This window comes from Astyanax mexicanus, chromosome 17, assembly GCF_023375975.1.
Source record: "Astyanax mexicanus isolate ESR-SI-001 chromosome 17, AstMex3_surface, whole genome shotgun sequence".
NCBI classification, from domain to species: domain Eukaryota; kingdom Metazoa; phylum Chordata; class Actinopteri; order Characiformes; family Acestrorhamphidae; genus Astyanax; species Astyanax mexicanus.
Window position 1 is genome coordinate 37,912,608 of NC_064424.1, and position 536,317 is coordinate 38,448,924.

A 536,317-nucleotide genomic window follows, 5' to 3' on the forward strand; every position below is an offset into this window, starting at 1 on the left:
TTACAACAGCAATTGAAATTTTGACCCAAAAAAAATGTTGAAAAATTTTGGGACCCAAAATAGTTTTACGCCAAAAAAAATCTTCAAAAAAATTTGCGACCCAGAATATTTTGACACAAGACAACTTCGAAATATTTTGGCACCAAAAAAAAAACGTAAAAAAAATAATTTGGGACCAAAAAATTACGCAAAAAGAATCTTCAAAAAACTTTGGGACCCAAAAAAATTTGGGCTCAAAAAAATTTGGGACTAAAAAATTTTGACCAAAAAAAATTCAAGACCCAAAAAATTTTGGGACCCAAAAAAATCTTCGAAAAATTTTGAGAGCAAAAAAAAAGTTGGGCTCAAAAAAAATTCAAGACCCAAACCACTTTGACACAAAAAAATCTTCGAAAAATTTTGAGAACAAACAAATACTTCGAAAAATGTTGGGACCCAAAAAAATTTTGACGCAAAAAAAATCTTCAAAAAAATTTGTGACCCGAAAAATGTTGTGACCCAAAAAAATCTTCGAAAAATTTTAAGACCAAAAAAAAACTTCGGAAAATTTTGGGACCCAAAAAAATATTGACCCAAAAATATCTTCAAAAAACTTTGGGACCCAAAAAACTTTTGACACAAAAAAATCTTCGAAAAATGTTGAGAACGAACAAATACTTCGAAAAATTTTGAGACACAAAATAATTTAGACCCAAAAAAAATCTTCAAAAAACTTTGGGACTCAAAATAATTTGGAAAAATTTTGGGACCCAAAAAATTTTGACGCCAAAAAATCTTCAAAAAATTTTGGGACCCAAAAAAAATTTGACCCCAAAACATTGCAAAAAATGTTGGACCCAGAAAAGTTTGACCCAAAAAAAACTTCGAAAAATTTTGACACAAAAAAAGTTCAAAAAACTTTGGGACCCAAAAAAATTTGGGCTAAAAATATGTTGGACGCAAAAAATTTTGACTCAAAAAAAACTTTGAAAAAAATTTTGAGACACAAAAAAAAACGTGGAAAAATTTTGGAACCCAAAAATTTTTGAGGGCATAAAAATCTTCAAAAAAATTTGGAACCTGAAAAAAACGTCGAAAAATTTTGACACAAAAAAAAATTCAAAAAATTTTGAGACAAAAAAAAACTTCGAAAAGCTTTGGTACCCAAAAAAATTTTGAACAAAAAAAAATCTACAAAAAACTTTGGGACCCAAAAAAATTAGGGCTCAAAAAAATTTTGGACCCCAATCAAAAACAATTTTGACACAAAAAATTCTTCGAAAATTTTTGAGACAAAAAAAATACGTTGAAAAATTTTGGTACCTAAAAAATTGTTACGCAAAAAAAATCTTGGGTCCAAAATTTTTGGAAGATTTTTTTGGGTCCCGAAATTTTTCGATGTTTTTTTGGGTCAAAATTTATTTGGGCCCAAAAATTTTCAGTTTTATTGGTCAAAATTTTTTTTAGGTCCCAAAATTTTTCAAAGGTTTGTTGGGTCAACAATTTTCGATTGCTGTTCTAAAGCTGAGCGAAGACATCTCTGATATCATTGTTTGCATTCTTTATGCACTTTTCTCCCCTTTTAGAAAGACTTTTCCAGACAAGAATGTCTTTTGACTGGCACTTCTGGAGTAGCTGGTGGTCATACTGTTTTGTCTCAGATGCCTCAGATTTTGCCTGAGAACAAGTTCTGGTCTTCTAAAAGGATAGGGTCCTTCACATGTAGCAAAAATCACATGCATGCAGCCCATTGAATTGTTCAGTGATCTGGAATTATTGGTATTAGTGCAAAAACCTCTGTTGTCTACTCTGATTTTTTTCTGTGTCAAAATTTTTTGGGTCCAAAAATTTTCCAAGTTTTTTTGGGCCCAAAATTTTTCAAAGTTTTTTTGGGTCAAAATTTTTTCGGGTCTCAAAAATTTTTGAAGATTGTTTTGGGTCCCAAAATTTTTCGAAGTGTTTTTGGGTCAAAATTTTTTGGGTCTCAAAATTTTTCGAAGATTTTTTGAGGTCAAATTTTTTCAGGTCCCAAAATTTTTCTAAATTTTTTCGCGTCTCAAAATGTTTTTGGGCCCAAAATTTTTCAAAGTTTTTTTGGGTCCCAACATTTTTCAAAGTTTTTTTGGGTCAAAATTATTTTGGGTCCCAAATTTTTTCGAAGATTGTTTTGGGTCTTTGTTACTGGACCATCATTAAAGGATTTCAGTGGCTAGGTTGTGCGATACAGGCACTCTGTTTAGAAGCAGTGCCAAAGACCCTTACTCACTCATATATTCAGATTTGTTAGTGATTCACAGTTTTTTTGGGTCCCAAATTTTTCGAAGATTGTTTTGTCTCAAAATTTTTCTAAATTTTTTCGAGTATCTAAATTTTTTTGGGCCCAAATTTTTTCAAAGTTTTTTTGGGTCAAAAATATTTTGGGTCCCAAATTTTTTGAAGATTGTTTTGGGTCCCAAAATTTTTCGAAGTGTTTTTGGGTTAAAATTTTTTGGGTCTCAAAATTTTTCGAAGATTTTTTGAGGTCAAATTTTTTCAGGTCCCAAAATTTTTCTAAATTTTTTCGCGTCTCAAAATGTTTTTGGGCCCAAAATTTTTCAAAGTTCTTTTGGGTCAAAATGTTTTTGGGTCTCAAAATTTTTCGAAGATTTTTTGAAGTCAAATTTTTTCGGGTCCCAAAATTTTCCGAAGATTTTTTAAGGTCAAAATTTTTTTAGGTCCCAAAATTTTTTCGAAGATTGTTTTGAGTCCCAAAATTTTTCTAATTTTTTTTGGGTCAAAATGTTTTTTGGGCCCAAAATTTTTCAAAGTTTTTTTGGGTCCCAACATTTTTCAAAGTTTTTTTGGGTCAAAATTATTTTGGGTCCCAAATTTTTTCGAAGATTGTTTTGGGTCCCATTATTTTTCGAAGTGTTTTTGGGTCAAAATTTTTTGGGTCTCAAAATTTTTCGAAGATTTTTTGAGGTCAAATTTTTTCAGGTCCCAAAATTTTTCTAAATTTTTTCGCGTCTCAAAATGTTTTTGGGCCCAAAATTTTTCAAAGATTTTTTTGAGTCCCAAAATTTTTCAAAGTTCTTTTGGGCCAAAATTTTTTGGGTCTCAAAATTTTTCGAAGTTTTTTTGGGTCAAAATTTTTTTGGGCCCAAAATTTTTCAAAGTTTTTTTTGTCTCAAAATTTTTCTACATTTTTTCGAGTATCAAAATTTTTTTGGGCCCAAAATTTTTTAATTGCTGTTCTAAAGCTGAGAGAAGAGATCTTTGATATCATTGTTTGCATTCTTTATGCACTTTTCTTCCCGTTTAGATAGACTTTTCCACCTAAGAATGTCTTTACAATCTGGACAGGCACATGACAAGAGTGCCATGACTCAGAAGAAAAAAAAGCTTTTATTTCAAAAGATGCTTTCAGATTCTAACAACACTTGAAGCAGTTTATCGCTGTAAGAAGTAAAATGGGAGCTCAAAACTGTACGCAAACGGCTTCTCTCAGCGTAAACCGCCTGAACCGCCAAAATTTTTCAGTTTCATAGGTCAAAATTTTTTGGGTCCCAAAGTTTTTCAAAGTTTTTTTGGGTCCCAAAGTTTTTTTGGGTCAAATTTTTTTAAGTTTTTTTTGGGTCAAAACTTTTTAATTGCTGTTCTAAAGCTGAGAGAAGAGATCTTTGATATCATTGTTTGCATTCTTTATGCACTTTTCTCCCCTAAGAATGTCTTCACAATCTGGACAGGCACATGTGTAGTTCCATCTTAAATATCTACAATAGACTTGTTTCTGTTTTGCAACCTGTTGTTGCATTCGAGTGGTAATATACAGGAAACATCTGTAATGCTCGCACTTTTTTACTGGACCATCATTAAAGGCTTTCAGTGGCTAGGTTGTGCGATAAAGGCACTCTGTTTAGAAGCAGTGCCAAAGACCCTTACTCACTCATATATTCAGATTTGGTAGTGATTCACAGTTTTTTTGGGTCCCAAATTTTTTCGAAGATTGTTTTGGGTCCCAAAGTTTTTCGAAGTGTTTTTGGGTCAAAATTTTGTTGGGTCCCAAATTTTTTCGAAGATTGTTTTGGGTCCCAAAATTTTTCTAAGTTTTTTTGGGTCAAAATTTTTTTGGGCCCAAAATTTCTAAAAGTTTTTTTGGTCTCAAAATTTTTCTAAATTTTTTCGAGTATCTAAATTTTTTTGGGCCCAAATTTTTTCTAAGTTTTTTTGAGTCAAAAATATTTTGGGTCCCAAATTTTTTCGAAGATTGTTTTGGGTCCCAAAATTTTTCGAAGTGTTTTTGGGTCAAAATTTTTTGGGTCTCAAAATTTTTCGAAGATTTTTTGAGGTCAAATTTTTTCAGGTCCCAAAATTTTTCTAAATTTTTTCGCATCTCAAAATGTTTTTGGGCCCAAAATTTTTCAAAGATATTTTTGAGTCCCAAAATTTTTCAAAGTTCTTTTGGGTCAAAATTTTTTGGGTCTCAAAATTTTTTGAAGATTTTTTAAGGTCAAAATTTTTTTAGGTCCCAAAATTTTTTCGAAGATTGTTTTGGGTCCCAAAGTTTTTCGAAGTGTTTTTGGGTCAAAATTTTTTGGGTCTCAAAATTTTTCGAAGATTTTTTGAGGTCAAATTTTTTCAGGTCCCAAAATTTTTCTAAATTTTTTCGCGTCTCAAAATGTTTTTGGGCCCAAAATTTTTCAAAGATATTTTTGAGTCCCAAAATTTTTCAAAGTTCTCTTGGGTCAAAATTTTTTGGGTCTCAAAATTTTTTGAAGATTTTTTGAGGTAAAATTTTTTTGGGTCCCAAAATTTTCCGAAGATTTTTTAAGGTCAAAATTTTTTTAGGTCCCAAAATTTTTTCGAAGATTGTTTTGGGTCCCAAAATTTTTCTAAGTTTTTTTGGGTCAAAATTTTTTTGGGCCCAAAATTTTTCAAAGTTTTTTTTGTCTCAAAATTTTTCTAAATTTTTTCGAGTATCAAAATTTTTTTGGGCCCAAAATGTTTTAATTGCTGTTCTAAAGCTGAGAGAAGAGATCTTTGATATCATTGTTTGCATTCTTTATGCACTTTTCTTCCCGTTTATATAGACTTTTCCACCTAAGAATGTCTTCACAATCTGGACATTCACATGTTGTTCCATCTTATATATCTACAATAGACTTGTTTCTGTTTTGCAACCTGTTGTTGCATCCGAGTGGTAATATACAGGAAACATCTGTAATGCTCGCACTTTGTTACTGGACCATCATTAAAGGCTTTCAGTGGCTAGGTTGTGCGATACAGGCACTCTGTTTAGAAGCAGTGCCAAAGACCCTTACTCACTCAGATATTCAGATTTGGTAGTGATTCACAGTTTTTTGGGCCCCAATTTTTTTCGCAGATTGTTTTGGGTCCCAAAGTTTTTCGAAGTGTTTTTGGGTCAAAATTTTTTTAGGGCCCAAATATTTTCGAAGATTGTTTTGGGTCCCAAAATTTTCAAGTTTTTTTGAGTCCCAAAATTTTTAAAAGATTTTTTCGGGTCTCAAAATTTCTCAGTTTCATGGGTCAAATTTTTTTGGGTCCCAAAGTTTTTCGAAGTGTTTTTGGGTCAAAATCTTTTGTGTCTCAAAATTTTTCGAAGATTTTTTGAGGTCAAATTTTTTCGGGTCCCAAAGTTTTCCGAAGATTTTTTAAGGTCAAAATTTTTTTGGGTCCCAAAATTTTTTGAAGTTTTTTTTTGGGTCAAAATGTTTTAATTGCTGTTCTAAAGCTGAGAGAAGAGATCTTTGATATCATTGTTTGCATTCTTTATGCACTTTTCTCCCCGTTTAGATAGACTTTTCCACCTATGAATGCCTTCACAATCTGGACAGGCACATGTGTAGTTCCATCTTATATATCTACAATTGACTTGTTTCTGTTTTGCAACCTGTTGTTGCATCCGAGTGGTAATATACAGGAAACATCTGTAATGCTCGCACTTTGTTACTGGACCATCATTAAAGGCTTCAGTGGCTAGGTTGTGTGATAAAGGCACTCTGTTTAGAAGCAGTGCCAAAGACCCTTACTCACTCAGATATTCAGATTTGATAGTGATTCGCAGTTTTTTTGGGTCCCAAATTTTTTCGAAGATTGTTTTCGGTCGCAAAATTTTTCTAAGTTTTTTTGGGTCAAAAATTTTTTGGACCCAAAATTTTAAAACGTTTTTTTTGTCTTAAAATTTTTCTAAATTTTTTCGAGTATCAAAATTTTTCTACATTTTTTCGAGTATCAAAATTTTTTTGGGCCCAAAATTTTTCAAAGATTTTTTCGGGTCTCAAAATTTTTCAGTTACATGGGTCAAAATTTTTTGGGTCCCAAATTTTCAAGTTTTTTTGGGTCCCAAAATTTTTCGAAGATTTTTTGAGGTCAAATTTTTTCAGGTCCCAAAATTTTTCTAAATTTTTTCGCGTCTCAAAATGTTTTTGGGCCCAAAATTTTTCAAAGATATTTTTGAGTCCCAAAATTTTTCAAAGTTCTCTTGGGTCAAAATTTTTTGGGTCTCAAAATTTTTCGAAGATTTTTTGAGGTCAAATTTTTTCGGGTCCCAAAATTTTCCGAAGATTTTTTAAGGTCAAACATTTTTTGGGTCCCAAATTTTTTCGAAGATTGTTTTGGGTCCCAAAATTTTTCTAAGTTTTTTTGGGTCAAAATTTTTTTGGGCCCAAAATTTTTCAAAGTTTTTTTTGTCTCAAAATTTTTCTAAATTTTTTCGAGTATCAAAATTTTTTTGGGCCCAAAATTTTTCAAAGTTTTTTTGGGTCCCAAAGTTTTTTGAAGATTTTTTAAGGTCAAACATTTTTTGGATCCCAAAATTTTTTGAAGATTTTTTTGGGTCCCGAAATTTTTTGGGTCCAATTTTTTTAATTGCTGTTCTAAAGCTGAGAGAAGAGATCTTTGATATAACTGTTTGCATTCTTTATGCACTTTTCTTCCCATTTAGATAGACTTTTCCACCTAAGAATGTCTTCACAATCTGGACAGGCACATGTGTAGTTCCATCTTATATATCTACAATAGACTTGTTTCTGTTTTGCAAACTGTTGTTGCATCCGAGTGGTAATATACAGGAAACAACTGTAATGCTCGCACTTTGTTACTGGACCATCATTAAAGGCTTAGGCTTAGTGGATAGGTACGTTTTTTTGGGTCCCAAGATTTTTCAAAGTTTTTTTGTTCCAAAATTTTTTCGTTTCTCAAAAATTTTCAAAGTTTTTTTGGGTCCCAAAATTTTTCGAAGTTTTTTTGGGTCAAAATTTTTTCGGGCCGAAAATTTTTCGAAGTTTTTTTGGGTCCCACATAATATTTCGATGTTTTTTTGGATCAAAAGTTTTTGGGTACAAAATTTTTCAAGTTTTTTTGGGTCAAAATTATTTTAATGCTGAGAGAAGCTGAGAGAAGCGATCTTTGATATCATTTGTTGCATTCTTTATGCACTTTTCTCCCCTTTTATATAGACTTTTCCACCTAAGAATGTCTTTACAATCTGGACAGGCACATGTGTAGTTCCATTGAAGTACTTCACAAGAGTGCCATTTAATAACTCAGAAGAAAAGGTAGAAGTTGCCCACAGAGGATCCCATTTCCTAAGGCCAGCTGCAAGGTCTGTCAGCAGGTGTACATTAAAAGACACTTTTGCAGTGTCATACAGCACCTCAAACTGGATGACAAATTTCCTAAAAGCCATTTCCGCTGCATTAACATTGCATAGTTTCACATTTTCTTTAAGAAGCCTGTGCATAGCAAAAACATGTCTGTCTTATATACCACTTTTTGCCGTGATTTGGCGAATCCAGCCATATAATTACCGACTGTCGAGTCACATCAAGACAAACACTATGTTGGTACTCTAAAAAAACCAACAGTCATCTAAAACGTTTTTAATCTCATCAAAACAGATTGGCCTTTTACACCCATGATTGGCTGTTCTGGAGTATGGTGGTCATACTGTTTTGTCTCAGATGCCTCAGATTTTGCATGAGAACAAGTTCTGGTCTTCACATGTGTGATAGCCATTCAGCCCATTGAATTGTTCAGTGTTCTGGAATTATTGGTATTAGTGCAAAAACCTCTGTTGTCTATTCTGAGTTTTTTGTGTCAAAAGTTTTTGGGTCCAAAAGTTTTCCAAGTTTTTTTTGGGTTCCAAAATTTTTCAAAGACTTTTTTGGGTCCCAAAATTTTTTTTATTTTTTTTCGGTCCCAAAATATTTCGAAGTTTTTTTGTGTCAAACTTTTTTGGGTCCAAAATTTTCCAAGTTTTTTTTTTGGGTCAAAATATTTTTGGGCCTAAAATTTTTCAACGTTTTTTTGGGTCAAAATGTTTCAATTACTGTTCTAAAGCTGAGAGAAGAGATCTTTGATATCATTGTTTGCATTGTTTATGCACTTTTCCCCCCTTTTAGATTGACTTTTCCACCTAAGAATGTCTTTACAATCTGGACAGGCACATGACAAGAGTGCCATGAATCAGAAGAAAAAAAAGCTTTTAGTTCAAAAGATGCTTTCAGATTCTAACAACACTTGAAGCAGTTTATCGCTGTAAGAAGTAAAATGGGAGCTCAAAACTGTACGCAAACGGCTTCTCTCAGCGTAAACCGCCTGAAAACACACTTTACTACATTCAACACACAGGTGAAGCCAAGCACTTAAGAGAAGTTTATTACACGAATTTAGTGCAATTTACACAACTAAAACACAACTTTCCTACATTCAACACACAGTTGAACCCAAACACTTAAAAGTAGTTTATTACACGACGTTTGTACATATTACACAGATAAAACGTGTTTTCCGCCGTAGATACTCATTTCTGATCAAAAGAGATGTTTTCAGATCCTAACAACACTTGAAGCAGTTTATTGCTGAAGAAGAGAAAAAGGAAGCTCAAAACTGTACGCATACGGCTTCTCTCAGCTTAAACCGTCTGAAAACACACTTTACTACATTTACTGGACCAAAACACCTGAGTAAAAAATCGTTTCTCATCGAAAAAGATGCTTTTAGTTCAAAACAACACTTTAAGCAGTTCATCGCTGTTAGGAGTGAAAGAGGAGCTCAAAACCATACGCAAACGGCTTTTCTCAGCTTAAACCGTCTGAAAACACACCTTATTTCATTTAACACACAGGTGAACCTAACCACTTCAGAAACGATGTTAGTGCATTTAACACAGCTAAAACCTGTTTTCCTTCGTAAAAAATCATTTCTCATAGAAAAAGATGCTTTTACTTCAAAACAACACTTGAAGCAGGTTATCGCTGTTAAGAGAGAGAGGAGCTCAAAACTATACGCAAACGACTTTTCTCAGCTTAAACCGTCTGAAATCACACTTTACTACATTCAACACACAAGTGAACCAAAAGAACTAAGAAAAGTTTATTACACGCTGTTAGAGCATTTTACACAGCTAAAACGTGTTTTCCTTCGTAAAAACTAATTTCTGATCGAAAAAGATGTTTTCAGTTCAAAACAACACTTGAAGCAGCATATCGTTGTTAGGAGTGAGAGAGCTCAAAACTTTACTTAGGAGTGAGAGAGCTCAAAACTTTACGCAAACTGCTTGTCTCAGCGTAAACCGCCTGAAAACACACTTTACTACATTCAACACACAGGTGAAGCCAAGCACTTAAGAGAAGTTTATTACACGAATTTAGTGCAATTTACACAACTAAAACACAGCTCTCCTACATTCAACACACAGTTGAACCCAAACACTTAAAAGTAGTTTATTACACGACGTTTGTGCATATTACACAGATAAAACGTGTTTTCCGCCGTAGATACTCATTTCTGATCAAAAGAGATGTTTTCAGATCCTAACAACACTTGAAGCAGTTTATTGCTGAAGAAGAGAAAAAGGAAGCTCAAAACTGTACGCATACGGCTTCTCTCAGCTTAAACCGTCTGAAAACACACTTTACTACATTTACTGGACCAAAACACCTGAGTAAAAAATCGTTTCTCATCGAAAAAGATGCTTTTAGTTCAAAACAACACTTGAAGCAGCTTATCGCTGTTAAGAGAGAGAGGAGCTCAAAACTATACGCAAACGGCTTTTCTCAGCTTAAACCGTCTGAAAACACACTTTATTTCATTTAACACACAGGTGAACCTAACCTCTTCAGAAACGATGTTAGTGCATTTAACACAGCTAAAACCTGTTTTCCTTCGTAAAAAATCATTTCTCATCGAAAAAGATGCTTTTACTTCAAAACAACACTTGAAGCAAGGTTATCGCTGTTAAGAGAGAGAGGAGCTCAAAACTATACGCAAACGACTTTTCTCAGCTTAAACCGTTTGAAAACACACTTTACTACATTTAACACACGGGGTAACCTAACCACTTCAGAATCGATGTTAGTGCATTTTGCACAGTTAAAACGTGTTTTCCTTCGTAAAAACTCGTTTCTGATCGAAAAAGATGTTTTCAGTTCAAAACAACACTTGAAGTAGTTTATCGCCTTTAAGAGTGACAGATGAGCTCAAAACTATACACAAACGACTTTTCTCAGCTTAAACCGTTTGAAAACACACTTTACTACATTCAGCACACAAGTGAACCAAAAGAACTAAGAAAAGTTTATTACACACTGTTAGAGCATTTTACACAGCTAAAACGTGTTTTCCTTAGTAAAAACTCATTTCTAATCGAAGAAGATGTTTTCAGTTCAAAACAACACTTGAAGCAGTTTATCGCTGTTAAGAGTGAGAGAGGAGCTCAAACGGCTTTTCTCAGCTTAAACCGTCTGAAAACACACTTTACTTCATTAAACACACGGCTGAACCTAACCACTGCAGAATCGATGTTAGTGCATTTTGCACAGTTAAAACGTGTTTTCTTTCGTAAAAACTCATTTCTGATCGAAAAAGATGTTTTTAGTTTAAAACAACACTTTGAAGCAGTTTGTCGCTGTTAGGCGTGAGAGAGGAGCTCAAACGGCTTTTCTCAGCTTACACCGTCTGAAAACACACTTTACTACATTCAACACACAGGTGAGCCAAAACAACTTAGAAAAGTTTATTACACGATGTTAGTGCATTTTGCACAGTTAAAACGTGTTTTCCTTCGTAAAAAAACATTTCTCATCGAAAAAGATTTCTAAAAATTTGGGACCCAAAAAAACTTTAAAAAATTTTGACCCAAAAAAACAATCTGTGTTGATGAAATTAAAAACGTTTTAGATGATTGATGGCTTTTTTTCCAGAGTACCAACATAGTGTTTGTCTTGATGTGACTCGACAGTCGGTGATTATATGCCTGGATTCACCAAATCACAACAAAAAGTGGTATATAGACAGAAAAACAAACATTGTTTTTGCTATGCACATGCTTCTTAAAGAAAATGTGAAACTATGCAATGTTAATGCAGCGGAAATGGCTTTTAGGAAATTTTTCATCCAGTTTGAGGTGCTGTATGACACTGCAAAAGTCTCTTTCAATGTACACCTGCTGACACACATTGCAGTTAGCCTTAGGAAATGGGGTCCTTTGTGGGCAACTTCTACAGTTTCTTCTGAGTTATTAAATGGCACTCCTGTGAAGTACTTCATTGGAACTACACATGTGCCTGTCCAGATTGTAAAGACATTCTTAGGTGGAAAAGTCTATATAAAAGGGGAGAAAAGTGCATAAAGAATGCAAAAAATCATATCAAAGATCGCTTCTCTCAGCTTCTCTCAGCTTTAAAATATTTTGACCCAAAAAAACTTGAAAAATTTTGTACCCAAAAAATTTTGATCTAAAAAAACATCGAAATATTATGGGACCCAAAAAAACATAGAAAAATTTTGGGCCCGATAACATTTTGACACAAAAAAACTTCGAAAATTTTTAAGATCGGAAAAAATTTTGACCTCAAAATATCTTCGAAAAGAGATGGTATTTCTTCTTTTCTATTCATTTCGGCTTCTTAAAGAAAATGTGAAACTATGTAATGTTAATGCAGCGGAAATGGCTTTTAGGTAATTTGTCATCCAGTTTGAGGTGCTGTATGACACTGCAAAAGTGTCTTTTAATGTACACCTGCTGACACACATTGCAGTTAGCCTCATGAAATGGTAAATGGGATTTTTTTTATTCAAACTTTTTTTGAGTCCCAAAAGGACACAAAAAAAACTTTGAAAAATTTAAGACCAAAAAAATGTCGAGATACGAAAAAATTTAGAAAAATCTTGGGACCCAAAAAAACTTTGAAGAATCTTGGGTCAAAAAAATTTAGAAAAATTTTTGGACACAAAAAAACTTTGACAGAAAAAAACTCATAATAGACAACAGAGGTTTTTGCACTAATACCATTAATACCCGAACACTGAATAATTCAATGGGCTGAATGGGTGTGATTTTTGCTATCACACAGGTGAAGAACCCTATCCTTTCAGAAGACAAGAACACAAAAAATTCATCGAAATTTTTTGAGACAAAAAAAAATGTTGAAAAATTTTGGTACCAAAAAAATTGTTAGTCAAAAAAAATCTTGGGTCCAAAATTTTTGGAAGATTTTTTTGGGTCCTGAAATTTTTCGATGTTTTTTTGGATCAAAATTTATTTGGGCGCAAAAATTTTCAGTTTTATTGGTCAAAATTTTTTTTTAGATCCTAAAATTTTTCAAAGTTTTGTTGGGTCACCAATTTTCAATTGCTGTTCTAAAGCTGAGAGAAGACATCTCTGATATCATTGTTTGCATTCTTTATGCACTTTTCTCCTCTTTTGCACTTTTAGAAAGACTTTTTTGGGACCCTTTTTTTGGGTCCCAACATTTTTTAAAGTTTTTTTTGGTCCCAAAATTCTTCGAATTTTTTTTGGGTCAAAATTTTTTCGGGTCTCAAAATTTTTCGAAGTTTCTTGTGTAAATATTGTTTGGGTCCCAAAATTTTTCGAAGGTTTTTTGGGTCCTGAAAATATTTTAATGTTTTTGGGTAAAATTTTATTCGGGTCTCAACATTTTTCGAAGTTTTTTTGTGTCAAATGATTTTGGGCCCAAAATATTTGAAGTTTTTTTTGTGAAGAAACATTTTTGTGTCCAAAAATTTTTGAAGATTTTTTGAGGTCAAAATATTCTTGGGTCCCAAAATTTTTTGAAGATTTTTTTGGGTCCTAAAATTTTTCAAAGTTTTTTTGGGTCAAAATTTTTGAATTGCTGTTCTAAAGCTGAGAGAAGAGATCTCTGATATCATTGTTTGCATTCTTTATGCACTTTTCTCCCCTTTTAGAAAGACTAAGCTAAGAATGTCTTTTGACTGGCAGTTCTGGAGTAGCTGGTGGTCCTACTGTTTTGTCTCAGATGCCTCAGATTTAAAGTGTGTTTTCAGACGGTTTAAGCTGAGAAAAGCTGTTTGCGTATGGTTTTGAGCTCCTCTTTCACTCCTAACAGCGATGAACTGCTTAAATGTTGTTTTGAACTAAAAGCATCTTTTTGGATGAGAAATGATTTTTTTGCTTAGTTGTTTTGGTCCAGTAAATGTAGTAAAGTGTGTTTTCAGGCGGTTTAAGCTGAGAGAAGCCGTTTGCGTACAGTTTTGAGCTTCCTTTTTCTCTTCTTCAGCAATAAAGTGTGTTGTTATGATCTGAAAACATCTCTCTTGATCAGAAATGAGTATCTACTCATCTTATCTGTGTAATATGCACAAACGTCATGTAATAAACTACTTTTAAGTGTTTGGGTTCAACTGTGTGTTGAATGTAGGAAAGCTGTGTTTTAGTTGTGTAAAGTGCACTAAATTCGTGTAATAAACTTATCTTAAGTGCTTGGCTTCACCTGTTTTTTGAATGTAGTAAAGTGTGTTTTCAGGCGGTTTACGCTGAGAGAAGCCGTTTGCATATAGTTTTGAGCTCCCATTTTACTTCTTACAGCCATAAACTGCTTCAAGTGTTGTTAGAATCTGAAAGCATCTTTTGAACTAATAGCTTTTTTTTCTTCTGAGACATGGCACTCTTGTCATGTGCCTGTCCAGATTGTAAAGACATTCTTAGGTGGAAAAGTCAATCTAAAAGGGGGGAAAAGTGCATAATTAATGCAAACAATGATATCAAAGATCTCTTCTCTCAGCTTTAGAACAGCAATTGAAACATTTTGACCCTAAAAAACGTTGAAAATTTTTAGGCCCAAAAATATTTTGACCCAAAAAAACTTGGAAAATTTTGGACCCAAAAAAGTTTCAAAAAATTTTGGGATCTTTGGAAAATTTTGGGAACCAAAAAAAACTTTGAAAAAATTTGGAACCCAAAAAAACTTGGAAAACTTTTGGACCCAAAAAAATTTGACACAAAAAAACACAGAATAGACAACAGAGGTTTTTGCACTAATACCAATAATTCCAGAACACTGAACAATTCAATGGGCTGTATCACACATGTGAAGACCAGAACTTGTTCTCATGCAAAATCTGAGGCATCTGAGACAAAACAGTATGACCACCATACTCCAGAACAGCCAGTCAAGGGTGTAAAAGGCCAATCTGTGTTGATGAGATTAAAAACGTTTTAGATGACTGTTGGTTTTTTTAGAGTACCAACATAGTGTTTGTCTTGATGTGACTCGACAGTCTGTGATTATATGGCTGGATTCACCAAATCACAGCAAAAAGTGGTATATAGACAGAAACACAAACATCGTTTTTCTATGCACATGCTTCTTAAAGAAAATGTGAAACTATGTAATGTTAATGTAGCAGAAATGGCTTTTAGGAAATTTGTCATCCAGTTTGAGGTGCTGTATGACACTGCAAAAGTGTCTTTTAATGTACACCTGCTGACACACATTGCAGTTGGCCTTAGGATATGGGGTCCTTTGTGGGCAAATTCTACCTTTTCTTCTGAGTTATTAAATGGCACTCTTATAAAATACTTCAATGGAACTACACATGTGCCTGTCCAGATTGTAAAGACATTCTTATGTGGAAAAGTCTATATAAAAGGGGAGAAAAGTGCATAAAGAATGCAAAAAATGATATCAGCTTCTCTCAGCATTAAAAAATTTTGACCCAAAAAAACTTTGAAAAATTTTGGGACCTAAAAAAACTTTGAAATTTTTTGAGAAACGAAAAAATTTTGACCCAAAAAAACTTTGAAAAACTTTGGGCCCAAAAAAATTTTGACCCAAAAAAACTCTTCGAAAAAATTGGGACCCAAAAAACTGTGAATCACTACCAAATCTGAATATCTGAGTGAGTAAGGGTCTTTGGCACTGCTTCTAAACAGAGTGCCTGTATCGCACAACCTAGCCACTGAAAGCCTTTAATGATGGTCAAGTAACAAAGTGCGAGCATTAGAGATGTTTCCGGTATATTACCACTCGGATGCAACAACAGGTTGCAAAACAGAAACAAGTCTATTGTAGATATATAAGATGGGACTACACATGTGACTGTCCAGATTGTGAAGACATTCTTAGGTGGAAAAGTCTATCTAAATGGGGAGAAAAGTGCACAAAGAATGCAAACAATGATATCAAAGATCTCTTCTCTCAGATTTAGAATTTTTTTGCGCTCAAAAAAATTATGACCCAAAAAAACGTAGAAAAATTTTGGGACCCAAAACAATCTTCGAAAAAATTTGGGACCCAAAAAAATTTTGACCCAAAAAAACTTCCAAAAATTTTGAGACACGGAAAAATTTTGACCCAAAAAACATGGAAAAATTTCAGTACCCAAAGAAATCTTCAAAAAATTTTGGGACCCAAAAAAATTTTGACCTTAAAAAATCTTCGGAAAATTTTGGGACCCGAAAAAATTTGACCTCAAAAAATTTAGAACAATTTTGAGACCCAAATAAATTTTGACCCAAAAAAACTTTGAAAAATTTTAGGACCCAAAAAAATTTTGAGATGCGAAAAAATTTAGAAAAATTTTGAGACCCTAAAAAATTTTGACCCAAAAATTTTTGAAAAATTTTGTGACCCCAAAAAACTTGAAAATTTTGGGACCCAAAAAATTTTGACCCGAAACAATCTTCGCAAAAAATTGAGACCCAAAATAATTTTGTTCCAAAAAAACTTTGAAACGTTTTGTGACCCAAAACAATCTTCGAAAAATTTTGGGACCCAAAAAAATTTTGACCTTAAAAAATCTTCGGAAAATTTTGGGACCCTAAAAAGTTTTGACCGAAAAATTTTTTGAAAAATTTTGGGACCCAAAAAAACTTGACCCAAAACAATCTTCGAAAAAATTTGGGACCCAAAATAATTTTGTTCCAAAAAAACTTTGAAACATTTTGGGACTCAAAACAATCTTCGAAAAATTTTGGGACCCAAAACAATCTTCGAAAAATTTTGGGACCCAAAAAAATTTTGACCTTAAAAAATCTTCGGAAAATTTTGGGACCCGAAAAAATTTTGACCTCAAAAAATCTTCGAAAAATTTTGAGACCCAAAAAATTTTGACCCAAAAAAACTTTGAAAAATTTTGGGACTCAAAAAAATCTTTGAAAAATTTTGGGCCCAAAAAATTTTGGGCCCAAAAAATTTTGAGACGCGAAAAAATTTAGAAAAATTTTGAGAGCCTAAAAAATTTTGACCCAAAAATCTTTGAAAAATTTTGGGACCCAAAAAAACTTGAAAATTTTGGGACCCAAAAAATTTTGACCCATGAAACTGAAAAATTTTGAGACCCGAAAAAATCTTTGAAAAATTTTGGGACCCAAAAAAACTTGAAAATTTTGGGACCCAAAAAATTTTGACCCAAAACAATCTTCGAAAAAATTTGGGACCCAAAATAATTTTGACCCAAAAAAACTTTGAAAAATGTTGGGACCCAAAAAAACGTTGAAAAATTTTGGGCCCAAAAAAATTTTGATACTCGAAAAAATTTCGAAAAATTTTCAGACAAAAAAAACATTGAAAAATTTCGGGCCCAAAAAAATTTTGACCCAAAAAAACTTTGAAAAATTTTGGGACCCAAAACAATCTTCGAAAAAATTTGGGACCCAAAATATTTTTGACCCAAAAAAACTTAAAAAAATTTTGGGACCCAAAAAAAGTTCGAAAAATTTTGGGACTCAAAACAATCTTCGAAAAAAATTGGGACCCAAAAAAAATTTGACCCAAAAACACTTCGAAAAACTTTGGGACCCAAAACAATCTTCGAAAAAAATTGGGATCTAAAAAAACTGTGAATCACTACCAAATCTGAAAAAATGAGTGAATAAGGGTCTTTGGCACTGCTTCTAAACAGAGTGCCTGTAACCTAGCCACTGAAAGCCTTTAATGATGGTCCAGTAACAAAGACCCAAAACAATCTTCGAAAAAAATTGGGACCCAAAATAATTTTGACCCAAAAAAACTTCGAAAAATGTTGGGACCCAAAAAAACGTTGAAAAATTTTGGGCCCAAAAAAATTTTGATACTCGAAAAAATTTCGAAAAATTTTCAGACAAAAAAAAACATTGAAAAATTTCGGGCCCAAAAAAATTTTGACCCAAAAAAACTTTGAAAAATTTTGGGACCCAAAACAATCTTCGAAAAAATTTGGGACCCAAACAAATTTTGACCCAAACAACATGGAAAAATTTCGGTACCCAAAGAAATCTTCAAAAAATTTTGGGACCCAAAAAAATTTTTACCTTAAAAAATCTTCGGAAAATTTTGGGACCCGAAAAAATTTAGAACAATTTTGAGACCCAAATAAATTTTGACCCAAAAAAACTTTGAAAAATTTTAGGACCCAAAAAATGTTTGAGATGCGAAAAAATTTAGAAAAATTTTGAGACCCTAAAAAATTTTGACCCAAAAATTTTTGAAAAATTTTGTGACCCCAAAAAACTTGAAAATTTTGGGACCCAAAAAATTTTGACCCAAAACAATCTTCGAAAAAAATTGAGACCCAAAATAATTTTGTTCCAAAAAAACTTTGAAACATTTTGTGACCCAAAACAATCTTCGAAAAATTTTGGGACCCAAAAAAATTTTGACCTTAAAAAATCTTCGGAAAATTTTGGGACCCGAAAAAATTTGACCTCAAAAAATCTTCAAAAAATTTTGAGACCCAAAAAATTTTGAACCTAAAAAACTTTGAAAAATTTTGGGACTCAAAAAAATCTTCAAAAAATTTTGGGCCCAAAAAAAATTTAAGACGCGAAAAAATGTAGAAAAATTTTGAGACCCTAAAAAATTTTGACCCAAAAATCTTTGAAAAACTTTGGGACCCAAAAAACTTGAAAATTTTGGGACCCTAAAAAATTTTGACCGAAAAAATTTTTGAAAAATTTTTTGACCCAAAACAATCTTCGAAAAAATTTGGGACCCAAAATAATTTTGTTCCAAAAAAACTTTGAAACATTTTGGGTCCCAAAACAATCATCGAAAAATTTTGGGACCCAAAACAATCTTCGAAAAATTTTGGGACCCAAAAAAATTTTGACCTTAAAAAATCTTCGAAAAATTTTGGGACCCGAAAAAATTTGACCTCAAAAAATCTTCGAAAAATTTTGAGACCCAAAAAATTTTGACCCAAAAAAACTTTGAAAAATTTTGGGACTCAAAAAAATCTTTGAAAAATTTTGGGCCCAAAAAATTTTGAGACGCGAAAAAATTTAGAAAAATTTTGAGACCCTAAAAAATTTTGACCCAAAAATCTTTGAAAAACTTTGGGACCCAAAAAAACTTGAAAATTTTGGGACCCTAAAAAATTTTGACCGAAAAAATTTTTGAAAAATTTTGGGACCCAAAAAAACTTGAAAATCTTGGGAACCAAAATTTTTTGACCCAAAACAATCTTCGAAAAAATTTGGGACCCAAAATAATTTTGTTCCAAAAAAACTTTGAAACATTTTGGGTCCCAAAACAATCTTCGAAAAATTTTGGGACCCAAAACAATCTTCGAAAAATTTTGGGACCCAAAAAAATTTTGACCTTAAAAAATCTTCGAAAAATTTTGGGACCCGAAAAAATTTGACCTCAAAAAATCTTCGAAAAATTTTGAGACCCAAAAAATTTTGACCCAAAAAAACTTTGAAAAATTTTGGGACTCAAAAAAATCTTTGAAAAATTTTGGGCCCAAAAAATTTTGAGACGCGAAAAAATTTAGAAAAATTTTGAGACCCTAAAAAATTTTGACCCAAAAACCTTTGAAAAATTTTGGGACCCAAAAAAACTTGAAAATTTTGGGACCCAAAAAATTTTGACCCATGAAACTGAAAAATTTTGAGACCCGAAAAAATCTTTGAAAAATTTTGGGACCCAAAAAAACTTGAAAATTTTGGGACCCAAAAAATTTTGACCCAAAACAATCTTTGAAAAAATTTGGGACCCAAAATAATTTTGACCAAAAAAAACTTTGAAAAATTTTGGGACCCAAAACAATCTTCGAAAAAATTTGGGACCCAAAATATTTTTGACCCAAAAAAACTTCAAAAAATTTTGGGACCCAAAAAAAGTTCGAAAAATTTTCGGAATCAAAAAATCTTTGAAAAATTTTGATACTCGAAAAAATTCAGAAAAATTTTGAGACAAAAAAAACTTTAAAAAATTTTGCGCTCAAAAAAATGATGACCCAAAAAAACGTAGAAAAATTTTGGGACCCAAAACAATCTTCGAAAAAATTTGGGACCCAAACAAATTTTGACCCAAACAACATGGAAAAATTTCGGTACCCAAAAAAATCTTTGAAAAATTTTGGGCCCAAAAAAATTTTAAGACGCGAAAAAATGTAGAAAAATTTGGAGACCCTAAAAAATTTTGACCCAAAAATCTTTGAAAAACTTTGGGACCCAAAAAAACTTGAAAATTTTGGGACCCTAAAAAATTTTGACCGAAAAAATTTTTGAAAAATTTTGGGACCCAAAAAAACTTGAAAATCTTGGGAACCAAAATTTTTTGACCCAAAACAATCTTCGAAAAATTTTGGGACCCAAAACAATCTTCGAAAAATTTTGGGACCCAAAAAAATTTTGACCTTAAAAAATCTTCGAAAAATTTTGGGACCCGAAAAAATTTGACCTCAAAAAATCTTCGAAAAATTTTGAGACCCAAAAAATTTTGACCCAAAAAAACTTTGAAAAATTTTGGGACTCAAAAAAATCTTTGAAAAATTTTGGGCCCAAAAAATTTTGAGACGCGAAAAAATTTAGAAAAATTTTGAGACCCTAAAAAATTTTGACCCAAAAACCTTTGAAAAATTTTGGGACCCAAAAAAACTTGAAAATTTTGGGACCCAAAAAATTTTGACCCATGAAACTGAAAAATTTTGAGACCCGAAAAAATCTTTGAAAAATTTTGGGACCCAAAAAAACTTGAAAATTTTGGGACCCAAAAAATTTTGACCCAAAACAATCTTTGAAAAAATTTGGGACCCAAAATAATTTTGACCAAAAAAAACTTTGAAAAATTTTGGGACCCAAAACAATCTTCGAAAAAATTTGGGACCCAAAATATTTTTGACCCAAAAAAACTTCAAAAAATTTTGGGACCCAAAAAAAGTTCGAAAAATTTTCGGAATCAAAAAATCTTTGAAAAATTTTGATACTCGAAAAAATTCAGAAAAATTTTGAGACAAAAAAAACTTTAAAAAATTTTGCGCTCAAAAAAATGATGACCCAAAAAAACGTAGAAAAATTTTGGGACCCAAAACAATCTTCGAAAAAATTTGGGACCCAAAAAAAGTTTGACCCAAAAACACTTCGAAAAATTTGGGACCCAAAACAATCTTCGAAAAAAATTGGGACCCAAAAAAAATTTGACCCAAAAACACTTCGAAAAACTTTGGGACCCAAAACAATCTTCGAAAAAAATTGGGACCTAAAAAAACTGTGAATCACTACCAAATCTGAATAAATGAGTGAATAAGGGTCTTTGGCACTGCTTCTAAACAGAGTGCCTGTAACCTAGGCACTGAAAGCCTTTAATGATGGTCCAGTAACAAAGACCCAAAACAATCTTCGAAAAAAATTGGGACCCAAAATAATTTTGACCCAAAAAAACTTCGAAAAATGTTGGGACCCAAAAAAACGTTGAAAAATTTTGGGCCCAAAAAAATTTTGATACTCGAAAAAATTTCGAAAAATTTTCAGACAAAAAAAACATTGAAAAATTTCGGGCCCAAAAAAATTTTGACCCAAAAAAACTTTGAAAAATTTTGGGACCCAAAACAATCTTCGAAAAATTTTGGGACCCAAAAAAATTTTTACCTTAAAAAATCTTCGGAAAATTTTGGGACCCGAAAAAATTTAGAACAATTTTGAGACCCAAATAAATTTTGACCCAAAAAAACTTTGAAAAATTTTAGGACCCAAAAAAATTTTGAGATGCGAAAAAATTTAGAAAAATTTTGAGACCCTAAAAAATTTTGACCCAAAAATTTTTGAAAAATTTTGTGACCCCAAAAAACTTGAAAATTTTGGGACCCAAAAAATTTTGACCCAAAACAATCTTCGAAAAAAATTGAGACCCAAAATAATTTTGTTCCAAAAAAACTTTGAAACATTTTGTGACCCAAAACAATCTTCGAAAAATTTTGGGACCCAAAAAATTTTTGACCTTAAAAAATCTTTGGAAAATTTTGGGACCCGAAAAAATTTGACCTCAAAAAATCTTCAAAAAATTTTGAGACCCAAAAAATTTTGAACCTAAAAAACTTTGAAAAATTTTGGGACTCAAAAAAATCTTTGAAAAATTTTGGGCCCAAAAAAATTTTAAGACGCGAAAAAATGTAGAAAAATTTTGAGACCCTAAAAAATTTTGACCCAAAAATCTTTGAAAAACTTTGGGACCCAAAAAATCTTGAAAATTTTGGGACCCTAAAAAATTTTGACCGAAAAAAATTTTGAAAAATTTTGGGACCCAAAAAAAACTTGAAAATTTTGGGAACCAAAATTTTTTGACCCAAAACAATCATCGAAAAATTTTGGGACCCAAAACAATCTTCGAAAAATTTTGGGACCCAAAAATATTTTGACCTTAAAAAATCTTCGAAAAATTTTGGGACCCGAAAAAATTTGACCTCAAAAAATCTTCGAAAAATTTTGAGACCCAAAAAATTTTGACCCAAAAAAACTTTGAAAAATTTTGGGACTCAAAAAAATCTTTGAAAAATTTTGGGCCCAAAAAATTTTGAGACGCGAAAAAATTTAGAAAAATTTTGAGACCCTAAAAAATTTTGACCCAAAAACCTTTGAAAAATTTTGGGACCCAAAAAAACTTGAAAATTTTGGGACCCAAAAAATTTTGACCCATGAAACTGAAAAATTTTGAGACCCGAAAAAATCTTTGAAAAATTTTGGGACCCAAAAAAACTTGAAAATTTTGGGACCCAAAAAATTTTGACCCAAAACAATCTTCGAAAAAATTTGGGACCCAAAATAATTTTGACCAAAAAAAACTTTGAAAAATTTTGGGACCCAAAACAATCTTCGAAAAAATTTGGGACCCAAAATATTTTTGACCCAAAAAAACTTCAAAAAATTTTGGGACCCAAAAAAAGTTCGAAAAATTTTCGGAATCAAAAAATCTTTGAAAAATGTTGATACTCGAAAAAATTCAGAAAAATTTTGAGACAAAAAAAACTTTAAAAAATTTTGCGCTCAAAAAAATGATGACCCAAAAAAACGTAGAAAAATTTTGGGACCCAAAACAATCTTCGAAAAAATTTGGGACCCAAAAAAAGTTTGACCCAAAAACACTTCGAAAAATTTGGGACCCAAAACAATCTTCGAAAAAAATTGGGACCCAAAAAAAATTTGACCCAAAAACACTTCGAAAAACTTTGGGACCCAAAACAATCTTCGAAAAAAATTGGGACCTAAAAAAACTGTGAATCACTACCAAATCTGAATAAATGAGTGAATAAGGGTCTTTGGCACTGCTTCTAAACAGAGTGCCTGTAACCTAGGCACTGAAAGCCTTTAATGATGGTCCAGTAACAAAGACCCAAAACAATCTTCGAAAAAAATTGGGACCCAAAATAATTTTGACCCAAAAAAACTTCGAAAAATGTTGGGACCCAAAAAAACTTTGAAAAATTTTGGGCCCAAAAAAATTTTGATACTCGAAAAAATTTCGAAAAAATTTCAGACAAAAAAAACATTGAAAAATTTCGGGCCCAAAAATTTTTGACCCAAAAAAACTTTGAAAAATTTTGGGACCCAAAACAATCTTCGAAAAAATTTGGGACCCAAAAAAACTGTGAATCACTACCAAATCTGAATAACTGAGTGAGTAAGGGTCTTTGGCACTGCTTCTAAACAGAGTGCCTTTATCGCACAACCTAGCCACTGAAAGCCTTTAATGATGGTCCAGTAACAAAGTGCGAGCATTACAGATGTTTCCTGTATATTACCACTCGGATGCAACAACAGGTTGCAAAACAGAAACAAGTCTATTGTAGATATATAAGATGGAACTACACATGTGCCTGTCCAGATTGTGAAGAGATTCTTAGGTGGAAAAGTCTATCTAAACGGGGAGAAAAGTGAATAAAGAATGCAAACAATGATATCAAAGATCTCTTCTCTCAGCTTTAGAACAGCAATTAAAAAGTTTTGACCCAAAAAAAACTTCAAAAAATTTTGAGACACGAAAAAATTTTGACCCAAAAAACATCGAAAAATTTCGGGACCCAAAAAAATCTTCAAAACACTTCGCGACCCAAAAAAAATTTGACCTTAAAAAATCTTCGGAAAATTTTGGGACCCGAAAAAATTTGACCTCAAAAAATCTTCGAAAAATTTTGAGACACAAAAAATTTTGACCCAAAAACACTTCGAAAAACTTTGGGACACAAAAAATTTTGACCCATGAAACTGAAAAATTTTGAGACCCGAAAAAATCTTTGAAAAATTTTGGGACCCAAAAAAACTTGAAAATTTTGGGACCCAAAATATTTTGACCCAAAACAATGTTCGAAAAAATTTGGGACCCAAAATAATTTTTTTCCAAAAAAACTTTGAAAAATCTTGGGACCCAAAACAATCTTCGAAAAAATTTGGAACCCAAAAAAACTGTGAATCACTACCAAATCTGAATATATGAGTGAGTAAGGGTCTTTGGCACTGCTTCTAAACAGAGTACCTGTATCGCACAACCTAGCCACTGAAAGCCTTTAATGATGAAGACCCAAAATAATCTTTGAAAAAATTTGGGACCCAAAATAATTTTGACCCAAAAAAACCTTGAAAAATGTTGGGACCCAAAAAAATCTTCGAAAAATTTTGAGAGCAAAAAAAACTTGGGCTCAAAAAAATTCAAGACCCAAAAAATTTTGACACAAAAAAATCTTCGAAAAATTTTGAGACCAAACAAATACTTCGAAAAATTTTGGGACCCAAAAAAATTTTTTCAAAAAATTTTGTGACCCGAAAAAATCTTCGAAAAATTTCAAGACCAAAAAAAAAACTTTTGACACTAAAAATCTTCGAAAAATTTTGAGATTGAACAAATACTTCGAAAAATTTTGAGACACAAAATAATTTTGACCCAAAAAAATCTTCAAAAAACTTTGGGACCCAAAAATAATTTGACCCCAAAACATTGCATAAAATTTTGGACCCAGAAAAGTTTGACCCAAAAAAAACGTCGAAAAATTTTGGACCCAAAAAAAAATCTTCGAAAAAAGTTGGTACCCAAAAAAATGTTGAATCACTACCAAATCTAAATATCTGAGTGGGTAAGGGTGTTTGGCACCACTTCTAAACAGAGTGCCTGTATCGCACAACCTAGCCACTGAAAGCCTTTAATGATGGTCCAGTAACAAAGTGCGAGCATTACAGTTGCTTCCTGTATATTACCACTCGGATGCAACAACAGGCTGCAAAACAGAAACAAGTCTATTGTAGATATATAAGATGGAACTACACATGTGCCTGTCCAGATTGTAAAGACATTAGGTGGAACAGTCTATCTAAAAGGGCGGAAAAGTGCATTAAGAATGCAAACAATGAAGTCAAAGATCTCTTCTCTCAGCTTTACAACAGAAATTGAAATTTTGACCCAAAAAAAAACGTTGAAAAATTTTGGGACCCAAAAAAGTTTTACGCAAAAAAAATCTTTAAAAAAATTAGCTACCCAGAATATTTTGACACAAGAAAACTTCGAAAATTTTGGCACCAAAAAAAGACTTTAAAAAATAATTTGGGACCCAAAAAATTACGCAAAAAGAATCTTCAAAAAAACTTTGGGACCCAAAAAAATTTGGGCTCAAAAAAATTTTGGACCCAAAAAATTTTAACCAAAAAAAAAATCTTCAAAAAATTTTGGGACCCAAAAAAATCTTCAAAAAATTTTGAGAGCAAAAAAAACTTGGGCCCAAAAAATTTCAGACCCAAAAAATTTTGACACAAAAAATCTTCAAAAAATTTTGAGACCAAACAAATACTTCGAAAAATTTTGGGACCCAAAAAAATTTTGACGCAAAAAAATCTTCAAAAAATTTTGGGACCCAAAAAAAATTTGACCCCAAAACATTGCAAAAAATTTTGGACCCAGAAAAGTTTGACCCCCAAAAAAACTTCAAAAAAACTTAAAAAAAATTTGGGGCCCCAAAAAAATTTGGGCTAAAAATATGTTGGACCCAAAAAATTTTGACTAAAAAAAAACTTTGAAAAAATAGTTGGAACCCAAAACATTTTGACTCCATAAAAATCTTTAAAAAAAATTGGGACCTGAAAAAAACATCGAAAAATTTTGACACAAAAAAACTTCAAAAAATTTTGAGACAAAAAAAACTTCGAAAAGCTTTGGTACTCAAAAAAAAAATTGACCAAAAAAAATCTACAAAAACTTTGGGACCCAAAAAAATTAGGGCTCAAAAAAATTTTGGACCCAAAAAAAGTTTTTTTTGGGTAAAATTTTTTTGGGTCCAAAATTTTTTTGGGTCCAAAAATTTTCAGTTTTATTGGTCAAATTTTTTTTTAGGTCCCAAAATTTTTCAAAGTTTTGTTGGGTCAACAATTTTCAATTGCTGTTCTAAAGCTGAGAGAAGACATCTCTGATATCATTGTTTGCATTTTTATGCACTTTTCTCCCCTTTTAGAAAGACTTTTATAGACAAGAATGTCTTTTGACTGGCTGTTCTGGAGTAGCTGGTGGTCATACTGTTTTGTCTCAGATGCCTCAGATTTTGCCTGAGAACAAGTTCTGGTCTTCTAAAAGGATAGGGTCCTTCACATGTGTGATAGCAAAAATCACATGCATACAGCCCAATGAATTGTTCAGTGTTCTGGAATTATTGGTATTAGTGCAAAAACCTCTGTTGTCTATTCTTTTCTGTGTCAAAATTTTTTGGGTCCAAAAATTTTCCTAGTTTTTTTGGGTCCCAATTTTTTTTCGAAGATTTTTTTGGGTCCCAACATTTTTTGAAGTTTTTTTGGGTCCCAAAATTTGTCGAACTTTTTTTGGGTCCCAAAATTTTTAAAAGTTTTTTTGGGTCCCAAAATTTTTTGAAGTTTTTTGGGTCAAAATTTTTTCGGGTCTCAAATTTTTTCGAAGTTTGTTTGTGTAAATATTTTTTGGGTCCCAAAATTTTTCGAAGGTTTTTTCGGGTCTCGAAATTTTTTTAATGTTTTTGGGTCAAATTTTATTCGGGTCTCAACATTTTTCGAAGTTTTTTTATGTCAAATTTTTTTTGGGCCCAAAATTTTTGAAGTTTTTTTGTGTAAAAAATTTTTGGGTCCCAAAATTTTTCGAAGATTTTTTTGGGTCTTAAAATTTTTCAAAGTTTTTTTGGGTCAAAATTTTTGAATTGCTGTTCTAAAGCTGAGAGAAGAGATCTCTGATATCATTGTTTGCATTCTTTTTGCACTTTTCTCCCCTTTTAGAAAGACTTTTTCAGCTAAGAATGTCTTTTGACTGGCACTTCTGGAGTAGCTGGATGTCATACTGGTGGACATAAAACGTTTTTAATTTCATCAACACAGATTGGCCTTTTACACCCATGACTGGCTGTTCTGGAGTAGCTGGTGGTCATACTGTTTTGTCTCAGACGCCTCAGATTTTGCCTGAGAACAAGGGTCAACATTTTTTGGAAAAATTTTGACACAAAAAAAATTCAAAAAACTTTGGGGCCCCAAAAAAAATTGGGCTAAAAATATGTTGGACCCAAAAAATTTTGACTAAAAAAAAACTTTGAAAAAATAGTTGGAACCCAAAACATTTTGACTCCATAAAAATCTTAAAAAAAAATTGGGACCTGAAAAAAACATCGAAAAATTTTGACACAAAAAAACTTCAAAAAATTTTGAGACAAAAAAAACTTCGAAAAGCTTTGGTACTCAAAAAAAAATTGACCAAAAAAAATCTACAAAAACTTTGGGACCCAAAAAAATTATGGCTCAAAAAAATTTTGGACCCAAAAAAAACTTCGAAAAATTTTTTTGGGTCCAAAATTTTTTTGAGCCCTAATTTTTTTGGGTCCCAAAGTTTTTGTAGATTTTTTTTGGTCAAATTTTTTTTTGAGTCCCAAAACCAATTTTGACACAAAAAATTCAGACAAAAAAAAATGTTGAAAAAATTTGGTACCCAAAAAATTGTTACGCAAAAAAAATCTTGGGACCAAAATTTTTGGAAGATTTTTTTGGGTCCCGAAATTTGTCGATGTTTTTTTGGGTCAAAATTTATTTTGGCCCAAAAATTTTCAGTTTTATTGGTCAAAATTTTTTTTAGGTCCCAAAATTTTTCAAAGTTTTGTTGGGTCAACAATTTTCAATTGCTGTTCTAAAGCTGAGAGAAGACATCTCTGATATCATTGTTTGCATTTTTTATGCACTTTTCTCCCCTTTTAGAAAGACTTTTATAGACAAGAATGTCTTTTGACTGGCTGTTCTGGAGTAGCTGGTGGTCATACTGTTTTGTCTCAGATGCCTCAGATTTTGCCTGAGAACAAGTTCTGGTCTTCTAAAAGGATAGGGTCCTTCACATGTGTGATAGCAAAAATCACATGCATACAGCCCAATGAATTGTTCAGTGTTCTGGAATTATTGGTATTAGTGCAAAAACCTCTGTTGTCTATTCTTTTCTGTGTCAAAATTTTTTGGGTCCAAAAATTTTCCTAGTTTTTTTGGGTCCCAATTTTTTTTCGAAGATTTTTTTGGGTCCCAACATTTTTTGAAGTTTTTTTGGGTCCCAAAATTTGTCGAACTTTTTTTGGGTCCCAAAATTTTTAAAAGTTTTTTTGGGTCCCAAAATTTTTTGAAGTTTTTTGGGTCAAAATTTTTTCGGGTCTCAAAATTTTTCGAAGTTTGTTTGTGTAAATATTTTTTGGGTCCCAAAATTTTTCGAAGGTTTTTTCGGGTCTCGAAATTTTTTTTATGTTTTTGGGTCAAATTTTATTCGGGTCTCAACATTTTTCGAAGTTTTTTTATGTAAAATTTTTTTTGGGCCCAAAATTTTTGAAGTTTTTTTGTGTAAAAAATTTTTGGGTCCCAAAATTTTTCGAAGATTTTTTTGGGTCTTAAAATTTTTCAAAGTTTTTTTGGGTCAAAATTTTTGAATTGCTGTTCTAAAGCTGAGAGAAGAGATCTCTGATATCATTGTTTGCATTCTTTTTGCACTTTTCTCCCCTTTTAGAAAGACTTTTTCAGCTAAGAATGTCTTTTGACTGGCACTTCTGGAGTAGCTGGATGTCATACTGGTGGACATAAAACGTTTTTAATTTCATCAACACAGATTGGCCTTTTACACCCATGACTGGCTGTTCTGGAGTAGCTGGTGGTCATACTGTTTTGTCTCAGACGCCTCAGATTTTGCCTGAGAACAAGGGTCAACATTTTTTGGAAAAATTTTGACACAAAAAAAATTCAAAAAACTTTGGGGCCCCAAAAAAAATTGGGCTAAAAATATATTGGACCCAAAAAATTTTGACTAAAAAAAAAATTTGAAAAAATAGTTGGAACCCAAAACAGTTTGACTCCATAAAAATCTTTAAAAAAAATTGGGACCTGAAAAAAACATCGAAAAATTTTGACACAAAAAAACTTCAAAAAATTTTGAGACAAAAAAAACTTCGAAAAGCTTTGGTACTCAAAAAAAAAATTGACCAAAAAAAATCTACAAAAACTTTGGGACCCAAAAAAATTAGGGCTCAAAAAAATTTTGGACCCAAAAAAAACTTCGAAAAATTTTTTTGGGTCCAAAATTTTTTTGAGCCCTAATTTTTTTGGGTCCCAAAGTTTTTGTAGATTTTTTTTGGTCAATTTTTTTTCTGAGTCCCAAAACCAATTTTGACACAAAAAATTCAGACAAAAAAAAATGTTGAAAAAATTTGGTACCCAAAAAATTGTTACGCAAAAAAAATCTTGGGACCAAAATTTTTGGAAGATTTTTTTGGGTCCCGAAATTTGTCGATGTTTTTTTGGGTCAAAATTTATTTTGGCCCAAAAATTTTCAGTTTTATTGGTCAAAATTTTTTTTAGGTCCCAAAATTTTTCAAAGTTTTGTTGGGTCAACAATTTTCAATTGCTGTTCTAAAGCTGAGAGAAGACATCTCTGATATCATTGTTTGCATTTTTTATGCACTTTTCTCCCCTTTTAGAAAGACTTTTATAGACAAGAATGTCTTTTGACTGGCTGTTCTGGAGTAGCTGGTGGTCATACTGTTTTGTCTCAGATGCCTCAGATTTTGCCTGAGAACAAGTTCTGGTATTCTAAAAGGATAGGGTCCTTCACATGTGTGATAGCAAAAATCACATGCATACAGCCCAATGAATTGTTCAGTGTTCTGGAATTATTGGTATTAGTGCAAAAACCTCTGTTGTCTATTCTTTTCTGTGTCAAAATTTTTTGGGTCCAAAAATTTTCCTAGTTTTTTTGGGTCCCAATTTTTTTTCGAAGATTTTTTTGGGTCCCAACATTTTTTGAAGTTTTTTTGGGTCCCAAAATTTGTCGAACTTTTTTTGGGTCCCAAAATTTTTTAAAGTTTTTTTGGGTCCCAAAATTTTTTGAAGTTTTTTGGGTCAAAATTTTTTCGGGTCTCAAAATTTTTCGAAGTTTGTTTGTGTAAATATTTTTTGGGTCCCAAAATTTTTCGAAGGTTTTTTCGGGTCTCGAAATTTTTTTAATGTTTTTGGGTCAAATTTTATTCGGGTCTCAACATTTTTCGAAGTTTTTTTATGTAAAATTTTTTTTGGGCCCAAAATTTTTGAAGTTTTTTTGTGTAAAAAATTTTTGGGTCCCAAAATTTTTCGAAGATTTTTTTGGGTCTTAAAATTTTTCAAAGTTTTTTTGGGTCAAAATTTTTGAATTGCTGTTCTAAAGCTGAGAGAAGAGATCTCTGATATCATTGTTTGCATTCTTTTTGCACTTTTCTCCCCTTTTAGAAAGACTTTTTCAGCTAAGAATGTCTTTTGACTGGCACTTCTGGAGTAGCTGGATGACATACTGGTGGACATAAAACGTTTTTAATTTCATCAACACAGATTGGCCTTTTACACCCATGACTGGCTGTTCTGGAGTAGCTGGTGGTCATACTGTTTTGTCTCAGACGCCTCAGATTTTGCCTGAGAACAAGGGTCAACATTTTTTGGGTCCCAAAATATTCCGAAGATATTTTAAGGTCAAAATTTTTTTGGGTCCCAAATTTTTTGAAAGATTTTTTGGGTCCCGAAATGTTTCGATGTTTTTTGGGTCAAAATTTTTTTGGGTCTCAAAATTTTTCGAAGTTTCTTCGTGTCAACATTTTTTGGGTCCCAAACTTTTTCTACGTTTCTTTTGGGTCAAATTTTTTAAATTGCTGTTCACAATCTGGACAGACACATGTGTAGTTCCATCTTATATATCTACAATAGACTTGTTTCTGTTTTGCAAACTGTTGTTGCATCCGAGTGATAATATACAGGAAACAACTGTAATGCTCGCACTTTGTTACTGGGCCATCATTAAAGGCTTTCAGTGGCTAGGTTGTGCGATACAGGCACTCTGTTTAGAAGCAGTGCCAAAGACCCTTACCCACTCAGATATTCAGATTTGGTAGTGATTCACAGTTGTTTTGGGTCCTAAATTTATTCGAAGATTGTTTTGGGTCCAAATTTTTTGGGTAACAAAATTTTCAAGTTTTTTTGGGTCCCAAAATTTTTCAAAATTTTTCAAATTTTCCCAAAATTTTTCAAATTTTCCCAAAATTTTTCAAAATTTTTCAAATTTTCCCAAAATTTTTCAAAGATTTTTTCGGTTCTCAAAATTTTTCAGTTTCATGGGTCAAAATTTTTTGGGTCCCAAAATGTTCAAGTTTTTTTGGGTCAAAATTTTTCAAAGATTTTTTGGGTCAAAATTTTTTAGGGTCTCAAAATTTTTCTAAATTTTTTCGCGTCTCAAAATTTTTCTACATTTTTTCGCGTCTCAAAATTTTTCAAAGATTTTTTTGAGTGCCAAAATTTTTCAAAGTTTTTTTGGGTCAAATTTTTTTTGGGTCCCAAATTTTTTCGAAGATTGTTTTGGGTCAAAAATTTTTGGGTCCCAAAATTTTCAATTTTTTTTGGGTCCCAAAATTTTTCAAAGATTTTTTCGGGTGTCAAAATTTTTCAGTTTCATGGGTCCAACATTTTTTGGGTCCCAAAATTTTCAAGTTTTTTTGGGTCCCAAAATTTTTCAAAGAGTTTTTTGAGTCCCAAAATTTGTTTTTTTGGGTAAAAAATTTTTAGGGTCTCAAAATTTTTCTACAATTCTTCAGCTCTCAAAAAGTTTTTGGGCCCAAAATTTTTCAAAGATTTTTTTGGGTACCAAAATTTTTCGAAATTATTTTGGGTCAAAATATTTTCGAAGTTTTTTTGGGTCAAAATTATTTTGGGTCCCAAATTTTTTCGAAATATTTTTGAGTCAACATTTTTTTGGGCCAAAATTTTTTCAAAGTTTTTTTTGGGTCCCAATATTTTTTGAAGTTTTTTTGGGTCAAAATTTTTTAGGGTTTTTTTAAATTTTATTTTTTTTTAATTGCTGTTCACAATCTGGACAGGCACATGTGTAGTTCCATCTTATATATCTACAATAGACTTGTTTCTGTTTTGCAACCTGTTGTTGTATCCGAGTGGTAATATACAGGAAACAACTGTAATGCTCGCATCTTGTTACTGGACCATCATTAAAGGCTTTCAGTGGCTAGGTTGTGCGATACAGGCACTCTGTTTAGAAGCAGTGCCAAAGACGCTTACTCACTCAGATATTCAGATTTGGTAGTTTTTTTGAGTCCCAATTGTTTTCGAAGATTGTTTTGGGTCCCAAAGTTTTTCGAAGTGTTTTTGGTTCAAAATTTTTTTAGGTCCCAAATTTTTTCGAAGATTGTTTTGTGTCCCAAAATTTTTCGAAGTTTTTTTGGGTCAAAATTATTTTGGGTTCCAAATTTTTTCGAAGATTGTTTTGGGTCAAAATTTTTTGGATCCCAAAATGTTCAAGTTTTTTTGGGTCCCAAAATTTTTCAAAGATTTTTTCGGGTCTCAAAATGTTTCAGTTTCATGGGTCAAAATGTTTTGGGTCCCAAAATTTTCAAGTTTTTTTGGGTCCCAAAATTTTTCAAAGACTTTTTGGGTCAAAATTTTTTAGGGTCTCAAATTTTTCTAAATTTTTTCGCTTCTCAAAATTTTTTTGGGCCCAAAACTTTTCAAACTTTTTTTGGGTCCCAAACTATTTCAAAGATTTTTTTGAGTCCCAAAATTTTTCAAAGTTTTTTTGGGTCAAAATTGTTTTGGGTCCCAAATTTTTTCGAAGATTGTTTTGGGTCAAAATTTATCGGGTCCCAAAATTTTTCAAAGATTTTTTCGGGTCTCAAACTTTTTTTGTGTCCCAAAATTTTTCAAAGATTTTTTTGAGTCTCAAAATTTTTCAAAGTTTTTTTGGGTCAAAATTATTTTGGGTCAAAATTATTTTGGGTCAAAATTATTTGGGGTCCCAAATTTTTTTGAGTCAAAATTTTTTTCGGCCAAAATTTTTCAAAGTTTTTTTTGGGTCCCAATATTTTTTGAAGTTTTTTTGGGTCAAATTTTTTTAGGGTCTCAAAATCTTTCTACAATTTTTCAGGTCTCAAAAAGGTTTTGGGCCCAAAATTTTTCGAAATTATTTTGGGTCAAAATTTTTTTGAAGTTTTTTTGGGTCAAAATTATTTTGGGTCACAAATTTTTTCCAAATTTTTTTGAGTCAAAATTTTTTTCGGCCAAAATTTTTCAAAGTTTTTTTTGGGTCCCAATATTTTTTGAAGTTGTTTTGGGTCAAAATTTTTTAGGGTCTAAAAATTTTTCTAAAATTTTGCGCATCTCAAAGCTTTTTGGGTCCCAAGATTTTTCAAAGTTTTTTTGGGTCCCAAAATTTTTTGAAGTTTGTTTGGGTTAAAAAAAATTTTAAGTTATTTTGGGTCAAAATTATTTCGGGTCTCAAAATTTTTCGAAGTTTTTTTGTGTCAAAATTTTTTAGGTCCCAAAATTTATCGAACATTTTTGGACATCAAAATTTTTTGAAATTTTTCAATGTTTTTTTGGGTCAAAATTTGTTTGGGTCTCAAAAATTTTCGAGATTTTATTGTATCAAAATATTTTTGGGCCTAAAATTTTTCAACTTTTTTTTGGGTCAAAATGTTTCAATTGCTGTTCTAAGGCTGAGAGAAGAGATCTTTGATATCATTGTTTGCATTGTTTATGCACTTTTCCCCCCTTTTAGACTTTTCCAACTAAGAATGTCTTTACAATCTGGACAGGCACATGACAAGAGTGCCGTGACTCAGAAGAAAAAAAAGCTTTTAGTTCAAAAGATGCTTTCAGATTCTAAGAACACTTGATGCAGTTTATCGCTGTAAGAAGTAAAATGGGAGCTCAAAACTGTACGCAAACGGCTTCTCTCAGGTTAAACCGTCTGAAAACACACTTTACTACATTTACTGGACCAAAACAACTAAGTAAAAAATCATTTCTCACGGAAAAAAGATGCTTTTAGTCCAAAACAACACTTTAAGCAGTTCATCGCTGTTAGGAGTGAGAGAGGAGCACAAAACCAAACGCAAACGGCTTTTCTCAGCTTAAACCGTCTGAAAACACATTTTATTTCATTTAACACATGGGTGAACCTAACCACTTCAGAATCGATGTTAGTGCATTTTGCACAGTTAAAACGTGTTTTCCTTCGTAAAAACTAATTTCTGATCGAAAAAGATGTTTTCAGTTCAAAACAACGCTTGAAACAGTTTATTGCCGTTAAGAGTGAGAGAGGAGCTCAAAACTATACGCAAACGACTTTTCTCAGCTTTAACCGTCTGAAAACACACTTTACTACATTTAACACACGGGGGAACCTAACCACTTCAGAATCGATGTTAGTGCATTTTGCACAGTTAAAACATGTTTTCCTTCGTAAAATTTCTCATCGAAAAAGATGCTTTTACTTCAAAACAACACTTGAAGCAGTTTATCGCCGTTAAGAGTGAGAGAGGAGCTCAAAACTATACGCAAACGACTTTTCTTAGCATAAACCGTCTGAAAACACACTTTACTACATTCAACACACAGGTGAACCAAAACAACTAAGTAAAGTTTATTACACGCTGTTAGAGCATTTTACACAGCTAAAACGTGTTTTCCTTCGTAAAAACTCATTTCTGATCGAAAAAGATATTTTCAGTTCAAAACAACACTTGAAGCAGTTTATCGCCGTTAAGAGTGAGAGAGGAGCTCAAAACTATACGCAAACGACTTTTCTCAGTTTTAACCGTCTGAAAACACACTTTACTACATTTAACACACGGGGGAACCTAACCATTTCAGAATCGATGTTAGTGCATTTTGCACAGTTAAAACATGTTTTCCTTCGTAAAAACTCATTTCTGATTGAAAAAGATGTTTTTAGTTTAAAACAACACTTTGAAGCAGTTTATCGCTATGAGGAGTGAGAGAGGAGCTCAAACGGCTTTTCTCAGCTTACACCGGCTGAAAACACACTTTACTACATTTTACACACGGGTGAACCTAATTTTGGGACCCAAAAAAAACTTCGAAAAATTCTGGAACCCAAAACAATTTTCGAAAAAAATTGGGACCCAAAAAAACTGTGAATCACTACCAAATCTGAATATCTGAGTGGGTAAGGGTCTTTGGCACTGCTTCTATACAGAGTGCCTGTATCGCACAACCTAGCCACTGAAAGCCTTTAATGATGGTCCGAAAAGTGCGAGCATTACAGTGGTTTCCTGTATATTACCACTCGGATGCAACAACAGGTTGCAAAAGAGAAACAAGTCTATTGTAGATATATAAGATGGATGTACACACGTGCCTGTCCAGATTGTTAAGACATTCTTAGGTGTAAAAGTCTATCTAAACAGGGAGAAATGTGCATAATAAAGAATGCAAACAATGATATCAAAGATCGCTTCTCTCAGCTTTAGAACAGTTAAAAAATTTTGACACGAAAAAACTTCGAAAAATTTTGAGACCCCAAAAAATTTTGACCCAAAAAAACTTCAAAAAATTTTGGGACCCAAAAAAATTTCTAAAAATTTGGGACCCAAAAAAAATTAAAAAAATTTTGTGACCCAAAAAAAACTTGGAAAATTTTGGGACCCAAAAATGTTTGACACAATAAAATTTCGAAAATTTTTGAGACCTAAAAAAATTTAACCCAAAAAAACATTGAAAAATTTAGAGACCCGAAATAATTTTGACCCAAAAAATCTTTAAAAAAAAATTTGACCCAAAAAACTTCGAAAACTTTTGGGACCCAAAAAAAAACTTTGAAAAAATTTGGAACCCAAAAAAACTTGGAAAACTTTTGGACCCAAATTTTTTTTACACAAAAAAACTCAGAATAGACAACAGAGGTTTTTGCACTAATACCAATAATTCCAGAACACTGAACAATTCAATGGGCTGTATGGGTGTGATTTTTGCTATCACACGTGAAGGACCCTATCCTTTTAGAAGACCAGAACTTATTCTCAGGCAAAATCTGAGGCATCTGAGACAAAACAGTATGACCACCAGCTACTCCAGAAGTGCCAGTCAAAAGACATTCTTAGCTGGAAAAGTCTTTCTAAAAGGGGAGAAAAGTGCATAAAGAATGCAAACAATGATATCAGAGATCTCTTCTCTCAGCTTTAGAACAGCAATTCAAAAATTTTGACCCAAAAAAACTTTTAAAAATTTTGGGATCCAAAAAAACTTCTAAAAATTTGGAACCCAAAAAAACTTAAAAAAATTTAAATCACACATGTGAAGACCAGAACTTGTTCTCATGCAAAATCTGAGGCATCTGAGACAAAACTTCGAAAAAATTTTGACCCAAAATAATTTCGAAAAATTTTGGTACCCAAAAAAACTTCGAAAAATTTCGGGCCCAAAAAATTTTTTGAGACCTGAAAATTTTTGAAAAATTTTGAGACCCGAAAAAAATTAGAAAAATCTTGGGACCCAAAAAAACTTTGAAAAATTTTGGGCCAAAAAAAAATTTAGAAAAAATTTTGGACACAAAAAAAATTTGACAGAAAAAAACTCAGAATAGACAACAGAGGTTTTTGCACTAATACCATTAATACCCGAACACTGAACAATTCAATGGGCTGAATGGGTGTGATTTTTGCTATCACACAGGTGAAGAAGACCAGAAGACCAGAACTTGTTCTCAGGCAAAATCTGAGGCATCTGAGACAAAAGAGTATGACCACCAGCTACTCCAGAACAGGCAGTCATGGGTGTAAAAGGCCAATCTGTGTTGATGAAATTAAAAATGTTTTAGATGATTGATGGCTTTTTTCCAGAGTACCAACATAGTGTTTGTCTTGATGTGACTCAACAGTCGGTGATTATATGGCTGGATTCACCAAATCACAGCAAAAAGTGGTATATAGACAGAAACACAAACATTGTTGGGCAAAAATTGCTCACAGTCCAGCCTCCTGTAGAGTTCACCAGAAGACCACAATCATTACATGATCGTAAATTTAGAGTGGAGGTCATTTCTTCTTTTCTATTCATTGCGACTTCTTAAAGAAAATGTGAAACTATGTAATGTTAATGCAGCGGAAATGGCTTTTAGGTAATTTGTCATCCAGTTTGAGGTGCTGTATGACACTGCAAAAGTGTCTTTTAATGTACACCTGCTGACACACATTGCAGTTAGCCTTATGAAATGGGATCCTTCGTGGGCAACTTCCACCTTTTCTTCTGAGTTATTAAATGACACTCTGGTGAAGTACTTCAATGGAACTACAGATTGTCCAGATTGTAAAGACATTCCTAGGTGGAAAAGTCTATCTAAACGGGGAGAAAAGTGCATAAAGGATGCAAACAATGATATCAAAGATGTCTTCTCTCAGCTTTAGAACTGCAATTGATAAATTTTTACAAAAAAAAACTTTGAAAAATTTTGAGACCCAGAAAAAATTTTGAACCAAAAAAACTGAAAAATTTTGCTCCCAAAAAAAATTTGAGACCCGAAAAAATGTAGAAAAATTTTGGGCCAAAAAAAAAATCTTCGAAAAAATTTGGTACCCCAAAAAAATATGAATCACTACCAAATCTAAATATCTGAGTCAGTAAGGGTGTTTGGCACCACTTCTAAACAGAGTGCACAACCTAGCCACTGAAAGCATTTAATGATGGTCCAGTAACAAAGTGCGAGCATTACAGTTGTTTCCTGTATATTACCACTCGGATGCAACAACAGGTTGCAAAAGAGAAACAAGTCTTTTGTAGATATATAAGATGGAACTACACATGTGCCTGTCCAGATTGTAAAGACATTAGGTGGAAAAATCTAAAAGGGCAGAAAAGTGCATTAAGAATGCAAACAATGAAGTCAAAGATCTCTTCTCTCAGCTTTACAACAGCAATTGAAATTTTGACCCAAAAAAAATGTTGAAAAATTTTGGGACCCAAAATAGTTTTACGCAAAAAAAATCTTCAAAAAAATGTGCAACCCAGAATATTTTGACACAAGAAAACTTCGAAAAATTTTGGCACCAAAAAAAAACTTAAAAAAATAATTTGGGACCAAAAAATTACGCAAAAAGAATCTTCAAAAAACTTTGGGACCCAAAAAAATTGGGCTCAAAAAAATTTTGGACTAAAAAAATTTTGACCAAAAAAAAATCTTCAAAAAATTTTGGGAACCAAAAAAATCTTCGAAAAATTTTGAGAACAAACAAATACTTCGAAAAATGTTGGGACCCAAAAAAATTTTGACGCAAGAAAAATCTTCAAAAAAATTTGTGACCCGAAAAATGTTGTGACCCAAAAAAATCTTCGAAAAATTTTAAGACCAAAAAAAAACTTCGGAAAATTTTGGGACCCAAAAAAATATTGACCCAAAAATATCTTCAAAAAACTTTGGGACCCAAAAAACTTTTGACACAAAAAAATCTTCGAAAAATGTTGAGAACGAACAAATACTTCGAAAAATTTTGAGACACAAAATAATTTAGACCCAAAAAAAATCTTCAAAAAACTTTGGGACTCAAAATAATTTGGAAAAATTTTGGGACCCAAAAAATTTTGACGCCAAAAAATCTTCAAAAAATTTTGGGACCCAAAAAAATTTTTACCCCAAAACATTGCAAAAAATTTTGGACCCAGAAAAGTTTGACCCAAAAAAAACTTCGAAAAATTTTGACACAAAAAAAGTTCAAAAATCTTTGGGACCCAAAAAGATTTGGGCTTTATGTTGGACCCAAAAAATTTTGACTCAAAAAAAACGTCGAAAAAAATTTTGAGACAAAAAAAAAACGTGGAGAAATTTTGGAACCCAAAAAATTTTGACGGCATAAAAATCTTCAAAAAAATTTGGGACCTGAAAAAAACGTGGAAAAATTTTGACACAAAAAAAACTTCAAAAAATTTTGAGACAAAAAAAAAAAAAACGTGGAAAAATTTTGGAACCCAAAAAATTTTGACGGCATAAAAATCTTCAAAAAAATTTGGGACCTGAAAAAAACGTTGAAAAATTTTGAACAAAAAAAAATCTACAAAAAACTTTGGGACCCAAAAAAATTAGGGCTCAAAAAAATTTTGGACCCAAAAAAATTTTACCCAAAAAAAACTTCGAAAAATTTCGGGTCCCAAAAACAATTTTGACACAAAAAATTCTTCGAAAATTTTTGAGACAAAAAAATACGTTGAAACATTTTGGTACCCAAAAAATTGTTACGCAAAAAAAATCTTGGGTCCAAAATTTTTGGAAGATTTTTTTGGGTCCCGAAATTTTTCGATTTTCGATTTTCGATTTTCAGTTTTATTGGTCAAAATTTTTTTTAGGTCCCAAAATTTTTAAAAGGTTTGTTGGGTCAACAATTTTCAATTGCTGTTCTAAAGCTGAGCGAAGACATCTCTGATATCATTGTTTGCATTTTTTATGCACTTTTCTCCCCTTTTAGAAAGACTTTTCCAGACAAGAATGTCTTTTGACTGGCTGTTCTGGAGTAGCTGGTGGTCATACTGTTTTGTCTCAGATGCCTCAGATTTTGCCTGAGAACAAGTTCTGGTCTTCTAAAAGGATAGGGTCCTTCACATGTAGCAAAAATCACATGCATGCAGCCCATTGAATTGTTTAGTGTTCTGGAATTATTGGTATTAGTGCAAAAACCTCTGTTGTCTATTCTGAGTTTTTTCTGTGTCAAAATTTTTTGGGTCCAAAGATTTTCCAAGTTTTTTTGGGCCCAAAATTTTTCAAAGTGTTTTTGGGTCCCAATTTTTTTCGAAGATTTTTTTGGTTCCCAACATTTTTTAAAGTTTTGTTGGGTCCCAAAATTTTTCGAACTTTTTTTGGGTCCCAAAATTTTTTAAAGTTTTTTTGGGTCAACATTTTTTCGGGTCTCAAAATTTTTCGAAGTTTGTTTGTGTAAATATTGTTTGGGTCCCAAAATTTTTCAAAGGTTTTTTTGGGTCCTGAAAATATTTTAATGTTTTTGGGTCAAATTTTATTCGGGTCTAAACATTTTTCGAAGTTCTTTTGTGTCAAATTTTTTTTGGGCCCAAAATTTTTGAAGTTTTTTTGTGTAAAACATTTTTGGGTCCAAAAATTTTTGAAGATTTTTTGAGGTCAAAGTATTCTTGGGTCCCAAAATATTTCAAAGTTTTTTTGGGTCAAAATATTTGAATTGCTGTTCTAAAGCTGAGAGAAGAGATCTCTGATATCATTGTTTGCATTCTTTATGCACTTTTCTCCCCTTTTAGAAAGACTTTTCCAGCTAAGAATGTCTTTTGACTGGCACTTCTGGAGTAGCTGGTGGTCATACTGTTTTGTCTCAGATGCCTCAGATTTTGCCTGAGAATAAGTTCTGGTCTTCTAAAAGGATAGGGTCCTTCACGTGTGATAGCAAAAATCACACCCATACAGCCTATTGAATTGTTCAGTGTTCTGGAATTATTGGTATTAGTGCAAAAACCTCTGTTGTCTGAGTTTTTTTGTGTTAAAATTTTTTGGGTCCAAAAGTTTTCCAAGTTTTTTTGGGTTCCAAATTTTTTCAAAGATTTTTTTGGGTCCCAAAATTTTTTTAATTTTTTATGGGTCAAAATTTTTTTGGGTCTCAAAAATTTTCGAAATTTTATTGTGTCAAACTTTTTTGGGTCCCAAAATTTTCCAAGTTTTTTTGGGTTCCAAATTTTTTTGAAGTTTTTTTGGATCCCAAAATTTTTAAAAGTTTTTTTGGGTCAAAATATTTGAATTGCTGTTCTAAAGCTGAGAGAAGAGATCTTTGATATCATTGTTTATGGACTTCTCCCCCTTTTTAATGTCTTTACAATCTGGACATTACAAGAGTGCCATGACTCAGAAGATAAAAAAGCTTTTAGTTCAAAAGATGCTTTCAGATCCTAAAAACACTTGAAGCAGTTTATCGCTGTAAGAAGTAAAATGGGAGCTCAAAACTATACGCAAACGGCTTCTCTCAGCGTAAACCGCCTGAAAACACACTTTACTACATTCAACACACAGGTGAAGCCAAGCACTTAAGAGAAGTTTATTACACGAATTTAGTGCACTTTACACAACTAAAACACAGCTTTCCTACATTCAATACACAGGTGAACCCAAACACTTAAGAGTAGTTTATTACACGACGTTTGTGCATATTACACAGATAAAACGTGTTTTCTGCCGGAGATACTTATTTCTGATCAAAAGAGATGTTTTCAGATCCTAACAACACTTGAAGCAGTTTATTGCTGAAGAAGAGAAAAAGGAAGCTCAAAACTGTACGCATACGGCTTCTCTCAGCTTAAACCGCCTGAAAACACACTTTACTACATTCAACACAAGGGTGAACCAAAACACTTCACAAACGTTTATTACACGATGTTACTGCATTTTACACAGCTAAAACATGTTTTCCTTCGTAAAAAATAATTTCTCATAGAAAAAGATGTTTTCAGTTCAAAACAACACTTGAAGCAGTTTATCGCTGTTAGGAGTGAGAGAGGAGCTCAAAACTGTACGCAAACGGCTTGTCTCAGCTCAAACTGTCTGAAAACACACTTTACTACATTCAACACAAGGGTGAACCAAAACACTTCACAAACGTTTATTACACGATGTTACTGCATTTTACACAGCTAAAACGTGTTTTCCTTCGTAAAAAATAATTTCTCATAGAAAAAGATGTTTTCAGTTCAAAACAACACTTGAAGCAGGTTATCGCTGTTAGGAGTGAGAGAGGAGCTCAAAACTTTACGCAAACGGCTTTTCTCAGCTTTAACCGTCTGAAAACACACTTTACTTCATTTAACACACGGGTGAACCTAACCACTTCAGAAACGATGTTAGTGCATTTTACACAGCTAAAACGTGTTTTCATTCGTAAAAAATAATTTCTCATAGAAAAAGATGTTTTCAGTTCAAAACAACACTTGAAGCAGTTTATCGCTGTTAGGAGTGAGAGAGGAGCTCAAAACTTTACGCAAACGGCTTTTCTCAGCTTTAACCGTCTGAAAACACACTTTACTTCATTTAACACACGGGTGAACCTAACCACTTCAGAAACGATGTTAGTGCATTTTACACAGCTAAAACGTGTTTTCATTCGTAAAAACTCATTTCTGATCGAAAAAGATGTTTTCAGTTCAAAACAACACTCGAAGCAGCTTATCACTGTTAGGACTGAGAGAGGAGCTGAGAACTATACGCAAACGACTTTTCTCAACTTAAACCACCTGAAAACACACTTTACTACATTCAACACACAGGTGAACCAAAACAACTAAGAAAAGCTTATTACACGATGTTAGTGCATTTTACACAGCTAAAATGTGTTTTCCTTCGTAAAAACTCATTTCTGATCGAAAAAGATGTTTTCAGTTCAAAACAAGGCTTGGAGCATTTTATCGCTCTAAGGAGTGAGAGAGGAGCTCAAAACTATGCACAAACGCTTTTCTCATCTTAAACCGTCTGAAAACAGACTTTACTACATTTAACTCACAAATTAACCCAAACACTTAAGAAATTATCAAATCAAGATGTTAGTGTATTTTTTACAGTCATAATGTGTTTTAGGTCTTAAAAACTCATTTCTGATCGAGAGAGATGTTTTCAGTTCAAATCAACGCTTGGAGCATTTTATCACTCTAAGGAGTGAGAGAGGAGCTCTTAATCCAGCCTAGACAGTGTAAAAGTAAAGACAGGAGGCTCCGCTCTCAGATAAGTGTCTTTTTCTTCGTCGCCATGTTTTTACTTTTTTCCTCCTACGTCCCGCGTCACACACACATACACAACATCCCCCTTTTGCTTGAACATAAACTCCCACATAAGATGAGTAACCACCCATAACATTTTTTTTTTCTAACAACAGAAACATATCCCCACAGTGCAGCAATCATAACACCATACTTACAAAATAAAGATTCACATAACATTTACTCCAACAGTTTCTTTTGCTGTCACTTCTTATTATGTTTCCTTTTAAACTCAATGTATTGATCAACCATGTTCTTTACTGAACTATTCACTGAATCCCCTCATTCACCTCTCAGTCAATGACAAAGTCTTTCAAACGTTCAGGAAATTTAACCAGCCTGCGTGGCCTCATCTCTTGTGTTAGAGCGCCCCTGTGTGGGTCATTTGACTCATTGTCTCTGTTCTGCATCTCACACAATCAGTATCAGATTGTTTTACTGATAGGATGCTTCTTCTCTGTAGTTGCCTCCGTGCCTCCATGCTCTGTACTTCTTGCTATGAATTTCTTTACACAGGTGGTGTTTTTAGTGTACTGTGCCCCTGAAGATGACTGAATAATCACAGAATTTCCCTTCTTGTGGGTTTGCATTAAATGTGCTTCAGCAGCACTTGATCACCCACTTCGACTTCTGATTGTTTCGCATGGCGTTGCTCATCAGCATACAGCATTGCCTTGACTTTTTGCTTACATTTAACTCACAAACGAAACCAAAACACTTAAGAAATGATCAAATCAAGATGTTAGTGCATTTTTTACACTTTTAGGTCTTAAAAACTCATTTCTGATCGAGAGAGATGTTTTCAGTTCAAATCAACGCTTGGATCTCTAAGGAGTGAGAGAGGAGCTCAAAACTATACACAAAACGCTTTTCTCATCTTAAGCCGTCTGAAAACAGACTTAAAAAAAAGTCTGAAAACAGACTTTACTACATTTAACTCACAAATTAACCCAAACACTTAAGAAATGATCAAATCAAGATGTGAGTGCATTTTTTTTACAGTTATAATGTGTTTTAGGGCTAAAAACTCATTTCTGATCGAAAGAGATGATTTAAGTTCAAATGAACGCATTTTATCGCTCTAAGGAGCAAGGGCGTAGGAGCGGGCTTGATATTGGGGGGGACACATTTGCGAATATGAACCAAAGCCCACACTATAGTTTCCTAGAACAACATTTGTGGATTTTTTTTTAATCACAAATAATCATTTTTTTCTGTATTTTGTTTATAATTATTTACATCCAATAAAAGGTGATTTTACAACCTAAACATGTTACTCCACATTACATTTACTGTTGTTAGAAAAAAATTACGCATGCAATGTCTGAATTATATACATAGTACAAAAACTGATCAGTCATCACCTAATATTTAAAATAATATAACAGTATTGGGCCTTCTGCCCGATGCTGGCTGGGATAGGCTCCAGCACCCCCCCGCGACCCTTAATGGATAAAGCGGTTGATAATGACTTCTGACTAACAGTATTGGTTATTATTATTATTATTATTATTATTATTATTATGTATTGTATGTCAATTCTGTTTTATATTTACATTTTCTTCACTCTTTTTTTTTTTTTTAAAATTTGGTTCCTGCGCTTTAATTTTTTTTTTTACTGAGAGCACTTCTTTCTACTGAGAGAATGTAACTACGTTTCCTAGAGATTTTTGGCAGAAGTTAATATAAACGTCAGAACATGTGTTCTTACTGTGAACTACATTTGAACAGAAGTCAGGTTAGATCAGTTAGATCAGTGTTTCTCAACCCTGTTCGTATTCTATTGCAAATTCCCACTGTTCTGCATATTCTACATCTGTTTGCATATTCTTGCATATTCTTCTCTGTTTAAAGGCACTTTAATAAAGTAAGTGGTGGTATGTGTCTAATAAACTGCTGGATATACATAATGATTAATTTAGGATCCATAGGGTCTAAGCCTAAGAGATTTTAACAGGATAACTCAATAAATGATTGTTTATTAGCTGATCAGTTGGATCTGATGGAAAACACAGTTTTAGGACAGTGATCAGGGTTAAGAAACTGCTTTAAACTACCAACATTACCCAGTGTTGTACTAAATGCTTTATATCCTCTACATCCAGCTTCTAGCTAACTGTAATCCTAAATTAATAAACAGTTTAAAAATGTAACAGTGATTAGCTGATCAGGTACAGGGCAAGTTGAACATTACGTATATAGTTTTTTTTCTTTAACCTTGACTCCCAATCTAGCTAATTCCAAAGTTAAGCTAACTCACTAACACAGCTGCAGTTTATTAATCACAGTGGGTTTAATCTGTGTGCTGATTCAGAGACGTGTATTTTTAACCAGCTATCAGAAACATATCATCACAGTTTACATGATTAGATACCATTACCTTTCTTTTAGAAAAAAAAAATTGCCGTATATCCATATCTTAAAATCAGATGCAGCCGGTCCCGCTGCTAAATCTCACAGCATTTTATCGCTCTAAGGAGTGAGAGACGAGCTCAAAACTATGCACAAACGCTTTTCTCATCATAAACCGTCTGAAAACAGACTTTACTACATTTAACTCACAAATTAACCCAAACACTTAAGAAATGATCAGATCAAGATGTTAGTGCATTTTTACAGTTATAATGTGTTTTAGGTCTTAAAAACTCATTTCTGATCGAGAGAGGTGTTTTTAGTTCAAATGAACGCTTGGAGCATTTTGACGCTCTAAGGAGTGAGAGACGAGCTCAAAACTATGCACAAAACGCTTTTCTCATCTTAAACCGTCTGAAAACAGACTTTACTACATTTAACTCACAAATTAACCCAAACACTTAAGAAATGATCAAATCAAAATGTTAGTGCATTTTTTACAGTTATAATGTTATACAGTTATAAAAGGCCTAGGTCAAAACTACTTTTACAACCACTTTTAACACACAAATGAAGCCAAACACTTAAGAAATGTGAAAATGTTAGTGTATTATGTTATAATATGTTTATAAAACACTTTTAATTTCAAATAAAATTAAATCATATTTATTTATTTACAAAGGTCTGATATATCTATGTGTATAGCTACATAAGAAATGAAAGCAACTTTGATGCAATCAATAGTGGAGAGTAAACAGCTAGTCCAAGGCAGGTGAATAGACTGGATGATGGGCAGCTAAATTGTAGTGGGTGATGGGGTAGGCTGACTTCCAGAAAGTTCCATCAATCTGCCCGACAGGGGACATGAGATCCTGAAGGTCCAACATACATCAGTATCGGGTCAGACAGGTGGGCAGTCAGTAACTCGGAGGAAGGCAGAGAGATGGAATTAGTTTTGACCACTGTCCACAAACCTGAGTGACGGAGTGCAGCACCGGCATTTAGTTTACCATAATTCTGTATGTCCATGAACCCCTGGATCTGCAGCCTTATCTAAATGGGAAAAACATTAATTACCAAAAGCTAGACCAAACAAGTGCTTTTTGTGATCTAAGTAATCATGGTGATTCATAATAGGAGATGAGGTCTCACAAGAACTTGTGTAGGGTCCGCGTAGGGCTGTATACTTTAATGGGACAATTTTATAGTCTATGCGGACTTTGACTGCTAACCAGTGCAGTTCTGATAGAACTGGACTAATATGGTCAAATTTCTTAGTTTTAAGAAGGACCCTGGGTGCACGGAAACTACTTCTCTATAATCTTTTTTAACAGCGCCAGCCTGTATGCTGTGCTTCAAGCACTACAGCTTACTATTTCAACTGGTTCTGGTGTAGCAGGCTGAAGATCACTGGATGATGTAGAGCATGAGGGTTTCAGTGAGAGAGGAGGAACCTTCATTGCTGACACAACCGCCTTCAATTTTTCACAACACCTGGTAATTCTAAGAAAGAAAAAAGAACATGATTAAAGAATTTGTGAGATGTCACATAATTTTTGTTGAGAAACAAATAATACATACTCTGGCATGTTACATATATTAAAGTGCTGACACTATGTCCTCAATGAGCACAGATTTTGTTTTCGGAGGCTGCACAAAGCTCTCTTCACAAAGGTATACAGGAAATCATACTTTGCATTGTGTATACAGAATAACAATGTACACAGCAAACACGGCAAATTTGTCAGTGTTAAATCAACAATGTAAGTTTTAAATGTAACTTGATTTACATGTTGATTTAACTTTTTTTCATTATTATTTTCTGTTTAGAAAGGCATTACAGAGAAACATACAGAGTTTCTTATTAAGAGTTTTAACATTGCCTAAAATTATTGAGCATCCGTAACAGAACTATATACAGCCAGGGAATACATCTGCATATCAAAAAGTCCAGAGCAGCAATCAAAAAATAAAATGAATATAAATAATACATTTATACATAAAATAACATATCCAGTCTTTAAACCAATCAGGGTTACATCATTAGCTTAAATTACAACTCAATTGTTTCCTTCTATGTATACTTCTAACAAGTCATCTGGTCTTATTTCTAATATATACTTTGTCCATTTGTTCCAGTGTTTTTTAAACAAATCCATTTTTATATTCACTGAGAATGTTATCTTTTCCATTAAATAAATCTCCTTAGTTACGTTTATCCAGTCATCTAAGGTTGGTCCTTCCTGTTGAATCCATTTTCTGGTCAGAGCTTTTTTACTGGCTGCTAAAAGAACAGCCAGCAAGTGTTTATCTTTTTGTTCTATGTCAGGGTGAATATAGCCTAAATACAACATCTTACAATCTAAAGGGAACTCCATTCTAAATATATGTTGAAGAGCCTCCAATATATCATCCCAAAATCTTTTTATATTTGGACATCCCCAAAATAGATGATAGTGGTTTGCTTCTTGGCATCCACATTTCCTCCAACATACAGGTGTAGTGGAATCTATATGGAATCTAGTGGAATCTATATGGCTTTGGTGTAATAAAAAATCTAATTACATTTTTCCAGCAAAATTCCCTCCATTTTAGTGATTTGGTGCTTTTCCATTGAAACTTCCATATGTTTGACCATTCTTCGCCTGTAATTATCATTGCTCCCTCCTTTTCCCTTTTTTGTTTGACATACGATGTTGAGTGCGTAGCTATACTCATGAAAGATTTATAAATCTTAGATATAATTTTATAACACCCTTCATCTTTAGATGAGTATGCTTGGTTCATCAGATCTATAAATTCAATTTTCTTGTCCCCATATTTTGTCTTTACTTTTTGATTAAAGTAACTTCTGATTTGAAGGTATCTATAAAAGCTTGGTCCTCTAATAAGAAACGTTCTTTTAGTGTTTGAAAAGTCATAATTCTCCTCCCTCTACTATGGAACACAGAGCTGTAATTCCCTTTATTACCCATATGTTGAATCTGCTATCCAGTCTTTTTGATGGGAATTCTGAATCATATGCATGTCAAAATTTTAATATGGTCTGTCAATTTATATTTTCTAACAACAATGTTCCACATCTTCAATGTATGTTTTGCCCATGGGTTGTTAATTTCTTCTATATCTTCTATATCGTCATTTTAAATCTCTATCTGCCAATATAGCTTGTATAGGGATATAATGGGTTGTAATATTCTCTATAGATTTCCACTGTGCCTGATACTTTGGATTACACCAGCACACTATTGCTCTAATCTGAGCTGCCCAATAGTAATTTCTTAATGATGGTAGGGCCCATCCTCCTCTTTCTTTTGGTAATTGTAAAGTTTTAAACCGTATTCTGGACTTTTTTTCATGCCAGATGAAGCGTGAGATCATTTTATCTTATTCTAAAAAATATTTCTTTTCAATTTCAATTGGGAGGGTCTGGAATAAATATAAAAATCTTGGTAATATGTTCATTTTTATTGAGTTAATTCTTGAGTTCAGACTTAGGAAAGGAACAAGACTCCATCTATTCAGGTCTTCTCGAATTTTTGTATGGAGAGGTCCATAGTTTTTTTTCCCACAATTTGGATAAATCTTTTGTCAAGTCAATATTTGATTGACTTGTATTCCATTTTAGAGAATATGTGTCCTTAATAATTGGAGGTGGCTCATAGTTATATGTAAGAATTTCTGTCTTGTTTATATTCAACTTATATCCTGATACCGGCCCAAAATCCTGAAACTGCTTCATTAATTCAGGTAAACATTTAGTGGGATTACCCAAATAAATTATAATATCATCCGCATAACATGCAATTTTATGTTCCACATCATTTATATTAATACCTATAATTTGTTTATTTTGCCTAATAGATGGTCTTAGACCATCTAACAGAATCAAATGCCTTTTTGGCATCTAGACTCATTACTAGAATCATTGCTTTTACTTTGTTCTGCTGAATGATATGCATTATATGTAATGTTCTTCGGATATTGTCCTGTGTTTGTCGGTGAAGTATGAAACCTGTTTGGTCATTATGAATCAGGTTTGGGAGGAACTTGTCCAGTCTCTTAGCCATAATAGATGTATAAAGACGATAGTCTACATTTAGTACTGATGTAGGTCTGTAAAATCCACATTCTAATTGATCTTTGCCCTCTTTTGGTTTACCTGATATTTCTGCTTGTATTCATGACGCAGGAATTTCCGCCTTTTTTAATGCCCAGTTAAAAGCAGACAACAAGATAGGAATTAATTCCTTTTGGAAGGCTTTATACCACTCTGCTGTAAATCCATCAGAACCTGGGGATTTGTTTCCCTTTAATCTTCCAGTCGCAGTTTTAACCTCTTCTGCCGTTATATCTGCAATCATTTGACTGTTTTGGCTTTCAGTCAAAGTAGGCAAGTTCAAAATATCTAAGAAAGTATCAATATCTGATTCCCTCCCTTCTTCCGGTCTAGAATATAGTTTGTAATAAAATTTTTCAAATGCTTTATGAATATTTTCCTGTTTAGTTTGTATAATGTTATTTTCTGGATCCTTCATTTTAAAAATTGTACTGTTGATCTGTTGTTGTCTTAATTTTCCGGACAATAGTTTCATTGACTTAGAACCATCCTCGTAATATTTCTGTTTTGTGAACATAATCTTTTTTTCAATTTTTTGGGTATATATCATATTGATTTCAGTTCGCACCTTTTAAATTTGTTCCAATATTGACTGGGTTTGGTTATATTTATGCTCTTTTTCTAGTTGGTCTAATTCATTTCGTAATTGTTGTTTTCTTTGGAGTCTTATTTTCTTCTTCCATGAGGATAATGCAATCAGTTTGCCTCTTAAAACTGCCTTAGCCGCATCCCAAACAACATGAGGTGGAACCTCCCCATTATCATTGTTTTCCAAATAGATGCAGATTTCAGATTTGATGTTCTGTGTTTTAATTAGCGGGTCATTTAATAAGCTTGAATTAAATTTCCATGTTGTATTTCTAGGTTTACAACCCAAATCCACGATCGATATGATGAGAAATACACTTGGCTGAATCCCATTCTACTTTATTTCTAATGTTCACCGTCAGTTAAATGCGTTTCTTATAGGTATACAATTTGGGCTTTTCCTTTTTTCACTTTTGATAGTATTTTAGCTCGCTTGACTGGGTTTACTATGCCGTTAACATTAAAGGAAATTATTTTAATATCTTCTCTACTCATTAAGGTTATTTTGGTTTATCATGTCTAGAAAAAAATACACAGATTGAACCATATGCATAAACATTCCCTGTAGGTTAAGTAACAGAATTTGCAACAACTACAAACAAAACGAAAAAGAAACATCTTAGAACATGCTTCCAATGGAGAGGTCTTAACAAAATGACCCTTCAATGAGCTATTGATGGTTCTTAGCTGTGGAGGGGAAGCCTCCTCTACGGTTAGTAGATATAGGGGCCTCCTTTGCAACATAGCAATTGTAGCAGTAACAATTCCAACAATTCTATATGTATTAGAATTAAAATTAGAAATTAATGATATTACAACTGTTAGAGCATTTCTTAAAAGCAAACTCAGCCACTTAGTGGGGATCTGAACAATTCCGTTCACCAGTATATCAGTTATGTACCTTACAGTTTTATCAATAGTTTACTTAGCTCTGGGTGTAAAGGAGACCCGCATAGTTTATCTCCTGAAAGGATGCAGCCGTTCTTTAAAGTCAGGCTTCCTTGCTGCTTTTTCCCAGTGCTGCTTCGGTCCACAATCCCAGGCATGTCGATCCAGTTGTTCGGCGAGGCTTTCTGTAGCGCTGGTCTTTTTAACTTGAAATCCTCTCGCCTCCAAATCCTTCGTGGCCTCTTCAGCCGTGTTGTACAAATGTGTTCCATCCTCGGAACCGTAGGAGTTTGAGTTTGGAACCGTATTTGCTTGTCCTTTAGCGCCCGCTTCACCTCAGTGTATTCCTTTCGTTTCCTCAGCACTTCCGAAGGGTAATCATGGTCAAAGTAAATCCTTTGTCCGTTCACGTGGATTTGCTATTTCGCCAAGCCTTTCGAATGGTTTCCTCCTTCATTCTAAACGTAGAAAATTTTACCACAATGGATCTAGGCTTGTGTTTCTCTGCTGGTTGCGGTGCTAGCTCCCTGTGAGCGCGTTCAATCTCCAGGTCTGCTGGAGGGATTCCATCACACAGAAGCTGTTTCACAAAGTTGCTAACAGACTCACCCTCCGCGTGTTCGGGAACATTGTAGATACGAATGTTGTCCCTTCTTGAGCGTCCCTCCAGGTCAACCATCTTTTTTTCATGTTGTGACTGCAGTTTAATCACCTTGCGTATCACCTCCTCCATGTTCTGAACTCGTGTTTCCACATCTTCAATACGGTCCTCAGCCTGTTGAAATCTTTGGTTTGTTTTGTTCAGTTCTCCTTAATCTCTTCCAGTTGCTGGTTGCTCTCCCTTCGAAAGCTTTGAATTTCTCCTAGGATAGTTTTCAGGTCGACTTCACTGTTTTCCGGCGCTGCTGGTTGTAGCCCGCTGGCTAGTTCTTGTGTTGCCATGTTAGCTGCACCCTGTGTTTTTTGTTCACTCCCTGAAAGTCTCCGTCGTGCCTCTGGTTCTATTTTTCTCTCTGGTCATTGTCGCCCCCCTTTTTCAAATGTTTTTTCTTAGAAATTTGTTTGAATAATAACCTTTTAGTGGGGCAAAAATAGAAATTATCAAAGGAGTAGTGCAACTATGCTGTCATCACTCTCGCCATAATCAAGTCTTGATTTAACATTGTGTTTAAGCTTTAGAAATAAAACCATGATGTGAAATATGGGAAGATTTCAGATTTCTAATGTATCCATGTGTATAGCAACATGAGTAATGGATGCAGTTACAGTTCATGTAAACTTCGATGCAATCAGAGTGAACAGCTAGTCCAAGGCAGGTGAATAAACTGGATGATGGGCAGCTAAACTGTAGTGAGTGATGGGGATGGCTGACTTCCAGAAACCTCCATCAATCTGGCCGACAGGGGACATGAGATCCTGAAGGTCCAACATACATCAGTATCTGGTCAGACAGGTGGGCAGTCAGTAACTCGGAGGAAGGCAGAGAAATGGATTTATGTAAAACAGAGAATATAAAACATTATCAGCTAATGACTTCAGCAGATCTGAATAAAACAGCCTAACTAAAGGCAGAGAGCCAGAACGTAACATAAACACGGAGGCACCCTGAAACACTGGCATCCACCAACTCCACTGTCCACAAACCTGAGTGACTGAGTGTAGCACCGGCATTTAGTTTACCATAATTCCCTATGTCCATGAACCCCTGGATCTGCAGCCTTATCTAAATGGGAAAAATATTAATTACCAAAAGCTAGACCAAACAAGTGCGTTATAGCCTAGACTTAAAGATTGAGACAGTGTCCGAGTCCCGAACATATTCGGGAAGGTTATTTCAGACTTCTGGTGCTTTATAAGAGAAAGCTCTTCCTCCTGCTGCAGAGCTCTGAATTCTGGGAACTACTAAGAAACCAGCACCTTGTGATCTAAGTAATCATGGTGATTCATAATAGGAGATGAGGTCTCACAAGAACTTGTGTAGGGTCCGCGTAGGGCTGTATACTTTAACGGGACAATTTTATAGTCTATGCGGACTTTGACTGCTAACCAGTGCAGTTCTGATAGAATTGAACTAATATGATCAAATTTTCTAGTATTAGGAAGGACCCTGGCTGCACCTTTACTAGTTCTTTATAAACTTTTTTAACAGCACCATGTATGTAGTCAGCCTGTATGCTGTGCTTCAATCACTATAGCTGCACACTGCATTTTTTGTCAAAATTAAGTTGATATGAGATTTTATATTTGGATAAATAAGCCTTTAAATATTTAACTGTATGTTTATTTGAAGTCCTATAAAGGCAAGTATGATGCTTTAGCCTGTGCTCTGCTGGTAAAACTTGGGTCCAGCCATTTACATAAATCTTACTTTGACACATACCAGGCTACAAAAATTGTTTCTCAAAGTACAACATATTTTCAGTGCATACTGCCTCTGCCCTTACTATTTCAACTGGTGCTGATACAGCAGGCTGAAGATCACTGGATGATGTAGAGCATGAGGGTTCCGGTGAGAGAGGAGGAACCTTCATTGCTGACACAACCGCCTTCAGTTTTTCACAACACCTGGTAATTCTAAGAAAGAAAAAAGAACATGATTAAAGAATTTATGAGATGTCACATAATTTTGAGAAACAAAGAATACATACTCTGGTATGTTACATACCTTTAAGTGCTGACACTAAGAAGTGCTCTCAGTAGAAAAACATTAAAAGGGCAGGACCCAGTGCTACAAAGTTTTTTTAAAAGAATGGAGAAAATGTAAATATATACAACAGAACTGACATGCCAATAATAATAATAATAATAATAATAATAATAATAATAATAATAATAATAATTATCATTATCAGTTATATTATTAACAAATCAGTTATATTATTTTAAATATTAAGTGATAACCTATTAGTTTTTGACATATGTATATAATTCAGATATTTCACACAGTAAATGTAATGTGGAGTAAAATTTTTAGGTTGTAACTTTACCTTTACTTGGATGTAACTAATAATAAACAGAATAAAGAAAAAAGGGATTATTTGTGATTAAAAGTAATTCCACAAAAGGAAACTATAGTTTGAGCTTTGGTTTGGAAGACCAGACGTGCTGCTGCATTCTGAATCACCTGGAGTGGTTTTACTACACAGGCCGGGAGGCCAGTTAGTATGGTATTGCAGTAGTCGAGGCGTGAGATGACCACTGCTTGTACCAGGAGTTGGGTGGCCTGTTGCGGTAGAAACTGTCAAATTTTTCTGATGTTATACAGCGCGAAGTGACAGGATTGAGCAACTGAGGCCACATGGTGCTTGGAAAGAGAGCTAGTCGGGGGGGTGCTGTTGCGCATTTACAATGTAAGCGCACCCCTGCCTGGCTCCATGAAAGTGTGACTTTTTTCACTTTTTATAGCACAGTTTGTTCGACGCCAACAAATCAGCATTGGGTGTATAACAAGTATGAGATTATTTTAACTGGTATTTTGGTGACTGACTGACAACAATGGTGACGGCACGCTCTAAAGATGACCCAAACGTACAGGCCGCAGCAAAGCTACCGCTAGCCATGGGGGATCCACGACGCCACCAAAAGCTGACATGGAGGATTATCAAAGCAGCGAGCTTAGTCCAGATTTACTGCGAAATATGCTTGAGACAATGAAAAATGACATCTGCGGTCGAATAGATGCATTGGCAGCTGAATTGCGGACGGACATTGCCTCAGTTAGGCAGGAGCTGAAATCCGCCATTGAACCCATACAGCAAACGGTCAGCGCTCACAGCCACACCATTAGAGACCTGGAGCAAGCTTGCTCTGGACACAGCGACAAGTTGACGGAACTTGAGGCTACTGTACAATCACTTGATGCTCAGGTAAAATCACTTACATAGTGGGAAGATTTGGAAGGGCGATCGAGGAGAAATAACCTCCGCTTAGTTGGGTTGCCAGAGAATACCGAAGAACCAAAACCTACAGACTTTGTGGCGCAGATGCTTAAAGATGTGCTGGGGCTGAATGAACCACCGCTGCTCGACCGTGCCCACCGCACTCTGCGACCTAAACCTGCAGAGGGGCAAGCACCGAGGCCCATGGTTATCAGAGTGCATTACTTCCAAATGCGCAACAAGATTCTACACCGAGCTGGTGAGAGGTCTCCAGAGGTCCACCTTTGTTGTTCAGGGGGAATAAATTCTTCATTTTCCCTGATTTCACTACTACCGTCGCTAAGAAATGTGCAGCCTTTACCAGCCGAGGTCAAGCGCCTGCTACGTTCGTGCCCTGGGATAAAGTTTGGTCTGATGTTTCGAGCAACCTTAAGGATCACTTTGCCCAGTGGTGACACACACAAATTTGACAACCCGGCAGAAGTCACAGACTTTATCCAAGCAAATGTGAAGGGAGTAACTTCACCTGCAGCTGGAACTTGAGTGCCTAACTTACCAAAGAAGCTATCCACACTGCACCTTACTTCACTTTTCTCAGGTAGAATTGCCCGAAAACACGGGTTCTTTTTAGAACACCTGTTCGTTTTAAGACTTGTATAGTGTGGCGTAGTTTAGTATGGATATTGTTTTTTCTCGTTTACATACTGTTGGCTTTATTCAAGAATTGTACTGTGCACAATCAATTGTTTTCATATATGTCACATTGTTCGGACCAGGGCTGTTTGAGTTCGACTACAAGTTAGTTGTGCTGAGTTAGACTAATGTTAATGGGAGGACAGCGGATATCTTTGTTCGATGGATGTCACTGCAGTATGGGGCGGGATGTGTTTGTGTGGGTTGGGGGGGTTGTTGGGGTTGTGTCGGCCAGTGTGCATGTTACTTCTATTTGGTCAAGTTTTTTTTCTTTTTTCTTATCTTTTATTACCCTGCATTCGTTGTCTATATATATTAATATAAAGCGAAGCCTTCATTGCAATTTTTATACCCACATACGCAGTTAAGCAGTTATGAATCAACCTGGACGTATTTGATCAGTGAGAGATACGATTACATTCTGGTACTGTAACGGTATTAATAACCCAATAAAATGCAGTAAGGTGCTTGGCCATCTTAAGCGTCAAAATGCACAGATGGTTTTCCTTCAGGAGACGCATTTAAAAGTATCTGATCACAATAAGTTACGGAAAAGATGGGTAGCAATTTTGATCAATAAATCAGTTAATTTTATTTGTTCATCTGTTATCCCTGATAATTATGGTAGATATGTTATTGTTACTGGCAACCTGTGTAACATTCTAGTTATTTTGGTCAATGCATATGGACCAATTTTTTTTGCTCATTATTTCTCAACATCTCTGATATGACCTCTCACAGTCTTATTATGGGTGGCGATTTCAACTGTTGGTTCGACCCGGAGCTAGATCGCTCTTCCAAAATAACACGGCCACCTTTAAAATCTGCTAAAGTCATTCAAACGTTCTTAGAGAACCTCAGTATATCGGACCTGTGGCGATTACTTAACCCTTCTGGCAAACAATACTCTTTCTATTCAAATGTTCACCATACCTACACACACATTGATTATTTTTTACTAGACAACCGACTACTGACATCCGTTCGAGCATGTAATTATGAGCCAATTGTGATTTCTGATCATGCCCCTGTCAATCTATCGATAAATTTCGCAGGTTATCATGAAGCTTGCCCCCCCGCCGGCTAGACGTCCGCATGTTGTCTAATTTAGATTTTGTAGAATTAATTTCTCATCGAATAGACTATTACTTAGACACTAATAAAAACCCAGATGTGTCTTCCTCAACATTATGGGAAGCCTTAAAGGCATTCCTTAGAGGGGAGATTATATAATATGCCAGCTACGAAAAAAAGCTCAGAAATAGTAGATTACATGAGATAGAGCAGCAGATTACTCATCTTGATAATATTTATGCCACATTACCAACTCCTAACATTTATAAAGAACGTCTCCACCTTCAATCTGAATATGACATACTCAGTACTAAACAGATAGAGAGAGAGTGGAGACAAGGCAGGTAAACTGCTGGCCAACCAGATTCGGCAGATGTCCTTATACCTTATATTTCTCAGATCCGGACAACCTCGGGAATCACTAGTGACCAACAAAAAAAATCAATGATCAGTTTAAAGAGTTTTATGTTTCTTTGTATAGTTCAGAAAAGACACTGGATCAAATGGCGCTTGAAAGATTCTTTGATGCTGTGGATATCCCTCAAATTGATCCTAACCTTGCTGTAGAACTAGAGGAATTAATTAAACCAGAACAACTTTAACAGGCCATATTTACTATGCAATCTGGAAAATGCCCTGGGCCTGATGGTTATCCGATAGAGTTCAATAAAAAGTTTGCAGAGAAATTGACTCCAATCTTAGTGGATATGTTTAATGAATCTTTCAGCGAGTCAAAACTACCACCAACATTAAATCAATCCTCAATTTCTTTAATCCTTAAAAAAGGCAAAGATCCTTTGGATTGCTCTTCATATCGTCCAATAAGTGTATTAAATGTCGATATGAAGCTTCTATCTAAACTTTTAGCGTTGCGTATAGAGGATATCCTGCCAATCATTATCTCTCCTGATCAGACTGGATTCATTCAAAACCGGCAGTCTTTTTTTAATGTTAGGAGGCTGTTTAATGTTATGTATGGCCCCCGTCCTCTTTGGTCACCGAGGCCATCATTTCATTGGACTCGGAAAAGGCCTTTGATTGTGTGGAGTGGCCTTATTTATTGGATTTGGTAAAATGTTTATTTTGTGGCTGAAAGTACTCTATGCTTCTCCAGTAGCTTCAGTGAGGACTAGTAATACTCTTCATATTTCCCTCTCTGTCGCTCCACACGTCAGGGCTGTCCCTTAAGCCATCGGTAACGCTTTCTTTTACAGTACCCTAAGTTCTAGGTATTAACCAGGTAATAGTGAGGTACAAACTCTGAAGTACTAAGTAATTATTTTGAGTAACGAGATGGTAAGTACCAGGAAAGTCTTGCCTAATTACACTGAAATGTCTAGGTATTAACCAGGTAATAGTGAGGTACAAACTCGGAAGTACTAAGTAATTATTTTGGGTAACAAGATGGTAAGCACCAGGACAGTCTTGCCTAATTACACTGAAATGGAACTAGGTAATAAACAGGTACATGGGTGGTACAAACTCTAAAGTACTAGGTAATTATGTTGGTTAACAAGATGGTAAGAACAAGGACAGTTCAATTTAATTACACTGAAATGTCTCACAGGTTCTAGGTAATAACCAGGTAAGTGTGAGGTACTAACCCCAGTAACATGATGATAAGTAACAATACAGTTTCCTTACACTGAAATATCTCGCAGGTTCTAGGTAATAACCAGGTAAGTGTGAGGTACTAACCCCAGTAACATGATGATAAGTACCAATACTGTTCATTTTAATCAGTCTCTATTTATTTGATTTAAAAATAAAAGGTCAATACCTGATAACAGAGAAGAAATAGCTTATTTCTCTTTACTGAGTTCTTACCATTTAGTTCAACAAATAATCCTCTGTAGAACATCCTTCTGTAAGTACCATATAAAACACTGTGTAACTAACAGAACTTTCTGCTTAATAAATGAGTAAAAGGACTGTAAAAGAAAGCAGAGCTTATTTCTCTGGTTTTACTCAGTTCTTACCGTGTAGTTCAACAAATAACCCTCTGTAGAACATCCTACTGGAAGTACCATGTAAAAACACTAACTGTTACACTCCCCAGGCGTGGGTTAGGCTATAACAGTTTGCGACCCCGGGTGAGCAGGGCCTAGATCAGCTGAATACAGGATACAGAGAAGACACAGTGAGACGGTGTTTCCAGTGAGTTCTCAGCTTAATCTCTTTATTTAACAACAAACACAAACTAAACCACTTTTACTTTGGTCTCTTTTCTCTTTCTTTTGCAGTTTCACATACACATGGCATCTCATCTGCATTTTACATACATTCACAGAGAATCCTTTTTTTTTTTTACTTTTTTTCAGTTAACAAAACTCTGTATATCACAGTACATATTACCTTTACTTTTTAATCAGCAAACCCTCTTAATACTGTTTCTACACACAAAAAAAAAAAAAAATATATATATATATATGAATATAAAAATACTACTCTATATTAATACATTTACATATGCATACATATACCAATACTCAAACTTCTTTCATATTAACACACTACATTACCGAAAACACCTTTAACTTTTACTGAGCACACTAACTACATCTTAGTGCTTTTAAATCTCATTTTAAGCAGAGTTTCTAATATTTGTATCTGCATAGAGTGTATAGAATTGACCAAAGTATAAAACTTGAACAAAGTGTATAAAAACATGATTACTTAGAGAAACCTTAAACTGTAGCTTATCTAGCTGTAATAACTCATTATTGTGGTTGGCAGAGGCTCTATATTTACTTTAACAAGGCCAAACTGGCTCTTAAAAAGAGAATAAAATTGACTTGACTTTTAATAAACATGTATTTAACTAACAGCGACTGCTAATGCTAGCGTAAATGTATAGAGAAACAATAGGAATGAAGGCGCGAAATTAGCCCGAGCTACTTTGAGAAACAGCGACACACGGGCACAATTACCGAGCGAAAATAGCTAAAACTAGAGCGCGAACACACGAGAGATAATTACAGGCTTAAACACGGTTATAGAGCGAAGTTAGCGACCGAAAGAGCGAGAGGAATAACAGCGGGGAGCCGGTAAGGCGCGCGGTTAGCGGGGGCAGTGGTTAATGCTAGTGGCAGAGGCAAGAGCGCCGGCCAGGCGCGTGGCTAGCGGGCCGCGGGAGTGAATGCTCCCCGATGCTGAGCGTCCACCAACACACAAGACCATAGCGGCTCATATTACACAGCAAAACCTTTTAACGAACATATACACTCAAATATCCCTCTTATAGTGCTTTGGAAACATTTATACTTGAACAGTTCCACATATTTCCCCACCTGGGTACAGAGAAGACACGGTGTTCCCAGTGTGAGTTCTCAGCTGAATCTGAGACCCATCTCCTGTTGCTCACCTAAGCCACAGCCTAGCGCCCGCCCCCTGGCACTGCTCCCCCTACAGGACTGGATGTTTCACGTTTCACATACAAAAACCCATTCAGAAACCCAAAAGTATTACATGGTACTTACAGAAAGTTGTGTCACATTTAAGTAGTTATTATATATATATATATATATATATATATATATATATATATATATATATATATATATATATATATATATATATTAAAATATATATAATAACTACTTAAATGTGACACAACTTTCTGTAAGTACCATATAAAACACTGTGTAACTAACAGAACTTTCTGCTTAATAAAGGAGTAAAAGGACTGTAAAAGAGAGCAGAGCTTATTTCTCTGGTTTTACTCAGTTCTTACCATGTAGTTCAACAAATAAGCACTTCAAAAAGAACAACATACAACTTCAAAACAAAACAGAACTGTTTACTGTTTATTATTTATCTCTTTTTTGACACAACCAAGCATGCATTACTGAACTTATATACACTGCTCAAAAAAATAAAGGGAACACTCAAATAACACAATATAACTCCAAGTAAATCAAACTTCTGTGAAATTAAACTGTCCACTTAGGAAGCAACACTGATTGACAATCAATTTCACCTGCTGTTGTGCAAATGGAATAGACAACAGGTGGAAATTATTGGCAATTAGCAAGACACACTCAATAAAGGAGTGGTTCTGCAGGTGGGGACCACAGACCACTTCTCAGAACCTATGCTGTCTGGCTGATGTTTTGGTCAGTTTTGAATGTTGGTGGTTCTTTCACACTCGTGGTAGCATGAGAAGGACTCTACAACCCACACAAGTGGCTCAGGTAGTGCAGCTCATCCAGGATGGCACATCAATGCGAGCTGTGGCAAGAAGGTTTGCTGTGTCTGTCAGCGTAGTGTCCAGAGGCTGGAGGCGCTACCAGGAGACAGGCCAGTACACCAGGAGACTTGGAGGAGGCCGTAGGAGGGCAACAACTCAGCAGCAGGACCGCTACCTCCGCCTTTGTGCAAGAAGGAACAGGAGGAGCACTGCCAGAGCCTTGCAAAATGACCTCCAGCAGGCCACAAATGTGCATGTGTCTGCACAAACGGTTAGAAACCGACTCCATGAGGATGGTATGAGGGCCCGACGTCCACAGATGGGGGTTGTGCTCACAGCCCAACACCGTGCAGGACGCTTGGCATTTGCCTGAGAACACCAGGATTGGCAAATTCGCCACTGGCGCCTTGTGCTCTTCACAGATGAAAGCAGGTTCACACTGAGCACATGACAGACGTGACAGAGTCTGGAGACGCCGTGGAGAGCGGTCTGCTGCCTGCAACATCCTTCAGCATGACCGGTTTGGCAGTGGGTCAGTAATGGTGTGGTGGCATTTCTTTGGAGGGCCGCACAGCCCTCCATGTGCTCACCAGAGGTAGCCTGACTGCCATTAGGTACCGAGATGAGATCCTCAGACCCCTTGTGAGACCATATGCTGGTGCGGTTGGCCCTGGGTTCCTCCTAATGCAGGACAATGCTAGACCTCATGTGGCTGGAGTGTGTCAGCAGTTCCTGCAAGATGAAGGCATTGAAGCTATGGACTGGCCCGCCCGTTCCCCAGACCTGAATCCGATTGAGCACATCTGGGACATCATGTCTCGCTCCATCCACCAACGTCACGTTGCACCACAGACTGTCCAGGAGTTGGCGGATGCTTTAGTCCAGGTCTGGGAGGAGATCCCTCAGGAGACCATCCGCCACCTCATCAGGAGCATGCCCAGGCGTTGTAGGGAGGTCATACAGGCACGTGTAGGCCACACACAATACTGAGCCTCATTTTGACTTGTTTTAAGAACATTACATTAAAGTTGGATCAGCCTGTAGTGTGTTTTTTTCACTTTAATTTTGTGTGTGGCTCCAAATCCAGGCCTCCATTGGTTAATAAATTTTATTTCCATTGATGATTTTTGTGTGATTTTGTTGTCAGCACATTCAACTTTGTACAGAACAAAGTATTTAATGAGAATATTTCATTCATTCAGATCTAGGATGTGTTATTTGAGTGTTCCCTTTATTTTTTTGAGCAGTGTATATACAATGAAAGCTGAGGACAGCTTTTATTGGGGTAAGCAGCTTGCGGGCAGGAGCTTGCCTTCGCCCCCTTGACCCTTCCAAGCCACTTCAAATTTTCTATTTCTCTGATCTTACTATGTATGGGTACATGTTTGAGTAAAATGAACACTGTTATTTTATTCTATAAACTACTGACAACATTTCTCCCAAATACTAAATAAAAATATTGTAATTTAGAGCAGAAAATGAGAAATGGTCAAAATAATGAAAAAGATGCTTTAGTGCTTTCAGATCTCAAATAATGCAAACAAAAGCAGTTAATATTAATTTAGAAACAACTATAATAATGTTTTAAGATTTCAGAAATCAATATTTGGTAGTTTTAATAACCCTGATTTTTAAGCAGTTTTAATTTATATATATAAGTTAAATATATATATATATATATATATATATATATATATATATATATATATATATATATATATATATATATATATATATATATTTAACATGTAAGACCTTATTCTACAAATTATGTTTAAAAAGGGGGTAAATACACATATTCAACACTTTATTCTTATGGTATACTTTTTCACCCTTAAACCTTGTAACATGCTCTAATGTCTTTAAACATATGGCCAAGTATTCCATTCCTGTGCTGTCTTCCTAGTGAAGAATTCCACTCTATAAACCTTAAATTCATTTTTAGGGATTTCTCAGTCAAATAAATAGAGACTGATTAAAATGAACAGTATTGGTACTTATCATCATGTTACTGGGGTTAGTACTTCACACTTACCTGGTTATTACCTAGAACCTGCGAGATATTTCAGGGTAAGGAGACTGTATTGGTACTTATCATCATGTTACTGGGGTTAGTACCTCACACTTACCTGGTTATTACCTAGAACCTGCGAGATATTTCAGGGTAAGGAGACTGTATTGGTACTTATCATCATGTTACTGGGGTTAGTACCTCACACTTACCTGGTTATTAGCTAGAACCTGTGAGGTATATCAGGGTAAGGAGACTATATTGGTACTTATCATCATGTTACTGGGGTTAGTACCTCACACTTACCTGGTTATTACCTAGAACCTGTGAGATATTTCAGTGTAATTAAATTGAACTGTCTGGTTCTTACCATCTTGTTAACCAACATAATTACCTAGTACTTTGGACTTTGTACCACCCATGTACCTGTTTATTACCTAGTTCCATTTCAGTGTAATTAGGCAAGACTTTTCTGGTACTTACCATCTTGTTACCCAAAATAATTACTTAGTACTTCCGAGTTTGTACCTCACTATTACCTGGTTAATACCTAGAACTTAGGGTACTGTAAAAGAAAGCGTTACCAAGCCATCTTCTATTTGCAATAAGTATTGAGCCATTGGCAATCGCACAGAATTCACTAGTAAATGGAATAACTAGACAAGGTGTTGGACATAAGGTATCTCTTTATGCAGATGACCTGTTACTCTTTATTTCAAAGCTTTCAAATTCTGTTAATTCAGCTCTCTCCCTGTTTGATTCATTTGGCCAACTTTCAGGATATAAATTAAATTTAGCTAAGAGTGAAATAGTTCCTCTAAATGCAGCAGCCCGAAATGATCCATTACAGGAAAGAGAGCTGGTCATCAACCATAACACCCAGGTTCCTAGCAACCTTTGTCGAGGAGAGAGAGACTGAGTCGATGGTTATGGCAAAGTTCTGGTATAACCAGAAGTTCAGTCTTTGAAAGGTTTAGTGTGAGGTGATGCTCCTTTATCCATGGGTGTCATCAGCAAAGCAATGATAGGAAAAGCCATGTGAGCGGATAACCTGACCTAGAGAGGTGGTGTATATGGAGAAGAGAAGGGGTCCCAGTACCGAACCCTGGGGGACCCCAGTGGATAATGAGTGGGCTGAGGACAGCTGTCCTTGCCATTGACACCTTGAATGAGCACCCAGTGAGGTATGAAAAACATCTAGTTAACATTGTTCCTGTGGTCAGAAATCAACAGACACATTTAGACAGCTAGTTAAACAGTATCAAAGCTCAGGTTACGTCACATTCAGATAACCCTGTGACCCTTTTTAAAAATTCTTAAAAAAAAATGCACTGCTTCAGCAAAACTGTGCATGTGCACACAACAATATCTTTTATATCTAGTAATTACAAATAAAACTGAACATGTGACTAACCTTTCCTTTTGAGGGGTGTTCTGCTTTTCTTCTTTTTTATGTTCAAAAAGATCTGTTGAAAGATTTTATATGTATTATTACATATATTAATATTGCAATATTACAAACTTTTCATTAGTCTCTAATTATGTGAGACAAGTGTCACTATTGGAGAAATTTATCTTGTTTTAGAGTATACAATATATACACATGAAAAATATACATCATATTTTGCCATTTTTGTACATAAATAGTACAGTACAATTCTTGTGTTGCACTATGGAACTGCTATATTCACTACATACAACATACAAAGACACTAAGAAGTGAATCTAATGAGGCTAATGTGCACTGCACTGCACAGCATCTGCTACCTTGCTATCTAGGTTATCACATTAGCACATTAGGTAGCAAACTAAGGTTTGCAGTGGTTAGCTAGATAACTAATGTTGGCAGTGGTTAGCTAGCTAGCTAGTTAACTAACATTTACATTCGTAGTTTAACTATGGTCTTTTATCGCCATTTGCATTAAGATAACATGTTCTGAACTCTGTGCTACTTATTTACTAGTCTACCATCAGTTAACATTTTCAAAAGCCGTTCACCAGCGCTTACCCAGCCACTGCGCACTACTAATAAGAACCCTGCTTATCCAGCGCAGCTTCCCGCAGCCCTCAGCTGCTCCGCCTCACCCAGACCGAGGCTGCGCTCTAATTGGCTGATTATATTTTAAACTGCGAGCTCGAAGCCTTCAACCAGAACGATTCTGTCCAATCCACAGCCAGAGGCACAGCGATATGTTTTATGAATGCTGAAAAAAAGACAATACAAGGCATACCTGCTGATCTCTGTCCCAAAGCCCAGTCAAAATATGCTGTGGTAGTGTGGAGACCCTGATATGCCCTGTAAAAATGTAATATCACATTTGTTAATTAAATGTAACTGTGCATTGAAATGTACGAATCAGATTCATTTCTTTTTTTGTCGCAACTGGTGTTAGCCCCACAGTGAGGATTTTGATAACACCACAGAGGAACTGCCCAGCCACTTTGATGTTCAGCATCTTTGTAAACACTTTAAAGTGTTCATAATATTTTGAAAATAAGTAAAAGGTGTATTATATATATTATTATATAGTTCTTTAACACATAAACATTCATCTTGAGATAATTCATGTCTAATTCCAAGATGGAATGCATTGATATATTTTTGCCAAATGTAGATTAGCTCACAACAAGTGTTTCTTCTTAAACAAGCAAGCTAAATAATTATGTTCATACATTTTAGATGCCACAGGCTGATGATGAACTTCTGTATCCTGGTGCACCTCTAAAAGGGCAAGGGGTCAGAGTCTGCTGCTGTTGATGTTCTGTCCTGCAGCATAACCTGACTGGAATAGCTCTGGAACATCTCCTCAAGATTTGTAACAAACATGTCCCTGGGTTAGTGCCAAAAAGTGTGTACCTTTTTAACACAGCTTATGAAAGAGTTCCAGTGACGCTTCCTAAGGAATGGCTGCTTAGACTGAGAGCTCCCGGCATTACCGTGTCATTTATTTGCTTTACTTAACATACACTGCGAATTATTTTACCGACAGACGTTGTATTTTTAACATAAAAGCTTCAATGTCACTTCAATCAATCAATCAATCAATTAATCAACCTTTATTTTAAACTCGGAAGTACATTGAGGGTGACCCTCATTTTCAATGTAGCCGAGCAAATACAATAGTGATTGAAAAAGCAAAATAAAAAGCAAATATTTAATATTTATGAAACAGAAGAATAAAACTGAAACTAAAAAATAAAACTATTTAGTAATAAGAATAAAATTGAAAAAAATAAAAAAATAAAAAAATATAATAACAGTATTACTGATAAAACATAATTTAAAAAAATAAAATATTAAAATAAAATAATTATAAGAAAGTAAATACAAAAACAAAAATAATAAAATAAATAAAAATAAATAAATATATAAATAAATAAATTATATAAAATAAATAAAAGGAATATAAATGTATATAAAGAAATAAGAGAACTAAAACATGAAGTAAAATAAATAATTAAGATTGAGTAAAACAGGTACAGGCTGTCTGAAGGTGGTTAGATATTAAAAGTTTAAAATGATTGAGTGACACCAGTGAGCTGAGTTTTAGTGTTTCCTGTAGTGAGTTCCAGCTCGCCGGTGCACTGTAGCTAAAAGCAGATTTTCCCAGTTCAGTAAAAACTCTCGGTACCTTGCAGCTGATCCAACCACTGGAGCGAGTCTGATAATTACTGTTATTAAAATTAATCAATGAAGTGATGTATTCTGGTATATGACCGGAGAGTGTTTTATAAACTAAAATTAACCAGTGCATTTCCCTTCGTGCAGCTAATGGAGGCCAACCAACTTTTCTGTACAGATCACAGTGATGAGTTCTATAAGGGTCGCCAGTGATGAACCTTAGAGCAGAGTGATATACTGGATCCAATAATTTGAGGGAACTGGCGGAGGCATATTTATAAATTTATCACCATAGTCTAGAACAGATAAAAGGGTTGCCTCAACAAATGTTTTCCTAGCGTGCATGGGGAAACAAGCTTTATTTCTATATAAACAACCCAGCTTCTGTCTACATTTACTGACTAGTTTATTAATGTGAGGTTTAAAAGTGAGTTTCTCATCCAGCCATATGCCGAGATATTTATATTCTGTAACTCTTTCAATGGTGGATCCTGCCAGGGTAGTAAAATTTACACAATTAACATCACTATTACGAGATCTGGAAAACAGCATTAACTTAGTTTTCTTAGCATTTAAAACTAGTTTGTGATTATTTAGCGCAATCTGTAGAGCATTAAAAGAGTTCTGTAGTTTTATTACTGCAGCATGTATAGAATCAGCTGAGCAATATAAGATTGTGTCATCTGCATGTGTCATCTTCAAAACCAAAAGGAGTCACGAAGACAGGCTAACAAGACGAAGAACGTCGAACAAAGTGGGTGAGAAAGACCAAGACAAACATGGCGCTCCCGGCTCTGAAGACCCACTCGCGGCCGAAATTGCGAGCATGCACCAGCTACTAAAGCAGATGTGATTTTAGCTGTCACACAGGTGGAGGACCCTACCCGTTCAGAAGACCTGAAGCTGTTCTCAGATCTGAGGCAAAACATTATGACCATGCTATATTAGCTACTCCAGAATAGCCAGTCATGATTTTTTCCATTCATTGCCACTTCTAAATGGTGTTCTAATTAAGAAGTACTGGAATCATCTGTTTCCTTTAGTTTTTGCTATGCAAATGCTTCTTCAAGGAAATGTGAAACTGAAGAAATGGCACTTTTTGGCAAATTTGTCATCCAGTTTGAGGTGTACTGAGATTTTAAGACATTCCTAAGGTGGAACAGTCTATCTAAAAGGGGAGAAAAGTGCATAAAGAATGCAAACAATGACATCAAAGATCTCTTCTCTCAGCTTCAGAAATCAGAATACCTGAGTGGAAATGTAAGGGTGTTTGGTACTGCTTCAAACAGAGTGTCTGTATCGCACAACCTAGCCTTTAACTACTGAAGCCTTTAATGATGGTCCAGTAAAAAAGTGCACCCATTACAGTTGTTACCTTAAAGATTCTGTACCACAAGATTCTGTACCACTCAGATGGTAACAACAGGTTGCAAAAGAAAAATAATTCTACTGTTACAAGATGGAACACTGTTCAAAGTCTTGAGTCTTGTTGTTTATGAATTGGTTGATGCAAATTGTGCAGGTGAAAAAAGGTGCTGTGTGGTGGTGGAGGAGCTTGTAAGGTCAATATTATGTATGTTCAATATTTATGAAAAATGTAATACATTAGAAAATTTTAGTCCTGTTTTCTTCTTGTTTATTTTTAAAGTTGGAAGCGTAAAAATACAATATACAATACATACATACATACAACAAACATATTACATGACAATAATGTACATTTTATTACCTGAATGTGATAAGAAATTAACTCATTTAACTTTATGTGACACTTGAGGCATGTTTGCTTCAGAATGTGAGTGAAGTCAATTCAATTGTTTAAGTTGGATTAAAGTATAGTATAAAAAGCAAATCTTTCAATTTGTTTTATATTTAAAGTAATAATCTAAACATAGTTTCACATTTAAATATACATTAGTTAAGTATACTTAATATGTGACGGGCTAGCAACCCCACCTTACTAAAACTCCTTAGACTTCACCAAACGGAAAGATTGACAACCAGATAGACCACATCACCATCGACCGCAAGTGGACACGAAGAATGCTGGATGTCAGAGCATGGTGCAGTACTGACATGGTCTCAGACCATCAGCTGCCATTGGCAACACTGAGGACCATCCTTCTGTGACTCTTCAGGCAGACCGCACCACAAGTTCCACATACACTTTTTGAAAGACAACAAGAAAAAGGAGGAGTTCAACCGGAACAAGTTTGAGGCACTAACAGAGCTAGCTGAAGAGACAGTATAGAACCACTGAACTGAACTACAGAAGACCGCTTGCACCAAAGTCCTGGTGAAGAGGGAGAGGGAGCAGAAAGAGTGGATGTCTCAAGAAACGTGAAAGAAGATGGACAAGGAGGTTAAAGCAGAAAATAAACAGATGCAAGAATCAACAGGAAAAAACAGACCTTAGAGCGCAGTACTGGGAAACGAACCAGGAAGGGAAGAGGAGTGCCAGACAAGACAAAAGACATTTTGTAGAAAGTTTGACAGAGGGGGCCAGTCCACGAAAAAGCAAGGTCCTGATGGCCTCCCTTCAGAAGCTCTCAAGGCAGATGCAGCAACAACAGCAGGTATGCTACATCCTCTCTGATTGAAGATATGGGTGCAGGAGCAAGTGCCCGCTGACTGTAAGCTAGAATACCTGGTGAAGCTGTCAAAGAAAGGTGACCTTTCCCAGTGCGGCAATTGGTAAGGAATTATGTTGCTGTCAGTCCCCAGCAAGGTGCTAACCAGAAGCATCCTGGAGAGACTGAAAGAGATAAGAGACTGAGATCAGAGCAGGCAGGATTTAGACAAGACAGATCATGCATAGACCACATCGCTACCCTGCGCATCATTATTAAGCAGTCCATCGAATCTCCGTTGTACACAACCTTTTTTAAATTTAAGAAAGCCTTTGATAGCATTGACAGGGTGACCATCTGGAAACTGATGCTAAATTACGTAATTCCCTTGAAGCTCATCAGCATCATTCAGCAACTTTATGAAAACTCATCCTGCCAGATTATTCACAACAGGAAGCTAACAAACCCCTTGGCAGTAAAAACAGGAGTAAGGCTGCATATGCTATCTCTGACAATCTTCCTGATCGTCATGGTCTGGATCATGCAGAGAACGACAGAAGGGAACATCACCGGTATCCAGTGGACATTCACCAAACAACAGGAAGACTTGGATGTTGTGGATGATGCCAGCCTGCATGGAGAAGACCTTAAGTAAACAAAACGCTTTACTTATCTTGGAAGTGTAGTCAACACAACAGCGGTGCAGACGAAGAAGTCAGGAGCCGGATCAACAAAGCCAGGCTCGCATTCAACACCCTGCGACCTATCTGAAAGTCCAAAGCCCCATCTCTACACAGAAAGATCTGCATCTTTAACACCAACGAAAAGCAGTCTTCCTGTATCAGAGAGATGTCAGTGCATTTACAGTTATATTATGTTTCAGGTCTTGAAAAGTCATTTTCTGAGCAGAGAGCCTGGACCTTCTGAAGTCTATGCGCATCTCCTTGGTTTTGAAGATGTTCAGCTGCAGATGGTTCATCTTGCACCACACCACAAATTCCTCAGCAAGGGTTCTGTACTCCCTCTCATCACCATTACGCACACACCCCACAATTGCAGTGTCGTCAGAGAACTTCTGCATGTGGCATGACTCCGAGTAGTATTTGAAGTCTGATGTGTAGAGTGTGAACAGGACTGGAGAGAGAACAGTCCCCTGTGGTGCTCCTGTGCTGCTGATTACTGTATCAGAGGAGCAGCCCCTGATCCTGACATGTTGTGGTCTCCCAGTAAGGTAGTCAGTGATATCAGGTGCATATCCACCTCCATCTTCATCAGCTTCGATTATTAAATATGTGCTCAGTGACAGTGGAGAGGGAAGCTTTCAGTATGTACCTATTCTGAGGTCCTTAGGGGAGGTTTTGAACAAGAAAGAGATCCAGGACAAGTGGGCAAGAAGTACAAGCTGGCACTGAAAAACAGTATATTTTCATTAATACTTTAAATAATTATTCATTTGAACTTACCTAATTCATGCAAGATTTTTATTGGGGCAAATAAAAGCATTTGAAAACGTAACTTTTTATTTGTTTGAAAGGTGGGCACAACAAACTGTTGCACAATAATAAACATCTGCATTGTACAAAATATAATACTACAGCTGATAACAGCTGTTAAGAAATTGATGTATACAGCAAGTGTTACTTAAACAATCTTTTCAGTTTCAGTACAAACATTTAGATTTTAAGAGCAAAATATTATTGAAAATAGATGCTTTACAAAAATGTACAAATTATTCTGTAAAGTAAATATTAATTATACAAACATTTTTGGGAACTAAACACTGCACCGCATATTTGCCAGTGGTAAATCAACACTATTAAATTAACACTATAAATTAACAATATTTAATTTAAGCTTAATTTATTACATACAGCACTGATTTACCACTGGCAAATTTGTGGTGTCAGATACACTAAAAAACACAAACAAACAAAAAAAACTGCTCTGTGCAATTTTCAAAGAAGGCACTGAGCCCACCAAACTGCCTTCCTTCCACATTTTGTTAACAGACAACATTACAGAAGGAAACACTTCATCTTTCATTCCCAAATGCTTCAGCAAGGTTACATATTGTGAGGTGTGGGATACCGCAAGCCCATCTGAGGTAGCCGACAACAGCCAAGACTCCCAAAACAATCCTGCTGAGATGAGCAGAGATTGTGAGCATGCAGCAGGGGGGTGGGGCCACACTGATCACCCACGCCTGGCCAGCACTAATGACAGGGCTGAGTGAGGAGCATGGAGAGGGGAAGACAGAGTATAAAAGAGGAGCAAACAGTCAGAGGAGAGAAGGGAGTGAGACGGGGAATCCATGCCCGTTTTGTCCACTAACGCTGTCTTCTTTTTCTCCTGGTAACTTTTGGTGCACGTGGGCTACTCTCTCCCTCTGCACGCCCTCTCCATCTCTCTCTCTCCCTCTCTCTCTCTAATACAGATTCCTGAAGAGACTCCCCGAGAGAGAGAGACACATAGGAGGATGGCGCCTCCTCACCAAAGCCTTAAACCAAGTCTGCTCCTGTCCTGGAATCCCACACAGGAGTGTGGAGGCTTCCATTTTTGTTTGTTTGACTGCTCTGAGTTGGGGATAGTATTTTGGTTGGGTTTTTTCACTATACTGACCATCACATGCACCCAACACAGCACATACACCCCCTCTATCCTTTACTGATTGCATACATGTTTTAGTGGCTCTATTTTCCCCCAAGCAGGCTGAATAGACCAATAAACAACCCTTCAGGGTCCTTTCTTTTTGGCTAAACTGGTCTCCCTGTCTTTGTGTACACACACTGGTGGTGCCTAGACCGTCACAATATTAAAACGATCTCTTGAAGCAACAATACTTACAGCGACACAAAAATATTTAGAGATCCTAATTCAACATACAAGTAAAGAAAGGGTCATTTGAACTGAATCCTACAATTTGCAGAGAAGACCTTGAACTTTACAAGAGCAGCTTTTGTTTAAGTGATATTGTTTTAGAATAGCTTTCAGTCAATCCAGTTTGAGACTTCTTGAAAATCTTCAAAGGTATACCTCAGTTGTTTTGGGTTGCTGAGATTATGGGCATGTATAAGACCCATCAGCAAGGCACGAGCCCCTTAGAAGTCCCCTCAAGACTTCTGTTCCCTCCATCACGAGAGTGGCACTGTTAACCAAGATCTTCATCACCTCCCCAGCAAGTTGTCTGTTCAGAGCTTTAGCATCCTTATAGAAAAATTCAGACTCAATATTTATGGTTTCGATGTTGCTATAGTTATATTTTAAAGTAGACAGTAATTTCATTTTACCCACCAAGTATTCCTTGAAGAAGTCTTCCTTCCCCAGTAATTTGCAACTACTCTGCTTCTTTAAAAAACATGTTAAACATGTAATTCGTTAAAAAATAATGTTGCACTTACAATCAATGACAAGTCAGGATGGAATTACTGGTACAGAAAATAGTCAGACAAAAGCAGTCCTGGGAAATGGTGACAGGACTTCTGGTAGTCCAGCTGTCAAACCATTTGCCAGGATCATTTCAACTCAGTAAGTAGTGCCATAGTAACACACTGTGTTAGCCATCTGAACACATGGCTCACCAGGAAATCTTCTTTCCAATTCTTCGTTGACATCTTCCTTCAGAACACTCGAATCCACTGTTGACAGCAAGAAGGTTCAGCTTTACTTTTATGATGTTTTACTAAGAGAGACAGCAGAATGTTTTGAAAGCTGTTGGTATGTCTAACAACACAATTTAAAAAGCTGCTTCAAAAACACATTGTCCAAAATTACACAATATTCTTAATAAGCTGTGGCTTTGGAATAAGACGCCTTTAGGGGAAGGTTTCAAGGAATCCGTGTCGATGCTCAGAATTTTTTTTCAGTTTTCATGGACATTCTCACCAACAGTCACTTTCGAAGCAAAATTTAGAGGAACCAGCTGCGGTGCATCCTTTTTATCTGACCAGCTATTTGGGAAATCTCTGATTCATTTGTTCAGTTCTTCAAGAGTGAAATACTTTGCTCTAATTAAAGCATCAAGGCACAATGCTAACTCCAAGGGTAAAATACCTTCGAAAAGGTCATGTAACCAGGTGGGTAGCCTGTTAACACATCAAAATGTTTTAGCTTTACTGTAAGTGGACACTGCCTCTTAACTCCAACGGAATTAGACACACCAGTAGACTCCTGTGCAGTCTAAGCATGAAATTTTTTGTTCCAACTTCACTTACCTTGAACTGTGACCTTTCTCCAAGACAGAACCGACAGCAATGTGAAGTAGAGAAGCTTTCAATGAATCCTCAAATAGAATAAGCACCAAGGTTGTCTGCAACAACACAAAACTAAGTACCTTTGACCTGTCACCTTAAAGGAGATATGTAATTTTTTTCTTCTTCTAAGTTCACAAGATCTTTCTATATACTATACTATATCCAAATCGTTTTATATCATCTTAGTAGATTGATGTGAGTGAGGATTGGAGCAAAAGGGGGCACATTTATGCTTTTTCCTGAATGTTCCAAGTAGATTACAGAGTTCAAATTCATCTATGTATAACATTGAGAGTAATGGCTAGGTCGTGTCCTAATATTGTCCCAGTTTGTTGGCTTTAAAGTATGTGCCATCATGAAAATATACTGTTTTTCAGTGCCAGCTTGTACTTCTTGCCCACTTGTCCTGGATCTCTTTCTTGTTCAAAACCTCCCCTAAGGACCTCAGAATAGGTACATACTGAAAGCTTCCCTCCCCACTGTCACTGAGCACATATTTAATAATCTTAACCACTGCGAATGCTCTTTAAAATACTGCCTTTGTTTGTAGGAAGTGGAGAGGGCCATCAGTGCCCAGTCCTAAACTAATAGAATTGGATTTGCAGATTTGTGTCATAATCTCTAAAATTTTCCGAACATCTACAACAGTGTTTGTTTAAACATGGCTGTAAAAGCTATTTTATAACAGGTCCTGAAACTGAGCGAGAAATTAAATTTAGTTCTTCTTCGTTGCTGTTCCCACAAAGACTGTACACTGCTTTCCAAACAACAAACCATGCATTACCAGCACCGTTAAGGACCTCCTCAACCAAAAGAAGAGGGTGTTTAAAGATGGAAAACGCTAGAGCTGAAGCGTGTACAGGGGGAACTCAAGGTACGTCTTAAAGAGGCCAAGGAGTCTTACAGGAAAAAGGTGCAAGATAACAAAATGAAGGAAGTCTGGGGTGCGATGAAAACCATCACTGGGTGCAAGAACAACAACGGCAATCTTAATCATTACCACCATTACCCTCACCTCCATCTTCATCATCATCACCACCACCCTCACCTCAATCATCATCTTCATCACCATCAGCACCATCAACACTATCAGCTGGCAGACAAATCTGCTCCTCCAGTCCACCAACCTTTACTGCAAACCAAGTCAGGAGACAGCTGAGGAGACTTCATCCCAGGAAGGCAGCTGGCCCAGACAGAGTGTGCCCCAGAATGCTCAAGGCATGTGCTGTTTAAACTGGGTGAGCCCCTCCAACATGTGTTTAACCTGAGTCTGCGTCTAGGTAGGGTTCCTGCCACGTGGAAGACAACCTGTCTCATTCCTGTTCCCAAGAAAGCACACCCGAAGGAGCTGAATGACTACAGGCCGGTTGCTTTGACATCTCACGTGATGAAGACCATGGAGTGACTGCTGCTGGACCACCTCAGACCTCAGGTCCACCATGCTGAGGACCCACTGCAGTTTGTGTACTGGGAAAATGTGGGAGTGGAAGATGCCATCCTTTATCTTCTGCACAGAGCTTACTCTCATCTTGACAAGGGGGGAGGTGCTGTGAGGGTCATGTTCTTTGACTTCTCCAGTGCCTTCAACACCATCCAGCCCCTACATGAACCATGTAGGGGAATGAAAGATGAAGTGTTTCCTTCTGTAATGTTGTCTGTTAACAAAATGTGGTCTGATCTACTAGTCAACAACATTCTAGTTGGGATTACTTGAAACGATGCATGTGTGACACATCACAAGAAGTAATAATATGTATTTCTTCCTATTTTTCTATGTATTTATTTGCTTTAAAAAATATATCAGTAGGGTAGTAAAATTTGTTAACACTTTTAAAGTGATATTTCCTAGTTTGTCACTAGGGGTGCTGAAGTCAAGCAGGAGTGAGAGTTGAGCATAGTAGAGGATCATGGTAGTTTTTTTTCTTTAGAAGGACTTACATTGTCTCCTGTCTGCATATTTCCCTTTTTATTAAGGACCCTTACCCTATGAGGGACATGTAACAATATTTGGAGGCACCGCTGGGATCAACCGATGAGTGTTGGGGTTGATCTCTAAATCTACGAATCCAAGAAGAACCACAGTTCCAGAGCAGAGGGGTATGCTGTGCCCAGCCAAGGTGGTGGCAGTGACCAGAGGCCGAGAGGTGGAGCAGAGCAGATCCATAGCTGTTGGAGGACTGTGAAAGATGGCTGACGACGAAAGACAAAGCACTGATGACGGCGAACGAAAGAGACTGTCTTGGAAAATTAAGAAGAGTCTCTACAAGTTGACTGCAGATGAACTCTACGAAATCGCAGAGAACATTATACCGGTACCAGAACTTGATTTTTCCCGTGTAATAAAGGGTGATGAAGAAAGCTGTTATGATTACATAGCTACTTACCTACATTGTGAAACCATTCTTGAATTAGAGGATGAGGGGTTTTCTCAGCTATGTCATTTAAATGACATCATTGAAGATCTAATAGTCAGACAAACTGTTCCTCTAGGAAGTCAAGCTAGAGATTTGGGAATTGAAACAAATGTGTTGGCTCCTTCCCATATTAGCATGCCAACTGAGTCTGAGATGACAAAACACTCTGTAGTTAACTACCCTCAGAGTGAAATAGTAGACCCGCAGTTACAGATGTATCAGAAGTTAATGGCAGAATATGATGCTTTGGGTAAAAAACTGTCTGAGTTTAAAACATTGTCAGACACACCATCCTTGAAATCTAGACCTTTTTCGGCAATTTCACCACCTGCAGGTGTTACTATGCTCAGTCAGCCCATACACACAGCACAACATGACTCTGCTCAAAGTCCTCATTCAAACCGCTCAAGTTTGCCTCTGCCTGATGGTTTTGTCTCTGTAAGGGACCTTCCCTTTTTACATCACAGAGACTTCAGAAGTCATGGGGGGCAGGTTGGTGATAGTGCTTCTGATATCAGTTACCACAGTCTTAGTAAGCAAATTGATGAAGGACTCCGGTCCAAACACACAGAGAGTGAGGTGATTCAGGGGGTCCTCCGTATTGTCAAGCCAGGGCAATTTAAGGATATGCTCATTAACAAGGTAGACCTCTCAGTCCTAGAGCTTAAAAGCTTTTTGCGCTCACACTTAAGCGAGAGAAGTGGCAGTGAATTGTTTCAAGAGTTAATGAGCACTAAACAGAATGAGCATGAAAGTCCACAGCAATTTCTGTACAGGATGATAGGATTAAAGCAAAGAGTGCTGCTGGCATCAAAACACAATTGCACTGACATTGCATATGAGCCACGCACTGTACAGAACATGTTCCTGAGGACAATTTCCCAGGGCCTTCTCCCTAAGTACAGTGATATCCGAAAGGAAATCAAGCCATTCCTGTCTGATTATACTGTGTCTGATGATACACTTTTGAGGCTCGTTAACCAGATATCTAGTGAAGAGAGTGAGCGACAACGAAGACTAGGCAGTTGCTCCCGTCAAAGAATAACACATGCACACAGTGCTCATCTTGAGTCAGACAATGATGCTGATAAATCTACAGGAACTAAAGCAAAGACAAAGAGTAAAACAGAACAAGAGTTGAGTGCATAAATAGATGCATTGACCAAAGTAGTTGAGTCTCTCCTACATGAAAAGTCCATTGAATCAGCATTGCAAAGCATGCCGAATAAATCCAACTTCAGTCACCCAGTGAGACCCCGTAGCTGTCTAAAGTGTGTCGATCAGGGAGTTAGTCCACTTGTTAGTTAGTCTCCACTGTTTTGTGTGTGGTGATGAAGGCCATCGAGCAGTTGGATGTCTCAAAAAAAGGGGCTGATGAAGACTAGCAGCCCAGCTCAAGCTAATGCCAATTTGTTGTGCACCCAACAGGAGAAACAGCCCTCAGAGCCTGATGTTAAACAAGTAGAGCTTAATCATCTAAATGCTCATTGTCCAGCTTCCCCCTTCCCCAGAGAAGATATGCAGTCTCATGATAGGGCAGCTCAGCATGTTGGAAAGAAGTACAATTAAGTGTTACATCCATAGTTATGTGGTAGAAGCATTATTAGACACCAGAGCCCAAGTTAGTATACTTGACCGCCAGTGGGTGAGGAACTTCCTACCAGATCACAGAGTGCTGCCACTAACTGAGCTAATAGGGAAGAAAGCCCTCAGTGTTCTTGGTGTCAATGGTGAACCATTACCATATGATGGTTGGATTGGTGTGTTGGTGAGCCTCCCTGGTACAAGTGATCCAAGCTTGTCAGTACATGTACCCTTTCTAGTCAGCAGTGTACCTATTGACCGTCCCCTACTTGGGTTCAATGTGACTGAGCAGCTGATTCTTGGTCCAAAAAGCGGCGTGGGTATTGAACCTACTTTGGTGAGCCTGCTTCAGGGTGCAATGGAAATCCAAGATGACAAAGCTAAGGCACTTGTGAACTTCATCCAAACACAACAGACCGATGACCTGGATTTTGTGGGGTCTTGTGGGGTCATCTGGTCATGTTAGGCATATCGAGTGTAGGGTTCCCAATGACTTTGACACACGTAGTTCACTTGTACTCTTCGAACCCAATGAAGAAAATATTGAGGTGCAGAAATTGGATGTTGGTGACAGTTTACTGCAAATTTGCAAGGCAGACATTCCTTACTTGACAGTCCCCATAGGCAACCACACAAAACAGGACATAGTACTGCCTCCCAAGACCATAATAGGAAGGATTCACAAAATATCTAAGATTCTTCTAACAAATGATCTGTGTCAAGCAGAGCCTCCAGTGCATGTGAGAGTGGACAGTGTAGATGCACCAGAGATACAACAGGGCAGTGGGAGTGACAGCAACTTCTGGGATCCACCAGTAGATGTTTCTCATTTAAGTGATGAGCAGCAAAAAGTGGTTCGCAAAATGCTGCGTGAGGAGTCCAAAGCCTTTGCACGGGATGAAAATGATATGGGATGTATACCTAGTCTCCAGATGTCTATCACTCTCAAAGATATAACACCTGTTCAAAAGACCTACACATCCATTCCAAAACCACTCTACAGGGAGGTGAAAGAGTACATTGAGGATCTCCTGGCTAAGGGGTGGATTGTGAGATCAAAGTCCCCCTATTCAGCACCTGTCGTCTGTGTGCGAAAAAAAGACGGTACTCTTCGACTCTGCATTGACTACAGGCTTCTGAACCAGCGAACAGTACCTGATAGGCACCCATTACCAAGAATTCAAGATTTAATAGACACCCTTGGTGGATACAACTGGTTCTCAATATTGGATCAAGGGAAGGCATACCACCAAGGGTTTATAGCTGAAGGGTCACGTCACCTCACTGCATTTGTCACTCCATGGGGGCTCTATCAATGGGTGAGAATTCCCTTTGGTCTCACTAACGCTCCGGCTGCCTTTCAGCGTAGTATGGAAAGTATGCTTGCCACCCTCAGAGATGAGTGCTGCATCCCATACCTGGATGACATCTTGTGCTTTGCTACAACATTTGAAGACCATGTTGAGGGACTCCGAAAAGTCTTTAGAGCTCTCCAGAATCATGGAGTCAAGCTTAGACCAACAAAGTGAGTTGTTTAAACAAGAGGTGAGATATGTGGGCCGTTTAGTGTCAGCTAATGGTGTACGTATAGATCCAGCAGATCTAGAGGCAGTATATGCTCTGAAGGATAAGACACCTGCTACTGTAGGGGATGTAAGGAGGATTGCTTGGTTCCTGAGCTACTATCGCTCATATATCCAAGATTTTTCCAGAATTGCGAAGCCTATATATGAGTTGCTTCAGTGGAATACACACTCACCAGGGCAACTGCCACCACAAAGGCAAAAAGGCAAGGGAGTGCAGCTACCTTCTCGAGCACCTGTACAGTGGACAGCAGAGCATCAAGGAATTCTCTGTAAGTTGATTGATGTACTGACATCCCCACCTGTCCTAGCTTACCCTGACTTTGAGCTCCCATTCGTGCTTCATACGGATGCTTCCGACAAAGGTCTGGGAGCTGTTCTGTACCAGCGACAAAACAGCAAGCTCCGTGTGATCGGATATGGATCGAGAACTTTGACACCTGCTGAAAGAAATTACAGGCTTCACTCTGGAAAGCTAGAATTTCTCGCCCTCAAGTGGGCAGTATGTGAGAAATTCAGGGACTACCTGTTCTATGCTCCACATTTTACCATTTACACCGACAACAATCCTTTAACCTATGTAATGAGCACAGCTAAATTGAATGCCACAAGTCATCATTGGATAGGAGAGTTGTCTGATTTCCGCTTTGACATTCGTTACCGTCCAGGCAAGGTTAATGCAGATGCCGACACTTTGTCCCGGTGTTCATTGGATATTGATCGCTATGTTGCTGAATGTACAGAGGAGCTCCCCAGAGAATTTGTCTGTGCTACATGGAAAGGCAGCCGAGCAGGGGAAACTCAGGATGTAGCATGGGTTGCTGCTATGACACTAAACCAAGCTGATCACCTTGAGCCAAACATCAAGTGGTTTACACCTGCAAATGACGTATCTAAACTTCGAGAAGCTCAGAGAAAAGACCCAGCAATAAGCAAGATAATAGAGTTGAAAGAGTTTAATGCCGTACTCACAGATGAACTGAGAAGATGTGCTGTTGGGACCGTCAGGAAGTTGATGTATGAGTGGGGAAAGCTTCAGGTTGAGGATGGACTTCTGTACCGTAAAACAGTTGGAAGGCGACAACTGGTTTTACCCGCAAGTTACAAGTCTCTGGTTTTCCAACACTTACACAACAATATGGGACATGTCGGTACTGAAAGAGTTCTGAACCTGGCTAGGGAACGCTTCTACTGGCCGCACATGAAGCAAGAGATTGAGGCTTATGTAAACAGACAATGCCGGTGCATAAAGCAGAAAAAACCTGTGACACATGTGCGGGCCTCCATGTCAAGCATAACCACAAGCTCACCCTTGGAACTTGTTTCCATTGATTACTTACACTTAGAGCCTAGCAAAGGTGGTTATGAGTATATACTGGTTATAATTGACCACTTTACCAGATATGCCCAGGCTTATCAGACTCATAACAAATCTGGGAAGACCGCAGCAGAAAAGATTTTTAACGACTACATACCAAGATTTGGTTTTCCAGGCAAGCTGCATCATGACCAAGGTCGTGAATTCGAGAATGACCTTTTTCGAACACTACAGCAGCTAAGTGGAGTAGGACATTCAAGGACCACTCCATACCACCCGCAGGGTAACCCAGCAGAACGGTTTAACCGCACTCTCCTACAAATGCTGCGGACTCTGGAGGAGAAAGAGAAAGGGCGGTGGGGTGAGTACCTTCCCCAAATTGTGCATGCATACAATTGCACACGTCATGAAGCCACAGGGTTTTCGCCGTTTTTTTTGCTCTTTGGCCGACACCCGCGCTTGCCTATTGATTTGTTACTTGGGCTGACAACTTAAGAGGGTCTTGAGACACCAAAAGGCTATGCTGAAAAATGGGCAAAAAGAATGGAAGAAGCCTACCAGATTGCCTCAGAGCACAGTAAAAAGTCAGGGGCTCATGGAAAAAAATACTATGACCAACATGTAAGAGGGGTAACGCTACAGCAAGGAGATCGTGTTCTTGTGCGGAAGAGGTGGCCCAGGCAAGTTGAGGTCATACTGGGAGCAGACAATCTATGTGGTGAAAGAACAGATCAGTGACAGTCCTGTGTACAGAGTGGTCTCAGAGTTTGACAAGTCTAAGTCATGTGTTCTGCATAGAAACCTGTAACATCTTGTTAATGACTTACCTGCAGACATAACACCCTCAAAAAGCAAGACAGTTGTACCACGATGTAAGAAAGGTCATAAGCAGTCCAGAGTCAAAAACTGTGCAGATCGGATAAACCCCAGTGACATTGACTCTGAAAACAGCGAGCATTCCACATACTACTGGCTAAGATACCCAGTGAGAGAGAAGCTCAATGCAAGTATTAGACCGACCCATGAAATGGCTGGTAAACCTAAAACAAATTGTGTTCCTGTGAAGCACCAAACCAAGAAGGTGTACAGAGTACCATTGACTGAGAGAGAACCAGTTGGAGAGAGAGAGCCTGTGAGAGAGAGAATGACCAAGTTAACAAGGGATGTCCAAACTCCTGAGCCGCAAAGTGGAGGAGAGAGTTCAGGGCTTGAAAATGACTATGAAGAGACATTTGACCGAAGAGAAGACATTGATGTGTCAATGAGACACCCAAGTGACAGTGAAGCTGAAGGACTGGATCCAGAAAATTCTGTGGGTCATGGGCATGGGACCACCATAATCCCCAGTACTGATAGTCCAGCAAATTCAGTTAGAACAGGGGTGTCAAACTCATTTTGGCCGAGGGCCACATTGGCATATTGGCTGTCCTCCGAGGGCCAGATGTAACTTATAAATGTAATAAAATGTAACCAAATGTAATATATGTAAATGAATGTAATTACTCCTTAATGTTAAATAACTCTCAATGTATTATTTATTCAATCAAATATTACAGTTGCATGGAAAAAATGTTTGCTTGTTGCTCTATTAACATAAATCCTTTTAATTTGTCATGTCATGAAATCCAAAAACTCCATCAATCAAGAACCAAACTATTCAAGTGAATAGAAATGACATCAAGTTATATTAACTTTGAAATTATTAACTGAAATAAGGCTTAATAAATATAAAATCAAAAATTGTGAGCTGTTAAGAACATAGCATTTCCTCAGATTTAGCAGTTCCTCATCCAACCACTAGTGGGAGCTGCAGCAGCAGCACCACAAGTCCGCAGTCTTTACTGAGTCAGAGCTACAGCCCAGCCACGGGCTACAGGGCTCAGCTCAGCCAGTCTGGAGCGTTTTTAAAATTTTTAAGTTCTTCTGTGTATGAAATAAAGATTTTTGTAACCGAATAATACAGCTCTCTACAGTTCATCTTTCAGCCCAATCACCTAACAGCAGCCGTTTAGAGCATGAGTCACTGCTGGGATTACATTATAAACAGGTCAGTTATCGCGCTGCTAACCTCAGGATGTTTATAACTACGGAGTTTAGTGGACACACCACGGCTGCAAGGTTAGACTGTTGAAGGCTACTGAAGACTATTAAAGGCTATTGGAGGTTATTGAAAGGGTTATTGAGGGCAGAAATTAGTAAAGGCTGGTTAGATAAGTGATTCACGTCCTCGTACTTTGCTGCGGTGAAACTGCGACTAGCGCTGTCCCAGTGATGTTTATTAACGTCATTAAAACAGATTTTGTCAGCTATTGTCTTATAAATATTTACACAGAACTTATATCTCTCCTAAAAAGCGTTTATTTTGGTCAGTAACACTCTTCGTAACACAAAAGGCATACCGGTCTTTCGCCTTGAAGCACAGCCGTCCGTCTGCATCAACTTCTCTTTTTCTGGACATTATGGGATAAACATTTATATGTCTCAATTCCACCCGCGAAGTTACACCTTCCCTCCGGCAGGGTTTCCACATCAATGACTACACTGCCGTGTAGTGGCAGTAAGCCGTAACTTTGCGGGTAATACAATCGACAAGCATTGTGGGAAATGTATTTTTTGGTCAAAGAACGCTTCTGACTTATTTATTATAGACACTAAGATCTTACAAGCTCTCGCGGGCCACATAAAAAGACGTGGCGGGCCACATTTGGCCCGCGGGCCTTGTGTTTGACACATGTGAGTTAGAAGATCTGCTCGTATGAGGCAGCCAACCAGACACTTAACTTATGACACTTTAGGTCAACCTTCATTTCAGACACACACCTCTGTAAACATGGCAGGACTTTCCTACCCACCATACATTCCACCACCCAAGTATGAATTCATCATACAATATCATGTTCTCCCACCACATGTGCTACCACCTTATACATGTTTTCCACCGTACATGCCACAATTCGTCTAAATGAAAGAGAATTGAAAACAAGAGTTTTTACAAAGTTTAGATGTCAGGAGCCAATTTCTTTTTGTTGGGGAGTGTGTGACACATCACAAGAAGTAATAATATGTATTTCTTCCTATTTTTCTATGTATTTATTTGCTTTAAAAATATATCAGTAGGGTAGTAAAATTTGTTAACACTTTTAAAGTGATATTTCCTAGTTTGTCACTAGGGGGTGCTGAAGTCAAGCAGGAGTGAGAGTTGAGCATAGTAGAGGATCATGGTAGTTTTTTTTCTTTAGAAGGAAAACAGCCAGCCTGCAGTAAAGACTTACATTGTCTCCTGTCTGCATATTTCCCTTTTTATTAAGGACCCTTACCCTATGAGGGACCTGTAACACATGCAAATTGTTACATCAATTTTTAAAGTAAATCCATACAGATTAGTTAATAAAGACTTTACTATATTCAACACAGAAATGAACCCAAACACTTAAGAAATGATCAAAAAAGATGTACGTGCATTTTATACTGTGTTTTAGGTCTTAAAAACGCATTTCTGATCGAGAGAGATGTTTTCAGTTCAAATCAAGGCTTGGAGCATTTTATCGCTCTAAGGAGTGAGAGAGGAGCTCAAAACTATGCACAAAACGCTTTTCTCATCATAAACCGTCTGAAAACAGACTGTTCTGTCCTGCCCTTAATCCAGCCTAGACAGTGTAAAAGTAAAGCAGGAGGCTCCGCTCTCAGATAAGTGTCTTTTTCTTCGTCGCCATTTTTTTACTTTTTTCCTCCTACGTCCCGCGTCACACACACATACACAACATACCCCCTTTTGCTTGAACATAAACTCCCACATAAGATGAGTAACCACCCATAACAACAGAAACATATCCCCACAGTGCAGCAATCATAACACCATACTTACAAAATAAAGATTCACATAACATTAACTCCAACAGTTTCTTTTGCTGTCACTTCTTATTATGTTTCCTTTTAAACTCAATGTATTGATCAACCATGTTCTTTACTGAACTATTCACTGAATCCCTCATTCACCTCTCAGTCAATGACAAAGTCTTTCAAACGTTCAGGAAATTTAACCAGCCTGCGTGGCCTCATCTCTTGTGTTAGAGCGCCCCTGTGTGGGTCATTTGACTCATTGTCTCTGTTCTGCATCTCACACAATCAGTATCAGATTGTTTTACTGATAGGATGCTTCTGCTCTGTACTTCTTGCTATGAATTTCTTTGCACAGGTGGTGTTTCTAGTGTACTGTGCCCCTGAAGATGACTGAATAATCACAGAATTTCCCTTCTTGGCAACCACTGTGTGTGGGTTTGCATTAAATGTGGTTGTGAGTTTATCAGTCTTGTCTTTCTTCAGCAGCACTTGATCACTTGATCACTTCGACTTCTGATTGTTTCGCATGGCGTTTCTCATCAGCATACAGCATTGCCTTGACTTTTTGGTTACATTTAACTCACAAACGAAACCAAACAATTAAGAAAGGATAAAATCAAGATGTTAGTGCATTTTTTACAGTCATAATGTGTTTTAGGTCTTAAAAACTCATTTCTGATCAAGAGAGATGTTTTCAGTTCAAATCAACGCTTGGAGCATTTTATAACGTCTTATTATAACAATAAATGAAAACTCACAGAAGGTACTGACTGTTTATTTATAGAATTCTCTTACAGATCAGAAATGGCAGACATCCTGTCTTCACTGGGATTTTCTCTGCTGCCCCTGCCTAGTTGTACTTTAGGGTAACTTGAATTACACATTGCCACCTAGTGGTGCAAGCAACAATTGCATAACCTTTCTACATATACCACATCTCCCCCCACTCAAGCTGTCAATTACTCAAAACGATTAACCCGTAACAACATTACCAACCTTAAAATGAACTTGGATACAAACACACTTTTACAACAAAACAGTTGACAGGCAGTCAATTTTTTTTATAGCTTCCATTTAGTGCCACCATTTATTCCATGGTGGACTACCATCCTTCCAGTGAGATCAGAGCGCATTCTTGCTCTGTAGTTGCTTCTATCTAACAAAGTCTCTCAGATAAGATGGGGCCATTCGGGTACATGATGACCGTCGCAAAGAGGAATCCTCTAAGCATCGTTTCTGCATTGGAGAGGCCAGATCTTCAGGAGCTCCTTTCTGCACCATAGAAGTTCCTCCAGGCTCCTCAGAGTGTGTCACTGGCCAGTCTATACAGAATCGAATTTATATCGCTGTACAATTTCACTTAGCTTTGGATTATAGTGTGCCTTCATCAGAGTCACCAGTTTGTCGTAGGTTTTAGTGCATTTAACTCACAAATGAACCTAAACACTTAAGAAATGATCAAATCAAGATGTTAGTGCATTTTTTACAGTTATAATATGTTTTAGGTCTTAAAAACTCATTTCTGATCTTGAGAGATGTTTCCAGTTCAAATCAAGGCTTGGAGCATTTTATCGCTTGAAGGAGCGAGAGACTACAACTATGCACAAAACGCTTTTCTAGGCTTAAATCGTCTGAAAACAGACTTCAATAAATTTAACACACAAATAAACCCACACACGTAAGAAATGTGTAATACACGATATTAGTTTAATTTACAAAGTGATAATGTGTTTTAAGTTTAAGTTAACTCATTTCTGATCGAAAGAGAAGTTTTCATTTCCAAACAACACTTGCAGTTTATCGCTTTATGGAGTGAGAGAGGAGCTTCAAATAAAAAAACACTTTACTCCAACTGAAACGTCAAAAAACATTAAACACACAAATAAACACAAACACTTAAGAAATGTTGAAAACAAGATATTGGTGCATTTTACAAAGTTATAATATGTTTCAGGTATTAAAAACTAATATCTGTACGAAACAAACTTTCCATTTCAAAACAACACTTGAGGAAGTTTATCTCTCTAAAGAGTGAGAGAGGAGTTTAAAACTATGCACAAAAGGCCTAGCTCAAAACTATTTTACAACTACTTTTAACACACAAACAAACCCAAACACTTAAGAAATGTGAAAATGTTAGCGTATTATGTTATAATATGTTTATAAAACACTTTTCATTTCAAATCAAATTAAATCAAATCATATTTATTTATTTACACAGGTCTGATATATCTATATGTATAGCTACATAAGAAATGAAAGCAACTTTTTATTGATGCAATCAATAGTGGAGAGTAAACAGCTAGTCCAAGGCAGGTGAATAGACTGGATGATGGGCAGCTAAATTGTAGTGGGTGATGGGGTAGGCTGACTTCCAGAAACTTCCATCAATCTGCCTGACAGGGGACATGAGATCCTGAAGGTCCAACATACATCAGTATCTGGTCAGACAGGTGGGCAGTCAGTAACTCGGAGGAAGGCAGAGAGATAGAATTAGTTTTGACTGGATTTATGTAAAACAGAGAATATAAAACATTTTTATCAGAGTTCCTAACTACCTAACTAAAGGCAGAGAGCCAGAAAGTAACATAAACACGGAGGCACCCTGAAACACTGGCATCCACCAACTCCACTGTCCACAAACCTGAGAGACTGAGTGCAGCACCGGCATTTAGTTTACCATAATTCCGTATGTCCATGAACCCCTGGATCTGCAGCCTTATCTAAATGTGAAAAACATTAATTACCAAAAGCTAGACCAAACAAGTGCGTTTTTAGCCTAGACTTAAAGATTGAGACAGTGTCTGAGTCCCGAACATATTTGGGAAGGTTATTTCAGACTTCTGGTGCTTTATAAGAGAAAGCTCTTCCTCCTGCTGCAGAGCTCTGAATTCTGGGAACTACTAAGAAACCAGCACCTTGTGATCTAAGTAATCATGGTGATTCATAATAGAAGATGCAACAGCTAGTGTAACCTCTGCTTATATTGTCAAATTTTTATATTCCCACAGAATTCGTTTTTAAAAGGTTATTCAGCTCTATTCAAAAAAGGTGTGGTTATGGTAAAAGGGCTGCTTATGGGCGGGACCAATAACAGACCGTCAGCTCCGCTCCGCCCCGCTCAGCAGCCTGTGACCACGAGACATCCCTAAGGGGCGGGGTTATTTAAATGAGTAGGAGCTCTCCACAGTCTTTCTCCCCCCTCTGGTCTCTACTGCGCAGAATCAGGTGGCAGGATCGCCAACATGGCGGAAGATTTTGGCTTCATCTTCATTGAATGTATGGGAACGGAGACACGGCGTCCATCTTTTTTTACAGTCTCTGGTATGCACGAATGAAATCATTTGCGGTGAAGCTCCGTCTTTTTGAGAAGCAAGTACGCGACCATAATACTGCACACTTTCCTGCTTTGGGGGAAATTGTTTCCCATCTCCCAAGTGCCAAAATTCCGGGGAAAATGGAGAAATATGCGAATGTGCTCACATCACTGATCACAGAATTTAACCAGAGATTTCAAGACTTTGCTGCCATTGAAGAAGACATTCAAGTGTTCTCAAGCCCTTTCTGTGTTGATGTGGAAGGAGTACAGGAGGAAGTTTAGTTAGAACTAGGGTTGCAACGGTATGAGATTTTCACGGTATGATAACCGTCTCAGAAAATACAGCGGTATCACGGTTATCACGGTATCACAGTTTGTTACATATATTATTAAACTGACCCTTAAAGAAATTACAACAAAGGTTTTTTGTTCAATTACCCATTTATTGTAGAAACCTGGAACAATTACCTAGATAATGTCTCCTTAAAAAAAAATGGATAACTCAACGCTTTTGCGGGCGCTTACCGCATGGGTTGTGCACGACTACAAAGAGGTTTTATTTAGGTTCAGATTAAAATTATAAACTAAACACATACTTTGCGCTGCACAGCGGGGTGGTGTTCTCGGATATGGGAGAACAGGTTTGACGTATGTCCACCTTTAGCTGTGACTTCACGGCCACATTGATTACAAATCGGATAACCATCCTCGGGTGCGTTCGGCGGGTATCCGAAATAGTCCCACACTGCTGATTTTAGTTTAGCCTTTTTTTAGGCGGACGGAGATTTGTTTAGTCTGATGCACTTTCTGCTGTTCTCAACGATGTGTGCTGAGGAGCTGAAGCGGAGCAGAGTTGCGCATGCGCGGGTGAGTTTCTCCGCTGGCTTGCGTTTTACCGGTAATAAGCAAACACACACAGTATGATAACCGTGCATTTTAATACCATGGTATACCGTGAAACCGGTTACCGCTGCCACCCTAGTTAGAACTCATTAAATTGCAATGTGATGATACTCTTCACAGTCACCACCAGATGCTCCCGCTTCCAGAATTCTACAGAAGCTTGGAAAAGTCCAGATTTCCTCTCATGAGGCGCCACGCCAAAAGAATGATCAGTTTGTTTGGCTCAACATACATATGTGAGCAAACATTTTCTCTGATGACACTGAACAAGAACCGACTGAGATCTAGGATAACTGACAGACACCTCTGCAATGTGCTTCGAATCTCTACAACAAGTCAAGTCAAGTCAAGTAGTTTTATTGTCAATGCTGCATATGTACAGGACATACATAGAATTGAAATTACGTTACTCTCCTTCCCAATTTTACAGCAAGTACAGATAATGGATAATAAAGAAAAATAAAGAAAAAGGGGAGACACTATGTGTACAATACAGCAGCAGGGACACAGACGTACATGAGACAGAACAAGGTGCAGTAGTGGTGGGGGTGAAATAGATATATAAATAGAAATAAAAAGAAATAAATATATAATCTAAATCTAAATGAGTGGGAGACACTATATGTACAATACAACAAAAACACAATAGACATTTGTGAGACAGAAGATAATAGTGCAATATTAATGGTGATTAAGATCAAGTGACAATATAAATAGAACCCGTATAACAGTAGTGCAATGTTGTATCTAGCTTAAGGCTGGTAAAGTTCTTAAAGTTCCCAGTTCTTGGGGAATTAAAGTGTGTATGACAGTGCAGCGTAACAGTAGTGCAGGTATTGGGTGTGTAGTGCAGGTCCTTTTACAAAAGTTACAGTACTGTGTGTGTTCTAGTGCAGAGTTTCAGTACTGTGTTGGTGGGAGGATGTGGGGTCAGGATGATGAGAGTGTGTGTGCTGTGGGCAGCATTGGGATGGGGGGTAGTGCGGGAAGAGAGTTCAGCATCCTCACAGCCTGATGGATGGGGCTGTCTCGCAGTCCGCTGGTCCTAGACACGAGACTCCGCAGTCTTCTCCCTGATGGCAGCAGGCTGAAGAAGCTGTGTAGTGGGTGGGAGGGATCTCCTGCCAGACGGAGGGCTTTCCGCGTGAGGCGGGAGCTGTACAGGTCCTGAAGGGAGGGGAGAGAGGTGCCAACGATCTTCTCAGCTGCTCTCACGATGCGCTGGAGGGTCCTGCGGCAGGATGCTGTGCAGGCCCCGTACCACACGGTGAAACAGCTGGTCAGGATGCTCTCGATGGCCCCTCTGTAGAAAGTGGTCATGATGGGGGTGGGGGCTCCAGCTCTTCTCAGCTTGCGGAGAAAGTAGAGACGCTGGTTTGCCTTCCTGGCCAGTGATGCTGAGTTGGTGCTCCAGGAGAGGTCCTCTGTGACGTGCACACCCAGGAACTTGGTGCTGCTCACCCTCTCCACAGCAGTTCCGTTGATGGACAGAGGAGTGTGCAGTGTGTGAGTTCTCCTGAAGTCCACAACAATCTCCTTAGTCTTCTCTGTGTTCAGAGAGAGATTGTTGTGTTTGCACCAGGAGGCCAGGCGGCTCACCTCGCTCCTGTAGTGTGACTCATCGTTGTTGCTGATGAGACCCACCACCGTCGTGTCATCCGCAAACTTGACGAAGAGGTTGGAGGTGTGTTCTGGTGTGCAGTCGTGGGTCAGCAGAGTGAACAGGAGGGGGCTCAGTACACATCCTTGGGGAGCCCCTGTGTTCAGTGTGGTGATGCTGGATGTGTTGCTGCCAACCCGCACTGCCTGTGGTCTACCAGTCAGGAAGTCCAACAGCCAGTTGCACAGGGAAGTGCTCAGCCCCAGACTGTCCAGTTTGTGTATGAGCTGTTGGGGGATGATTGTGTTGAATGCTGAACTGAAGTCAACAAACAGCATTCTGACGTAGGTGTCTTTCTTGTCCAGGTGTGTGAGGGCTGAGTGGAGAACAGTGGAGATGGCATCATCGGTCGAGCGATTTGACCGATATGCAAACTGGTAGGGGTCCAGGGAGGAGGGGAGTGAAGACTTGATATGGTGCATGACTAGTCGTTCGAAGCACTTCATGAGGATGGGGGTGAGTGCAACTGGACGATAGTCGTTGAGACAGGATGGCGATGCCTTCTTAGGGACAGGGATGATGGTGGTGGCTTTGAAGCATGTGGGAACCACCGCCTGACTCAGAGAGGTGTTGTAGATGTCCGTATAAACCTCTGCGAGTTCCCAGGCACAGTCCTTCAGCACACGACCAGGAATGTTGTCAGGTCCAGGAGATTTTCGAGCATTGATCCTGCTGAATGCTCTCCTCACACTGTCTTGGGAGAGCGTTAGCACCTGGTCACCAGGAGGAGGGATGGATTTCTGGGCGGGTGTGTTGTTGAGTGGCTCGAACCTTGCGAAGAATCCATTCAGGTCGTTCAGCAGAGATGTGTCGCTGTTGCAGGTCTGTGGATGGGGTTTGTAGCCTGTGATAGACTGAATCCCTTGCCACAGGTTCCGTGTGTCTCTGCTGTCGCTGAAGCGTTGGGATATCTTCTTGGAGTACTGCCTCTTAGCTTTCCTGATGCCGCGGGACAGGTTGGCCCTGGCTGTCCTCAGGCCTGCCTGGTCTCCAGCTGTGAAGGCTGCATTTCTAGCCTTCAGGAGCTTGTGGACCTCTCCTGTCAGCCATGGCTTCTGATTAGCCCGAACAGTGATGGTCTTGAGGTTGGTTACATCATCAATGCACTTGGTGATGTAGGCAGAGACAGTTTCTGTGTATTCCTGAATGTCCGTGGAGTTGTTGTGGGTGGCAGCCTCTCTAAACATGTTCCAGTCTGTTGTGCTGAAACAGTCCTGAAGTGCCTCTGAGGAACCCTCTGGCCACACTCGTACCTGCTTCAGAACTGGTTTGGTGACTTTAACCAGTGGTCTGTAAGCTGGCATTAGCATAATGGTGAGGTGGTCAGACGCTCCGAGGTGGGGGAGGGGGGAGGCTCTGTAAGCCCCTCTTTTTGTAGTAAAGACCTGGTCCAAAGTGTTGTTTCCCCTGGTTGGAAAGTCTATGTGTTTAAAAAGTCCAGAAACACACTCTTTGGGTCTGCATGGTTGAAATCTCCAGCCAGAATGAGAAAAGCATCTGGGTGTGCTGTCTGCTGCTCACTGATGTACTGGTACAGTTCATTCAGTGCTTCACTCCTCACGCTGTTGTTGGAGGTCGGAGGGATGTAAACAGCAGCGATCAGCACGGCGGAGAAATCTCTCGGTAGATAGAACGGACGGCATTTGATAATCATCAGTTCCACTACCGGTGAGCAGTGTTTACAGACCACAACAACGTTCCGACACCAAGCATCGCTGATGTAAACACAGAGTCCGCCGCCGCGGCTCTTACCTCCGTCAGTTAGCGCGCGGTCCGCCCGATAGCATGTTAGCCTCTCCAGCTGAACGGCATGGTCCGGGACGCTGTTGTTGAGCCAAGTTTCCATGAAAATATAAACACAACAGTCTCTCACGGTCTTCTGAGTTGACTGAAGTAAGCGGATGTAGTCCAGTTTATTGTCCAACGATCTTACATTCGCCAAAAGCATGGTGGGGATAGCTGGCTTGTGTGGGCTAGCTGCTAGCCTCGCTCGGATACCTCCCCGCTTACCGCGCTTCTGCCGTCTCTCCCGCCGCCTGTGGCGCTTCCATTGTGGGCGAGCTGCAGCGGTGGGGGTCGGTGGGGGTGCGGGTGTCCGGAGCACGCCGCAGGCTCGCAGCTCTTCTCGGAGATCGCGGTTTAAATCCAAAAGTGAGTTTCTACCGGCTTCCAGCAGAAACTCATGGCTGTAGGTGCGTTTCAGGACGTGAACGCATGACAAAGACGTACAAAAACAGGACAAAAAACACGAAAGCGCTGTATCCTCGGGAGAGCGAGAAGCCGCAGCGTGTGCACGCGCCGCCATCTTGATATCCAAATAACCAGACTAACACCTGACTTAACAGCAATTCTTCAGTCCAAGGCACAATGTAGCTCTGTCTTTGCAATCAATGATCAAATCAAATCAAATCAAATTTATTTGTATAGCGCTTTTTACAACTGGTGTTGGCACAAAGCAGCTTTACAGAAACATGATTACAGGACAAAGAATCAGGCAAAACATTAAACATAGAAAATACAGAATACAGAACCCCCAGTGAGCGCGGAGGCAAGGAAAAACTCCCTCAGAGCTGCAGGAGGAGGAAGAAACCTTGGGAGGACCAAGACTCACATTTGAGGGGGGACCATCCTACCACTGATCAAACGGCTTTTAAATTAAAATTTAAAAAGTCTTTTATACATCCATATAGGTTTTATGTACTCAGGAGTGTAATAGCGCCACTAATGGCTTGGAGTGTAATCTGTAGTGGAGAGTAAGATGGTCGATGAGCAGCTGATCTGTGGTGGTGGTGGAGAAGAGCTGACTTCAGAAACTTCCATCAGTCTGTAAATTATCTGTAAATTGGACAGGAGACGCGAGAGCCTGAGGGTCCAACATCGGTATCGGGTCAGACAGGTGGGCAGTCAGTAACTCGGAGGAAAGCAGAGAGATGGAATTAGTTTTGACTGGATTTATGCAAAACTGAGAATATTAAAACATTATCAGAGTGTGGCAAATGACTCCGGCAGAACTGAATAAAACAGCCTAACTAAAGGCAGAGAGCCAGAAGGTAACATAGACATGGAGGCACCCTGAAACACCAGCATCCACCCACTCCACCGTCCACAAACCTGAGTGACCGTGTGCAGTGGGAGAACAACAGCACCAGCATCTCAGTTTACCACAATTTCCTCTGTCCATGAACCCCTGAATCTGCAGCCTTATCTAAAGGGAAAAACATTAATTACCAAAAGCTAAACTAAACAAGTAAGTTTTCAGTCTAGACTTAAAGATTGAGACTGTGTCTGAGTCCCGAACATATTCGGGGAGATTATTCCAGAGTTGAGGCGATTTATAAGAGAAAGCTCTTCCTCCTGCAGAGCTCCTCTGAATTTTAGGAACTACTAATAAACCAGCACCCTGAGATCTGAGTAATCGCGGTGGTTCATAACAGGAGATGAGGTCTTGTAAATACTCAGGAGCGAGTCCGTGTAGGGCTTTATACGTTAACAGGAGAATTTTATAGTCTATGCGGAATTTGACTGGAAGCCAGTGCAGTGCTGATAGTACTGGACTAATATGGTCAAATTTTCTAGTTTTAGTAAGGACCCTGGCTGCAGCATTTTGAACTAGCTGAAGTTTATTTAAGTTACTGCCGGAACATCCAGACAGTAGCGCATTACAATAATCTAGCCTTGAGGTAATAAAGGCATGTACAAATTTTTCTGCGTCATGCAGTGATAGGGCATTTCTTAGCTTGGCAATGTTACGGAGGTGTAGAAAAGCTGTTCTAGTAACATTAGATATGTGTTTATCGAATGCTAGATCTGAATCTATGATAACTCCAAGGTTTTTAGCTGCTGAACCAGGGGTGACGGAGAAGTCGAGCAGATTTAGCATTAAGTCTGATAATTTATTTCTAGCAGCTTTGGGGCCTAATAGGAGAACTTCTGTTTTATCACTATTTAATAGGAGGAAGTTGTGCGACATCCATGATTTTACATCTTCTACACAATCCTCGATTTTCTTTAATCTCACTCTGTCATCAGGTTTGGCTGATATGAAGAGCTGCGTGTCATCTGCATAACAATGAAAATTCACATTGTGTTTTCTAATAACTTTGCCCAGTGGGAGCATATATAATGTAAATAATAACGGTCCTAATATAGAGCCTTGTGGAATTCCATATCTTACCTTGGTATAACTGGAAGACATATCAGTTAACCTCACAAACTGATAGCGATCGGTTAAGTACGATTTAAACCATGCTAAGGCAGTTCCGGTTACACCGACCATGTTCTCTAGTCTTTCTAAAAGGATAGTATGATCTATTGTATCAAAGGCTGCGCTCAGATCGAGAAGTACGAGTAGGGAAACACAGCCTTGGTCGGCGGCTATAAGTAGATCGTTTGTTATTCTAACTAAAGCTGTCTCAGTGCTATGATAAGGCCTAAATCCAGATTGAAATTTTTCATAGATCTGGTTTCTTTGCAGGTAAGAGCAAAGTTGTTGGGCTACAGCTTTTTCTAAAATCTTAGAAATAAAGGGTAAGTTTGAAATAGGTCTATAGTTAGACAGTACACTAGGATCAAGATTTGGTTTCTTGATCAGAGGTTTAATTACAGCTGTTTTAAAGGCTTTAGGTACATGGCCCAGGGTGAGCGATGAGTTTACTATCATTAACAGAGGTTTAATTATATCTGGCAGTACCTGTTTTAGTAATTTTGTGGGAACAGCATCAAGTGTGCAGGTTGTGCTGTTTGAAGAGGAGATAATTTTCTCTAGTTCTAGCTGTGGAAGTGGGTTAAAGACTTCCAACCTAACTTCAGTAACAGGGTTTTGTTCTAGATCAGCCAGACCAGATGACAGAGAGGATGTAATGTTTATCTGTTTAATTTTATCCCGAATGTTTTCAATTTTACTATTGAAGAAGTCCATAAAATCGTTGCTGGTGTGAATGGCTGGAATCTGAGGTTCAGTACCTGCCTGGTTTTTAGTTAATTTGGAAATAACACTAAAGAGAACTCTAGGATTATTTTTATTTATCTCGATCTGTGAGGCCAGATACTGAGCGGGCTTTATTTAGTTCTTTTCTATATTTAACAAGACTGTCTTTCCACGCAGAGTGAAACACTTCCAGTTTAGTTGATCGATATTTACGCTCTAAATTTCGTACTAACTGCTTTAAGGTACGAGTTTGATCATTGTACCACGGTGCGAGCTTTTTCTGTCTCTCTATTTTGTGTTTAAGGGGTGCTACAACATCTAAGGTAGAGCGAAAGGTATTTTCTAAACCTTCGGTTAGTTTGTCTAGTTCTACTGGGTCTATAGGAGAGTACATTAGAGTTGATAAGTCTGGAAGCTTATCTGTAAATTGTTGGGCTGTAAAAGGTGTAATTGAACGTTTTATAGAGTAGCTAGGGGATGTACGTATATTATGACTAAGATGTAATTTAAATGAAATAAGGTAATGATCTGAAATTGCGGAGGTTTGAGAACAAATATTCGGGTTATCTATGCTCACACCCAGGGTCAAAACTAAATCCAGAGTATGATTACAGTAATGAGTAGGTCCTGTTATATTTTGAATAATACCAACTGAGTCTAAAATCGATGTGAATGCCTTTTTTAATGGATCATCCAATTTTTCGAAATGAATGTTGAAGTCTCCAACTATAATCACTTTATCATTACTTACTGCTAAGTCTGTGACAAAATCACTAAATTCTTTTAAAAATTCTAAATAGGGCCCTGGTGGTCTGTAGATGTTAAGTAAAGAAAATGCATTCTTTTTTGTAACTGGATTAATTATACTGGTGTAAAGAAGCTCAAAAGAAGTAAAATTTTCATAGTGTTTCTGATTGCTAACTAAGGTACTTTGGAAAAGTATGCAGACCCCACCTCCTCTACCGGACAATCTCGGATTCTGTATATAATTATAGCCTGCAGGGGTGGCTTCATTTAATGCTACATATTCATTTGGCCTAATCCAGGTTTCTGTCAGACACAGAACATCGAATTTCTGATCAGTTATCATTTCATTCACTAGAACTGCTTTTGAATTTAGAGATCTAATATTAAGTAAACCAATCTTTAGGCTTGAAATGTTAGTACTACAGTCTGGATATGATTGTTTAATATAAGTTGTTATTTAGATTTACTGTTTTAGTTTTTTGATGTTTTTGTTTGACTCGGGGGACAGACACAGTCTGAATACATTGGTATCTAGGTAACGTCTCTTTGCAGCTCGCAGACGGTCGGTTAAGCCTCTCTGTCTGCGGCCTGGTCCCGGCTCTGGATTGTCAGCAGCTTCTAATACTACTCTGCCGACTAACTAAAAGACTATGAGCTATGCTGCATGAAAGTAAGGCAGCACCCTCCCGCGTGGGGTGGACACCATCCCTACCTAAAAGACCAGGCTTGCCCTCAAAGTGTAGCCAGTTATCTATAAAGCCCACATGATTTTCTGCACACCACTTGGACATCCAGCGGTTCAGCGAAGAAAGCCTGCTGTAAGCTTCATCACCACGCCTCATTGGGATGGGGCCAGAGCAGATTACCTCCTCGGACAGCGTCTGGGCCTGTTTAATCACCTCTTTAATATTAGCCTTAGTTACTTCAGACTGCCGCAGACGAATATCATTGGCCCCTGCATGAATTACTACCCTCAAATATCTCCTATTCCCTAACCTGAGGTTGCCACTAATGTCCGGTGCTCTGGCTCCCGGTAAACAAGTAACTGTTGCCGCTGGTGCCCCTAAAGGAGTAGCTAATTTCACGTGTCGGACGATAGAGTCTCCTATCACCAGAGTACCTTTAACAGGCTCCTCAGTTGGTGCTTCACTGAGCGGGGCAAACCTGTTTGACACGTGAACTGGGGGAGCGTGGTGTTCAGGTGGGCTGGCTGTGGCCTTTGCGGTAGCATTAGCCTTAGCCTTTCGACTATGCCGCCGAGACGTTACCCATTCGCCCCGCTGTGAGGGCTCTAAGGCCGGAGTCGAGGGGGTACTAACTCTCCCTGAGACACCCGGGGCTGCTAACAGTGAATCCTGCTGTCTATCCCTTATTAAACCCCGGACGTGCAGCTCTAACTTATTCACCTTATCCACCAAGGTGCTAACTATCTCACACTTAGTACAAATACCAATGAAAGCGCAGCGTAAGTTCTACTATAGACTCCAATGCTACGTCACCTAATTACCTATCCAATCAGATTTTCTCTTCTGCTTTAAATAACGATCACTCATTCAGTACCTTGCTGCATTTCAGACGCTGTTGGTCGCTCTTCCGGCTGTTCTCTGTACCTGCAGCTATGTCTCACTCAGGTGTCTCGCCGTCACGGGTGTCCGATTCGGACGCTGAGCTCGTGGCTCCTTCCCCTCCCTCCTCTTCTCGTCGGAGTTCGCGCCTGCTTGTGCGCGTATCATTGGCCCCCTTGGTAAGGAATGAGCGGGCGGCCTCTGACATCCCGCATGGTGCTTACAGGATCAGCACCCGGGACAGCAGCCGGAGCAGTCACAGCGCTAGTCGAGGGGCACAACGCAGATGTGTGTCCGTGCGAGCCACAAACAGTACAGGAGAGGGTACGGTGGCCGCCAAAGTGGCGGACCAGCAGCTCAGTATCTACGACCGACCAGTCCAGCCGGGCATTATAGAGCGCGATAAAAGAAGCGGATTTAGCTGAGAAAGCCTTATGATACTCGTAAAAGAGAGTACCCCCGTACCTTTGACTAAAATCGGCCATCATAGCGAGATATAGATCCAGTTCAAGGCGACGGGCAGGGAAAGCCCGTTTGTTCCTTTCCGTGTTAATTCTCTTGGCGTGGCCACTCGTCGTTACTCTGGCAAGAAACGATTGATTTTTGACATGTCTTCCCCCCATTCCGATGTGGTAGCTAGCGTAAACGAGCTTATTCCGCTTGAACCTTTTTCGTTATACTACGCCTCGGTCGATGACGCTATTAGGTTAATTAAAATCGCGGGTAGTGGCGCGCTCCTCGCTAAGGCGGATATTACTGATGCGTTCAAGATTATTCCTATTCACCCGGCCGATTGGCCCCTTTTCGGCGTTAAGTGGGCCTCCAAATTCTATTTCGCCGTTCGTCTCGTTTTCGGTTGTAGGAGTAGTCCGCGTGTGTTTGACTGTTTGTCCGAGGCGTTGTGCTGGATTTTGTTGAACGTTTGCCGGTTGCCCTTCGTCTTGCACTTGTTGGACGATTTTTTGTTAATCGATTTTGCGTCCTCCCGTCGCTCCGGGTTGGCGGTGCTCCGGCGCGTGTTCGGCGATTTGGGCGTCCCACTCTCCGCGGAGAAGACCATCGGCCCCAGCACGTCGCTCGAATTCCTGGGCGTCAGGTTAGACTCCTTGCGTATGCAGGCTTCTCTCCCCGCCGATAAGTTGGCTCGTATTCGTGCCCTCTTGGTGGAGTTCCTTGCTTTGTCTGTAGTTACCAAACGCGCCGTTCTCTCTCTCCTCGGTCACCTAAATTTCGCGATGCGTATTATTCCTCAGGGCCGGTCGTTTATTTCGAGACTCTTGCGCGCGGCTCACTCGGTTCCTGGCCTGTCGGACCTCGTCGTTCTGGACGACGGCTGCTGGTCCGATCTGCGGTTCTGGTCGCGCCTTCTCGCTTTATGGCCAGGTGTCTCTTTTTTCTATGCTTCGGCGCCTGTTTCTTCGGTCGTGCTTGATTTTTACACTGACGCTGCCCCTTCCGTCGGTTTTGGTGGGTATTTCCAAGGGCGATGGTTTGCAGAACGTTGGCCAGTCGAATTTTCAACCCTCGCCCTTGGATCTGCCTCTTCAGCGCTGCACGAAACTTATCCAGTGGCGGTCGCGTGCGTGTTATGGGGCAAATTATGGGCTCGAAAACGAATCAATTTGTACTGTGACAATGAAGCCGTGGTCGCGATAATCAATAAAGGTCGCTCTTCTTGCTCTTCTATCATGCCCTTGCTCAGGAGAATTACCTGGCAATCTGTAATAGAAAATTTTATACTTAAAGCTGTTCACATTCCCGGTCACTACAATAACGCTGCTGACGCACTGTCTCGTTTTCGTTTACAGGAGTTCAGATGCCTCTGCCCAGCAGCCAATCAGTTCCCGGAACCATGCCCGCCATTCAGTCAATTAATCCTGGATTAAATTATTTTAACACTCTACTCATAAGCGCTCAAAATTTCATGACTAAAGGCCTAGCTCCCTCTACACTAAAAAGCTATAATTCTGTCTGGCATCTCTTTACTCTCTTTTGCTTTTCCCTCCAAATTCCTATCTTTCCTATACTAGCTACTACTGTTTGTGCTTTCCTAGTTCACTCCCATTCTACGCGACATAACCAAATTTCTTCACTGAGAAAAATTATCGCCGCTATACAATTTAAAGCCCGTTGTAATAATCCAGATTATCCAAGCCTGTTTTCCAACCCAGCTATACGCCTACTCCTTAAAGGTATAGAGAAATCATCTCCACAATCCAAAGATAAAAGATTGCCTATTACTCTGGCTATTCTTCACAAATTAATTTTAATTCTACGAGACGAGTTTTATTCCCCTTACGTCAACTCCATGCTAGAAGCTGCTTTTTTACTAGCATTTTACGGATTTATGCGCATAGGAGAGTTTACAAACAACTCTGCGTCTTTCGATCAGTCAAAAGGCCTTACGCTGTCAGATTTAAGTTTTACACCTACCTTCTTTTCTGTTTTCTTAAAACACTCTAAAACTGATCACAGGGGAACTGGTGTAACGATTAAAATTTCAAAACTTCACACCGATTTCTGCCCTTACTCTTCAATGGTTCGCTATCTGCTATCACGCTCCTCTTCTGATCCTAATTCACCTCTTTTCGTTTTACCCAATGGTCACCCTATGACAAAACAGTGGTTCAGGACTCATTTGTCCCATATAATTAAAAAATGCGGGCTATCTCCATCCTGCTACACTGGTCATTCTTTCAGGATCGGCGCAGCCACGTCTTCAGCCGAAGCCGGCGTCAGCATCCCTTCCATTATGCTGCTGGGAAGATGGACATCTTCGGCATACCAGAATTACATTAGACCTGAACAAGACCAAGTTCTAAACGCTCAGCAAGCTCTTTCAAGACTAACCAAGTAAGTTTCTATTTTAGCACTCACTGGAGGCGGTGGATGTTCTTCTGACATCGGTATATGCTAAAAATGCTTCAACTACACGATTATCTCAGCTAATTTAGTATCCACGACATTAACTTTAGCTCATAGTTTCAATGCTTTCCATTTTAATTATTCGTTATTACTAGATCGAAGATACTATATTACTCTATTGCTTAAATTTACAGCCTACTTTTAGGCATAGTTTCTATTTATAGTTAGATTAGTCAATTTTAGCAGGGCTCATGCCCAGTGAATATGGTATTATCATTAAATCTTGTTACTAACAGCAATGCATGTTTTCAGGGGTAAATCCCCGCGCTTGCAAGGTTCTCGCCCAAGCGTTTTTAAGGGCGCTTCGCCCGTTACTAACAGCAACGCATGCTTTGGGGGCGGTCCCCGCGCATGAGGGCTCAACGCCCAACCTAGATGCATGTTTTTGGCCATGGCCCTCACTAACAGCAATGCATGCTTTTCTCGGGCTCGACGCCCAAGTGTATGAATGTAGAGCCCGTGGCTCGACTGCTCGGGGGCGCACCCCTCGCATAACCTCTTCTCTCTCTTTCTAACCTCATTTTCCTTCTCTCCTCCTTCGCTCCTCTATCCCATTATTTCCCTCTGACCTCCTTTAGGCCCTATTGTGTGATGTTTTCCTTCTACTATTCCGTATTTATCTTCTAACATATCTGTACTGTATCTTAGTCGCTTCAGACAAAAAGTCGGCCAAACGTAATTTAATGCAATGTAATGTTATGATCGATGAATGCAGAATGAACGAATAAACGAAATAAATAAAAGAATGAGGTAGGCACGCAGCCTGCATATTTGTGGCATTCCCCGCATGTGATCGGATGAATATAATGAATGAACGAAAGACCGAAAGAAAGGCATGCGGCCGTTTGTCTTTTGGGGACGTCCCCTACGCATAAAAGAATAACGAAAGATGAAGTGAATGAATTATAAGAGCTCACGCGTCGGGGGCGCACCCCGCTCGAGCTAGTATCTAGAGTATGGAAGAGGGCTCGCGCCCTTGCGCTTCGGGGGCGCTCCCCGCTCAAGGCTCGCAGCAAGCGCACGTATGAACGAGGGCATCGGCCCATACTAACAGCATGGAAAGTTGGCGCGATCAAGCGCATCACTGGGCACTACACCCATGTTAACTCTGCTTGTTACTGCACAGAACACCCACATTTAGATGCTCAAGCATGTGCTCACTTGACGCAATTCACAAGTTAAATGCTAAATAACCTCACTCATGCATGGGGATATTAATGGTATAAATAAAACACACCACTGTCCACAATCTCGGTGCAACATAAAATTGTAACATTGCATTATGCTATTATTAATTAAACATTTCTTCTATTACAGGAAGTAGAAACCAGGTAAAGATCTGCCGGTGGGTATATTTATAAATTTTACTTTTGGGGTTGGCTCCGCCCTGTCTTCAGTGTACGACAGGATCTGCAGAGCCCAGATGTATCAAGTCCTGGGCCGACGACGGGCCTACGCCAAAGACTCTAATACATGAAATTGTTTCTATACGACTTTCACGAACATATACGTGTACTTGTTTCGCCTTAAGATATTTTGTTCAAACATTAAATAATTCAACTAACTAAACTTGCTTCCGGAGTCGTAATAGTAGAAATGAAAGCGCAGCGTAAGTTCTACTATAGACTCCAATGCTACGTCACCTAATTACCTATCCAATCAGATTTTCTCTTCTGCTTTAAATAACGATCACTCATTCAGTACCTTGCTGCATTTCAGACGCTGTTGGTCGCTCTTCCCCTCCTCCCTCCCCACCGCCTCCAGGTTGGTCCCGTTTGGTTGCCCGGGGGTTGGCTCCGCCCTGTCTTCAGTGTACGACAGGATCTGCAGAGCCCAGATGTATCAAGTCCTGGACCGACGACGGGCCTACGCCAAAGACTCGAATACATGAAATTGTTTCTATACGACTTTCACGAACATATACGTGTACTTGTTTCGCCTTAAGATATTTTGTTCAAACATTAAATAATTCAACTAACTAAACTTGCTTCCGGAGTCGTAATAGTAGAACTATTGTTACCAGTATCGGTGGATAAGGGATCTAAGCTATACATGCCACACTCTAAACAGGTGTAAACCTGAGCAGAAGCCATGGACAGAAAAGCACTCACCTTGTTTCAGTTGAAATTAGAAACTTACACAAACAAACTGCAGCAGCAAACAGCTAATCCAGCAAACCTGAGGAAAAAGTCTATAAAAGTAGACTGAGAGTGGATTAATAGGTGTGTAGAGCAAAGAGGAAGCAGACTAAAAGTGGATTAGTAAGTGTGAAGAGAGTAAAAGAGAAGAAAACAGAGAAAAGTGTAGAAGCTGAAGATTAAAGCAAGCTTTCAGCAGCAGAGCAGCACAGCAGCAGAGCAGGGAGCAGAGCAGGGAGCAGAGCTGTGATGTTATTCGTGATAAATAAATAAATAAATAAATAAATATCAAATAAATAAATAAAGATCAAGTTTTTAACTAAGTTTTAACATTTTTAAGGTGCAGGTTCCGTGCTATTTATAAGTCCCAAGCCCATATCAAGCCATGCTGATCCAACACGATTTGCATGCATAAATGCGAGCAAATATGACAGAGTAGTAGGAAATACATGATTATACATAGCATCTATAACACCAAAACAGGTGAATAAATGATGGTGTAACTACAAAAGGTATGAAGACTCACACATGATATGGATCAACAAAATGGATTACATACATAGGATATATAAATTGATGAATATATATGATTGGTATGTTACTAAATGATTATATATGTAAGTCAAATAATAATATATTGTCCATCAGGAGGGTCAGACAGGTCCTGAAAGAGTGTACACATCTTGAGTATTAAGATGGCCATTTGTTACAGGTTTTTATAAATTATTGTTACCCCACATTCCCCACCTCAATCGTAGAAATGGCGACTGCTCTAGCATAGTGTGGCACGTCAAACATGGCATCAGGCAATAGCAACCCAACCGGAGCCTATGATACAGCAGGGTACACCAGGAGCCAAGGTATAGGCAAGCCAGCCCCGAACGAAGTCAAGGTCAGGAAGCCCCCCCTGAGAACCAGATGCAATAACTGATCAGGCAGTCACAGGTCAATAGGTCGTACCTGAAACAGATTATCTCATAGTTCCCCTATGAGATTCGTGTAATCTAACCAAAACAAAGCACACACCGTAGGCCCCACCGATGTAAGGGGCTCCTCTTCACTTGTATTGGGAATGTGGGCGTAGGAAAAAGTAGTCAATTTAAGCCAATTAAGCATGTCAAAGTAGACAAGTGATCCAAAATAAGCCTGTCCCCCCTTTCGCACAATATACATATCCAACGTCAAACATTTCACCAAACAGTGAAAGGCACTCGTAGAATACAATAAGTCAAATAATAATGTGAAATAATGGAGCAATGGGACAAAAATGCAAAGGGTGCTCGATTAAGTAGTCCACAGAGTTGGAGAAGAAATGCAAAGATCAAGAAACGAGTACAAAGTTCAAATCCAGAAAACAGGAAGTAGCAAAAAAAGGTAAAACGATGGTCTTCCGCCTTTTGTGACTTTACACCACGTAGAAAGGCACGGTGCAGGTCAAGGGAGAGGTTACTAGCACTTCACCCTGACCCGTAGTCTCCAGGGAAAGGGTCGAAGGACATAAAATGACAAGTCAGTCCGACATTAGAAGAATAAGGAAACGTGAATCACAGCGCATTGGACAGTAAGACCAGAAATATTTTGCTTAACCAAAATTTTTAACACAAGGCACAACAAAACAAACATCAAAATAAAATAAAATACGAAAGAATCATACCCAATGTCATTAACATAGCGTTCTATTGACCAGAAAATAACCAGGAAAAACAAAGAAATTGAGCAGCCTGTGAGTTTTGTACATGGGCGTGTAAAATATATATAGATGAATTACAGAAGAATATGTAAAAACTTTGATGAGATTGTGTACAAAGTGCTGTTTTATATGAACTTACAGAGCATTAATGGGGGTTAACATTTAATTTCTTATAATTTACAATCAAAACCAGAAAAAGCTTATATGAAGTGACTGTCCCAATCACAATTCACAAAGTTAGATCTGTAAACAAATTAAGTAATTTATTTATCAATCATGTATTGATAATCCGACCCTAACAAAAACATTTTGTCCCAAAATGAATGTCATATGGTGCCATGCCAAATCACATTTTTATTAATTAATTAATTATTATAATTGTTATTATTTTTAAATGTGCAGTTGTCCTTTTAACTCATGTTTATAGCATATTATTCACAAATTTAATACTTGTATAGCATTCGCTCATCTAACACAGTTGCAGTTCACTATAGTACACCTGAACATTCAGTTTCAGCACAAAATAGTCCAATAGTAGAGTCATATATCATAAACACATGAGTCTTCAGTTTGTGTTTTAAGTAGAAACCAAAACGTGTCACAATATTTACTAGCCCACTGTTTATAATTATACATCAACAGCTTTCAGATCCACCATCGTTTGGCTTATTTTCATGTCAATAATATTCATTCAACAAAAAAAAAATGCAATGATTTACTAAAAAGGAAAAAAAAAAAAATAGAATTCCTGTATCTAAAGTGTAATGAATACAGTAAGTGGAGTAGCTAATGTATGCTATGTTGAGCATGATTCACATGTTATTCAACAATTTTGTGATTCTGCTGTAACCGAAAATGGTTTCAGTCATTTGCCAAACCAAGTTCATTTGTTAGCTGAATGCAGACAATACAGATTTTTGCATTCAGATTGTTGTGTGATCTGTCATATGGTGTGACACCATGTCTTATGGTGTGAGTTTCAGAATGAAAAAAATAAGGATTTTGTAATGTATCATAACCTCATCAACGTGACAGATGAGGAATAGTACCAGCAAAGGTCACATTATTTATGGTACTCTTTTTAGAAGGTTTTCCATATTGAAAGAATTTGATTAAAGTCTTTCCATGTGTGAAAGAAGCAGGATAATTTGACTTGCATTATCACATTGAGATCCCTGTTAATTTAATCACAATAACAATCATGTCACATCACACAACAACTCCAGTCACAGTGTCAGTAAGTATCTGGGTTGTCGGCTGTAGCTTTCTCAATTATTTGATAAACTGATGTTGGAATATCTACATACACCTGCTGGTGAGCAATCAATGCCAGTATATACTTCACAAAATATACCTTCCCAGCTTGACTGATCAAGATTCTGAATACAGTAATGGAGCAGTCATGTGTTGTGAATATATGGTCAGCTGTATTTGTTTCATAATACTTAGTAGGTTTGTTTTCCCTAAAAATAATAGCAGAAACATTAGGAGTAGTCTGCGTGCCTGTTGCACCTTGTAGATCATTAGGAATGGCTGTTGAGAGAGTAATGACAGCAGCTTGTGTGACAAACTCTGGGTCTTCTGTAAGCATATAGTTATTTAAAATTCTTCCATGGTCTCTTTCATGTTATAGGTGTTTACTAACGTATATAACTATAGGTGTGATTGTTAAAGGTATTGTCCGCCTGCGTGTAGGTGCGCAGTGTGTAAGAGTGTTTTTCAGTGTGCGTTTGCAAGAGAGTATGTGAGAGTGTGTGTGTGTGGGTGAGGGCCTGTCTGCCCCTCTCTCGCCCCCGGTCTCTCCTTCCCTCTGCAAACTGAGGTTAACTGAATGCCTGTAAAAATGAATAGACTAAGAGACGCACATATTATTAGGCAGTAATGGCTTTGTTTGCAAACATAGACTAATATAAACATTCATTATTAATTTACGTACTATTAATTGTAACGTACTTAAGTTTCCAACGACTTTTCAAGGAAAATAACACTTTCACTTGTAAAACATATTGAGCAAGGGCCGAAACATTAAATCATATTCAATCTCAGTATAGTCATAATTCTTATATAATCACCCTAACAATATAAATTTGAAGCTCATAAGCATGTTTCCATAATTATTAGCATCCATTTTTAACACATTTTTATTGATAAGTAATACTGAACACTTCACTAGTATAATTATCAGTGACACTCACTGTTCTGTCCCTTTAGAGGTAGATCAGAGCTTATTTTTCAACACTCTTCGTTGATCAGCGTTTAACCGCAAACATCTCTGTCTCTCCAAAAGGCTCATTATCGGGAATATCTCAGTCTATGTCTCCTCAACCGTTATGACTCGGCTCAGGAGCTCATAAAAGTTATATTACCACTAATATCTCAGTCTATGTCTCCTCAACCCTTATGACTCGGCTCAGGAGCTCATAAAAGTTATATTACCACTAATATCTCAGTCCATGTCTCCTCAACCGTTATGACTCGGCTCAGGAGCTCATAAAAGTGATATTACCATTAAATACAGTGTATTGGGGTCTATGGAATCAATAATATTTTATACTTATAATAACTGTTTTTGTCCCGTTAAATTAGCTGTACTGCTCGGGCTCAAAGAAGCTCATGATGGTTTATAAACAAACATATAGTTTACAGACAAACAAACAAACAAACATTTATGTTGTTAGCGCTTTTTCTCTTGTGTCATAGATCTATTTAATTCTTGTGTATTTTCTTGCTTTGTGCTTATAAATTTACATATATTAAGAGCTCTGTATATACTAAAAACATTCAAGATGGTAACCACAGCATATGCTTTTAAACAAAGACAGTGACAAACAAACACATAACATTTACCTTTCCCAGGTCTCTAGAGATCTCTGTCATTTATTTATCTCTCTCTCTCTCCGTCAACACTCAACACTCTATCAAAACTTCCTGTTAGGCTTTGCGTTAACAGATACCAAGCAAGGTAACTATTCTAACAACTCTTCTCAGCACACATCTGTGCTAATTAGTGTAGTTCATTCAATGCAGCAATATTGCACAGCAATAATGTACACATATCAAATTCAACCATTTCTAATAACATTTACATACATGCAATCACCTCTCTCCTGGGAGTCAATCATCACAAACCCTTTCAACACTGACACACTCATATACATGTGACAATAAGAATTTACACAAAATGATCATAGGTACCTCTATGTTGCACAGCCATCATTTTAATATTTTAACAAATATGGAGATCTCAGACATTACTTAAACACAGACTGTAAACAGACAACACAAAACATATACCCCACTAGTCAGATTTGAATAGCTTTCCCTCGTCTCTCCGTCAGTTACAGTGGCGTTCTGCACTAAGCGTTTTTCTACGAGTGAAAACCAATCTCCGCTGTAAACAGTCAGGATAGAGTGTCTCAACTTACGCTCATGGAACAGAGAGACGGACTTGAGTTTCTTATTACCCTCTGTTAAACAGACGGGTGTCCGAGTCTTGTCCCCTTTTTCTCTTACTCTTTTAGGCCTTTTTAGCGCACGCGTCTCTCTCTGGCGTCGCTCTTATTATATTTCTCTGTTTCCTTATACTTGTTTTCTTTTTCTGTATTCTCTTTTTCTCATGTTCTTTTATCAAGTCTAACGTCGTGCTTCCGAGATCGCACCTTATCACGTGTCCCGTCTTTAACGCCCGGGAGATGAAACATACAACATACACTAGACAGACATTTAACATACAATTATTTTATTGTAATTTACTTGAATTTAGGCGTCTATACGCTAAGATGCCCATCAGGCATTTTTATTAAATTTGGTCAATTGCTTTCAATTTATGATGTTATACACATATTTCTAAATATGTATATATCTTTCTTTAAATCACAGCCCTCGTCTGCTTATTATACAATTACAATTACAATTACAAATACAATTAAATTACAAATGCACTTAGTGGTTATATTGTCTTTTATGAAAGTTTAATTTTCTTTTAACCTCTAAGGCAATGACATCTTTGTGACCAAGAAAACACAAAATTTCCCTTTCAATAGTTAAATTGAAAAAGGTTTTTATGCTCACCTTTCCTTCAGCACTGAAGTGGATTGTCTGTTCTTCGCCACAGGATGTCACGGCTGTTTGTCTCTAATCGTTACTGCGTATGGGTTCTTTTCGAGCCCCGCGGTCGGGCGCCAAATGTCGCGGTTATTTCACGACTCTTCTAGGCCTCCCAGAAAGGGAAGCCTGGGCTAGCTAAAATGAGCTCTAAAACTTATCTAGTCATGCATCACTACAAAAGTTTTAAGTTCAAAGGAAAGAAGGTAAAAACAGACGAGTGCCTCAAGTTTAAAGAAAGGAGAAGACGAGTCTTTCCGAAGTTCTAAAGTGATCTTTTATTGTTCTTGAAGTCAGCCAGATAGGGTCAGGAAGCTTCAGTCTTCTGACAATACAAAGGAATACACACACTTTTATACAGTATTTGGGTGAACAAAGGTGGGGGCTTTAAGCTCCACCTTTCCTTCACTTGGGCACTCTTCTCGTGAGAGAAAGCTGATCTTGAGCAATGTCTGGGCTTTTTCAGCTGACGTCAGACAAAACCCAAGGTCGCCTCGACCAGCACCTCACGCCTTGGTACAGACTGTACAGGCCTCAGAGAAAGGGTCAGACACCTGTTTTAACAGAACTTAGTGAACTCTAGACTTTTTATCCAAATATATTATTATAAAGGTAATATAGCATATATTGATCACCAATTTAGGGCCCACAACTGCTACTACTGTTATGATTAAATAAATTTGCTTACCTTTTAAAGGGCTTGCTTCGTCTTCATTTTGTGTTGAACATGGTTCCAATAATTTTCTGGTAAATTTGTTTAATGTTTTGACAACTTAAGTATGAAAATCAAGTGAAGATGTTGCTGCTGCCACCAATTGTCCATTCCCATTACATGGTACAAGACACATCAATTGTATGACATCATAATTAGGCAAGTACAACAGCAGTAGAATGCCTGGGAAATTGGAGCTGCAGTGACCACAGGATTTACTATCTTGAGTAAAAAAAAATAAAATTCTGTCTAGTCATGTAAAGGTAAACCTCCAAATAATATACTTTGCATTAATGATATGAGTGCAATCAGGGTAAATTTCCTGCATAACGCAGATGTTTAGACGACGTATAGACGACGGGTGCGATCTCTGAAGCACGACGATGGTAATAAGACCAATGTAAGATCAATTCAAATGGAGTGCGATGCATTTAAGATGTTCAGACCTTTACAAGACGTCTTGGAGACGTATGAGTGCTATCAGGGAACTGTTGTTCTTTTGCCACCCTCAAGGTGGCGCTCGCGGCCCACAATTGGGCCCATGGGTTAAGAATCCCTACTGTAAATGACTTGTAAGATGTTTGGTGAAATCTGAGACATATTTCTTCAGAAACTCAAATGAACTCTTAGTGCTGATTCTTTGTTTAATATGAATATAACATCAGTGCGTAACAGTAATGTGTAACCAACTAAGCCATGTATACAGGTACTATAATGGGTTTATAGGTTTGGTTTAATGGTTAAAGCACATGAAAGTAACTTTTATTTAAAATACACTGCATTTAGAAAACTTACATGGGATGTCCTGTGATAATAAAACAACTGGGCACTCCAGACCAACAGATGTATCATCAGAAAAATCTGAAGAGATATCTAACAGGGATTGGCATTTCTGTAATAACTTTAAAGTGTTTATAATATTTTGAAAATAAGTAAAAGGTGTATTATATATATTATTATATAGTTCTTTAGGTGTATCACAACACATAAACATTCATCTTGAGATAATTCATGTCTAATTCCAAGATGGAATGCATTGATATATTTTTGCCAAATGTAGATTAGCTCACAACAAGTGTTTCTTCTTAAACAAGCAAGCTAAATAATTATGTTCATACATTTTAGATGCCACAGGCTGATGATGAACTTCTGTATCCTGGTGCACCTCTAAAAGGGCAAGGGGTCAGAGTCTGCTGCTGTTGATGTTCTGTCCTGCAGCATAACCTGACTGGAATAGCTCTGGAACATCTCCTCAAGATTTGTAACAAACATGTCCCTGGGTTAGTGCCAAAAAGTGTGTACCTTTTTAACACAGCTTATGAAAAGTATGGTCATTATGAACCTAATTTTTACTGCTCCTCATGTTCTATGTACTTGGGGACAAGAAAGAAAAAGTCCAACACAATGTGAAGTATACCAGTTTGTATTTGATACAGATACAAATCTTAAAAATGGCTCCTTTTTTAATGATGAAGTTTGTCATGCCAGATTAAAAACATTCTTTACATTTATTTAGAGAGACAGCAGATAAAGAAGGGGTTCTGACATACAGTGTGAAGCAGAGTACAGAGAATTAAGAGAAACTGGCCACCCATGTGAACATGATATTAGTTTACTGTGGAACCTTGATGAAATTCTAATTTTTAAAACTCTAAGAACCAGATTTGGCAAGTTCAGTGTCAGGTTATTGAACTACAGCCTAAAGACAAGAAAAGCAACATATGTGTGCCATGTGTTTGGTTTGGAGAAAAGAAACCCAACATGCACTCTCTCCTGACTCCCTTTGTAGATGAACTCTTATCTCTAGAACAGGATGGTATTACATGGAGACCAACTAGAGAATAGAGGTCCAAGGTGTTTGCACTAATATGTACAGTCATATGAAAAAGTTTGGGCACACCTATTAATCTTAATAATTTTTAGTTCTAAATATTTGGGTGTTTGCAACAGCGATTTTAGTTCTTTGGAGGTGGTCTGTGGATTATCCTTGACTGTTCTCACCATTCTTCTTCTCTGCCTTTCTGATATTTTTCTTGGCCTGACACTTCTGGGCTTAACAAGAACTGTACCTGTGGTCTTCCATTTCCTTACTATGTTCCTCACAGTGGAAACTGACAGGTTAAATCTCTGAGACAACTTTTTGTCTCCTTCCCCTGAACAACTATGTTGAACAATCTTTGTTTTTAGATCATTTGAGAGTTGTTTTGATGAGCCCATGATGCCACTCTTCAGAGGAGATTCAAATAGGAGAACAACTTGCTATTGGCCACCTTAAATACATTTTCTGATTATTGGCTACACCTGGCTATGAAGTTCAAAGCTCAATGAGGTTACCAAACCAATTTTGTGCTTCAATAAGTCAGTAAAAAGTAGTTAGGAGTATTCAAATCAATAAAATGATATAAGGGTGCCCATACTTTTGCATCCTAAACGCACCAATATGTGCAACAATAAACCATGCGGGTAGGCTGTTTTTTTTTTTTATTGGTCAGAGCTGTCTGGCGTGGAGTAAACATAAACATACGAAAAAAGTAAATATAGGTAGAAGATTCTGTGTTCCAGCGTGTTTATCTGTGTTAACTGATCTCATTCTGGTTTTTTGATCGGCACCCGAGTGTGATTACTGTTTTCACACCTGCTCAGTTACAGTTACAAACGGATCAGAGTTCGTTTTAACCAGACCAAATAGTGCTGGTGTAAAAACACCATTAAAAAAGTGTATCTGCCCATTACTAGTTTAAATACAGGAGACCCTAACTGTTTTTATTCTGGTTTAAAGGACGGTAGACAATATCTGTTTCTCTGGTGGTTTAAAGGAGGGTTGGCTCTATCTGTTCTCTTTTGGTTTAAAGGACAGTGGAGTCTATCTGTTTCTCTTCTGATTTAACGGACAGAAGATGTGATCTGATTTTCTTCTCGTTTAAAGGACGGTGGGCTCTATCTCTGCTGGTTTAAAGGAGGGTGGACTCTTTGTTTTTCTTCTGGTTTTAAGGATGGTAGATTGGTCTCCTCTGTTTTATAGGATAGTGTACTCTATCTGTTCTTCTTCTTGTATATTGGGGGTCTGGGTTCATACATTTCATCGTAATACACTTCAGAGCTACTGTAAAGGACGGTAAATATTTCCAAGTAAATATTTTTTGGACCTCCTGGCCACACCATTGGGAGGAAGGTGGATTTTATCGTTTGTTCTTCTGTTTTATTGGATGGTGGATTCCATCAGTTTATTTTCTGTCTTAAAGGATAGTGTACTCTATCTGTTCTTCTTTTGGTTTAAAGCAACAGAGGGTAGTCTCTCATAGCCTCTACAGAATATCTTCCAGTTGCATTTTTACAAAAATATTGAAGATTTAGTGTCATGATGACCTTGTGGAAATAACCTGTCAGTTTGGTCACAATTTCATAATCCACAATAATGTTATAGAACCTGTTACAGTTAACCTATTAACACAAACCAGTCAGAACTGATTGACTTATGTACTGAAGTTCTTTTAATACTTGTATAGTTATACATTTAAAGATTGTTGTAAAAACCTGTTTTGAAAACATTTAATGAAAACTCAGAAATTAGTTTAAAATGTGAATTTTTCAATCTTTAATGAACTGCAGCTATATTTTTTTAATTATTGAGTTGTCCCTAATAAATCACCAGATATGCAGCAGGCAAAGATTCAGCCTAATTGGAAAAGTATGAACAAATGTATATTATATATATTTAATAATATCACTTATAATTCAAAGCTTATAAATACTTTTAAGAAATATGCTAGGTTCCAGTTTATTTTAAACCTGCTGTGCTTGGACCCTTTATAATAATAATAATAATAATAATAATAATAATAATAATAATAATAATAATAATAATAATAATAATAACATGAAAAGTCTGACAAAACAATTGGGTTCTATGCACAATCAAAATAAACACTTTTAATTATTGTTTTTACTGTGTGCTTAATTTTGAAGAGTTTCTTCAGTGTGGGGGAAAAAGGAAAAAAAACATTCTTTCCAAAGTGTTGGAACAATCATAACCTTGGATTTTATTTTAACAAAATATCGAAAATACAGATTTTATAGAGGGCTCTCTTTTCAACTATACATGATCAAGTTAACAAAGCAAAAAATATATGTAAAAAGTCACACATGCACATACACTCACACACACACATATGGTACTCAACAAAAGGGAGTACACATTTCTGCAAATATTTTATTATATCTTTTTTTTAGGACAACACTTTCAAAATGGATCTTGGATATAATTTTTGAGTATTTAGAGGACAGTAAATCTATAGCGTCCTCTAAATTCTCCAAAATTATATCCAAGATCCATTTCTAAAGTGTCACTCAACACAGCCATTAATGTCTAAATAGCTGCAAAACAACTCACAGGAAACACGTCCAAATTGTGCCCAAAAATATTTGTGACCAGCATTGTTATCTATGCCTTTACAATCTTGAGGATAACCCACGTGTGTTTAAGTATGAATATACAGTCCATAACTTCAGATTCTTTAGCAAGTTCAGATGTCATCTTGGAAATGTGTTTGTTATCAAGAAAACTGCCATATGACCCAGTTTCTAAAATCCCTGTTTCAGAATGTCACAGTATAGGTTGAAATTCAGCTGGAATTCAGTGCTGGCAGACCATCCTTGCACCATGCTTGACAGCTATTTCGACCAAAGCTATTTATTTATCTATCCAATTTTCATGCCTGTATTGTTGTCTCATGATGAGATATAATAAAATATTTCCAGAAATGTGAAAATGCACTCAGTTTTGTTGAATATAATATTATATATATATATTTACAAACAGGGTTGGACAATGAAATTGAAACACCTGGTTTTAGAACACAATAATTTATTGTCCGGACAGTTCTGGTGGAAAGTTGAGGTGCACATTGAAGCTGTGGTTTTATGTTTTTTGGATACAATCCGGGTTAGCACAGGAACATCCCTTTCAGACAGCTTCCTCTTACAGCGTCCACAGTTAATCCTGTTGGATGTGATTTGTCCTTCTTGGTGGTGTGCTGAAATTACCCTGGATACCGTGGCTCTTGATACATCACAAAGACTTGCAAGACGTGCACCAACAATTTGTCCTCTTTTAAACTCTGGTATGTCACACATAATGTTGTGTGCATTGCAATATTTTGAGCAACACTGTGATCTTACCCTGCTAATTGAACCTTCACACTCTGCTCTTACTGGTGCAATGTGCATATAATGAGGATTGGTCACCAGGCTGCTCCAATTCAGCCATATAACCTCCCACACTAAAATGACAGGTGTTTCAGTTTCATATATATATATATATATATATATATATATATATATATATATATATATATATATATATATATATATGTATATAACATCAACATTTTCAAAAATCATCATTTGGCAACAAAGAGAAAAAGAGAAAATAATTAAAAATTAAAAATCTAATACTCCAGTTACATCCCTTGGTATGATACAATACAATACAATATGTCTAAACACTAAAGCAGTAGGATTTAGTTACAATATACTGTACAAACATTTATATACTTGCAGGAACCAACAACATTTAAACTGGCATATTTAAAATACTATACAAAATGTCCAAACGGATCAACGAAACCAGGAATGGAAATGCACAACTAGCATATAAATATATGTTCCCCTGACAAGCAAGTCTTTCTTTATGCATTATGTACAACAGAAGGAGCGGCAGACTGAAGATTTTATTATTTACAGCTAAGGCGGCATGTGAGGTACGTTAAAGGTGGGCAACACAACCACAAAGTTACAGATAATTCTTATTGCTTTAAAACACAAACAAAATGACGTCCAATCAGCCCAATATGCTAAAACAATACATTTAGGTTTGACATGTTATAGACAATAGCCACGCCCACTGCTATCATCACTGTAAACAAATTGTAAGCATCACTGTAAACACGCTCACTGAGGCCGTAAAGTCTAATTCCTTCATATTTGGGATGCATGCCTACTTTAACGACAACCATCAGGATCCTACCGTGCTATCACAGTCGGCTGCAATAATGTTGCAAATAGGTTAAATTTCATTTTTTACACTAGCTAACATTCTTTTTCATTTAATCGACTCTTAGAAACTTTGAAAACATAAGATTATTAAACACGGAGAGCAGTACACCACGCAGGTACTGAATTATTTTGATCTCAAAATTATTCTGCAGTCAGAGCGTCCAAAAGTGGAAAAACATGCTTTTAGCTTAGCACACACAGTGGGGTCCAAACATGAGTAAACACATGTGAAAAATGTTTTCTAATGCACTTAGAACTTAGAAACAATTGTTGTTACTGTTATCTATTTTATCTATTTTTGCCATATATAATTGTCTGTTGTCTTGATTATTATATAAGTTTCATAAGTATGAGTAATGAACTAATAAAAAAATGCTCTAAAAAAAAAAAAAACTCCAGACGTTTTAAAGAACTGTATTTAATGCTATCTTACACCCCACCAACAGCTTATTTTCACTATTATTACATAATTTTCCTCCTGCATCATTTAAACAGCAACAGTGCTTGTGAATATAAATAAAGTGTAAATGAGGTGTGTTCTGGTACATTTCTGTCGAATTTCTATCTTGGCAACACAGGCGCACCGCTGACTGAATACAACCTAGGCAGATGTCAACAGTCAGAAAATCATTGCTATCTTGGCAATGCAGGCAGGCATGTGTGCTCATTGCATGTCACCCCTGCTCGTAACACACACATGGACAAGCAGCAGTGCACAAGCCCAACTTTTACATTAACAGACAACAGAATACTAAATAAAATAACACTGCTGTTCCTGCAAATGCCTGCTTGCGCACCTTTACAACGTGTAATGCCCTCAACTCTTCAGAAAAAAAAAATTGTTTATATTTTTGGTTAATTATATTTATAAAATATATTCTGTAATTCAGGTTTAAATGATGAAAATGCGGACATGTTTGTGATTTCAGACCACAGGACCCCACTGTACCTACAGGTGTTATAAAATACCTAATCGATTATTTTAACTCCATAAACAACTGAAACTGAATGAAGAAATGTCTAAAATGGCTACAAAGTTCCAAATGAAAATATATATTGTTGCAGAAATGGAGTGTTGTCTCAGAAAGGACTGCTGAACTGGCATAAACACTGACTGAGGGCTGGCTTACACAGTTCTGTTGTGTAAACATCAATCCAAGACCCATACACTGAGAAATAAAACAAAAATTGTATATTGGAGTCCTTTATAAATAACTATACAGTGGAGTGAAAAAGTATTTGCCCCTTACAGATTTCTTTTCTTTTTCATTTTTGAAATATTTACATTTTTCAGATTAGCAAAATCTAAACCATTCTAGCCAGCTAAAGTTAGTATGCTAGCTCTTCGTTAATCTTAGATGTCTCCCCGGATTAGATATTTATAGGCTACTGTGATTTCCCATCGGCATTAAATGCACAATCTGAAAATGTAATACCTACAGCTAATTTACAGTAAATTTAAGACAATTAATTACCCAGATTTTTATTTAAGACATTTTAAGACTTTTTAAGGACCTGCGGGAACCCTGACATCATACTGAATGTAAAACATGGTGGTGGTAGTGTGATGGTCTGGGGCTGCTTCAGAATCTGGACAACTTGCTGTAATAGATGAAACCGGGAATTCTGCTGTTTACCAGACAATCCTGAAGGAGAATGGTAGGCTATCTGTTTGTGACCTCAAGCTCAGGTGAACTTGGATTCTGCAGCAGGACAATGATCAAAAGCACAAAAACAAGTCCACAATTTGTCTTTAAAAAAACAAACAAATTAAAAACCCTCCAATGTGTCTGAATTAAAACAATTCTGGAACAAAATACCTTCAAAGAGATGTGAAAGACTCGTTGCCAGTTATCAGTAAAGCTTCACTGCAATTGTTGTCGCCAAGGGTGGCACAACCTAGTTATTAGCGGGCAAACAATTTTTTAAACAGGGCTAGATTGGTTTGCATAGGTGTTTTCCTTTAATAAATAAAATGATCATTTAAAAAGTGCTTTTTATATATAGTTTGTTTGATAATCTGAAAAATATCGGTATGACAAAAAGGCTAAAAGTAAAGAAATCTGTAGGGGGCGAATACTTTTTCACACAAATGTATATCGGCCATTTCGCCCTTTTGGGAAAAATCAGTTATTTTCTTTACTTCTGTTATTAGTTATTAAGTTATTATTTTAAGTGCCTTCATGAATTAAGACATATATAAGTCAATATAAGCACATTTTAACATATTTCTCACAAAAGGAGAATGGTTGATATATGGTTATTCAATTAGTCGTCTCTAAACAGAGAAGCATCATACCATCGCTGTTACAGAAAAACTTTTTTCCCTCAAAATTGTGATTTCCCACAAAGAAAAAAAAAGTAAATCTAAAAGACTTTCAAAATGTCAAGTCTTATTTATTCCATTTTCTATTGTTCCATTCATCATTTTGTTTTAATTTGGACATTTTGGTACAATATGCAGTAGGGGTGGCATGAGATCTCGCGAGATTAAAACGTGACAATATTTCTCGTCAAGCTTAAACCTGTCTCACGAGAAAAAAAAACAGTACCTGAGCTCCGCGGTACAGTTAAAGAGCTCTGCGCAACAGTAGATGAGCTCCGTGGTACAGTTAAAGAGCTCCGCGCGACAGTAGATGAGCTCCGTGGTACAGTTAAAAAGCTCTGCGCGACAGTATGTGAGCTCCGTGGTACAGTTATAAAGCTCCGCGCATCAGTAGGTGAGCTCCGTGGTACAGTTAAAAAGCTCAGCGCGACAGTAGGTGAGCTTCGTGGTACAGTTAAAAAGCTCCGCGCGACAGTAGGTGAGCTCCGTGGTACAGTTTAAAAGCTCCGCGAGACATTAGGTGAGCTCCGCGAGACAGTATGAGCTCCACGGTACAGTTAAAAAGCTCCGCTAGACAGTGCTCTTGTTGTACTAATCCCTTAGCTCTGCACTGTATTTAAAAAAAAAAGTTCTGTCTCTGTTTCACTTCAAGCATAGTCTTAATATGACTGGTTATGGTTATGCATAGTTAAATTACAAGAGATTTAGGAGAAAAAAACACAAACTAAGGCTTAATATGACTGGTTGTGGTTTGCACTTATTGTTTGCACTATATAAGACCTAGAAAAGTTTTATTTTTATTTTTAATATTTATTTCTATTTCTTATAGAATTAATGTGTGAGAGAAACCAGTCTGTTAAGTTTGGGGTATATGATTTTGTCAAATAAAAGTTTTCATTTTTGACGTTTTCTTTAAAATATTATTTTTAAATCTCGTCTCGTTCTCGTGAACCCAGTCTCATGTCTCATCTCGTGATATTAGTGACTCGTCACACCCCTAATTTGCAGACAATATAAATAACAACTATCAGATTTACAATGACCAAGCCTCCCCAATAAGTATGACTGTATTAAGAAAGTTTTTCATATTGCTGCAATGTTATTAAGGTTCCCCAGGTGGGCTGCTTTTATTTATAGTGCAGCAGTGGGCTAGAACAAGGCACAAAGTCCACTAAAACGTCGCTTACTCGTTTCCTAGGGTTTTTACATTTTTACTTTCTAATTATTTTAGTTCTATTTGTAATTGTTTTTAGTTTAATATTTGATTCATTATTAATGTTGTTATCCTTTTTCATTAGATTTATTTTTTATATTTTTTTACTCATATAGTTTATTGTTCTCCCCAAGTAAACCCGAGCTTAAGAATGATGATGATGATGATTATATCAAAAAGTTTAAAATGGGAAAAACAGATACAAAGTTTTTATAGATCAGCGATGACATACTTTTGGAAATGCCCTAATAAGAGTGCACATAAGAAATTTCTCTGGTTTGTCTTCGATGCAGTTTAGTTAAAAAAAAAAAAAAAAAAAAATATATATATATATATATATATATATATATATATATATATATATATATATATATATATATTGTCCAAGTTCATTGTTAAAAAACTAAAGAAACTGCTGCTTGGTCCAAACAAAGTGTCACTAAACACACAGCATTTATCATATGCCACACAAAACAGCATACAAAAGAAAATACCCTCTTCTGACAGTGTATGTGCTGTTCTGAGAGGATTAAAAAAAAAAGCAGAACAACCTAGAAGAAAAGCCTGGCTTGGCACTGCCTGTGTCTGTGAGAAGAGTGTGCTCTGGATGAAAGGCTGTAGCTTAAGGTGTTGTCCTGACAATTTTGAACCCGTGCAATTGCTGGAGTCACACAGCGGATACCTGCTCATCTGCAGAAAACAGAAATTAAAAGAAAGGTTCAGTCAAGAGATGGGTCAGCAGTATGAAATAAAACACTGAATGGTTAGGCCTAGATAATTAAAAATTAAGCAATGTATATAATAAGTAATATAAAACAATACGGTATTTCACTGACTCTGTAAACTTGATTATGATGCCAGTTTAGGCTTCTGTGTCAGATCTCCGCCATAACAAATGAATAGCCTACACCACCTCCCTAGGTTTTCTACTTTGTGATGTGGTGATGCAGACCATAGCAACAGTGATTGGTCAAGCTAGCTTTGAAAGCGACATAGGCCATGCTGTGACTTTAAATACAACATTTCTAAAATAATAATAATAATAATAATAATAATAATAATAATAGTAATTTGCACATGCCATTTCTACACAAACAATCCATCCATGTTCTTTTTAGAAATAAATCGCAGATGGTAACCTGCATTGCAGGCAAGATATTACAATATGGACATTTTTTATATATTTTTTTATACTTTATATAAAATGTTTGAAATACAGTACCAGTATAAGGTTTGCACACAACTTAAATTCAGTGATTATTGTAGAGATGGGACAATCGATCGGCAGTGTATCGGTATTGGCCGATTTTCAGCCAAATATTCCTCTGATTTAGCCAATCCGATTCAGGAGTTCAGGGTTAAGCAGTTAATCAGAGCTGTGAGTGTGAGCCCCGCTGTCTTTATTCAGTCAGAGCTACAGCCCAGCCACGGGCTACAGGTTCAGCCAGTCTGAAGCGTTTTTACAGTTTCTAAAGTTCACCTGTGTGTGAAATAAAGGTTTTAACCCCACTAACCGGATAATACAGCTCTCTACAGTTCATCTTTCAGCCCAAGCAGCTAACAGCAGCAGTTTAGAGCAGCCGTCACGGAGTCACTGCTCGGATTACATTATAAACGGGTCAGTTAGCGCACTGCTATTCTTTTAAACTACGTTTTTAACTACGGAGTTTAGTGGACACGGCCGCCAAGTTAGACTGTCGAGGGCTACTGAAGACTATTAAAAGCTATTGGAGGTTATTTGGGGCAGAAATCAGTACAGGCTGGTTAGATAAGTGATGTCCTCGTCCCTCGTTGCGGTGAAACTGTAGCGCTGTCACAGTGATGTTTATTAACATCATTAAAACAGATTTTGTTCTTTCCAACTATTTGTGAATTTAGTTAAATGCTCTGTTTTATTGCTGTAATGTTACTTACTAAAAATCTGGAGTTTAAATCAGATTCGCACTCTCAATTACAGTTTATGAGGGCAGGCAATGCCCAATGCCCAATCTAACCTCTAGCTGGAGCTATGGATTACTGTTGTTCTTATTAAAATATTGTATTATTATCTATATATTAACAGTAAATGAGATCCGAAAAACAGGCTGTGAGGCGGCTGATGTTGGGACACATTCCTGCGGTTTTGACATATAAATATAAAAATTCTGGTGTCTTATAAATAATTACACATAACTTATGTCTCTCCTGAAAAGCGTTTATTTTGGTCAGTAACACTCTTATGTTTATTTACTATCAGCGTAGACTAACTATGGACTATGAACTGGGCTGCAGACAAAAATATTTTTTCCCAGCCACACATCAAAGTACTTTCAACATTAAATTAACCAATTTAGAACGCTGTGTTAAAACACATGCAGTGTTTTCCACACATAGATAATTTGGTGTTGAACATAATGGTAAGGTATCCCTTGTGATTGTATTTAATAAAACTGAAACGTGTTCAAGTCAGTGTCATTTTTTGTGTTTTTTTCCAAAGTACACTACAGATCTGTGGGAAACACTGCACACATTCTCACATCAAATAGAAAATGTCTATACTACTTTTTGTTACAGGTTTAAACGATTACAGTGGAATTTGATTCAGGGCTTGACAGCTAGAGGAGGTGGTCTCGGTCCGGTTCCAAACTTTGGAGCGGTTCCCTTTTGGTTAATTTGAGCTAAACTGCTGTTCAGTTACAGAGATAGCCTTTAATAGTAGCCAATAATTACCATAGCTAAGAAACAAACACTGTCTCTGCTGTTGCTTTATGCTAAACAGTTTTCACACTGAATGCCATAGCGCAGCGTTCATTGCTCACAGCTAGACAACTCCGTTTCTTACGCTGAACATTCAACTGAAAATACTGTATTTAAAGGCACAAAAGCAAATTTTTCGCATTTAGCTACACCCTATACAAAAATACGTAAAAACCTCATACCTCGACTGTGGGAGGCCGCCCTGTGCGCCAACCTTACTTCCTCTCTCTCTCCACTCCCTCTCTGCTCCCTCTTGATCTCCTTTTCCTCTCCACTTCATCTTTCTCTCTCCCCTTCCATTCCTCTCTTCTTCCACTCCCTAACCCTTGCGGCTCTCTCTGCTTTCCCCTTTACGTTCCCTGTTCCTCTCCGCTCCCTCTCCACCTCCTCTCCACTCCCTCTCCACTTTCTCTCTAATTCCTCTCCCTCTTTTCTTCCGCTTCCTTTCTGCTCTCTCCCTCTTTGCTCCCTTTTCGCTTCCTCTGCCTCTCCCTTCTCTCTCCTCTTTTCACTTCCTCTCCGCTTCCGCTCCCTCTCTGCTTTTTCTCTTTCTCTGCTTCCGCTCCCTCACCCTCTCGGTTCCCTTTTGTTTTTACTCTTCGCTCCCTCTTCCTCTCTGCTCCCTCTTGATCTCTTCTTCCCCCATTACACTTCCTTTTTCTCTCCGCTTCCACTCCCTCTCCCTCTACGCTTTTTCTCCCACTCTGCTTGCGCTCCCTCACCCATTCCTTTTAATTTTTTTCTCCGCTTCCTCTCCCTCTTCTCTCCCTCTCATTTTTGCCTCTTATTCTCCCTCTCCACTTCCTCTCCCTATCTGCTTCAGCGTCCTCTGCCTCTCCACTCCCTTTTTGCTGTCGCTGCCTTCTCTCCCTCTTTTCTTCCACTTCCTCTCTGCTTTTTTCTCCCTTTATGCCCTCTGTCCATCTCTGCTCTCTTTCTCTTCTCCCCACTTCATCTCTCTCTCTTCTTCCACTCCCTAACCCTCTCAACTCCCTCTGCTTTCCCCTTTACGTTCCCTCTTCTTCCTCTCTGCTTCCTCTCAGACACTACCGTTCCGCTTTTTCTCCACTCCCTTTCTGCTTTCTCCCTCTGCCTTCTCTCCCTCTTTTCCTCCACTTCCTCTCTGCTCTCTCTTCATCTCTGCTTTCTCTTTCTCTGCTCTCTTTCTCTCCGCTCCCTCTTGATCTCCTCATCGTCTCCCTCTTTGCTTCCTCTCCCACCGCGCTTCCCCTCCCTGTGCACTTCCGCTCCCTCACCCTCATGGTTTCCTTTGTTTTTCCCCTCCGCTTTGTCTCATTTCTACTCCCTCTCCGCTCCCTCTCTGCTTTGTCTTCCTCGCTGCTTTCTCTCAACGCTCTCTCTGCTTCCTCTAACTGTACTCTTCCTCTCCCTTTCTGCTCCCTGTTCGATTCCTCTCCCGCTCCTCTCCCTCATGTGCCGCATTCACCGCATTTATACTGTATGTCTTCTCATACTCTCTACACATAGAGGGAGCACATTTTTTCATTTTAACAGGTACAGTCATATGAAAAGGTTTGGGCACCCCTATTATTCTTAATCATTTTTTGTTCTAAATATTTGGGTGTTTGCGACAGCCATTTCAGTTTGATATATCTAATAACTGATGGACACAGTAATATTTCAGGATTGAAATTTGCAAGTTGTTCTCCTATTTGAATCTCCTCTGAAGAGTGGCATCATGGGCTCATCAAAACAACTCTCAACTGATCTAAAAACAAAGATTGTTCAACATAGTTGTTCAGGGGAAGAGACAAAAAGTTGTCTCAGAGCTTTAACCTGTCAGTTTCCACTGTGAGGAACATAGTAAGAAATGGAAATCATCTTGCTGCAGATGGTGTCACTGTGGATCGGTCAACAATACTTTGCACAAGGAGAAGCTGTATAGGAGAGTGATGCGAAAGCACACCTCAGGCGACTCTGTTTGTGGCGTGCTTGCAGAAATGGCTTCTTTCGCATCACTGATGATGTTGCAGCTCTTTGGAGGTGGTCTGTGGATTATCCTTGACTGTTCTCACCATTCTTCTTCCTCTGCCTTTCTGATATTTTTCTTGGCCTGACACTTCTGGGCTTAACAAGAACTGTGTCTGTGGTCTTCCATTTCCTTACTATGTTCCACACAGTGGAAACTGACAGGTTAAATCTCTGAGACAACTTTTTGTATCCTTCTCCTGAACAACTATGTTAAACAATCTTTGTTTTTAGATAATCTGAGAGTTGTTTTGATGAGCCCATGATGCCACTCTTCAGAGGAGATTCAAATAGGAGAACAACTTGCAAATGGCCACCTTAAATACCTTTTCTCATGATTGGATACACCTGGCTATGAAGTTCAAAGCTCAATGAGGTTACCAAATTAATTTTGTGCTTCAGTAATTCAGTAAAAAGTAGTTAGGAGTATTCAAATCAATAAAATGATAAGAGTGGCCATACTTTTGCACCGGTCAAATTTTGGTTTAATGCAAATTGCACATTTTCTGTTAGTACAATAAACCTCATTTCAATCCTGAAATATTACTGTGTCCATCAGTTATTAGATATATCAAACTGAAATGGCTGTTGCAAACACCCAAATATTTAGAACTAAAAATGATTAAGATTAATAGGGGTGCCCAAACCTTTTTATATGACTGCAAATCAAGTATTTGTAACCAATCTGACAGTTAATTCACACTTTATACTTTTTTTTAAGGATAAAATTGTAAAACGTCCCTGCTGCCAGAGAACAACTTTTTGTTGTTTTTACATCTTTTTACATAGTGATTTATTACAATGTAGGACACACTGTACTATACTTATCACATGTAATTCTGACAATCACATTTTTTTTATTATAAAGACTATAGGTTTTATATAATTTTTTTGATAGTATCATATTGTAAAAAAGATATGATATTTTAATGTAACAAAGACATTGCAACAGTTTATTTTACAATAAATTCCGGCAGCCAAAACCTTACCCTATATTACCCTAAATACAGTGTATCACAAAAGTGAGTACACCCCTTACAATTCTGCAGATATTTAAGTATATCTTATCATGGGACAACACTGACACAATTATTTGACACAATGAAAAGTAGTCTGTGTGCAGCTTATAAAACTAATTTATTAATTTATTCTTCCCTCAAAACTTAATATACAGCCAATAATGTCTAAACCACCGGCAACAAAAATGAGTACACCCCTATAAGACTACACCCGTAAATGTCCAAACTAACCACTGCTTGTCATTTTCCCCAAAATGTCATGTGACTCGTTAGTGTTGCTAGGTCTCAGGTGTGCATAGGGAGCAGGTGTGTTCAATTTTGTAGTCCAGCTCTCACACTCTCATACTGGTCACTGAAAGTTCCAACATGGCATCTCATTGCAAATAACTGTCTGAGGATCTTAAAAGACAGAATGAAGTTTTGCAGAATGAAGATGGCCAAGGCTACAAGAAGATTGTCCAAATGCTGTTTTTGAAAGTGAAAAAAGTGCTGTCAGCATTGCTGCAAAGATTGAAGAGGTGGGGGGGTCAGCCAGTAGGTGCTCAGACCCATGCCGCACAATACATTAAATTGGTCTGCATGGCTGTCATCACAGAAGGTAGCCTCTTCTGAAGTCTGTACACATAAAAGCCAGCAAACAGTTTGCTGAAGACATGTCAACTGTAATGGCTAGGGGCCGGCCGAGGGCTTCTTCGGCCGCCAGGGGGAGGTCTTGAGCCCCTAATCAGACCTGATCCACTCCACCTGGGTTTGCCCCTATATAAACCCTGAAATTCAGGTCCTCTGGGCTGGATCTTTGAAGCTCATGAGAGCGAATCTATGCCCGATTTTTCTCTGAGCTCTGGCTCTCATTTCCCTTCTGCTTCTATCCTTTATTTCCCTCTCGAGTTTGGTGTGGCTGTGTAGAGCTGTGTGCTCCACCGCTCTCCTCTTGTTCTCTGAGTCTTTGTTTGTTTGTGTGTGTGTGTGTGGCAGCCCGCGAGGCACGCGGTGTGCTCACCTTTTCTCTCCCCTCGCTGTTCCTCTCCTCTCTGGTGGAGCAGCGTTTAATCCATAAGAACCCCAGTTCACTTCTTTGTTTAGTTTGGAATCTCTTTTGTTTTCACCTTGTTTTATAAGAGGTAGCCGCACTTCCTAGGCGATCTTTATTTACGTTTTCTCCCCCCTCTCTCTCACTCACGTGAATAAAGATATATATATATATATATATATATATATATATATATATATATATATATATATATACAAATATAATATTATTATATATCCTATTAATATATATATATATATATTAATGATTATATATTATTATTATTATCATTATTATTATTATTATTATTATTATTTCCCTTTTTTCTTGAGTTTACCTGCTTTGAGATCTACTGTTCTGCCACTGGGTTCTACAACTCTCTGGGCTGGAGTGCCACCTATCTGTAGCACTCCAACCCATTACAGAAAGATCCAGCCCAAACATGGATCCAGCAGAACAGTTGGATCTTGAGCAGGTAAAAATTGCCCTGGGGAACCAGGGGGTGGCAATAGGGAAGCATGAGCAGACCCTACAGCAGATCTTAGCCCAGCTGCAGGGTCTGACGGCCAGGCTGGCCCGGAACCCACCCCCAACCATTCAACCAGTTCCCCAGGGGCCGGACCCTCTTCTGGCAGAGCAGCCTGCGGCGGCTGCACCCCCCTCTGCACATTTAGTTGAGCCACAGTTACCGGCTCCCATGCGCTACGGGGGCGAGCCAGGGGGCTGTAGGGGTTTCCTCCTACAGTGCTCGCTGGCTTTCGAGCTACAACCCTCCCGCTTTCAGTCGGAGCGGGCCAAGGTGGCATACATCATCTCCCTCCTCACCGGAAAGGCATTAGTGTGGGCAACCCCAGTATGGGTACACCACCCGGGTGTTTGCACCACAGCTATGCTGTTCGCGGAAGCTCTTTCGCGAACATTTAACCTTCCGGTTCGAGGAGAGGAGGCGGGGGCCCGCCTCCTGAACCTGCGTCAGGGTAGGAGGTCGGTGTCTGAGTATGCCATCGAGTTCCGTATGCTCGCGGCTGAAAGTGGGTGGAACGCTAGTGCGCTCGCCAGCGCATTCCATCACGGGCTCAATGAGGATCTCAAGGATGAGCTCGCCCATCGCGACTCACCAACTACACTTGATGACCTCATTGAGCTCACCCAGAGGCTGGATAACCGCCTAAGGGAGCGGTATAGGGTACGGACTGGGGATGGACCCCCCAGACCTACAGGTAATAGAGGGCGGCCCATTCAGTTGAGGCACACGCGCCTCTCGCAAGAGGAGCGAGACACCCGTATGCGAGACGGCAGGTGCCTCTATTGCGGGACAGCAGGGCACCAACGCACCGACTGTCCACAGTTGGCGTTGAAACGCCAGCATCCGTTAGGGGGTGAGGAACCCCTAACAGACCGACCCGGGTTCCCTTGGACTACAGGGGTTTTCCTCAACGCCACTCTGGCATGTGGGGACTCTGAGGTCCGCCTGCCCGCCTTCCTGGATTCAGGAGCGGCGGGTAACTTCCTGGACGCAGCCACAGCCAGGGAGCTAGCCTTGCCGCTGGTCCGTCTGAGGGAGCCCCTGCCTATAGAGGCGATTGACGGGCAGTCCCTGGAGCCAGGGATGGTGTCACATCAAACACGTCCCCTCACACTGCGAGTCGGGTCGCACTCTGAACAGATCACGCAGTTCATCATCAGCGCCCCTGACTTGCAGCTGGTTCTGGGATTCCTCTGGCTCCAGAGGCATAACCCCCATGTCGACTGGCTGTCCCGGTCAGTGTTGGCATGGGGGCCCGCCTGTCGGACCTCCTGCCTCCAGCCTTCCCGAGCCCCCAGAGGCATAAACCTCGGTCCTGAGGCTGCTGACCTTTCCCGAGTGCCCACCGACTACCATGACCTCGGGGAGGTGTTCAGCAAAAAGAAGGCCCAGATACTGCCCCCCCACCGCCCCTGTGACATGGCCATCGACCTTCTCCCTGGAACTAGTCCCCCCAGGGGAAGGTTATTCTCCCTGTCAGGCCCCGAGCGCCGGGCGATGGAACAGTATATTCAGGAGGCTCTGGCCCTGGGTTTCATTCGACCCTCTTCCTCCCCGGCCGGCGCCGGCTTTTTCTTTGTAGGGAAGAAGGATGGGGGTTTGAGGCCCTGTATAGACTACAGAGGCCTCAACAAAATAACGGTCAAAAACCGTTACCCCCTACCCCTCATGTTGTCCGCCTTCGAGGCACTGCAGCAGGCCACCATCTTCACTAAGTTGGACCTGTGCAGTGCCTATAATCTAGTCAGGATCAAGGCGGGCGACGAATGGAAGACGGCGTTCATCACCCCCTCTGGGCACTATGAGTACCTAGTACCTGGTACCTCACCAGCCCTTCGGGTTGATGAACGCCCCCGCTGTCTTCCAGGGGTATATTAATGAGGTGCTCCGGGAGGCGTTGGACAGGTACGTGTTCGTTTACCTGGACGACATACTCGTGTATAGTCGTTTGGTAAATGAACACGTCACCCATGTCCAACGTGTGCTCCAGCTACTCCTAGAGAACCACCTCTACGTCAAACTGGAGAAGTCCGAGTTCCATGTGCAGACAGTGTCCTTCTTGGGATTCGTGGTGTCCCATAACACCCTGCACATGGACCCCACCAAGGTCAAGGCAGTCGAGAGCTGGCCCCAACCCACCTCAGTACGCCTGGTCCAGCGCTTCCTGGGCTTTGCTAATTTTTTCCGGCGTTTCGTCCGGAACTTTAGCACTGTGGCCGCCCCACTGACCACCCTGACCAGGAAGACCTCAGGGCGGTTCACCTGGACCACAGAAGCCCAGGAGGCATTTGAGGCAATCAAGAACCTGCTGACCAGGCCGCCAGTTCTCCGACTGCCTGACCCTGGACTCCCATTTGTTGTGGAGGTGGACGCCTCTGAAGTAGGCGTGGGTGCGGTCTTGTCCCAGCGGGCGGGGCTGGATGGCCGACTGCACCCATGTGCCTACTATTCCCACCGTCTGACCCCTGCCGAGCAGAGGTATGACGTGGGAGATAAGGAGCTCCTGGCGGTGAAGCTCGCCCTAGAAGAGTGGAGGCACTGGCTTGAGGGGGCTGAACACCCCTTTCTGGTCTGGACAGACCACAAAAACCTGGCCTACATCCAACAGGCCAGGCGCCTAAATCCACGCCAGGCCAGATGGGGGTTGTTTTTTACCCGGTTTGATTTCGTCTTGTCATACCGCCCTGGATCCAAGAACATCAAACCGGACGCCCTCTCTCGCCAGTGGGAACCCCTTCCTCTCCTAAGCGAGCCCTCCACCGTTTTACCTCCAGCCAGGATCCTGGCACCCCTTCAGTGGGGACTGAATGGTGGCCCCGCATGGAAAAAGACGTGCGTGCCCACGTGGCCGCCTGTGTAACCTGTGCGCAGGGTAAGGACCCCAGAACCAGGCCCACGGGTCTACTGCACCCTCTAGCAGTCCACTCACTTCCCTGGTCACACCTGTCCATGGACTTTATCACGGGGTTGCCCCCATCTCGGGTTTTCCAAGGCTGGTCGCTTTGTGGCCCTGCCCAAGCTACCAACCGCGCAGGGGACTGCAGAGGTGCTGCTGGACCAGGTGGTCCGCATCCACGGACCACCCGCTGACATCGTGTCGGACCGTGGGGTGCAGTTCACCAGCCGGTTCTGGGGGGGCCTTTTGCCGCTTACTGGGGGCTGAGGTCAGTCTGTCCTCAGGGTTCCACACCCAGTCCAACGGACAGACAGAGAGGGTCAACCAGGATCTGGAACGGACCCTCCGCTGTCTGGCGTTGGCGGCCCCGTCTACCTGGTCAGACCAACTGAGGTGGGCGGAGTATGCCCATAATACACTCTGGCACTAGTCCTCAGGGATGTCACCCTTCGAGTGCCAGTTCGGTTTTTATGCTCCGCCTGCCTTCCCTGGACAGGAGACGGTAACGGGGGTGCCTTCAGCCGACCAGACGGTTAACCGTTGTCGCCGGGCTTGGAGAAGGGCTCGGGCCGCCCTTTTGTCTGCCGGGGCGATGCAGAAGCGTCACGCAGACAAGAGGCGGAGGCCTGCGCCCTCCTATCGGGTCGGACAATGGGTCTGGCTCTCGGCCAAGGACATCCCACTGCGGGGCAGCCCACGCAAGCTGGCTCCACGGTACCTGGGACCCTTCAAGGTAGTGCGCCGGATCAATCCGGTGTCCTACTGCCTCGCCCTGCCCCCTGCCATGAAGGTACACCCGACCTTCCACGTGTCCCGCCTGAGACCCTACCTCTGCTCCGTTGATCCTGCCTCTCCCCCCGGACCCCGTGTCGTGGGTGGTGCCCCTGCCTACACTGTCCGCCGGCTCCTGGACTCCCGTCGGGTGCGCAGGAGCCTCCAGTACTTGGTGGATTGGGAGGGCTATGGGCCGGAGGAACGGTCTTGGGTGCCCTCCAGGTACATCTTGGACCCCGATCTGGTGAGGGCCTTCCGGCGGGACCGTGCGGCGGGTTTAGGGCTGTCGGGTGCCACCCCTCGGAGGGGGGGTCCTGTAATGGCTAGGGGCCTGCCGAGGGCTTCTTCGGCCGCCAGGGGGAGGTCTTGAGCCCCTAATCAGACCTGATCCACTCCACCTGGGTTTGCCCCTATATAAACCCTGAGATTCAGGTCCTCGGGGCTGGATCTTTGAAGCTCATGAGAGCGAATCTATGCCCGATTTTTCTCTGAGCTCCGGCTCTCATTTCCCTTCTGCTTCTATCCTTTATTTCCCTCTCGAGTTTGGTGTGGCTGTGTAGAGCTGTGTGCTCCACCGCTCTCCTCTTGTTCTCTGAGTCTTTGTTTGTTTGTGTGTGTGTGTGTGGCAGCCCGCGAGGCACGCGGTGTGCTCACCTTTTCTCTCCCCTCGCTGTTCCTCTCCTCTCTGGTGGAGCAGCGTTTAATCCATAAGAACCCCAGTTCACTTCTTTGCTGAGTTTGGAAGCTCTTTTGTTTTCACCTCGTTTTATAAGAGGTAGCTGCACTTCCTAGGCGATCTTTATTTACGTTTTCTCCCCCTCTCTCTCACTCACGCTCGGCGCGAGGTTTGTTTTCCACCGTTTTTTTCCTCCGCCCGTTTTCGTTGCTCCGCCCCTTTCGGCGGAGCCTTATAAGGCGATTAAAGCGGCCGCGTCCCAATCCGCTCGCTGGTTCAGCGGTTAGAGCATTGGGCTGCGGCCGCGACAGCCTGGGTTCGATCCCCGCGTGGAGCGGGGTTTAATAAGGACATATATATATATATATATATATATATATATAAATAAATAAATAAATAAAGATATATATATATATATATATATACAAATATAATATTATTATATATCCTATTAATATATATTAACGATTATATATATTATTATTATTATTATTATTATTATTATCATTATTATTATTATTATTATTATTTCCCTTTTTTCTTGAGTTTACCTGCTTTGAGATCTACTGTTCTGCCACTGGGTTCTACAACTCTCTGGGCTGGAGTGCCACCTATCTGTAGCACTCCAACCCATTACATCAACAAAGGACATGTCATGTATTATTGGAACCATGTCCTATTGTCTGATGAGACCAAGATTCATTTGTTTGGTTCAGATGGTCTCATGGTGGTCGCATGGTTGTGGGAATGCCATGGTCTGAGGCTGCATGGGTGCAGCAGGTGTTAAGGAGTTACACTTTATCTGGGGCAGTGCTGTATATTGAGGATTTTGAGGAAAGAATAACTTGTTATATAAGCTGCATACAGACAACATTTCATTGTGTCAAAGAGTCATTTTATCACTGTTTTCCCATGAAAAAATATTATTAAATATCTGCAGAAATGTGATACACTGTAACTTCAGAAAGCAATATATTCATTGAGCAAATGTGCCAAAGCTTTAGATCAGAACTGCAAGAACTACTGTAGAGCAGCAAGCAGGCATGCCATAGACCACTGCAGTAGTTGGCACCATATTGTTTATGCCCATATTTGGGGCATTTCTTTGGTCTATGGCAAAATAAAAGGGTTTTTCAAAAACTCGCCTTTATCACATTCTACGGTGAATAAATATGTTCTGTGTACATCTTCCTCCTGAACATCACTGGATCCTTACAAAATCGTTTTAGAGTCGTAAGTAGAAAAATACTAGCTTTAAGCTAATGCTAAAGCAATGCTGAACTGGTGTCACAGCACAACCTGAGAACGCGAGCAAGCCGCAAAAATAACTAATCAACTAACTGCCCTCGCTGAGGCGAGCTGGGAGTGTTACAGCAGGAAAACAAGAATAGTGTTACTCCAGAACCACAGAGCTAAACCAGCTGAGTGAAGAACCAAATACCTCTTTTCCACCAAAAAAGTGCTGGTGCCGGAGCCTGTTCCTGCGGACCTTTTTAGAATCGGCCCGTGAATGCGGGCGTCAACAGAAGTCAGGGAATGATTTGAAAACAACATGGCGGAACCCAAAGTCCTTTTAAAACTTGTGTTGATTCATTTTCATTCATTTAGCTGCTTCTGCTGCTCTTAGCTGTGAATGGAGGTGAGGTTTATAAACAACTTTGCCCGGAGACGCTTCAACCGCACGCCTCACAAGTTTGCTGGTTCCAGACCAGCAAGATTGTGGGGCCAGAACGGAACCGGCTTTTCTGGCCCAGAACCTGTGATTTTGCGGTGGAAACGCAAAGAACTGTTCGGGAACCTGGCACCAGCACCGGCACCATAGCGCCCTAAGAGTCTAAAACATTTATATTAAAAAGGCTTAATGTGGGTTTTAACGTGGCTTAATGTAATAAAACAACAAGCCAGAAACACCAAACTTCTCTCCTTTATTTTACTGCATAATAAAGTAGATTTTAAACAGCACAACAAATTATGTATTTTCATTTTGATGGTGTAGCTGGTCTGTCATATATAACCAGGGTGGTTGACCAGAATAATTAGTGCTCATACAGATAGAGTAGATAGGGCAGTTAGTTCATTAGTACAATCAGCTAGGCTTTAATATGCTATAAAAATACGACTGTAGTTTGCAAATCGAGTCCACTCGCACTGTGCTGTGACGTCAGTTCAGTGCACTGTATCATTAGCTAAAAGCTAGCATTATTGTTATTATGACTCTAAATGATCGCACAATTCAGAGAATTCAGTGATGTTCTAGAGAAAAATGTACACAGAATAAAACGCATAGGGGTCTGAACATAATAACATAATTTACCACAGAATATGATAGAAGCATTTTTTAAAAAAGCTCATTCATTTTGCCATAGATAAATGCAGCTTAGATATGGAAATCCAAATATGGGCATTTAAGAAGTACAGAATGACGCATAACTGCAGTGGTCTATGGATGGCATGCAGGTTCAGAGGTTTTTCTGCACATACCCTCCTCACTATCTGCTAGAGCCTGGAGGATTACACTGGGAGGCCGTGACAGGGAGCCATGCTGACTGGCCGCCAGTCTTCGTGCATCAGCCTGGACGCTGGGGCATTGGAGCAGCTTGGACCTTTGCAAGGCCACGCTATAGTCAGGTGGCTTTAAATGTGCTGACCGCAGAGCTTCTCCCTCATCGCCCAAGGCCAGACCTTGGTACCCAGGAGGAGTTGGGGGCGGAGCCCTGTATCTATCATCTTTGCATGGCGAGGTTACACAGTACACTGCCGGCCACCAGGAAACGGGGACGGGAAAAGGGGAAGGAGGGAAGGGGAGGAGTAATGGGGAAAAACAGACAGCAAAAAAAAGAAAGAAAAATGGAGCACGTAAATAAACGAGACGTTCACAAAATAACAGACCACTTAAATCAAAATCACATTCAAGCATGCAAACATAGAAGGCAACAGCAGATTTGCAGCAGCATGTTTGTGTTCATCCCTCCCTTATGTTCATCCCTCCCTTACAGACAACATAAACTTGACCATGGTGTTGGCATACATGTGACTTTAAATGCATAGTCCATGTAGTACAATAAGTCTGTAATAATTAATAGTGATTTAATGCCATCCACAACAGAGCACTGGAGAACTCACATTCACCCCTAGGATGTATCCAAACTGTGCTAAACCTTCCAAAATATATAAAATATGTAGCTCTGTCTGAATGCTCCACATTTGGTGCTGTTTATTTGTGACTCACTCAGTGTGTAAAAGCCTCAAGATTAAAAAGGGAATTAAACGAGAGAAAACATAAACCCAAGAGCAGCAGAAGACAAAAGAGAAGCAGTTCTTCTAAAGAAGTGTTGAAGAAATTAAGGGACAGCAAATAAATCTGCTGATGCCTCTTATTATTATATCTCATATTCTGAACGGGATCTTCTGCATGCTCCCTCAGACGTCGAAGAAAGACTCTCACCTATGAGTCCTTTCTCTGTGCTCGATGTGATGGTTTTATACGCAGGGTCTGTGCTTTGCTGTCCACTGGCAGTTTCTTCCAGATCCAAGTGCTCCGCAGCCTTGCGTTTGATGGTGCCAAAGCTCCCCTCATAGGTGTCGGAGAGTGAGCTAGAGGACGTCCAGCTCTGCCTCGAGCGGTTCAGCTCGGAGCTATCCCCGGAATGCCTGTTGCCGGCCGGCCGATCCTCCAGCCAGGCAGGTCCCACCTCCACCTCTGCTATCGGGCCGCCCATCGGAGGGTGCCTGTGGTTTATCAGGTCCAATGCCCTTTGAGCCTGGAGGTTCTGAAAGCTGTCGTGGGAGTTGCTAGAGCATGAGGTCCAACTGCCACGGCCACTGTCTGCGGCTTCCGAGAGTAGGATGTGTTCGGGGGTGAGCTCCTCAGCACTCGTGGAAGAAGTGATGGTAGCAACTCTGGTCACAGAGTGTCTTGCCAAGGACAAACTAAAAGAAGAAACAGATTAAAAATACAGTTTTGAAGACCTGGGCACTAGAATACCATAACTGTGATGCTTTATTTTTAAATTCATGCAAGACTTTTACACAGAAAAATACATTTTCTATTCCTATTTTCCCAAAAAACCCACAAAATTTATAGCATAAAGAAAAAAAACTAACTTCCAGTCAATGTAAAAAATATTTAGACCATTTTATTAAAAAAATTCATTCGCTTATAATTCTGCTTTGTCTGATCTACATTTAGTTTGGCCTAGTAATAATTGTAAGGAGACTGACTCTAGATATACATTCTATTAGGTGCCTTTTTAGAGACTCTAAGATTATAAAAATGTAGTCATTGTAGTTGAAGAGCAATTATTGATTAAATTTGGGTATTTCTCAAAAATTACATTGGGTGCAGTTGGTAAACCATGTCACATTAAGCACAAAGTGTCAGGGTGCTGAAGAAAGGACAAGGAGGTGGGCGTACGTGCAGGTAAGGGAAATATTTATTAAATAAATAAACAAGCAAAGGATGAAGAAAACACACCAAAACAAACTAGAAATTAAAACAAGACAGAAATAAACAAAAAAGGAAAATAAACAAGAATGAACAGAGAAAATAAACAAGAAACAACAAGGCGCAGTAAATTAGTGAACGAGAACATAAACATAAAATAGGCAACGGAGGTTAGTGCAAAGACTGAGGAAAACAGACTAAAACACTAGGACTATATATACACAGGAAACACACAAAACTACAAACACCTGGAGGTAATGAGGGGGCGGAGCAACACATTAGACACACGTGAATGGAAAACTACATGGAGCAAACGTGGAGATGAGAAACACCGGGAGACAGGGCAAGGGCATGAGAAAAAGCATATTACAAATGCAAATTGAAATACTGTAAAGCCCATTACACAGAAAAAAAGGTTCAGATAGAAATGTATACTTCAGTTTGTATACACAAAGTTGTCATGTTTTGAGGTTAAATGTGTGTGTATGCATGCTACAGGCACTGTAAAAAGTCTCCAATTAAGGCAATATCTTTTTTAGGATCTCTCTGGCAATGTATCAGTGAAACTAACAATTTGTGCCCAGCTTCTGATAAAAACTATGAAAGGCTATTTACCTATTTATTTCCCCTCTGCATTGTTTAACTTCAAAGACAAACAAACAATAATACAAAAAAAAAAAAAAAGTGAATTTTGGTTTGGTATATTAAAATGATAACAAATGAAAAGCCCCTCATTAAAGGTTTATTTGACATAGCTCATGAAAGATTTCAGATCACAAATCACGCTCTTTTCTTGGCGGGAATTAAAATAGCTTGTATAAAAAATAGATATGCGGTTAATCCATCACAGGACAGTAAAAACATGCAGCCCTAATCAAAGCAGTCTGTTTATGGCTTATATTGTTTTATTGCTCAGCTGAACACAAGGCTGTGTTAATTTAGACAGGAACAGGAATTGGAAATGGTAGAACTGATACAAAAGAATCAACACTGACCCTCATAAAAAAGATCAATACCAAGACCAAGGTTTTCATTTATTTTGGCACTTTTTTATAATTGCATAAATTAAACAGCCAAAATGACATTTTTTCTTGCTTTCCCAAGAGAAAGTAATCTAAAAATATCTATTTAACAACTAAAAGCACAATACAGTAGTATGAGTTGATGATATTCCTTCATAAATAATTGGTTGTCCAGATCAGCAATTTCAGTTAAATATATTATATAGCAGATGAATGCAGTGATATTTAAAAAGAAATGAAGTTTATAGGATTTCAAAAAAGTGCGCAATAATTATTTAAATAAAATTAGGCAGGTCTATACATTTGGGCACGCTTATCGTTTTATTGGTTTGAATAGTTTTAGCTTTAATTATTGAAACACAAAATTATTTTGGTAATGCAGAAGAAGCCTTTTCTGTGCACACGCCACAAACAGAGTCACTTGAGTATTCTAAAGCTAAAGCACATTTAGACAAGCCAGCTTCATTTAGGAATAAGGTTCTGGGGACTGATGAATCTAAAATTGAGTTATTTGGAGGGAGGTATGCCTGGCGGAAAAAGAACACAGCATTCCAAGACAACCAGTTGTTACACACAGTAACATTTGATGGTGCTTCCATTATGCTGTGGGGCTGTGTGTTCAGTGCAGGTAATGGGAATTCCAGTCAATTCAGTGGCTTGCAAAAGTATTCATACCCCGTAAACTTTTCCACATTTCGTCACCTTAAAAGCACAAACTTAAAAGTATTTTATTGAGATTTTAATGACAGACAAACACAAAGTATTGCTTAAGTGTGTAGTGTAACCAAAATGAAACATGGTTTTTAAACTTTTTATCAAATAAAAATCTGAAAAGTGTGACATGCAAAAGTATTCAGACCCCTTTACCCTTAAACCCTAAATAAAATCCAATGCAATAAATTGCCTTCAGAAGTCACTTAATTAGTTAATACAGTCCAGCTGTGTGTAACTTAGTCTCAGTATAAATATAAACACCTGTTTTGTGAAGGCCTCAGTGGTTTGTTAGGGAACACTAGTGAACAAACAGCATCATGAAGACCAAAAAACTCACCAGACAGGTCAGAGATAAAGTTGTGGAGAAGTTTAAGCAGGGTTACATTATTAAAACATATCCCAAGCTTTCAGCATCCCAAAGAGCACTGTACAATTCATCATGCAAAAAGAGAAAAAGTATTCTACACCTGCAAACCTACCAAGTCATTGCTATTCCCATGTTCTTAGTTTATTGGTATAAATTTGATAATTTCTTATCATTCTTATCATTTTACTTTCATTTTACTGCTATTATTATTATTATTTTATTCATAAGATATAAATTCTTTACTTTTTATGGTAATTTTTCATGATCTTTTTAAATTGTCCTTTTTATGTATATATATATATATATTATGTATATTCGTCTATAGTAAATGTCAGTTTTTATTTCAATTTTTTTTATATTTTTAACCCCTTTTAAACTGTAAATGAGGGTCCTTATCCAGTGTGAATAATCGATTGCTTAATTAATATTCAGTGTTGCAAATCCAGTTTTTACATAAACAATAAACAGAATAAAGAATAAAATAACTTTACTCTTATATGAGCTGCTGGTTTATCTTTACAGCCGGATGCACAGTCAGTTTCCTATGCTCCCTTAAAACAGGAATGAACAGAAGTAAGTCTCTTAAAGGTAATGACTACAGACACACTGATTGGCTTCTCACGTTATGCCCAAAACACACCCATGAATAATTAAGGGAATTAAAACACACCCTTTGCGCCGTTGGAGCTGCGCAAGGTGTATTTTTCGCGCCCTCAAGATACCAATGACACAGGACATGCCCCTAAACCTAGCTGTGCAAAGCGCAACTAGTGCGCTATAGATTGTTAAAATAGGGTCCTAAGTTTTTGGTTGTAAGGTGACAAAATGTGGAAAAGTTCAAGGGGTATGAAGTCATCGGAACATATAAAACTCAGTTCGCAAAAGTCATTGAATATTGGTAAGTTGTCAAATCGGTGAGTTGTCTTTTCAAGTTGAATTCTACCACCATACTGCTGCTATTTTCTCTGTCTACAGTCAGTAAAGTTTTTACACCAATTTGTAACATGGCTTTTTTGTACCAATTTGTAACATGGCTGCAGTTACATAATAGTGCAGTTAGCAAATAAATTAGTACTTTTGAGTTATAGAAATGATTAGTCACTAAATGGATCTGGGGATAGGGGTGTGGCCACTGTGACCTGGTAGTCAGAAAGCACAGAGCGACAAAGATATGGGAGTAAATGAACCTCAATCATACCTTTACTTTGGTAAAAATACCCTCCATAACACCCAAAAAACCTCCTGGGCTGTAGTCGCGCAACTTCACTGTTTTAGGTTCATTCTGCCTTCTTCTCCTCCCATCAGCGTCTCTCCCTAGTGAAGTCTTTATCCCAGCTGGCAGTTTTTCTGCGCTACAACCCTCTCCGCTTTTAGACTCTTTGGACTGTTTTTCTGAGCTACAACTTTACCCTCTCCGCTTTTAGACTCTTTGGACTGTTTTTCTGCGCTACAACTTTACCCTCTCCGCTTTTAGACTCTTTGGCCCGTTTTTCTGCGCTACAACTCCGCACTCTCTCCGCTTTTGGACTCTTTGGCCCGTTTTTCTGCGCTAACACTGCGCACCCTCTCCGCTTTTAGACTCACTGGCCTGTTTTTCTGCACTACAACTTCACTCTCTCTGCTTTTAGACTCTTTGGCCCGTTTTTGTGCTTTACAACTGCGCACCCTCTCCGCTTTTACAATCTTTGGCCCGTTTTTTGCGCTACAACTTCCCTCTCTCCGATTTAGACTCTTTGGCCCGTTTTTCTGCTCTACAACTGCGCAACTTTTTGACCCGTTGTTTGAGCTACAACTGCGCACCCTCTCCACTTTTAGACTCTTTGGCCCGTTTTTCTGTGCTACAACTGAGCACCCTCTCCGCTTTTAGACTCTTTGGTCCGTTTTTCTGCTCTACAACTGCGCACTCTCTCTGCTTTTAGACTCTTTGGCCCGTTATTCTGCGCTACAACTTTACTCTTTCCGCTTTTACACTCTTTGCCCGTTTTTCTGCGCTACAACTGCGCACTCTCTCCGCTTTTAGACTCTTTGGCCCGTTTTTCTGCACTACAACTTTACCCTCTCCGCTTTTAGACTCTTTGGCCCGTTTTTCTGCACTACAACTTTACCCTCTCCGCTTTTAGACTCTTTGGCCCGTTTTTCTGAGCTACAACTGAGCACTCTCTCCGCTTTTAGACTTTTTGACCCGTTGTTTGAGCTACATCTGCGCACCCTCTCCGCTTTTAGACTCTTTGGCCCGTTTTTCTGCTCTACAACTGCGCACTCTCTCCGCTTTTAGACTCTTTGGCACGTTATTCTGCGCTACAACTTTACTCTTTCCGCTTTTACACTCTTTGGCCCGTTTTTCTGCGCTACAACTGCGCACTCTCTCCGCTTTTAGACTCTTTGGCCCGTTTTTCTGCGCTACAACTTTACCCTCTCCGCTTTTAGACTCTTTGGCCCGTTTTTCTGAGCTACAACTGAGCACTCTCTCCGCTTTTAGACTTTTTGACCCGTTGTTTGAGCTACAACTGCGCACCCTCTGCGCTTTTAGACTCTTTGGCCTGTTTTTTTGCGCTACAACTGCGCACCCTCTCCGCTTTTAAACTCTTTGGTCCGTTTTTCTGCACTACAACTTTACCCTCTCCACTTTTAGACTGTTTGGTCTGTTTTTCTGCGCTACAACTGCGCACCCTATCCGGTTTTAGACTCGGCCTGTTTTTCTGCGCTACAACTGCGCACCCAACGGCCCGTTTTTCTGTGCTACAACAGAGCACCCTCTCCGCTTTTAGATTCTTTGGCCCGTTTTTCTGTGCTACAACTGACTCTTTGGCTTTATAGACACAAGAAAAAAAGTGTCTAAAAGCCTTTTTTTTCTTGTGTCTATAAAGCACCATATAATGCATGCAATTCTGTAGTCCTTTACATATTCATTATAAAACAGAAAAGATGAGTGCAGGATGTTCAGCACTTTAGTAATTTTGTTACTCCTTTGACTTCTTGCTTGTTTTATTAAAATTTTCAACCTTAACTGAAAACTAGCTCAAGTCTTCCACTTCTGCGCTCTTGATATGTCAGTCTATGAACTGACCCCTAGGGTTTTAGAAACTTTTAGATTCTTTGGGCCTTTTTTACTGCACTACAACTGTGCACTCTCTCCGCTTTTAGACTCTTTGGCCCGTTTTTCTGCGCTACAACTTCACCCTCTCCGCTTTTAGACTCTTTGGCCCGTTTTTCTGCGCTACAACTGCGCACTCTCTCCGCTTTTGGACTCTTTGGCCCGTTTTTCTGCGCTAAAACTGCGCACCCTCTCCGCTTTTAGACTCACTGGCCCGTTTTTCTGCGCTACAACTTCCCTCTCTCCGATTTAGACTCTTTGGCCCGTTTTTCTGCTCTACAACTGCGCAACGTCTCCGCTTTTAGACTCTTTGGCCCGTTATTCTGCGCTACAACTTTACTCTTTCCGCTTTTACACTCTTTGGCCCGTTTTTCTGCGCTACAACTGCGCACTCTCTCCGCTTTTAGACTCTTTGGCCCGTTTTTCTGCACTACAACTTTACCCTCTCCGCTTTTAGACTCTTTGGCCCGTTTTTCTGCACTACAACTTTACCCTCTCCGCTTTTAGACTCTTTGGCCCGTTTTTCTGAGCTACAACTGAGCACTCTCTCCGCTTTTAGACTTTTTGACCCGTTGTTTGAGCTACAACTGCGCACTCTCTCCGCTTTTAGACTCTTTGGCCCGTTATTCTGCGCTACAACTTTACTCTTTCCGCTTTTACACTCTTTGGCCCGTTTTTCTGCGCTACAACTGCGCACTCTCTCCGCTTTTAGACTCTTTGGCCCGTTTTTCTGCGCTACAACTTTACCCTCTCCGCTTTTAGACTCTTTGGCCCGTTTTTCTGCGCTACAACTTTACCCTCTCCGCTTTTAGACTCTTTGGCCCGTTTTTCTGAGCTACAACTGAGCACTCTCTCCGCTTTTAGACTTTTTGACCCGTTGTTTGAGCTACAACTGCGCACCCTCTCCGCTTTTAGACTCTTTGGCCTGTTTTTTTGCGCTACAACTGCGCACCCTCTCCGCTTTTAAACTCTTTGGTCCGTTTTTCTGCGCTACAACTTTACCCTCTCCACTTTTAGACTGTTTGGTCTGTTTTTCTGCGCTACAACTGCGCACCCTATCCGGTTTTAGACTCGGCCTGTTTTTCTGCGCTACAACTGCGCACCCAACGGCCCGTTTTTCTGTGCTACAACAGAGCACCCTCTCCGCTTTTAGACTCTTTGGCCCGTTTTTCTGTGCTACAACTGACTCTTTGGCTTTATAGATACAAGAAAAAAAGTGTCTCAAAGCCTTTTTTTTCTTGTGTCTATAAAGCACCATATAATGCATGCAATTCTGTAGTCCTTTACATATTCATTATAAAACAGAAAAGATGAGTGCAGGATGTTCAGCACTTTAGTAATTTTGTTACTCCTTTGACTTCTTGCTTGTTTTATTACAATTTTCAACCTTAACTGAAAACTAGCTCAAGTCTTCCACTTCTGGGCTCTTGATATGTCAGTCTATGAACTGACCCCTAGGGTTTTAGAAACTTTTAGATTCTTTGGGCCTTTTTTACTGCACTACAACTGTGCACTCTCTCCGCTTTTAGACTCTTTGGCCCGTTTTTCTGCGCTACAACTTTACCCTCTCCGCTTTTAGACTCTTTGGACTGTTTTTCTGCGCTACAACTTCACCCTCTCCGCTTTTAGACTCTTTGGCCCGTTTTTCTGCGCTACAACTGCGCACTCTCTCTGCTTTTGGACTCTTTGGCCCGTTTTTCTGCGCTAAAACTGCGCACCCTCTCCGCTTTTAGACTCACTGGCCCGTTTTTCTGCGCTACAACTTCACTCTCTCTGCTTTTAGACTCTTTGGTCCGTTTTTGTGCTTTACAACTGCGCACCCTCTCCGCTTTTACAATCTTTGGCCCGTTTTTTTTGCGCTACAACTGCGCACTCTCTCTGCTTTTAGACTGTTTAGCCTGTATTTTTGCACTACAACTGCGCACCCTCTCCACTTTTAGACTCTTTGGCCCGTTTTTCTGTGCTACAACTGAGCACCCTCTCCGCTTTTAGACTCTTTGGTCCGTTTTTCTGCGCTACAACTGCACACTCTCTCCGCTTTTGGACTCTTTGGCCCGTTTTTCTGCGCTAAAACTGCGCACCCTCTCCGCTTTTAGACTCACTGGCCCGTTTTTCTGCGCTAAAACTGCGCACCCTCTCCGCTTTTAGACTCACTGGCCCGTTTTTCTGCGCTACAACTTCCCTCTCTCCGATTTAGACTCTTTGGCCCGTTTTTCTGCTCTACAACTGCGCACTCTCTCCGCTTTTAGACTCTTTGACCCGTTATTCTGCGCTACAACTTTACTCTTTCCGCTTTTACACTCTTTGGCCCGTTTTTCTGCGCTACAACTGCGCACTCTCTCCGCTTTTAGACTCTTTGGCCCGTTTTTCTGCACTACAACTTTACCCTCTCCGCTTTTAGACTCTTTGGCCCGTTTTTCTGCACTACAACTTTACCCTCTCCGCTTTTAGACTCTTTGGCCCGTTTTTCTGAGCTACAACTGAGCACTCTCTCCGCTTTTAGACTTTTTGACCCGTTGTTTGAGCTACAACTGCGCACCCTCTCCGCTTTTAGACTCTTTGGCCCGTTTTTCTGCTCTACAACTGCGCACTCTCTCCGCTTTTAGACTCTTTGGCCCGTTATTCTGCGCTACAACTTTACTCTTTCCGCTTTTACACTCTTTGGCCCGTTTTTCTGCGCTACAACTGCGCACTCTCTCCGCTTTTAGACTCTTTGGCCCGTTTTTCTGCACTACAACTTTACCCTCTCCGCTTTTAGACTCTTTGGCCCGTTTTTCTGCACTACAACTTTACCCTCTCCGCTTTTAGACTCTTTGGCCCGTTTTTCTGAGCTACAACTGAGCACTCTCTCCGCTTTTAGACTTTTTGACCCGTTGTTTGAGCTACAACTGCGCACCCTCTCCGCTTTTAGACTCTTTGGCCTGTTTTTTTGCGCTACAACTGCGTACCCTCTCCGCTTTTAAACTCTTTGGTCCGTTTTTCTGCACTACAACTTTACCCTCTCCACTTTTAGACTGTTTGGTCTGTTTTTCTGCGCTACAACTGCGCACCCTATCCGGTTTTAGACTCGGCCTGTTTTTCTGCGCTACAACTGCGCACCCAACGGCCCGTTTTTCTGTGCTACAACAGAGCACCCTCTCCGCTTTTAGACTCTTTGGCCCGTTTTTCTGTGACTCTTTGGCTTTATAGACACAAGAAAAAAAGTGTCTAAAAGCCTTTTTTTTCTTGTGTCTATAAAGCACCATATAATGCATGCAATTCTGTAGTCCTTTACATATTCATTATAAAACAGAAAAGATGAGTGCAGGATGTTCAGCACTTTAGTAATTTTGTTACTCCTTTGACTTCTTGCTTGTTTTATTACAATTTTCAACCTTAACTGAAAACTAGCTCAAGTCTTCCACTTCTGGGCTCTTGATATGTCAGTCTATGAACTGACCCCTAGGGTTTTAGAAACTTTTAGATTCTTTGGCCCGTTTTTCTGCACTACAACTGTGCACTCTCTCCGCTTTTAGACTCTTTGGCCCGTTTTTCTGTGCTTCAACTGAGCACCCTGCCTGCTTTTAGACTCTTTGGCCCGTTTTTTTGCGCCAAACTGCACACTCTCTCCGCTTTTAGACTCTTTGGTCCGTTTTTCTGTGTTACAACTATTTCTAAAATACCTCAGTTTGGACAACCCTGATCTATTCCTATATAAATTTGGACGTTGAGAATCTAAACCCTAGGGGTCAGTTCATAGACTGACATATCAAGAGCCCAGAAGTGGAAGACTTGAGCTAGTCTTCAGTTAAGGTTGAAAATTGTAATAAAACAAGCAAGAAGTCAAAGGAGTAACAAAATTACTACAGTGCTGAACATCCTGCACTCATCTTTTCTGTTTTATAATGAATATGTAAAGGACTACAGAATTGCATGCATTATATGGTGCTTTATAGACACAAGAATTTTACTTTAATATATGTCTAGTTTTTCTGTATGCATTACAGAGCAAGGTGGTTATGGATAAGTAGAGTATGGAACATTTCTAGAACTATCCTGTATAACTTAATTCATATACTTGAGCATCTTCTTAGACTTAACTTTACAGTATTCCTGTTTAATACGCTGTGTCAGACACACATATTCATTTAGACACCCTGACATATCAAAACATCGAAAGTGCAAAACAATGCTATGTCACTTCATCCCAAACCTAATATCACCAAACTCTCTACAAATCTGTCACTTCACATCAGATTTGACAGAAGCAGCCTTTTGCAATAAGAATTTAGAAATGTTTATTTCAGTTATTCTGACATGCTTATATAGGTGTCATGTAGTATTATTCAAGTAACCTACAGTAAAAGGTTACCATGTGTGAAAGTAGCCGGACTCAACCTCCTGTAATTGGTCTAAAAGTCAGAATAATCTAGAAACCCTGTCCAGCTTCAGAAAATGTTAGAGCACATTAAAGACAGTGAGGGGAAGGGACTGTACCTGGTGCTGGGCTGGCAAGGCTCTGTTGCGGGGGTGTGTACGTGCAGCAGTGCCTCTGGTTGGCTACTGACTCTGCTGCCATAGTGCTCATCTGAAACACCTCCAGGGACTGAGTCCACCGAGCAGTTACTCACTATACTGGAACGTGAGGAGATCTCACTGTGGCTTGAATCTGACTGGTCCGATCTGCCTGATGGCATCAAAGCGTAGCCTGCCACACACACACACACACACACACACACACACACACACACACACAAACACACAAGAAAGAAAGAATCATCACTGATTGTGCCTGTGTTGCATCTGTAGATTGGGAGAAAGATTTCAGCTCACCCACATTCATTAAACATTACGATAAAGAACATTGGGCTTTTTATTTCTAACAAACCAACAGCATTCATTTTAACACAAACTACAACCCTGACTTTAACAGAAGACGGCTGTCACTTTTTGTACATACTACTAATTATACATAATAATTAAACCAATTTTACTCACTAATTATTTAGTACCTTCTACTTTTTAAATCAGTACTAGTCTTCCAGTCACTGCTGATTCTGTATGTACTGAGTATTTAGTACTTACAAATAATAAGCACATAATAATTATGCAGGATGTAATTATTCAGTAAATTATAATTCAGTAACTAATTACTGAGTATCTACTATATATTACTATGTACTTATGTTTATATAAATTATACTTGATATACTCTCATGTATATCAACTTATCATTTGGAATCTATTCCCACATACAGAACTTTAAGGTTAAAGGGTTAATTAATCTGATAAATTAAAGCATTGAAATTCATTTAATTTATTTAACATGCACTGCCACATGCTGGTGAATTCAGAACACTGTAAATAGTGAATGAATGGAAAATATACTAGGCTCCCCAAGATCAGAAAAGTTTGGAAAAAAGTTCTTGGCCAATAATTTTTTTTTGCCCAAAACTTCTTAAGGACTTTAAATGCTTTCTTTTCCTCTGGTTACAGCTCCTCAAACAGAACACTTCTCTATTACAATATGTAAGTATTAAAACAGCCTTTCTACACATAGTAACTGATTACAATAACACTAAGCAACTGATTATCTTTTTCACTCTGTCCCTTCCAAGCTTCCTTTGCTCAAACTGTTATCCTCCTCTTGTGTCTGTTTAACTAGACGGAGGCCCTCTCCTTTTCATGTAACTCTCTGGGGGTCTTGCCCTGGCACTTCCCTCTCCTGCCTCCTGCTGCCTGTCCCTGGACCTGCTCCTTTCTCTTAGCCGTCTGAGAGGTGAGGGCAAGCGCTTTCGACCGAAGCACTGCAGCTGGGTCTGATCCTCTGTGCCTGTCTGTATCTGTTTGAGCCTGGCCTGCTTCTTTTCCTCCTTCTGTCTGCTGACCTGCCCGGTCATCTTCTGGATCTGCTTGTAAAAGAGAGCCCCACCTATACCGTAGCTCCGGCCTCCAGCACTGCCTCCGCCTGCCACGCTGCTTGTTCCAGGTTTGGTACTGGTCTCGCTGGTCAGAGAGGACGAGGAGCCTGACAAGTTCAGCTGACCAACATCTTGCGATTTGGCAGTGCTGCCACTCACTGAAGAGAGGGACAGGAGGCAGTGTTAGAATAGACAGTGATAAGCTGCTTCACTAATATGTAAGTACATGCAAAGCATTTTGCATTCTGGTAAAATTTTTGCTAGATTAATTTGGATAATTTTTAAATACTACCTGGCGGGGATAGATTTCATCATTAGTTTTGCACTGAAACTTCGAGGCTAAAGTGTAACATAAAATAACACTGTACATAAAAGCTCAAAGTTAGACCAAGGTGTTTGCTAGCCAGAACCACGAGACATTACCTCACAGTTAAAGAGCAATAGTTTTTGCAGTAGTAGTTGTTTTAGTTATAGTAGTATATCTGCAGTATTATACCACTAGAGTAGTATGAAAAAGTTTGGGCACCACTGTTTATTTTTCATGATTTTCCTTTTTAAATCATTGGTTATTTAGATCAATTTTAGTTAAACATATCATATTGCAGATGAACAGAGTTCATTTGTGTTTAAAAAAAGTAGGCAGGTACATACAATTAGGCACCCTTGTCGTTTTATTGATTTAAATACCTTTAGCACTAATTCTCATCCGGGGCTTCATCGGAGGTGCCATCAAAATATTCTGTTACAGAAAATGCAGCTCATTAAATGCTTTATAAAATCATAAACATGTGTCTCACATGCCCCTTGTTTAAACAGTGTTTTTTTTCCGCAGGGGCTAAGCTAGCTAAAATAGAAGTGTTTTTAAAAGGAAAGGCTGCAAAATCAGATAACTCTGAATCAGAAAATGCTCAATGAGTGATTTACAGAATATATTCGTCTTTTGAGCAGTCTGACCAGGTTTGAGAACCATGGAGTTCATGTGAAACAGAAATTCAAAAGACTTGCCACTGCTGGAACAGGAACAACTGACAGAGATCATGGAAGACAGGTTAATAATAAAATTTCAAGACATGGATTTTTACAGGTTTTGGGGTTTTTGGAAAGGTTTTGCCTTTTTTGGGGCAGAGTATCCAGTAGTTTTAAGTTGTGCCATTGCAATTCTGCGACCCTTCTCTATGATGTATTTGTGTGCATTGAGCTTTCAAGCTAAACAGAAACACCTGTAGGTTGTGGACCAGGAGCTCTGTGTCTGTCTCTCATCCATTCCTGCTGTTGTGTGCACCATCTCAAGCTCAGGTGTCCCACTGATTGTGAGTCCTGTATATCCACTCTTTGTCTTAATTATCTTGTCTTTTGTGTGTTAAGTGTCAGATGAATGCAGAGTGCATGTTTTTAATACGTTGCAAACTAGGGTGCCTTAAAACTTTGCATACCTTTAAAGGGTGCTGTGATAAAAAAGGCAGGTTACAGGAAAGATACAAAAAAATGCTCAGCACACTTTGCACAGGGAGAGTCTATATGGGAGAGTAATGCAGAAAAAGCCTTTTCTGTGCACAAACAGAGTCGCTTGAGGTATGCTAAAGCACATTTGAACAAGCCAGCTTCATTAGGAATAAAGTGCTGTGGACTGATGAAACTGAAATCGAGTTATTTGGAAGGCGGTATGCATAGCGGAAAAAGAACACAGCATTCCAAGAATCCAAGAAAATGCTTAATGAGAGATTTAAATAATATATTCATCTTTTTTGGTCCCCACAGTAAAATCTGGTGGCGGTTCCATCATGCTGTGGGGCTGTGTGATCAGTGCAGATACTGGGAATCTTGTTAAAGTTGAGGGTCACATGGATTTCAGTCAATATCAGCAGATTCTTAAAAACAATGTTCAAGAATCAGTGAGAAAGTTAAAGTTGCACTGGGCATTCATATAAATCACGAAAATGATCAGGGAAGCTCAAACTTTATTCATACCACTGGATCTATGGCCAAATGTAAATAGATGCAGATGTTGGTGGATGCAGGAGTTTCTAACTTTGAATTGTGTTCAGTAACAAACACCAAGCACGTCTTGGATGTTTAGAAACATAATGGTAAACAAAGGTCATACTGTGTGTGTATGTGTGTCTTGACCTTTGCGTGGGGAACCCTGTGGTGACAGCTTGGGACTGGAGTGATGGGAGGAGATGGTGGATGTAGTATCTTCAGCCCTCTTTCCACTATTGTCCTCCGCTGAGACAGAAGTTTTCTTCACCACCTGTGGTGAGATGAAGTCTGGAGAGCACAGTGTATGTTTAGAGACCTATATATGGAAGCTTTTTGGGGAATTTGGTGTTTTCACTTAGAAGTTGGTTTGATTATACTAGGCTGGTCATGGATAAAGTCCAGGAATTTGACGAAATTTAGCTCCCAGTCCTGCCCTCGGCACCATATTATATTATACAATACTACACCATACAATACAATAGTACACACATACACCACACACTTTTCATAATCTGTAAATTAAACACTGCCTTTATAATTTAAATTGTGTGCTGAATAGAACCGAAGTGTAGTTCTGTTGGTCAACTATGATAATTCTCATTACTAATTGGTCGGGAAAGTTATTATTTTTATTATTTGTTTTGTTCTTACTTAACTATTTATTTATTTATTCATGTATTATGTATTTAATTAACACCTATAGCTCTGACATTTATAATAATATATAGTTAAATATGGCAAATTAAAAGTGTGTTTAAGTTTTCAACACTTTTCCTAAATTCTAAATTCCCTGCCTTGAACTTACTGTGTGCAGCTGCCAAATCTTTAGCGATGCTCTTTTTGCGCAGGGGATAGAGGCTGACAGGAGGGACCTGCAGGACCTGAGAGACACGGTTCTGTGACTTAGTGGAGGAAGATGGCGTGGAGCGCATGGACACAGGAGACATGTCTGATTTGGTGGACCTTCTTTCACTCAAGTTCTTGGATACTGCACAGACAAATTAAAAGATGTAGTTCAGTTAGATTATTATAGGATATTGCATACTGATACTTTCTTAAAAAAAAATCTCAACTGCCGGAAAATCATTGTTTTTTACATTTATTTTTCAAATGTGTAGAACAAATTTCATAAATCACAATTTCTTTTCAGAATGTCATATAAAAGAATGCACTTCACTTTTTCCATTAGTCTGCACATGCCCTCTATTCAGTTAGCACTGAATGCTGCAGAAATAGCCTCTGTTTTCAAAATCCCCTTAAACTCCCATAAAGGATTTTAATGATACTACCACAAGTATTTGAAGCAGAGGTTCTTATCAGCTGATCTCACAGCTCACTCACTTGCTCTGCAGGATTAATGAGAGCTATGTCATTTTTCTTAACGCAGTTACAGAAATGAGTGTTAATAATAATTTAGCTGTTCTGTTTTAATCAATAAAATAACCTTTATTTGAAAGTACATTGAGGGCAACCCACATTTACAACGTAGTCGAGCATTTACAAAAACAGATGCCACAAAAAAGATAACTACACTGTGTGCACAATTATTAGGCAAGTCTAATTATTGAGAATTATTTGTTTTAGTCACCAACTACAGTGTTCTCTGTTAATGCAAAATGTTAATAAACCTCAAACATATTTATTTAAGAAAGTAAATGTGAGGTCTTGGCTTTCTTAGGAGAATATCTATATGTGCACAATTATTATGCAACTATTACTGTTCAGAATTATTACGCAGCTAAATGAAAAACACATTTTTTTTCCATCTCACTTTTTATTTTAATCTGTTCAAGTGAGAATTATAAACAAACAAAAAATTTCCAATGAACATTTCTAATGTATGAAAAAAAATTCAGTGACCGATATAGCCACCCTTTTTTCAATAACAGTGATAAGCCTTCCATTCGTGGAGTCTGTCAGTTTCTTGATCTGTTGACGATCAACCTTTTGTGCAGCAGCAACCACAGCCTCCCAGACACTGTTCAGGTGGACTGTTTTCCTGCACTGTAAATTTTCTGTTTAAGAATTGCCCACAAGTTCTCAATTGGGTTCAAGTCAGGTGAGGAAGGGGGCCATATGTGATGGAAATTTTATTTAATTAAGGTGATTCATAATTAATAAGGAGCGTAAATTATTTCTTAATTATGTATGTAATTGTGACTGGAGATACGTGACTAGCTGCAGAGATTAGAATGTGTGTACATGGCTCACATGGGCATGCGGGACAGGTGACCACACATACGTAGCACAAGTTACTGACCAGTGCACTGGAAGATTTTAGAAGCTACGTGTCTCTAAAGTGTAAGCTTCACCCTTGCCCCAGGCTGTAGGAATGCACCGGACCGGACTGCTCAAAACTGGCCAGGTGATGTACAGAGAGAAGTGGACTTTTTACCATATAAGGCAATGGCCTGAGGGGCCCAAAAAGGTACAACTACGCTGAGATGTTGGCTGTACGGGGGGAGAGACTTGAATGCATGCTTTGTAATGTATTCTGTCTTTTCTCCTAAATGCTACTCACTTGATCCAGACTCAGATTTTCGTGTTTTATTCTGTCACTACTTTTTTTCACCACAAATTGCCGTAGTCGGCAGGACGCAGGCTGGTGTAGAGCGCAAGGAATAGAAGTGAAATCTCACAGAGAGTACCGCAGGGGTGCGTGTAACTGATCATCCCTCTGCTCGCACTCCAAACTTCGTCTATGAACACTGGTGGTGAGTGACTGATTAATTATTTCAAGAGTGAAAGTGGAAATACTTTAATTATTCCCCTCCACCTGCCCTCAAGCACTCCGCCCTGGACGAAGTTTAGTTGCATGATGCACTCAGTAATTGCAACTAATGAGCTCCATGAGGATGACACAAAAGGAAAAAAAGAGGTGTCTGTGCCATATTCTCTAGATGACGAACTTTTTTAAATTGTCTCCTTATTTCCTCCGTTTGTCCTGTAAATTTGTTGGCCAGAGATTTTGAGGTGTAAATTAGGGTGTGCTCAAATCAGCTCCCCTGAGGGTTTAACTGTAGAATTTTTAGAACACCCATGCATGGTACAGTTGGCTTCAGGGGTGTCAATGGACCACACCCATTACACAGCGATAGATACAGCAAATTTATAAAGTATTCTGAATTAGTTTAGGGTGGTTCCCGGATTTCTACAGGCAAGAGTCCGAAAATATCCTGAACTAATTCAGAGGAAACATTTATAGGCTGTAGGGGAGACCAGATTTATAGAAATCTGAATATCCTAAAACAAGTTCCTAGGGTTTTTTCAAGAACAAAAAATCCGGAATTTAGAGAACATAATAATAAATATAGCCGCAAGCGGCAATCAGCGGGTTCAAGCACCAACTGGCACAATGGTGCCTACTAGAGCATAGGATGGGGATGTGTAAGAAGGTCTAATATAATTGGAGACACACTGTCACATTTATAGATTATCAAGTCTTTCACCTGTTATTAATGTTGAGCAGAGGCCTTTCAACATGATCAGTGCTTAAATTCACATACAAATATATTAAAATGTGTAGTTTATTCACTAAATGAGTAACAATTAGTCAACAGTTGTCTACATGTTTTTGATCAGGAGACATCAACCAGAATGTTCACAAAGTGGTGGTCAGATTATATTAACAACAAGGAGTGAATGTTCTGACATGACATGTAATTATCAAGTAGTTCTAAATCTAGTGCTGAATTAAATAGTGCTTCATCACAGTGTGAGATGATTAGAGCAAATACTGCAGAGTTTCAGCAATTTAGGTTAGAATTTCCAATGACGCACAGATTGCTTGATGCCTATTGCAAGTGAAAATTTCACAATTGTTTTTAATGACCATTTACCTACAGTGTGCAACAAGACCGAAATAGAGGTGATAGGCCAAATATCCAAAGACTAGTTTAAATATAGCTATTTTAAAACAATTAGCAATTATGAATAAACAAAGCATTTTTGAAACATAGTTGTATTTATACATTTGTTAGAGCCACTGTACTTAATATGGCAAAATCAATTAGATGTCAAAATATTACAGTATGTTTGACATATACTAGTTTTTTTGGAACAGCGCCCCCAGTGGCAAAATTATTTCACCACTTTGCAGGTCACTACAATGCCTCCACCTGAACATAACTCCCAAGTTTCATCCTGATTGGGCAACGTACAGCCTGCTGAAATAGCTGAACACAATCAGCCAATCAGCATTCAGCCTGATTGGCTGATTGTGTTCAGCTACTTTGATTGATGAAATTGCCCTTTGAACATTCTTTAGAGGCTGTATGATAGATTCTGTATGCAAAGTTTCAGCTTGCTAGGTTGTACGGTTGCTGAGAAACAGTGTTTCAAATGTAACTGTTGGAGTGAATGGGGCATATGTCCGGAAGGACTAATTTGCATATGGCGGCCATATTGTTTACAAATTTTAAATTTTTCTTATTGAATATTGAAGCACATGCTTTCATGAGTATTTTGATACCAAACATGTCAGGATTGGTCAAAATTCCTAGGACTAGTTCGCAAAAGTATGTTTTGCATATTATGCAAATTAGCAAAAAATCTATATAGACAGAAGTGCATGGTCCAAATTGGAAAGTTGTAGGTATTGACCCAAGGAATAGAGCAAAAAAGAATTTTGAAGAAGTTTTATGGTTCTGGAGTTATTGAGAAAAAAGTGAAAAATGAACTTTCCTTGTTTATAGCTCCACCCTTTGAGCAATCGATGCCATTTTTGTTGTCCACCGAGATGCTTTTTCAGAGGCAAAAGAATAATAATAATAATAATAAGAAAAGTATTAGCTAATTAAAATAAAATCTTAGATAATTAGATTACACTAAAGATGGTCCGACAAAAAAAAAAAAAAACTGGTTAATATGTAATACAATCAGCTTCTTCTCTTGTGAGACAGTATACGGAGCTGAGTCAGCCCCCTTTCAGTGAAAAGTCTCTTTTTATAACATATCTCTCACTTAACATTAACTATTTTACATACTTATTTGAAGTAACGCTGATTTTAAAATCTAACTTTGGTGTGCAACGGCCATAAGCAATGTGCACAGTCAGTGCATTGTAAATTTCAGCTCAACATCGCTACCAACTAATTAGATACTTTAGAATTAGATATTTTTACGGAACATAAAAGAAAAACTAATTACTATTTAAATATTTTATTTTGAATAAAATTCCGGTTCACAGTGCAGCACAAGCCCATCTATCTGGTCCATCAAGAGTCACTCTCATATCATCCATAAAACCTTCTTCATATATTTCTAGACCCTTCAGCATGTGTCTTGTTCAGTGGGGGTGGGGCTTCAGCCTTCCTTACCATGGCCATGTCTCTGAGCACTAAACATCTTCCACTTCTTAGTACTCAAGGTAGAACGCAGTTCTGGAATATGACAGAACTGGAAGATAATGGGTTCCTGGTAGTTTCACGCTCAATTCTTCTCAAATCCTTGGCAGTTAATTTGTGTCTTTTTTCTCAACACGTTTCTTGCGACCCTGTTGACTATTTGCATCAAAACTATGATGGTTCTGTGATCATGCCCCAATATCTTGGCAATTTTAAGAGTGTTGCATCCCTCTGAGAGGGGCCATTTTGCCTAAAGAAAAAAACTGCCAAATAATTGTGCACACCTTGATGTAGGGTGTTGACCTCCTTAAGCCACACCCTCCCTCATTACACAAACCTGCTCTGCTTAAATCCATTAAGCATTCATTCTTATCCAGGTTGGAGTTAAGAAATATGCTTAAGAATGATAATATGGTCAAAATACTCACTTGCCTTATAATTGTGCACACAGTGAACAAGTAAAACTTGAGACAAGTAAAACTTCAGGTTTTATTGCTAAAAAATAAAGATAAGAAGATAAAAGATTAATAATTATTAAGCTAAAACAAACTTACAGTACAATAATAATAATAAAAAGAATAATAATAATAAAAATAATAACAAATTAAAATAAGTTAAAAACTAATAATACAAAACTAAAAATACTTCTGAAAGAAATAAGTAAATAAATAATACAAGTACAAGTACTAAAACAAGAAATAAAAATTAAGAATAAATAAGATTAAGTAAAACAGGTACAGGCTGTCTGAAGGTGATAAGATATTAAACGTTTAAAATGACAGAGTGACACCAGTGAGCTGATTCTTAGTGTTTCCTGTAGTGAATTCCAGCTCGCCGCCGCTCTGTACCTAAAAGCAGATTTTCCCAGTTCAGTAAAAACTTGTGGTACCTGGCAGCTGATCCAATCACTAGAGCGAGTCTGATAATTACTGTTATTGTGACCGGAAAGTGTCTTATAAATAAAAATCAACCAATGTGTTTCTCTTTGTACAGTTAATGATGGCCAACCAACTTTCACATACAGCTCACAGTGATGAGTCCAGTAATTTGAGAGAGCTGGAGGGAGCATAGTTAGTTGATGTCCATATAGTGGTAATTCCAGAAGCAAAATCTGCATCATCCCACTTATGGCTGAGATAAGTGACAAAATTGGAGCCCTATGGCCTTGTGGGCTTCTTTGGAAAATCTAGAGAGTTTGTGCATCTAGAGAAGGCCACTACTGTCACTTGACTATGCACTCTATTAGAACAAGTTGTTGTAAAGGATCAAATGGATCATAGTTCATTGCAATCAAGTCAAGTCAAGCTTTTTTTTGTCTTTACATCTGTGCATAAGCTACAGAGATTTGTAACATACTGTACCATATAGAACATACATGATCACAGCAGTTACTGAGGTAGAGAGTTTATGGTTATTTTAAAAGTAGCAGCAAATATTGGATATGGATAAACATTTCAGTCTCTGTGTGCTCAGAGAGTGAGTGTGAGTATGTGTGTGTGTTGGGTGTGTGGTGGTGGGGGCAGGTCCGTCTCTGTGTGTTGAGGAGTCTGACTTCCTGGTGAAAAAAGCTGTTTGCAGAGTCTGTTAGCGGAGTTTCAGATGCTCCTGTAACTTCTGCCGGACGGCATCAGAGCGAAGACTAAGTGTAAGGTATGGGTGGGGTCTACCACAATGCTGGTGGCTTTGCGGAAGCATAGTGTGGTGTAGATGTCAGTGATAGAGGGGTGGGAGATGTGCTTTCCTCAGTCTCTGCAGGAAGTAGAGGTGCTGCTGGGCTTTCTTGGTTATGGTGCTGGTGTTAAGAGACCAGGTGAGGTTCTTTGCAATGTGAACACAGAGGAACTTGGTGCAGTGCCATTATTGTTCAGCGGGTGGTGGACACCTGGAGCTCTTCTGAACTCGACAACCATCTCTTTGGTTTTATCCTCATTTAGAGATAGGTTGTTGGTTCTGCACCAATCCGTCAGCCACTGCACCTCCTCTCTGTATGCTGACTCGTCGTTCTTGCTGATGAGGCCGACTACAGTTGTTTCATCAGCGAACTTGATGATGTGGTAAGAGCTGTACTTCGCAGTAAAGTCATAAGTCAGCAGAGTGAACAGAAGTGGACTGAGCACACAGCCCTGGGGGGCACCGGGGCTCAGTATGGTGGTGCTGGAGGTGTTGTTTCCAATCCTGACTGATTGTGGTTCAGGCCCAGCAAGCTCAGTTTTCCGATCAGATGCTGAGGGATGATGGTGTTAAATACTTAACTGAAGTGGATGAACAGCATTCGAACATAGCAGTCTTTATTGTCCAGGTGATTGAGGGTCAGGTGGAGTCCAGTTGAGATGGCATCGTCTGTTGATCTGTTCGGACTAAAAGCAAACTACAGTGGATCCAATGGAGGGGAGCTGTTTATTGATGTGCCTCATGACCAGCCTCCCAAAGCGCTGATGATGGGGGTAAGTGCAATGAGACGGTAGTCATTGAGGCAGAACACTTGAGACTTCTTTGGCACAGGGATGATAGTGGTCGTCTTGAAGCATGTCGGCACATCCTATGAGCATTCTGCCAAGTATGCTGTCTGGTCCTTGGGCTTTCCGTGGGTTGACTGTCAGTAGAGTTCTCTGCACATCAGCTGAGGACAGGAACAGTACCTGGTCGTTTGGAGGAGGTGTGGTCCTTCCTGTTGTGTAGTTCTGTGCTTTGAACCTTAGAGAAGGTGTTCAGCGCATCTGGAAGGGAGGCATCACTGTTACAAGCAGGTGGAGGAGTTTTGTAGTTTGGTGATGGTCTGGATGTCCTGCCACATGCACAGAGTCAGCAGTGTCCGGGAAGTGGTTGTGGATCTTTTTCACGTAGGTGCACTTTGCCTCTTCAATGCCCCAGGAGAGCTTTGCTCTAGCTGTTCTGAGGCCAGCTTTGTCCAGTGACTTGAAGGCCTTGTCCCAGGTTCTCAGCAGCACACGCACTTCTGCAGTCATGCACGGATTCTGGTTGGGGTGTGTTGTGATTGTTTTGGAGACAGTAACATCCTTAATGCACTTGCTGATGTGGCCAGTCACTGAATCTGTGTACACCTCCAGGTTGATGGAGTTGCAACTTTTTAGATGTTGCAGCTTTTTAAACATGTCCAAGTCAGTGTGCTTAAAACAGTCGTGAAGAGCAGAGATGGCTCCATCGTCTCTGATTTGGCACGTCTGATGAGCTGTCTGTATGCTGGGATGAGCATCACAGAGATGTGGTCCTTGCTAACCGAACCAGAAGCCCTGGCTGAAAGCAGAGGGGCGTTCTCTGCTCAAAGCCAAGGATGCTGTCTTCAGGTCCGGTGACTCAGGAGGGCTAGAAGAGAGCTGACTGTTGGAGTTAAGAGGGCAAAACTGCATATGCTAAGAGGCTGCGCAGACCAGCTCTCGTCCTGGTGGATATTTTTTAATGCATCCAGGCAGCTGTCCCCACTTGCCTGAAGACTGCCACCATCATCCCAGTCCCCAAAAACTCTGCAGTGACAGACCTGAATGACTACCGGCCAGTAGCCCTCACTCCGATGGTCACAAAGTGCTTTGAAAGACTGGTTCAGACCCACATCAAAGCCACCATCAACGTAACTGTGGATCCACACCAGTACGCATGCAGGAAGAACTGATCCACAGAGGATGCCATTTCCTCTGTGGTCCACACTGCCCTCACCCACCTGGAGCAGAAAGATTCCTACGTCCGTGTGCTCTTTGTGGACTTCACATCTGCTTTCAACACCATGATTCCTCAGACACTGATAACCAAACTCTCCTCACTTGGACTGAGCCCTTCCCTGTGTAACTGGGTCCTAGATTTCCTGACCAACAGGCCGCAGTGTAAGGATTCACCCCACCATAATCCTCAGCACTGGCTCCCCTCAGGGCTGTGTGCTGAGCCCCCTCCTGTTCACACTGCTCACATATGAGTGCTCACCTCCATTCAGGCTGTCATATTGGGAAGTTTGTGGACGACAGGCAGTTGTTGGATTCATTATGAACAGAGATGAGTCCGACTACATGAAGGAGGTGGAACACCTGGAGGGTTGGTGCAGAGAAAACAACCTCTGCATCAATGTAGAGAGAAGGGCATGCCCACCTCCCCCTGCACATTGGAGGATCTGCAGTGGAAATGGTCGACAGCTACAGGTACTTGGGTGTGCACCTGAGCAGCAACCTCACCTGGAGCAACAACACTTCCACTCTGGTCAGGAAGGCACATCAGTGGCTCTACTTCCTCAGGAGGCTGAGACGAGCTGGACTTGGGAGCGCAGTCTTCACCTCCTTCTACATATGTGTGGTGGAGAGCGTTGTGTGCTCCAGCATCAACGTGTGGCATGAAAGCTGCTCTGCTGCAGACAGGAAAGCTCTGCAGAGGGTGGTGAAGGCTGCACAGAGGATTGTTGGAGTCAGCCTCCCCAGCACTATGGACATCTACACCTCCAGATGCAGGAAAAGGGACACCTGCATCAGGAAGGATCCCACCCACCCAACACATGCACTTTTTGTCCCGCTCCCCTCAGGCCGGAGGCTGCGGTGCATCAAGTGCAAAACGACCAGACTCAGAAACAGCTACATCCAGAAGCTTTAAGACTCTCAAACTCCACCCAACAACACACTGCACTAACACACAAGGACAAATTACTGTTTACAAACACTGTCACTTTACCCGCACTGAGACACATTATCATCTGCTGCTCTAATTCCATATCATGCTGCTATAGCAAACTTGCACTCTGGACTTCATGTTTCTGCAACCTATCTACTCTCTCTATTTATTATTTTTTTGGGGGTAATCTATGTCTATCTTGAACATTCTATTTTTATTGTATTCTTTTATTTTGTTATCTTATTTTATCTATATATCTATTTTAACAAGAGCTCTTGGGTGTAAACTGAATTGTGAGATCACAATTTCGTTCCACCTCATATACCACATGGGATGCGAATGACAATAAAATCTCCTTCTACCCTTGAATCCTTGAGTAGCCATAGTAGTGCGGGGCTTTACACTGTACATGCCAGGAATGTTTGTGTAAACAAGATCCAGCACTTTAGCCCCCCATGTTGGAAAGTCCACATGCTGGGCAGCAGAGCCTTCAGGTTACTGTGACTGAAATCACCAGCAACAATATACAGTCCGTCGGGGTGTGAGTTCCTCCGCTGGTCTTATTGGAAAGGTCTACTTTGCGTTCCACACAGAAAGAGAGCATGCCGTATAGCTGAATTGCAGTGTCCGGGATGGAGTCTGTTAACCATGTCTCCAAAAAAAAAAAGAACACACAGCAGTCTCTGAACTCTGGGTTGTCCGCTGGATCCGGAGGTAGTCCGAGGTTGGCGGTATACAGAAGGCTAAGCTTGCCTGTCCTCGTGCCACGAGTTTGGATTGCCGGCCCGCTCCGCAGCCTCCTCCTCTTCCTCCTGGTCTGCCCCCACCGCCGCCCCTGCCCTCGGTCGACCATGAGCCCCAGCTTGTCCTGGACTCTTCCAGGATCTTCTGCTGCTTCCGCGCTTCTCCAATGATCTTCTGCTGCTGCTGCGTGACCTGGGGCGCTTCTGCCTGGATCTTCTGCTCCTGCTCTTCTGCCCGGATCTGCTGCTGCTGCTGCGCTGGCTGATGCACTTTCCCGTTTTCATTTACACTAATTCAGACGCCTCTACCCAGCAACCAAACATTTCCCGGAACCATGCCCGCCTATCAATTATTATTACTCTTTACACTTTAGCGCTTCATGTCTAAAGGTTTAGCTCCTTCGACACTTAAAAGTTACGATTATGTTTGGCATTTTTTACCCTCTTTTGCTCTTTCCTCCAAATTCATATCTTTCCTATTTGGCTCTGACTGTTTGTGCTTTCATAGTACACACTCATACTATACGACATAGCCAAATTTCCCTCTGCGAAAAATGACTGCTGAACGTTCAGCGAGCCCTTTCATCACAGTCTAAGTAAGCTCTCCTAACTCTCCTAACAACACTGCTGATCCTTCACACAGGTTATTCCTAGCTTTTATGCATTATGGCCTGTGGTCATTAACATTAACACATGCTTAGGGGGCGATCCCCGGCTTACCTTGGGCTCACAGCCCAGCAAACATGGCATTAGGACTATGGCACGTTACTTACAGCAATACATGCTTTGGGAGCGGTGCCCGTCATGATTGGGCTCGATGCCCAAACTTAGATTGCATGCTTTGGCCCTTGGCCCTTACTAACGCATTACCGGACTTGACGCCCAAAAGAACGAATTAATGTTTGAGTGAAGGGCTAGCCGCCTGTATGCTTTGGGGGCATTCCCCGCTTTTGAGCTCGTAGTCCAGCGTATGTATGAATGAAGGGCAACGGCCCATACTAACAGCATGGAAAGTTGGCGCGATACAAGCGCATCACTGGGCATTACACCCACGTTAACTTTGCTTGAAAATGCACAGGACACCCCACATTTATATACAGCAAGTGTGTGCTTTCCTTACACAACCCCCAAGTTAATTGCTAAATAAACTCACTCATGCATGGGAAAATCCAAGGTATAAAAAGAAATACTCCACTGTCCAGGGTCACTGGGGCTAAAGAGTTAAAGTAAAATAATATGTTTCATATATTATAATGATTATTATTAATTAAACATTCCTTTTATTACAGAATGTAGAAACAAGGAAAAGATCTGCCGGTGGGTATATATATATATATATATATATATATATATATATATATATATATGTATATATATGTATATGCAGTCATATGAAAAGGTTTGGGCACCCCTATTAATCTTAATCATTTTTAGTTCTAAATATTTGGGTGTTTGCAACAGCCATTTCAGTTGGATATATCTAATAACTGATGGACACAGTAATATTTCAGGATTGAAATGAGGTTTATTGTACTAACAGAAAATGTGTAATTTGCATTAAACCAAAATTTGACCGGTGCAAAAGTATGGGCACCCTTATCATTTTATTGATTTGAATACTCCTAACTACTTTTTACTGACTTACTGAAGCACAAAATTGTTTTGGTAACCTCATTGTGCTTTGAACTTCATAGCCAGGTGTATCCAATCATGAGAAAAGGTATTTAAGGTGGCCAATTGCAAGTTGTTCTCCTATTTGAATCTCCTCTGAAGAGTGGCATCATGGGCTCATCAAAACAACTCTCAAATGATCTAAAAACAAAGATTGTTCAACATAGTTGTTCAGGGGAAGGATACAAAAAGTTGTCTCAGAGATTTAACCTGTGAGTTTTCACTGTGAGGAACATAGTAAGGAAATGGAAGACCACAGACACAGTTCTTGTTAAGCCCAGAAGTGTCAGGCCAAGAAAAATATCAGAAAGGCAGAGAAGAAGAATGGTGAGAACAGTCAAGGACAATCCACAGACCACCTCCAAAGAGCTACAGCATCATCTTGCTGCAGATGGTGTCTCTGTGCATCGGTCAACAATGGCGCATGACAACCACTTAGAAAACATGTTTTCCACATTTCCTCGAAAGTGATCCACTGGCTTTGGTTATTAACAGATTTCTTAACTAAATTGAGTTAATCTACTTACATTTAATGAGCATTTAGATCACTGTTCCACTATCAAGCTATCAATTTACTAGAGGCGGGGGAAATTTTCGATTCCCAGTAGCATATAGATTTGGACATGGACATGGATTCTGAATTCAAAAATGCCAAAAATCAATTTATTTTGCACTTTTTGCATAAGGGGCATGCATTTGGAACTCTTAGGTACACTTGTACAATTTCATTTTCTAAAACGATCTCAAGTTTGTCTGTTGTATGTGTTGAAACAGCACATGCTGCGTAACAGGCATGCCTTTTGAACTTCTAGTGTGCTTGTACTTCACTGTGCTGAAGACTCTCTCTATCACACACACACACACACACACACACATAAACACAAACACTGATTGCACATTTTGTCTTTCTAACCTAAGGTAGATTAGAATACGCAGTTACACTTTATTTAGTGTAACATTCCAATATTCTCATTACAAAAGTGGGAAAAATGTGAGCAAGTTGAGCTTCATTGTGGTGCATGACAACCACACAGAAAACAGCTTTCCCACATTTCATCGAAAGTGGTCCACTGGCTTCGGTTTTTATGAAAGATTTCTTTCACTAAACTGAGTTAACAATTGAGTTTGCTGCTGGAAAAATGCCATCAATAGTCAGCAAAACAATCTCTCTTATACCAATACTGCAATAACACTTTCATTATTTAGTTCAGTATTTAAATCTGACGATTTCCCTTCTAGAAATTAGAGAATGTTGCTTATTTTCTAAAAACATCTGCAGGTTATGAGTAAATTAGTGAGCAAGGTTAGTCAGCATTGTACTTACAGGTGCTATACGCAGGCTCGCACTGCAGCGACATGATCTGGAACTTCTCCTCGTCTGTTTCCACCTGCAGGTTAGCCAGGTACTGCTTGACCTTTCGAGCCATCTGAGCATCTTCATATAGCTTCTTGGCGTTCAGCAGCGAACTGCGCCGCACACGCTTCTTGTGGCCGCCTTGCACATCCAGCAGATTGGAGTTGGTGCTACCCTGACTCAAAGACCTAATGAACAAGAAGAACAAGATTTTCTTATGCAGAAGAAGAGACGTCTTTATTATGCACAACATCTTCTGGATGTTCACTGTGTATTCCAACTGCTTCAGAACTGGTTAGAACTCCCCCATAACATCTGGTAATAAAGTCTGGTGGCGTCTGGTGCTTTCCGTCAATTATATAAAACTTAAAACATTTGGAAAAAAAAAAATATATATATATATATAAAGCTATAGGTAAGTATTCGTTTCTTATCACCAGGGAAAATGTTTGAAATTATTAAATATATAAATTAATTAATTAAAATCTAGTCCAGCGCTCTAAAATGTTGCAGGAACGCAAAGCGGAGCTTGGCGCAGGCAGAATAACCTTCTAAAAAAAAAAACGTTTTGATAAATAAGGTCGGACAAGTGAAGTAAAACCATGGTATAAACTCAGTATAGCCACATATTTACTGATAATTAATCAAGAGATATCAGGCAAAATGTGCTTGGCCCTCTTTCTCTTTCTATATCTCTTTCTCTCTCTCTTTTTCTCTCTCTCTCTCTCTCTGTGTGCATGTGCGAGTGAGGAGCGAGTGAGCGGGTGTGTGAGCCGGTGTGTGCGTGAGCGTGGCTGGCTGTTTGCTTGGTGAGTTTCTCTCTTTTCTATCGTTTCTGAACTTTGTGAAGTTGTTGGGCGGTAGTGAATAGTTCTGATTGTGTTTAGCGCGAGCTGCGCGCGTGTAGCGTGTGAAAAGCCAGTTATTGCGGCTCCCGGCAATATGCAGGTTGCCATGGCGGCCATGGCCGCGGGCGGTGGAGAACAACTTTCCCGTTAGCACGGTATTAAGTTGGTGCCCAGCACTAAGTGCTCAGTGGAACAGTGTTGTTTAGCTATTGGAGAGATGATTTGGTACGAAAGTGTTCTATCTACCTCAAGGATGAATAGTGCTGTGGTTATCTTTCTTGATAGCATTGAAAAAGCTAATACAATGGTTCGGCCTGGAGTTGTAATACAGAATACATTAACACCTGTATTACCCCAGCCAGAAAGATAATCCTGTCTAACGTTCCACCTTTCATTAAAGATGAGTTGTTACTTGCAGAGTTAAGCCGTGATGGTCAGTGCAAGTCTGACATGAGGAGAATGACACTTTAATCTCTAAACCTCCTTTGAAGCATGTTGTTTGTTTCAGACGGCACGTGTTCATGGTTTTGAAAGCTGGAATTGAGGAGTTAAATGTGACTTTCAAGTTTAAAATTGATGACTTCGAATATGTTGTTTTTGCTACTTCAGACACAATGAGATGCTTTGGGTGTGGACAGGAGGGGCACTTGAAAGGTTCATGTCCTGCTGCAGCGGACGAGGGCACTTCACGGGCCTCTGCCCCTGTGGTTTCTGATGCCGGTATAACCAGTGCAGCTGACACAGACATTGGGCTTGAGCCTGAGTCTGAGTCTGCTGCAGGGACTGAGGCTGTGCCTGGTGCCGTGCCTGGTGCTGGGCCTAGTGTTGAGCCTGGTGATGAGGCTTGTGCTGAGCCTGGTGCTGAGCCTAGTGCTGGATCTAGTGTTGAGCCTAGTGCTGGGCCTAGTGGTGAAGGGGGTAGTAAGGTATTCTTGTGGGCTGACAGTATGGAAGATAGCACTTCCTTAGATACCCAGACTCAGAATGAGGAGGCAGGTGCAGCTTCTGATTCAGTAGCTCCATTGGTCACTGTGAGGTGCAACATGAGGGTTCTAGGTCTCAGATAGAAAATGTAGGTATAGTAACTGCTACTGGTCTGTTTCTAGAGGGGGAGGGTATAGAGATAGACCCTGTGGCTGAGGAGTTGTTGTATAAATTATCCTCTGGAAAGCGGAAGCTGGTACAGGTTACAGCTAGTGAAAAAAAGGGACAAAAACAGAAGGCTCTAGGTGTGAAGGGCGAGAATCCTGGTTCTGCACCAATTACACTGAACGACTTGCCAGATGTTAAATGTCAGCGGAGTTAGCGTAGTGCTTACTCTTTTGACAAGATTAGGACATTTTTGTGTAGGACCAAAAATGCAAAGGTGTTAAAGTCGTTGACTACTTTGATCGGAAACTGTTCATTAGTTCTGTTGAAAACTTTATGAGAGGTGAGGGTGAAGATCGCTTCACTACAAAGGAAATCTTTAGACTTAGAAAGCTTTTGCCAAAACTAAAACTAGAACTTAAAAATGAAGATGGTTTTGAAACATCATAATTCTTCTTTATTTCTGCTTCTGTTTTTGACGGTTCTGAGCTTCTTATCTTTCTCTATGAGTAAGATACGGGTGGGATCTTTAAATTTTAATGGGGCTCGGGACATCCAGAAGAGGGCAATGCTATTTGAGCTTATTAAGCTAAAAAATATTGATATTATGCTAGTTCAGGAGACACACAGTACTGTAGAAAATAAAGTTGATTGGAAAAAGGAGTTTGAAGGAGAGATTTATTTTAGTCATTTAAGTTCGACCAGAGCAAAACATTTTCTGCCAATTTCTTGTGAAGTGGAGCAGGTGATGGAGGGCAGGTGCTTGGTGGTGCTTGCTGGCTTTGAGTGATTTAAGATTATTATTTTTCAAATTTATGCTCCGACATCTGGGGTTGACAGGGTCCTTTTTCTTAAGACTGTTAAAAACACAAACATAAAAAAATAATTACAGTTCTGATGATTATTTGTTTATGGGAGGAGATTTTAACGGTACTGATGATCCTTTAGATAGAAACCATAATGAACCTCATGCTGCTTCTCAGTGCACGCTTCGTGAGTTATTGAAAACTCACACTTTATGTGATGTGTGGAGAGCCTTTAATACAAATACAAAACAGTATACTTGGGCTCAAATGAGAAATGGTTTTGTGTCTTTGGCCAGGCTGGATCGTTTTTATTGTTTTAAGCACCAGCTTAATGTTTTTAAAGGGTGTGTGTTCATGCCTATTGGGTTTTCTGATCACAGTTTGGTTTTATGTTCAGTTTTTATTGCAAATCTTCCAAGAGCGTCCAAGAGCGCCTACTGGCACTTCAATACATCTCTATTGTATGATTTTAATTTTAGAAAAGTCTTTATTGTCTTTTGGAATAATTTTAGATTACAGAAGACTTTGTTTCATAACCTTCGAGAGTGGTGGGACTATGGGAAGGTGGAAATTAAACAGCTTTGTTAGCAGTACACTTTCAATGTTTCATGAAACATTACTCGGGTTATGAAAAATCTAGAAAGTGAAATTCTAGAATTACAGAGATTGGTGGACTCAAATGGAGACCAAGGTCATGCCAGAGATTTAAAGTCAAAATCAGATGGATGCCCCATCTAAGTTTTTCTTTGGCCTGGAGAGGAAAAACGGTCAGAGTTGTTTTATTCATTCTCTTCGCTCTGAGGATGGACAGGAGTTAACAGAGCCAACAGAGATCTGTAAGCAGGCTGTACGGTTCTATGCTGAACTGTACAGTAGTGAATACACAGGCGATGAAGAACTGGCTGCTGGGTTTTATGCAGGCTTGCCAAAGGTCTCTGAGAGCTCTAATGGCAAACTGGAAGAGCCGCTGGGCTTGCAGGAGCTTCATGCTGCTTTGCAGGGCATGGAGGGTGGAACTGCTCCAGGTATCGATGGCATTCCGGTGGAGTTTTATAAGACCTTTTGGACAGAGCTGGCTGTTGATCTGCTAGCTGTCCTCAATGAGAGTCTGGCTGAGGGTCTTTTGCCCCTAAGCTGCAGGAGGGCTATTCTTACCCTGCTACCGAAGAAGGGCGATCTACAGGATATTAAGAACTGGCGGCCAGTAAGTCTCCTGTGTACTGACTTGAAAATCTTCTCCAAGGCATTGGCAACTAGATTAAGACAGGTGATGGGGCAAATTATCCATCGGGACCAGACCTACTGTGTGCCTGGCAGGTCCATAAGAGATAACATTTGGTTGATTAGAGATGTGTTGGAGATTTCCAAAACTCAAGAGCTTGACTTTGGTCTCATTTCTGTTGACCAGGAGAAAGCTTTTGATCGTGTAGAACACCAATATTAATGGCAAACACTTTCAACATTGGGTTTTGGGCCCATTTTTACGGGCATGATGAGTACTGTACCATAGCACTGAGAGTGTTGTGAAAATTAATGGTGGGCTAAGTGCTCCTTTTAAGGCATGTCGGGGTATACGTCAAGGTTGTGCATTGTCTGGAATGTTGTACTACATTGCCATTGAGCCACTTCTGAATAAGCTCCGCTCCGAGATTGAGGGTGTGGTATTAGGACAGGATGGTCTCATTTTCCATCAGTTGTCAGCTTACGCAGACGATGTTATGGCAATTGTAAGGGGACAGACGGACATTGATAAGCTGGTTGCCATAATCCGAGATTTTGGGACTATTTCAGCTGCAAGGGTGAATTGGGGCAAGAGCGAGGCTGTTGCAGTGGGGCAGTGGCAAAGGGGGCTACCTATTTTATCTGCTAATTTGGTTTGAAAACAAAGAGAGATAAAGTATCTTGGGGTTTTTCTTGGTGATGAAGCAGCTCTGTAAAAGAACTGGGATGGTGCAGTGGAAAAAAAGACTGGACAGCTAGCAAGGTGGAAATGGAAAGACAGCCAAATGTCATTCAGAGGGAGAGTGCTTGTAGCTAATAATTTGGCTGCATCAGTATTTTGGCACAGATTAGCATGTGTGGATCCTCCTGCTGGACTGCTGGCTCGACTACATGCGATCCTGGTAAGCTTTTTCTGGGACAAACTTCACTGGGTCCCGCAGGGTGTGCTTTTTCTACAGGGAGGAAGAAGGTCACGGATTGGTGCCCCTTGTAAGTAGACTGGCAACTTTTCGCCTGCAGTTTCTGCAGATGTTCCTCACAGGCTCTGCAGACTTAGTGTGGAGAGGTATGGCCTGCACCATATTGCGTCAGGCTGGTGGACTGGGACTAGACAATGCTTTATTTTTCATGGATTCTAAACAACTGGATCTTAGCGGACTACCTTCTTTTTACTGTGGACTTTTTAAATCCTGGGGATTTTTTAAAAGCCGCAGGTTGATAGACAATACATCGCTGCACTGGTTGCTAGAAGAGCCCTTGATTAAAGGGGCTCGCCTTGATGTGTCAAGTTGTGGAGTACCGGGCCTTACTCAGAGGCTGTGTGCATCCAAGACTGAAACAGATGAAAAAAAATAGAAAATAGGTCTGGTCAGGAGGTGTTGCCTTTGCTCAAAGCTTATGTGAAATCCAGGATTGTTTTTGAGTTCGGGTTTTACAAAGCCATGAACAATATTCAGGTGTTTAAGCTTGAATGGTGTTACAAGGGATTCCTGTGTAGTTTGGAGGAGGGGGAGTTGGTTCTTAGTACGCCTTGGAGCTGAGTGATGTACATGGTGATTTGTACATGTTTGTTTTCTATTGATTGTACTTTTTGTATTTGTTAAATAAATGTTATTTAAAAAAAAATAATCTTTCTCTCTCTCTCTCTCTCTCTCTCTCTCTCTCTTTCACAGCACGGAGCTGAATTCAGAGTGAGGCTACAAAAATATAAAACTCAATTCAGTTCAATAAAAATAAGTAAGGACCTGTAAGTTAATCAAATATTGTTAAAAATAGAGTTTTTTTATGAGTTTATATTTCATATATATATATTTTTTTTTTTATTAATTTTAATTCATTCCATGATTCCCGCGTTCCTAGTTTATTGGTATAAATTTGATAATCTCTTATCATTCTTATCATTTTACTTTACTTTCACTACTATTATAATTTTCTTCATAAGATATAAATTATTTACTTATTATGTCAATTTTTATAATCCCTTTTAAACTGTAAATGCTCAGTGGCATTTTAAATGAGGGTCCCTATCCAGTGTAAATAATTGATTGCTTGAATAATAATAATAACAGAATAAAGAATTAAATAATTCTTCTCTTATATGAGCTGCTGGTTTATCTTCACAGCTTGACGGCGCAGTCTCCTATGCACTCTTAAAATAGGAATGAACATAAGTCAGTGTGCTACTGCGTCTTAAAGGTTTTTTAAATATTTTTTACATTACGCCCAAAACACACCCATGAATAAGGCCCATGGTCATTTACAAGGTGCATTTTTCATGCCCTTTCGATATCAAAGACACAGGACATTCCCCTAAATCCAGCTGAGCAAAGCACAATCACCTAGTGCGCTATAGATCCTTAAAATAGGGCCCCTAGTATACTTGCAATTCACTGTGATGAATTCACAGTCTTACACACACACTGAAGGCACAGTTTGTCTTTCTAACCTAAGGTAGATTAGAATATGCAGCTACATTTTATTTAGTTTATTTCCTCTACTAAAGGTTCCAGTTTAACTTCATAACTCAGCACATTCTAATATTCTTATTAAAAAAGTCACAAAACTGAGATTATACATCAACATCAAACCAGCTCAATATATACATTACCTTCTTGTTTCTCCTTTTCATGTAGCCAGTTTCAATATTATCCAAAGATCATTCATCTTATATTTTTATTGATTTAACTAGTTTTTTTAAAGTAAACAGATATAGTGTATATAGTTTATTAAATATCAGCATTCATTATGGATCATTACAGATACTTTGAAACTACAGAGCAATCATGCTATGAGGAAAAATAAATTGTGTAGACGGAAAAGATGCATCAAAATGCCTAGATGCAGAAACACACCTTATAATATAACCGGTTGATTTGTGGTCTTACTGTGAACTTCAAATGAACAGAAGTCCTGTTAGATCAGTGTTTCTACACCCTGTTCCTGCATATTCTACTGCATACTCCCACTCCCACTACAGCTTTCTATGCTTTAAAGGTGCATAATAAAGTAAATGGTGGTATTATGTGTCTAATACATTGCTGAATATACATAATGATTGATTTATGGTCCATAGGCGGCTAAGGGATTTTAACAGGTAAACTCAGTAAAGGATTGTTTATTAGCTGATCGGTTTAAGGGCAGTGATCAGGGTTAAGAAACTGTTTTAAACTACCAACATAAAGTACTGTACTAAATTCTAAATATCCACAACATCCAGCTTCTAGATAACTAGTTTCTTTCTTTCGTTCATTATAACTTACAATAAGTCCAATGCTAAATTAATAAACACAATTTAAACATGAAATAGTTATTAGCTGATCAGGTACAACATCTAATTCAAAAGTTAATCTAACTGACTCACAAGCTGCATTTTATTAAGCACACAGTGGGTTTGATCTGTGTGTTTTGATTTGTGTCTTTTTAACCAGCTATCAGAAACAATGTAATCACAGTTTACATGGTTAGCCCTGTTACCTTTCTTTAAGAAAACAATCGCTGTATATCCATATTAGTTTTAACGTGCTGCTGCACCTCGCTGCCTAAACTCACAGCGAGAGGGGGCTTCCCCACTCCCACTGACTCTCCTCCATAAAATCTGCAGGCCTGCTTATTTTTTTTATTTTTATTTTATATAATACGTGAAATTTATGGGAAAATATGTGAAGACGGCGGGAAAGAGGGTTTAAATACTGTAGTTTTCAGGCCAAAAAGGGTATGACTTTCACACATACACTTACAAAAAAAAAAAAAAATGACAAAAGGGCATTTTGAGCAGTAAGAGCCAAACAGGCAGGTGACCTGTTAAATTAGAAGGAAAACATGCCAACACCCCTGTTCTTACAAGTGTTGCATAATTCGCCTTATTAAACAGTGCTCCTTGTATATGAAAATAGACCAGAAAATAGACGTTTACCGATATTGTGTATTATAATCCGGTGCTCCTTTAATTAAAATACACTATTAAAATACACAACATGTGAAAATTCCTTTGTGTGTATATAACTTCACAGCCCAAAGTGGCACATCTGTCTAACTGCAAGCTTGTCAAGAGACAGGAGATCATTATTTCAAATGCCATTATCACCACAACCCTCCACATCCAGGAGCCTGAGAATAGGAATATCCCCATGGGACAGGGGGCACGATAAACAGCAGATAGGAATAAACAGTAAACAATGTATAGGCAAAAAACAGATTAAACATGTTATACTTGTATTATATTAATTTTAATTAAAGCGTTAAACACAAACTCTTAGTTTAGGTAATCAGTGTGCTACATTGTGTTTGAATGTGAGAATAATGTTTGAATAAGTGTTGTTTTGGAACCATAAATGAAAACTAAAATGTAATCCAACAAATAGAATTTCAAACGAGTATTATCCATGTATTATTTTTAGGTTTTGACATCTTTAGTTAATGTCTGCCATTATGATAATATCAGGTGATAAAACTGGAGACTGGAGAGGAAGGAAACGTCCGAGTGTGTTAGGCTCACATGCTGTTGGTCAGCTGATGTCAATTCTAAGCATCCAAATGTTTTATACATCTATATTTCACTCAACAGAGCAGCCATGCAGCCGGGGTCTTGTTCAAACCAACGACACCATGCTGTACCATGCTGAAATAAAAACACATGATGGAAAAGCCATATGTAGGTCCTCCAGATAGAGCTTCTCTTTGTACATGAGGATAAAAGGATATGAAATGATTAATGATGACAAGATGTCCAAGTCATGCAGGGATGAACAAAGAGAGGAAGAGAGAGAGGCAGAAAGAGAGAGACTTACCCCAAACTTTTCCACCTCTTCTTCCTGTTAGCAAGAGCCATAAAAAAGAGGAGAGTGGAAGGCAGTAGGGCAGAGAGAGAATGAGAAAGAGAAAATGCACAAACACTGGGACACCCACTAAGGCACAGGCACATTGACTCTGCACAAGACCATTAAGTGGACATCATTTACTCCATCTACTGTAGAAACTGATTCAAACTGATCCAAAATGTTGATAAGCTTAACAGACGTCCTACACACTGTTCATGACAACATTATTTGCTTATGGGCTGTAAGCACAAAATATTTTTGAAATGTTGAAAGCGTATGTCAGATCTCACTTAAGCTGCATTTTGTCTACCTAATTAGGTGAAATTATTTAAAGAGACCTTATATATATATATATACCTGTTATAAAAAAAAACAGTGATGAAAAAATGAAGTGACTAATTATCACAGCAAATGTGTGTCTATTAGGCACAAACCTCTGGCGGAACATGAGTGCCGGGTCCATGTTGGCGGAGGTCATGCGAACAACATGGCGGATCTCCTTAGCAATCATTCTTAGTTTCTCAAAGTTCACCAGGCCATCCACATTCGAGTCATTTCCTAAGAGATTTGAAACAGTGTTGTTAAGTTTTGTTACCAGGTAACAGGTCTCACAAACATGTTTCTTATGGACCAAAATGTATTATTCTATTCTAACAATTTTGTTCACAAATGAACATGGTCTCTGAAATTAACATTCAACTCCAAAGTACTACAAGCAGATAATTTTTATGCAAACCTCTAGTTTTTGCATCAATTTGATCATTTTTCCACAATTGTCAATTACTGTTAAAGCATTTCAGGAGTCCTTGTTCCAGCTTTAAGCACAAAAGCTTTAAAGATAAAAGTAAAAATGAACAAAATTCTCTGTGAAGTTTACTAACTTTTAGTAACTTTCATATACAGCAACTACTATGGAGCTAAATTAGTGCCAAAACTACGCAAATAAAGAAAATGTATTCTGTAAAAATGATACTACTTGCAAACAAACACAACACGTTTTACAAATACAAAACTCGACTATCTAACACACACGGTGTGTTTTACAAACACAAAACCTGATGGTTGTAAATATATACGTAAAATTAAAATAAATACAGAGCTGTTTTCTAATACATTGCTCTTTACAAACAAATATAACACGTTTTACAAATGCAAAAAGTAATAAACAACAAGTAAAACATGATTTTCAAACATTACCCTGTCATGATTCACGAACACGCACAGTCCATTTGTAAATCACTTGACTTTTGGCACAGTTTTAGCAGAGTCGCAAACTCATGTTGAGATTTTCTCACAAATACACCCAACCCTTGTACAAATGCATCGCCGCAGAACAGCAGGTGGCGTTGTGGGACACTTTATGAGAGGTGGCTGCACAGCAAAGCACACCCCGCTTCCAGCGCTCCCCAGTTCATTAATTTACACTGGTTAAGGTGTTTAATACATCTATAATACATCTATAATACAACTCTAGCATTTTATACCCGATTTACACATGGTTTGGTTTGTTACAAACAACAGAGATGTAGTTATGATTTAGGACGCTGTTACACATTACAAATATAAGCTTTCATGCTGAAATACTTTATATTATTATATGCTCATTATCCTACAGTGAGAAAAGCCTGCCTCATCATCCTACAGTGAGAAAAGCCTGCCTCATCATCCTACAGTGAGAAAAGCCTGCCTCATCATCCTACAGTGAGAAAAGCCTGCCTCATCATCCTACAGTGAGAAAAGCCTGCCTCATCAACCTACAGTGAGAAAAGCCTGCCTCATCATCCTACAGTGAGAAAAGACTGCCTCATCATCCTACAGTGAGAAAAGACTGCCTCATCATCCTACAGTGAGAAAAGACTGCCTCATCATCCTACAGTGAGAAAAGCCTGCCTCATCATCCTACAGTGAGAAAAGACTGCCTCATCATCCTACAGTGAGAAAAGCCTGCCTCATCATCCTACAGTGAGAAAAGCCTGCCTCATCAACCTACAGTGAGAAAAGCCTGCCTCATCATCCTACAGTGAGAAAAGACTGCCTCATCATCCTACAGTGAGAAAAGCCTGCCTCATCATCCTAGAGTGAGAAAAGACTGCCTCATCATCCTACAGTGAGAAAAGCCTGCCTCATCATCCTACAGTGAGAAAAGACTGCCTCATCATCCTACAGAGACAAAAGCCTGCCTCATCATCCTACAGTGAGAAAAGACTGCCTCATCATCCTACAGAGAGAAAAGCCTGCCTCACGATCCTACAGTGAGAAAAGCCTGCCTCACGATCCTACAGTGAGAAAAACCTGCCTCATCATCCTACAGTGAGAAAAGTCTGCCTCATCAACCTACAGTGAGAAAAGCCTGCCTCATCATCATACAGTGAGAAAAGCCTGCCTCATCATCCTACAGTGAGAAAAGACCAGTGGTGGTATAGTTAATTTGAAAAAGTAATCCGATTACTGATTACTGATTACTCCTTTAAAAAGTAACTTAGTTACTTTATGGATTACTTGATTTTAAAAGTAACTAAGTTACTTTACAAGTTACTTTATTAGTTACTTTCAGCAGATGCAGACACCACCTCCCGCCGCCTTAACATAAACATTATAACCAGTTTTGCCAATACTCCCTTTATTGGAAAATGCATTTTTAACAGCAACAATTTATCTCTATTAAGTTGAACTATTTCCTAAAAAAATAAGTTTTTTTTAATTAAAAAAAAAAAATTAACTAAACATAATTTTTTTTTTATACAAAATAAAATATGGTCTTTCTTGATTTTACTAAACATAAATACTTTTTATAAAAATATATAAAATAAAGAAAGTCTTTCTTGACCTGACATATTTAACACTGTAAAACTGAACATTGAACTTGTTGTTCTCTGCAGGGCAGCAAGGAGTGGTTTTATAAAACAGAACCGTGTATATGGTCTAGACCAGGGATCACATATTTGCAGACTGCGGTCCGGGTCCGGACCCAGACGTTGTCCAATACGGACCCATACCGGACCCAACTACTGAGAAGGATTTAATTCTGACAGTGTTCATTTAAAGCACCGGAACTTTTCTTGTCTTTACGGTATGTGCGCTCTGCGCCACAGTGAACTTCCAATCACGTGTGGTGTAAAATCTTTAAATGCTCTCCTCTGCCAATCAAATTTGTGGCAGACCGCTGCCCTGGCTAGCAAATTGGGACGCGGCCGCAAAAAAACGCCTTTATAAAGAGATAGGGAGCCTGAGAACTGGGTAAAAACGAAAACGGGCGGAAACTAAAGACACGCCGAGCGCGAGAGAGAGAGACAGGGGAGAAAGCGAGACACGTGTGATTGGGGAAGAGCGGAGGGGGAATGGGTAAGGGAGCGGTGTGTGTGTGTGTGTGTGTGTGTGTGTGTGTGTGTGGAGGAGATGAGGTGGAGAGAGAGAGAGTAACGCACAGTGACTTAAATAAGTAACTTTAATCTGATTACTGGATTGGAAATAGTAACGCGTTAGATTACTCGTTACTGAAAAAAAGGGTCAGATTAGAGCAACGTGTTACTTACTGACATCACTGGAAAAGACTGCGGCTGCGTCCGAAATCGCGTACTTAAGCAGTACGTACTGGTTTGGGGTGAGTACGCACTGCTCGCCGGGCAAAGCAGTAAGCTTTTTCAGTACGCCAGACCGCAGTACGCACGCAGCCTCGGACGCACTACATCCACCATCTTACCTTAGACGCCCTTTCACCTCTCACCCCTCTCTACCAGCGGCAAACTTTACAGAGCTTTACCCAATTCATTTAATTAAAATCCCCTCATTAATCAGCTCTTATTAATAAATAAACCCCCAACCAGTTCTATTTAATAAACACTGACTGTAAATAAAACCTAAAATGAATATTTCCTCAAATATGAAATATTTAATAATAAATATGAACGGACTGTTTAATATTCATGAAGTAAATTAATAATACTTGCTTATGCAACAAAACAATTATCAAAAAGTTTCAAAGATGAATACCAAAATGTTAATTAATTCCTTCCTTACCATTTCACCTCAGAATTTCCTTTTCTAGCATAAATGTTTAAACACATGATCCTTATTGTTATACATTATCTTTTACTGACAGCATTAAACATAAAGGCCAACATATATGCATTAATGATGTAAATAAAATATGCTAGAACCAGTCAGTTTCGGGAAAACTGGGGATCAGATTTGGCAATAAAATGTAAATTTAAAAAATATATTTTAGTTATTTTATTTAATATATATTTTTCCCCTCACGTGCATATATTTCCCACAAAATACAAGAATGGCAAGTCTTTTAAGTGGATTTATTTATTTTTTTATTCATTATTGTTCATTTTTCTCCCTCCCTTCATCTTCATCTTCATCCTCTCCAGTAGGAAGGATAGTTGAATCTGAAACACACACAGATTAAAACAGTTTAGCTTGGGCATTAAACAAATAATATAAATTCTGAACAACATAAAAGTCTAACCATCCTGGCTGGTTAGCTAGCTATTTAATAAAACTAAATAAAATGGTCAGATTTTGGTTATAATTTATTAATGTGATTTTTGGCAACCAGTCTGTCTGTTGAAAAGCCTCTCTGATATCAGCAGCCTTTTTCCTCAGATGAGTTTATACAGACTGCAGCAGTATACAGGGCTGTAGTGCGTTAGTAAACGCTGGTGCTGCAGAACAGAAGATTAATAAAGAGTTGTGATAAATTTGATAACTCTAGCTAAGCTAACTGATCTCAGTAGCACAGGGCTAACGCTGCTCAGTAAAGCAGTTCAGATACGAAATTAAAGTTATTTTGTCTGCAACAGCATTAATAATAAACCCACACCCCTATAACTTGCTACTTTAACTTAAACTAACCCTCATAAATCTCTCATTTACAGACTGATATCACAAGCAACCAAAACAGTTTAAATATCTGACTCTCCTCACCTCATAAACTTCTCTCTCTGTCCCTCTCTCCTCACTCCTCTCCTCTGCCGGGTCCCTCAGCTCAGTGCGGCTCCAGGTGGATTGTGGGAAATATTAGCGGGTGAAGTGTGCTGGGCTTGTATACTTAAAAATGTCTCCCGGTGCAGTACGTCATCCGGGAACTTTTCGCGTCCTCAAACTCGCCTACTGCGCATTCGGACACACTACCCGATCTCGCATACTGCTTTTGCATACTGTTTAGTATGGAAGTACACGATTTCGAACGCAGCCTGCCTCATCATCCTACAGTGAGAAAAGCCTGCCTCATCATCCTACAGTGAGAAAAGCCTGCCTCATCATCCTAGAGTGAGAAAAGCCTGCCTCATCATCATACAGTGAGAAAAGCCTGCCTCATCATCCTACAGTGAGAAAAGCCTGCCTCATCATCCTACAGTGAGAAAAGCCTGCCTCATCATCCTAGAGTGAGGGTCAGGTTTTTTTGTTTTTTGTTGTATTTTATTTTATTTTTTTTAAGTTTACTTTATTTTGAAACATATAACAGAAAAATTGTTCAATGATAAGCTAGCTAGTTAGATGTTTAGCTTTTTAAAAAGAGAAAGACACTGTGGACGAGGTGAATGACAGGCTACGTGGTGAATGAGGTGAGTGACTGAGACTGTGAGTTAAATACAGTGATTTCTTTTCGTGTCCCACTGAAGACACAGTTAATACGGGTCGGGGTCAGTCAGCATGTGCAGTTTATTACAGTGTGTTCATGGAGCGGTGTGTGTGTGTGTGCTCTGTGAGTGTGATACTGCACTGTGAGTGTTGTGGGCGGGGCTCACACTGAGGTCAGTAACTGAAGAGCGTTGTGTGTTCATCTCAGAGTCGCAAAAAGTCCAGACTGACTGAGCTGAGCCTGTAGTCTGTAGCTTGTGGCTGGGCACTGAATAGGGTTAAAGAAGACAGGGGGCTCGTGCTGCTGCTCCAGCTCCGGCTAGTGGTTGGATGAGGAACTGCTGCTTCCTGTAAGCGAGCAGTTTCACCGGTCATCCACACACAGCACTGCTAAACAGCCTAACCCTAAACTCCTGAATCGAATGGGCTAAATCAGAGGAATATCAATAAATCTGACTTATCATCTTACAGCAAGGAAAAGTCTGGCTTATCATCTTACAGCAAGGCAAAGTCTGGCTTATCATCTCCCAGCAAGGCAAAATCTGGTTTATCATTTTACAGCAAGGTCTGGCTTATCATCTTACAGCAAAGCAAAGTCTGTCTTATCATCTTACAGCAAGGTAAAGTCTGGCTTATCATCTTACAGCAAGGTAAAGTCTGGCTTATCATCTTACAGCAAGGTAAAGTCTGGCTTATCATCTTACAGCAAGGTAAAGTCTGGCTTATCATCTTACAGCAAGGCAAAGTCTGGCTTATCATCTCACAGCAAGGCAAAGTCTGGCTTATCATCTTACAGCAAGGCAAAGTCTGGTTTATCATCTTACAGCAAGGCAAAGTCTGGCTTATCATCTTACAGCAAGGCAAAGTCTGGCTTATCATCTCACAGCAAGGAAAAGTCTGGTTTATCATTTTACAGCAAGGCAAAGTCTGGCTTATCATCTCACAGCAAGGCAAAGTATGGCTTATCATTTTACAGCAAGGAAAAGTCTGGCTTCTCATCTTACAGCAAGGTAAAGTCTGGTTTATCATTTTACAGCAAGGCAAAGTCTGGCTTATCTTACAGCAAGGCAAAGTCTGGCTTATTATCTCACAGCAAGGCAAAGTCTGTCTTATCATCTCACAGCAAGGTAAAGTCTGGTTTATCATCTTACAGCAAGGCAAAGTCTGTCTTATCATCTCATAGAAAGGCAAAATCTGTCTTATCATCTCACAGCAAGGTAAAGTCTGACTTATTATCTCACAGCAAGGCAAAGTCTGGTTTATCATCTTACAGCAAGGTAAAGTCTGGCTTATCATCTCACAGTTAGGTAAAATCTGGCTTATCATCTTACAGCAAGGAAAAGTCTGACTTATCATTTTACAAAGAGGCAAAGTCTGGCTTATCATCTCACAGCACGGAAAAGTCTGGCTTATCATCTCACAGTAAGGAAAAGTCCAAAACCACCACAGTCTGAGTCTGAGTCTGACTGAGCTGAGCCTGTAGTCTGTAGCTTGTGGCTGGGCACTGAATAGGGTTAAAGAAGACAGGGGGCTCGTGCTGCTGCTCCAGCTCCGGCTAGTGGTTGGATGAGGAACTGCTGCTTCCTGTAAGCGAGCAGTTTCACCGGTCATCCACACACAGCACTGCTAAACAGCCTAACCCTAAACTCCTGAATCGAATGGGCTAAATCAGAGGAATATCAATAAATCTGACTTATCATCTTACAGCAAGGAAAAGTCTGGCTTATCATCTTACAGCAAGGCAAAGTCTGGCTTATCATCTCCCAGCAAGGCAAAATCTGGTTTATCATTTTACAGCAAGGTCTGGCTTATCATCTTACAGCAAAGCAAAGTCTGTCTTATCATCTTACAGCAAGGTAAAGTCTGGCTTATCATCTTACAGCAAGGTAAAGTCTGGCTTATCATCTTACAGCAAGGTAAAGTCTGGCTTATCATCTTACAGCAAGGTAAAGTCTGGCTTATCATCTTACAGCAAGGCAAAGTCTGGCTTATCATCTCACAGCAAGGCAAAGTCTGGCTTATCATCTTACAGCAAGGCAAAGTCTGGTTTATCATCTTACAGCAAGGCAAAGTCTGGCTTATCATCTTACAGCAAGGCAAAGTCTGGCTTATCATCTCACAGCAAGGAAAAGTCTGGTTTATCATTTTACAGCAAGGCAAAGTCTGGCTTATCATCTCACAGCAAGGCAAAGTATGGCTTATCATTTTACAGCAAGGAAAAGTCTGGCTTCTCATCTTACAGCAAGGTAAAGTCTGGTTTATCATTTTACAGCAAGGCAAAGTCTGGCTTATCTTACAGCAAGGCAAAGTCTGGCTTATTATCTCACAGCAAGGCAAAGTCTGTCTTATCATCTCACAGCAAGGTAAAGTCTGGTTTATCATCTTACAGCAAGGCAAAGTCTGTCTTATCATCTCATAGAAAGGCAAAATCTGTCTTATCATCTCACAGCAAGGTAAAGTCTGACTTATTATCTCACAGCAAGGCAAAGTCTGGTTTATCATCTTACAGCAAGGTAAAGTCTGGCTTATCATCTCACAGTTAGGTAAAATCTGGCTTATCATCTTACAGCAAGGAAAAGTCTGACTTATCATTTTACAAAGAGGCAAAGTCTGGCTTATCATCTCACAGCACGGAAAAGTCTGGCTTATCATCTCACAGTAAGGAAAAGTCCAAAACCACCACAGTCTGATACTGGCTCGACAAGGATCCAGAAGCACAGCCTAACACTATGTTCATGGTCCATTGCCTCAACTGCCAAGTAACAGACCTACCGAAAAATAACCTATGAACAAACAGAATCCCTCCTTAATCTAAGCTCACTTCCTTTAACTATGGCAACAACACACTTACCTAAGCACAATCACACACAATAAATCACATTATAAGTTGCGTGAGCAGAACACAGCAACCACTACCATCTGATACTGGCTCGACAAGAATCCAGAAGCATAGCGAACTATGTTCATGGTCCGTGCCTCAACTGCCAAGTACTCAGACGTCTACAAAAACTCATGAGACAAATTACTACAAGAACAGTAGGACCACACCAATCACCTTCATCCAAACTCTAACACAAACTTCAGTGCAAGCTCTTCTCAGGGGTCATCAGGCAGGCACCTTCCTTCGTCAGTGTTTCGCTGAATTAGGCCCACGACACCTCCAGAAGGCTCAACAGTGAAGTCTGGCGTCCCAGACCCACCCCCCTCCAAGCCTGCTGTAGAAGCACAAACTCACTCCCTTCCCCACACAGCCTCAGCCCTTCTGAACCACAACCACTGACTAGATCTTTCAGCTACATCTGACAGCTCCTTCACTACAGTCCTCAGCACACGACCTCTAATTCCGAATTAGAAGTCTTGTGGCAGACTTCGCAACAAAGCCTCTAGTACCTACCTCTACTGGTCTAATATATGCTTGCCACCCACGCTCTCTTACCTCAGCCACCAAGTCTGTATACTTCAGCCTTTTCCTTTCATAAGCTCCATCTACCTCGTCTTCAAACGGAACAGTCAGCTCTATAAAATACACTATCCGCTTACTTTCAGAGTACAACACTACATCCGGCCTCAAGGTTGTAACCAGAATGCACTCCGGGATCTGCAGTTTACTACCTACATCCACTAATAACTTCCAATCTCGTGCATTAGCCCACTTACCAGCAGTTTTCAAGCACTGTGCTGTTTCTCCACTATGCTGCCCCTCACGTACAAACGTGATTACCCTACTGCAACCTACCACGGGCATGTTATTAACTTCTAACCGTTTCTTATCGAGTGCACCTGCAAGAGATCTAAGTACCTGATTATGCCTCCATGTGTAGCGCCCCTGGGATAGACTCACCTTACATGCCGACAAAATGTGCTTCAGCGTGCCACATCCTGCACATAGCTTACAACTTGGATCCTCACCCACCCACTGAGCAATGTTTTGTGGCGTTGGCAGAACATCATATGTAGCTCCCAAAAGAAACTTTATACGGCCTGTATCCAATCCCCATAACTCTCGCCAGGTGATCCCCGCTTCTCTACACTTTCCCATCTCATCCACTGCCCCTGTTTACTCTGCCCTGCTGCTTTTGCCCTCCTTACTTCCTCCTCCCCTCCTCCTGCTCATGAATAAACCCTGTAACCATACGCCTTTTCTCAGGTGATGTGGCCTTGCCGAATGCTTTCCAAGAATCACCTAAACCTAATCCTGCCCTTCCATTTTGCACCTGCCCCACAACATCCCTGTGCTCCAGTGCCCTCCTTGCGGCTTGAGTAGCTTCTCGAGCATTCCACTTTCTCCCAGACCTAGTCACTGGTGCTGTTGCTTTAACCAGCCCGTCTTTTGACCCTAACAACTGCATTTCACGTCCTACCTTAGCACATTTGAACTCCTCAACCAAGCTCGTCAACGGCAGTTCCAGCATCCCTCTCCCACACCACGCCACACTACTAAGGCAACGCGGCACCCCCAACCATGTCCTTATAGCCATGTTCATAACCCTTTCTAACCTCTCAACCTCAGAAATCGGAATATCATAAACTGTAAGAGGCCACCTTAGACGAAGCAACAAACCAAACTGCAGACACCACAATTTTAATTTACCTGGCAGAAAAGACTCATCAATTCTATTAATGGCCTCCACCATTTCTGTCCTCAACCCTTCCACCTGCTCTTTATCATTCAGTGCTGCAGTATACCACCTACCTAAACTCTTAACTGACTTTTTCCAATATAGATGGTATGACTTCTCCCTCCATCATAAACCTTTCTTGTATCAACTTCCCTTTAACAATTGATACACTCCTAGACTTGCTCGGTTTAACTTTCATCCTAGCCAGCCTAAGATTATCATTTAACTTCCCTAGCAGTCGCCGGGTACATGGCACCGCGGTCGTTAATGTTGTCATATCGTCCATAAACGCCCTAACTGGTGGGAGCCGGGTGCCATCATGCAGCCTCTCCCTGCCTACGACCCACTTAGAAGCCCTAATAATCACCTCCATTGCCATCGTAAATGCTAGCAGTGAAATTGTACAACCTGCCATATATTTCCAGTCGTTGCCAAAATGTGACACACTCCCCTACACTAAAGCAAAACTGTATGTCTTCAAAATAGGCTTTAACTAACCTTGAAATCTCTTCTGGAACCCTAAAACATTTGAATGCCTTCCACAACAATGCATGCGGTACCGAACCAAAAGCATTAGCCAGATCTAAAAACACCACATGTAGATCCTTTTTCTCGGCTCTTGCTGTTTGAATCTGATGCCAAATCATACTATTATGCTCTATGCAACCAGAAAAACCTGAAATTCCTGCCTTTTGTACAGACGTATCAATTAAATTATTTCTTTTCAGGTACGTTGCTAGTCTACGTGCAACCACACTAAAGAAGATCTTACCCTCCACATTCAACAAGCTTATGGGACGGAACTGATCAATAGCCACAGAATCCTTTTCTTTTGGGATAAGAACACCACCTGCTCTGCGCCACTCCTTTGGAATAATCCCCTTCTTCCACACTATAGCCATTAGTTTCCATAGAAACTTCAAAACATCTGGTGCACTTTTATATAATCTATATGGAACCCCATTTGGCCCTGGGACAGAACCTGCCTTTGCAGCCTTCACCACCTCCTGAACCTCACTCCACCTAGGGGGGTTAACATCCATCTTCCACTCTATATCACCTAACGGCGGCATGTCTGCTGGTAGGTCCAGGTCGCTAGACCTTTCCTTCTCTGTGTAAACATTCTGAAAGTGCTCCTCCAACTCCCTCTTTCCGACCTTTAGATTTCCAGATTTCTCCTTACTAAACAGACTCTTAACAAACCTAAATGGATCTCTAAAGAACTCTATCCTAGCACGCTCCTTCTTCTTCCTCCTTTTCCTCATAGCCTCTGCTCTCCGCAATTTCACCAACTTACATTTCAACTCCTCCTGCAATAACTCAATGCCCTCTCTTTCTGCCTCATTCCCCTTCTTCCACTTCTTTCTGAGTAACCTTGATTCCTTAACCAGTTTCTCTATTTCTACCTGCCGCCTTGATTTAACTACATCTTGACACTTTACGTTCCTCTGCACAAAGGTAAAGTCTGGCTTATCATCTCACAGCAAGGTAAAGTCTGGCTTATTATCTCACAGGAAGATAAAGTCTGGCTTATTATCTCACAGCAAGGTAAAGTCTGGCTTATTATCTCACAGCAAGCTAAAGTCTGGCTTATTATCTCACAGCAAGGTAAAGTCTGGCTTATTATCTCACAGCAAGGTAAAGTCTGGCTTATTATCTCACAGCAAGCTAAAGTCTGGCTTATTATCTCACAGCAAGCTAAAGTCTGGCTTATTATCTCACAGCAAGCTAAAGTCTGGCTTATCATCTCACAGTTAGGTAAAATCTGTCTTATCATCTCACAGCATGGAAAAGTCTGCCTTATCATCTCACAGCAAGGCAAAGTCTGGCTTATCATCTCCCAGCAAGGTAAAGTCTGGCTTATCATCTCACAGCAAGGTAAAGTCTGGCTTATCATCTCACAGCATGGAAAAGTCTGGCTTATCATCTCACAGCAAGGTAAAGTCTGGCTTATCATCTCACAGCAAGGTAAAGTCTGGCTTATCATCTTACAGCATGGAAAAGTCTCAGATATGCAGAGGCAAAGTATCATGGGAACATTCAGTCAACCCAAAGACCAGCTCCAAAGACCTACAAAATCATATTGCTGCAGATGGTGTCACTGTACATCGTTCAACTCTTCAGAACACTTATAATGCAGAAGAAGCCTTTTCGGCACACGCACACGAGTTGCTTGAGGTATGCTGAATCACATTTGGGTGAGCCATCTTCATTTTGAAATAAGGTTCTGTGAACTGTAAAGTTGAAGGTCTCATGGATTCCAGTCAAAATCAGCAGATTCTTTAAAACAATTTTTCAAGAATCAGTAACAAAGTTGAAGTTGCTCCGGGGCTGGATACTTTAACAAGACTACGACCCTAAACTTTGCTCAAAATCTACTAAGGCATTCATGCCGAGGAAGAAGTACAACGTTCTAGAATGATCATCTCAGTCACCAGAACGGAATATTATTAAAAATCTGTAGTGCGATTTAAAGTGGGCTGTCTATGCTCAGAAACTAAGAAACCTGGCTGAACTGCAGATTTTTTTAAGAGAGCAAACTTCCTGTTGGTGATATAAGCAGTCGCAGTGGCCACTCAGGGAACAAAAAACACGGTGCTTTTTTGTTTTTATTGTAAAAACCTGATCTGAACTATCAGAGCAACTGGCACCCACATCTACGACCGGCAGACCCTTCTAAATCTGTAAAAAACACAAAAAACTGCACTTACGGTGGTTTACGAGCGGAGCTGTGTGCGCTAGGCCTACTAAGAGCCACTGTGTTTCCTAAGCCTGCTGGCCAGAAAAGGGCTCCTCACAAGAAGCCGAGAAGCTGGAAGCGCGGTAAGAAAGCCAGAGTCCACACTAAGCTAATGGCAAACACCAGTCGGCTGGCTGTTGCATCCATCCTGCTCTCTAACATCTGCTCCCTGGAGAACAAACTGGACTACCTACGGATCCAGAGGACAGCCCAGCGCAAGTTCAGAGACTGCTATGTGTTTGTTTTCTCCCACTACAGTGTTCTCCCACTGCACTCAGTCACTCAGGTTTGTGGACAGTGGAGTTGGTGGATGCCAGTGTTTCAGGGTGCCTCCGTGTTTATGTTACGTTCTGGCTCTCTGCCTTTAGTTAGGTTGTTTTACTCAGATCTGCTGAAGTCATTAGCCACACTCTGATAATGTTTTATATTCTCTGTTTTACATAAATCCAGTCAAAACTAATTCCATCTCTCTGCCTTCCTCCGAGTTACTGACTGCCCACCTGTCTGACCCGATACCGATGGATGTTGGCCCCTTAGGCTCTCGTCACCTGTCCGGCCAGACTGATGGAAGTTTCTGAAGTCAGCTCTTCTCCACCACCCACCACAGATCAGCTGCTCATCATCCATCTTACTCTCCACTACAATTTACCTCCAAGCCATTAGTGGCACTATTATACTCCTGAATATATAAAACCCATATGGATGTATAAAAGACTTTTTAAATTTAAATTTAAAAGCTGTTTGACTAGTGGTAGGTCCCCCCTTAAATGTGAGTCTTGGTCCTCCCAAGGTTTTTTCCTCCTCCTGCAGCAGGGAGTTTTTCCTTGCCTCAGCACTCACTGGGGGTTCTGTATTCTGCTACATCAGTAAGTGCATTGATGATGTTACTGTCTCCAAAACAATCACAACCCGCCCCAACCAGAAGCCGTGGATGACTGCAGAGATGCATGTGCTGCTGAGAACCCGGGAGCCATCAGATACCACAATCAGTCAAGGACCAACATAGTGAGCACCGGTGCCGCCCAGGGCTGTGTGCTCAGTCCACTGTTTTTCACTCCGCTGACTCATGGCTGTACTGCAAAGTACAGCTCAAACCACATTATTAAGTTCACTAATGACCAGAGGAGGAAAAAGTACTAAAAAATAGTAATTAGGTAAAAGTACCTTTACTTTGCTAAAATTGTACCCGAGTAAATGTAAAAGAGTACTTAATTTAAAATGTACTTTGAGTTAAAGTTACATAGTTACTTTTAATTATTTGATGTAAAAAAGTACAACAAATCATAAATTAAATCGTTTTTAAAATTAAAACTTTTATTCCACATAATAATTTGGACCTTTCAGGCAGTATTTGTTCAGACCACCCCATAAAACATTTTTTTGTGGCATAGATTTCTATGATGCATTTTTTTCTTTTTTGTTAAAAAGATATGGTCATAGGTGACAATAAATCGTATTTTTATAGTTTTTCAGTTCTTTTTTTTTTACTTTTTCTTTGCTTTAACTGCTATTTACATGTTTTTTTTTAACATTTAAGCAGATTGTTTAATGTTCCCAATAGGGCTGTCCCGGCAAAATAATTTCCCTGGCGGTTTTACATGGTGGCTCAACACTGCCATATGCGGTATGACGTGATATGCCTTTATTTTAGAACTATATAAATGTTTTTATAAATACTTTTTGCGGCTAATATAATATATTTTTTGTTTATGGGCTAACGAGATTCACACGTGCTTTACTCAGCCAAATAAACTTAAAGCTTAATCTAGGGCTCCTCAGGACAACAAAGTATTTGGAGCAGCTGCATATCAGCATGAAAGTGGCACTCTGAGCTGAGTGGACAGCTTGGATAAAAAGCACGAGATATCATTTAATTAAATGTATTTTAATCATAATATAAATAACAGGTGTGCCGTATTTTGACTCCCCGGCAGAATCCGACTCTCCGAGTGCACGCACGGCTGGTAAACATGTGGGTGCTAGAGGTTACTCTCGCGCTGTTCGTTATTTTTTGTGTGTAAATAACGATGATATGTTAATATTTCCCTCAGAACACAGCAATATATAAAGCCAAAACAAAGACTCTTGTTAGGCATTGCTAGTTTAGTTGTATATAACAAAAGAAAGACGGGTATTCTAAATAACTCGTAGAACTTAACGCATTTTAGCCATAATGATCATTATTAAGAGAATATGTTAAACACAGCTTAATCGTAAAATCTGAGAAGATAAACAAGTTCAAATCTGAATACCTGATATTTACACCTGCCAAAATGAAACTCCTCTGATCTCAGCACCTTTCAGGATGAAGAGCACAGCACAATCTCAAATCAAAATTTGCCAGGAGACGAAAGTGACACTGAAGGTACGCCAGAGCGCTGTAAAAAAAAAAATATTGCGGACTTCGAGAATAAAATGATAGGAAAAGAAGGCTAACTGGGTGGCTTCTCTGTTAAGAAGATCTGTTACAGGGCTGCTGGGATTATTATCAGTTATTTACATTTATATCTTGCTCTAGTGCTCTAGTGTTACAGTTATTATACAGTGTCCAGATTTTGCCGTGAAGGCGTAGCTACGCACAGCCTAGCTTTCAGCGGCAGCCGGGAGAGCGCATGGTGCTTAGCAGTTATATTTTCTGCTTGTTTTCTACTGGTTTTAGAGAAATAACTTTCAACAACACCCGTTTTACTCTCCCATTAATTTATATTAGGCTTACAAATGAATTCTATAAAAAGGATTATAGTTTTTTGTAATGTAATATGATGATATAATTTGTCCTACATCTTACAATTACATTTGGTCACATCTAAAACGCATTTAAAATATTGAAAAAAATATCAGATTTATCAAAATAGTTATATAAATTCCCGACTCAAATAAAATTCTTAAAAACATTGTATTAATTTTATTTTAGGCCAGCGATTATAATTTAATTGTAACAAAAAGGGGTGCACACGAGGAAGCAGAGCAGGCGGGAGGCGGACTTATATGCGGGTAAGAACAAGACTTTATTAAATAACAGATAAACAAATAAACAAACAGGGGAATGACGAATATATATATATGTACATAAACAAACAGGGAAGACCAACAGAGAGCTAAGCTAAACAGATAATAACAAAACAGGGCTAGGGAATATATACAAGGATAAATACGTAAATATATACAAAACAAGGAAATAACGAATATGTGCAAGAAATAAACAAGAAACCGACAGGAAATAAACGTGACTAACAACAAACTAGAAATAACCAAGAGCGTGTAAATACAAGAACATAGAATGAGCAATAATGTAAACGAGGCGAGACAGACAACACAGGAAAGTGCAAAGGCCGACGGACAAACATGGACAAAAGGGTACTATAAATAGTAACATGAAACACTGCACACCTGGGGAAGGGGCGGGGCTACAAATTAGACACACGTGATGGAAAACTACTGGAGAAACACACTAGGAAACGGGGAAAACACAGGAAAACATAGCGAGGGCGTGACATTAATATAGTGTGACAGAGCCATTTATAAAACTGTCCCAAAATCCATTATATGCATTTTTTATATTATTTTTCTTTCCTCATTTTTACAGTGTATAGTTGGAACTAAGTCAATAAACAAAAAAACTCCAGGTTGACACGCATATAATGTTTTACAGTATATTTGATAACACAGAGACAGTCCTCCTGCAGCAATAACAAAAGTAAAAAAACTGAAGATCTCCGCAGACCAAGGCACGCTCTCACGATGCAGCATTGCGCGGCGGGGGTCCCGAAGCCATGCGCAATATGGGCGAGGTTGTGGGTAGAGGCGCCTCGCAAAATCACTGTATTATTCAACTATAACAATACAGTAGTAATAAAGTTTAGGTTATAAATGTAGATCATTTATTATGAGAACGTGCTTGCCTCGTTATTCCACGCTTGAGCATCCGTGCGTCGGCGCTCTGCAGTGGATATTTCCTAAATTTCACCAAATTCCTTTCCTGAGGAAAGCACATCTTCCACCTCCCATCCTCACCATGTTCTACAAAGGGACTGTGTAAAGCATCTTGAACACCTGCATCACCGTCTGGTTTGGGAACTGCAACATCTCAGATCGGATAGTGAAGACAGCTGAGATCATCGGAGTCTCTCTCCCCTCCATCACTGACATCTACACCACACGCTGCATCCGCAACCATCCCTCACACGGACTCTTCGCTCTGATGAGCTCCCCCACCCCCACCACACACTCAACACACTCACACAGAACTGAACTGACCCCCCCACACCACTCTTCACACATACATATGGATTGTGCTGAACTCACCCATCCCTCTACACACACACTCTCAGCACACGGAGACTGGAACATCTCTATTCCTATCAGCAATATTTGCTGCTTCATTAAAAAAATCTATAAACTCTCTACCTCAGTAACTGCTGTGATCATGTATGTTCTATATGTTACAGTATGTTACATATCTCTGTACCTTAGGGGGTTAAATTGTGCCCAAAATGTTAATATTTATTTTGGCCACTAAGCCTGTCATGATAACAACATTTTCAGAAGGATATATTGTCCCAGAAATGATTGCGATAAACGATAATTTTGTCGTTTTAAAGAGCCACTATAGAAAATGCTTTTTCCTGCTTCTGGGCTCCCAAAGGAGCTTTAAAACAATGTGCCACACTAATAATATACTAGCATAATACTATTACACCATTTTACAGTGAAACTAACTTTATTATTAAGAACAGACATTGGGCTTCCACTATAAAAATATTTTAATATCCTAAATAAATAAAAAAGGACAACAACTCTAAGACTCTGTGGGTTCTGAGAAAACTTCACTAAATAATAAAAATACCTTTAAAAAAATAATAACAAATAAAGTAACATTTACATTAATTCAACTTTTTTTAAACTCTGGATATAACACAGGCACTTGCAGACTCTCTCTTCTCATTATATATGTATATGCTGTAAATCACAAATTAGCTCAAAAACACAAGTGTCCATATGATCAAAGACACAGCTAGCTCAGCTATAGCTCTTGCTATAAATGTATTTTTTATATCTTCAGTGTTGTCCCATGAAAATATATAATAAAAATGGGCTTTTAACAAAAATGTGAGGAGTGTTCTCAAGTGTGTAAGAAATGTGTGTGTGTGCATTTTACTTTGTGTTTGCTCACCTTCATGCAGGAATGTAAGGTCTTTTTTGACCACAGGGAACAGGGGGATGATTGGTGGCTGCACACTCTGGCTGCTTAGAATGTTCCGGTACTTGGCCATGTTGCGTGATGGGTCAAAAATATCCTGCAAGTCACGGAACAGCTTTTCATACTTGCTGGGGAGCTTCTCCCATGTGCCTCGCAGCCGGGCCACTGGGGAAAGGTTCAAACCACTGCAACACAGACCCATCCAGACAACAGATTCACAGAAAATACCATTTCAGATGCTGGAAACAAAAAAACATTTAATCCACCTCCATACTGATGGGATTTTCATTCTATAAATCAGCCTTAAACAGTGATCACTCGGCTAGCCTATGAGCTTACTAACAGTACTTCTAAATATCAGTTTCACACAAGACACATTCACATCTACACTTCAGAAGAGGTGCTTTCTCCTACTGACTAAAAACATTGCACATGTGCAAAGACTCAATCTTCCCACTAAGCTGCAGAGATAAGAGGTAGCTTCAGTTGGACTGTGTTGTTTAAAATATGACTGTAAAAGACATGGATACTGGATAAGCAGCACTGAGTCAAGCAATGATGTGCTGAAGTAAGAGCGACATGTTTTTGTTAAAGATGATCAGAAAAAAAAGGCGTAAATACCCTTTCAGCTGTATGAGCCTGCCTACTAAGTAAAAAGCCTTATAATTCCAGCATTTCAATAATATTTTAAGTCACATATTATGAATTACATTATCCATATGTTATAAAATATTATTGTATTGTAATGGGTGGGGAGCAGTAGCTCTTCCGCCCAGAAAGTTGTAGAACCCAAGAGCAGCAGAATATGAAGCAGGTAAAAACTCGACAGAAACCCCTCAACACGGGTGGAAAACAAAAACTCAAAAACGGGTGGAAACCAAAAAAACGAGAAGGGGCGCAAAAGAATTCATGCCCAGGGCGAGAACGGGTGGAGACCCGAGAGAGGGCAGAAACGAACTCGCACCGAGCGCAAGCGAGGGGGAAGCAAACAAAGCTGGCCAGAGAAGCTTGGCCGCCCCTTATAAACCGGGGAACAGACAAAACAAAAACGGCTTCTCAGAACTGAACGGGGAGTGTATAAGGTGGTTATTGACTGAGCTGTGGTTCCGACGGGGGAAAAGGAGGAACCGGGGTCGACAGACAAAAAGGTAAACTAAGGAGAGCGGCCACGAGCCTCACGCCCATCACACACACACAAAGAACATGACCAGCTGTGCTGTCTCTGACTCCAGTTTCTCAAACCTTGATTCAAAAGTGACTGATTTGGTTTTAATTTAATGTGATAACAAAAAACTACTGTGTGGCACTATGAGACAAATATCTGGTAAAAACAAATTTAGATTGTTATAAAAGCTGTACACTGACTACTTTGTTTCAAAGTGCCATATCTTCAATGTTGTCCCATGAAAAGGTATAATAAAATAATTTTAAAAATATAAGAGGTTTACTCACTTTCATGAGATACTGTGTTGACGTATTTGTCAGATATCTGTATTGTGTATCACAAGATAAGTGAGTTTGACTCCAGCATGCCAGGATGCCATCCAGTATGATAAGCTTGTATGAACGCAGAACATGCAGCAGCTCGTGTGTCGACACACTGTACCACATGACCAAAGGGCTTGGAGGCCAAAGCCCAGTACAAGTTCCCAGGTCTGAGATCCACTGTAAACAAGCAGTAATCTGGACAATGTCACTGCACTATGAGATGCCCCCACTCCTGACAGCAGTAACGGGAATACTGACTAAGTGTAACAGTGGGCAATGGCAAAGCAACTGTATCCCATATAATTAATAACAAGGGATGAAATAATTTGGGGTTTGTATTCAGTGCTTAGGGCTGGGAAAGAGATCTGAATAACCAAACATCCTGAAAATGCCAGGTTTACACTGTTTTCAATAAGGGCTGGATAAAATGGCTGAAACTCATTTTACAATATATTTCATAACTTTGCATCTGTGAGCGGATGTATCGGAGTCGCTGCACTTTCCTCCGAGCGCAATATTAGCTCAGGCAATGATTCATCAGCAGCAGCTCGAAAAAAGTGGTGACTGACTTCACATTAGTCAGAGGAGACGTGTGCTCGTCTGCATCCTTCTAGGGTTGCAGGTGCCACTGGTAATGGGGAAGCATGGAGGGTTGGGACAATTGGACAGCCAAAATTGGGAGAAAATGGGGAAAGATTTGAAACTAAATAAAAAAAAAAAACACCATTAATTTGATTTTAGGTGGTCTTACACTACTCAAAAATGTCTTAATTGGGGTGCAATACTAACAGAATTCACATACTGTATTTAACCATATTTTTATATTTTTACTTAGCAGTCCAATAATTAAATCCAAATAAAATCCTAAATAACAAACAATAAACGTCCTGTCGTAATTTGTCCTTTGTTTCTTTGTTCCACAAATTAAACACTGCGAGGAGAAGATGGATGGTGCTGCTGCAAAAGAATAATGTTTTCAGAGCAAAAGACATGGCACAAATGTAGGAGTGCTTAAATAGACATAGTGAATGTCATGAGAGGCAAAATGATGTATAGTCTGAGCTTGGAATTGGCAAACATTATTAAGCATTATTTAAAGCTGGAATATTCACTGCTTAAATGAGGCAATGATATATTGTATGCAAACTGTCTGTATGTTTCTTTGGTCTGTAGTTATTTAGGCTAGAAATCATATCACTATAATTGAAGAATTTTCGATTGTGATGTACTTTAGGCACCCCTGATCGTTTTTATGGTTTTCCTTTATAAATCATTGGTTATTCACATCAGCAATTCCAGTTAAATATATCATATAGCAGCTGAACACAGTGATACTTTATAAGTGAAATGAATTTTAAAGGATTTACAGAAAGTGTGCAATAATTCTTTAAACACAATTTGGTCACTTGTCATTTTAATGATTTAAACACGTTTAGCACTAATTTTTAGGAACACAAAATTAGTTTGATAAGCTCTTTGACCCTTGACCTACATACACAGGTGAATCCACTTATCAGAAAGGGTTAAAGTGTCAATTGCAAGTTTTTCTCCTCTTTGCATCTTTTCTGAAGAGTGGCAACATGGAAGCCTCAAAAAACAAATTTGCTCACTATCTTCCTTACAGGGGAAACTGACATCTGAAATCTCTGAGATAGCTTTTTATATTCATTTGAGAGCTTTTTATAAACTCTCAAATGACCTGACCTTTTTTCAGGTCATTTGAGAGTTTATAAAAAGCTCTCAAATGAATATAAAAAGCTATCTCAGAGATTTCAGATGTCCGTTTCCCCTGTAAGGAAGATAGTGAGCAAATAGAAGACCACATACACAGTTGTAGTTAAGGTTTGAAGTGGCAAGAAACAAGAAAAATCTCAGATAATCAGAGGAGAAGGATGGTGAGAACAGTCATAGTCAACCTACAGAGCTCCAGAGCTCCAAACACCTACATCATCATCTTGCTGTAGATGGAGTCACTGTGCATTGTATAACTAGTCAGCACACTTTGCACAATGAGAGGCTGTATGGGACAGTAATGCAGAAGAAGCCTTTTCTGAGCACACGCCACAAACAGAGTCGCTTGAGGTTTGCTAAAGCTCATTTGGACAAGCCAGCTTCATTTTGGAATGAGGTGCTGTGGACTGATGAAACTAGCATGTCAAGATAAAATCTACTAAAGCATTCATGCAGAGGAACAAGTAAAACATTCTGGAATGATCATCTCAGTCACTAGACCTGCTTATTATCAGTGAAAATCTGTGGTGTGATTTAAAGCGTTCATGATCAGAAACCATCAAACCTGACTGAACTGAAGAATAGTCCAAAATACCTTCAACCAGAAGCCAGACTCTCATTGCAAGCCATAGGAAGAGTTTCTAGGCTAATATTTCAACAAAAGGAGGATCTTCTAAATATTGATGCAATATTTCACTTCTCAAATATCACTTTGTTCGTCTGCTACTGATATATTTAACAGAAATTGCTGATCCAAAAATCATGAAAATGATCAGGGGCACCCATACCTTTTCATACCACTGTATACTAATATCTTAGTATGACATAGTCAAAGAGTTGACATGAGTGATGCTGCACGATTCACCTACAAAAAGACTAGAATGTTAGAAATTTGTATTTTAACGCCTAATTTGATGTTCTGCCAGGCCATAATTTCGATTATACACAAAAGACCTGAGCAAAGCACTTCCACTCACCTGATGATGGCAAACATAGAGTTGAAGTTCTTGCACTCGCGGCAGTGCAGCGCAATCTTGATGAAATGCTTGACGGTCTTCATGCGTTTGAACGCATTGGCCTCACAAAGGATTTCAGTGGCCACCCAGAATGTCTCCTGGTTGATCAACTCCTCAAACTGCTTCAGGTGGCCTCCTTCACCACCGCCAGGGTCAAGCTTAAAGAGGTCGTCCACATACTCGGTAGACTCAATGTTCCGGAAGATTCCGAAGTCACGCATGGAGAGCTGTGCAGCCACTTCTACGGTGCTCAGCTGGAGCAGGCTGATCTGGCTCTCCCTCAGAAGCTCCTGGGCGTCCTCATCCGAGCACAGCGTCTCTGTCTCCATGTTGTTCTTCAGGTAGTACCTGACCAAAAGAAGGTACGTACACTTCTGAGTTTTAAGGGGTAAGGTTTTTTTTCTAATGTTATCATATACCCAGTAAGAATTAGTTATAGCCCATAGCTGCTCATTTTAAAAAGTTTTCTCATTAGTGTTATAATTATATATGAATATGTAAATAACTACATATTTACATGTATGAATAGTGTAAATGTAAACATTGGTGGTGATGCATTTTTCCAATAGCAGGAAACAAAAAAGAACTCGTTCACTGATACACTTTCTTTGAGAGCCTCCAGGAGGGCCACACTAAGTGCTAGAGCTAATGTATGTGTAATGTGTGTAGCTGCAGTGCCTCGTTTACAACACTTCAACTGAACAGCAGCTCTCTGCCAGAGTAAGCGCCTTCAAAACCAATGCATGTGGAGCATGTATGAGTAAGCCATGATTTGCTGAGAGGAAACAGTTAAACAGTCCAGCAAGAACTGGACCCATTGTTCATCTGTTCATTGTTCATCTGGCTACAAAATACTAAGATCTTGGGTTGGTTGGCTTAACACCTTGCATTACCAGCTTTAACCCCTTATGGCTCATTTAAACTTCTGCATCCACGGTGCAGCCTCTGCAAGTTCCCTTCATGATTGTGAGCGTATTTAGACATCTGTGTTAATGTGAATGCTTTGCTCTGTAATTACACTGAGAAGGAGTAGGCTGAGACAGAGATTAATTTGGAAATACAATGTTTATCTGACCAATCACAGCTGCTGCTCTCTGTGGTGCAGTGTAGTAATGTTTCTGGGGAGGTGCGCATCAAGTTACAGCACAGTGTTTGCGATTACACGTAGTGTGAGTAGTTTACTCCATAAAACCAACCCAAAATCATAATGATCATCAGTTTTGTAGACTCTAAAAATGTGCAAAACATCAGGAATAAAAACAGAATAATACAATTGGAGATACAGGGTTTAAGATGAATGATGTCGTATTTACTATGTGTAAGTTAATTATTGCGGCAGGCCTATAAAAAGCGAAATTCCTTTGGTCATATAGTGTATGTAATATATAATAATGAGACAGAACTAAAAGCAACACCGGTAACATTTGGTGTGCATTTGTGATGAAGAAGAATGCTGTTGATCTCTCTGGAATGCTTTGCTTTTAAACAGAGAATCAAAAAGCATCCAGGGTCCGTTGCTGGGGTAAGAATACCAGACATGTCATCTGCAGGGAAGCGCCAAGTCAATGAAATATTAATTCTAGCTATTCTAGATACTGTAAGAAACAAATGAAAACCATGGTGAATTCAAAACGATAAAGGTACCAGATTTGAATTAGGACTTCACGGGGTATGCAATGTTTTATAAGCTCTTTTTTGGGCCACACAGTGTTAGCTTAAAGGCTTCAAGTTATCCACTCTCCCCTGCTCTGCTTTACCTAGCATTTGATTTTAGACTTCAGTTAGCCAATATGTAACTTAAGTGATTAGAGTTAGCTTTTAGCATCCAATTAGCCAATCTCGCTTATATGGTTTGCCTAGTGTTAGCTTTTAGCCTCCAGTTCTCCCTTCTCCTGTTCACTTAGCACAAGCATTTAGACTCAAGTCAGCCAATCTCCAAAAGATCTAGCCAACAAATATAGTAACCACTGTACCTCGATCATTGCATTCAATGGTATTAAAGTCATAATTCTGGTATTGCGACAGCCATTCTGTTCTGATCTCACCTTCCACTGAGCTGGATACGATCAGCCAGTTTGGAGAGCTGGTCTGGTAGCCGCCGCTGTTTGATAACGCCTTCAGGACTGATGGACACCTCGCACAGTGAATAGGTCTCAGGAGCAGCGATAAGGCCAAATTCATTGACCACATGGGAGACCACGTCTTTGGCTGTGGTGTCTTTACTGATGATGATGTAGCAGCTCTGCTGGTCTGCTTTAAAAACACGGATCACTTGGTCTGGAATGTCTGTTGGAGGAAGAGGAAAAGAACGACAACCGAGATCAGAGAGAGAGCCAGTTTGACTGTGTAATTTACCAAATGTTCCTGTGGTTTTCAAATAAAAGTGTCAAAACTTATTGACGGGGTTTAAGATAGAGCACATTCTACATTCTGTTACACTGGAATAGTTAAAACATAAACATAAAACACTAATGTTTTACCTTTTTTGAGAAAGCCAAACCCAGGGAGATGAGTGGAGGCAAGGTTGAAAGCTAACATAGCTATAATCTTTTTAGCTTGCTAACAGTACATCACACTGAGAGGACACAATGAGAATACATCAGCACTAGTTAGTAAAGCTCAACCATAATTATTTTTTATTACAGTGTATAACTATGCTATACAGTCATATGAAAAAGTTTGGGCACCCCTATTAATCTTAATCATTTTTAGTTCTAAATATTTGGGTGTTTGCAACAGCCATTTCAGTTTGATATATCTAATAACTGATGGACACAGTAATATTTCAGGATTGAAATGAGGTTTATTGTACTAACAGAAAATGTGCAATATGCATTAAACCAAAAGTATGGGCACCCTTATAATTTTATTGATTTGAATACTCCTAACTACTTTTTACTGACTTACTGAAGCACAACATTGGTTTGGTAACCTCATTGAGCTTTGAACTTCAAAGCCTGGTGCACCAATCATGAGAAAAGGCCACAAACAGAGTCGCTTGAGGTGTGCTTTTGTTTAACAGGCGACTCTGTTTGTGGTGTGCTTGCAGAAATGGCTTCTTTCGCATCACTCTCCCATACAGCTTCTCCTTGTGCAAAGTGCGCTGTATTGTTGACCGATGCACAGTGACACCATCTGCAGCAAGATGATGCTGCAGCTCTTTGGAGGTGGTCTGTGGATTGTCCTTGACTGTTCTCACCATTCTTCTTCTCTGCCTTTCTGATATTTTTCTTGGCCTGCCACTTCTGGGCTTAACAAGAACTGTCCCTGTGGTCTTCCATTTCCTTACTATGTTCCTCACAGTGGAAACTGACAGGTTAAATCTCTGAGACAACTTTTTGTATCCTTCCCCTGAACAACTATGTTGAACAATCTTTGTTTTTTAGATCATTTGAGAGTTGTTTTGATGAGCCCATGATGCCACTCTTCAGAGGAGATTCAAATAGGACTTGCAATTGTCCACCTTAAATACATTTTCTCATGATTGGATACACCTGGCTATGAAGTTCAAAGCTCAATGAGGTTACCAAACCAATTTTTCGCTTCAGTAAGTCAGTAAAAAGTAGTTAGGAGTATTCAAATCAATAAAATGATAAGGGTGCCCATACTTTTGCACCGGTCAATTTTTGGTTTAATGCATATTGCACATTTTCTGTCTACAATAAACCTCATTTCAATCCTGAAATATTACTGTGTCCATCAGTTATTAGATATATCAAACACCCAAATATTTAGAACAAAAAATTATTAAGATTAATAGGGGTGCCCATTTTTTCGACTTTTCGAGCCTACCACTGGTAGACCAAGTTGCTACACCCCTCATGTCTCTTCACAGTGCCAGACTAGAGTCAAGCTCAACAGGGTCTTCTTTCCCCGCTGATTCTGCCAAGCCCGTTCCCTTGGCTGCGGTTTCGCTAGAAGGTTAACTGGTGCGCCGGGACCTCCAGGCCTGGTTCCCCCCCGGATGGGTGGAGGAGTGAGGCCCAGGACTGGGCGGAGGACTGAGGCCAAGGGCTGGGTGATTCCTCCAGGGCTGGTTCCCCAGGGGACTGGCTGAGGACTGAGTCCTCCAGTGAGCCGTCATGGTTTTGTAACTTAGCTTATGTTTTTTCCACATGTGCATTATGTTAAAGAAAATCTGTGTGATTCATTCTGAGGTAAAATAACAGGGTTGTAAATGGGTTTTGTACATATAACCTCATAACCAAGCAAAAACAGTAAATGGTCATACAAAGCCTTCTGAGCTCTTGTTTAAGCATTGCTATGCAGTGTTCACCCAGGCACAGTGGCTTACAGTGCTGTGAGGAGGCCAGTGAAGCACTAAAGGACAGACACAGCCACAAATGGCATGAAGGATGGATGTGCGCAGGTATGCTGCTTTACACCAGGGCACTGCTACAGGGAGAGCTATGCTGTTAGCCACTATTCATCACGCATCTGTAAAACTGCAAACTGTATATGGAAGCAGGCACTGTAGCTTCCCAAACAGATTAAACCTAACCATAGAGTACAAATAAGTTAAAATGATGATTTACCATCGACTCTACAATTTAGTCCAGAGATAAATTCAATCCATGTCAACTCTGCTGTATACAATGCAGAAAGTGTGGTAGTAATTGGAAAACAGCAGGTTTAAGCACATTTTTACTCTTTATTTGAATAAAGCAAGATCATGCTTTCTCACTTATCATGTCTGCCATCAGTTTACTAAAACTTCCACAATCTGCCTGTTCTCCAGCTGAAAGATATGAGCTGTACAGGGCAGGATAGTTATATTAGCCTTAGCATCTGTTTGTTTATCTAAAACTGACTGCATTTTTCTGTAAACATTTCACTCACATATGACTTTAGAAGTACTGTAGCAAATTCATGACTGGAATAGCACTGCTCAGATATATTTATGGTTCTTTGATTCATTAATTATATTTATTTTGTTCAATGGTGAAAAAATGACCTGTTAAAAACTGAAACCTTGAATTTTTAATTTTGGTTTGTTTCGGTACATTCCTAAAAACAGTTTACAGGACAAAGAGCTTGTACTCACAGTAAAAGCCAGCAGCTGGAAGGGCAGGTAAAGAGGACAGCAGTAGGGAAAGAAATGAGAGATATGTTGAAAACAGAACAGAGCAGCAGGCTTGGCTTTGTGCCATGACTGAAACACAGCTCACTGTCTCTCATTCTTCAAGTGTTTACCACAGTCCAAACAAACATCTGTTTACAATCTAGTGCGCCAAGCTACACAAAGAGCATTCTCATCCCAGCCTCGTGCTGGCTCTGGACAAGCTCTTTATGTTCAAAAAGCGCCATTAATGGAAAGCTAGTAAAAATGCTAATGCAGTTAACTGTGAATGAATTTGGCTTTGTGTAACTTTGATTTGCATTTTAACAGATGATCTCAGGGTGAAATATAGACATGTTATAGATATAGATATAGACGATATACAGTCTTTGCTATGATGGCGATGTTACAATGAGACAGTTAGTTTAGCTAGTTGTGTCCCTGTAAATGACATAGATTGATTGGTGATTAACTAGTTAGCTAAGTTGCCCATCATTAACAGAGAGTACTACAATGTGATTGGATTGTTGTTTCCAGAGTGAATCTGAGCTAAACCCAATTTGAACATAAAGCAAGCTGACTAAAAGAAGCAACTATAAAAACTACAGTGAGCTAGTTTATGTCCTGATAGTGTCATGAACAGCGAAATGTCCATTAATTAATGATCAATTAAAGTAACATAAACAATATTCAACCTAATCTGAGTAACACTAACAGGTAACTTAAACTGGAAGTGCAATGCAACTGATTTGGTTTGTTGCCTAAATGTTTGTGGCACAAAATGAACAAACACTACAACTGTGAATTTAGCTCAATAGTGTTTAGGTCTTCAGACATGCTTGGCCAGTTCAGCACCTTTAACTTCAATTTCTTCTGAAAGGCAGTTCTCATCTTGGTGGTGTGTTTGGGGTTGTTATCATGTTGGAAAACTGCTATGCGGCACAGTTCCTGGAGGCAGGGGATAGTGCTCACGCCTTTAGAATGTTACAGTACATGTTAGAATTCAGCTCTACAGTACTGACATCACTCCTGCAGCCCCAGACCATGATGATACCACCACCATGCTTGACTGTAAGCAAGGGACATTTTCAGGACATTTCAGTTAGTGCTGGGCGTTATGACCAAAAATATATATCACAGTATTTTTCAAGATTCTGAGGGTTTCACAGTATATCACAGTATTTATATATGATCTTATTTATTTTATTTTTATTATATATATTTTTTTCCTGACTGGGCTTTTATATAGGTTTGTGACTTACTGTTAGGAGTACATATAATATAAAACACTAAGGCCTTAAATGAAGGCTTATATTACTATTGGGTTTACTTTGTCCCACAAAATTACACAATATATGAAAGAATCGGACTGCATTAGCAGAAAAACTGCTAAAGAATGTTAACAATAGACCTTTACAATAGACAACTTTAACACAGCTTCTTTTTTAAATAGCTACACAAACACTATAAATAGATCCAAACTACTCAATGTTTAAGTATATAAAAGAGATATTTTTCAAAAGCTCTATTGCACAAGTAAGACAAGTTTAATATAAAATTACAATGTTTTTTGAAGCCATTAGAAGCATTACAGTATTAAAATCAGCCACAATTCCCTTCTCTCTTCAGTTAACAAATACATTGAGTTCAGTGTGCATTGTTTTTATCCTACAGTATTAATATATTTAAAAGGGCTACAGTTACTTCCTCGTAGTTTGTGCTGAATAAATGACTTTGCACTCAGGACTGATTCTAGGCTCATCTGGGGGATACGAGGAACTTTTCTCTGAGCTGTGGAGCACAATTCCTGTGTGCTTCTTTGGCGGTGCTCAACACTGCGTGCTTCTTCTACACGGCGCTCAGCAGTGCCAGCACTAGTTCCAGTAATCTCATTGACTGCTTGCTTTCAGCAGATGGTTTGCAGGCTTTCTTGTTTTTTTTTTTAAAGCCGTATTACGCTGAACATGTGTCTGTTCTGAGTGGAACCCATCCTGGGAAACTGTTGTATGACCTTTGCAATCCTACAGTTTTAGGGTGTTAGCAATCTTCTTATAGACTTGGGCATCTTTGTGGAAAGCAACAATTTTGTTTTTGAGTGCCATGTTAAATATCCAGTGGCCATTATGAGAGAATTGTACCAAAAACACCAAATTTAACAGCCCTGCTCCCCATTCACACCTAAAACCTTGTAACACTAACGAGTTACTTGACACCAGAGATAAAAAATGGCTAATTGGCCACAATTTGGCAATTTTTACTTAGGGATGTACTCACTACTATTGCCAGAGGTATAGACAGTATTATACAAGCTAAACACTGACTACCTTGCATTGTATCAAAGTGTCACACCTTGAGTGTTGTCCCGTGAAAGGAAATAATATAAAAGTTTGGGGTTTACGAGACACTGTTTGTAGATTAGTTGAATAGTTGTAGATAGATTAGTTTTGTGACGTCTTTTTCTCACAGCTTAGTTTTTAATATGAACTGGGAATTTCCATCACTTTTTTTACTGCATACATTTTTTAAAATCAAATTCTCGTACTAGCACTAAAGGTTTAAAGAGAAGTCATAATGAAAAGGTCATGATTTGCCTTTATTCTCTTAGTCCTTTGTTGCTGTTTTGCGTGTGGCTGTGTATCAGTCCGCTGCTTGGAAATAATAAATAATAATAAAAATAATGTTTTTTACTTTCTTTGTGAAGCAAGAAATTCTGAAATTCTTCCTTGAATTGAGCTGAACTGAAAGTGATGAGTCTCACCTGAGGGGTTTGAGAAGTCCAGCACGCTGGTAGCCGGCTGGAGCAAATCAGGGCTGCTGGACGACAGACTGCCCGGGATGGGCATAATCGCCACACTGTGACGGCACTGCTTAGTTCCCACAATGCTGTCATCCTGAGACTGGCCCACCCCTCCATCACTGAGAGAGAGAGAGAGAGTTTAAAAAAAAAAAACGATTCATATTCAGATTACAGCAGTAATTCAAATGACTAATTATTTAAGAAGTCATGCACTTAGTAAAATACTATATTTATTAGATCAGAGTAAGATGTATAAACCTAAGCTGGATATTACCTCCGCAATTATATTTCACAGTATTCTGGAATGTCTGAGTCTGTGCATAATTGAAAACAGACTGTGGTAGTGGAAATAAGTGAGCAGTGTTTAGCACAGCACCACAAGATGCTGTAATTTAACTAACCCTAGTCAAATAATCTTCATTTTCTAGCTGAAATATGATTATATTGTGGCTCAATGTGTTAAAGAAGTCATGGGGTGAATTTCCGGTTTCACATGATGTTTATTCGCAAAAAAATGATTATTTTCTGACTTATGCAAACATTTCAAAACAATTTTTTTACCATTATTTTACCTGTAAAAGGAACTGATCAGATTACTGACAAACTGTAGTAATCAGATAATGAGGTGTATGTAAACATCATGGAGTCATGGTTATAAGAGTTTTGAATATTATATTAGAGTTTAATTTTATTTTGCTTTTTTCTTCTCCAATCCAGTTAGTTTAACTAGTTTTTAGAGTGTGTTTGCTTGTATTTATTAGTTTTTTTTATTAGTGCTTAGTTTTAGTTGTTGTTAATTCTAGTATTAGTTTTAGATCTTTCTTTTTATACTTTGGGTTATTTGTGAGGTACAGGATTCAAAAAGGTGTTATGTAATAAAACTCAACAAAAGAAACCATTAAACAAATATTCAGTTACTATGAAACAATCAACTGTCCACAAAAACTGTCAATCCACAAACTGCAGCCTTAAGTGCAAAATATATGTAATATTGCTGTGAGTTTTTGAGAGTGTTGTTTGTGAGAGTGTTACAGCCTTAATGCACACTGCTTTTGGGAATAAAATGCATGGTATAATGAGACAGATCCAGATAGCTGTCTCAGATTTTTATTTTACCTGGTGGCTTATAGTAGGTAAGTACAAAAGTAAGTAATCTTTATTTTTCCAGAGCAACTGGAGAGTACATAAAGTACATAAAACATATAAAAATAGATAAAATAAGCGAACACAGACACATCAATGAAACAAACTGTCAGCATAATCACAATTTTCAAACACTACAGAAAGCAAGAGAACAAACATTAGTCTTTAAATGTTTCTTTAAGGCTTTACCGATGTTGACAGTCTGATATCAGTAGGGAGATCATTTCACAGTCTGGGAGCACCTGGGACCTCCCGCTCATAGTGGTAGTGCTTTAGACCGCTGGACAACTCAGCGCCCTGCACTAAAAATTTTAAATCAATTCTGTATCCCACTGGTAACCAGTGAAGAGCGGCCAGCACTGGGATAATGTGGTCCCTACGTTTTGTCCTGGTTGAAAGACGAGCAGCTGCATTTTGTACAAGCTGCAGTCGAGATACATCTTACTGACGGGTGAACAGGGCATTACAATAGTCTAACCGGTATGAAACAAAGGCATGAATAAGTTTCTCAGTGTCCGAAAAGGTCATAAAGGTTCTCGTCTTGCTGATATTTCTAAGTTGAAGGAAGCAAGATTGAAGAAGCTTTTTCATATGACCAATAAAATTTAGATGGGGATCAAAAATCACAGCCAGATTTCTAACATACGGCATGATCAAGATCTAACTAAACCCTCCTGGACACATCCTCTGTACCCACAATAAGGACATCTGTCTTATTGCTTAAGATTCTTTTAAAATAAAAGACCTTTTTATATGTATTTAGATGGTAAGATATCAAACGGACAGGATGAGGGAGGCAAACCATGAACAATAGAGACCAGTTTCTCATGAGTAATAGTTTCGAACTGAGTAAAAGGAACCACATTACAGAGGGAGAAGAAAACAGATGAGTCAGTTACAGGTAAAACAATACACTACCACCAGGATGAACACAAATATGGGAGAGTTGCAGTGAGCTGGGTTTAAACCCAGACTGTTGGTATGAAAGGTCAATAAGTAGACCACAATTCTATGGATGAATGTGAGTGTTTGCTGACTGTAGGTGTTCTAACACTGGGGGGCACAAAACTAAGGTGTGAGGGTACAAAGAACTGCACTGATGTTGCGAAATGAATGGAATGAAGACACAGAGCAGCAGAAAGATGTTGAAAAAGTAAAAATATAAAGCGCGGAGAGCGGGGCTTGAACACAGAATGGGCTCAGTGAATGAACATGATGCACCAGCGAGGTGGAGAGATTAGAGCGACACAGGTTGCTCTAAAAGAAGTAAAGAGAACCTCTGTGATCTGAGCCCAGTATAAACTGTTCCCAGAGAGGTGAAAATGCTACAGAGAGCCACTTGGCAACTCTAAGGAGATTTCTAAAAAAAATTGTGTGGTGTGGCTTTTAGACAGAAATACTCAAAACTCTGAACTGCCGAACCAGAAGGAAGCACGCATTCACACAAATAAACTCACCGAGCAATCTTTTAAGAACACTACCCTGACTACCCTCTCCAAACATGGCAATGCTTTCACAAAATGTTGGCAACATTCTGTTGAGGTTCTGATCCATGTTGTCAAGTTTTTTTAGTTCTACTGGATTCAGAACTGAATCTGTTGTCATGTTCATAAAAACAGTTTGACATGACATTTGCTTTGTGACATCATCATCATACTAAAGAAGATTGTTTATTGTTAAAATTAATCAAATTGTGGTCATGAAGCATCTGGTCAACACCAATATTTAAATAGCTCAAAGTGTGCCAAGTGAACATCCCCCAAATTATTCCACCATCTACACCAGCCTGTACTGTTGACACTAGTTAGGTTAGGTTCACGGATTTGTGCTATTGGTGCCAAATGCTGACCCTTATTTACTTACAGACAAGGAAACTGCCATGGTTTGCTTGCTGTTGTAGCTCATTCTCCTATTGTTGCAGGATGGTGTTGTTCATTCTGAGATGCTTTTTTTGCTCTCTGTACATCTGTACTGTACAAGATGGAGCAGCTAGATAGAAGTATGTAATAAAGTGAATAGTAAGTGAACACAGTGTATACATCGCTTTCATTCTCTCTTACCAGCACAACACTAACACCTCACACCACCACCATGCCAATCATAGTCATTGTAGTGCTGAGAAAAAAAACATGGTCCTAAAAGGAAAATAAAAATGTTTAAAACAGTTTGCCACATTGCGCCACAATATATCATCCAAAAATGAGTTATCGTTAAGGGCCTAATAATAAATGTAAATCACATATAAACTGTGACAGCTGGTCTCTCGTGGCTTATTTAACACTTTAGATGTATTGGATATGGAGGGGGAGGGAGGAAGAGAGAGACAGTAACTGATTGAGAGTATCTCTTACCCAAACAGTCCTCTGTGCAGGTGAAGCCATGGTAAAAACAGGAGAGAGTGAGTGAAAAACAAGAAGCATTAAGCAAAAGTGCGGAGCACACACAGGAAGACGGCAACATAACCCACAACGCCACGACAACATATGTACCCCACAGAAAAGCTACTCATCGAAAACAGAGCCCGAAGTGATAAATTGTGGACTGACAGATTTGTGATTTTCTGTACTGAATTCCTGATTAGATAAACTAGGTGCAGGATGGACGGATGGACGGATGAATTAACGGATGGATGGATAGACTGTGTACAGTAAATTTAAAGATCATCTGCTAATTCTGAGATACAATGCTGACAGTCTGCAGGATTATGTTACACACAGACCCCAACATGGCCGCCTTTCCTAAGCCATTTTCAGCTTATTGATTTGCCACAATAATTGCTGATGATGCTTGGTACACTAAAATCAGGGCTGATCAAAGCGCTGGATTCAGGTGATGAAAAAGTCAAAAAAAGGGTGTGTTAAGGGGTCAAGAACTGGTGAGATGTGAATGGAATTGGAATGGTCAGAAAAATTTAAGGTCATTTAAAAAGCAGGTTTATCAGAAGGGCACAATATGTTAAGCTGCAAGACAAATAAAAATGAAAAATAAAAAGTCCAATTGTATTACTAAACTAATAAAACAGTTTTGTTATGTCCTTTCTTGACATTTTTATCAGAAGTGATTTTTAAAGGGTGAATTGCATCATTTTGCTAACATTTTAATAATATAATAAAATGTTTGTTTTTATTATTTGCTAATATTTGTAAATGATAATAAAATTATTAATTTAGTTGTACAATAATATTATTTATCACATTCATTTCTGGAATACTATTAGAGTGGCCCATACAATGTCTAATGTCACAAAATAGATTGGATTTGGGCCACCGTTATCTAAACACTTCAGTCTAACCTATTATAAAAGAAAACCTACTCTCTTCTAACCTGAAGGGTTTAGGGGGTAAGATGCTGAACCTGGTCTTCTCCAACATCTTGCGGATCTTGTTGCGGCCTCCTGACACAGTGTTGGCCTTCATTTTTTTGTGGCTCTTGTTGTCGGTTGCAAACTCCAAATCTCCTGGCAGTTCAGCAATGGAAAAGCGGTTACCCTTCTTCTCCTGGATTTTCGGGATGTGGAGGCCACCATTCTTCTTCTCGTGCTTGATGCGGTTCTGGAGCTCTTTAAAAACTGGAAAGTGAAACATGTATTAATGGCAAGCATTTTCCAACTGCCACGCTTTCCAGGGAAAAACATTTCTACACAAGCACCTCCCTCATGTACACATAGTTTCTTTCAAATGCTAAAGAACACCAAACACATTTTAGGTCATATGGATAAAAATATTATTATACATCTATTGACTGTTCACAGTTACAGTGGGTTCTATTTCATTAATAAGTGGACTAAAAATTTGAGATGGAAATGTATCTAGAGGTTCTTAATTCAAACTAATTATACTTTTAGTTCTATAGCATTCAAAATAAATAGTTATTATTGAATAATACAACTATTGACAAAAATGCAAGGAAAGGAAGTGTTTCAATCTCGGAAACCCTTGCTATCTGTGAGTGAGCATTAAACTGCTGAAAAAAATGCCAGATGGATGTCCTGCCATAAAAGACAGCACATATGGTTGCAGGATGTCCTGCAGCTGTTAGTGACCCTCGTATCAGATCATCACACCAGCAGTAAGGGCAGTGTGACATTTCACAGCAAAGGCAGGATGGATGCACTTACCAAAAAGACTCCATACTCGAAGTCAACCTTTATCGGATCCCTAATAGAGCCTGAATTGTTGCTAAAGACAATATGATTCCAGTCTGTATAAGTAAACAAGGGTGACTGATGGAAGGCTTAGATGGAGAGTAATTTGTGGAAATGACCATCCTGCTATCTCAGTGCAAAGTGTGAGTAATATTCAGAATTAAAAACTGTAAAACTTCATAGGGGTAGAACAAAATTTAAAGAAAAATTATGACTCCAGTTACCACCGAAGCTACTAATCAAACTAGAACTGGGAGAAAAAGTGATTTTCATGCAATGTGACTTGGATTTGGACTCAACTTACCAAATATGTTGGTTTTTACAGTGAGGGAAAGATGAGTATTGTTCTTTAGAATATCCACTGCTTTGGTGTAGGAGATATTCTCAAAGTTCTGTCCATTGATTTCCATAATCTGAGAAAGAAATAGAGTAACACAAGCACAGGGTTAAGAATTTTAGGGAGACAGACAGTGACAATGCTCTGAATTAAGCAGAAACCCATTTTTCCCTCCTTCTTACTGGTTTCTGTTTTGTCAGCCAGTGAGAGCTGGGGGCTGTTCCACGAAGCGAGCTAACTCAGTAAGCCAGGCTTATTAAGACAAGTCTGGCTCATTTTGCAAAAATTTCGGTTCCACGAAAAAGGCTAGACTTAAGCCTCGTCCAGTTACTATAGCAATATATACATTTGTCCAAACCTGCTCTGTCCCAGGCTAGAGTTTACGCTTAGCTTAGCTGCAGCGCTTCTATTGGATGAGCCGTGTGACGCCATAGCCTTGCGGGTGGGAAACAAAATCCAGGAACAAGGTTCCGCCTCGGTTCAATCCAATAAATTGCAGTGGATGCAGCATATATAATATTTGTATACATTTAATTGAGTATTGCACTCTATTGGAAATATGTCTGCACATTGCAATTTATTGGTTCAATCTTAACAAATTCAGGCCAGTGTAAAATGAAATCCAGTATTTAATCGCAGTTATTTTCCACAAAGATTTATTTGCATAAACTCTGTATCACAAAAACACATTTATTAGTATTAATGATGCCCAGGTACTTTAGATGAAGTTACTTCTAAGTATATCTATAATTCCATAATTATATCAATTCACATATGTGATCATATTTGTTCAATATAAATAGTATAAATGTTTGGTTAATTTATTGATGCAAAAAGTGAATGGATATAGACAACTACCCTACCAATATTTTCATACAGGTGATATTAATTAGCAAAAAATGTAGGCTTATAGCAGCCAACATTGAAGGCTGTAGGCAGTTATTGACATCACCACCAGTAGCAGCAACAGCTGTTTACTTTCTGGTTGCTAAAATATTTCATGCAGTTAATTTATATCACAATACACACTAAAATATGTAATTTAACATTTTTCTGCACATTGGTATTGCACTTACCATTCTGGTATATTTTTATATTTAACCTTGACCTGCTGCCATGTTCATTTTAATTCCCCCATGTTGCTTCTAAATCAGGATATAATTATCTATTTTCCTATTCATTTCTTATTCATCAAATTTACTATAACATTTTGGAATGCCAATGAATGGATTAAATATGCTCACGGATTAAATCGATCTGCAATTTTCATAATTAATTTTAAGAACACAAGAAATGTTTCCTTTCCATATAATTATGTCTTTATTTCACCAAATAGACGTATAAGTAACTCCTGTTCAGCAGGAGAGAAAAAAAGCAGCGCATTCCTTCACCTCCTTAAACATTTTTCTCTGCTTTTCAGGGGTCGATTACTGAGGCTGTGTAAATACCGTGTGCACGCACGTGAGCCTTGATTACAAAAGCCTGGTTTGAATTAGTGGGAACAGGTTGAGTCTGAATTGCGTTAGTGGAACGGAACTAGCTGGAAGTGAATTGTTTGGCTAACTCAAGTGAGGATTACTCAAATAAGCGCCACTTTTTTAAGCTCGCTTCGTGGAACAGCCCCCTGGTGTAGAAGTGAATATTTGTGGTAGTGCTGGGCGGTATACCAGCAATTTTGAACTGTCACACCGCTAAAGGCGCTGCGAAGCATTGTGTAGAACAGCACCACTAAAGAAACAAGCTGGGATAGCTGGCTGGCTAATGCTAGGCAGTAAGCTAACGCACTGGAAGCTCAGCTCTGTAGACATACACCGTACATACCGTCGCCGCGTACCTTACACCCTGTCCTACGCCATAGCTTGATGGGCACCTCTCTGGAAATGTAACTACGCGTTGCGCTAGGTGGACAGACGCAGCTGTGACTGGTCCGCCAGGCCTCCCATCCCCCCCACACATTCCCGCGTTTGTGGTTTACACTGCAGAGCGACACAGAGCCGCTAATATGCGCACACAGATATATAAACGCACTCCGCTGCATAGGGCATGCTTGTTAAAGTGTAGACTTTGCCGTAGGTTAACATTAGCACACTCGTCCCTTGCTTCATCCTGCCTGAGAACAGCAGTTTATACCCCAGACGAGCCCAGAAACAGTCCTGAGTAGAGAATTATTTATTCAGCAAGTGATAAAACTCCATAAAACCTGATGATACGAGGTGCGCAGAAACTATAGTCCTGTTTAAATATATTATTACTGTAGCTTGAAGGATAATTACAATGAACACTGAACTGAATGTATTAGTTACCTGGAGAAAGAAGGGAATTGTGGCTGATTTTAATAGTGTAATGGCTTGAACTTTTTATTTAAATATTAAGTTTTGTAAAGAAAAACGTGTTAAACTTGCTGGCATATCTCTTTTTAAAGTCTATTGTTTACATTCTTTATCTGTTAATAAAGTTTGATTACCTCATATATTGCGTAATTATGTAGGAAAAGTAAAGTTAACCATAGCTTAAATTTAAAGCCTTAGTGTTTTATATTATATGTATATCAATGGCGGATGCTGGTCTTTCAAGGAGGGGAAGCTCAATTTCGGCCTACATCTTAACATTATGTAGTTTTATTTATACAAAAATTCTACTCTCCCTGAGATGTTTTTTTTTGTAAACAAAAGGCATTATTTTCAAGTTTTCACTACACAACAAAAAGGTAAATTACGTAATCTTTAAAGTTGGTAAAGGAAAAAATGCAGGTAAATTTAGTTCCTTTTTGGACAGTTTTAATTTCCTTGAATAATCCCTTTATTAAATTAAATTGTTTAAATTATTTTTAATGATAACACAATACTTACTACTGGCCCCTGTTCATTTATGTCCTGAGATAGTTTCATCAAGAGGAATGGCCATCAGTACATTTTATTTATTACAGCACTTCCAGTCAGCCAGCTCACTTTATCATACCAGGACAGCTGAAAATACCTGTTACTTTTCCCCACCTTTTACACCAAATTAATCTGAGCAGTTGATCTGCCCTGCTGTTTAACTCTTAAGTTTATCTTAGTAAGGAAGACTATCAAATGCCTTAGCCAAAATCCGTCCACAACATTAAAACTGTCTGATATTATGTGCAGCTTGCACTGGCGCGAGGCTAGTGTGAAGTGTGCCCGTCTGTGAGTGCTTTGTGACGGTGGAGGGGATAAGCAGCACACGCTGGACAGAAACTGCGATAGAAAAGAGTGATAGAAGTCAGAAAGAGTAATAGAAGTAAGTCTCCAAACACAAGTAGCTACAGAAAAGCACCAGAAATAGAAGCCCATCACGGATTTTTACACTAAAAGATCACTGATTCGCTCATTTCACTGTCAAACAAAAAGGGACTCTGCCTCAGACAGATCATCCAATCATCATGCAGAAGCTGAGCCCATAGACCCCCAGAGACGCTGAGCGTCCGATGGGCGGGACAAAGCCCAGCATTTATCCAATGACTCGTCTCGTTTCGCCGCGCGCTTTGCTCCGCTATTGAAGTCTGTGCACTGTTTAAAGCAGCGCTGTGAAGCTGCGGGAATGAGTGAGAGGAAAGCCGCGGTGTTACCAGTGATAAGAAGCTGATTCTGAACTAAGTTCAGAGCGTTGTAGCGCATATTTAATCAGTGACATGTACACACAACAGTATATATTTAATCACTTATTTATTTTACATTTTAGGGGAAGCTGAGCTTCCCTTGCAGTCTTAGAGCAATAGCCACTGATGTATATTATAAAGCCCAGTCATGCAAAAAATATAGAAATAAATAATAACAATAAAATATAGTTATATACCGTGAAACCATCAGAATCTTGAAAAATGCTGTGATTTGTAGGTATGTTACCTGATCTCCACGCTTCAATCCGGCCTCTGCCGCTTTACTGCCCACCTCCACCGCTTCAATGAAAATGCCGAAGCCTTTCTCGCTGCCGCCCTGCAGGCTGAAGTGGAGTGGTGACTCTCTGGAGGGTTTCTGCAACGTGACCTGCCGCCACTTAGCTTTAGCAGCACAGGCAATGTTCAACAGCCGCAAATGACCCTTCATTTTCTGAGAGTAACAAAGGAGATACACAGGAACATTAGAAGTGCCCATAAGTAGTCTGCGTGTTTACTGTGTTAAAACAAGCTATGTGGGACGAACTGCTAGCTAATATCTCCCTGGCTTACCTTAGAGTTCCTCAGGATAGCAGAACAGAACACACTAAGAAATATTTCTGGATATGTTAACATGCACAATCACAATCACAGACACAACAGTCAACAACACACCAGCCACAATTCACTGCAAATGAGTCTTACCGCTTCGTCCAGCAGCTTTTCAAAGTTCTCCAGAAACTGAGTCATTGAAGGGTTTCCTTCAAAGTCATTAAAATGATTGTTCACCCATAGCAGTACAATCCGGGTAACCTGCATTAAAATACATTTTTCATATCAGTCCACATGTTAATAATGATGATTCAAAATCTGCTTTATTATTAATATTATTTTATTTTCACTCGCTTTAATTTAATCATGTTCAGCAGTAACAGCTGCATCTACTACATATACCATATACCTCTACCATAACAGCATATCTTCTCTGATGCACAAAAACTTTTGAGCTGTTTCAGTGGCCATGAAAATCGAGCAGTTTTCAAATTAGACGAATGGACCAACAGAAATGCAGTGTCTGATCCACTGGTACCAGCACAACACGCACTAATACTTCATACACCACCATCATGATAATCATTAAGTCATTGCAGTGCTGAGAAAAATGACCCTCCAACCCAATAAATACAGCTGCTCATTGAGGAACAGGGTGAAAGCAGGATAGTAATGCATGCAGAGAAACAGAAAGGAGGTGGTCATTAGGTTAAATCAGACCAGATCTACCAGATCTACCAGATCTATGAAAAATTTCAATCTGGATTTAGGCCTTATCATAGCACTGAGACAGCTTTAGTTAGAATAACAAACGATCTACTTATAGCCGCCGACCAAGGCTGTGTTTCCCTACTCGTACTTCTCGATCTGAGCGCAGCCTTTGATACAATAGATCATACTATCCTTTTAGAAAGACTAGAGAACATGGTCGGTGTAACCGGAACTGCCTTAGCATGGTTTAAATCGTACTTAACCGATCGCTATCAGTTTGTGAGGTTAAATGATATGTCTTCCAGTTATACCAAGGTAAGATATGGAATTCCACAAGGCTCTTTATTAGGACCGTTATTATTTACATTATATATACTCCCACTGGGCAAAGTTATTAGAAAACATGATGTGAATTTTCATTGTTATGCGGATGACACGCAGCTCTTCATATCAGCCAAACCTGATGACAGAGTGAGATTAAAGAAAATCGAGGATTGTGTAGAAGATGTAAAATCATGGATGTCGCACAACTTCCTCCTATTAAATAGTGATAAAACAGAAGTTCTCCTATTAGGCCCCAAAGCTGCTAGAAATAAATTAGCAGACTTAATGCTAAATCTGGCTGACTTCTCAGCCACCCCTGGTTCAGCAGCTAAAAACCTTGGAGTTATCATAGATTCAGATCTAGCATTCGATAAACACATATCTAATGTTACTAGAACAGCTTTTCTACACCTCCGTAACATCGCCAAGCTAAGAAATGCCCTATCACTGCATGACGCAGAAAAATTAGTACATGCCTTTATTACCTCAAGGCTAGATTATTGTAATGCGCTACTGTCTGGATGTTCCGGCAGTAACTTAAATAAACTTCAGCTAGTTCAAAATGCTGCAGCCAGGGTCCTTACTAAAACTAGAAAATTTGACCATATTAGTCCAGTACTATCAGCACTGCACTGGCTTCCAGTCAAATTCCGCATAGACTATAAAATTCTCCTGTTAACGTATAAAGCCCTACACGGGCTCGCTCCTGAGTATTTACGAGACCTCATCTCCTGTTATGAACCACCGCGATTACTCAGATCTCAGGGTGCTGGTTTATTAGTAGTTCCTAAAATTCAGAGGAGCTCTGCAGGAGGAAGAGCTTTCTCTTATAAAGCGCCTCAACTCTGGAATAATCTCCCCGAATATGTTCAGGACTCAGACACAGTCTCAATCTTTAAGTCTAGACTGAAAACTTACTTGTTTAGTTTAGCTTTTGGTAATTAATGTTTTTCCCTTTAGATAAGGCTGCAGATCCAGGGGTTCATGGACAGAGGAAATTGTGGTAAACTGAGATGCTGGTGCTGCTGTTCTCCCACTGCACACGGTCACTCAGGTTTGTGGACGGTAGAGTGGGTGGATGCCAGTGTTTCAGGGAGCCTCCATGTCTATGTGACCTCTCTGCCTTTAGTTAGGCTGTTTTACTTTGGATCTGCCGGAGTCATTTGCCACACTCTGATAATGTTTTATATTCTCTGTGTTACATAAATCCAGTCAAAACTAATTCCATCTCTCTGCCTTCCTCCGAGTTACTGACTGCCCACCTGTCTGACCCGATACCGAGGGATGTTGGACCCTCAGGCTCTCATGTCCTCTGTCTGGCCAGACGGGAAGTTTCTGAAGTCAGCTCTTCTCCATCCACCACCACAGATCAGCTGCTCATCATCCATCTTACTCTATAAGCCATTAGTGGAGCTGCTATACACCTGAATATATAAAACCTATGTGGATGTATGAAAGACTTTTAAAAATTAATTTAAAAGCCATTTGACCAGTGGTAGGATGGTCCCCCCTTTAATGTGAGTCTTGGTCCTCCCAAGGTTTCTTCCTCCTCCTGCAGCTCTGAGGGAGTTTTTCCTTGCCTCCGCGCTCACTGGGGGTTCTGTATTATGTATATTCTATGTTTAATGTTTTGCCTAATTCTTTGTCCTGTGATCATGTTTCTGTAAAGCTGCTTTGTGCCAACACCAGTTGTAAAAAGCGCTATACAAATAAATTTGATTTGATTTGATTTGATTTGATTAAATGTGACAGATGTAAACAGGTTATTACTTGCAATTATTAATATTATGTTCTTTTTCACAAACAGTCACACACCGTATCTCTGAGGCTGTCCACTTTAAACCACTCCAGTAGCTTCTTTCCCACTTCCATAGGACATGACAGGAAGGTGCGGTAGGTAAGCAGGAAGTCCTCGATGTAGGTTGGATCCACCACCGAAGGCTCCTCCACTAGATGCATTATCAGTCTGTCTGGTGTGCCCTAGGCCGTTCCAAAAAAATGTGAAATGGATAACAAACTCAACGATTTACATTGTACACTGCAGCCTCGTAATGTACTGTTCAATGTCAAACTATAGCTTTACTGTATCAATCTCAACTTTAGTAAAACTTTGGTTGACTATATTTATTAAGTCTTTTGAGCAGAAAACCAAAACATAAAGCCAGAGCAACAATACGTTATGGTTGCTAGCTTAAGTTTTAAAGTAAATATTTATGTAACGTAGACTAGAGTGCCAAGGATAAACCAAACTCTTACAATTAGTAATAAAAGGCGCTTATATGGGCAGTAAGTGTTTATTTATTTTAATAACCCTAATATCACTGTTTTATATATGTAGTGCAGACTAAAACACTGCATCACTGACACACCATAAAACATATCCCTAGCAAAAGCAAAAGTCTCAATGGCGTGTGGATAGATATACAGATTAAGCTAGAGAAGTAAAGTATTGTGGCTTGTGACGAGTGAGCCTGAGGGGAATTTTGGTTCATGCAGAACTGAGAAGTTAATGGAGGGGGGAAGGGTTCATGTGGTTTCACTACTACTGTTACTGTGGACTTAAAGGCTGACTTAATTTGCATTAGGCCACATGACTGCAGAGTAAGTTTACTCCAAGATGCCTTTATTCACCTGCAACTGTATATATAGGCAGCTTCAAAGTTGATGTGTTAAAGCAGGAAAAATGGACGAGCATAAGAATTTAAGACACTTTGAGAAAAAGACAGGCTGTGATGTTCTAGACTAAGACTGGGTCAGACTCTACCTCATTCCATTCGTTTTGTTACAAGAAAAGCTGCAAAGGTAGACTCACAACAAACACAACAGAATGTGACCTTAGCCATTTTGATGCAACTTCTGGTTTTAGAAAGAAATGCTAATGTCATGCATGTACTTAATTGAAATTAAAGGTATTAGAAACTAATGAAGCTTCTTCAGACATCAATCATCCAAAGCAGTGATAAACACACAAGCACAGTACATTAATTCAATGGTGAGCAAGGTTCCAGCCAAATTAATGGTAACCTCGCCACTGAAAATCTGACCACCAGAATCACATCATATATAAACCCTGGTGCTGATCTAAAAAACGCCATATAACCAGAAGCATTTTGGCATTTTGTTAATGAGGGGCACAAGACAAGGCTGTCCTGTCTCACCCCATCTGTTTGTAAAGGTTATTGCATAATTATATCTATTTTTCCCTCCATCACGAAACTGACACATCTAAAGAAGATACTGTCTCATGTATTCCTTTAATTGACTGTTTTTGTCATTTCTATTACTACATAGCAATTGCAAATAGATTTCAAATTTAAAACTTTATTTACTCATGTCTGATCCGTTGTTTTGGTACCTGTTTATATTCAGTATTAATACCTGTACTGAATGTACTGTTCTGTTATGTGGCTAATGAGTTATGTGGCTAATGCAGGCAATAAAAAATTTAATTCATATAAACAAAAACTGAAAAAAATTGATAATCAACTGTATTTTTTTATATTTTACTTAAGTTATCTTGCACCAGCTTAAACATTTACTGAAGATTTTTGCATTGAAAAAATCAAATGAAACAATTATTAATAATAAAAAGTAATCCTTTTTATATTGTATAGTCTTAAAAGACCTGCGGTACAGAGTTTAAGTAATTGAGCAACTACTTGAACAAATTTTTGCATTAGGCATTACTAAACAGATGTAGCTCACCTTGATGACAATGTGGCCCTTCCTGGTGCCACTGCGGTCCAACTCACGGTGCTCCTTTACCATCACGATCTCACCCTCCTCCTCCACCTTGTGCGTGTTCTTCTCCACATGGTTGAGGATGCGCCAGTAGTCCTCCTGGGCGATGCACACGAACTGGTCCACAACAACATGAGGCAGGTGGGTGAATTTATAATACAGCAGGACATTACACTGCACCAGGAATGGGCACTCGAACAGCAGCACCGCAGCATTGTGGTGGCGCGTCATCGGAAGGCTTGGCACAGAGCTCCAGCCTCGCCGGCTAAACTAATCCACTAACACTCACACTGTAGCTTCAGGCGGGAGGATGTGGATAGAGGAAGTGAAGTTCTGCGTTATGGAGGCAGACAAGTCGCCAAGGCTGAGACATTATTCGAACCTTCACCTTCATCTCGGCTAAAACAGCCCTACGACATTCTCAATCCTTATATGACCAGTAAATATAGAAATTTCCTCATTTTTTAAAATCATGTTATTATGAAAAACAATGATTCATGAAATTTCATATTTCAGTACAATTCAATGAATGAAAATGGGACCATTTAAATAGAATATGCACCATATTGATTTAAAACTGAGTTTTTTTGCCCCCTAGAAAGCACAAACCAGATAAAATAAAATTTTAATCACTGAGTGTGTTTACATGTACTTCATAACCTAGTTAATGCAGAACATCAGATTGTTAGTAATCAGATTTAGGAGAACAGGGGTTACATGAGATTAGATGGATATTATTTAATTTCTACAGTTTCAGTGTTGCTTGTGTTGAACAGAATCTTGCAGGTGCTGGTAAAAGCTGCTCGCTTATTTCCACTACCACTCTCCACTACACACTGTTTACACAACTACTTGTATAATCAGATAAAACCAAGCCAGTCATCAGTATTACAAAATCAAACGCAATTATCCCAGCTTTAATTTCATCAGCTGGTAAAAAGGCAAAAACATCTGAAAAGACATAAATAGAGACATCATTGGTCTTACCAAGACAAACCAAAGTCATATGCAGAACAACTAGTAGGGAAATGCTTTGATAACCGTCTTGTCAAATAAAACAACACGACACAAACATTTAAAATTTTAAGAAAAGTTCAAACTAAGAAAAAAGAATAACATTTGTTCAAGCAATATATACATTTGAAAAAGAATAGAAAGACAGAAATCTAAATAAAGTATATACAGAGGTTATAAGATAAAATTATTACATTTAAAATACAAACTACCTCACTCACTAAAAAAATAAAACATAGAATTAACTATAAAGACAGGACACATGATAAAGGACAAACATCTGAATGGGTGCTGTATTATGTTTAGTAGGTGACAGTGAGAATAGCTGTCTGATATATAGGCTTGGTTTAACAGCACAGAGCTGCACTGAGCAAACTCAGTTTTTGAATTTAGTTGTGAGAGGAAATGATGTAGGAGCTCACCTGGCAGTCGTCTCCTTTGGAGCGCACTTCACCGTTCACGTACTGCTTATCCAGGGAGGCCGAGATACCGAAACTGTTCCCCATACAGAGGATCTCAGTCCGGCCGTCTCCGTGACCGATCTCCACGGCACCGTTCAAAATCACATACCACTGGTCCAACTGGGAACACAAAACACCTGGCATTACAGGTAATGTTATCGTACTGGACAGAGAGGTCAGAAATCCCTGTATATTTGGAGATCTCATGAAAGATAACAGAATCTAAACAGACAACACTGCTCTTCAGAGGTTTGTAATATAGTCCTTTGTGCCAAATAGAATCAAATACTTCAATACTTAAATCGTACAATCTACAAAAACAGGCAAATATTTTTCCCTTTTTGGTCTGATGTTTGTTGATTAGGGTCTGTAGTTCAGTGAGGAAAGACAGAATACGGTTATTAAAAATGATTACTGCTTCCACAGATGCTCCAGATGTCAGGAAAATGGCCTGCATTTTATTCCTGATGCTCTCGGTGCCACAGGCTTTTTTACACTTTAATGATTTGAGTTTTTGGGCCAAATCTTCCTGTTTTACTGGATTTAATGTTTTATGATTGCACATTTGAGGTCCCCAGGATTTTAGGGGTCTTATTTTAAGGTGTTACCCACTGTCTCTCAGGCTGTGACATGTACTGACGTATTTGGCAGCGAGGGGGGTGTGCCCCTCTCCCAGAGCTATTTGTGTTTCTTTGAATTTGTCACACTGTAGAAGAAAGTGCATCTCTGTCTCGACCTCACCTGTCGTACAGTGAGCACACAGTCTCTCCTCTCTGGGCAGCCAGGACTGTTTATACCCGTCGGTCTCTACTTCCAGTCTGTGGTCACTGAGTCTGTACTTGGTCAGGATCTGTCTCTGCTTTCTATCTCTGACAGTCAGGAGATATTCTTTTAATTTATACTCTGTTTTTAGGGCCCGATATCATTCCAGTTTGTTTTGAGTTTGGATTTCTTTTTGCCAATGTTCCAGAAAATCATTCAGACTGTGTTTGGTGATTTGCCTGATGTTGAGTTTGGGGGGGGGGTAAAGCAGTGCTGAGGCTGCTGCTCTTTCTCTCTCACACTCTCTTTCTCACTTCTTCTCTCTCTGTCTCTCTTTCTCTCACTTCTCACTCTCTCTTATTCTGTCTCTTTTTCTCTCTCTCACTCTCTCTCTGTCTCTCTCTCTCTCTGAGTGGGCGGAGCGTTTGCGAGAGTAAGAGCGAGTGCGGACCATTTGGTCCACTCGTGTTACTTTTTCTTTATTTTCCTTTTCTTTCTTTTTTTTTTAAACATTTTTTTGGTTGTTATGTTTAGTTATGTTTAGTTGTTTAGACGGCATGGCGGCCGGGGAGACAGTGGCGTGTGATTATGAATGCAGTCAAGGTGCCCACTAGCGTGGACATTTCTGTGGAGGAGTGTACGTTAGCTATTGGAGAAATGGTAGGATGTGAAAATGTGCTATCTGCGTCCAGAATGAACGGCTCAGTTGTTCTGTTTTTAACTGACGTGAATAAAGTAGTTGAGGTGGTGGATCAGGGAATCACAATTAATGGCAGTTTTTATAAGGCTCTCCCGCTCGTCACCCCTTCTAAAAGAGTCACTCTGTCCAACGTTCATTAAAGACGACATGCTGACCCGCGAGCTGTCCAGGTTTTGGCAGGTACTATCACCTGTTAAAAAGGTTCCCCTCAGCTGCCGATCTCCGTTCCTAAAGCACGTCGTATCCTTCAGACGTCATGTTTTAATGATTCTGAAGGATAAAGCTGACGACCTTAACGTTACTTTTAAATTTCGTATAGACAATTTTGATTATACCGTTTTTGCCACCACGGAGTCTTTCAGTTGCGGGAAAGAGGGCCACCTGGTGCACTTGTTCCCGGAGAGGCGGGTCACCACGCCGCCGAGCACCGAGCTGGCGGACACTGAGGTCGGAGAGGAGCGAGCCGAGGGATCCGCGCCGGAGCCCGGGTCTGACGGCGAGGCGCGAGCCTGACGAAGGTAAGGAGAGCATTGGGGCTGGGGACAGGCTGATGCTGAACAAGTAACTGAAATGGTAGATACTGTAAATGATACTGATGCTGCTAATGTGGTGCTTGGTGACGGTTGGGAAGACACCGTGGGGGCGGCCGAGGTTCAGGGGGAGCAGGCGACTCGGCTGAACCCGTGGTTAAACCCCTCGTCACCAAAGGGAAAAAAAGGCAGCAGGGTCAGTATCCGACCCGCAGCGCTAAAAAGAGCTCAGCCTCCAGAGTTTAGAGTTCAACCTGAGGACCGAGCGGCTGCTAACGCTGAATCCTCAGACTCCAACATCTCCCCGTCTCCCATAATATTTATAGGTTAAAAAATGATCAAGGACTTTTTAAGTTCTACTAAACACGCTAAAGGGGTGCGAGTGGAAGAGTATTTCCCTGATCGCCCAGGTTTTATCCAGTCAGTCCAGTTTATAAAGAACACGCAGGGGGAGGAGGGGTGTGATTTTAAAATGGCAACATTAAATATTAATGGAGCCACAGATCATTTTAAGAGAGCTCAGCTGTTAAAAAAAAAAAAAACAGCCATGAGCAAAGTTCTGAAGATTGGCTTAGAGAGTTGGGCAGTGTTTTTTTAGTCACTCAGCTCATTTTCTGCTGGTGTAGCTATACTGTTTTCTAGAAGGTGGACCCCTCAGTCTGTTGAGGTTGAGGAGGTGGTGGCAGGGAGGTTTTTAAAAGTTTGTGCTTTTTTTTTTGAGTCATTGTGTTTTTTTTTTATGTGTTTATGCTCCTGTATTGGGGGTTGACAGGATGCTGTTTTTAAAAACACTTGCAGACAGATGTAGGAAGGAAGAATATGTTTTTTAGCGGGTGATTTTAACTGTACAGTCCAGCACAGACAAAAATTTGAGCCACATCCTGCATTACAGAGAAAGCTCATACAGCTCCTTAAAAAACATGAGCTCAGTGATGTATGGAAAATTATACATAGGGGTCAGATCCAGTACACATGGGCACATGCCAGGGAAAACTTTTTATCTCTAGCAAGGCTTTACAGATTTTATTTTTTTAAACATCAGCCAACAGCCAAATCTCACCAGTTGCTTTTCTGACCACAGTGTAGATCAGTGCACTGTGGAAATTGCAAATGTTAAACCTAAAAGCGCTTACTGGCATTTTAATGGTTAAAAACATGGTTAGGTCTTGATTCCAGAAGGTGACACATATGGACGTTCCGTCCAAGTTCTTTTTCAGCCTGGAACGCAAGAACGGTCAAAGCCAGTGTATGCATGCCCTGCGGGCTGAGTCTGGCAAATTACTGACAGACCCCGCAGGGATTCACCGGCAGGCCGTTCGTTTTTACACTGAACTGTACAGCACCGAGTACAGGGAGCAGCCCGAGCTTGAGCGGGTCTTCCTCAACGCTCTGCCGCAGCTCCCAGAGGACTCTCTACAGGGCCTTGAGAGGCCGCTGTCCCTGGTAGAGCTGGGTGACGCGCTGCAGGGTATGGAGTGTGGGAAGATGCCGGGTATTGATTGACTTCCAGCTGAGTTCTACAGGTCCTTTTGGTCAGTGATTGGCGAGGACATGCTGGAAGTCCTCAACAACAGCCTGTCCAGGGGAAGGCTGTCATTGAGCTGCAGGAGAGCAGTCCTCACACTCCTACCCAAGAAAGGTGATCTGCAGGAGATCAAATACAGGAGACCCGTCTCACTGCTCTGCTGTGACTACAAGCTGCTCTCTAAGGTGCTGGCAGCCAGGCTGGGGAGGGTTATTGGTAGGATCGCCCATTCTGATTAGACCTACTGTGTTCCAAACAGGTCCATTTTTGATAATATATCAATAATTTGTGATGTTCTGGATGTCTCAAGTCTTTTGGGTTTGGATACCTGTCTGATTTTTCTAGATCAGGAAAAAGGCATTTGACAGGGTTGAACATGAATATCTCTGGAAGGTTCTAGCAGCCTTTGGGTTCCCCCCTCGTCTTATAGCAATGAGTATTCTGGTGGTTAACAGTGGTTTAAGCTCTTCTTTTAAAGCCCAGAGGGGGATAAGGCAATGATGCTGTTTATCTGGCCTGCTTTATTCTCTGGCCATAGAGCCTTTTTTAAATAAGTTGAGATGCACCCTTTCTGGTTTTAATGTACCCCTCTGTGATTTTAAGATATTACTGTCTGCTTATGCTGATGATGTCATTTTAACTCTACAATGTCAACAAGATATTGACAATCTGATCAGCATTGTGGGTGTCTTTGGGAAGATTTCATCTGCTACAATTAACTGGGCTAAAAGTAAGGCTTTGTTGGTGGGGAAAGAGACTTCACTCTGGACCAGAACACCTCGGATGGAGGCCACTGACGTGCACTCTGCTCCGGAGGGGGGCAATCTAGACCTGAAGCTACCTCTGTTTTTTAATGAACCCCAAAAGACTGTTTTTACGGAATATGCCATCTTTTTATAGTGGACTTTTAAAGTACTCTGTTTTACTTTAACCCAGCAGGGGACACATCTCTGCACTGATTAAAGGAGCACGCCTGGATGTGACAAGTGACATCAGTCCATTCATGGACAGGACTTTGTGCTCTAAAGGACTAAAGACTCTGGGGGAGCTTGCAGGTTCCTGTCTGGACAAAGTGGGCCCTGTAGCTGAATGCCTGGGCATCAGGTCTGCTCGTCTTGCTGCTCAGCTTCTGCAGAAATGGAGATGTGCACTAAGAGAGGCTGAGCTTTGGGGACTGTGAGGGTCAGTTACTACTGGCTGCAGACACTGGGACTTTAAATGAAACTGCTGGGAAGTGTTTTTATAAAACTTGTGTAAAGGTTTAAACAGAACAAAACTCAACTCTAGGGTTGACACACCATGGCGTGCTAGACTGGTTTTAAACGATGATTTTAAACCTGCATGGAGAGCTTTTTATAATACACCATTAACCAAGACCTATGCTGATTTACAGTGGAGGGTTGTACACTGTATAATGGCTGTGAATGCTTTTACTTTGGTTTTAAACCCAGACGTGTCCCAAAACTGTCCATGCTGTGGTGAGAGGGAGACAGTTTTTCATTGTTTTATGGAGTGTCGCAGACTAACCCCACGGTTTCAGTTTTTAGAGTTTGTTTTTAATTGTTTTAGTTTTGTTTTTACTAAACCAGTTTTTTATTTTGGGTTTTAAGTACTCTAAATCACGGAAAACACAATGCCAACTGCTCAATTTTATTCTGGGTACAGACAAAATGGCGATCTGGGTGAGTAGAAAGGGCATTATTGAGGGTCTCAGTGACAGTGATGCTTTCACTGTTTTTAAAAGACTGGTAAAAACACAGATTTTAATTGATTTAAGTACTACTCCACCATTAGAGACATGGACAGTTTTATGAATATGTGTTGTTTTATGGACATTTTATGCTCAGTGGATGGCGGGGAACTGCAGTTTGCAGAATTTTTATTTTGAGCGGTGTCTGTATTTTTATTTTCTCTAATAAGCCACATCCTGTCTTAGTTTCTTTGTTTTAGTGTTTTACGGTCAAGTTTGAATGGAAACCAGTTAACTTTTTAGTTAACTGGTGTTAACTAAAAAACTGGTTTAATAAAGTTGTTGCTAAAATTTAAAAAAATCTCACTCTCTCTTATTTTGTCTCTTTTTCTCTCAATCGCTCTCTCTCTCTCTCTCTCATTCTCCCTTTCTCTCACTATCTCTCTTTCAAATTCAAATAAGCTTTATTGGCATAACCATGTTCAACAGTATTGCCAGAGCATTAGCACAACACAAGTGAACTTTCTAAACATTAAGGACAGGGGCGTAGCAGCAAATTCTGGGCCCTGTACACTCTCAATGTCAGTGGGCCCCTATCCATGCCAGTAAAAAATCAGGATTTTACATGGGCCCCTCTCCGTACTCGGGCCCTGGATAGTCAGGTCCACTTTTCCCCCCACTACCACGCCCATGATTAAGGAATACAGATGTATAACCAAAAAGAAATACATAAACATGAAATCTACTGAACACTATTAAAACATTTGAACAGCTTTATGAACAACATCACTATACTATACTATATAAAGGGTACAGAAAAAAAAAAATAAAATAATAATAATTAAATAAAGATGTTCACATTCAGGGCTGTGTGTGTGTGTGTGGTGGGTCACTCACTGTCCCGCATGTTGTGGCAGGCTAAAACGTATCGCGCTGCCAGGGCACTGCAGTCTCTCTCTTCTCCTAACAGGACGGCTAGTTTATGGGTATCAGAGAGACGGCTGAACTGGGGGTGAATTTGATCAAATTGTTTAAAATAAAATTTCCGTATTTGATTATATTTCTCACACTGAGTGAGAAAGTGCAGCTCTGTCTCTACAGTGTTGCTGTGGCACTGCTGGCACACCCTCTGCTCTATAGGGAGCCAGGCCAGTTTGTAGCGGCCGGTCTGTACTGCCAGGCTGTGTTCACTCAGTCTCTACTTTGTCAGCGTGGTTCTGTGTTTGAGATCAGTCACTGAGCTCAGATATTCAGCTACAGTGTACTGACGCTTTAGGGCCAGATAGCACTGCATTCTGCTCTGTGCTTGTGTTTTAGTGTTCCAACGGGTGATGTAGTTTGTTTTTTGGAGTGTGAGTTTTGGAGTGTGAGGTTTGGTCTAATTGAGTTGAGTACAGGCTGGTCCTGATGGTGAACAGTGTTAGTGTGTGTTAGTGAACTAAGGCTCAGTACCAGCTGTGTGAGGGAACTCTTTTTGTTGCTCAGCTCTTGGCTCTGCAGGATTTTATAGGGATAGGAATGGGGGTCACTGTTTTTTAGGTGTAGCCAATATTTAACAATTCTTTTTTGAATTTTGAGTAGTAGTGGGTATTGTCCTAATTCAGCTCTACAGGTGTTGTTTGTTTTTTTTCTGTGGACCGGTAGAATACTCTTACAGAATTCAGTGTGCATAATTGCTGTGGGCTGTTTCTCCCATTGGTCAAAATTATAATTTGATTGTGCCCCCCCATACCTCACTTCCATATAGGAGAATTGGTTCTATAACTGACTGAAATTATTTGAGCCAGATTTTGATTGGTATTTGGTTTAATATGGGAATATGGGATGGGAATTTGACGTTTAATAGCGTAGAACGCCCTGCGTGCTTTCTCTCTCAGTTCATTTACTGCTGGACAGAAGTTTCCGGTGGAACTGATCTTCAGTCCTAAATAATTGTATTCTTTACAGCTATCTAATTTGTGTGTTTTTTTTTTAGGTTTACTGCCAGGGCCCAGGTCTGGCAGTACTGCTCCAGCAGGTCCAGATTCTGCTGTAGACCCTGCTCTGTGGGGGACAGCAGGACCAGGTCGTCTGCGTACAGCACGAATTTGATTTCTGAGTTGTGCAGAGTGAGATCCGGGGCTGCAGATCCTTCTAGAATAGTGGCCAATACATTAATATAAATGTTAAATAGTGTTGGGCTTAAGCAGCAGCCCTGTCTTACTCCACGCTCCTGAGAAAATAATTCTGTTCGCTTGTTGCTAATTTTTATTCCGCACTTATTATTTGTATAGAATCAGATTGAACAGTTTAAGAATGGCCAACTGGAATTTTTTACTAGTGTTTTTGATCATTTCATTTAAATGCACAAGCATTTTTAGATTTCAGGGTTGATATTTTAGATTGAATTTCCTGCTCAGTAATGGGGGAGTCCAGGGGATTCTGAAAGTCTTTTATTGGTGTTATATTGGTGGGTATTTTATTATATAGTGATTTAAAATGTGTGGTCCAAATTTCCCCATTTTGAATTGCCTATTCCTCTAATCTAGATTTATTGAGAGAATTCAAGTGTTCCCAAAATCTATTTGTATTGATGGACTCCTCAATTAGTGCCAGCTGTTTGTGTGCATATTGTGCTTTTTTGATTCTGAGTGTATGTTTTTAGAGTTTTAATGTTTCACAGTACTGAAGGCGTAAATCTGCGTTATATGGGGTTCTGTGTTTCTGATTTGACAATTTTTGTAATTCTTTTCTAATTCTTTGACATTGTGTGTCAAACCATTTGTCATCTTTAATATTTTTGGGTTTGTTCTTTAATTGTTTTAATTTGCATATTTTTGCAGTTGAAATGAAAATATGGTTTAAATTTCTAACTGCCAGATTGATGCCTTCATTACTGTGAGTGTATGCGGTGTCCAGAAAGTTATCTAAAAGTGTTTGAATTTCTTGATTTCCAATTGCTTTCTGAAACTCTTCTGTGCTGTTTTGGGCCCATCTGTACAGTCTCCGGATGTTGTACAGCTTGCTGGGATGTGTGTGTGCTGTGCTGTTATTCTCTGTCCTTTTAATGAACACAGTAATTGGACTGTGATCAGACAGAGGGGTTAGTAGTTTTACAGAGAATGCACTGAGAGAGAAAGTGTCTAAATCTGTGATCATGTAATCTACAGTACTGTTGCCAAGAGGTGAGCAAAATGTGTATCTTCCTAAAGAGTCCCCTCGTGTCCTACCGTTGACAATGTACAGACCGAGGCTTTGACAGAGCTGCAGGAGGTCCCTTCCATTTCGGTTCACCTGTGAATCAGAATTTTATCGAGGAAGGTTAATTATGTTTCTTGGGTATTGATGACCGAATATATAATTATTTTCTTTTCTCTGTGTTGAGGTCAGGTAGAGATCCTGTGCGTGCGTTCAGATCCCCACAGATCAAAATGCTTCCCTGGGCCTGGAAGCTGCTGATCTGATCATGTAAAATAGGCAAAATATCTTCATTATAGTATGGGGATTCACTGGGAGGAATATAGACACTACATAAATAGATGTCTTTTGGAGTGTCACTAATATCTTTGTTAATTTTAAGCCAAATATGTGATTTTTCCAATTTTATTGGGACTATACATTTGGATAATTCGGACTAATACCATATAATAATAACACCAGAATCTCTACCTTGTTTAATATCAGGGTGTTTAACAGAGGGAATGATAATTTCTTTATAGTTTGCGGGGCAGTGAGTGATGGTGTCAGATCTACACCAGGTTTCTTGTAGGATTATGATGTCAGTGTTTTTCGTGTTATATGTGAATTCATTGTTTTTAGTTTTGTACCCAAACAGAGATGAATTTATGCCCTGAATTTTCCACATTGAAATTGATAGTGTTTTCATTTTAAAAAAGTGTAAAAGTGGGAATTATTTTTAAGAATGAGATAAACCAATGTATTTAAGAATTCAAAAATGCATATGTAATTATAAACAAACCATTCGTAATCTTTGTGCAATTACATTCATATACATTTGTATCAGTCTTATTTATTTGTTTATTTATTTATTAATATGTGATGTATGTTAAATGATTGTCACTTAGCTCAGGAGTCTGCTACATAAAAGGCTGAGCAGCTGTTTGATCTCGCCTAGATCTGCAGCACTGGTGGAGGTTGAGTTTTTTACCACTGTAGCGTAGGTTTGCTTCTGTGGCTGTGATTGGGGCAGGGTGCTGGTGGTGGATGCCTCAGTTTAGGTGCTGGCTGTGGATGGATCAGATTGGGTGTTGGCTGTGGGTGCAGTTCTCTGGGGGCTGGAGGTCGAGATGCAGAGCTGGGTTTAGCAGGTCTGGGGGGGGTGGAGATCCAGTGTGCTGGAGCTGCTCTGGGTGTGGGATGGCCGTGTGGAGGCGGGGGGTAGAAGTAGTGGAATGCTGGGAGTTGTCTGTTTGATGGTGTGTGGGGTCGTCCGATGTTGTGGAGGCTGGACGGTCTGCTGCACAACTGCGGGAGATTTCTGTGTTAATCTTGTGGATGGTAGCAGGGTGGAAGTCTCTCCGGGGTAGGATGGTTGAGATGGAGATCTTTGTGGTGGGAAAGGTCTGTGTGGCGGTTTGTGCTACTCTCATTACACATTCAGCTACTCTGTCTTGTTGTGCCCTTAAAGTCATTAGTGCCAGTATGGATAATGATGTGGTCTGGCTCACCTGAGATGGCATGGGTAAGGAGCTGAAGGGCATCTCTGGTCCTGGCACACCAAACTTTGCAACTTTTTTCCCTGGGAAAAGCTGTTGCTCATTTAGGAACTTCCCATTTGAGTCAATTAGAATTATAATGTTAGTATCTGAAGGTATGCATGTGGGTCCCTGTTCAGAGTGGGCGGGATGTTGCTCTGAGTGGGTGGGTCCCTGTTCAGAGTGGGCGGGATGTTGCTCTGAGTGGGTGGGTCCTTGTTCAGAGTAGGCGAGATGTTGCTCTAAATGGGTGGGCCCTTGTCCAGAGTGGGCGGGATGTTGCTCTGAGAGGGTGGGCCCCTGTTCAGAGTAGGCGGGATGTTGCTCTGAGAGGGTGGGCCCCTGTTCAGAGTAGGCGGGATGTTGCTCTGAGAGGGTGGACCCCCGTTCAGAGTGGGCGGGATGTTGCTCTGAGTGGGTGGGTCCCTGTTCAGAGTGGGCGGGATGTTGCTCTAAATGGGTGGGTCCTTGTTCAGAGTGGGCGTGATGTTGCTCTGAGTGGGTGGGTCCCTGTTCAGAGTGGGCGGGATGTTGCTCTGAGTGGGTGGGTCCCTGTTCAGAGTGGGCGGGATGTTGCTCTAAATGGGTGGGTCCCTGTTCAGAGTGGGCGGGATGTTGCTCTGAGTGGGTGGGTCCCTGTTCAGAGTGGGCGGGATGTTGCTCTGAGTGGGTGGGTCCATGGCCAGAGAGGACAGCTTCTGGTTTCAGGTGGGTAGGATTTTGGACAGAAAGGTCAGGGTTTAGATCAGAGTGGGCAGGTCCTTGCTCTGCTGATTGCTGATTGGATTTGAGGTTTCTTATTTTCTCCCTCAGGTTGTTAATGGTCTGATCTCTAATCTGCATCATCTCTTACTGTACTGAGTTCCTTTCTCAGAGACTCTCTGTCTTGCTGAAGCTCCAGCACCTCTCTTTTAAGCTCCTGCAGGGAGTTCTCCTGCAGCTTCAGCTGGTGTTGAATCTGCTGGCAATGGTCGTTGGATGGCGGGTTGGACAGAATTAATTCTTTTAGTTCGAACAACTGGTCGAACTAAAAGAATTAATTCTGTCCAACCCGCCATCCAACGACCATTCAAAACCGCAGGGAAAAGCTTTCTCTCAGCTGGGACACTGTGCTTTGCGGTTGTTGGTCCTGATCTGTCTTGCTGGTCTCCACGCCCCTCTCCTAAACCCTGGGCTGAGCTGCTGCTGTCCTCCTCAGTTTCTCTTCTAGTCTCTGCCAGTGCTTTGATAAAGTTAAAGTCCTGCTAGACAGAGCTAAGACTGGCCTCACTACCCTGAAACATGATGGTCCCATTGTGATAAACATTTACAGTGAGGAAGCTGTCCCCATCTTCATTATCTATCAGTATCTGTCTCCCATTACAGATGCCTCTCTTTCTGTAGTTCTGGTCGTGAGCACAGATGGCGCTGTGCCAGGCTTCAGTGTGCTCTGTGTACAGCAGGAGGTTTGTGACAGTAATTTTATCTCCTGTTTGTTGGGAATCTGCTGTGAGGGTCTCTGGGTTTTCCCTCAGTGTTCTGTGTTTAAAAGCCTTCCTGGCCGGAGAGGTTTTCAGCTCTGCAGGGTAGCTGAGTGTTAGGGGGAGGAGCTTCCCCGCTGTTGCATTAGGCATGGCTAATTCTCTGTTGCTAGCTAGCAAGCTAGATTAGCGTCGGAGCTAACTTAAAAAGCAGTGATGTCTTCAGCTATTTAGTTGAGTTGGAGGTGCTTACCTCTGTAGTTTATAAGATGTTGATTTAATGTAGTTTTTCTTCTGCATTTTGAAGACTTCTGTTCCTTTTCCAGTGAATTTCTTCTCCTGTTCAGTAGCTGCGGTGGCTTGTCTGTTAGCTGCTTCAGGCTAAGTTTTGCTTTTGCTTATTTTCTTCTGTAACTGACCTTTTTTCTCCGTAGAAAGTTGATCAGTTTACTCTTTCTTGTAAATCAGAAGTTTTTCATAAGTTTTCTTTGGTTTATCTCATTTTTAAAATCCTTTTATTTGCAAAAGTTTTAAGAGCTGTAGTGAAGCATGTCCTCTCTGTCTCTCAAATTGTTCTTTAACAAGTAAACTACGGAGGACCAAAAATGACATAAGTATAAATAAATGCACATATAAATGTAGACATAAATACATAAATACATGAATAAATAAATGAATAAATAAATGAATAAATAAATAAATGTTGAAATAAATTATTATATATATAAATAAATGCACACAAAAATGAATAAATACATAAATATATAAATAAATTAAAACATGCATAAATAATTGTATAGGTTAATAAATACATTAATAAATACATTTCTTAATTATATATTTATTTATTTATTCATTTATACGTGCATTTATTTATTTCAACATTTATATTTTTATTCATTTATTTATTTCAACATGTATTTATTTATTCATTCATTTTTTTAACATTTCTACATTTATTTATTGATTTATTTCCACATTTTCACATATTTATTCATTTATTTATTTACCTATACACTTATTTAAATGTGTATTTATTTATTTATTTATTTATTCATTTATATGTGCATTTATTAATATATATATATATATATATATATCAACATTTATATATTTATTCATTTATTTATATATTTATTTATTTATTTCTACATTTATTGCATTTATTTATTTATACTTATGTTATTTTTGGTCCTCCATAGTTGACATGAGTGCTTTCGTTTTTCTCACAACGTCTCTCTCCTTCTTATCTATAATCCATGCAGAGTACATGTTGGATAGCATTTGACTTGCTCCAACCTCAAAATACACTATAGTGATGCCTTCTGTACTATAGAAACAAATATTCCCAACTTTTACACTGAGAAAGTAATTATATGCGCCCAAACTGCGGTGCGCTTTCACTGCCTGTCTGGTGTAATCACGCTCTGTTTTAAGGAGTTAGTGATCACATCTGGGTAGGTCACCTCTGGCAAGCGTTGTAAATCAGAGGAAAAAAACTTCCCTCTTAAATCCTTATCAAAAGGATCAAGAAAAGAGGTTTGATCACTTTTTACTAATTTCTGACCATATGTTTTTGTTTTGTGTTCGGGAGACTTGCGAAATATGCGCTCTCATTTTGACAGCTGTATACTTGAAAATAGAGCCACCGGAAGCGTCCAAGGAACAGACATGCGCAGTAGCTTTGTAATTGTTTTCCTCATTGAAACGGTCTAGCTAATTAACAACTGAGATCTTGGTAAAAGTTATCAAGTGGTCAAATCAGCTTTTTAAAAAATGTATAATCCACTATATTTTTTTCATATTAAGTGCCTTTGCCTTTCTCAGGAGTGCATCCTCCCGGTTACCTTTTTCCCCGTGAATGACTGCCGCCCACCCATTTATTTATTTTTTTACTGTTCTTACAGTTTTTCTCAGTCGATTTGGTACTTTTCTCAGTTTAGAATTGAAGTTCTCAATACATAATTTATACATTTCTATAAAACTTTGTTGGTAAAGTTGGTCAAATCCTGGTCTTATAATGGCTAAAGCTGGTCGTCGGATGCAGCCAAATATTGTAAGGACAACTGTTTCTTAGATCGTTTAAAATCATCGCAGGAGATGATATTCAGTGTAACGTGAATGAAAACATGTGGCCCATCAGAGAGGAGAGCCAAAATGCATAAAGTTGCTTAAGTTGTTTTCTCAGCTTGTTTTGAATGTTTAGAGTAAGTGTCTAATTTTGTAGTTTTTTCTTTGTGTTATGTGTGCTGCCAAACAGCTTTCTGTCAACAAAATGCAGTGCAAACAATACAGTAAAATAATATTACTCAAAATGTTTGATTACAGTGCAATTTCTTGCTGTCAGTCTCCCACATACAGACATGATTAACTAAGTTTTTTGTGTATTTTGTGTGTACAGATTTAATAGATTTGATTTGAATCAAAAGTTTGCTTCCATCAGAATATACTTACACTTTACTCTGTTGACAACATGACTAAGTATTTTGACTGCCTTGTTCATAGGCAATAACACACAGACTAGGCATTCTGATGGCACTGACAAACTGATTGAAATTAATATTTGCTTTTGAAGCAAAAACAAAGAATTGTGAGGGAGGTACGAGCTTTTGCAGGTATTTCATTGAGGTTTGCTGTTTGCACTAACTGTTTTGAGAAATGAACTTGTTGTGAAAAATGTACCAAATCGACTGAGAAAAACTGTAATTGATAGTTCAAATGTATTTGCTACACTTTACACTATATCTACTATGGATGAAGTATGTAATGTTTCATATTCATCAGTGTTTAGGATTCTCTGTCACTCTGCTATTTAAATATTTGGAGCTTATCACCTAAACCAGTTCAAGATAATTGCCTTAACTGAAATCTGGTTGACAAGTGACAAGGTGTGCCTAATTTCAAGGGCTACAATCACATTCCTTGTCCCAGGCAAGACTGCATTGGTGGTAGTTTCTCTTTGTTGTTGCAGGAGGATCTTATTCTCTCTCTGCCATGACCGTAAAACTTTGCTTGGGAAGGATACTAAAATTATATTTATTGAGCTTACTACTGCTGTGCTGAAGACCACGGTTATTATTGGTTATAGGCCCCCAGATTACAACCATAATTTATTGTATTATACATACTATACTATACATAATATACTATACATAATATATATGTATAAATACTACAAATAGAACTCTTATTAATAACATACTAACTAATTCAGTTGATGACTCAGGGATATCTGGTGTCCTGCTTGTCGATCTTTCTGATCATCTCAACCTGTCCCACTTAGCACATACTCTTTACTCCTTTCAAAAAGCAGTAAGCCAGCCCAGTAGCATCGTATAGAAACTTCGTATAGACAATTTTATGGCATTTGTTGGTCATGGAAGGAGGTTCCCAGAAAGCAAATGATCAATTTTTTTATATTATTTCCAGACCCTTTGATATTGCTTTTGCCTACCACAATAAAATCAACATTGTGGCTCACTAAGTGGCTCACAAAAAAAATACAGAAAAAGTATAAAGCATACCTTGCCATAGCGCATCTCCATTGAACTTTAGGTATATGTTCTCACACAGGAATAAACTTTATCATCTCCTCCAAATTGCTAAGTGACAACATTATGAAACTTATTATGAAATCCTCACTTGCTGCCAGTTCCCAATAAATGCTTGCCTGCTATATTGAAACTTCTTCACATATTGAGTTGCTAATGTCTCAAATTATAGACCAATCCTTAACACCACTGGCAGAGAGGAGAGCCCTCAGCAAGCTGCTGAACATCATGGGCAATGTTCACCACCCTCTGCACAGCACCATCACCAGGCAGAGGAGCTCATTCAGTGGCAGACTACTGTCCCAGTCCTGCTCCACATACAGACTACGAAAGTCTGCACTACCTCCATTACACAGACACAAAAGACTGTACATTTATACTTTATATTTTATTGTATTTTTAGAAGTACCTACCTACCTACCATTTGTTCTGTGACTATTTCAACCACCTCAAACAGGTTGTTTCTTGGAATGGTTTTAAATCTAGCTATTAATAGTTAGATGTGGTATACCGCAAGGTTCTATTCTTGTTCCTTTGCTTTTTTATTATCTAGACAAATGGTTCATACCTGGTTTAAAAAAGGTTTTTAATTTTTTGCTGATGAGACTTTTTGCTTTATGTCAAACTGAAATGAAAACTTAAACAGGTGGTAACACTTTTCAATAAGGGTACATTAAATGGCATGAATTCCTGCAGTATTTCATGAGTGAGTAATTATTAATTCATGCACATAATACACAATGAGTCATCATGAATATACATGAAGGAAGCATGTCTCATGTATGTGTTAATGTATTAGTTCATGTAGTAATTAAGGTACAAATGTCATTTACTGGCATGAGTTATTAATGATGTTCATGTAGGTCTTTATGTGAGTCACGGAAATTGAGGTAAAAAACCAAAGGGTCAGTCCACACCTCACAGAAAAGAAAAATATTCAGCATTACTTAAGGATAATTCTTCATGATGAGTTCATGATCCTGTGGCCCTCAAAGTGGAACAATACTCAGCATTACTTAAGTATTACTTCTTTATGAGTTTATGATGTTGTGGCCCTCAAAGTAAAGTGGTATAATATTCATTCTATAATACTGGTGATGTTAATGATGAAAAGACAAAGGAACCACTGACTAAGCAAACCTTCTTTATTGTTTTGAAACTTAACACTGTACATGGATAAACTGGCATCACATAGCATAGCTTTAAATAAAAAAAAAATAAAGTAACCCTTTCTTTTACTGTCCCTTAAATTCTATGTATTAACCAGGTAATTGTAAGGTACAAACTGAAGAACTAGGTAATTGTTTTGGGAAACAAGATGGAAAGTACCAAGACAGTCTTGCCTGATTACACTGAAATGTCTAACAGGTTCTAGATATTAAACAGGTACATGGGAGGTACAAACTCCTAGTCCTAGGTAATTATTATGGTTAAAAAGATGGTAAGAACAATAACAACTTAATTACACTGACAAATATTCATTTTATATTCAATCACACTTAGGTACATTGTTAAGATTCAAAACAATAAAAAATGTTTGCTTAACCAGTGGTTCCTCTGTCTTTTAATCATTAACATCAACAGTATTATAGAATTAATATTGTACCACTTTACATTTGAGGGCCACAACATTATGAACTCATGAAGAATGATGCTTAAAGGACCAATATGTAACTAATTTTCAGTAGTAAATGATAAAATGATCAGGATGTATCATCAGATATTAAGGAAACATGTTGAGTGAAAGTACTGGCAGCTCTTGTCAGCAGAGCTTCAGCAGTGTGTTCCTATTTTAAGTGTGCACTCCATCCCGAAGTTTGTGTCAGTTCTGTCCTCTGTCTCCGCCTGCTGCTCGTTCCCCAACACTAACTCCACCTCTGAAGTTGCCAGCAGCACCCACACTACACTATTGCGATCTGTGCTGCAGAAAAGCAGCTTAGCTAGCAGAGCTGGTTCAGCTAAACCTCAGCTGCTACACAGCTTAAAAAGCCTCAGCATGTCTCAAAAAATCTCAGTGACCAAAGAAGGAATATAACAATAGTGAATATTGGCAATGAGTTAAAAGTTGGAGACTTAGAGCTACTTTTCTCCTGAACAGGTAAGCTAACTGGCTAGCTAATTTAGTCAGGCAAAGTATCACCACCACTAGATGTGCTTACTAGGGACTGGTGTTTAAATTAATTTAAAAACTGAGTGTTCACATTCAGATCAGTGCAGCTGTGATGTGATCTGTGTGCAGCTGGGATAAAAAAGCAGAGGGTATTTGAGAGAGATAGATTGGTTAGCAAAGTTAGCTAAAGTAATCTGAATATGCTGGATAACAGTCATGCAACTTGAACTGCAATCAGTCACAACGGAGGAGCAGCCATGTCACATCTGATTAATACCTCGGCAGTGATGAGTAATCCAAAATCTACACCAGAAACTGATAGTTAGTCTCTATAGTCAGCTAAGCAGTGTTAAATTACTAGGACCTGTAAAGTCTCCACTCCACTCCAGCTATGGGGTGTGTATTTTTGGAGCAGTGGGATTTTTCAGGTATAACAGGCTAACGCAGCTAGCGGTGCATGAGGCTAGTTTAGCTAACTACAGATAATGTTCACATGAGCCGGTTTGTAATATGACTTTCTTGCCATGGTAGAAGTTACTGAACGCGTCTTTCACTGGATTGTGTAGATTCAGCCTGGGCCAACTTGGCAACCCAATGTAGCGCCGTGGCTGGGGAGGGGTGGGTGCGGAGCAGACTACTCTCTGAGATGTTTTGAAATTGGACCGCTCCAGCTATTTCCCCCGCTCACTCTCTTATCCTACAGAATGTACCTTTAAGACAGGGGTGTCCAAACTTTTTTTGTGGGGGGCCAGAAGGAGAAATATATTTGAAGTCACGGGCCACACTCTAATAAAACAAATAATGAAATATACCACTATAAAAAATACAAAAAAATATTTTTCCTGATTATTTCATTTACACACCATTTTACTTGACTAACTGTCTTTATCTTTGACAGTGTTGTGTAAACTAAGATTTTTCAAATAGATTTTTCTGCGCTAGAAATGCGCACCCTCTCCACTTTTAGGCTCTTTGGCCCGTTTTTTTGCGCTAGAAATACGCACTCTTTCCACTTTTAGACTTTTTGCCCCGTTTTTCTGCGCTAGAAATGCGCACTCTCTCCGACTCTTTGGCCCGTTTCTGACACCTAGCGTTCAAACTTAGAATCTCACATTATAAAAACCTGCTTAACAGCGGGCCAACTTTCATTCTATTTCTAAAATACCTCGCGGGCCGCTCCAAAAAAGGAAACGGGCCGCAAATGGCCCGCGGGCCGTAGTTTGGACACCCCTGCTTTAAGTAATGCCGAGTATTACTCATGAAGAATTATCCTTAAGTAATGCTGAATATTTTTCTTTTCTGTGAGGTGTGGGCTGACCCTTTGGTTTATACCAAACACATAAAGACCTGCATGAACATCATTAATAACTCATGCCAGTAAATGCCATCTGTACATTACTGCATGAACTAATACATTAACACATACATGAGACATGCTTCCTTCGTGTATATTCATGATGACACATTATTGACACATAATTACTCACTCATGAAATACTGCAGGAATTCATGCCATTTAATCTACCCTTATTGAAAAGTGTTATCTGCGGTTCCAAAAAAGTAATTATAGCTTAATATATAAAAACTGTATAGCTAGTCACACCAAAGAATAAGAAAAAATACCCTTGATAAAGACATCTATATATTTATCTTGTTGGAATCCAATATGCCAAGTTTATAGATGTTTACATTAAGGAAAAAACTTCTATCTGTAACAAAGTGGCTAAGAACATTGGGGTCATCAGCAGGATAAGACATGTCGTACGAAAATAAATGTTTGAATGTTTGTGATATAAATTTGAACCACTGTTCTCCACTCAGCCCTCACACACCTGGACAAGAAAGACACCTACGTCAGAATGCTGTTTGTTGACTTCAGTTCAGCATTCAACACAATTGTCCCTCAACAGCTCATACACAAACTGGACAGTCTGGGGCTGAGCACTTCCCTGTGCAACTGGCTGTTGGACTTCCTGACTGGTAGACCACAGGCAGTGCGGGTTGGCAGCAGCACATCCAGCATCAACCACACTGAACACAGGGGCTCCCCAAGGATGTGTACTGAGCCCCCTCCTGTTCACTCTGCTGACCCACGACTGCACACCAGAACACACCTCCAACCTCTTCGTCAAGTTTGCGGATGACACGACGGTGGTGGGTCTCATCAGCAACAACGATGAGTCACACTACAGGAGCGAGGTGAGCCGCCTGGCCTCCTGGTGCAAACACAACAATCTCTCTCTGAACACAGAGAAGACCAAGGAGATTGTTGTGGACTTCAGGAGAACTCACACACTGCACACTCCTCTGTCCATCAACGGAACTGCTGTGGAGAGGGTGAGCAGCACCAAGTTCCTGGGTGTGCACGTCACAGAGGACCTCTCCTGGAGCACCAACTCAGCATCACTGGCCAGGAAGGCAAACCAGCGTCTCTACTTTCTACGCAAGCTGAGAAGAGCTGGAGCCCCCACCCCCATCATGACCACTTTCTACAGAGGGGCCATCGAGAGCATCCTGACCAGCTGTTTCACCGTGTGGTACGGGGCCTGCACAGCATCCTGCCGCAGGACCCTCCTGCGCATCGTGAGAGCAGCTGAGAAGATCGTTGGCACCTCTCTCCCCTCCCTTCAGGACTTGTACAGCTCCCGCCTCACACGGAAAGCCATCCGTCTGGCAGGAGATCCCTCCCACCCACTACACAGCTTCTTCAGCCTGCTGCCATCAGGGAGAAGACTGCGGAGTCTCGGGTCTAGGACCAGCAGACTGCGAGACAGCCCCATCCATCAGGCTGTGAGGATGCTGAACTCTCTTCCTGCTCTACCCCCATCCCAATCCTGACCCCACACCCTCCCACCAACACAGTACTGAAACTCTGCACTAGAACACACACAGTACTGTAACTTTTGTAAAAGGACCTGCACTACACACCCAATACCTGCACTACTGTTACGCTGCACTGTCATACACACTTTAATTCCCCAAGAACTGGGAACTTTAAGAACTTTACCAGCCTTAAGCTAGATACAACATTTGCACTACTGTTATACGGGTTCTATTTATATTGTCACTTGATCTTAATCACCATTAATATTGCACTATTATCTTCTGTCTCACAAATGTCTATTGTGTTTTTGTTGTATTGTACATATAGTGTCTCCCACTCATTTAGATTATATTTTTATTTCTTTTTATTTCTATTTATATATCTATTTCACCCCCACCACTACTGCACCTTGTATGTCTCATGTATGTCTGTGTCCCTGCTGCTGTATTGTACACATAGTGTCTCCCCTTTTTCTTTATTATCCATTATCTGTACTTGCTGTAAAATTGGGAAGGAGAGTAACGTAATTTCAATTCTCTGTATGTCCTGTACATATGCAGCATTGACAATAAAACTACTTGACTTGACTTGAACCAGATAATTTGTGTTTATTTGTGTTCCAGCAAAGAATGAATCTTCTATCTTCAAGTTTTTGTCATATATTTATATCTAACAAGTCCCCAATCATTTAACACTAAATTTATTTTCTCAGCATACTTTGTTTTTCCATTTCTCATTTTTTAATTTATTGAATATGTATTTTTTTACATGATTTATTCAGGTATGTATTTTTATTTGTTATTTTATTTGTTATTTTTTATTGTTTTATTTTTATTTTGTTATTTTTACTGTATAATAACTTTTTTCTCTTTCCATTTCATTTTGATTATTATGTAATAGGTTCTTATTTTTTTTTATCTTTGTTTGTAATAAATGTGGTTTTTGATCTATGTTTCATGGGTGATTTCTAGGGTTTCATACTCCTCCTTTGCACATCCTGATTATAATTACTTTAATTTTTCTATTATTATTTTAAATGATATGTTTGTGCAAAAATAAATAAACTAAAGTCAACTACAAAGTGTAACTTCCTCTTGCAGAAATAACACTGGTGTTGTTTTTTTGTTCAGTGTTTGTTTCTGAAGTTATGACTCACTATAGCTGAGCAATCCAAATTTTACCTGCTCGCAAAATTGGAAAAAATAACCTAGGACAGGTAAAACAAGAAAAAGAAAAACAAGAAAAAAAGCTGCATATTTACCTCCTGCTTATCCAGCAGGATGACTGTTCCAGCCTGCTCAACCACCTCAAACACCATAACCGTACACAGCTCTCTCCTCACAGACATGGTCATATTAGCGAAGGCAGGCAGCTGATGCATGAACTCCAGAAGTTGCTCTGTAACAACAATATATTATATTAACCCTTTGATGTGTAACATATGTACAACCCCTCTATTGCGCAAAATAGGTAAAAAAATCATTTTCTATGTAACTTCATGTATGGCTGAGGGTTTCTATGATACATCTTAGCAGTAAATTAATTCAGTCATTCAGAAATTAAGGTAATCCTCATCCTTGTTTTTAATCATAGTACATGTCTTTGCAAATACAGGTGTTTTTTCTTAGTCTTGATTTCTGTAAATTCAGATGATGTATTTCATCATGGTTCATTACTAAAGCTTAAACAATAAAATGCCTTTTTGTGTCACTACCCCTCTAATGCACATGTGGGTCAAAAATTACCTGCATTCATTTTCTACGTTAATTCATGTATGGCTGAGGGTTTCTTTAGCACAAATCTTTATTTTTTTATTTTCCTTTATTACTTTATGAAGAAGCTTTTGTATTTTACATCAGGTTTACAGCTTAGCACAGCTCCCATGTCACTCAGTATTGCTTTCATTTGTTTTTAACAATGAGTTTTTATCTGATGACAGTTAACCCTTATTCAGAATTTGCAACACACACACACACACACACACACACACACACACACACACACACACACACACACACACAAACACACAATTTTTTTGTTTTTACTGAATGTTTGAAACTGTTGTACCATATAAAACTTTATTCTTTAAATTAATAAAATATTTCAGTTGTTTCCAAGAATATAATTTTTACCCAAATACCCTGTAGTTAAATGGCCTTCTAATGAATTTAGCTAAGCTACTATAATAGTTAACTAACTACCGTAGATTTAAATAATTAAAATAGAATACCAACAGCTAATAGCTAATAATAATTATTTGTAACTTTCCGACAGGTAATGTACTTACTTTTAAGGTAAAATACTTTTAACCTAATCAAATATTATGTACAGTTATCTTTCACTATCATCAAATATTTTCTAAGGTAATGTTACTATAAAAAAGGACTGAGTTGTGAGACGGGAGCTGTTTTAATCTGTGCTGAGCTGTGAAATGGTATATGTGGGTTGTGTCTGAACTGTTTATGTAAATACAAAACTGATGTAGAAATACAAGAGCTGTAAATAAGTGAATAAATCAAAACAAGTCAGAAATAAATAAGGAAGAGAAAATACTTCAAACATCTAAAGTAACAGTAAAAGTCACTAAAACCAAAATGTAAAAGAAAATAAATAAATAAGTTAATTCATAAATAAAACTCTCAAGAAAAAAAATCAAACGGAAATAATCTGGCACCCTGACCTGTAGAGACGAGGACGTGCAGAGGAAGAGAAAGCGAAAAACAGAGCGAGTGAGTGCTGCGCTAACTTTCACCACAAGGAGAAGCTGCTGTTCAGACCTCAGCGAAGTTTCAGTTCACAAAGACCCGGAGAGGCAGCCGGCAAGAGTAGCCAAAACATTAAAACCAAGACAGAATCGCTTCTCTAGCGGAAATAGCGGATGCTGCTTAAACCAGAGGACTGTGCTAGCTTAGTGATAAAAAAAATTCTATTTAAAGGTTTTTCACCTATGCAGAGCTATTCACATGTTTTGGCTATTCCAACCTATTCCAAGCTATTTTAACTGAATTTGACCCTATTTTGTCTGAATCACCAAATTAACTATCTAACAAAAAGTAATCTACAAAGTAAACGTGGATAAACTGGAAAAATAACTGCAAATCATCTGATATAACTACAGACTTATCCAGAATTGAGATACAAGCAAATAAAATTTAACCAAAAATGTATTTAAATATGGTCATTGAGTGTATTCCAGTGTATCCTCCATGTGCATGAGTCAATCCCTTACAAGTGGGGAAGCTGCACAGAACTAAAACAATCTAAACAGATCTCTGACAAAAAACAATTATATTATTGTAAATCGATTCTTTATAGGTGTGTCTTCTAAAATGTTGGGGAACAACTGCTTTAGATTCTTTAGATATGTTGTAAATTGTAAATGAATACTGAAGTCATCCAGACTATAAAGAAAGACATAATGAATCATGTAGAAACATGTAGTAACCATGTAGCCATTCAGGTGCTTGTGCAGTCTCTTGTCATCTCAAGACTTGACTACTGCAACTCTCTACTGGCTGGTCTTCCACTGCGAGCCACCAAACCACTACAATTAATTCAGAATGCGGCAGCACGACTCGTCTTCAATCTTCCAAAGTTCAGTCATGTGACTCCTTTGCTGCGTTCCCTCCACTGGCTTCCTGTTGCCGCTCGCATGCGATTCAAAACCCTAACTCTGGCCTACAAGGCAAAAAACGGACCAGCTCCTTCATACTTGATGGCACTGATGGTCAAAGTCAGATCTGCACCAAGAGCTCTTAGAGCTTCCAGTACGGTTTGGCTCGAACCTCCATCCCTCAAAACCCACAAAAAACATCCCGAATCTTCTCTGTGCTGGAGCACCAAGGTGGTGGAATGGATTTCCACTGGTTGTCAGAACAGCAGAGTCACTCACGCTCTTCAAACGTCAACTGAAGACACATCTTTTCAAAGAGTTCCTAGACTAATCCAAAAAATAAATAAATAAATAAAAAGGTTCCTAGGGTTCTAAACATGATGAAGCTCTGTGTATCTCTTGATCCTAGTCTACGAACTAGTTTTAGATATTTCAAGTAACATTGAAGCACTGTTATAAGTCGCTGTGGTTAAGAGCCTCTGCTGAATACCTCAAATGTAAATGTAAAAGTGTTAAACAAACCGAAAAACTGTGAAGCATTTAGGTTATCTGTTATCTGGGGTGCTGTTAACTTATCCTGTGCAACAGAGGTAACTCCTGCTCTTCCTTTTTTTACTGGGGCGGCCCTAATGAGAGCCAGTTTCATCATCAGCATTTTTGATGGTCTTTGCAACTGCGCTTGAGGATACTTTCTAAGTTCAAAAGTCAAATAAGTCAAATAGGGTTATTCACTGTATACCAACTCTACCCCTTCACGACTTTACAGCTGATGCTCTCAAACACATTAAGAGGCAAAAAAACTCAAATAATTACATCTTGACAAGGTCAGCACAGCTGTTAACTGACCTGTTACCTCATAAATCTGACTAAGAAAAAGCCAAGATGTGCAAAGCTGTCATCTAAGCAAGAGTTGCTGATTTTTATTATCTGTATTATAAAACATATTCTGGTTTGTTTAACTAGTTTTTTATATCTACAATGCAGAACCTTAATAGTGTGTTTAAACACTGACTGGGAATATATCTATATTTCATATTTTGATTTCAAAAGCAGAGACATTGAGGTTCTTTCATTGTTTTGTTAAGAAAAATAATGTTCAAACAGTAATGAAAATGAATAGAAACTAACCAATGTCGTCGTCACTGCGATCTGCTGGATCTTTCTCCAGGCACTCCCTCACCAAATCCCTACCCAGCAAAGGATCTGAGGCTCGCTCAATATCTTCATCCTCCTCTTCCTCATCCTCAGAGTCTACAGGGGCCTCGGGGAGGCCAGACAGGTCCACGTCACCCATTTCACTCTCGGTGGCCTGTAAACGTACAAAAATAAACACTTCAATTTAATTACCAATTTAAAGTAGCCAAAGTGGTTTATCTATGGTGTCACAACAAATAGCAGAGTAAAAAAGGTGTGTGAAAATGAGCTTGTCTGGAAAAACTAAGGTTAGTTTCATTTTATAATCCACTTAGATTGTTTAAAAATTAAACACTAACTGTGAGGTTCCAAATCCACAATATAATTGACACTGTGACCGAAGCTTAAACACACCTAACCTAGCACTTGCAAGGATATCGGTATTACATCGGTATCTGCGATAATTGCTTTTTTAGGATCCCTGATACTGGCTGCCTTCCATTCTGAAAGCAGCTGCCCAACTAAATGCTAAATACATAAACCCACTGGTGAGCTAGCATCAGTGTAAAAGCCAGAATAACTGCAGATTAACCTGTAACTCAGTAATTTAATGTGTAAAAGATTTGTGGAATTATAATGGTGTTCTTCATGACGTGCTGTTAGTAATTTAGATTATTTTGTCCCCAGGGATGAACGTGATTTCCGGGCTGGGGAAAAGGCTCTTATAACAGGGGAGAACAGCTCCGCTCAGACCAGCTGGAGGCAGAGTTAGCTCTGTTTATGAAGAGTTTTTCCTTTTAATTTAATAAAGTTTTCTTTCTTAACATTATTAATTTTGCATGTTGTATTTGTCACTATGCTTATTGTAGCATCACATCTATCCTAGTAGATCTAAGTAAATTTCACACTTTTATTTGCAAATAAATAAGACATTTATGAAGCATGTTATGTTTTTGTTTTATTCAACTGATTTAGCTTTGATGTCTTACACAAACTATTATATTATGGTTACATTACTCATGTATTTCTACAAAGCATCTAACCAGAATGACTAACGAGAGAGTTACCTTTGAACGCAATGACTACCTAGGCAGCTGCCTTCAGAATGGACTGCAGCTACAGACTGTCGGGGAAAAAAGGCCAAGCAATGTAGGGAGGTAGGTACAGAGGGAGGTAAGTAGGTAGGTAGGAAGGTAAGTAGGTACTTAGGTAGGTATGTAAGGAGGTAAGTTGGTAGGATGGTAAGTATGCAGGGAAGGAGGTAGGTAGATGTACAGTACAAGCCAAAAGTTTGAACACACCTTCTCATTTAATATGTTTTCTTTATTTTCATGACTATTTACGTTGTAGATTCTCACTGAAGGCATCAAAACTATGAATGAACACATGTGGAGTTTTATGTAAAAAATGAGCTGTCCTCCACAGTCACCGGACCTGAACCCAAAGATGGTTTGGGGTGAGCTGGAGCACAGAGTGAAGGCAAAGAGCCAACAAGTTCTAAACACCTCTGGGAACTCCTTCCTTCAAGACTGTTGAAAAACCATTTCAGGTGATGACCTCTTGAAGCTCATTGAGAGAATGCCAAGAGTGTGAAATGCATTAATCAGAGCAAAGGGTGGCTATTTTTTATTTCACCTTTTTTTGTTAAGTGCATGACTCCACATGTGCTCATTCATAGGTTTGATGCCTTCAGTGAGAATCTACAATGTAAATAGTCATGCAAATAAAAAATATGAATTTAAAAAGAGAAGGTGTGTCCAAACTTTTGGCCTGTACTGTAGTAAATTAAGTAGGTAGGTAGAAAAGTAGGGAGGTGAGTAGATGCTTAGATAGATAGGTGTAGGTAGATAGGTAGGGGGGCAAGTAGGTGCTCAGATAGGGAGGAAGAGAGGGAGTGTATGCAAGTATGAAGGTTGATAGGGAGCAAAGTATGTAGGTAGAGAGGAATAGAGGTAGGTAGAATGCAAGTATGTAGGGAGAAATAGGTAGGGAGGGGTGGAGGTAGGTAGGGAAAAGTATGTAGGTAGGTAAGTTGGTAAGTAGATAGGAAAATAAGTAGGTAAATACGAGCAGGTAGAGAGGGAGGTAGATTGGTAAGTAGGTAGGTAGACTGGAAGGTAATAGGGTTCATACACCTTTTACAAGGTAAAATTCAAGCACTTTTCAAGCACTTTCAAGGCCCATTTTCAAGTTTTTCCAGCACCTTTCAGCTGTGGTAAATGAATGATAACAGCGATATCTCAAAACTGCGATTCAGCGATAATTAATATATCACAAAACTATTCTCCACACTTTACAGTGACTATGCTACTGAGAAAAAGAAATACTTAGAAGTTAGTAAATAGCATGAATTATGGATTTATTGGGTGTCAGTCTCACACAATTTCAATACCAATGTTCTTCACCATATGGTTACCCTGTTCATTTGATTGAGCAGTTACTGTAGTATGTCAAATTTGGGAGTGAGTTTCAGAGCATTTATACATACATATACTCAAAATTATTGAATTGCTTTTTGTCACATGCAAGAGATGGTATTATGGCATTTGCAAGATATGGTATTATGTTTATGTAAACAAGTAAAATAGTAAAAAAAAAAAAAAACAGCAGGTGCTCATTGCCTGCTGCTGCTGTTTTTGCTCAAGTCGAGTGGAGTTTTTGCGTTTGAGTGTAGAAAGAGGTGGTTTTGACAGTTTGGGGGCGGAGTCAGGATGACCTCCCTCAGCAAATGCTTTTGGCTGACATCTCCAGGCTTTGTGAATGACCGCCTACTACCAGCAGCCTTCACAAACAAAGACAGCAGGAGAGTTTGCAAAAAGCCAAGCTTTGGATTTATCTAAATGATAATAGTAATAATCCGGGGTTACACGTACAGTATATATTATTAAGCTCAGCCCTGCCTGGCGTCAGCGTCCATCGATCTCCGGGGCTGTTTGCCCGGAGTGAGTCATGCCTGAAACGAGCCGATATCCGGTGCTTGTATCGCGGCTTAAGTGCCTAGAACGAGCCGCTCACCAGCACTGTCTACCCGGCTTTCAGCTTGTTCCACGGCGGTGAAGCGCGGCGAACAGTAGCTCGTTGGAGGGTGGTGACGCCGCGTTAACAGTGCCGACTGGGTTAAGCCTAATATTATATTGTAGATGTAACCCTGGATTATTATTATTATTATTTAGATAAATCCAAAGCTTGGCTTTTAGCATAGCTAGCTAACTCCTGCTACCCGTTTTTTTTTTTTTAAACAAAGAAGCGGTAAAACAATGTTGCACCTGGTGGCAAAAAGAGCCGGATCCTCGTGAGCCAACTCTGGAATTTGTTGTCAAACATACGTGGAGGCGCAAGCGAAGACTTTTTTATTTTACACTCAATTTTCTCTATAAGCGAACGTATTTAGTCAGCCTGGAAAACAGAATGTTAAAATTCCAGCAAATTCAAGCACCCGTACGAACCCTGAGGTAAGTAGGGAGGTAGATTGGAAGTTACGTAGAGAGAGAGGTAGATGGTTAAGTAGGTAGACTGGTATGTAAGTATCCCTAATTACATAGGCGGGTAGGCAGGTAGACTGGAAGGTAAGTAAGGTAAGTAGGGAGGGAGGTAGACTGGAAGGTAAGTAGGGAGATAGATTGTAAGCAAAGTAGGAGGGAAGCAGGAAGAAAGGGTGGGAGGGAGTTAGATGGATAATATAGGTAGATTGGAAAGTAAGAAGGGAGGGAGGTAGATGGGTAAGTAGGTAGATTGGAAGGTACGTAGGGAGGGAAGCAGGTAGAAAGGGAGGCAGGGAGGTAGATGGGTAAGTAAGTAGGTAGGTAGATTGGAAGGTAAATAGGCAGGGGGGCAGATTGGAAGGTAAGTAGGTATTTAGATTGGAAGGTAAGTAGGGAGGGAGGTAGATGGTATAGTAGGTACGTAGATTGGAAGGTAAGTAGGAAGGGAGGTAGATGGGTAAGTAGGTAGGTAGATTGCAAGGTAAGTAGGAAGGGAGGTAGATGGGCAAGTAGGTAGGTAGATTGGAAGGTAAGTAGGGAAGGAAGAAGATGGGTAAGTAGGTAGGTAGATTTGAAGGTAAGTAGGGAAGGAAGAAGATGGGTAAGTAGGTAGGTAGATTGGAAAGTAAGTAGAGAGGGGTAGATGGGTAAGCAGGTAGATAGATTGGGAGGTATGTAGAGAGGGAAGCAGGAAGAAAGGGAGCGAGGGAGGTAGATGGGTAAGTAGGTAGACTGGAAGGAAAGTAGGGAGGTAGATGGGTAAGTAGGTAGGAAGATTGTAAGGTAAGTGGGAAGGGAGATTGTAAGGTAAGTAGGTAGGTAGGTTTGAAGGTAAGTAGGGAGGGAGATTTGAAGGTAAGTAGGGAGGGAGGTAGATGGGTAAGTAGGTAGGTAGATTGAAAGGTAAGTTGGGAGGTAGAATGGAAGGTAAATAGAGAGGTAGATTGGAAGGTAAGTAGGCAGGGAGGTAAATGGGTAAGTAGGTAGGTAGATTGGTATGTAAGTAGGGAGGGAGGGAGGTAGACTGTAAGGTAAGTAGGGAGATAGATAGTAAGGTAAGTAGGGAGGGAAGCAGAAAGAAAGGGAGTGAGGGAGGTAATTGGGTGGGAGGTAAATGGGTATGTAGGTAGATTGGAAGGTAAGTAGGAAGGGAGGTAGATGGGTTAGTAGGTATGTAGATTGGAAGGTAAGTAGGCAGTGAGGTATATGGGTAAGTTGGTAGGTAGATTGCAAGGTAAGTAGGAAGAGAGGTAGATGGGTAAGTAGGTAAGAAGATTGGAAGGTAAGTAGGGAGGGAGATTTGAAGGTAAGTAGGAGGGAGGTAGATGGATTAGTAGGTACGTAGATTGGAAGGTAACTAGACAGGGAGGTAGATGGGTGAGTAGTTAGGTTGATTGCAAGGTAAGTAGGAAGGGAGGTAGATGGGCAAGTAAGTAGGTAGTTTGGAAGGTAAGTAGGGAGGGAAGCAGGAAGCAAGGGAGCGAGGGAGGTAGATGGGTAAGTAGGTAGATTGGAAGGTAAGTAGGGAGGGAGGTAGATGGGTTAGTAGGTAGATTGGAAGGTAAGTAGGAAGGGAGGTAGATAGGTTAGTAGGTAGGAAGATTGGAAGGTAAGTAGGCAGGGAGGTAAATGGGTAAGTAGGTAGGTAGATTGGTATGTAAGTAGGGAGGGAGGGAGGTAGACTGTAAGGTAAGTAGGGAGATAGATAGTAAGGTAAGTAAGGAGGGAAGCAGAAAGAAAGGGAGTGAGGGAGGTAATTGGGTGGGAGGTAAATGGGTTTGTAGGTAGATTGGAAGGTAAGTAGGAAGGGAGGTAGATGGATTAGTAGGTATGTAGATTGGAAGGTAAGTAGGCAGTGAGGTATATGGGTAAGTTGGTAGGTAGATTGCAAGGTAAGTAGGAAGAGAGGTAGATGGGTAAGTAGGTAAGAAGATTGGAAGGTAAGTAGGGAGGGAGATTTGAAGGTAAGTAGGAGGGAGGTAGATGGATTAGTAGGTACGTAGATTGGAAGGTAACTAGACAGGGAGGTAGATGGGTGAGTAGTTAGGTTGATTGCAAGGTAAGTAGGAAGGGAGGTAGATGGGCAAGTAAGTAGGTAGTTTGGAAGGTAAGTAGGGAGGGAAGCAGGAAGCAAGGGAGCGAGGGAGGTAGATGGGTAAGTAGGTAGATTGGAAGGTAAGTAGGGAGGGAGGTAGATGGGTTAGTAGGTAGATTGGAAGGTAAGTAGGAAGGGAGGTAGATAGGTTAGTAGGTAGGAAGATTGGAAGGTAAGTAGGGAGGGAGATTTGAAGGTAAGAAGGGAGGGAGATTAGAAGGCAAGTAGGTAGGGATGTAGATAGGTAAGTAGGTAGGTAGATTGGAAGGTAAGTAGGTAGGTAGATTGGAAGGTAAGTAGGTAGGTAGATTGGAAGGTAAGTAGGAAGGGAGGTAGATGGGTTAGTAGGTATGTAGATTGGAAGGTAAGTAGGCAGGGAGGTATATGGGTAAGTAGGTAGGAAGATTGGAAGGTAGGGCTGGGTGATATGGAAAAAAACCTTATCACGATAAAGTTTTCCATATCAGCCGATATCGATATGTATCACGATATAAATCAAATCACTTTCTGCTACACTTTAAGGTTTCTTTTTACACATCCACACCAGTCCGGACCCCCCCCCCCCCCCTTCCCCACATGTATGGCCCTTAAAACAAGAACAAGGGGACAAATATAAACAAAGCACTTGGATTTTTAATAAAATTATATTTAATCAAAGGATTATTCCCCTCCATAATTTTAAGGCAACTACATAAAGCTAAATGCAATAGTATATCACAGTTCATTTTGACAGGTGATTTTGATACAGTTTTAGTCTTAGCCATTTGACTAAAATGTATAATAGTTTTAGTTACATTTTAGTCTATCGTATATTATTAGTTTTAGTCACATTTTAGTCTAGTTTTAGTCTAATAAATTTTGGTCATATAAAAAGTATGTATTACATATATTTTACTGTTTTTTTACTTTTATATTTTGAGATTATTTACTGCTAATGTTTATTAAAATTATAGCCTTTAAGTTTTGTTGCATTTAAATATTTTAAAGCAAGTGACCTGTAATGGAGGTGGGACGAATAAAGTCAAGTTTCTGAAATGATCCACTTCTACTGCAGTACAGACTTATACTAACATTACTGGATTGTTCTGGGCTGAGCATGCAGTTCAGCGCGCTGCCTGATCGCGTGCTGCGCCTGTTCGCGTGCTGCGCCTGTTCGCGTGCTGCGCCTGTTCGCAGCGCTACTTAAACAGGAAATAGAAAATAAAGATTATCGAATCCTATCGTCCGGCTTATTATAGTTTTTCGCGATATATATTTTTCGCGATAACTATCGTTATCATTTTATCGCCCAGCACTATTGGAAGGTAAGTAGGGAGGGAGATTTGAAGGTAAGAAGGGAAGGAGACTGGAAGGAAAGTAGGTAGGGATGTAGATAGGTAAGTAAGTAGGTAGATTGGAAGGTAAGCAGGGAGGGAGATTAGAAAGTAAGAAGGGAGGGAGATTGGAAGGTAAGTAGGGAGGGAAGTAGATGGGTAAGTAGGTAGATTGGAAGGTAAGTAGGGAGGGAAGCAGGTAGAAAGGGAGGCAGGGAGGTAGATGGGTAAGTAAGTAGGTAGGCAGATAGGAAGGTAAATAGGCAGGGGGTTAGATTGGAAGGTAAGTATGGAGGAAGATTGGAAGGTAAGTAGGGAGGGAGATTTGAAGATAAGTAGGGACGGAGATTGGAAGGTTAGTAGGGAGGTAGATTGGAAGGTAAGAAGGGAGGTAGAATGGAAGGTAAGTAGAGAGGGAGATTGGAAGGTAAGAAGGGAGGCAGACTGAAACGTAAGTAGAGAGGGAGGTTGGAAGGTAAGTAGAGATGTAGATTGGAAGGTAAGTAGAGAGGTAGATTAGAAGGTAAGTAGAGAAGGAGATTGGAAGGTAAATAGAGAGGGAGATTGGAAGGTACATCCAGAGGGAGATTGGAAGGTAGGTAAAGAGGGAGATTGGAAGGTAAGTAGAGAGGGAGATTGGAAGGTACATAGAGAGGGAGATTGGAAGGTAAGTAAAGAGGTAGATTGGAAGGTAAGTAGAGAGGGAGGTATATGGGTAAGTAGGTAGGTAGATTGGAAGGTAAGTAGAGAGGGAGATTGGAAGGTAAGAAGGCAGGGAGGTAGATTGGAAGGTAAGTAGAGAGGGAGACTGGAAGGTAAGAAGGCAGGGAGGTAGATTGGAAGGTAAGTAGGGAGGTAGAATGGAAGGTAAGTAGAGAAGGAGATTGGAAGGTAAATAGAGAGGGAGATTGGAAGGTACATCCAGAGGGAGATTGGAAGGTAAGTAAAGAGGGAGATTGGAAGGTAAGTAGAGAGGGAGATTGGAAGGTACATAGAGAGGGAGATTGGAAGGTAAGTAAAGAGGTAGATTGGAAGGTAAGTAGAGAGGGAGGTATATGGGTAAGTAGGTAGGTAGATTGGAAGGTAAGTAGAGAGGGAGATTGGAAGGTAAGAAGGCAGGGAGGTTGATTGGAAGGTAAGCAGGTAGGTAGATTGGAAGGTAAGTAGAGAGGGAGACTGGAAGGTAAGAAGGCAGGGAGGTAGATTGGAAGGTAAGTAGGGAGGTAGAATGGAAGGTAAGTAGAGAGGGAGATTGGAAGGTAAGTAGAGAGGGAGATTGGAAGGTAAGTAGGAAGGTAGAATGGAAGGTAAGCAGAGAGGGAGATTGGAAGGTAAGTAGAGAGGGAGATTGGAAGGTAAGCAGAGAGGGAGATTGGAAGGTAAGGAGGAAGGTGGATTGGAAGGTAACTAACGAACGAGATTGGAGGTAAATAGAGAGGGAGATTGGAAGGTAAGTAGAGAGGTAGATTGCAAGGTAAGTAGAGAGGGAGATTGGAAGGTAAGTAGGGAAGTAGATTGGAAGGTAAGTAGGGAGGGAGGTTGGAAGGTAAGTAGGAAGGTAGAATGGAAGGTAAGTAGGGAGGGAGATTGGAAGGTAAGTAGGGAGGGAGGTAGATGGGTAAGTAGGTAGGTAGATTGGAAGGTAAGTAGAGAGGGAGATTAAAAGGTAAGCAGAGAGGGAGATTGGAAGGTAAGGAGGGAGGTGGATTGGAAGGTAACTAAAGAGCGAGATTGGAGGTAAATAGAGAGAGAGATTGTAAGGTAAGCAGAAACGGAGATTGGAAGGTAAGGAGGGAGGTAGATTGGAAGGTAGGTAGAGAGGGAGGTAGATGGGTAAGTATGTAGGTAGATTGGAAGGTAAGTAGAGAGGGAGATTGGAAGGTAAGTAGGGAGGGAGGTAGATGGGTAAGTAGATAGGTAGATTGGAAGGTAAGTAGAGAGGGAGATTGAAAGGTAAGTAGAGAGGTAGATTGGAAGGTAAGTAGGAAGGGAGGTTGAAAGGTAAGTAGGAAGGTAGAATGGAAGGTAAGTAGAGAGGGAGATTGGAAGGCAAGTAGGGAGGGAGATTGGAAGGTAAGTAGGGAGGGAGGTAGATGGGTAAGTAGGTAGGTAGATTGGAAGGTAAGTAGGAAGGTAGATTGGAAGGTAAGTAGGTAGGTAGATTTTAAGGTAGGTAGAGAGGGAGGTAGATGGGTAAGTAGGTAGGTAGATTGGAAGGTATGTAGGGAGGGAGATTGGAAGGTAAGTAGGTAGGTAGATTGGAAGGTAAGTAGAGAGGGAGAAGGTAAGGTAAGTAGGGAGGGAGATTAGAAGGTAAGTAGGTAGGTATATTGGAAGGTAAGTAGAGAGGGAGATGGTAAGGTAAGTAGGGAGGGAGATTGGAAGGTAAGTAGGGAGGGAGATTGAAAGGTAAGAAGGGAGGGAGGTAGATTGGAATCATCTGTTTCCTTTAGTTTTTGCTATGCAAATGCTTCTTCAAGGAAATGTGAAACTGAAGAAATGGCACTTAAGAAATTTGGCAAATTTGTCATCCAGTTTGAGGTGTACTGAGATTTTAAGACATTCCTAAGGTGGAACAGTCCATCTAAAAGATGAGATTGGTTGGTTGTTGGGGTTTTATTGCCACTCCAGCACAAATTTGGCTATTTGTGGCATATACTTGGTTTTAAAAGCGTAGATATAAATGCACAGTTGATTCAAACATTACATAGGCCTCTACATGTGTGTCATATTAGATGTTTAAGATTAAGAGCCGATAAAAACTTTAAAATCTTCCCTGGTGGGTGTTTCCCAAAAAGGTCCTTTATGTTCTGTTCTTGATAGTACAATTTTCTTATATGGTTATGGGCTGGACAGTCGATGAGGATGTGTTTTATAGTTAGTGGGGTGTTACACGATTGACAAGATGGTATTTCAGTGTTTGTTAAAAGGTGTCCATGTGTTATTTTTGAGTGGCCTATACGGCATCTTGTGTAAACTGTCTGATCTGATCTTGAGTTGTGTTTGAACGTTGTCCGTCTTAACAGAGGTTGAATTTCATGTAGTTTATTGTTGAGCTCTTGGTCCCACTCTTCTTGCCATTTAGATTTAATGAAGGAGTTTATTATGTAAAAGGTGTCCAGAGGTGGGGTGGAGAACTTAGTGATCTCTTTTGTAGATGCCTTCTTGGCGAGGTCATCTCCCATATCGTTTCCTGTAAATCCACAGTGGCCTGGGATCCAGCAAAAGGCTATCTGGTATCTTTGTTTATGCAGGGAGCTGACTGTCGCAAGCACTTCAGAAATGATGGGATGGTCTGTTTTTAATGAGTCCAAAGCTTGAAGACAAGACTTTGAGTCTGAGCAGATTAGGTAGTTGGGGTGTGTGCAGTTTTTGATGTATTCCAATGTAAGCAGCAGTGCGTATGCTTCAGCTGTGAAGATGGTACTATGGCTTGGTAAGTGAATGCTTTTGTGAAAGTTTGAGGTTGAAAATGCTGCTGCTACATGAGTTTCCGTTTTTGATCCATCAGTGTAAATAGTCTTGTGGGTAGGGTACATGTTTTGAATGTCAAAGAATTGAGTTTTATAATCATTTGGGTGGGTGTTTGATTTCTGGTGTCCGGTTAGTTTTAATATGACTGTTGGTTGTATAATTTCCCAAGGGGCTATTGGATCGTGTACTTTTTCCAAAATTGTCATGTCAATGGCCAGCTTTTCCAGTTCTGGCTGGATTCGAAGTCCTAACGGCTTGATCACGTTTGGTTTTCTTTTGTACAGGTCTGAGAGATTGTTGTTGAAGACAGAGGAATGTGCTGGGTTTCGATCATTTCCTTGAAGTTTTATAGTGTATTGAAGTGCTAGTTGTCTAAAAGGGGAGAAAAGTGCATACAGAATGCAAACAATGACATCAAAGATCTCTTCTCTCAGCTTCAGAAATCAGAATACCTGAGTGGAAATGTAAGGGTGTTTGGTACTGCTTCAAACAGAGTGTCTGTATCGCACAACCTAGCCTTCAACAACTGAAGCCTTTAATGATGGTCCAGTAAAAAACTGAAGCCTTTAATGATGGTCCAGTGAAAAAAAGGAGGTAAGTTGAAAGTTAGGTTCGTAGGGAGGGACGTAGATAGATAGGGAGTTGGTAAGGTAAAGAGGTACATAGGGAGGGAGGTAAGTAGGTAGGAAGGGTACATTGTGTGATTTGAGAGATGGAATTACATTAGCCAATCAAAGGGAGCATAGGTGTCCAGGAGAAATCTGGAACCAAGCTTTGTCCTTTAGCTGACAAAATGTACTTTTTTCAGAATAATACAATTATAAATTAGACTGCATAATACAGATATACATAAAATATGTTTGTCAGGTCACATTGATAACATCTTTTAGATCAGTCAGTACCTGGTAGATATCTGATAGGCTGCTGCTTCCTGAATCGCTGGCAATGCTGCATCCCGACTGGCTGGGTGGCATGTGCATCACCTGCTGATGAGGGTGGTCTGTCAAGTGCATCTTGCTGAGGTCTCCAGGAAGCTGTGCAGAAAAAAAAGGGAATAAAATAAAAGCGAATAATTGATGTAAATGGCTTGTGATTATTATATATATGTATTACATACAGAATATTACTGGTGTAAAATGTGTTTTTTAAATGTATTATTAGTGACTGATATTCTTTATATTAACATAACTCTGTTAATAAATTAGGGTCCTACAAACATTTTAGTTTTATTACATATTAGTTCTATTAAATTCAGAGTTTGTAAAGTTTAAAAATGCTTTAAAAGCTTTTTTTCAGCTTTAATTCAGGCTCACACTTTTCCTTATTCAAATGTTCCCAATGGAAACAGAAGTGCATCTTCTATGACACCAATGTCAACCATTTGTGGCACCTTTCTTTTGAAGAGTGTAGTAATTTATTGTGCTGGGGGATCACACTATCTGTCCACATTTCTACAGCAGAGTGATGAAGTGGAATCATATAAGTTGAGAGGAGGTATAAACATTTGAGACTGATTCAGGTCTGTACATCTATATTTCTTTCTGTGTTGGAAAAAAAAAATGTTTTCCTTGTGACAAGTGACCTCTGCGGCTGCAGTACTCCATCCAGGACCCTGGGCAGTAAATCTGAGACGCTGTGAGCCACTGCTGTTCAATCTTTATTACCCTAAATGCTCCTCTGTCTGCCATATCTGAGGAAGGTTGATGCACAGCTATGATAACATGACGTGGTGGAATACAGGAAGCTGTAGGTATTAACAAGTTGTTTCAATTGAAATAAAATGTGCTACAAATGTTTATCTTAATGATTTATCATTAAGATAAACATTTGTAGCACATTTTATTTCAATTAAATAAATAGTTCAATAAATAGTTCTTCATTACCTATAGAACCATTTTTTAGTATTCATGAGACCAGGATGTTTCTAATGCCTTGTATGGTGTATTCCCGTTACACTGTCAGACCTCACTACACATCCCATAATTCACCTGTACCCACTGTCAGACCTCACTCCAACTCCCATAATTCACCTGCACCCATTATTAGACCTAACTCTATCTCCCATAATTCACCTGTACCCACTGTCAGACCTCACTCCAACTCCCATAATTCACCTGCACCCATTATTAGACCTAACTCTATCTCCCATAATTCACCTGTACCCACTATCAGACCTCACTCTAACTCCCATAATTCACCTGTACCCACTATTAGACCTCACTCCAACTCCCATAATTCACCTGTAACCACTATCAGACCTCACTCTAACTCCCAGAATTCACCTGCACCATATCATATAAGTTGAGAGGAGGTATAAACATTTGAGACTGATTCAGGTCTGTACATCTATATTTCTTTCTGTGTTGGAAAAAAAAAATGTTTTCCTTGTGACAAGTGACCTCTGCGGCTGCAGTACTCCATCCAGGACCCTGGGCAGTAAATCTGAGACGCTGTGAGCCACTGCTGTTCAATCTTTATTACCCTAAATGCTCCTCTGTCTGCCATATCTGAGGAAGGTTGATGCACAGCTATGATAACATGACGTGGTGGAATACAGGAAGCTGTAGGTATTAACAAGTTGTTTCAATTGAAATAAAATGTGCTACAAATGTTTATCTTAATGATTTATCATTAAGATAAACATTTGTAGCACATTTTATTTCAATTAAATAAATAGTTCAATAAATAGTTCTTCATTACCTATAGAACCATTTTTTAGTATTCATGAGACCAGGATGTTTCTAATGCCTTGTATGGTGTATTCCCGTTACACTGTCAGACCTCACTACACATCCCATAATTCACCTGTACCCACTGTCAGACCTCACTCCAACTCCCATAATTCACCTGCACCCATTATTAGACCTAACTCTATCTCCCATAATTCACCTGTACCCACTATCAGACCTCACTCCAACTCCCATAATTCACCTGTACCCACTATTAGACCTCACTCCAACTCCCATAATTCACCTGTAACCACTATCAGACCTCACTCTAACTCCCAGAATTCACCTGCACCTACTATCAGCCCTCAATCCAACTCCCATAATTCACCTGTAACCAGTATCAGACCTCACTCCAACTCCCATAATTCACCTGTACCCACTATTAGACCTCACTCCAACTCCCATAATTCACCTGTAACCACTATCAGACCTCACTCCAACTCCCATAATTCACCTGTACCCACTATTAGACCTCACTCCAACTCCCATAATTCACCTGTACCCACTATTAGACCTCACTCCAACTCCCATAATTCACCTGTAACCACTATCAGACTTCACTCCAACTCCCATAATTCACCTGTACCCACTATTAGACCTCACTCCAACTCCCATAATTCACCTGTAACCACTATCAGACCTCACTCCAACTCCCATAATTCACCTGTACCCACTATTAGACCTCTCTCCAACTCCCATAATTCACCTGTACCCACTATTAGACCTCACTCCAACTCCCATAATTCACCTGTACCCACTATTAGACCTCACTCCAACTCCCATAATTCACCTGTAACCACTATCAGACCTCACTCCATCTCCCATAATTCACCTGCACCCACTATTAGACCTAACTCTATCTCCCATAATTCACCTGTACCCACTATCAGACCTCACTCCAACTCCCATAATTCACCTGCACCCACAATCAGACCCTCACTCCAACTCCCATAATTCACCTGCACCAACTATCAGACCTCACTCCAACTCCCATAATTCACCTGCACCCAGGATCAGCCCTCACTACAACTCCTCTAATTCACCTGCACCCACTATCAGCCATCACTACAACTCCCATAATTCACCTGCACCCAATATCAAACCTCACTCCAACTCCCATAATTCATCTGTACCCACAATTAGACCCTGACTCCAACTCTGATAATTCACCAGCACCCACAATCAGACCCTCACTCCAACTCCCATAATTCACCTGCACCCACTATCAGACCTCACTCCAACTCCCATAATTCACCTGCACCCACTATTAGACCTCACTCCAACTACCATAATTCACCTGTACCCACTATCAGACCTCACTCCAACTCCCATAATTCACCTGTACCCACTATCAGACCTCACTCCAACTCCCACAATTCACCTATAACCACTATCAGACCTCAGTCCCACTCCCATAATTCACCTTTACCCAATATCAGCCCTTACTCCAACTGCTATGATAATTCACATACACCCACTATCAGACCCTCACTCCAACTCCCACAATTCACCTGCACCCACTATCAGACCTCACTCCAACTCCCATAGTTCACCTGTACCCAATATCAAACCTCACTCCAACTCCCATAATTCACCTGTACCCACTATTAGACCTTACTCCAACTCCTATAATAATTCACCTACACCCACTATCAGACCCTCACTCCAACTCCCACAATTCACCTGCACCCACAATCAGATCCTCACTCCAACTCCCATAATTCACCTGCACCCACAATCAGACCTCACTTCAACTTCCATAGTTCACCTGTACCCACTATCAAACCTCACTCCAACTCCCATAATTCACCTGTACCCACTATTAGACCTTACTCCAACTCCTATAATAATTCACCTACACCCACTATCAGACCCTCACTCCAACTCCCACAATTCACCTGCACCCACAATCAGACCCTCAGAACAACTCCCATAATTCACCTACACCTACTATCAGACCTCACTCCAACTCCCATAATTCACCTGCACCGAGGATCAGCCCTCACTACAACTCCTATAATTCACCTGCACCCACTATCAGCCATCACTACAACTTCCATAATTCACCTGCACCCACTCACTGCAACTCCAATAATTCACCTGCACCCACTATCAGACCTTACTCCAACTCCCATAATTCACCTGTAACCACTATCAGACCTCACTCCAACTCCCATAATTCACCTGAAACCACTATGAGACCTCACTCCAACTCCCATAATTCACCTGCACCCACTATCAGACCTCACGCCAACTCCCATAATTCACCTGCACCCAGGATCAGCCCTTACTACAACTCCTATAATTCACCTGCACCCACTATCAGCCATCACTACAACTCCCATAATTCACCTGCACCCACTCACAGCAACTCCCATAATTCACCTGCACCCACTGTCAGACCTTACTCCAACTCCCATAATTCACCTGTAACCACTATTAGACCTCACTCCAACTCCCATAATTCACCTGCACCCACAATCAGACCCTCACTCCAACTCCCATAATTCACCTGCACCCACTATCAGACCTCACTGCAACTCCCATAATTCACCTGTACCCACTATTAGACCTCACTCCAATTCCCATAATTCACCTGTACTCACTATTAGAGCTCACTCCAACTACCATAATTCACCTGTACCCACTATCAGACCTCACTGCAACTCCCATAATTCACCTGTACCCACTATTAGACCTTACTCCAACTCCTATAATATATCACCTGCACCAACTATCAGACCTCACTCCAACTCCCATAATTCACCTGCACCCAGGATCAGCCCTCACTACAACTCCTATAATTCACCTGCACCCACTATCAGCCATCACTACAACTCCCATAATTCACCTGCACCCACTATCAAACCTCACTCCAACTCCTATAATTCACCTGTACCCACAATCAGACCCTGACTCCAACTCACATAATTCACCTGCACCCACAATCAGACCCTCACTCCAACTCCCATAATTCACCTGCACCCACTATTAGACCTCACTCCAACTACCATAATTCACCTGTATCCACTATCAGACCTCACTCCAACTCCCATAATTCACCTGTACCCGCTATTAGACCTCACGCCAATTCCCATAATTCACCTATAACCACTATCAGACCTCACTCCAACTCCCATAATTCACCTGTAACCACTATTAGACCTCACTCCAACTCCCATAATTCACCTGCACCCACAATCAGACACTCACTCCAACTCCCATAATTCACCTGCACCCACTATTAGACCTCACTCCAATTCCCATAATTCACCTGTACTCACTATTAGAGCTCACTCCAACTACCATAATTCACCTGTACCCACTATCAGACCTCACTCCAACTCCCATAATTCACCTGTACCCACTATTAGACCTTACTCCAACTCATATAATAATTCACCTACACCCACTATCAGACCCTCACTCCAACTCCCACAATTCACCTGCACCCACTATTAGACCTCACTCAAACTCCCATGAATCACCTGCACTCACTGTCAGACCTCACTACAGCTCCCATAATTCACCTGTACCCACTATCAGACCCTCACTCCAACTCCCACAATTCACCTGTACCCAAAATCAGACACTCACTCCAACTCCCATAATTCACCTGCACCCACTATTAGACCTCACTCAAACTCCCATAAATCACCTGCACTCACTGTCAGACCTCACTACACATCCCATAATTCACCTGTACCCACTATCAGACCTCACTCCAACTCCCATAATTCACCTTTACCCACTATCAGCCCTTACTCCAACTGCTATAATAATTCACCTACACCCACTATCAGACCCTCACTCCAACTCCCATAAATCACCTGCACCCACTATCAGACCTCACTCCAACTCCCATAATTCACCTTTACCCACTATCAGCCCTTACTCCAACTGCTATAATAATTCACCTACACCCACTATCAGACCCTCACTCCAACTCCCATAAATCACCTGCACCCACAATCAGACCCTCACTCCAACTCCCATAATTCACCTGCACCCAGGATCAGCCCTTACTACAACTCCTATAATTCACCTGCACCCACTATCAGCCATCATTACAACTCCCATAATTCACCTGCACCCACTCACTGCAACTCCCATAATTCACCTGCACCCACTGTCAGACCTTACTCCAACTCCCATAATTCACCTGTAACCACTATGAGACCTCACTCCAACTCCCATAAATCACCTGCACCCACTATCAGACCTCACTCCAACTCCCATAATTCACCTGCACCCAGGATCAGCCCTTACTACAACTCCTATAATTCACCTGCAACCACTATCAGCCATCATTACAACTCCCATAATTCACCTGCACCCACTCACTGCAACTCCCATAATTCACCTGCACCCACTGTCAGACCTTACTCCAACTCCCATAATTCACCTGTAACCACTATTAGACCTCACTCCAATTCCCATAATTCACCTGTACTCACTATTAGAGCTCACTCCAACTACCATAATTCACCTGTACCCACTATCAGACCTCACTGCAACTCCCATAATTCACCTGTACCCACTATTAGACCTTACTCCAACTCCTATAATATATCACCTGCACCAACTATCAGACCTCACTCCAACTCCCATAATTCACCTGCACCCAGGATCAGCCCTCACTACAACTCCTATAATTCACCTGCACCCACTATCAGCCATCACTACAACTCCCATAATTCACCTGCACCCACTATCAAACCTCACTCCAACTCCCATAATTCACCTGTACCCACAATCAGACCCTGACTCCAATTCTGATAATTCACCTGCACCCACAATCAGACCCTCACTCCAACTCCCACAATTCACCTGCACCCACTATTAGACCTCACTCAAACTCCCATGAATCACCTGCACTCACTGTCAGACCTCACTACAGCTCCCATAATTCACCTGCACCCACTATCAAACCTCACTCCAACTCCCATAATTCACCTGTATCCACTATTAGACCTTACTCCAACTCCTATAATAATTCACCTACACCCACTATCAGACCCTCACTCCAACTCCCACAATTCACCTGCACCCATTATTAGACCTCACTCAAACTCCCATGAATCACCTGCACTCACTGTCAGACCTCACTACAGCTCCCATAATTCACCTGCACCCACTATCAAACCTCACTCCAACTCCCATAATTCACCTGTATCCACTATTAGACCTTACTCCAACTCCTATAATAATTCACCTACACCCACTATCAGACCCTCACTCCAACTCCCACAATTCACCTGCACCCACTATTAGACCTCACTCAAACTCCCATGAATCACCTGCACTCACTGTCAGACCTCACTACAGCTCCCATAATTCACCTGTACCCAATATCAGACCCTCACTCCAACTCCCACAATTCACCTGTACCCAAAATCAGACACTCACTCCAACTCCCATAATTCACCTGCACCCACTATTAGACCTCACTCAAACTCCCATAAATCACCTGCACTCACTGTCAGACCTCACTACACATCCCATAATTCACCTGTACCCACTATCAGACCTCACTCCAACTCCCATAATTCACCTTTACCCACTATCAGCCCTTACTCCAACTGCTATAATAATTCACCTACACCCACTATCAGACCCTCACTCCAACTCCCATAAATCACCTGCACCCACTATCAAACCTCACTCCAACTCCCATAATTCACCTGTATCCACTATTAGACCTTACTCCAACTCCTATAATAATTCACCTACACCCACTATCAGACCCTCACTCCAACTCCCATAATTCACCTGCACCCACAATCAGACCCTCACTCCAACTCCCATAATTCACCTGCACCCACAATAAGACCTCACTCCAACTCCCATAATTCACCTGCACCCAGGATCAGCCATCACTACAACTTCCATAATTCACCTGCACCCACTCACTGCAACTGCCATAATTCACCTGCACCCACAATCAGACCCTCACTCCAACTCCTATAATTCACCTGTACCCACTATTAGAACTCACTCCAACTCCCATAATTCACCTGTACTCACTATTAGAGCTCACTCCAACTACCATAATTCACCTGTACCCACTATCAGACCTCACTCCAACTCCCACAATTCACCTGCACCCACTATTAGACCTCACTCAAACTCCCATGAATCACCTGCACTCACTGTCAGACCTCACTACAGCTCCCATAATTCACCTGTACCCACTATCAGACCCTCACTCCAACTCCCATAATTCACCTGCACCCACACACTGCAACTCCCATAAATCACCTGCACCCACTATAAGACCTCACTTCAACTTCCATAGTTCACCTGTACCCACTATCAAACCTCACTCCAACTCACATAATTCACCTGTACCCACTATTAGACCTTACTCCAACTCCTATAATAATTCACCTACACCCACTATCAGACCCTCACTCCAACTCCCACAATTCACCTGCACCCACAATCAGACCCTCACTCCAACTCCCATAATTCACCTGCACCCACAATCAGACCCCCACTCCATCGCCCATAATTCACCTGTACCCACTATCAAACCTCACTCCAACTGCCATAATTCACCTGTACCCACTATCAGACCTCACTCCAATTCCCATAATTCACCTACACCCACTATCAGACCTCACTCCAACTCCCATAATTCACCTGCACCTACTATTAGACCTCACGCCAATTCCCATAATTCACCTGTAACCACTATCAGACCTCACTCCAACTCCCATAATTCACCTGTAACCACTATTAGACCTCACTCCATCTCCCATAATTCACCTGTAACCACTATCGGATCTCACTCCAACTCCCATAATTCACCTGTAACCACTATCAGCCCTCACTCCAACTCCCATAATTGACCTGCACACACTATCAGACCTCACTCCAACTCCCATAATTCACCTGTACCCACTATTAGACCTCACTCCAATTCCCATAATTCACCTGTACCCACTATTAGACCTCACTCCAACTCCCATAATTCACCTGTACTCACTATTAGACCTCACTCCAACTCCCATAATTCACCTGTACCCACTATTAGACCTCACTCCAATTCCCATAATTCACCTGTAACCACTATCAGACCTCACTCCAACTCCCATAATTCACCTGTACCCACTATTAGACCTCAATCCATCTCCCATAATTCACCTGTTACCACTATCGGACCTCACTCCAACTCCCACAATTCACCTGCACCCACTATTAGACCTCACTCAAACTCCCATGAATCACCTGCACTCACTGTCAGACCTCACTACAGCTCCCATAATTCACCTGTACCCACTATCAGACCTCACTCCAACTCCCATAATTCACCTTTACCCACTATCAGCCCTTACTCCAACTGCTATAATAATTCACCTACACCCACTATCAGACCCTCACTCCAACTCCCACAATTCACCTGCACCCACAATCAGACCTCACTCCAACTCCCATAAATCACCTGCACCCACAATCAGACCTCACTCCAACTCCCATAAATCACCTGCACCCACTATTAGACCTCACTCCAATTCCCATAATTCACCTGTATCCACTATTAGACCTTACTCCAACTCCTATAATAATTCACCTACACCCACTATCAGACCCTCACTCCAACTCCCACAATTCACCTGCACCCATTATTAGACCTCACTCAAACTCCCATGAATCACCTGCACTCACTGTCAGACCTCACTACAGCTCCCATAATTCACCTGCACCCACTATCAAACCTCACTCCAACTCCCATAATTCACCTGTATCCACTATTAGACCTTACTCCAACTCCTATAATAATTCACCTACACCCACTATCAGACCCTCACTCCAACTCCCACAATTCACCTGCACCCACTATTAGACCTCACTCAAACTCCCATGAATCACCTGCACTCACTGTCAGACCTCACTACAGCTCCCATAATTCACCTGTACCCAATATCAGACCCTCACTCCAACTCCCACAATTCACCTGTACCCAAAATCAGACACTCACTCCAACTCCCATAATTCACCTGCACCCACTATTAGACCTCACTCAAACTCCCATAAATCACCTGCACTCACTGTCAGACCTCACTACACATCCCATAATTCACCTGTACCCACTATCAGACCTCACTCCAACTCCCATAATTCACCTTTACCCACTATCAGCCCTTACTCCAACTGCTATAATAATTCACCTACACCCACTATCAGACCCTCACTCCAACTCCCATAAATCACCTGCACCCACTATCAAACCTCACTCCAACTCCCATAATTCACCTGTATCCACTATTAGACCTTACTCCAACTCCTATAATAATTCACCTACACCCACTATCAGACCCTCACTCCAACTCCCATAATTCACCTGCACCCACAATCAGACCCTCACTCCAACTCCCATAATTCACCTGCACCCACAATAAGACCTCACTCCAACTCCCATAATTCACCTGCACCCAGGATCAGCCATCACTACAACTTCCATAATTCACCTGCACCCACTCACTGCAACTGCCATAATTCACCTGCACCCACAATCAGACCCTCACTCCAACTCCTATAATTCACCTGTACCCACTATTAGAACTCACTCCAACTCCCATAATTCACCTGTACTCACTATTAGAGCTCACTCCAACTACCATAATTCACCTGTACCCACTATCAGACCTCACTCCAACTCCCACAATTCACCTGCACCCACTATTAGACCTCACTCAAACTCCCATGAATCACCTGCACTCACTGTCAGACCTCACTACAGCTCCCATAATTCACCTGTACCCACTATCAGACCCTCACTCCAACTCCCATAATTCACCTGCACCCACACACTGCAACTCCCATAAATCACCTGCACCCACTATAAGACCTCACTTCAACTTCCATAGTTCACCTGTACCCACTATCAAACCTCACTCCAACTCACATAATTCACCTGTACCCACTATTAGACCTTACTCCAACTCCTATAATAATTCACCTACACCCACTATCAGACCCTCACTCCAACTCCCACAATTCACCTGCACCCACAATCAGACCCTCACTCCAACTCCCATAATTCACCTGCACCCACAATCAGACCCCCACTCCATCGCCCATAATTCACCTGTACCCACTATCAAACCTCACTCCAACTGCCATAATTCACCTGTACCCACTATCAGACCTCACTCCAATTCCCATAATTCACCTACACCCACTATCAGACCTCACTCCAACTCCCATAATTCACCTGCACCTACTATTAGACCTCACGCCAATTCCCATAATTCACCTGTAACCACTATCAGACCTCACTCCAACTCCCATAATTCACCTGTAACCACTATTAGACCTCACTCCATCTCCCATAATTCACCTGTAACCACTATCGGATCTCACTCCAACTCCCATAATTCACCTGTAACCACTATCAGCCCTCACTCCAACTCCCATAATTGACCTGCACACACTATCAGACCTCACTCCAACTCCCATAATTCACCTGTACCCACTATTAGACCTCACTCCAATTCCCATAATTCACCTGTACCCACTATTAGACCTCACTCCAACTCCCATAATTCACCTGTACTCACTATTAGACCTCACTCCAACTCCCATAATTCACCTGTACCCACTATTAGACCTCACTCCAATTCCCATAATTCACCTGTAACCACTATCAGACCTCACTCCAACTCCCATAATTCACCTGTACCCACTATTAGACCTCAATCCATCTCCCATAATTCACCTGTTACCACTATCGGACCTCACTCCAACTCCCACAATTCACCTGCACCCACTATTAGACCTCACTCAAACTCCCATGAATCACCTGCACTCACTGTCAGACCTCACTACAGCTCCCATAATTCACCTGTACCCACTATCAGACCTCACTCCAACTCCCATAATTCACCTTTACCCACTATCAGCCCTTACTCCAACTGCTATAATAATTCACCTACACCCACTATCAGACCCTCACTCCAACTCCCACAATTCACCTGCACCCACAATCAGACCTCACTCCAACTCCCATAAATCACCTGCACCCACTATTAGACCTCACTCCAATTCCCATAATTCACCTGTAACCACTATCAGACCCTGACTCCAACTGCCATAATTCACCTGTACCCACTATTAGACCTCACTCCAACTCCCATAATTCACCTGTACCCACTATTAGACCTCACTCCAACTCCCATAATTCACCTGTACCCACTATCAGACCTCACTCCAACTCCCATAATTCACCTTTACCCACTATCAGCCCTTACTCCAACTGCTATAATAATTCACCTACACCCACTATCAGACCCTCACTCCAACTCCCATAATTCACCTGCACCCACAATCAGACCCTCACTCCAACTCCCATAATTCACCTGCACCCAGGATCAGCCATCACTACAACTTCCCAAATTCACCTGCACCCACTCACTGCAACTCCCATAATTCACCTGCACCCACAATCAGACCCTCAATCCAACTCCCATAATTCACCTGCACCCACTGTCAGCCATCACTACAACTCCTATAATTCACCTGTACCCACTATTAGACCTCACTCCAACTCCCATAATTCACCTGTACTCACTATTAGAGCTCACTCCAACTACCATAATTCACCTGTACCCACTATCAGACCTCACTCCAACTCCCACAATTCACCTGCACCCACTATTAGACCTCACTCAAACTCCCATGAATCACCTGTAACCACTATCCGACCTCACTCCAACTCCCATAATTCACCTGTACCCACTATCCGACCTCACTCCAACTCCCATAATTCACCTGCACCCACAATCAGACATCACTCCAACTCCCATAAATCACCTGCACCCACTATCAAACCTCACTCCAAATCCCATAATTCACCTGTACCCACTATTAGACCTTACTCCAACTCCTATAATAATTCACCTACACCCACTATCAGACCCTCACTCCAACTCCCATAATTCACCTGCACCCACAATCAGACCCTCACTCCAACTCCCATAATTCACCTGCACTCACTGTCAGACCTCACTACAGCTCCCATAATTCACCTGTACCCACTATCAGACCTCACTCCAACTCCGATAATTCACCTTTACCCACTATCAGCCCTTACTCCAACTGCTATAATAATTCACCTACACCCACTATGAGACCCTCACTCCAATTCCCACAATTCACCTGCACCCACAATCAGACCTCACTCCAACTCCCATAAATCACCTGCACCCACTATCAAACCTCACTCCAACTCCCATAATTCACCTGTAGCCACTATTAGACCTTACTCCAACTCCTATAATAATTCACCTACACCCACTATCAGACCCTCACTCCAACTCCCATAATTCACCTGCACCCACAATCAGACCCTCACTCCAACTCCCATAATTCACCTGCACCCACTATAAGACCTCACTCCAACTCCCATAATTCACCTGCACCCAGGATCAGCCATCACTCCAACTCCCATAATTCACCTGTACCCACAATCAGACCCTCACTCCAACTCCCATAATTCACCTGCACCCACTGTCAGACCTCACTCCAACTCCCATAATTCACCTGTACCCACTATTAGACCTCAATCCATCTCCCATAATTCACCTGTAACCACTATCGGACCTCACTCCAACTCCCATAATTCACCTGTAACCACAATCAGACCTCACTCCAACTCCCTTAATTCACCTGTACCCACTATTAGACCTCACTCCAATTCCCATAATTCACCTGTACCCACTATTAGACCTCACTCCAACTCCCATAATTCACCTGTACCCACTATTAGACCTCACTCCAACTCCCATAATTCACCTGTACCCACTATCAGACCCTCACTCCAACTCCCACAATTCACCTGTACCCAAAATCAGACACTCACTCCAACTCCCATAATTCACCTGCACCCACTATTAGACCTCACTCAAACTCCCATAAATCACCTGCACTCACTGTCAGACCTCACTACAGCTCCCATAATTCACCTGTACCCACTATCAGACCTCACTCCAACTCCCATAATTCACCTTTACCCACTATCAGCCCTTACTCCAACTGCTATAATAATTCACCTACACCCACTATCAGACCCTCACTCCAACTCCCATAATTCACCTGCACCCACAATCAGACCCTCACTCCAACTCCCATAATTCACCTGCACCCAGGATCAGCCATCACTACAACTTCCAAAATTCACCTGCACCCACTCACTGCAACTCCCATAATTCACCTGTACCCACAATCAGACCCTCACTCCAACTCCCATAATTCACCTGCACCCACTGTCAGCCATCACTACAACTCCTATAATTCACCTGCACCCACTATCAGCCATCACTACAACTCCCATAATTCACCTGCACCCACACACTGCAACTCCCATAAATCACCTGCACCCACTATAAGACCTCACTTCAACTTCCATAGTTCACCTGTACCCACTATCAAACCTCACTCCAACTCCCATAATTCACCTGTACCCACTATCAGACCTCACTCCAACTCCCATAATTCACCTGTACCCACTATCAGACCTCACTCAAACTCCCATAATTCACCTGCACCCACTATCAGACCTCACTCCAACTCCCATAATTCACCTGTAACCACTATCAGACCTCACTCCAACTCCCATAATTCACCTGTAACCACTATCAGACCTCACTCCAACTCCCATAATTCACCTGTAACCACTATCCGACCTCACTCCAACTCCCATAATTCACCTGTACCCACTATCCGACCTCACTCCAACTCCCATAATTCACCTGTACCCACTGTCAGACCTCACTCCAACTCCCATAATTCACCTGCACCCACTATCAGACCTCACTCCAACTCCCATAATTCACCTGCACCCACTCACTGCAACTCCCATACTTCACCTGCACCCACTATCAGACCTCACTACAACTCCCATAATTCACCTGCACCCACTATCAGACCTCACTATAACTCCCATAATTCAACTGCACTCACTATTAGACCTTACTCCAACTCCCATAATTCAACTGCACTCACAATTAGACCTTACTCCAACTCCCATAATTCAACTGCACTCACTATTAGACCTTACTCCAACATTCTCAAGTTGTCCCTTGAGGTAATATTTTATGATCATTTTTCATACCTCTGTCCATACCAATGTCAGGGCATGTCAGGGTAGATTCACACATAAACGTATATTTACATACCAATCATACCAATACTGTATATGGTACGTGGACATACGTATATAATATATACGTCCTCATATGCATAAAATACATGTTCAATTCTTAATAATATGAATGTGCAGATTTCCATTTAGGGACCATACCACACTAAATCTCTAATCATAGCCAGAAATGGTAGCTGCAGTAGGTCAGTAGCTTTATTAACCCGAGGCTGGGGACATGCCGCTACTAGCTGATGTCATCCTTTCATCCTCTGAATGAACTCCAGGTGTCACGGATGATCCCGAGCTTCTTAATGAAGGTATTAGAGTGAAAAGGGGCAAAAGGGAAGGCCCTGCTAATTGCTGCTGTCTCACTGTGCTAATTCCCGCTGCCAACTTAATTGTCGCCAGCTCCGCTGTCCCCCAGGGCTGTGGGGCTCTCCCCCTCGTGCCATAAATTAATAATTATGGTGAACCATTAAATATGAATGCGTGCTCCCTTCTACCGTACGAATCTGTTACATCCACAAGCCCCTTGTGGGCCTGTAACTTCAGGATCATCCTTAAAAATGGGGTCTATATTCTCAAACAGGTAATCTCTTAGCTTAGATAATTATTACTCAGTATTAAGCTTCCTAGCTGCTTTACCCACAGGTTTATCAGGTGGCCATTATTTACAAAGAATCTTACTGACCGCTGCTAAGCTTCTGCCAGCAGGAAATTAGGTAAGCTCTTTGGTGGTTTCTAATGAGCCCGGCATAGACTAGTTGTTTTGAGCAGCTGCTCAACACGACAACTTAGATTCAGCTTCAACAGGTTCAAACTGGCGTAATGTTACTGTGCATGTTTTCACACTTACGTTCTAAACCAGTTAACAGATAGACAGGTTTGTTGTAGTGCATTCTCTCTGTTGATTAGTGTTACAGGGGAAGATGGGTAAAGTAATTATTAGTGTAGCTTCTCAGTGATTTTAGTTCTTTTAGAATGCTTAACATCAGTCCTTTTTTTATGGACAGATTTAAACATTGTGCATTATTTAATTTTTTCTAAAGCATTTCTTTAAGATATTTTTGTTTACCTGGTCACTGACTTAAAAAAATGTGAGATAGCATATTTTATTCGGAGTGTCTATTTGCACCCAGGTACAAGTTGCATTTACCACACAGCGAGGCTATTTACATCCCGTTTTTGGTTTAGCTTTACTCGACCATCAAATGAATAGCTATAGCTAATTCAATGAATAAGCTAATGTTTTAGTGGATCTCAGTTTAAGTTATTTGCTTGAATTAAAGTTTAAGGCATTTAGGTATCTTACCTTATCTTAGTTAATAAGTTAAATGTTTTGTATTTTGTTATTATTCTGATTAATTTAGCTAGCTACCTGAGGTAGTTTTAAAGCTGGTAATGTATAGTATTAAATTAGATCACTTTCATAACTTTCTGAGTTTTATTGGCAATGAATGTACTGTAGAGCTTAGATCAGCCCAAAAAATCCGACCCGACCCGGCCGAGCCCATGCTCGTTCTGCCCCGAGCCATAAACTGTCATTATGAGCCCGAGCCATAAACTGTCATTATGAGCCTGAGCCCGACTGATCCATAAACTGTCATTATGAGCCCAAGCCCAACCCGACCCATAAACTGTCATTATGAGCCCGAGCCCGACCCGACCCATAAACTGTCATTATGAACCCGACCCGACCCGAGCCATGAACTGTCATTATGAGCCCGAGCCATGAACTGTCATTATGAACCCGACCCGACCCATAAACTGTCATTATGAGCCCGAGCCATAAACTGTCATTATGAGCCCGAGCCATAAACTGTCATTATGAGCCCGAGCCATAAACTGTCATTATGAGCCCGAGCCCTAAAAAAACAGAGATAAATACCTCACCGCCAATGCATGCTGCCACTCAAAGATTCTGAGCACTGCTGAATGACTTTTGACTTGAAATATAGCCACTCAAACTAGACAGAATCCCAAACGGTGCCCTTTCCAGCAGAGCTATGCTGGATAATTACATATTTTATACAGATTTTATAAAATTTATTTTAGATATTTTGGTTTGTGATGTGATGTGATGACTTTACACAATACAGAGGTAGTGTGTGAAGAAAGCCTAAATTGTTTGTTTAAAGTGTTTTTGTTCCTACATAAATGCTTTATTGTCATTTCCTTTTCCCTCTTATTTTTATTTGAACTGTTCTTTGTTAGATTGTGTTGTTGTGCTTGTTGGTGGTACTGGACATGCAGAGAACATGCACAATGAATGAGTTAATGAAGAAAGACAAATATGTTCTGAAGTATTTAATAAAAGGCTTCCCATGCCACTATGTTTACCACCATTTCAGCTCAAAGGGTACAGAGCGTAGCTACCGTTAACTCCATTAAAAATCAATACCTGTTCTGGACAGTTCATCAGAACAAAGTGATCCGGCTTGTTTTGTAAGGTTCTTCTCTTTCGCATGAGCTCTGAGTAAGCTGTCATTACAGTGTAAAAAGTTCAGGAAGATCTCTACAGGCCAAAATAACCGTGTATGAGGAGTGAATATATCAAGCTTTCCTTAAAATGAGTTTAGCATAATAATGTAACCCATTTCATCATATGCTGTGCACCATAGCTTTTAGAGAGCTGTTGAGGTGTATTTTTGTTCCTCTGCCATTCATTTTGCTTTGTGGCACCACCTCCATCCAAAATGAAGATAAAAATGCCATACTTTCTCATTGGGTGTTTTCATTTTTCACATGAATTGCATCTTTCTGAACAGAACATTCAAACACAAAAAGGGCACTGAATAGCATATGGCCTGAATAGCAGTCGAGGCCATTTGAAACACGACTCTTGTTCACCTGCAGATCAGCAATGGAAAACTAAAATCAGCCTGCCTAATCCTAGATCCGATATATGTTGAAACAAGGCTGAGTTATTTCATAAATGTGATATACAGAAGCTTTAATAGGCTGATCTACAGCAGAGAACACCCAAAATAAAGCTTACAGACGTGGCCAGTGAGCTGGAGCAGGTGGGTTGGGGCATTGGGTTAAAGCACAGACAGCATCCGCATACAGATCCCTAAAAAAAAAATCAAGAGAAGTTATCTCTGCAATTGCCTTCCAACCCCAACAGAAAGAACTCGCCGCAAGATATCAGACTAGCAAGCAAGAGCCATGGTCTGCTGCTGTAGTTCAATGGCAATGGACTTTCCAAAATTAGCTGTATGGTGCCTGGCTTTAATCGAGGCCAGCAACTGTCTGATCTTAATAGCATTAGAGGAGAAGCAGAGTCTTCACTACCTCACATTAAACTCCAGCTGAACCTGGGCGGTGTTTATGCACGGAACTGTCTTTTTTACCACCCAAACACAGCAGGACAAAAAGCCACCTGTCCTTCCTACATTATCAGGCAGAAACGGACATCAAGAAGAAAGCCTATTTCATCATATGTGGTGCACCATGGCTCTTGAAGAGCTGGTGTGGTGACATGTCATGCAGTAGATGCTCTTTTTATTTTTTATTTTTTTCTTAAAATAAATGTTACTTAACGAAAAAAAACAACAGTACAAAATGCAGATATACAGTTTTTTATTTTTTTATTTGACATAATAAGTTTAAATTTAGAGTAAGTGTAGTAGATTTATTCACTGTTTATTTTGGCCTAACAGTCCCTTTATGATTAAATATAGTCAATAACAGGTTTAAATCTGCTTACAAAATGTATAGAAGTATTTAATCCTACTAGCCACATCGTCCAACAACACTGCAGACAGTAAAAAAAAAAAAACAAGCAAAACTGAGAATCCTGATTTTCAAACTTTTTACCCACATGAGCTCCATCACACAAACCTTCAAAAAACATTTATTAATAAAAAGACAACAATTTCACCTGCTTAAAAAAGATTCAGATGGCTAAACCCAGCCATGCTTAAGAACAGATTTCCAGTCAGCTGATGTGTACATTCCTCAGTGATAAGCTGTTCTGCAGTGTCTGATACAGGAAATGGTATAAACAGATCAGTCTTTACATAATTATTTAAAAAATAGGTCAGAGGAAACAAAAATAATAATTATTATTCTTTTATCATATCAGTGCTAAGTGGCATGAAATGGTCTTATGTAATATCATTTACTGCTCTTATTTTGAGACCAATAATATGAGGGGCCTAAACACAAGCTACTAAAAAGTGCCTAAAATTTCCACAAGAAATACTGACTACACCCCACTATCTATAAACATCTTACACATCTCGGCAGACAGGCCTGATTTATTCTGGGTCTGTCTCGGGTCTGAATATTCATGCAGTGTAGTGGGGGTGACCTGCAGCAGGCGGGCAGTTCTGGCACATTTCCCACATACAATAAGCACAGGGTTAGTGAGACTGACTGCAACAACCAGTCAGCAGACTTCAATGAGCAGACCACATGCGGCCACAACAGGAAACTGCTGTTACTGATTTCTCTTTTATACACAGTTTCCTTTTTTTTAACACTGCTGCTCAAACAGACCAACCGTAAGTCTACAAGTGTGTGCTGGTTTATGTTGGTTGGTGACGCTTTATGCTAAAGTGAACTAAACATTCAAGACGGTGCCAACAGCTCGTGCACACATCCAGGACGGGCGGAATGAGTGGGGTTAGTGTCAGATCTCCCAGTACCATTGCTGTTGGGTAGGGACTACCCAGGATTCGACCAAGACCGCGCCAAAGCCAGAGGGGTTTCTCAAGTACATCGACCCCAACGTAGGACCAGGCTGGCCTGTGTGGCCTCCACGAGCTCCCAACCGGATGAAGACAGTCGCTCTGAAGGTAATAGTTGCTCACCTGCTAGACCTAACCTACTGTCTTCTCTTTATCGGCAGGTGCAGGCGGACAACGACTTTGTGCAAGAGCAACTTGCAGGTGACAGGCTTAAACATGCCTGGGAGAATGTCCTGGTCATAGATGGGAATTGCCAAGGCCCTGCCCCCCTTCCCACTAACTACTTTGGCGTATGGAACAACCGGCTCTACTACCATGCCGTACACCATGGACAAGTTGTAGACAGACTGGTCGTTCCAAGAAGCAAGATAGATGCAATTATGCACCTAGCCCATCGACACCCTTTGGGGGCTCACCTGGCCTATGAAAATACTCTGGCACGCATTAGTGACCGTTTCTGGTGGCCATCGATCCGAGCAGAAGTAAGAAACCATTGCCAGAGGTGCCCTCATTGTCAACTCACCTCCCCTGTGAGACCGCCGAGGGCCCCCTTAGTCCCTCTTCCCATTATTGAAATCCCGTTTGAGCGGTTGGGTCTAGACATAGTAGGGCCCCTTCCCAAGTCCAGCCGGGGGCACGAGTATATACTTGTAATGGTAGACTACACCACCAGATACCCGGAGGCCATTCCCCTTATGAAAGCCACCGCAAAAGCAATTGCAAAGGAGCTATTTACCCTCTGCACCAGGGTCGGCTTACCCTAGATATCCTAACCGACCAAGGGACCCCCTTCATGTCCCGACTGATGGCCGAGCTCTGCCGGCTCCTCCAAATAAAACACATCAGGACATCTATTTACCACCCACAGACGGATGGGTTGGTTGAACGGTTCAACCAGACCCTGAAGCGGATGCTCAAGAAGGTGGTCGATGCAGACGGGAGGAACTGGGACCTCCTGATCCCCTACGTCTTGTTTGCAGTAAGGGAAGTACCCCAGGCTTCAACCGGCTTTGCTCCCTTTGAACTGTTGTATGGAAGAAGACCCAGGGGTCTACTTGACGTGGTGAAGGAATCCTGGGAGAACCAGCCCTCCCCCCACAGGTCCCTCATTGAACATATAAAAGGCATGCAGGACCGCATTGACCGCATCATGCCAGTGGTGAAAGAACATATGGAGGCAGCACAAAGGGGTCAGCAGAGAGCCTACAACAAGACGGCCCAAGTAAGGGTGTTCCAACCAGGTGACTGTGTCGTAGTCCTGGTACCCACAACAGCCTGCAAGTTCCTGGCCAGCTGGCAAGGCCCATACACTATAAAAGAGAAGGTCTCAGATGTCACTTACCGCATCCACCAACCGGGACGCAGAAAGCCCGATCAGCTCTACCACGTGAACCTTTTGAAGAAGTTGGTTGAACCCGTGCCACTGGTATCGGCCTTTGCAGACAAACCTAGCTGGGCCGAGGTGGAGCTCAGCTCAGAAATAACTCCCAGGCAACGACAAGAATTGAAGAGCGTGTTGGCCCAGTTTCCGGAGCTCTTCAGCACCACTCCAGGACACACACACCTGATCCAACACGATATTGTAACCGAGCCCCGCAAGGTAGCAGCCCTATCGCCTACCAGAAGCCCAATGTCAAGTGGTAGAGCAGGAGGTGACCAAGATGCTGGAAATGGGCGTGATAGAGCCGTCCAAGAGCCCATGGTGCAGCCCCATAGTACTGGTCCCCAAACCGGACGGCAGCTGGAGGTTTTGTAATGACTTCAGAAGGCTAAATGCTGTCTCCCAGTTTGATTCATACCCCATCCCAAGGGTTGATGACCTCATCGACAGACTGGGCAAGGCCTACCAAAAGGTACTGGCAGGTCGCCCTCACACCCTCTGCCAAGGAGAAGACAGCATTTAGCACTCCCTCTGGCCACTGGCACTATCGGGTAGCTCAGCCCAGCAGAGAGAAGGTATGCCGTGGTGGAAAGAGAAGCACTAGCCATCAAATGGGCAGTCCATGAACTCAGGTACTACCTTACAGGCTGGCCGTTCACCCTGGTCACAGACCATGCCCCCCTACAGTGGATGGCCCAGACAAAGGACACCAATGCACGCATCACTCGGTGGTTCCTGCTTTCCAGGTTAGGCACCGGCCAGGGTCTGAGCACCTCAACGCAGACGCCCTCTCCAGACTTCCTGTGCACAATTGGAGTCTGGCTGCAGTCTCGGGGGGAAGTATGTGAGGTGCGGGGTACCGCAAGCCCATCTGAGGTAGCCGACAACAGCCAAGACTCCCAAAACAATCCTGCTGAGATGAGCAGAGATTGTGAGCATGCAGCAGGGACAAGTGCAGGGGGGTGGGGCCACACTGATCACCCACGCCTGGCCAGCACTAATGACAGGGCTGAGTGAGGAGCAGGGAGAGGGGAAGACAGAGGATAAAAGAGGAGCAAACATTCACAGGAGAGAGGGGAGTGAGACGGGGAATCCATGCCAGTTTTGTCCACTAACGCTGTCTTCTTTTTCTCCTGGTAACTTGTTGGTGCACGTGGGCTACTTTCTCCCTCTGCACGCCCTCTCTATCTCTCTCTATCTCTCTCCCTCTCTCTCTCTAATACAGATTCCTGAAGAGACTCCCAGAGAGAGACACATAGGAGGACGGGGCCTCCTCACCAAAGGCTTAAACTAAGTCTGCTCCTGTCCTGGAATCCCACACAGGAGTGTGGAAGCTTTCACCAATAGCTTAGGTCACAATACACATAGGAAAGAGAAGAGGTGTACATTAAAGAGAACAACAAGACTATGTAAAAGTTAAAAATAGCACACCAGGGCAAACAAAAGAATACACCAGAATACCCCAAAGAAATAAAAGAGTACACAAGTATACATTAGACATAGAAAATATTTTTTGCACTATAAGACGCACCGGATTATAAGGTGCAGTATCAATAAGCATCTATTTTCTGGTCTATTTTAATACATATAGCGCACTGGATTATAAGGCCCATGATGCAACACTTGTAGGGATCAGGGGTGTCGCTATGTTTTCCTTCCAGTTCAGAAGGTTTTGCCGCTGGGTGGCGAGACCTGTAAAGTATAAGCTAAGTTAAGTAAACAAAACTTTAATATAATAATAAAACTTTCAAAAAAATATATACTTTTAAAGTCAAATGAGCAGTGAATGTTAATCTACACAGATTTCTCTCCTGAAAATTGTTTATTACGGTGAGTAAAGCACTTCCATTTATTTACATAAATAATCATTTCCAGATTTCCACTAAGGCTTGGTGCTAGAGCTAGCACTTAGCATGGTTAGCAGCCAATGCTTATTCTGCTCCAGCTGTGTTAGCCAGGGTTAGCATCAGTCTACAGGCCGATAATACCTCTGGATAATTCTAGTGCTGCTCCAGCAGTGCTAGCTGGGGTTAGCAGAAGGCTACAGACCGATAATACCTCTGAACGCTGAAAGAGCTAGCGCTTAGCATGGTTAACTAAACTGAAACTTCTGTATAATGCTGTGCTTCAGTGGAGTGGCTTTACTGCTCCTTACAACCTGTCTGGTAGAATTCATACATAAGGCACACTGACAATTTTTGGAAAAATTACAAGATTTTAAGTGTGCCTTATAGTGTGAAAAATATGGTACACCAAAGTAAAACACTGCATCCAAAATGCACTGAAAAGTACAACATTTTGACAAAAATATACAGTAAAAGTATGTATACTGAAGTCTTTTGGATTTTTACACTATGAGAGAAACAGGAAGCTGCAGGTTGTTCTGTTGGACCAGCCGAATCAGGAAGCAGGGCCAGGGCCATCTGGCCGCACTGAGAAACACAGTGGAGGCTAAAGTGGGCCTGGCTAAAGTGTCTGAGCGCACAGATGCTTCCTGCCAACTCCTCACAGCTGCCAAGGGCCACAGGGCAGTTATGAACAGGGACATCCACTCAGGCTGTAGAACACTCACCAATCACACTGTTCACACTGCCCCCGGGCTGGAGGTTCTCTAGATGGTACTCACCTCTAGTGGCGTGAAACATGGTCGAGTTCACTAGAAAAATCCCTGTGGGATTTATATGCCCCCTTCATTAAAGTGAAGAAACTAATCAAAACAATTGAGAGACTTTAGCTCGCTAAAACGTAAAACTGGTCAAACAGCACTTTGGATTTATGGATACTCCTGACAACCCACAATAGCCCTTTGAATATAAAAGACTGTATAATCGATGACACCAAGGTAATAGAGATATTTGGTTGAATGGCCGTAAAACAAGGTTGAAACATTAGCTCAGTGACTGAAGCAGACACACATAATTAGACAGTAAATATAAAAGCATTACAGTGATATGGAAGGGGGAGGGGGTAATAGGACTCGCTGATATATGACCATGCTATACAGACTCAATCATACAGTAACTACTGCTAGTAACGGAAAAAACATCCAACTACATGTTTTCAAATGTTTTATCATCAGTATACACTTATAGATCAATTTATGAACACAATATAAAGGCAAACCACATGAAATAAAAAAAAACACAATGCAAGTTTCCACCCACCACCAAAAACTACGCAAAGAAAAAATCCTGCCTATAACATCTTTCCTTTATTATAAAAGAAACAGAACTGAACAAGCATCAAAACCGTCTTCACTTTGCTCATCCACTCATCAAAGCAAAAACAGCAGCAACAACAACAATGCTAAAACAAACAAAAACAATGGCATGTATTATTTACCCATGGCTCTTAACATCTCAGTACTGCACAAACCAGGCTGAGTGGTTTTAAATGTCCTGCCCAGGGAGGTTTTGGGTGTGATCTGGACAGGAAACCCAAGCGATAAGGATCAATATGCTGTGCATTAGCCGCCGACACATTCCCCCTCGGACTGAAAAAGGATAAATCTTTAAGGTAAAAGCTGGGCTCCAGTCGATGATCATGCAGTAACAGCAGCTTTCCTTTAGTGTGTGTGTGTGTGTGTGTATATGGAAATCATTAAGCTCAATCCACAGCACTGGCATTACATAACTGCTCAGGGCTGAGACTTCAGTCTAGCAGCAAGAACCCGAGTCCAGTTCTTGATTCTGCACAGTCAGTGCTGCGTACTGAGCTCTGGCAGGACATGATACATTACTTATTAAACTGCAGAGCCAGCAGAGAAATATAGAATTATGTGATTTGTTTTTAAACATTTATCATATTTGTTCCACCAAGAATTGTTTTTGTGTCATTGTGTTCTCACCTATCATCATCTTCCAATGCCTAAAGTTACATTCCAATACCCAAGAACACATTTACCAAGAACAGTCAAAGTTCTCGGCTGTATTCTTGCTTCTCCCCAAAAAACAATTATGCATCCAATGGTGCACCTGCTTTTCTATTTAAAAAAAATGAGACAAGAAATATGAGTGTAATTTGTTAAAGTGGCTAATTAAAAGGTGAATTTTAGTACACATCACCTCTCAATAGGTGTCCTCTGTTCTTGTGAGTTCTGTTCTTGGTATTGAAAAACACCCTCAGGCTTTTGTGAATGCTGCTTATGATTATAATTCCCTGTTAAAATATTATAAAAATATTTTTAGAATTTGTTCTGAATTGCAACTGTACCAACTAACCTGGAATGCAGAAATAGGTGTATATATATATATATAAAAAAAAGTTTAATTGACTAGTCACATATTCACATCTCATACTATGCCAGCCTTTTTTCTGATTTGCGATTGTAAAACAAGTCTCGACTTGTGTAGTAGTTTTGGGATTGTTTTGGTTCTACTGGCTTTCCTCTACAGTAGAGAATAGCCATGTATAAGTGTCTGAGGTTCAATTTTTTTTTACTCTAATGTTTTGAAGCCTAATCATTGAAAAACTACACCACAGTTAATACATTTTGAAATCTTAGGGCTTCTTTTAAAGTTATGGGCATCAGTTCTTGCTGGTCACATTCTAAAATGGAAAGTCTTCCAGTTTTCTTTGGGCAGAGTCTTCTCATTAGGCAGCTAAAACTTTAGCTAAATTTCCTTAAAGCTGAGAGTGTATCCAGACACAGAGCACCTGGGAAAACGCCTAGGAAAACAGGAGAATGGTGAAGGACAGCGAAAGTCTGACAGTGTTCCTGAGATCCGGACAGTTAACAAGAGAAAACAGACGCTAATGGCTTTCAGAGCAGGATGTTTGCTGTGATGCCGAGCTGGGAGATGGCTGGTCACCAGAAAATAAATGGAGATGTGGAAGTGAAGTGGTGCATACAGCAACCGGGTAAGCATGCTGAAGACCCATTATTGGGTGCTGAATTATGGATGAGGGCAGTCCAGTCCTTCTACTGAGACCTATCGCAGTGCGCCATACTAGTGAAAGCAAAGAACTCCTGACTAGACAGAAGAAGGTTCTTAGTGTTTACAATTTAGTGTCAAATTCAGAGTCAAGCCTGTGGATCTCTTAAACTGGTATTAGACCAGTATAAACTGGGATTAGACCTGTCACAATAATCTATTTATTTTAATCATATAGTTAATCAGAAATAATTAAACAATAATCTTGATAAATTCCTGATAATAAATGATAATAAAAAGCATTGCCAATTATCTTTTTTATTATTGTGTGTGAGAACAACTTTACAATTTTATTAATCATTTTCTGAACATGAAAACACAAAAAAAATACTTTACTCAATGCTCTGCTTCCTCAGCACAGAAAATGGGAGGCAGTGAGTCCTGTTATCCACTACAACACACACTGGATGAAAGCTGTGGTTAAAATGTATATTTAAATATTTTGATGCAACTGCATGCCAGCTTTTGTGCGTAACAGCAGTACCTGCAGAACTAACAGTATACGAATTAGCAGTACCATGCATTAAAAATATGTTTTAAAGTAGTTGTCTGGTTTTATAGTGATGCTTGTAGCTGCCCACAGTGTGGACTGTGAATGGATAGGTCACAGAGATTAGACAACTGTATGATATCTGATCCAACTAATTCTGCTCTGGACTGACATCTAATTAGGTGCATGCTGAGCACAGGTAAGAACTTCTCCTTCTTAAAGCAGTGACATTCCAACTGGTTCAAAATGAATCATCTTCATTGGTCAGACAATTGTGCAGATCGGGAGTTCAGATAGGTATTTGATCACTTGCTTTCTAAAGCCTTTGTGTGACATTTCTAGAACCAAACAACAACTGTGCTCAAAAAACAGAATTTATACAAAACAATAAAAACTAACTCTAATAAAAAATGGCTACAAGGGGTTCTCATAACATCACAACAGAAGAACCACTCTGGAAGAGATGAGATTGTAAAAACGTATTAAAATATATTTTACCAGAAACAAGTGTGATAAATTATATTGTCATTTATTATTTTTTTTAACAAATATAAAGATCATATAATAAAAATATTTGGAAATAATTTAAAGTGCAGTGAACTTTTACTAATTAGAGATATTTAGACATTGGAACTGTAATAATGTATTACTTCTAAATAAAAAACAACAACAAAATATCTGCATACTGGCTCATTTAGATTGATACGCTCTCCTTGATAAGAAAAACATCAATATTTTATTAAGGTAATGTCTGTATACTCTATCATGTGTCAATAGCATAATTATTGGGATAAACCTTGTGAAGAACTCACATTAATGCTTAATGCTTTCTAACTCATATAATACATTTCTTCTGCACAAATGTATATAAAAAAATATATATGATGCATTCTATCTGTGTAATATGATAAATACTGTATAATGTGTACTGTGTAATCTGTGTATATGCTGTGATAGGACCTCAAGAGAGCAATTCACACCAGATATTCCAAGAATATTGCTGAACTGAAACATTTTTGTGAAGAGAAATGGTGCAAAATTCCTCCTGATCATTGTTCTGGTCTGATCTGCAACTACAGGAAACGTATGGTTGAAGTTATTGCTGCCAAAGGAGGATCAACCAGTTATTAAACTCTTTTTCCACTTTTTAACATGTTGTGTTTAATAAAACCATGCAAACATATCATTTTTTGTGTGGTATTAGTTTAAGAAGATTGTATTAGTCTATTGTGATTTAGATGAAGATCAGAACACATTTCATGACCAATTTATGCAGAAATCCAAGTAATCCCAAAAGGACATACATATATACATATAATATGTGTATATATATATATATATATATATATATATATATATATATATATATATATATATATATATATATATATATATATATATATAATCTTCCCTAATCATTTTCATGATTTAAAATTTTAAATCCTTGGTTGATTGGATCAGCAATTTCAGTTAAATATATCATATAGCAGAAGAACACGTGATAAGCGAAATGAAGTTTATAGGATTTAAAGTAAGTGTGCAATAATTCTTTAAATAAAAATATCAAAATTGCCAGGTGCATACATTTGGGCACCCTTATCATTTAATTAATTTAAATACCTTTAACAATAATTATTGGAACACAAAATTTGTTTAGTAAGCTCACTGACTCTTGACCTACATACAGAGGTGAATCCACTTATCAGAAAGTGTTAAGGCGCCAACTGCAAGTTTTTCTCCTCTTTGCATCTTTTCTGAAGAGTGTAAAAATGGAAGCCCCAAAACACAACTCTCAAATGACCTGAAAACAAAGATTGTTCAACATCATGGTTTAGGGGAAGTATATAAAAATCTCAGAGATTTCAGCTGTCACTTTCCACTCTGAGGAACATAGTGAGGAAATAGAAGACCACAGGCACAATTCTAATTAAGGCCTGAAGTGGCAGAACAAGAAAAATCTCAGATAATCAGAGGAGAAGGATGGTGAGAACAGTCATAGTCAACCTACAGAGCTCCAGAGCTCCAAACACCTACATCATCATCTTGCTGCAGATGGAGTCACTGTGCATTGTATAACTAGTCAGCACACTTTGCACAAGGAGAGGCTGTATGGGACAGTAATGCAGAAAAATCCTTTTCTGTGCACACGCCACAAACAAAGTCGCTTGAGGTATGCTAAAGCTCATTTGGACAAGCCAGCTTCATTTAGGAATAAGGTGGACTGATAAAACTAAAATTGAGTTATTTGGAGGGTGGTATGCATGCCAGAAAAAGAACACAGCATTACAACACAAACACTTGTTACACACAGTAAAATTTGGTGGTGGTTCATCATGCTGTGGGGCTGTGTGTTCACTGCAGGTACTGGGAATCTTGTTAAAGTTGAGGGTCACATGCATTTCAGTCAATATCAGCAGATTCTTGAGAACAATGTTTAAGAATCAGTGATAAAGTTGAAGTTGCACCGGGGCTGGATACTTCAACAAGACAACGACCCTAAACTCTGCTCAAAATCTACTAAAGCATTCATGCAGAGGAACAAGTACAACGTTCTAGAATGATTATCTTAGTCCCCAGACCTGAATATTACTGAAAATCTGTGGTGTGATTTAAAGCGTTCATGCTAAGAAACCATCAAACCTGACTGAACTGGAGATGTTTTGTAAAGAAGAATGATCCAAAATACCTTCAACCAGAAGCCAGACTCTCATTAGAAGCAAGACTTCAAATCTGACAGCGGTATTAGGCATTGTGTTTGATTAGTAAAGAAAGCCAATTAACATAATTGAGCTGGTATGTTGACTTTTTAAAACGTTTTTTTTTTTTTTTTAGTTTTTATTTTAGAGGTGTGCCATATCGTATGATACAGAATAATATTGCCAACATTTGTGAATATTATGAACGATACTATACTGTCATATCACCCACCCCTAATTATGACATCTGGCTGGATGAAAAACTCACATTTAAAACTCATGTAAATAATTTAGTTATTAAGTGCAGACAGAGACTGGGATTTCTTTATCGTAATAAATCTTGTCTGCCTATGTTTGCTAGAAAAAGAGTGGTAGAGGCGACTTTACTGTCAGTATTGGACTACGCTGATGTCATTTATAGGCAGGCGTCTGCCAGTGCCCTGAAACCTCTGGATTCAGTCTATGACTCTGCTCTAAGGTTCATTACTGGTGACCCTTACTCTACTCACCACTGCAGACTGTACCAAAAAGTAGGCTGGTCCTCACTAGCAGCTCGACGGGAAACACACTGGCTTATATATATTTATAACTCGCTCTCCGGCCACACGCCATCTTACATCTCATCCATGATCTCTATAAACACTAGTAATTATCAGACCCGCTCTCGTGACTGGATCACCTGTCAGGTATCGAGAGTTTTTACTGAACTGGGAAAATCTGCTTTTAGCTACAGATCAGCACCAGCGAACTGGAATTCACTACAGGAAACCCTAAAACTCAGCTCACTGGTGTCACTAAATCATTTTAAACTATTAAAACCTAACCACTTTCAGACAGCCTGTAACTGTTTTAGTAGAGTTTTTTTTCCTTTTATCTTTTTATTTATTTTAAGTATTTTGTATTTTATTTATCTAATTTTATGTTTTACCTTATTTTAGTTATTTTTATACATTTCATCCTTTTATTTATTTTTTTTTTACTGGTTTTACTTTTGGCCTTTTACCTTTTTATTTTATTTATTTTGTCCTTTTATTTTTTCTATATTTTTTATTACTTATTCTTATTTATTTTAGTTCCATTATTTACTTTTTTATAATTGTGGGGATATTTTAGTCCTTTATTTCTTTCATTCTGTTTATATTTATTATTCTAATTATTTATTTCTTTGTTTTATTGCATTACATTTTAGCCTATCTGCATATCTCTTTATTCTTTTTTTTTTCTTCTTAATTAAATCTTATATTGTTTGCTTGTTTTTTATAATTTAAAATAAAGTTTGATTGATTGATTGATCACATCAGGGTACTACCATTTTACTGTTTTTAACAAAAAAAAAATCACACTGTTCTCATTTCCCATTATATATCTGCTAGAGACAGATTATATCTGTTCAGTATCATTTATTTTACTTTAATCCTGGATATATGGAGATATTTGGAGTGCATTATGAGTATCATGCTTTCTGGATCATTGATTTCTGTTACACATCTGATAAATGTATTGTATTTTTTAATTTCTCGGTTAGGGGTGTGTCAAATCATATTGTATGCAATAATAAAATTTATTGCATAGAATATGATTTTGTTGCAGTAGTGTATTCTTGAAATATATTTTTTGATTCATTGTTTTGTCGTATCGCCAAGAGTATAGTTATCGCAAAAATACTATGAAATATTGTGATATTATTTTAGGGCCATACTATCAATATATCAGTGGCATAATATGGTCTTAAAATGATCAAATAGTTTAGCGCAATCACTTCTGTAACAATATATCGTCTAAAAGTAATCATCCTATTGTTGACTTACACCTAAAACAAACCAACATTCTGCACAAACACACATATGCTGCATAACACACACACTCAGAGCATCACTTACTTTGGAGGACCACGGCTGCAAGCAGTTGGCATAGCAACGGACGAGGAAAGCCATTTCTGAAGCTGTGAGGGAAACTTCTTTCCGTGTTTTAGAAAAACAATCCGCAAAAGCCTGAAGAAAGACCAAACCGTCCCAAGATGATTTCTCTTCGCAGGAAATATCAGCAATAACGGATGAAACAGTCTTTTGACAGAGGTGTTAAAACTGTACAACAAATACTTTAGAAAAATTCCAAACTTAAGAAGTGGTGAAAGGAGTTAAAACACATTCGTCTGTAAGCAATGCAAGTCATCAAAAAAAAAGAGAGTGTTGTTCTTCTTTTAGCATCTCTGAAGCAACTGCAGAAATCAGAGCAGACCAGATCAGATGCACCCCTACCCACATCATCCCTTAATAAAGCAAAAAAAAACCTAACCAGTGGAACAGGACTGTTCCTTCTTTCCATCCATACTCCAAACTCAGAGCTGAGCGGCGGAAAAGTCAGGAGGAGCGACCCAGAGCCCAGAGGCGTTCCCTGGATCCTCCTTCAGCCGCCGCTCTCTATCTCTCTCCGCTCTCCGGTCTCTAACGAAATGAGCGGACATGCATGCCCCACCGCCACCGCGGCCATCGCTTGTCCTCCTGCTGTGCCCCGACTCCCTGCCTGCACATCCCTGGGCACAGCGCACTGCTGGCTCCCTCAGGAACAGCTTCCATCCATCGATTGAATGCTCTGCCGGCACAGACAGAGCATCTAATGGATAATGGAGAGAGAGAGGTGGAGAGAGAGGGGGAGAGAGAGAGGCAGAGGGAGGGAGGGCGGGAGGGAGGGGGTCTAGCAGAAAAAGAATGACATCACCTGTGTAGAGTGCACGAGGGGGGTGGGGAGGTGGGGTTGCTGGACTGCATTAGAGCTATTGGCTGTAAGCTTAAAGCGGGGGAAAAAAACAGAGAAGACGTAAAGTATTTTTTTATTGATGTGACAGTAAAATGTTTAGTGTCCAGGCTAACCTCTGCTTTCCTCTGTAGGAATCACAAGCATAGATAACAATTACATAACGGAGTCTGCATGCTGCGGACATAAATGCTAATGCTGAAAGTTAATGTATTGCCTCCAAACAAAGCCCACCGTTTAACTGAGTCCAGGGTATGCTGGGCATTTCTTTGTTACTGTGACAAAGACACACTTCTGCAGAATATCTGCATGGAAAAAGACAAAATAAGATCCAAGTGACACTACTAATTAGCCGATTCTCTCACTCTCGTGTAAACACTTAACAGCTTTAAACGGACGGCTAAATCGACAGCAGCTCAGGCTCTGTATAAAATGGCCCAGTAATGTGAACTGAATTATATTACCATGCTTTAGCCTGAAATGCAGAAAAAAAGAGAGAAAAAAAGGATGACATCATCTTTTTTCTAGCCGACCAATGGCAGTCCAGCACATGGAGCTTTCTGAGGATTGTTGTGGAATCAGAGGGAACACGGCGCATTCAGAAGAGACAGCGAGGCACAAAGAAGAGGTATATTCATACAGCGGGTGGGGGGGGGGGGTGTTGGTGGGGGATATGGGCGGTTGGGAGGATGGGGGGAGGGTGGGGTATGAGACACTGGCTCCTCAGCAGAAGAGGATCCCCCTTTCCTTCAGATTAAAACAACCATTCTAGTTTTCACTGAAATAACAAATGGAGAACCGCAGGAAGCAGAGTGCAGAATACAGAACACTATGAATTCAAAGTCCCAGCCAATTCCAAATTAAACTTCATCACCAGCATCAGTCAAGGCAACCAGGACATCATAAGTTAAATCCCGAAAGATGCCACAGCCTTCCATGACAGCATGGTGATGCATATTCGGATATGATAAATGTGAAAAAAGTGGTATGTGTGATATCACTGTTGGATATCACATTAGCAATGTGAGACACAATAATTTAAGATCTTAAATGAGTTTAATCTTCTCAAACATTTTTCAACCCTTTATTTGGCTGCTCTCTTTTTTTTGCCAGGATGAGAAGTAGCTCCCTCTACCTTACTGTAACCAAATCACTCTATTTTTATTACTTTCTGCAAAGTACTAGCCATTAAACAATTTAGGACAGCCCATATGATGATTTGTTTTTGGAATCTTCTGATAGCTTTATTGGCAACATTTGAGTTAATTAGAGACACCTGTGGACATATTGTAAGGCACACCTAAAACACGCTGGCTGCGTCCGAAATCGCGTACTTAAGCAGTACGTACTGGATTGGGGTGAGTACGCACTGCTTGTCGAGCAAAGCAGTACGCTTTTTCAGTACGCCAGACCGCAGTACGCACGCAGCCTCGGACGCACTACATCCACCATCTTACCTCTGACGCCCTTTCACCTCTCACCCCTCCTAACCAGCGGCACACTTTTTACAGAGCTTTACCCTAATTAATTTCATTAAAATCCCCTCATTAATCAGCTCTTATTAATAAATAAACCCCCAAACTGTCCTATTTAATAAACACTGACTAAATAAAACTTAAAATTAATATTTCCTCAAATATGAAATATTTAATAATAAATATGAACAGACTGTTTAATATTCATGAAGCATATTAATAATACTAGCTTATGCAACAAAACAATTATCAAAAAGTTTCAAAGATAAATACCAAAATGTTAATTAATTCCTGCCTTTCCATTTCACCTCAGAATTTCCTTTTCTAGCCTAAATATTTAAACACATGATCCTTATTGTTATACATTATCTTTTACTGACTGCATTAAACATAAAGGCAACATATATGCATTACTGATGTAAATAAAATATGCTAGAACCAGTCAGTTTCTGGAAAACTGGGGATCATTTGGCAATAAAAAAATATTTTAGTTATTTTATTTAATATAATTTTTCCCTCACTTGCATATTTACACAAATACATTTCTCACAAAATACAAGAATGACAAGTCTTTAAAGTAGCTTTATTTATTTTTTTTATTCATTGTTCATTTTTCTCCCTCTCTTCATCTTCATCCTCTCGAGTAGGAAGGATAGTTGAATCTGAAACACACACAGATTAAAACAGTTTAGCTTGGTCATTAAACAAATATAATATAAATTCTGAACAACATAAAAGTCTTACCATCCTGGCTGGTTAGCTAGCTATTTAATAAAACTAAATAAAATGGTCAGATTTTGGTTATAATTTATTAATGTGATTTTTGGCAACCAGTCTGTCTGTCTGTTGAAAAGCCTCTCTGATATCAGCAGCCTTTTTTCTCAGATGAGTTTATACAGACTGATCAGTATTAAGTTAAAACTGCCCCAGCTCTTCAGCACTGCAGCAGTATACAGGGCTGTAGTGAGTTAGTAAACGCTGGTGTTGTAGAACAGAAGATTAATAAAGAGTTGTGATAAGTTTGATAACTCTAGCTAAGCTAACTGATCTCAGTAGCACAGGGCTAACGCTGCTCAGTAAAGCAGTTCAGATACGAAAATAAAGATGTTCTGTCTGCAACAGCATTAATAACAAACCCACACCCCTATAACTCGCTACTTTAACTTAAACTAACCCTCATAAATCTTTCATTTACAGCCTGATATCACAAACAACCAAAACAGTTTATATATCTGAATCTCCTCACCTCATAAACTTCTCTCTCTCTCCACTCCTCTCCTCCGCCGCTCCGCCGCTCACTGACGGGTCACTCAGCTCAGCGCGGCTCCCGGTGGATTGTGGGAAATATTAGCGGGTGAAGTGTGCTGGGCTTGTATACTTAAAAATGTCTCCCGGTGCAGTACGTCATCCGGGAACTTTTCGCGTACTCAAACTCGCCTACTGCGCATTCGGACACACTACCCGATCTCGCATACTGCTTTTGCATACTGTTTAGTATGGAAGTACGCGATTTCGGACGCAGCCGCTGCTTCAATTTGTAACATCATGGGAATGTGTAAAGAAATCAGTAAAGATAGTAGAAAAAGAAAAGTGGACTTGCACAAGTCTGGCTGATCCCTGCATACAATTTCCAGATCCACACTCTCCCTCACTCTAACCCCACTCTCCCTCACTCTACCTACACTCTCCCTCACTCTACCCACACTCTCCCTCACTCTAACCCCACTCTCCCTCACTCTACCTACACTCTCCCTCACTCTACCCACACTCTCCCTCACTCTAACCCCACTCTCCCTCACTCTACCCACACTCTCCCTCACTCTAACCCCACTCTCCCTCACTCTACCCACACTCTCCCTCACTCTACCCACACTCTCCCTCACTCTACCCACACTCTCCCTCACTCTACCCACACTCTCCCTCACTCTACCTACACTCTCCCTCACTCTACCCACACTCTCCCTCACTCTCCCTCACTCTAACCCCACTCTCCCTCACTCTACCCACACTCTCCCTCACTCTACCCACACTCTCCCTCACTCTACCCACACTCTCCCTCACTCTACCCCCACACTCCCTCACTCTACTCACACTCTCCCTCACTCTAACCCCACTCTCCCTCACTCTACCCACACTCTCCCTCACTCTACCCACACTCTCCCTCACTCTACCCACACTCTCCCTCACTCTACCCACACTCTCCCTCACTCTAACCCCACTCTCCCTCACTCTACCCACACTCTCCCTCACTCTACCCCCACTCTCCCTCACTCTCCCTCACTCTACCCACACTCTCCCTCACTCTAACCCCACTCTCCCTCACTCTCCCTCACTCTCCCTCACTCTACCCACACTCTCCCTCACTCTCCCTCACTCTACCCACACTCTCCCTCACTCTCCCTCACACTGCCGCACTCTCCCTCAAACTTCCGCACTCTCCCTCACACTGCCACACACTCCCTCACACTGCCACAATCTCCCACACATTTTCACACTCTCCCTCCCACTGCCACACTCTCCCTCACTCTACCCACACTCTCCCTCACTCTACCCACACTCTCCCTCACACTGCCGCACTCTCCCTCACACTGCCGCACTCTCCCTCACACTGCCGCACTCTCCCTCACACTGCCGCACTCTCCCTCACACTGCCACACTCCCTCACACTGCCACACTCCCTCACACTGCCTTGCTTAACCTCCCTCTACTTCACACTATCTTGTTTTGCCTTTCTATACCTCTCTGTACCCACACTCTACCACACTCTACCTCACACTACCTTTTTCTCCTTCCTTCTAACTTACTCTTGCTTGGTTGTCATTCCATCCTCCTAGAGAGTCACCCATTTCTCTAAACAAGATGTAACTCTCAACTCTCAAAAACTATGAAATATTTGGGTCACAATAATCCAACCAATTAAACATGAAAATTAACTTTGTTTTGGAAAATTAACACTGCTCATCACCATGAACACACCTTCCCCCACAGGAAAGCATGGTGGTGGCAGCATCATGCTGTGGGGATGCTTATCTTCAGCAGGTACAGGGAAGCTGATCAAAGTTGATGGAAAGATAGACAGAGATAAACACGTGCTGAGACGCACAAAAGCACTTCCCTGTTACGCGTAAAAGTCAGCTGGCTCTTAAAGGAAATGACAACTGGCACATTGATTGGTTTATTTTATGTCATGCTTAAGCAAACCCATAATTAATTACGAGAATAAGAACATGCCTTTTGCGCGTTTCAAGCCGAGCAAGGCATAATTTTTTGCATCAATACTAAAGACACACCCACACACCCTAAATCAAGCTGGACCCTATATAGTGCCCTATATGTGTGGAAAGTGGGTGAGTGTAATCTGAATTGACAGAACACTGATACAAAATGTGGCTGTAGCGTCAAAAAAAAAAAAAAAAAAAAAAAAATGCAGTGAATAACGTGTCCAGCAAGGCTCAAGCTAATTCTCTGTGATAAGCCCAGCTGCAGCCTAAACTTGTGAGATTGTGATATATTATTATTCTGGATTAAAGTGAAACTTAACTGAAGCATTGCTCTGTTACACATGTGCCACAGGTAGATGTCACAACACCCTCTAATAAACATCAGACCACTTTTACCTGCTGTGTATACATAGCGTTTGGGTTTACCTATTCTTTCTCAGTAAACTTCTAGACACCACTAGATATAAAGCCAGACTTGATGGTCTGACACAAATAATTCTGACTGCTAATTTGTGCTATTTGTAACAGCTGTGTGTTACTATGGACACACATTTCTGAATAACACTAAGGATTGTTTTATTCACAGAATTACTTCTTAAGTTAAATCGCCTGAATGAAAACATCAACTTTTGGACAGCATCTACTTTTATATTTTATTTTTTTATTTTGAAGGAGCAGAAACAAATAGTACCATCTAAATTACTTCCTCTCTTTTGTTTAGTTAGTGCACTATGCTGCGCATGAAATGCAAAACCTTTACCCATATAGTGTTCAATACCTCTGATCTAAAGCCATTTATACTCAGGAATAGATTAGACAAACTCCCAATGGCCTCTTCATACCTGGATAGACCTAAAGAACAACTCTGTTGGAGTATTGGACTGCTGTCGCACAAAAACATTGAAAGACCAAAATGCTAAACATACAGAACATTGACATAGAAAACTATTATGAAATTACAACACTGAGAAGAGGAAACACTGAAGAAAGGAATGTAATAAATTATCTAAAGCACTTGAGAGGACTGGTCACAACAGGCAATGGTTCCTGCAGTGCTTTTCCTTTTCTGATTAAGAAAACAGATCCTAAATAGCAAAACTATCAGCACTGCTCTCTGCACTGTGTACAGGGGTCAGCTTCACTTCCTCAAAAGGAAGGCAGAAGATATGCTTTGTTTTGAAGCTTGGGACCATTAGACCCTCCCTTAGAGGAGGGGCAACACTCTACCACCATATGCTCAGCCAGCCCCCCCATATGAAGTTGCATGTAAGTACAGAAAAAGCAGGCCGGGAGAGATCCATAGCTCTAATTGAAATGAAAATATGAGCTCCCCTGAGGGAGGGAGAGAGGGAGCAGTGAGGTTGTCATCTGGGCAGTCATGATGTAATCCCCTAAAATTAGCCTTCTAGCAGCAGCAGCGTGTCTTCCAATTCTAACAAATGAAAAAACAATAATTTTGGAAAAAAATTACTACAGCTAATGTAACAGAACTTGTGTTTTCAGCTTTGTTGCGTCAGCTGCAGTGTTATTTTCCCAAACTGTGCCACTACCATATTATTTTTACCAGACACCAACTTAATTGCAGCACAACCTACTTTCTATAGATAAACGTGCACTTCTAAAATGTATGTTCCTGACAGCATCATATTGGGCTGTTAGTAGGGCTGTGATTCTTTGGGAATCCCACAATTCGATTCAGATTCGATTCTTGGGGTCACGATTAGATTTTTTTCCGATTCTTTCAAATCCAAACGATTTGATTAAAAAACTTTTATTTTCCGATTCAAAAGCGATTTTATCAACCTATTGCAATAATGTGAACACACAAAGGTAAATCCAAGACAACATGTCTGATTTATTTATGCTTGCACAATATTTTTGAGGCTGACACTCAAGCTACTTGAACTTCTCACAGTTATCAGAACACTAATAAAACTGTAGTAAAAAATAAAATTGGTAGGCTTAGGCTAGCTGCCAGAACTTACCACTACTCAATGCAAAAATACTGCTCTTTCTTTCTGTAAAAACAACAAATTGCTTCGTACAAGAACTAAGCTTAGGCTAACTGCCTTTTTCTGAGAACATGCCACTACATCTGCAGCAGTGAAGAATACTCTCTCTGCTGCCACACTTGTACCAGCGATACATAGATCTAATCTGGCTAGGAGAGGGAAATCTCTCTCATTGGACTTCCACCAGTGAAGGGGGTCTTCTAAGAGAAAGTGCAGGTACAGCCAGATACCTGTTCAGCTCCTCCTCAGCCCTGGTGCTGGCTGATTTGGGTGCAACTCTGACCTCAGTGAATGTCGGGTTGACGGTAAAATCCAAAGTGCTTCCAAACGGTTGCTTTCAAAGGCCGCAGAGGATTTCTTTTTCTTCATCCTCCACACTTTAGCGGCGCAACAACAAACACCGTAACACGACATTATACACTGTAGCCTACTCGGGACAGCAAAACACTAAAACAGATTTTAAAACTGATAAATGATCAGTTAACTTAAAGCAGAGCTTTATAACTGTAACGCGGAGCTTTATAACTGTACCGCAGAGCTTTTTAACTGTACCGAGGAGCTTTTTAACTGCACCATGGAGCCTTTTAACTGTAACGCAGAGCTTTTTAACTGTACCGCAGAGCTTTTTAACTGTACCGAGGAGCTTTTTAACTGCACCATGGAGCCTTTTAACTGTACCGCGGAGCTTTTTAACTGTACAGCGGAGCTTTTTAACTGTACCACAGAGCTTTTTAACTGTACCGCAGAGCTTTTTAACTGTACCACAGAGCTTTTTAACTGTACCGCGGAGCTTTTAACTGTACCGCGGAGCTTTTAACTGTACCGCGGAGCTTTTTAACTGTACCGCAGAGCTTTTTAACTGTACCGCAGAGCTTTTTATCTGTACCGCAGAGCTTTTTAACTGTACCGCAGAGCTTTTTAACTGTACCGCAGAGCGTTTTAACTGTACCGCAGAGCTTTTTAACTGTACCGCAGAGCGTTTTAACTGTACCGCGGAGCTTTTTAACTGTACCCTGGAGCTTTTTAACTGTACCGCGGAGCTTTTTAACTGTACCGCAGAGCTTTTTAACTGTACCGCGGGTTTTTTTAACTGTACCGCGGAGCTTTTTAACTGTACCATGGAGCTTTTAACTGTACCGCGGAGCTTTTTAACTGTACCATGGAGCTTTTTAACTGTACTGCGGAGCTTTTGAACTGTACCATGGAGCTTTTTAACTGTACCACGGAGCTTTTGAAATGTACCATGGAGCTTTTTAACTGTACCGCGGAGCTTTTGAAATGTACCATGGAGCTTTTTAACTGTACCGCGGAGCTCAGCTACTGTCTCGCGGAGCTTTTTAACTGTACCATGGAGCTTTTTAACTGTACCGCGGAGCTTTTGAACTGCACCGCTGAGCTTTTTAACTGTACCGCGGAGCTTTTAACTGTACTGTGGAGCTTTTTAACTGTACCACGGAGCTTTTTAACTGTATCGCAGAGCTTTTTAACTGTACCGCGGAGCTTTTGAACTGCACCGCTGAGCTTTTTAACTGTACCGCGGAGCTCAGCTACTGTCTCGCGGAGCTTTTGAACTGTACCACAGAGCTTTTTAACTGTACCACGGAGCTTTTAACTGTACTGTGGAGCTTTTTAACTGTCTCGCGGAGCTTTTGAACTGTACCACAGAGCTTTTTAACTGTACCGCGGAGCTTTTAACTGTACTGTGGAGCTTTTTAACTGTACCACGGAGCTTTTTAACTGTACCGCGGAGCTTTTTAACTGTACCGCGGAGCTTTTTAACTGTATCGCAGAGCTTTTTAACTGTACCGCAGAGCTTTTTATCTGTACCGCAGAGCTTTTTAACTGTAACGCGGAGCTTTTTACCTGTAACGCGGAGCTTTTTAACTGTACCGCAGACCTTTTTAACTGTACCGCAGAGCTTTTTAACTGTACCGCAGAGCTTTTTAACTGTACCGCGGAGCTTTTTAACTGTACCGCGGAGCTTTTTAACTGTACCGCAAAGCTTTTTAACTGTACCGCGGAGCTTTTTAACTGTACCACAGAGCTTTTTAACTGTACCGCGAAACTTTTTAACTGTACCCTGGAGCTTTTTAACTGTACCGCGGAGCTTTTTAACTGTACCGCAGAGCTTTTTAACTGTACCGCGGTTTTTTTTAACTGTACCGCAGAGCTTTTTAACTGTACCATGGAGCTTTTAACTGTACCGCGGAGCTTTTGAACTGTACCATGGAGCTTTTTAACTGTACCGCGGAGCTTTTGAACTGTACCGCAGAGCTTTTTTAACTGTACCATGGAGCTTTTTAACTGTACCATGGAGCTTTTTAACTGTACCGCGGAGCTTTTGAACTGTACCGCGGAGCTTTTTAACTGTACCGCGGAGCTTTTGAACTGTACCATGGAGCTTTTTAACTGTACCGCGGAGCTTTTGAACTGCACCGCTGAGCTTTTTAACTGTACCGCGGAGCTCAGCTACTGTCTCGCGGAGCTTTTTAACTGTACCATGGAGCTTTTTAACTGTACCGCGGAGCTTTTTAACTGTACCGCAGAGCTTTTTAACTGTATCGCAGAGCTTTTTAACTGTACCGCGGAGCTTTTGAACTGCACCGCTGAGCTTTTTAACTGTACCGCGGAGCTCAGCTACTGTCTCGCGGAGCTTTTGAACTGTACCACAGAGCTTTTTAACTGTACCGCGGAGCTTTTAACTGTACTGCGGAGCTTTTTAACTGTACCACGGAGCTTTTAACTGTACCGCAGAGCTTTTTAACTGTACCGCGGAGCTCAGCCTGTCGTGCAGAGCTTTTAAACCGTACCGCGGAGCTTTTTAACTGTACCGCAGAGCTTTTTAACTGTACCGCGTAACTCAGCTACTGTCGTGCAGAGCTTTTTTAACTGTCTTGCGGAGCTTTTTAACTGTCTCGCGGAGTATATCTACTGTCCTGCAGAGTTCTTTAACTGTACCGTAGAGCTTTTTAACTGTACCATGGAGCTCTGCTACTGTCTCGCTGAGCTTTTTTAACTGTCTCGCGGAGTATATCTACTGTCCTGCGGAGCTCTTTAACTGTACCGCATAGCTTTAATGTACCGCACGACAGTAGGTAAGCTCCGTGGTACAGTTAAAAAGCTCCGCGCAACAGTAGCTGTACCCGGAAAAAAAATAATTTTTTAAATTGAGAATCGATTTTGAATCGTTTAATGTTAGAAATGTGAATTGAGCTCAAAGCGATTTTTTTCCTGCACCACTAGCTGTAAGTGACCTTAAGTGACCTTGTAGGGGTCACCTGTGATGAATCAGAATGATTCATGACATTCGATTTGAAAATGAATCTCTTTGCAAACACATCACCACTCAAAGATGAGTAGGCACAATTTTTACTCAGGTAGTGTTTCAGTCCCATCACAGGATATGCATGTCAAATTATATTAAACACGAAATGTACAAAAATCTTCTGCTTGATCTACCAGACCAGTCGTAATTTTCTTTTAAATTCTCGAGAATTCTTATAAATTGATCAGAAATACTGGTTGGCCTAACCACAATACACTGTGTTTCCACTGTGTGATGGTCAGATTCCTCTGAGTCCAGTAGAGAAGTGGATGGTGCCTCTGGACATGGTGAACATAAGGTTTCTGCACAGTAAAGTTGTAAGTAGAGGTCTACAGGGGACTACTTTTTTAAACCTGCTCCTGCCCGCCCCCTGTTGTCTTAGTCCCGTTACCGCTCGTTTCAGCCACAAATTGCTTGTTTAAATCCCATGCATGCCTGCTACATGTTTCTGCCACTTCCGGTCCTAATATAAATTAAGAAAATAAAATGTAGTGCTTGAAATTTACTTATGTATTAAAATAGCACTGCAATGGATTGGCGGCCTGTCCAGGGTGTATCCTGCCTTCCGCCCGATGCCTGCTGGGATAGGCTCCAGCCCCCCCCCCGCGACCCTTCATGGATTAAGCGGTTGACAATGAGATGAGATGAGATTAAAATAGCAATATAGTGCTGTCCCACTTCTTACCACAATCTATAGACATGCCATCAGGTGAATTGAAAATGCTGAATTTGCCCCATCTGTGCGTGTGTCTGTTGCTCAATCCTCTGCTTTAATATTTATCAGTAATATCTTGAGGGTCTTTTATATATATACAATTTAATTAAATTAAATAAATGATTATTATTATTATTATTATTATTATTATTATTATTATTCATCTTACTGATTGATTAGTGGTTTTCTTTGTGTTCATTATGCATGGGAATCATTGCGTGATTATTAAAGCTTAGACTACTTACCAATTTGCAGGATTTTTCTACAAGTATGTGTGGTAACGTTCACACATCGACCGGACTGTAACAATTCCCCACTCCTCCACGTGGTTCCATCAGCTATTGTTAAATGATCTTGATGCAGTGCATCTTATGGATTGTACAAATTCACTAACATGGTCTACCATTACAACAAATTCTGTATAAACAAGGAGAAACACTTTTCCAATCTGTAACCTCACTGCTTAAACAGAACTGGAATGTGGGCAGTAGTAACATTTTTTTTAAGCCTGAGATAATCTAAAGACTTCTAGAGATTACTGATCTGTTTTTTCTCTATTTGACACTGACTCTAAAAAGCTCAATCTCATGTAAAGAACGGAAATGTCTCAAGGAGAGGAAGAGCTTCGACCCAGACGTCTTGCAGACTGACAGGAAGCACACCACCACAGAGAAAGTTCCGGACTGAATCATCTTCTATTGCTTTTTTACACAAACAAAACCAGAAGCTTCTTCAGCAGCAACTTAACTAAACTCTGCATGTTTCATCATCTACCTCACTCAGCTGTTGGGCAACAGAAATGAAGTCAGCAAATCCGGAGGATACATGTTGCTGCAAACATGAATGTCAAGGCTGAGAAACGTGTCCCTTCTACAACTTTAAGTTTTATACACTGGTTGTGTTATTCTCTCTATTTATGTTTCAGGTTAGCACTGCTACTGAGTGTAGGACAGCTCACAATACCCAATAAGGAAGTTTTGCCTAGGTAATATTTTCAGCTTCATCATACAAAACCAATTCTAAACAACTTAATAACAAATAATCTCATTATTGAAATATCTCCTCACTGACAGAATATTTAGCTATCCTGGACAGTATATCATAAAATAAACCAACCACCCTCTGCTTGTACACAAAAAGTCCCAGGATATGACCAAAAACAACACTCAGGGATTCAACATGCAAATAACTTCATAACAGTGTTTAAGGACCTATTGATAAAATCAGCTTAAAAATACAACAGCACCAGGAATTTTCACAAAAAGAAAACACCATAATATGCAGAAGACATATTTCAATGCAATATTACAATATCTGTGGGGAATGGCCCCGGTCATTAAAATTCCTGAATATTTTTGTTATTTTGGTACTGTCAAGCAAAAATTTTGTATATGAATATATGAAATTCATGTCAATACGGTTTAAACTATACTGTTACAAACATCATACTGATTAAGCCTGTAGTACAGAAGAGCAGATATACTGATTATACTAAGTATAAAATAAAAATTAAACAAGCAAACTCACATCCAAATATTTGTTCTGACCTCAACATTGCCCATTGTCTTTATTTAGCAACATGAATGAAAAACTGTGGGTTAATTTAATTCATGTTTTATTTATTTAGGGTTTTTTAACATTTCCTATTCCTATTACAGTGACTGAATATTATTATTGACTAAAAATAAAGCATAAAGTGTGTCTGAATTGCAGGTATTTTTGTATAATATATTGTTAAAAATTGGTCATTAGAACTTACCATTTCCTTTTTTTTTTTAGATTAACATATATTATAGAAAATAAAGTGCAATGTATTTTTTTCTAATATTAAGCAGCAACACATTAGTCAGTTTAGACACACTGTTGGCCTGAGAGCGGTGTTAAAAGTGTGGCCAGTGATATGATGATGTTCTTCCCACTGCAGAGTGCTGGGTGGCCTAAGTGGGTGGAGCTAACTAACTGTCTCCTACGATAAACACAGACTACTGAGAACTGTAACCGTCATGCTTTCCCCAGCAAAAAAATGAAGTAAAGGCAGCCTATGTGACATAGATTCATTATAACTCCAATAATATTGACGGTGGAGGTGAATTGGGGGTAAATACTGACCAGTACATCGGCTTATGGGTGCATAAAAAAGGGGTTAATATGGTGGACTACGTCAGTTAAATTCAACATAAAAATTCCTGATTACAACTGAAGCTTCATGCACTGCATGAAAACTCTATTGTACATATTTAGTTTTAAATGTACCTGTTATCCCATATGGAAATCTGATATATGCACATATATCACACACACACACATAAATTATAAAGGACTAGATATATATTTCAATGTAAACTAAAGTGATAAGTCGATATCATAATTATTGTGACAGGCCTATCTGTAAGTTTCATATTTTGGATACTCCTATATTTTAAAATATATTATAATATATAGAACAAACATATATTTAAGGCAATATGTATATGCAACAAACATATGAGTTTTTTTTCATTATAGTAAATGTATGTACATGTATGTGTACAATGCTTCGTTTATACATTGTTACATATATGTGTTATGAATGAATGTTGGTACATTTTGACAAATAGCTGAAATATCTCCAATATCCATGTCCCAATGTCCTCTTTCTTTCAGATAGGCTGAAGTAAATGTCACATATATTTATATCAAAATATGTGACCAAAATATATCTAGGATATGAGAGCCTCCATATGTTCTAATTTATTTATACTGCCCAACATCAGAAGTTTGTATGGGACGATAGAACAAAACTCCTGCCAGGAGAAAGTAAAAGCCGCAGTAAAATAGTGAAAGATCTAGGTACATACGGTAGATGAGCTGGCCGGGTCCTGGATGTCCGTGATCAGCTCTCGCTCCCCTCGAGGGTTGACTTTGTGAAAGCGTCGGCGCGAGTGGCGCTGGGAGCCATCTCTCTGCAGAGCCGCCTCCTCGCTGTCACTCGTGTTCTCCACCTGCAAGGAGCCAGAATCAGCCAGGTTCTGCTCCTGATTGAACATCCAGGATTTCCATATTACAGAGAGTCTGTGCAACCGCAGCAAACTCATGATGACGGCATCAACACTCAGAGAGACACTTAGAGAAAGACTCGGTGAGAGACTCAGGGAGACACTGGGTGAGACTCTGAGAGACTCTCTGAGAAACACTCAGAGAGACACAGAGTAAAGTACAACACACACTAGCATAGTGCCGAGTCTCAGCTCATAGATAACACAGTCTTTCGCTATTTCGAGAGGCAGCCGACAGACTGTGCAGCAAGGCCATGGTTTCCTGCAGGAAGCCACACACACACACACACACACGCATATCCTCTCAACAGAAAAGCTTTGAAAACTGTAGATTTGAGCAGTTGTTTACAATGGGAACAATAACTTATTTGTATTACTTTGTTATTAGCATGTTTGTTGTATATTAAATAATAAGAGCCCAATACAAAATATAACAAACTGATATGGTTAACAACAAACTAGCAAAAACAATAATTGATATTGCAATAAATAATATTTCCTACAGTAAATGATACTCTTTACAGAATAAGAACTATTAAACGGAAAGCATTTCCTAAATGTCAGTTATTTTAATCAGATAGTTTAATAGTAAGTGTGAGACCATGGTTGGAGCTAAAAATGAACAGATTGTTGTATACAACTTCTTTCTCTAATCACATAATCATGTATGACTACTTTTTCCAAACACATCATCGTATATGACTTCACTGTCCAATCACATTATCATATACAACTTCATTGTCCAATCACATCATCGTATATGACTTCACTGTCCAATAACATCATCGTATATGACTTGATCATTGTATAAGACGTCTTTCTCCAACCCATCATATACGACTTCCTTGTCCAATCACATAATTGTATACAATTTTTTACTCCAATCCTACTTCCGGCGCTGACGCGAGTGGCTGCCTGTTCCAGTAGTTCCATCTCTTTGTGTGTTTTTTCTAAGTTTTTAATTGTCTCTGTGCTACTACACACAACAAAAATATGTAAGGCAGCGAGGAATATCGTGTTTATTCCCATGAAGCACTGCTGTCCCTCTATGGGACATGGGGGCATTGTCCACACAATACCGGGGGAGCTAAGGCAGAAGTACAAAGGCTACACAGCCTGAGCTAAGATAAAGGCTAAGCTTAAGGCTAAGAAGACGGAGAAGCGGTGGAGGTACAAACCCTCGGTTCCTTCTGTGGTTATGGGGAATGTCAACTAATTGACGAACAAAAACGACGAGCTAGCCAGTCTGGTGAAGAATCCGAAGCTCTACAGGTAGTGTAGTGTGCCATGTTTCACCGAAACCTGGCTCACCCCTGACACGCCGGATGCTAACGTGGAGCTACCTACAGTCTTCTCTACAGTGAGGGCGGATAGGGACCCGGAGCTATCCAGGAAAGGTTGGGGGCTCGTGCTTTTCATTAACACCAGATGGCGCAACCCTGGACATGTGAAAGTGAAGGAGGTGATCTGCTGTCGGGATATTGAAGTGTTAGCGGTGAGTCTCCGACCTTATTACACCCACGGGAGTTCTCTCACGCTATCTTAGTCTGTGTTTACATCCCTCCTCGGGCAGACGTGCAGGCGACATGTGACTTTATCCACTCCACAGTTGCAGCGCTGCAGACACAGCACCCTGACGCCTTATACTCGATTTCTGGTGATTTTAATCACGTAACACTGGACTCTACCCTGCCTGCCTTTTTCCAGTTTGTGGACTGTGCCACCAGGAACAATAGGACCATAGACCTGCTGTATGCTAATGTGAAAAATGCAAACAGGGCTATCCCGCTACCACCGCTGGGGAAATCAGATCACAACCTGGTCTTCCTACAGCCTCAGTACAAACCACTGGTACTGAGGCAGCCCACTACCATACGCTCATTCAGATTCTGGTCCCTGAAGCAGAAGAAGCCCTCAGAGACTGCTTTGATACCACTGACTGGAGCGTGGAGAGGACATTGAGGGGGTGACTTGGGATGTTGCTGTTCCCACAAAGACTGTACGCTGCTTCCCAAACAACAAACCCTGGATTACCAGCGACGTCACAGATCTCCTCAATCAAATCCTCATCAGCTGGTAGACAAATCCGTTACTGCAGACCAAGTCAGAAGACAGCTGAGGAGACTTCGCCCCAGGAAGGCAGCTGGCCCGGACAGAGTGTGCCCCAGAATGCTCAAGCCCTTACTGAATCAGGAACTGCTCCTCTGATACAGTGGTCAGCAGCACAGTAGCACCACAGGGGACTGTTCTCTCTCCAGTCCTGTTCACACTGTACACATCGGACTTCAAATACCACTCAGAGCAGAAGTTCTCTGACGACAACTCAATTGTGGGGTGTGTGCGTAACGGTGATGAGAGGGAGTACAGAGCCCTGGTTGAGGAATTTGTGGTGTGGTGCAAGATGAACCATGTGCAGCTGAACATCTCCAAGACCAAGGAGATGTGCATAGGTCCAGGCTCTCTGCTCAAGGGGGTCGATGCGGAGGTGGTCAAATCCTACAGATACCTTGGTGTGCACCTGGACGATAGGCTGGACTGGTCAGTGAACACTGACTCCCTCTACAGGAAGGCACAGAACAGACTGTACTTCCTCAGAAGGCTCAGGTCTTTCTACATTTGCCAGAAACTCCTGCTGATGTTCTACCAGCCTGTGGAAGCCAGCGTCCTCTTTTACGCTGTAGTGTGTTGGGGAGGCAGCATCAGCAAGAGGGATGCTGGACGACTGGACAGGCTGGTGAGGAAAGCTGGTTCTGTGCTGGGATTAGAGCTGGAGTCCTTAACACCTCTAGTGGAGAGGAGAGCACTCAGCAAGCTGCTGAACATCATGGACAATGTTCACCACCCTCTGCACACCATCACCAGGCAGAGGAGCTCATTCAGCGGCAGACTACTGTCCCAGTCCTGCTCCACAGCACTCACTTACTCACAAACTCACACACACACACGCACACTTCCTCACACACACATGCCATCACACACAAACTCACACACACAGGCGTGATGGCTGTTTTTGTTTGGATAAAAGTCTCAAAATTCTGGGGCGGAGCTGGGACACCAGTTAGAGTTGCTCAGAGTTGTACCAGAAGAGATGTTTTTTCGCGACAGGATAAAAGAGGAAATAAACACGTTAATTCAACAAATTGAGGCTGGGACAGTTACAGACGACTATGTGCTGCTCAGTGTGGAGTGGATTTTAGAGAAGATGGTCAGGTTCTCACATTTAATGCCAAAGACTTTCCCGAAACATCAAACAATGCGCTGAGGCACGTTCTGGAACAACTCCAGCAGTCCAACCATAGACATATATACATAAACACTGCATTTACTGATGCAGTCTATTGCACCCACCCCCAGTGCATTAATTTACACTGAGGAAGGTGATAATACACCTATAATAATCACAATTCTACCAACTAAGAACAAAAAAAAATAATAATGTAATATAAAAAAAAATAAATACATGACACTTGCACGTATATTGTGTTTGTAATTTAAAGAATTCTTATTTTACAAGTCCTTTCTCCCCGAATATGTTCGGGACTCAGACACAGTCTCAATCTTTAAGTCTAGACTGAAAACTTACTTGTTTAGTTTAGCTTTTGGTAATTAATGTTTTTCCCTTTAGATAAGGCTGCAGATTCAGGGGTTCATGGACAGAGGAAATTGTGGTAAACTGAGATGCTGGTGCTGTTGTTCTCCCACTGCACTCAGTCACTCAGGTTTGTGGACGGTGGAGTGGGTGGATGCTGGTGTTTCAGGGTGCCTCCATGTCTATGTTACCTTCTGGCTCTCTGCCTTTAGTTAGGCTGTTTTATTCAGTTCTGCCGGAGTCATTTGCCACACTCTGATAATGTTTTAATATTCTCAGTTTTGCATAAATCCAGTCAAAACTAATTCCATCTCTCTGCTTTCCTCCGAGTTACTGACTGCCCACCTGTCTGACCCGATACCGATGTTGGACCCTCAGGCTCTCGCGTCTCCTGTCCGGCCAGACTGATGGAAGTTTCTGAAGTCAGCTCTTCTCCACCACCACCACAGATCAGCTGCTCATCGACCATCTTACTCTCCACTACAGATTACATCCAAGCCATTAGTGGCGCTATTACACTCCTGAGTACATAAAACCTATATGGATGTATAAAAGACTTTTTAAATTTTAATTTAAAAGCCGTTTGACCAGTGGTAGGATGGTCCCCCCTTTAATGTGAGTCTTGGTCCTCCCAAGGTTTCTTCCTCCTCCTGCAGCTCTGAGGGAGTTTTTCCTTGCCTCCGCGCTCACTGGGGGTTCTGTATTCTGTATTTTCTATGTGTAATGTTTTGCCTGATTCTTTGTCCTGTAATCATGTTTCTGTAAAGCTGCTTTGTGCCAACACCTGTTGTAAAAAGCGCTATACAAATAAATTTGATTTGATGATTTGAAGTCCTTTACCTATGATGGCTTTTTTGGGTCATTCTTAAAAAAATGTGGCTGCCTGCCACATACACATTTCTGCCGCTCCCACCGGCAATCCTAATATGAATTGAAGTAATTAAATTAAGTTATTGAAATGTACTTATTTATTTATTAAAACTGCAATGTAGCGCTGGATAAGCTGTCCCATTAACTTAGATCGACCCAAAAAATCCAGCCCGTTCTGCCCGAGCCGCCCAGACCCATAACCTGTCCTATTTAAACCCGACATTGTTTTAGTACTGTGGCTAAACTGAACTTTTAAAAAACATTTTCAGGGTGTTTGAATGTGCGAAATATGTTCAGCATTAAACTTTTTAACACTGCAACACTAAAGTAGCATAGGAAACAAAAGCATAAGCCTAAGAACAGACCTTAAGTCCGACTCTAGTCCAAACACATGCCGTCAGGTGAATTGGAGATGCTAAAATTGTCCCATTGGTGTGTGTGTGTGTGTGTGTGTATGTCGGGCCATTATCCTCCTCTTTGATATTTATCAGTAATATCTTTTTTCGTTTCTTGCATTGGATATTAATTTAAAAACCGCCACATTTTTTGCAGCTTTCCTTAAGCGCCAATCGTAAGTCTGTTATACTCATGAAGTTTGTTTTAAAGAATCTTGTAGTAGATGTGGATTTAGGCATGTAAACTGGATAAAGGAATTGATTCAGGAATAAAAAAAATACATAATTCAAATCTTCTTCTTCTTCTTCTTCGTCTTCTTATTATTATTATTATGTAACCCTAGTGTAGCTAGATATACAACAACTTTAATCTGGTAACATGAACGACTTTTATCTGGTAATATTAAAACTTTAATTTTATATTGACTTTAATATTATGAATTCTGATAATAATGTGACTTTAGTCTGGTAATAGTAGGACTTTAATCTGGAAATATAACTACTTTAACTATCTGACAATATAACGACCTCCTCCACCAGTCTTACACATTGCTTTTGGATAACTTTATGCCACTCCTGGTTCCAAAATTCAAAAGGTTTAACTTGGTTTAATTGTGACCATCACGTGAGGTTTTCAATTTGGTAAAATAAAAAAAAAATCATAATTTCATTGTGACTGCATTATATGTGGCATGATGACCTCAAGAGAGCGATTCACACCAGATAGCCCAAGAATATTGCTAATTTAAACAGTTTAGTGAAGAGGAATGCTCCAAAATTCCTCCTGATCATTGTGCAGGTCTGATCTGTCACTGCAGGAAACATTTGGTTGAGGTTTTTGCTGCCAAAGGAGGATCGGTGGCGCGCAGTGGCTTTTTGATATCAGACCGCGTGGATCAGGAGAGCAACACTGCCCACACTCAGTGTCTCACTGCCCGAGCATCAGTCTCACAGTCCTTCATCCCCCACTCATCTCCTTAGACTGATATTTTACAGGTAATTATGTTATTATCTGCTGGTGATTTTGATTTTGCCAGAAGATATTAGTGCATGGGGCAGAGCTTATTTTAGTAATAAATAGTTATTTTTATTGTAGTTTGATCGATTAGTATGTTGAGTTTGTCGAAAGAATGATTATATATATATATATATATATATATATATATATATATATATATATATATATATATATATATATATATATATATCAACAAAGCAGAAAAACAAAGCATAACAAATAAGTATGTATTAAATCCTTATATACGTATATATATATATATATATATATATATATATATATATATATATATATATATATATATATATTGTCAGATTGTTTTTTTTTTTTGTTAAAATGTTTATATTTGTGAGGAATACCGTGTCCCGTGATCTCCCGGAGACATTGTGGATCAACAAAGCAGAAAAACAAAGCATAACAAATAAGTATGTATTAAATCCTTATATACGTATATATATATATATACGTATATAAGGATTTAATACATACTTATTTGTTATGCTTTGTTTTTCTGCTTTGTTGATCCACAATGTCTCCGGGAGATCACGGGACACGGTATTCCTCACAAATATAAACATTTTAACAAAAAAAAAAAACAATCTGACAATAATTTGTCAGATTAAAAATGTGTGTACAAATTTCTGTGTATTTTTAAGGATTACAGTATTCAGAGATCATTACATAAAATATAATAATAAGTGTGGTTTAACTGTTTGGATGACCTGACTCGTAAGAAAGGCACCAGCAAATACTGTTCAATTTAAGTAAAAATGACCCCATGGTTTGAAGAGTGTCCCTATAGTTATGCACTTAAAAAGTTATGTTTTTAATTTATTCAGTTTTTATTTTAAATGTTTGTTGTTGCACACAAACAGAACTGGTGTTCTTTCGAGTTATGCTACCCATAAATATGTGCTTCTTTACGGCACTGCACATGCCCTGACCAACATTTTTTTTTGGTATTTTTTTCATGTTTTTAATGATAACTCCCTAAGTTTTTATTGGGATCATTAAACAATCTGAATAAATGTATAAAAAAAACATGTAAATAGCAGTTAAAGCATAGCAATGGCAAGTTAAAAAATAATAATGAACTGTAAAACTATAAAAATACAGTTTATAGTAACATATATGACCATAACTTTTTAACAGTAAAGAAAAAAAATGGATCATAGAAACCTATGCCACTTGTTCTTGAAAATGTTTTATGGGGGGGTCCTGAGGGCTTTAAACCAGGACTCTCCTCCATCAGAAAGCAGCTATTCAGATCTGGAAGGTCTGATGTGGAAAACAAGCCACAGAATCTACTTCTAACAGCCCAGACCAGGGGCCTCATGTACTAAAGGTGCGTACACACAAAAACATTGCATACGCCATATTTCACGCTCACAGTCAGATGTACTAAATGTGACTTGAATGTGAGAACGTTTGTTTCCCACGGCACTTTTATTTCAGGCGTACGTATGTTTTTTGTACTGATGTATTGTGTTTTTGTCATTTGGCAACACTTAGAGGAGATGCATTGAAATTACAACTAATAAGATATTCTTAATGCACAGATTGTAGTAAGCCATTATTGGGTAAAATAAAGTAAATTAATCACACAATTAAACAGTAAATTAATCAGACAATTTCAATGGATTACTGAAATAATCGTTCAACGTGTTTCCACTTAGCCTAAATTATATAAACAATTTTATATAATTTTGTGTGATTTTGGGACTGTGTGATTTTTGGGATTGTGTGATTTTGGGATTGTGTGATTTTTGGGATTGTGTGATTTTTGGGATTGTGTGATTTTTGGGATTGTGTGATTTTTGGGATTGTGTGATTTTTGGGAATTGTGTGACAATGCAAATACACAGCAAACACCTGACTAACCACCTGGTCCTGATAGAAGCACCTGAACAATCACCTGCAATTTCACACCTGGCAACATTATAGCAACTTCCTGAAAGACCACTGCAATTACCTTAACTTTAACTTAGCAATAACAACATTACCACCTAGCAACATCATGATAACCATGAAGAAATACCATCACAACCAACCAATAATCAGACTCTAACCCCAGGACCAATAGTCTAGATGGAAACAGGGGTCCACGAGCACATAGTGGATTTTTTTTTCGCCACCTGTTTTTTCTTAATCTTTGAAGTGTCTATTTTAAGATGAAATAATGTCCCATGACATTTATTTTCAACCCTTTAGTGCATCTATACTAATTCCGAACCGGAAAAAAAATATGATGAAAATGGCATATCTCCTTGAGTTAACAACCTATACAGACAAATTACCACACTTTTCCATACAATTCTGGGCCGAGGAATTTAACGGAATGGATATTTTGGACTCAATTCTGAGTCAAAGAGGTTTAAAAAAATAACAGAAAATGTTACAGTCGCATGTATGTTTTCACATTATACTAAAATCCTGTGCACTGGATAAAAACATGTTGAGATTTTTCTTAATCCTTGAAGTGTCTACTTTAAGATTCTGACAGGTAACAGGACAAAAATGTCCTGTGGGGCTTATTTCTAACCCTTAACTACACCTATCCCAAATCCGAACCTAAAACAATATGAAGAAATTGGCACAGCTCCTTCAGTTAAAACCTATAGAGTCAAAAGAGCACACTTCCATACAATTCTGGGACAAGGAATTTAACACAATGGTTATTTTTAAGTTTTTGACACATTTTGACTCAATTCTGGGATAAAAAATCGCAGAAAATGTTATGGTCGCCTGTATGTTTTTACATTATACATTATATTCACATTATGAAAAGTCTACTTTTAGATCCTGACAGGTACTAGGATGAAAAATGTAATTAGCTGCAGAACTAATTGATGATAAAATCCAACAATGTACTCAAATTAAAGTATTAGTATAGTGTGGTACCAATAATTTGAATCCTCATTATCACCATTGAAGAGATCATCAAAGTCTATCTTTTCAATCTCTGTCCCTTCCTCCTGATCATCTGTCCACTCTCCAATCAATTCTGTCTCTTCTGCTCTTGCAAAAATGTCAACAAGAGAAGGAGAGAAGATGGGGCAAACTGACCAGACCGGCTCCAACACCCCTTCTTCCATTGTCTTCTTGGCCTTTCAGTTTAGAGCACTGGTGCAGCATAGTATCCCAGAAGTATTTAGATGTAGTATTTAGATCCCATTTATTAGCATGTGTCCAATCAATAACCACAAATAAAACATTAAAGTTTTATCACTAAGGACCAGAACCAGACAGAGACAGCTGGATAAACTCAAACTTATCATTTTCTTCACAGGAAATTGGCAAACTCAAATTAAAGAGTTTTTTTTTTCTGTAGAGAGGAAAAACAGCGCTTGGGCAGGGGGTGGGGTTGTGGGGTGCAGACGAAGGAGCAGGACGGTGGAGGGGGAAAGACACCGGCAGGGTAAAAAAAAAAAAATACACAGAGTTGCCTCATAAAGCAAAGACACCCCACCCCTGCCCTTGCATTTTTCTGGGCTGTGCATTCAGCAACTTTTAAATTATAGCGGCAGAGCGCTTGTTCGCTCTGTTAGTGCACGTAAGTTTATTTTAAAATAAACTTTTTTATATGGGCTAACTTGTGGTGACTCTGTACAGTTTATTGATAACACATTTTGCTCATAAGAAGCTAGACCCAGGTGATGAATGAGGAAAGAGAAATCGAAACTTTAGATAAAGAAAAGTCATCAATATAAACTAATTGTTAGTTTTGGTGCCCTCACATCAGCACTTTAATGCTCAGGGCAGCATCTAGTGTGCGACCTCTATAATAATGTGAATCAGGGTTTACCAGAGCTATTTATCTGTGATGGCTTGTTGAGTCAGAGCATCAGGCAGGCTGTGTGAGCCTGAGATGTAGCGATACATTGTTTTAAAAAGAAAAAAAGATGAAACACGATAACGTCGTCACCCGTTTACTAATTTCATTATTAGGCACTGTGTAAAGGACAGTTGGGGGGGCCATGATGCTCAAAACAGGTCCGGCTGCATGATAACAAGCTCATCTTCACATATACAAGATGTTTCTAGATGCTAAAGGAGGCAGTACTGTCCTCACTAAACTGCTGCATGCCTGCAGTTACAGCAACACTTCAGAAATTCCAAACCACTGAAGAATTTATTAATCTTACATTCTGCTGTTAATTGAGAAAATGCTCTACTTACCACTATCATCTCTGACGGCTCCAAAGTGATGCATTCACAGCCTCGTCTCCCCCCACACTGCTTCCCAAAACTAAAAACAGGAAAGGAACGTGAGCAATTATCAAACCAACACGTCATTATAAACGTTTACACCACTCACACAAAATAAAACATCAGCAGGTAGCTGTGTAGTTTAATGCAGTGAGATTAATCATTTAATGTAGTTTAATGTTATGTAAGTTATTGCGCACACAGATGTTATCAAACAATGAAATAAAATTAAATTATTGCCCTCTTAGCAACAATGCAGGCCACAATGCAAATTGTGACGTGGACATTATGAATAAGGAATAGATCACTTCAACACTTCAAACAGGAAAAAACATAAGTATATGTCCCCATTCATGTAACTAACGTCATGCGCAGATTCTGAGGTGTGTGGGGAGAGGGCGGGATGAGACTGCTGAGACCAAAAGCTACTTCTGCTTTTGCTCAGTTTTTCAAAAGTTTCTGTATACTTCCACCAAATGCATGATGGTAATTAAGATTAAGGTAATACAGTTTTATAAATAGTGAGTGTCAGATTTCAGTTAACCAAATTTCACTGATAATTGTGTTCACTAGCCACACCCTGGCAAGAGTGCTGCCATGAGTAATGCTGAATCTAAATATGCAAAACTCTGCATACAGTTATGTCTAAGGCAGATATGCAAATGATTACAGGTTTGGCCTGATTAAGACTTCTTTGTTTGCAGTGGTTTTATGAATGAGGAACATAGGCTGCTATGAACTGGAACTGGAACATCTTTTTAACAAATCCAGGTTCTGTTTGGGATCCGACATCATCTGCTTTAAGTATGGTAGTGAGCACTTAAAACCTGTCTTTGCTGTGGAGCAATCACACATGATAGTTGATCACCCCTAGCAGTAATACGAGGGACACTTACAGCTCAGCAATATGTGCAGGACATCCTGCAGACACACGTGTTACCTCTCATGGCAGGGCTTCCAACTGGCAATTTTCAGCAGAATAATTCTCACCCACACACAGAAATGTTTTTTCAGGAATGTCTTCACATTGCAACACTTTCCTTCTCTGCCCATTCACCAGGTTCTTATAGTATCCAAAGCATTAACCAGCAGAAATTGAAGACAGCTTATTAAAGTCTATTTATTAAAGCTTATTTAAAAGGATACATGCCTTTTAAAATTCCTGGGAACTTAAATCCAAGTGTTTATTTTAACTAAGTTAAGGCGTATGTACAACGCACCTTTTATGATCAAAAGCCTAATAAATGCCAACTGTATTTCACCAGTCTCGCTCTAGGCGACTAAAAGTGGACCAAGGTGTCAGCATAGGTCTGGCCAATCACAATGCTGACAGACAGACAGATAGATATTTATTTATCCCGAAGGAACTTCAGGCATCCAGCAGCAACAACACAATACAATAAGAAACATATTTAAACATAAATTAAAACACAGAAGAATAAAAAAATATATATTTTATGACTTTGCCCTCTCTGCAACAAGGCAAGCTAAAGCTAACCCTGAGGAGCAACTGCTAAAGCAAGGAAACGCTAAAGATAAACCTGAAGAGCTAAAGCCTTACCAAGAGAGCTAAAGCTAAACCTGCCAGTGATAGAGGGATGCCAATCACAGATGATCATTAGAATATTGTTCTCAGAGACTGTTCTCAGTGAGGATAGAACAGGGTCTTTTGGTGATATTTGGTGTTTTATGATATTTCTTTGTTGTGTTTTATGTACAAGATCAAAATATAAAAATGTATTGGCAGGGCTTTAAGCAGAGGCATTGCATTTCAAAGTCAGTTCAAAACCAAGAAAAAAAAGCAATGCATTCAGTAAATTTGAATGATAAGCGCAGGCTCTCTTCAGCAGGCTGGTAACCTCAGCTCACACCCCTGAGAATACCCAGCATTTACTGTGCTCAGAACACCAGACAAAGCATCTTTACCAACCTGTTCTGATTCACTGAGACCCGTGCTCTCTTCCCCAGAAACGAGGCATCACATTAGCATACGGCCAAAAATCAGTTTACCCTTCAGAAACGTGTCCCCACACTTGTCCTCATTCTGTTTGGTGGAGTTTGTAGACGGCTGCTTGAGTGTAGCGGGTCAGGCTGGCACTCTGAAAGCACTTCACACAGGAGAGGAGGGACTGCCACTTACTGATCCATATTCCAGTCCACAGTTTGCACTAGACCATACACCTGTCATAAAATTAACATGAGACACATACCGATCCAGATTCCACATCTTAAATCAGATCTTAGCAGCTCCAGCCTCAAATAACTACACTATACTGCCAAAAGTATCGGCTCACCTGCATTGCATTTGGTGAGACCACTGTGCACTATGTTCCTCAGCATCCACTGACCCTGCTGTTATTTTACTCTGGCAGAGCCAGTTGCTTTCTTTCCAAGTTGCTTCAACTTTGTTAAAATACCTTTGACAATTAACTGTGGATAATTACGTAGTAAGGAAACTTCATGACTGGACTTGCTGAACAAATGGCATCCTATCACGGTACCACAATGGAATTCACTGAGCTCCTGAGAGAATTACCAAAGCTAGCTAAAGCAGCTCAAGCTGGTAGATTGACTGGGTAAATTAGTAACATTATATGTTTGGGGTAAATTGTTTTTTGTTTGAAGATATTTTAGTCTGAAAAGGCTGAAAATCAGCACAATAAGGTCAGCTTGCTGAGGGATGGTGGGAGGTGCAGCTGTCATATAAATAAACTGCTTAATGAGCGCTGGCAGAGACCTGAAAGTAAGAGTTTAAGAAGTTCCTGCTAACAAAAAGGCCTGTCACCATACTTTCGGACTGTATATTATTCCAGTAAAAACTATGACAAACAATATGATTCAAATTTTAGGACAATTCAATGCCACAGATACAGTGATGTGAAAAAGTATTTGCCCCAACAGATTTCTTTTGTTTTTGCTTTTTCATCATACTTATATCTGTCAGATTAATTAACAAACTTCAATATCAAAGATAATCTAAGTAAATAAACGTAAAAAGCACTTTTTAATGAAAATTGTATTTATTTAAGAAAAAAAAAACTTTATTGGTGGCAACAACTGCAATCAAGCTTTAATGATAATTAGCAACGAGTCTTTCACATCTCTGTGGAGGAATTTTGTTCCACTCTTCTTTGCAGAAGTTTTAATTCAGCCACATTAGAGGGTTTTCCATCCTGAACATCCCAATCAGACTTTGACTAGGCCACTCCAAAACCTTTATTTAATTTTCTTTTAATTAAGCCATTCAGAGGTGGACTTGTATGTGTGCTTTGGATCATTGTCCTGCTGAAGAACCCAAGTACACCTGAGCTTGGGTCCAGATGGCCGGACATTCTCCTTGAGGACAGTCTGGTAAACAGCAGAATTCCTGGTTGTATTTATAACTGCAAGTTATATGTAACGCCAGTCTGGATGGAGTGACACTAGCCGAGTAAAATGCAAAGACTGGTTTATTTACAGGCAGAAAACCAGATATAACAACCAGAATAGGCAGACAAACAAAACTCTCACCAGATACAGGAATCGTAGTAGAGTACACAGTCCAGGATTGTAAGCAAAAGACAGTCCAACCAAGCATCAAATCCAAAAAGGGGCAAAACAAGAGACAAAAACCGATACACAAAAAGGCAATTGAAAAATACAGAGAAATAACACTCACTACGCAACGGAAAGTCGACAATACCTCGCTATATTTGTTTACTACGCCAGACATAATGGGGACACACCTTCCAAAAAGTTCCACTTTTGTCACGTCGGTCCAAAGAATATGTTCGATAATCTGAAAAATGTAAGTATGACGAAAATGCAAAATCAAAAGAAATATGTAACGAGGCTAATACTTTTTCACGTCACTGTATAATGAAAATAGAAACCATAACAATGCAATTACATAATTTTAAAATGAATATTTTGGGAGGGGTGTATTTTTTTTCTATACCCTCCACAGTCCATGCTGTGTGGAAGTGCCATTATTTAAGCACTGGCCACTGTATGACTGGTTAAACCATTGGTGAAGTTTATTTGAGTGTAAAAAAAAATGCAGGGAAACAAAATGATCAATAGCAAAGTGATTAAGGTCATGCCCATACGATATGGGATACATGATAAAAAATACAGCAGTGACATGTTTTTTTTCACTTAAAAGTGTGTAAAAATACATTGAACTGTAGGGTTATATTCACTTCAGAAAGCATCCTGCTACGATAATCATCAATAATTATAAGCGACCCAGTTCCTCAGATAGACTCAGATAATGCCCATGGAATAACAATACCACCACCATGTTTAGTAGATGATGTCTTTAGCTTTAGATCACACACTCTTGTTTTCCTTCATGCTTATTTAGAACTCAGCACATTAACAGTGTGGTATTAGATTTTTTACTAATGTAAAGGCTGGGAACACTTCCTTCAGCTCTGGGGCGGACATACAACATAACACACTTTAATTATATAGCACGTTATAAACAGTTCTATGCTATTTTAAATCAATATTTCGAAATCCATAAATGATTATCTTTATTCTGTTAATGCTTTGAAATAACTGTCCCAGAATAAGAAGATATTTTTAAGGCTGTTACAACCCTAAACGAAACACAGGATGAAGTGAAAAAACACCAGTGACCAGAACAATGATATGGAGCAGTTTGACACACATTCTTCCTGCAGCACCATCGTGCCACTCGAACAGTAACCATTAGATGTAGAGAAAGTCAGAGAGCATAAGGGATTAGTGCAGAAGTAGAGCAGTTCAGATGCTGCAGTAAGTTTAAGTAGCTGTAGCTGTGTGTTCACCAGCAGCAGGATGTGCAGGGTCAGGTCTATCTTAGGACTGTGTAGCTGAGTTTACACTAAATTAAGCTCAAACCCAGCGAGACTACACTTCCTTCCCTAAAGAACACTTCCTCTCACAAGCCAAGATGAAGCCAGAATCGTGTAAACCTGACTGCATGACGGCAGGAGAAGTGAAACAACTGAGACAAAGTTCCTCACACAGTTGAGTGTAAACTGTTTGCACTGGTCTCACTCTGAGTGGCTCGGCTGAACTGCTTTGTTTAATTGCCATACCTCCATAGCAACACACAGGCTGCTGACACTAGAGTAAAAAAAACACAAAACCACAATCTGCATGTTATTGTTTGTTCAGCTAAGCGAGCATGTGTGTGTGAGACTATGTCTATGAGAGATGCACTTCAGCAGGAGGGACTGAGATAAAACCTGTAGTGTAATGAAAAGAATAGGGGTGAACATTGTACTCCTGGTTTAGCACTGCCTCTCTTGAGGGCACTACTGAAACTCCAACAATCTCACAAAATTTAAAAGACAATAAACATTACCATGTTAACCAGACTTATGTTAACTTAGATTAAAGAACATAATAATGCTGTCAGACTGCCAGTACAAATCAGATTTTTGGCATTTCTAGATTGTATCCAGATTTACCTGTGATTACCAGAAATCACATGAAATCAGACTTTAGGAAATCACATTCATACCACATTTGGTGGTGGTGTGAAATGTGACTATAATAAGATTAGTACAGTAGAGTCTTAGTCTGAATAATTATTTGTTTTACAACAACAACAACAACAACAACAGAGGAAGAGAAATGTAAATCTGATGTAATCACTGCTGGCAGTCATCTGATCAGATATGATTTGGGAAACAAATCTGATTTAGCTGCAGTCTGAATACAGCCATTGAAAAATAACATATTACACCAGTCCTCACTTCTAGGTCCAGTAGTAAATACAGTTTTAAGTGCTTTTATTTGTATTTCAGGCACTAAACTGTCTATCCCTCCTATTTTCCAATCTGCTCTCACATCAACCTTGCAGCATTCTTTAAGATCACCTTTACTAAGTTTTTTTTTCCTGTTCCTTAGCCTCTTCTCAAACTTTAAGGTGACTATGTGTTTGCTGTTTATGCTCCAGGACTGTGGAACAGTTTAATGCCAGTTCTTAAAGTCACTTTTAATTTGTTTTTTTAAATCAGGCCTAAAACCTACTTGCATGTGAATAGCACTTTGAAAGTCTGTGGTAATAATAGACATTTTTGTGTATATGTTTTTCTTTTATTTTTATACTAGCATTTTATACATTCGTTCCATGTCCAGCAACACAACTTGTTTAAATAGTGCTTCATCAATAAATCTAAGTTACTGCTTAGCTAAACTCTTATAAAAAAAACTTAAGTAAACTAAGAAGCATGCAAATTCAGATTCAGGAAATGCCTAATCCAACAGAAGACCAGAATAAATCTTAACACAGGAAAACAGCTGTGGTTTCAGAATCAAAACAGGGCAGCAAAACATAGCAGAGTGCTGCTAGAGACGCATGGATTACTCACTGTTTGGTTGGTCGTGTCAAGCTCTGACAGCAGGTAGACTCTAATAGTGAAACACCTGAATAAAGGGGATCTGAATGTTCTCAAACTATAATCCTTTGGACAAGGCATGAATTTGTCTGTAGGGAATGTCCCACTCATCAGATTGGGTCATTCAAAAGCTGTTCGCAAACAACTACTGCTTTCTTTTCCTGTTCTCTCTTTCAGCAGCACACCAGAACAATGTTGCCCGACCAGTTGTGGGGAATTCAAAGAAACATCAAAACTCTCATGCCTTTACAAGCCAGAGCTGCAGCAGTTCAGAGTCTAAGACAGTCTCAGCGAAAAGCAAGTAGTCCTCAAACTGTGCCGTTCACACTTAAAAACAACAGCCCAAAAGTTCAGAACATCCAAATCCCGGTTTCTGTGTATCCAGTTGGGGGGTCCGCAGGGCTGTGGAGGGAGAATGCTCATTTCCTGCCTGGATGTGCTCGTGGGCTTCAGCTGCTTACAGAACACATGGCTAAGAGTTCTGCATTCCAGACCGCCCACTGACCCCTCCCCCCATTCCAAACACCTAAACAGCCCTGTGGCAAAAAGGCAAACACCCCCACCCAATACAATCAATCACCAGAAACACAACTATATTTCCCACTTCAGGCAGAGATGGAAGAAGTACACAAGCTCAATGTTTCAGTAAAATAACAACTTTTTCCTCAAGTACTTCATGCTCCTAAATGTACCCGGTTTAATATGTTTCTTGAAATGGTATAAAAAGTGAGGAAAACTCACCTCTCTGACAAAATGTAAAAAGCACACACCCCCAATATTAACTTCACATATTTTACAGTAAGCTGCTGATTCCTGTATTTTCTATCAAACCAACATTTCAAACAAACAATTTTTTTACACTGCTTATACACTGAAAATAGAGTTCAATGCAAAACTGGGATTAGAAATGTGTCCGGAACTAGTGGCACCTTGGAGCCATAGATAAAGCTGCTGGTTCAGTCTACTGTTTAATCAGGAAGGTTATTCGCGCATTCAGAAAGACTTTAGAAATTGTAAAATAGTCTTTTTTTTAGATTTTAAATAACAGCAATGATGTATTTACAATGCATATTGCATATGTCCTGCTGCTAATTGATACAACTAGTTAAAATGTAACACAGTATTTACAGAGTATTTAACATTATGGTGTATTTTCCTGTGACTGTTACAGATACCACAGCTTACATTTAAGTCATTCTCTGACCTAACTGCCTAAACAATCAAAATGCTTTCTGTCCAGTTATGGTAATTATCTCTGAAATTTTTTAAGAGGTATGAGAGGAACAGCAGAGCAGGTTTCAGCTCCTGCTCTTTTATAACTGCGCTCTGGAGACATGCGGTGTCTGCTCTGCTTCTGAAACCAAAGACCAGCTCTAATCTAAACACAACAACATCAGAGTCAACAGCACCACAAAAAAAATCATTAACACACAATTACACTAAAACATCCATTCACACTTATTAATAAGCTGAACTGCAGGAAAATGCTGGCTCTCCATACTCAATTACATACATACTTACAATACAGTATGCTGTGCCCTTTGTGTTAGAAATAAAAACGGATCCTGCGCTGTAAGGTGTTTGAAAACAGTTGCACCGTGGTACAATGATCAAACTCGTACCTTAAAGCAGTTAGTACGGAATTTAGAGTGTAAATATCTAACTAAACTGGAAGTGTTTCACTCTGCGTGGAAGGACAGTCATGTTAAATATAAAAGAGAACTTATTAAAGCCCGCTCAGCGTATCTGACCTCCAGTGTTGGGAGTAACGGCGTTAAAACTAACGGCGTTACTAACGCCGTTACTTTTTTTCAGTAACGAGTAATCTAACTAATTACTATGACTGTAACTATAACGCCGTTACCATTTCCGACACCGCGTTACTGCACGTTACTTTAGCAGCTCTATGAACTTTTTTTTTTATTTCGCTTTGCCCTGGTTAACCCCTCCTCTGTCCGGTGAACTTGAGCTTCTGGCCGCTGTGCCTGTGGTTTGGCGTGGTGAAGTGAGGCACAATTGTGACGATTTGCGTGCTCTAATCAATTCAGTGATTGCCGTGGACAACCCAAGTTCCGAATTAAGGACGTTAAGCTCTTTTTAGCTGCTCCGGTTTTTGTGGTGCTGCTGCTTTCTATTTTAGAGCTTAGATTCTCTGCCCGAATCCCACCTGACCTGAGGACCGACCCGAAATCAGGCTCCTATTTTTATTTTATATAAAGCTCTGGTGTGATAATCACAATGTTGCTAAGTAACCAATTATTATTGTTCACTAAAGCGAACGAAATAGCGAAAATTGAAAGTGAAAAACATTTGTGTTAACTGAATCTAATAAAAACGGTAATTAAAAGGAAAAACATAACTATCTCGAACTGTATTTTGTGTTTATAAAACTAACTAAAACGAACTGAAATTACTGATAGAATACCCTCATTTTTGTGTTTAATTTATTTATAAGCGCTGTTGTACAGCGGAGTTGTACAGCGGGAGTTGTTGTGCCGAGCGCGCGGCACTCGTGGTCCGTTAGTTCTTGTGTAAAGAGCTCGCGCTAGCAAGCCCACCCTAAAATGAACAGAAAAAATAAAAACAAAATAAAATTAAACTATAATAAAAATGAAAACTGTAATCACGTAGCTCTGGGCGCACGTGAACGCCTCCGCGTTTGACTTGCAGCATTGTGTGTAGCTGTTCTTAAAAATCATTTAAATTAAATAATAGTTCTATGCTTCTATGTTACAGTGTTAATTAACATAATTCTGATTATATTTCGCTCATTCAATCAGCCCGAAAACAGACAGTTTATGGGGCGGATCGGGTCAGGCTCATAATGACAGTTTATGGTTCGGGCTTGGGCAGAATGTGCACGGACTCCGGCTGGGTCGGATTTTTTGGGCACGATCTAAGCTCTATTCTCTTTTGGTGAAGCTGTTATATTAATACCATTTTAACGGGCATTAAATTGTTGTTTTTGTCCATTATTTTGTTTTATATATACATATTTCTTTTGAGTGTGGCTTGGTTTGTTAAATTTCATCCCCAGACGCGTTTTTCCGCTTTTTTCAGTATTACAAGTTTTAGTAATTTTCTTTGGTTGTGTGGAGAATTTCGTTTTATTTTTTTGAAATTCGTTAGATTATATTTTTGTCAACATTTTGGGTTTATTTTCGTTTGTTATTTTTTGTTATTTTTCTAATAATAATAGTAAATGCATAATTGATTTCCTTTTTTTGAGGGCAAATAATAAAAAGTAACGCGATAGTTACTTTTACTGGTAACTAATTACTTTTATAGTGGAGTAACTCCGTTAGTAACTCAGTTACTTTTTTGGAGAAGTAACGAGTAACTATAACTAATTACTTTTTCAAAGTAACGTGCCCAACACTGCTGACCTCACAGATCGAGATAAATAAAAATTATCCTAGAGTTCTCTTTAGTGTTATTTGCAAATTAACTAAAAACCAGACAGGTACTGAACCTCAGATTCCAGCCATTTACACCAGCAACGATTTTATGGACTTCTTCGATAGTAAAATTTAAAACATTCGGGATAAAATTAAACATATAAACAGCACATCCTCTATGTCATCTGGTCTGGCTGATCTAGAACAAAACTCTGTTACTGAAGTTAGATTGGAAGTCTTTAACCCACTTCCACAGCTAGAACAAGAGAGCTTTAAACAGCACAACCTGCACACTTGATGCAGTTCCTACAAAATTACTAAAACAGGTACTACCAGATATAATTAAACCTCTGTTAATGATACTAAACTCATCGCTCACCCTAAGTCATGTACCTAAAGCCTTTAAAACAGCTGTAATTAAACCTCTGATCAAGAAACCAAATCTTGATCCTACTGTACTGTCTAACTATAGGCGTATTTCAAACGTACCGTTTATTTCTAAGATTTTAGAAAAAAATTGTTGCCCAACAAAAAAAACAGATCTATGAAAAAATTCAATCTGGATTTAGGCCTCATCACAGCACTGAGACAGCTTTAGTTAAAATAACAAACAATCTACTTATTGCCGCTGACCAAGGCTGTGTTTCCCTACTCGTACTTCTCGATCTGAGCGCAGCCTTTGATACAATAGATCATACTATCCTTTTAGAAAGATTAGAGAACATGGTCGGTGTAACCGGAACTGCCTTATCAGGGTTTAAATCATACTTAACCGATCGCTACCAGTTTGTGAGGATAAATGATATGTCTTCCAGTTATACCGAGGTAAGATATGGAATTCCACAAGGCTCTATATTAGGACCGTTATTATTTACATTATATATGCTCCCACTGGGCAAAGTTATTAGAAAACATGACGTTAATTTTCATTATTATGCGGATTACACGCAGCTGTTCATATCAGCCACTAATGACAGAGTGAGAATAAAGTAAATAAAGAAAAAGATGTGAAATTGTGGATGTCGCGCAACTTCCTCCTATTAAATAGTGAAAAAACAGAAGTTCTCCTGTTAGGCCCAAAAGCTGCTAGAAATAAATTATCAGACTTAATGCTAAATCTGGCCGACTTCTTCTTCACACCTGGTTCAGCAGCTAAAAACCCTGGAGTTATTATAGATTCAGATCTAGCATTCGATAAACACATATCTAATGTTACTAGAACAGCTTTTCTACACCTACGTAACATTGCCAAGCTAAGAAATGCCCTATCACTGCATGATGCAGAAAAATTAGTCCATGCCTTCATTACCTCAAGGCTAGATTATTGTAATGCGCTACTGTCTGGATGTTCCTGCAGTAACTTAAATAAACTTCAGCTAGTTCAAAATGCTGCAGCCAGGGTCCTTACTAAAACTAGAAAATTTGACCATATTAGTCCAGTACTATCAGCACTGCACTGGCTTCCAGTCAAATTCCGCATAGAATATAAAATTCTCCTGTTAACGTATAAAGCCCTACACGGGCTCGCTCCTGAGTATTTACGAGATCTCCTGTTATGAACCACTGCAATTACTTGGATCTCAGGTTGCAGGTTTCTTAGTAGCTCCTAAAATTCAGAGGAGCTCTGCAGGAGGAAGAGCTTTGTCTTATAAAGCGCCTCAACTCTGGAATAATCTCCCTGAATATGTTCGGGACTCAGACACTGTCTCAATCTTTAAGTCTAGACTAAAAACTTACTTGTTTGGTCTAGCTTTTGGTAAATAAGGTTTTTCCCTTTAGATAAGGCTGCAGATCCAGGGGTTCGTTGTAACATACACAAGAAATAAATATATATAGGAAAATTAAGCATTTATTGTTGGGTCTATTATATACTTTTGTGGTTTGTAGCTGTATTTGTGGGCTGTTAATGTGTATTTAAGTTCATATAACTAAGTCAAGACAGAGAATATATAGTTATTGTAGTATTTATCAATGTATCGGTCGGGCGGGCAGGGGAGGGGGAGTTGGGCGGGTGGTAGCAGAAGGGGTACCCACTATATTCACTGCACGCCACAGGCTCTCTGCCTTTAGTTAGGTTGTTTTACTCAGATCTGCTGAAGTCATTAGCCACACTCTGATAATGTTTTATATTCTCTGTGTTACATAAATCCAGTCAAAACTAATTCCATCTCTCTGCCTTCCTCAGAGTTACTGACTGCCCACCTGTCTGACCCGATACCGATGGATGTTGGACCTTCAGGATCTCATGTCCCCTGTCAGCCAGATTGATGGAGGTTTCTGAAGTCAGCTTTTCTCCATCCACCACCACAGATCAGCTGCTCATCATCCATCTTACTCTCCACTACTGATTACATCCAAGCTTACATGAACTCTAACTGCTTCCATTAGTGCCGCTGTTATACTCTTGAATATATAAAACCTTCGTGGATGTATAGATTTTTTAAAAATAAATATATATATTTTTTTTATTAATTTAAAAGCCATTTGACCAGTGGTAGGATGGTCCCTCCTTAAATGTGAGTCTTGGTCCTCCCAAGGTTTCTTCCTCCTCCTCCAGCTCTGAGGGAGTTTTTCCTTGCCTCCGCGCTCACTGGGGGTTCTTTATGACAACACCACTAAAAAATGCTATACAAATAAATTTGAATTAATTTGATTTGCTTCTAACGGAACAGCACAACAAATTATTCAAAGTCCCTACTCCCAGCAGAATTAAGGCAGCACCAGCACACCAAAAAACATTTTTTTCCTATATATATATATATATATATATATATATATATATATATATATATACACTGCTCAAAAAAATAAAGGGAACACTCAAATAACACATCCTAGATCTGAATGAATGAAATATTCTCATTGAATACTTTGTTCTGTACAAAGTTGAATGTGCTGACAACAAAATCACACAAAAATCATCAATGGAAATCAAATTTATTAACCAATGGAGGCCTGGATTTGGAGCCACACACAAAATTAAAGTGAAAAAACACACTACAGGCTGATCCAACTTTAATGTAATGTTCTTAAAACAAGTCAAAATGAGGCTCAGTATTGTGTGTGGCCTACACGTGCCTGTATGACCTCCCTACAACGCCTGGGCATGCTCCTGATGAGGTGGCGGATGGTCTCCTGAGGGATCTCCTCCCAGACCTGGACTAAAGCATCCGCCAACTCCTTGACAGTCTGTGGTGCAACGTGACGTTGGTGGATGGAGCGAGACATGATGTCCCAGATGTGCTCAATCGGATTCAGGTCTGGGGAACGGGCGGGCCAGTCCATAGCTTCAATGCCTTCATCTTGCAGGAACTGCTGACACACTCCAGCCACATGAGGTCTAGCATTGTCCTGCATTAGGAGGAACCCAGGGCCAACCGCACCAGCATATGGTCTCACAAGGGGTCTGAGGATCTCATCTCGGTACCTAATGGCAGTCAGGCTACCTCTGGTGAGCACATGGAGGGCTGTGCGGCCCTCCAAAGAAATGCCACCCCACACCATTACTGACCCACTGCCAAACCGTTCATGCTGAAGGATGTTGCAGGCAGCAGACCGCTCTCCACGGCGTCTCCAGACTCTGTCACGTCTGTCATGTGCTCAGTGTGAACCTGCTTTCATCTGTGAAGAGCACAAGGCGCCAGTGGCGAATTTGCCAATCCTGGTGTTCTCTGGCAAATGCCAAGCGTCCTGCACGGTGTTGGGCTGTGAGCACAACCCCCATCTGTGGACGTCGGGCCCTCATACCATCCTCATGGAGTCGGTTTCTAACCGTTTGTGCAGACACATGCACATTTGTGGCCTGCTGGAGGTCATTTTGCAGGGCTCTGGCAGTGCTCCTCCTGTTCCTTCTTGCACAAAGGCGGAGGTAGCGGTCCTGCTGCTGGGTTGTTGGCCTCCTACGGCCTCCTCCACGTCTCCTGGTGTACTGGCCTGTCCCCTGGTAGCGCCTCCAGCCTCTGGACACTACGCTGACAGACACAGCAAACCTTCTTGCCACAGCTCGCATTGATGTGCCATCCTGGATGAGCTGCACTACCTGAGCCACTTGTGTGGGTTGTAGAGTCCGTCTCATGCTACCACGAGTGTGAAAGCACCACCAACATTCAAAACTGACCAAAACATCAGCCAGACAGCATAGGTTCTGAGAAGTGGTCTGTGGTCCCCACCTGCAGAAACACTCCTTTATTGAGTGTGTCTTGCTAATTGCCAATAATTTCCACCTGTTGTCTATTCCATTTGCACAACAGCAGGTGAAATTGATTGTCAATCAGTGTTGCTTCCTAAGTGGACAGTTTAATTTCACAGAAGTTAGATTTACTTGGAGTTATATTGAGTTATTTGAGTGTTCCCTTTATTTTTTTGAGCAGTGTATATATATATATATATATGAGAGAGAGAGAGAGAGAGAGAGAGAGAGAGAAAATTAAGTGAAACCAAAATTAAGGTGAGCCTAGTTTTCAATCACTTCTTTGTTGCCACTTGTCATCTGTACCTTTTCGTACTAATAGGGTAAAATCAAAAACTAAATTAAATTTGGTAAAAAAAAAAATCAAATATTGTTTTTAGGCCATATTTCCCTACTCTAATTACTACTAACCCAAGAAGAATCCACACTGGATTAAAAGATAAGCAATGCAGCCTCATTTTAAAACCATGTCCCATCATAAGCTCACTGTAACAGTAACTGGGGTAACAGTAACAGTGACTGAGGTGTTTTGTCCGTATCCTGCAGTATTATCATTTGAAGTCATTTTAAGTGGTACATACCAACACCGTGCCAAGTACATGTGCTCCTTCACGAAGACAGATCCAGACAGCAGTATGTACCAGCATGTAGAAACACTATCAGGGCTGAAACAGACACACACAACAAGCTGATTAACTGGAGTAGCACTAAATGGCTGGATGGCTGAATCTGTAATTACAGTTTAAAAACTATGCCTCACTTACAGCCGCCAACTGGCCTCTGAAAGTAGTTTCAACTTATTCTGCTCTACTTTGTCAGGTCTTTGCTACACACAGAAGCAATGAAACTGGTACTAATGAGGAGAGCATTTTCTGCTATAACCTAAAAAAAATGTATTTTGAAGACAGTATATCACCAGAGCAGCTACATGCATATGTAAAGCAAGCAGATCCAGATAATCTTCATATTAAACATCAAAATGGAGGAAAGGGTGAGCTCAGTGATTTTGAGTATGGTATGGTGTCAGACGGGCTGACCTTTTGCTATCTTCAGGTCAAGAGTCTCTGGGTTTACTCAGAAAGGTCAGACTGGTTGGAGCTGACAGAAAGGCTACAGTACCCTTTCTGTATAATTGTGGAGAGTACATGTATTATAAAACAATAAGGCCTTAAATGAAGGCTTTGATTACTATTGGGTTTACTTTTCCTACAAAATTACACAATATATGAAGAAAAAAATTAAATGAGCCACAATTCCCTTCTCTCTCCAGTTAACAATGTTAAGGATGTTAAGGGGATGTTAAGGGGTGGAGCATTGTGTGTGTGTGGTGAGGGGGGGGTGGGAGTGCTCCACTGTTCTCTGGTCCAATGAAGGTAATTTAAAACCAGGACATTTCCTCACTTTCTGAAAAAAAAAAACAGGACGTGAAATACGGACATGTCCCGGGAAATACGGACGTTTGGTCACCTTAGAATAAATGATTCTGTACCATGGACCGATTTTGGGCTCATCTGGGCGACGAGAGGAACTTTTTCCGAGCTGTGGATTGATGGCGCAATTCCATTCCTCTCTTTTCTGAGTTAAAAATTGCTGAGAAACATATTGCAAGAAACAGCAGCAGGAGGTTCTCAGATGAAGTGCTGTTTTCATTTTTCTCTGAGTAGAACAGTGCGAGACTCCACAGAGCTGAGCTACCATTACTCCAGAGTGTTAGCTTGTTATGCTAACTGGCTAGTGTTAGCTAAAGAGCTGTATCTGCTTCTTTGGCAGTGCTGTTTTGCACAGCGCTTGACAGCGCCTCTAGTGGTAGGGCAGTATGTAAAAAAATGCCTTTTTTTATTCAGTTTTAATTTTTTATCTCTGTTATATCACCCAGCACTATGACCCAGCCTTGATTACATCACAAAAATCAGCAGGTGTTTCTCTAGAAATTCAGAGGAGAATGGGAGGTGAGGCGGGGCTAAACAGTAACTGTTGTTGATCTCTGAAGGGTGATGACCACACCTTCACACTCTTATTCTTAATTATTTTATAATTTATATATACAATTGTTTTTTACTGTTCACTTTATAATTCACTAAATAACTTTATGATCTTTGCTCTCTTTTTAACTGTCACAATGACACAAGGCTTTGGAGGTTGTTTGTACTTTTCCAGGCATCAGGAAGGTCAGAGTGTTTTTATCAACAATGAGAGCTGTGAGGAGAACGTGACCCTGAGTGGCAGAGAAGCTTCACTGCTGTTCTGGGACCAGTGTATATAAACTAGGAGACAACAAGCTATCTGAGTGAAGTGCTGGGAACCTCTCCTCAGATAGCCAGCGCATGTCTGTTCTACACGCAGTAAAGTCGCACACAGGCCAGAAGATCTTTCCATCCACTCTTTTCCTCCGTTTCATCTTCTCACAGACTTTAGGCCACTTAAGGACTGTTTGAAACACAAGGACTGTTTTCTGTGTTCATGAAGGACACAGATCTGGAGCTGATCACGTCATTGAAACTGGACAACAAGCTGTTAACTGGACTCTGCTGTCATAATCATATTGATGGATTCTGTCCAATCAAATGTCATTTGCATAAATGTATAACTGCTTGGATGAAGTCTGAAGGGTCATCACTCCCTCGACTGGCTTTCTTTCTTTTTCTCTCTCCTTCTTTCTTTCTCTCTGGGTTGTGAATGTGTTGACCTATTGAGATATTGTTACACTATGTGTTCGTAGATGTACGTTTACTCTTTTCTAATATATTTATTATTTTTTGCTCCCATATATATATTGTGGTAGGCCCCTGGGGTTAGGGGCGTGACCACTGTGACCCGGAAGGAGGAAGCTCACAGAGATACACAGACACGGGGAGTAAATGAACTCAAATCATACCTTTTATTTTAAATGCCCTCCACCACACCCAAAAACAACTCAAAACATAACTCAGCCCAATGGGGCTCTAGAGTCTGTAGAATTACTTAGTTTTACTTTAAAGGCTAAATACGAGTCCGTGCAGCCTCAGCCCTCAGCTCCCCAGTCAAAGTCCTCCCAAATGATGGCGGAGGCTGAGTATATATGCCTGTCTCAACTGGCGGCTCAATCAGCCCTCATGCGGGCCAGCTGAGACAGGCATGGCTTTGCGCTCTGGCGTGGGGCGGACCCACAACTCCCCCGCCTCCTCACGCCGCAATATATATATATATATATATATATATATATATATATATATATATATATATATATATATAATGCTGAAACATTTTTTCCAGTAAACTTTAATATATTTTAAATTCTAAGCTCTGACTCATTGGTCATCATTTCATGTTCTGGGATTTCTCACGTTGGAGTTTTATCTAAATCATGCTGTGGTAAATTAACCTACATCTCTAACACTGTTTTTTTTTTAGCTGGATGTAATAAACTGTATAAGTTGTTTTTATGGTTGATTTCAGATCATTCCTGAGTTGAGGACTAACTGGTTGTGGCAGAGTGTATTCTGCCAGGTAGCACCCAGGATAGCACTTCCAGTCCAACAAGCTCAATAAACCAGCGCTGTGCAAACTATTAATCATTCTGAATAATGAACAAAGTGCAGCAGGTTGGAAAGAGTATTAATCTACTGCACTCACTAGAAAACTCAGACATTGTAGCGCATTACTTTTCTTGAGCATTAATCAATTTCAATGTGCATGTGATTAATCTTTTGGCAATAGTGATAACGTTTGTTATGACAAGTCAAATAATGGAGGTCACTTTGCTGCAGTAAGCATTTTAAGTGAGAGAGAGTGAAAGCGCTGGGAAGAGAGAAAGAGAGAGCAAAAGGGGGGAAGAGAGAGAGTGAAAAAGAAAGAGAGAGCAAAGGGGGGGAGAGAGAGAGAGTGAAGGAGAAAGAGAGAGCAAAGGGGGGAAAAAGAATAAGAGCAAGGGGGAAAGAGAGACAGTGAAAGAGAGAGAAAGAAAGAGAGACGGTGAGATGCGTGTCATTTCCTGGTGTACTTACTAGAACAGGACGTGGTTAGCTTCATAGCGTTCATATCTTGCAGTCATGCACATTGACCTGCAATCACACAGACAAGGCCTTTATAGCTCAGACTACAGCACGGGTCATTAACGATGTCTAGGGGAGGTGGTGCAGCTTCACATGGCACTCTTTTCTGTAGAATGTAGTTATGGAGAAAAGGACTGAAAAATCTGACCAGGTAAACATTCCACCAGCAACTGCAAAAGTCTGCATTACTGAGGCTGCAGTGTAGGAGCCTGTTAAAAGTACTCTGGTGATAGGAGAGACTATACTATGACACATGAAATTAGCTACTCCTTTAGGGGCACCAGCAGCAACTGTTACTTACCGGGCATTAGATCCTTACCTTATTTCTTTATTTAAGCTACATCGTAGTCATAATACTCCTATATCCCCCAGCTACTTTATGAAACATTCAATAACACCCTCTACAGCCACACAATTTAACCAATTTAACCATTATCAACCATAGTGTACTCTCTGGCAGACCCAGTAGAACTAGACAAACTAACTTTCGGTCTCACTTAAACACACAAAAAAAGAGAGATAGAAAAAGCTTGCACCGTGGTACCACAATCAAACTTACACGTCACAAACAATTAGTACAAATTTGGCAATCAACCAAACTGGAAGTGTTCCACTTAGGCCTGGACAATAATTTGATATTGGTATTTATCGTAATAAGAAACAACAACGATGTAATTTTTGTGGTATTTTGATATGTATTATTTAAAGAATCTGTCACGGACATTCAGGATAAAATTAAACAGATAAATAGCACATCCTCTCTGTCATCTGGTCTGGCTGATCTAGAACAAAACCCTGTTACTGAAGTTAGGTTGGAAGTCTTTAACCCACTTCCACAGCTAGAACTAGAGAAAATTATCTCCTCTTCATACAGCACAACCTGCACACTTGATGCAGTTCCCACAAAATTACTAAAACAGATACTACCAGATATAATTAAACCTCTGTTAATGCTTAACCTGGGGCATTTACCCAAAGTCTTTAAAATAGCAGTAATATATAAATACCATTTATTTCTTTTTTTTCCCTTTATTGATCACTTTCAATGTTACATTCACAACATGAATTTATTCCTTAACCCTTAAATCAACCCCCCCAAGAGCTATCCAACCTCCCCCAAAAACCCCATCCTTCCCTCCCAAGTCTCCCACCTATAAATGTACACGCATACATGTAGATAATAAAGTCAGTTGTAGATTAGCAAAGAAACAAACATTGACTACAATACTAACAACATTGTTTGACTAATAGAAAGGATACAATATGAAGTATCAAAAACAAATACTAAATTTAATCTTTTCTCAATTGAGAAAGAACATTACATCTTTTAACCACAGAGCATGTGAGGGTGCTGTAGAGCAGCGTTTCTCAACCAGGGTGATGTCTGCCTTCATCGGGGGTGCCGTCAAATTACTGTGCCTCTCATGCATATTTTCTTTCCGGAGTCAGCGCGTGTTTGAGTGTGACCCAATTCACAGGCAGGATAGTCTAAAGGATGCAACCCACAGAAGCAGGCGGTGTACTACTGCGCAGCTGTGACACAATCTGCCTTTGAATACAGCCTCCAAAGGATGCGGACCCTAAATTGGGACACATTGCACGTAAACATAAACCTCACATAAACAATGTTTTTACCCACGAGATGCAATGCGAGAGTTGTGTGAAGCACTCAAGCCAGCATAGAACTTTTTTTTTTTAAAGCTGCTAAATCAGGGTGTACTCACACTAGGCCCGGTTGGGTTGAATCGTGCCGGAGCACGGTTCGGCCCCCTCCCCACTCCCCCGCAGGCCTGCACTCACACTGCGCTAAACGATCCGTGCCCGAGCACGCTTTCGTCATCAACAGGTGACTTTTGTTTTGAAGAACAGTATGCGCGCGCAAAACAATAGATTTCAGGATTGTACTGTTGTTTTTGTTTCTCTGGAGTCGTTTTGGGCGTGCAAATACGCAGCTGAACCAGAGATTCATTGATTGTGCAACACAGCGATTTACTGCTAATCGTGCTGCACGTGTAAGAAGGTTTTTACACAAGCAGCAGACGTCCAGGGAGAAATTTGCAGCTTTACTCGCGGACTACAATTCACGTTCATCAGTAAGGTAAGAGACGTACTTGCTATATACATAAATAGTGACCAAAGGAGCGAAACATAAAACTCAAGTAATAATAAAATGTGTTTGTTGTTTAGGACTTGTAGATAGTAGTCCTAATTTATTATGGGTAACACTAACCATTATGGTGCTCTTTAGAACCCTTTTCAAAAATATTATATGCAGAATTGTGTATAAAACGTCCTCCGTTTACAGTAGCGTCGCATCACTGACGTCATCTTGATCCGTGCCCGGGCACGGTTTGCGCTCACACTGCATCTGTACCCGGGTCCAAGTAACCGTGCTCGGGCCCACCTCTCCAAGCGGGCCCGAGCACGGTTCAGCGTACCGTGCCCGGGCACGGTTCGGAGCGATCACACTAGCCAAATGAACCGTGCTTTGGGAGGTAACTGTGCCCGGGCACGGTTCGGATTGCCTAGTGTGAGTACACCCTTAGATAACTCTGAGCCGGAGCCATCAACTTCTTCAATTCAGTGTTAGTTCAGCAGAGAGTTTAGCAGAGGCCAGCAGCAAGACCAAGAAAAGACTGTGTGATGACAGCTACTTCGTCTGGCTTCGTCTTTACCGGGGATAAATTTTGCCCTCTCCCTCTGTGTCTGGAATGTGGTATGAAATTGTCAAACCAAGCAATGGTTCCAAGCAAGCTCAAAAAGCACCTGACAACCTACCGCTCATCGCTAGCCACCACGGGTGCAGAGTATTTTACTTGTTTAAAAAAAAGTCAGCATAACCAACAGGAGAAAATGATTATGGAGTGTAAAAAAGTGTCAGAGAAAGGGACAGAATGGGTGGTTGTGTGCATTGTCCCAAGGCCAGGTTTCCCACTGATTGTAAGTCTCGTTTACCTCCCTCTCTGTCTTAATAATCACACATTGTGTGTGTTTGCTGTCAGATGGATGGAGAGTATATGTTTTTTTAATACATTGTAAATTGGGTTGCCTTGAAATTTTGCATACATTTAAAGAGTGCCGTGTTAGAGAAACACTGCTGTAGAGGCTTTTCACCCAAGAAGAATTCTTCTCTTAGCTAAAAGAAGTGCAAAATTTAATACTATCCAACCTATCCAACTATTCAAATATTTTGCTCCAAAGCTCCTCTTCAATCGCAAACCCGAGTTGTTGTTCCCATTTAGACCTAACTGCAAAGGGGAAATCAGTAAAGGACATAGGAATACTATAAAACTGTGATATCAACCCTTTTAAGTTAACAGGAATTGTTAACAGGCGTTCCCAAGGTAACTCCTGCTGAAATGGGGCAAAAAGCTAATTTAAAAGTATCAAAACATATTGGTGCACGAGATGTTATATTTAAAACACAATCCGGAGAAACTGTGAAAGGCTTCATCATCATACAGGTCTCTAAAGGAACTAATTCCCAATCGGGATTAAGGTTGAAGCTGAGAGGAAACTAAAGTGTTTTTGGGCCTCTGTAGAGTTAGTTTGCCAACTCAAGGAACCTTTCCGACCTTTCCAAACTAAATTTATAATAGCCTTATCAAGGGTTTTAAAAAAGATTTAGGCAAGAATACTGGAAGGCATTAAAACAGAAACAAAAATTTGGGTAAATGTTCATTTTGACACTTTGAATTCTACCAGCAAGTGAGAGTACTCCACCTCTGAAAGTCTCTCTTAATGGAGGACATAAGAGGGGAATAACTAGATTCTTGAATGGAGGCCAATGTATGAGCTATATGAATACCAAGGTATCTAAAACTATTTTGAGCTAGTCAGAAGGGGATATTGGTTTGAGCTGATCGGACTGTAAGAAAATTAAGAGGAAAATATTCACTCATCAAAATTTAACTTATATCCCGAAAGGAAGCCAAACACTTTAAACATAATCTGAGCAGCAGGAAATGAAAGTGAGGGGTGACTAATATATAGATTGTCAGAATACAACGAGACTTTATTTTCTATGTTGTGACATATAATACCTGTATATAGACAAAGGTTCCAAAGCTAAAACAAATGAAGCTGGGCATAACAGGCCCATATTCTAGTAGTACATTTTCTATTAATACAGCTGAAGGGGTGGTGTAGTAAAGCTTGACCCATGATATAAAAATATTTCCAAAGCCAAACTTGTGTAGGACCGAAAAGAGGTATTCCCATTCTAAACGGTCAAACGCTTTCTCAGCGTCCAATGCAATAACTGCCTCAGGAACATTAGAGAAGCTGGAAGTTTAAAAGCCTACGAATCTTAAAGAAAATGTGAAGGCCTTTAATAAAGCCAGTTTGGTCATCTGAAACAACTAATGGAAGGACTGATTCTAAATGCTTGGCCAGCACTTTTGCAAGAATTTTATGCTCGTTACAAAGCAGACGGATGGGTCGGTAAAAGAGAGATTGCTGCCTGAGTAAAAGTTGGGAGAAGATAACCATTTTCTAGTGATTCCTCAAACACCTCCAGAAAAAGGGAAGATCATTTTTCTTTGAACTTTTTATAAAACTCTGTACTAAAGCCATTGGGGCCTGGCGCTTTTCCATTATTCATAGAGCAGATTGCATCTACAATCTCCTCTAGTGTAATAGGGTCCTCCAGATTCTGTACAGTTCCAGGGTCTAAACTAGGCAGTTTTAATTTAAGAGTGCATTATATCTGGGTTGGGGCAGCACTCACTGGAATAAAGTGTAGTGTAGTATTTTGTTAAATATTTTGGAATGGGCAGAGGTGGAAAACGAACTGAAAAATTTTAAAGAACTGAAAAAGTAAAAGTACCTTTACTTTGCTAAAATTAGTAAAGTAAAAAGTAAAAGTAAAAGTACCCATTTAAAAATCTACAAGTAAAAGTAAAAAAGTACTCAATTTAAAATGTACTTTGAGTAAAAGTTAAACAGTTACTTTTAATTATTTGATGCAAAAAAGTGCAACAAATCATAAATTAATTATTATTAATTAATATATATAAATTATTATTTAGACAGTATTTGTTCAGACCACCCCATAAAACATTTTCAAGAACAAGTGGCATAGGTTTTTGCATTCATTTTTTGCATTCATTCAAGTTATGGTCATATATGTTACTATAAACTGTATTTTTATAGTTTTACAGTTCATTATTATTTTTAGGGTTCAAGCACCGAAGGTGCGTAGAACCCTATTGTTTTTGCTAAGATTTTTCTTCTTATTATTATTATTATTAGGGGTTCGAGCACGTAGTGCTAGAAACCCTATTGTAATTGTTCTGATTATTATTATTATTAGGGGTTCGAGCACGTAGTGCTAGAAACCCTATTGTAATTGTTCCGATTATTATAGTTCTTATTCTTTTTCTGCCATAGAAGTGATCGGGCAGAAGAAACCGTAAGGCCCACAGGGCTGAGACTTGGTCATATGGTAGTACTTCTCACCGCTACTCAGATTCAAAAGATGAGCCCTATCGGCCTCAAGGGGGCGCTATGGCAAAGCAAAACGCCTTTTGCCCTGTAACTCCCACACCCTGATAGCTAGAGCAAAAATTCTTGCATTATATGATTCCTTGGTTAATGGCAAATCAAAAAGGTCAATAGAACCACTAAGCTCCGCCCACTTAGATTTTTTGCTATTTAGCATAATATGCAAAACCTACTTTTGAGAACTTGTCCTAGGGTCATCGACCAATCCTGTCATATTTGGTGTCAAACAACTCAGCAGAGTCCCAAACTCAATAATTATCGAAAAAAATTTGAAATTTGTAAACAATATGGCCGCCATATGCAAATTAATCTTACCGTGGCACACCAAAATTTACTCTAACAGCTGTAACTTTTGAATGCTTAAACCTACACTAATGCCACTTTAGACCTTTGATGCCAACATGATTCTGAGGTAGCCTGTCAATCTGTGTAGACATACGCCCCCAGGGGGCGGAGCCAAAGCTAAAAATCTGTTTCTCAGGAACCGTACAAGCTATGAAGCTCTCCTTTGGCATGTATCACCTATGGCCTATGTCCTAATGTTTTACAGAAGGAAAATTTGATATGCAAATTTTTGCGATCGTTATTAGCCAATCAGTTTCCAGCAAGCTTTTGACATGCTAAACAATGACCAATCAGGACGATACTTATACCCTACATGTATCTCAGGGCCTTCTATCATCCATTAAAATATGGCATTGATTGGCCTCAAGGGGGCGCTATAGCAGAAAATCAGTTATATCTAAAGGTACATGTGGCCTAGGCTTGTTATTCTTTTTTAGTTGTATACTTTGCTATAGCCTTGACAACTTTGTAATTACATATGTTTACCAAAAATGCAAAGATTTTCATCAGTGGCCAAAAGAGTAAAAATTGCTCTTTTCGAACTTGTCTTTAAGTCCTTAATCAATCAAAACAAATTTGGTCTTGATGCAATCTTGAGACCGTGTAGGTAAATAATTATCAAAAAAATCTTGACATTTTAACTATTTGAGGCCCATAAACCTTGATTAAACATGTACGTGAAAGCCTTTTCAGAGTTATTTGGCCAAAACTCTGTCAAAGTTTAAAACATGCCAAAACTGTTGAAGCTACTAATTAACAATGACATTTGAAGCACATGTGCCAAGTATGAGCCAAATAAGTCTTCAGTAGGCTCTACAGTGAAAAAATAACTATTTTCAATTTATTCTATTTATCGCTATTTTCCAACCTAAATGGACAGAAGACAGGAACCTTTCACCCTATCAACACACAAATTTATACACATATATAGACTGATAATCTGATCTTGATTGCAAATTTTCAGCCAAATCGGACATGTTTTCCCTATACAACGGCTGGAAAACTACAGCGATTTTATAGGCCTCGTGCCTGTATTATCGCTTTTTTCAAACCTAAATGGACAGAAGTCAGGAACCTTTGACCCTATCGACACACAAATTTACACACATATATAGACTGATATTGTGATCTTGATTGCAAATTCTGAGCCAAATCAGATATTTTTTGCCTCTAATATGGCCAAAGAGCAACAGCCATTTTGTAGGCCATAAGCCTGTATTATCACTTTTTTCAAACCTAAATGGACAGAAGTCAGGAACCTTTGACCCTATCAACACACAAATTTACATACATGTATATACAGACCACTTGATCATGAGTACCAATTTGGAGCCCAATCGGACTTTTCTTCTCTTTTTAATAAATAGAAACACACTGATAGGGAATGTTCTGTCTTACTTATAGAGTGATAGATTTCCAGCAGGTTATATGTGGTCTCTTGCTGCGCTCTGGTGGTCATTTGGTGAAACAGCTACAGGTGAATTATTCTAAATTAAAGCTCTGCTGAACTTATTTAATCTTTTTTGTCTTGCTTAATTGAACATATTTATCCTTCTTGGTCATGCTAGTCAGCCGCCTGGGTCATTCTTGTTTATGCTCCACCCACTTAATTTTTTTTTATTTGCATAATATGCAAAACCTACTTTTGAGATCTTGTCCTTGGATCCTTGACCAATCATGACATGTTTGGTGTCAAACAGTTCAGCAGAGCTTACTCCTCAATAATTATTTTAAAAATCTTTACATTTATAAACAATATGGCCGCCATATGCAAATGAGTTCCACCATGGTGCAGTAAAATGTCTTTAACACTTATAACTTTTGAATGCTTAACCTGACACTAATACCACTTCAGTCCTTTGATCATTACATGATTCTCAGATACCCTGTCAGTTTAAGTAGACATACACCCCCAGGGGGCGGGGCCAATGCTCGATAGCTGTTTCTCTAGAAGCATACAAGCTATCAAGGTCATCCTAGCCAATTATCATCTATGGCCCATGCACTAATGGTACACCAAATGAAAATTTGATATGGACACTTTTGTGGTCACTATTAGCCAATCACATTCCAGCAAGCTTTTAACAGGCGGAATGTTAATCAGGTCAAAACTTATATACTATATACGGGTTATTTATATGCCCTTTTTATGCCTTGTGTTTTTTCAATTTAAGAACTGAATTTGTTTCACCAAATGCCCACTAGAGTGCAGTAAGACACCACATAAAACCTGATGAACACTACAGCTCAATTTATCAATGCTTTTCAACTAGTTTACTCACACCACTCATCTAGCATTGCCATTATGGTCTTTATGGTCACGCTGGTCACCCAGCTTGGTTATGCTGGCCATCCAGCTTGGTCATGCTGGCCATTCACATTGGTCATTATGGTCCTGCTGGTCATTCAGCTTTGTCCTCATAGTAATGGTGGTCTTCCAGCTTGGTCATACTGGCCAACCACCTTTGCCATGCTGGTCATCCAGTTTGGTCATTATGGTCTTCCAGCTTGGTCAATATGGTCAACAAGTTTGTCATCCAGATTAGTCATGCTGGTAATCTAGCTTGGTCTTCACGGTCATGCTGGTCATCCTCATCCAGTTTGACGATGCCGGTCAACCGGCAACATGTTTTAAGCCTAACTGGCCTCCAGGGGTCTCTTTGCCTGTAACGCTCGAACCCCGTAAATCGCCGCTTGCGGCTATATTTAGGGGTTCGAGCACGTAGTGCTAGAAACCCTATTGTAATTGTTCTGATTATTATTATTATTATTATTATTATTATTAGGGGTTCGAGCACGTAGTGCTAGAAACCCTATTGTAATTGTTCTGATTATTATTATTATTATTATTATTATTATTATTATTATTATAGTTCTTATTCTTTTTCTGCCATAGAAGTGATTGGGCAGAAGAAACCGTAAGGCCTACAGGGCTGAGACTTGGTCATATGGTAGTACTTCTCACCGCTACTCAGATTCAAAAGATGAGCCCGATCGGCCTCAAGGGGGCGCTATGGCGAAGGTCAACGCGTTTGGCCCCGTAACTCCTACGCCCTGATAGCTAGAGCAAAAATTCTTGCATTATATGATTCCTTGGTTAATGGCAAATCAAAAAGATCAATAGAACCACTAAGCTCCGCCCACTTAGATTTTTTACTATTTAGCATAATATGCAAAACCTACTTTTGAGAACTTGTCCTAGGGTCATTGACCAATCGTGTCATATTTGGTGTCAAACAACTCAGCAGAGTCCCATCCTCAATAATTATCGAAAAAATTGAGAATTTTTTAAACAATATGGCCGCCATATGCAAATTAATCTTACCGTGGCACACCCAAATTTACTCTAACAGCTGTAACTTTTGAATGCTTAAACCTACACTAATGCCACTTTACAACTTTGATGCCAACATGATTCTGAGGTAGCCCGTCAATCTGTGTAGACATACGCCCCCAGGGGGCGGAGCCAAAGCTAAAAATCTGTTTCTCAGGAAGCGTACAAGCTATGAAGCTCTCCTTTGGCATGTATCATCTATGGCCTATGTCCTAATGTTTTACAGAAGGAAAATTTGATATGCAAATTTTTGCGAACGTTATTAGCCAATCAGATTCCAGCAAGCTTTTGACAGGCTAAACAATGACCAATCAGGACGATACTTATACCCTACATGTATCTCAGGGCCTTCTATCATACATTAAAATATGGCGTTGATTGGCCTCAAGGGGGCGCTATAGCAGAAAATCAGTTATATCTAAAGGTACAAGTGGCCTAGGCTTGTTATTCTTTTTCAGTTGTATACTTTGCTGTAGCTTTTACAACTTTGTAATTACATGTATTTACCAAAAATGCAAAGATTTTCATCAGTGGCCAAAAGAGTAAAAATTGCTCTTTTCGAACTTGTCTTTAAGTCCTTAATCAATCAAAACAAATTTGGTCTTGATGCAATCTTGAGACCCTGTAGGTAAATAATTATCAAAAAAATCTTGACATTTTAACTATTTGAGGCCCATAAACCTTGATCAAACATGTACGTGAAAGCCTTTTCAGAGTTATTTGGCCAAAACTCTGTCAAAGTTTAAAACATGCCAAAACTGTTGAAGCTACTAATTAACAATGACATTTGAAGTACATGTGCCAAGTATGAGACAAATAAGTCTTCAGTAGGCTCTACAGTGAAAAAATAACTATTTTCAATTTATTCTATTTATCGCTATTTTCCAACCTAAATGGACAGAAGACAGGAACCTTTCACCCTATCAACACACAAATTCATAAACATATATAGACTGATATTGTGATCTTGATTGCAAATTTTCAGCCAAATCGGACATGTTTTGCCTCTACAACGGCTGGAAAACTACAGCGATTTTGTAGGCCTCAAGCCTGTATTATCGCTTTTTTCAAACCTAAATGGACAGAAGTCAGGAACCTTTGACCCTATCGACACAGAAATTGACATACATATATAGACTGATATTGTGATCTTGATTGCAAATTTTGAGCCAAATCAGATATTTTTTGCCTCTAATATGGCCAAAGAGCAACAGCCATTTTGTAGGCCATAAGCCTGTATTATCGCTTTTTTCAAACCTAAATGGACAGAAGTCAGGAACCTTTGACCCTATCAACACACAAATTTACACACATATATATGCAGACCACTTGATCATGAGTACCAATTTGGAGCCCAATCGGACTTTTCTTCTCTTTTTAATAAATAGAAACACACTGATAGGGAATGTTCTGTCTTACTTATAGAGTGATAGATTTCCAGCAGGTTATATGTGGTCTCTTGCTGCGCTCTGGTGGTCATTTGGTGAAACAGCTACATTTGAATTATTCTAAATTAAAGCTCTGCTGAACTTATTCAATCTTGCTTGTCTTGCTTAATTGAACATATTTATCCTTCTTGTTCATGTTGGTCAGCCGCCTGGGTCATTCTTGTTTATGCTCCACCCACTTAATTTTTTTTTAATTTGCATAATATGCAAAACCTACTTTTGAGATCTTGTCCTTGGATCCTTTACCAATCATGACATGTTTGGTGTCAAACAGTTCAGCAGAGCTTACTCCTCAATAATTATTAAAAAAATCTTTACATTTATAAACAATATGGCCGCCATATGCAAATGAGTTCTACCATGGTGCAGTAAAATGTCTTTAACACTTATAACTTTTGAATGCTTAACCTGACACTAATACCACTTCAGTCCTTTGATCATTACATGATTCTCAGATAACCTGTCAGTTTAAGTAGACATACGCCCCCCCAGGGGGCGGGGCCAATGCTCGATAGCTGTTTCTCTAGAACCATACAAGCTATCAAGGTCATCCTAGCCAATTATCATCTATGGCCCATGCACTAATGGTACACCAAATGAAAATTTGATATGGACACTTTTGTGGTCACTATTAGCCAATCACATTCCAGCAAGCTTTTAACAGGCGGAATGTTAATCAGGTAAAAACTTATATACTATATACGGGTTATTTATATGCCCTTTTTATGCCTTGTGTTTTTTCAATTTAAGAACTGAATTTGTTTCACCAAATGCCCAGTAGAGTGCAGTAAGACACCACATAAAACCTGATGAACACTACAGCTCAATTTATCAATGCTTTTCAACTAGTTTACTCACACCACTCATCTAGCATTGCCATTATGGTCTTTATGGTCACGCTGGTCACCCAGCTTGGTTATGCTGGCCATCCAGCTTGGTCATGCTGGCCATTCACATTGGTCATTATGGTCCTGCTGGTCATTCAGCTTTGTCCTCATAGTAATGGTGGTCTTCCAGCTTGGTCATACTGGCCAACCACCTTTGCCATGCTGGTCATCCAGTTTGGTCATTATGGTCTTCCAGCTTGGTCAATATGGTCAACAAGTTTGTCATCCAGATTAGTCATGCTGGTAATCTAGCTTGGTCTTCACGGTCATGCTGGTCATCCTCATCCAGTTTGGCGATGCCGGTCAACCGGCAACATGTTTTAAGCCTAACTGGCCTCCAGGGGTCTCTTTGCCTGTAACGCTCGAACCCCGTAAATCGCCGCTTGCGGCTATATTTATTATTATTATTATTATTCTTATTCTTTTTCTGCCATAGAAGTGATCGGGCAGAAGAAACCGTAAGGCCTACAGGGCTGAGACTTGGTCATATGGTAGTACTTCTCACCGCTACTCAGATTCAAAAGATGAGCCCGATCGGCCTCAAGGGGGCGCTATGGCGAAGGTCAACGCGTTAGGCCTCGTAACTGCCACGCCCTGATAGCTAGAGCAAAAATTCTTGCATTATATGATTCCTTGGTTAATGGCAAATCAAAAAGGTCAATAGAACCACTAAGCTCCGCCCACTTAGATTTTTTGCTATTTAGCATAATATGCAAAACCTACTTTTGAGAACTTGTCCTAGGGTCATTGACCAATCCTGTCATATTTGGTGTCAAACAACTCAGCAGAGTCCCAACCTCAATAATTATCAAAAAAATTGTGAAATTTGTAAACAATATGGCCGCCATATGCAAATTAATCTTACCGTGGCACACCCAAATTTACTCTAACAGCTGTAACTTTTGAATGCTTAAACCTACACTAATGCCACTTTAGACCGTTGATGCCAACATGATTCTGAGGTAGCCCGTCAATCTGTGTAGACATACGCCCCCAGGGGGCGGAGCCAAAGCTAAAAATCTGTTTCTCAGGAACCGTACAAGCTATGAAGCTCTCCTTTGGCATGTATCATCTATGGCCTATGTCCTAATGTTTTACAGAAGGAAAATTTGATATGCAAATTTTTGCGATCGTTATTAGCCAATCAGTTTCCAGCAAGCTTTTGACATGCTAAACAATGACCAATCAGGACGATACTTATACCCTACATGTATCTCAGGGCCTTCTATCATCCATTAAAAAATGGCGTTGATTGGCCTCAAGGGGGCGCTATAGCAGAAAATCAGTTATATCTAAAGGTACAAGTGGCCTAGGCTTGTTATTCTTTTTTAGTTGTATACTTTGCTGTAGCCTTTACAACTTTGTAATTACATATATTTACCAAAAATGGAAAGATTTTCATCAGTGGCCAAAAGAGTAAAAATTGCTCTTTTCGAACTTGTCTTTAAGTCCTTAATCAATCAAAATAACTTTGGTCTTGATACAATCTTGAGACCCTGTAGGTAAATAATTATCAAGAAAATCTTGACATTTTAACTATTTGAGGCCCATAAACCTTGATCAAACATGTACGTGAAAGCCTTTTCGGAGTTATTTGGCCAAAACTCTGTCAAAGTTTAAAACATGCCAAAACTGTTGAAGCTACTAATTAACAATGACATTTGAAGCACATTTGCCAAGTATGAGCCAAATAAGTCTTCAGTAGGCTCTACAGTGAAAAAATAACTATTTTCAATTTATTCTATTTATCGCTATTTTCCAACCTAAATGGACAGAAGACAGGAACCTTTCACCCTATCAACACACAAATTTATACACATATATAGACTGATAATCTGATCTTGATTGCAAATTTTCAGCCAAATCGGACATGTTTTGCCTCTACAACGGCTGGAAAACTACAGCGATTTTGTAGGCCTCAAGCCTGTATTATCGCTTTTTTCAAATCTAAATGGACAGAAGTCAGGAACCTTTGACCCTATTGATACAGAAATTGACATACATATATAGACTGATATTGTGATCCTGATTGCAAATTTTGAGCCAAATCAGATATTTTTTGCCTCTAATATGGCCAAAGAGCAACAGCCATTTTGTAGGCCATAAGCCTGTATTATCACTTTTTTCAAACCTAAATGGTCAGAAGTCAGGAACCTTTGACCCTATCAACACACAAATTTACATACATGTATATACAGACCACTTGATCATGATTGGAGCCCAATCGGACTTTTCTTCTCTTTTTAATAAATAGAAACACACTGATAGGGAATGTTCTGTCTTACTTATAGAGTGATAGATTTCCAGCAGGTTATATGTGGTCTCTTGCTGCGCTCTGGTGGTCATTTGGTGAAACAGCTACAGGTGAATTATTCTAAATTAAAGCTCTGCTGAACTTATTCAATCTTGCTTGTCTTGCTTAATTGAACATATTTATCCTTCTTGTTCATGCTGGTCAGCCACCTGGGTCATTCTTGTTTATGCTCCACCCACTTAATTTTTTTTTTAATTTGCATAATATGCAAAACCTACTTTTGAGATCTTGTCCTTGGATCCTTGACCAATCATGACATGTTTGGTGTCAAACAGTTCAGCAGAGCTTACTCCTCAATAATTATTAAAAAAATCTTTACATTTATAAACAATATGGCCGCCATATGCAAATGAGTTCTACCATGGTGCAGTAAAATGTCTTTAACACTTATAACTTTTGAATGCTTAACCTGACACTAATACCACTTCAGTCCTTTGATCATTACATGATTCTCAGATACCCTTCAGATATTTTTTTTCCTCTAATATGGCCAAAGAGCAACAGCCATTTTGTAGGCCATAAGCCTGTATTATCACTTTTTTCAAACCTAAATGGTCAGAAGTCAGGAACCTTTGACCCTATCAACACACAAATTTACATACATGTATATACAGACCACTTGATCATGAGTACCAATTTGGAGCCCAATCGGACTTTTCTTCTCTTTTTAATAAATAGAAACACACTGATAGGGAATGTTCTGTCTTTCTGATAGAGTGATAGATTTCCAGCAGGTTATATGTGGTCTCTTGCTGCGCTCTGGTGGTCATTTGGTGAAACAGCTACAGGTGAATTATTCTAAATTAAAGCTCTGCTGAACTTATTCGATCTTGCTTGTCTTGCTTAATTGAACATATTTATCCTTCTTGTTCATGCTGGTCAGCCGCCTGGGTCATTCTTGTTTATGCTCCACCCACTTAATATTTTTTTAAAATTTGCATAATATGCAAAACCTACTTTTGAAATCTTGTCCTTGGATCCTTGACCAATCATGACATATTTGGTGTCAAACAGTTCAGCAGAGCTTACTCCTCAATAATTATTAAAAAAATCTTTACATTTATAAACAATATGGCCGCCATATGCAAATGAGTTCTACCATGGTGCAGTAAAATGTCTTTAACACTTATAACTTTTGAATGCTTGACCTGACACTAATACCACTTCAGTCCTTTGATCATTACATGATTCTCAGATACCCTGTCAGTTTAAGTAGACATACACCCCCCCAGGGGGCGGGGCCAATGCTCGATAGCTGTTTCTCTAGAACCATACAAGCTATCAAGGTCATCCTAGCCAATTATCATCTATGGCCCATGCACTAATGGTACACCAAATGAAAATTTTATATGGACACTCTTGTGGTCACTATTAGCCAATCACATTCCAGCAAGCTTTTAACAGGCGGAATGTTAATCAGGTCAAAACTTATATACTATATACGGGTTATTTATATGCCCTTTTTATGCCTTGTGTTTATTCAATTTAAGAACTGAATTTGTTTCACCAAATGCGCACTAGAGTGCAGTAAGACACCACATAAAACCTGATGAACACTACAGCTCAATTTATCAATGCTTTTCAACTAGTTTACTCACACCACTCATCTAGCATTGCCATTATGGTCTTTATGGTCACGCTGGTCACCCAGCTTGGTTATGCTGGCCATCCAGCTTGGTCATGCTGGCCATTCACATTGGTCATTATGGTCCTGCTGGTCATTCAGCTTTGTCCTCATAGTAATGGTGGTCTTCCAGCTTGGTCATACTGGCCAACCACCTTTGCCATGCTGGTCATCCAGTTTGGTCATTATGGTCTTCCAGCTTGGTCAATATTGTCAACAAGTTTGTCATCCAGATTAGTCATGCTGGTAATCTAGCTTGGTCTTCACGGTCATGCTGGTCATCCTCATCCAGTTTGGCGATACCGGTCAACCGGCAACATGTTTTAAGCCTAACTGGCCTCCAGGGGTCTCTTTGCCTGTAACGCTCGAACCCCGTAAATCGCCGCTTGCGGCTATATTTATTATTCTTATTCTTTTTCTGCCATAGAAGTGATCGGGCAGAAGAAACCGTAAGGCCCACAGGGCTGAGACTTGGTCATATGGTAGTACTTCTCACCGCTACTCAGATTCAAAAGATGAGCCCTATCGGCCTCAAGGGGGCGCTATGGCAAAGCAAAACGCCTTTTGCCCTGTAACTCCCACGCCCTGATAGCTAGAGCAAAAATTCTTGCATTATATGATTCCTTGGTTAATGGCAAATCAAAAAGGTCAATAGAACCACTAAGCTCCGCCCACTTAGATTTTTTGCTATTTAGCATAATATGCAAAACCTACTTTTGAGAACTTGTCCTAGGGTCATTGACCAATCCTGTCATATTTGGTGTCAAACAACTCAGCAGAGTCCCAACCTCAATAATTATCGAAAAAATTGTGAAATTTGTAAACAATATGGCCGCCATATGCAAATTAATCTTACCGTGGCACACCCAAATTTACTCTAACAGCTGTAACTTTTGAATGCTTAAACCTACACTAATGTCACTTTACAACTTTGATCGCAACATGATTCTGAGGTAGCCCGTCAATCTGTTTAGACATACGCCCCCAGGGGGCGGAGCCAAAGCTAAAAATCTGTTTCTCAGGAACCGTACAAGCTATGAAGCTCTCCTTTGACATGTATCATCTATGGCCTATGTCCTAATGTTTTACAGAAGGAAAATTTGATATGCAAATTTTTGCGATCGTTATTAGCCAATCAGATTCCAGCAAGCTTTTGACATGCTAAACAATGACCAATCAGGACGATACTTATACCCTACATGTATCTCAGGGCCTTCTATCATCCATTAAAATATGGCGTTGATTGGCCTCAAGGGGGCACTATAGCAGAAAATCAGTTATATCTAAAGGTACAAGTGGCCTAGGCTTGTTATCCTTTTTTAGTTGTATACTTTGCTGTAGCCTTTACAACTTTGTAATTACATGTGTTTACCAAAAATGCAAAGATTTTCATCAGTGGCCAAAAGAGTAAAAATTGCTCTTTTCGAACTTGTCTTTAAGTCCTTAATCAATCAAAACAAATTTGGTCTTGATGCAATCTTGAGACCCTGTAGGTAAATAATTATCAAAAAAATCTTGACATTTTAACTACTTGAGGCCCATAAACCTTGATCAAACATGTACGTGAAAGCCTTTTCAGAGTTATTTGGCCAAAACTCTGTCAAAGTTTAAAACATGCCAAAACTGTTGAAGCTACTAATTAACAATGTCATTTGAAGTACATGTGCCAAGTATGAGCCAAATAAGTCTTCAGTAGGCTCTACAGTGAAAAAATAACTATTTTCAATTTATTCTATTTATCGCTATTTTCCAACCTAAATGGACAGAAGACAGGAACCTTTCACCCTATCAACACACAAATTTATACACATATATAGACTGATAATCTGATCTTGATTGCAAATTTCAGCCAAATCGGACATGTTTTGCCTCTAATATGGCCAAAGAGCAACAGCCATTTTGTAGGCCATAAGCCTGTATTATCGCTTTTTTCAAATCTAAATGGTCAGAAGTCAGGAACCTTTGACCCTATCAACACACAAATTTACATACATGTATATACAGACCACTTGATCATGAGTACCAATTTGGAGCCCAATCGGACTTTTCTTCTCTTTTTAATAAATAGAAACACACTGATAGGGAATGTTCTGTCTTTCTGATAGAGTGATAGATTTCCAGCAGGTTATATGTGGTCTCTTGCTGCGCTCTGGTGGTCATTTGGTGAAACAGTTACAGTTGAATTATTCTAAATTAAAGCTCTGCTGAACTTATTCAATCTTGCTTGTGTTGCTTAATTGAAGATCTTTATCCTTCTTGGTCATGCTAGTCAGCCGCCTGGGTCATTCTTGTTTATGCTCCACCCACTTATTTTTTTTTTAAATTTGCATAATATGCAAAACCTACTTTTGAGATCTTGTCCTTGGATCCTTGACCAATCATGACATGTTTGGTGTCAAACAGTTCAGCAGAGCTTACTCCTCAATAATTATTAAAAAAATCTTTACATTTATAAACAATATGGCCGCCATATGCAAATGAGTTCTACCATGGTGCAGTAACATGTCTTTAACACTTATAACTTTTGAATGCTTAACCTGACACTAATACCACTTCAGTCCTTTGATCATTACATGATTCTCAGATACCCTGTCAGTTTAAGTAGACATACACCCCCAGGGGGCGGGGCCAATGCTCGATAGCTGTTTCTCTAGAACCATACAAGCTATCAAGGTCATCCTAGCCAATTATCATCTACGGCCCATGCACTAATGGTACACCAAATGAAAATTTGATATGGACACTTTTGTGGTCACTATTAGCCAATCACATTCCAGCAAGCTTTTAACAGGCGGAATGTTAATCAGGTCAAAACTTATATACTATATACGGGTTATTTATATGCCCTTTTTATGCCTTGTGTTTTTTCAATTTAAGAACTGAATTTGTTTCACCAAATGCCCACTAGAGTGCAGTAAGACACCACATAAAACCTGATGAACACTACAGCTCAATTTATCAATGCTTTTCAACTAGTTTACTCACACCACTCATCTAGCATTGCCATTATGGTCTTTATGGTCACGCTGGTCACCCAGCTTGGTTATGCTGGCCATCCAGCTTGGTCATGCTGGCCATTCACATTGGTCATTATGGTCCTGCTGGTCATTCAGCTTTGTCCTCATAGTAATGGTGGTCTTCCAGCTTGGTCATACTGGCCAACCACCTTTGCCATGCTGGTCATCCAGTTTGGTCATTATGGTCTTCCAGCTTGGTCAATATGGTCAACAAGTTTGTCATCCAGATTAGTCATGCTGGTAATCTAGCTTGGTCTTCACGGTCATGCTGGTCATCCTCATCCAGTTTGGCGATGCCGGTCAACCGGCAACATGTTTTAAGCCTAACTGGCCTCCAGGGGTCTCTTTGCCTGTAACGCTCGAACCCCGTAAATCGCCGCTTGCGGCTATATTTATTATTATTCTTATTCTTTTTCTGCCATAGAAGTGATTGGGCAGAAGAAACCGTAAGGCCTACAGGGCTGAGACTTGGTCATATGGTAGTACTTCTCACCGCTACTCAGATTCAAAAGATGAGCCCGATCGGCCTCAAGGGGGCGCTATGGCGAAGGTCAACGCGTTTGGCCCTGTAACTCCTACGCCCTGATAGCTAGAGCAAAAATTCTTGCATTATATGATTCCTTGGTTAATGGCAAATCAAAAAGGTCAATAGAACCACTAAGCTCCGCCCACTTAGATTTTTTGCTATTTAGCATAATATGCAAAACCTACTTTTGAGAACTTGTCCTAAACTCATTGACCAATACTGACATGTTTGGTGTCAAACAACTCAGCAGAGTCCCAACCTCAGTAATTATTAAAAAAATCTTGAAATTTGCAAAAAATATGGCCGCCATATGCAAATTAATCTTACCGTGGCACACCCAAATTTACTTTAACAGCTGTAACTTTTGAATGCTTAAACCGACACTAATGCCACTTTAGACCTATGATGCCAACATGATTCTGAGGTAGCCCGTCAATCTGTGTAGACATACGCCCCCAGGGGGCGGAGCCAAAGCAAAAAATCTGTTTCTCAGGAACCGTACAAGCTATGAAGCTCTCCTTTGGCATGTCTCATCTATGGCCTATGTCCTAATGTTTTACAGAAGGAAAATTTGATATGCAAATTTTTGCGATCGTTATTAGCCAATCAGATTCCAGCAAGCTTTTGACAGGCTAAACAATGACCAATCAGGACGATACTTATAACCTACATGTATCTCAGGGCCTTCCATCATCCATTAAAATATGGCGTTGATTGGCCTCAAGGGGGCGCTATAGCAGAAAATCAGTTATATCTAAAGGTACAAGTGGCCTAGGCTTGTTATTCTTTTGTAGTTGTATACTTTGTTGTAGCCTTTACAACTTTGTAATTACATATTTTTACCAAAAATGCAAAGATTTTCATCAGTGGCCAAAAGAGTAAAAATTGCTCTTTTCGAACTTGTCTTTAAGTCCTTAATCAATCAAAACAAATTTGGTCTTGATGCAATCTTGAGACCCTGTAGGTAAATAATTATCAAAAAAATCTTGACATTTTAACTATTTGAGGCCCATAAACCTTGATCAAACATGTACGTGAAAGCCTTTTCAGAGTTATTTGGCCAAAACTCTGTCAAAGTTTAAAACATGCCAAAACTGTTGAAGCTACTAATTAACAATGACATTTGAAGTACATGTGCCAAGTATGAGCCAAATAAGTCTTCAGTAGGCTCTACAGTGAAAAAATAACTATTTTCAATTTATTCTATTTATCGCTATTTTCCAACCTAAATGGACAGAAGACAGGAACCTTTCACCCTATCAACACACAAATTCATACACATATATAGACTGATATTGTGATCTTGATTCCAAATTTTCAGCCAAATCGGACATGTTTTGCCTCTACAACGGCTGGAAAACTACAGCGATTTTGTAGGCCTCAAGCCTGTATTATCGCTTTTTTTCAAATCTAAATTGACAGAAGTCAGGAACCTTTGACCCTATTGACACAGAAATTGACATACATATATAGACTGATATTGTGATCTTGATTGCATTTTTTGCCTCTAATATGGCCAAAGAGCAACAGCCATTTTGTAGGCCATAAGCCTGTATTATCACTTTTTTCAAACCTAAATGGTCAGAAGTCAGGAACCTTTGACCCTATCAACACACAAATTTACATACATGTATATACAGACCACTTGATCATGAGTACCAATTTGGAGCCCAATCGGACTTTTCTTCTCTTTTTAATAATTAGAAACACACTGATAGGGAATGTTCTGTCTTACTTATAGAGTGATAGATTTCCAGCAGGTTATATGTGGTCTCTTGCTGCGCTCTGGTGGTCATTTGGTGAAACAGCTACAGGTGAATTATTCTAAATTAAAGCTCTGCTGAACTTATTCAATCTTGCTTGTCTTGCTTAATTGAACATATTTATCCTTCTTGTTCATGATGGTCAGCCACCTGGGTCATTCTTGTTTATGCTCCACCCACTTAATTTTTTTTTTAATTTGCATAATATGCAAAACCTACTTTTGAGATCTTGTCCTTGGATCCTTGACCAATCATGACATGTTTGGTGTCAAACAGTTCAGCAGAGCTTACTCCTCAATAATTATTAAAAAAATCTTTACATTTATAAACAATATGGCCGCCATATGCAAATGAGTTCTACCATGGTGCAGTAAAATGTCTTTAACACTTATAACTTTTGAATGCTTAACCTGACACTAATACCACTTCAGTCCTTTGATCATTACATGATTCTCAGATACCCTGTCAGTTTAAGTAGACATACACCCCCAGGGGGCGGGGCCAATGCTCGATAGCTGTTTCTCTAGAACCATACAAGCTATCAAGGTCATCCTAGCCAATTATCATCTATGGCCCATGCACTAATGGTACACCAAATGAAAATTTGATATGGACACTTTTGTGGTCACTATTAGCCAATCACATTCCAGCAAGCTTTTAACAGGCGGAATGTTAATCAGGTCAAAACTTATATACTATATACGGGTTATTTATATGCCCTTTTTATGCCTTGTGTTTTTTCAATTTAAGAACTGAATTTGTTTCACCAAATGCGCACTAGAGTGCAGTAAGACACCACATAAAACCTGATGAACACTACAGCTCAATTTATCAATGCTTTTCAACTAGTTTACTCACACCACTCATCTAGCATTGCCATTATGGTCTTTATGGTCACGCTGGTCACCCAGCTTGGTTATGCTGGCCATCCAGCTTGGTCATCCTGGCTATTCACATTGGTCATTATGGTCCTGCTGGTCATTCAGCTTTGTCCTCATAGTAATGGTGGTCTTCCAGCTTGGTCATACTGGCCAACCACCTTTGCCATGCTGGTCATCCAGTTTGGTGATGCCGGTCAACCAGCAACATGTTTTAAGCCTAACTGGCCTCCAGGGGCGTCTTTGCCTGTAACGCTCGAACCCCGTAAATCGCCGCTTGCGGCTATATTTAGGGGTTCGAGCACGTAGTGCTAGAAACCCTATTGTAATTGTTCTGATTATTATTATTATAGTTCTTATTCTTTTTCTGCCATAGAAGTGATTGGGCAGAAGAAACCGTAAGGCCTACAGGGCTGAGACTTGGTCATATGGTAGTACTTCTCACCGCTACTCAGATTCAAAAGATGAGCCCGATCGGCCTCAAGGGGGCGCTATGGCGAAGGTCAACGCGTTTGGCCTCGTAACTCCCACGCCCTGATAGCTAAAGCAAAAATTCTTGCATTATATGATTCCCTGGTTAATGGCAAATCAAAAAGGTCAATAGAACCACTAAGCTCCGCCCACTTAGATTTTTTGCTATTTAGCATAATATGCAAAACCTACTTTTGAGAACTTGTCCTAGGGTCATTGACCAATCCTGTCATATTTGGTGTCAAACAACTCAGCAGAGTCCCAGCCTCAATAATTATCGAAAAAATTGTGAAATTTGTAAACAATATGGCCACCATATGCAAATTAATCTTACCGTGGCACACCCAAATTTACTCTAACAGCTGTAACTTTTGAATGCTTAAACCTACACTAATGCCACTTTACAACTTTGATGCCAACATGATTCTGAGGTAGCCCGTCAATCTGTGTAGACATACGCCCCCAGGGGGCGGAGCCAAAGCTAAAAATCTGTTTCTCAGGAACCGTACAAGCTATGAAGCTCTCCTTTGGCATGTATCATCTATGGCCTATGTCCTAATGTTTTACAGAAGGAAAATTTGATATGCTAATTTTTGCGATCGTTATTAGCCAATCAGTTTCCAGCAAGCTTTTGACAGGCTAAACAATGACCAATCAGGACGATACTTATACCCTACATGTATCTCAGGGCCTTCTATCATCCATTAAAATATGGCGTTGATTGGCCTCAAGGGGGCGCTATAGCAGAAAATCAGTTATATCTAAAGGTACAAGTGGCCTAGGCTTGTTATTCTTTTTTAGTTGTATACTTTGCTGTAGCCTTTACAACCTTGTAATTACATGTGTTTACCAAAAATGCAAAGATTTTCATCAGTGGCCAAAAGAGTAAAAATTGCTCTTTTCGAACTTGTCTTTAAATCCTCAATCAATCAAAACAAATTTGGTCTTGATGCAATCTTGAGACCCTGTAGGTAAATAATTATCAAAAAAATCTTGACATTTTAACTATTTGAGGCCCATAAACCTTGATCAAACATGTACGTGAAAGCCTTTTCAGAGTTATTTGGCCAAAACTCTGTCAAAGTTTAAAACATGCCAAAACTGTTGAAGCTACTAATTAACAATGACATTTGAAGTACATGTGCCAAGTATGAGTCAAATAAGTCTTCAGTAGGCTCTACAGTGAAAAAATAACTATTTTCAATTTATTCTATTTATCGCTATTTTCCAACCTAAATGGACAGAAGACAGGAACCTTTCACCCTATCAACACACAAATTTATACACATATATAGACTGATAATTTGATCTTGATTGCAAATTTTCAGCCAAATCGGACATGTTTTGCCTCTACAACGGCTGGAAAACTACAGCGATTTTGTAGGCCTCAAGCCTGTATTATCGCTTTTTTCAAATCTAAATGGACAGAAGTCAGGAACCTTTGACCCTATTGACACAGAAATTGACATACATATATAGACTGATATTGTGATCCTGATTGCAAATTTTGAGCCAAATCAGATATTTTTTGCCTCTAATATGGCCAAAGAGCAACAGCCATTTTGTAGGCCATAAGCCTGTATTATCACTTTTTTCAAACCTAAATGGTCAGAAGTCAGGAACCTTTGACCCTATCAACACACAAATTAACATACATGTATATACAGACCACTTGATCATGAGTACCAATTTGGAGCCCAATCGGACTTTTCTTCTCTTTTTAATAAATAGAAACACACTGATAGGGAATGTTCTGTCTTTCTGATAGAGTGATAGATTTCCAGCAGGTTATATGTGGTCTCTTGCTGCGCTCTGGTGGTCATTTGGTGAAACAGCTACAGGTGAATTATTCTAAATTAAAGCTCTGCTGAACTTATTCAATCTTGCTTGTCTTGCTTAATTGAACATATTTATCCTTCTTGTTCATGATGGTCAGCCGCCTGGGTCATTCTTGTTTATGCTCCACCCACTTAATTTTTTTTTAAATTTGCATAATATGCAAAACCTACTTTTGAGATCTTGTCCTTGGCTCCTTGACCAATCATGACATGTTTGGTGTCAAACAGTTCAGCAGAGCTTACTCCTCAATAATTATTAAAAAAATCTTTACATTTATAAACAATATGGCCGCCATATGCAAATGAGTTCTACCATGGTGCAGTAAAATGTCTTTAACACTTATAACTTTTGAATGCTTAACCTGACACTAATACCACTTCAGTCCTTTGATCATTACATGATTCTCAGATACCCTGTCAGTTTAAGTAGACATACACCCCCCCAGGGGGCGGGGCCAATGCTCGATAGCTGTTTCTCTAGAACCATACAAGCTATCAAGGTCATCCTAGCCAATTATCATCTATGGCCCATGCACTAATGGTACACCAAATGAAAATTTGATTTGGACACTTTTGTGGTCACTATTAGCCAATCACATTCCAGCAAGCTTTTAACTGGCGGAATGTTAATCAGGTCAAAACTTATATACTATATACGGGTTATTTATATGCCCTTTTTATGCCTTGTGTTTTTTCAATTTAAGAACTGAATTTGTTTCACCAAATGCCCACTAGAGTGCAGTAAGACACCACATAAAACCTGATGAACACTACAGCTCAATTTATCAATGCTTTTCAACTAGTTTACTCACACCACTCATCTAGCATTGCCATTATGGTCTTTATGGTCACGCTGGTCACCCAGCTTGGTTATGCTGGCCATCCAGCTTGGTCATGCTGGCCATTCACATTGGTCATTATGGTCCTGCTGGTCATTCAGCTTTGTCCTCATAGTAATGGTGGTCTTCCAGCTTGGTCATACTGGCCAACCACCTTTGCCATGCTGGTCATCCAGTTTGGTCATTATGGTCTTCCAGCTTGGTCAATATGGTCAACAAGTTTGTCATCCAGATTAGTCATGCTGGTAATCTAGCTTGGTCTTCACGGTCATGCTGGTCATCCTCATCCAGTTTGGCGATGCTGGTCAACCGGCCACATGTTTTAAGCCTAACTGGCCTCCAGGGGTCTCTTTGCCTGTAACGCTCGAACCCCGTAAATCGCCGCTTGCGGCTATATTTATTATTATTATTCTTTTTCTCCTGTAAAAACAGTTGTGCAGCCTAAACCGTAAGTCATAGAGAAATGAAACTTGGTAGGTAGATGTAGGATCAGTGCATCTCGGTGGACAACAAAAATGGCACCGATTGGTCAAGTGGTGGCGCTATAAACAAGGAAATTCATTTTTCACAATTTTCTCAATAACTCAAAAACCATAAGACCTACATTCAAAAATGATGGATTCCTTGGGTCAATACCAACAACTTTCCAATTTGGACCATGCACTTCCGTCTATATAGATTTTGTGCTAATTTGCATAATATGCAAAACCTACTTTTGCAAACTAGTCCTAGGAATTTTGACCAATCCTGGCATGTTTGGTATCAAAACACTCGTGAGAGCATGCGCTTCAATATTCATTAAGAAAAAGTTGAAATATGTAAACAATATGGCCGCCATATGCAAATTAGTCCTTCCAGATATATGCCCCATTCACTTCAAGAGGTAAATTTGGAGCACTGTTTCTCAGCAACCGTGCAACCTAGCAAGTTGAAACGTTGCATGCAGAATCTGTCATACAGCCTCTAAAGGATGTTCAAAGGGCAACTTAATCAATCAACATGGCTGAACACCATCAGCCAATCAGCATTCAGCAGACATTTTGGCAGGCTGAATGTTGCCCAATCTGGATGATATTTGGCAGTTATGTTCAGGTGGAGACACTGTAGTGACCTGCAAAGTGCTGAAACAATCCGCCCACTGGGGGGCGCTGTTCCAAAAAAACGAGTATATGTCAATCATGCTGTACTATTTTGACATCTAATTGTTTTTGCCATATTTAGTACAGTGGCTCTGACAAATTTCTCAATACAACTATGTTTAAAAAGTGCTTTGTTCATTCATAATTGCTAATTGTTTGAAAATAGCTATATTGAAACTACTCTCTGGATATTTGGCCTATCACCTCCATTTCAGTCTTGCTGCACACTGTAGAGTCTCTAGGTAAATGTTCATTAAAAACATTTGTGAAAATTTCACATACAATACTCTCCAGGCATCAAGCAATCTGTGCGTCCTTGGAATTTCTAACCTAAATTGCTGTAACTCTGCAGTATTTGCTGTAATCTCACAATGTTAAAGACCTCTGTACAATATCACTCTGATGAAGCGCCATTTAATACAGAACTAGATTAAGAATAACTTGACATTACATGTCATATCAGAACATTCACTCCTTTGTGCCTCTTCTCAACATTAATAACAGGTGAAAGACTTTTGATCATTTTAAATGTGACAGAATGTCTCCAATTGTGTTAGACCTTCTTACACATCACCATCCTATGCTCTAGTAGGCACCATTGTGCTAGTTGGTGCTTGATGAAGCGCCATTTAATTCAGAACTAGATTTATAATAACTTCGTAATTACATGTCACATCAGAACATTCACTCCTTTGTGTTAATTTAAACTTGTTTGGTCAAACATTTCAGCTTGTTCTGCAAAGGTTCAAAGGTCAATCTGAATACCACTTTGTGAACATTCTGGTTGAAGCCACCTGATCAATACCAATAACATGTAGACACCTTTTGACTAGTTCTAACTCACTTAATGAATATCCTACAAAGTTCACTAGATTTACATGTGAATTTAAGCACTGATCAGGTTGAAAGGCCTCTGCTCAACATTAATAACAGGTGAAAAACTTGATAATTTCTAAATGTGACAGGGCATCTCCAATCATATTAGACCTTCTTACACATCACCATTCAATGCTCCAGTAGGCACCATTGTGCAAGTTGGTGCTTGAACCCGATGATTGCCGCTTGCGGCTATATTTTAACTTGCCATTGCTGTGCTTTAACTGCTATTTACATGTTTTTTTTTACATTCAAGCAGATTGTTTAATGTTTCTAATGAAAACTTAAGGAAATATCATTAAAAACATAAAATCATAAAAAAAAAATGTTGGTTGGTGCATGAACAGTGTCGTAAAAGAAGCACATATTAATGGATAGCATAACTCGACAGCACACCGGTTCTCCTGAGCACAGCTGATTCACACAGCATCCCTCCCGCTAACCATAATAAACACTGCTGGGAAAAAGTTCAGCTGAGCTGCCTGAGACATTTTTCTCACCACCAAGACTTTCAGAAAGGTAAACTCTATTTGTGGACGCAGGTTAAGCACGTAACGTTGCACAGCTCTGTTGACTGTAATCCATGATCATTAGCTAAGGTATTAAGGTTATATTTGCCTCAATCACCTGCCGACAAACACAATTCATACAGCTTTCAGTGAATTTAATATACTATTTATTTAGGCATTAATACACGTTAGTCGATTAATTAACATACAGAACAACAAGCACCTTTCGTCTCCATTAACCTTCACTGTTTTTTAGAAAACCCTGAAGGCAGAATTTGCTTAGGTTGTACCATTTTTAATAAAGAGATTATTGTGCTGGATTTTATACTAAATACAGGAGATTGTATAATTTGTGTAGCTGCATATGAATGAAGATTACTGGTCTTTATAAAGTAAATCCACAGCTAACCAGTGAATTTAGAATATACATATAACTTACCACCACATGCTTTTTCAGGTTTGATGTGGAAGGTTTGAAAGCTGACAGCTCTGTCCGGTGGGGCACATTTTGCATTGCCTGTTATTCCACGCACGAGCATCCGTGCGCCGGCGCATCTGCACCAATTTTTTTAAATTCAGACAATTGTTTTTTTCCCAGCTATTTATTTTTTACTCAGTAACGGGGAGTTTTCCATTGTTATGCTTTAACTACTATTTACATGTTTTTTAACTAGATCGATCTAAGACTGAATTCATAAGGCAATTAAAGTCACCACCTAAAATAAGTCCAGGTTTGGGAAAATAGATAAAAGGCTTTTTACAAAGTTCTCATTGTCCCAGTTCGGGGCATAAACACTGACCTATTATGTACTAATTTGACTAAGTGGGTCTCCTAAGAAAGACAATGTCTGCACTCAAAGTTCTGAGATGAGAAAAGACTTTAACTGTCTTGGTCTGGGATTGTAAACCTTTAACATTCCAAAAAATAAATATTATCGGAATGTGTTGTTGGTCGGCTGTCCTTAACGTGTACATATATAAAGTATAAGGCTATGAAGCAGTGGCAAGGATAAAAGATAAAAAAGTGGTGGAATAGCAAAGTAACGAGAGGGAAAAAAAAGAAAAGAAAAAGGGGAAGAGACCATTTCCAATCCCATAAAGCATTCCCAAAACTTAAACAGACTTCTACTTCCAGTAACGGAACCCTCAGTCAAATTTTACTGCAAAAATCACTAATACCCACTCTCCAGGACACTGGGGTGACAGATAACTGTAAAGTAGAACATTACTTAACAGACAAGTTATGAAAGACCTGAACAGTGACCCGGTCTAAATGTGTTGGGTTGAAAATTATAAATTATAACTGCCCATACAAAACATTTCCATCAATGATTTGATCAAAAATCATTCTTAGCAAATTAAGAGTACTTATATTCCAAATGGGCTAATATATATATGAAAAAAATGTTAAAAGTTCTACGGTGTCCGCTATAAATAATACCCAAACAGTAAACATTCCAGACAAACCTAGCCAATAGCCTCAGTGATGGCCTTTTTTAATCATTGCTGACCTGGCCTTTAAGGTGACTGTTCGTTGCAAAACTTCTCTCTGAAATAAGGTTGCCTTAACTGCTCCGCGCTTTAATTAGGGAAGAACTGCAATCTATTCCCCTTGTACACGAGCTTGTCTCTGCTTTTTCTCATGACCAACTCCTTGCCTTGTGACACCACATTAAATGTTTTTATTTCAAATTTTATTACTGCTTGTGTGGAAGTGCTGGATTAATATTAAATGTTCATAAAATCCACATTCAACAAACGTTCCACCGGAATACCTCACTCGTGACGTCATGGGACTCTAAGGAGTCCATTATACTATTATAAACAGGGAACTATGCAGTGAATGGGGTGGAGCATGGAGTAACGGTACGGGCCGGCATGGTTTTAGAGTTTGGGATTTATCCTCGCAAGAAGCGGGTTTTTGTAGTTTTTTCTAGGCGTGCATGCCGTGTTTTTTATACTTTTTGGCCATTTTTGACCCGATGGGGAAGAATAAACGCCGGACTACGGAGCTTTCTTCTAGGATCATGCACATACACATGTGCTCACATGCATTCAGATGGGTGTGAGTATCTATAGTTTATTTATGTGAGGGTTTGTGCTGGGGGTGTTTTTGGGGTTATGTAAATATAGTGTAGATTGGTGATAACTTTGTAAACATTTATTAAATCATGCTGCATTGTATTTGGTTAATGGTGAGCTCAATTTGACTGTTATTATACTTCCCCGACTTTAGATGGTATTTTGTAGCAGTGGGTAGTGGGTTCTAATAATCAAAGTATATGGGTCAATGACGTAACGCCAAAATTTTGTGTCCAACTACATTTTTTCCAATTAAAAAAGGTTTAAACGCACAAAAAGTTGTCATAGATATGTAGTCTCTCACTCACATTTGTACTTATAACTTTAACTTATTAACTTTAACTTATTAAAAATAATTACTTCATCAGAAAGTTTTGGCTATTTAAAGTGTCAAAATATCATGTGGTGCGACCGTCTCACCATGACTATTGTTTTGGAAACTTCTTTGAAATTACTCCTAACCTATATATTTTATTTTTTTGCTCTTTTCGGCATGATTTTCAAAGTGTTTTTTAGTCCTGTACAAAATTGTAAAGCATTTGTAATTTTATTTCCATCGTAATATACAAGCAAATTTGTCCAATTATTTCCTTTTTATAGAATATCATGTGGTGCGACCATCAAGAAACTACTACCTTTATGTTAAAACCAATTTAAATACAGGAAGTTGCATAATTTACCAGTTTGCCAGGAACCTGTGGAAGCTGCAAGCAAGTTTGTAACTCTGTCAAATTTGATAAAAAATAACCTTTTTAACAGCTGGTATGTAGTTGCCACATTTGGATATCATGTGGTATGACCTCAAAAAAAGAATGAATATTCAGTTATTTCTGCAAATATATATTTTGATTACAAATTTCATTGTGACCTTTCGTGGGAAGTAAGCTTATTTTGTTTTAGTGGCCAATTCTCTGCCTGTAAATTCTGACTAAACTTGAAAGCATCATGTGGTGCGACCAAATGTCATATGGTGCGACCATTGCAGAGTGTTTTCCATGATAGATATATGGGCTAGATTGTCACTTTTTGTGCTTTTATATTTAGTGGACGACATGTACACATAAAGTACTATATTTTAGTTTTTTTATTTATATATTTTAATGCAGTTTGAGTCAAATTACAGGTAATGTTGAATCTTTGTAAAATATAATTATAAAAATGCAAAAATAAATTAAGCATGTCTTTTAACTTTTATGTATTTCTTTACAACTGTAAATCTATTTGACCAGATGCCGCTGTCAAGCAAAGTAAAAAACGAAATTAGATTTGAGGTGAGATGAAATGCTGGCCAAAAAATCAGGGTCAACTATTACTTGCTATTGAGAGAGTTCAGAAATATGATGTAATGATTCCAGGCAAATTAACCACAGTTAGGGGCACCTTAAATTTACCAGGTTTTGTCTTCAGATGCTGCACAAATTAGCTATAGGGAGGTGTAGAGCTGGGCAATATGGCCCCCCCCAAAAATGTTTTATTCGCTTTTAAAAACAAAAAATTTAACTACAGATAATAAAGAAAAAGTTAAAAACAAGTTTTAATTTATTTTGTTTTTACTTAAATTTCCTCTTAGTGGTTAAAGTGCAACCAGAAACAAGCAAAAATAACTATTGTAACAATTGAGAACATCTAGTAACTTTTAGAAAGCTTTAGGTACTGACACAATGCACCCTCAAACCTGTTTTATTCAATTCTAGAATTAAGTGTTCTTAACAAAGCCGTAATATTCGCTGCACTTACAACACATCATAACACGTTACACATATTACATTGTGATGAAATTTTTGTAAACAAAAACAAAACAAAAAAAACTTTATGAAACATTTGTGTTCATGACAAATCTTTGATATCACCTGTGAGCTGATGTATCAGAACCGAGTCGCTGTGCTTCCTCCGAGCGTTAGCACTGTGATGCTACTCCAAAAATGCTGCACTAGCAGCAGTTCATAAAGAGGCGGAGTCTGACTTTACATGTGTCGGTGGAGGCGTGACCTAATCTTCATCCTCCTGGTGTTGGGGTATCACTAGTAATAGGGGAAGTCTGAATGAGTGAGTTGGGTAATTGGTCTTGTAAATTGGGGAAAAATTGGGGAAAAAATAGAAAACAATTCTGGTTTTGTATGGAATTCTATTTTTGAATTTATTTTTTTTGTTAAATTTATTGTTTATTGATCTTTTTAAATAGTTAAATAGTAATGATACGATACTTCATATCATTTGGAGCGACCACTCATCATGTGGTGTAACCTATAATAACAGTAACTGTATTAAATTTAAAATAAAGTATCCATTTTCTGTTGCTGAAATATTAACTATTGATGCTGTATGCTGAGGTTAATGGTGTTTTAGAACACATTTTAACAGTTTTATAGGATTTACAGAAAAAATTACCATATTAACTACATTATAGCCAGTGAATGTGAGACTAAAAAACAAAATTGAGATCATTATTTACAAAAACAAAAAAATAATGCAAATATTTTATTTATAGACACTTTATATTAGTGGGAATTTGTAAATTAAAAATAAAGTATATTATGGAAATGTATTAATTTTAACATAAATCACAGTCGCACCACATAACATTTTGTAAGGCCAAGGCTAATTCTTCTAAATGCAAATAAACTAAAATCACTCAATCTAAAATCTTAATATGAATTTATGTGTTCACAACATTTTCATGTCAATTGCAACAAATAATTTTATTTTTTGTATTTTAAAATTGGCATGTTAAAAATCCTTATACGTCACTGACCCATATACACTGTGTTCCAAATTATTATGCAAAAAGTGTTTAGGAGTGATAAAGTAAGATTTTTTTTGTTTGTCAGTTAAACTCATTGATGGTGATGTGCGTCAGGGCTCTTTATATCACTGAAAGCAATTGCAGACACCTGTGCTAATAAGTTTGGCAGGCGTGTCCAATTAAAAGCAAGACTACTTAAGAAGGCTGTCCCACATTATTAAGCAGCCTACATTTTAAGCCAAAATGGAAAAGAAAAAGGATGTGTCGGCTGCTGAGAAGCAACAAATTGTGGAGTGTTTTTGTCAAGGCATGACTACAATCAACATTGCCAAGACACTTCATCATGATCATCGCACAATCCAGAAGTATGTAGCTGACTCAGAGCACACACGTGTGCATGCTGATAAAGGAAAATTGAGGACTCTTTCCAACAGGCAATTACAACAGGTTAAAAGAGCAGCTGCAAAAATGCCTTGTCATAGCAGCAGACAGGTTTTTGAAGCTGCTGGTGCCTCCAACATCCCCCGAACAACAAGATGCAGGGTCCTTCAGAGGTTTGCAGCTGTGCATAAGCCATCCTGTCGACCTCCTCTATCCACTGCACACAAGCAGAAACAGCTCCAGTGGGCCAAACAATACATGAAGACTGACTTCAAAACTGTTTTGTTCACCGTTGAGTGCCGTGCAACAATCGATGATCCTGATGGATGGAGTGGTGGATGGCTGGTTGATGGACACCCCATGCAAACAAAGCTACGGAGGAGGTGGAGTAATGTTTTGGGCTGGAATCATGGGGAGAGAGATTGTCGGGCCCTTTAGGATCCCTGAAGGGGTAAAGATGACCTCCATAATGTTTGTGGAGTTTCTCAAACAGCACTTCCTGTCATGGTTCAAGAAGAAGAACCGTGCATTCCACAGCAAGATCATTTTCATGCATGATAATGCACCGTCTCATGCTGCAAAGAACACATCTGCATCTCTGGCTGCTATAGGCATAACAAGGGACAAACTTATGGTGTGGCCCCCATGCTCCCCTGACCACAACCCCATTGAGAACCTCTGGAGCATCATCAAAAGGAGTGTCTAGGATGGCGTGAGGCAGTTCACATGTAAGCAACAGCTCTGGGAGGGTATTCTGTCCTCATGCAAGACAATTGAAGCAGATACCATCCAAAACCTGACAAATTCAATGAACTAGAGAGTTCAGAAGATCCTTTCGAACAAGGGGTCCTATGTGCAAATGTAACATCACCTAGAATAAAGTTTTGACTGGAAAACTGTTTGATTTCAGTTTGTAATAACTTGCTAATGCTTATAATTTCACAAATGACCATTTTTTTGTTCTTCATAAAAATGAAAAGGTTGAAAACTCTGCTGTGCATAATAATTTGGAACATGCATTTTGAGTGCATTTTGAGTGTATTATTTTTTTTTTATTATACTGTTATCATTGGCAGTTTGTTCAAAAATCTTTCAATTGTACTATAATAGTTGATGACTGGAAAATTACAATAACTGCAATTCATATAGGTAATTTTGGAAAATCTGAGAAAATATTATTTGCATAATAATTTGGAACACAGTGTATACTTAGGGAATTCTACTTTTAATATTATAGAATATATACAATATATATAATATACTAATAGAATTCTGCCCATAACAAATTATACTTTAACTCTTTCACCCTCTCCTATTCCCCCAATTGTGGCTCCATCATGTCTGCTACAAAAGTTGAGGTGTCAATCTTCCACTATCTCTGACCATTCATCTCTGCAGGGACCCACATCGTTTCTATGCTAATTTGAAACCCCCCATTAAAGTGACCACCCTGCAGTGTTCAAAGCAGGATTCAATGTATATAATGTCCCCTCAAAATATCCCTAGTTAGATTGGTTCTGATCGACTGTGAGCTGTACCCATACTCTCTGTGTGTGTCAATAAACTCAAGTCAACTCTGAAGCCGTCTCCTGACTCCTGAATCGGACACCTGGTTCCTGAAGGCCGAATTTCTAACAACTTGGTGCCGTGACCCGGATGGCATACTGAAACCTACTTGGTGAGTAAACGCCATCCTGAACTGAAGAGAAATTCTGGTTTTATAAGACTGAGGAGTCAGTAAAGTTTAGCCTCTCTAGAGATTAGGAGTTGTTACTGATACTCTAGGAGTTGTTACTGTTACTGTAACTGTTATCCTCTCTGTAAGAGAGAAGTTTACTGTTTTGTCACTGATAGAAACCTTACGTTTTGTGGCTGTAATCCTCTGTTCTGAGGGAACTGTACTGTTTTGTCACTGATAGAAACCTTGCGTTTTGTGGCTGTAATCCTCTGTTCTGAGGGAACTGTACTGTTTTGTTACTGTTAGAATTGTAGTCTTTGTTTGTTACTGATAAAACCTAGTGTTTGTGGCTGTAATCTTCTGCTTGAGGGAAGTTTGTTTGTGTCACTGTTAAAACCTAGCGTTTTGAATTGTCGTTTGTTACTGATAAAACCTGGTGTTTTATTACTGTTAAAGGTGTTTTTGGCTTTGTTTGATTGGATTGTTTGTCACTAGTTTTCTCACCATGTCTGCTAAAGGCCAAAACATTAAGAATCTTGCTAAACCTCTTAACTATAAAAGCAGCACTTTAGTTAAGGGAGGGACTGAAATGCCACAGTGGTCTGATTCTGATTTTGAAAGCCTAATCAGTGACATTGGGAAGAAACATATTTGTGAGCAAAAGATAACTCAGTACTTTTCATCCAAAGGTTTCTCTGCTGATAGAGAATGGACTCTTGCTGAGTGTAAAACAGGTTTAGGTTATGGCCTTAAGCACAACTCAGTTAAGGAATGTCTTTTTGTTACTAAGCAGTACTGGGAATGCAAGTTGAAATCTATGGATGAAAAGTTAAAAGAAGCAGAAGAAAAGGTTTTAGAGCTAACCAGCGAGTGCAGAAGGCATAAAACAGCTACGAAACATGCCCAGAGCACATGCAAGCAACTGCAGCAAACATTGACAGAAGTTGAACAGCAACATGCCAAACTTAAGTCAAAGTCAAGTCCTCAGTGTTCTCCCCCTGTTGCCCCTACTCCAGGTCAGCCGTGTTACAAAGAGGATGGAAATCCTCCAGTAACAGTCAGGCTGTTTCCTGAATTGTCTGAGAGTGACCTATCTGATGGGTCAGAATCTGTGTCATCAGATAAAGATTCTGACCATGCTACTGGTAAAACACACTTTCCAATCTGTGTTAAAATGAGACCTGTAACTGTTGTATCCTCTGAGGTACGTAATAGGAGAAATGAAGGTGGTGAAACCAGACTAGAAATTGGGCACATTCCTTTAGATGCAGCAACTTTGGACACAATATCCAAAGAGTTTAAACCTCCAAGGGAAATGGGGCTCGACTTCATTGACCTCATGCATAAGAAAAGGAATTTGTACTCACTACATCCCAATGATGCTGTAGCCATTGCTAGCCAAGTTCTTAACTTCACAGATGGTAGAGAACTTGCTAAAAAGGTGTTGAATGCTTTGGGTGACAAAGGCCAGAACCTTGACAAAGGGTGGGAAGCTTTTGATGACTGGATTAAATGCACATGCCGTAAAACCACTGATTGGGGCAGATTACCAACTGCAGACATAGAAAGGGAGAGTCTGCAGCAGACTTCTGTGAGAGGTTTGAAAAAGTTTTTCTGCGTCATTCAGGTATCAGCCATTACAATGCTGATAACATTAACAATACAACTGATGGTCCCCATTTTAGACAGCTGGTTGAGTCACTACAAACAGATCTTAGACAAGCTCTGGTGACTGCTGTTCCAAACTGGAGGAATACTAAGTGGGTTGATCTTAAGAATGAACTGGACCGTTTGGATGTGGATCTTGAACCAAACCATGTTCCTGCATCCATACACATCCTCACAGAGAATGGATCAAACTTGGGTTCCAATCAACAATTCTCTAATCAGAAAAAAGAGTGCCACTACTGCCATAGAATTGGTCACTTTTCTCGAGTTTGTCGTAAAAAGCAGGCAGATAGATGCAAAATGGGTGCTAGTTCTAGAGACAGCACAATGGGAAATTCTTTTGGTGGGTTCTCACAGGGAAGCCCGTCTGGGATTTCACAAGAACAGATACCTCTGATAATCAAGACTTTACAGGGTGTCACAGGACAGTTATCTTTGATATTCAGTGCTCTACAGGGAGTCACAGGGATTTGAACAGTTTCTCCTGCTTTGGCTTAAGTTAATTTGTCCTGCTACTTAAACTCATATTTGTGCTTTTTGTTTTTAAGAACTGGATTTTAATGGTTTCAAATCTCAGAGCAGAATCTTAAGATTCTTATGAACATAAGTTGAATTTACCATCCAGGTTGAGCTTACCATAAGCTAAGTAGCATGTTAATAATATATTTAAGTGCACTTTTTAACTATTTTGTTTTCTTACTAACAAGGGACTTGAGACCAGTCCTGATTAAGTTATGTTGTGTTGCACAATTTTAGAGATAATGCACCAAACGAAGTTTTTGCAGACTTTAGGTGATGTAGTTATTGCATTTAGATAAAATGAACCACTATACGATCAATTTAAAATTGTTATACACTGAATAAACCACTATACGATCAATTATACAATTTAAGTTTTATATTCTTTTCAGCTACAACCTGTAGTTTGAGTTCCTGATCTGTGGAACTCTGAGTATGGCTGAATTGATATGTTGAAAGTGATCCATATGGTTTCTGGATCAAAGGGGAAGCTAACACTAGCTTTAAAAGCACAATTTGGTCACAGTAGGGTAATACAAATAGTTTTCTCACCTGTGGTGAGATGAAAACTCGGACAACTAACGAGATTAGAGCAAATGTCTTGTTATTTCTGGTCAATGGGTCATGGTGAGGAAACATGAAACAATCTATTTAGATGAGAATGTCTAATTGAGTTTTGTTAGTTTCTGCTTGTACCCCAGAACTGAGATCTAGGGTCAGTAAAAGAAGAGGTGGGTAATTGTTCCGAGGAAGAACCATGATTTCTATTTTCATGGGGGTTACCCTTTGAGATGAAGATTTCAACACACTGTACATTATCATAGCAGCCTCTTCTGAGGGACAGACAGTGGGGATAAGCAGATAAACTACAAAAAAAAATACATAATCAACATCAATGAACAATTTACTGCTCAGTGTTTCCTCTGTTACAGATCTGTTGGAGCCAGACAGTGCTCCAGCCAATCCAGCATGGCGAGAACAGTTTGTGAAGTGCCGGATGCAAGCCTGAACAGTTGAAAAGACAATTGAGGTTCAAAGTGGACTTCCCAGATGGCCTGCCTTTCACTGACATTGAAGCAATCGCCATGGACATCCACACACACACACACACACACACACACACAATGTGGCTGCTCACAAGCTGAAGTTGTGATGTAAGAAGAGACATCACCACATGGAAGCAAGCCTCTTGGAAAACCATGGACAACTACTGAAACTTTCTTCATTATTCTTCAGGAACATTTTAAGACCAAGTAACAGCCATAAACAGATCCAATACTTGGTTACATAAACTTTTCTGACATTTATGGTACAATTACAGTTGTATAGTTACAGCCCTTTAATTGTTTATACATATGACAATTTATTGTACATATGTTTTTAATTTTTTAGTAATAATATAGTTGTGTGATTCTCCATTTGGGAGAATCAAAGGGGGAATTAATAGAATTCTGCCCATAACAAATTATACTTTAACTCTTTCACCCTCTCCTATTCCCCCAATTGTGGCTCCATCATGTCTGCTACAAAAGTTGAGGTGTCAATCTTCCACTATCTCTGACCATTCATCTCTGCAGGGACCCACATCGTTTCTATGCTAATTTGAAACCCCCCATTAAAGTGACCACCCTGCAGTGTTCAAAGCAGGATTCAATGTATATAATGTCCCCTCAAAATATCCCTAGTTAGATTGGTTCTGATCGACTGTGAGCTGTACCCATACTCTCTGTGTGTGTCAATAAACTCAAGTCAACTCTGAAGCCGTCTCCTGACTCCTGAATCGGACACCTGGTTCCTGAAGGCCGAATTTCTAACAATACCCATTATGGTTGTTACATTTTGTGGCCCAGGGACTTGTTGTGGTACTATCTAGTTATTTTTGAGCTCACTTAGCTTCAAATATAATACATACAGTGCTGGCCAAATGTATTGGCACCCCTGCAATTCTGTCAGATAATGCTCTATTTCTCCCAGAAAATGATTGCAATTACAAATGCTTTGATATTAAAATGTTTATTTAATTTGTCTTCAATTGAAAACCACAAAAAGAATTGTCAAAAAGCCAAATTGGCTTCACAGGGAACAAAACCCCTGGTGAGAGAGAAACTCCCCCTCTCTGAGTTTTGCCAGCAACAGGCAGACACCTCAACAGAGAGACAGGACAACAAGGCCTCTTTTTTTCTACCAAGAGAACAAAGAAACAACCACCTTTAGGCCTACATCTTCAAGATTACAACTTTAGCAAAACATCTGATCAACGTTTCCACACAGCTATTTCTTCAAGACAAGCATTCACGAGAGACACAGTTCGAAAAAGACAAGGAAAGCGGCCAGATTCCCTTTTTCTTAACTGTGTACAACTTTTCCTGGATCCAAAGCCAGAAGGACGAACCATTCCCAGAAGAGTTTCCTAGACGTCGTCAAAATCTTTCTGCAAGAAGGCTGAAAATTCCCTCCATCCAGTGAGGACAAAAACATGGATATTTCTAACATATCCATTGCGTAAGACTGAATTTTAAAACATATGGGCATAGTTTAGATAAAGAACATTTTATCTTTAAACTTACTGTATTTTACATTTTACATAAATGTATTTTTATTAATGAAATCTGCAACTGTTTAGACTCTAAACTAAAATCTGTGAACAAACCAACCTATATTTTTCTCTGCATGTAAATCTCTTTCTCTTTATTTCAGCAGTATTTCAGTGTTAGAAAAGAGAAAGAGATTTACATGCAGAGAAAAATATAGGTTGCATAGATTTAAATCCGTCTTTTAAAAACAGTCAGCTTCAGTCTTTGTTCTGGCTCAACGGAGACCTGAACAAAGAACAGCTGATCTCAGTTACAGTTGGAGAGCCACGTTCCACGTTTAAACTAGGCGCCATATTTCCTTTGTTCAAGCACATGCACGCACGCTCCTCTTGCGCGATTTCAACGAAAGATAGTGCGGATGGGTGCATGAATCTCAACTAACATCCAAGTTCTAACATCTAAGCGACTTTTTTTTTTAGTAGTTAATTGAATACTTAGTATGTTTACATTAATCAGTCTTCCTGTTATTCACCCATCATAATTTTTGATTGGAGTAGAAGTAGTTTATTGTCTTTCAAAGCTCAGCGTTTTTTTTTGTTTTTTTTTTCTCCCTATTGTTAGTTATGGAGGTCTCTGAGGTACACGACACAACCCCTCAGCATGTAACACACAGGCGACACCGGAGTGACATCACTGAGTTTTCTAGCCTCTTGGAATAGCTGTATTTAGATTATCCAAAACTATCAGAGATGCGAAATTAAAGGGCTGGATACATTGGGAGAACTGTTGAATAAGATCGCTGAGAGTGGAAACAATAAAGATTTGAATAAAAGATATAGTTATACATCTCTTAGTAGAGAAGTTGACCATCTCTAGTGGTGTGATCGCTTATGGGAGGATCAAATAAAAGAAGCCAGCCGCAGTCTCGCAGTGATGTCAATACTGTTATCCCAAATGCCCAGTCAACACCCCCCATTCACTTGGATTTTCCAAAATTTGGGGAATCCATCCTGTTAACAGAGGTAACTAACTTTATTGAACAGTGTGAGAACTTTTTGTCCCTATTGTGTTGTAAGGTTCTGCCCGAAGTTGGTGGCTAGCTGCTAAGAACAAAATTAATTGTTCATGGCAGCATTTTTAGAGGCATTTCTGTAAGAGGATTATTCTGTGGAAATAGAGGAACAACTCCATTCCATGTTTTAAGCTCCTAATAAGCATCATGGAGACTTTGCTTATGATTACAGAGCTCTCTGCTTAAAGTGGCGACCGGACATGGCTGAAGTAGAAATGATGTGTCGGATCCTCAACACCTGCAATCCACGACTGGCCAGTAGTCAGGGGGAACAGTGAAAACGGTAAACTATTTAGTAAAGACTGGATCCATGATAGAGAGGGACTGGGCTTCCTCGAAAGAGAACTGGAATCTTGTACAGAATGTTAGCTCTGCTGAACGCTCTGGCAAGAAACAACAGAAAAAAAGTGGTGAGAAGTGCATGAATGATGGAACCCTGGCCACTTTAGAAGGAGGACCCTCCCTTCTCATTGTTCATGTGCAGATTCTTGGAGCCAAGAAGGATGCTGTATTGGACTTGGGTAGCACTTTTATGCTTATTCAAGAAAGCTTATGCAAGGAGATATCCAAAGAGCACAAAGTCATTTTGCCTTGTGGAAACCAAGCTTCTATTATAGCAGATGGACAAGAGAGCAAAGCGGTTAGAAATTTTCCATCTGGTCATTAAGCTCCATGATTATAAAATGGATGCATATGTATTGGAAGATGACTGCCTCTATATGCCTGTATTACTAGGTTTGGATTTCCTGGTGCTTAGTAAAATGACGCTGCAACATTATAGAGGCTGCTATACCATGCCCAATGGTAAGAAATACCAATTCCTCACTAAAACAAGAGTCACACTAAAATGGGCTGAAAAGGACGCCAATGAAAATGACAGAAGACAACAGTATCACCTCTTTCAGCCTGAATATGTTCAGCAATTACTGAGGAGATGGCCTGATCTATGAAGAGACAGTTTGGGGGCCACCAAGGTCATCTCCCATCAGATTATCACCATGTATAAAGTCCCTGTAAGAAGAAGGGCCTATCGCACATTAATTCAGAAACAGGACATAATCAAACATCATTTGCAGAAGACGTTAGAGGATAGTATCATCGCTCCGTCAGCCTCCCCCTGGGCTGCGTCTGTGGTTTTGGTTCCAAAACCAGATGGTACCTTCCACTTTTGTGTTGATTACTGCAGGCTGAATGTCAAAACATTGCATGATGCTTACCCCATGCCCTTGGTACACAAGATCTTGGAATCAATGCACCTTTCAGTGATTAATGGAATAAGTGCTAGGAGAATTGAAAAGCAAGGTGTGCTTTGTTTTTATTGACGATATTATTATCTTCTCTCGGACATCCGAGAAGCACCTCAAACACTTGGAAGCAGTGTTTTGTAAGTTACAACAAGCCCAGCTAACACTGAATGTAAAAAAATGCCATCTTTTCCAAAGACAGCTTACTTTTCTGGGACATGTGGTGTCCGTGCAAGGGGTGGAGGTAGACCCTGAGAAGGTTGCTGCCATCTGCCTATATCTAACTCCAACAGATTTAAAGAGCCTACAAAGATTCTTAGGCTTGGTTGGATGGTATAACAAATTCATCCCACCGCTAGCTGACATATCTGCTCCACTCAACCAGTTAAAAAGAAAAGGAGTGAAATAGGAATGGACAAAAAAATGTCAGAGCTCCTTCTCAAAATTGAAAGAAGCTCTTCAATTTCCCCCTGTACTGGCTCAGACCCAGCTCAACGTCACATTCCAGGTTCAAACCGATGCTAGTGATGTTGGCTTGGGTACTGTCCTTACCCAGGTAATCATGGGTGAGAAAAGAGTCATAGAATATGCCTCAAGAGCACTCAAAAGAGCTGAGCTACGATGCTCCACCACAAAGAAAGAATGTCTTGCAGTGGTATCGGCAGTGGAAAAATGGAGAGATTATCTGGACCACAGTGCTCTCACATGGGCCTTCAACCTCCCAATGATCATTCCGAGGTTAACTAGATGAACCCCGAGACTTCAGGCTTTTGATTTTTGGGTACATTACAGGAAGGGTTGCTGTAATATGGTGCCTGATGCATTGTCAAGAGCTTCACTAACTGGGGAAGGTTTTGCCTTGCACTCTTCAAGACATTGAAAATGCTCAGAAAAATAGTACGGTATGTGAAGAGGTGAAAGTCTCCTACCAAGTACTAAAATAAGACAAGGAGCAACAATGTGTTCTCTACCGCGGAGTACCCTCCAAATATGGAGGTTATAACCATCAGTTGGTAGTTCTTGAACAAATTACTGAACAGCCTATAACCAAACCTTAAAAGCTATGATTGCGTCCTTCATGGGGAAACGCCACCAAGACTGGTACCACTGGTTACCTGGTTACCTGCAGTCCAAAGGGTTTCGCCTGCTGTGTTAGCTTTGAGGCGATCTATTAAGGGCCCACTTGATTGCCTAATTTCTTTAGCACCTACACCATTCATAGCAGCTTATAACACGTTACATTTCAACACAAGCTTGCTTAGGAAGGTCAAAAGATACTAGAGGTCAAGCCAGATACTATAATGCCCGACACTGAAGTGTACAGTTTGCTGTCAGTGGTCTGGTTTGGATCAGGACACATCCACTGTCAAATGCTTTAGCGAAGTTCTCAGCCAAACTTGCACCTTGTGTTGAACAGAGGTGAAAAAAGTACTGAAAAATTGTTATTGAGTATAATTACCTTTACTTTGCTAAAATTCTACTCAAGTAAAAGTAAAAGGACCCATCTAAAAATCTACTGTAAAAGTAAAAGTAAAAAAGTACTCAATTTCAAATGTACTTTGAGTAAAAGTTCCATAGTTACTTTTAATTTATATAGGTGACTATAAACCATATTTTTACAGTTTTACAGTTCATAATTGTTTTTTTAACTTGCCATTGCTATGCTTTAACTGCTATTTACATGTTTTTTTAACATTCACGCAGAATGTCCAATGTTCCCAATAAAAGGCTTCACACCTGATTTACACAGTGCCTCTCCCGCTAAGCGTAATAAACACTGCTGGGAAAAGTTTAGCTGCGCTGCCACGGAGAACAAAACTCAGCGCAAACTATGTGTGATAAAATCAGCAGAAAATAAACACAGCGAACATTATGTGGCATTTCTCTCACCACCAAGACTTTCAGAAAGGTAAACTCTATTTGTGGACGCAGGTTAAGCACGTAACATAGCACAGCTCAGCTAACTTGTTAGCTAACCTAGGCAGTTTGATATGTCTCCAGTTTAGATCAGTGTTGTTTAATGTCTAAAAGGGATTTAAAAGCTTTTTATACTAATATTAAATCATTCAGAGAATTTTTATTTTATCAATTAATATTACAAAATAAATTGAAAACACCTAAAATATACAATTGAACATGTAATATTCAAAATATAGTAAAAACAAGAAAAAAAAAATACAGGTGCTTTTCAGATTTTGTAATTTTTAATTTTAAAATGAAATATTTATACATGTGTTTATATAAGTGTTTTTACATTTCTTTATTTAGCTACAAGGTGTTTACATTCACCATGTAAAATTATAAACTACTCTCTTTGACTGGTTAGATATTATAGTGATCTGCTCCTGGGATATTCCTTTCTTCCTCCAGAGACTGGAAACTTTATAAGAACAAAAACTACTAATTTTATATCTTATTTGGCAGTAAAGAATGTGTTTCTGTATTCTAAATATCTGCTCAGTGACAGTGTCTACAGTAAGCTGTAAACCTTAGCTCATTACTTTTTTTTCATTATAGTTATTGCTTGTTTATATTTTACTATTTTATGTATTTATTTTTTTATTTATTCATCTGTAGTTGAATTTTTATTAGTTCTACTACCTTTTTTACCTATATATTTTTTATTATCCTCTTTTTTTTAATAATTCTTATACTTTATTATAATGCTGTTTTTTATGCTTTTTTATTACTTTGTTTATTCTATCTACGTTTTTGTTGTTGTTTCTGTCAATCCCTTCCCTATGCAATTGCTCGGCTGCATTGTAAATGAGGGCCACCCTCAATGTACTCCGAGTTTAAATAAAGATTGATTGATTGATAACAGATGGATGGAGCTGTGCTGGTTAGATTAGTAGGTTCTGGGGTTTGATAACAGATGGATGGAGCTGTGCTGTTAGATTAGTAGGTTCTGGGGTTTAATAACAGATGGATGGTGCTGTGCTGGTTAGTTTAGTAGGTTCTAGGGTTTGATAACAGATGGATGGTGCTGTGCTGGTTAGATTAGTAGGTTCTGGGGTTTGATAACAGATGGATGGTGCTGTGCTGGTTAGATTAATAGGTTCTGATGTTTGATAACAGATAGATGGTGCTGTGCTGGTTAGATTAGTAGGTTCGGGGGTTTGATAACAGATGGATGGTGCTGTGCTGGTTAGATTAATAGGTTCTGATGTTTGATAACAGATAGATGGTGCTGTGCTGGTTAGATTAGTAGGTTCTGGGGTTTAATAACAGATGGATGGTGCTGTGCTGGTTAGATTAGTAGGTTCTGGGGTTTGATAACAGATGGATGGTGCTGTGCTGGTTAGATTTGTAGGTTCTGGGGTTTAATAACAGATGGATGGAGCTGTGCTGGTTAGATTAGTAGGTTCTGGGGTTTGATAACAGATGGATAGTGCTGTGCTGGTTAGATTTGTAGGTTCTGGGGTTTGATAACAGATGGATAGCACTGTGCTGGTTAGATTAGTAGATTTGGGGGTTTGATAACAGATGGATGGCACTGTGCTGGTTAGATTAGTAGGTTCTGGGGTTTGATAACAGATGGATGGAGCTGTGCTGGTTAGATTTGTATGTTCTGGGGTTTGATAACAGATGGATAGCACTGATCTGGTTAGATTAGTAGATTTGGGGGTTTGATAACAGATGGATGGCACTGTGCTGGTTGGATTAGTAGGTTCTGGGGTTTGATAACAGATGGATGGCACTGTGCTGGTTAGAGTTGTAGGTTCTGGGGTTTGATAACAGATGAATGGTGCTGTGCTGGTTAGATTAGTAGGTTCTGGGGTTTGGTAACAGATGGATGGCGCTGTGCTGGTTAGATTAGTAGGTTCTGGGGTTTGATAACAGATGGATGGTGCTGTGCTGGTTAGATTAGTAGGTTCTGGGGTTTGATAACAGATGGATGGTGCTGTGCTGGTTAGATTTGTAGGTTCTGGGGTTTAATAACAGATGGATGGAGCTGTGCTGGTTAGATTAGTAGGTTCTGGGGTTTGATAACAGATGGATAGTGCTGTGCTGGTTAGATTTGTAGGTTCTGGGGTTTGATAACAGATGGATAGCACTGTGCTGGTTAGATTAGTAGATTTGGGGGTTTGATAACAGATGGATGGCACTGTGCTGGTTAGATTAGTAGGTTCTGGGGTTTGATAACAGATGGATGGCGCTGTGCTGGTTAGATTAGTAGGTTCTGGGGTTTGATAACAGATGGATGGCGCTGTGCTGGTTAGATTAGTAGGTTCTGGGGTTTGATAACAGATGGATGGTGCTGTGCTGGTTAGATTAGTAGGTTAGGTTTTGGGGTTTGATTTATACGATATGTATATGAAGTCTGTACATTATTCTGTTTTTTTTTGGTTATGAAGGAAAGAACATCAGCACCAGGATACAGTGTTGGTAATGTATTTTTTGTGATTTGCCCATGTGTTCCGCATCAGAGAAATCATAAGGCCCTAGAAAATGAAATTTACGTGAACATAAGGGCAGTCATTGTAATGATCTGGATTCAGGCAGTCCTGAGCTTTATACATCACATATAAAGATGCTTCAGCACAATAGTACTGAGTCAGAATAAAAACACTCCAAAACACATACAAAGAGACAACCATAGTAAAATACTAGCTAAAGGCAAAGCTTACTGCAAAGCTTGCTGCGAGTACAGCAACAATCAGCAAATTAACCTGTCTTATAACCAAACTGCAATAACATTTCAGAGTCTCTCTCTCTCCTGTATTCATCTCTTTTCCGTGGGCATTTCTAATTATCTGCATTAACACAAGGTGCATGTGAATAATTCGAATAGTGCTTTATGTCCGTCATTAATCTTGCTTGATAAAATGAAATGTTATCAGCTGTATGTAACTTAGTTTGGTTAGCCTCCCACAAAACAACCTGAGCCATGTAAAACCATTGACTGCAAGCTGGCTGGCTGTCAGGATTTTTTTGCTACCTAAACGTGGCACAGTAGGTGCTGTCAGATTATTTAGGATCACTAAACGTCCTAAACTCGACGGATTTTAGAGAAGTGGATTGTGATCATGTCTTGTAATTCTGTGAAGGCTACATTTCAAGCTCACCTTCAGGGCAGTCGCTCTACTCCCACGGCGTCTTCAAACTGCTCTTGGGTCTCTGCTATTCGGCAGAAGCGCCGCCCGGTCGTGTGCTGCGCTTTTTTTTTTTCTTTTTTTTCTAGTGAAGCGTGCTGCATGTCCCCCGCTATGCCCGCGCCCCTCCCTTTTGCCTCTCGAGGTGTCTGAATCTGAATGACTGACTCTGAAAACTTTGTTTTACGAAACTTCAATCAAAATTCCGAATTATAAAGAAAATCTTGTTAAAATATGAAATCATATTTGCCTATATTATTTTTCCCCTCCCTCGGAAGGGCAATATCAGCCAAGGACGGCACATTGGGGCATAGCGTCTGCATGTCACTGGTCCAGCCTGCAGCCTGCCTACTAGATGATGCATCACCTGCAGCACCTGCAGAGCATTGCTGTGTGCAGCAGGTTAAAAGGGGTTATTAATGAACTAATTCGTTTTATCAAATTTGTTTAGTGGTGGAAAGACAATAATTGTGCAGGGCAGAGTAGCATCTCGACCAAGTGTAAAAAAAAACACTGATTCTCTGCTACAGTCCAGTAAAGTGAAGAACTACAGTAACAGTTTCTTTAGTGTTTTGTTAGGAAATTCTTTGAAATTATGAACAGTTTGTTTCTTGCGGTAAAATGTGGCCCAGTGAATTGATATACACATGCATACCTATAATTATTAATTAAATTATACTTCTTTCAGCAAGTCCCATTTATCTCACCGGAGTTGATGCTCCCTGAGGTGAGACAGGACATCCATGTGGTAGAGGTGGGAGTAGATGTTGTTAAGATCCTGCAGGAAATACAGAAGGAGTAGGTCAGAGTGCAGTTCATATTTCAATGCCACATGAGACCATGAATGGCATGCTGCCTGAAACAAGACAAACACTGTAGACCTGGATTAGGGAATTAATAACAGTTTTATGTCCTAATGCGATTAAACTGGGGATAATCATGAAAAGCAACACGTTAAAACCAGTGACTTGGAGGATTAGTCTGAAAAGATCCCGCCCCCTCTCTAAATGGAACACTGCACTGTTGCCCATGTGCGTACTGAACACGACTAATTCACAAAATCTGCTTTAAAACGTCAGTCACACTTTCACACATACACACACACACACGCTCCAACGCACCTACACAAGTAAAAAATTCAAACACACCTACACACACAAACACACACACATTTACACACACTCTCTCACACACACACAGAAACTTAAACACACCTACACACACACACACAATATCATAGACATTTAAACACACACTCACAGCTTCCACTGCTGTCCCGTTTCTTAGACACATAAGAGGTACAGCTCCACAGTTCCACCAACACCACAAGCCAAAAGAATAAACCAGCCCACCATTAAACTAAACTACCCACATTGCACTTCCACAGCCCAGACACTGTCTAACCATAACAGTCCTACAGAATCACTGGAAACACCAAGACTCAGCCACGTCACACCAACACTCAGCCACTCCAACACTCAGCCACGTCACACCAACACTCAGCCACGTCACACCAACACTAAGCCACGTCACACCAACACTCAGCCACTCCAACACTCAGCCACGTCACACCAACACTCAGCCACGTCACACCAACACTCAGCCACGTCACACCAACACTCAGCCACGTCACACCAACACTCAGCCACTCCAACACTCAGCCACTCCAACACTCAGCCACGTCACACCAACACTCAGCCACGTCACACCAACACTAAGCCACGTCACACCAACACTCAGCCACTCCAACACTCAGCCACGTCACACCAACACTCAGCCACTCCAACACTCAGCCACTCCAACACTCAGCCACGTCACACCAACACTCAGCCACTGCAGCACTCAGCTACTCCAACACTCAGCCACTCCAACACTCAGCCACGTCACACCAACACTCAGCCACGTCACACCAACACTAAGCCACTCCAACACTCAGCCACGTCACACCAACACTCAGCCACTCCGACACTCAGCCACTCCAACACTCAGCCACTCCAACACTCAGCCACTCCAACACTCAGCCACGTCACACCAACACTCAGCCACGTCACGCCAACACTCAGCCACTACAACACTCAGCCACTACAACACTCAGCCACTACAACACTCAGCCACTACAACACTCAGCCACTACAACACTGAGCCACGTCACAAAAACACTCGGCCACTTCAACACTCAGCCACGTCACACCAACACTAAGCCACGTCACACCAACACTCAGCCACTCCAACACTCAGCCACGTCACAAAAACACTCGGCCACTCCAACACTCAGCCACGTCACACCAACACTAAGCCACGTCACACCAACACTCAGCCACTCCAACACTCAGCCACGTCACACCAACACTCAGCCACTCCAACACTCAGCCACGTCACACCAACACTCAGCCACGTCACACCAACACTCAGCCACTCCAACACTCAGCCACTCCAACACTCAGCCACGTCACACCAACACTCAGCCACGTCACACCAACACTAAGCCACGTCACACCAACACTCAGCCACTCCAACACTCAGCCACGTCACACCAACACTCAGCCACTCCAACACTCAGCCACTCCAACACTCAGCCACTCCAACACTCAGCCACTCCAACACTCAGCCACTCCAACACTCAGCCACGTCACACCAACACTCAGCCACTGCAGCACTCAGCTACTCCAACACTCAGCCACTCCAACACTCAGCCACGTCACACCAACACTCAGCCACGTCACACCAACACTAAGCCACTCCAACACTCAGCCACGTCACACCAACACTCAGCCACTCCGACACTCAGCCACGTCACATCAACATTCAGCCACTCCAACACTCAGCCACTACAACACTCAGCCACTCCAACACTCAGCCACGCCACACCAACACTCAGCCACGCCACACCAACACTCAGCCACGTCACACCAACACTCAGCCATGCCACACCAACACTCAGCCACTCCAACACTCAGCCACGCCACTACAACACTCAGCCACTCCAACACTCAGCCACGTCACACCAACACGCAGCCACTCCAACACTCAGCCACGCCAACACTCAGCCACTCCAACACTCAGCCACGTCACACCAACACTCAGCCACTCCAACACTCAGCCACTCCAACACTCAGCCACGTAACACCAACACTCAGCCACGTCACACCAACACTCAGCCACGTTACACCAACACTCAGCCACTCCAACACTCAGCCACTCCAACACTCAGCCACGTCACACCAACACTCAGCCACTCCAACACTCAGCCACGTCACACCAACACTCAGCCACGTCACACCAACACTCAGCCACGTCACACCAACACTCAGCCACTCCAACACTCAGCCACGTCACACCAACACTCAGCCACGTCACACCAACACTAAGCCACGTCACACCAACACTCAGCCACTCCAACACTCAGCCACTCCAACACTCAGCCACGTCACACCAACACTCAGCCACTGCAGCACTCAGCTACTCCAACACTCAGCCACTCCAACACTCAGCCACGTCACACCAACACTCAGCCACGTCACACCAACACTCAGCCACTCCAACACTCAGCCACGTCACACCAACACTCAGCCACTCCGATACTCAGCCACGTAACATCAACATGCAGCCACTCCAACACTCAGCCACTACAACACTCAGCCACTCCAACACTCAGCCACGCCACACCAACACTCAGCCACGCCACACCAACACTCAGCCACGTCACACCAACACTCAGCCACTCCAACACTCAGCCATGCCACACCAACACTCAGCCACTCCAACACTCAGCCACGCCACTCCAACACTCAGCCACTCCAACACTCAGCCACGTCACACCAACACTCAGCCACTCCAACACTCAGCCACTCCAACACTCAGCCACGTCACACCAACACTCAGCCACTCCAACACTCAGCCACTCCAACACTCAGCCACTCCAACACTCAGCCACGTCACTCCAACAATAAGCCACTCCAACACTCAGCCACATCACACCAACACTCAGCCACTCCAACACTCAGCCACGTAACACCAACACTCAGCCACGTCACACCAACACTCAGCCACACCAACACTCAGCCACTCCAACACTCAGCCACATCACACCAACACTCAGCCACTCCAACACTCAGCCACTCCAACACTCAGCCACTCCAACACTCAGCCACTCCAACACTCAGCCACGTCACTCCAACACTCAGCCACTCCAACACTCAGCCACTCCAACACTCAGCCACTCCAACACTCAGCCACGTCACACCAACATTCAGCCACGTCACACCAACACTCAGCCACACCAACACTCAGCCAATCCAACACTCAGCCACGTAACACCAACACTCAGCCACGTCACACCAACACTCAGCCACACCAACACTCAGCCACACCAACACTCAGCCACTCCAACACTCAGCCACATCACACCAACACTCAGCCACTCCAACACTCAGCCACTCCAACACTCAGCCACGTCACACCAACACTCAGCCACGTCACACCAACACTCAGCCACTCCAACACTCAGCCACTCCAACACTCAGCCATGTAACACCAACACTCAGCCACGTCACACCAACACTCAGCCACACCAACACTCAGCCACTCCAACACTCAGCCACATCACACCAACACTCAGCCACTCCAACACTCAGCCACACCAACACTCAGCCACGTCACACCAACACTCAGCCACTCCAACACTCAGCCACGTCACACCAACACTCAGCCACATCACACCAACACTCAGCCACGTCACACCAACACTCAGCCACGTCACACCAACACTCAGCCACGTCACACCAACACTAAGCCACGTCACACCAACACTCAGCCACTCCAACACTCAGCCACTCCAACACTCAGCCACGTCACACCAACACTAAGCCACGTCACACCAACACTCAGCCACTCCAACACTCAGCCACTCCAACACTCAGCCACGTCACACCAACACTCAGCCACGTCACACCAACACTCAGCCACTCCAACACTCAGCCACGTCACACCAACACTCAGCCACTCCGATACTCAGCCACGTCACATCAACATGCAGCCACTCCAACACTCAGCCACTACAACACTCAGCCACTCCAACACTCAGCCACGCCACACCAACACTCAGCCACGTCACACCAACACTCAGCCACTCCAACACTCAGCCACGCCACACCAACACTCAGCCACTCCAACACTCAGCCACGCCACTCCAACACTCAGCCACTCCAACACTCAGCCACGTCACACCAACACTCAGCCACTCCAACACTCAGCCACTCCAACACTCAGCCACTCCAACACTCAGCCACTCCAACACTCAGCCACTCCAACACTCAGCCACTCCAACACTCAGCCACGTCACTCCAACAATAAGCCACTCCAACACTCAGCCACATCACACCAACACTCAGCCACTCCAACACTCAGCCACTCCAACACTCAGCCACTCCAACACTCAGCCACGTAACACCAACACTCAGCCACGTCACACCAACACTCAGCCACACCAACACTCAGCCACTCCAACACTCAGCCACATCACACCAACACTCAGCCACTCCAACACTCAGCCACTCCAACACTCAGCCACTCCAACACTCAGCCACGTCACTCCAACACTCAGCCACGTCACTCCAACACTCAGCCACTCCAACACTCAGCCACTCCAACACTCAGCCACGTCACACCAACATTCAGCCACGTCACACCAATACTCAGCCACTCCAACACTCAGCCACGTCACACCAACACTCAGCCACTGCAGCACTCAACTACTCCAACACTCAGCCACTCCAACACTCAGCCACGTTACCCCAACACTCAGCCACTGCAGCACTCAGCTACTCCAACACTCAGCCACTCCAACACTCAGCCACGTCACACCAACACTCAGCCACGTCACACCAACACTCAGCCACTCCAACACTCAGCCACTCCAACACTCAGCCACGCCACACCAACACTCAGCCACGTCACGCCAACACTCAGCCACTCCAACACTCAGCCACGTCACGCCAACACTCAGCCACTACAACACTCAGCCACGCCACACCAACACTCAGCCACTCCAACACTCAGCCACGTCACACCAACACTCAGCCACACCAACACTCAGCCACTCCACCACTCAGCCACTCCAACACTCAGCCACTCCAACACTCAGCCACTCCAACACTCAGCCACGTCACACCAACACTCAGCCACGTCACACCAACACTCAGCCACTCCAACACTCAGCCACGCCACACCAACACTCAGCCACTCCAACACTCAGCCACGTCACACCAACACTCAGCCATTCCAACACTCAGCCACTCCAACACTCAGCCACTTCAACACTCAGCCACGTCACACCAACACTCAGCCACGTCACACCAACACTCAGCCACTCCAACACTCAGCCACGTCACACCAACACTCAGCCACGTCACACCAACACTCAGCCACGTCACACCAACACTCAGCCACTCCAACACTCAGCTACGCCACACCAACACTCAGCCACTCCAACACTCAGCCACGTCACACCAACACTCAGCCACTCCAACACTCAGCCACTCCAACACTCAGCCACGTCACACCAACACTCAGCCACTCCAACACTCAGCCACTCCAACACTCAGCCACTCCAACACTCAGCCACGTCACACCAACACTCAGCCACGTCACACCAACACTCATCCACTCCAACACTCAGCCACGTCACACCACCACTCAGCCACGTCACACCAACACTCAGCCACGTAACACCAACACTCAGCCACGTCACACCAACACTCAGCCACTCCAACACTCAGCCACATCACTCCAACACTCAGCCACTCCAACACTCAGCCACGTCACACCAACACTCAGCCACGTCACACCAACACTCAGCCACGCCACACCAACACTCAGCCACTCCAACACTCAGCCACGCCACACCAACACTCATCCACTCCAACACTCAGCCACTCCAACACTCAGCCACTCCAACACTCAGCCACTCCAACACTCAGCCACTCCAACACTCAGCCACGTCACAGCAATACTCAGCCACATCACAGCAACACTCAGCCACTCCAACACTCAGCTACTCCAACACTCAGCCACGCCACACCAACACTCAGCCACTCCAACACTCAGCCACGTCACACCAACACTCAGCCACGTCACACCAACACTCAGCCACGTCACACCAACACTCAGCCACTCCAACACTCAGCCACTCCAACACTCAGCCACGCCACACCAACACTCAGCCACTCCAACACTCAGCCACTCCAACACTCAGCTACGCCACACCAACACTCAGCCACTCCAACACTCAGCCACGTCACACCAACACTCAGCCACGTCACACCAACACTCAGCCACTCCAACACTCAGCCACGTCACACCAACACTAAGCCACGTCACACCAACACTCAGCCACTCCAACACTCAGCCACTCCAACACTCAGCCACTCCAACACTCAGCCACTCCAACACTCAGCCACGTCACACCAACACTCAGCCACTGCAGCACTCAACTACTCCAACACTCAGCCACTCCAACACTCAGCCACGTTACCCCAACACTCAGCCACTGCAGCACTCAGCTACTCCAACACTCAGCCACTCCAACACTCAGCCACGTCACACCAACACTCAGCCACGTCACACCAACACTCAGCCACTCCAACACTCAGCCACTCCAACACTCAGCCACGCCACACCAACACTCAGCCACGTCACGCCAACACTCAGCCACGTCACGCCAACACTCAGCCACTCCAACACTCAGCCACGTCACGCCAACACTCAGCCACTACAACACTCAGCCACGCCACACCAACACTCAGCCACTCCAACACTCAGCCACTCCAACACTCAGCCACGTCACACCAACACTCAGCCACACCAACACTCAGCCACTCCAACACTCAGCCACTCCAACACTCAGCCACGTCACACCAACACTCAGCCACTCCAACACTCAGCCACTCCAACACTCAGCCACTCCAACACTCAGCCACTCCAACACTCAGCCACTCCAACACTCAGCCACGTCACACCAACAATAAGCCACTCCAACACTCAGCCACATCACACCAACACACAGCCACTCCAACACTCAGCCACGTAACACCAACACTCAGCCACGTCACACCAACACTCAGCCACACCAACACTCAGCCACTCCAACACTCAGCTACGCCACACCAACACTCAGCCACGTCACACCAACACTCAGCCACTCCAACACTCAGCTACGCCACACCAACACTCAGCCACTCCAACACTCAGCCACGTCACACCAACACTCAGCCACGTCACACCAACACTCAGCCACTCCAACACTCAGCCACGTCACACCAACACTAAGCCACGTCACACCAACACTCAGCCACTCCAACACTCAGCCACTCCAACACTCAGCCACGTCACACCAACACTCAGCCACTGCAGCACTCAACTACTCCAACACTCAGCCACTCCAACACTCAGCCACGTTACCCCAACACTCAGCCACTGCAGCACTCAGCTACTCCAACACTCAGCCACTCCAACACTCAGCCACGTCACACCAACACTCAGCCACGTCACACCAACACTCAGCCACTCCAACACTCAGCCACTCCAACACTCAGCCACGCCACGCCAACACTCAGCCACGTCACGCCAACACTCAGCCACTCCAACACTCAGCCACGTCACGCCAACACTCAGCCACTACAACACTCAGCCACTCCAACACTCAGCCACTCCAACACTCAGCCACTCCAACACTCAGCCACACCAACACTCAGCCACTCCAACACTCAGCCACTCCAACACTCAGCCACGTCACACCAACACTCAGCCACTCCAACACTCAGCCACTCCAACACTCAGCCACTCCAACACTCAGCCACTCCAACACTCAGCCACGTCACACCAACAATAAGCCACTCCAACACTCAGCCACATCACACCAACACACAGCCACTCCAACACTCAGCCACGTAACACCAACACTCAGCCACGTCACACCAACACTCAGCCACACCAACACTCAGCCACTCCAACACTCAGCTACGCCACACCAACACTCAGCCACTCCAACACTCAGCCACTCCAACACTCAGCCACTCCAACACTCAGCCACTCCAACACTCAGCCACGTCACTCCAACACTCAGCCACTCCAACACTCAGCCACTCCACACCAACACTCAGCCACGTCACACCAACACTCAGCCACGTCACACCAACACTCAGCCACGTCACACCAACACTCAGCCACGTCACACCAACACTCAGCCACTCCAACACTCAGCTACGCCACACCAACACTCAGCCACTCCAACACTCAGCCACTCCAACACTCAGCCACGTCACACAAACACTCAGCCACTCCAACACTCAGCCACTCCAACACTCAGCCACGTCACACCAACACTCAGCCACTCCAACACTCAGCCACGTCACACCAACACTCAGCCACGTCACACCAACACTCAGCCAATCCAACACTCAGCCACTCCAACACTCAGCCACGTCACACCAACACTCAGCCACGTCACACCAACACTCAGCCAGGTCACACCAACACTCAGCCAGGTCACACCAACACTCAGCCACGTCACACCAACACTCAGCCACTCCAACACTCAGCCACTCCAACACTCAGCCACTCCAACACTCAGCCACGTCACACCAACACTCAGCCACGTCACACCAACACTCAGCCACTCCAACACTCAGCCACGTCACACCAACACTCAGCCACTCCAACACTCAGCCACGCCACTCCAACACTCAGCCACTCCAACACTCAGCCACGTCACACCAACACTCAGCCACTGCAGCACTCAGCTACTCCAACACTCAGCCACTCCAACACTCAGCCACTCCAACACTCAGCCACTCCAACACTCAGCCACACCACTCCAACACTCAGCCACTCCAACACTCAGCCACGTCACACCAACACTCAGCCACGTCACACCAACACTCAGCCACTCCAACACTCAGCCACGTCACATCAACATTCAGCCACTCCAACACTCAGCCACTACAACACTCAGCCACTCCAACACTCTGCCACGCCACTCCAACACTCAGCAACTCCAACACTCAGCCACTCCAACACTCAGCCACGTCACACCAACACTCAGCCACGTCACATCAACATTCAGCCACTCCAACACTCAGCCACTACAACACTCAGCCACTCCAACACTCTGCCACGCCACTCCAACACTCAGCAACTCCAACACTCAGCCACTCCAACACTCAGCCACGTCACACCAACACTCAGCCACGTCAAACCAACACTCAGCCACTCCAACACTCAGCCACTCCAACACTCAGCCACTCCAACACTCAGCCACTACAACACTCAGCCACTACAACACTCAGCCACTACAACACTCAGCCACGTCACACCAACACTCAGCCACTCCAACACTCAGCCACGTCACACCAACACTCAGCCACTCCAACACTCAGCCACTCCAACACTCAGCCACTCCAACACTCAGCCACTACAACACTCAGCCACGCCACAAAAACACTCAGCCACTCCAACACTCAGCCACTCCAACACTCAGCCACGTCACACCAACACTCAGCCACTGCAGCACTCAGCTACTCCAACACTCAGCCACTCCAACACTCAGCCACGTCACACCAACACTCAGCCACTCCAACACTCAGCCACGTCACACCAACACTCAGCCACTCCAACACTCAGCCACTCCAACACTCAGCCACTCCAACACTCAGCCACTCCAACACTCAGCCACTACAACACTCAGCCACTACAACGCTCAGCCACGCCACAAAAACACTCAGCCACTCCAACACTCAGCCACTCCAACACTCAGCCACGTCACACCAACACTCAGCCACTGCAGCACTCAGCTACTCCAACACTCAGCCACTCCAACACTCAGCCACGTCACACCAACACTCAGCCACTCCAACACTCAGCCACTCCAACATTCAGCCACGCCACACCAACACTCAGCCACGTCACGCCAACACTCAGCCACTCCAACACTCAGCCACGTCACGCCAACACTCAGCCACTACAACACTCAGCCACGCCACACCAACACTCAGCCACTCCAACACTCAGCCACTCCAACACTCAGCCACGTCACACCAACACTCAGCCACACCAACACTCAGCCACTCCAACACTCAGCCACTACAACACTCAGCCACTCCAACACTCAGCCACGTCACACCAACACTCAGCCACTCCAACACTCAGCCACTCCAACACTCAGCCACTCCAACACTCAGCCACGTCACACCAACAATAAGCCACTCCAACACTCAGCCACATCACACCAACACACAGCCACTCCAACACTCAGCCACTCCAACACTCAGCCACGTCACACCAACACTCAGCCACGTCACACCAACACTCAGCCACGTAACACCAACACTCAGCCACGTCACACCAACACTCAGCCACGTCACACCAACACTCAGCCACACCAACACTCAGCCACGCCACACCAACACTCAGCCACGTCACGCCAACACTCAGCCACGTCACGCCAACACTCAGCCACTCCAACACTCAGCCACGTCACGCCAACACTCAGCCACTACAACACTCAGCCACGCCACACCAACACTCAGCCACTCCAACACTCAGCCACTCCAACACTCAGCCACGTCACACCAACACTCAGCCACACCAACACTCAGCCACTCCAACACTCAGCCACTCCAACACTCAGCCACGTCACACCAACACTCAGCCACTCCAACACTCAGCCACTCCAACACTCAGCCACTCCAACACTCAGCCACTCCAACACTCAGCCACGTCACACCAACAATAAGCCACTCCAACACTCAGCCACATCACACCAACACACAGCCACTCCAACACTCAGCCACGTAACACCAACACTCAGCCACGTCACACCAACACTCAGCCACACCAACACTCAGCCACTCCAACACTCAGCTACGCCACACCAACACTCAGCCACGTCACACCAACACTCAGCCACTCCAACACTCAGCTACGCCACACCAACACTCAGCCACTCCAACACTCAGCCACGTCACACCAACACTCAGCCACGTCACACCAACACTCAGCCACTCCAACACTCAGCCACGTCACACCAACACTAAGCCACGTCACACCAACACTCAGCCACTCCAACACTCAGCCACTCCAACACTCAGCCACGTCACACCAACACTCAGCCACTGCAGCACTCAACTACTCCAACACTCAGCCACTCCAACACTCAGCCACGTTACCCCAACACTCAGCCACTGCAGCACTCAGCTACTCCAACACTCAGCCACTCCAACACTCAGCCACGTCACACCAACACTCAGCCACGTCACACCAACACTCAGCCACTCCAACACTCAGCCACTCCAACACTCAGCCACGCCACGCCAACACTCAGCCACGTCACGCCAACACTCAGCCACTCCAACACTCAGCCACGTCACGCCAACACTCAGCCACTACAACACTCAGCCACGCCACACCAACACTCAGCCACTCCAACACTCAGCCACTCCAACACTCAGCCACTCCAACACTCAGCCACACCAACACTCAGCCACTCCAACACTCAGCCACTCCAACACTCAGCCACGTCACACCAACACTCAGCCACTCCAACACTCAGCCACTCCAACACTCAGCCACTCCAACACTCAGCCACTCCAACACTCAGCCACTCCAACACTCAGCCACGTCACACTAACAATAAGCCACTCCAACACTCAGCCACATCACACCAACACACAGCCACTCCAACACTCAGCCACGTAACACCAACACTCAGCCACGTCACACCAACACTCAGCCACACCAACACTCAGCCACTCCAACACTCAGCCACGTCACACCAACACTCAGCCACGTCACACCAACACTCAGCCACGTCACACCAACACTCAGCCACGTCACACCAACACTCAGCCACGTCACACCAACACTCAGCCACTCCAACACTCAGCCACTCCAACACTCAGCCACTCCAACACTCAGCCACTCCAACACTCAGCCACTCCAACACTCAGCCACGTCACACCAACAATAAGCCACTCCAACACTCAGCCACATCACACCAACACACAGCCACTCCAACACTCAGCCACGTAACACCAACACTCAGCCACGTCACACCAACACTCAGCCACACCAACACTCAGCCACTCCAACACTCAGCTACGCCACACCAACACTCAGCCACTCCAACACTCAGCCACTCCAACACTCAGCCACTCCAACACTCAGCCACTCCAACACTCAGCCACGTCACTCCAACACTCAGCCACTCCAACACTCAGCCACTCCACACCAACACTCAGCCACGTCACACCAACACTCAGCCACGTCACACCAACACTCAGCCACGTCACACCAACACTCAGCCACGTCACACCAACACTCAGCCACTCCAACACTCAGCTACGCCACACCAACACTCAGCCACTCCAACACTCAGCCACTCCAACACTCAGCCACGTCACACAAACACTCAGCCACTCCAACACTCAGCCACTCCAACACTCAGCCACGTCACACCAACACTCAGCCACTCCAACACTCAGCCACGTCACACCAACACTCAGCCACGTCACACCAACACTCAGCCACGTCACACCAACACGCAGCCAATCCAACACTCAGCCACTCCAACACTCAGCCACGTCACACCAACACTCAGCCACGTCACACCAACACTCAACCACGTCACACCAACACTCAGCCACGTCAGACCAACACTCAGCCACGTCACACCAACACTCAGCCACTCCAACACTCAGCCACTCCAACACTCAGCCACTCCAACACTCAGCCACGTCACACCAACACTCAGCCACGTCACACCAACACTCAGCCACTCCAACACTCAGCCACGTCACACCAACACTCAGCCACTCCAACACTCAGCCACGCCACTCCAACACTCAGCCACTCCAACACTCAGCCACGTCACACCAACACTCAGCCACTGCAGCACTCAGCTACTCCAACACTCAGCCACTCCAACACTCAGCCACTCCAACACTCAGCCACGCCACTCCAACACTCAGCCACGTCACACCAACACTCAGCCACTCCAACACTCAGCCACGTCACATCAACATTCAGCCACTCCAACACTCAGCCACTCCAACACTCAGCTACGCCACACCAACACTCAGCCACGTCACACCAACACTCAGCCACTCCAACACTCAGCTACGCCACACCAACACTCAGCCACTCCAACACTCAGCCACGTCACACCAACACTCAGCCACGTCACACCAACACTCAGCCACTCCAACACTCAGCCACGTCACACCAACACTAAGCCACGTCACACCAACACTCAGCCACTCCAACACTCAGCCACTCCAACACTCAGCCACGTCACACCAACACTCAGCCACTGCAGCACTCAACTACTCCAACACTCAGCCACTCCAACACTCAGCCACGTTACCCCAACACTCAGCCACTGCAGCACTCAGCTACTCCAACACTCAGCCACTCCAACACTCAGCCACGTCACACCAACACTCAGCCACGTCACACCAACACTCAGCCACTCCAACACTCAGCCACTCCAACACTCAGCCACGCCACGCCAACACTCAGCCACGTCACGCCAACACTCAGCCACTCCAACACTCAGCCACGTCACGCCAACACTCAGCCACTACAACACTCAGCCACGCCACACCAACACTCAGCCACTCCAACACTCAGCCACTCCAACACTCAGCCACTCCAACACTCAGCCACACCAACACTCAGCCACTCCAACACTCAGCCACTCCAACACTCAGCCACGTCACACCAACACTCAGCCACTCCAACACTCAGCCACTCCAACACTCAGCCACTCCAACACTCAGCCACTCCAACACTCAGCCACGTCACACCAACAATAAGCCACTCCAACACTCAGCCACATCACACCAACACACAGCCACTCCAACACTCAGCCACGTAACACCAACACTCAGCCACGTCACACCAACACTCAGCCACACCAACACTCAGCCACTCCAACACTCAGCTACGCCACACCAACACTCAGCCACTCCAACACTCAGCCACTCCAACACTCAGCCACTCCAACACTCAGCCACTCCAACACTCAGCCACGTCACTCCAACACTCAGCCACTCCAACACTCAGCCACTCCACACCAACACTCAGCCACGTCACACCAACACTCAGCCACGTCACACCAACACTCAGCCACGTCACACCAACACTCAGCCACGTCACACCAACACTCAGCCACTCCAACACTCAGCCACTCCAACACTCAGCCACTCCAACACTCAGCCACTCCAACACTCAGCCACGTCACACCAACAATAAGCCACTCCAACACTCAGCCACATCACACCAACACACAGCCACTCCAACACTCAGCCACGTAACACCAACACTCAGCCACGTCACACCAACACTCAGCCACACCAACACTCAGCCACTCCAACACTCAGCTACGCCACACCAACACTCAGCCACTCCAACACTCAGCCACTCCAACACTCAGCCACTCCAACACTCAGCCACTCCAACACTCAGCCACGTCACTCCAACACTCAGCCACTCCAACACTCAGCCACTCCACACCAACACTCAGCCACGTCACACCAACACTCAGCCACGTCACACCAACACTCAGCCACGTCACACCAACACTCAGCCACGTCACACCAACACTCAGCCACTCCAACACTCAGCTACGCCACACCAACACTCAGCCACTCCAACACTCAGCCACTCCAACACTCAGCCACGTCACACAAACACTCAGCCACTCCAACACTCAGCCACTCCAACACTCAGCCACGTCACACCAACACTCAGCCACTCCAACACTCAGCCACGTCACACCAACACTCAGCCACGTCACACCAACACTCAGCCACGTCACACCAACACTCAGCCAATCCAACACTCAGCCACTCCAACACTCAGCCACGTCACACCAACACTCAGCCACGTCACACCAACACTCAGCCACGTCACACCAACACTCAACCACGTCACACCAACACTCAGCCACGTCAGACCAACACTCAGCCACGTCACACCAACACTCAGCCACTCCAACACTCAGCCACTCCAACACTCAGCCACTCCAACACTCAGCCACGTCACACCAACACTCAGCCACGTCACACCAACACTCAGCCACTCCAACACTCAGCCACGTCACACCAACACTCAGCCACTCCAACACTCAGCCACGCCACTCCAACACTCAGCCACTCCAACACTCAGCCACGTCACACCAACACTCAGCCACTGCAGCACTCAGCTACTCCAACACTCAGCCACTCCAACACTCAGCCACTCCAACACTCAGCCACGCCACTCCAACACTCAGCCACGTCACACCAACACTCAGCCACGTCACACCAACACTCAGCCACTCCAACACTCAGCCACGTCACATCAACATTCAGCCACTCCAACACTCAGCCACTACAACACTCAGCCACTCCAACACTCTGCCACGCCACTCCAACACTCAGCAACTCCAACACTCAGCCACTCCAACACTCAGCCACTCCAACACTCAGCCACGTCACACCAACACTCAGCCACGTCACACCAACACTCAGCCACTCCAACACTCAGCCACGTCACACCAACACTCAGCCACTCCAACACTCAGCCACGCCACTCCAACACTCAGCCACTCCAACACTCAGCCACGTCACACCAACACTCAGCCACTGCAGCACTCAGCTACTCCAACACTCAGCCACTCCAACACTCAGCCACTCCAACACTCAGCCACGCCACTCCAACACTCAGCCACGTCACACCAACACTCAGCCACGTCACACCAACACTCAGCCACTCCAACACTCAGCCACGTCACATCAACATTCAGCCACTCCAACACTCAGCCACTCCAACACTCAGCCACTCCAACACTCTGCCACGCCACTCCAACACTCAGCAACTCCAACACTCAGCAACTCCAACACTCAGCCACTCCAACACTCAGCCACGTCACACCAACACTCAGCCACGTCACATCAACATTCAGCCACTCCAACACTCAGCCACTACAACACTCAGCCACTCCAACACTCTGCCACGCCACTCCAACACTCAGCAACTCCAACACTCAGCCACGTCACACCAACACTCAGCCACGTCAAACCAACACTCAGCCACTCCAACACTCAGCCACTCCAACACTCAGCCACTCCAACACTCAGCCACTCCAACACTCAGCCACTCCAACACTCAGCCACTCCAACACTCAGCCACTCCAACACTCAGCCACTACAACACTCAGCCACTACAACACTCAGCCACTACAACACTCAGCCACTACAACACTCAGCCACGTCACACCAACACTCAGCCACTCCAACACTCAGCCACGTCACACCAACACTCAGCCACTCCAACACTCAGCCACTCCAACACTCAGCCACTCCAACACTCAGCCACTCCAACACTCAGCCACTACAACACTCAGCCACTACAACACTCAGCCACGCCACAAAAACACTCAGCCACTCCAACACTCAGCCACTCCAACACTCAGCCACGTCACACCAACACTCAGCCACTGCAGCACTCAGCTACTCCAACACTCAGCCACTCCAACACTCAGCCACGTCACACCAACACTCAGCCACTCCAACACTCAGCCACTCCAACATTCAGCCACGCCACACCAACACTCAGCCACGTCACGCCAACACTCAGCCACTCCAACACTCAGCCACGTCACGCCAACACTCAGCCACTACAACACTCAGCCACGCCACACCAACACTCAGCCACTCCAACACTCAGCCACTCCAACACTCAGCCACGTCACACCAACACTCAGCCACACCAACACTCAGCCACTCCAACACTCAGCCACTACAACACTCAGCCACTCCAACACTCAGCCACGTCACACCAACACTCAGCCACTCCAACACTCAGCCACTCCAACACTCAGCCACTCCAACACTCAGCCACTCCAACACTCAGCCACGTCACACCAACAATAAGCCACTCCAACACTCAGCCACATCACACCAACACACAGCCACTCCAACACTCAGCCACTCCAACACTCAGCCACGTCACACCAACACTCAGCCACATCACACCAACACTCAGCCACGTAACACCAACACTCAGCCACGTCACACCAACACTCAGCCACACCAACACTCAGCCACTCCAACACTCAGCCACTCCAACACTCAGCCACGTCACACCAACACTCAGCCACGTCACACCAGCACTCAGCCACACCAACACTCAGCCACTCCAACACTCAGCCACGTCACACCAACACTCAGCCACGTCACACCAACACTCAGCCACGTCACACCAACACTCAGCCACGCCACACCAACACTCAGCCACGCCACACCAACACTCAGCCACTCCAACACTCAGCCACTCCAACACTCAGCCACTCCAACACTCAGCCACGTCACTCCAACACTCAGCCACTCCAACACTCAGCCACTCCACACCAACACTCAGCCACGTCACACCAACACTCAGCCACGTCACACCAACACTCAGCCACTCCAACACTCAGCCACGTCACACCAACACTCAGCCACGTCACACCAACACTCAGCCACGTCACACCAACACTCAGCCACGTCACACCAACACTCAGCCACTCCAACACTCAGCTACGCCACACCAACACTCAGCCACTCCAACACTCAGCCACTCCAACACTCAGCCACTCCAACATTCAGCCACGTCACACCAACACTCAGCCACTCCAACACTTAGCCACGTCACACCAACACTCAGCCACTCCAACACTCAGCCACGTCACACCAACACTCAGCCACGTCACACCAACACTCAGCCACTCCAACACTCAGCCACGTCACACCAACACTCAGCCACTCCAACACTCAGCCACTCCAACACTCAGCCACGTCACACCAACACTCAGCCACACCAACACTCAGCCACTCCAACACTCAGCCACTCCAACACTCAGCCACTCCAACACTCAGCCACGTCACACCAACACTCAGCCACTCCAACACTCAGCCACTACAACACTCAGCCACTACAACACTCAGCCACTCCAACACTCAGCCACGCCACAAAAACACTCAGCCACTCCAACACTCAGCCACTCCAACACTCAGCCACGTCACACCAACACTCAGCCACTGCAGCACTCAGCTACTCCAACACTTAGCCACTCCAACACTCAGCCACGTCACACCAACACTCAGCCACTCCAACACTCAGCCACTCCAACATTCAGCCACGCCACACCAACACTCAGCCACGTCACGCCAACACTCAGCCACTCCAACACTCAGCCACGTCACGCCAACACTCAGCCACTACAACACTCAGCCACGCCACACCAACACTCAGCCACTCCAACACTCAGCCACTCCAACACTCAGCCACGTCACACCAACACTCAGCCACACCAACACTCAGCCACTCCAACACTCAGCCACTTCAACACTCAGCCACTCCAACACTCAGCCACGTCACACCAACACTCAGCCACTCCAACACTCAGCCACTCCAACACTCAGCCACTCCAACACTCAGCCACTCCAACACTCAGCCACTCCAACACTCAGCCACTACAACACTCAGCCACTCCAACACTCAGCCACGCCACAAAAACACTCAGCCACTCCAACACTCAGCCACTCCAACACTCAGCCACGTCACACCAACACTCAGCCACTGCAGCACTCAGCTACTCCAACACTCAGCTACTCCAACACTCAGCCACGTCACACCAACACTCAGCCACTCCAACACTCAGCCACTCCAACATTCAGCCACGCCACACCAACACTCAGCCACGTCACGCCAACACTCAGCCACTCCAACACTCAGCCACGTCACGCCAACACTCAGCCACTACAACACTCAGCCACGCCACACCAACACTCAGCCACTCCAACACTCAGCCACTCCAACACTCAGCCACGTCACACCAACACTCAGCCACACCAACACTCAGCCACTCCAACACTCAGCCACTCCAACACTCAGCCACTCCAACACTCAGCCACGTCACACCAACACTCAGCCACTCCAACACTCAGCCACTCCAACACTCAGCCACTCCAACACTCAGCCACTCCAACACTCAGCCACGTCACACCAACAAAAAGCCACTCCAACACTCAGCCACATCACACCAACACTCAGCCACTCCAACACTCAGCCACTCCAACACTCAGCCACTCCAACACTCAGCCACTCCAACACTCAGCCACTCCAACACTCAGCCACTCCAACACTCAGCCACGTCACACCAACACTCAGCCACGTCACACCAACACTCAGCCACTCCAACACTCAGCCACGTCACACCAACACTCAGCCACTCCAACACTCAGCCACGCCACTCCAACACTCAGCCACTCCAACACTCAGCCACGTCACACCAACACTCAGCCACTGCAGCACTCAGCCACTGCAGCACTCAGCTACTCCAACACTCAGCCACTCCAACACTCAGCCACTCCAACACTCAGCCACTCCAACACTCAGCCACGTCACACCAACACTCAGCCACGTCACACCAACACTCAGCCACAACAACACTCAGCCACGTCACACCAACACTCAGCCACTCCAACACTCAGCCACACCACTCCAACACTCAGCCACGATACACCAACACTAAGCCACTGCAGCACTCAGCTACTCCAACACTCAGCCACTCCAACACTCAGCCACTCCAACACTCAGCCACTCCAACACTCAGCCACGTCACACCAACACTCAGCCACTCCAACACTCAGCCACGTCACATCAACATTCAGCCACTCCAACACTCAGCCACTCCAACACTCAGCCACTCCAACACTCAGCCACTCCAACACTCAGCCACGCCACTCCAACACTCAGCCACTCCACACCAACACTCAGCCACTCCACACCAACACTCAGCCACTCCAACACTCAGCCACTCCAACACTCAGCCACTCCAACACTCAGCCACGTCACACCAACAATAAGACACGCCACACCAACACTCAGCCACTCCAACACTCAGCCACGTCACACCAACACTCAGCCACTCCAACACTCAGCCACGTCATACCAACACTCAGCCACTTCACACAAACACTCAGCCACTCCAACACTCAGCCACTCCAACACTCAGCCACTCCAACACTCAGCCACCCCAACACTCAGCCACCCCAACACTCAGCCACTACAACACTCAGCCACTACAACACTCAGCCACTACAACACTCAGCCACTACAACACTCAGCCACGTCACACCAACACTCAGCCACGTCACACCAACACTCAGCCACGCCACACCAACACTCAGCCACGCCACTCCAACACTCAGCCACTCCAACACTCAGCCACGTCACACCAACAATAAGACACGCCACACCAACACTCAGCCACGCCACTCCAACACTCAGCCACACCAACACTCAGCCACGTCACACCAACACTCAGCCACTCCAACACTCAGCCACGTCATACCAACACTCAGCCACTTCACACCAACACTCAGCCACTCCAACACTCAGCCACTCCAACACTCAGCCACCCCAACACTCAGCCACCCCAACACTCAGCCACTCCAACACTCAGCCACTACAACACTCAGCCACTACAACACTCAGCCACTACAACACTCAGCCACGTCACACCAACACTCAGCCACGCCACACCAACACTCAGCCACGCCACACCAACACTCAGCCACTCCAACACTCAGCCACTCCAACACTCAGCCACGTCACACCAACACTCAGCCACTTCACACCAACACTCAGCCACTCCAACACTCAGCCACTCCAACACTCAGCCACTCCAACACTCAGCCACTCCAACACTCAGCCACTACAACACTCAGCCACTACAACACGCAGCCACTCCAACACTCAGCCACGCCACACCAACACTCAGCCACGCCACACCAACACTCAGCCACGCCACACCAACACTCAGCCACTCCAACACTCAGCCACTCCAACACTCAGCCACTCCAACACTCAGCCACGTCACACCAACACTCAGCCACTTCACACCAACACTCAGCCACTCCAACACTCAGCCACTACAACACTCAGCCACGTCACACCAACACTCAGCCACTCCAACACTCAGCCACGCCACACCAACACTCAGCCACTCCAACACTCAGCCACTCCAACACTCAGCCACTCCAACACTCAGCCACTCCAACACTCAGCCACTCCAACACTCAGCCACGTCACACCAACACTCAGCCACTTCACACCAACACTCAGCCACTCCAACACTCAGCCACCCCAACACTCAGCCACTCCAACACTCAGCCACGTCACACCAACAATAAGCCACTCCAACACTCATCCACATCACACCAACACTCAGCCACTCCAACACTCAGCCACGTCACACCAACACTCAGCCACTCCAACACTCAGCCACGTCACACCAACAATAAGACACGCCACACCAACACTCAGCCACTCCAACACTCAGCCACGTCACACCAACACTCAGCCACGTCACACCAACACTCAGCCACGTCACACCAACACTCAGCCACGTCACACCAACACTCAGCCACTCCAACACTCAGCCACGTCACACCAACACTCAGCCACGTCACACCAACACTCAGCCACGTCACACCAACACTCAGCCACTCCAACACTCAGCCACGCCACACCAACACTCAGCCACTCCAACACTCAGCCACGCCACACCAAAGCTCAGCCACTCCAACACTCAGCCACTCCAACACTCAGCCACTCCAACACTCAGCCACTCCAACACTCAGCCACGTCACACCAACACTCAGCCACTCCAACACTCAGCCACTCCAACACTCAGCCAAATCACACCAACACTCAGCCACTCCGACACTCAGCCACGTCACACCAACACTCAGCCACGTCACACCAACACTCAGCCACGTCACACCAACACTCAGCCACTCCAACACTCAGCCACTCCAACACTCAGCCACTCCAACACTCAGCCACTCCAACACTCAGCCACTCCAACACTCAGCCACGTCACACCAACAATAAGACACGCCACACCAACACTCAGCCACTCCAACACTCAGCCACATCACACCAACACTCAGCCACTCCAACACTCAGCCACGTCACACCAACACTCAGCCACGCCACACCAACACTCAGCCACGCCACACCAACACTCAGCCACTCCAACACTCAGCCACTCCAACACTCAGCCACTCCAACACTCAGCCACTCCAACACTCAGCCACGTCACACCAACACTCAGCCACTTCACACCAACACTCAGCCACTCCAACACTCAGCCACTCCAACACTCAGCCACTCCAACACTCAGCCACTCCAACACTCAGCCACTCCAACACTCAGCCACGTCACACCAACACTCAGCCACTTCACACCAACACTCAGCCACGCCACACCAACACTCAGCCACTCCAACACTCAGCCACGTCACACCAACACTCAGCCACGTCACACCAACACTCAGCCACGCCACACCAACACTCAGCCACGCCACACCAACACTCAGCCACTCCAACACTCAGCCACTCCAACACTCAGCCACTCCAACACTCAGCCACTCCAACACTCAGCCACGTCACACCAACACTCAGCCACTTCACACCAACACTCAGCCACTCCAACACTCAGCCACTCCAACACTCAGCCACTCCAACACTCAGCCACTACAACACTCAGCCACTACAACACTCAGCCACTACAACACTTAGCCACTACAACACGCAGCCACTACAACACGCAGCCACTCCAACACTCAGCCACGCCACACCAACACTCAGCCACGCCACACCAACACTCAGCCACGCCACACCAACACTCAGCCACTCCAACACTCAGCCACTCCAACACTCAGCCACTCCAACACTCAGCCACGTCACACCAACACTCAGCCACTTCACTCCAACACTCAGCCACCCCAACACTCAGCCACCCCAACACTCAGCCACTCCAACACTCAGCCACTACAACACTCAGCCACGTCACACCAACACTCAGCCACTCCAACACTCAGCCACGCCACACCAACACTCAGCCACTCCAACACTCAGCCACTCCAACACTCAGCCACTCCAACACTCAGCCACGTCACACCAACACTCAGCCACTTCACACCAACACTCAGCCACTCCAACACTCAGCCACCCCAACACTCAGCCACTCCAACACTCAGCCACGTCACACCAACAATAAGCCACTCCAACACTCATCCACATCACACCAACACTCAGCCACTCCAACACTCAGCCACTCCAACACTCAGCCACGTCACACCAACACTCAGCCACTCCAACACTCAGCCACTCCAACACTCAGCCACGTCACACCAACAATAAGACACGCCACACCAACACTCAGCCACTCCAACACTCAGCCACGTCACACCAACACTCAGCCACGTCACACCAACACTCAGCCACGTCACACCAACACTCAGCCACGTCACACCAACACTCAGCCACGTCACACCAACACTCAGCCACTCCAACACTCAGCCACGTCACACCAACACTCAGCCACGTCACACCAACACTCAGCCACTCCAACACTCAGCCACTCCAACACTCAGCCACGCCACACCAAAGCTCAGCCACTCCAACACTCAGCCACTCCAACACTCAGCCACTCCAACACTCAGCCACTCCAACACTCAGCCACTCCAACACTCAGCCACTCCAACACTCAGCCACTCCAACACTCAGCCACTCCAACACTCAGCCACGTCACACCAACAATAAGCCACTCCAACACTCAGCCACGCCACTCCAACACTCAGCCACTCCAACACTCAGCCACTCCAACACTCAGCCACTCCAACACTCAGCCACTCCAACACTCAGCCACGTCACACCAACACTCAGCCACTCCAACACTCAGCCACTCCAACACTCAGCCACGTCACACCAACACTCAGCCACGTCACACCAACACTCAGCCACTCCAACACTCAGCCACTCCAACACTCAGCCACGCCACACCAACACTCAGCCACTCCAACACTCAGCCACTCCAACACTCAGCCACTCCAACACTCAGCCACTCCAACACTCAGCCACTCCAACACTCAGCCACTCCAACACTCAGCCACGTCACACCAACACTCAGCCACTCCAACACTCAGCCACTCCAACACTCAGCCACTCCAACACTCAGCCACTCCAACACTCAGCCACTCCAACACTCAGCCACTCCAACACTCAGCCACGTCACACCAACAATAAGCCACTCCAACACTCAGCCACGCCACACCAACACTCAGCCACTCCAACACTCAGCCACTCCAACACTCAGCCACTCCAACACTCAGCCACTCCAACACTCAGCCACTCCAACACTCAGCCACTCCAACACTCAGCCACGTCACACCAACACTCAGCCACTCCAACACTCAGCCACTCCAACACTCAGCCACTCCAACACTCAGCCACTCCAACACTCAGCCACTCCAACACTCAGCCACTCCAACACTCAGCCACGTCACACCAACACTCAGCCACTCCACACCAACACTCAGCCACTCCAACACTCAGCCACTCCAACACTCAGCCACTCCAACACTCAGCCACTCCAACACTCAGCCACTCCAACACTCAGCCACGTCACACCAACACTCAGCCACTCCAACACTCAGCCACTCCAACACTCAGCCACGTCACACCAACACTCAGCCACTCCAACACTCAGCCACTCCAACACTCAGCCACGTCACACCAACACTCAGCCACTCCAACACTCAGCCACTCCAACACTCAGCCACTCCAACACTCAGCCACATCACACCAACACTCAGCCACTCCAACACTCAGCCACTCCAACACTCAGCCACTCCAACACTCAGCCACTCCAACACTCAGCCACTCCAACACTCAGCCACTCCAACACTCAGCCACGTCACTCCAACACTCAGCCACTCCAACACTCAGCCACTCCAACACTCAGCCACGTCACACCAACACTCAGCCACGCCACACCAACACTCAGCCACTCCAACACTCAGCCACTCAGCCATGTCTCACCAACACTCAGCCACTCCAACACTCAGCCACACCAACACTCAGCCACGTCACACCAACACTCAGCCACGCCACACCAACACTCAGCCACTCCAACACTCAGCCACACCAACACTCAGCCACTCAGCCATGTCTCACCAACACTCAGCCACTCCAACACTCAGCCACGTCACACCAACACTCAGCCACTCCAACACTCAGCCACGTCACACCAACACTCAGCCACTCCAACACTCAGCCATGTCTCACCAACACTCAGCCACGTCACACCAACACTCAGTCACTCCAACACTCAGCCATGTCTCACCAACACTCAGCCACGTCATACCAACACTCAGCCACTCCAACACTCAGCCATGTCACACCAACACTCAGCCACGTCACTCCAACACTCAGCCACGTCACACCAACACTCAGCCACTCCAACACTCAGCCATGTCTCACCAACACTCAGCCACGTCACACCAACACTCAGCCACTCCAACACTCAGCCATGTCACACTAACACTCAGCCACTCCAAAACTCAGCCACACCAACACTCAGCCACGTCACACCAACACTCAGAACATGTTCAAATAATGAAAAACACTTTTGAATAATACTGTATATATATATATATATATAATACTGTATATACAGTATATGTTTTACAAAGTAATTTCACAAGAAATGTATAACTAGAATTATTATTAGAAGTTTAGGGAAAATATTTTTGCCATGTTAATATTATATTATGTTAATCAAATGTTATAACCTGTTGGGTATAGTCTTTTAGTAAGTTTTCTTTGTGACCTTATCATTAGTTAAATTGTTTATGTTATGGTATAAACTTACCTGCCACTTTATTAGGTACACCTGTCCAACTGCTCATTAACACAAATGTGGCAGCAACTCAATGCAATGGGAAAGAAAGGTGATTTATGTGATTTTGAGCGTGACATGGTTGTTGGTGCCAGATGGGCTGGTCTGAGTATTTCAGAAACTGCTGATCTAATGGAATTTATCTGGACAATAATAAAATATTGCTCTCAGCGCAAATATTCAGACACTCCGGTGGGTACGTTGACTTGTAACCGATATGCCGCCAAACAAGCCTTCTAAACCACAGAAGACGACCACAAAGGTGGACTCTCCTTCTAGCCCAGCGCGACTAGCATCAGATGCGGATGCTAGTAGCAACTTAGCTAACTCTAGTCAAATCATTGCTGCTATAGAGGCGATGAAGGAGGACTTTGGGTCGAGATTTGATGCTCTTCTGGGTGCCATTCAAGAAATACGAGGTGAGCTGAAGGAATTATCAGGACGCACAACAGAAGCTGAGGAGAGAATCTGCAGCAATGAAGACGAAATCACGTCCATACAAGCTCAGTCTCAAACAATGAAAACGGCACTGGATGAGTTAACGTGGAAAGTGGATGACTTGGAAAACCGGGCTCGTCACTTGAATCTGAGACTGGTTGGCCTCCCTGAAGGGAAAGAAGGGACTGACGTGTGCTTTTCTTGAGAATATGATCCCCGAAGTGCTTGGTGAGTTCCCTAAACCATTACTTATCGAAAGGGCTCACCAAATAGGCAGTATGCAGTTGCAGGCTGTCAGTGACCGTTCCCCTGGGCGTCCGAGAGTGATTATAATGAAGGTTTTAAACTACGCTGATAAGGAACGTGTCATGAGAGCGGCAAGAGATTCGGGCGAGATAAAATACAACGAGGAGAAGATCATGTTTTTCTCTGACACCTCTACAAGCCTGCGCAAACGGAGGCAGGTCTTTAATCCGGTGAAGAAGCAACTGGCCGCCCTCCCGTACCCAACACTGCGCTTCGGTGTTATCCATCCTGCCACACTGCTAATCACCTTCCAGGGAAGACGACACAAGTTCGACAGTTCAGCAGATAAGTTCGGTCGGTGGCTGATGGACACAGAGAGAACCAACACTGAGCAAAATGACACCGGTGAAGTTGCTGGATCAAGCGGGGAGTAATTCCTTTATTTCATTTCATTTGTTTTTCCTCTGCTGATCGAGCCCAGTTAAGGTATTAACAAAATGGACGGTGAAACATTGTAAAGTAAGCATTTACAATTGTCCAACTAAATATGATAAGTTCGTTTGCACCTTTGGTGGGGTCTGTGGAGCTCAACAGGTATGCTGTTCCTCACTGTATTTAGTGTATGGGTGGACCAGTTAACCTCCATAACCTGGCTCCACTACGGAGTCATTGAGAATCTCTTATGTGGGAGGGTTGTGTGTATTTCATTTGGGGAAATACACGGGCCTATGTTCATGTTTTTTAGGTTTTTAGGCACAGTTTATTGTATGTGTGGATGTTTTTTTTTTTTTTTGTCACTTCTCCCCTTGGCTCATTAGTCACTTTAGCAATAGTCTCACTGCTTTCATATGTACAACATCTCAACATGTCTTCTAAACTACAATTTACCTCCTGGAATGTAAGGGGTTTAAATAAGCTTGTCAAGTTATAACAAGTCATGAGCAGGATTAAACATACTCAAGCTAAGATAGTATTTCTGCAGAAGACCCACTTGACCCCTGATGATGTTATTAGAGTTAGAAGACGATGGCCTGGCCGTGTCTTTTCTGCTTCATTTAGTTCACATTCACGTGGGGTAATAACCTTGATTCATAAATCTGTGCAACTTATTAATGTGGTCGAAGATAAACTTGGTAGATATATTATCGTCCAGTGTGAAATCCTATCTCAAAAATTAAACCTTGTCAACTTATATGGCCCCAATGATGATAACCCATTATTTTTCAGACATTTATTCTTAACCCTGGCTGAGCTGCCTGGTAGTTATATTAAGGGTGGGGATTTCAATTGTGCGCTCCAACCTAAAAAGGACCGCTCTACAGGGATTGATTCCTCTCATAATCATACCAGGAAGGAGTTACTCCACTTTATTAAAGAATTCAATTTGATCGATATATGGAGAAATGCCCACTCAGAGGAGTCAACATTTTCCTGCTATTCGAGTACTTGTCAAACCTTTTCTAGAATACATTTTTTCTTAGCCTCTGCCAATTTGACATCTATTATCACAGACAGCTGGTATAATAGTATAGTAATATCGGATCATGCCTCTGTTTCTTTTAATTTAAATACACCCAAAACTTTTCTTAGGCCCACTAGATGGCGCCTTCAATCATTCTGGCTTTAGGATCCAGACTTTATGCATTGTATTGGGGCACAAATTGATTGTTACTTTGAAATGAATACTCATCAAACGTCTACTGCCGTACACTGGGATGCCTTTAAAGCATTTTTGAGAGGCCAGATGATAAGCTATTTCTCAGTTGGATTAAGCTAATATATGCTGATCCACAGGCTATGGTTTTAACGAAGGGACTTACTTCCCAGCCTTTTCATCTGATACGGGGCACACGAAAAGGCTGTCCTTTATCGCCACTGCTATTTACTCTGGCTATTGAACCACTGGCCATGGCTATCCGTAAAGATCCAAAATTAGAGGGCATAAAGACTGGAGATGTAGAACATCGTATAGCACTTTACACAGATGATATTCTTTTATTTTGTTCTAATTTGAAATATACACTATATTCTAATACGCTTTATTAGAAATGATTAAGCTATTTGGGTCTTTTGCAGGTTATAAGATTAATGATACTAAATCAGCAATTATGTTCATGAATGAAAATGAGGCACAAAACCCCCCAATACATAGTCTTTTTCTGATTTCCCCAAAAGGCTTTACCTATCTGGGCATTAAGATTTCTCCATGCGTCGATAAGATTGTTCCCGACAATTATAACCCTATTGTGGAAAAGGTAACTCAGCTTGTGAATAGATGGTCAAAACTCCCTATCTCTATGATAGGAAAAGTGAATGTTCTTAAGATGTCGATACTACCTAAGTTTTTATCCCTTTTTCAATCAATCCCACTTGCACCACCGTCATCTTTTTTTCCCTCACTACGTAAGCTTTTTTCTAACTTCATATGGAACAATAGGTGCCCCAGGCTTAGGTTATCACTTCTGTATCTACCATTTGAGAGAGGCGGATTACGGCTTCCAAATCTTGAGTGGTATTACTGGGCAGCTCAAATCAGGGCAGGGATGTTTTATTTCGAAAAAAAATTCCTCAATCTTGGATTTCAATTGAATCACATCAAATCAATATCTCCCCAAACTTATATCTGTACTCGGCCAGTAAGAATATTCTAATTATCAAGACAAAAAATCCTTATCTTAAAAATATAATTTCATATAATTTCGTGCAGTTTGTGCACATTTAGCTGAGCCTCCACAAACACTATCACAATTTCCCTCCAGGAAATTTAAATTCTGGGCATCTTAAGGTATAGCTGCGGTAGCTGACCTATACGATGATAGATCTGTCTTCATGTCATTTGAAGGACTTCAATCTAAATACACAATCCCTTTCAAACACTTCTTTAAATATTTACAATTGAGAAGCTTTATTCTAAGTTGTCAAGGCTATAGCTTACAACACATGTGTCAAACACAAGGCCCGCGGGCCAAATGTGGCCCGCCACGTCTTTTTATGTGGCCCGCGAGAGCTTGTAAGATCTTAGTGTCTATAATAAATAAGTCAGAAGCGTTCTTTGACCAAAAAATACATTTCCCACAATGCTTGTCGATTGTATTACCCGCAAAGTTACGGCTTACTGCCACTACACGGCAGTGTAGTCATTGATGTGGAAACCCTGCCGGAGGGAAGGTGTAACTTCGCGGGTGGAATTGAGACATATAAATGTTTATCCCATAATGTCCAGAAAAAGAGAAGTTGATGCAGACGGACGGCTGTGCTTCAAGGCGAAAGACCGGTATGCCTTTTGTGTTACTGACCAAAATAAACGCTTTTTAGGAGAGATATAAGTTCTGTGTAAATATTTATAAGACAATAGCTGACAAAATCTGTTTTAATGACGTTAATAAACATCACTGTGACGGCGCTAGTCGCAGTTTCACCGCAGCAAAGTACGAGGACGTGAATCACTTATCTAACCAGCCTTTACTGATTTCTGCCCTCAATAACCCTTTCAATAACCTCCAATAGCCTTTAATAGTCTTCAGTAGCCTTCAACAGTCTAACCTTGCAGCCGTGGTGTGTCCACTAAACTCCTGAGGTTAGCAGCGCGATAACTGACCTGTTTATAATGTAATCCCAGCAGTGACTCATGCTCTAAACGGCTGCTGTTAGCTGATTGGGCTGAAAGATGAACTGTAGAGAGCTGTATTATTCGGTTACAAAAATCTTTATTTCATACACAGAAGAACTTAAAAATTGTAAAAACGCTCCAGACTGGCTGAGCTGAGCCCTGTAGCCCGTGGCTGGGCTGTAGCTCTGACTCAGTAAAGACTGCGGACTTGTGGTGCTGCTGCTGCAGCTCCCACTAGTGGTTGGATGAGGAACTGCTAAATCTGAGGAAATGCTATGTTCTTAACAGCTCACAATTTTTGATTTTATATTTATTAAGCCTTATTTCAGTTAATAATTTCAAAGTTAATATAACTTGATGTAATTTCTATTCACTTGAATAGTTTGGTTCTTGATTGATGGAGTTTTTGGATTTCATGACATGACAAATTAAAAGGATTTATGTTAATAGAGCAACAAGCAAACATTTTTTCCATGCAACTGTAATATTTGATTGAATAAATAATATATTGAGAGTTATTTAACATTAAGGAGTAATTACATTCATTTACATATATTACATTTGGTTACATTTTATTACATTTATAAGTTACATCTGGCCCTCGGAGGACAGCCAATATGCCAATGTGGCCCTCGGCCAAAATGAGTTTGACACCCCTGGCTTACAACTTCCCCCTCTTTTTTCTTTAGAAGAAAACATTCTTAGTTTCTTACATTCCAAAGGACAGGTCTCTATATTGTACAACCTCCTTGTTAGTAAATCCTTAGAATCTTCACATAAGATCCTTCAAGCTTGGAAAACAGATTTACAGTAGGATATTACAGAGGAAGAGTGGTCTGAAGCATATACCATAGCTCAATCACAAACCATAAATATAAATTCAAAATTACAACAATATAAATGGTTGAATAGATTATACATAACTCCAGCCAAGCTACAGCGATTTAATCCCAATATTCCTGACACCTGTTTTAAATGTAAACAAGACAAAGGGTCTTTGTTTCACTGTATGTGGGAGTGTCCACATTCCTTATCATTCTGGGAGAAAGTGCTAAAGGTAGCTAGTCAGATCATCGAGGAAAAGGTGCCTCTTAAACCAAAATTATGCCTGCTGCACATCTATCCAGAAGATTTTACCCCCTCTAATAAGGTACAACATTTGCTGAACATCTGTTTTTTTGAGGCTAAGCGGTGTTTGGCCAAGGAATGGAAAACTGAAGTGCCCTGTGTTTTGGCGCAGTGATTGAAGGGAATGTGCTTCTATTTTGCTTTGGAGAGAATCAGTTATGCCACAAAAGGCAAGCTAGATCAGTTTCAGAGGATTTGGTACCTATTTCGTGACTTTCTTGAAAATAACAATATTAAAGTAAAAGGCTGGAATACTGTTGGAATTTGAAATGAGTCACCCCCCCCCCCCCCCCCACCCCTCCTATTTTATTTATTTTACTCTACTCGAAATTATTATTGTTATAATTCTCATGTATGTATGTAATTTTTTTTCTTTTTTTTTTCTTTTACCCTTCAAAGAGCCTAACAAAGCATAACAAAGTGTAAGGTGTCTTGGAACATACATCCGGGTTGGCTTTGGATTACACAACAAGAACTTTTTGTCATTATGAGACTTCATACCTTTAGATTAGGTGGACACTTTCATGTGGATTCAGGGGATACTTTTTATATTATGTTTTTTTTTTATCATTTTAGTTTGTGCCTTGGGTTTGGGGTTGCAGTGTGTTTGTATAAAGAAGAAAACCTTAATAAAGAAATGTTTGAAAAAAAAAATGTAGTACAGTGGGAATCAGTACACACTGCCTAATGGAAATCAGTGCATGCTGAAAGCCCCCTACTGGTCTAGACCATGTGCACATGCCCAGTAGGCCTGGTCGGTAATTAGTTTCTGCAACATGCAGAAGCAAGGGCGTAGGAGTGGGTTTGATATTGGGGGGGGGGGACACATTTGCTAATATGAACCAAAGCCCGCCCTTAATCCTTTTTTTCTGTATTCTGTTTATTATTAGTTACATCCAAGTAAAGGTGATTTTACAACCTAAACATATTACTCCACATTACACTTACTGTTGCTAGAAAAAAAATATTCGTGAAAGGCCTGAATTATATACATATGACAAAAACTGATCAGTTATCATTTTTGATTTGATTATTATTATTATTAATTATGTATTGTGTGTTGTATATTTACATTTTCTCCAAACTGACTAGCATTGTGTCCCGCACTTTTAATTGTTTCTACTGAGAGCACTTCTTAAGATGGTGTCCTTTTATGAAAAAAAAATGTAACTTTACGTTTCATAGGGATTTTTGTCAGAAGTTAATATAAACGTTAGACGTCAGGACATGTGTTCTTACTGTAAACTACAAATGAACAGAAGTCAGATTAGATCAGTGTTTCTTAACCCTGTTCTTACCTATTCTATTGCATACTGCCACTGTTCTGCATATTGTAGAGCTTTCTCTGCTTTAAATGCACTTAATAAAGTAAGTGATGGTATGATGTGTCTAATAAACTGCTGGACATACACAATGATTGATTAATGATCCATAGGGGGCTAAGAGATTTTAACAGGTAAACTCAGTAAAGGACTGTTTACAAGCTAATCAGTTGGATCTGATGGAAAACACAATTTTAAGGGCAGTGATCAGGGTTAAGAAACTGATTTAAACTACCAACATTACCCAGTGTTGTACTAAATTCTGTCTATCCCCTACATCCAGCTTCTAGCTGACTGAGTTTTCTAAACGAATGAAAATTAAATAGTTATTAGCTAGTCAGGTACAGGGTAAGCTGAACATTATATAGTTTTGTTTTTCTTAAACTAAGCTAATTCCAAAGCTAATTCAAAAGTTAAGCTAACTTAATAATGACTGTCACGGGCTGTATTTTTTTAAAGCGAAGAGTTGGTATGTTTTGATTAGTGCATTTTTAACCAGCTATCAGAAACATAGCAGTTTACATGGTTTACATGGTTAGCCTACCGTTACCTTTCTTTTAGAAAAATTGCTGTATATCCATATCTGGTTTAAAAACATCTGCTGCATCCCGATCGCGCTGCTTAATCTCACAGCGGGGGAGGGGCTTCCCCCCACAAGCACACTCCCCTGCGCACGCCGCAAAACCAGCAAGCTGATTGGCTGTTTCTACTGAGAGGTGGAACTTAATTCCTGAACCGGCTCCGTGATTGGCGTTAAGAGATTTCCCATTTACTCAGCGGTCACCTGTCTCCTCATTAATAGTTCAGCTGATCTGAGCGAAGCCATTTTATTTTTGGGGGGGACAAATCCACCTTTTCCTAATATCCCCCTGGTTCCTACGCCAATGTGCGAAGAAACTGCAAATCGAGGAATGTCTGCAAGACCTTCCATGTTCCTTTCACACCGGAGGGAAAGCTAATGAGATTTACGAAGATGAATTTCAGTAAAACACTGAGCGTGACTGGCACAAACTTCCCAGAAAGGCAACCTACAATCAGGCTGAATGCTTAGTCATACACTTTTCGAAGAGTTTACACAGCTGAAGAAGCTTCAGCCAGTAAAGATAGAGTAAAAAAGGAGAGAGATAGATTACTCCTGCCAGATCACAGGGAAAGAAGACTGTCCACTCTACAAATATGCTAAAGGACTGATGCATCTACAGTTCTGGATAACCACTGTATGCAATGCCCCTCAAAACTCCAGGCCTAGTAATCCCAGTTAGGACTGCACTTCAGCACAACATGCAATTCTCACACCACAGGACATGCAATAGGTAAATTCATATAAGGCAAATTAATTCACACACATCATGCAACAAATTGTTTGATACCAAAAGAACTTTTAAATTTTATTTTTCCTCATTGGCTAGATGCCACACGAAAGCTGTATACATATATATATATATATATATATATATATATATATATATATATATATATATATATATATATATATGTGTGTGTGTGTGTGCATGAAGTAAAACTCTGTGAAACATGTCTGCCATATGGCCAGGCTGCTCTCAAAACTGTAAGTGGACAATTTTTATCCATCCGTGTTTGCATACTTGCATTAAAACAGTAAAATGTTTTCCTCAATTTAATTATTAGGGGTCCGAGCACAAAGTGCTGGAACCCTATTGTATTTGTTCTGTTTTATTATTATTATTATTATTATTATTATTATTATTAACCTATTGTTTTTGCTCAGATTTTTCTTATTATTAGGTGACCAAGCAACGTAGTTTTTGACGTGCAAAATTGCACACTCAAGTAATGCACTCAAGCAATTGGCCTGATGGTGGCACTATAGAGCACCAATAAGTGTTTTGGCCTATATCTCGTGATAGAGTAAAAATTATTTCACTTCTTGTTCCGGCAAGTCATGTGCATTATTGACTCATTGGGTGTTTTTCACTCCGCCCACACTCAACACTGCCCTCTTTGGGAAAATACATTTTAAACTAGTCCTAGGTTTTTGCCAATAACCCAACAATATAGGTATCAAAATGTTTTTTATAAAAAAATTGGAATATTTGACAACAATGTGGCCAAAAATGTACTCCTGGAGTAGAGCTTAGTTCAGAATGGTATGTATACAATGACATTGTTTAATTGCCTGTAAAATTCGATGAGAATTGGCCACATGGTGGCACTATTTCTAAAAAACTGAGAATAAGTCTTTCTCCCTTTACTTTGTGCAAAAAAAAGTGCACAGTTATTGTGATTTTTATAGAAGTTTGAAAATTTCACATTTCGAACTAGTCTGAGAGTTTCTCTTTAGATTTTCCCCATACAGGTCTCAAAACAATCTATGAAATCTCAAAGTAAATAATTATATAAGAAACATTGAGATTTGTATGTCTTTTGGCTACAGTACATGAATCAATCTGTGCATGCTGGGTTACATTTAAAATTGATTCTAAAAATGAATTGAACAGATTGTAAAAATGTATTACAGATTGTAAAAATGTGACCAAAATTAAAACTTACTTTCACAAGATCACCATAAAACAAACTATTAAAGATTTGTTTTATAAAAATGCATAAGCATGACAATAAATTCAAAATTGTAAATAGTTGAAAAATGTTGCTTGATTTCCTATTGCTCCAATATGACAAGGGTGTTGAGATTCTCCGTATTTCTACAGGTCTCTCGTGGCATAACGTGAAAGCATCTGCCTTCCTGGTCTGAAGGTTTGGGGATCGAAACCGTATTGGACCGCAGCGACAGAGTAACGCAATCACATATGCAATGAGAACCTTTTACACAGCCAGTCTTGCAAGATCGTGCTTGTCTTCAAGCAGCGATTTTATTGCTTGCCTGTTTCTAAAAATCATTAAAAAATGTGAATTTATGTAAAGTTTTGTGTTACACCCTTTGTGATCCAACCCTTTAAAGTGGTATGTTGGACACCATGTAACGTGTGCTTATAGAGTGCCACAGTGAGGTAGTTGTTGGGCTTGTAACTTGGCCTGAGTTCGAATCCTGTCAGGTGTGTTTGGTGAACATTAGTGTTTTCAATGCAATTAGAAATGATTCTTGTTTGTTCCTAATAATAATTAAAAAACAGTTGAAATTGTTTAAAAAACACTAAGCTTCACCCTTTGTGATCCGAACCTTTAAAGTACTATGTTGGATATCTGGAAATTACTGTTTGTAGGGTGGCGCAGTGAGGTAGTGATTGGACTTGCAACATGACAACCTGGGTTTGAATCCTGTCGTATGTTTGGTGATTTTCAGTGTTTTCAATACAATTCAAAGTAATTCTTGTTTGTTCCTAAGAGTAATGCCAACATGTAAAGTGATAAAAAAAATTGCTTAACCCTTTCAGAGACCTGGAAATCGCCGTTTGTAGGGTGGCGCAAGTGGGTTAGCAATTGGACTTGCAACCTGACGACCTGGGTTCGAATCCTTTCTGGTGTGTTTGATGAGTTTTAGAGTTTTCATTATATTCACAATAATGTCAGTGAAGAGTTTATTTCACAATAGTATGACATGCCCTTTTGGGTTATTGTCTTGCTTGGTCACTGCTGATCGCTGCTTGCAGCTATATTTATTATTATTCTTATTCTTTTTCTGCCATAAAACTGATCACACAGCCTAAACCATAAGCCCTAGAGGCAGGAAACCTGGTCATCTGCCTCCCGCTACTCAGGCGCTCGAAATGAGCTCGATCGGCCTCAAGGGGGCGCTATAGTACACGTTGTTGTCAAAAAAATCTCGTAAACATAACTTTTTAAACCCTTTTTTTTTGTTCCTTGGGTCATGACAAATCAAAAAGGTCAATAGAACCACTAAGCTCCGCCTACTTCGATTTTGTCAATAGAACCACTAGGCTCCGCCTACTTCAATTTTGTGCTAATTAGCATAATGTTCAAAACACTCTTTTGAGAACTTGTCTCAGAGCTTTAGGTTAAAAATTCTAAAAATTATGCAAGAAATTCAAGAGAGGCTCATTGTCAATAATTATATTTAAAATTTTGAGATTTGCATGCCAACTAGCTATAAAATGCAAATGAAAACATACCGATAAAAAAATATATTTACAATAAAACAATAACAATTGAATTTAAAAATCTATACCTCAAGATGACATACTCAAAAAAATCTGAAACTTCACAGATGTGTTAAGAAGTAGACTCTGAGGTTGCCTGTAAAGTTTCGTTTGAGTAGTCTAATAGGGGGCGGTATAATTACGATGTAAACTTTCCTGTAGATTTCTCTGCAACCGTACATGCTATCAAGCTCGAATTTAGTATGCAGAGTCTCATATGCAACCTACAAGTGATAATAAATGAGCATCCTGATAAATTGGGCCTCCTGATAAATTATAGCCTATTATGACAGGCTATAACAGGCTAAACATTCACCAATCATTATGATATGTATACACCAGAGGTATCTAGGGACCTTCTATTATCCTGTAAAGTTTTAAAAGGATTGGCCTCTAGGGGGCACTATAACAGAAAATCAAGAATATCTTACTGTACATGTCAACCGGACATGTAAATCTTTTGCAATTGTATGAAAAATGCATACTCTTTCTTCAGTGGCCTGTTGTTTAAAAATCAGAGTTTGCGAACTTCTCCTAGGAATTTTTAAAAATGGTCTTATTGTAATCGGAAGACCGTGTAGGTAAATAATTATATTTACAAAGTTGACTTTTAAAAAATTTGTGGCATCAGTACATTGGTCAGTTCAGCCCATGGTGGGTTTTTATGAATTACATGGCTAAATGTCAGGAACCCTTTGACCTATCAACCCACAAATGTAGACACATATATATAGTGAGAATATGATCTTGATTACCAATTTTGAGCCAAATTGGATTTTTTTTTCATCTACAAAGGCCAAATAGCAACAGTGATATTACAGGCCTGAAGCGTTTATTATCGCGTTTTTCAAACCTAAATGGACACAAGACAAGAACCTTTGCTACTGTCAATACACAAACTTACAGACATATATATACAGACAATATAATCTTGATTACCAATTTTGCGCCAAATCTGACATTTTTCCCTCTACAATGGCCAAATAGCAACAGTGATTTTACAGGCCCCAAGACTAAATTATCGCCATCAAATCTAAATGGACACAACACAAGAAGCTTTTGACCTATTAACCCACAAATTTACAGACATATATATAGTGATAATATCTTTGGTGTCAAACAGCACAGCAGAACATAAGCCTTAATAACTATTTTAAAAATCTTGAAATTTGTAAACAATACGACCTTGGCCTTTGTGCCCTCTGCTGCTCAGAACCCGTAAACCCCATTTGTTTTTAGTCAGAGTTCATCCAGTGCTGCTGGGTCTCAACCACACTCATCACAAGTGTAGGTAGCCATCGACAGTCATCGACATGTTGGCACTAGGGGTGGGCGATATGGCCCTAAAATAATATCACGATATTTCTTGGTATTTTCGTGATAAGGATACTCTTGGTGATATGACAAAACACTGAATTAAAAAAATATATTTTAAAATACAATACTGCAACAAAATAAAAAAAATCTATATATTATTACATACGATATGATATTGCACTCCCCGAACTGAGATACTAAATAATACAAGAATTTTACCCGATTTGTAACAGAAGTTAATTATTTAGAATGTCATAATACTAGTAATGTATCTCCATAAATGCAGGATTAAGGTAAAATAAATTATACTGGCAGATAAAATATGTCTCTAGTAGATATATAATGGGAAATGGGGTGGGTGATATGGCATGGTATTTTAGGGCATAATATCGTTTACGATATGTAAATATTTTGACATAAGTATCGTGTATGATACGATATGGCACACCCCTAGTTGGCACTTGGCTGCATGGCTTACCCATGGATCTCTGTTGGCAGAGAAGGCATCACTACTAACACCTCGCTATCACACTGAAGCGGCAGCACAGAGCAGTAGAAGGCAATTTGAACCCTGCTCAGACTTGGGACCTCATCAATCTCCTGGAACCTGGGCATTGCTCCCACAGACATGGAGTTTTCATGTCTGTATCCATTTGAACAAGTTAACCATGGTCTATTACATAAATCCCCAGGGTGTAACCCCGGTTCCTGACGGCCCTAAAGCTGTGACTCATCTACCAGGAGCTCTCAGCACAATCTCAGACTCCTTGTCGTAGATCTGTTTTCCAATAGAAATCACACATGAACCACGTTTTTCCTCACAGTAGAAAAAGAGGTGACTAGCCCTAGGATCTAGTGTATATTGTTTTCTTTTGCCACTGTTTCTGAATGTTCTTCTGCACATTCACATTTACAATAACAGCATGCTATTTATAGATTTATGGTGGACCACCAGAACATGGTGTCCAATTACACTCAGGGGCGTCGCCTGGCCTGGGCTTCTGGGCCTTTAGCCACGAATAAATTTCCCGTAGCCCCAAATTGTTTCGCTCAGTTCAGCTGTATTATTAATAAGGAGACAGAACACTGAGCGCTGTGTGAATGGAAAATCTCTTAACGCTAATCACGGAGCCAGTTCAAGAAAAAAGTTCCGCCTTTCAGGAGAAACAGCCAATCAGCTTGCTGTTTTTGCTGAGTGCGGTGGGCTAGTAGGGAAGCAACACGGGTTGCAGCGCTGATGTTAAAACATATTTGGATATACGGTGATTTTTATAAAAGAAAGGTAACGGAGCTAACCATGTAAACTGTGATGAGTTTCTGATAGCTGGTTAAAAAGACTTGTCTCTGAATTAAAACACACAGATGAAACCCACTGTGTGCTTAATAATTACATCCAGAAACAGACAGTTAGCTTAACTTTAGCTAGCTTAGACAGATATTCAATGTTTGAGACAAAAAACTCATATATGTTTAACTTGCCCTAATCAGCCAATAACTATTTCATTTTCAAATTGTTTTTATTAATGTAGGATTGCAAGACTTACTGTCAGCTATAATTAGCAAAAATTAATTTAGCTAACCAGTTAGCTAGAAGCTGGATGTTGTGGATAGCCAGAACGTAGTACTATACTTAGTTTAAATGAGTTTCTCAACCCTGGTCTCTGCCCTAAAATTGTATGTTTTATATGTTAGCTCGCTATCCTTTTGTTATTTTGGTGTGGTTACAGCCAACAGCAACCATTGGAAGTTCCAGCAATAAAAAGGCAACTGTAAACGTCTTTCTCATCCATGCTTTTAACGCATCCAGCCTACAGAATGATGCCAATAAGCGCTGTAAATAATGGGTTTAAGCAGCTAGTTAGGGTATGTCTGGTGACAGCACTAAGAGACAGTACTGCACTAATAGGGATTTATTGTGCCTTTCTTTCTTTTGTTTTGGAGCATAAGCTAAGCACAATTGAGTGAATTTTATGGGGTTCTTTTTGTTTACATTGGAAAGCTGCTTAAGGATGTTGTTTAAAAATAAATTTACTTTATTTTGTATGAGAGATTTTATTGATTTGGAACTGAGTTTATTTCTCTGTTTACTTTGTTATTCTTTAACATTTGATCTTTGAATATACATGATTTGAGTGTTTTATTTTTATTTATACAGTTATATAATGTTTTAATGTTCATTTGTTGACTTCTGAATTTTAATAAAAAAAATTATCATTTTGATAAAAAACATTTAAGTGTGATAGTGATTTGATTGATATCATGATACATATTGATATCAACTGATATTGAAATGTGTAACACGAAGTAACATGCATAACAGAGTAAAATGCGTAACAGAGTAATGTGTAACACAAAAAACTTACCACGGACATTGTGTAACAGCTAGTAACATAATAATACGGAGTAACATGGTGTAACCTGGAGTAACAGTGAGTAGCATGCTGTAAAGCGGAGTAACATGGTGTAACACGTAGTAATATGTAACACGAAAGTAACATGCGTAACATAGAGTAATGTGGTGTAACACGGAGTAACATGTAACATGAAGTTAACAGGAGTAAGATGTTTAACATGGAGTAACACAGAGTAACAGACTTAACAATAATAACGTGTAACACGGAGTAACGTAACACGAAGTAACATTTAACACGGAGTAACATGCATAACACGGAGTAATATGCTCAAAATAACGTTACACGGAGTAATAACGTGTGATACATGTAGCACGGAGTAACTTGGTGTAACATGGAGTGACGTGGTGTAACCCGTAGTAACATACGAGTGTGAAAAAATATTCAATCAAAAATAGAGGGTTTATATTTAGCGCGGCTTAACCACAGCTTTTAAACCGGTTCGTTGGAGAGTACAGTGTGAACTATTGGATCAACATCTGTTTGTATTTGTAGGCGCGCGATGGGGGGGGGGGGGGGTAAATCTCAGTTTCGCTGTTCTCTAAAGTTTTTAGTTATTTAACTGTTAGTAGAATATACAGAAGGTTTACTCGCTGTTTAGAAGCTATGGTAGCTGCTGACTCCTTTAGCGAGGTGTGCTAGCTGCTGTTTACCCAGGTAAGTTAAAGGTTAGCTGGTTTATAAGGCTGGTAATCGGTAGTTTACCTCAGCGCTGCGCCGGGAGGGAGGCTTCCTCAGAGCTTGCTTGAACAATAAATCCATCGAACAATATTCCTATAACTGTAGAACTTCAACAGAAAGACAGAAAAACGGATACAATTCTTCTCCTGTAGTTTTCCACCAGCGCTTTTTCCGTGCCGCCTGCATTCAAACACGGGTTTAAGTACACTTTACGGAGCTGGCGGCGGTGTTAGCCTGCTAGCTCGGAAATGCTGAAACTCCACTCCGGGATTTCGTTCAGACCGCCTGGGCGGCTCCGCTGTAGCCGGACTGCAGTGCAGTCTCTCGGTCAGTCGGACAAAAATCCTGGAGTTGAGTTTTAGTTTCTGGCTCTGAATTTGCCACCTCTGCTCACTGATTACATAAACTCGCACTCAGAAGTCAGTTAAAGGAATTTATTCGACGGCCAGACGATTTTATCTCTGCCCTCCTGTAAACGACAGGTTAAGCGGGTTTAAATCCAGTCTAGGGATGTGTGTGTAACTTTTTAACTGGGTTAGCTCAGTGTGCCAGTCAGGAGCTGAACTGCTGGAGCTGCTGAGGTGATTATACCCAGCACTACAAAAACTCCTGGCCAGTCTAATCAATACAATACACTTACATATTAATATTTACATATACCACACAAATGCGCTATATTTGCCGTATATTTACAGGTACACTGGGCATAATATTGGTTTGTGTAGAAACTTGGTCTTCTGAGTATGTGAGCCAGGGAACACTCTATACTAGTATTAAAGATGAACTACAGGTTACTCGTTTAATCCGCAGTTCTCGACTGCCGTCTTTAATAACTACGGAGCCCGGGAGGGGCCGTGGATAAAAAAAATAATTAAATCGAGTGAACGATGTAGCAGTTCGTGCTCACGTTTTCTTTAATTCGAGTGAACGATTTGCAATTCGTGCTCACGATTTCTTTAATTCGTGCTCACGATTTCTGTAATTCGTGCGCACGATTTCTGTAATTCGAGTGAACGATTTCTGTAATTCGTGCTCACGTTTTTATGCGCAATAAGACAAGAAGCTCGGAGGGAAAGGAGCATTTTCTCTCTTGATCTGTTACAGGGGTGCAGTAATGATAATCAGTTATCTACCTTTATAACCTGCTGTTATTAATGCACTAGTGTTACAGTTAGATGTACAGTACAGTGAGCAGATTTTGCCTGGTGGTGGAATCTCTACAGCGCGTGGGGGAGAGCCGTCCGCGGCATCGGTTCCCCCGCCGCCAGACACCTGCCGCGCGCGCAGGTCTTCACGGAGCTTATTTACCAACAATGTAGACAAATACAGTCAATTCCAGTCATGAATAAAGGAAACAAACATTTTACTGATGCAGGACAACTGTGTGTTATTAAAACCAGATCAAAACAAAGTTATAATGCAATGTGCAAATGTGTTTATTAATTTCTAAATAACATTCAGCCAGCCTCCAAGGAAATGCACACCTTCTTAAATCTGGTTACATCATTATTACTTTTATGATAGATTTAATCTATATTTTAATAATTTGTATAATAAATAAACACATAATTCAGAAAATATACATTTAAGAAGTTTATAATTATTATATTTTTTTTATTTGAAGCTTGTGGCATGTTTCTGGGCAGGACACTGTGATTTGAGAATAAGCAGATATTCAGGACATTTCATCAGATATAGAAACTTAATTATTTTAGGAAACATATTGGAATAAATTATCAAATTGATCCAAATTATTATATGAAATGCCTATTTACTAAATATCTTAATACATTGTATTAATAGTATTTTAGACCAGCTATTTTGATTTTATATAGTGTTACATATTTAAAGCAGCTCTTATATGAGCCATTCATAGACAACTGTCACACCTTGCATTAATTTTGTATTATCTTTATTAACTTTTACAGTGTACATTTGGACCTAAGTCTTATAGCTGTATATTTATATAATTATACTTCTTTACGTTATACTATTGTTGAAAATAAGAAATTATAAACAGTTCCACATTGCATTATAACTTTGTTTTGATCTGGTTTTAATAACACACAGTTATCCTGCATTAGTAATGTTTGTTTCCTTTAATCATGACTGGAATTGACTGTATTTGTCTACATTGTTGGTAAATAAGCTCCGTGAAGACCTGCGCGCGCGGCAGGTGTCTGGCGGCGGGGGAACCGATGCCGCGGACGGCTCTCCCCCACGCGCTGTAGAGATTCCACCACCAGGCAAAATCTGCTCACTGTACTGTACATCTAACTGTAACACTAGTGCATTAATAACAGCAGGTTATAAAGGTAGATAACTGATTATCATTACTGCACCCCTGTAACAGATCAAGAGAGAAAATGCTCCTTTCCCTCCGAGCTTCTTGTCTTATTGCGCATAAAAACGTGAGCACGAATTACAGAAATCGTTCACTCGAATTACAGAAATCGTGCGCACGAATTACAGAAATCGTGAGCACGAATTAAAGAAATCGTGAGCACGAATTGCAAATCGTTCACTCGAATTAAAGAAAACGTGAGCACGAACTGCTACATCGTTCACTCGATTTAATTGTTTTTTTTATCCACGGCCCCTCCCGGGCTCCGTAAATAACACTCCACTGGGCACCATGAACACAGACTGCTGGCAAGCTCCGCCTTCAAGTGAGTGACATACACAGTGATGACAAATCAAAATAATCATTTAACCAAATTATCTACATCCCTTCCTTTTAGCATGCACCTCCAAATAGAACAAAGTGGCACAGTGTAGATCTTAACAATACAGAATACAGGCCCGTAGCCAGGGGGGTTCGAAGAAAATTTGTTAATGTTTCTCTTTACACATTTTGTTCAGACTGTTTTACACCAATCCAGTAGGTGGCGGTAATTCCCCCATTTCTGTTCTTAGTTTGTGGAAAGAATAAGAATCAGGGGAAAGTTACTTGAGAAAATGGGTAAAAAAGAAGACAAGGAGCGAAAACGGAAGAAATCGGCGGTAACATTGTCCCAAAACATTGGTGACTTGTTCAAAAAAAGGCCCAAAATTGGTAAGTTACTGAGTGCAGGGCTTCTATATCTTTACAACTCCCCTGCGTTAAAAGTGCCGGGCTCGGCTTAGCCCAATAGTATATTCTACATGTAACACCGGATTATATAAATCTGGATTTTAGTTGATTTTTAAGAAATGTAGGTTAAGTGACAATAACATTCAGTCACTCACTTTGCAATGCTGACGATCAAGCTAGGGTGTATTTTAATCTCAACATGCCTGTTGCTCCTAAGGCCATATATAAAATACAGTATAGAGGTGTAAAAAGGGGGTTAACCTCTTAACACGCCTTGAAAAATATCATATTTAATATCTGGCTGTGTTTATGAATACTTATAGGTTCAAAATAGACACCCAATATACCATTTTAAAGCTTTTCAGTTATCTAGCCTATTTAGCCGTATCTCCTTTCAGAAAATAAACATTTAGGGCGAAATATGCCTAGTTTATTAAAGTTATGAAATATTATTTTCATATTTGCGTTTTTCGTACGTCCATATTTGATCGAATGCGGACATGTTATACACCATTCGAACCGTCTGCCTCTCCGGATTTTTACAGAGTACACAAACAACATTGAACTCAACAGTTAGCCGAGTATAGATTATTAAAATACTAAAATCTGAATATAAAAAACTATATTTTAAAATGGTAAGTATCTTTTCCACACAGCCTGCAATGTCATGAACAACCTCTGAAATATTAGTGCCAGATTCATGCAAATGCAGTTTTTCTACATTGCCACTAAAAATGCACACAAAGTTTGATGTCGGTTGGGTCCCAAAATGTCTGATTTCCCGTAAAATGACCCTAAAGGAGAGGAAAAACAGACAGACAATGAAGGAACGCAACAGAGACAGACAACAAGAGAGAGATAGAGGAGGGAGAGCAACAACAGACCTAGGCAACAGAGAGAGACAACGAAGTCCCAGCACAGTTGTAGGAAGATTTGAATAAGACAGAACACTTCAATTTATATTATTATTAATTCATGTTTAAGTTTTAATGACCATACCGATAGTGTACCTCATGAAGTAATTCTTATCTATTTATGTCAATAGTAGAGAGATAGACAATAAAGGACAGCAACATCAGAGACAGACAATGGAGGGCAGCAACAGAGACAATGGAACAAAGCAACAGACAACTGAGGTGAGCAACAGAGACAGACAATGAAGTCACATCACAGATGTAGGAAGTTTGAGTTACATTTATATCAAATTTATGTTAACAGTGGGGAGCAACAGACGAACAAATAAGGACAGCAACAACAGATTCACAACAAACTTATAATGAATAAAATATGTCTAAATTAAAAGGTTTGAAGTGTGCTCGTGTATTTAGGGGGCATTGGAGTAGAGAGCCAAATGAAGTCCACTTTTGGGGGAAAAAGATCCCCACCATCACAATGCTGGCTACGGGCCTGCAGAACATTTGTGTCTTACTTTGCTGTACTATGATTTTCAGTACAAAACTTAGTTAAGATATTCCAACACAAACTACATTATACAGAAAAGTTTTCTCTTCTTACTTTTAAATAACAGTCCATAGACCTTACTGCATATATCTTGGATTAGGTTTACATCAGTGGCGGATGTTGGTCTTTCAAGGAGGGGAAGCTCAATTTCGGCCTACATCTTAACATATGTAGTTTTATTTATACGTAAATTCTACTCTCCCTGAGATTTTTTTTTTTTTTTAACAAAAGGCATTATTTTTAAGTTTTCACTACACAACAAAAAGGTACCCATTCTTTACATTGAACAATTACATAAATAAGACGCTATGACATGAATAAACATAAAATGATCATTAAAAAAAACATTAATCAAAATCTTTAAAGTTGGTAAAGGAAAAAAATGCAGGTAAATTTATTTCCTTTTTGGGCAGTTTTAATTTCCTTAAATAATCCATTTATTAATTTAAATTATTTAAATTATTTTTAATGATAACACAATACTTACTACTTGCCCCTGTTCATTTATGTCCTGAGATGGCCATCAGTACATTTTATTTGTTACAGCACTTCCAGTCATCCAGCTCACTTTATCACACCAGAACCGCTGAAAATACCTGTTACTTTTCCCCACCTTTTACACCAAATTAATCTGAGCTGTTGATCTGCCCTGCTGTTTAACTCTTAAATTTTTACACTAAAAGATTGCTGATTCGCTCATTTCGCTGTCAATCAAAAAGGGACTCCGCCTCAGACAGATCATCCAATCATTACGCAGAAGCTGAGCGTCCGGGCCGGCCGAGGCCAGCCCACTGCTCCATAGACCCCCAGAGACGCTGAGCGTCCGATGGGCGGGACAAAGCCCAGCATTTATCCAATGACTCGTCTCGTTTCGCCAAGCGCTTTGCTCCGCTATTGAAGTCTGTGCACTGTTTAAAGCGGTGTGAAGCTGCGGGAATGAGTGAGAGGAAGCTGATTCTAAACTAAGTTCAGCGCGTTGTAGCGCATATTTAATCAGTGATATGTACACACAATAGTATATATTTAATCACTTATTTTTTTACATTTTAGGGGAAGCTGAGCTTCCCTTGCAGTCTTAGAGCAATCGCCACTGGTATACATATGCGTCCTGAACGTGTTATGTACAGAAAACAGCTGATGCGCTGATGGATGGGATTTAACAGGGGATATGGGCTGTGGCTGCATAGGGTCTGGTTCTAGAGTCTATGGTGTGAGTAGAGTAGTGTCTGCTGTGGAGGGTCTGGTGTCCTTTGAGTTTGGATCCTCTGTGTAGATCTGTGGTTGTGGCAGATGCTCTGCAACAGGTAGGATGTGGCGGCGATTCCTCCTGTATGTCCTGCCATTGGTTTGGACGATGTAGGAACATGGCTCTTTACTCGCTTTTGTCAAAGTCCCGAGCTGGTTGTAACCTTTGGGAGTCTGCAGGCGTACCACTTGTCCTTCCACTAATGGCTGGAGTGGGTGGCTTGACTTGTCATAATGACGTTTCAGAGTGAGCCGTTGGTTGAGAAGCTGGGCATTGATTTGATTGTGTTCTTTGTAGCTGGCTGCAGTAGCTTGGTGCTCACAGGAATAGCTGCACGTATCTGTCATGACATTAGACGTTGAACAACATTAGATGTGGAATCTCGAGGGATGTTCCTGAGGTTTAGGAGATTCATAAAAACATCCGTTCCATCCCTGTGAGATTTCTCCATCAACCCTTTAGCGCTACGGACCGCTCTCTCTGCAAGACCGTTTGACTGGGGATACTCAGGGCCAGTGATGCAAGTAACGTTGTTGAAATAAACGGCGTTACTAACGCCATTACTTTTTTCAGAAACGAGTAATCTAACTAATTACTCTGACTCTAACTATAATGCCGTTACCATTTCGGACACCCCGTTACTGCACGTTACTTTAGCCGCTGAATGAACTTTTTTTTTTACTTCGCGCATACAGACAAAGGGCCCTATCTTACACCCCACACAAGGCGTGTAGCGTGGCGCGTTGCCATCGTACACCCCATCAACAGTCTATTTTTATGCCTTGCACGCGTCTTTAAACGCCACAACGCCAATGGGTGTGGTGGTTTGGAAATAGTGCTGGGCGATATAACGATATCGATTTGTTTCGCGATAATTTTTCCCTCAATGACGATGATAAGCCTGTGCAATAGAATTCGATAAACATTCATTTCCATTTCCGTCTAAGTGGCGCGGCAAACAACGAAAACACAACGTGTAATCAATCCAGAAGACGCTGGAGCAAATTAATAAATAGTTAAGAAAATTGTAATAGTTATTCTCATGCATGCAACAAAAAACCCTAAAGAATAGTGGAGTATGGCCCGACACACGCAAACAACCATAGTGTTTGGACTTTGGGAATAAACGGCCGCACTGTTCAGCACGTTTTAAATAAATTTTAAGTAAATTTTAAGCACTAAATGTAATTAATTCAATTTATATTAGGACCTCGGGGCAGGTGCTGCAAAAATGTGTATGTGGGGCGCGGATTAAAGGAAGAGTTTTTTTTGCGGAGCGGTAACAGGACAAAAACACCTTAAGAATGATGTCTAAATGACTTTCCTCTAATCTAATATAATTTAACATGGTTTAAGGATATAAAATAATTTCTAAACAAACGAACTTTTTAATATTGAGCTTATGGCCCAAGTGCAAAAACACAAAATCATTTATCATTTAGATTATCTGCCTGAACGCGAGCCCGAACCCGAGCTTGAACGCCAGCCTGACTCAGGCGCTGCATGAACTCGGGCCGGTCGAGAACACCGCTTTCCTCTCAGATTAGGCGGAAGAAAATGGTCTTTTTTTTAATGTAACAAATCACACTGTGATTTTTGTGATATTTCCCCAATTACAGCTCAGCTGCGCGTTTAAAGCTCAACGCATGAATTAATCGGTGCGCTGTGCGCCGCGCGTGCTCGCGGGGGATTTGACGCGTCTGTCAAGCAAGTTAATGGACCGTTTTGGGGGCAGAGATTAAGAAGTACAGCAGGTACATCTCAGATTTGTAGTTTAATGCTCTACTAAATTACTGGCTTTAAAACTGGCTCATGATATGGTCGGTTCGGGCTGGATTTTTTCCTGCCTACAGGCTGCATTTGACGGAAAGCAGCTCCTCAGTCAGACAACAGTGTCAGCATACAAATCGTGTGCGTTTCCTACAGGACAAACCATTTAAAAGTGCAGATAAACTCATTAAAAAATCACACAGTGTCTGTCTGGCTTAAAATACTTTTAATAAGGTACAGCTTTTAAATTAATAAATCAACATTCATTAAAAATCCGTGAGAAGTTCTGTATGCTAAATGACAAGCTAAGCTAATAAGCTAATAACATTTAATAATAACAGAAAAATAGATATGAATTTGGAAAATAACCAACTAAAGTGAGCTCAAAATACAATAATAAATATAATCTAACGAATTTCAAAATATAAATTAGAAATATTGAACTTCAATATTAAATTCAACTTCAACTACAAAAAACGCAAGGACCGATAGAACATAACGAACAGAAAAAAATAAATTTGAAATTGGAAAAAAAGTTCAAAATGCTAAAAGAAATAAAACCTAACAAATTTCAGAATATAAAATCTAAATATTGCACTGCAGCAGTACAAAAGCCTAAGTACTTAAACAAACAAACCAAAAAACAGCCTATCACAAATCATTTTTTGAGCCCGACCCAGCTGAGGAAAAGGTGGGAAATCTTTTTTTTTCCGGCTGGGTCTTGGAAAACTTTGTGGTGAATTAAAGGGGCCGAGTTGCAATTTTTGTTTTACTTTAATCAGTTTTTAATCCGTCTTTTTAAAAACAAATATTCCAATATTGGCTGCCAATCAGTGCCCAATATTCTGAGCTCAAAAAACGCTATTCGGGCCAGCCCTACTAATCTAATATAATTTAACATGGTTTAAGAATATAAAATAATTTCTAAACAAACGAAATATTTAATATTGAGCTTATAGCCCAAGTTTTTTTTTCAGTCATGGAAAATTGGAAAAAATTGGAAAAAAGCCCGAGTTCATGCAGCGCCTGAGTCAGGCTGACGTTCAAGCTCGGGTTCTGGCTCGCGTTCATGATTAATTTGTTTTTTTTAAAAACTAATATTGGAATATTCGCTACCAATTACTGCCAAATATCCGGAGCTCAAAAAATGCTATTCGGGCCAGCCCTAATAATTATGGAGATACAGAAAATAATATTGTGATAAAACTTCCATCACTCCCTTATTCTCTCACTAATAAAAACAAACCTTTAAGTGTGACACAAAGTGATTTGATTTATATCGTGATACATATCGATATCGACTGATATGGAAAACTATATCGTGATAAGATTTTTTCCCATATCGCCCAGCTCTATTTGGAAATGATGTGTGTTGAGGTAAATTTCTGGCATGTTTCTATCTTTTCTATCTCAAAACTTTTATTATTCTGTGCAGAAAGCCAGTGATTGTTTTAAATGAGTTTTTTAATGGATTTTGTTTATATATACATTTTTCCTTTGCGTGTGGTATGGTTTGTTTAATTTTTATCCCCAGACTCCTATTTGGTTTTTCCGGGTTTTTTTTTTTTCAGTATTACAAGTCTTAGTAATTTTATTTGGTCGTGTGGAGTTTTTCGTTTCTTATTTGTTTTTAATTCGTTAGAGTATATTTTTGTCAACATTTTGGGTTTATTTTCTTTTGTTATTTTTCTAATGATAATCGTAATAACATAATGTATTTTTTTTGTTCATTTTTTTTTACTGGGCGAATAACAAAAGCCAGTACTAGTGGGCTGGACAGACATGACTTGAGTCAATCAAACGCCTCCTGATGCTGCTGGAACCAGCACCAAGCTGTATCTTTGTGGGTCAGTTTTCGCAAAGGTGCTGTGATGTCCCTTAAGTTGGGAATGAACTTGCCATGGTAATTTACCATGCCAAGGAAACGCTGGAGCGAGGTAACATCTGTAGGGGCTGGCAGAGCAGAGATTGCAGCAGTTTTGGAGGGGTCCGGTTTCCGGCCCTTGCTTGTGAAGCTGTGACCTACATAGCTTACTTGGTTTAGTCGAAACTTGCACTTGTCTGGGTTCAGCCTGAGATTGACCTCTCTCGCACGTTTGAGCACTCTTTTTTCATCATGTTCCTCCACCCCCCCGCCTCCAGTAATGATGTCATCAACAATCACTGAGCATGGATAGCCAGGAAACAACTGCTCCATAGAGCGCTGAAACACCTTGCTGACTTAATACCAAAAGGCATCCTTAAGAGTCTGAACCTTCCAAACGGAGTGCTGAAGGTGGTCATCATTGAGGATTTCCTGTCCAGACGAATCTGCCAGAAGTAATTTTTTGCATCCAATACAGAGAACACTGTTGCCCCTGACATCTGTGCTGCTACTTCCTCAACACTACGCATAGGGTGATGGGGGCTTTTATGTGCTGTGTTGAGGTCTTTAGGATTGATGCACAGTCTAATTTCTTGCTTGTCTTTTTTATGCGCTGCTACCATGGAAGAGACCCATTCTGTGGGCTTATTGACTGGTGTTATGACACCTATGCTCTGCATGCGCTCAAGCTCAGCTTTAACTCTATCTTGCATCACGACTGGACTGCAGTGGGCTGGTCGGACCACAGGCTGTACACTGGGATCCACAGTCATAGAGTATGTGACAGGGAGTTCTCCAAGTTCAGCACTGAATAAATCTTCGTACTGTGTGAAAATCTGTGTACTGAAATTTGTGTACTGAAATTTGTGCTGTTCTCCAGGGAAACTTGGAGAACATCAGGGCTCATTTTGACAATTTCATGTTCATGCATGCACGGAACCCTAGCAGTGGCTGTACATCTCTGTTTACTATAAAAAAAGGTAAGAAAGTGATGTTCTTCCCTTAAGCAGCATGAGAGTGTCACAGTGCCAAGAGTCTCAATACTGGTGCCCCCCATAAGCGAATAGGTTAGTGGCTTTGTTTTGTTTCACTATTTCTTCTCCATTAGTTACTTCTTGGAAAGTAGCAAGTAACATTACATTACATTTTGCTCCTTTGTCCACTTTCATTTCAGTAGGCTTGCCATTTATGTGTATTGTGACAAATCTTTCATCTTCAGTGTTTACTTTGGAAGTGACACAGTCTACAGTACGGTCAATTTCTACACCATCTACATAAAATGTGCCATCAACATTGGTTGTGAGCTGTTCCACAGTCACTTCTTGCACAGACTGCCTAAAAGTCTTTCTTTTAGAGCTGTTTAGGCTTCTTGGTTTAGATTTGCAGCAGTTTTTGTTGTGATTGAGTTTTTTGCAGTTATGACACTTTTGCCCAAAGGCCGGACACTTTTCCCGTTTAGCTGCATGACTGTTTCCGCAGTTGTTGCAGTTTGTGACAATTTGCTGGTATGACTGCGGTCTTAACTGGTGCCTACTGTTAGAAACTGGTTTTACAGCATCAACACTGGTAGCTAACTTTTTCTTCAGACAGTCTGAATCCTCTCTGGACTCCGCCGTGCTGATTATAGCACCCTCCGCTCCCGGGTCGCGCACCTCGGTGGCATAAACAAACGAGCGCTCCCGCTTGATGGCTTCTGGACCAGCGATATTTAGAAGAATATAAGCTCTTGTCTTCGCAGGCTTGTCAAAATGTCTGCCGGAGTAGGATGCTCTGATGTACCCTCCGTTGGAAGCCTATTCGAGGAGGATTTTAAGCGGCTTCTTTCGTCTCCTGCGGTATTCGAACAGGTGGCAAGATGGCGTCACAAAATCAATTTCCGGGTCACGGAGAGGAGGAAGATCAGTAGGAAAAAGGAGACACTTTTGGGGTTTCTGGATGCAGTCACAGTGTTGTGTGCTTTCTGTGAAGGTGAGACATGCGGTGTGGTGCTCTGAGATTAATCCTAATTAATCCTTCAAAAATATATGCCATCCATTAATATTTTGTACAGATTAATACTAGATTACATCTTAAGTTCTGTTAGATATATAAATGTAGAAGATAAACTTTATTTTTGTGTTCTATTTGTGCATTTGGTGTTTTAATATTTCAGTTAATGTGGTGTATATCTGGAAGTTTAAATCATTTATTTTATTAGTCAAGGAGTTTCAAATACTTGTTTTAAATGCAGTTTAAGTTATTATATGCTTTTATTTTATTTTTATATGATCTGTAAGTTATTTTAGAGCTATAATTTCAGCGTAATGTTGATCTCTGAATGCAATTGGATAATTGTGCTGATTTAACAGACAGTGTTGTGTGCTTTCTCTAAAGCTGAAGTTATGATGAGCTGCTGTGTGAGCCTGCCAATAAAACAGAGCGTCCAGCTGAATACATCACATCTTTGCTCTTCCTGGCCCATTTTTATTTCATCTAACACAAAGCAGAGTCCAGCTAGGGAGTCATGGGAGAGAAAGGGTTACATCTTTGGTGCCGTGACCCAGATGTGGTGTGAAGATCAGTGTGGACGCATCCCCTGCAGCCAGGCCCGGAGTGGCTAATCGGGAGATTCATGAAAAATCAAGTTAATCTCAAGTTCGGGCCGGTTGGAAGAAAAAAATAAATTGACACTAATCTGTCACTTATCTAATCTTAGTCTTGCATCAATTTCCATTTAACTACGTATGCGTTCTCTATTCATCTGACAGCACAGCCCCTACTTCGCAGTAGATTACATGGGTTCAACCATCTGAGGGAATTCTCCCCTCCCAAATGTTTGAGTTGGTTGCGCCCACGAGTGGTCTTTTCCGGAGCGATAAAATTAAATATAGCAACAGAATAGCACAAAGCATCACTCGGCTGTGATGGAGGGTAAAAAAAGGCCAGATTAAAAAAAAAAAGAAAGAAGATGGAAGAAGAAGCTGCCAAATGTGCAAAATTAACAAGCTTGTTTTCCAGAGGACAGCTGCAGCCGGTAAACTGAGATATGTAAATAATCTTGAATTGTCAGCTATTGCGCAACATTTGCAATACACATCATTAACCTCTTAACACGCCCTGGCGCCGGCGGGCCAGAAATATGTCATAATTAATATCTGGCTGTGTTTATGAATAATTATAGACACCCAATATGCCATTTTAAAGCTTAGAATCACTGCTTTTCCGTTATTTTGCCTATTTAGCTGTATATCAGTTCAGGAAATAAACATTTAGGGCGAGATATGCCTTGTTTATTAGAATTATGATTGGTAATTTTCATATTTGCGTTTTTGTACGTATTATATTTGATCCAATGCGGACATATACATCATTACAGCCTAAACCTTTTTACTTTTTAATGTACGGTTCCTGAATTAGAGCCGAAAGAGTACTCATACTTTTTACCGCAGCTTTTAAAACAGGCTTTCTGATCAGCTGGGGTCACTTCAGGACACACGCTCACCTCAGAATCCTGTCTTAAACTCCTCTCCACAAACCTGCAGATCCACCAAACCAGTCTCCAGTAATCCTCATTTATATCCAAACAGTGCTTGAAGAAATTTGAAGAAATTTAAAATATGTCTATTTTACTCCACTGTAACACAACTTCACGTATATAACTCATATGGACGGAAATGGATGACAAATATGTGTCGGTCGTCCTCTTCTGTAGGAGTAGAATATACAAAAACACCTTCTTTACTGCAAAATAATTTAGAAAAAAGTAGTTTTTGTTCTTACAAAGTTTCCAGTCCTTTGGAGAAAGAAAGTAACATTCCAAGTTCAAATCATTATAATATCTAACCAGTGAAAGGGAGCAGTTTATAATTTTACATGGTGATTTTAAACACCAAAATATAGAGCTGCAAAACCACTTCATCCAAATAAATATTTCATTTTATGGATCTAAAAATAAAAATAGAAAATCTGAAAAGCGCCTAAAAAATGTCCTGTTTTTTTGTTTTACCATATTTTGACCATTACATGTTCAATTAAATCATGTGTTTTTAATTAATTTTGTAAAGGCTTCTAAGTAATATTAATTCATAAAATGTAATTTTTTAGCTTTTAAATCTTTATCTGATTTAAATTTGAATGAAAAATGTTTAAGTGAATGGTGTTCTGTTAACTTACCAACATATACTTTAACTTATATGCGCTAAAAAGGCATTGTAAGAGCTAGTTGCTGTTTCATATATTCAAGTTCCTCCTTAATGGAAAAAGTGGGCCAGATTTCGGCCCTGCCCTGCAGACAGCGTTATTTGTGATGATCTGAATATTCTTTATATTTTATATATATTTATTGTTATAATGCCCTTTACTACAATCTTTTTGGTTTGGACTGTGTGAAAAAAACAACAACCAACAGGAAAAAAATCTCACTGAGTGCAAATAGTTGCCTGAAAAAAAAAAAGAACAAAATACAAGTTGGTTGAAACTGAAGTGTAAATAATATTGTGCAAACAGATACTGTGAGTAATTAAGAAGAAAAAAAGTGTGTTTCTAATCTTTGTGACAGTTCAAATATTTTGTTTATCTGTTTGATCTATTCTGAATTTGTATATATATTTTTTAAGGTATCTTATGCTTATATCTTATAAGGTATCTAGCTTATGCAAACGAGCCACTGCCCAATACTTCCTGGTTGTCATTTGACTCCCACAAAGGCACCCATAGCCAAGGTTGTCAAAAGGAGTGACCCTGTAGTAGTGAAGCTAGATTTAGAGGGAGATAATGCAGCTGCTTCTCCACAGTCTGTGAGACCAAAACTAACCTGTCACCAAATGTCACAAACCCTTACTCTCGTGTATGTCCTGGGTCATTGCCCTTCCAGTGCATTGCTGTTCATGTGTCCGCTCATCCAGCTCCTTCTGAAATCCACCCTGATGTACACAACCTCCACACTCATCCTTCTCCGTACATGCACAAGCCTGGTCCAGCGCCACCACCTGGTCTTATAAGTATGCTTGTTGCCGCACAGTATTCACCTCAGTATGGCTTCACACAGACACATCAAGTCAAAGATGTGCAAGTGTTTAGTGGCCATGTAGACAGCAGGATCCTAATAGATGATTGGATACGAGATATGCAGTACCCGTTAAATGCTGGTGGTCTTCCCCCTCATCTGTCCTTTGCAACCGTGGTGCGACACCTAAAAGCATTAATACAATGACACACAGACATCTGTAGACCCCCTTGCAGACTTTTATGAACGATGTTAAAAACCTGGTGAGTCACCATGCTCATATGCTATTGTCTTGGAAGCTACTCTGCAGGCTGCTGAAGACTCACAGAACAGAGGGTTACCTTTTCCTGATCGTGGTGTCAAGTTAATTCATCAGTTCTTCAGGGAGCTAAGTGACGAAGAGGTGTACCTGAGGCTAGTACCAATGAAGTCAAAACTGTCTTCATTCAGAGAACTTCAGACAGAGTTATGTTGTCTAGCTGAAAAGGAAAGAAGGTTCCAGACCACCAAATCAAATCCAAGAAAACTGTCAGTCAGGTTTATGTACAGAGAACAGAGACTAGTCCAAAGCCAAAACCTGAAATCAGTAACAAACACAACTCAGATTTGTCAGAGCTCACTGAGCTGGTGAAGAAATTGGCCTTAAGTCAAGAAGAGCAGCAACAGAGGCAAACTCAGTCGGAGGCCAAGTTAGCGAAGCCTAGCAATTTATTAGTGGAGCATTCACAGCCTACCTTCAACTAAGAGTCAGAATTTATCTGTCATCATTGTGGGAAACCTGGTCATATAGGACTATTTTGCCAGCACAAGAACAGGGCCAGGTAGTCAGTGATGTGGAGGCAAGTCAGCCTAGAACCTGTGGTCGTTGGGGCAACCATGGGTTGTCAAGGAAGTCCCCTTGATGTTTATGCTACTGGCACTACAAATTATAAAGACACACCACTAGTTGGTCCAGGTAATGAAGGAGAAGTGATAGTGAATGGAACACAATTGACTCTGGGTCTCAGGTCACAACTATCACTGATAAGTTTTGAAAAACACCCCCAGCTATGTTGCCAAAGCCCAAAACCCGCTGATATTCTGATAGAAGGAGCAGCAGGCCAGCATGTGCCCCATTATGGTGTGTTAAACATTAACCTCCACTTTCTTGACACTACATTTAACGATGTGCCAGCTTTTTTGTTCCAGAAACAGAATACAGAACACAAAGTGTTCCCCTGCTACATCGGTACCAATGTCATCTGTGCTTCTAAGGAGCACCTGCAAGCCTCCCATGGTAAACAGTTCCTGTCAAAAGTGAAGCAGACCAACCCAGAATGGTACTCAGCATTAATGGATGTGGTGAATACAGAACTAAAAAGGACAGACGAAAAAATTGACATGGTGAGATTTGCAGAACATCACACAAGAACAGTCCCCCCCCGGCAGTGAAATAAATCTCAATTGTAAAACATGTCGTGGACCCATGGGCATGCCATACACAGCGCTAGTTGAAAAGCTGCCATCTCAAAAGCCATCTGATGGGCTGGTCGTAGCTCGTGTTCTGGCTGGTGTAAGAAAAGTATTTGTTTCGGTGCGAGTGATTAAACCTCTCTGCTAAACCTGTATGTGTAAAGCCAAATTCCCCAATTGCAGCTGCATTTCTAGTGAGAAGTGTGTCAGAGATCACTGGTGAAGTGGACAGAAAAAGTGATTCCAAGTAGGGTGAGGATATGTACCATACAAAAGAGCCAAAACAATAGAGCACATAAGGAACTGGTCCAGCCTACCAGTAGTAAGATGGATGGAGACATTTTATCTATGTTAGACCTCAGTGGTTGCAACTTTGATAATCTGAACAGTATTCCAGACTTAAAGATCTGATCATCAAAAATGCAGATATCTTTTCTCAGCATTCCCTTGACTATGGACACACAAAGACAGTACAGCATAAAATACCACTGATTGATACTAAGCCTTTTCGCATTCCATACAGAAAGATACCCCAACACAATATCAACAAGTTAGAAAAAACATTGCAGATGTGGCAGGACTAATTATTTCTAATAATAATAATAATAATAATAATAATAATTACTTGGGGGTACCTTTTTTTTGTTAATGTTTGGTAGTATTAATTTAAATATTTAGAATTATGATTACCGGGTGGTTGATTTGAGTTAGTTATTTGGTGCTCCTATAAAAGGGCTTCTTTTTGCATGCTGCAGCGTCTGCCTTGGGTTCCCCCCTCCCCCTTCCGCTTCACCGCGTGGCTCAGAGGTATGTTTGGCTTTGTGTGTGAGGGAGAAACGCACGTGTAAGTCGGCGTTTAGTTAATTTATTTGTTTTATTTAGAGCGTTTTGTTGCTGTCTCATCCTCTGAAACGGCACTCGAGTCTGGCTTATCCCAGTTCTCAGGTAAATGCTCCGTATATGCAGCGTAATTTGGTAGTATAGCGCTGTACCCGTGAGTTACTGTTTGTTTTGGTTTCAGTTTAACTCCTCAGTGGGAATTGTTGGCGTCTGACCAATTGTAACGCTGCCTGACGGCATTTTCATCAGCTCTGTAAGTATACGAACCGCTTATCTAGTCAGGGGGTAGTAAAATGGGTTTAAACTTTATATTTATGCCTTCTGTGTTTTTAATTTAGCGGGTCCAGCCGATCTGGTGTGATTACTGGCTGTTGCATGAAGATAGCATCCTGTAACGGTGAAATAAGCTGCCGTTTTGCCTCCAGAGAAGTTTAATGAAGCTCTAAGACACTTTTATTCTCTTAAGTGTGTTGATAACTGTTGTGGGAACCGATATCATTCTGTGCTGAATTATCGGACTGCAGCTTGTGCTCATGCACACTGTTTTATAGCTGAAAAGCTCTACTCTTACTTACTTACTATTTGTTTATAAAACTCCGTCTACTATCAGTGCAACTATATTACACCTGTGGTGTATGCATTGTTATTTTTGTGCACTGATGCTTCATCTGTAAATTGTTTGCTGTGTGCAATAGTTAATCCAATCTAAACTGTATTTTGAGCCATTGTATTGTGGTCCTTTTTATATTTCTGATTTTATTTGGTAGTTGTGGAGTAGGTGCATGAGGGATCCAGGAGGGGAGATTTAAGTATTATTTTCACTTTGCTTTACTGGTTGGGATTTGATTTATTTTCTTGCACGGGTGACTTTTGTTGTGATTTTGATATTTTTTAGTTAAATTTTGGCCCCCACCTGGTGAGCTTCAGCCCTACAACAATTAAAATAATTAGCTTCTTTGTAATTTTTTAACTCAAATGACCTGTTGATTTTAATGTGTTTTTGAGCATTGAGTGGTTCTGGTGATATTAATATTAAAATTTTCTCTGTTTTGCAGCCGTGTGTATCTGTCTATCTATCTGTCTATCTATCTGTCTATCTCTATCTATCTATCTATCTATTGTTATTTTATTTTTTTTATAAGCCTATTTTGATTAATAAAATCTTTTTGGTTAATTGAAATCCTTGTCTTTGTACTTTCTGGTACCCACGAACCTGAAGTGTTAAATTTCTTTGGGTGCAATTCCCAAAGTGGCGTAGTTGGCTGCACTGGTGTAAGGGTAACTAAGGTATTTACATAGTTTAGGTAAGTTAATTATTTTTATTAAGTCCTACCGCTCGCTCTCCCGCCACATTCTGGCGTAGTCGGCAGGGTTTGGGTACCATATTTAGACTTAGACTTGGATTTCTTCTTTTTTTTTTCTCTTTCTTTGAAGTTGTGATTTTTTTTTTTGTGATTTGTGTTAAGTATTCAATAGGTGAGGCAAAACGGCAGCAGAGGACCAGGGCCTGCAAGTAGGTGATCTCCCTTGATTAGTGGCACCATTCTTTTTTTTTTTTGGTAAGTTACTGTAGTGTACAGTAATTATGGAGGAAGAAATGCAGCAACTTCGAGAGTTGGTGTTACAGTTAAAAGCCGATAATGAGCGACTGCGTCAAGAGCAGGTTGCAGCAACCGCTGCAACAACCTCCAGGGTAACTCTACCGTTAGAAACTCCAGTCAATAATGGTGCTAGTAATGTTTCTGTAACTGAAAGATTGGTGTATATACCTAGAGATAGAAAATGTCCTATGTTTAGAGGAAAGTCTGGTATTTGTATAGATGAATGGGTGGAGGAAGTGCAGGCCTGTATGCGTTCTCGTCACTTATCTCATGCTGATCAAGCTTTCTTTCTCTTTGACCATCTAGAAGGTGAGGCAAGAGAGGAGATTAAGTATCGTTCTAGTGCAGAAAGGGGAGATCCAGCCAAGGTAATTGAAATATTGCAGGAATTATACGGGTGTTCCCAGTCCTATGTAGCCCTACAGGAAGCATTCTTTTCTAGAAAGCAACAGGATGGTGAGACTTTGCATGAGTTCTCTTTAGCGTTATTAAGTCTTATGGAAAGGGTTAAACAAAGTGCACCGACAGGTATGCCAAATGCTGAAGCATTGTTGCGTGATCAATTTGCTGAACATGTTGCTGAATGTGCCCTGCGCAGGGAGCTGAAACAATTGGTCCGACGTCGGCCCACTATCTCTTTGTTGGAGGTTCGTTCAGAAGCCATCCGGTGGGAACAGGAAGGTATGTTAGGGGGCATCCGAGCAAGAAGTCAGTCAGTTCCCGCTTATGGTATTCAGTATGGGGTTCAAGGGGGTACCCAGGCAGAGGCTGGTGTAGTAATGGGATCTGAGTTGGGGGAATTGAAGGACATCTTGAAACGCCAACAGGATCAGTTAAACACACTGGTGCAAACGGTAGCTTCTTTACAAGAGTCACATAGGTCTAGGCCCCCCCAGATGGGTAGAGTGGTCTGTAGACGGTGCCAAAGACCAGGGCACTTTGCTAGAGAGTGTAGGGAGACAGGGACATCAAGGTATCCTTCTTTTTCTGGTAGAGAACCACCCTCAAATTTGCGTGGGTCATCTTATTCCAACCAGGTATCGGAAAACTAGCACCCACCGTATTGCGGAGCCACAGTCCGGGTGGGGAGCTTACTGGCTCTAAAACTGGAAATGCCTCAGGTATTGGTCCAAAGTTAATTGCATCATGTCCTCATATTGATGTTCTTATTGGGGGGGTAAGGGTGCCATGTTTAGTGGACACTGGGTCAATGGTGTCCACTATCACTGAAAGCTTTTTCTTGCAGCACTATAAGCCCTGGGGTCCAGATCACCTTAATTCCTGTCACTGGTTGCAGCTTCGGGCAGCAAATGGGCTCTCTATCCCTTACCTTGGATACCTGGAGTTGGATGTGGAGCTGTGTGATAAGGTAGTACCAAAGTGTGGGGTGTTGGTGGTTAAAGACCCTTTAGGCGGCTCCCCTAGTGATGTTCCCGGTGTGCTGGGAATGAACGTGATCGGCAAGTGTTATCAAGAATTGTTTGGACAACATGGCTCATGTTTGTTTGACTCTCCTTCTTTGTTGCAGGCTCCAAGCTTGGTTCTTCAGGCGCTGCAGCATTGTCATAGAGCCTCTGCTCAACCTGTTTACAGGGGATGTGGTAAGGCAAAGGTGTGTGGCAGAAGGGTTCAGCGTGTTCCTGGGGGCACCACAAAGTTTGTGCCGGTAACCGGTTGGAGTCCACAGTGTAGTGGCCCAATTTTGTTTGAGCCTGCTGATGTGGGGTTACCAGAAGGCCTTTTGGCCTCCTCCGCTTTGGTAAGCTGGCATAACGGGACGGTGTATGTCCCTATTGTTAACGTGGGTACCAAAGATGTGCTTCTTCATCCTCATACTCAGTTGGGGACTTTGAGTAATGTTCAGGTTGTTAGTTTACCAGCAGGAGTTGCAGAGGTGCGAGCCATGAACACTGGTGGGGCCTCAACTGCAGCTATGGCGCTCCAGGAGAGTTTGGAGACCATCGAGTTGTCATCATTGTCTGGTCAGGAACAGGAACAGGTAAGGTCTCTGTTGTCCAAATATTGGTCAGTCTTTTCTGCTCATGATGGAGATCTGGGGTGTACAAACCTTCTTTCCCATGAGATCCCACTGTTGGATGAGGTTCCAGTGAGACAACGTTATAGAAGAATACCCCCATCTGAATATGAGGTCGTAAAGGCCCATATTGATCAGCTTTTGGAGACTCAAGTTATTCGGGAAAGTTGCAGCCCATATGCATCACCTATAGTTTTGGTGAAGAAAAAAGATGGTACACTTCGCATGTGTGTAGACTACCGCCAGTTAAACAGTAGGACCAGAAAGGATGCCTTTCCCTTACCTCGCATTGAAGAATCACTTGATGCACTTTCAGGGGCCCGCTGGTTTTCTACTTTAGATTTAACCAGTGGATATAATCAAGTGCCAGTTGCAGAGGGAGATAAAGCAAAGACTGCATTCTGTACACCGTTTGGCTTATTCGAATGGAATAGGATACCTTTTGGCCTTTGCAACGCACCTAGTACCTTCCAGAGATTGATGCAGCGACTGTTTGGTGACCAGCAGTGCCAATCTCTGTTATTATACCTAGATGATGTTGTGGTCTTTTCCTCTTCTGTTTCACAGCACTTGGCTAGGCTGGAGCTTGTGCTGGGGCGCTTGCAACAGGAGGGACTCAAGGTGAAGCTGGAGAAATGTGCCTTTTTCAAACCTGAAGTTAAGTATTTGGGTCATGTTATTTCCAGTGCTGGCGTCTCCACTGATCCGGGTAAGATTGAGGCAGTGTCAAATTGGCAGCGACCTTCTAATGTTTCTGAGTTGCGTTCATTTCTAGGCTTTGCCAGCTATTATCGACGCTTCGTAGAAGGCTTTGCTAAATTGGCAGCTCCACTGCATAGGTTGGTAGCTCAGTTGGGTGGGTCAAAGTCCCGAAAGGGGTCAGGACAGAGCTTTTCCGATGCCTGGACTGATCATTGTGAGGAGAGTTTTGCCGAATTGAAAACTAGGCTTATTGGGTCTCCAGTGCTGGCCTATGCTGATTTCACGCTTCCCTTTATTTTGGAGGTAGATGCAAGTCATAGTGGGTTGGGAGCTGTCCTTTCTCAGAAGCAGGAAGGTAAGGTTAGACCTATTGCCTTCGCTAGTCGGGGTCTTAGGCCCACGGAGCGCAATATGTCAAATTATAGCTCCATGAAGCTGGAGTTTTTGGCACTCAAGTGGGCTATGACCGAGAAGTTCCGCGAATACTTGTTGGGGCATAAGTGTGTGGTCTATACTGACAACAACCCTCTCAGTCATTTGTCCTCAGCGAAACTGGGTGCTTTGGAGCAACGATGGGCTGCCCAGCTGGCTTCTTTTGACTTCGAGATCAAGTATCGTTCAGGAAGGAGCAATGGTAACGCTGATGCTTTGTCCCGACAGTATAAGCCTGGTGTGTTGGACAGTTTGGTCCCTGGCATTTCTGTTCCCCCTTCTCTTGAGCATGTCACAGAACCAAGTTTCAAAGTGACCCAAAATGTTGTTTCTATTTTTCCTTCTCACACTTCTGCTGAAATGCAGGCTTTACAGGAAGCTGATCCAGTCCTACAGGAAGCGTTGGTCTTTCTGCGAAGAAATAGACCCCCAAATCCAGAAGAACGGAAGAGTCTTTCTCCGCCTGCATTGGTATTGCTGCGTCAATGGGACAGGTTGGTGGAGAAAAACGGTTTGACTTATCGGAAGATTTGGTGGCCTGATGGCCATGAAGAGGTTTATCAGCTAGTTCTACCAGCACATCTGAAAGAGGATGTGTTGAGGCAACTCCATCAAGAACATGGTCATCAAGGCACTGAGCGCACCATGGAGCTGGTTCGTCAGCGGTGTTACTGGCCGGGTATGTCGGCAGATGTGAAACGCTGGTGTAGGGAGTGTGAGCGCTGTCAAGTGTCCAAGGATGCTCAACCAGTGGCCCACAGTTTCATGGGCCATCTTTTGGCCTCACGTCCTAATGAGATCCTGGCCATGGATTTTACTGTGCTGGAGCCTTCTGGAAATGGAATAGAGAACGTTTTGGTCCTGACTGATGTGTTCAGTAAATATACATTAGCCATTCCTACTCGAGATCAGCGAGCTCAAACGGTGGCCCAGGTTTTGGTGAGTGAATGGTTCTGTAAGTTTGGGGTGCCAAGTCGATTGCATTCTGATCAAGGTCGTAGTTTTGAGAGTGCCCTTATCCAACAGTTATGTCACTTGTATGGTGTTCACAAATCTCGTACTACCCCGTGTCATCCCGCAGGAAACGGACAATGTGAACGTTTTAACCGAACGTTGCATAACCTGTTGCGAACTCTGCCTCCTTCTAGGAAGAGGGGTTGGGTGTCTTGTCTTCCTCATTTGACCTTCTATTACAATACCACTCCACATCAGGCAACTGGTGAGTCTCCGCATTTTCTGATGTTTGGTCAAGAACCACAGTTACCTGTTGATTTTCTGTTGGGTAGAGTGCCTGAACCGGTGGCTGGTACGGTCAACGACTGGATCTTGGAACATCAGACTCAGCTTCAGGTAGCTTTTGAGGGGGCCAGGGATCGCATGGCTGTGGCTGCTAGCCATCGTAAGGAGCGTCATGATCAGCAGGTAAAGGATGTTACATTAAAGGAAGGACAGTTAGTTTACCTCCGTAACTATGGGGTAAGAGGTCGTCATAAGATGCAAGACTTTTGGAGCTCTGTAGTGTATAAGGTACTGAAGGCCCCTAGGGGTTCTGGCTCAGTGTATACTATTGCACCTGTAGATAACCTGAGTACAGTTAAGCATGTACATCGTTCCCTGTTAAAAGCTCAGATTCAGGGGCGTACACCTGATAGCTTGGAAGAATGTGTCACTGAGGTAGTACAACAAGAACAGGAGGGTGGAGAATCTTCTGCTGAGGGGGATCTGTATGTTTTAATGTCTGATCGGGCTCCAGGGTTTGGAGGGTTGCAAGCTGTAGTTCCTGTTTCTACGCAAATTGCTCCTGCAGTGCCCGTTCCAGGGCAGTCTCTTTCTGAGGCATCTCGTTCCATTACTGGGGTAGGACCAGTTGCGGGGCCACTAAGTGATCCACCGGTGGCAAGTAATTTGGTGGTGCGCAAGACCACTCGTACGACCGCTGGTCACCACTCTAATCCTAACCACCTTCCTAGGGCAGTGGGAAATTTGGCTAGTGTATCTGTTCCGGAGTCAGTGTCTCACTACTTTAGGCCCTGGCATTGAGTTATTGGGGGAGAAGATTAAAGCCATTACCGGGACGGTAATGGAAACAAAAGGGGGGTGGATTGTGGCAGGACTAATTATTTCTAATAATAATAATAATAATAATAATAATAATAATTACTTGGGGGTACCTTTTTTTGTTAATGTTTGGTAGTATTAATTTAAATATTTAGAATTATGATTACCGGGTGGTTGATTTGAGTTAGTTATTTGGTGCTCCTATAAAAGGGCTTCTTTTTGCATGCTGCAGCGTCTGCCTTGGGTTCCCCCCTCCCCCTTCCGCTTCACCGCGTGGCTCAGAGGTATGTTTGGCTTTGTGTGTGAGGGAGAAACGCACGTGTAAGTCGGCGTTTAGTTAATTTATTTGTTTTATTTAGAGCGTTTTGTTGCTGTCTCATCCTCTGAAACTGCACTCGAGTCTGGCTTATCCCAGTTCTCAGGTAAATGCTCCGTATATGCAGCGTAATTTGGTAGTATAGCGCTGTACCCGTGAGTTACTGTTTGTTTTGGTTTCAGTTTAACTCCTCAGTGGGAATTGTTGGCGTCTGACCAATTGTAACGCTGCCTGACGGCATTTTCATCAGCTCGGTAAGTATACGAACCGCTTATCTAGTCAGGGGGTAGTAAAATGGGTTTAAACTTTATATTTATGCCTTCTGTGTTTTTAATTTAGCGGGTCCAGCCGATCTGGTGTGATTACTGGCTGTTGCATGAAGATAGCATCCTGTAACGGTGAAATAAGCTGCCGTTTTGCCTCCAGAGAAGTTTACTGAAGCTCTAAGACACTTTTATTCTCTTAAGTGTGTTGATAACTGTTGTGGGAACCGATATCATTCTGTGCTGAATTATCGGACTGCAGCTTGTGCTCATGCACACTGTTTTATAGCTGAAAAGCTCTACTCTTACTTACTTACTATTTGTTTATAAAACTCCGTCTACTATCAGTGCAACTATATTACACCTGTGGTGTATGCATTGTTATTTTTGTGCACTGATGCTTCATCTGTAAATTGTTTGCTGTGTGCAATAGTTAATCCAATCTAAACTGTATTTTGAGCCATTGTATTGTGGTCCTTTTTATATTTCTGATTTTATTTGGTAGTTGTGGAGTAGGTGCATGAGGGATCCAGGAGGGGAGATTTAAGTATTATTTTCACTTTGCTTTACTGGTTGGGATTTGATTTATTTTCTTGCACGGGTGACTTTTTTATTTTTTAGTTAAATTTTGGCCCCCACCTGGTGAGCTTCAGCCCTACAACAATTAAAATAATTAGCTTCTTTGTAATTTCTTATCTCAAATGACCTGTTGATTTTAATGTGTTTTTGAGCATTGAGTGGTTCTGGTGATATTAATATTAAAATTTTCTCTGTTTTGCAGCCGTGTGTATCTGTCTATCTATCTGTCTATCTATCTGTCTATCTCCATCTATCTATCTATCTATCTATTGTTATTTTATTTTTTTTATAAGCCTATTTTGATTAATAAAATCTTTTTGGTTAATTGAAATCCTTGTCTTTGTACTTTCTGGTACCCACGAACCTGAAGTGTTAAATTTCTTTGGGTGCAATTCCCAAAGTGGCGTAGTTGGCTGCACTGGTGTAAGGGTAACTAAGGTATTTACATAGTTTAGGTAAGTTAATTATTTTTATTAAGTCCTACCGCTCGCTCTCCCGCCACACAGAGATGGAGAGGGCTGGTGTGATTCGCCCAAGCAAAAGCCCTTATTCATCCCCGATTTTTGTTGTTACTAAAAGGGATGGGTCTCTTAGAATTTGCATAGACTACAGAAAACTAAATTCCTGTAGCACTAGAGATGCTCCCGAGAATAGAGGATGCACTCGAGGCTCTAGGGCATGCCAAGTATTTCTCCACTGTTTATCTAACCTGTGGTTATTGGCAAGTTGAGGTGGCTGAACATGACAAACACAAAACTGCTTTTAGATGGGCCTATATGAAGCAAATCGGATGCCTTTTGGACTTTAGAATGGACCTTCCACATTTCAGAGACTGATGACATGCTGTTTTGGAGATCTGAACTTTGTGAGTTTACTCATTTATTTAGACGACAAATTTAAACATTTGAAGAACACCTTGAAAGGTTGCAAGTTGTCTTCAGCAGGCTGAGAGAGCATGGGCTAAAGCTGAAACCTCAAAAATGTCAGCTGCTAAGAAAAGAAGTACAGTGTCTTGGGCATTAGGGCATTATTGTCGTTTCAGAGGGGTATGCCTCTATAGCAACTCCTCCGTTCCGTCTGACATCAGGAGATCCAAGAATAAAAAAAAAGAATCACATCAAAAGTTGTAGTCCCTTTTGAATGGACAGTAGACTGCCCAACAGCTTTCCAATCTCTGAAAGAGAAGCTTGTCAGTGCTCATGTATTAGGATACCCTGATTACAATTTACTGTTTTTACTGCAGGTTGATGCATCAGGGGAAGGTCTGGGGACTGTGCTAGCCCTGAGCGAGTTTTTGCTTATGGGAGTAGGGGCCTCTCTCCAGCTAAAACACGCTACCCTGCCCATAAATTAGAGTTCCTGGCATTGCAGTGGTCTGTCACAGACAAATTCTATGATCACCTGTATGGAAATCAGTTTACAGTACTGACAGACAACAATCCTCTTAAATATGTCATGTCTACAGCAAAGCTTGATGCAACAGTGCGGCGCTGAGTGTCACCATTGGCCATGTTCAATTTTGATGTCCAGTACCAACCAGGAAAAGTCAATTCTAATGCTGACGCGTTATCAAGAATGTCGCATGGAGATGTGCAGGCAGCCCTGAATATGTGCCCACAGCGAGTATTACCAAGGAGCAAGACAGAGGTTCCTGTGAAAAGTCCAAGGGCTACTGAGGGTGCACCAGATGTGATGGAAAGCTCAGAAAGTCTGCGTGAGTTGTGTCCAGTGGAGGAGCCTGACCAGACACTGTCAGCCAGGCATGATGTGTTTGATGGGGTCGGCACAGATCAAACAGGAAGTCAGAGCTAGCCAAAGAGCTGATGCAGTGATCAGAGTTGTATTGCACTGCGAAGAGCATGGTGTCAAGCAGTTTGGGACAGAGCACATGGAGAGGGAGCAACGCCTTCTTTTAAAGGATACTTGAAAAATCCAAGGGTGGTATAGAGAATGTGCTTGTGGTCACAGACCATTTCTCTAGGTACTGCCAGGCATACCCCACAAGGATGTGTGAATGAATTGCCTGAATATGTTGATGCAATGACACATGAGTATAAATGCTCTGTTTATGACTCCACAGGTTACAGTCATTTTTTTCTGATGTTTGGGAGACATCCAAGACTGCCAGTTAATCTGATATTTGGGTTGTCATCTACTAAAGTTGCTTGTGAGTACACAGACTATGTCAGAGATCTCTGTGATTGCCTCACTCAGGCGTATGATCGGGCCAACCACCTTTCCAGAAAGGCTAAGAATCAACAGAAAAAGCACTATGATCGAAAGGCCAGAGTAAGAGATTTTCAGTCTGGGGACAGAGTCCTGATTAAAGTGTATCATACCGAGACCAGGCACAAGCTGGAAGACCGCCGGGAACCTTCCCCCTACCTTGTAGTGAAAAAGCAATCCAGAACCCCAGTCTATGTAGTTCGTTTTGAAGAGGATGGCAGAGAAACAGTTCTCCACGAAAATCTCCTAACACAGTGCATGTTTCTTCCTGCCCTGAACACAGAAACACCAAAGAGAAGTTTAGAAGATCAGGGGATGAGGTACCCCATGCAGACACAAGTGAAATGCTGAGTGAAACAAGTGGAGACCAAGATGAATCTGACAGTGAGGGTGACGAGGAGCAACAAGGGAGTTATGCTGGGGAAAGGAGCTTGTCAGAGGTGGAGCAAGAAGCACTGCAGCCCAGTCAGCTAGTACTGAGGACAATCCAGTAACAGAAGCTTCCGCAAGTCCTCCAGCAGTTTCCCACAGTAGATATCCTGTTAGGGGCACGCCTATCTCTGACAAGTTATCCTTAGGGCTACATGCGTTAGATAGCAGAACAGCTCAGGAGGAGATAGAGAGAGGGCGCATTGTTTGGTTAAAAGCTAGAGCTAAATGCACTAAACTAGTGCAGTGAAAATGCACATGTTAATGTGACACACACGTCACAACGACACACATATATATAAAAAAACAACACACATTTTGTTTGTTTTTGTTTAATTGTTTGATGAAATTGTTTATGTTCATTTATATGTAAAATGTTCTTGTTAGAGGGAGAGGTCACCTTCACACAAATGCTGTGTCTCAATTCAGGGGCTGCATCCTTCGAAGAACTCATTTGAAGGCCGATTATGTCACCGCGGTGCGACTAGGCTGTCCCATTCAGAAGACTCCTTCGAATGCAGCCGACGAATGCAGCCTTCTTTTCCTCGGAAACGAAGGATGCACCGGATGTATCCTTCACAGCCTACAGTATCCCAAGATTCATTGAGTGCTGGCTTATTTCAGCACGAAAAAGGCGGAGTCTGCAGAGGAGTCGGCTGTATTATGTAGTATATGTAGTATTATTTTGTTTATAGATATATAAGTACTTATAGATATTATAAATATTATTTATATATTATATAATTTATATTATTTTGTTTATATGTAGTATCATGTTTGTTGTTATATGTTAATAGTTTATAGATATATAAATACTTGTATATTTATTTACATAAACTAAATAATATATATATATATATATATACATATATGTGTGTATATATATGTGTGTGTGTGTGTGTGTGTGTGTAAAATTTAAAAAGTCTTTTATACATCCACATAGGTTTTATATATTCAGTAGTATAGCAGCACCATTAATGGCTTGGATGTAATCAGTAGTGGAGAGTAAGATGGATGATGAGCAGCTGATCTGTGGTGGTGGTGGAGAAGAGCTGACTTCAGAAACTTCCATCAGTCTGGCCGGACAGGAGACGCGAGAGCCTGAGGGTCCAACATACATCGGTATCGGGTCAGACAGGTGGGCAGTCAGTAACTCGGAGGAAGGCAGAGAGATGGAATTAGTTTTGACTGGATTTATGTAAAACAGAGAATATAAAACATTATCAGAGTGTGGCTAATGACTCCGGCAGATCTAAATAAAACAGAATAACTAAAGGGAGAGAGCCAGAAGGTAACATAGACATGGAGGCTCCCTGAAACACTGGCATCCACCCACTCCACCGTCCACAAACCTGAGTGACCGTGTGCAGTGGGAGAACAACAGCACCAGCATCTCAGTTTACCCACAATTCCCTCTGTCCATGAACCCCTGAATCTGCAGCCTTATCTAAAGGGAAAAACATTAATTACCAAAAGCTAAACTAAACAAGTAAGTTTTCAGCCTAGACTTAAAGATTGAGACTGTGTCTGAGTCCCGAACATATTCGGGGAGATTATTCCAGAGTTGAGGCGCTTTATAAGAGAAAGCTCTTCCTCCTGCAGAGCTCCTCTGAATTTTAGGAGCTACTAAGAAACCAGCACCCTGAGATCTAAGTAATCGCGGTGGTTCATAATAGGAGATGAGGTCTCGTAAATACTCAGGAGCGAGCCCGTGTAGGGCTTTATACGTTAACAGGAGAATTTTATAGTCTATGCGGAATTTGACTGGAAGCCAGTGCAGTGCTGATAGTACTGGACTAATATGCTCAAATTTTCTAGTTTTAGTAAGGACCCTGGCTGCAGCATTTTGAACTAGCTGAAGTTTATTTAAGTTACTGCAGGAACATCCAGACAGTAGCGCATTACAATAATCTAGCCTTGAGGTAATAAAGGCATGTACTAATTTTTCTGCGTCATGCAGTGATAGGGCATTTCTTAGTTTGGCAATATTACGGAGGTGTAGAAAAGCTGTTCTAGTAACATTAGATATGTGTTTATCGAATGCTAGATCTGAATCTATGATAACTCCAAGGTTTTTAGCTGCTGAACCAGGGGTGGCTGAGAAGTCAGCCAGATTTAGCATTAAGTCTGATAATTTATTTCTAGCAGCTTTTGGGCCTAATAGGAGAACTTCTGTTTTTTCACTATTTAATAGGAGGAAGCTGTGCGACATCCACAGTTTCACATCTTTTTCTTTATTTACTTTATTCTCACTCTGTCATCAGTGGCTGATATGAACAGCTGCGTGTAATCCGCATAATAATGAAAATAAAGTCATGTTTTCTAATAACTTTGCCCAGTGGGAGCATATTTAATGTAAATAATAACGGTCCTAAGATAGAGCCTTGTGGAATTCCATATCTTACCTTGGTATAACTGGAAGACATATCATTTATCCTCACAAACTGGTAGCGATCGGTTAAGGTATAAAGCCCTACACGGGCTCGCTCCTGAGTATTTACGAGACCTCATCTCCTCTTATGAACCACCGCGATTACTTGGATCTCAGGGTGCTGGTTTCTTAGTAGTTCCTAAAATTCAGAGGAGCTCTGAATTTTGCCTGATTCTTTGTAATCATGTTTCTGTAAAGCTGCTTTGTGCCAACACCAGTTGTAAAAAGCGCTATACAAATAAATTCGATTTGATTTGATTTGATGTCCACAGCACAGGGTGTCTGTGGGCTGATGTACTGCTCGGCAATGCTGCAGCTTGAAAAGTATCAGAGGAGGCATGGGCTAGTCTTCACCCTCCCGGTGTGTTGGGGCATCATGTAGGGGGAGTCCTAATGAGTGGGTTGGGTAATTTGCGTAAATTGGGGAGAAAATTTGATCTCTGAATGCAGTTGGATAATTGTGCTGATTTAACAGACAGTTTTGTGTGCTTTCTCTAAAGCTGAAGCTGAATGATGAGCTGCTGTGTGAGCCTGCCAATAAAACAGAGCGTCCAGCTGAATACATCACATCTTTATTTCATCTAACAAAGCAGAGTCCAGCTAGGGAGCCGTGGGAGAGAATGGGTTACATTAACTTCAATTTAAATTTATTTAAGTTTCTTCTGTATTTCTTCTGTAAAGCTGCTGACTTCAATCCATTTTAAGCTATATTTGAAATGTAAACTATTGGCATAAAAATAATGCATGTATTCACAAATAAATTTCCTCATTATCTTTGATCCATGTCCCGATTTGCTGCCTTGTTCTGTCCTTATTGTAACACACTTTATAACTTTGGTGAGAGTGGGGGAGGCTAAACTGCTCTAATTAAATGAATGGAAATAGGATAGATTTATGACACCAAAAAAACAATAAATTCAAAACCGGCTTTAACTGCATAGTTTGCATACATGACCTGGGGAGTGAATTGCCCGGCCTGCTGTAACATGTCATGAACAGTAACAGAGAGATGTAATGAAGAGAAACTGAAGAACCTCATCAACCTCAAATAAAAGTTTCAAACAGAGTTGATCTATGGCATGTCTCATATTAGTATTTTTAGCACCTGAAAGTTATCTCTATTTGCATTTTAAGGCACTATGGATTACATAATTTTTCTGTCTAAACTACAAACTGTAATTAGAAGGAAATTTTGAGGACAGCATAAACTCCCACAATGCACTCATTCACTTAATATTAACAGTGGATTCACCATATTTACCTATATAGTTTATTATACCACAGTTAGTTCCGCCTCTGCAATGTGATTGACTGAGAGGCATTTTATGACTGACATTATTAGCTGGTAATGCACTGTAACCAAAGCTCTCCATGTATTACTCAGCCGCAAACAGGTAACCAAGCAACAATGCAGCTTACAAACCACCTACAAACCAAATGCAATGTCATTAAACACCACTGGGAGGCGCTAGATCCCATAGACACAGTGCAGAAATGCCATGTCTCCAATAGGCGGCACAGGCAAAACTGCAGTTCCACTAATAAATAAGCCCAGAGATTCGAAAATACACATTAGTACACACATTATCAGCCACCAGGTATCAGGGTAGGAGAAAAAGATAAAAAATAAATAATAATAATAATAATTATTATAAAAAAGGAGTTTGGCATTTTCTAATGACATACAGTATAATATAGTTAAATATTAAGTATGAATATAATTAATACAAATTAGGTCGACCTAGTTTACAACTAGCAAATATAATGAAAGGTAAAATTTTACAAAGATCTTAGATCCCCCGAAATCAATCAGTCTGGTTATTTATATATATAAATAATGAATTACCATTAATGATAAAATAAACTCTTTTAGCAGTCTTACATAAGAATCTCATTACCAGCTCAATAGTTCTCCTTACCGTATATATATATATATATATAATAAATTACATACACACATATATATATAAATTAGATGAATTTATGAATATAAAACATATAATATATATATATATATATATAATAACAATGTCATTGATGTTTTTACTCTTTTGATTAGTCTAATGGTTATACTCATTTTTTGAAGACTGACCGAGATTGAACGCAAGAAGGCAGCAGCCAAGGCTAGAGTTTCTTTGTCATATGTTTCACTGAAATTTGCTTGTTTTTCTGGTTTCATGTTTTGTTACACAATTGCCTTGACTAAGTTTCATTAGCGTTACATTTATTCTCATTTCGTTTTTTTGTGATCTCATTACCGTTATGGATCCAAAATTTTTAAAAATGTTTCACATCTTATCATAACTTTTGTTCATTTTACTCTAGTATATCCCTCACCTGTTGTCCACATGAGTTTTTGATCAAACATATTCTAAAATCATTTCCATCAATTAAAAAATTAAAATATATATTACAAATGTTGTATCGGTAATGAGCCTTGCTTAACTATATATAAAAAAAAAAAAACAAGATTAAAGCATACCTTTCAAGTTTTGGACTTAAAAATAAGGGATTTTTTTCGCCGCCCCAACAGCCCAAACGAGGGGAAACATTTTTTTAAGTATAAATATATATATATTTTTTATTTTATATATATATATATTTTTATTTAATAGATTTAAAATTGAAATTGAAGGGTGCACAAATTTACAAAAAGGACATGGATCAGATATATTCCATAAGTAAATAATAGTCCTAAGGGGCCTACACAATTAATAATCTTTCATTAATACTTCTTTCTATCGTTCAGTCCACTCCTGATCAGTTCAGTTAATTTCAGCCCTCTCCACATTTTCTCTCTCTCCAGCTCAACCATCTCTTCTACCCCTTCTAAATAATACATTACATTACATTGTAATACATTACCACAATACTTGAGATTTAAACAAATTCTAACAAACCCTAAAACTAGCCCTGAACTAATAGAGTTTGGAAATGATAGTTATTGGCTGATCAGGCACATCAGGGCAGGGCATTATATATATATATGTAGATTTTTCTCAAACCCTGAATATCTATCTAGCTAATTCTAAAGTTAAGCTAACTGAGTCACAAGCTGTATTTTATTAAACACACAGTGGGTTTAATTTATGTTTTCATTGAGTCTTTTTAACCAGCTATCAGAAACAATCTCATCACAGTTTACATGGTTAATTACCTTTCTTTTAGAAAAATCTCCGTATATCCAGATTAGTTTTAACGACAGCTGCTCCGACTAGCTGCCTGAACTCACAGCGAGGGGAGGGGCGGGGCTTCCCGCACACTAAACTGCGCTCCGCAAAACCAGCTAACTGATTGGCTGTTTCTCCTGAAAGGCGGGACTTTCTCCTTGAACCGGCACCACGATTGGTTAAGAGACACACAGCGGTCAGTGCATTGTCGCCTGTGGCCTATACATTTTTTTATTCAGTATAATACGGGAAATTTACGGGAAAATACTAATACGGGAGGACGGCAGGAAAGAGGAGTAAAATACGGTAGTTTCCCGGCCAAAACGGGAGACTTGACAGGTATGGATTAAAGTAATCGTCAAGGACTGTGCTGTCATGTTGATGGGATATGTTATGGAAATATGAAATTAATCATCAAAAAAAATGTTGAACCGTTGATCTAGCTTAGTCATTTACTGTAACGGTAATGAGAATTATTCTGGATCATATAAGATTCAAATGATAATAAAATTCTATTTAAAAAATTATATGAAAAAGTAATCAATATAGTAAAATACACATTCTATTTTAGCTTCTCAACTTGAAAATATGCTGCAATGAGGTGAACAACTTAATGTTAACGTGAAGGTCTTCATGAGAATCACCTAGGTACTTTGAAATTGAAAAAATTAAAATTGAAAGTGAAATTCCTGCTAAATGGGTATGGCGCCACCTGCTGCGGTCAGCGTGTAGTAGCTCAGACACATATATACACTACTCTGTGCACCCTCGTCAGTAGTGTGTGTGCACATTGCTGTGGTGAGTACAGCTCTGCTTAGCTCAGTTAAATAAAGCTGCTAATAATGCTGTATAGTGTTTGAATACTGCTTTATGCTGATATTATCTCTAAATACATATAATAGAAACTAGTGGACCCATTGGGCTAATCGTAAAAAGTGCTGTAAATAATTATAAATCTAATTCTAATCTGAGCTAGTAATATGCTAACTCTAGCCTCTCTCTAGCTAGTAAGCTGACCGAAGCACAAGTAAATGATGTGTCCTGTGGCTGCCTTATTAATTACAGGTATGTTCCAGTCTGTGTTATACATTTTTTGTGTGTTTTACTTAGTTAATTCTTAGGATTTTGAACACTTGAGTTTAATTGTGAATCTCTGCTAGCTAGATTAGCTAGTTAGCTGCACCATGTGGCCTGGATTTCATGTTTTGCCTTCGCCACCGGATGGCGCTAATTGACCATTTTAATTTTGTTGTATGGTTTATATATTAAAAAAAGGATTTGTAGCAGTGATTTACATTACATTACATTTGGCAGACACTTTTGTCCAAAGCGACTTAAATTAGTCAAGTACAAGGTAATAGAAGTTAAAGGTGAAACATCTTTAGATAGGGCTTAAAGGGAAATAATGGGATAGAGGAGTGAAGGAGGGGAAGAAGGAAATGAGGTTAGAAGTAGTTAGTTAGAGGTGTTAGGAGAGTAAGTGCTCTTTGAAGAGCTCTGTCTTCAGGAGTTTATTAAAGATAGTGAGAGATTCTCCTGATCTGGTAGTAGAAGGTAGTTAGAGGTGTTAGGAGAGTAAGTGCTCTTTAAAGAGCTCTGTCTTCAGGAGTTTCTTAAAGATAGCGAGAGATTCTCCTGATCTGGTAGTGGAAGGTAGTTTGTTTCACCATTGGGGAACTCTGTATGAGAACAGTCTGGATTGCTTTGTGTGAATGTTTGTTTGGTAAAGTGAGGCGACGTTCATTGGAGGAGCGCAGCGGCCGGGCGGTAGCGTAATCCTTCAGTAGTGAGTGCAGGTAGGAAGAAGCTGTTCTGTCAACACCTTGTAGGCGATTGTAAGAGCTTTGAATTTGATGCGAGCATCAACTGGTAGCCAATTGAGCTTAATGAGCAGTAAGGTGACATGTGCCCGTTTTGGCTGGTTGAAGACCAGACGTGCTGCTGCATTCTGGATCATCTGGATTGGTTTTACTACGATTAGATTGTGCTTCTATAAACTTCAGCGCTTCTTTAGGTGTATGGAACAGACGGGAGGCTCCGCTCTTGGAGAGAAGTTTAAGCCGCGAGGGATAGACGAGGAAACAGGAGATATTTTTCTGTTTTGCAGCTTTTAGAACTGGAAGCATCTGTTTCCGTAGTTTTACCAGATCCGGACTCATATCGGAGTAAATGCTCACTCGCCTCCCCTCCACCGTGAAGCCTCTCATCTCTCTGGCTCTTCTCAGCAACCGATCTTGGCGGTTCACTTGGAGCTGGTCGAGGTCCCGAAGTACGATGCGTCCTCTCAATATCCAAAGGACCAGTGTCTCAGGAAACCACTCTGCAAAAAAATTTAAGGGGTCAGCGGTCTCCAATCCCTCTTTAAATCCCACGATGCGGACGTTGTTTCGTCTACTGTAGTTTTTCAAGTGGTCAACTTTCTGTGTAAGAGACTGGTTGTCGCGCTGAACCTGTGCTATTGTGCAGTCATGCTTGTTCATCAGATCTTCCGTTGTGCTAATGCGTTGCTCAGCTTCAGCCATTCTCTTCAACACAATGTAGACTGTCGATGGAAGCCCGAAGCTCGGATGTATTTGAGTCTGTTTTTTTGCGAAAGATTTTTATTTCCTTCTTCGCGGAGTAGAACCGCGAGCATGCCAGGTGAGCTCTCAGGATCGGAGTCATTAGTGGGTGAGTTAGCTTGGGCACCATCTTTACCTCCTTCCTCACAGTGATGTTTAGCGGTCTTCTGAGCTTCTTTTTTGGGTTTAGGTCGATGGTCCATTATCACAAAACACAACAGAAAGTATCCCATGCTGAAAAATGTGAACTAAAGGCTTTTTGCAGTGCTATTATAAACAAAAACAGAGATAAATTTGAGGAGCTCTGGCGCTTATGTCTTCTTAGGTTGATGGCATCACGTGAACCCCCCCCCCTTAAAACCATTTATTTGGGTAAGTAAAGCTTTTACCTTTATTTACAGTCCACAATTTTGACTAAAATGGCCGATAACGCAGAGCTTACAACGCAGCTACAAGCAGAGCAACTATGGAACTATTTCACCTGGCGGAGTGTTTATAACCAAACAGATTGCATTTTCTCATCCTGTTTAACTTAAAATCTTTCAATAAACAGTGATAATGGAACTGTGGTATAATCTCAATATAACACTCGTGGTTCGTGCTATACATGTAATATTGGCACTTCTGTGCTGATCTTCCGCCTACGGCCTCGTGCCTACAACCGCGTCACAGCAGTGCCAATATGACACATTATAGCACAAACCTCAAGTGTATAATCACTTAATTAATGGGAGGATTATATTTCTAAATAACACAAATAACAGATATTATTTCATGAACAGCACAGAGCTTTACTAAATTGTGTGAGGGTGGAGCTTTAAACACAGGCAATTGTGAGTTTGTGTCCAGTACTGATGCACATTAATAATGAGGAAGTGTCTAAATTCACTCATGTTTCCACAAGAGTATAATGAACTAAGCAGTATCTCCCTATATAGTGCATTACTAATAATGGAGTAGTGGTTAATTTCAGTCACAGACATGATTCTTCTATGGTATGTCTCATAAATATGTCTCAGTTTGTGGCATCTGTCCTTGGTCTTAACATCATTAAATCACATGTATAAATGTATAACATTGACATTTATTGCACAATATTCCCATAAAATTGGGAAAGAGTAAAAGAGTCACAATGAAAGATATGTACAAATACATAGGAGAAAAACAAAAAAACTAAGCAATATATACACAATAAACATGAACCAACACATGCTGTACTAAATAATTTAACTGTAATAGTGTATAAAGAAATAATCTGATATAAATACATGTTTGAGAAGACAACGTGTGAGGACGTACGGACAAACTTCCTGCAGAAGCCTAGCATATCATTCTATTTCAACCGGCAAAATAAACTCTGCGAAAGCCTCTGATCTGTCCATGCCACATGTCCATTAAGACTCAGATGCATGGCATTACCCCAAGAAAAACATAAAAAAAAGATGTATCATATGCAACAGGCCTATTTAACAGCGCATTTTAAAAATGAGTAAAAAAAATACTTGTTCGATACCTTTGTTCATTCATCTCATTCCTGTGTGGAAATTTTTTAAGCTATTTAAGCACTGATTGACAGATTTTCAGCCCCCGTGCATTTATAAATGCATTTGAGCAGTAAACACAGTATAGTGGCCTATAAGCTATAGAAAGTCCATTGCATGTACATTTAAAAATATCAAATTCTGCAATATAAGCGTCCCTTTTTAGCACAGCACTTCTTTTAGCCAGGTAAAATAATATATATATATATATATATATATATATATATATTAATAATTATTGCAATTAACAACAATCATTATATAAGCAAATTACCCATAATTAGTTGTTTGAGGTAGCGCTGTGCCAATGGGACAAGTAAAGGTTTACTTATATATATATATATATATAAAGGGCAAACTGGATGCACAGTTTATTTTCTGACAGACTTCAGCCATACACTGGAATTAATATGGTGTAAACAAATAGAAAATGATTAGAAAAATATTTCTGGCATGAGCATCAGTCATCATAAGGGAACTTTAGAAAAGAGAGAGTGGTGGGAGAGGAGGGTAAGAGGGGTAATTAACACAACAACTGATCACATGAGTAATCCACATGACAAAGCTTCAGCTTCCTATGTGTGATTTGTAGGTGGTGCATATATGTATATATAGTACAGTCTGATACAGTCCACTGTCTTTAAAACGCTTTAAAACCTTAAACATTCCCTACATCATTGACCGATAGCTCCTGGGTAATCAGATACCACAACCTCCTGAAAACAGCAACAGGAAGCTCTGGGCTCTGGAGCCCCCGTGTTGCAGGGAATCTGTCCTGCAACCTGTTGTTCCCTAAGGCAGTTGCTATGGACCAGCTCTGACAGCAACCCAATATGGGTGTCTGATATGTCCACTGTGGGACAGCCCAGGCCCATTAAACATGGAACGTATGGTCCCTGCTGGTAAAGCTGTGATGTGTCCTTATCGGTCCTGATGGCATCTAAAGCAGGATCTGAGCCACATATGGTGAGTGCGTACTCGCAATGGCAGCCAGTAGGGGCAGGTCACTGGACTCAATCCTATAGGTGGAGAAGACCAATGATCAGAAAAAATCTACTGAAATCGAGTCAAACTACAACCATAACTCCTTTAATGCATGTATTATTTTACTGTGTAAATAAATACGAACACAACAAACAGCAGGTTTAAGTCCACTTAAAAAAAACGAATTTAAGTGTTCAGAATCAATCATTCGTAGTTTCACAGTTAACACAAACTAGATGTTTTCAAGTTGAAATATACAAGCTGTACAGAGTAGAATAGTAACATTTACTGAGCTAACTGAGCCAAAAATCGTACCCTAAAACCATGCCCAGCTCCTTGACGTGCACACGGGTCTGTCCTTTCAGGTATTCAGCCAGCATTTTACTCTTGAAGTAGAGCTCCTGCAGACGGTCCTCTAGATGCATTATACACTGAAAGCAAAAAGCCAAAGCCCACATACACCGAATTTAACACCCACAAGACCGTTCTGAGGGCACAAAATGTTTCGCTGCATTAAGCTAGAACAAAGTGATTTGTTTTCTTTTAAATATCAGAGTAAATTTTATTCTCCACATGATCTTACTTGGTGTAACAGAATTGGACAATTGAAAATGACAATTAAACCAAATTGAAACTAATAAATGTGATAGCATTTATTTAGCACAAAAAAGAAAACGACAAACAAAAAAATAATGGCAAGAAATGTGCACTCACAAAATTAGGGGAAAGATTCAGGCGGTATAGCTGGTATGTCGACTGGAGCAGGTTGGACACAAGATTGGACACAAGCACTTCCTTTCCCAGCTTGTTTTCTGTAGCCCGTCTCTGACTGCTAGCCACCTGCACGGTCCACCTGTCGGTGTCTGCGATAATGCAGACGGCCTCAGCAATAGGCTCATCCAACACAGGGTGCTGCGAGTGGAAGGAAGAGTGGAGAGTTTAATTATTTAACTAAGCCCAGCATTATGGGGGGGGGGGGGGGGGGGCTCCTGAATGGCAATAATTTAATACATTTACAAAAACTGCTATATATTTAAATGTGAATTTACCTGAACAGCATGAGACAAATCAGACACAAGGCTCTGCCTCAGCTTGTCATCATTGGGTATCCCGTGCAGAACAAAATCAGGGACATAAGTAGGACAGTAACCACCAAACAAGGACCTACCAAAGTTGGCTATACTTGGTTTTGAGTAATTTTCCACTAGCTTTGCCCTGTAAATAAAAAAAAATAAAATGTAAATCCAACAATCATATCAATTTATCAATCAATCTACACGACCGAAAACCCACACTTACTTACCCAGGAAAAGGCACCTCCAGCTCATCCTGCCATTCTGCTGGCTCCTCGCTAAAGAACTGTTCATCTTGTTCTTGCCGGGGCAGCTCCTGCCCTGCGTCCTCACTCTCGCTGTCTCCCAAAGCACTGTCCGAGCTCTCGTTTCGGGGAATCTCCCAGTCATTTAAAGGGGGCACCTTCTTTTGTTCCCCTATGTCCCTTTGGGATGGTACGCTTAACGAAATCCCAATGCTTTTGTCCTGCTCAGCAAAATAGCAAGATGTATAGCCCCCTATGGTGGTGGTGCTGCTTGTGCTACACTTACACTGGCCCCCCTCCCTTTGTACACAGACCTGTTCATGTGTCCCAACTAGTGATCCCACTCGAGATGAAGTTTGTCCACACTTATGGAGTTTGTCCACACCGTTTGCTGCAGTCTCGAGCGCTTTGACGGACACATCGTCGATAGTCATAGTTTCCACAGGGTTCTCCTCACTAAAGTACTCATCAAACAGGTCCATACAATCCTCCTGGGTCTCAGGACTAATGTGAGGGATATCACCAGCAATACGTGCAAAGGGTTTGGCCTCCTTGCTCTTGTTGTTCCTGATCTGGTCTGTTGACAAGGGCTTAGACAGAAGGGCTTTGGCTCTGCCCTGCTGCACACTTCTACAAGGTTGCTGTTGTTCCTCATCGAAGTGCCTATTTCTGTGTCTATTGAACTCCTCCTCTACTTTACCTTGCCTGCTCTCCATGTCAGATTCAGGTGACATGGAGTCACCAATGAGGAAAGTGACTTTGGCAGCAGGCTCTTCTTCCTCGTCCAGGAGAAAAGAGGTGGATGCCAAACTCTTGTCTGGAGGCTTCTTCTCCAGTGGGATTCCGGATGACCGAAACATCTTTATAGACAAGCTACTAACCTCTACATCAGGCTTCTCTGACTGTCCTTCTATGTCCACAAAAGGGCCACTCTCCCTGGGAGAGGTAGAACCAACCTTCACCATAGTCTCCAGTCGTGCATCTGGCCTCGGACTGCCCACCTCCCGGAAGGTTGGACCATCGCTGTGATCTTCCGCCCTGATGACTGGTATTACGTGCTGCAGTCGCTGCTCGGGCAGCTGGTCCTCTGGAACCCCAAGGCCCAGTTCTGTGTCTGTGTAGGTGCTGCTTTGCAGGCTGTTGCTATCTGAAGGATAGCCATCTTCTGCCTCAGCACCTTGGGACAGATAGTCGTGGTTGGGCTTGTGCATGGTGACCAGTACGTAATCAGATTCCTCCACCTCACCACGGCGTAAGGAAGTGGTGATGAGTGAGCCAGGCATGACTATGGCCTCATCTTCTGCGCTCTCTAGGAGGTGGGTCTCCAGCAGTTCAGAGCATCGGATGAAGTAAGTGAGTATGTAGAGCAGACGCTGGACAAGTTCTTGCCGTCGGCCCACCACCACAGTGCGAGCCAGACGCACAGGTGAACCGATCGCACCATACAGATCACCTACAGTAAGCAGCAAGTAACAAAATATAAAGATTAATTCCAATGCAAATGTAAAAACATGAACAAGACAAGTAAATTTATAGTTTATGGAAGTAATAATTTTAAAGCTGCCACTAGATGGCATCAAACAATTAAACTTCTGAACATTTACTTACCAAGCTGAGCCCAAAGAGGGTTGTAAGGATGCGTCTTGGCAAGCATGTCCACACTTTGAGAGGAATGCTTTTCTAGAAAGATCTTAATGGGTGGCTGGCCATTGGGCATTACAGTAGGCACCCAGGCCAGGTGGTTGGTAAGGACAGCAGTAAGAAGAGCTGGAAGAAACCTGTCAAATGACCCAAACCCCAGAAATTAGTCATACGTCATGTTCCCACAAAAAATTACTTCCTCCCTACTTCATTTCATGTTTACCAACCTCCGAATTATTTCTAAAACTAGACAATTTTACCATATTAGCCCAGTCCTATAAACACTACACTGGCTTTGCGACATCTCATCTTTTATAATAAACCACAATGTCCACTTAGAAGCTCCTCAACTTACTCAGACACTTAGCTTTAGCTTTTGGTAATTAATATTTTTCACTTTAGATAAGGCTGCAGATCCAGGGGTTCGTGGACATAGGGAATTGGGGTAAACTGAGATGCTGGTGCTGTTGTCCTGAATACTGCACACAAATCACTCAGGTTTGTTGACGGTGGAGTGGGTAGATGCCAGTGTTTCAGGGTGCCCCTGTGTCTCCCTTTAGTTAGGGTGTTATATTCAGGTCTTTTTTCTATTTGTCTGTTTTCCATAAATCAAGTCAAAACTAATTCCATCTTCTTACTGCCCACCAGTCCAGGCTGACACTGATGAATGTTTGACCCTACTGTCCCCCCTGCCACCCCTCTTCCATGATGGAAGTTCCTGGAAGCAAGAATTCCCACTCACCTCTGACAGGTTTTTATTGGCTCTAAGCCATAATCATCAACAAAAGACCTGAGACTGAAAAGGAAGTTTACCCTCCAGTATCGAGCTTCTGTGGCAAGACATGAACATTACTGTTCACAGAAGCTCACCATTGAGCTTGAGTTGTTGTAAAATGACCTGCAGCTGTAAATGCAGAGAAAGATTGCTCTACTGAGTACTGATATAAGTTCTGATTAAATTTTTCGAAACCATATATAATTTTCATTCCACTTCCAATTGTGTACTACTTTGTGTTTGTCTATTACTAAAATATCATAAAAAATGCATTTAAGTTTGTGGTTGTAAGATGAAAAATGTGAAAGTTCAAGGGGTATGAATACTTTTGCAAACCACTGTATATATAAGACTTACTATACTAACTATACTATACAAGTGAGGGTAATCCTTGGTTACAGCAATAACTAATACGTGTTTTATTTTAAATACACAGGTAAACAGAATACAGCTACTCAACTGGTTTTTGGAGGCTTGCTCCATGAGAAAAGCAAGCTCGCGTATGAACTGTCCACAGAACTGGTTCTTCTCTGGGGCTCCAGACATCATAGTGAGCCAGACAGGCTCAGTTACACGGGGCATGGTGTACAAGTTGCAGATGGTGGTCCTGCGTTCACAAAACAGAAACAAAACAGGCAATCCATTGTAAGCAAATGAAACAAAGAGAGCTGCAGTTCTGTAGCGCTTCCCTCAGCCGGGGAAGACCTTGAGGGCAGAGTGAGTGCCTGGAAATTCTGTGCTGAAGCTTGGGCATCTGGGCAGTTGGCCAGAGCCTAACACTGCAAACTGAGTTAACAGGAAAAAATCAGGAATTGAAAATTGGCCACTCTCTGAAGAAGCCAGGTACTTAGAAGAACCTAAATAAGTAGTGAGTAGAGGTGTGCCATGTAGTATCTTACACAATAATATTGCCAACATTTTTGAAAATCGTGAACGATATTATATCCTAAAATAATGTGCCATATCAGCCACCCCTAATTATTACATTAGAGTACCGTATTTTTCGGACTATAAGACGCACTATCAAAGAACGCCTATTTTCTGGTATTTTTCCATACATAGGGCGCATCGCATTATAAGGCGCGTTAAGTGACACTAGAAAGGGTGCCTATATCAAAGTGAACAGGGGTGGCGCCATGTTTCCCTTCCCCCACGGCGGGGGGGGGGAGGGGGGGTGGAGCGTCTCAGTATACAAATCTAGCTCTTTCAAAGTCAAACGAGTGCTGGATATTAATCTACACAGATTCCTCTCCTGAAAACTGTTTATTTGGGTGAGTAACGTGCTTCAGTTTATTTACAGTAAGCTTAGATTTCCAGATGTCCACTAAGGCTTGCTGCACCAGCGTTAGCATAGCTATCCGCTAGCACGCTAGCTAGTCCCCTAAACTAGTAAAGTTAACCCAAACTTAAACGACAGCGTTACACTGAGTAATCCTGCGTGTTCTGGTAAGACAGTGAGATATTAGCTAGCGATTCGTCCCCCGTAGCTTGTTTTAACACGGTAAACAAGCAGATTACAGGCTGATAAAACTCACCTCTGAGAGAGTTAGCGCTTAGCATCTAGCTAATGCTAGCCAGGCAAAGCAGCACAGACTTACAGGCTGATAACTCACCTCTGAACGGTGAACGCTTAGCGATTAGCATCTAACTCTAATAATACTGCTCCAGCAGTATTAAAAGTACTAAATTTAGATAATACTGATCTCTGAACAGTGAAAAAGCTAGCTAGCTTAGCAGTTAGCATCTAGCTAATGCTTTTGCTGCTCCAGCCACGGAGCTGCACGGCTCTGCACGGAGTGTGTGTTTATTTTAGATAATTTAGATAATACTGATCTCTGAACAGTGAATAAGCTAGCTAATGCTATTGCTGCTCCAGCCTCGGAGCTGCACGGCTCTGGACTCTGTATTGCACTGAAACTCTGTATAACGCTGCACGGAGTGTGTGTTTACTGCTCCTTACAACCTGACGAGTAAAATTTAGATAATACTGATCTCAGTGAATAAGCTAGCTAGCTTAGCGGTTAGCATCTAGCTAATGCTATTGCTGCTCAGCCTCGGAGCTGCACGGCTCTGGACTCTGTATAGCACTGAAACTCTCTATAACGCTGCACGGAGTGTGTGTTTACTGCTCCTTACAACCTGACGAGTAAAATCCATACAAAAGGCGCACCGTATTATAAGACGCACTGTCAATTTTTGTGAAAATTAAACGTTTTTAAGTGCGCCTTATAGTCCGAAAAATACGGTACTGCTTTTTAATTTTTAGCAAAATTAAAATTCCCACTGTTCTCATTTCCCATTATATATCTACTAGACACAGATTATATCTGTCCAGTACCATTTATTTTAATTCAGTCATGGATATATGGAGATATTTGGAGTGCATTATTAGTATCATAACATTCTGGATCATGGATGTCTTTTACAAATCTGATATACCTACGCTATTATATTATCATTACAAATGAGGCAAAACATTGTCTTAAAATTACCCTAATTTTGTTTTTGAATTACTTCTGGCACAATATATATTTTAAAAAGAAACAGTTCTCGTGACAAAGGGTTGTCTGTATTCAGCAATGCTTGAGTAGTTAAGTTTAACTATATGAGTACCCTGCTGTACTTCAGTAATCCAGTCAGGCTATTGTGGCCTATTAAAAGTCCTGATCTCTTTCTGTTTGTGGACACAGGACAGATTTACTCTGGCTAGAAGCCAAGTCTTTAAGTCTTCTAGCAGGATATGATTAAATAAATGTTCAGGAAAATGTTTTGAACTTTCTATTAATGCTTATGGAAATTATAAATAGTACTACTACTTATAATAACAATAATAATAATAATAAGAAAAAGAATAATAATAGTAACTAGATTGCAGTTCCTACAGAAACTGCAAGTGTGATTGCAGTGCTGGCAGGGGTACCCAAACTTTTGACCCGTGGCTCCATTACACACAGTACTGGAGTTCTAGCTGCCGTCCTTCGATCTAGCTGCCATCCTCCGATGGCCCCATTCATTCCTATGGGGCCACTTCGTACGACAATAGTACGAAATCCGTACGTCGTAAGGTTTCGTGACGCATATTTTCGGAAAGAGCTCAATAAGTTCTACAGGTCCACAATGTGACGTTCGTAAGCGCACACTTACGAAGTTTTTACGAAAAACGTAAGTCCGATCGGAAAGCTGTATACAAGCCCACCATTCCCGATAAGGACGCACGTTTTGTCTTTTGAACGAAGTCGATATCTCGAAAACTGCGGCACTAGTTAACCGGACAAAAAACAGGTGGAATAATAATAATAAGAAGAAGAAGAAGAATACTGTGATACTGTGCATACTGCAATCACACTAATAATAAATATAGCTGCAAGCAGCGATCAGCGGTGACCAAGCAAGACAATAACCCAACAGGGCATGTCATACTATTGTGAAAAACTCTTAATCGACATTACTTTGAATATAATGAAAACTCACCAAACACACCAGAAAGGATTCGAACCCAGGTCATCATGTTGTAAGTCCAATCACTAACTAAATTATTATTAAAAACAAACAAGAATTATTTTGAATTGCATTGAAAACACTGGACAACATGACGACCTGGGTTCGATTCCGATCAGATGTGTTTGGTAAATTTCAATCACTACCTCACTGTGCCACTCTATACATAGTAACTTTCTAGTATCCAACATAGTACTTTAAAAGTTCAGATCATAAAGGTTCAAGCTAAATGTTGTTACAACAATTTCACCAGTTTTTGTATTAATGTTAGGAACAAACAAGAATGATTTCAAATTGTATTGAAAAAACTGAAAGTCATGTTGCAAGTCCAATCACTACCTCACTGCGCCACCCTACAAACAGTAATTTCCAGATATCCAACATAGTACTTTAAAGGTTCGGATCACATTTTGATACCCATGTTGTACAAGAGTACAAAAATGTTGTTGGTTGCTTGGTCACCTAATAATAATGTACTGGCAGGTGAGTTTAATCAGATCAACATTTAGTTTTGCAACCCTCCCTCCAAGCCCAGACTGTAAACGTTGAAGCCTCTGGGTTTGTGCTGAGCCAGGCGAGAGGTGAGAGGTTAAAAATATTTGTTTGTCCATTCCTCCTGACGGCCTCCTGCATATTATTTACTACAGGTGCTGGTCAACGAATTAGAATAATTTGAAATAGTGCAATCATGAAATTCTTTGAATGCATTTTTTGTGCAGAAAGCAAATCAGGTGTTCACCGCACCTGTCCTACTCGTTAGACTAATCACAGAACTCGTTACCTGGAAAACAATTTGCTCAGCTGAGCTTTCCAAAAGGCCCATTTAGGCCATTTAACTGTGACACTGTTGTCTTATTGAATTAGAATAATGGAGAAACCGTTTCAATGAATTAGAATAAATGCTCGAATTTTTGTTTTCTGTGAAGAGTGTTCACTGTGCAATATAAAGTCAGGGTTGAGTAGAATTTCTAAGTTGTAAAATCAATCATGGGTAAGCAGCGCGACCTCTCAACCGGAATAGTGGCTCAAATTCAAGCCCTTCGCCAACAAGGCTTGACCCAAACTAAAATTGCTGAGCAGCTCAGCATCAGCCAGTCTTCCGTCTGCAAAGCTCTCAAGAAAAACTGCAGCAAGCGCACCAACTGTTCCGGCCTCCGAAAAACTTCTGCTCGCGACAACAAGCAGCTGAGAAAGATCGCAGTCAGCAACCGGTTCAAGTCCACTTCCGAGCTCACCGACTTGTGGAACAAGCAGACCGGCGCTGACGTCTCCAGATCAACCACTTACCGTCGTCTGCGCGAACTCGGCTTCAAATCTCGCGTTCCAGCAGTAAAACCGATGCTGAACAAGAAACAAATGGAGAAACGGCTGAAGTGGGCCAAAGAACACGGCGAGTGGACTGCTGAAGACTGGCAGAAAGTGGTCTTCAGTTTCGAATCACGCTTCTGCATCTCCTTCGGTGACCAAGGTCCTCGTGTCTGGCGTCGTGGTGGCGAAACCTACAACCACGAGTGCGTGAAAAGATCCGTCAAGTTTCCCCAGAGCGTTATGGTCTGGGGATGCATGTCCGCTCGAGGTGTAGGGAAACTCTGCTTCCTCAAGAATGCCGTCAATGCTGCCATATATCAAGATGTTCTGGAAACGTTCCTGATTCCGACTGTTGAGGAACAGTTTGGCGAAGAAGACTTCATATTTCAACAGGATCTTGCACCGGCTCATGCGGCAAAGTCGACCAAAGATTGGTTCACTAAAAAACAGCTTGAAGTTTTGGCATGGCCGGCCAACTCGCCTGACCTCAATGTCATTGAAAACCTTTGGGCCATCGTCAAGCGGAAAATTCGCAACAGAAAGCCTACTACGCTGGACCAACTGAAGCAGAACATCGCCACTGCCTGGGAAGCTGTGAGTGCGGAAACTTGCGACAAGCTGGTCAAATCGATGCCGCGGAGACTTCAGGCAGTCATACAAGCCAAGGGGGCAACCACAAAATACTGAGAAAGTGATGATTGTAATTATAATAAAAATTATTCTAATTCAATGAAACGGTTTCTCCATTATTCTAATTCAATAAAACAACAGTGTCACAGTTAAATGGCCTAAATGGGCCTTTTGGAAAGCTGAGCAAATTTTTTTCCAGGTAACGAGTTCTGTGATTAGTCTAACGAGTAGGACAGGTGCGGTGAACACCTGATTTGCTTTCTGCACAAAAAATGCATTCAAAGAATTTCATGATTGCACTATTTCAAATTATTCTAATTCGTTGACCAGCACCTGTATTCTGGTCCAGTCCGACTCTAAGAGAGCTTGGGTTGCTGTAGCAGTGGGGTCAGGTGGCTGTGGCAGCAGGCCAACAGAGGCATATGACTGCAGATTTGAGAGGCCTGATGGGCAGTGCTGGAGGGGGAACCCATGGGATGTAGCAGAAAAGCAACCTAGTCTGCACTAATGCTCCATCCTCTCAGTGTGGGGATTGTTTTGTTAGGGTTGGTCAAACAGCGCAGCCTGCAGATACAATACATATTCTGCCCGTGACACACACCTCATTTTTTTATTACACCTACTGTAGGTCAAGTTTGGTCCAACAACTACCCCGCTCAGACAAGTTCAGGTAACTGAATGTACAGCGGCATACAAACATCTGTTTAAAATGTGTTACCGCATGCAGTTCAGTGAGAAGAAAGAAAAAACAAACCTGTAGCAGATTAAGAATCTCACCCAACTAAAAGCCTTTTTCAAGGACAAAAATCTTTTAAACAAGAACTGTCTTCAGAAAGTGTTCACTAGGGGATGAACTTGCCAAAGGGGCATTACTGACCCTGCAGGGGGCCAAAGTGTTTGTTGTTTCGAAAATATTGTAGAAATGTAGGCCCAATAATCCTTACAATATTACAGTCTTCTTTAAAATATATGCTATTTAGAAATCAAGTAATCTTTTACTCCATTCCATGCCACTGCCAACAATTATATTTATATCAATCATCATTAATTGGGTGAAAGGTCAAGCTTCTCTCCTCTGTTTACTTATACTCGTCACATAATGGCATGGATGTGCTTCTCTCCTTCTTCAATATGGACAAAGTCCTAGTTCAGCACTCAGTTACATACTGGGTTGTTTCTATTTCTGTGCTTGGCATGGCACTTTGCTCGAGGACAGGGGAACTGTGCCCTCTGATCACTGTCCAACTTGCATCACATGAAAGGATTAAGTGTTCATTGAAACTCTGGAAGGCCTACTGAGTGAGAGAGGGTCAACTACAAAAACACCTTGTGATCGGCCCCCCATCAACCAAACTCAAACTTCATACCAGACTTTCTATTCTCAAAGTAAGCATTCACATTCAGTCTGTTCCTCTATATATCAATACTAAAAAAATCTCCTGCTCTCTCACAGTAATGTACATCTCAGACTGCACCAAACTTTTTTATAAATACATAAAGTGTTATCATTTTACCTGAATTCATTGAGGCCATCCACAATGCGGCTGTGAGCCAAGACCCTCTGACTAACATCAGCTGACCGTCGGCTCATCTTCATTGCCTTGAGAAGGGAAAGACATAACAGAATTAACCCACTGACTGCTCATACACGGCCTATTCAAGATTATTTAAAAATGAATACAAAAAAGCATATAACTTGATATAACTGTACCCTGCTCACAATATTCTCCACTAAAATCCCTAATCAATTCTTCCCTGATCAGGATTCATATTCTTAAACATACAGCCATGTACTGCAAGAGATCATGGCTTACCTGTTCAATAGCACTCTTGAGTTTGTTCATGTGGCTCTCAAAGAGAGGAAAATGAGAAAAGAAGAAGTCCTGGAACTTGCTATTCTCCTCTTCATTAGGTGAGAGAAGAAAGATGACGCCAATGGCTATCTTCTTCTTCCTCGTTATGCCAAGGCTTGGCCCGCTGTTCTCATCTGACATGTTAAAACTCTCTTCCACAGACCTTTAACAGACATAGAGGCACATAGTTATATTCTCAGTGAAGCATGCCACGCGTTTAGTGACAGCCGTAGTCTTTAGAGCAACTTCCATTCTAAATGAGAAACTGATGAATTTTCTTATTATCTGGATTTCTCTTTACAACAAGGGGAGGCAATTTTAGTCATATGGAAATGTGGACTGGCTACTTTTGGAGATAAAGGTCTCAGTTCAAAATAACTTGTTACTTTTACAAATCTTTTTCTGAACTGACACTGGTTAAGTTGTATGCTGATCATAGAAATATTGTGTCTGGCTCTGTAGTGATGGTGACGGACAGTGCAGAAGGCCCCGTCCACAAATCCCACAACTAACAAGTGAAAAGTTTAAAGAAAAAAATGGGACACGATACTAGTCTGGCATGTCAGCCTCTGCAGAATTGCAAGGGGAGATTTCTTTGCCTTTAAAGAAAGTTAATTAGATCTTCTGTGAAAAACAATTGCCAAATTCATATTCTGTCAAAACATGAAAAATTGAAATAAAAGGTTTTGCGTGACAGCAATGATGTACAAAAGACCTAGAAAACACACACAAACACAAAGAGAGCAAATAAAGAGCAGTGCTGTGGCACCTTTGTTTTTCAAGCAAGGTAATCATCCTCTCCTCTACATAGAAGTTAAAGAGTTTATCTATAGTTTAATTTATAAGAAAATGTTACAGCATTATGACTTGAGTGTGTCTTTGCTATGTGTAAATGTGTGTGTATGTGTGTGTGCGAAAAGGAGTAAGCACATAAAACTGTGGCATTCTTACCATCGGGGAAAGACTCCATTCTCCAAGCTTGTGGTCTGGCTTCGTAACCAGCGCCGCTGATAGCTACTGGCACAGCTACTTGTGAGGGAGGAGCCTGGAGATGGGAATGGTGTGATCAGCAGACTGCTCAGAGACGCTGCCAGAGAGAATAAGAAGAGAAAAAAAAAGCCAAAAAAGAGAAGAAAGGTCAACGAGTTCAGTCACTGAGAACAGCGCAAACCCTCATAACTAAACTCCCTGCATTGCATAACTAAACTCCATGCTCCCCGCTTTCAGGGGCCAAACTGACGGGTTTATGCATTATAGTGATCTACAGATTGTATAGACTGCTATAGCTGCTATAGTCTTGCTGCGTACGCACCTGATCGAGCAATCCCGCTGTCCCTCTCGTCATACAGTCCCCGGCCAGGCATGTCCATGGGGTTACTGTGGCCTAGGAAGTGAAAGAGATAGTCTTTAAGACGCCAATGAGCCATAAACATCAACAGCACAGCACGCCAGCACCCACCACCGCTGCACCTCCGAGTCCACAATCGATCCTACCACACACAGTGCTGCAATGTGATGGACGAGTGGTGCACAGGAAGGAGTTTTTGGTGCACAAGCATGAGAGTAGATGTGTAAGGAAAAGCACAGTGTGAAGAAAGTGATCAGGACTGGGAAAAAAAAGTTAAAAGCTCTTTTGGAAATTATAGATTTTTCTGCACCGATGACTAATATAATATGGTCTTAAAATTATGCAAATCAAAGTTATTGACAAAAATATTCATTATGTCCTTTATTGAGCATATTGTGTGAACATACACAGTGCAGGCTAAGAAACATAGGTGAGTCCATAAACATATTAATCTGTTAAACTGCCTTTAGCAGCTACAAAGATGATTAGCATAATGATGGGGAGAAATTAAGAACACAATGTGTTTTACTTCATTAATATTTCCAGTCTTTCCTGCACAGCCATCCTCATGTCATCTAAAATTGGCCACTGTAAAATAACTTATCTTGATCTTTATTAAATGGGGATTGGGTCATCATATTTGGGACAGCCACATAATCTTTATGGATATTCCTTTCATTGCATAACTGATAGGTAGGCTGGCATGTCAATTAGCCAAAGCTAACGGAGGTCAGAAGCAGGAGGGCTATTTTTAAAGCAATTTATGGCACCTCCCCCTTAGCATCAGCCACACAGACAAGAGCACATATTCAAAGTGTGTGAGAGAGTGAAACAGAGGAAACAAAATAAAAAAGGAATGCAGTGATCATGCAGGAAGAAGTACTTTACATAAGTAATGATGTAATAACAGCTAAAACACGAGAGAAAGTGGAAGATGTTTGTAACAGGAAGCAAACTGTGATGCTATGCATCAAACATGTCACAAACAGCAGCCGCACGCTAGCTACATTTACTCACTCACTCCTAAAAAGAAAACACAATAATGGTGGGCAATATATTTGCACCAAAACTCCCTGTCTGTCCTCAAGTTTAGGTGAGTTTCACAAACCAGAATTCCACAACGAAAAATGGTTATGCTTGTTTACCAGCTTAGCAATTGAACAGCAAAAAGTAAACCAGTATGACAAATACCTTTTCACAAAAGTCCACTATTATTGCTATTATTATAATTATCATTTTTATTTATTCAGGCAACTCATTAAGAAGTTTATTTTTTACTATTATTATTACCAGCTTCACTAACCTAGTCAACTATTACAACCAGCTGCTCAACCAGCCAAACCATGGGGGAAAAAAACTCAGGTTCACAAGGCTAATTTATGCATGTAAACACGCACGCTGAATGTTCTTATTTCTGCAGACTGTATATATCCCAAAACATTTGTATTAGATATATTGCCCACTCTTAAAGTATACAAACACACACACACACACACACACACACGCACGCAGCGCCAACCTGAAAAGAAAGAGGCACTCTTGATGAGACGGAGCGGGCCCTGCTCAGAGAAGGCCCGGCGAGGGCTGCAGAGCTGAGAGAAACCTGCAGCAGCACAACGTCCACAGAACAGGAGAAGGGGTGGGGGAAATGAGAGAGAGAGAGAGAGAGAGAGAGAGAGAGAGAGAGAGATACAGGGAAAAAGGATAAATACAGAAAGATATAGAGGGACAGAAAGAGAAAAAAAGCGGGCGACAGAGAGAGATAAGGGAGGGAGGAAGACACATGAAGAGAACCAGGTTAGTTACACTGAGAGAGAGACACACATGAGAAAACATTTAAAGTCGTCAGAAAAACAAATCAGAACATCGGCAGTCATTAATAACAGAGCTATCGCACACAGAACATACATCCAACCTGTCAATCATTAATATTATTTAAATATGGAAATAAGGATAACTGTGCTGTAAGTTCTGTGTGCATAGCAGATGTATAGTAGTCAATAGTAAATGCAAAAAACAGACAAAAGACAACGATAAAGTTAAGCACTATAATCATTCAATGCAGAAATGATGAAAGATGAAGCCACAAGATGTCAGTTGGAATTACATTTGTTACCTTTAATCACAAATAAATTATTCTTTTCTGTACTTTTGTTTATTATAGTTACATTCAAGTAAAGGTCACTTTACTCCACTTTTACTCCACTTTACATTTACTGTTGAGGTATCACCTAATGTTTAAAATAATATAATAGATGTTATTATTATTATTATTATTAATATTATTATTATTATGAAATATACATGTCTATTCAGTTGTATATTTGAATATTTACATTTACACCACCTTTTTTCCACTAAAAAGTACTTCTTATGATGGTGGTCTTTTACGTAAAAGAATGTAACCTTATGTTTCATTGAGAGTTTTGGCAGATGTTAATATAAACGTTGATGACCCAAACCCTCTTAGTCTGTTAGTTTCATGAGCTTACTAAAGGACCAGATATATTCCATTAGTAAATCTAAGGGGCTAAGAGATTTTAACAGGTAAACTCAATGAATGAATGTTTATTAGCTGATGAGCTGGATCCGGTGAGAAAACACATTTTTAGTGCAGTGATCAGGGATAAGAAACTGCTTTAAACTACCAACATAAAGTATTGTACTGAAATCTAACTATCCACTACATCCAGCTTCTAGCAAACTAGTTAAGATGGCTAAAATAATTTTCCTTCATTATAATTTACAGTAATTCTGCAATCCTAGTCTACAAGTCTACAATGACTATCACAGGCTCATAGAGGGTATGATCTGTGGGTTTCGATTCGTTTATTTTTAACCAGCTATCAGAAATAATCTCAACACAGTTTACATGGTTAGCTCCGTTAACTTTCTTTTAGAAAAATCACTGTATATCCAGATATGTTTTAACGTCAGCTCGCTGCACCCCGCTGCTGAATGTAAAAAGGAAAACTTTACAAATCCTCCACAGCGAGGTGGGGGCTTCCCCACTCTCCTCCGCGCTCCGCAAAACCAGCGATTTCTTTTAAGAGGCGGGACTATTTACAATTAGTATTATTTACAACAGTTACTAAAATGGTTTAGTAACAAATTTTAATAACTTCTTTAGTAATTACAATAACAGCTACTTGAATGATTTAGTAACTGCTTTCACATGTAATGTAAACTATGTTTAAACTATGACACAGAAGCCTTAAGGTTTAAAACTCCAGCAGTGAGAAATTACAGTATGTGAATTATCTAAAAGTAGAAGTGAATGCTCATACTCAGACCGAAACAGTGTAAAGCTGCAGTTTCAGAATGGGATCATGTGGTCCACTGTAATGGAGTGCTGACTGCTCACGTCACTTTCAGACACACATTGAAGAGGAAATAGTGTCTTTTACTTAGTTAAATTTATTTTCTTCATGGGAATTCATGTGTCTATTTCCTGTAGCGTTTTGTAATTGTGATATGAGGTTTAATAAAATTCTGAAATGGTAACAGGAAAAAGTCTGCACTGGTGAACCACTGATACAAACAGCATTCCCCAGCTGTAACATCTGTTGTGGTACTAAACCATGATTTAAATTTCTTGTTTGATTTTCCAACTCTCACATTAGAGCGGTAAAAGAGGCAAACGAGAGGTAGATAAATGTAAACGCAAAGAAAGGTTGGGGGTGGGGGGGATGTAGATCTGTGTGTATGCGGAAGGATATAGGCTTTACTATGAAACAGTCATAAGATGTTTGTGGTTTAGTGTTTGGTAAAGATTACCGATGTTTCCCAGGAAGCCGTTAACCACAGTGCCCTGGTCCGGCCTGAGCGTGTTGGAGTCCTGACTGATGAACTCCAAACTGTCTTGCAGACTGCAAAAACAGCACAGACACAGCAGACATGTCAAAGAGCTGTGTTTGTGTGCGTGCGTGTGTGTGTGTGTGTGTGTGTGATATAGAAGATATATGTTGTACTTCTAGTTCTTGAAAACTAACAGGATTTAAACAGGGCTTCCTAAATGTAAAAATAAAAACTACTGCAAAATATATATTTTCAGTAGTCATCACAGTGAGAGCATGGACAATTACACACATTACAGGATTTTTCAAATATATTTGTGTGTCCATAATCTGCCTCTGATCTTTAAATGGTGAATTTGTGTGTTAATCTTCAGTACTGTTCAGATATTTTAGGCACCTGTGGAAATTACAATAAAAAAACTCCTTATCTAGGGAGTAAATGTCAGTATGACACCAATATCAGAATAAATACAAATAAAATTCATACAGATGGTGGGATTACATCACAGTGTTCATTAAATAATCTCCAGATCTCTCCTTATTACCAAACATCAGCAGCTGGTTTACAAAATTAGAGCTTGATGAAGGTAACTCAGGACTGCTGATGAAACTGAACACATCAACAGAGGGGCTGGATGGGTGTGGAGTATCCAGAATAAATCTGGAACAGATTTTTTATATTCAGTCGAGCTCACGAGGGAACAACTACAGGGGTTGGACAATGAAACTGAAACAACTGTCATTTTAGTGTGGGAGGATTCATGGCTAAATTGGAGCAGCCTGGTGGTGAATCTTCATTAATTGTACATTACACCAGTAAGAGCAGAGTGTGAGGGTTCAATTAGCAGGGTAAGAGCACAAAATATTGCAATGCACACAACATTATGGGTGACATACCAGAGTTCAAAAGAGGACAAATTGTTTGTGCACGTCTTGCTGGCGCATCTGTGACCAAGACATCAAGTCTTTGTGATGTATCAAGAGCCATGGTATCCAGGGTAATGTCAGCATACCACCGAGAAGGACCAACCACATCCAACAGGATTAACTGTGGACGCAAGAGGAAGCTTTCTGAAAGGGATGTTCGGGTGCTAACCTGGATTGTATCTAAAAAACATAAAACCAGGGCTGCCCAAATCACGGCAGAATTCAATGTGCACCTCAATCTCCTGTTTCCACCAGAACTGTCCGTTGGGACAATCAATTATTGGGGTCTAAATTCAGGTGTTTCAGTTTCATTTTTCAACCCCTGTACTTTCCAAAGAATTAGACAGACATTTTTGTTGTGTATTGTCCTGTACTTACATTTATTTGCTGGTGAAAATGCATGAAATCCCTATATACTGCACTGTCATAGTTTTCTTGTATTCTTGAGCTCTAATCTGTCTAAATCAAGTGAGCATCAGAGTGCAGGTAGAGACACTTACGTGTTAAGGCTGCCGTAGACGCTGCTGCCCGTCCGTGCAGTAAAAACTTTACTTAGCATTAGCTGTGGGGGTGATCTACAGTCACACGACAGAAAGTGGGGTGAGGGTGTGAAAGAGAGAGAAAGAGAGAGAGAGAGAGAGAGAGAGAGAGATAGAGTCAGCAAAAGTCAGCACTGTGTCATGATTCACTAGCTTTGTGTTTTGTTTTGTCCTGTCAGGTCAAATGTGACACTGTATTCATTCCTGCTTCAGCCCGCCCATGCTCTACCCTCGGCCTTGCTCACCGGATCTGATGAATTTTCAGTGTGGAGCCTTTATAGCTCATGGCAACAGATCCGAACATCATCTCCCCTAGCATGTTGGCGTCTGAGGAGCAGTGTGGTGTACCCTAACAGAAAAAAATGTCAAAAAAAGCAGCACAAATAATTACACCATAACTTCAAAACACTTACTGGATACATCCTGAAATGATCAAATTTTGACCTCACTGGATTTAATACAGTACATTATTTAAAGTTGTTTTCCCAGAAAAGGATTAAAGCCTAGTCCTTTCCAACAAAGCATTTTAAAGGAATTTTTTTAGGTGTCACTAGGTTTAATTAAGCTCATAAACTAGATAAAGGGGTAAAGCCACCATCTGTAAAAGTCAGTGATTCAGTGGGGTTAGAGGAGCCAGCTGGCTGACCTGGAAGCGGTTGTGTTCTCTGGGCTCGGAGGCACAGGAAGAGCTGCTGTCCAGGGAGCTGGAGCTGCCTCCCAACGGCCTCAACTGACAGCACTTCCCAAACATCTTGGCCTGCGACTGTCCGCACATCTTCTGCGCACATGAAATAGGGATATGTTTGCATGAATATACAAAGCAGTAATCCTATACAGAAAGAGGCATCACTTTCTGCTGAGTAACCACAATACAGAGCTTCACCATTTCGCCTCACTACACCAGTCTTGCTGACAAACAGCCAACGTACACAAAATTTAAGACAACTAATCTTATTCACTAAAGGCTAGGGAACAACAATCCAATCCACACTTTTTTAAATAATAATTTTTAAAACAAATCACACATCAGCTTTATAGGGATGTGCACAGTGACACACACAAATGTACGCACAAACAATAAGCTTGGGCTCAATTCTGGCCAAACAGTTTGGAAGTCAGACAGTGTTACGTAATGGGATTAAATAAAGCAGACTGATAAAGAGCTGAATGGGGTTTGGGTTTAGGTCTGGGCCAGTTTAGGGCGATGTGGTATGCGTGCTGCTCTCTGTTCTGCTAATGGCTCAAACCAAACACTTCTCCTCCAGTCCTGACCAAACAACAGCAGCGGAGCATGTGAGCCCGAGTCATATGACTTCCTCGACAACTCGTGAGCTGGAGCCGTTTGCTTATTTGCTCTCTCTCTCTCTCTCTCTCTCTCTACCCCCTCCTCCCTCTTTCTATTGCCTGCAGCTTCTCTCTCTCTCTCTCCCTCTCCCTCAACAACTCCTCTGCCAAAAGAATCATGTGACTGCAGCAGGGCTCCAAAGTCACAGATCCCTCACAGCCTCACCCAAACACAAACACCAGTGCTTATATATTATGTTTATGTACAGACCAGCATACAGACCATAATTAGCTAGTACAATTTCATGCAGCACATTACATTTTTGCAGGAATTGTTTACATTGTGCTCAACACTGTGTTAACAGCAAAGCTAAGCTAGGTGTAAAAAGACACTGGTGCCTTCACCTGTATTTAAGGTTATTACAAATATAGAATAAAGTGTAGTTAGAAAGTAAAACAGAAATATGGTTCAGCCCACCTAAATACAAACAAGAGCACAACAACTGAGACAGTCCACAGTTTCAGCCACAACATGCTGACTCTACATCAGGAACTGATGCATTTCTTTGTTTGGGTTTGGTTTTTCAGGCTGGGTGTGTGTGTGGAGAGTTCCATTAGCCCGCACCAGCCTCATGACAGCTAATGAAAAACGAGCTGGAGACGTGAGAACGGGAGAGCACGTCGGCCGTCATGTGAACACTAAGGAATGCTTACACACTCAGAGTCAGCTGATGCTATTATTATTGGAGATAAGGCCTCTGGTTGAAACCGGTCAGGACCTCTGGGTGAAGCAGGCAAGTAAGGCCTGCTTATGGCTCTGATGTTATTTAACTGTGTCTAAGGGATATGCACTTGGGGGTGGAGCAATAACCTGAAACTAATGAATGCACTAAATATATGGCAAACAAAAATATTTATTTTATAACAAAAAAACACTTCTGTTGTTTGGCCAATTAAATGAAAAGAGAGAAAAATTTACACTAAACTAAAGTCCAACAAAGTAATTCAGTGATATTTTCGTTCAGCAGCAGTGGCAGGCCCACACCTATGTACTATGGTGTGAGTAAAATAGGGTTCTATGACATTTGCAATTGATTGTATTCTGTTTTTATTACATTCAACATATTGTTCCAACTTTTTGGAAGTTGGGGTTGTAATTACAGCATTAGAGTGTAAAGTGATGGATATGTGGTCTTAAAATATAATAAAGCTGAAATTTGGAATCAGAGATTCTGCTAGTAAAACCTGCATTGCAGAGATCTGTATTTTAAAGTTTATATCAACAGTGTCAGTTCAAGCTAAACCCCCATAAAGAAAGAGCCAGAGAAAAGGGAGGGACATACTGACCGTGACAGAAGCATCTTCTGCACTCTTCTTCTTGCTGTTTGAGTCAAAGAGGACATTTCGGCCCCGTCTCTCGCAGTCCTGGTAGACAATAAGGCGGATCTGGCCAAGCTCTAGCTCAGAGGAGGGCCAGCTGCTGAGGGAACACAGTCACAAACGTGAGAAGAATGGCAGAGCTCCAGCAAACAGGACAGCTTCACCACTAACATAAGAGAACCTACCTACCTCCCTAAACCCCCCCTCTCCCCGGAGACGGCTTAGGCAGCAACAAAAGAATGGGACATGCCTACAGCCAATTAATGTTTCCTGACCCATAAGCTGGCATCAATGATGTCTGCTGTGCCAGCAACAGAGCCACGGCCACTCCTGTTCCATTTAGATGCGAATTACCTAACTTTATTTTTTGAAAGGCAGTAAATTACCTTACTGTGCGCATGTGTTTCACTGGTGTTTCTTTGGTAAATAACAGAGTTTTATAGTGGACGTGTCTCTTGTAAACAGTCAGGCACTTCCAGCACAGTACGTATATATACTAGTGCAGGGCAATTTTCATGATTAATTAAGTTAATTCAAATCACAGTTTAAATGTGATTTTCAAATTGAAGTAATTGTGATTTTACATGATTTTACATGTGATGTGCGGAGGCGGAAGGGGAGTGTGGGTCCAGCCCATGCCGTGACATGCACCCCTTCCTGTCCCAGCTGGTCTGAATCAGGACTGATTGAGCAGTCAGCTGGACCGGCCTTAAGGCTCATCACCCTTAGCCGTAGTCGAGAAAGACTCCACAGGTGAGAGGAGAACTGAGGCAGAACATCCCCTTAAAAGTACCCTTAACAGTAGGTGAGCTCCGCGGTACAGTTAAAAAGCTCCGCGCGACAGTATGAGCTCCGTGGTACAGTTAAAAACTCCACACAACAGTAGGTGAGCTCCGTGGTACAGTTTAAAAGCTCCGTGCGACAGTAGGTGAGCTCTGCGAGACAGTATGAGCTCCGCGGTACAGTTAAAAAGCTCCGCTAGACAGTGCTCTTACTATCCCAAAGATTCACAGCCCTAGTAAATACTGTAAGTAAATCCTACACGTGACTGTTTCATAGGCAGCTGTACTAATCCCTTAGCTCTGCACTGTATTAAAAAAATGTCTCTGTTTGCACTTTAAGCATGGTCTTAATATGATGGTTATGGTTATGCATAGTTAAATTACAAGAGATTTAGGAGAAAAAAAACACAAACCCTAGTCTTAATATGATGCTTATGGTTATGCATAATTAAATTACAAGAGATTTAGGAGAAAAAAAAAACACAATATATTAATATGACTGGTTGTGGTTTGCACTTATTGTTTGCACTACATAGGACCTAGAAAAGTTTTATTCTTATTCTTATTTCTATTTCTTATTGTATTAATGTGTGAGAGAAACCAGTCTGTTAAGTTTGGGCTATATGCTTTTGTCAAATAAAACTCTAGTTTGCCTAGCACTAATATACACACACCTCTGGAAAAAATAAAAGACCACCAAAAATTCCGTTTTTGATTTTACCAAATTGAAAACCTCTGGAATATAATCAAGAGGCAGATGAACGATTACAAGACATCAAACCAAGTTTAACTGCTTAAAGCTGGTTTAAAGTTATCCAAAAGGAATTTTTAAAACTGTGGTGGAGATCAGGTATGTTTGAGTGAGATGACAGTAAGGGCTGGTCTAGGTGGAAAGGAGATTCTTTGCTTGCTTGCTTGCTTGTTTTTCACCAATGTCGGTTATGAACAAAATGCCTATGGTGTTATTACTGTGGGTATTAATATTAGATCTAATTCTGGAAACGAGTGAATTTTATTTTATTTGTGAGTTCTAGGGTGAAATGTGAGGAGAATCATTGAACATCCAAATCACAGGCCAGTGATATTTCTGGGCTCTGCGTCAGAACCGACGAGAGAAGGGCTAGGGCGTCATAGTGGACATGACTGTTTACTGCCACGGGCAACAATACATTCCACACCCCTTTACTCATTCAGCTTCTCTAACCCTCCACTCACTCTCCAAATGGAACACACCACTCATGTGCTCCATTTATGAGCTCATATCTGTGAATTACAAGATTTTTCCCTATTGACGTTCACTCCTTCAATCACCTGCAATTAGGTTTAGCTTCATCTAATGAACTTAGAGATTACAGCTTCTTTTACAGCTGCAGAAATGACTCTTATTATTCATTAATCCTAAATTAAGTCAAAAATAAACTTACACTATTACGTCATTAAACAAACACGCGAAACCCCACATTATAGATGCAGACAAATCCCTAAAATGCAATACTAAATCACAAAGAACAGAACTTTCAGAGCGCAGGAAAGCTGTCACTTCATTTTTCATTTATAAAATACATCAACTTTAACAAACACTGGCAAAGTCAACAGGGAAAACATGAAGGTCTAGTTTGCCTCTACATAAACATTTATTCCAGTCTTAGACTGTTTTTAATTACCAACAGACATGCTTTTAGTTGTAGGTTTGTCCTCTGGTTGAAAGACTCTTTCTAAAGTAAAAATTAAAGTTCTGCTCTAGAGCACTAGATTTACTAACCTAGATAACTCTGGGTAAGTTTCGCAGAAAGGTATTAATCTTAGTTGGTAGAGTACATTTTCCTTTCAATGGAAAATCTCCATTCAAAATGCTGTGTAGTCCAAAACTAGACAATTACCCATCTGTGAAACAGCTCATCACTGATTACCTAGACTGGTTTACTTAAACTACATATAAACTTACAAACCATTGCCACTAGAACACCTATTCTGAATGAGAACAGTCAAGGTTACCATACAACAGTCTAATTGGCAAAAACAAACCTATCCTGAGCAGCTGACTAAAACCTCAACAATATTCAAGATGTTATCCTAATTACTGCCAGACCAGAACAGAATTTACAGTTTGCTAATCCAGAGACAGCCAAGCATGGTCAATGATCCAAGCACAAACTTTTACACTAGACTCCACATTCACACTATACAGCAGTTACAGTTCCCACCAGCCCCTTACAGTAATTTGAGGTTGAATGTACAGCAGACACAAGTAGGGAAAGAGTGACTGGGTACCTGGGCATCGTTGTGGATCTGCCAGTGTCTCTTCACACTGTTCCCTGACCCCCTCTCTCTTTTCGGAGCAAGTGCTGCTAAGAATAGCACAGAACTAAATTCAAAAAACAACATGAGACTGTCAGGTGACGTCCGGGTCGGGCTGGACACAGCCTAGACAAAGGCATCCCTGCGAGGGCTGGTGAACAGAACCAATCCTACCGATTGCAGTTCTGGAACTGACTAAAGCAAAAGCTTGGGCCACCCAGATTAGAGGTAGCTAGTTAGAACTCCCACCTGAGGCTTTGGATCTTAAAAAGTAACAGATACCCCTGCCCTCTGAATCCCCTCCCATGTTGCAAAGCCCCCATATATTTAGTGGAGTGGAGGGAGGCTGGAGTTAGAGAGAGTTACATAAAGAATAAAGAAAGGACGTGATGCATCTGCTGCCTGCTAGCTTGGATCCTCTTGAATGCCGGCAGCGGGTATTTTTCCAGTCTGTGGAGAGGCTGCAAGTCTAGAATACCTCAGGATGAAAATTAAACCCTGCTATGTTGCTAGGAGTGATCAGCCTAATCATGTTTTCTGGTGGTGGGGGGCTGAAAGCTGACGCCAGCAAGCCCCTACTCCTCTACTGAACAAAGCTCACACAGCACGGCTTGTGCTTGCTGTGGCAACAGGCTTGTACATCTACTTTTCGTGGCAGAAAGGCATTAAACCATGTAGTGCTACTTCAGGTAATGCTTTTACACCAACCACCAGAGTGATCGTGATGGTCATACTCATTGAAGCTGACAGAGGTCTACAGTAAATCTGAACAACTGGGTTGAGCAGAAAATCATCTGGGAATTAACATGTCCAACCTTAAGGAGGATGAGCAACTACAGCAGAAGACCATGGCTGCATCCCAAATGGTATTACACACCAACTATATAAGGTACTAACACACTAATTTTAGCAGGTTCATTTTCAAACAATTGAAATAATAAACTGAACTCAGATTCTCAAAAGAATGGTATGAGGATTTTCAGACTAGCATTCTTTTTGCAAATATGGGAGGTCTGTGGTATACTTATGTGGTTGAGTGTAGAAGAAGAAGAAGAAGAAGAAGAAGATTTTATTAATTTCATTATAAACAAAATACAATTTTACAGAAAAAGAGAAATATACAAATCACAAATAAAATGAAAGGCAGCAGAAAGAAGAAAAAAATCTTATAATATCTGCCCCTTTTATCCCAAAAATATTTAAGAACAATAGTACATTTTTGAAAAAACAAAAAAAACAAAAACAAAAACAAACAAACAAACAAAAAAAAAAATAGACAAAAAACATCAAATCCTTCTCAAACAATTTATATAGTTACACATTATACTATTTCATTTTTTTATACAGACCAGCTTTTATCATTTTTTTAAACACATACATTGATCTAGCATTTTTAACATCACTCTCCAAATTATTCCATAATCTTATTCCTTGAATTACAGTACACCGCTCCTTCAGACTAGTTCGAAATTTAGGTTTTACAAACATCTCTATCCCCTTAAGATTATAACAACGTTTTCTCTTCACAAAATTTAATTGAATGTTTGAACTTAATATTTTTTTATGAGCCTTATACATAAATAATAAAATATAAAAGTCAACTAAATCATAGAATTTCAATAATTTCAACTGATAAAACAATGTATTTGATGGATGACTGTAATGTTTTCTGGTGATAATTCTTACAGCCCTTTTCTGTAGAATAAGAATAGAATATTTAATTGTTTTACACGCTTTCCCCCAGACTTCAATACAGTAGTTTAAGTGTGGAACAATTATAGCATTATACAATATATACAGAGCTTTATCATTAAATAACTCCCTTACTTTGTACAATAATGCAATAGATTTAGCGATTTTAGTTTTTAAATGATTTATGTGTGGTTTCCATGTCAGCTTTTCATCAATGATGACACCCAGAAACTTCACCTCACTGACTCTACAAATCTCAACACCATCAACTCTAAATGGAATATCAATAGTTTTCTTTCTATTACTGAATATCATATAGTTTGTTTTATCCAGGTTTAATGATAATTTATTAAGCTGAAACCAAGTTTGTATTTTCACAAATTCTATCTGTATAATATCCAACATTCGTTCTATATCTTTACCTAAACAAAAAAAAGTGGTATCATCTGCAAATAGAATACATTTAAAGAATCCTGACACATTTACCAAGTCATTTACATATAAAATAAATAACTTTGGACCAAGTACAGAACCCTGAGGAACTCCACATGTAATATTACAAAGTTCAGATCGTACATCACTTATTTGTACAAATTGTTTTCTATTTTCTAGATAGCTAGCTACCCACTGTTGTGCTGTCCCTCTAATGCCATATTTATTCAGCTTTTCAAGAAGAATACTATGGTCAATGGTGTCAAATGCTTTCTTTAGATCAACAAAAATGCTAACACAGTACTGTTTTTGATCCACAGCAGTTGTTATCTGCTCCATCAATTCAATGAGAGCCATTGATGTTATTTGTTTATTTGCTCTAAATCCATACTGACTGCTACTTAAAATATTTTGTTTATCAATAAATTTATCTAATCTATTCACAAATAATTTCTCTAGAATTTTTGAAAACTGTGGCAACAAAGATATTGGTCTATAGTTTTTAAAGACACATTTGTCACCATTCTTATAAAGAGGAACTATCTTAGCTATTTTCATATTATCAGGAAATATTCCAGTTGAAAACGATAAATTACATATATATGTAAGCGGCTCAATAACACAACTGATTATATCCTTCACTAACATCATATCCATGTTAACCCAATCTTTTGATCTTTTATCCGCGAGATTTTTTACAATGCTTAGTATTTCCTCTTTATCAGTTTCACCAAGAAAAATGCTGTTGACACAACCCATGACTGTATGATTTGTATTATTTACTTTTGGTATTTTAGCTGCAAGGCTTGAGCCAACATTTACATAGTATTGATTGAATTCGTTTGCTATTACACTTTTGTCATCTTGTACAAAATACTGTGAAATATCCGAAGGTGTTTTATGATTTTTCAAAACACTATTCATTACTCCCCATGTTGCTTTCATATCACCCTTACTTTTGTTTAGTAAGTAGGGCTGGGGCGACGCATCGACATAATCGACGTCATCGATTACAAAAATACATCGATTTGCATAACGTGCGTCGGCGCGTCGTAAACATGGCGGCGCCTGTGGAGAGCATTAGAGGTTAGATCGGGCCCAAAAATTCCAACTGGCTGTTTTCGGGCTGTTTTAATGAGCGAAATATGATCAGAATTATGTTAATTAACACGGTAACATAGAAGCATAGAACTATTATTTAATTAAAATGATTTTTAAGAACAGCTAAACACAGTTCTGCAAGTCAAACGCGGAGGAGTTCACGTGTGCGAGAGAGAGAGAGAGAGAGAGAGAGAGAGAGAGAGAGAGAGAGAGAGAGAGAGAGAGAGAGAGAGAGATTTGCTTGTTCTACTCACAGGTGAAGGTTCTCTTTGATCTCCTCGTGCTCATATTCTAGTCCCATTCATAATTCTGCAGCTCCCTCAGTGTTTTCTGCCGTATTTTGCGGCTAGCGCGAGCGCTTACAACTGACACCGCGGACCGCGAGGTGCCGCCGCGTTTGTGCCGAATCCGACTCTCTGCTGAATCTGACTCCCGCTTCGCGGACAGAATCGGCACAACACCCCCGCTGTAGAACTGCGGTAGTGAAAACAGCGCTTATAAATAAATTAGTTTAGTTTCACTTTCAGTTTTCGTTATTTTTTTTTAAATTAAAATATAATTAAAAAACAGACGCCTACATCTCGGACTATTTTCTGGAGCCCGGGTCGGATTTACGGGCGGGCCTCGGGTCATGTCGGGTTCGGGCAGAGAATCTAAGCTCTAGAGAGCTTGGACTCCGGAGAGCAATCTCCAGCTACAAAAAAACGCCAGCGGGCATCTAAAGTTTGGGAGCATTTCACGCAAAAGGGCAACAATGTGGTCCTCTGCCATACGTGCAAAAGGAGCACTTGAAGCGCAAACATCCAGGAGCACTATGTCAACAGGGTCACACAGTAAGTTACCGTTTACATCAGGGTCTCCGCGGGTGTCCTTAAAAAGACTTAAGGCTGTCTACCAAAGGTTTTAAACCTGCCACAGGCAGAAATTATACATTTTTGGTTTATATTTGTGCATGGCATTTCGCAGTTTCCAGAAACAGTAGCATTATTCATAAGTTCAGGTGTTTAGCTAAGCTAGCTGCCTTAAGTTATTTTAGCTAGCGCCGTCGGCGCTGCGGTGTTACACCGTTTTCTGTCACCGTCGGAATTTTGTGACCAGTGCTCACGGTTATGAGCGTTCATTGGCAAAACGGAAGCTTTCTATACCTACACCTTACCCTCAGCCCTAAACTGAACCGTTTTGGCCAGTCGGGGTAAACATTAGAAACGAACACGTTTCGAATCGGCCAGTGCACCGGTCTGCTGAGAACTACTTGCCAGTGGTCACAAAATCTAGCGGTCACAGAAAACAGTGCAACACACGGTTGTGGTGTATGGGAGCTTATCCATTTTTAGCGTTATAGATCTAAACAACGTGCTGTACATGTAAGTGATTATAAGTGTGGGGTTTGGTTTAGTAGGCTTGTGTTGTTGTTGTTGTTGTTATTATATATAAATATAGTAATTTATCGTTTGCTTTAAAACGTAAAATAATTATTTAAATATGTTTCTCAATGAATAGATTAGTCGACTAATCGAAAAAAATAATCGTTAGAATAATCGTTTAAAAAATAATCGTTAGGGACAGCCCTATTAGTAAGTCACTATAATATTCCTTCTTATGCTTTCTTATAATCCATACCAACTTGTTCTTATACTTTTTATATCTTTCTTCTGCGTCTTTTGTTCTCAATTTCAAGAAACATGAATAAAGGTAATTCTTTTTTTTACAGGCATTCCTTAACCCGTTCGTCATCCATGGCTTGTCAGCAACATTTCTCTTAACACAATTTTTTTTGCATACAATTTTTTTCATACAGGGTTTCCAAAATATTCATAAACACACCATATGCTCTATTTACATCATCAACATACACATCCTTCCAGTTTTGTCTTTTTAAATCATCTTTCAATTTATCCAAAGCTTTTTTTGATGTATTTATCATTTTTTTCTTTATTAAAACTGTTTTTTCACTGAACTTATTATTTTTACAAATTGTAAACACTGGCAAATGATCACTTATATCAGTTATCATAATCCCACTCAGCACCTCTTCATTTCTTATATTTGTAAAGATATTATCAATAACTGTATCACTGTGGGTTGTAATTCTTGTTGATTTGGTTATTAAAGGATAAAGACTTAAGCTATACATTGTATTAATAAACGTTCTAATATTATTTGAATCGATTTGACTTCCCAAATCAATATTAAAATCTCCACACAAAAAAACTGTTTTATTACAACTACTTTCAAAGAGCTCAATTATTTTATCTGTAAATAAGTCAATATTTGAACCTGGTGACCTGTACACACAACTTATTATTATATTTTTAGAGTTTTCATTTATTATATCAACAGTAATCATTTCCATTACACCATCAACAGCTATTGACATTTTATTTCTAATTTTACACTTTAATTTAATATCGATAAATAAAGCAACCCCTCCACCTCTTTTATCACTTCTATTCATATAATATAGTCTATATCCTTCTATTTCATAATTATTTGTATTTTTATCATTGAACCAGGTCTCTGAGACTGCTATAATATTAAAATGTCTGTTTAGCTGTTTTAAATAGTCTGTTATTTTAAAAAAATTTGAATTCATGCTTCTACTATTAAAGTGAATGATAGAGAAACCTCCATTTACCATTATATTGCTGTTGAATTGCTCCTGATTATAATATTTACAATGTTCAATCACTGGAAAAAAATCTGCATCAACCATAGTATCTACATCATATATTTTAGACTCTAAATGTTTATGAGTATTCATTTATTTTTATTTTGTTTTGTATTTATCTAAATCCAGTAACAGACCTTTCGTTTAAAAAAAAAAAAAAAAAAAAAGTAAACCCATATTTATTTCTATTATGTAACTGTTAATTGTTGTGCATCCACTACTTATCAACTCCAAACTTGTCTAGTTGTTCTAAGGATCTAATCCATATACCTTTAGCATTCTCAGGCGCATCCTTTGTTTTTATAAAAACTTTACAGTTCACAGTCCATGTAGCCTGGATTTTGTTCTGTTTTCTTAGTAATCTGGCTTTCTTAGCAATGTCGGCATTCTTTTTAGTGAGATGTTCATTAATATAAACACTTGTGCCTTTCAGATTTCTTCCTTGCTTCAGCAAATCAATCTTATGTTTTCTATTATTGAACCGAATGATTATTGGTGATACAGCAGACTTTCCTCTCTGATTTTTAATTGGTAGGGTATGACAAGCTTCAATGTTCTCACTTTCAATGTCAATGTCTTTACTCTGCAGGAATGTAATTACCTGCTCCTCTGTTGTACTTTCATGTTCTGAAATGTTGTCAGCCCTACTCCTCCTCACAGCCTGTGAATAGCTCCGTGGTCTTATTTCTAGTCCTGTTATCATGACATCATTTATTCGGGAATACTGCTCCAAATCGGCGACTCTATTTTCCAAAATTTCAATTCTTTTAGCTTGTTCCATGTTTACCATTTTAAGCTGCTTGATTTCATTTAGCAGTTCAGTTATAATTGTCTGTTGTTTTGTCAGTGTCGCCAACTCACCAGACATCATGTTCATGGCATCTTTTAATTCCTCCATATCCTTTTGTATTACTTTCATAGCCATCTTTGTCAGCAACAAAAGTCCAGTAGCTATATTTCATCCACCGCGGGCTCCTCTCTCACTCCACCGCGGGCTCCTCTCTCACTCCACCGCGGGCCTTTCTCTCACTCCACCGCGGGCTCCTCTCTCACTCCACCGCGGGCTCCTCTCTCACTCCACCGCGGGCTCCTCTCTCACTCCACCGCGGGCTCCTCTCTCACTCCACCGCGGGCCTTTCTCTCACTCCACCGCGGGCTCCTCTCTCACTCCACCGCGGGCCTTTCTCTCACTCCACCGCGGGCCTTTCTCTCACTCCACCGCGGGCCTTTCTCTCACTCCACCGCGGGCCTTTCTCTCACTCCACCGCGGGCCTTTCTCTCACTCCACCGCGGGCTCCTCTCTCACTCCACCGCGGGCTCCTCTCTCACTCCACCACGGGCCTTTCTCTCACTCCACCGCGGGCTCCTCTCTCACTCCACCGCGGGCTCCTCTCTCACTCCACCGCGGGCTCCTCTCTCACTCCACCGCGGGCTCCTCTCTCACTCCACCGCGGGCTCCTCTCTCACTCCACCGCGGGCTCCTCTCTCACTCCACCGCGGGCTCCTCTCTCACTCCACCGCGGGCCTTTCTCTCACTCCACCGCGGGCCTTTCTCTCACTCCACCGCGGGCTCCTCTCTCACTCCACCGCGGGCCTTTCTCTCACTCCACCGCGGGCTCCTCTCTCACTCCACCGCGGGCCTTTCTCTCACTCCACCGCGGGCCTTTCTCTCACTCCACCGCGGGCCTTTCTCTCACTCCACCGCGGGCTCCTCTCTCACTCCACCGCGGGCTCCTCTCTCACTCCACCGCGGGCTCCTCTCTCACTCCACCGCGGGCTCCTCTCTCACTCCACCGCGGGCTCCTCTCTCACTCCACCGCGGGCTCCTCTCTCACTCCACCGCGGGCTCCTCTCTCACTCCACCGCGGGCTCCTCTCTCACTCCACCGCGGGCTCCTCTCTCACTCCACCGCGGGCTCCTCTCTCCAAGGTCTTATAATATACTAATATAATATATAATATAATAATATACTTTTCGTGGCAGAAAGGCATTAAACCATGTAGTGCTACTTCAGGTAATGCTTTTACACCAACCACCAGAGTGATCGTGATGGTCATACTCATTGAAGCTGACAGAGGTCTACAGTAAATCTGAACAACTGGGTTGAGCAGAAAATCATCTGGGAATTAACATGTCCAACCTTAAGGAGGATGAGCAACTACAGCAGAAGACCATGGCTGCATCCCAAATGGTATTACACACCAACTATATAAGGTACTAACACACTAATTTTAGCAGGTTCATTTTCAAACAATTGAAATAATAAACTGAACTCAGATTCTCAAAAGAATGGTATGAGGATTTTCAGACTAGCATTCTTTTTGCAAATATGGGAGGTCTGTGGTATACTTATGTGGTTGAGTGTAAAAGCTGTTTTGGAATTTCACTGTAGATTTTGTTTCACTGTAGATGTGAACGCCATCTATCCCCTCCCTGTGTGGGTTTACTTGATTGGTTAATTTTGTAAGGTGACACTTCTACTTATGTTGCACACTGTGATAGGACTGAAGCAAGGGTACTTTAATAAAGCGCACTGTGATAGGACTGGAGAGAGGGCACTGTAATAAAGCGCACTGTGATAGGACTGGAGAGAGGGTACTATAATAAAGTGCACTTTGATAGAACTGGAGAGAGGGTACTGTAATAAAGTGCACTTTGATAGAACTGGAGAGAGGGTACTGTAATAAAGTGCACTTTGATAGAACTGGAGAGAGGGTACTGTAATAAAGTGCACTTTGATAGAACTGGAGAGAGGGTACTGACAGAATGGTAATAGGAAACGCCGCTCTCACACCGGCCTGAATAGAGAAACATCAGGACCGGGCCCGGAAAATCTGCCTGATGACTTCTTCTCTGAAGTGTAAATTTCCTGACTGCATATCTAAATAGGAGAAGTATGATCATAATCAAAAGCTCATGGGTAAATTAGTTACAACGAACTATAAAATAGGAGAATATCCTGATTCTTTCTATCCAACACATTCCTTTTACTGGCATCTGAGAGAACACTCCATTTTTTACTCTTGTTAACAAGGAACAGGAACAAACACCATTCAGTACCACCTTAACACTCATGTTATAAGCTTTTAGAAGTGAACATTTCTTGTCTCCAAAAATCCAGTGGTAACCCACAGAGAGCCTTGCTGCAGATGATGACTGATGCATTCCAAACTCACATGATTTGCCAGTGACAGATGAGGTCACACACAGACATTCCAAGATGGGTAAAGATGAATGTTCCTTAGACCAAACCAACCTGTTAGAAATCACAATCATCACACCATCACTCTTTCTAGTTCAGTCACGTCATGTCCTGCACACACACACTGATACAGATGTGTTGCCGACTGATCAAATCTTTTGCCTGAAAAACCTCACTGTTGCGCATTCTGAACATTGTTAAAGAAGATCCTAGACAAACTTGTCTGAAAAACCTAGTTTCCCTAAAACATTCACCAGTTAAAGCTATTTCAAGAAATGGGCAATGTGTGAACTGTTTAAAAAGGTCTGGCCTATTTTATTTAGACAAGACCCCAGTTCTTGTCTCCACCTCTGTTAAGACAACACTGTACAAACATTCCTCTAAAATGTCACATCAAACCCCTCTGGAAGACCATTTTAGTACATAAACAAATAGTTTTTGTGAAAGCACACTTTGTAAACCTGTCGGGTTCTTTTTTTAGGGTGATAATATAATAGCATTAATTATTTACAATTTTAAAGGCGAGTAAACCATAAAAAAAAAAAAATAAAAATATATATATATATATATATATATATATATATATATATATATATATATATATATATATATATATATATATATATATATATGAATAAGTTAATAATGGGTTGGAAAATGTCACCGTTCACTCTGTGCACAGAACTAAAATAGGTGTAAACATGTAAACAAACATGCAAAAAAACAAAACAAATAATATAAGTCAGCAAAAATGACTAATGTCATGTGCATGTATTATATGATAAATCTTTATTGTAATTATGCCATGGAAGTTTGAGGTCTGTTTGTGCCCAATGTAAAACCCTAACAATCAACACAACAAAAAAATAAACAGTAGTGAAATGAGCCACTCATAAATTCACATAGCTGCTACTGTATACAAGGCATTGGACCAATAGACTTACACAACGAACAGCATCACAGGTTTAAGAGACAAATTATTATTATAATTATAAACCAATTATTATCACAACAATATTATGTATGGCACTTAAAACTGCATAGACAAAAAAATTTAACTAACACCACAGTACACAGAAACGTATTACGCAAAAATTTCCATGATCCTACAGTTCTAAGAAGCCTGAGAACAGCTTTAAATAGCACTCAGCAGAACTTGATGGGAAGTGGAATTAGCACTGGGAAGCACAGCTGCAAGCCTCAAACCTCCACACTAACTCACCGACCTACTTAACGCATTGTTATTGATTTCATATCATGACTTGCTATTCAGGTCCTTTTAGTCTTTAGTAAGAGAAGCCACAGTAAATTAGCAGGGGGAAGACAAGAGGCCCTAGTTCAGTAGCAGGGTCATTAGTGAACCACAAATTAAGGTTACACATCCAGTTTCATGATTTGTCTAGTGGAGGTCAGGTGTGACATGCCACCACACTTTAATGAATGAATGTCTGCACACCAAGGTACACGGTATGAGGAACTCATTCACTTTCAGAGAAGCTTCTCGTAATGTCTAAAATTACTACCGCGAAGACTTGCAATCTGATACATGATTGAGATGTGCACTTCTCTCAAACTGCAGGCCAGTGAGCGGCCGCTGGTGCACGGATACTTAAGTGTGTTGTAAGAGGCTGCTGCACGGGTTAGATCTTTCAAAATAACACAAATGAGGAAGGGACAAGGAGAGTACACTGCATCTACATCTGCAGTAAAGCAAAGTTTCCCACAGCGAAGACGTAGCTTAGCAATTAACAGCAGCTGTCTGGTCCTGCAGTGGACAAATAAGCTGTAAAGTAGTGAAGTATTCCAACAATATAATAGTAGCCAAAATGTATACATCATTATATAATCCTAATTTAAGCTGATACAATAACATTTTAATATTTATGTGAAGGGTATAAAAGCTAGGGGTGGGAAACATTTTTATTTCAGGGCTGCATCTCTATAAGGACAAAGATTCCGGCACAAACTAAGCACTCCCTGGTTCAGTTCAGAGAAACTGCTGCCTGGTTTGGTGCTTTTACATTTTGTTAACATTATTTTAGTAAATCATAAAAAATTATGCTTATTATAGTTGTTGTTCTTGTGGTATTCTTATTCTTTCTTATTACTGGTATAATTTTCTTAAGGGAAATAATACAAATTTACTTGCACTTAAATATCACGTAAGCCACTGTGGGAACCCATTCCTGTGCGTAAAGCATTACGAAACCAATTAAAATGTGTAACTCTTAATACTTAAGCAGATCTTGGCACGAGATCTTGCATAAATAAAACGTATATTTCTAATCGAGGTTGAACCTGTCTTGCAGGAAGAAAGAAAGAAACATTTTTTTTTTTTTTTTTTATAATTTTATTTCTAATTTTTCCCATTTTCTCCCCAATTTACACGGCCAATTACCCAACCCACTCATTAGGACTCCCCCTATCACTAGTGATGCCCCAACACACCAGGAGGGTGAAGACTAACACATGCTTCCTCCGATACATGTGAAGCCAGCCACCACTTCTTTTCGAGCAGCCAGCGAGCTTGGAGGAAAGCGCAGCGGCTCGGCTCCGGTACATCAGCTCACAGACGCCCTGTGCTGCAGACATCACCCTAGGAGTGATGTGGGGAGAGAGCTCCATCTACCCACCCCAATTGGCAGCGCCAATTTTGCTCCCTCTAACGAAAGCAGCTTGATGGCAAAGCTGCATGAGCTGGGGTTCCCGACCTCCTGCTCATAGTGGCAGCGCTTTAGACCGCTGGACCACTCGGCGCCATGGGTTTTTTTTTTTAAGGGTGCTTTCACACCTGTCTCGTTTGGTCCAGACTTTCTGACTTTTCAGTTTCTTCTGAACCAAAGTAGCATGTGTGAAAGGGGCCGCGAACCACGGTCCGGACCAAAGGACCACAAGTGGTCTCGGTCCGGACCTTCTGAACCCTGGTCCGGTTCTCCTACAGTGTGAAAGCACTTTTCTGGATGGTTCGAACTTTCGGACCAATTACAGGAAGCTGAGCAGGCGTTCCTCAACAACGGCAGCAGAAGAAATAAAATAACCAACTACTACTGACTGCAGCCTGTGGGAAGGCAGAGTTGTACGTCCAGTCCCACCCACTTTGTCCACTCCACGCCTTGTCAGTCTCGCAAGCTTGTAGTGTATACACAGTATTTAAGCTGGACGACGCGGCACATTATATTTCAAGTCCGCCTTTCCACACACTACAGTGTTCTGCTCTTTGTGCTCAACTTAATTGCATTGAACTGATGGCATTCACACGTGCCAGATGTTTTATGAGATCCTAGGATACTTAAATGTGTCCTGAGATAAGATGTAAATATTGATAATGCAATAATTATATTGACAGGGAATGTTCAGCAAGTGCTTAATAACAATTGGCAAACAAATATTTATTATTTATGTCATGTGCTTTTACCTTCCTATTTCATATCTATTTTTCTGTTTTATTAAATGCTGCAGAGCTTTAAACACGCAGATTTTTTTAATGTATATTATTTTATTTTTGTACCTGTGTGTAGACTATTTTTTTTTGTTATTTTAGAATTCGTTAGATTATATTTCTTTTAGCATTTTGAGCTAAGTTTAGTTAGTTATTTTCCTATTTCATACATATATTTTTCTGTTTTTATTAAATGCTGCGGAGCTTTAAATGCGCGGATGATTTATTTTTTTTATGTATATTGTTTTTAGCTTTGTACTTGTGTGTACGTACATTATTTATTTTTCTTTTATTTAGAATTCGTTAGATTACATTTCTTTTACCATTTTGAGCTAAGTTTAGTTAGTTATTTTCCTATTTTATATCTATTAATCTGTTTTTATTAAATGCTGCAGAGCTTTAAACGCGTGGATGAGCTCGCGTTCAGTCTCGCGTTCACGCTCGGGTACAGTCTCGCAGGCAGACAATCTAAACTCTAGTATGCAGAACTATATTATTATTGTTATTAAATTTTCCATTTTTTTTAAATAGCAGGATACTTTGATTTTTATTTCTCAGCCCGGATGAGATCCGGCCCGAGGAAAGTAATGGAAAATCTCGGGTCAGTCCAGGCTCCAGGAAATAGTAATCTGTTTTTTAATACTATTTTTATTTTATATAAAGCTACGGCCTGATAATCACCATATAACAAAGTATTACTGTTAACAAAAACGAACGAAATAACGAATACTGAAAGTGAAAGTACCCCTTAACTGAAACTAATAAAAACGGCAATTAAAAGAAAAAAATAAAACGAACTGAAATTACAGATTGAATACCCTAATTTTTGTGTTTGTTAATTTATTTATAAGCCCTGTATCCACTACAGCAGCTTAACAGCGGGTGGTGTTGTGCCGTTTCTGCTCGCGAAGGGGAGCCGGGGTTCAGATGTCGGCAGCGCGATGCAGCGCGCAGCGCCTCGCGGTCCGCGAAATTGCTCATATTTAGGAAACAGCTATAACTTTGAGTAACTCACACTGAACACCCCATGCTGCAGGATAAACTGATAAATCTGATCATTTCGGTGGCTGGTTGGTTAGTTGTTAGGGATTTATTGTCCCTTCAGCACAAATGTGGCTATTTGTAGCGATAATTTTGGTGAAAATTAGTGAAACCTGTAGAGTTTATTGAGTTTTTGCTGTATGATCTCCTCAGTGAGAATCCCCACCCCATAACCAATCAGGGAGCTCCAACTGCTTACCCCTCCCATTCCTCTTTCATTGTGGATGCGCAGAATGTCTTAAACGTCCGTTTCAAGTTCAGGTTTGGCACGTCACGTGGTTAATATACCGTCACTATTTTACAATACCGTCATTTAAATACATTGGTATACCGAAATACCGTCATACCGCCCAACCCTACTCCTCAGCACTCCATCTTCTTCACACTTTTACAAGGCGTCAGCAAAGAAATTCTGTGGCGACAGATTTTATAGTTAACGTTGTTGATTATGACAACTGTTCGTTGCAGTCCTAGAATACCGGCTAGACATGTTTCCATATTTCCGCCGCTGATGCGAGTGGCAGCCTTTTTACATTTATTTATCGTCCCTGTGCTACTACACACGTCTAGTGTGCATACATTCTATTTTTTATTGTATTTATATGTATCATTATAGTCTATCTATCTATCTATCATTGATTTTTTTACTGTTCTCCACCTTTTGCCCAACCCTCATATCCACCGCAAACAATCAATATGAATTAACAGCCTTATTTTAGCATCAATTTAATACCACTTCATAACTTATTACTGTTAAACTGCCCAACCCCACAACCCATATTCCAACAGGAGGAGCAGTGCTGTATGCCTGACATGAAGCCAAGGCCGGAACAGCAAGGCACACAAAAGCCTCTGGCCTGATATGAACGACGTGTAGTATGCTTCCCTCCATTTCTCTGAGCCAAAGAAATGTGACCAGAGCTTTTGTTTTTTCTTTGGGTGAGGTCACCTATGCAGCTGCCCTTCAGGAATTCTTCTGTGCAGACCAAACCAACCACACAGAGACCAACAAGAGAAGATGTTCCGATTAGTGCTGGGTGATATGGGAAAAATCATATATCACCATAAGGAATTTTTTATATCACGATAACGATACATATCATCTGGGTTTTTTCTACCAATTATTGATTCTGAATAATCTTAGATCAACTTTAGTTGTTTCTAAATAAATATGAACTTGTTTTCTTTGTATTATTTGAGGTCTGAAAGCACTGCATCTTTATTGTTATTTCATCCATTTGTCTCTCTTTTTTTTTTTTAAATGATCTACTGGGCACAACTTTAACGCTGATTAAATGTACCAGCAACACAATAATGCGCTGCTCTCCAGAAACCACCTAACAATATGAACAGTTCACTGAGTGCTAGACTAATACGTACCCTCTAAACAAAGGAGACCAAACCACGCCACCTCTAAAGCTCTGTATTGACTTCTGATGTGTTTACCAAGGGTGTAAAAATTACCTCTCACAGCTCCTAAATGATCCTAAACTAAACACTTAACGTTTACTCTGATTGTAGACTTTTAATTTTTTGATCTGGCAACATATAAAATAACCACATCATGGTTGAGATCTCAAGGAGAAATTATACACTAGGGGTTGTGTATTCACTTTTTTCATACATTCATACCCTGTAAAAACATTACTGGGGTATATGGTATTATTAGGGACAGGATCTGCCATGCTGCACCCAATTTTGGGTTACTTATAAACTGAAAATAATCAAATACAAAGTCCAGATTGTTTACAGACTGAACACTGCACACACGTGTTATAGAGTAAATGTTAAACAATCATTATTATGTTAAACAATGTTTAGCACAACACGTGCTAGACACCATATCAATATATAATTTCAAGGATATCAACATAAAATATGTGGATTATGGTTATAGTTTACTCCAGTCTCCAGTAGATAACTACCCCAGACTCCACTACTGTCCTACAGCAGATAACTACACCAGACTTTACTACTGTCCTACAGCAGATAACTACACCAAACTCCACTACTGTCCTACAGCAGATAACTACACCAGACTCCACTACTGTCCTACAGCAGATAACTACACCAAACTCCACTACTGTCCTACAGCAGATAACTACACCAAACTCCACTACTGTCCTACAGCAGATAACTACACCAGACTCCACTACTGTCCTACAGCAGATAACTACACCAGACTCCACTACTGTCCTACAGCAGATAACTACACCAGACTCCACTACTGTCCTACAGCAGATAACTACACCAGACTCCACTACTGTCCTACAGCAGATAACTACACCAGACTCCGCAACTGTCCTACAGCAGATAACTACACCAGACTCCGCTACTGTCCTACAGCAGATAACTACACCAGACTCCGCTACTGTCCTACAGCAGATAACTACACCAGACTCCGCTACTGTCCTACAGCAGATAACTACACCAGACTCCGCTACTGTCCTACAGCAGATAACTACACCAGACTCCGCTACTGTCCTACAGCAGATAACTACACCAGACTCCGCAACTGTCCTACAGCAGATAACTACACCAGACTTTACTACTGTCCTACAGCAGATAACTACACCAGACTCCACTACTGTCCTACAGCAGATAACTACACCAGACTCCGCAACTGTCCTACAGCAGATAACTACACCAGACTCCGCAACTGTCCTACAGCAGATAACTACACCAGACTCCGCAACTGTCCTACAGCAGATAACTACACCAGACTCCACTACTGTCCTACAGCAGATAACTACACCAGACTCCACTACTGTCCTACAGCAGATAACTACACCAGACTCCACTACTGTCCTACAGCAGATAACTACACCAGACTCCACTACTGTCCTACAGCAGATAACTACACCAGACTCCGCTACTGTCCTACAGCAGATAACTACACCAGACTTCGCTACTGGCCTACAGCAGATAACTACACCAGACTTCGCTACTGGCCTACAGCAGATAACTACACCAGACTCTACTACTGTCCTACAGCAGATAACTACACCAGACTTCGCTACTGGCCTACAGCAGATAACTACACCAGACTCCGCTACTGTCCTACAGCAGATAACTACACCAGACTTCGCTACTGGCCTACAGCAGATAACTACACCAGACTTCGCTACTGGCCTACAGCAGATAACTACACCAGACTTTACTACTGTCCTACAGCAGATAATTACACCAGACTCCACTACTGTCCTACAGCAGATAACTACACCAGACTTTACTACTGTCCTACAGCAGATAACTACACCAGACTCCACTACTGTCCTACAGCAGATAACTACACCAGACTCCGCAACTGTCCTACAGCAGATAACTACACCAGACTCCGCTACTGTCCTACAGCAGATAACTACACCAGACTCCGCTACTGTCCTACAGCAGATAACTACACCAGACGCCGCTACTGTCCTACAGCAGATAACTACACCAGACTCCGCTACTGTCCTACAGCAGATAACTACACCAGACTCCGCAACTGTCCTACAGCAGATAACTACACCAGACGCCGCTACTGTCCTACAGCAGATAACTACACCAGACGCCGCTACTGTCCTACAGCAGATAACTACACCAGACGCCGCTACTGTCCTACAGCAGATAACTACACCAGACGCCGCTACTGTCCTACAGCAGATAACTACACCAGACTCCACTACTGTCCTACAGCAGACAACTACACCAGACTTCGCTACTGGCCTACAGCAGATAACTACACCAGACTTTACTACTGTCCTACAGCAGATAACTACACCAGACTTTACTACTGTCCTACAGCAGATAATTACACCAGACTCCACTACTGTCCTACAGCAGATAACTACACCAGACTTTACTACTGTCCTACAGCAGATAACTACACCAGACTTTACTACTGTCCTACAGCAGATAACTACACCAGACTCCGCTACTGTCCTACAGCAGATAACTACACCAGACTCCGCAACTGTCCTACAGCAGATAACTACACCAGACGCCACTACTGTCCTACAGCAGATAACTACACCAGACGCCACTACTGTCCTACAGCAGATAACTACACCAGACTACGCTACTGTCCTACAGCAGATAACTACACCAGACTCCGCTACTGTCCTACAGCAGATAACTACAGGTGCTGGTCAACGAATTAGAATAATTTGAAATAGTGCAATCATGAAATTCTTTGAATGCATTTTTTGTGCAGAAAGCAAATCAGGTGTTCACCGCACCTGTCCTACTCGTTAGACTAATCACAGAACTCCTTACCTGTAAAAAAATTTGCTCAGCTGAGCTTTCCAAAAGGCCCATTTAGGCCATTTAACTGTGACACTGTTGTTTTATTGAATTAGAATAATGGAGAAACCGTTTCATTGAATTAGAATAAATGCTCAAATTTTTGTTTTCTGTGAAGAGTGTTCACTGTGCAGTATAAAGTCAGGGTTGAGTAGAATTTCTAAGTTGTAAAATCAATCATGGGTAAGCAGCGCGACCTCTCAACCGGAGTAGTGGCTCAAATTCAAGCCCTTCGCCAACAAGGCTTGACCCAAACTAAAATTGCTGAGCAGCTCGGCATCAGCCAGTCTTCCGTCTGCAAAGCTCTCAAGAAAAACTGCAGCAAGCGCACCAACTGTTCCAGCGTCCGAAAAACTTCTGCTCGCGACAACAAGCAGCTGAGAAAGATCGCAGTCAGCAACCGGTTCAAGTCCACTTCCGAGCTCACCGACTTGTGGAACAAGCAGACCGGCGCTGACGTCTCCAGATCAACCACTTACCGTCGTCTGCGCGAACTCGGCTTCAAATCTCGCGTTCCAGCAGTAAAACCGATGCTGAACAAGAAACAAATGGAGAAACGGCTGAAGTGGGCCAAAGAACACGGCGAGTGGACTGCTGAAGACTGGCAGAAAGTGGTCTTCAGTGACGAATCACGCTTCTGCATCTCCTTCGGTGACCAAGGTCCTCGTGTCTGGCATCGTGGTGGCGAAACCTACAACCACGAGTGCGTGAAAAGATCCGTCAAGTTTCCCCAGAGCGTTATGGTCTGGGGATGCATGTCCGCTCGAGGTGTAGGGAAACTCTGCTTCCTCAAGAAGACTGTCAATGCTGCCGTATATCAAGATGTTCTGGAAACGTTCCTGATTCCGACTGTTGAGGAACAGTTCGGCGAAGAAGACTTCATATTTCAACAGGATCTTGCACCGGCTCATGCGGCAAAGTCGACCAAAGATTGGTTCACTAAAAAACAGCTTGAAGTTTTGGCATGGCCGGCCAACTCGCCTGATCTCAATGTCATTGAAAACCTTTGGGCCATCGTCAAGCAGAAAATTCGCGACAGAAAGCCTACTACGCTGGACCAACTGAAGCAGAACATCGCCACTGCCTGGGAAGCTGTGAGTGCGGAAACTTGCGACAAGCTGGTCAAATCGATGCCGCGGAGACTTCAGGCAGTCATACAAGCCAAGGGGGCAGCCACAAAATACTGAGAAAGTGATGATTGTAATTATAATAAAAATTATTCTAATTCAATGAAACGGTTTCTCCATTATTCTAATTCAATAAAACAACAGTGTCACAGTTAAATGGCCTAAATGGGCCTTTTGGAAAGCTCAGCTGAGCAAATTTTTTTACAGGTAACGAGTTCCGTGATTAGTCTAACGAGTAGGACAGGTGCGGTGAACACCTGATTTGCTCTCTGCACAAAAAATGCATTCAAAGAATTTCATGATTGCACTATTTCAAATTATTCTAATTCGTTGACCAGCACCTGTACACCAGACTCTGCTACTGTCCTACAGCAGATAACTACACCAGACGCCGCTACTGTCCTACAGCAGATAACTACACCAGACTTTACTACTGTCCTACAGCAGATAACTACACCAGACTCCGCTACTGTCCTACAGCAGATAACTACACCAGACTCCGCTACTGTCCTACAGCAGATAACTACACCAGACTTTACTGCTGTCCTACAGCAGATAACTACACCAGACTTTACTACTGTCCTACAGCAGATAACTACACCAGACTCCGCTACTGTCCTACAGCAGATAACTACACCAGACTCCGCTACTGTCCTACAGCAGATAACTACACCAGACTTTACTGCTGTCCTACAGCAGATAACTACACCAGACTTTACTGCTGTCCTACAGCAGATAACTACACCAGACTCCGCAACTGTCCTACAGCAGATAACTACACCAGACGCCGCTACTATCCTACAGCAGATAACTACACCAGACTCCACTACTGTCCTACAGCAGATAACTACACCAGACTCCGCAACTGTCCTACAGCAGATAACTACTCCAGACTTTACTACTGTTCTATAGGAGATAACTACTCCAGACTCCACTACTGTCCTACAACAGATAACTACACCAGACGCCGCTACTGTCCTACAGCAGATAACTACACCAGACTCCGCTACTGTCCTACAGCAGATAACTACACCAGACTCCGCTACTGTCCTACAGCAGATAATTTCACCAGACTCCACTACTGTCCTACAGCAGATAACTACACCAGACTTTACAACTGTCCTACAGCAGATAACTACACCAGACGCCGCTACTGTCCTACAGCAGATAACTACACCAGACTCCGCTACTGTCCTACAGCAGATAACTACACCAGACTCCGCTACTGTCCTACAGCAGATAACTACACCAGACTCCGCTACTGTCCAACAGCAGATAATTACACCAGACTCCACTACTGTCCTACAGCAGATAACTACACCAGACTTTACAACTGTCCTACAGCAGATAACTACACCAGACTCCGCTACTGTCCTACAGCAGATAACTACACCAGACTTTACTGCTGTCCTACAGCAGATAACTACACCAGACTTTACTGCTGTCCTACAGCAGATAACTAAACCAGACTCCGCAACTGTCCTACAGCAGATAACTACACCAGACTTTACTACTGTCCTACAGCAGATAACTACACCAGACGCCGCTACTATCCTACAGCAGATAACTACACCAGACTCCACTACTGTCCTACAGCAGATAACTACACCAGACTCCGCAACTGTCCTACAGCAGATAACTACTCCAGACTTTACTACTGTTCTATAGGAGATAACTACTCCAGACTCCACTACTGTCCTACAACAGATAACTACACCAGACGCCGCTACTGTCCTACAGCAGATAACTACACCAGACTCCGCTACTGTCCTACAGCAGATAACTACACCAGACTCCGCTACTGTCCTACAGCAGATAACTACACCAGACTCCGCTACTGTCCTACAGCAGATAATTACACCAGACTCCACTACTGTCCTACAGCAGATAACTACACCAGACTCCGCAACTGTCCTACAGCAGATAACTACACCAGACTCCGCTACTGTCCTACAGCAGATAACTACACCAGACTCCGCTACTGTCCTACAGCAGATAACTACACCAGACTTTAATACTGTCCTACAGCAGATAACTACACCAGACTCCACTACTGTCCTACAGCAGATAACTACACCAGACGCCGCTACTGTCCTACAGCAGATAACTACACCAGACTTTACTACTGTCCTACAGCAGATAGCTACACCAGACTCCACTACTGTCCTACAGCAGATAACTACACCAGATTCCGCTACTGTCCTACAGCAGATAATTACACCAGACTCCACTACTGTCCTACAGCAGATAACTACACCAGACTCAGCTACTGTCCTACAGCAGATAACTACACCAGACTCCGCTACTGTCCTACAGCAGATAACTACACCAGACTCCGCAACTGTCCTACAGCAGATAACTACACCAGACTCCGCAACTGTCCTACAGCAGATAACTACACCAGACTCCACTACTGTCCTACAGCAGATAACTACACCAGACTCCACTACTGTCCTACAGCAGATAACTACACCAGACTCCGCTACTGTCCTACAGCAGATAACTACACCAGACTTTACTACTGTCCTACAGCAGATAACTACACCAGACTCCGCTACTGTCCTACAGCAGATAACTACACCAGACTTTAATACTGTCCTACAGCAGATAACTACACCAGTCTCTGCGCGACAACAGCCAGTGTTGGGAAGTAACGGATTACGTGTAACGGCGTTACGTAATCAGATTACAAATTATGAGTAACTGTAATCCGTTACAATCGTCTTCCAATCCAACACTGACAAAACGCAATCACATTCACATAAATCACGTCATCAAAATATTCTATGATTCACAACCTCCTGCTCAGAATGTTTTCACTGCAGAAGCGCCCCCTAGCCCATCGGCGGGCCCGTTCTGACTATGTAAAGTAGAATGCTTATAAGCATCAAATATTCTAAACACACCGACCAAATAACCGACTCATATTCTTTAGTAACTACTAATTTAACTACCTGCATGCAAATTTACAACCATCTACATGAAACCAGTCGCCAGAAATCGCCAACTGAAAAAAAAAGCCTGTTTTTTTTCACATTGTTTACATGGGGAACACGCCTCCCCAACAAAATAGCCTTATAAAATATTATTAGTATATAAAATAACATCATATTACATTATAGAAAATTCACTTACTATCACAGCATCCACAATACAGCACTGAATCGCAGATAAAATATCCATAAAGTCCTTTATTCACCTGCTCACTTCTCCTCACAAACATGCGTTTATTTTCAGCGCAGCTGAAACGTAATATTCTCAAGCTCCTAGCGACCACACAATGTAATATTTTCACGTAAAGTTGTACGTGAATACAAAGCTAAGGATGTCCTCTTCTAGATTCTGTGTTTTTTATTGGTCCACAAACCACTATTTTTCTTGAGTGATCGTCTTTTGAACCAATAACGTGAGCGCTGGATCAATCCAATCCAGTCAAATCAGGTCATAGCCTTTCTCTAGCGTCACAAAAGTGATTGACACCTATTTCAACCAATAGTCCACCCTTAGACGAAAACATTGGTACGTAATTTGTCCTGATTGGTCTCCTAATGGCTGGGGGAGGGGCATGCCTAACCGCTGTCACCAAATTCCCTCTGCTAAACATAAGTGCGCCCACAGCGCGCATACGTGTGATTTTGTTTGTCATTTCATCAAAAAGTATTAATATTACTCTGAAATAGACTTACATTCATTTATTTTATCACAAACAAACAAAAATATTACAAACTCTGGCTGTATAGAGACAGATTTACTGGAGAGGTTTTGAACACTTTGGAGACGCCTGGTGGACACCTAATATAATGCAGTGTAACTCTTCAATGCATTGTGATATAAATTACAAATTTTGTAACTTGTTTGTCAAGACCCTACTGAATCAGGAAATGTAGAGAATGATTGACTATTCATCATCAACATCCATACACACATTGTAAACTCTAAATATAACAGGCGCTTTTTTTTTTCTTCTGCATTTGATGTTCTCAAATGGAACTTAAATAATGGAAATTAAAGTGTTGAAGTGAATTATTGTTTACTGTTTATGATTACACTGCATTTGACATTTAATAATAAAACATTCAAATTATATTTTGTTTGCATTTGTGAGTTCTTAGAAAAGGAACAGATTGTAATCGCATTAAATCCTATTGGACCGAATTGTATCGTATAAAGACAATTTGAGGTATCGTACATTATCGTATCGCTGACTAAAATAATCGTATTGTATCGTATTGTAATGAATCTTGTGATTTACACCCCTAGATAATCCTGGCAAAAAATCCACCTGCAGAAAGTGGCAAACCTGCAAATAGTTAGCTTACAGTTGTTGTTACATTGTTTGGTTTTTAATGATTTTATCATCAATTTATAGAAGTGTTTTATAAAATTGTTTGATTAAATGGTTTCATAAGTATTTTTATAGGGTGATTGAAAAGGCTGTTTTATTTGTCTATCTATTAACTGGAAGGAAAAATAAAACAATAATATGCAAGATGTGGTTGCTACATTCATTCAGGCTTAAAAAAATGACAATATTGTAAGTAATCCAAAGTAATCAGATTACGTTACTCACTTGAAGTAATGTAACTGATTACGTTACAAATTACATTTTGAGTGATGTAATCAGTAACCTGTAAGGGATTACATTTTAAAAGTAACCTTCCCAACACTGACAACAGCACACAAGACGCAGGAGACAACTCGCTAGCATGACAGCTAGCCACTCAGCTAACGGCTAACACACACGCACACACACACGCACGCACGCGCGCGCGCACACACACACACACACACACACACACACACACACACACACACAGATTAAATACAATCCGACTCACAAATAAACCGCTTCACTGATGACAATTTGGGTCATTTACCACACAGTAAGCGGTGTTACCTAAACTCCAGTGCTATAGATTAGCTCGAGGATCCGCGGGCGGGCGGGCGGGGATCCGTACCTGAGCGCGGGGTCCTCCGTGCTGCTCCGGGGCGGCGGAGAGAGCGGGCCCCGCTTGTTGAAGAGTTTCTGGAAGAGCGTGGGCGGCATGGCGGAGCCGCGGCTCCCCGCATTCACACACAAACAGCGCGTTTACCGACCCGACCTCGCGCACACCGCGCTCCGCGAGACCCACTTGCTCCGCGGCCTGGTCATATGACTCGCATTACTCACACGAGCAGCTCAGAAACGACACCGCCCGCTTCTCCGCGCTGATTGGCTGCTATTTCCGGAGAGACACCACGTGGTCAGGCCGGAGGCTTGGGGTTTGGGGTTATGCTCCTTCCAGTAGGAATTGTCATTATAATCGTGTTTATGAGATTAATGCGCATACACGGTCAGTGATTATAAGGTCAGTTTTCTGACCATCTAAGGCTAAATTTGAAAACAAAAAATGGTGTATAAAAACTTATAAAGCCTAGGTATAAATTGTTTATTTTTTCCATTTAGTATAGTGAATGTAAAATGGATTCTCTATGCAGTTTCCCAATTTCTTGTTCTTCACTTCTGCCTCTCACAATCAGGACTCTAAATGGTCAATTCTTGCATTTTGTAACACAGATCTGGTGGTACAATCCAACCTACAATTGTTACAAGATGCAAAAAAAAAGATAATCAAGTAAAGAAGAAACAATATTTTTCATATACTTATGTTTGTGAAGGACATAGATGAAAAATGGATGAAAACCTATTATTTCTCTCTATACAGAATGGGAAATGAAGAATTAGAATTAGGTTTTAAAAGTGACACTGGGGCTGACACTGATATATTTATTCATGTATTATAATTTTTACCTATATCATTTTCAATTATACTTTGTATACTATTATTTCTTGTATTTTAAGAAGCATATTTTTATCTATACCTTTTATACAGAAACTACTAAGCTGTTAGTTGCACCTTACTGAACTAATATTTTCATAATAAATAATGTTGGTTTACTCCAACTTAAATCATATTAATTAAATGTGTTAACGTTTCTTGTTCTTTATAAACATTACGCAGTATACCCCATTATAATACAGTAAATACTCATATTTAATTTATTCAGCTTGTATGTAGCAGATGGAAGCTGCCTGGATTCCTGAAGCCGGGCTTTAGTGAGCGGGAACTGATGAGCTGGATCTCGTTAGTGGAACATAATGAGTCTGGACTGAACTGTTCTTGTATCAGACCGCTTCTAATACATATTTACCAAGTTGTGTTAAAGCAGCATAAAACCAGAGAGCGTATAGAGGGGCGAAAACCCACTTGATAATTTCTTCCGGGTTTGTCTGACACCAGAGGGCGCTCTGGAGAGAATTCATATGGGGGTTATATTGAGCAGCTCACAGGCATATACATATACGTATAAGATATCTATGGAGCAGCTGAGCAAAATGATAAATTATGAATATTTAATTTTTTTTATACTTAACACTTATAATTAGTCATTTCAATACACTCGACACAGAAATGTATAAAACATTTTCAGCACTGCAGGCAATATATTTTTTTACAACCTTTTTTTCTCTAAGCTGCTCTGGCTGTACCTGCAGCATCAGCTCATTCCAGTCAGTCAGTCAGTCAATCAGCTCACAGTAGCAGTAATACAGCGACTTAAACCCGTTTACCAAAATGAAACTAAAATAGACAGGTAAGATTTCTTGGATTTCTAGGGAAACACTTGGGTCTAAATTAAATGAATATCCCAAGCAAGCAGTAAGTTACTATTTGTAATTGTGTTTTTAGCCGTTTAGCCTTATTCATTCCAATTAATGACTCTCTCGCGGACTCTCTCTAGTGTTTAACAGTAATTTTCTGCTATAACTGGGAGACAGAAAGTGGACATTCTTTCTATAAATAAGCTTTGGCCAAACTCCAGTTCACCTATTGCTGCTCAGAAGCGCATGATAAAAAAAATCCGGTCAAACTAAGAAACGCGGCAGTTCATTATTTTTACTGCAGTATTAGAAACTTTTTGGTAGAATTTTTACTCTTTATTATATATTATATAGTTTTTTACTATGACTGGGTTAAATCCTGGTAAGTAGTTCAGATAAAGATCAACTTTTCTTCTAAAATCCCTTTATGCTGTGAGGGTTTATTTTCTCTAGGTGAGCAGATGCTCTTCAGCTGGGTTTTAGCCGAGAAACCCTCAAACAATCTCAAACCTTTAACATCTTGTAGAAGCTTTTCTATAAAATATTGGACAAACCAAAATAATATAATGGTAATTATAAATAATAATAATAATAATAATAATAATTATATATAATATATATAATAATAACTATTATAATGAGTAATTATTGGTCACAACTGTTATTGTGATATTGACAAAATCTCTTATTTAACTAATAAAAGTTTGGACACCTTAAATTTCATTCTTTTACTTTTTCTAAAATCTTCCAAACTATGAAGAAAAACAGGCAGTTTTGTACCCAATTTAAACTTCTGCGTCTTTCTTAAAGTAGAGGTAGATTTGGTATATAGTTAGTAAATAGGCATATTTAAGTAGTATTCTAATCTATATTATGGCAAAAATTAAGAAATGAAGGCCAGTTAATCAGACGGGCCAGGACAGTGGTTGGAATGGAGCTCTGGTTACCAGTGTTGTGCCAGATCACATTTAAAATAAACAAGTTCAAAGTTCAGTTCACACTAATTTAAATGAACAAGTTCATTTAAAAATGTACTAGTTCACGTTTATTTGTTTTCTCTTAATAAATAGGCTGCTATTCTTTTTTAACAGAACCTGTTTCTACACTTCCATCACAAGCCCAAGATCTTCACTACTCCCAAAATAAATATATTATCCTATACCAAGCGTTTTTTTTTTTTAAATTAAATTATACTTGTTTTCTCACCACACATCAATATCAAATGTTGACAGTATCAGTAATGCAGCTTCTTTACTGTCTAAAACCCATTTACTGTAGTAAAACTGAAATATAAAGGTGTTTTATTTCCTTGTTAAAAAAATATACATTATTATACTTTCAAAATTCAAGGAATACTCTGGCAAAGTGGATATTTACCATTTTTTATTTGAGTTGGCCGTTTAAGCCCATTTACTCCCATTAATATTGGACTGACTCTTTCGTGGGCTCCCCATACCAGTTTGCAGTCAATTTCTGTTATAAGAATGGCTCTGGATTTGCTGCGCATTCAGTGGCACGTTCAGTATTTGTAAACGTAGTCGTTAAGTTTAGTCTTCACAACAAATATGAATGCGATCATACACAACACTGCTGATTACAGTAGCAGAGAGGAGGACTTCAGACCAGTGGACAGCAAGGACAGCTGAGAAGATCATCAGAGTCTCTCTCCCCTCCATCACAGACACTGCAAAGTATCCAGCATTGTGGATGACCCCAACCATCACTCACACGGACTCTTTGCTCTGATGTCGTCCAGAGCATCTGAGCCTCCACTACCAGACTCTGCAACAGCTTCATCCACCAGGCAGTCAAACTCCTCAACACAGAGACGGAGCTGAAATCCCCACCACACACCCAACACACTCACACAGAACTGAATTAAACCCCCCAACCACTCTTCACAAACACAAAGACTGTACTGAACCCACCCTACAAACCTCACTCTACAAACACTCTCAAAAAACAGCAATACTTTCTTCTTACCAAAAAATCTATAAACTCACTACCTCAGTAAGTGCTGTGATCATGTATGTTCTATATGTTACATATCTCTGCACCTTATTCTACCACTCTATCACATTTCATTGTACCATATACGGTACTGCACTGTCCTGTCTGTTAAATTGTCTCATCTGTTGTATTTACTGTATTTATTGTAGTGTTATAGATTTTCGTTACACTTCTGCACTATATGTTGTCTATTGTATTGTTCTTCCATGTTGCACCATGGTTCCGGAGGAACGTAATTTTATTACATTATGTACCTGTACTTAGTTGTAATGACAATAAAATCCTCTTGACCTCTTGTTAATAAACAAATACAGGCAATGAGACTTTACAACAGCTTTATTTCTTTTCTTCTATTATACATTAAAGTCTCTAATTTAGGAAATTCTCTCTTTTAAATAAAACCTGACTTACAGCTGTGCCAGAGTTCACAAAGGAAAAAACAAATAACAGCTGATTAGGTTAGATGTACAGTCACAGACCAAACATGTCCAAACACATTAAACAGAAAAGGATTACTCAGTTACCAGCTACTTAAATGCATAGTTTTTGTTGAGAAACATTTCTAATCTTAACATTTTATTAATAATTAATATTTTTATAAACAATAAGTATATGTCTGAATCAAGGTGAATGTACAGGTAGGACAAAGACACCGGAATACATCACCCTCTGCTGCTACCTGCCACAAACAACAAAACTGACATAAAACCTCCTGGATATATATATATATACACTGTTCATTTAAGTACTGCTCCTAAGTAGGATATATGCACTTTGTATGTTGGCTGTGCTGTTCTGTACGCCAGTAACCAAACCAATTGTGCAATTTCATTTTTCTGTGTGTAGTGAAGTTATTTTTTACTACGCCTTTTACCACTTCCGTGCGCTTCTTGGATGCTTTTTTTTTACTGTTGATCAGAGTGTAAGCTTTACAGAGTCAGCCAATTAAACCATTTTATCTGGAATTCAGTAAATTAACTTTCCGCAAATTTCCTAAGCCCTATGTTGTACATCTATATATAAACACAAAATGTACATACAAAATCAAACTTAAAACAAAAAAGTCAGGTAGAAGAATTGTCCTACCTTAATATGTCATCTTTATTAAGAGCCAAGTCAGTGAAAAATGATCTACAGGGGAACATAAAAACAGGCGAGGATGTGCATTTTGCTGTTACATACAATTTTTCACAGTCACAATACTGTTACATTATATTATACTATATAAACATACACATATGGTACACAGTGTTGTCATACTTTTTAACAATTATTCAGAATGCCAGAATTATTTTTTGTTCTGTGAGCAGGTAAAATACTTTATCCCTTTATCAATATAAAAAATGTTTTACCGGTTTGGCAGGGAAGTGGAAGGTGTGCGTTTTTTTCAGTCTTTGGAAAAATGCTGCCCTCTCACGTTCATCAGCAAAATCAAAAAATTTAGCTGGCTCTAAGGAAGGCTTCAGGAGGACCACCGGAGATTCCACTTCAGGGTTAAGCGTGGTTATGTCTCGTGTACTCACAATGTCATTAAACGTCACCTTCCTGCACTTAATGGGCTTGTCTCGTCCTGTAAATGGCTGACAGAAGAATCAAAGTTTATTACCTAAATTTCAGTGGAGCTGGAACACCAGATTCACAAACCTTGTATTACAAAACCATTTTATACAGAAAATTACATATTAGATATTACATAAATGAAGGAGCAGTAAATAAAAGAAGAATTAACTAGTTCTTTATTTAAGAACACCATCTAAATCATTTTAAACATTTAATATCTAACCACCTTCAGACAGCCTGTACCTGTTTTACTTATTCTTAACTTTTATTTTTTATTTTAGTTATTTTAGTTTTTTTATTTCTTTTTTATTTGTTCCCTTTATTATTATTATTATTATTATTATTATTATTATTATTTTAAATAGTTTTGTATTAGTTTTGTATTATTGCTTTTTAACTTATTTAGACTTTCTTTTATTATTACTAATATTATTTTTATTTTTTTATTCATTTATTTATTTGTATTTGTATTGTATTATGTAAAAGGTTTTGTTGTATTAATCTTATTTTTTATCTTAATTTTTTATAAATTTAAAAATTATTTTTTATTTTATTCTAATTCTATTTTTATTGTTTATCTATTTTTATATTTTATTCACTGTTATTTTAAAATAAATAAATGTAGCTATTATTTTCTCTGCCATGTCAATCCCTGTTTCTGAAAATGCTCGGCTACATTGAAAATGAGGGTCGCCCTCAATGTACATCCGAGTCAAAATAAAGGTTGACTGATATTTTGTTACAGTTATTAAAATATTATGTAAAACTGAAAAAAAGAAACTTAGAAGGTAAAAATACTCCAGTGAGGGACGTTCGCTATTTATTATCTCTGCCTATAGCCTCTCATAATCACAAAGACTGTATGAAATACAAAATCTTGATATTCACATTACTACAAAACCTATTTTACTGAACATACGTATATATACACACCGGTATATCTAAATATTCCAAGGTTCTTACATTAAAGCAGAAAAATATTAAAGAAACATGCATGGGACATACATACAGTGCATCACCCCTTACATTTCTGCAGGTGTTTAAGTATATCTTTTATGGGACAACACTAAGAAAATGACACTTTGACACAATAAAAAAAGAGTATGTATGCAGGTTATAGAACAGTGTACATTTATTCTTCCCTCAAAATGACTCAATATACAGCATAATGTCTAAATCACCTGCAACAAATGTGATAGTGAAAGTTCCTGAAGTGTCAATATTTTGTGTAGCCACCATTATTTTTCAGAACAGCCTTAACTATTCTGGGCATGAAGTTTACCAGAGCGTCACAGGTTGCCACTGGAATGTTTTTTTTTCTCTCCTCCATGACATCACAGAGCTGGCGGATAGACTTCAGAAGAGGCTACCTTCTGGGATGACAGTTATGCAGATCAATTTGATGTAGTGTGCAGCGTATGGTCTAAGCAGTGACAGGCTGACCCCATGCTTTTTAAATTTCTGCAGCAATGCTTTCTGCAGCAAATCTTTCAAAAACAGCATTTGAATGTGACGCTAAGCACATGCACTCAGCTTCTTTGAATGACCAACATGAGGTCTGTTCTGAGTAGACTTTGTCTTTTTAAAATGCTGGATGCTCTTGGCTACTGTGCTGCAGCTCAGTTTTAGGGTGTTGGCAATTTTCTTGTAGCATTTGGCCATCTTCATGTAGTGCAACAATTCGTCTTTTGAGATCCTCAGACAGTTCTTTGCCATGAGGTGTCATGTTGGAACTTTCAGGGCGCTTTTCCACCGGCATGGTGCCGGTGCTGGTGCCAGGTTCCCAAACGGTTCTTTGCGTTTTTGCATTCTGGGCCAGAAAAGCCGGTTCCGTTCTGGCCCCACAATCAAAACGTGTTACTCGAACGGCCAAAGGGGCAGGGCGTTGAAGCCTCTCCGGGGCAAAGTTGTTTACAAACCTCCCATCCATTCACAGCTAAGAGCAGCAGAAGCCACTAAATGAATGAATATGAATCAACAGTGGTCCACCGAGAATCAGAAGCACAAGATTTAAAATGACTTTGGGTTCCGCCATGTTGTCCCCCCCCGACTTATGCTGACGCCCATATTCACATACGTAATGAGTGACTCCTTGAAGAAGTGGAAACACGGGCCGGTTCTTAAAAGGTTCGCAGGAACCGGCTCCAGCTCTTTTTTGATGGAAAAGAGGTTTCAGTGACCAGTATGAGAGTGTGAGAGCTGTACTACCAAATTAAACACACCTGCTCCCTATGCACACCTGAGACCTAGCAACACTAACGAGTCACATGATATTTTGGAGGGAAAATGACAAGCAGTGGTCAGTTTGGACATTTAGGGGTGTGGTCATTTTTGTTGCCGGTGGTTTAGACATTAATGGCATTATGTTGAGTTTTTTTGAGAGAAGAATAAATTTAAACTGTTATATAAGCTGCACACAGACTACTTTTTATTGTGTCAAAGTGTTATTTTGGCAGTGTTGTCCCATTAAAAGATATACTTAAATATCTGCAAAAAATTTAAATGTATACACATTTTTTAAGGTTTATTTTTTAATTTTTCTCAAATTCTTCTCCACAATTTAGAAACCTGATTGTCCCAGCCATTCAGCTACTAGTCAGTTGCTAGTCAGCTGCATACCTCACATCTCTAGTGATGCCACAACACTAGTAGGTGAATACTAGTACATGCCTCCTCGGACATGTAAAGTGAGCCATTGCCTTTTTTCGAACTGCTGCAGATGCAGCATTGCCAATACATTTTATATGTTTAGATACATCAGCGAACACACGCCTTGTGCTGATTGACATCACCCTAGAGCAAGGCCAATTGTGCGCTCTCAAGGATCCGGCAGCTGATGGCAAGCTGCATGACCGGAATTCGAACCAGCAATCTCCCAATCATAGCAGCAGCGCTTAGCCCGCTGGACCACACAGTGCCACTTAATATTTAGATATTACCTTTTTCTTAACAACAGGAGAGGGCAGTATAACTCTCCTGGTTTTAGGAGTCTTTTCATCATCGCCACTTGTTTCAATGTCAATTCCTGCATATAGCACAAATTCAGTATTAAAAGGCAATATGATCAACATAAGAAAGCAGAAAGAACAGATAGTGGTACCTGCTGTACTCATTGACATTGATGTATTCTTCTGTTTGACCAAAAGGGAGGAGCTACAAACATATCAGAAGGTTAGAGTTTAGGGAGACATGAAAAGTTTTCCTCTAACTTCCAGTATTTTCCAGGTTGAAATCTGTTTCTGTAGTTCTGCACTGAAGGCTAATGGCTAATGTAGCCAAAAAGTAGTAGAAATGTAGAGGACTTTAGCAAACTGTTTGCAGGCTTTCATGTGTGCAGACTTCAGAAGAGGCTACCTTCTGGCATGACAGTCATGCAGACCAATTTGATGTAGTGTGCAGCGTATGGTCTGGGCACTGACAGGCTGACCCCCAACCTCTTTAATTTCTGCAGCAATGCTTTCTGCAGCAAATCTTTAAAAAACAGAATTTGAATGTGACGCTGAGCACGTGCACTCAGCTTCTTTGAATGACCAACATGAGGTCTGTTTTGAGTAGACCCTGCCCTTTTATGTACTCTCATTTAGCACTACGTGTCAACTAGCACTTGTGCCTCGACGCATCCTATTAATCTCAATAGAGAGCTGTTGCATGCCTCAGTGCATGCTGGGTTGTGTTGTGTTGAACACACAGCCTCGTCGTCAACAGAGCTCAACTTTATTTAAATCAGCCGGTAGGTTGAAAAAAATACGCTCCTACTGACTGTGTCTGATGCCTTCAAATCAGGTGGCCCAATCAGAGCCGTACTCTGGTAAACAGTAGAGCTCTGTGGTCTTGGTTGCAGACCAAACAAATGACAAAAGGTTATACGACAAGTGGCAAGCTGACTATAAATGGGGAATGACGTACATTATAGAAGTGGGACAAAATATTGATATTGCAATTTATAACAATTGTATTAATCACAACAACATTCTGTTGTTGTGAATAAAATGAATTATGTTTTTGTTTTTAATTGAATCATGAATCATGTTTTTGTTTTTAATTGCTGGCACTTAGGGGTGTGACGAAACACTAATATCACGAGACCAAAAGCGACACGATATTGGATTTACGAGAACGAGACGAGACGAGATTTAAAAATTGTGGCTTGAAAACTAGAGTTTTATTTGACAAAATCATATAACGGAAACTTAACAGACTGGTTTCTCTCCCACATTAATTCTATAAGAAATAGAAATAAAAATAAAACTTTTCTGGGTCTTATTAAGACTATGGTTTGTGTTTTTTTCTCCTAAATATCTTGTAATTTAACTATGCATAACCATAACCAGTCATATTAAGACTAAGTGCAAACAGAGACAGAACATTTTTTTTTACATACAGTACAGAGTTAAGGGATTAGTACAACTGCCTATGTATAAACAGTCACGTGTAGGATTTACTTACAGTATTTATATATGGTTTGTGTCTTGTTGGTCACTCTGTCACCGTTTATCGCTACTGGGCTGCCAGATCCCTCTTAAAAAGTCCACACTTAACTGTTTTTTTGCCCCGCGAGACAGGTTTAAGCCTGACGAGAAATATTGTCCGTTTTAATCTCGCGAGATCTCGTGCCACGATATCTCGTCACACCCCTACTGGCACTTAACTGTATTTTGGGAATGGAACAGCAATAAACGACACCCATAAATCCATAATTACTTTTTATTGCTAATTTAGGAGTATTTTATTTTTATTTCATTTAGTAACACAGATGCATCAAAATTGTCTTGTAATATATTAAGTATTACAGAATCACCTTATCGTGATATCATGACTCCCATGTTAGTATTTTTATATGCCCTGTTATTTAGCTTGCCAATTTTTTTGGCATGTTCATATTTCACAAAAAGCAAACTATATCTTCTCTCCCTAATGAGCACTCGAGTGGAGAAGAGATTTAAAGAAAGCAGAAAGTAGATAAAATAAAAGAATGGGTGTTCATGAAAGCTTTAATTTACCCAGTTTATAGAGAACAGAGGGCAAAGGTGTGAAGGTTTCACTACGTTAAAAAGTGCATCTGTCTGGGTGTGAACGTGACTTTACTGTAGCTTTTCTTTCAGCCTGATCCAGTCTGACCATTCTCTGTGTCTTTCTACAGAACTACAGCTCATCATTCTGAGAAAGAGCTCTAGCACTATTGAAAATCCATAACCAGCCTTTTTGCCCCCAAAAATCTAACCACGCTTAAAATCACCCCAAGCTCTGAAAAAGCTGATGTGAATGTTGTATCATAGTCTGTATGAGCATGATAGTATACACTGCACACCTGCCTTATGATTGGCTAAAGATGAATGTGAAGGTGACCTGGACTTCCTGCTAAAGTGCTAGGTGAATTTATAAACTCACACTACTATTTTACCTGAGAGGAGACACAGGTAGAGGGGGTGACAGGCAAAATGTCTCCTTTGCTGCTTGAAAATCAGTTACAGGTGAAAGCTCTGTAGGGAAAGTTAAATTACGGTTATATTACAACAGTGCCATTTTTTCATAAATTATCAGCCTCTAATCCTAGGATTTTTTTGTGGTTTAATTAAATATTTATAATAACTCAAGCCTTTCCAGCTGTAGCTTCAGCAGTGGACTTAAAATCTGACTTGCGGGCCACATCTGGCATGTGAGGCAGCTTCATATAACCCCAATGTACAAAAAATAATAATAATAAACTAGGCCCCCTAAGTCAGTTTTCTTAAGGCGCTTTGTATGTAAGGTGGTATGTGTTTAATACCTAGAATGGATGAGAGGTTTGGCGGTTGCTGCATGGCTATGTCCACGGCATGACTGAGGTCAAGTAGAGTGGAGTTCTTCACGTGCAGGATTTCATCTTCACTGACCAAACCTGTCCCCTCATCTGAGGGAGGTGGAAACAGCAATGATGAATTAGCAAATGATCGATACGCTAACAGTCAGATATGACAGCAAAATACACATCAATTCCGATTTGAGCCACTTCAACCTGTGGCACTGAAATCAAAAACTTATCAAATTTGTGACAATGCAACAGAATAGAATGCATTATTTTTTTACATAAACCATAGGAAAAAAAGCTGTGAGGAGAAGGACAGCAGTAGGGGAGGGCTTCAGTAACAAGATAACATCCTCACAACAGGAAATAGACCTAGAAATATTTGGGGTGCCGTCACTGTTCAAACAAACAAACAAAAAAAGCTTAAAAATAAAGTTTAATCAAATTAAGGAAGCAAACCAGAAAAGGTGGGGCAAGCCAAACAATATGTCCATTCTACAGCAAGCTGGAATGCATTCTCTGTTATGGCTTAATAGTTCATGCGATGCTGAAGAAGATTAAAGTTGATGACTGAAACTTCACATGAAGTCATTTTAGGGAACTGGTCAGACCTAAGGTATAGGTCACGTTTATATATTTATTAAAAAAAAGATTAACAGACCAAAGAAGCTTTGGATTTGGTGAGAAACTGCTGTGTAAAGGTGTAAAAGTAGCCACATCCTAAAAAGAAGCTGTTTTTTTACATCTAATTTAAACTGTGAAACTGCAGGACAACTACAAACCGTATGTATCAGCTTTGCGAAATGTCTCGATGGAAGGAAGTGTGTCCTCTGAGTCCAAATCCATGCAGTCCAACAAAAAGCTGGAAACACCAGACGGCATAACTATACCTGTTCAAACCAGAACCACAAAGCTTTACTTCAGAATAAATCATAACCAAAACTAGCAAAATATTCTAACTGTATATTTTTAAACCCAACTTGTGCTGTCCTGACTGGGGTCCTTAGTGCTGGGGGTCACCATGCCCTAGTTTAAAGCGAGGAAATGTGACAGTCTGTAAACTGTAAGACAATCTGTAAACCCATACAGAAATCTGAAATATAATTACATTTGCGTATAGATTTTACTATCAATTAAAATATGTTTAGAATAAAATATTGACATATATGAATACAATATATATATATATATCCATATATCATATATGTACATCCATTTATTATAGCTGTGTATATAGCCATATGTTTACCAATTTAAATCAATAATAAATAAAACATCTCACTACATCACACAAATATGAAAGAAATTGAATATGTACGTTTTTAAATTCCATGTGCCAAAAGTGCATCAGTGATCATATTTAATCCAGGGAACAGACCTTACTGTAGAACTTTTTGGCCTCCAAGCGTCTCTTATGGGGCATCTTAACACTGCGTGTAACATTGAAATTTACAGTATTGAACCTTTTCATTACCGTATAAAAGCTTTAATACTGGCATCTAACGTTAATGTACGTTTCTTACCTTCCCTTAGTGCTCCGACAGTTACTTTGACAAGATTTCAGAGAATATGACGTCAAATCTGATCAATAAAACATAAAGACACATCTGTAAACACTATCGCTGTGTTCGGAATCGCTCTCTATTACTGAAATAGTGCACTATATAGTGGCAGGCATGTATGTTGTGCTTTTTAAAATCTCAACATTACATTATCAAACACCCATAATGTCACAAAATCTACAGAATTTAGGATTGCACATGAGGACTGTTTTTTGAATGGTTCACTCATTAAGTTCAACGACTAAACAAACCAACTACCAGCCTCTTTGTTTGTATCGCTCTGACACAACAGCAAGGCATTGCATATGGTAAACATTATAAATTCAAGTGTACATCTCCTGTACACAACATTTTGCGATGCATTTTGGTGATGATTTAGATGATGTTCACCAGAGTATTCCCATAATGCATTGCTGTGGTGTGTCAGAACGACAGAAGCAGAGATGGATTGTTTGGTCGTTTTCTAATCAATTCATTATAAATTAAACACTACATAGTGAATAGTAAACAATTTGGAACACAGTTAGCGCTCAGAATTAGCTCAGTTAACTAGCAGCCTTAGCTCCTGGGAGTTTATTAAAATATATTAATATATAGAATAACTCATATTTACCATAAACATACAACTTTATTGCTAGACTCATCTCACAACTAGCCAAAGCTAATCTAGCCAAAGCTAGATGAAGAATCTATGAAACTAAACTAAGGGTTATGATGTAGGATGGTTATCTGTAGGTTCTTTGAAGGTAATCTAAATCTTTTCTGTAGGTTATCTGAATGTAATCCAACGACAATCTGAAGGGTATTTGAAGTTTAGCTGCTGTGAACGCACTGTTTGTCCTAAAGGGGGTCATAGTGCGGCTCTCCCGCGAGCTCGGAGCGGAAACCTTCCCCGTTAAACCGACAGGTCTGCGCTTTTTCACCCGATCCATTCTAATCTCAGAGAGCCGGGTTCTGTCTATACACCGTCTTCTACCCGTCTCCCCTCACAGCACTCACAGCTGCCACAAAACTCCCGCCCAAGCGCCAGAGCCGGTTGATGGAGAGACTGCCCACTCCCTCCTCCTCCGTTCTATTAGAAAATTACTGAAAACCACTAGAGGGAGCCCGCGAGTGAGTTCAATATGAATGGGGCTGAATGGAGCTTAACGGCTAAAAACTCAAATTAAAAACATTAACTACTCGCTTGTCGAGAATATTCATATTCAAAATGTAAAGAATTCTTACATGTATATATTTCTTTTTCGACAGTAAACAGGTTTAGGCAGTAAAGACTAAAGTTACTGCTACTGTGAGCTGACTGATTGGTTGGTGAGTTTACGCCAGAGTTTAAGAGCTTTAGAAAGGTATACCTGTTGTACTGAAACATCTGGTATTGTTTTATTTTGAGAAAATTACTACATTTTCGGTATTAAAATTATCAAATATAAACAATGATTTTGTTTTAATGCTTCATATGAACCTTCACGGTAGCGCCCTCTGGTGGTCAGACAGACCCGGAACACCTGGTCTGGTCATTGTTAGATCAGTCACACAATACATAAAAAAAATCGTTTAGATCAGTCTAAAAACGAAAAAATACATAAAAAAATAATTTAGTCAGTCTAAAAATAAATAAATACATAAATAAATAAAATAATTTAGATCAGTCTAAAAATAAATAAATACATAAATAAATAAAATAATTTAGATCAGTCTAAAAAAGGAATAAATTCATCAAATCAAATCAAATTTATTTGTATAGCACTTTTTACAACTGGTGTTGGCACAAAGCAGCTTTACAGAAACATGATCACAGGACAAAGAATCAGGCAAAACATTAAACATATAACATACAGAGTACAGAACCCCCAGTGAGCGCGGAGGCAAGGAAAGACTCCCTCAGAGCTGCAGGAGGAGGAAGAAACCTTGGAAGGACCAAGACTCACATTTAAGGGGGGACCATCCTACCACTGGTCAAACGGCTTTTAAATTAATTTTAAAAAGTCTTTTATACATCCACATAGGTTTTATATATTAAGTAGTATAGCAGCACCATTAATGGCTTGGATGTAATCAGTAGTGGAGAGTAAGATGGATGATGAGCAGCTGATCTGTTGTGTTTTAACTGGATTTATGTAAAACAGAGAATATAAAACATTATCAGAGTGTGGCTAATGACTCCGGCAGATCTAAATAAAACAGCATAACTAAAGGGAGAGAGCCAGAAGGTAACATAGACATGGAGGCTCCCTGAAACACAGGCATCCACCCACTCCACCGTCCACAAACCTGAGTGACTGAGTGCAGTGGGAGAACAACAGCACCAGCATCTCAGTTTACCACAATTTCCTCTGTCCATGAACCCCTGAATCTGCAGCCTTATCTAAAGGAAAAAAACATTAATTACCAAAAGCTAAACTAAACAAGTAAGTTTTCAGCCTAGACTTAAAGATTGAGACTGTGTCTGAGTCCCAAACATATTTAAGGAGATTATTTCAGAGGTGAGACGCTTTATAAGAGAAAGCTCTTCCTCCTGCAGAGCTCCTCTGAATTTTAGGAGCTACTAAGAAACCAGCACCCTGAGATCCAAGTAATTGCATGGTTCTTAACAGGAGATGAGGTCTCGTAAATACTCAGGAGCGAGCCCGTGTAGGGCTTTATTCGTTAACAGGAGAATTTTATAGTCTTTGTGGAATTTGACTGGAAGCCAGTGCAGTGCTGATAGGACTGGACTAATATGCTCAATTTTTCTAGTTTTAGTAAGGACCCTGGCTGCAGCATTTTGAACTAGCTGAAGTTTATTTAAGTTAATTGAGGAACATCCTGACAGTAGCACATTACAATATGAAAGTATGTACAATTTTTTCTGCGTCATGCAGGGATCAGGCATTTTTTAGCCTGGCAATGTTACAGAGGTGTAGAAAAGCTGTTCTAGTAACATTAGATATGTGTTTATTAAATGCTAGGTCTGATTATACAACAGTTAGTTTCGACCTCACAATCTGATTGGTTGAGAAGTGTTCTAGCCGTGCTGATATTTGTGATAACATCACAGCCTTCTCACACTAAACTTGTATCACTCCGCCGCCGAGTAACGGCCTATATACACAGTACAGTTTTGAAACACCAGCACCAGTTAGCTTAGCACAGGCTAGCGCTTAACCACAGCACGCTTGCCCGCAGCGCTGGTTCGTCTTTTGTGAAAAAAAAAGGGAAGGAAAATCACTCAGCTAATGTAAATAAATATAATAAAAATAATTAGGATCAGTCTAAAAAAAAATAAATAAACAATTACAAATAATTTGGATCAGTCTACAAATAAATAAATAAAAATAATTTGGATCATTCTAAAAATAACTAAAAAAATCACACATAACAAAATCACCTTTAGAACATTGTTTTGTTACTGCAGACCAGCTTTTCTGTTCTTTGATCTTGGAAATAAATACATCAATATGCTTATTTACACAGCTTTACTGGTTTCGCGCAACAGAAAATACCAGAAGGAAAGAAAAGTAGATCTCATTGTATTAGTTATTTAGTGCTTTTAAAGACAATTAATAAAAGCAGTTCAGAACGCTTAATATAGCAGTTGAGCTTTATTATGACAGAAAATGCTGATTATTAACAAATACATATTTTTAATACTGCATGAAAAGGAACTGTCTTACTACTTGATGTGATAATGTAAATATTGGGTTTTAAAGGAGTTTAAGAGGAGATATATATTTTACAATAAAAATAATCAAACGTGATATGTGTCCGCGGATCTTCTAACCAATGGGAATTAAGCTCTGCCTGGCGGCCCTGGCCTGTACTCCCTGCCCGATTTGTGCTGCGCACTGCAAACTGAGCAGGGGCACAGATCGGGTAGCCACGGCCATAAATGTCTATGGCCACGTGTTAAAAGTGTTCTAATTATTTTCTCAGATTTAACCTACGTGGCGAATAATAAGCGGAGCGGAGTCTCTCAGTTATTTTTTTTATTATAAACACGGAGTACAACTTGGAGTACAGCATGGTCGTCCTCTTGAACATGCTCCACTCGACTGCACACAATGCGTCATTACGTCACACGCTGTATCACATAAGTGTATTGATTGGCTGTTAAACCATATACACATAACATTCCCTATCATAATAAGAGCATTACATCATATTTAACACCCCCACTCGCTCTTATTCCATTGCATCACATAGAAAACAAAACAACAATTCATTAAACCAGAAACTCATTACATTCAATTACCAAACATGTGTCTTACAAAGCTTCTCAATTTTAGTTTAGTAGCTGGCTTGGTCCAAACTTTAGCAATCATTTGCTCAGTAGGACAATACTCCAAAATAAACCTTCCATTATTTACATTTTCCCTTGTGAAGTGGTACTTAATGTCAATATGCTTACACCTCTGTCTGTTTACAGGGTTCTTAGCCAATGCTATGGCACCTTGGTTGTCGTCATACACCTTTGTCTGTGCATACTGATAATTGTCAATACCACTAAGCAGTTGCTCTAGGTAAATGCCTTCCTGTATGGCTGATGCTAAGGCCATGTATTCTGCTTCACATGTTGATAAAGCCACTGTTGGTTGTTTTCTTGTTTTCCAGGATATCAAAGAGCTACCCTCACTTAAACTGGCACAATACCCTGAAGTACTTCGTCTGTCGGCCAAATCTGATGCCCAATCAGCATCACTATAGACTCTTAGGCCTAGTTTTTCAGTGTCATTTCTCCTGAAGTACAATCTCTTTTCCATTGTACCTTTGAGGTATCTGAACACGTGTTTGACTGTGTTCCAGTGCTCAACAGTTGGTTCAGCAAAGTGCTAGGAGAGTTTACTGATCACAAAACTAATGTCTGGCCTCGTACATGTGGACAAGTAAATTAAGCTTCCTACAGCTTCCCTGTATTTTCTTGGTTCTTTCATTTTCTCTGCATTTTCTATGTATTCTAGTTTAGGTTCACATGGTGTTTCCCTAGGCTTGCAGTCCTGCATGCTAAATCTGTCTAGAACCTTGTTTACAATTTTTTCTTGTGACATTGTTATTACACCATCTGTTTGTTCAAAATCGATCCCTAGGAAATGTTTCAGTTTTCCCATGTCTTTCATTTTGAACCTTTCAGTGAGCATCCGCTTCACCTTTTCCAACACATTCTCATTGCTGGCAGCAATGATGAGATCATCAACCCAAATTAATAGGATCACTTTATCATTGTTTCTTTCCTGTGTGTAAACACATATGTCAGCAGGATTTTGGACGAAATCATTCTCAACCAAGCATTTGTGCAGCATTGCATTCCAATTTCTCCCCGATTGTTTTAATCCGTAAATGGATTTCTGAAGCTTGCATACTCGCTTCCCACCCTCGTCTGATTTCTTCTCAAAACCCTCAGGTTGCTCCATGTAAATTTCATAATCAATTGGAGCATGCAAATAAGCTGTCTTAATATCCATCTGGTGTAAGACTAAGTTATCCTGGGCAGCTTTTTGCATCACAACCCCTTACACTTGTCATATCGGCTGTGGGTGAGAATGTTTCGCTGTAATCTGTACCTGATTTTTGACTGTAGCCTTTTGCTACATACCTTGCCTTGTATTTGTCAGACCCATCAATTTCTGTTTTCAGCGCATAAATCCATCTACCCCCCACTGTCTGTTTGCCCAGTGGCAACTGGGTCAAGGTAAAGGCTTTGTTGTCCTCAAGAGATTGCATCTCCTCTCTCATGGCAGCTTTCCACTGCTTTGCTTTGGTTGATGCAATGGCATCCTGGTAAGTATGAGGTACGTCGCACACTGCCCTGTAACAAGAGTCTATGCAAGTGTTTAGATTGTCCTCTATGTCACCTGTGTCATAGTCCTGCAGGTGAGTCGGTCTCCTTTTGGCTCTTGGTGGGTTCTTTCTGGTGACTTCACCTGGTTGGATACGTTCAGTCTTTTCAGGCGAAGCACCAACACCATCGGTTTGAACACTCTGACCTTGTGCGTTTTCAGGTTTCTCATCAACCCCCTCATTAGTGTTGTCAACCATGATATGTATGTCCCCATCACCTGTTTGTGACTGAGATGTTTGTGTACCTTTCTCGTTTGTCGTCTTTGTTGTGAATTTCACCAGCCTATGCTTTTGGACCTTCTCTGTGTCTGGGTAGTACACTAAGTACACCGGGCTGTTTTTGTCGTAGCCAATTAAACCCCCTTGATCACATCGTGATTACATTTTGCCTTTCTCTTGCTTGTAAGCAAAACACACGAATCCGAATTTCTGCAATTTGGACAGATTGGGTACATTTCCTGTGAACAGCTCATATGCTGTCTTCTTTGTGCGCTTATTATAGCACCTATTCCTCACATATGCTGAGGTCTGAACAGCGTAGTTCCACATGTTATCAGGTAACCCGCTTTCAATCAATAGGCATCTTCTCATTTCATAGAGTGTTCTCCAACCTCTTTCTGCACTGCCGTTTTGGTGGGGCGAGTAAGGCGCAGATGTCTCGTGTCTGATCCTGTTTTTGATTAACAGTGTCTGGAAGTCGTCACCTGTAAATTCAGTGCCGTTATCTGAACGGATACACTTGACTTGTCCATAGGGGGCTACGTCTGCCAAGAATTTCTCTGTTGCCTTGACTGTGTCACTTTTGGACCTGAGAAAGTACACAAACATAGTGCCTGAATAATCATCTGTAAAACACTGTACATATCGGTGCCCTTCCATGCTCGGAGTACACATGGGGCCTGCTAAATCAGTGTGTACTAGCTCTAGGGCCCTTTTTGCTTTCCTATCTGGTTCCCTATTTCGTGTCTGTGTGAATTTTCCTTGTGTGCACCTCACATGACATATTCAACCCAGATGAACCTCCCTTAATCTCCATGCCCTTCACCACACCTTGTAAATTTTTCACATCCTCAAAATTACAATGACCTAATATCTGATGCCAGGTCTGGACATCATGACAAACTTTCCATTGGTCAACATCATTCTCAACAGTAGGTAAGTAATACAAGTTATCACTCTCGTATATGTCAAACCTGCGACCGTCGTTGGTGAGTATGCGACTGTCCCCATTCTAGAAGATCACTGTCGTACCTCCGTTGACTGCTCTCGACACCGAGAAGATGTCGTGTGGGTATGTAGGCATGTAGACCGCTTCCCGGAGCTGCGCTCTGCGTTGCTGTCCCCTGCTGTCCAGCAGGTGGATCACCGCAGTTCCTCTCTGTTGTGCCATCCCGCTGCACTTGCTTCCATCCGCTAACTGCACGGAATGGGTGCTTGGCTGGAACGAGTGGTCGAAGCTTTCGAACTTGCTGATGTCGTTGACGATGTGGGAAGTCGCTCCCGCGTCCACCATGATCCCCTTCTTCCTCACCTTGCCCAGTGGTCTCTCTCGCTGGTCGTAGTTGGCCATGAAGAGGTAATCGTTGGCTCCATTTTGCTCCTCCGTGAATTTCCTGGCGTTATCTGGCCCATGTTTCTTCTTGCAGAGGGACTCTGCATGCGTGGCATTCTTGCAATGGCCGCACCAGACTCGCCTGTAGCATTTTCGCGCCCTGTGCCCCTTTGTTCCACACTTGTAGCATGTAATGTCAGCATCGTCATCTTTTGTTCCATTTTCTGGTCTGCTTTGTCCTTTGCCCTGTCTTGCATACGTCTTCATCACATTGTCTGCACTCTGTTCTTTCGTTTTCATTTTCTCAGATTCTTCATAAACTCGCAGCCTTCTCTTGAAGTTGGCGAACGTGACATTGTCCTCATTCTGTGTCACATGCACCGCTAACGGCTTAACGAATCTGGTAGCCCGCCTAGTACCATGGCCACGATCAGTCCATCACTGAGGGTTTCCCCTGTTTCTCTTAATGCTGTGATAATGTTCTCTGCCCTTATCAGATAATCAGTAACAGTCTCTTTTTCTTCCATGCGCAACTTTGCCAGCGATGTGTACATGTTAATGATTCTCGGCTTACTTTTACCAGCGTAATGTTCTCGCAGTATCTTCAGTGCTTTTCTGCCATCTTCAGCAGCCTCATGTCGGATTAGCGAAAGGCTCTTGTCATCGATTAGCCTTACCAGTTCGGTGTAACAGTCGGCATTCTTTCGTTGGTCATCATCGCTTGGCTGATCTGGTTCTTCTAATATTGTCCCCTTTAACTTCAGGATGTGTAGGCAACTCAAAAACCTTGTCTCCCACAGGTCGTACTTCTCCTCAGACCCGTCGAACAGCAGCTGCGGTGCAGGAACTCCAGTGGCTCGGCTAGCCATCTTCACCAGAGGCTCGCTAGCTTTTTCTTCAGCTCCAAACTTTTCTTTCCCGCGTAATACGTCGCGCTTAATTAACTACTCACGCTCGCTAATCTTCAGCCCTGGGCCCATAACCTGTTAAAAGTGTTCTAATTATTTGCTCAGATTTAACCTTCATGGCGAATAATAAGCGGAGCGGAGTCTCTCAGTTATTTTTCTTTATTATAAACACGGAGTACAACTTGAGCATGGTCGTCCTCTTGAACATGCTCCACTTGACTGCACACAATGCATCATTACGTCACACGCTGTATCACATAAGTGTATTGATTGGCTGTTAAACCATATACACATAACATTCCCTATCATAATAAGAGCATTACATCATATTTAACACCACGGCTGTCAACAGTTTTCGGCGCTGTGAGATCGCTGATCAAGCTTAAATTCCGTTTTCTGAATTCTAGATAGACTGATAGATGTTTAAACTAATTATAATTCAAAAACAATCTGTTAACACCTGTGGTGTTTCTATTTATTTTATTATTTTTTATACCAAGTCTGCAAACTACTTCACATTTTATTACACCTTCAGAGATAACATTAACATCTACATACTCAAGTGTCTATTCATAGTGCTTGCCATGAATGAATGAATAAAAAAAAATAATAAATAAATAAATAAATAAATAGAGCCAGAGCACATTTATTCGCGTAGGCCTTATCTAACTAGCAGTTTATCTTTCTGTAATCTAGATGAATTACAAACAAAATACAAACAGAAAATAATTTTCTTTTTCCTTGAGCAGTTGCTATATAAACTGTGCATTATACGCTTTGTCAACTAAGTATTAACGGGTGTATAAGACATTTTAGAAATTTAATTAGTTTACCATTATAACACACCTGTTTGATCTTATGGGGGTGGTCTTTGACCAGTTGTAGTATTTCTCAAGCTAACAAATAATTTATGTATAAAAAAAAAACTAATTTTATTCTTAAAATACACAGCAAAGTATTATAAATTACAGCTGCCTGGACCTGGATTTGCATGCTTCAAACAACTAACACCAGTTAATCCCTCACTGAAATTCTGCATGGTACATTTTATCAGCAAGCTCATAAATTTGCCAAAACTCTGTGATTCATGTTTAGAAATGGGAACCAAATACCATGTCTCTAAATGTGGTCCTGTATCAATATGCTACTAACCATTAAAAATGAGGTACGACCAGGGCTGGACTGGGACAAAAAATCGGCCCTGGCATTTTTGGTTTAGACCGGCCCCTCATAATTAGCGGAACACAACCAACTTGTAATTTACGTATGTCGGGTTAGAGAGAAGTATAATGTATTATAGATTCATGAGGGTTAGTTTGAGTTAAAGTAGCGAGTGTGAGGGTTCACTATTAATGGAGCTGCAGACAGGAACTTTGTTTTTCGTGTTTGAACTACTTCACTGAAAAGCGTTAACCCTGTGCTACTGAGAGCAGTTGGCTTAGCTTAGATTTATCAAATTTCTTACAGCTCTTTATTAATCTTCTGTCTGCAGCACCAGTGTTTACTCATGCACTAGAGCCCTGTATACTGCTGCAGTGCAGAGGAGCTGGGGCAGGTTTAATTATCAGTCTGTATAAAGTCATCTGAGGTAAACGGACTGCTGATATCAGAGAGGCTCTTCATGAGATCGACTGTCTGACTGCCATAAATCACATTTATAAATTATGACCAAAATCTGACCATTAATCAAATAATGTATGTTTATAAACTACCTAGCTAGCTTTCACTATGGTGAAACTTTTATGTTGTACTGAATATATATGATATTTAATACCCAAGCTAAACTTTTTTTAATCTGTGTGTGTGTGTTTCAGAAACCACTTAAAAGACTTGTCATTCTTGTATTTTGTGGGAAAATTCAATGTGTAAATATGAAAGTGAGAGATTTTATTCTATTAAATAAGATAATTAAAATATTTATTTAATTTACAAATTTACATTATATTGCCAAATCTCACACCCACTTTTCCTTAAACTGACTGGTTCTATTAATTACATTTTGGGTAACATCCCAGCTGGCACACAACCGACCTTCAACGTTGAAATGTGGTTGAAATATGATGTATATGATATAAAGTAATGTTCAATGGTTGTGCTAACGTTAAAATGTTAACGTTGAATCAACATAATGTCCTCAACCTTCTTGTGATAGTTTTAAACTAGTTTTTATTAGGTTTATATTATATATATATTTTTTTATTTATTTTAATTATTTTAATTATTTTATTGATTATATATATATATATATATACATTTATATATTTTTCCCATGATTCCCATGTTCTTCGTTTATTCATATAAATTGTATAATTTTTTAGCATTCTTATCATTTTACTTTATATTCACAACTATTATTTTTTTCTTCATAAGATATAAATTCTTTATTTTTTATGTATCAATTTTTATGATCTTTTAAAAATGTCCTATTTTTCCTTTTTTATGTATATATTTTAATTGTCTATAGTAAATGTCAGTTTTTATTTCTAATTTTTTAAAAATATTTTGTGTTGTTAAGAATTAACAAAATTTTGGGATATGAACCACGCCTCAATTTCCCGAGCTCCTCCCCCTGGTCCTATATATATACCTTCCAGGTGCTCACCTACGTGACTTTCGACCTCGCACGTGACAATCCTGCCGCCCTTGGCCTTGATTTGGTTGCCTCGGATTTCAAGCTGTTCTCTAACCGCTCATCCTCTGCCGCTCTCATCGGATTTAAAAAAGTGTGCGTACGCACACCTGAATGCAGTTTCCTCTTTATAAATCACAATCTGCTTATAAATGTGTGCAGCTGACCAAGCCTCGCGCTCTGCCTCTGTACCGCCCACATTTACCCATAAAAGGTCCATGCAAATCACCCAATGAATATTTAAATGAGTGATTCCCCATTCATTCTGATCGGGATGATGGAGAAACGCAAAGGAAAGAAGCGAAATTTTGGAGATTGTGAAGTGGAAGTCCTTGTTTCAGAGGTTGAGGCAAGGAAGGATGTGTTGTTTGGTGGCCTTAGGAGTGGCATTACCAACAAACGCAAGTTTGTTGAGTGGCAGCATGTGGCTGCAGCAGTAAACAATTTGAGCTCCACAAGCCGAACTATTGCAGAGGTAAAGAAAAAGTGGTCAGATTTAAAAGTCGACGCAAAGAAGCAAATTGCTTTGCACAGAAAAAAATTAACTGCAACTGGAGGAGGAAAGGCTACACCTGCACCATCTCTTTTTCACGAGAGGATGGCTTCAATAATTGGGGAACCCCTGTTAAGCGGAGTGGTGAGTGAGAAGGAGGGTGACACGGACTTAGCTGATGAACCCTGCACAAAAGAACCAGGTAACTTTTTTTAACATATATATTTTATATATTTGAATAAAGACGCGAAAACTAGGATTGCTACTTAGAATTGTTTATTGAACATTTTTAAAGATGGGATTGTGGATGTTGAGAGTGGCCATGAAGCGGAGGACTGCCAACCCAGCCCCAGCGGCATCTCCGGTGCCGCTCATGCCTCCAGCGGAGTCTCCAGTGCTGCTCATGCCTCCAGTAGTGTCTCCAGTGCCGCTCATGCCTCCAGTGGTGTCTCCGGTGCCCCACGTGTCTCCTTCCATGGTCGTGTTCTTACTGAAGCTGTGCTGCAAACACAAGTCAGCACAATTGCAGCAATTGAAAGGCTAACAACTGAGATGAGAGAAATAAAGGGGGTACTATCAGAAATGTCAAGCACATTAAAAGAACTTGTTAAAAAATACCTTTTCGTTGATCTTCAGTTATTCACAATCGAAGCATCACGTCCTTGCTTGGAGAGAGTCTGGTGGGTAAGGGTGTGGATCTGGTTCAGGGTCCTCAAGTTGGTTGGCAGTTAACAGGGAGAGACCATTTTTCTGTGCTATATTGTGTAGCACAGCACATGCTCTCACAATCTGGCAAACCTTTTCTGGACGGTAAAGCAATCTCCCACCTGATGCATCTAAACAACGCCATCGGCCTTTTAGCAGCCCGATGGTGCGTTCCACAACAGAGCGCGTGCAAAGCGTGTGCATCATTGTAGCGTCTCTCTTGTCTGCTGTGTGGGACTGGCGTAAGAAACCAGCGCTGGAGGGGATAGCCACTGTCGCCTATAAGAATGGTGCAGAAATAAGGCTGCTAATAGATTATTGTATAAAACTGCTTAAAGTCTTGAATAACCACTTTAAAGTTTTCACTTACCAAGAAGCCAACCATCCGGCACAGCTCCGTTTTCAAGCCGGTTTCCTACACTACTATTCCTCAGAATAAAGGAATCATGTGTTGAACCAGGCCATCGAGCAACCACATTGGTTAAAATCATGGTCGCATCACAAATAACCTGTATGTTTATAGAATGAAATTGCTTTCGGTTGATGAAAGCAGCTTCATTCTGGCTCTGCGCTCTTATAGCAACATGAGTGCAGTCAATTGCTCTGATTACATTTGGGAAACCGGCCACTGCTGCAAATTGCGCTTTGATTTGAGCCTGTTCATTTGCAGTGTAAGGAAATCTGATGTACCGACTTGTCAATCTGATTATGCCAGCTAATACGGCTGGCATTATGGAGCTTAAAGATGGTTGAGATATTCCTGACCTGTCTGCTAATTCTCTTTGAAAGCTACCCGTCGCCAGGAATCCAAGAGTTGGTAGCACCTGTAAGTGGACATGTATTGCGCAACGTTGGTCTCTGTAAATCTGTCCCCAACTCGGCACACAGTTCCACGAGAATAGCTCTTGGAAACCTAAATCGGCTTATTAACCAGTCATCATCATTCGCAAAAAAATCTTCATGATCTCTGAAAACACGTTGTCGCCGTATTTGTCGGTTAGCTACGTCCTCAAGTAATGCCAAAAACGCCATTATAACAGACAGTGCCTCACTATTTTCTGCCTATTTATAGAGCTGTTATTTTATGCAATTAGGTACAGCTGTTTATGATTGTAATTATCTGCAACTATTACCAGCCCTTAACACTTTCCTCTCTCTTTATTATAGAGTATAATTTGTTGCAATAATAATAATAATAATAATAATAATAATATTTACACAGGGGCGTGACCACTGTGACCCGGACGGAGGAAGCTCACAGACAACACAGACACGGGGAGTAACTCAAACCATACCTTTATTAGCTTCAAACGCCCTCCACCACACCCAAAACAAACTCAAAACATAATGCTAGCCCAGTGGGGCTCTATAGTTCAGTAGTTTCTTTAGTTTCTTTTGTTTTAGAGTCCGCGCAGCCTCAGCCCTCAGCTCCCCAGTCAAGAGTCCTCCTAAATGATGGCTGAGGCTGAGTATATATGCCTGTCCCAACTGACGGCTCAATCAGCCCTCATGCGGGTCAGCTGAGACAGGCATGGCTTTGCGCTCTGGCGTGGGGCGGACCCACAACTCCCCCGCCTCCTCACGCCACAATATATATATATATATATAGCACCTTTAGATTTTACAACTGTGAGATAAAACAGATAACACAAATAAAACTGAAATAAACTACAAAGTGAAATATACAAGTTAGTGGAAAATTAACACTACATATACATATAATACAGAATAAGATACAGAAATAATTTTAACTATACATGCAGAAAAAAAATATTGAAACAAGTAATGCTTAATCTTCCTTTGTTAATTTTGATTTATGTGGTAACTAATATGCGGAAGGAAGAAAAGCTTGCGCATTTACTAACAATTCCCTACTTTACCACATGATGCCACTAATTCCCGCTCTCTCCGCACACTTTTGAAGGCATACGCATGCCTCAAACCTTGCTTAAATGTACGCTCGTTTTCACGGCAAGTATTTCTTTATAAATCACAATTCTTGCGTGAGATGTTGCTTACGCACATTTCTGCCCTCTTTTTATGCGTACGCACTCTTTATAAATGAGGCCCCTGGTCTGGCTCTTCGGATCTTTGATTCAGCGCAAGCTAATCTACTCGACGCAGCCAGCCAGCTACCTGGTTCAACTCTACGAATACTTGGCTCACCGCCAGCTTAAACTACTCGGCGCGGTCTATTTCTCAGTTCCCTCGCTCTATTTCTCGTTCGTTTGAATTTATTGTTCCCTCTATTTATTTGTTTCCCTCTGCTCATTGTTAACTCGGGCTATTTCTCAGTTCCCTTGATCTATTCCTTTGTTCGATTTAATTTATTGTTCCCTCTATTTAATTGTTTCCCTCTGCTCATCGTTACCTCGGTCTATTTCTCAGTTCCCTCAATCTTTTTCTCAGTTCGATTTAATTTATTGTTCCCTCTATTTAATTGTTTCCCTCTGCTCATTGTTAGCTCGGTCTATTTCTCAGTTCACTCAATCTATTTCTCTGTTCGATTTATTTATTGTTCCCTCTATTTAATTTGTTTCCTCGATTTATTCCACCGTTCCGATCTATTTCAATGTTTGATTTATTTTATTGTTCCCTCTAATTTATTGTTCCCTCGATTTACTCATCGTTCCGTCGTTCTAATCCACAATTAGATTTAATTAGTTGTTTCCCTCTATTTACTTTGTTTCTTTTATTTAATTTGATTCCTCAGTCATATTCATTGTTTCCTCTATTTTTAGTGTTCCCTCAATTTATTTCATAGTTCCCTTAATCTTATTTCATTGTTTCATGGATTTTAATTTATTGTTCCCTCAATTTGATTAATTGTTTCCTCGATTCTTTTGTTACCTCGATCCCAGCCGGCGAGGCGGAACCCTACGCCCGGCTTTACTACGTACTTTTACCATGAAGGAAGGCGACGGCTCTCTTTTCTGCCCTCTATTCTTTCCGTTACATCAAATCTTTTCTCTGTTTCCTCTATCACTGCCAGCGGGGCGGACCCCTACGCTCGGCTTTACTATGTACATTTATTTTTAAAGGAACGCGACGGCTCTCTTTTTTGCCCTCTATTCTTTTCTCTTACCTCTATTCTTTTCTCTGTTACCTCTATCACTGCCAGCAAGGCGGACCCCTACGCTCAGCTTTACTAATGTATATTTTCTGTTAAGGGCCATATGGCTCCTTTCTGTTCCCTCGATTCTTTTCTCTGTTACCTCGATCACTGCCGGCGAGGCGGACCCAGGGGCGTAGCAGCAAATTCTGGGCCCTGTTCACTCGCAATGTCGTGGGCCCCTATCAATGCCAGTACATCAAGGAGGAAAAAAAAAAAACATTTATCTTAAATAAAAAGCATTAATAACGTTTTAAGCTATCTCTGGCAAAACGTATGGCTAAAACCATGACCATTATTATTTTTGATTAAAATCGAGATCAGTTATTTAACAATTAACAGTTATCCACTGTTTGTTTCTAAACTGGTTAATGTTGATATCTTATGTTAGGAGGCTCAATGTCTTTTACCCGTTTGGCAACTAGCTAAGCTAATGTGAGCATAAAATATCAGCAGCAGATGTCTGGAGTGGACTACATTTACTTTAATTTGACTTTTGCTTAACAAGCAAACTCGGTTTACCTTCGGGAAAGAAAGCCACCATCAGCTGCTTACCCTCTTTCTGCCTTCTCTTTTTTCCTTCCTTTCTTTCGATAACCTGATTACTTGCTTTGGGCAGCAGGATGTCTCTAGCCCCCAGGTCTTTAAATCTGGGCTCACTGATGGTACACCTGTAGCCGGTAGCTGTCGGGAGGACTAAACCATTTTGCGCCTCCAGGAGGGGCCCCCAAAATGTCCTATATGTTGAGAGGACCGTGATGCATTCTTCAGTCAATGCTTCTCTCCGCCTGCTGGCTGCATCCCATCTGGTGTCCGTGTTCTTCGTCCGGGCGCCACCCCATCTGCTGTGACGAACTTTGGTCCTGCCTGTTGCTCAAAATTTTATTTTTTGGGGGGGGGGGGGACTATGCAGGACTCTGTCTTCAGGCTTCTCTTCCTTGATTTGTGGAACATGTGAACACACGTCAGGCCGAAAGGAACAGTCAGACCACCAAAAACTTCATGAGTTCAACCCCTGTACGCAGCTGAATGACAAGAAACTTTGAACTCAGACGGGAGCAGGTGTCATAACCTAGTTGTCGATTTAAATTTACATGGTCGTCACATTCCTTTGTCGAGAAGAAAACTCACCTTGCCACGAAACCTGTCGAACTCCCCATTCAGTCAAGCTTATACTGGTCTGCAAATTTTATCACGAGGATGATGCTAACTCTGTATATGCATCTACTATAAAGACATTTTCACTCATACCACCCCTGAAACGCTGTTAAAGATCTTATAAAATTCTGCTGAAGACCTCAGTCTCTCACCATGGCTTACCTCACTTTCAGTTCAGATTCAGCCGCTGGTCCTCCCACTTTCGTCTTTTTGGGGGGACCTGGCTTGAGAACCGCCTCAAGCTGTTCTGAACTGTACCCCAAGCAACATCATCACAGTTGCGCACAGTAGGCGGGGTTTATTATAGCAAAGTGTTGGGATATGAACCACGCCTCAATTTCCCAAGCTCCTTCCCCCTGGTCCTATATATATACCTTCCAGGTGCTCACCTACGTGACATTCGACCTCGCACCCGCCTCCACCCCATCACCACCCTCATCTTCACCCTCATCTTCATCACTCATCTTCATTACTCCTAGCTGCGGGGGGACCTGGCTTGAGAACCGTCTCAAGCTGTTCTGAACTGTACCCCAAGCAACATCATCACAGTTCCCCTCACCGCATCGCATGCCTTTTAAACTGTAAATGCTCAGTGGCATTGTAAATGAGGGTTCCCCTCCAGTGTAAATGATGGTTGATTGCTTGATTAATATGCATTGTTGCAAACCCAGTTTTTACATAAACAATAAACAGAATAAAGAATAAAATAACATTACTCTTCCCTTATTTCAGCTGCTTCACTTATTTAAACAGCGTGACCCGCAGTCAGTTTATGTGCTCTTAAAATAGGAATGAACAGAAGTCAGAGCGCAGCTGCCTTTTAAAGGGGATGGATACAGACATTGGTTTATTTCACATTACGTGCAAAACACATCCATGAATAATTAAGGGAATTAAAACATACCCTTTGCGCCGTTGGAGCTGCGCAAGGCGTATTTTTCGTGCCCCCAAGATACCAAAGACACAGGACACGCCCCTAAATCTAGCTGTGCAAAGCACAATTAACTAGTGCGCTAAAGATTGTTAAAATAGGGCCCTCAGTGTTATTGAGATCAGGGGCCCTATCGTACACCCCGGGCAAGGCGTGTAGCGTGGCACGTTGCCAAGGTACACCCCATCAACAGTCTATTTTTAAACCTTGCGCAGGCCTTCTTAAAATAGCATTGGACTTTTGGAATATATTAACGTTTTTTTGTTTTTTTTTAGAAGAGAGAGGTTATTCTGCGCCAAGTTCCAGTTTACCTGCCTGACATTTTAGAGCGCTGGACGAGATTTTAATTAATGAATTACTATATTCAATATTTTAATAAATTTGCCCTGGTGATAAGAAACTAATTTTAACGTATAGCTTTATATTTCTGTGTATTTTAAATGTTTTAAGTTTTATATAATTGACGGGCAGCACCACACGCCAGGGTGACAATGTGCTTATTTTTCAGATATAAAAGTGAATTTTAGTTAAATAATAGCAAAGTTATTTTCTCTTTTTAATTTTCCATTTCAAAAACTACAGAATTTGAGTGAGAATAAGCATCTGTTGAAATTCTTAAACAGCAGAATGCCTGTCTGCTATATTAAGTTACAGTTATTTAGTCTGTGTACTAAACATAAACTTCAATCAAAATTACGAATTATAAAGAAAATCTTTGTTAAAATATGAAATCATATTTGCATATATTATTTTTTCCCCTCCGTGGGAAGGGCAATATCAGCCAAGGACGGCAAAAGTGCAGTTGCCCAAGCACATTGGGCCATAGTCTGCACGTCACTGCATAATGGACAAATCGACTATTTTTTATTTCACTTCGCTATTATTTAACTAGCAATTCACTTTTATTATTTTTTTTATATATCTGAAAAATAAAGCACGTTGTCACCCTGTCCGTCAATTATATAAAACTTAAAACTTTTAAAATACACAGAAATATAAAGCTATATGTTAGCATTCGTTTCTTATCACCAGGGCAAATTTATAAAAATATTAAATATATAAATTCATTAATGAAAATCTGATCCAGTGCTCAAAAATACAGCAAGCGCGCATAGCGGGTTTGGCAGCGTGCGGCGCTGGATTACCTCTGTTTTCTTAAAAAAAATCTTTTAATAAATAAGGTCGTATCAAGTGTAGTAAAATTCATGGTATAAACTCACTATATTTACGGATAATTAATCAAAAGAAATCAGGCAAAATGTGCTGATCATAAAAATTGACATAAAAAGTAAAGAATATATATCTGATGAATAAAATAATAATAGCAGTGAAATTAAAGCAAAATGATAAGAGATTAACAAATTTATACCAATAAACTAAGAACATGGGAATCATGGGGAAAAATATATATATATATGTATTTAATAATTTGGTTAATAAAAATAATTAAAATGCATAAAAAAGGAATAATATAAAATATAAAGTAATTAAAAAACTAATTTAAAACAATCACAGGCTTTCTGATACTTTATAGTTGATTGCTGAAGGCTGAGGGTGAGGTTTATTTTTCTGTGATGAGGAGGTGATGGTATGGGTTTTTTGGAGCGCAGGGCGCAGGGTGATCTGATTCAGTTTTGGGTGCGCCAGTGAATTTAGGTGAATTTAGACGTCCTTTCACAGGCTCAATCGCGCAATCTGTTTTTCCGCTGCCAAGATAGAAACACGCCAGAAATTTACCTGAACACACCTCATTTCCAGACCACCACATCCATCGGCGTGTATGTATTTCCAATTTCCATTGCTATTTTAAGGACGTGTGTGCAAGGCGTAAAAATAGAGTGTTGAGGGGTGTACGATGGCAACGCGCCACGCTACACGCCTTGCGCGGGGTGTATGATAGGGCCCCATGACACGCAGTCAGTTTATGCGCTCTTAAAATAGGAATGAACAGAAGTCAGAGCGCAGCTGCCTCTTAAAGGGGATGGATACAGACACAATGATTGGTTTATTTCACGTTACGCCCAAAACACATCCATGAATAATTAAGGGAATTAAATATCTGCTTAAGAAGTATGCTACAGTCTAAAAACCGTGTGCTCCATTTTCCACCTATGCTCCTGTACAACTGGCCCCTAATTGTTATCCCAAGTCATATAACAATTATAAACTAAAATACTAAGTAGTCTGGTAACTGATGACTATAATGTCTCCAGCTTGGATGATTTTGCCAGTCACCCATGAGTTACGAGGAGCTGATTCATCCTCGAAAGTCTCCAACACTGAAATTGCACTTTATGCGTCCCCACTTTTCGCGTACTTGCATCAGTGCATTAGTCCTGGTGGAAAAGATGGTTTGGATTTTACAAACAGAGTCGCCTGAGGTGTGCATTTGCCTGAGGTGTACTTTTGCATACCTCAGGCGACTCTGTTTGTGGTGTGCTTGCAGAAATGGCTTCTTTCGCATCACTCTCCCATACAGCTTCTCTTTGTGCAAAGTGCGCTGTATTGTTGAGCGATGCAGAGTGACACCATCTGCAGCAAGATGATGCTGCAGCTCTTTGGGGGTGGTCTGTGGATTGTCCTTGACTGTTCTCACCATTCTTCTTCTCTGCCTTTCTGATATTTTTCTTGGCCTGACACTTCTGGGCTTAACAAGAACTGTCCCTGTGGTCTTCCATTTCCTTACTATGTTCCTCACAGTGGAAACTGACAGGTTAAATCTCGGAGACAACTTTTTGTATCCTTCCCCTGAACAACTATGTTGAACAATCTTTGTTTTTAGATCATTTGAGAGTTGTTTTGATAAGCCCATGATGCCACTCTTCAGAGGAGATTCAAATAGGACTTGCAATTGTCCACCTTAAATACCTTTTCTCATTATTGGCTACACCTGGCTATGAAGTTCAAAGCTCAATGAGGTTACCAAATTAATTTTGTGCTTCAGTAAGTCAGAAAAAGTAGTTAGGAGTATTCAAATCAATAAAATGATAAGGGTGCCCATACTTTTGCACCGGTCAAATTTTGGTTTAATGCATATTGCACATTCTCTGTTAGTACAATAAACCTCATTTCAATCCTGAAATATTACTGTGTCCATCAGTTATTAGATATATCAAACTGAAATGGCAATGTTGCAAACACCCAGATATTTAGAACTAAAAATGATTAAGATTAATAGGGATGCCCAAACTTTTTCATATGCAATCTTCTTATTGCTGAACTGTGTCCTGATGAATGTGACGAAGGATGAGGCTGGTCACATGAAGATCTTGAGGTAGGATAGCTGGGTGTTGGGTGTTTTGCCTCATCTGGCATAGCCGGTCTACTGAGTCTTCCACCAACACAAAGCACACCATCTTGGAGAACAGGGTTCAGCTTGTAGATATGACTAGATCGCTTAACTGGGTCTTCTTTTTGCAGGGCATTGATCTCCTCAGAATAAGTCTGAATCTGGCAATAAGACATGATCTGCAACTCAGCCATAGTTAGATCATCTACAGTTAGGTTGCTTTTCTCCAGGTTGGTCCTTATGTCTGTCATTTTCTTCTTCAGCAGTTGCTTGCGCTGATCTTCATCCACATCCAGTTAAGAGATTTCCACATTAGTGTTTTCCTCTTCTGCGACAGCTCAAACAGAACATTCCTGATTCTGAGGATCCATGCTACTGCCTTCTTCAGCTTGCTCCATGAAGAAAAACGTTCCATAAGAAGCTGCAGAGGCTTTGCTTCTTCTTTAGAAGATTCAGCATATTTACTAACATGCTCTTTTTCACCTCTGGACCTCCAGTGTCTATTTCTCCAGAGTATTTTGGGTTCTCTGGCCAGTCACTCTCTGTCCCTTTCATCCATGCTTTCCTTTGGAGAAATGAATCCACCTTCAAGCCCCTGGATGCATAGTCAGCTGGGTTCATGGCACTGCTGATGTATCTACACTGGGATGCCTCTGAAACCTTCAGGATAGACGATACACGGTTTGCTACAAAACTTCGAAACCTTGTTGTTTCGTTGTTAATGTACTTCAGGACTGCAGTACTGTCTGTCCAAAAAAACGGAATCTTCAAGCTTTAACTTCAGTTCCCTCTTTAGCATAGCATCCATCCTTCCTGCCATCGTGGTTGCAGTAATTTCCATGCGTGGACAAATGCACAGTGGGCTTGACCAGAGCTGTTTCTCAGCAAGAGGTAACTTACAGTGCCATAGCAATCTTCACTTGCATCAGAAAAATGATCTGTAGAAAAGTGTTCACTCCAAAGTCTTTAGGCTTGAAGCATCTGTCTGTCTCAAAGCTTTCCAGTAGATGGAGCTCTTTCAGCCAAACTTGACATGCAAGGTTATCTGGAATGACCTCGTCCCAGCCTATCTTCATTCTGCAGAGATCTTGAAGAATCTTCTTAGCCTGCAGGACAACAGAAGCTAAAATTCCAAGGGGACCATAGATAGAGCTAACAGTTGCCAGAATTCCTCTTCTGCTCAAAGGTCTTTCCTGTATGATGGTCTTGAACTTAAACACATCCGATTGTGTACACCATGTAACACCTAGGGCCCTTTCTACCGGGAGCTTGTCTTGATCCAAGTCAAAGTCTCTCAGTTCTTCAGCCCTTTCTTTCTTAGGAATTTTGGCAAGTACAGCACGACTGTTGCTCAGCCACTTGTTTAATCTAAACCCTCCATTACCACAGATGTTGCAAAGATCATGGTACGCAGAGACTGCACATTCTTCTTTTGGAACAGACCCAAGAAAATCATCTACATAGAAGTTGTACTGGACCATATCAACTACTTTCTTTTTGAATTGAGGTCTGTTGTCTTCCGCGCACTTTCTTAGTGCAAAGCTGTCACAACTTGGAGAAGAGGTGCACAACCATTCTGTGTTCAACCAGGCCTTGGGAGATGTCACCTTTGGGCCACCAAAGGAATCTGAGAAGGCTTCTGGAGGCACCTTCACCTGGTGAAACATAGCTTCAATGTCTGCTACCGGCTCTTGTCTAAATCTGGTGATGACTCCTAGCAATGTAGTAGAGGTGAGTAGAGGTTAGATCGGGCCCAAAAAATGTTCTGCCCGAGCCCGACCCAACCTGAACCATAAACTGCCATTATGAGCCCCAGCCCGACCCGCCCCATAAACTGGGTGTTTTCGGGATGTTTGAATGAGCGAAATATGATCAGAATTATGTTAATTAACACTGTAACATAGAAGCATAGAACTATTATTTAATTACATTAATTTTATTAATTTTTAGGAACAGCTACACACAGTGCTGCAAGTCAAGCACGGAGGAGTTCACGTGCGAGAGAGAGAGGGAGAGAGAGAGAGACACAGAGAGAGAGAGATTTGCGTGTATGAGCTACTCACAGGTAAATGTTCTCACATACTGTACCTCCTGTTTCTCTTTTATCTCCTCGTGCTCATATTCTAGTCCCATAAATAATTCTGCAGCTCCCTCAGTGTTTTCTGTCGTATTTTGCGGCTAGCGCAAGCGCTTACAACTAACACCGCGGACCGCGAGGTGCTGCCGCGCTGCTGCTGTTGTGCCAAATCCGACTCCCTGCTGAATCCGACTTCCGCTTCGCGGACAGAATCGGCACAACACCCCCCGCTGTAGAACTGCAGGAGTGAAAACAGCGCTTATAAATATTTTTTTTTTTTTACTTTCAGTTTTCGTTATTTTATTCGTTTTCGTTAACAATAATAATTGGTTACTTAGCAACATTGTGATTATCACACCAGAGCTTTATTTAAAAATGAAAATATAATTAAAAAACAGATGCCTACATCTCAGACTATTTTCTGGAGCCCGACCCGGCCCGAGGAATGTGGTGGTAAATCTCGGCCCGAACCGACCTGATTTCGGGTCGGGCCTCGGGTCAGGTCAGGTTCGGGCAGACAATCTAAGCTCTACTGGTGAGATCCGGCCCCTGTAACAGCTGATCATTTAAAGATGTACCTTGGAAAGCGGCCCCACAGTCAAACACTACTCTGATCTTATGCTTTTTGGGGTGGTATACACCGTGGTGAGGTATATACCACACCTTCCCATCATTACGGTTCAACTCTTCATTCGGCACTTGCACAGCATATCCTTTGGAAATTATGTCACTCATAAATGCGCTGTTGTCTGCATGAAAAGACTTGTTCTTCATGAACTTCCTCTTAAGGTGGAGAGCACGCTGTTCTGCAACATGTTGGTTGTTGGGCATGATAACTGCTCTATCTTTTAAAGGCAGTCCAATGCTGTAATGTCCATCCACCAGTTTTTCTGACTGTGAGACAAGATTAATGAACTGGTGATCGTCTCTTGACATGTCCGGCTGTTCCTCTGTCAACTGATATTCGATTTGATGCCACTATGATCGGATCACCTTTTTTGTCTACAGTTGTATCTTTCCTAAGAGACCCATTGACCACCCAGCCCAACATGGTCCACACTGTATAGGGTCCATTTTCCACACTGTTAATTACCTGCCATGGCTCCATAGCCTTTGGAACGTTTGTCCAAAACAGCAACCCTACTTCTGCATCAATGTTTGGAAGTCGTACCTGTTCCAAATGAGACCACTTATCCACATCCCTTTGCAATGGAATGTTTTCCTTGCCCACAGGAATTGTTTTCTGCGCAAAATCTGGCAGAACAAGAAGTCTTAAGAAGTTGTTTTATCCAAACTGCTAATTTCCAAACCTGACACAACCTCACTGGTGACAGACTTTTCTTCCCCCATCGTACGCAACAGTATGTCAGTTCTCCGACCACTGACATTGAGTTCCCTTATAAGCTCTTCAGTACAGAAACTTGCAGAGATCCCAGGGTCCAGAAAAGCATAGGTTTTCGTCACCTTGCTGCCCTTCCTGGTCTTGACACAAACAGGTACGATGGCCATAATGCAGTCAGAACTGTTATTCTCAATACATTCACATTCAGTACATTCAGTGACTGAATGCGCTTCTTTTTCCTCTATGACCTTTTTGGTGGGAACATGCTTCTCTTTGTGCTTCATATGTAATAATGTAGGATGCATCAACGAGCACACCTTGCAACTGAGCTTCTCCTCACAGCTTTTACTCATATGGCCTTGCTTTAGGCAACCAAAGCACAACCCTTTGGATCACAGAAAGTTGAGCTTCTCTTGATGATTGATCTTCAGCTTTTCACATGAGTCTAGACAGTGCTCGTTGTGGCAGAAGAGACACGGTCTTGTAAGTGCACTAAAACTGTTGCTAGTTTTGGCAGGGACTGTTTCCTTTTCTTGTGAACTTGTTTCAGTCCTCTTTTTAAGGCTGTTTTCAGGTACCACACCTGTCATAAAACT

At 40.4% G+C, this 536,317-nt stretch overlaps 4 protein-coding genes and 1 long non-coding RNA gene across 19 annotated transcripts; 1 reads left to right on the forward strand and 4 right to left on the reverse strand.

The window, feature by feature from the left end:
• Nucleotides 1-105,136: 105,136 nt before the first annotated feature.
• On the reverse strand, nucleotides 105,137-107,784 carry LOC125782459 (uncharacterized). The gene is made up of 2 exons (XR_007425143.1): nucleotides 105,888-107,784; nucleotides 105,137-105,746 (listed from the first exon to the last, which is right to left on the reverse strand). It is a non-coding gene; the product is annotated as an uncharacterized LOC125782459 (long non-coding RNA).
• A 10,350-nt stretch (nucleotides 107,785-118,134) lies between these two features.
• On the reverse strand, nucleotides 118,135-414,347 carry LOC103043076 (rap guanine nucleotide exchange factor 6). Of its 12 annotated transcripts, none has more exons than XM_049466442.1 (31): nucleotides 413,797-414,347; nucleotides 372,404-372,474; nucleotides 325,319-325,375; nucleotides 321,917-322,000; nucleotides 307,345-307,414; nucleotides 297,096-297,239; nucleotides 251,588-251,719; nucleotides 240,316-240,496; nucleotides 236,836-236,972; nucleotides 215,690-215,848; nucleotides 214,218-214,370; nucleotides 212,328-212,492; nucleotides 209,631-209,738; nucleotides 209,176-209,379; nucleotides 205,277-205,385; nucleotides 204,153-204,396; nucleotides 199,647-199,804; nucleotides 196,874-196,888; nucleotides 193,875-194,115; nucleotides 191,791-192,177; nucleotides 187,568-187,779; nucleotides 169,881-170,004; nucleotides 169,417-169,440; nucleotides 160,636-160,853; nucleotides 147,753-147,935; nucleotides 147,095-147,235; nucleotides 144,979-145,125; nucleotides 143,544-143,733; nucleotides 132,872-133,356; nucleotides 131,908-132,180; nucleotides 118,135-118,470 (listed from the first exon to the last, which is right to left on the reverse strand). In XM_049466442.1, exons 1-31 carry the CDS (start codon nucleotides 413,851-413,853, stop codon nucleotides 118,448-118,450), a joined length of 4,896 nt encoding a protein of 1,631 aa, XP_049322399.1. In that variant the 5' UTR covers nucleotides 413,854-414,347; the 3' UTR covers nucleotides 118,135-118,447. The 12 variants fall into 12 exon arrangements, with proteins under 12 accessions (XP_049322399.1, XP_049322397.1, XP_049322403.1 ...); XM_049466440.1 differs by having other exon boundaries at nucleotides 143,544-143,754; nucleotides 413,797-414,346; XM_049466446.1 differs by lacking the exon at nucleotides 297,096-297,239 and having other exon boundaries at nucleotides 143,544-143,754.
• Nucleotides 414,348-450,329: 35,982 nt separating this feature from the next.
• On the reverse strand, nucleotides 450,330-499,324 carry fnip1 (folliculin interacting protein 1). 3 transcript variants are annotated; one of them, XM_022676463.2, is made up of 18 exons: nucleotides 499,113-499,324; nucleotides 472,056-472,185; nucleotides 470,071-470,202; nucleotides 469,670-469,773; nucleotides 469,386-469,460; nucleotides 467,939-468,030; nucleotides 465,681-465,764; nucleotides 464,126-464,197; nucleotides 463,765-463,900; nucleotides 462,775-462,976; nucleotides 462,475-462,560; nucleotides 455,985-456,131; nucleotides 454,717-454,886; nucleotides 453,094-454,561; nucleotides 452,840-453,005; nucleotides 452,505-452,702; nucleotides 452,106-452,221; nucleotides 450,330-451,825 (listed from the first exon to the last, which is right to left on the reverse strand). In XM_022676463.2, the coding sequence occupies exons 1-18, from the start codon at nucleotides 499,199-499,201 to the stop codon at nucleotides 451,747-451,749; spliced, it is 3,546 nt and encodes a 1,181-aa protein (XP_022532184.2). In that variant the 5' UTR covers nucleotides 499,202-499,324; the 3' UTR covers nucleotides 450,330-451,746. The 3 variants fall into 3 exon arrangements, with proteins under 3 accessions (XP_022532184.2, XP_022532183.2, XP_022532186.2); XM_022676462.2 differs by having other exon boundaries at nucleotides 472,056-472,188; XM_022676465.2 differs by lacking the exon at nucleotides 465,681-465,764 and having other exon boundaries at nucleotides 472,056-472,188.
• A 3,798-nt stretch (nucleotides 499,325-503,122) lies between these two features.
• Nucleotides 503,123-512,793, reverse strand: LOC103029956 (uncharacterized). 2 transcript variants are annotated; one of them, XM_022676470.2, is made up of 12 exons: nucleotides 512,711-512,793; nucleotides 511,673-511,730; nucleotides 511,528-511,579; nucleotides 511,130-511,175; nucleotides 510,932-511,039; nucleotides 510,132-510,254; nucleotides 509,766-509,844; nucleotides 507,465-507,517; nucleotides 507,304-507,389; nucleotides 504,157-504,384; nucleotides 503,891-503,935; nucleotides 503,123-503,483 (listed from the first exon to the last, which is right to left on the reverse strand). In XM_022676470.2, the coding sequence occupies exons 3-11, from the start codon at nucleotides 511,570-511,572 to the stop codon at nucleotides 503,921-503,923; spliced, it is 783 nt and encodes a 260-aa protein (XP_022532191.2). In that variant the 5' UTR covers nucleotides 511,573-511,579; nucleotides 511,673-511,730; nucleotides 512,711-512,793; the 3' UTR covers nucleotides 503,123-503,483; nucleotides 503,891-503,920. The 2 variants fall into 2 exon arrangements, with proteins under 2 accessions (XP_022532191.2, XP_022532188.2); XM_022676467.2 differs by lacking the exon at nucleotides 512,711-512,793 and adding an exon at nucleotides 512,544-512,702.
• Nucleotides 512,794-522,887: 10,094 nt separating this feature from the next.
• LOC111193835 (myb-related transcription factor, partner of profilin-like) lies at nucleotides 522,888-523,839 on the forward strand. The gene is made up of 2 exons (XM_022675894.2): nucleotides 522,888-523,309; nucleotides 523,403-523,839. Exons 1-2 carry the CDS (start codon nucleotides 522,889-522,891, stop codon nucleotides 523,837-523,839), a joined length of 858 nt encoding a protein of 285 aa, XP_022531615.2. The 5' UTR covers nucleotide 522,888.
• Nucleotides 523,840-536,317: the final 12,478 nt, after the last annotated feature.

Coding starts and splice junctions, on each gene's coding strand:
- fnip1 (XM_022676462.2), bottom strand. CDS start 499,201: ATGCCGCCCACGCTCTTCCAGAAACTCTTCAACAAGCGGGGCCCGCTC. Junction 454,887..455,984: donor GAGCAAGCCTCCAAAAACCA/GTTGAGTAGCTG, acceptor GTCATTTGACAG/GTTTCTTCCAGCTCTTCTTA. Junction 451,826..452,105: donor GAGCTGGGCATGGTTTTAGG/GTACGATTTTTG, acceptor CTCCACCTATAG/GATTGAGTCCAGTGACCTGC.
- LOC103029956 (XM_022676467.2), bottom strand. CDS start 512,643: ATGGATCGGGTGAAAAAGCGCAGACCTGTCGGTTTAACGGGGAAGGTT. Junction 511,580..511,672: donor TGTCGGAGCACTAAGGGAAG/GTAAGAAACGTA, acceptor TGTTACACGCAG/TGTTAAGATGCCCCATAAGA. Junction 507,390..507,464: donor AATGTCAATGAGTACAGCAG/GTACCACTATCT, acceptor TGCTATATGCAG/GAATTGACATTGAAACAAGT.
- LOC111193835 (XM_022675894.2), top strand. CDS start 522,889: ATGATGGAGAAACGCAAAGGAAAGAAGCGAAATTTTGGAGATTGTGAA. Junction 523,310..523,402: donor ACCCTGCACAAAAGAACCAG/GTAACTTTTTTT, acceptor ACATTTTTAAAG/ATGGGATTGTGGATGTTGAG.
- LOC103043076 (XM_049466440.1), bottom strand. CDS start 413,853: ATGGATTTATTGTTCAAGCAAGCTCTGAGGAAGCCTCCCTCCCGGCGC. Junction 372,475..413,796: donor CCTCCCGGCGCAGCGCTGAG/GTAAACTACCGA, acceptor TATTTCCTGCAG/GATCTTAACAACATCTACTC. Junction 160,854..169,416: donor AAGAGGTGGAAAAGTTTGGG/GTAAGTCTCTCT, acceptor CTTGTTCATTAG/GTCTTTGAGTCAGGGTAGCA.